Here is a 531,170-nt window from a genome sequence, read left to right on the forward strand (position 1 = left end):
GCGAACCCCACCACCTTCTGAATCCATTGATCAATTGTCGGTAAAAAATCTTTTTTCCAATGTTGCGCAATCAACACCCTAGCTGCTGTGACCATATGCAAGACCAATTTTGTTTCCCCTTTAGTAAAGTCCTTAGCTATATCCAATAAAAACATTTGCGGAGTAAATTGTATTCTGACTAGTTACTTGTTTATTGACGCAACTACAGAAGTTCATCTAAGGCCACCCTCTCTCACTTTATCTTGTTCTGTGAATCGGACTGATATTAAGAATGGAGCAAAGAGGGGAGGGAGACTTTCACCTTTGTCCCTTCTGAATCCTTCCCAAGAGGTTCTTAACCTCGGGACTAGTAGCATTCCTTGGCTCTTTTTTGCAAGTTACAGATTTCTGTGTTTACATTTAAATGTACACTAAGGCTGACCCAATCTGCTTTTTAAACACTTTTTGCATTAAAAAAAACCCTTTATATTCTATGTGGGTTACCAAAAATTATTTGGTTATGGCAGATGTTTGATAAGCAAATAGATAATAAGGAAAAGAAAAATGAAAACCTCTGGAGGAAAAGGGTAGAACATCTATGGAGATTCTCCATCATCCAGGTCAGGGTTGACCCAGAGGTGCTTTTGTCCAAAAGGCAACTGGACTTACATGTTTATTTTTTTCTTCAAAAAACTTTCACTTCTAAGAAGCTTCATCAGTTCAACTTCTTGGAACAGAAGTGAAACATTTTCAAAGAAAAAAAAACCAAGAAAGTCCAATTTTCTTTTGGAGAGGGCATCTTTGGAACAAGAGGGGAGGACAGAAAATGGCACTGGTTCTCTATCTGCTTGCAAGGGGATGGTTTCAGTCTCACCCAACTGCCATGACCTCATCCACAAACATACCTTGCTCTCCAAAGTTGTGTAGCCCACTGCACTCCCAAGATGCCACCCCAGCTGGCAGTTCTTGAGACCCCACTCCATGGTGCTGTTCTGATAAGCAGGCTCCTGGGGGACTTGGCTGGAGTACCAATCCAGCAGAGAGCAGGAGGGGCACATTTGTCCCATCCTTCCAAAGAAGCTCAGCTCTCAATTGGAGGAGGGTGCGCCACGAGGGCGTCTTCCCCAGCCTTGTGGCTGAGATGAGGTGGAAGCCTGTGCAGAGCCCAGAAAGTCTTTCTGTCAGCCACCCTTCGCCTCTGGCGATGGCCTCTCATTGTGCCCAGGCTGTTGAGATAAATCTGATGCCTCACTTAGATGCCAAGCCCAGATTCACCCACTGGGAAACTGGAGGTCTTCTTTCTTCAGTGGGTGGCTGGCTGGCTCTCCCCCCTCCACCCTTACAACACCTCTGAATCTGGCTTAGCATTTGGACTCCGGTCTCCTCTGCCCTGCTGGAGGAAGAATTAGAGGCATGCAGAGTTGTTTTTGTTACTCCCAAAGGAAACTGAATTCTTCTAAGTGAATCTGGCATTACTGTTGCCATCATTTGACACGGCACCTACTTACCTGTTTTCACAGACAAGGACAAACAATATTTAAAAGCAGAAGCAGAATTAAAAGACCAATTAAAACTCCTGCTCCGGGGTAAAGAGAGGCATTCCCGCCTGGTCGCTCCTTCCGCCTGGCAGCTGGTGCCTGGCGGCCGCTCGGTCACAACATCTCTCTGGGCGGGGATGCCTCGGAGCCGGCTCGACGCCGCCCAGACCCTGCCCTGGTCCCGCCGCGCCCGCCTCGGACGCCCACGGGATGGAGGGTCAGCCAGAACCGCCCGCTTCCTGCTGGACCGCGCCCGGAGCCTCAGCCAGACCGGAGGTTGAGCTTTGCGGAGCGGAGCGGAGGAACCGGCTCGGGTAAGTATGAAGGGGCTGGCGCTTGGAGAGACCGGAGCGCCTAGCTGTGCAGAGCCGCGCCGGTCTTCTGCGAGAGGAGGGGAGCTCCGGCGTCCTTCGGCCCTTTCCCAGCCTGGCCCACTGGGCGCGGCAAGCGCGGAAGGAAAGGGCGCGCGGACTCCCGCAGGGCCGGTGGGCGCCGCAGATCTGCTGGCCGGGGAAGCCGGCGAGGCGAGGCTCAGCTCGACGCCTTTTTCCCAGCCTCCGCGCTCTTTCTGAACCGGCCACAGGAGAAGGCACGCCCTCCGCTTTCGCCCGGTCGGCCCGACAGCCCCCTGCCCTCGGATAGCCACGAGGGGAATCTCGGATGCCCCGCGGCCAGGGAAAGCCAGTGGCGAGTGGGGAGGAGGGGATCGAGGGACCTTGCTGAGGTTGGCCCAACTCCAGTTTGTAGGGCGGCCGCTTTTTCTCCTTCCACATTAGCCAAATGTCCCCAGAGCCGCTGGTTCCCGGGTCAGGTGTCAGGCGGCATTTTCAACCTTTGATTGATAGTTTCCTTTTTCCATCTTTTGGGGCAGCAGTTCTGGTCTGCAGAATCCAAACGGGCACCAAATGGCCGCCTGCGTTGGTGGCTCTGTGCGGTGGGCCATTTGGTCCCCTGGAGCTGCCCTCCTGTTTTTGAAAAGAAAGCAAACTGGGGGGGAGGGGGCTCTCCTGGACGGAGTGACAGCCTCGGGGCACCTGGATGGTCCAGCTGCTCCTGGCTGGGCTGCCCAGGCTTTGGCCCCTGGCCATGCTCACCTATAGGCACCTGGGCTCTGCTTCCTGAATCTCCCAGGAGCTGCTCCTTGAGTTGGAAAGGGTGAGGGTGGCTTGGGACAACCCACACAGGAAGAGCCTCTCTTTGCAGAGATGGCAGCGTCTTCAGCAGCTTCTAGCTGACTGCAAATGGCTTTTCCTCTTTGATTGGATCATGAACTCTGGAAGGCCAGGGAAGCAAGTGAGAATGGGTGTTCCAACTCAGGAAGGGAGTTGGTTCCTTTCCTGAGAGCTGCTGAGATCTGGGGAAGCCCACTTTGCCAGTGCTTTCCCCACCTGGATTTGGGCGGCCCAGTGCCAGGACTGGGCTGGGGGTCATCCAGGAGATAATGGGAGGAAAGGTCTTGGCACTACTGGCCCTGCCCTTGGGGCCAGGAAATGAAGCTGCCAGGATGTTTGCTGTCTGCTTTGGGGGCAGGAAAAAGAGAGGACAAGACGGGGGTCTCCATAGGGAAGTCTTTTGGAAGGAGAGATGGGACCAGAGCCCAGAGGCTACAGGGGGCAGAGGGAAAGGGGGAGGTGAGGACAGAGCTCATGGGGGATTACCAGAACCCAGATAAGAGGGAGGGACCAGATGGCTGCAGCTGGTCCTTGGAATGGGCTTTGAGGGGCTCAGCTGCTCTTAGCGGCCGTCCTTGGGGTTCAGTGGGAGAGGGGGAAAGCCTGGCTCCTCCCAGCCCTGGGCCTGACTTGCAGGAGAAGGGCTCAGACCAGCCTCCCCCTTCCCAGCGTTCCTGTCCCGCTGCTGGGCCTGTCGTTGGAAGCCCTCCCTGGAACCTGAGGGCTCTATCTCTCACAGCTCAGCCTGAAAGGGATCCTTCCAAACCAGGGATGGAGGGCTGATTTCCCCTTCTCTTTATCCAACTCCCACCTTTGGGCTTGCTCAAGCTCTGTCTCTCCGGGACGTGGGGTGCCTGCTCCCCCACCAGCTTTCTTGGGAAGGAGGCTCCTCAAAACGCACCATCCTTTGCCTGCCAAGCAGAGAGGAGGAGGTACCGATTCGAGGGAATCTGACCGGAAGGGTCTATCAAGACCAGGACCCAGAATTAGCCATGGGATGCTGGGCTGGGCGGGCAAACTGGGAAGCCTCCTTTCCCTTGAGCCGAATGCCCTAGCACAGCCAGTAGGTCCCCTGGAGAAAGAGAGAGAAATCCCCCTCCCCCGAGTCTCTGAGGACAACTCTCCCAAAGCCAAGCATCTTCCACACACCTGGCAGGTCTGGCCACCCGGCCAGGGCAAGGCTGCTCTCACGGGACAGGTGGGCAAGGCCGGGGTGGGCAGGTTGACGTCCAGCACAAGGACACAACAGGCACAGCCATCTAGCAAGAGCTGATTGTGGCGCCTGCGGCTGAAATGCCTCTGGGCTGCCCACCTTCAGGAAGGACTGAGTCACTTTTCTGGGCTGTCTCTGCTGGGTGGAACTGCAGCCTTGGCCCCCGTTCTGCCTCCCTCCCTGGAGTTTTGCTGAGACTACGGAATGCCTGACGTTCTTCCCAACCTTCCAGCTGCTCGGCCATGAGCAGAGGGGGGAGGGAACAAATAAGCCACCCCCACCCCCGATTATCTTTGCTCTTCCACTCAAACTATGGGAGCTGCTGAAGTCCCATCAGCGTCTCCCTCCAGCTGGCCCAGGGATGGAGGAGTTCTCCAGGCCTAGCCTGGCACCTCCTGGGTCCACTTTTATTTTGCTGCCCATGCCTGGGGAATCTTGGCTTCCAGCCCTGAACGGGTGGAAGAGACTTAGCGTGCCGTTGCCTAAGAGGCAACTTGGAGTCCTGCTGAAAGAGGCCTCTGAGGGCTGCGTACTGGCTTCCAAAGAAGCACAGGGCACTGCCCTCACCTCCAGGGGCTTCCTGCCAGGCCTGGCTGTACCTTATTGGAAGCTATTTCCTGGGCTCCATGGAAGGCTGAGGCATTCAACCCCTCCAGCTTCTGCTTGGCCTTTTGGTGACCACAAACACTCCTATGAGCTGTTCCCAACCCTGCCAGAGAAGCCTGTCCAGCGCTAGTGGACTGAAGACCCTCCTGGCTGGGTGTTTCATCCTTTTGTCTCTTGCCAGGGGTCTCCTTCGTCCTCCCAGGCTTGTCCTCTGTTGCCCCGGTGGGCAGGCTGCACAGGCAAGCAGGGAGAGGCAGTAGCCCAGCTCTCTTGACTCCTCTGCTTGGTCAGAAGAATGGGGCTGCTCCGGCTGCTCCTGGGCCCTGCTCCTGCCCAATGGCTGCTGTAGGAAGGAGCCTTTGGGGCTGCCATCCCCAGTGGACTGAAGAGGCGTGGAGGAATTCTGCTGGGAATGCTGGCAATGCCAGAGGCCTAGCTGGGACTCAGCGCCCCTTTGTCTTCCTGGGCAGGGAATGTCTGGCATGGAGCCCTGACCTTTTGGGGAATGGAGTGGCGTGGGCTCCAGTGTCCAGTGTGGGAATGAAATGCCCTGCCCGAACAGCAACATGGGCCCCACCAGGACTGGGCTTGAAGGCAAGAAAGGAACTGCTGATGATGCCTGGGGGGGGCGGTGTCCCAAAGGCATCCGTGGGGCAGAGACTGGCTTTCTTTTCTAGAGGCCCCGTGGTCGTGGTGGTGGTGGTGGTGGTGGTGGTGGAAGGGGTGGCCTTCCCAAGAGCTTCCCCTGCCAAGATGAAAGGCATAACAAGCAGTCTTAACACACGTGCCCCCTGCCCCAAGCAGCTGCCAAATTAAAACATAACTGAGAATTGTTATTAGTATTTGTATACTTCTCAATGCCTCTTGATGCCATACAAACTTAAATAATAACAAAAATAACATCTAGAATAAGTGGTACAAATAAGGCAGAGTCCTTGCAAAATTCTATCCAATAAATTGGATCGTTTGCACAAGGAATAGCAATAGCACTATAATGATAGCACTTAGACTTATATACCACTTCAGTGCTTTACAGCCCTCTCCGGGCTATTTACAAATGTTGACATTTTGCCCCCCAACAATTTGCAGCCTCATTTTACTGACCTCGGAAGGATGGAAGCCTGAGCCATCTTTGAGCCAGTCAGGATTGAACTCCAGGCTCTGGGCAGAGTTTGCCTCCAAGGAGGGTGCCATTTGACCCAGAGAAAAGACCCCAAGAACCGGTTGTGTTGTGGGAGGCTGCTTTCAAGCAGAGCAGCCCCCAACCCAGCGCTGGCCAGCCGGAAAGGAAGCAAAAGTCCCAGAGAGGGTTTTCCTTCAGCCACTCGGCAGCCACTGACTCCACAGGTGGGGGTCAGCTCCTCCTGCCGCTGCCTTGGCTGCTGCCCGTTCTAAGGCTATAGCCACTGGCCAGCCAGCTTGGGGCATCCTGCAGAGTTGCCTGCACTGTCAGATTGGTGGCAAATAATGTTGAAAAATAAATAAATTTGATGAAGAGAGGGAGGTAATTTCCTCCTTAAGGATAGGGGAAATTACTGTATTTTTCACAATATAAGTGGGTGGAAATGCCTGTGCATCTTATAGATCGAATATTGTGGTGGGGGATCGGTGCCCTCCTCCTCCTGGAAAAAGGGGCAGCTTTTTTGGGGGGGGGGGTGCCATGCCAAAGCTGGACTGCTCTGGGGCAAGGAGGGCTTGTGGGCGCCTGCAGGAGGGTGATGAACCTACTCCATGACAACCCACTTGCAACTAATGGGGAGGAGAATGTTTTAGCCCCCCCTCCAGAAATCATGCTTTTGCTCCCTGTCCTAGTGGGGGGGGGGAGTCCTGGGCCCCCTCTGAAGGGCCTCAGGTGGGAGGAAGAGGGAAAGGCGGATATGGTTCCTTCCAAGGGTCTCTCGTGGAGGCGGAGGAGGCAAGGGGGTAGGGAGAACCAGGACTGCTTTGGGGCGATTCTTGAAGCTCGGACATCATTGTCCCAGTGGGGGGGGTGGAGGAGATGGTAGTTTGGTTCTGGGCACTCTGGCAGGGGTGGCAGCTGATGCTCCCACCTCTGCAACCTCCGTCCCCTTCCAGGCCTACCAAGAGAAACTTCATGTGGTGCTGAAGGGGGCCCTCCTGAGAACAGCCCAAACCAGGGAGGAGATCCTGAAGTGGAGGGGCACATCCTTCTGCTACCCCCACCCCCAAGATGACAGCACAATTCATTGCAATGGAGGTGAGCACATTGGGAGGCTGCAGAGCTTCGATGGCTACAGGAAGGGACCTCTGAATGGTGGGGGGGAGGGTTCTGGCATCGCCTTTCCTTGGAAGGAAGCTAGGAAAAGGCCCGGCTCAGCTGAGCAAACGGAGCCAAGCTCAGAGAGGCCTCTGGACGGGCCGGGGTCCTCTCTCCACCTGAAGTCCTCTGCAGGCGGCAGTTGCCGGGTGGCTTTGGCAAGGTGTACCTGATGCAAATATAGCTTTGCAGCCGCTATCAGACAGGCACACCATCTGCACATCCTTCCCCAATGTACCCTCCTGTTCTCCACCTTCTCCACTCCTGCAGCTCCCTGAGGTTGCCTGGTTGGACAAGCAGCCTTGTAAAGAGAGTTCCCCAGAACAGCCAGTTTCTACCACATGGCAAATTTAGTAGAACCCCCCCCCCCCCCTTCCCATCCCAGGAAGCCAGAGGCAGCGAATGGATGGATGGATTCTTCTTTCCTCTGCAGAAGACCATTGAGACCTCTGAGCTGCTGGAGATGGTAGTGGAGACAGAGGCCGGAGCCGGGTCCCGGGGGCTGAGTGTGGCCGGAGGAGGGAAGGAAGGCCTTTTTGTGAAGGATGTGCTCAAGGACTCTCCAGCTGCGCGAGTGCTGAGTCTCCAGGAAGGTGAGCGATCCAGGAGGGCCCAACTCAGATCAATTCTTTTCATTAGTTCATCATACAAAATACAAAAGCAAATAATAGGAAAAGTGTAAAGAAGGGAAAAAGAACGAAAAGGCGTTGACTTCTGACTCCCTTTGGTGTAGTAGTGTAAGACGTAACACCAAACTTCAACTTTTTTACTTTTGCATAATAGTATAAACTAGCCTTTTCTATAACAACAGATCTATCTAATCAGTATAGCTCAAAATCAAAGTTTCGTGTTTTTCCACCTTAAGCACAATGTCCAGAAGTGGTTTCCGAGTAGAAACAAAAGTACTTGCGATTTTGTATTTGATCAAAGCCGTCAGTTTAACCGCCTCTGCTAACTCCATCAGCTTTTGCAGCCGTTCCTCCACCGAGGGCATTGAAGCATCCTTCCATTTTGTGCATGAAGTGATTTTGCTGCCATAACATCAGAGTTCCTACACTTTCCTCTTCCCTTTTCCCTCCCCTATTTTTCCTGTTATTTGCTTTTGTATTTCATATTATAAGCTAATAAAAAGGGTTGATCCACAAGGGCCCAACTCAGGTGGGCAGAGACTCGCAGCGGCAGTCAGGCCTGGCAGGACGAAATGGGGCACTGCCTTGTTCAGCTGCTCTGGGGCGCTCAGGCCTTTCTGCTGTCATGACTTCAAAGGCTGCATCTGTGGGACAACGTGTGCCGGGCCCTTCAGGGTGGTGGCCAGAGATCTTGGGAACCAGCCTGCCGTGATGCCCTTAACATCCTCTCTCACCCATCTTGCAACTTGCAGGGGATCAACTCCTGAGTGCCAGAGTTTACTTTGACAACATCAAGTATGAAGACGCCCTGCAGATCCTCAAGTGTGCTGAACCGTACAAGATCTCTTTCTGCCTGAAGCGGGTGGTTCCCAGCGCTGACGTCTCTCGCGAGCCCGGAGCCACTGTCTTTGAAGTGAGAGGCCCCAAAGCCAAGATGGCCAAGCTGGTAGGTGACTTTGGCAGCCCTGGGTGTTCCACCTCCTGAACCCAGACTCTGCCTTCCTCCGCACAGCAGCTACCCAGGGAAGGCAGGCGGCAGCCCCTAGCTGAGGCTGAGGTGTAGCATAGGGGAGATCCATCCGCTGCCCTCAGAGGCTCTCTCTTTCTGAACACATGTTTGGAGGAGAAATGGGGAGGAAATTTTTGTCGGGCTTCTCTTGGCTGAGACAAGAACTGGGAATCTCCCAGGCTGTCATCCCAGAAGGGAGATTTCCGATAAGCAAGTTTACTGCAGGACTAAGAAACCCATTAAAGAGCAATTCCAGCAGTTGCTGCATCTAAAATGCAAGCTGCATTTATAATGGAATCCAGATTCAATCCTGTGGCTTTGTTTTCCCACTTGTACCATACACCACTGAGGCCAGGAGTGACTGCCCCCTTACGGAGTGGGTCTAAATCAGAGTCGGCTCTCGCAGGTTCCTCTTCAGGCGCCCCGGTGGGTTTCCGGAGGGCGATGAGACCGATCTGCTCAGCTCGTTCATTTCCCTTCCCAACAGCCTGCCTGTTTGTTTGCTTCCTAACCTTCCTGCTTCCTACAATCTGTTTGGAAAGATCGGTTGGGTGCTCGTCCCTCTCCTGTTTTGTCCCCGGAGTCCCCTTGCAGTGTAGGGAAGGCTGAGGGGGCCTAAAGAGGGGTTGAGGCTAACTGCCCGTGGACAGACCTGATGGCTTGAAAAGAAAGCCCGGAAGCCCCCTCCCCTCCCTGTCAATCATAAAGGCAAAGGAGCTGTTTCTCTCCTGGACCCTTAGATGCAGGAGTTCTGCCAGAGACCCTAGAGGTCTGCGCAGGAGAAGCGCCCCTCAGGTCTCGGGGAAGGAGACTGGCCTCTTGGCCAGGGAGGCTCACCAACTCCGGCTTCTTCTCTCCCCAGAACATCCAGGCTCTCTCTTCCCTGAAAAGGAAGAAGAAGAGGAGGAGGAGGAGGATGGTGGCACAGAGCCTGCAGGAGATGGAGGCCCGCCTGGCAACCAGGAAGCTGGAGGGGCCTCCGGTGGATGTGGAATTCTCCTTCCCCAAGTTCTCCAAGCTGCGCAAGGCACGGAGTGCTGGAGAGGTGGCTGTGGCTGAAATGAGCCCAGGCCTTTCGCGGAAGTTGTCCTCCCTGGAGACAAAGCGCCACCCACTGATGTTCCCCCGGCTGAAGGTCAAGGAAGCCGTTGCGGATGAGGCCCGCCTTGCCAAGAGCCTGCCCCGTGCTCTTCTGGAACTGAAGGAGGCAGGCAGGGGAGGAGGTGAGGGGAAGATGTTCCGATTCACCCTGCCTTTTTCCAAAGCAAAGAAGCCCAAGGAAGAAGCTGGGGGCAAAATGGAAAGGGGATTCCAAGCCCCACAAGTGGAGTTTGCTCTGCCTAAGGTGGGGGCTGAGGAGGAGCCTCGGGAGGCCAGCCCCAAAGGCCAGCGCCTGGCCCACACAGAGTCTCCCCTCGGCTGGCCCAAAGTGGAGGCTGGCCTGCCCAAAGGAAGCACCAGTGTGCTGGAGAACCAGCCAGCTCTTCTCCAGGCCGGGCTGAAGCTCCCTGCAGCCGAAGTGGCAGCTCCCAAGGTGGACGTAGATTTGGCCCTGCCCAGGTTGGAGTGTGCTGCCCCAGAGGCTGCTCCTAAAAGAGAGGGGTTCAGAATCAAAGTCCCCAAGTTTGGGATCTCTACCGAGGAAGCAGAACTGAAGTTGCCCTTGATGAAGGCTCCTGCCCTGGAACTGGCCCTGGGGGAAAGCCCCCAAAGAGGGTGGGAGGAGCAGCTGAGAGCAGGAGGGGCAGTGCCTTCTCTGGGCATGGCAGCTCCTGGTGTGGATCTAGAGCTCCCCTTTCCCAAGGGGAAGACGGGCACAGAAAGCCCTGAAATCTCGGGCAGTCTCTCCTTGGTCAGGGTACCCCAGCTGGGCTCCAAGGCCCAAGAAGGAGGAGCAGGCAAACTGCCCCAGGTGGAAGTCAGCCTGGGGACCCCGGGAGGTTCCAAGGCAGACAAGACGATGGGCTCCCTAATTCAGCTGCCTGGCCTGGAGATTTCCCTGAGGGAGCAGCCTTTGGAGAGTCAAGAGGCAGCTGGAGTGGCAGAGGCTATGCAGGTGAAGCTCCCTGAGGTGAGGGTGCCCTCTCTTGACATCTCTGCCCCCAAGGTCCAGGAGATGCATCTTTGCAAGGCTGTGGGGGAACTGGCTGCCCCTTCTGGAAGGGCAAAACCCAAAGAGGCTGCCGAAGAGGCTGGATGTAAGTTTCAAATGCCTCAAATATCCCTCCCCAAATTTGATTTCCCTGCCAAGGCAGCCCCCTCCCCGCCTCCAGTCCAGGTCAAAATGCTGAAACCAGAAGGAGACGTGGGAGTGAAGGTCAGCCTCCCAAAGGTGGACGTTTCCTTGCTGGCAATAAAGGTGCCAGGTGTGCAACTTCCTAAGGTACCAAAGCCAGAGCTGGGCATCTCTGTTGAGAGGCCAGAGGTGGAGATGACTGCTCCTCCAGCCCCACTGAGCTTCCCATCTGCAACTGTGCCTGCGCTGGATATTCAGATGCCGAAAGTTGGGGTAGGGCTGGATTTGACGCAGCGTGAAAGAGACATTTCTGAGCAGGGACCTGAAGCCCAGAAGATCACTCTGGAGACCCTGAGCAAAGACCTGGAGGTGGAAATCAGTCTCCCAAAGGGTGTGGCCAGCCAGCCTGAGCTGGAGCCAGGGATGAGGAGCATCCGAGGACCAGCTCTTGCTGGGATGGCAGCCAAACTTCCAAAGTTGGACCTTGCCTTTGAGAAACATCCAGCAGAAGCCGGAGGGCCAAAGACTGACCTAGAAGGAATCAAGATGAAGCTTCCAAGTGTAGAGATCCCACCAATAAGCCTCCCAGAGAAGGCTGCTGGGAGTCAGATCAAGGCGAAAACATCTCGATTTGCCCTGTCCAAATTCAGCATTTCAGGCCCCAAAGTCTGGAGCAAAATGAGCCCAGAGGTTTCGGCGTCTGGAGTGGAGGGTAGAGAAGCTGCCGACCTGGGTTCAAAGCTGAAATTGCCAAAGTTTGGGATCTCTTTGCCTAAATCAAAATGGGAGGCAGAGGCAGAAGATGCCAAATTAGCCCTTGAGGTTGAAGGGGAAGCTCCCAAGGAAAGGCTTGGCCAAAGTACGGAGAGCAGAATGAGGCTACCCATGGTGGAGGTGGATATTGGCTGCCCACAAGACATGGAAGGCTGGGCTGACAGGGGCAGGGAGGGAACCTCTCCTGAACTCCTCGGGGTCCACTTTAAAGGGCCAAAGCTATCCCTATTGAGCTTTGGGGGCAAAGGCAAGGAAGAAGAGTGGGGTGTCCTAGAGAGTGAGGAGGTGAAGCTGCAAGGGAGCAAGGGGAGCTTGAGAGGGCAGCTGGAGCCCAGGATGTTGGAGAAGGAGGCCAAAGCCTCCAAGTTCAGGATAGCTTCTTTGGGCCTCATGAGGAGAGAAGGGGAGGCCAAAGCCAAGAAGGTCCCTGGGAGTCCGAAGGAGAAGCCAAAAGGCCCATTTGGGAAGATGCCCCAGCTGAAGCTTTCCTCTCTGAAGGCCCAAGGAGAGAGAAGGAAGGTCCACCTCCTAGCTCCAGAACTAGATGAGAAAGCCCTCCCCCAGGTAGAGTTGTCAAAGCTTGCCCCCAGAGCCAAGACGGGGCTGATCCCAGGGCCGGAGAGCCCTGGGTTCAGAGTTCAGATGCCATCGGTGGAGATCGCTGGGCCTAGTTCCAAAGCTGAAGTGGAGGCAACCGTGGAGAAACGGGCGGGAGATGCAGCCAAGGTAGAGCGCCAGCAGCAGAAGGGGGAGCTTAAGAGGCCCAGAGCGCCTCCCATCCAGGTGTCTGCTCCCACATTAGAGCTGGACATTGGTTTGCCCATGGCTTGTAAAGAAGAGGGTGTTCTTCAGGCAGCGGCCGGCACAGGTGCCAAGGTCAAGCTGCCAAAGGTGCAGCTGGCAAAACTTGGGAAGAGTGAGGAGGAAGAGGAAGAGGTGGCCATGCAGTTGCTGGGGAAGGAAGGAGAGAAAGACCTAGAAGGGGTGGCTGAAGCCTCTGCCCTGGGCACTAAGGTACGGCTGCCCAAAGTGGACATTTCCTTGCCCAAGGCCTGGCTGCCAGAGGCGGAACTGCCTCCAGCCAAGGAGGATCTTGACCTGGAAGGGCCAGAAGCAAAGTTCAAGATGCCTTCAGTGGGGCTGTCGAAATTCAGTGCCCCCAAAGTGAAGGCTCCCGAGCTGGAGCTTGATATGGGTTTGGATGGGGGAGGGGTGATACCCAAAGTCACAGTAGGCACTCCTTCAGTGAAGTGGCCTAAATTTGGAGCCTTGGGCTCAGCAGGAGATGGGCAGGGCGAGGAGGATTTGCCCCGGGTCCCCCAACTGGAGTTGAAGCCTCCCAAATTCAGAGGAAGCACAGATGCCTTGGACTCTGAAACGGGGGTGGAAGAGAGCCTGCTAAAGGTGCCCGCTCTGCCTCTTGGCCTTGGCAAGCTGGAAACAGAAGCTGGGATGGGAACCGAGGGGAGCAGATTCAGGCTGAAGCTCCTGTCGCTCAGCGTCTCCAAGCCAGAGGCCAAGTTGAGCCTGGATGCACAGCCCCTCTGCCCCCCTGCCGAGGAGGCAGCAGCGCCTGCCTTCAGGATGCCCCAGATTGCTTTGCCGGATGTCAGCTTCTCTGGGGATCAGGAGAGGAGAGAGAAGGCCAAGTCGGCAGGGGCAACAGACTTGGAGGTGGGGCTGGAGGGCATGCTGAAGATGCCCAAAATCGGTATTGCGGCGTGTGAGGCAGAAGGCGCCAAGGGGGGCACAGAGAGCGCCACTTCTCCAAGCCAGAGGGGTGTGGGTGGGGGAGAGCCAGAAGGGAGGAAATCAGTTTTTAAGGTCCCTGGCTTGGAAGTTTCTGCTCCAAGTCTCAAATCTCAGGCTAAATATGAGGTGGGGGGCCCCCACATGCGGCAGAGGGGGCCCTTGGATCTGGAAGGTGCAGGCAGGGAGGGCTGGAAGCAGACAGACGGCTGCCCGGATGCAGGGAAGTGGCACCGGGTGAAGAAACCCACGTTTGGCCTCTTCCTGCCCAGGGCAGGGCTGGGGGCTCCTGAAGGCCCTGTGGAGCAGGAGGCAGAAGCCAAGGGGGGCCTCTTGGCCCTGGGGAGGCCCAAGGAGAAGGAAGCGTCTGCTGGGCTCCTGGCAAGGGAAGAGGAGAGCCAGGCCAAGGCTGTCAAATTCAAGCTGAGGCCCCCCTTCGGGGTTTCCCTCTCCAGGGCTCAGGGCAATGCCGAACTCAATGGGGAAGCAGAGGAGGCATCCTCCAGGCTGAAGGGGCCCAAACAGGGCTTCTCGAAGGCGGAGGGAACCGCCCAGCTCCAGGGAGAGAGGGTGGAGGTGCTGCTCCAGGATGGGGCGAGCAAGTTGGGGAAGATTCCGCTGCCCCAGGTGGATCTCCTGTCTCCCTCTAAGGGGGCCGGGAATGACCCAGAGCTGAGCTTCCGGCTGGTGAAGGCAGAGGAGGCCAAGGCGGAACCCCCCCATGGCACCACTGTTGCCACTGCCCTCAAGGCTGCCAAATTCAAGCCCCCGAGCATCACACTCTCTGGCTTCAAGATGCGCAATGGGGAGTTGGCCCCCGAGGCTGTAACTGCAGCCGGGCCCCAAGCGGGGGGAGCATCTTTGAAAACAACCATCAAAGGTCAGCAGTCCAGCAAGTTCAGGTTTCCAAAAGTGGCGTTAAGCTCCAGATCCCAAGAGGTGCTGGAGATCTCTGAGCACCAGCAGGACCAGGGTTGGGGGGGCAACTTCAGGCTGCCTGCTGTGGCTTTCTCTGCAGAGCGTGGCCCCCAGGAGGGAGAGCCCCCTCCCAGGAAGCCCCTGGAAAAGGAGGTGCTCTGAATGAAGGTGCTGCCCAGCCTGGCTCATACCATGTAAGGTCCAGTACAAACAGCGGGGGGGGGGGGGGGAGCATGCCTTGGCAGGGGGAGGGGGCTGGCTGGCAGAGGTGTAGAGCCGTCTCTCTGGTGGCCTTCCCATTTTAACTGCCCCCACGGCCTTCCTCCTTTGCTCTGGGGCTATGCCTTAAACGAGGAAGCCAGCCCAGGAAGGGATGCAGACCTGGCAAGCCCATCGGATGCTGCCCCCTGCCTCCTGGGCACGGATTGCATTTGGGACAAAGGACTTGCCTGCCTTTTTCCATGAGAAGACAGCCGCACTCCCCAGCTCCTTTGATAAGACTAATTGTGGGTGGGTGGGTGGGTGGGTGGGTGGGTGAAGCTTTGAGTGGGGAAGCAGCTGGGGCTGTTCCATGGGATTAGCAAAAGGGACCATCAGGGCAGGTGATCATCGTGCTCAGAGGCAGGGCACACCTCACACGGAGGCTGCAAACAAGGGGACGCCCCTCACCTGGAGGGCTGGTGGGAGATGTGCCTGCAGGAAGAAGACACTGAGCCTGCGGGGACCAAGGGGCTGCCCAGGGGGCACTGCTTCCACTGTCTTCACTTTGGAACACACCCCCACCCACCCCCATGGTCTTCTTGTCCAAAGGTAGAACCTGGGAATAGCCCACCTGTCTGTGGCACCAAGTGGGGCACGGGCCCCAGGAAATTGGGAGAGTAGTCTCTCCCTCTTCTTAGACGGGGCAAAATTATGCCAAGTGCTCTGAATGTACAGAAATCTTTGATTCTAATGTTTAACCAATGTGGCCTTCTGAAGTGGCCTTTAAAAAAAAACACTAAAAGATCTGATAACTGCTTCTTTCCCAAAATTATAAACTGACCTTTTCTAAAACGTGTAAAAGAAGTTACACAATTTCAGATAGCCCGTTCTACAGCTGCTGCTTGTTTTCTACCCTGGGTTTGAATAAAAATTAATATGTGAATTAATTCCATTACGTTTGCATCACGTTTCATCTTTGGAGTCTCCATGGATACATCACTTTTGTCCAGCTCTGCACAGAATCAGACCAGCAGTCAAAGTAGCCAAGGACTCTGTCATCCCTTCCCTTGTCCTTCCTCTTCCCTTTGGCATCAGTCAGTCAGTTCTGGCACCCAGAGGTCCTGGCTTCTTTTGACCTTGCACCAGTCACCTGCTGTTGGGGACCTGAAGTGAGCCAACTCCAAAGCAAATTTCTGTGCCCAAAATGCCATCACCCCCTAATTGGCAGAAATCAGGACCTCCTCCATCTTGGACGCCAGGAGGGCATCTCTGCCAGGGTCTTCTCAGAGAAGGAAGCTAAGCTTTTGATACTGTGTCGGGAGGCGAGAGAGAGGAGCCAACAGCCGAAGCTCTTTCTTGGGCCTTTGGGCATCTGGGGCCACGTGCGTTGATGCATTCATCAATCAATCTTTCAGCAAGCTGCCTTTGCTAGCCTCAAGCCACATGAAGCCTCTTTACTGGGGGGGCTTCTTCTCATGGTAAGAGGCTGGCAAACATCTGGTCCTTTAGAGTTGAACCTAACTACAAGGGGGCTTTCTGCCCCCTCCAGGGTGTTTGGTGCTGCTTTTGGAGGGCTGATGGGCTTTTAGAGCGGACAGGTCCTTTCCCTCGGCAACCATTTCCCCCCTCTTGGCCTTCATGGAGCCCTTGCAGGCAGTTGTAGTCTTCCTTTACAGCCAGCTTGTTACAGAGGGAATCCTCTTCTTGGGGACACTGTGGTCCTCATATAAAGTTCTGCATAATTAAATTAAATTATCAAACTGATTAAATCAAATCCTCTGAACACGAGGCCATGTTAAGAATGTAGGATTGAATGTTCCATCTCCTCCAGGGAAGTGAGAGACCCTTTGCTGGTCCTTTGCTCAAGGCACACTCGGAACGTAAGAACGGGGCGTGGGGTGAAAGAGGGCTTCCTCTGAGAGAGTCACGTCCCTCCACTCACCATAGAACGTCCGTTCCACATTGCAAATGTCTCTTCAACCCATCCGTTTGCAGTACTCACCCTTGGCTAAAAGAAACCCTTTGGCTGGCGCTGCAGAGGTGTTCCTCGGGGCCTGCACAGGGCTACTTTCCCACCTTGGAGCAGCTCTTTCTCCCAGGGAAAGGGCTGTTAGGAGACCCCAGGAGGAGTGGGCTCCCTGCCTCCATAACAGAACTTTCTTCACCTGGCAACTCTGGAACCCAGCTGACTGTTGCATCACCTCCTATTCCGGAGGAGGCTGGGATTCTCTTTGCTCCGCGGCGGGCGGACCTCTCTTTGCAAGAAGCCACTTTGCACCCATCTTTCTGAGCTTGGGCAAGCCCAGGACAATGGTCACAATCGAGTCAGAGTCCGATTTCTATGACGTCTTTGAGATTCTGGGGAAGGGCACGTTTGGGGAGGTCGTGAAGAGCTGGAAACGGAGCACGGGGGAGATGGTTGCCATAAAAATCCTGAAGAATGACTCCTACCGCAGCAGAATCATCAAGAACGAGCTGAAGCTGCTGCAGACCATGTCCGAGGTGGACTCCGAGGAGTCTCACATCGTCCAGTTCCACGAGTTCTTCCACGACGAGCTCAAGTTCTACCTGGTCTTTGAGCTCCTGGAGCAAAACCTCTTCGACTTCCAGAAAGAACACAACTTCTCCTCGTTGCCGGTCCGGCACATCCGCACAGTGACCACGCAGGTGCTGAGAGCCCTGGCCAAGTTGAAAGAGCTGTCAATCATCCACGCTGATCTAAAGCCGGAGAATATCATGCTGGTGGACCAGGTGAGGTACCCTTTCCGGGTCAAGGTGATTGATTTTGGATCGGCCAGCATCTTCAACGAAGTGCGCTATGTCAAAGAGCCTTACATCCAGTCCCGATTCTACCGGGCCCCAGAAATCTTGCTGGGGCTGCCGTTCTGCGAGAAGCTGGACATGTGGTCCCTGGGCTGTGTGATGGCCGAACTGCACCTCGGCTGGCCCCTCTACCCCGGGAACAATGAGTACGACCAGATCCGGTACATCTGTGAGACCCAAGGCATGCCCAGGCCCGCCCTCCTGAACGCAGCCCGAAAGGCCCACCTCTTCTTCAAGAGGAGCCAGCACCCCGAGGTGGTGAACTCCTGGCAGCTGAAAACCCCAGCGGAGTATCTGGCTGACACCAAAGTGAAGTCTGTGGAGAGGAGAAAGTACATGCTCAAGTCCCTGGACCAAATGGAGACGGTGAACATCCACAAGATGATCTACCCAGACACAGAAGCCCTGGCTGAATACTTTGACCTTCGGAGCATGGTGGAGCTCATCAAACGCATGCTGACCTGGGACTCTCATGAGCGCATCACCCCCAGCGCAGCCCTGAAGCACCCCTACATTTCCACCCAACCCCTGAAGCAGAACTACGACCTCACCCAGTACTACCAGTTCTGCCTGAGGAGCCTCCGGGAATCGCTGCCCAGCCATGGCAAGGCTTCTGAGGAGGAAACGCAACATTACAGCGCCATGGACGAGGACCGCTTCTACAGTCGGGAGGAAAGCGCCCATGGCATCCAGGGCACCACCAGCCAGATGGACGAGCTCAGCATTGCCGAAGCCAGCCGGGAGGTGCCCCTAAAAGTGTGGGGCGAAGGGCCCAGCGGGGGAGGCTACGATCCCCTCCCGGACCCGGCTGAGGCGGTGGCAAATCGGCACAGAGTGGCCCAGCAGAGCCTCCGGCTGCGCCATGAGCAGGCCCAGCAGGAGCCCATCCCGGCCTACTATCGGAGCCGGCCCGGCAGCCCCAGGCATCACAAGGCTTCTCACCACGTGAAGCCAGACCCCACCTTTGAGAACCTGATTCTTCTAGGGCAGTATACCCCAGAAGACCCCCCCAGCTGGGAGAAGGAGAGCAATGCCAGCGCCGCTTCCTTGCCGGAGTCCAGTGCCCGGGAGGAGGCGAGCTACCCCAAAGGCCTGGTCCTCTCACCCACCACACAGGTAACAAGGAGGGTCAAAGGAGGCCACACATTAGGCAGGGAGCTGGACTTCATAAAACTGCAAAAGGTAAAAGGAGCCCCCTGAGCTGATGGGTGGCATAACAAGGGAGTGTAGGCAATGTCTGAAGTGGTATGAATGGGGCCTCAAAGGAGGACTGTGTCGGACATGAGACGGTCTGCAGTACCCCCTCCACACCAATACTGTCGCTCCGGGGGTTGGCTCTCTCCTTTCTCCTAGGCCACCCATGAAGCTGCCTCATTATCCCAAGTCCACAGCAGTCTTTGCATGTGCTCACACCCCTCCTGAGCAGCGTCTCTGGGGAAGAATGCTCAGCCCCCCCCCCCATCCTTGCAGGTCCAGCTCAGGAGCCCATCACCAAAGCCAAGAGGGGGCACTGGTTGTCCTAGCCTGTCGGGCTCCCCCCAGCCCCACCCCTGGTGGGCTTGCAGGGAGTTATGGGAGCAGCGGCACTCGTGGCAGGCTGCAAAGGCAACCACAGAATCTGCAATTCCAGGCTCAGAATGGACACCCACCTCGGAGAAAAGGAACATACCACAGCCACCCTGAGGGGGTCTTGTGTTGGACTGTTAATGCACCCCCCATTTATGGCCTTTGTAGCTCCCATGAAGCTGGGCAAAGTGCTCTCTTCCCAGCAGCCCAGCCCTTCGTGGTTTGCAGAGGGGGTGGGTGGGTAGAAGCCAATCAATCTTGGCAAGATGGTGAAGAAGAGGAAGATGATGCAAAACCCCTTCCAGGAACCCAGGAACCCCCAGCTGCCCCTCCGATTCTGCCTGGGGCCTTGCCCAAAGTCCTTCAGCCCCTCCCCAGTCTCTCTCAACCCCTCCCTGGACCCCCTCCCCCAGTAATGCTGTGTTTCTCTTTGGCAGCTAGGCCAGTCGGAAGCCTTTGAACCGGCAGTGCCGCTGCCTGGGCCAAACCCCTGGCTGCCCAGTGAGGACTGGCTGGCCGAACACAGCATGGAAAGAGTCCCGCTCAAGGCCGTGCTGCACGCCCCCCGGAACCGCCACCCGCTGCAGCCCTACCTGCAACACGTGGCCAGCCACCACTAGCCCTGGACCCTTGGCCAGGAAGAGGGCCGGCGCAGCGGAGAGATGGCCCCCGGAGGCCCGGACAGATACCTTTCTAGACATTAAATATATAGACTGTTCCTCGCTGCCAAGCCCCACTTCCTTAATAAACGCCATCTTGCTGTTACTGAGCTGTACGGAGCCCTGAGGGCAGGCCAAGGCAGACCCCGCTGGGGGGGGGAGTTTGTGACAGAGTTGGGGGGCTCTTACCAACCACAGTCAGCCCACTGGTCTTTCCGGGAGCCGAGGGCACCACACCCAGGCCACACTGACTCCCCTGAGTGTCCAGGTGGCACCGGACCTGTTGCATCGTTAATAAACTCATTATCATTTACAGACTGCTTTGAGGGCATGTTTGTCTAGGGACCCTCCACGCTTCCACCCTGACTTGCCTGCTGACCCCCACCTCCGCTTGTGACCTCCAAGCATGGCTCCCCAGGGAATGCCAGGCTGCACCCAGGAGCTTGCAGGGAGGGAGGGCACCCAAGGCGGCAGGCAAAGCCCACCTGGACGGGGAGGGCGGCACCACCTGAGCCTCCTCTCACAGAGTCCTGCGGGGGAAGGGGGGGGGGGTTGCAGGAAGGTTTTCGGAAGGTTGCGGCCAGCCCCCCACCCCGCCCCTACGTGCCCTGCTGCCTCCCACCCGGAGCGCTCGGCAAGCAGCCTTCTTACGAGCGGCCTTCGAGGGGTGCGGGGGGGGGGCGGCAGGGCGTTTCGGGGCTGGCCCAGGGACACAGGGCGGGCCGGTCGTCACCGGGGCCAACAGCCGAAGAAGCCAGGAACGGTCCCCCCACCCCCCGGCTGCCCACAGCGCAAGGAGCCAAAGAGCCGAAGCGCGGCGCTGCCCCTTGCCTTTGTGGCCTCGCGGGCAGCGGGTTGTGGCGGGCGGGCGCCGGGGCAAGCCAGAAGGGCCGGGCGTCAACCTGGGCGCGGGAGCGGCCGGCAAGCAGGCAGCGTCGGCCGCGGCGCCGTACTCCAACTCCCAGGATTCCCGGTGAGCGGGAGGGATCAAGGCGGGGGGGCGATGGAGATGAAATGCCCGGTCTCCCGCCGCCTTCGCTCCGCGCCCCACCCTGGAAAGGCGCCGCCGGGCCGATTCCTGGGAGCCACTTCCAGCGCGGTTGGGTTGGGTGGGGGGGTCCCCTCTTGGCTCCCGGAGGGAGGGAACCAGCCTGGACGCGGGCGGGGCTTGGCTGCTCCGGGCGGGGCGAGCGAGCGATCCGGCGCATCAAGCTGCCTGGGAAGCCCAGCTGTCGCCGGTAAGTGCGGGGCGGGCGGGGACGAGCAGAAGCGGGGGTCGCGTTGCATGGGCAGTCGCCCCCGAGTCCGCTGCTCCGTGGACAGCGCCGGATCCCGCGGGAGGAGCGCGGCGTCCAGCTGCCGGCGGGCTCTTTGCCTCCGGCTCTGCTTCCCTTCCCTGTGTGCCTCCCCGCCGGAGCTGGAGCGCGGAGAGCCCCGGGAGGGCAGCCGGGCCGAGACAAGGAGCTCTTGCCGCCCCTCCGTCCCTCCATCGAGGCGGTGGGAGGGACGCTCTTGCCGCGGCTTGCCCTGGCGGCTGCCTTGGCTCCGACTCTCTTGGCGAGGGCGGGCACACTCGGAAACCGGCCGGGGAAGTCGGGCTGGCGCGGCGTCTGCAAGGGAGGGAGCTCTGGCCGGCGTCGGATGCGGCCGCTTGGTGCTCTTGGCGGCGGGAGGGGAGTCCCTGGCGGAGCCGTTCGGCCGGAGTGGCCCTTTTAGAAGGCGCCCCCCCCCGCCGCCGCCGCTTTCCCCCACGACTGCTTTGGGGAGCATTGGGAAGACCTGCCTTTCATGGCCGCCAAGTCTTCCCCTGAGCGTATACTGAAAAATATAGGAGCTTTGGGGCCTGCTTGGCCTTTGCCCGGTGGGATCACAAGGAGCCCTTGGCAGATCCCGGTTCCTTAGCTTTCCATTTGGCTTAGAACAGGGCCTTTCTTCTGTGGGCAGTTGTCACCTGCAAAAAACGTCTCCAAGGTGGAATAGGGCCTAGCTTGGGTTCTCCAGGGGTCCCTTGCTTCCCTCCCTTCCTTTCTGCTGCCACAGTGCTTGGCACAAGCCGCCTCTTCCGGCCGCTCCTTGGCATTCAGTCTTTCTTTGAACCAAAGGTACATCCTTGGGATTAACTGCATTTTGGAGTGCTGATGAGTAGAAGGGAGGCTGCAGTTGCCTTCCTGGTGCGCTCCATTGCAGCCCTGGCATCTGCTTGTCCTGGCGATGGTGGGCATCACTTAGCCTTTGAGTGCCCCCTCCTCCTCTGGGGCCAGAAGGGTCCAATCTTTGCAAGAATGAAGGGAAACACTTGAGCCCAAGTCCAGCCCTGGATGTTACGCTAACCTAAGGATCCAGTGGCCGCCCTGCCTTCCTCTGCTCTGCCCCACAGAGGCCCACTTCCTCCCCGCACACTCACCTCGGAAGGAGCCCCCCAGAATTCCTGCCCAGGTTTCTGCGACTTGCACAGCAGCCTGCCAGCCTTGCGAGGCCTGTGGGTGTCTTCTCGGGCCTGGCTGCCCCCTCCTTCAAAGCTGCCCCCGCATTCAAAGCTCAACCTCCTCCCTTCCCAAACGGCTTCCGTGACCAAAGTGCTCAGGGGCGGGCTTTGAAAAGCCTCCAGCAGGAGTCCTCCACCTGACACCCTTTCCTCTCGGCGCCACTCATCAGGGCACAGAGCCCTGAGCGGCGCCTTTCTTCATGTGCCCTTCGCAGGTTCCTGGAAGCTCTTTCCCGCTTGGGAGGATCTGAGCAAATGAAGCCCCTGGTCGCGTACCAGAAGGTAAAATCTCTCGGCCACACCAGGGATGGGGTTGTGCTGGGTGGGGTTCTCTTGCCTGCAGGGTGATGATGCCCAAGGTGCCCCACTGCTAATCTGCAAGGGGAGGGGGTTGCAAAGCCAATAAGAGGCCCATACAGCCCCTGCCCCAAGCAAATGGGGCTGCTGAGTCTGCAGAGCTGCTTTCTGTTTGCTTGATGAAAGCCAATGGATCTTCCTCTCAGAGCTTTCCTGGGGCATTCTGGCTGGGCCGTGTCCATGCCGGTAGCTTGGAGTGGCCCTGTTCTTGCCCTGTGGCTTCTTCCTGAGGGTGGAAAATTTTTGTGTGCTCCTTCCTCACAGCTGAAGGCACCGGAGAGCCCTCGGGAGCTGCTGCCCCTGGCCGAGCAGCTGGGCCAGACTCTGCACCAGGTGGGTCTTACACCTGTGGTGGCATCTCTCTTCTTGTTTTCAAATGGGAGGCCCAAACCCGGAGGGGGGAAGAAAGAGAGGCATTAAGCCCACCCAGTCCGGCAGTCAGGCCACACCGGGAAGGAAGGCTAAAACCAATTTGCTTGAGGCCAGCTAGGATCTTGTCAGTCTGCTTGTGCTGAGCCCCCTTCCTTTGAAGGGTTTGAGCTCCTTCCACAAGTCCTCCACCCCCCCCTCTCGTTCTGGGCTTTCAAATGCTTCAGCCCCTTTTGCCTGGGAAAGATCAGCACGCCTCTCCACCTTCCTTGTTCGCTTCACCTGCTCCCTTCTCCACTGGATATTGGTCCTGAGCAAGGGCAGCAGCAACCTGTTTGGGCGGCCTGCAAGCTGGGTTTTCCCCTCCAGAGTTGAGGGGGCCTGAGCAGCAGTTGGGCTGCTTCCAGACACTGCTTGGTCAGCAGGCACTGAATGGCTCTGCTTGTCCTCAAGAGTCCCCAGTAATAAAAGCAAAGCAGCGAGAGCCCGCCAGGCTGCTACCCTCCCCCACCTGGATTGTGCACATGGGTATTTGTGGTTAATGTGGTGCTGAGCTTCCTTCTTTCTTTGCAGTTCCATGGCTCTGCACTGGGGAGGCCTTGCCACAGCGTCTCCGGGCTGTGTCCTGCAGAGCCACCCAGCCGATCTACGTCCATCCTGCCCTGGGACTTCCAGTGCTTGCTAGTGACGGCCATTTTGTCCACTATGCTGGTGGTGGCCCTGGTGGTCCACTCCTTCTTCTTTCCCTTGCACGGTTTGGCCACATTAGGACACGTGGCATCGGTCCCACATGTGGATCACAGGTGCAGCGACTCGTGCAGGTATGAACGCTGCTTGTGATTTTCTTGAACTCTGGCTTCAGGTAGAGAGACGTCATGCCGTGGCCTACTGTAAATGCCTTTTCTCCAGCAGAAAAGGTGGTGGCTTTGTTTAACTGTGAAGAAGAGTCTTCAGTTCTGTTGGGCCTTTGTCCACTTGCATAAAGTATTGCACAGAACGAAGAAGACGCAGGTGGCCCTTCCAGGAAAAAGGGGTCCGGGCGCATGAAAGGCTGGGCAAGGGGCCTGGGAGAGGAGTGGGGATTCTGCCAGAACTGTCTTGCCTCACTAACATCCTCCTGGAGAAACACATGTGTATAGCATCACCTACACCCCCTGCTTGCATGCCAGAAGCCCACTAGCCCCATAGCACCCCCTCATGCAATGCCCAGAGATAAGGCTGGGAGACTCCACTGTTGCTGGCTAATGAGTAAAATCCCTCAGACTGAATGCCTTCCTGGAACACCGTAGATGTTATGGGGCTTCCCGGCTCAATGAGTGCAATGTGATGTGAGTCCCTTTTGGAAGACAGAAGCACCCAATTGTTCCCCCAGGAGTGTGCTGGTGGAGAGCATCCCTGAGGGAGTGACATACGATGACAACAGCACAGCCGGCCCTTCCACTTTTGAGACTTGGCACAGCCTTCTGAGAAACGCAAGGAGCTCGGTGGACATTGCCTCTTTCTACTGGACTCTCAGCAACCAGGACACCCATACCCAGGATCCTTCAGCCAGCCAGGTGAGGGGAGGAGTGCGGAAGTCCCAGGCTCTTCTCCAGGGAGGGCGAGGGTCATGCTTGGAGGAGGGATCAAGCCCAAGGGCAGGTCCTGAATCCTGTGGCTCAGCAGGTGGTCCACAGACTGGGGCAGAAATGGGCCCTTAGCTTCATCCAGAGTTCATGAGGGCAGGATGGGGACCAATGTGTGGAAGCTTTACAGAGGGAGATCCAGGCTTGGATTAAGGAGAATTTCCTGGCTGAGAGAACTATTACAGAGGGGGTTACCCAGGTTCCTGGAGTCATGAGGGTTTTTAAGTAATGGCCTAGGTTCCTGTCTAAGGTTCCTGCCCTGGACAGCTGGCTGACTAGAAGACCTCAAAGGTCTCCTCCCAGCCTCCCTGGCGTTGGGCTTAGAACGGCCCCTTCTTCAGAGATCTGTACAGTCCCAGTTTTCACAACTGGTGACTTCATTTTTTTTCATCTGTCAGCCATCTTCCAACCTCCAGACTTTTCTTAGGTGTGTGGCATGCATTGGCTGCTAATGCATTGGGGGGGGGGGTGGCGGCTCTGGGGATGACAGGGCCAAGAGGCAGATGCTGATTAGCACATGGATCTATGGCCAAACCCACATGAAACAGGCAGCTAATTACACAGGCGTGGAGCCACGTGTGGCTTTGCCGTCCGTCAAAGCTCCCTTTGAGGGCAGTGGAACATCCATTGGTTCAGGCTTTGGTTACGGAGGGAGAGCAAAGAGCCTCTCTCACTTTGACTGCTATCCAAGGAATGGAGAGAATGGCTGTGTGCAGCTCTCAGGGGAGAAAGCAAGTTCAGCAGCAAACAATGAACGGGCTAGGCCTGCTCTGCTCCACTGACCCAGGCTTCGTCCGAGGGGCCATCAGGGATCGAGCCAGGGCTGGTTGGGTAGCATGTGGGGCATCGCATGTCCCCTCGGTGAGAGGGCCTCCTTGGAAGGAAGAGGGTTTCCTTCCTGCTCACCCCATCCCCGTCACTTCTCTGCTGCCTCCTGGACCTTTTGCTCTCCCACCAGGGGGAGGAAATACTGGATGAACTGCTGCATGCTACCAGTCGAGGGATTGCACTGCGGATAGCAGTCAACCCGCCTTCTGCCCGGATGCCCAGTACCGACCTTCAGCTCCTGGAGAAGAGTGGTGAGTTTTCGCCACAGCAGGCTCAAGTCAGTTATCGGGGAGCTGCAGCTCCTGGCGGCTCTGGGTCTGCCTGGCCCCTAATTAGGGCAGCGAAGAGGCCCAGTCAAAGGAGCCCAGACCAACCATGGCCTTTGCTTCTCAACACACAGGGGCCCAGATCCGTCAAGTGGACTTACCCAGGCTGACCCGTGGAGTCCTGCACACCAAATTCTGGATTGTGGACCAGCTACACATTTATCTTGGCAGTGCAAATATGGACTGGCGTGCCCTTACACAGGTAATGCCTTCTTGCTCAGCCTATCTGGCCTTCCCTCGCTCAAACTTTGAGGCTCCCAATGAGGGTTTTAGGTGTCTCCTGTAGGGACGCTCTGAGGGCATTCTCCGTCCCTCAGTGGAGGCTTTCTAAAGGTTCCAGAAGGCAGGCTCCTTGGCACCATCAGGCAAAACTAATTTGCCCAGCTGTCCCAACAAAATTGTTGCTTTATGGCTTGGTATGCTGGAAGCCAAGATGGTGTCTTGGGGTTTTGAGTCATTCGGAAGACTCCCCCTTTTTCTGGAGCATCACCGGGGTAGTGGGTGCACCTTTTAAATTATGTGCTGCAGCTCCTTGTTTCCCATGTGGGGACAGGAGAGCAGCCAATTCTCCTCTCTGATGCCAGGTGAAGGAGCTCGGGGCAGCTGTCTACAACTGCAGCTGTCTGGCCCAGGACCTGGGGAAGATGTTTGAGGTGTACTGGACCCTCGGGCTGCCGAATACCACCATCCCATCCCCCTGGCCAGCCAATTACTCCACCACCTACAACAAGGAGACGCCCCTGGAGTTGGAGCTGAATGGCACAGAGGCTGCCGTCTACTTTTCGGTAAGGACCCGTGTGTGGACATGGTGAAGTGCTTTGCTCCAAGCAGCTGACAGGTTGCGTGTGGGACCCTCTGGTCACCCTCAATGGGAGAAACATCTTGGTTTCTGCTAAGAGGCTTCAGCAGGACGAACAGCGGGCCCTTCTGATGCATTGGGGTTCGTTCCCACCAGCCCTGCCCATGCCGAAGCAGAGGCAGGAGACACAGCTGGATTGCTGCTCCCCTGGAAAAAACCCAGCACCCCCCCCCTTTTGACAAGATGAGGGGGCTTCTTTCCCTGGGCAGACCAGGCTCCCAGCCAGATTTGGCCCTTGGAAGGGGGCTGGGAGGTGCCAGCTCACCACCACTGAATGGGGCGGAATGCCTGCTGCCTTCTAGGACAGACTTTGCCTGCTTTGCTAAGATGATCGTGATGTTGAGGTGGGTGTTCTTTTGTGCTGCCCAGAGTGCTCCCCCAGCCTTGTGTGCCACCGGGAGGACGGACGATCTCCAGTCCCTGCTGAGCATCATCGACGGGGCCCAGGAGTTTGTCTACGTGGCTGTGATGAGTTACTTGCCCACCATGGAGTTCTCCCACCCCAGGAGGTAAATCGGAGGAAAGCAGCAGTGGTGAACATCATCCCAAGCATTTGAGGAGGCACCCTCCCTCACAGCAGCCCCACAGAGGCTGGTCCCTTCCAACTCTGTTCTCCTGTTCTGACTCCAACCCTGCTCTTCTCCTCAGGTTCTGGCCAGCCATCGATGATCACTTCCGGAAAGTGGCCTATGAGAAGAGAATCCGCCTCCGCCTCCTGGTCGGCTGCTGGGGACACTCCAAGCCAAACATGTTCCCCTTCCTGCGCTCCTTGGCGGCCCTGCAGGACAACCGCACCCACTACAGCCTGGAAGTGGTAAGGGGCCCGATGGCGTCCTGCCCTTCCCGAAATGAGGGGCTGGCCTGCTCTTTCCAGTCCTGCACAAACCTCTCTGGGAGTTGCTCTGGGGCTGAGCAAGGAGCCGTGGGGGGGCGGGGGGGTTGTCCCTCCACCAGTCCAACAAGGCCCCTCCCTAACCCATCTATCTGCAAGTGCCCCTCCTCCGACTTGCCTCCTCAGAGACTCTTTGTGGTGCCCGCAAATGAGACGCAGGCCAAGATCCCCTATGCCAGAGTGAACCACAGCAAGTTCATGGTTACAGACAAGGTGGCTTACATCGGTAAGTAGGGAGGGCTCAGATCAGCGCAGGCTGGGAAGGCCTGGGGGAAGTGGGGCAGGGGGGGGGGGGAAGCGGCAGCAGGCTGGCAAGAAAAGGAGCTTCTCTTTGGTGGTGGTGGGGGAGTAGGTTGCAAAGAGGAAGGGCTTGCTGGTCCCACCTTGGAGGGCTGGTGTCTTTAATGGGGGGGGAGGGGGTTCCTGGGAATCCCTCCTCATCTCCCTCTCCCCGCAGGAACTTCCAACTGGTCCGGGGACTACTTCCTGCACACGGCAGGCTCTGCCTTGGTGGTGGCTCAGAGGTCGGGCGGGGACCAGACCACCCTCCGGGAGCAGCTGCAGCGCATCTTTGAGCGGGATTGGCACTCCAGATACAGCCGGGAGCTGGACCCCCGGGGCCAGGGGGCGGAGTCTCTCTGCAGCGCTCGCTAGAGCCCTGCCTGGCGGCCCGGGAGAAGCAGCCTTCGCCCCCAGCACCCCCGCCCCCGGCACTGGGCAGAGGGCGGGCGGGGTTTAGAGATGGGAGGGGTCGGTTTCCGCTGGTCCAGCTGCTTTGGAGGAAGGGAGGGGCGTGGCCAGACATGGGGCGGGGGCGCAGCGACACTTCCTCCCGCCTGCTGGATCCCCTCCCCCCCCCGTCTAGGCCCTGCTTTGGGCGATTAAAGGCTCCTTTCCAGCCTCTCGGTCTTGTCTGTCTCTCTTGCTCTCTTCGTGGCAAAGGCGACCTACCGCGCGCGGGGGGGGGGGGGAAAGTTCGGAGCGCAGGGCGGCCGCCGGAAATGACGCCGCGCCGCCTTCCGGTGCGGCCTGTGGGAGGCGGGGTGAGCGGGGGCGGGCGGGCGATGAGCCCCGGGAGCCGCGCGGCGAGGTTAGGGCCGGGCCTGGACGGCCGTGGGGCGGCCGCGGCGGCTTCAGGCGGTGTCGCTCTCCGCAGGCATTCCGGCCGCCCCGCCGGGAGCAGCGCCATGGCGTCGGTGACGATGGGTGAGTGGGCGCGGGGGACCCCCTCCCCTACCTGTGCGGGGTCGCTGTGGCCCTCCCGGCCTCCCGCCCGATTAACGCCGCTGTTGGTCCCGCAGCCACCTCGGAGTGGATCCAGTTCTTCAAGGAAGCCGGGATCCCCCCGGGCCCCGCGGTCAACTACGCCGTGACGTTCGTGGATAACAGGCGAGTGGCTACTCCGCGCCCTCCGGGTCCTCTCCCTGGCCCTCCCGGGATCGAAACTTTCAAGCAGTAAAGGATTAACGTAGACTAAAATAAAGTAAGAAAGAAATCAAAGGGAAAGTAAAAAGCTGAAGGGAAGAAAGAGAGGGAGAGAAAAGGGTAGCTTCCAGTGTTCTTCAGGGCAATTTATAAGCACAAAGCTATTTTATCTTTTCTCCTTACGTTACTTTTTTTTTTAATAACTCCTTTTATAGTTTACCCTGTCGAATCAAAGCTGTAAATCAAAAGTTCATTTTTATCCACCCCCACCCCCCAAAAAAGCCAGTTTATAAAAAGCTTCTGGTCACTAATAAATTTAGGCAATATCTTTTCTCTGATAAAAGAAACCAATTTATCAATTTTGCCAAAATTTTGACAATTTATCACATGAGAACTGTTAATATTTAAATAATCGTGACTTTTCTAACATCCATTTAGTCTTAAAGGAAAAGTTCTGGCTTCAATTGAATATTGACCTTTGGTTTTATTTTTCATATTTCTTAACCAATCATCTTTTTTAAAATTGTCTATATCAAAGTGTGTATTTTAATTCATTTTAAAACATTTTTACATGTTTATCATGCATGACAAAATGTCCATGATGTTCATGCTTCCAAGATAGGCTTCAAGTGGCTTTATATCTTCTACATGGAGCCATCTGGCACTTCATTTAAAGAATTTCTCAGGACCTGGTAGAGTCAAAACAAGGATTTGTGGGAATTGTGGTTTATAGAGTTGACCGCTGCTGTCTGCATCCTTGCAGGATCCAGAAGAATATGCTGATGGACCTCAATAAGGAGATCATGAATGAGCTGGGTATCACGATAGTTGGTGATATTATTGCCATTCTGAAGCATGCTAAAGTGGTATATCGGCAGGTAAGTTCTATGGAACTGTTGCTCATCCTTGCTTCATACATTGAGGCCTCGGACATTTATTGAATCATTGTCTTCAGGATGATCTTTCTGGTGCTGAGACCAATCAATGTAGGGCTTTTGGGATGTCTTAATAATTCTGGATTTTGTACTTTGGCGCAAGGCATGGTGGCTAGGTGGTGAAGATGTTCCCCTCCCATTCAGAAGGTTGAGAGTCCTAGGTAGCAGCAGGTATTTCTCAAGGGGCCAGGAGAAAATATCTGCTGCGAACTCCATGTAGGCATCAGTAAGGGCACCTGGCCAGTAAAGGCTCAGCTTTATTCAGCCACCCCATTTCTACTCAAAATTAAGGGGTCACAGGATCATAAAAAGAAAAAAAGATTGTTACCTGGTGATGCCAAATAATCTTTGGCCCGGTGCAAGGAGACTGCTCTGAACAGTGCACACGGAGAGTTTCTGAAGTTAGTCTTCAAGCTCTGGAGCAAAGAAATTCTGAAAGGCTGAAACTCAGATGCTTCAGCAACTATTGGCCATTTTTGCATCTGAGGCTCTGCTGTTCCTCAAGCTGCCTTTTCTCCAGAATGCAACATTTTAACCTGGGGGCTTGATGCATTTCTTCTGGTTTTGTGGCCCTTTTGCTGCATTTGGGGAAGATGAGTCCAGTTTCCTGACCTGCTTATGGTCACTTTATTATTGTGGGCATTTTCTCCTCCAGGAAATGTGCAAAGCTGCAACAGAATCAGTGGCCTCCAGCCAAACTGCTTTGCAATCTGAACTCCGCAGGAATGCTAATACTGGTGAGTACAGGTTGCCTGTGTTGCTGATCACAGAGTCTCAGCAGAGTCCATGGTGGCTGTTCTTTACAGTTGTGATCTCACCAATTTCTGCAGCTGCCACCAGGATGATTGCCAACAGTTTGAGCCGAGACTCTCCACCTTCCACTCCTGTTCGGAGGCCTGACAGCAATGCCTCCAAAATCTCCATCACCGTATCCAACAAAATGGCAGGAAAAAGCACCAAAGCAGGTAATTTTAAAAATCCATGGCTGAATGTATTTCTCTGCTGGCAACTTCTGTTGTAAGCGGCACCGCTGTCCCTAGGAAACTCTGTTGTATGCAGCTGTTGCTTGTGTTGTGCTCAATCCTGTTTCCGAGGAGCGGGATAGGAAATGCATTGGGAATGCTGCATTTGAGGAGAAGCTTAGCTTTTCTTCGTCTGAGCTATTATTCCCCCATGCCGTGATCGGGTGTTCTCCTTTTACAGTTAGAGTATTCAGGCCTAGGCTTCTGTTGCTTCCACAAAGGTAGAATTGAGCTCCTCAACTGGAGGGCCTGGAGCCAAAAATGAACAGGCCACTCAAGAATCAGCAATTCCTCTTTTCACATCCCAATGGCTGTGCTTGTTTGGGCTCCTGAGCAGAAGCGGTGGAAAGTGTTTCTTGAGGCATTTGCAGGCAGCACAAGACATCCATTGAACTGCATCTGCTTGCTTATATCTTCTTGCTATGGCAGCTGTTTGCACTCCTCGGGCTGAGAATCCCAGCATCCCAGTGAAACGGCGCCGCGTCACAGCGGAGATGGAAGGGAAGTACATTGTCCACATGCCCAAAGGAACCACTCCCAGGACTAAGAAGATCCTGGAGCAGCAGCAGGCAGCAAAAGGTACTGCAGCTATCTTGGGGGGGGCGGGGGAAGGAGGTTGTGGGAAACTTGAAATGAAAGTGGGGGTAAGGATGAGCTCTTAAAAAAACAAAATTTTGATCAGGATAAAGATGCCATTAAGCAAAAGTGGCCAATTAAGAGCATTTGTTCAAACCAAATCTCTTTTTATCTAATAATAGGTGTTTTTTTCACAAAAGTCACTGAGCTTTTTCTGGTCTTTTTTGCAATACTAGGCAGAGTTCCCTTGAGAGGAGCTTCTGCTCCTTGTCTCCCCTTTGTAGAGAGACATGACATCTCCTTCCTCCATTTTCCTGAAGGGAAACTCAAGGGCCTCCTTCAGAGCAGCACGGAGGCAGGGGAATAAAAAATAAATCTGTAGCTCGATTGTTTTCTTGAGAAAAGCCTTTCCTTTTCTAGTCATTTCGTAGTGCAAATGTTGTATGCATCCATGTTTGTGTTCTCGTGTCAGGTTTGCAAAGAACGTCTGTGTTTGACCGGCTTGGTGCAGAGACTGGTGGAGACACAGCCATAGGAAACAAGGTAAGAGTGGGGGGTGTCTTCTTTGCGGTTGATGGCAGTTTCCCTACTTTCCTTTTTGGTGTGTTTTCCACTGACTCAGTGGTCCCCAGCGTATCGGGTGCTGGCCCAGTTGCCCTGGGTGGGAGGTGGCAGTTCTCATCTGCTGGGCTCCCTGACCATACGTGGATGGGACCTGTCCTAGCATGCCCCTCCCTGAAGAATGCAGCTATAGCAGGTTCCTTCAGGGGAGAGGATCCTTTGCCTGAGGATCTTGTTTCTGACCCAGCAGCACTGGACTTCTCTGGTTGGTTGGTTCTTCTTTTGAAGGGCCTTTCTTTCTGTGAGAAGGAACAAGCTATAAATGGCGGAGGGCTCTTGTCATGAACTATTTTTGGTTGGAGGTTGCAGCAGTCGCTCGTGTCAGGAAGACAACCATGCCTTGTCAGCTGCCCCCTTACACTCACACTGGTATAAATTCATTTTAGGAGTAGAAGTCTAGAGAGATTCTCTATGTTGAGGAGTAGAGCATATGAGTTTGGTGGCAAAATCGAAAGTCTGATAATGTCTATTCCATCTAACAGATGTTATTAAAAGGATCACGTTTTTTGTGATCCTGCAGCTCACTTCAAATGTGTGAGGGACTAAACTGGGATAAGATTTAAACAGGTGAGGTGGGAAAGGAAGACTGGTTGGTTATGTAGATACAGGTGAGACAAGATTGCCTAGTGCAATAACACTCTACTGTGTATGTTGAGATCTTGAGATTGCCTGAAATTTTTTGATGTGACTTCATTAATCTCTGGCTTATCTGTGATAATGGTGATTGCCATCAAATCATTGTCACCCACTTAGATAGATTTTCTCCATAATTGTCCGTCCCTGTCCTGGAACTTCAGCTCTTCCCCATTACTGTTGTCCCCCCACCTGGCTGCTGGTCGTTGCCTTTTGCTCTTTCCTTCCACCTTTCCCAGCATCAGATCATTTCCCAGAGAGCCGGGTCTCCCCAAAGTAGCATGCTTAAGAGTTTGGACATTTGTTCTTCAGTGAATTCTGGATCTGATCAGCCATCAATTTGTTTTCTTGGTGGTCCGTGACATCCTCAGGAATCTTCTCCAGCATCAAAAGTTCAAAAGTGTCTGTGCCCTTTCTCTCTCGCTTCTTCAAAGTCCGGTTTTCGCTTTCACAGTGTGTCAGAGAACGCTGTACTGTGGCTTGCAGAGTTCTAGCCTTTAAAGCCATAGGCTGCATTCATGGTGTCTTCTCCAAGCCTCTGTGTCTGCTGTGCTGAATGCTGTTCGGTAGCATAATTCCTGACCGCTTGTGTCTTTAATGTTGGCTGATCCTAAAAGGCCAAAGCTTTCCACCACTTCAGTATCTTGATTGCCAATTCTAATTGCTTGATTGTGGTACTTGTGAACCCTCCTCTGCACCACCAAATGGTTTTCCTCCCCCCTTTTGGGAATGTGAACTAATGGCTTTAAACAGCTAGGCAAGGTGCCACCAGACGCCTCCCGATTCTTTGCCTGAGCACAAGTATCCTTGGCCTGCCAGAGTGCTTCCTCTCCAGAGCAGAGGGACCCAGAATCACCCAGTCACTGAGCTCTGCTCTGTCTCTCCACAGCCCACAGGAGTGTTCAGCCGGCTGGGCGACATGCAGGACGACAAAGCGGCTGACAGTGATGATGACAGCTCAGTGCTGCAGTATGCAGGAGTGCTAAAAAGACCCTCCCAGCCCAAGGAGATCTGCAAAGTTGGCGTCGCCATCAAGGCTAAAGCTACCAGCTCTGAGCCCAGGCAGGGGGCGGCTGATGCCGTAACCATTGCAATTCAGCGACGAGGGAGCAAGAGTGTGGCTGGAGCTGCCACTCCTGCCAAGGAAGAGATGCAAGGCTTGTCTCCTGCCCCAGGCAGTGTGAGCAAGAGACTGGGCAAGCACTCGCTGAAGCTCCTTGAGGCCCAGGACAGCAGTGTTACCAGTTCCAGGAGCAGGCCGGACTCTTCATTCCGAGTCACCATAAACAGAACTTTAGGGAGCTCCAAGGTAAGCAGCTCCAGTCCTGCGGAGCCCCCCAGTGCTCAGATGGACCACACGGGCACCATCAGTGTCTTTAAGAGACTGGGCAGGAAGACTTTGTGAGCCTGGCCTGGGACCCTGCTTGGAGGGAACTTCCAGACGAGGAGAGGGCAAGCGAGTGTGTGTGTGTGTGTTCATCTCTCCCGTCACCTCCCTTTGTGATGTGAGCGGGTGGCTGCATTCCGGAGCCAATGCGGGTCTGCTTCTGTGAAGCTCTTGTTTGGTTCTCCCAGCACTGCGTCCAGAGTTGCTTAGGGCCATGCACTGGTTGAGGCAGCCGAAAGCCCAGTCCTAGCAGGGTGCGAGCACTCAGAAGGCCTTGAGGAGAAAGCCAGGAGTTCTGGGCAGCCCTCTGAACACACCTTTTGTTTTCTCTCTGCAGGTGCTTGCTCTTTCCTAGGAAGTAGTGTCCATAAGAAAGACAGGCGGCCCCTTCCTTCTTTTCCCTTCTCTGTCCTGAGCTTTCATCTGCCGATCCTGGAACACCCACATTCCAGGAAGGGCAACTGGCCTCTTTTAGTGGATGCTGGAGCTGTGCAATTGGCAAGGCGGGTCTGGCAGCGTTCTGGGTCTCTCTCCTTTCCTTTTCTGTTGTTTCAGAGTTTCTGGTTGAGAAACGCCCTTCCTTGTCTTCTGTGTCAGGATTCCTAACTGACCTAGCTGCACTTCTTTTGCTGCACTCCTGAATGAAGCTGTTCTTGGATTGGGGGTGCGCGTGTGCAAACAGCTGCACCCACATTACCTCTTAGACTTTTTTTGATCAAACAAAAGCAAACCCATTTTTTTAAAGCACACATATCCAATACCTGGAGGCTCTTCCCTCACCTGCCATGCTGAAGGTGGCTGGCATCTCTGGCTCAGTGATAGTATTTCTCCCCCACTCCTCCCACTTCTGGTTCCTGCTGTTCTTCAGTCGTGGGGGGGGGGGGGGGAATCCTGGATTACAGCAGGCACACACCCTCCTCTGGCTTAGACCCTTCCCCTCCACCCCCCAGCTGGCATGATTCGAGGTAGGGCAAGCACAGCTTTGGTCTTGGCCTTAGGAAAGGGCTGGGAGAGGTAGATCTGCCAGGAAAGGGCAGCTGGCACTGATGGGCCCCTACGGTTTACCACCGGAAGAAGCCCCAGTTCTGGCTTTTACAATCTCCTTTACAGACGACCTGTGAAGTCATCTGCCCCCACCCCCGCAAGGTCTTGGGGACGGGGGGGGGGGGGGAGAGATCTGGGCACGCAGTGTCTTCTGCCTCCTGCTGGGGGGGGGGAGTCTTCTGGCTTCCTCCCCCCGCACATCCCCCAGAGCCAGCGGGCCGAGGGGGGGTGTTAAGGAGGAGCAGCGCTGCCCTCCCCCATGAGCCGCCCCTCTGCCCCCAGGCCTGCCGGTTCAGAGCGCCCACAGGCACCAGGTTGCAGGCGGGGTTAGTCGGAGGCGCCTATCGGGGCTTCGCTGTTCGAAAGCGGGCTTGTCAATTGGAGTCGGTGTACATCGGGATGATGAGAGCCTCAAGTTGTAGTACCGCGGCCGCGCAGCCCTCGGGCCGGGCCGGCAAAGGTCCGTTCACAATAAACGCTCTTTCCGCTCGGCTGGCCTGGCTCGACTCTTCTTTGCCCGAGCGGCAGAAGCATCGGGGGGAGGGGGCTCGGGTCGCCTCTGCGCACGCGCAAGGGGACGCGTCGTTTGCGCAGCCGCCTGGACTGAGGAAGGCGCCTGCGCAGAGCGGCAAAAGCTGGCTGGCTGCGGGGTTGTTGTCGTTCCTGCTCGCGTCCCGGCCGCCCTTCCTGCGTGCGGGCCGGGAGGAGGCGGGGTTTCCGGGCGCGGGCGCCGTCGGACTTGACGCGACGGCAGCCCCGAGGATGGCCCCGCGGGGACGCCGGTAGCGGCGGCAGGTAAGGGGGGGCGGGGGCGACGCCCGCGGGCCCCACCGCCTGGCCGACAGCGCCGGCGCCGCGCGCGGCGCATTCTGGGAGGGCGGCCGAACCATTCGCAGCGCGGGGGCGGCGGACGCGGCCATCGGCGGGGGACTAAGGCTCGGGGGGGGGACGCCCCCGCGGCTCGTGTTCGGTCACGGCCCGAAGGCGCTGATGGAGCCGCCCGGCCTTCCCGCGGCGGCGGCCCTGAGCCTTCCTGCTCGCCCCCAACGCTGCCCGGGAGGGAGGACGGCAAAGCTGGGCCCCAGGCGGCCGCCCGGGCTGAGTGGGGGCTGGCGGGGACGGAGCTGGCGCTGGGCTTTCCCGCCCTAGAGGCTCCCGGAAGACTTGGGACTCTCGGACTGACCAAGCGCGGTGGGGGGCGGGGGAGGCCAATGGGCTGCCCCCTCCCCTCCCGCGCCTCACCAGCGCAGCCCCCTGGGGCAGGTGGGGCTGAAGGGGGGAAGTCTGGAGCTCCCCCACTGGGAGGGCTCCGGCCACAGAGGCTGCCCGGTGGGTTCTTGTTTCCCCGGTGAGCAGAAGCTCCGGCCTCCTTGCCGTCCAGAGTCCAATCAGGTTGGGATCCAGGCCTGGCCTGGTCGCTCTGCGAGTCGGGGGAGACACAAGAGCAGAGGGGGGCCATGCAGGGGGGCGGAAACCAATGCAAAGGAAGAGCCCTCCGGCTGAGAGGCGGGGGATGTCCTGCCCGCCCAGGGCCTGCGCTGGTTCCAAGCAGAGCGTGCAGAAACCTTCCCACCCGAGGAGTCCTTTTCCCCAGCCTCCCTTTTGTGCACCCCACAGAGGTCTCTGCATCCGCCCTTCTACCTCGCCAGAGGGTAAGGCGATGCTGCTCCCTCCTAGGGATTCCTGGCAGCCTAAGTGTCAGTCAGAGGGTCCGACAGCAGTAGTCTAGCCCTGCCCTCCGCACGCTCAGCCTCCCGAGGTCTCTGATCTCCTGCTGGGAGAGGTGGTGGGGGCCGCTTCCAGGAGAGCCACCGGTGCAAGACTGCCTTGACTCCAAGCCCTTCCATCTCTGGGCAGCAGAACGTGGCCTTGGAGCCTGGATGCTTAAGGTGCTGCCCTGGCTACCTTCTAATGCATTTGGGCTTCTTGGGGCCTTGAGTTACACGGAGGGTGCATTTTATTCCTTTCTAGGGAGGGAGAAGGCTTCCCCCCCTCATGTCCTGTATCCCTCCTACCCTCTGCGATTAGAGTCCCTTCAGCTTTCCCAGATTACTTACAACTCGAGGTGCCGTGTGAAAGCCTGGTGCTTGTTGTAATGCCGAGCTGCCATGCCAGTCCGGTCCCTGCCCTCTGCCCTTTGAAAGGCCTTTTGCCTCCTGGGCAGATTCCAGCCAACTGCTCCACCTTCCCTGTGTGCTTTTGAGGAAAGAGGGGAACGCAGCGGCTTCTTTGGCCAGGGAGGTCAGCTTTGCTCCCTGCTCTTTTTCTGGCTGTCAGCAGAAGCAGAGCCAATGGGAGGGGAGACTCCTGTCCTTTGGCCCAAGCCTGGGCTGCTCCATTCCTTTCCAGTCTTCCATAATGGACTCCAAACCTTGGTTGCAACACACACACACTTGCCATAGGTCCCTGCTCCTCTCGGCCTCTGTAGCAACAACAGCCAACACAACATCCTTCTGGGGAGTCTTCCAACTGGGCCAAGGAGGGAATAGGCTTTCTCTTCCCACCTCCAGCAGCCAGCCATCAGGAAAGGGCACCGGAGGCAGATGACAGAAAGTGGCTTCTCAGAGGATAAGAGCAGGAGCACTTGAACTTCTATGCAGCACTCTGAGCGCTTTGCGGCATCTGGTCCCCAGCACTCTGGGTGCTCCTAATGCACAGTCTCTAGTTTGGGGCACCCCCATTTAAAAAGCAGAATAGCAAACCCGAGGCTGGGAAGAGGGTCTCTAGACGGAGTTTGTTTAGCGTGCAAAAAAAGAGGCTGCAATACTTCCCCAGCCTCTGGAGGTGGCAACCCAGGAGGAATGGCATTGTTCTTGGTTGCCCCAGAAGGACCAGCACCAAGGAAGGAGGGTCAGGCTAGACACCGAGAAGGACTTCTGGACTGCACAGGGCAAGCTGTTGGCCAGTTGAGCAGGCTGCCAGTGAAGGGGCAGTGGGTTCCCCTTCGCTGGGGGTCTTTGCTTCATCCCATTGAAGCGCAGTGCCTGCAGGCTGCTCCATAGGACGGCTCCGGTGGCTTGTGACTCGGGGCTCCCTTTGGCTACTGGAGAGGCTGCAGCTCTGCCACCTCTTCCTCATCGCCTGGCATCTTTATTGCTGGGGCTGCCTCTCCGAACCTCCTTGCCCTCGGGAGGCATTTCCTCTATGCTCTTTCTCTGCCCACAGAAGCGTTCTGCCTCTCCATGTCAGACTCGCTCTGGGAGCCTAGCAGAAGAACTGCCTTACGGAGACGCATCCAAGCTTAGCCATGTGCTCCAGCAAAGCGTGCAAGTAACAAGCCGCTTCTGGAAGGTCCCCGTGGCAAGTCTGTGGCCTCCTGCCTCATTACCGTGGCCCCTCCAGCTGGCCACGGTCCTGTGGGGTGCGGCTGCAATGCCTTGGCTCTGACTGGGAGGCCAAGGGGAGCCAGTGGAGACCATGTGGCCTTCCATCAGTCATGGGTCTTAGCCATCGGCCAGTGCAGATGAGGGGAGGGGGGAGCCAGGCTGGTGTCGATGGTGGCTTCGTAGATAATTTCACAAGAGTCCAGAAGTCGAGTTTGCTCTGCGGTGCTGAGTGGGCAGCGGGGCTTCAGGTTGGCCACCCATGTTTTCAGGGTAGCAACTGTTCCCTTCTCCCCGGCAGGTCGCCAGGCCGCCTGTGGCCCCCCTGGCAGGCAGCAGCCCCTCTCCGTGCCCTGAGGCGGCAGCAACATGAGTGAGGTGTCAGTGATCAAGGAGGGATGGCTGCACAAGCGAGGTGAGCGGTGCCCCACCTGTCCCGTCAGAGGCCCTGAGCTGCCAGCGGGGCTTCTCCCCCCGATGGAGGCCTCCCCCCTGGAGAGTCGGGAGGCTCCTTGCTTTGGCTGCAGCTAGTGGAGGCCCTGGGTAGCCTTCCCAGAGGGGCCCTTGGCTGCTGGGCTGCATTTCCTCCTGCCCAGGGAAGACCAGCGGTTGCATCTTTTGCCACAGTTGTGGCTCTATGGTCTGTGCTCTTACGGGGCTGGACTCAACCGTCCAGGACTCAAAAAAAACCAGTGGAGGCGTCTTGGCACGAGCCGTTTGCCACCGGGCAGGCCCCCTGCTCCTCCCCTGAGCTGCTGCTGCTCCTCGTCCAGTCCTGGCTTCTGGCAGACAAATATAGACCGCAGCTGGGGGCTATTTTGGTCCTGCCATGGCCTGGAGGGGTGGCAGCTGTGGCAACCCTGCTTTTCCCACGGGGGGCTTGGGGAGGAGAGCAGCCCCCCTCCCCCCGAAAGCTCTGGCCTGGACTGAGCTGCCCTGAGCAGAATCCAGGAGGCCTCCCCTCCCCTCCCCCAGAAGCTCTCTCTCCAGCCAATGGAAGAGAGGGTGACCTAGGAGGATCTCTTCCTCTTCCAACCTTTAGGCAGGTGGAGCCTTTGGGGGGGGGCGAACGTGGAGGTGGATGGGGTCACCCCTCTATGCCTGCCTACCCTGTTTGATCATTGGGGGGCAGAGCAAAAGCTGCCTGATCCCTGGGGGCGGCTGGGTTCCCTCCCCTGGGTAACCCTTGAAGGCCTTTCCAGGGGAATACATCAAAACCTGGAGGCCCCGATACTTCCTTCTCAAAAGCGACGGTTCCTTCATCGGCTACAAGGAGAAGCCAGAAGCTGCTGACCACAGCGCCCCCCCTTTGAATAACTTCTCCGTGGCAGGTGCGTCGGCCAGGGTCTCTTGGAAAAGGCGGGCCTCCAGGCACGCTGGCAGAGGAGCTTCCCCCACCTTGCCAAGTGAATCGGGCGTGTGAGCAATGGGTACCCTGGCACTGCCCTCTTCCTCTCCGCCTCTCTGCATTGGGGAAGCCGCCCTGGCTGAGCCTGTGTAGCTCTTGGTGGGTGGAACTGGGCCAGACCGGAGTCCCCTTGAAAGGGCCTCTGGGAAGGCTCCCTGGGGAGACTCCAACCTGGCGGCCTTTTCCTCCTCCCCCTCCTCCCCCCCCCATCTCCCCAGAATGCCAGCTGATGAAAGCCGAGCGGCCCCGCCCCAACACCTTCATCATCCGCTGCCTGCAGTGGACGACGGTGATTGAGCGGACCTTCCACGTGGACTCGCCAGAGGAAAGGTGAGTGGGCAGCCCCCAGGCCTCCCTTTGACCGCCATGAGCAGCTGCATTTCAGAGGCCGGATGGGAGTGGTGGGTGGTCTTTTGGGGGTCTTTTCCCATCCTGCTACATCGTTCTACATCGAACGCTTTGGCAGCAGAAATGCCCAGCTTCCCTGACCGTGGCATCTCCCTTGCCCAGCAGCGGAGCCTTCTGCCTGGGGCTGCCCCATCTCAGAGCCTCCTGGCTGCCTTGGCTTCTCAAGGCTTCTTAGCACCCTGAGCGCTGCTTTGCGTCTTCCCAGGGAAGAATGGATCCAGGCCATTCAGATGGTGGCCAACAGCTTAAAGAACCAGGAGGAAGCGGAAGAGGAGGACAGGATGGAATACAAGTGTGGCTCCCCCAGCGACAGTCCGGGGGCCGAGGAAATGGAGGTGGCAGTGACCAAGGCCAGAACTAAGGCGGTAAGCAAGTCTGCGGGTCTGCGGGAAGGAGATGGCCGCTGGTCTTGGCTAGTTGAGAGGGGCTGTCAAATTACGGCCGTGGGATTCCAGAGGTTTTCCCTCAGGCAGGCAAGGAGCGTTCTCTCTCTCCCCCTCTCTTGCTCTCCCTCCCTCCATCTCTCTCTCTCTCTTTGTGCCTTCTGTTGCCAGACCATGAGTGACTTCGACTACCTGAAACTCCTGGGAAAGGGCACTTTTGGGAAGGTCATCCTCGTACGGGAAAAGGCCACGGGGCGCTACTACGCCATGAAGATTCTGCGCAAAAAGGTCATCATTGCCAAGGTGGGCGGAAGCTCCGGCACCTCGGGGTGGGGTGGGGGAGTGGAGAGGCTTGGCCAGGCCAGCAGCAGATTGCCTTGGGGGACCTGCCAGAAGGCTGCTGCCCAAGAGCAGGGCAGAGAGGGGGGGCCCCATCCAAGGCTTAGCGGACAGAGGAAGGTGTTTAGGGAGGCCCTGCTCTGACTGATCCAAGCCATCTCAAGACCTGCAGGATTCTCCTAGGGTAGAATTCCCCCGCCTTCCCTTCAGAGGACAACTCCCCCCCCCCCGCCCTGGGGTCCTTCCTCAGAAAATCTGGGGGTGGGGCGGCCCTTTGGAACCGGGGGCTTTCTGAGCCTGGAGAGAGAGGAAAGAGCTCCCAGAGAATTGGATTCTGGGAAGCCCCTTTCCTCTCAAGCTACCCAAGGGAAGAATGGATCAGAGGGACCCCCCCCCCCCCAAAAAAAAACACACAGAGAGAAGTTAGCCTTGTGGCCGAGGAGCGCTACCTGTTCCAGCCATGTTGCTGGCCCCGGGAAGGGTTGCCACTCCGGCTGTTTCCCAGGAGCCAGGGGAGGCCGACGGGGGGCGCTTGGGGGTGAAGGGCAGGTGTTTGCCAGGCGCACTGGGTGAGGAGGCTCTTCTCTGTTCCAAGGATGAAGTGGCCCACACCGTCACAGAGAGCCGAGTGCTGCAGAACACCAGGCACCCCTTTCTCACGGTACATGCTGAGGGGAGGCTGCCCAGGATCCAGGGGGGCTTTGGAATCCTTCCCTGCTAGTCGGAAGTAGGCCTTGCTTCTGGGTTGAGTCGAGGGGGCGCATGGGGGTCCTGCTCCAAGGGCCCAGTGGAGGCTGGCTCAGTTCCACACCGAGGTGCCAGGTGAAGGAGCCTCTGAAGCACCCTCCTCCTCCTCGTCTTCCCCCCCCTCTTCCCATCAGGTGGCATCCGAATACACAAGGCAGAAGAAGGAAGAGGGTTGTGTGCCAAGCCTGGGGTTGGTTTTAGTCAGAGCGCAGGGTCACGGTGGGCAGGGAGGGAGCAGCTTCTCTGGAGATGCCATCCGTCTCTGAGGGAAATCTCTGCCCCTCTTTCTAGGCCCTGAAATATGCGTTCCAGACCAACGACCGCCTCTGCTTCGTCATGGAATACGCCAACGGAGGGGAGGTGGGTGTGCGCCCTGAGTCCCTTCCTGGGAGTTGTTGCAACTCGCTCTCTGGAAGCAGGAGTGGCCTTTACGCCAGGCATCCCTGTCTGGCTGCTTCCCCCTGACCCAGCTCTTCCCTTCCAGCTTTTCTTCCATCTCTCCCGAGAACGCGTCTTCACGGAAGAGCGCGCCCGCTTCTACGGGGCTGAGATAGTTTCTGCCCTGGAGTATCTCCACTCGCGGGACGTCGTCTACCGAGACATCAAGGTGGAGATGAGGGTCCAAGGGGGTGGCCCCGGGTCAGCTGTGCAGGGCGTGGGGGGGGGGGCTCCCCTCGGCTAGGGCCCAACTGCCTTTGTGCCTTTTAGCTGGAGAACCTCATGTTGGATAAAGACGGGCACATCAAAATCACGGACTTTGGACTGTGCAAGGAAGGCATCTCTGATGGTGCCACCATGAAGACCTTCTGTGGGACACCGGAGTACCTGGCCCCAGAGGTAGGGTGGGAAGGGCGGTTCAGCCTGGCCCAGTCACAGGGGGTCCGGGACCTCCTCCTCCTCTGGGGCCAAGACCGGCAAGTGGGATGGCCTTCAGCCCCCCTGCCAAGCGCTGCGTGTCTCACCCGGCTCCTGCCCTTTGCCCCACAGGTGCTGGAGGACAACGATTACGGGCGGGCCGTGGACTGGTGGGGCTTGGGCGTGGTCATGTACGAGATGATGTGTGGCCGGCTGCCCTTCTACAGCCAGGATCACGAGCGCCTCTTTGAGCTGATCCTCCTGGAGGAGATCCGCTTCCCACGCACCCTCAGCCCTGAAGCCAAGGCCCTGCTGGCCGGCCTGCTCAAGAAGGACCCCAAGCAGAGGTGGGGGAGTCCCCGGCTGCCCCCGCTCCCCCGAGGCCTCCGCTTGGGAAGCAGAGGGTGCCGGAGCCAGGCTCCTTGGGCTGGGTGGCTGGATGTGCCGGAGAGCAGGGGTGGCCATGAGTTGGATCTTGGGGAGGGGGGGCAGGGGGTCCCTTGAACAGAGTTGGCATGAATACAGCATTGGAGTAAATGACAATTGACTTCTTCGAGAGATTGAAATGAAGGCTCTTAATGCATAGTTGGCACGTATGACGTGAGCGCCTTCCTCTGGGCAGAATAGGCAGTGAGGAAGTGTTGGGGTGCAGCTGTGGGCGGGGAGGGGGAGAGCTGCCACCTTCACCCTGAGGAATTCCTCCTCTTCCCCAAAGGGCTTGGTTGTCCCTCAATCGGGATTTGCCCTCCGCCTGAATCTGTGGACGCACTCACGCACATAGAAAGCAGTTAACCAGGCCTTTTCTTGCCAGGCTGGGGGGCGGCCCCAACGATGCCAAGGAGGTAATGGAGCATCGGTTCTTTGCTGCCGTTAACTGGCAAGACGTGGTTCAGAAGAAGGTAGGCCCTGCGGTGCTTCTCCCCTCTGGGGCGCTCCTGGATGGGGAGGGGGAGTTTCAGCACGACCCCACCCCCCCCGCGGGGCGAACTAAGCAGGCTCTCTCTTGCCAGCTCATGCCTCCTTTCAAGCCCCAGGTGACGTCCGAAATAGATACACGGTACTTCGATGACGAGTTCACAGCCCAGTCCATCACCATTACGCCACCAGACCGATGTGAGTAGGGGGCTTTGCATTGGGAGGCAGGCCGTGGGAGAAGGGGGGCTCATCTAGTTCTTTGCTTCTGGCTTCACTGGAGACCCCTGGCCGGGCTGCTCTTGTCCACAGATGACTGCGTGGACCCCCTGGAGGCCGACCAGCGGACCCACTTCCCTCAGTTCTCCTACTCCGCCAGCATTCGGGAGTAGGGCTGCAGCACCTGCTGGAGAGAGCCAGGACCAGGGGTGATGCCACCTTCCCACATCTGGGAGCCAAGCGGAAGAGCCTGCCCCTGCCCCATCGGCCCTTGCAGTCAGGACCAGCTGGCTCACTTTAGCCCAGGTCTCCCTGCCCCCTGCCCCCCCCCCCCCAATGCCGCATCCTCTCTCCTTGCCTCTGGGCCACCGCTGAGTTTCACACGGAAGCTCCTTTGGCGTGTTTGGTTGGCTCTGCCACCAAATTGTGTCGGTGGAAGGGCAGGGAGCACCGTTCGCTGCCTCATTCATGGGATGCCACCCTGGACCCCAGAGGGTGGAGGACCCAAGCACTGTGGCTTGCAAGGCTGTGCTAAGAGGGGCAGAGCCCCAAAATCCCGCCCCCCTGTTTCTGTGGGATAGTGGCCGGCTGGCCGGCCAGCGCTCAGGTGCCTCTTGGGGTCAGTGGCCTGGCAACTGTTGCCTTGTTGCCCTTGGATGGGCTTCCCCATCACCTCCAGGGGGGCTGCTGCTGCTGCTGCTGCTGCTGCGTTAACAGGAACTTTGAGCTGCCCTCCAAATAACGGGGACCTGGCCCCCACTTAGAACAGAGGCCTTTTCAAATGGAAACCAGGGGGCCGGGCATAGCAGCTGCCCCTTGTAGTCCCCGACAGTCCCCCAGCTGCTGTTTGCATGGCCCAGCAATGGCCCTCGCTGGAGCGATTGGGCCCAGCGGCCCCTGCCCATTGGTTCCCATGAAGCGGGGGGGGGGGCTCCCCTTGGGGATCCAGGGGGAGGGAGGGGGCTCTTTTCTTCCCTCTTTTCAGCTGTGGAAGATGCCTGCCTGCCTGCCTGCCTGCCTGCCTCTCCCGTCTCTGACCCTGTGGGCATGGCAGCTGCGGGTAGGCCGCCTCCCTCCTTCCCACAGCTGCAGGGCCCTGCCCTGGGAGGAAGGGAGGTTTGCTACCCGGGCGCCTTTCGCCTGGCTCCCCAGCCCTGTGTAGCTTGACCAAGGAAGGCACAGGCCAGGCTGGGCAAACTGGGGCTGATGGGAATCTGCCAGGGCACAGACACCATTCAACTGAATTGCTGCAGAGGGCCCAGAAGCCCCCCAAGCAAAGCCCCCCCTCCCCCGCCCGTGTTGCTAAAGAGGAGATTGTGGTCCCCTGGCAAGCATGGCCAGAAGGCGGACTGACCTTCCTGCAGCCCCAGCCCACCCACCCCTGTGCAAAGAGTGGGAGGCTGCTCCAGCTGTGTAGCTGGCAGGCCAGAGCGGTCCCTCCTGCCCACCTATGTTGCCTCTCGGGCAGGTACCCAAGGACGCCACCTGGTGGGCTGGAGGGTCGCAAGCGCCCGAGCTCACCTTTGCTCTATCGGACTCCTGTCGACCACAGCAGACCTTGGGTTCCCGTGTCTTGGGTTTTGGGCCAAGGGACTCCTGCCAATGGAACTGTGCCAGGGACTCCTGCCAATTCCACGATTGCTCTGGGGTCTTTTTTGTACAAAACTGGGATCAGCGAGGGGCGCAGTATGAGCCTGGCTACAAACATCCATGGCAGTCCTGCCTGGCCTCCCGTGCCTCAACTCCAGTGGCAGTGGCCCGATTCCACTGGGCAGAGCCCCCAAGCAGCCCCTTCCCTGATCCGATGCCCTGAGGGGCTCTGTGTCAAGTCAGAGGGAGGGGAGGGGGGCTCCCTCAGTGAATGCGACTCCCGGCCGGCTGCCCCCGGTGCTGCCTGCTTGCCTTGAGGGCGGCTCCCATCGGGCACTCCTGGGGGGGGGGGGAGGGAGCCCAGCTGCTCCAGACCCACCAAGTGGCCTTCCTTTCAGCAGACCCGAAGTGCCGGCAGCCTCCGAGCCTCCTTGAGCCTTTTGGGTCTGCCCAGAACCAATCAACCCAGGAGGTGCCTCAAACTGGGGTTTGGCTTCCTGGGGAGGACGTCTTGTGCCCTGCTGAAGTTGCAGGGCTGGGGAGGATCTCTTGGGGTCTTTGGGGAAAGAATAGTTTTTCACGTTTGCTGTAGTTCTAATTCAGATTTACTAATTTAATGTTGCCCCTGTTAGGTTAGCGTTGCGGGATGTTTTCTGCCCCACTGCTGGAGATCAGCAGACAGAGATCCTGAATTCCGTTTGTAAAATAAAGTTTACTGGAGCGTTTTTGTAAATGGGGCTGATAAGCACAAAAACTGGAAAGGCTTTTTTCCCCCTTTTTGGTAAACCACGGAATTGCCTTCCTCTACGCTCAGATTTGTACGGTACAAGCAATAAAAGATTTTATTTCTTGGTTATGTGGTGGTCTTTTTTAATGTTTATTAAAATACTTTACAATTTTAAAGCAACACCCAACTCCTGTTCATTGTAGTTGATTATCTACAAATTCAATCCCAGGTAGCCGTGGTCATTTGAGGAAGGCCACTTACCTTCACAAGGATGAGCTTTTTATCCAGGGAATTTCAGCAAAGCCCCCCTCCCTCTCTTCCTCACCTTCAAATCTTCCCAATTTAAGCCCCCTCCTTTAAATGGGGGCTATTTCCCCCAGTGCCACTCAATAGCCGCCCAGCTGCCAAGGGAGAGGCGCTAAAGCAAGCCACCCTTAGAGTTGCCCCAGGCCCACCATCCTCCCCCACCCTTTAGGCCGCAGGCAACGGCCCCCACTTGCCCCACCTCTAGGAATTGGCCTCCAGGAAATGTGTTCTGGTGTCACTTTCCCACCCGTTCTGTCATCGGCTTTGAAAAGTGACCTGAAATCACATCCTGCAATAACATGTTCTATGTTACCGTGGAACATCCAAGCGTTCCTCTGCTCTGCTCATTGGTGGCTCCTGCTAATGAGCCCTAATTTAGCCAAGCTGGGAATCCTCTGGCGCTCTCAGCTCCCTCCCACCTTGTGGGCGTTGGGGCAAAGGCCATGGCGGGCCCTGAGAGGAGGCCCTGGACGTTGCTGCTGCTGCAAAGAGCCATTCTCTCGGTAGGGGCCTTGTTTGTGGGGCAGACTGTAAGCCGAGTAAGTGAGCAGGTTCCCTGGGCTGTTGGGGGTCGGGCAGCAGAGCGGGGGGGAGGGTCATTGGTGTCCTCTCACTAAGGGAGGGCCTGTGGCCATTATCACCAAAGTGCCCACTGCCAGTTCTGGCAATCAAGGAGCCGTTCTTTGGCACAGACCCTCCCTTACAAGCAGGCCTCCTCTGTAGCTCCTCTGTGAGCTGCAAAGTTACCTCCTGCTCACCTGGCTCCCTCAAACTGGAGGGGGGGAGGAGGAGCAGAGGCAGCCCCTCAGTCACTTGGGAGCAAGGACTCCCCAGCTCCAGCCCACTCCCACCACCTCTGGAGATGCCAATGGAAAGCCTGCCACCTCTGGGGCAGCTAATAAAAGGAGGCTGCATCCAGGAGGAAGGTTGTGTGATCCTTTAAACAACCCCCACCCCCCTCTTTCAGCAATGCTGCTCTGTTTCAGGTGGAGGAGAAAAGGGAGCCTTTGAAAAGCAAGAGCAATGAAGGGCGGAGCACCGAAAAAGCCTCTGGGAAGGTGAGTCACTCCTGGCCCTCCAGAGCAGAGCTGTGGGGAGAGGGAGGGAGGGAGGGAGGGAGGGAGGACAGATGGACGGATGGACAGACGGACAGACAGCCTGAAGCTTCAGATCTGGACATTATTAGGCTGCTCTCATGAATCAATCCTGGGGGAACTCAACCCAAGACTGGGGCTGCAGGGGGCCCACTGGCAAGAATTCAGCTGGTCAAGGAAGAGAAGATGGCCAGCATAACTTTAATGCCGCCTCCCCATTCTCTGTGGTACTGCCTAGGAGGCATGTTTCAGCCACTTTGCACCTGAGCTGTGACAGTGTGGTAGGAGGAAATCCCCAAATCCTGCCCCTCCCCCAAGACTTGAAGCTGCCAGATTGCCGGGGGGGTGGGTGGGTGGGTGGTGGTGAAATAGGAGCACCAGAAACACTGGCTGGGGGGCGGGGGGGGAGGTGGAGCTAGGGTGCCTCTGTCAACCATTAGGTTGCATCCATTAGATTGGCAAGGAGGGAGCTCAGTGGGTGGGCTCCCCTGGTGGGCTGAAGGCCCGGAATCCTGCCCTTGAAGAGCATTGGACCCAGCAGGAGGCACCCCCCCCCCGAGCCTGAAGGGCTCAGGGGGGTGGGGGGTGGGGGGTGGAGAGCAGCAGCTCAGGTGCAAAGGGTAGGGGTGAGGGGAAGCTGCTGTTTGGGCTTTGCTTTGGCAGGTAGCTCTGCCCACCCGGTCCCCGGCCTTGCCTTCCTCCTGGCTGCCCCATTCCTCTCCTCTTCCAGAAAAAAGGCCTGGAAAGCTATGAAAAAGAGGCTGAGAAGCGGGGCTGCCCCCAAGCCCTGCCTGAAGCTCCTTTGCCACGAGAGCGAGGTGAGGCGCTGATAACCCTGGAAGTGCAGTGAAGGGAGTCCATCCTCGGGGAGGGGGAGGAGTAATCCCACATGTGCACCACGCTTTGTCACAAGCTGACATCCCCTCATTGCGAGGAAGCCCTACTGACGACCCAGTTTCCCCCCTGTCTCCCAGTGGTCCCAGCCTCGCTGGCCCTTGCGCAGGAGCTGTCCCAAGCAATGCTGCGGATGGACATGGCTCTGGAAAGGGAGTACGCCTTTGACATCTTTAGCAACCTGATGGTGAGCACTGGCGTTGGAGCCCCACCCCCGCCCCACGACCTTTGGGAACACCCGGCCTGGATGCCCATGGCGTTGTGCTTCCAGAATAATCTTCGCTGGGGAAGCAGCCAAAGGCAGGAGAGCCGGCTTGCGGCATTCCCTGTGGGAACCCAATTAAAGCCTCCCGTATGATGCTTTATCCTCTGGAATGGAGGGAGATGCTGCCAGGAGTCTTGGTAGCAGTAAGACAGAGACTGACCCCTTGGCTTCAGGGTTCCTCTGATGGCGTCTCTGCTTAGCCAAGGGGGCCTAAATCTCCACCCCTTCGGGGATGCTGGCCACCTATGGCCTCTTGCTGTGTGTGCTATGTATATCCCCTGGCCGGGGAGCATAGGGCTGCCAAGGGGTCTACCCTGCACTAGAGAATAGCAGAACAGAACACTGCCTGCCCCTCAGCTCCATTCCAGGGAACGTCCCTCCAGTCCATCCGCGCCCTGCCCAACCCTTGGCTCTGACTCGTTCACAGAGGAAGCAGCCGTCGTATGCGTTCCAGGGCTTTGACCTGCCACGGTCTGTGACAGTGGAGATGCGAGCCCTTCTGGTGGACTGGCTGGTACAAGTGCATGTAAGTTCTGGGGGTGGGGTGGCCTGATTTGTTGGGTCTAGAAGTGGGGGGAGGAATTCCCCCTTACTTCTGCTCCCTTCCCCCCAGGAGTATCTGAATCTGGCTGATGAAACCCTTCACCTCGCCGTCCACCTCATGAACTGCTACATGAGAGCAGGCCGGGTCAGGATCCCTCGCCTGCAGCTCCTCAGCGCCACCTGCCTCTTTCTGGCATGCAAACTGGAGGAGCATACCTTTCCAGAGGTGAGAGTGCAAAAGCTGGATTCGGGCATGTCCATTGCCCTTCCAGAGACCAGGGCAACCGAAGCGACTCGCTCGTTCTGGCTTAGTCCAGCAGCCCTTCTTGGTTCTTGGCCTTTGAGGCTGGCAGAGGAGGCCATCTGGGCCACTCTGGAAGGCCCTGCCACCTTCTGGCTTAAGGCCCGAGCTGCTCTCTTCTTTCCTGCAGCCAGCCCAGCTGTGCTTCATGATGGAGAACTCCTGCAGCCAAAAGGATCTCCTGCAAATGGAACGCAAAATCCTGGCCCGACTCAGGTTTGAGCTGCACTACGCCAATCCCATCCACTTGTTCCGCCTCCTGGCAGAAGTCGACCATTGCACCTTGGAGGTAAAGGTCTCCAAGTGAGCCGCCGGGGCACAGAACCAGCTGCAGGGTCACCAGTTGCTGTTCCCAAGCGGTCCCTGGGTCAAGGTTCCTGGGATGTACGTGTGCGGACCTGGAGACACCCCCCCCCCAGTGATTTAGTCCTGGAATGGGGGGTGGGGGAGGCAGCAAGCATCCTTTTCTCCCTCTTTCCCCATGCCTGCTCAGGTCCAGTTCTTGGCCCTCTATTTTCTGGAAGCATCTCTGATGGAGGTGGATTGCCTGCGCTTTGAGCCCGCTCAGCTGTCCTTTGCGGCTTTGTCTCTGGCACGCCGGCTGTCGTGGGAAGCCAGAATCCAAGACATGGATACGCTTCAGGAATATTTTCCAAAGTTCCACCTGTACAGGTATGATGAGCAATGAACGGAGGTGATGTCAATGAGAAATAGTGGAGGTGGAAATAATTTGGGGTCTCTTCCTCATTTCCCAGCTTTTTTAAGCACAACCTCTTGGATGTGAGACCACATGTTCCTTCATGTGCCAGAGGGCATGGGAACTGCAGGTGCCCCAATTCTTGCATGGCACCAGATGTCTCATGCCCCATGGGGTGCCCGGTTACATCTGTGCCCCATTCAGGGCACTCTGGTGGTCAGCTGCAGCCCAGCGAGAGAGGGCCCCGGCTGTCCCCCCCAACCGCAGGGACGGGGGCATTTGAACAGTAACCGACCAAGGATGGGTTCTCGATCGGTAAGGGTCCTCCAACTGGTCCTCTCTCCTCACAGCGAGACCGAGCTGTCGTCTGTCTTCCCATACATGGCCAAGGCGGTTTTGCAAGGGGCCAATGCCTCCCTTCGAGCCATCTTTCTGAAATACTCCAGGCCACAGAAGCTTTGTGTCAGCACCAGCCCTACCGTCGCTGCTTCTAAGTTCCTGAGCCGCTTCCTGGGGGATCCCAACCAATGAAGGAGGAGGATGCCAGGGTGACGTTTGAGCTGTCCCTTCCCACTGCCTGTGGAAATGGGGAGTGTAGAAAGCCAAGCATTGTCCCAGGCGTGACTAGGCTCAGGTGGGCGTGGGACCCCTTCTCTCCTTTTCTTCCTTCATGGCTCATACATAAAGTTTTCTCACTTCATCTTGGTCCGTTTGTCTGTCTATCCCACCCGCTCTCTGCAGTCTTGAGTCTTGCACAATTCCCCTCCCCCCAATGACTAAAAAAAAAAAAAAGAGATTGTATGCAAAGGGACTTCTAATAAAGTGTTTTATTCTCTTGAAAACACTCTTGCTTCTGAGGTCAGAGCGCAGCCCCTGCGGGCCCGAATGCCAGGCAGCTGGCGCTTCTTTGCTTTCCAGAGGCCGTGGGCAGGCTGCTCTTGATGGCCTCTGATCTCCGCTTTTCCCCTTCCCAATCCGAAGGAGGTTGCAGCGCAGCATTGGTGGTTCAAGAGGCCAATTAGCCATCTGGCAAGAGCCCAAGAGGACTTTGTTTTCTCCTGAAGGAAGAAGCCCTCTCCTTCTCATCCAAGAAGCTTCTGCAGTTCAGAACCGATGAAGCTTCTTGAGATGAGAAGTGAAACTACTTCCTCAAGGAAAAAGCAAAATCCCCCCCCCCCCCATTGGAGACAACCTGGATGACTGAGACTCCCCATAGATGCAGTCTGCAAATATGCAGCAGCTTTCAGCTGCAGGAGCCCCGTCTGGCCCTCGATCATTGCCCTGGAAGGTTAGAGGGCCTTCCGAGTTGTTGAGCAGAAGGACTTCCCACAGTGCAAGCTGAGCAGTGGCTGAGATGCAAAACCCCTGGAGAACCCATGGAAAAGCAGGGAAGCAGCTGGGGGTGCAAAGCACCCCTTATCTTGGAAGGCAGGTCCCAGAGACAAGGAAGCTCCTGCCCCACTCCTCTCCTACGGTGCTCATTCATGTTCCAATGGGCTTTCTGGGTGGACTTTTGGCAGCGCCTTCAGGCCTTTGTGGCCAGACTGGTGTGTGTTCTGGAGATGCGAGATTTGCTCTTCCTGCAGCCCAAAATGTTCTTCAGTGCAATTCAAGGCCAGTGGCCATTTTTCACTTAGCCTTTCTGGTGGTCTGGCTTCAGCAGTCACATCTCACAAACGCCACAATGAAAAGAGCTCCCTTTGCGCTCTGTGTGATGTCTCTGCACTTCTTTTGCTTAGGCCATTGCTGGTCTTTATTTCATATTCCTCATCCCTGTGAACTCCAGCCCAGGAAGTCACCTTCTGTCTGACCTGATCTATATGTTATAATATATATTAAACACACACACACACTTTTGTCTCAGATTGATGCAGGGGACTGAGAATTACCTAAATAACCAAGTGAACTTAAAACAACGATCCAGACAGATGGCCCAAATAACTAATTTATTTTACAGTTTGCATAAATTGCTCTCCCCCACCCGCCACCCCCAAAAAAACCCCTCTCTCAACTCTCTGAGGCTGTTCTTTAAACAAGAAAAAGAAGCCAAACAGAGCCTTCCGCCTGTGGGAAGGAAGGGATCCACATGGATAGAGCATGAAGCTAGGAGGGATGTGAATACACGTAGAGGCTCAGCTTGGGCAGCTTTCCCTTGGGGAAGAAGGTCTTCCACTTGAGGTAGAGGGGGCCAAAATGGGTGATGCCTTGCATCTTGAAGGGCTGCACATTGTTCTGGTAGCTGAGTGGGATGACGTGGTGGAAGGTGGGCTGTGGGGACCGAAGCTGGGCGGAGTGGACGATCATCTCGTAGAGGATCCTCTGGCCCAGGTCAGCCTGCCCCCTCTTCAGTCTCCAGCAGCTGCTGGGCACGTACTTGCGTTGGCGATGGTCACCCACAAGGAGCTGCTGGATCATGGCCCTCACCAGTGGGTTGCTCATGCCGTAGAGGTCGAGCAGCGTGGCCGCTTGCTCCTGCCAGGTGGCAGCCGCCACTCCCTCCTCCTTCATGGACGCAATGGAGAGGTAGAGCCCCATGAAGGCCTCCCAGTCCACCACCTTGGTCTCGTCCAGACGGAAGATGTGCTGCCGGCCGCCCCGCCGGAGCATCTTCCGATGGAGGCGCCTGGTGGGCTTGGTTGTCTTGTACAGAGAGTCTTTGGGCAGGCGGTACCCCCTTGGCTGTGGGGTGACCAGGGCCGGGCTCAGCTCCTCCATCTGCAGGAAGGCATGCCAGGCCTTCTCCCACTGCTGGCCCAGGGACCACGTCAGCTTCCCATGGTCCCTTGCTGCCACCTCCTTCCTCAGGGATGACTCCCGCCCGCCCGCCACCCTGGCTGCTTCCGGGCCCTCTCCCCTCCGCTCCTCTGCCCTGCCCTTCGCCCCCTCTTCCCCTTCCGCGAAGCCCAGCACAATGGGCCGTGATCTGAACTTGAGGCACCTCTCCCTGTGCTGTTGCTCCTGTCTTTCCTGCTGAGCCCTTTCCTGCTCGGCCTGCAACTTCCCAAAGGCCTGCCTGAGGTTCTTCTTCAGCCAGGCCCTCCGGTCTTTCTTCCGGCGCTCCTCCCAATGCTGTTCCTGGCGCTTTTCACGGCGCTCCTCCCGGCGTTCTTCCCGGCCCTCCTCCCGGCGCTCCTCCTGGCATTCTTCCCGGCCCTCCTCCCGGCGCTCCTCCCGGCGCTCTTCCTGGCCCTCCTCCCGGCGCTCCTCCCAGCGCTCTTCCCGGCCCTCCTCCTGAGCCCAGGCCTTCTCCGCCTTCTGATGCCAAGCCTGCAGCCAGGCATTGTTGGTCAGCCGCTTCTTTAGGTTCCTGGCCCGCAGCACAGCCTGGACGGACTTGAAAAGCCTCTTCATTCGGGTGCCATATTGCCTGGGGCTGGCACTCCAGGGCTTGTGGGCCTCCACCACGTCCTTGAGCCGCCCGAGCACAGACAGCTGTTCTTCTGACAAGGACTCCTGCCTCTGCTCAGCTTCCTTGAGCAGGTCCTCAGCTTTTTGGAGGAGAGCATCAACCACCTCCTGCAGGTGTGCCGTTGAGGGGACCTTGACCAGGGACATCAGGCGGAAGAGGTTCTGGAAGGTGGCAGAATCCCTCCTCTGCAGCTTCTCTGGCTGAGTCAGGATTTCCAGGAGCAGCTGGGCTTGGTTGGTCAGCTCAGCCTCTGCCTCCGGAGCCTGGCCCATCTCCCACAGGGTCACCAAGGCTTCTCTTTCGTCTTCAGAGAGGAGCCAAACGCTCTCATCGTCCAGGGCCTCCGGGAAGCCCACCTTCTCTTTATCAAAGAAGAGGGCCCTTTTCTCGGCCCACTCCTCTTCTTCCTGCTCCAGCTGCTTCTCCATTAGCTTCGCCTGGGCCAGCAGCTGGGCTCTTACCTCAAGCAGCTCCAGGAGTCTTTCTTCTGGCATCTCCAACATGGTGGCTTCAGCCACTTCCTGGGCCCTGATCTCAGCCAGTTCTTGGGCTCTTTCTTCAGCCAATTCCAGAAGTCTCGCCTCATCTATTTCTATCGCCTCTTCCTCTGCCAGCTCCAGAACTCTGGCCATGACTACTTCTGCTTTGGCCAACATGGCCAACTCCATGGCTCTTTCCTTGGCCAGTTCCTCAGCTATTACCGGCACCAGTTGCTGCAGCCTTTCCTCTGCCATGTTCCCCTCCAGTCCCTCGGCCTGGACAATCTTTTCCGCCTCCTCTAATGCTCTCTCCATCACCTCCTCCATCGCCGTCTGGCGGGCTTCCACCAGTGCCTTCTCCCAAGCTTCCGCCAGGGCCTTATTTTGGGCTTTGAGCAATGCCCGGTCTTTGGCCTCGGCCAGAGCTGTCTGGCGGGCTTCAGCCAGGGCTCTCTCCTTTACCCCTTCCAGGGCTTCCGGCAAAGCTCTAGCCTTCAGTTCCTCCATCATTCTGGCCTTGCCTTCTGCCCTCAGTTTGGTCAGCGTCTCCTCAGACAGCTGGGTCAGGATCCTCTCGGAGTCCGCTAGGAGGGGCTCCTTCTGCAGCTCTTCCATGCTGGGCAGCTCCTCCTGGCTCCTCTCTGCTTTCTCCACTTCCTTTGCCTCCTCCTCCTCGCCTGCAGGCCAGCCGGCCTTCTGCACGGTCACTTCTTTTTCTCTCCTTTCAGTAGCTTCCCGTTCCTTCCGCCTCCAGGATTCTGCTCCTCGTGCTCTGCCTCTGGAGGGCTCCCGCTCCTTCTCCAGGAGGCGTTCCTGCTCTTTTGCCCTGGCAGGCAACTGCTCCTTGCTCTGAGCAAGCTCCTGATCCCTGGCCTTGGCCACCGATTCCTGCTTCCGTTTGGAAAACTCTTCCATTCTGGCACCCCATTTCTCAGATAACTTAGCTATCCGCTTCGCTTCTTTTTCGGAGGCCACTTGGAGTAACTTGCCCTCTTTAGCTCCATGCTGCCGGAGGCTCTTCTTCTCTGCCACTGTGGCTCTCTCCCCCGCTTCCTCCCGCAGCCCCTTCTCCGCCTCGTCCTGGCTGAGCTCATCCGTCTCTGAACTGCTGGTCCTGTCTTCAGCTGTCCTCACGGCCAAGACGGCTTCCAAGCTCTCTTCTGAAGACTGGAGCCATGACTCCTTCAGGGAGAGCTTGATGAAATCATCCATGTATTTCTTCCAGGCGGGGGTCTCTGGGCTTGGCTTCTCCTGGGAGCTGAACAGGGCCTGGCTGAGGTTGGTCAGGAGCTCCCAGGAGAGGCTCTGGCCGGCGAGGGCAATTCGGGCAGAGGCCAGGAAGTCCTCCCCTACAGTGCGACCTTCGACCGAGGGGGCGATGCGCAGCATCATCAGCTTGTAGAGGTCGTTGCGCCAGTTGGATTTGTCAGCCGCATACTGCTGCTTAGGATCGATGAGGATGCCTTTGGGGGGCGGCCCTGGGGGCCCTGGGAGCCCTGGGCCCCCCAGTGGCCCCGGGGGCAGTGTGGGTGGCTCCACAGGACTGGGTTTGGCCTGTATAAGGCTGCTGCCGGCCTTCGGTTTCGCCGGAGGCCCCACTACCACCGGCGCCAACGGTTCCTTCCGGATCCTCATGCTCTTCAGCATCTCCGTGTAGAGCTGTGTGCGGGTGTCTCGGCGCTGCAGGAGAACAGGCTGGGCCCGCTTGCGCAGCTTCCTGAGTCTGTGAACCTCTTGGGAAGAGCTGGGCGGGACCCTGGGCTGCCGTAGCTTCTCCTTTTCACGCTGCGCCTTCTTGGCGGCCCGCAGCTCTCTTGTGCCGGAGCTGCCGCTACTCGTGGTGGGGGAGCCGCTGGCGCTGGTGGTGCGCTGGCTGGGGCTGCTGCTGCTGCTGCTCTCTGGGGCTTCAGGGAATGGCGCTGTGGCAACCCCTTTCCCTCGGGCCTGCTGGATGCGGGGCAGCTTCCTGGGGGAGGTCTGCTTGGCCTCCTCAGTGGTAGCTGTGGGGCAAGTGGAGAAAGAAGATGAACGGAGGGAGGGAGGGAGGGAGGGAGGGAGGGAGGGTGCAAATAAGAAGCCACCATCTGCGTCAGAAGCAGACACCCCTCCCCCCAAGCCCCTGGTTTCCAACCATCCATCTCATCTACGGCATCCGTGTGAAGATGAATGTCCTTTTCCCCCATCAGAGCCGAGCCAAGATGAGATTCCCCTGGGGAGCCAGGCTCTGACCCCAACAGCCTTCTGACATTCCCAGAGCAGGGTTGCAGAGGCTGGCCTCAGAGGCCCCACAGGATGGGGGGGGGGCACAGGGTAGCCCCACTGTTCCCAAGGCGCAAGGGGCGTCTTACCTCGAGCCTCAACCTCTTTTCTTCCCGAGCGGCCAAAGACCCCCAGCCACCGGACCTGGCCTGCCTCTAGCCCTTCTGTCTCTCCATACTCCTCAGCCAGTTTTCCAGAGATGCGCCTGCGCCGGGGAGGGGGAGGGTGCCCCAAGAATTGGGCCTCTGGCGGGGGGTACTCAGACATGAGGAAGAGATTGGCTGTCAGCTGATTGTCCACGCAGGTCATCAGCCTCTCGGTGCCCTCCGTCAAGGCATAGATGGCTTCATCCTTCGAGCCAGCCAGGATGCCGGCCGCTCGGACTCTGCGAGGAAAGGCGGCTCTTTCTTTCGGGCTCAGCCCCCTCCTGGAAAGGCAGAGAGACCCCTGTGTGAAGGCAGGGGGTCCAGAGGTAGGGTCCTTCCCCACCCTGGAGACCTCCCTGCTCCACAGGAAAAGACACATTGCTCGGTTCCTTGAGGACAGCCTGGTCCCCGAATCCCTGCATGCAGATCCTGAAGCTCCCACCCCTGGCGGCTCTTCTGGAGCCGCCCTGCGTGGAGAGGAAAGCAGCCCCGAGGGCCTCAGGCCTCTTAACCAGACCCACGGCCCACCTTTGTAGAGGTAGAACCCCACCAAAGGAGGAGGAGGCCTCCCTGTTGGATGAGGCTGAGGAGCAACTGAGCCCAACTCCTGTCTGTTTCCCACAGGGGCCACCCAGAAGACTCCGGAAGGGCCTGGCTCTCACATGAACAGAAAGAGGGGGGATGCATCTTTTGCCTCCAGCCAGGCAGGGAAGGGACTCACAGGTTTTCCAGGCTGGTTGTCGCCTGCCGCTGCATTTCCTGTTTCAGGACAAATTTGTCGGTGATTCCGGCCACTGAGTCGAGCAAGGAACGGGCCAGGTCCCGCACTTTCCTGTTCTCATCCATAAGGGCCCGAGCCAGGGGCACCACCTCTTGTCCACCCAAGAGGTCCATCTTCCCCAAGGCCTCCCAGGCCGCCAGCCGCATCCTCACCTGGGAAATAAGATGCCTGAGCTGAAGCAGGATGCTCAGAACCTGGACCTGGTTCAGGCCACCTTCTACAAGGGTTCGTGCTCCATCAGCAGCTCAATTGGCTGCAGCAATTCTGGCTAAATAACAAAGCTGGGTAAAGAATGAGCAGATGGAGCCTCGGCCTCTCTCTCTCCAAGGCTCCCAGGCCACCTGAGCCAGCTGCTCTTCCCTCTGCCTCAAACCCCTGAAGGAGAGGTAGGCTGGATACACACATGGTCCCCTCTGGATGTTCCTGTCCAACCTGCTTGATGGTTGCCAGCCCTGCAGCTCCAGAGAAGCAGCTGCCTCTCCCTGCCTTCTCCTCCTTGCGCTTCCCCCTCCCCCGTTGTCAATTGGCTCTGCCTGTGCATCCATTCTGGGCTAGAGGGGGGAGGAAGAACTGCCTCCTCCTCCTTCACTCTCACCTACTCAACATCCAACTGCCCTTCCCCCACCGCTCCTCTCTCGTCATTGCAAGGAGGACGTGGACAATGACAACTGAGGACTCCCGCCTGCCCTGACCTCCTTGTGTGTTGTGTCTTGGATGAGACGCTCAAAGGCCACTTCCTGTATGGAGGAGGGCAGTGTGTAAGTCTCAGAAAGCTGCACCAGCGCAGAGGTGCAGAGCAGGTAGGTGGAGTAGGGGACATCATCCATCAGGTTGAGGATGGCTTTCATGACGGAGGGCAGGTTGATGTCGCTGGGCTTGTGCCTCAGCCAGGGCTTGCTCATGATCTCCGCCATCAGGTCCCGGTGGCCCCTGGTGCCCGAGGGCGTCTGCTTCATCTTCTGGGCCTTTTTCTTCCGTGCCTTCTCCACCACCTCGGATGTGTCCCACTCCGGCATCTGGATCTTGACCAGCTTCCTCTTGGGCAGGGGGTCCCGGCTTGACAGCAAGGGGCACCAGAGGTCCGGGGGAGTCCCTTTGGGAAAGAGCTGAGCCCGGATGACTGAGTTGGGGATGTAGCCATCAGGAGCAATCGGCCAGGAGTGCCCTTCCTGGAAGCGAAGGGTCTGGAGCAAGGGGACCTGCTCCACCATCCGCGGGAGGCCACGGTAAGGCGGTGGGGGAGCGAGCTTCTTCTCCAAGGAAGCCCTGAGAGGGGGCTGCGAAATGAGCTGGTATTCCACTGCAAACTCTGGCAGTGTCTCCTTGGGGGGCGGTGGGGGCAGCCCATAGAAATCGGGGCCAGGAAAGACGCTCGCATCCCTGCCAACGAACTCCACCACCTTGGCCACATTCTTCTCGATCATGACCTCCTTATGGTTGGTGAGGGCCTCCATCCGCTCAAACTTCTTGGCCTGCTTGCCCACCTGCAGGTACCTGAACAACGAAGGATGGTGGAGCATGAGAATTAGAAGCCGCCTCTTTCTGCTAACCATACAGCACGTCACCCCTGACCTCCCAAGCAGTTCACCAGGAGGCGCCCACTTGCTTCCCCATAGGTAAGTTAGACTGCAACCCCCAGAATTCATAGCCCAAATGTGGGCATCAGATCGCAAAAGGTGGCCATGCCATCTCCCGATTTGATTTCCCAACAGTGCTCAAGGTCCAATCTTTAACGGACAAAGCATCACTTGTTCATCCACCCTAAATGGATCAGGTGCCCACAAACCTCCTGGTGTCCCTCTCCATTAGCCTCCCTTCTTCAAAATAGTCCCCAAGCAGAAACTGTCTGGGCAACCTGCAAGCCCCACAATGCTCCATTTGCTCCTGCCGCTCATGGTCTCCTGGCACTGAAGAGGAAACAGGGTATCTGCGTGTGGATACTTGGTTAAAAGCAGATAGCAGGGAAGGATGGCAGTCAAAACAGCTCTCCCTTGCCAGGGGGACTGGCTCAGTCTTTCTGCCGCTGACTCTTCCAAAGCACCGGAGCTTCATTGAACAATGACACCCACAAGGAAAAGGGGTGCACCATCCCACTGTCCTCTCTGGAGCAATTCAGCTGAATCTGACCCCAGGCGGATAAACCAAGTCGACTGTCGCATGAACGAGGTAAGGGAACTCACAGGAAAATGGAAATGCCGAGGCAGATGCTGGCTGGAGAAAGAGGCGATGGTGAGTGGTAAGGAACTAAAGAATGATTAGGATGGATAAGAGGTGCAGACAGTGGTTGAGGTGGTGGTCACCCCTCTCTGAGACAGGATCCCAGGATGTCTGGTCCATGCAGAGCTTCTGCAATCTCACTCTAAACAGGCTTGACTGGCTGAGAACTGGGAATTTAAGGAGATGAGGTGGTCATGGCCAGCATCAGGCCCAAAGAAAGAGGCCAGCAGAGGGAGAGGAGAGCCAGTGGAAGCCTCCTCCATGGTGGGAGGTCAAGGACTCAACATTCTCCTCCCTTACTTTTGATCAATATGAAGCTGCTGGGTGAGGTTATTCCCCAGAGTTGGGCCAGGTATCACACAGAGGAGACTCAACAGTATATTTCAATCCCAGATCAGCAAATTATGTTGGGTTTCTTCAATGAAATTCAGTAAGTCTTTCAAGAGTTCAAGCGTTGAAGACCCAGCCTGAACGGGATGTCCTCTGTTAAGCATAAACTCAGAGAGAGGACAATGTTCTCAAGATAGGTAGATCTAAATGAAGCTACATAAATCCACAATGCAAAGGAAATCCACATTAAACTCAAGAGTATGGATACAATAATTGGACCAGCCAAGTTAATTACTTCCCATATTAATACAAATTACTTAGGTTGCGATGCAAACATAAAATTAAATCCATGAAAATGTAGCTGGGCTACAGGTTCAAAAAGCAAGAGTGATGTAAAGAAATGGCTGACCCAGAAGGGGGAATCTCGGCTGGCAATTCCACAAACATCGACACCTTCATCAACTCTTCATCCTCTGGTCTGAGGCTCTTCCTGCTTGAGAAGAACCCAATCCGAAGCAGAGGCAAAGCGACTTTGCTCCAGAGCCACAGGGCCCACGGAGATCTAGGACTAAGCCCTCCAAAGATCTGCAAGGATGAGAGTCTTCTAGCCCAATGATCCCAGGAAAAGCTCCAAAGCTCAAGCTGAGCTAGTAAAAAACTTGAAGGGATAAGTAAGAAGAACATTATTCAGTGTCTGACTTACGAGAAGAGCTTCTGTGAAAAAGCCAAGCCCTGGAAGAGTCACGCTGAGGCAATGCGCTTTGCATGTAGCGCATATGGGGAAAACCTTTGGCCAAGGAGCAGGCTTGTGTCCACTCTCCAACTGGTACAGTAGTGATAAAAAAAAACCACACTACACAAAGCAGAAACCTGCAGATATCTGGAATATGCAAAGGTAGATGTTCTCCGGGGAAAAAATCATAAAGCACCATAAAATTCAAATCTCAATGCCTGTCAAGCCAACAAGCTGCAAATACATGACAGATTGATGATAGAGATAATAGATAGATATAGATAGATGGATGGATGGATGGATGGATGGATATAGACAGATGTAGGTAGGTAGGTAGGTAGGCATTGATAGAAGATAGATAGTTATAGAGACAGAGATATAGACCGACAGATGATAGATAATTTCAGCCACCCCACCAAAACACAATGGAACCACTTACTTGGGCACAAAAACAATATCGAAGGTAAGAAGAAAGCGGGGGAGGAAGGGAAGTGGATATTCAACCGCATCATCCCTTACACGCTGGGTCAAGAGCCTGGCGAGATGCTTCCTTGGTAGGTACGTAACACAGGAGATGAAGTAGATGTCCGTGCTGCAGCCAACCACCAGGTCCCCCCGTTGATTGGCAAAACAGATGCGGCTGAACTTGAGGGTGGTGTCAAAGTCTACCAACATTTTTCCCAGGAGGTCCCAAATGCGCACAGAGCCGTCTGAGCCACCAGTCACCAGTATGCCCAGGGTGTGGCAGTAGTCGAAAGAGGTGATGGTGCTCGAGTGCATGGCTGCCGTCTCCTTCCAGAAGGGGTTCTTCTCGCCAGGAACCAGGGCTGCCTGGCGCCACAGCCGGACTCGGTTCTGTTCCGTCAAGGCACAGATGTACCCGGGGATGAGCAGGAGGATGTTGATCCTGCAGTTGGTGCTGGGAATGACCACCAGGGGGAGCACCTCCAGCAGGCTGTTCTTCTTTAAGATCACTTCCGAGAGGATGATGTATTCATCGAGCCCGTAGGAGCAGAGGAAGGAGGCTTCCCGTGAGTGGTACGGCAGGTGCCCTGAGCCCGAGAGGCTGCTGAGGGCCACCACATTGCCATCGTGCAGTTTGCGACTGCCCATTCGGTACAGCTGCTGAGTGACTGAGCGCACTTTGCCACTCTTGAACCCGCTGAAGATGAAGCTGGTGGTCCGGCCATTCAGGTCCAGGCGGCTGTAGGCCAAGCACAGGACCTTGTCGTCCATGCTGTCCGTTGTGTGCAAAATGTACTTGGCTGGGCAAGGGTTCTTAGTGGTATCCAGCACATAGATGTCACTCGTGCCCATTGTCACCAGGAGCTCCTCTCGATCTGGGTCATAAACATAATCCAGAGCTTTTTCCAGCAGCTGGAAGGGCCAGGTAACAAACAGCATTTCTCCCGTCACAGGGGATAAGAATCGGATGACTCCGTCTTCAGTGGTGGCCAGGAGGCGGGCTCTGTCTGGCCCACACTGTACACGCACCAACCTCTTGAGAGTGGACTTGCTTCTGCTGAAGAGCTGGTAGAAATTGTTGACGGTACGGATGGAGAAGGTGTACTGGGTGCGGAGGAAGAAAGTCTCCTCGTTGAGGAATTGCATCTGGAAGACCTCCTCCCCAATGTCCACCCGCCGGAGAAGCTCGCAGGTCGTCAGGTTCCACTCCTTCAGCATTCCATCCAAGGAGGCAGTCATGAAGCTATGCACGGCGATCCGGATGATTACATTGCTGATGGCACTCTGGTGGGCCTTGAACTCGCTGACATGGGTACCCGTATCAAAGTTCCAGACCTTGACGTCCCCAGCCAGGTCTCCTGTGTAGAGGAAGCTCTGGGGCCAATAGGCAGCACAGCAAGTGAGAGAGACGCCTTGGCTCATCTGGAAGGTGCAGATCTGGGCTTTGGTCTGGTAGTCATACACCCGAATAACGTTCTCGCAAAGGGCCACCAGCATCCTCCGCTCCTGCTCCACCTTCAGAAAGTGCACAAACTCGCCAGTCGCAACACACACCTCCTGCGTGACACTCATAGAGGGAACCTCCAACATCAACAAGGCCCAAAAAGCCACCACTCCAATGGCACCAGAAATCAGTTCACACGTTTCTGGACTGTAACACAGGCTGGTGACTGAATAGGGGGAAGACATCTTGGAGAGCAGCTTGAAGTCCCGAGTGTGGTCCCCAAAAAAGCGGAAGTGGATGTCATCGCAGTAAGCCACAAAGAGGTGTACGTGGGGGACGTAGGCGATGGTGAGGACCCCCGGATGCTCATCTAAGGTGTACATTTTCTCCGTCACTGAACTCTCGTCCTCCATGCTATAACTCCAGACACGCACCTGCCGGGAAAGAGGAGGAGTCAGCAAAAGTGGCCGTTCAGGGAGCAAGGAAGTTGGGCGCTGCCTTTCTTCCCTTCAAGGCTGGTGCCCACCTGCTCCATCAAGCCCTCCAACCCAGTGCCGCTTGGACCTCTATGGCAAAGAGATAAGAGGCTGGATGGACCGAGTGGAAAGACCCTCCCTCCTCAGGCCTGCCTGCAGTAGGACCATAGAAGGAGGCTGGGAAAAGAGAGTTGGGCTGCCAGGTAGCCTTTGCTCATGTTCTGCCCCAGGCTTCCCAAGGGCATGAAGCAAACTCCTTGTCCAGACAAAAACCCCTTTTATTACTAATTGACTGTGAATTCTTCTCATTCACACCCAGCAAAGTCTTTTGAGGGAGGATTTACAGTCACAGACCTTATCTGGCTTGAAGAGCTGCCAGGCCGATATCTGCCAAACTTAGCAAGGAGTCTCGGAGAGACACAAACTAATTAAGCGAACTAATTGTCTCCTGCAAACTCCACTCCCCTTTTGCTCCTCATTTCCTCTGGGAGGGGCATTCATCATCCAGCTGTGGCCATCAACCCGTTCTTTAGCTGTTCTCTTAGTTTGGCCACTCTGCACATGCGCGCACTGGGAACAGGCTCCATCTGTTTGTCTACCTCACTGATGTCTGACTCTGAAGGTAGCTGATAACTGACGGATGGCCCTGTTCCACTCTCTGCCTCCGACACAGAGCCCTCCTCAGGGCCTTCCCCAGACTCCAGGACTGGCCCACCTTCCTCCCCAACCTCCTCACTGTCCAAATCAGCTGCCAGCTCTGCTGGCCATTGGCAGGCCACAACAGCTCAGAGGAAGAAAAGGAATCTGGGAGATCAGACTGCAAGGAGCTTGGGATCTTGTCTAGCTGTGACAGAGGATCCCACCACAGTCGGGCACAAAGAGGAGGGACTTGCTGATTTGTTTGGCCAACAGGACTTGTTGTGGTCTGCCAGCAGCCTGCGGATCTGGCAGCAGAGTCAGACAATGAGGAGGTTGGGGAGGAACATGGGCCAGTCCTGGAGTCTGGGGAAGTCTCGGACAAGAGCTCTGCGTCAGTGGCAGAGAGAGAGCCCGGGCCATCTAGTAGTGATGTGCTGCCTCTGGAGCCTCTGGAGTCTGACATCAGCGAGGCAGAAGAACAGTGTGATCCTGTGCCCAATGTGTGAATGCGCAGAGCTGCAAGAAGGCAAGAACAGTTAAGACAAAAAGGACGACTTGGGAGTAAGGCTTGGAGATGATTGGCCCCTCCCATAAGACATAAAAGAGGAACAAACGGAGGTGAGCCTTTGCAGGAAGCAATTAGTTCATATAGTCGATTCATGCTCTGAGAAGCTCCGTTTGATTCTGTGCTCCGTTTGGCCTTGCAATTAGGTCTCTGGCAGCGTTTCAAGGGAGATAAAGGTGGGTAATTATCAACATTACCCTGAAAGACTTTGGCAACTCAAGCAGACATCTGTCGGACTCTTCACAGACTGTTTGTGAATCATTATGGGTTGTGAATGACTATAATTCACAGCCGTTTAAATAAAAGAGGGTTTGGGGGACTTATGCTTTCTCAGGAAGCCTAGGTCAGAAGAGGACTGGGCACAGAGGGCTGGTTACCTCTTGGGCAGGGGAAGGCAGAATGGCTCAGGGTTGCTCAAGCCAGATTGGAGAACACAGGACCAGAGCGGCCTCAGACACGGGGGGTAGGGGGTGGGTGGGGGTGGATGGGGACAGGAGGGGGGACAAGCCGGGTCCTCCTTTAAATCAGGATAGATGCAACCAAGGAGGCCAAAAAGTCAGCAGCCCCCTTAAGCACCAGGGCTAGGACAGTTCCGGGTGCAAGAGGACGGCTGGCAAGAGCCCCATGGAAGCAGCCTGATCTGATCAAGCAGAGATCCAAAGGCTGGTAGCTGTGGCCTGATCCAGCAGTAGAACCGCTGGACTCTCTTGGGGGAGACTCTTTCTAGGTAGGGGGCAGGGCCTCCCTCACACTCACCCTGCTTCGCTTGGCCCTCTTCCAGGTGAACGAGGCAAAGAAGTTTCCCCATTCGGTTGCGTAGTAGCAGAAAAGCGGCATGTAGCTGGGGAAGCAGCTCTCCCGGAAGACAATGCTGGGCCTGTCGCTCAGAAGAAGGGGGGTCCCCTCCGCCCCTTCCGGCAAGGCCTGGGCCAAGAGAAAGGGAGATGGAGAGGTTGCGGGGAGCGGGGGCAGCACCAAGCCAGGGGCAGAAGCCAGAGCAGTAGGGCTGGGGAAGGGGATGGTACACAGCTGTACCCTCTCCCGGATCAGCAAGACCAAGGCCCCCCTCCCCCCCATCGCTTCAGTGACAGTCAAAGAATCCCCTTCCCAGGATTCTCATCCCCCTTCCTCTTCTCTTTTTCAAGGTTCTTTGAGACTCTGCCCTTGATCCCCCACCCTGTTCCATGGCCCCCTCCCACTCTGGGCCAGACTGGCTTTGGGACCCTCACCTTTTGCAGCTCCAGCCTCTCCCTGAGTTGGTTCTGGAGCTCCTTCCACTCAGGGGCGACCCGGACGGGGCCGTTCAGCATCTTGTCTCTGCTGGCACTTCCCCTGTAGCAGCCTGGGAAACGTGGATGGCAGGCATTGGCTCAGTTCTCATAGAGTTCCACCAGGGTTTGTGGAAGAAGCCATAATGGCTGGGCTAAGAACCGCAGCAGCTGCTGGGTCCTGAAGCAAAAAAGCCGCATGAAAGTGGCTTGATCCCAGCCCCCCCACCCCCACCCTGGGAAAAAACAGAACAAGCTCAGAAGGGCCTCTGGAGTGGGGGAGGGGGCGCTCCATTGCTGAGGGTGCCACCAACTGCTTGACAAAACAGTGGCAGCCATCCTTCTCCGTGTTAGTGTCCCCCATCTCCCTTTCAACCCCGCGATTCACAAAGGGTCTCCCTGCAGGGACCACCATCCTGCCTAGAGCTCTTTTTTTTTTTTTTTTAAGCTAAGCTTCCCTATGGTTGCAGGGCGCTGCCACCTGGGCTTGGAGGGAAACAGGCCTTTGGCAGGAGGGGCCCTGGTGGCGGCTGGTGGGTACTGCCCAGGGGAGTCCTGATGGGAGGTATCTGGATGAAGTGGGGATGGGGTGGGGTGTGAGGGGAGGCCCAAAGGACCAGGAATTACTTGCCTGGAGCCTTGGAATCCCAGGAGAATCCCAGGAGGGCTTTATGACATCAAAGCATTCCGCCCAATGGGCAAGGAGCCCCTATGGAAACGGGGCTGGGGCACCTCCTGATTGGGGGGGGGGCAGAAAGAGGCGACTAAGCTGCTCAGAGCCCCTGTGCAGTTGGGCAACCTTATAGATGGGCAGTAGAAGTGATAATGGGGATCTTCCTTTTCAGCCCAGGTGGATCTTTTTCTGCCCGTGTTGCAAAACCAGAGACTGCACTGAATGGGAAGCTCTGTTCGCTGGTCCAAATATTTGGATCCCAAAGGAAGGAAAACGATCCGGGATCTTTGGGGAGGTTTTCGTCTGACAGAGCAAGAGCGCAACGTCCCTCCTGGCTGAGCGCTGCCGGTTCCTCCCGGGCCAGGGGACAGAAGCGGGGCCCCGCACTGGGCGGCCCTTTCAGCCTGACCCGCGCCTTCCTCGCTCGGCTGCGAATGGCTCCGGCTCTTCGGCGACGGACAGGTGGGATCCGAGCCAGGAGCCTCCGGGGGGGGCATCCTGCAAGCGGCCCGTCCGAGGTCGACCGAAGAGCGAGGGAAGCAGCGGTGCCCTTTGTCCTTCGGGCAGAAGGAGCAGCCGCCGCCGAGGGCAGAGAGCGAAGGAAGCGCCGCCGGGGAGGAGCTGCACGGGACGCCGCCGTCGCCGCAGCAGCCCCGCCCGCCCCTCCCCCCACCGGCGCTCGCGCATTCGGCCCTGGGGGCGGAGCTCTCGCGGCTCCGCCCCCCGCCCCCCCGCCCCCCCGCCCTCCTTCCGGGTGCTCCGCGCTCGCCGCCGCCGCCGCCAAGCGCCAGGTGAGGCCGCGGGATGGGGGGGGGGGTTGGCGGGGGGGGCTGCAGACGCCCTGGGGTCCCTGCGCGGGGCTGCGGGGCTGCGGGGCGTCTGGCAGGGGCGACCGGGGGTCCCTGAGGGCCAAGCGGCGGCGGCCCTTCCCCGCCGGCCCGGGGGAAGCGGCTCCTGCCTGGAGCTGCCCGGGCGCCATTGTGCTCCGGAAGCCGCGGCTGCAGCGGGGCGAGCGGAGGGGCCTCGTCCGCGGTGGGGCGGGCGGGGGGGGGGCGCTGACGAGCGCAGGGCAGGGGAGCGCCGGGCTCGGGCACACCTGGCGGCAGGTGCCGGGCGGCCTCGGGGGCGCTGCTGCCGGGCCGGCAAGGCCGAAAGCGCTCCGGCCGCCCCTGGCGTGAGAAGCCGCTGCGAGCTGCCCGCCGCCCTCCTGTTGCTCCCTGGCGCGTCGCTGGAGAGCTTGGCGGCCGGCGGTGCCTGCAGGTGGGGTGGCTGGGCCGCCCGGCGCCGGGGAAATAGGAAGGATGTCTCCGCGGGGCAGAGGAGGATGGGTGTTGTAGTCTGCCGCTGTTCCCAGGCCCGGCTTCGGAGTCCCGCTGAGCGCCGCCCTTGGAGGGGGGCTCTCGGCCCGGACTTGAGGCGAGACCCTCGCTGAACAGGGGGGTGATGGTGGCCCCGATTCCCGGAGGCGGCTGGAGGCTGCAGCGCCCGATCCTAAACCTGGAGGCGCCGTTCTGGAACGCTTTAGAGAGCGGTCCCCCCTCCCTCCCTGCCCCAGGCCCAAGTTACCCTTTGTGTCACTGCCTGGCTAGAGATCCTCGGTTCGGTCCCTTCTATCTGCCAAGGGGACTTTTCAGGAAGGTTGCAGTTGGAAGGGGCCTCCTCAGAGAGACTCCGGGGCGGAGGGTGCCTTCCCTCTCTCATGCCCAGAGGCCTTGGGGGCTTGGGGGGAGCCTCTGAGGCCAGCCCATCTCTTCCCTGCTACCCCTGCAAAGTCTCCTTGCTTGGGGGCAGGGGGGAGCAGCCTCAGTTGGGAACTGCCACCTGGAGCTCAAAAGGACCCTGAGTCAAAAGGCAGCCACTTCCCACCCTCTTTGCTGGTTCTCAGTCTGGACGGGCGGCTTCCTCCCTCCGCCTTTTGGGATCAGCGCTGCCTTAGTAGCAGGTTGTGGGTGGCAGCCTTTCACAGGGAGGTCCGGAAGGGGATGTCTTCCATGTTGGGCAGCTTCTGTTCCCGAACTTGCCCAGCAGGTAACTCTGAAGATTCCTGGATCCGACTGTGGGCATTTAGAGATCACTGCAGGAGCAGAGCCTGCCCTTCCAGGGCCTTTGGACCACGGCAGCAAGCAAAGTGGCTGCTTCCTGAGACGTGGCTCAGAGTCTTCTCAGGCCACGTGCTTTCCGAAAGGGGCAGCCAGAGGATTGAGTGGTTTTCTGCTGGGCCTTATGGCAGTGGCCCTGAGAAGACTGCAGTGCCAAGACTTCCTCCCAGTCCACTCTTGGACACAGAGCAGGTGCCTCCCACACTATTCTGAGGTGGCACCTGAAAAGTGGGCCTGTCCGCTGGAGAAACCACATGGCGGGACGTCCCTGATCAGCACAAGCCTGCCCTGATAAAAACAAAGGCAGAGGGAGATTCCTGTTTGGCTTTGAGGCAACAATCGCTCCCTTAAACAAATAGCCACTCCTGGCCATGTTTGCCCTGCCCGCATTCTTGCTCAGGCACCTGGAAGTGGGGTGGGCAGACCGTCCGGAGCCTCTGGGGGGAGGGATGGCCGGAAGAGCTTGGGGTCCAAGGCCTGTGCCCTGTGCTCCAAAGGACAAACCCAGTCTGCAGAGGAAGGACCACAGTGGGGCCCATGGTCTGTGGGCGGCTTCTGAGATTAGGGCCTCTCTGCCCCTCTTCAGAGCTCTGTGAGCTGGAGTGGGGCTTGGCTCTTGTGGGGCCCCCTAGAATTTGGAATGTGTGTGTGTGTGTGTGTGAGAGAGAGAGAGAGAGAGAGAGAGAATTTCAGGTCCTGTGGTTGGGGCTGATGGGAGCCATGCTGGCTGTCCCTGGACAGTGGGCCTGCCTGCTGCACCAGAGACCCTCTTGGTGGTTTTTAGGAAGCAGCTCGGCCTTGTGCCCAGGAGCTATTCTGGGCCTTCAGCTCCCATTCCTCAGGTTGGGCCAAGACTGGGATAGCAGGTTCTGGAGAGGGAGCAGGGCTCCCATTAGCTTTGGCAGCCCCCCTTTAGCTGCATGCAGGGAGGTCTAACTTGATCTTCCTCTGGACAAGAAATGCTTTCTCCTAGTGTGGCACTGAAGATTTGCAAGGAGGTTTTCTAAATCATTTGTGATTTTGTGTTTGTGTGTGTATATAAGGAGGGGAGAGGAACCCCCCCCCCCATTTCTTCAGCTAGGGAGGAGTTTGAAACTGGTATATGAAGAATGATTTAGTGATTTAAGGTGACAGGATATTCCCTATCTTCAAACTCCTTTTCCCTTTGAAGATAGCAATAGCCCTTTGACTTATATACTGCTTCACAGTGCTTTACAGCCCTCTCTAAGCAGTTACAGAGCATCTGGCCTCCAACAATCTGAGTCCTCATTTTACACACCTCAGAAGGATGGAAGGCACTCAAACATGGTGAGATTTGAACTATCAAATTGCAGGCAGCAGCAGGCAGAAGTAGCCTGTAGTACTGCCCTCTAACCACTGCGCCACTGCGGCTCATTGTAGATGGAGAGATGCTGAGAGTCTGGTAAAATCGCCTCTTCCTTTCCTCCTCTTCCTCCTCCTCCTCCTCCTCAGGATTACCTAGGCCAGGCCTTTACTGTAGACAAAGGTGGGTCCAGTTGGACTAGACCTTTTGTGGGGAAGGTGGCCTGAAGCCCCATTCGGCAGGAGCTGAAGTCTACAGGAAGCGTGTGGGTGTTGTAAGCTGCCGCCGCCTTGCGATTGCTCTAGTCAACTGGTGCTGGAGCGCCATTGCCTTTGCGTCCAAGAGCTTAGCAAGCTGTTTCCAGCTCAGACTTTGGGTTCTTGTGAATCCCACCTTCTGTTTGGGCGAAAATCTTTACAGCAGAATGTAGCAAAATTCACAGGGTAATGAATTACGGATGCTAGTCTGGAGTGCAAAACAGTAGCTTCTGACAAGCAAAGTGGGGAAGTTGGCTGGTGTCACCAGTGGCATCATGTGACTTCATGCTTAATGACTACATGGGATTCACCTTACAATGGCATCTGGAACAGCTGTCGAAAGTCAATGTGTCTCATGTTGTGCCCCCTGGCCCCAATGACCATCTTAGCCAAGAACAACATGCACCTCCCACCACCACCTGCAAAGCCAGGTCTTTGACTTCCTGTTGGTACCCCCCCCCACCAATGCCCCCCCCCCCAGTAATCCTCCAATGTGCCTGGAACCTCTTTTGCTCATTGCTGCAGCCACCTAGACTAGGAAGCCAGTTAGATAGAGAAGAGTCTGTAGTTGGAGGACCCCCTCTCTCCTCCAGTCAGCTGTCTTCCATGTGCTGGAGTCATGTCTGAAGGCTGGTGGTGCAGGGATACAGAGAAACCAACGTTAGCAGGACAGAATTGTCTTACGTTTGCTCTCGGTCCACACTGGCTCGGGTGGTGGCTCTTTATGGGGCTGGGGTCCCATTAACATGGTCGCTACTCTTATGCCAAGCCCTGGGCAGCTCCGAATCAAGAATGAAAGCATTGTTCCTCTCGTGGGATTCTCTCGGGGAGGTGGCCGGGGGTTCTTGGTTTCTGCTTGACCACTCATAAGTTCTGCTTGGCCTTTGAAACTGGGAGAGCAGCTGCTGTTTTGGAGTGCTCTGCTCTTCCGTGGGCCAAAGATGTTCCCTCGTCCAGCAGTGAGGGGCCTGCAAGGGAACCCGGGAGCACCAGGAGCAATTCTCTGCCCCGGAGGTGGGGCATCTGCCACTTTGGGAGCTGAGTCCATCTTCCCCCAACTGCAAACCCTTCCGACTCCTCCTGTACGGCAGTTCTACCCTACGTGGTCCATGATTACTGGGGTAGCTAAGAACGGCTTCCCCAGCTGTAGGCATGGACAGCTTTTGGATGGGGGGGAGGGGGCACCCTCTGCAGTGGAGGGTTTAACTATATAGTTTAAACAACTTTAATAAGCAGACAAGAGCAGCATGAATACGCTGGCAGTGCCAGAAGAGGCCTGGTGGCCTAATTGTCTCCTTATCTCCTTCTATGCTTTTCTTCTTTCACTGCTTGCGTCAGGGCATGAAGAGAGGGGGCAGAGCTCCGCTCAGGACCCCCGTCTTCTTCCAGGAGTGCATAAAATGCAGGTCCCAGTGAGGTGCTCCTCGGCTGCCCCCCCCGGTCCTCTTGTTGAAGGGGGCCAGGGGACCCCAAGCAAGCTGCAAGGGGCCTCTTCCGGAGCAGCAGACTCCACACCCAGTTCCTGAGGAGGCCCTCAGTGGGTTGCTTGGAGGCTTTGTCAGTGCAGCTTTAGGCGCCAGGTTGGATAGTGGGACTGGCAGATGGCCCTCAGATCTGCTCCCCACATTTTCTGCCTCATCCTATGGGTCTGGCTTCCTGAAATGCTACAGGTGTTTCCCTTTTCAGCTGCTCCACCCTCTCATCACAACAATGGCTCTTTCCAAATAGTGAACCATTAAGGCCGCATCCGGATCCTGATCTGACACCTGCCCACCGGCACCCCCCCTCCCCCCGGCTCTTTGCTAGGGGTTCCCTGCTCCTTCTGGTCACCCCAGAAGTGTTGAACTGCTTCCCCAGGGGCTGGACGGCAAAGGCTCCGACATCCCCGAAGGTGGAGGGAGAAGCAGTTTCTGGTCCACCCCAGGTAGTGGCCTCGCTGCTCAGCACAGGTGAGGCGGCAGAAGGAGGAGCCCCTGCAATGTCCAGAGGTGGCCAGCGGGAGGAGCCGAGCCTCAGCGGGTTCTTTAGCCTGCAGTCCGGAGCTGCCTTGAAAGCATCGGTGGGAGGAGTCTGTGAGGCAACTTCCAAAGCCCCCCCCCCCCTTCCCCCAAGACCCGTTCTGATCAGTGAGCCCGGTCTGCTCCACAGGCCTACCGAGAGGCCGTCCCTCTGCTGGTCAAGTGGGTGCAAGGCTGCTGGAGACCGCCTGAGGGGGTAGCTGGCATTTGGGGGCCCTGGGAAAAGGGCAGAGCTCCCCTCCCCTCTCCGTGCCCTTCTGCTCTTCTGCTTTCCCTGTGCAGAGGAGGAGCAGGAGGAGGACTTGCCCTCCCCCCAGCCAGCTGCAGCCAGCCGCTTTGCTGCTGCACATTTGCCCCTCGGATCTGGTCGCCTGGTAACTGTGGCTGCGCCCCAGAAAAGCGGGGAAGCAGGCAAGGCAGTCCCCCCCCCCCCCGCCTCCAGTGCTAGCATAAGGAACAGGGTGGCTGGGCTCTGCCCAGAGCAGCCCGGCCGAGGAATTCTGCTGCTTCCCAGCAAGAAGGATGTGGGGTCGTGTGGGGCGGAAGGAGGGTAAGCAGAAGCCAGAGGGAGCAACCACAGGCAGGGGAGGGAAGAGCTGCTCCCACGGCCGTGAGGACAGCCTTGGGACCTTTGACCTGGCCGGTTGAGACGAGGAACCGAGAGCTGGAGACACAGCCAGGCCAGCGGGCTTCCTTCCTTGGACCCGGGCCCTCCGAGGCATCTGCTTGTCTGCTCCCTCAGAGTCCTTGGGAGTCAAGTGGGCACGATGGGGGACCCCCCAGCCAAGAGGGGCTCCCTTTGCCCCCTGGGCAGCTGTGCCCTTGGATTCCTGGGTGGCAGAATCTGTTCAGCTGCGGAAGAGGCTTAATATTGGCACATTGGCATTCTGCCTGCTGTGGAAGGCTTAGGAGCCTGTTCTTCCCTTGGTTTGGTCAGAAGACGCCCGGGTGCCCCATAGGTCCCCTTTCAAGAAGGCAACGGCCTCCGGGGGCGCCAGTTGCTAGAGAGTTTGGGGAGATGCAGCTACTCCTCTTTGTTTGCCAACTTTAGTGTCCGTTAAAAATGCCCGTCAGACCCCCGAGGCTGGGCTGCCTGCTGGGCAAACTAGAGGGCCAGAGTCAAGCGCTGTGGACCAAGGAGAGGCAGGCGGGCAGGCAGGGCTGGGCAGAGGTAGCTGAGCCCACCACTCAAGGTGCCCGGCTGAGTGGGCCAGCAGCAAGTTCCAGCCTGGGGAGGAATCGGTGGGAAGGGACAGAAGGCACCAGGTCAGCCTGTCTGGGACTCGTGATGAGTGGGGTGCACTGCCAGGGGGCCGGCAAGCAGTTGGAGCTGCCCACATGCCTGCCTGCCTGCCTGCCTGCCTGCCTGCCTGCCAGGTTGTGGCTCTGCTCCTTCCTACCATTGAATGTCGCTGCTCTGGTGCCTCACGGCCCCAATTCAGGTAGGGGAGGGAGGAGGAAAACCCAACTTGGCACTGGGTTCAGCATACCACCCTCTGCCCCATCCAGGCCAGCTTTGGCTTCCTTCCATGCATGGACTCAGGCCAGCCTTGGTGCCGTATCCTGCCCTCTGCTGCTTCCGAGAACCCCCTCATACACTCTCTTGACCGGCTGGCGAAAGGAGCGGATGCTGTCCGGGTTCTAGTGAGTCATTCAGGCTCTCCCCACTGCCAGGCAAGCTGGTGGCTTGCCTGGTCGGGCAGGAGTGCTTGGGACCCTGCAGTTGTGGCAGGAGGCTCCCAAGGGCTCCCTTACCTCAGCTCCAGGCGAGGACTGGACTGCTCTTATCTGTCCCCCTGGTGCACAGGCTGCGATGGGGGGGGGGGAAGCACCCAGCTCTGCCAGGCATGAGCAGTGGCAGTTGTGTCTGGACATCTCTGGAGGGTTGTGTGTGCGCGTGCATTTCCCCTCCCTGGCCTGCACCGCTGCCAAAAGCCAGAGCTGGCTAAAGAGCTTCTGCTCAATCTGAAATGTTTGTCTAGCACTGGACAAGGGTCAAAAGTGAAGGGGGCCCAATGTTTCTGCCTGGGGGCTCCTGAGCGTGGGTCAGGTGGGAGGGATGTGCAAGCGAGATCCGGCTGGGGCCCAATGGGAGGCCGCCATTCCACTGCAGTGTTTCAAGCACGGCCTCCGGAGCACAAGTGGCCCACAGTGGCTTATTTCAGGGGATGCAGAACGTCGAGGTGGCCGCCAACCTTTCCTGAGGCCGGGGCTGCTGGACGTTTCCCCATAGGTTTCAGGGATGTTGGGAGAGTGACCTCTGGGCCCAGGGCTCCCCTGCTCTGGGAGCTTTTGCAGCATGCGGTCCTCCTGGGGGTGGGGGAAAGAGGGCAGGTGCAGCAGGAACACCGTTTCTTTGCCTTGGCAGCGCCTGGCACTGGCAGGGCAGCTTCTGCCCTCCTCCAGGGACCCCTTCAAGCCTGCAGCAGGTGCTATGATGCTTTGTGCAGTGCAGGGCTAAAGAGAAGGGTGCCGGTACTTCCATTTTGTTCTTCAGAGGGAGGGGTCCATTTTCTCCTCTCTGGTCCGGGCCTCCCCTCCCCTCCTCCCTTTGCTTCTTCCATCGCTTGAGAGGTGGAGGCAGCAGAGCTGAAGTGCTCCATGCTGGGTCCCCAGTGCAGGCGGCCTGAGGAATGGCTGCAAAGCCCTGGGAGGGCCCTTGTCCCCTTCTGCCCTAAGGGGGATGTCCGGGGCCCCACTGTGTCCTGTGGGGCACCCGGGTTGGGCTCACTCTGCATCTGGGCAGCCTGCATAGAAATGGAGTTCTGGAGCGAATTGGAGGGGGGGGTGTCCCTGTGCCGGCTTTGAGGCTCGTGGAGGGCAGGATCCAGGCTGGGGTGAGGGGTGCATTGGCTACGTGGGGTCTTGCTTAGCTGTGGCTGCCTGTTTCCCAAGGTTGCCAGCATCCCCCCATGGGCACCTGTGGTTCTGTGGTTACAGGCCTCCATCTTGGCTCAGGTGCCAGGGCTGTTGCGAGTATGGCAGTTGTGTTTTGGGTTGTTCCAGATTAAAATAGGCGACTATACAAACCTTTTAAATGAAATGTGTAGGAAAGGAGGACTGAGACACACAAACATAATGCTTTGCTCCACGCAGGCAAAGGCGAGCAGCCACCCTGCTGGTCCCCAGTGTACCTCGGGACTTTCACAGGCTATCCCCTGGCCTCCAGATTTAGGGGAAATTTGGCCACCCCAATCTCCAGGCAAAGTCGGCCCCCCTCCCTCATTTTCTTAGCAGGGCGAGGGCTGCCCCGGGTGAAACAACTCTGGGGGAGTCTGGACTTCCTCATTGCCCAGTGTAGAGCAGGTTGCATAGTATTTCAGCTTCTGCAGGAGAGCAGATTCCCAGCTCTGTTCCCAGCAGCCAAGTGGGCCTACCCCATGTCCTGCCCCAGAGCACCAAGGCTAATGCCGTTTCTCCCTCTCTTTCAGAATGATTCCTGTGGCTGGAATAACAGAAGCCCAGCTGCTGTCCTCCTCCTCCAACGCTGGGCCTTGAGGAGGGCAAGGCTGCCCTGAGCCGCCTCAGCTTGCTCCAGCCCCCCCCCCCCCAACACCGGCTGTGGTGTGCCCATGTCCCGATGGAGATGAAGGGAGCCCAACCCAGACTATGACAGCATATCGGTCTGTGCATGAGAGCTGTGATGTGGGGGGCCTGGACCCTACAGGGGGCGATTACTCCTCTCCAGGATCCTGGTCCCAGAATGGCTGCGCCCCACATGTGGATGATGCTTCTCCTTTGCGACCCGCCATCACAACCCCGGCTGTGCCAAAAATGGGGGTGCGGGCCCGGATTGCCGACTGGCCCCCCAAAAGAGAAGGGTTAAAGGATCCAGCGGCCCCCGGTGCTGCCAAGGCCCCAGAGGCTCCAGGCCCCAGGCTGTGGGAGCTTCAGAACGGGCAGCTGCCCAGGGAGGCCGCCTTCCCCTCGGGGCCGAGACCTTCCCGGCGCCTGGCTCGGAGAAGTTCCAAGGACACGGAGTTCCAGGATGGGTACCTGCACTCTCCCGGCAGGGCATTCCTGGCGCTGAGGAACAGGAGCAACAGCGAGGTCACCCTGAGCGAGTGTGACCCAGAAGCCACGGTGGAGCCCCGGGGAGGCCGGCTGGCTGGTGGCCTGCCCCTCTTCCGCGAGTACGGCAGCACGTCCTCCATCGACGCCCAGGGCCTCTCCGAACAGAGCTTCTACGAGATGCTGAAGGAGTTCCAGAGTGGGAAGGCGGCGACTGGGCAGCGGCAGCAGCTGGTGGATCCCTTCCATACCACCAGGAGCGCTAAGGCAGAAGCCCAGGCAGAATCTGGGTTGCCTCTTCACCCGAAGGAGAAGCCCCGAAAGAAGGGCCTCCGGGCAGAGGGGGGTGGGGGGGACTCCATCTTCCGGAAGCTGCGGAGTAGCCGGGCGGAGGGAGACGGCAGCAGGGCCTCGGGGGAGGCGGAGGAGGCAGGCCGGGGCTGGCTGTGCCCAAAGGGCCTGGCTCACTACGACATCCAGAGCCTGCTCTTTGACCCGAACGAGGTGGTCTCCAGGCGGGTCCGTGTGGCTCAGAGGAGGAACACCACCACGGGGGCTTCGGCTGCCTCTGCAGGCTCAGCTGCCGCCGTCTGCGGCCTGGCCAGCCTGGATCCGCCCAGCACCTTCTTTGGTCCTGAGGACCTGAACTCCAAGGAGAATCTGGAGCACGATCCGGGGGACAACAGCAGTAACAGCCTGCTGCTCAGCTGCCCACACTTCCGCAACGAGATTGGGGGTGAGGGGGAGCGCAACATCAGTTTTTCGCCTGCCTCCATGGGTGGTTGTGGGGAGGGGGCTTTTGCGGAGATGGCCCCTGCCCCTTACTGCACAAACGCCAGCATCTCTGTGCTGGAGACGCCCCAGGAGCTGCAGCGCAGTCTCGGCCGGTTGAAGCACTACAGCATCGAGCACGTGGATCTGGGCGCCCGGTACTACCGGGACTACTTCTCTGGCAAAGGTGGGCACTTTGGGGCCTTTCGGTTTGGGGTGCTGGAGGGTGAGTGGCCCCAGAGGAGGTGGGCAGTTGAGGATGAGGCTGGATCCCAGGGGATATGCCTATGTGAATGGAGACAGCAACCCCAAATTCCTCCTTTCCATTTCCCTGTGGGGCCTCTCTCTCCCCCCCCCACTCCTGGTTCCCTCAGCCCCTCATTGCCTCTCACGTCCTTTTTGTCCTGGGGCTGTTCTTTGGCTTAGTTGGGCTGCCAAGGCTCTGTCTTGCTGGAGGGGCTTTGGAGTGGGTGGGGACCTCTGCCGATGGGTGAGTAATGGCTAGAACTATGCGGCAGTTGAGGGCTTGATGTGCAGGATGAACCGCTAAGGCTTCCCCCCCTCTTCCTCTCTGCCCCATCAGAACATTGGAACTACTTTGGGGTAGATGAGAAACTGGGACCTGTGGCGGTCAGCATCAGGCGCGAGAAGCTGGAGGACCATCGGGATTACGGGCCTCAGTACCAGTACAGGATTATCTTTCGCACCAGCGAGGTAAGTGGCGGCTGCTGCTCGGAGCCACTGGAGGTCCTGCAGCTCAGCGGCGGTTGGTGAGGCAGAAGCTGCAGGATTTGGAACCTGGTGGGTTTTTAAAAGATCTCTGAGTCGGCTTTAATCCCTGTTAATTCCAAACTGGCTGGGAGATCCACCACCTAGGGAGAAGCTGAAGGGGGGGAGAATCGTCCAGCTGGCCCAAGATGCGTCTTTGGTCTTCTTGGCTGCTGTCCTACCAGGACACCAGGAGAACGGTTGGTCACTGGGGATGCAGTTTAAAGGCTGCCTTAATGCTTCCCGTGGGAGGTTCTCCTGCCTGAGAGTTCGAATCCCGCAATGGAAAGGGGTCCCCACGGCCAGAGCGTCAAGTCCCCCTTCCATGCTGAAGCCTCCCCAGCTTGACCATTTCTAGGAAATGGGGGACCAGCAACTGTGTGGGCCCTGGCAGGCAGCTGGTAATCTTCAACCTGCAACGTTCAACCAGGATCTCTGGCGTAGCTCTGTCCTCCCTCCTGCTCCCTTCTGGGATGATGGTGGCTCTGGATTTCCTTCTTTGCAACAGGCAGTTTCACTCCTCCTGACCCTCCTCAAAGAGTGGGGTCTGACCGGTTTATAATATATTTATTATAAACTTGTTATAATAAATAATAAACTTATGCACTTGTTCAGCGACAGTTTGAAGATGCAATGGCCTGATTGAGGGGACTTATGGGTCTTTGTTGTTGTGGCCATTGCAGTGTCACACAGTCACAAGGTAGCCACTTGGGCGCTTGGCCAAATAGAACGTCGCTGCAGCCTGGGGTCCCACAGTTGCCATTGACAGCCTTCCCTGCTGCCTTCTGGCAAGCGAAGCTGCTGGGGAAGCCGGCAGGAGGTCACAAAAGACTAATCATGTCAGCGCAGGAAGCCGCAATCCGACGGGACTCATAATGATCGCGGCCAGGACTGATAGAGTGATGTGATGTTGTGTGTTGCTTAATGGTGGAGTTCCCGGTCCGAGGGGTCACGAGTGAGCAAGCAGGGCCTGTGGAGATGAGACTCTGCCTATTTGTGAAGCAAGTCCACCCGAGCTAGCAGAGCGTGTGGCAGCACCGGGAGGGCCTGGCAGGGAAGCTGGCAGGGCCAGACTGGGGTGGGGGGTACTTCTGCTGTGTCCAGCACTTCTCCGCTGAATGGGAAGGAAGGCCAGCTTGAGCCCCACATGGACCCTGCCAGGTGCCAAAGGCCCTTAGCCCTGCAGCTTCAACTTCCCAAAGGGGCTGTTTTGGCCTTGCAAGGACAGTCCGAGCCATTCGTGTCCCCTGAAAACCCCAACCGCCCCTTTCACCAAGGGCCGAGCGCTTTGGACCCTGGCGAACGGTCGAAGTAGTGAGAGGGTCTGCAGTCTCCATGTGGCATCTTGGATTTTGGCTGGCGAGAGGGTCCCTTCCAGGGCCTTGTCCCTGAAGGGGGAGGGCTGGCACTCCTCCAGCTCTTGCACATTTCCTGTTGCAAGAAAGAAAGGTTTCCTGGGCTTTTGCAGGCTGGGAGGGATGGTTTCCTCTAGCGCTCTTTTTCTCCCGCATAGAGCGCCCTTCTGGAAGGCCGTCCAGGAACTTTCTGAGGCCGGCATGATGGCTCTCTCCCCCCATCAGGTCTCCCCAGCCCATGCTCAACCCCCATGAATAAGATGTGGACCCGCCCCGGGCACAAGGTGCTCCTGGGGAAGAGGGCAGCCCTCCACCACGCCCTGCCAGAAGAGGGGAGCCCAGGTGGCCCTTGGGCCAGGCCGAGCGTCATTCCTGCCTCTCTTTCTGGGCCCTGCAGTTGACCACCCTCCGTGGTGCCATCCTAGAAGACGCAACACCCACCACCACCAAGCACGGCACCGTCCGTGGCCTCCCCCTGAAGGACGTGCTGGAGCACGTGGTCCCCGAGCTGAACATGCACTGCCTGCGCCTGGCTCCGAGCTCACCCCAAGTCTCTGAGCAGCTGCGGAAGCTGGATGAGCAAGGAGTAAGCACCCCGGGTGCCACCTGGGGTGGGGGTGGGGTGGGGGAGGCTTTCCTGTTCGCCTGGCCTGTGGCCCGGGAAGGGCTGTCCTTTCCCAGAGGCCCCTTCCTGAGAGCCACTCCTGGGCTTGGGCCCAAGCTGGCTCTGAGGGGGCTCTCCCTGCCTCCTCCCCAGCTATGCCGGAAACACAAGGTGGGTGTCCTGTACTGCAAGGCTGGACAGAGTTCGGAGGAAGAGATGTACAACAACGAGGAGGCCGGGCCAGCCTTTGAGGAGTTCCTGGCCCTGCTGGGGGAGAAGGTCTGCCTGAGGGGTTTCCGCAAATATGCCGCACAACTGGACACCAAAAGTAGGTCCTTGCCAAGGGTGCTTTGGGGACTGGCAGGGCGGGACACGCTGCTGGCACTGTACCTGCCCTCGGAGGGACCCAGCCACCCTGCTGAGCCTCCCTGTGGCTTCCCTCACAGCCGACTCCACGGGCACCCACTCCCTCTACACCACCTACCAGGGCTACGAGATCATGTTCCACGTCTCCACGATGCTCCCCTACACCCCCAACAACAGGCAGCAGGTATCGGGCGGGGCAGGTGGGGGCTAGGCCAGATGAGAGAGGAGGCTGGCCTTGGGGGTGGCATGGTGCATACTGAACTGTGGGGTTGCCACTGATTGTGGGGCTCAACAGTGGTCTTGGCCCTTCATTTCTCTTTTGCACAATCACCCCCACCCCACTGGGGAGGGAGTCCAGGTTTCCTCCTGGTTTCCCAAGCATCTGGCTGGGCTCTGGGCTTCCTTCCCAGGCTCTCAAGTGCCGCCCCCCTCTCCCTCCCAGCTGCTGCGGAAGAGACACATTGGGAACGACATCGTCACCGTCATCTTCCAGGAGCCGGGGGCCTTGCCCTTCACCCCCCAGAACATCCGCTCTCATTTCCAGCACGTCTTCGTCATCGTCTGCGCTCAGAGTCCCTGCACGGAGAGCGTCCGCTACAGGTAAGGCTGCGGGAGGGGGGTCCGGGCAGAATATGGGCTTGGCCACCTGAGGAACAGACCCTCCAGGCTTTGATTGCATCCTGGCTCCAGTGGCACTCCCTCAGCTCTCTAGAGGTCGGGCCGAGTAGGCAGCCCCTCTCGGATGACGGATCAGGGCTGCAGGTGATCCTCGCGACTGGCTTCTCGGGCGGCTGATCCTCCGATCTTGGGCCCTGGGGTTGACGTGGGCCTCCGTCCTGCTCCCTGGGATTGGCCCAGAGGGAACGGCCGAGGAGTAACCTGGCAGCGGCCTGTGTAGTCTCAGCCACAGGCCTGTGTTTTCATTTCCATGTCCCAAGCGTGGCGGTGACTCGCTCCAAGGATGTGCCCCCCTTTGGGCCGACCATCCCCAGTCAGGCCACCTTTCACAAGTCAGACGTCTTCCGGGATTTCCTGCTCGCCAAGGTGATCAATGCCGAGAATGCCGCCCACAAGTCGGACAAGTTCCACGCCATGGCCACGCGCACGCGCCATGAATACCTGAAGGATCTGGCTGAGAACAGCGTCACCAGCACCGCCATTGACTCTGCCGGGAAGTTCAACCTGATCTCACTGGCCTCGAAGAAGAGGGAGAAGATGAGGGCCCGGACCGGGGCCGAGCAGCAGAGCACGGGGGCCCTTGGGTGGCGCCTGCTGGCCCAGGACTACTCTCAGGGAGCAGAGATCGAGTGCCTGCTGGGCATCTCCAATGAGTTCGTGGCCCTCCTGGACCTGGCCACCAAGGAAGTGGTCTTCAACTGCTTCTGCGCAGATGTCATCGGCTGGACGCTGGACAGCTGCAGCCTCAAAATTTTCTATGGCCGGGGGGACCATATTTTTGTCCAGGCCCCAGAGAATAATCCTGAAGATGTTAAAGAGATTGTGCAGAGACTGAAGGTCAGTAGCGCCCCTGCCCACTGATTCGTTAAGATGCCCCCCACTGCCCTGGGTAGGAAGTGGCATTTCTGACCCCTGCTGTTGTGGTGTGCTTGCACCCAGGTCATGACCTCTGGTGCCGAGACCGTGGAGATGACCCTGCGGAGAAACGGGCTGGGGCAGCTGGGCTTCCATGTGAAGTTTGACGGGACGGTGGCCGAGGTGGAGGATTATGGCTTTGCCTGGCAGGCAGGCCTGCGGCAGGGCAGCCGGCTGGTGGAGATCTGCAAGGTGGCCGTGGTTACGCTTAGCCACGACCAGATGATTGACTGGCTGCGCACCTCCGTCACTGTGAAAGTGGTGGTGATTCCGCCACACGAGGACGGTGTTCCACGCAGGTGAGCCTCTGCGCCTCCAGGCAGGATTAAGGAGGAGCCAGGGGCCACACAGGAGGAGGGAGCAGCCGGGGCCAACCGGGGCCCTCTTGGCTGAGCCAGAGATGAGTGAAATCCTCTACAGTCTGGCACAGCCTCTGAATAACCTGGGCCTACCTGGCCCCACAGCCTGTGCAGTGGGTAGCCCTGTGGAGAGCAGGAGGTCTCTCCTGGGGGGAGCACCCTGCCAAGCCCCAAGGCTACCAGGCTCTCTGCCCTGCTCAACTGGCTCCTGGGCTTGGTGGGAGTTTGGAGCTCATCAGAGAGGGGGCTTTTACCCTGTTGGGTTGATTCTGTTGGGTTATGGTGCCCCTCTTGGGTGGCTGTCCCTGCTTGGGACCCCCCGGGAGAAGACAGCTGGCTTTTGAGAGGAGAACCCCTTGGGCAGATCCTGTTGGGATGACTGTGGCTTTGGCAGCCGGTGGGGAGTGGCAGCAGCAGCTCTTCCGGCAGGTGCCAGGGCTGGCTGGGCATGAGCCGTGGTGGCGCAGTGGTTAGAGTAGAGTACTGCGGGCTACTTTTGCTGATCACCAGCTGCCTGCAGATCGAATCTCACCAGGCTCAAGGTTGACTCAGCCTTCTGTCCTTCCGAGGTGGGTCAAATGAAGACACCCAGATTGAGGCTGACTCTGGAAACTGCTTAGAGACGGCTGGAAAGCAGTATATAAATCTAAGGGCTATTTCTATTTCTATCTGGGCTGCTGTTCGGGAAAGCCCCTGCTCAGAGCGGGAAGCTGCTGGGAATCCCAGCTGCCGCTTAGAGTGAAACCGAGGGAGGCCGGCCAATGGCTCCTCGGGTCAAAAAGAGGGGCCGAGGGAGTCCTGGGGCTCAGGGTGAAGCTGCTCTGACCCTCTGGGGGGCTGCCTTCGTTTTAGGACAAGGTGCCACCGCCTTGGATCTGGGCCAGGAAGCCGCTAGATGTGGGTGGAGGGAGGAGAGCCCAGAGGCTGAGGAGTGGGCCTCTCGGGACCGGGGTGACATCCAGACTTAGAATCCAGTTGGCCGTGCAGAAGGGGAACTGCTGGGGCTTGGCCCTCCCCTGCTTCCTCCTGACTCTCCCGTTATCACGCCTCGCCCCTCCTCCCTTGCTGTCTCCTTCAGAGGAAAGATGCACAGTTAAGAGAAGGGAGGGGGAGGAGCCCCCCCCCACCTCCCAGCTCCCCATCTGATTCTCCAGGTGTGGTTTGCAAAGCAAGTCGAAAAAAACAAAAATAGCAAAGCAAGTCGAGGCACCCAGTGGCTTCCAGCAACGGCTCCCGCCCTTCCATCGGCTTTAGGGCAGGCAGCGTAGGATCCGGCACTGGGCTGGCTCCCGCCTGGCAGCTGGGCTGGAGGGTGGCCCTCCAGGGGCTCTTTCGCTGCATGGAGTCAGGAAGGAGGGTGGCAGGCAGCGAGGCCTGGCCTGTGGGAGGGGCTGGGCAGGGGGCTGGAAGCTTGAGTTGCCCAGGGTCCCTTCCTGCCAAACTGCCTCAGGCTTTGAGGCCTCTCCCAGGTTGGCAGCTGCAGGGCCGGCTTAGGTGGCTCCGCCTGCTGGGGCATTGGAGGAAGCCCGAGGGAGGCTGCCTTCCCAGCCACAGCACAGGGGACCCGGGAAAGGGGGGATTCCCCCCCCCTTCCTGCAGACTAGGCCGCTTTTGGAAGCTGCTTGGCCAAAGGTTCGGCTAGGGGCGGGGGGGGGCACCGATGCCTGCCCCTCAGGCACCACAGCGGCTGGGCTCCCCCACAGGCAACAGAAGCAGCCAGGAGTGGGCCGGGATAGGGCCTGGCGGCAGGGGGCTGTGTCAGCCACTGATTGTGGGTCTTCATGGGGGCAGCAGTGCCCCTGGTGTGGGTCCTGAAGTGGGTGGCTGGCAGCCAGGACCAGGACCAGGAAGGACGACCTCCATGCCTGCAGCTTCTTTTTACGGAGCTGCCCGGCAGCCTTCTCTGCACGATGCCTGATGCTCCTGGGCTGGGCAGGCAGAGGCACCTGATGCTTTCCCCCCTCTCTCTCTCTCTCTCTCTCTCTCTCTCTCTCTCTCTCTCTCTCTCTCTCTCTCTCTCTCTCTCTCTCTCTCTCTCTCCTCTCTCTCCTCTCTCTCCTCTCTCTCTCTCTCCTCTCTCTCCTCTCTCTCTCTCTCTCTCTCTCTCTTTCTCTCTCCAGGGGGTGGGCCGAGTCCCTGAAAATGAGTGTGATGGAGCCCAGGGGGGAAGGCGAAAGCCTGCCTGGGGGCTACCGGCCACTGTACTGCAGCAAGTCAGCCTGGCAGTGGAGTGGCTCTGCCACCCACGGCTCCTCCCAGCCCCCCAAATGGGCTGAGCAGCCAGGGCCCGGCCAGTCCCAGTCCCTCACCAGGACCCCAAAGCAGAGCGCCCTGACCCCCTACCGCCAGGCCCAGCCTCTACACAGCAAAAGGTGAGGAGGAGGAGGGGAGGCCGTGGGGCTCAGTGGGCGCCTGGGCTATACGCCCATGTTCCTGGGCTGGCCAGCAGACTCCGTGCCAGGGTGAGCCGATGCTTGGACCTGGAGCCTGGGATGTGTGCTCTGTGGTGGCCTCTGGTGGAGGTGGCCTGGCCAATGGCCCTCTTCGGCCTCGGTCCATGGCCCCGCAGGAGGCCTGCATGACTCCTGGGCAGGACTGGGCCATGCAGCCTTCAGGGCTCTCCCTCCTTCTCTAGGCCCGCCAGCTTCCCAGAGACCCCTCGTGTCGTCTCCTCCTCCCAGAGTGGCCCAGAGAAGAGCCAGTCATACCGGCAGCCCTCCGGCAGTTTCTCTGTTCCAGGCTCTTCGGGAGGCTCCTTTGCCTGGTACAAGCCCTCAGTGGACAAGTACGTAGCTGGAGGGGGATGCCCAGGCCCTGGGTCCCGTCCCCCCCACCCCCCGCTTGACCTGCTGGGCTCTTCCATCCCGCGGATTCTCCTTGAGCCAGGGGCTGCCCACTGGCAGCAAAGGGGCAGGGTTTCTTCCAGAGGGCCAGGAGAGCGCCTGGCTCGGGTGGGTGGGGGGGGCATTCTTTGCATCCCAGCAGTTCCAGGGCTGGGGAGGGGGGAGGATTTCCTTCGGAGAAGCAGCCAGAGGAGAAGCTGCGCTGGGTCAGACCTTGCAGGCCCACCAGGGAGAGGGGCAACCTAGGAAGTGCAGAGAGCTGAACCCCCAGCCGTCTCCTTGGTCATCCTGGGCTGTTTGGGTGGGAGTCGCTTCCTGCCTGAGCTCTCTGCTCTGGGGGGGTAGCCGAGGGAGGGCTGCGTGGGGACCAGGCAGAGGGGCTCAGAGGGGGAAGGGCAGAGGGAGGGCTGCGTGGGGACCAGGCAGAGGGGCTCAGAGGGGGAAGGGCCTCTCTCAGGGCTGCAAGTGGGGCCTGTCGGCCCAAAACGTTGACCTCAGGAGAGGCTGCTCATGAAAGGGGGAGGGAGACCCCTCTCTCTGCACCCTCAGACGCCGTGGACGGTTGCCAAGGGCTTTTCGGATCCACACTGGAAGGTTCCAGGCTGCCGCCCATGGTTCTGGTGCTGCTTTGCTCTGGCCGAGAGCCCGGCCCTTTGCCTGGCCTTCCACCCCTTCTGCATTCCCCTCCGTTCCCCACCCTTGGAGCTGAGCGCGAGAGGAGCTGGCTCCCTCCTTCCGCTCCTGTGTCCTCTTCCCCCCCTCCTTTAAGCCTGGTATTTTTAAAACCTGCTAACAAACGGGCTGGGTGATGTTTCTCAGCTGCCCTCCTTTCCTTCAGCTCTGTGCACAGATACGGGGTCCCTTTGCGGCCTCCGGGGCCTTTCGAGCCGCTCTGTCCCTCTGAGGTGAGCCCGAACGGGGACTCCTCTTCCTCCAGCGGAGGGCTGGCCAGCCAGGAAGGCACCATGGAGAGGCCCAAGCCCGGTGAGTGGCGGGCACGGGGGGTTCGGAGGTGTGCCTGGGCTGAGATTTTGGAAGCGGCCTCTATGCCGAAGCTGCCAGGCATCGGGGAGAGGAAGGCCAGCCGTGCCCCCTGGGCGCAGAGAGGGCTGCCCTTCCCAGCACGGGGCCAGATGGGCAGCATGTGCCTGGGGCCACCCTGGGAGTTTCTGAGAAGGGCTGGCTGCTATTGCTGTCTCCTGCAGCCTGGCATTGGGTGATAGGAAAAGAGGGCTGGCAGAGGCACCAGTCCTGCTTGGGCATGGCACAGGCCAGCTCTCCAGCCAAGGGACGGGGCGCTGGGGAAGTACAAAGCCAGCCGCCTTCCCCCTGGAGGCCCCAAAGGAGCGGCTCCCCCTGACCCTTCTCCTTGCCCTGCCAGAGCTGCAGTGGCACATGCCGGGGCCCTCCAGATTCTCAGCAGCGTCCGGGAACAAGAGGCCAGGCCAGTGGGAGCTGCCTGGCAAGGACTCCCCAGACCAACCCCCCAAGGTGAGAGTGGGCTCCTGGGGCTTGCCCCTTGGGTATCTCCCTCCATGTCTTGAGTGGCTGACTCCCCCTACAGGGCGAGGACCAGGCGTCCAGCAGCAACACCCTCTCCAGCAATGCCTCCAGTGGCCACAGCGACGACCCGGCCGATCCCGATGACAGCGTGCCAGAGCTCTGGGCCAAGGGCGGTGTCTCCAACAACAGCAGCATCGATGCCAGCGGTGCCATGTCCATCCGGCGTGACCGAGTGCCTGTGTCCTCGCCCCTTTTTCTCCCTGCCTTCCCCGAAGGCCACAGCAAGAGGGTGGAGGTGGCGTGGCCCACTGGCCATTTGGGCAAACAGAGCTGGAATTACTGCCCCAGGGCCTTTGGGAAAGGTGCTGGCGGCCCCACCAGGGGAGGAAACGGTGCCCGAGAGCCCTTCTGGCAGGCCAGGTAAGGGACCCTGCAGCTGCCCCCCCCCCAACATAACCAGAACTCTGAACAGGTGGGGGATTTGTAGGCCTGCTTGTCCCCCAGGGGCTCTGCGGGTCTTGCAAGCCGAGACTTGATTTTCAGAAGTGGGGGGCTCCAGTCCAGAACTGCCCCAGCCCCACTCCTGATATTCCCCAGGTAGGATGTGGTCTCTCCTCCCCAGAGAGAGGAAGGTGCCTTGTGTCCAGGGCCAAGTGAGGGGGGGAGAGGCAGGATGGCTCAGGCGCTGCTGAGGGAGTGGCCCCTACATGGTCAGCTGGGGGCCCAGTCACCCACCGACTGTCCGCCTCTCTTTCAGCCCCAGTGGCTCCAGGGGGACCTACCCCATCCAGGCCTACAAGACCCCCCCCGCAGACAGCTCCCGGGCGGCTCCTGGACCCCAGGCGAGCTCCTCCCAGCTCTCGGCTTCTGTGCCCAAGTCCTTCTTGTCCAAGCAGAACGGCCGGAGTGCCAGACCCCAACCCACTGGCTGGAAGAAGAGCCCCGAGGCTTCGGCCAGGCCAGCCTCCTTCCTGGAGCCCCAGAAGTAAGCGCCGGCGGCGGGGGCAGCAGTGAGCCCTGCTTTGGCTGGTGCCGTGGCCAGCTGCTTTGTCGGGGGTGGGGGGTGGGGGGTGGGGGTGAAGGCTCCTGATCGAGACTGAGGAGGGGACTGACCCCTCCCCCTCTACCCACAGAGGAATTGACTTGAGCACCCGGAACGTCTTTGGGCAGCCTCGCCTGCGAGCTTCTTTGCGGGACCTTCGCTCCCCACGGAAGGCCCACAAGTCAACCATTGAAGCTGACCTGAAGAAGCTGATCATCATGGACTCCAGCAGCCTTGAGCAGGAGGACGAGCTGGTGCGCCCCCCCCCCCAACTGCTTTCCTCCCCATGGAAGGGGGACCTGCCCGAGGGCGGCATGAATGTGTCCCAGGGCTTTGTGCCGGCTTTTACCCAGCAGAGCCCTGGGTCTGAGTGAGCTGGGAGGAGTGGGGGGGGGGGGGCTGGATCCCAAATGCTGCCCTGGGCCTCTCCGTGGGATCGAGCCTTGGCAGCCTTTGGGCACTGGAGGAGATGCCCACTTAGAGGCTTCCTAGGGCTCCTTGGGGACGAGAATGGAGAGCCACAGACTTGCTGGGTCTTTGAAGAGGGTCCCTACTCTCCCCCACAGGCCCCCCAGAAGACTCTCCAGCGCACCCTCTCGGATGAAAGCTTGTGCAGTGGCCGGCGAGACCCCTCCTTTGCCAGCAGTGCCTGCTTTCAGCAGCCCCTCTCCAGCGACATGCTCTTCACCAGCACCCTCCCTGGGCGGAGGCCGGCCGGCAGCGGCCATGGGGGTCCCTTGGAGAAGGGTGAGTGGGGGAGCCCCAGTGTCGGTTGCAGGCAGGCAATGGGAATCCCTGTCTTCCCACAGACTCCGAGGGTACTGGGCCGGGAGGGGGGGGGAGGTGGTCTTTGCCCCAACATCCAGGGCAGGAGGAGCTCGCCTGGGCACCCTTTCCCACTGGCAGGGCCGCCTGTGCAGATTGGCTGATGGGTCTGGGGGTCTCCCAACTCCCACCCTCCCTCTTTGCAGCCACTATCTCGGCCTCCGAGCTCTCTCTGACCGAGGTGCGTGACCAGCCCCTGCGCTGCCTTGACCCCGCCCTGATGCCCCTGCCGGACACAGCCGTGGGCCTGGAGTGGTCAAGCTTGGTCAGTGCTGCAAAGGCTTATGAAGGTAAGGGGGTGGGGTGCCCTCTTCCTCCCTCCTGCCCGGGCAAGCGATGCAGCAGGGTCTCTAGCTCTGCTTCCAAGGAGGCAGAAAAGGATTTCGGCATCGGCCCCAGAGCCAGCTTGCTCTGGGGGCCTCTGCCCTCCCTGAGCAGCCCTGATCCCGCCTGGCTTCCTTTGCTGACCGTGTATCCCCCTCCCCCCTCCACCATGGCATGGAGAGGGCAAACCCTTCTTGCAGAGGGATGGGAACCAGCATCTACAAAGTACTTTGCCCTCCAGCCCAGATGCTCAGCTACCCCCAATTTCAGGATGACAGAGCTGGTGTCCGCAGGAGCTGTGGGGGTTGCTTGCCAGCTTTTGTGCCCAGTCTCCCTCCCTTCCCCCTGCCTGCCTGCCTGCCTGCCTGGGAAGCGTGCAGGCAGCCTGCGTGTCAGGGCACAGCTCCTTCCCTGGCCCAGGTGGGTATCTCCCTCACTGGCAGCCTGCTGGCTGCCTTCAGCTGGCACCGCCTTTCCGGGCATGGGCTTGCTGGGTAAGGGGAGGGGCTGCCTCTCCAAGTCATGGCGGAGAGACGGGAGCTCAGGCTGCTACCTCCTCCTCCTCCTCCTCCTCCTCCTGCCCAGCCAGCCAGCAGAAAGGTAGGCCAAGACAGAAGACGGGGCAAGACTGGCCACTGTGCCCGGGTGGGTGGTGGAGTTTCCAGCAGGGCTTTCTCACCATGGGCTTCATGCCAGCGGCATCTCTTCTCTGAGAAAATTGGGGACATTGGCCCTGGGCTGCTGGGAATTCTCTGGGCTCAGGGCTGCAGCCTACGGTGGCCCATGGAAGCCGTCAGCGAGGCGGCCTGCTGGGATAGCGGGGGTGGGGGCGGGGCTGCTGCTTAGGGGCCTAGGTTGGGCTTCAGTGTGGAACCTTCAAACAGGGCTCCCCTTCCCACCGCCCAGGGGTGCCCTTTGGTCTTCCAAGTGGTGCTCCATCCCTTGTCCCTGACAGGGGCTTCCAGGAGCTCCTCCAACTGCCACCAGACTGGCATGGCTCTCTGCCCTGGCAGCGGTGCCAGTTTTGGGCGATTGGGGGCCTGGAGGTTTCCACCTGACAACCTACCGATTCTCCCTCCCCCCCCCTCCCCCCCCAGTGCAGAGAGCAGTCTCTCTCTTCTCCCTCCATGAGGCCACGTTGAGCCCAGAGGCGGCACCGGCTGGCAGCCCTGGCCTTGGGCACTTGAGCCTGGAGAGGCAGCCACACGCTGCTCCTGTCTTAAGGTGAGCAGGGGGCTGGGCAGAAGTATGTTTAAAGAAGAGGGTGAGAAAACTTCCTCAAGGAAGGTCAGGCTTTGGGGGGATGCTGGGACCCCCGAGGTCTGCCCATCAGTCTGGGTGAGGTTGGAGCCTCCTCCCACCTCCGTGTGGCTTCATCCCCCCCCCCCCCGCCAGGGCTTGGGGTATGGGTGTGCGGCCTTCGTTCTGGACCACTGGTGAGGGGGACCCCCTGGCAGATCCTCTGCAGGAGCCGCAGGCGGCCTTGGTTCACAGCCTCTCCGCCTGCCCTTGCAGCAAGCCGCCGCCGCCGTCGGATCTGACGGGGAAGGTCTCTCACTTGGAAGCCATGCTGAAGCAGCTGCACAGTGACCTGCAGAAAGTAAGGAGCTTGGGGGGGGGGCTGGGCAGTACCCCCAGGGGGAGAGAGGAGGCTGTGAGGGCCGGACCGGGTTCTGCCTGGCCTGGGACTCCCCGCTCCTTCTTGGCCCCCACAGGAGAAGCAGGACAAGGTGGTGCTGCAGGCGGAAGTGGCCACACTCAGGCAGAGCAACCAGCGGCTGCAGGAGGAGTCCCAGACTGCCAACGAGCAGCTGCGCAAGTTCGCCCAGATCTTCTCCAGCGCCGTCGACAAAGAGGAGCTGTGAGCGGCTGGGCGGGCGGGCGGGGAGGGCAAGAGTGGCACCTGCATAGGGGCTCCCTTGGAGAGCAGCCGCCAGCGCCCCATCTCCCAGCTGGGCTCCGACCTCATGGCCCCCCTCGGGCCTTGGCTGGAGAGAGACAGGGGGACCCTTAAGCCCTGGTGGGAGCAGGCCAGCCACGCTGCCTCCCCACAGCCAAGGACCGCCAGCGGGCCAGTCTGTCTCCCACAGGTGGCTGACGCCAGCCCAGCTTCTCAAGAGCACTTTCTCACAACTAAATTATTTTCTAGGGAATGCAGAGCGCCTCAGGAAGTTAAGAAAAAAAGTTTAAATGTCTACATTCTTTATAAAACACTATATTTGTATCAATGGTACTGTTTGTAATCTTTTTTCAATGGCATTTCTGTGCATGCAACTGAATCCAGCACAAATGGTTTCTTTCCAGTGGTAGCAGGGACGGGACCCTGCGCTGGCACAAAGCCATAGGCGCCCAGAGGATGTGCCCCCCCACCCCCACCCCCGGGCCCTCCTGGGTGCCTGCTGTGGAGCTCAGGGCCCCCTGCCTGGCCTCCAGCCTTGGGCCAGTCCTCTGCTGGGCCGGGCTGGCTGGCAGCAGGGCATACTGAGGGGGCTCTGCTGTCTCCACTAGGCTCAGGCCGAGGGGCCCCTTCCACCCAAAGGGGGTGTCAGGGTTGGGAAAAGGGGGGGGGGTGTCTCTCCTGCTCGGTGACCTGCAGGGCCTTCACCCTCCTGGGCTGAGGCTTCTGCCAAGGGAAGCCTGGACCATTTCTCTCCCCCCTCTGCACACCCCCACACCCCCTTCACGTTGCAAAGCCAGCGTGTGAGATCTATGCGAAGCACATCCTGTCCAGGGGGCTGGCCCAGAACTGCCGGGGGTCATCCTCCCCCCCTCCCCCTTTCCATCTGCCAGGGTTTCAGGGAAATAAGCAGGGGAGACGAAAAGGCTCCTGACTCCCCCCCCCCCCCCCGGCCAAAGAACCACCAGCTGGCTCTCTCGGGCGCCCTCCCTCCCCTTCCACTCGAGCCTTAATTCTGCACGTGGGCAGAGGGCCTCCCGTCTCCTCTGGGCCCCCAGTGCTGGGAAGCCGTTTGTGGACGAGCCCATCAAGGGGCTCTCCAGGAACCCCCACTTCCCCCTCTGGGCGGGCAGAGCAGGGGAGAGAGGAGTGCCAGCCCCCCCTTTCTTCTGGGCTCCCCTCTCCAGCAACCTTTCTAGGGTTTTTTTAATTTTGTAGTGGGACATCACTGGAATTTGTATCCTAAGGATTCCCCCCCACACACACACACACTTTCTAGAAAGAATTCGCCGGTTGTGGGCACGATGTCTCCTGCAGCTCCTCATGTCTCTCGGTTGTATTACGTGTTCGTTTTTAATTTTATAAGAATCTTTGCAGATCAAATCTGTATTATTTAATTTTGCTCTTGTCTTAAAGCTGCTGATGGAGAGAACCATCAGTTTTTGTAAAATAAATTCTCTAATACTCTGGAAATCTCAGCCTTCTTTTTTTTTGGGGGGGGGGGGTTGGCAAAGCTCCGGATGGGAGGGGGATCCCCTCCAACCTCAGCTCTCACAGGGGCCCAATGCTCGGGGGCTCCATTGTGAGGGTGACTGGGGGGCCCTGACTGAGGCCGGGACGGGGCTGCCGCTCTTCCGCTAGCCACCCCCCCCCCCCCCGGCCACTATTTGCCCTCCCATTGTCGCAAGTGGGACAGAGAGAGGCGAAGGCAGTGATTCCGACCACATTTAATGTACATAACAATCCAAGCACACAAAAGTTGCAGGCAACGGAACAACACACCTACACAAGAGGTTGGCAGGGCAAGGCCCCCACAGGCCTCTGGCTGCTCCCAGGCGCTTCTCTCCCTGGAGTAGCCCACCCACCCTATTTCAAGGCTGCCCTTTTAAAACTTTCTTCTCCCCCCACCTTTAAAATCATAAAGAGACACCCCCCCCCCCAGCCTTGCAACAGCTTGGTGGTTACCACCCCCCATTGCTCTTGGCCCTCCCTCCCTCAGCCCAACCCCCGTCCCGCCGGCTGGTCCCACCTCTCCTCAAAGGCTTGCAAGTTGCTCCCACGGGCAGGAAGGGGGGTCCACAGCCAGGACGGTCCCCTCCCCTCCAGGTAGGAAGCCTCTGGACTTGCAAGCAAAGGCAAACAATTTCAACACATGCATCAGTCTGGAGGGATGGAGCTTCCCCCCCTCCCACTAGGGCAGAGGGGCTGGTCTCTGCCCCGCCCCCACCCACCCACCCAGCATATGGCTTTGTGTGGACTGGCCCCACTGGGGTGGCCTAAGTGGGGCCAGGAGGTGACAGGTGTCGGTCCCCACTGCAGGAGCCCATCAACATTTTGGGTGCCAGACCTCGGTGCTCCTCTTAGTCCTGGGTGGAGGTCCTGCACAGCTCCTGCAGTACAATTCGAGCCCCCGGGGGGGGGGGCTTGAGGCTGGGAGGGGGGGCTTGAGGCTGCAGCCTAGGTCAGGGTGATGTAGGCTGAGGCTTTTTCCTTCAGCTGCCGCAGGCACAGATGGCAGCTCCAGCTTCCTGCAAGGCAAAGCAGCCGGGGGTCACAGCCAGGCCTTCTCCGCAGAGGCAGCCCCTCCCTCCCTGCCCTGTCCAGCTGGGGCTCCCTTACCTTCAGGGGGTTCGGCCATCGGTGGGCTCAGGCAGTACATGTGATAGCCGCGGTCGCAGTCATCGCAGAAGAGCAACTGGTCCTGGGGGGGGAGGAAGGGGCCGCAACTGAGAGGCGCATCCGGGACCCTATTCCAAGGGGCAGGGGAAGTAGCCCTCCCCCCATGGCCGCCATGACTGCGCCTGCCATGGCCTAGAAAAGTGCCACGCTTTCTGCAGGCCACGGTGGGCAGCTGCAGGCAACCCTGCAGGGGACTGGAGAAGCCACGTTTGCTGTCCAGCAGCCGCTCACATACGTCGTTTTCTGAAGTGCCACAGAGGCTGCAGCTTTTGCACTCGATGCATTGCCAGCGGTAGGTCCGCACAGCGGCCGTCATGTTCACCGTGAACTGCAGGCATGATGGGTGCCCTGGTGGGGGGGAGAACCAGCAGCCCCTGAGGTGGGCAGCTGCCTCCGCAGCTAGACCTGCGAGGCTGGGCTCCCAGCCGGAATGGCCTCCAAGGGCCAGCCGTCCAGCAGGGGAAGCCACAAGAGCTTTGGAGGAGGACCGGGGTGGAGTGGACGGGGAGCCCTGGCCTAGCATACGTAAAACCCAAATCTCCAGCTCTCCTCCAACTCACAAGCCTGGCCCTGCGGCTTTTCCTGCACCCGTCACCCGAGGACCTTAAGGCACCAATAAAAGTGCTGGGCATAGGCACCGTGCCAAGCCACAAAGATGCCGGGCTGAGCAGGGTTTTAGCAATCCCCATTCGTTGTGTTGTGTGTAGCCACCAAATTCCCAACTGCCATCCTATTCCCTCCCTCAAAAAAGGGGGAGCAAAGTTTTGGGCCCATGGGTCCCCAGGAGACCCCAAACTCCGTAGCTGCATCATGCCCGGAGGTGCCATTTGGCCAGAGGCTGAGCCGGCTCACCTGAGCGTCCACAATCAGCACAGGAGATTAAGTCCTCCGGGCAGCCAGTCTTCTTGGAGCCGCCTAGACAGAAATCACAATAACCATTTGGTATGACTGTCCCATCCGGAGCTTTCTTAGCTGCAAAACAGCAAGGAGAGGTCGAAGTCAGGGGTGGACCCACATGCCCCTCTGTCTTCACCCCCCACCTGCCAAGGAGTTTGACACATCCAGCCGGCCACAAGCTCGCTCGCTCGCTCACTCACTCACTCCCAAACGGCTCTCCCGAGGCTGGAAGCCCCTCGCTCCGGCCCCCTCCGCCGCCCCCCCCTGCCTCGCCTGGGTGCCTAGCAAGCACCTGGCTGTGCACTGCAGAGACCCAAAGGGAGCAGACAGCCCCCGCCCCTCAGCGCCCACCCAGGCACTCCTCGGGCAGCCTGCACTGGTAGGTGGGCACATAGCAAAATATGGCAATGGCTAATCTGCCTCATGGAAGCCGCCTGCAGGGGTGAGAAGATGCTGTCCTTCCACTCTCTCCCCTCCCGCCGCTTTTCGGAGGTGGGTTGGGAGGCTGATCCCAGAGAGAGACTTTGACCGCGCTTCCTCTCACCCCCCCCCCAACTTTGGAGAGGCCCCTGGGGGACAGGGGGGAGGGGAGGGGAGGCCGCACGGGGGTCCCAGGCAGACCCCACGTTCCCAGCCTCCAATCTCTCAGCGCTGCCCTGGGATTTACCTGTGTGCCTGCGCTGGTTCTCTGGGACCCAGTTCAGCTCTTTGCAAAACTCTAGAGAAAGCCGGGAATGGCAAGAAGAGAGGGAGAAGAGGGACGTGAGCACAGGGAAGAGAAGAAAGAAAGGAACAGGCTGGAGCTGAATCGGGGAACCAGGCCTGGGAGGGGCGCAGGCCACCTCCGGCCTGTCGGGACGAGCAGGTGAGCCAGCAAGAAAGCGGGTCTCCCGAAGGAGCGGCGGCCCAGCTGCTTTGGGGAGGAACGGGGGCCCGGGGGGACGGGAGGGAGCTTTCGGACGAGAAGCCGCCCAGGCGGTACGAGCGAGCGACTCCGCGACCGGCGTTGGCAGAGAGGAAGGCAGGTCTCGGGCGAGCCGGGGGGGGGGCACCCAGCAGGCCCCCGGCCCCTTTTCTCCAGGGACCGTGGCTCCCCTCCCCCCAACCTCCCGGCTGCTTTGTGCAGACTGCTCCAGCGACGGCGCTGGGATCTCCATGGCAACCACCAAGACAGGGAGGGGATGTCTTTGTTAGGGAGGGGGCGGCCTCTTCCCACCCCCTCACCCTCCCCTCAGGTCTCGGGAAGGGATCCGGAGAAGGCTTCATCCGGCGCCCCCGCTTGCAGAGGCTTTCTACGCCCCCCCCCCCAAAGGAAGGTGGGGTCCCATTTCTGCAGCCTTCTCAGAGGAAGAGCCCTTCCTCTTCCGCCCCCTCCGGCCCCTCCCTTCCCTGAAACACACACACACACACACACACAAACACACTCACTGAGAAGGCCCAGCTCAGAGGTTTCCACCTGCATATGTGTGCAAGCATGAATGCTCCCCCCACCCCCTTGTCTTTCCAGCTCCCATTCCCCAGCCAGCCTGTCTCCCCCAGACCCGTCCCTCCATTCTTGGATGAGCCCAAGCTGGAAATCTTCCACCTGCCAAGTTCCCCCACCATGTTTCCATGGCAACTGCATCAGGGTGGGAGATTCTTGGAGCGCAGCCCTCCCTCCCTCAGTGGCAGATGAGCAGGGAGGGGGCACTTTCTTGGAGGATGAGGATGAGGTGGCTGCCTGTCAGTCTGGAATGTGCCAACTTTGGGGACCCGGAGCCCCCCCAGCCCAGCCCAAAACCTCCAGCCATTGCAGCTCCATGGGGATGGGGGACGCTTTCCTTGGTGGGTGGGGTGGCCTATAGGGCGTTTCCCCACAGTCCCAGCAAAGGAGCCTGGGCCTCGGCCCCCTTCAAGGCAAGGAGGGAAGAGCAGCAGGGAGGGGGCTTGGGCCAGGGGCCTTCCCGGGCGGCTGGGAACTCTGGCGGGACCTGGAGCTGAGAGCTTCCCCGTGGAAGGCAGCCCCCTCCCCAAGAGCTGCGCTGTTGTCCTTCTGGGGGCCCCTGGGAGGCTGTGCCACCCTTTAAAGCGGACGTGGGAAGCTGCGTCCTGGCCCCAGCTGGAGGGGCTGCAGGCAGGGCGCAACCCTGGCACAAAGGGCGATGGGAGGGCAGGGATGCACTCACGTTTGTGGTTATTCTTGCGGTGGAAGGGCAGGGTGTGCCGCTCGGGGCCCTCCTCCCCTTCCTCTTCCGCCAAGTGGGTGTGCGTGTAGTGGTAGCTGAGTCCAGGGCGATTCTTGTAGCGTTTCCCGCAGACTGAAAAACCCAGAAAATTGCTGAGGCCCAGACGGCACCCAAGGTGCTCCCCCCCCCCCCCGCCCCGCTCCTCTGCAGGCTTCTCCTCTCCCCTGGGTGGCTTTGGGCAGCTGCCAAGGGCCCCCCGCCCTGACCCCTCCCCCTTCCTTCCCCTCCAGCCTCTGATCAGGGACCCTGGGTGGACATGGGGGCTCATGGCAGGAGTCAGCCTGGTGGGACAGGCCCCACATACACACACACACCCCAGCCTTGGCCCAGGAACCACCCCGAGCCCTCCCAGAAGGAAGCCCACTCACTGTCACAGACGTAGGGCTTGTCCCGGTCCTCCACCAGGGCTGCCTCTGGCCTCTTCCGCAGCCCTCCGATCCCATAGGCCTGCATGGGGAAGAAGGGCAGTGAGGGGCTCCCAGGACTCTTAAAGGAAGGCAACTTTCTAGACCTCATGAGCACTGGTGGGGAGGTCTGTGGGGAAAGAGGAGGCCCACGGTAGACCCTCCCTGCACAAGGGTCTCTGAGGTTTTTGGGGGGGTCCCTCCCCCAACCTTCACCTTCCCTGTTTTTTGGCCAGAGGCTCCGTGCCACCTTTTGGGCATTCTGCTTTCAGCTCCCGACACCGTGAGAGGGTGTGATCTGAATCAATTTCCTAAACAAAATGACCTCCTTTTCTTTCTGGCATTTTGCTTTGAGTTTCCTGGGTGACTGGGAGCAACTCTGGTGGGGGCGCAGATAGGAGAGGGGCCCCACGCTCTCTTTCCCACTGAGCCCTCCTCACAACCTAGGAACAGCCCTGGAACTGCAGGCCCCGTGCCAGAATCCCCCTGGCTGCTCTCCGGGGATCTGTGCCTGTCAAAGGGGCTCTGGATCCCCCCCCCCAAGCAGTCCCCCATTCTTCCTTGCCCCTCCTCCCCACTCTGGGTCTTTGCCTGGGGGGTGGGCTGCCATCTGATGTGCCACCCACTGTGAGGAGGCGATTGCTGGCCAGGAGACCCTCTGACAGGGGCCCACCCCCTTGCCCAGGCTGACAACCAAGGACGCCCCCAGGCTCCAGGAGCCCCAAAGGTAGCTCTGGTGGGAGGCCTTGGTCTGAAGCAGCCCCTTTCGGTCAGGTGGGCCCTCCCCAAGCAGCCGGTGAGGTGCCCTGAGGAAGCCCACCGCCTCCTGATTGGAAGGCCTGGAGCTAGACTGCCTCTGTTGCTGGAGGTTCTGCCAATGAGCCGAGCAAACAACTGCCACTGTTGGACTAGGGTCTCTCTTTTGACCCTGCCTGAAAGCGATCTTTTCTCTCCAGCTTTCTCATCGGTGAAGATCGTATTTTCTAAGGTGCAGAAAGCATGTTGGGGTTGGTGAGCTAGAGAAGGCAAATGTAGTGGCTCTGAAGAGGGGGGGGGAGGGGGGGAGGCTCAAGCTCCTTCTTATGCCCAGCGTATTTTTCTTGTCAGCCAAACATGCCCTCCCTCACCACCCCCTGCTGCACTTCGGAGCCCGGCCTCACCTTGCTCTTGGCCTTGTTCTTCCTCCGGGGGACGTCCTCCTCAAGGTCATCCGGGTCCAACTCGTGCAGGAATTCGCCAAGAGGAGCCTTCTGTGAGAAAAGGGAGGGGGCGCATCAGAGGCCCCAGGGGGGGCTCAGCTGAAGGGCCTGCAGACCCTCAAAGCAGGAAGATGGCCCAGATTCTTCCCTCATCCGGAGGGCCTGGGGGGGACTCTGCCCCCTCCCTCCCTCCCTCCCTCACCGGGCAGTCTAAGATCAGCTCTTCCTCCTTCAGCTCCGGCTTCTTGTCTCCTGTCTCGGCACAGAGCAGGGCCTCCAGGACGGGCCCTTCGGGGAGCGAGGCCTCCTTCTTCAGGGGGGGCTCACAATCTGGGGGAAAGTGGAGGACGGGTCAGGCAGAAGGAGCCCCTCCTCTGGTCTTCCTTGTGGCACTATGACCCCCTCCCCTCCACCGACCCCAGCTGCTGCTTCCTGCCAGGGAGATGCTTCATCCCAGAGTAATACCTGGCGTAGTTCGCACCCAGAACCTGCAGAGCAGGGAAAGCTCCTGCTCACTCCCCCCTCCCCCCAGGCCTACTGCCTCTGGCCCCTTCCTCTTCCAAGGTAAGGGCATCCCCCTCCTCCTCACACCCAGCGGTTCCCCAAGGGCTTGGCCTGAGGGAAAGGCAGCTTTGCCCCAGCCCCAGCCGACTCCCACCCCTGGCCCATGGCTTGTCCAGGATCACTTCGACCTGTGCGAGATGGGAGGTCAGAGACTGCAGGCAGAAGAGAGTGAATGTGGTGAGGAAGGGATCTGTTTTCAACCCTCTCCTCACCGCAGCTGCTTTCCTTTTGTTTCCTGGTGACCAGAGCTCCTCCTCCTGAGAGACCAACAGCTCTGTAGTTTGTTTAATAACAAACTGCCACCACTGCTAAGCAAGGCTCCCCACCTACCCAGCGCGCACTCGATGTGCCTTTCCATAAACCATGATTCAAAGCCAAGTTCTGATCTGGTCTTTCCAGAGTTCCCATTTAGCCACAGCCCAAAATGGGTCTCTTTTACTTGTTTGGCAACTGGCATCCTTTGCCGCTCTGAAGCCTCCAGAATGCCAGCAGCCATTATTTGCCAGGGAGCTGTAGAGAAGGCCTGCCTGAGATATGGCACCCGCCCAGGGCAACGCTGCCTACCCCCCCCATCTCCCCAGCTCCTTACCAATCTTGAACTCACAGGGCCGCAGCCGTGGGTCCTCCAGGATGTTCAACCGCCGCCTCTTCCGCCAGCAGCGAGCTGGGTAGGTGTAGATCTGACCGGGTGCCAGGCCTGCAGGAGAGACGCCCACAATCTTTCCTGAACTTGGCAGGAAAAGTAGGAGGGCAAACTTCCCTCCTCTGGAATCTGAAGGTTGGCAGAGGAGCGTCAGCTCTGCCAGACCCATGAAGCAGAGCAGCCTCATGGCATCTGGGGGGAAGCTGAAGGGTAGGTGGGTTGCCGTGCCCTCCTGCCACGGTGTCTGGCATTGTTACAATCATGGTTTATATACATTGCCAAGCCACGACTAGGGTTACATCCAGGGCCGGGTTTAGATGAAAAGAGGCCCTAGGCTATTCCACTTATGGGGCCCTTTCACCTCCCATTTTTAAGTTTGCAAATTACATGAGAGATAATAAAATACATAATTACCGTGATATATAACAATATATTAAACGAAACATGTTGTAATTGGTACTAACCTTTATAAAAAATGTGGCACGGATAATAAATAAAAATAAAAGGCCCCTCTTGATCTTGAGGCCCTAGGCTGAAGCCTAGTTAGCCTATAGGAAAATCCGGCCCTGGTTACATCCCTAACAGGGGGAGTGCCTTAAAGGCAGGCTGCCTTTCTCTCTGCTTATTCCACTAAGGAGCTCTGGTCACCATGGCGCCCAGGGAAGTCAGGAAGGAGGACTGAGCCCCACCCACCCCCGGGTGTGGGGTGGGGAATGCCCACCTACAGGCCTCTCTGCACATAGGTTTCAGGCTCCTAGTCCTCATGAAGTCAGAGTTTGTACTTCTTTCTCCTCCCCCCCCCCAGCTAGTCACTCGGCTCTTGTGGCCCCCCTAGAAATGTCATCATTAAGTACAGTGCCCAGCGGGCATCTCCGCACCTGGGCCCCTGTGGGTCTTCTCCATCCATATGTAGCAGTTGTTCTGAGCGACCCCTGTCTGCGAGTCCAAGAACGGCAGACGCATGCTGCGCTCGGCGCACAGGCGGGCGTTGTAACTACGGCAGTGCTCGATGGCTTCTCGGTAGAAATCCTCCCCCAGGCTGCAAGTGAAGGCCCGGCCGTTAGTCGCCCGGCGCGGCTCTCCCAGCAGCGCTCGGATCGGAAGCTGCTGGGAGCCGAGGAAATGGGTCTAGGGATTCCCCGCAGGGGCTGGAGAAGGCCACCGCCGGCCGCAGCGTGGAGAGAGCCCGCGCCCCCAGAGGCGGCAGGGCATGGGACCCCTCCCCCCTCCCACCCCTCAGGAAAACAGAGCTGGTCCCCAAGAGGAAGAGGCGATGGCCACGGCTGGCCTGGGACCAAAGGGTGCGGAGGAGACCATTTGGCCTTGGAAGAGTCCTGGGGAAGCAGCCCGAGAGACCCCTCCCCAGAGGGGATCCTGGGGACTTTGTTCCTGGCCCGGCAGCGTCTCGGCTCAAAGGCACCGACTGGGGCATGGCGTCAAGGGGCCTCTGTCCATCTGCTGGCCAGGCCCAAGAACGGCCGGGGGTGCGGGATGCCTTCAGTTCCTCCCACGGGGAGGCTGAACAACTCCGGCGCCGAACAATGGGGGGAAGAGCAGTAGCGGACCCCACCCCGGCGGCCGGGCCGCTTGATGCTTCGGTTCGCCATCGCGTCCTGTTGAGGAGAGCCCCGGTCGGCACCTGTTTGCCCGGGCACACCTGTTCCGCTGGCCCTCCTGCAACACGCGTGCCGACAGAGGTCCACGCGGGACAACGGGAAAGACGCCGAGACCAGCCCACGCTGGTGCCGATCCGCCGAACGCGCAGTCACATCCCCGCGGGGACGTCTCTCAGATGCCTCCCCAACCCTCCCAGCCCCAAGTGCCCTCCCCGTGCCCATCTGTACTGCCAGCAACCAGGCAGACCGAGCCTCTCGCTCCCCCCACCTGCCCCCTCCCTCCTCCTCTCGCCAAGAACAGCTGCCGGAACGGCTGAGCCCCCGCCGCGCGAGGGGAGGGGAGGGAGACTCCAGTCATCTCCTTCCCCCCATTTTGCATCCTTGCCCCTCGTGCCTGCCGGGGAATCGTGCCAACACCCCCCCCCCCAGATGTGGGGCACTCACCATTTGATAGACTTGTGCACAGCTGTGGCCATTTTGATACGGGAGAAAATGCCTCACCCAGCCTGGCTGGGCTGGTGGGAGAAGTCACGGATCCCCCTTTCTTTTCTCTCTTTCTTTTTCTTTTTCCCAGCCCCCCCTTTTTTACCTCTCACATCGGAATATACTGTACAATTTTATTCATTCTCGAGCAGCTTGCAGCAAGGGGGGCCAATCACAGTGCAGCTCCTTTGAGCCCGGTGCACCATGGGGAATGTAGTCTCGGTCTTACAAAAGACTTCTCTCCTCCACATACACACGCACAGACACTTTTTGGCATTAATATTTCCCCCTCCTTCCTTTGCAAGCGCTTTACCCGCTGGGGGTGGGAAGCAGGCATCTGTCATAGGAGGACTACAACTCCCACAAGGCCATGCGTTTGACAGCTGGGAGACCCACCTCCAGAGGGAGGGAGCGAGGGTTGGGGATATTAAAAAAAAATGGGAGAGGGATTAATCGCACTGTAAATGGCATTGCTGCAAGAAGCCGCCCTTCCTTGCCGGGTGCAGCGCGGCTTCCGTGGGGCGGGCGGGGGTCTCGGCGCGGAGCAGAGACCGCCAAGGCCGCAATCCGGGCATGCTGGGTCGACCGCGGCAACACCAAGTCCGCGCAGGCTGCAGGAGTTACACTGAGTCACCGACCCAGGCTCCGGAACCGATAGGGTGCTCCCGAGCATGTGCAGAGGGCTTCCAGGCGTGAAATAGCTGGGGTCAAGGGCAGCAGGTTGAGCAGCCCCGCAGTTTCTCCACCGCTTGGCGACCTCCACCCAATTTCCTCCGTCCCCTTTCGCCCTGCCGAAGAGCCGGGGTGAGGGCGGGGGGGGGGGGCTTGCACTGAACTGACCCGGAAACGCCCTCGAAGGACGGGGGGGGGTGTTCAACCGCCCCTCTTTCGGCCCTTCCCGTCTGGGTCTTTTGCCCCGAGAAGCCGCCGGTGAGAGACGCCCCCGCCCCCTCCGCTGGGCAAAAGCGTCCCGGCGGCGGCCTTTGCCCCTTCTTCCCCGGGGCTGCCAGAGGTTCGCGCAAGAGCTCTGCAAGGTTTGGGGGCCAGACGCCCTGACGGAGAGAAGCGGAGGTCTGGGTGGGAAGCGAGGCGTCGGCCTTCCGCGAGCCCCACCAGCCGTTCGGCCGGCCGGCTGCCCCGCGCGCTGCCCAAGGCGCCTGAAGGGGCTTCTGCTGCCTGCCCGCCCGCCCGCCCGGCCGCCCCTCCGCTTGGCGCTTTCTCTCTTCCTTCGTAGGCGCCGCTCAGCGGAGAAACGGGAGTTGTGCGCTCGGAGCGCCCTCAAGGCGGCATCTCGAGGTCCCGGGCCGTTGCCTCCAGGCCTTGCCGCCCGCCCCGCAGCCCTCCTGCCTCGGATTCCAATTGCGCTAAAACTCCGGATCCACCCCCGCCCCCGCCGGCTGTGTTGCACCTGGCCCTGCGGGAGGGCCGTAACCGCGGCCTGGCCAGGTTGCCTGAGTCTCCTGCGGGGCGCACTGGCTCCTTGAGTCCAGAGTGAAGGGTTCCTCCACACGGTGCTAAAATGGGGAAGGGGCCAAGCCTGAGAAGCCAAGGCCTGGCTGGGCATGTGATAAGGACTCCCAGCCACCGTCAGTTGGCAGCAGAAGATGTCCTGGCATAGCAATCCAGAAAATTGGTCACTTAACCTTCTTGGTTCAGCCCCCTAAAGTATCTGACAGGACTGCAGAGGCTGCAAATGGGCCCAAGGCAAGAAGCCCCCTGCCCACATTTCTGTTTCTTGTGCTGAGAGGCCCAGGGCTTCCCTCTTCTACCCCCTTCAGCACACACCCCCCTTCAATAATAGATACAAGCATTGCAACGGGGTATTATATTACTGGCTCTGTTGTTTATTATATAATACAAATAGGTGGGATTCTTTAATACAAAAAGTTTCAAAATAAGATAAAAAATAATACCCCCTGCCATATTTGGAAACCTCCAGGCAGTCTGGTCAGGAGAGGTTCCTGTTCCTCAATTTCCATCTTCTCTGCTCGCCCAAGGTGGGGGAGGGGGGAAGCAAGGGCAGTTCTGCTTTTGGAGGAGGGGGGGGACTAAGGAGGTCAAGGACCCATGTGGGAGGGGCTGCTGCCTTTGAGCCAGGCAGCTGCAGTGGGGGGAGGCAGCTGCTTTCAAGAGCCTGCCTGAAGCTGGCTGTCCCACTGGAGAAGGAACAACCCCCACACCCTAGTCCTCCCTCGGCTGACCCTTCCAGATGACCTGGGGGCTGCCTTTTGGGAAAACGCTCAGCCTTATTGTTCCTGAGAGCCTGAGGTCCCTCAAGGGAGAAATTCTTCCTAAGCCTTTGCACCTCCCACTCCCCATGCTTGGATTACTGAGGTGAAGCAAGGTTAGCCTCTCAAGGCCAGGCATCATCCTGAAATGTCCCGTTCCCCCCCCCCCCCTGTGATTTGAGCACTAGCACCCTGCCAGACCCAAAATTGGGAATATGTAACAAGATTAACCTGAAGAATTTTTCTCCAACCCAGCCAAAACTGAGAGGAGGGGGCACCTCTTTTGCAATAACCATTCCAACAAGCTCACCCACCCACCATTAAATTTTGGAGAGGAAAGCCAGTTCCTCCCCTCCCCCCCCCACCTCCGACAAAAAGGGATCATGGATCTCCCATTAATCCACTCTCTTGTTCCTGGGTGGGGGGGAGGATGTAGTACCCTAACTCTAACCCTGTTTGTGGTCCCCTACATGCACCGCATCTCAGGCCCTCAGCCTGAGGAAGGGTCCCTCTGCCTCTGGAAAGAAAGGAGCGGCCTTCGCAGCTTCTTCAGGCCAAACCACAGGCAGCCTTGGAGGGGGGGGGAGTGGAGGTACCCAGAGCCTCCCCAGCAACTCCACAAAGATTTTGGCAAGGGGAGGGGAGAGCTGCCCAGGGAGGAGGGGGCCTGCCAGGCACAGAGTGGGGGACCCCCAAAGAGAGATGGAAGCTGTTACTGACGCTCTGGTGGGGGGGAGAACAGAGACCCCCCCTCCCATCCGCCCTCTGCTCTCTGGAGGCTGGGGCCCGCCTGGAAGGCCTCTTGCTCACCCTGGTTTCCTACTGGCCGCCCGTTCTCGGCCTGGGCGGGAGAGGAACTGGCTCCCTGCATTGCTTGGGGGGCAGCTCTCCTGGTCCCCACTGGCCGCTCCCCACCCCAGGGTTTAGAGAAGCCGGCCTCGCAAGATGGGGTGCTAAAGGGGAACCTTAACAATCGTGATCACAATTCTATTTCAAAGGTTTTCTGCCGGTCGCCAGAAAAGGGGGAGGAGGCAGCAGTGGAGGCCTTGGACTCGAGGGCGGCCCACTGGGCTTCAAAGGGGTCTGGGGGCTCGAGGTGGGGGGCAGAAATGCCTGGGTGGCTTTGCTCGGAGGGCCAGACAGTCCCGTTGGCTTTGAGCTGATGGGGGTCCAGGAGGGCCTGAGGGAAGGGGCTGGCCTTGACCCCCAAATTTGTAACAGGAGCCGGTGTGGCGGAGCAGAAGGCATTGGTCACCATTTGGGAGGGTGTGATGCCCACCACGGGCATGCTGGGGAGGGCAGGGAAGGGCAATGCAGGCACGTAGGCAGTGCCCACAGGCACAAAGGTGGGGGTTATGTGGGGAGATGCAAAGATGCCTGTGGGGAGGGGGGCTGCCTCGTAGCTCAGAGGAAAGGCGGGCAGAGGTGGGGGGGCGGCCAGAGGAACCTGCTGGTGCTGTTGAGCCTTGGCAGCCTTGGCAACCTCTTCCAGCCAGCGCTCTGCCTCCGAGGGGGTCCTCTTGTGTCCCGGCTGGAACAGGGGGTTGGCCTGGGGGTCGTCCCATGAGGAACCAGGTCCTGAGAAGGGGGCGATACAAAGGTCAAACAGCGGCCCTCCCAAGCAGGCCTCCAAGACTCCCCCACCCACCCCCAGCATTGGGAGAGTGGGCCTTCTGGCTTACCTGTGCTACCCCCTTCTGCGGGCACGAGGGCTGCGGGGGGCTCTCCAGCTGGCTGGGTGAGCGAAGTGTCAATCTGAGTGCAGAGAGCTGAGATACTGTCCGGATCCCTGCTAGGGGCTGCCTCTGCCTCTAAAACTGGCAGAAGAGAGGGAGGGAGGGAGGGAGAAGTCCCACTTTCAATGCAGCTGGTTGCTTGGGGCTTGTTTCCCTCCCCCCCCTGCCCCCTGTTTTCCTTCTGCCCCCTTCTCCCTCCGGCCAGTAGCCCTCCCTCCTTATCTGGCACCAAGTGCCAGCCCCTGGCAACGACCTCTGCCCCTGACAGGCACCTGGGAGACCCCGCCTGTCTCACCTGCGCTGCTCTCGGCGTGGCCCTTGCGCTGCAGAGTGGAGGGCAGCTCGTTGAGGCGAAGGGAGAGCTGCCTCTTGAAGGGGGAGTTCTGGCTCAGTGTGGGGAACCCTCTGAAGGAGCCTTGCCGCACCAGCTGCTCCAGGGGGGCATGGCGGCGTGGGATGGCATGAGCCCCCCCAGCCTCCACCTTCTCCTCTGGGGAAGTGGCGCCCTGGGGAGGAGAGGCGCTGCCGGGGTGGGCAGGGGCTGCGATGGGGGCCGAAGGGGCGGCAGCTGCTTCTGCTGCAAAAGAGGAAAGAAACCGGGGGTCTCACTGGTGCCGCTCCCACAAAGCCCCAGCTGTAGATTGGTGTGCCCCCTCCAGCCAGCTAATGGCTTTTACCTTTCTTCTTATCCTGGGGGGACCGTGCTCCAGAGGGGCGGGAGGTGGGTGCTGGGGGCCCAGGCAGTCGGAAGGAGCCCTCCCGGGCAAAGCTGGTGCGGCTGGCATCGAAGGAGGCCGTCACCCCACATTCCTTCTCGCGCTTCTGCTTGCGCTCCAGGCAGGCGGCAAAGGCACAGCCCACGGCGTGGCTCAGGCGCTCCCCCTGGCTCAGAGGGGCAAAGCGAGTGAACGGGGGCCCCTGCTGGGGGGTGGGGAAGGGTCCGGCAAACGGGGTACACCATTCCCTCCCTGGGTCTGGAAAGATGACCGAAGAGGCAGAGAGGGACAGAAAGGGGGACCCAGCACGGGACAGTCTGCCTCAGTTTCCCTTGTTGACTGACAGGTCAGCCTTTGGAAAGAGCCCTGCCATCCGCCAGACCTTCCCAGACCCAGGAGGGGCTCGCGGGGCACCATGGCCACCCAGCAGGCGAGGGGCAGCTTCTCCCCAGGACTACCCTCCCTCTGGGGAAGAGGGCCAGGAGAAGGAGCACAGCGTCCCTCCCTTGTTGCCGGCAGGAAACCCGGCACTCACCGAGTCCTTCAGGGCCAGGAAGCCGTGGCAGATCCAGCGCCGGGTAGTGCCATCCCGGCAAATGTAGGAAAAGGCCTTGTCGAAATTGCGATCCGGAGCACAGAAGGAAACCTTCTCAATGGTCTGGTCCACGATCAGGTCCTGGGGGGGGGGGCAGCCACAGCCCCACCACACTGTGAATGGAACATTTGCCCCCTCCCTGCCTTGTGGGGTCTGCATGCGCTCTGGACTCTTTCACCATTGGAGCTTGCACCCAGGTAAGGAAGGACAAACCCCAACCGGCAGCCTGCCACCAGCAACCGCTTGGCTTTGGCTCATGGGGGGAGGGAGGCATGGGGGGCCTCCTGCCATGCCCCCCCCCCTTAATCAGAGCCAGGACTTTTCTGGGCAGTGAAGGTGAGATACCCTTGGACTGGCGCACTGCCCTTCCCCACTGCCAGATGCCTACCTTGGTCTTGTCGTCCACTACGCGCAGCCCATCGGCTGAAACCCACAGCACGGACTTCACAGATTTGCGGCCACTCTGTGGAGGCCACGGAGAAGGACCACATCAGCAGGGGCCACCAAGGGCTGGCCTGGGCCCACCTCCCAAGCCCTCTTGCCCTCGGGCCCTCTCCTTCTCCAAACCCCTCTGGGCAGAAACAGACCCACTGAAGGGGGGGGGGAGCAGGAGAGGAGCCTGCAGGTCATTTGGCTCTCCTTGGCAGCAGGGTGGGGGCCACTGGGTTTTGTGCCAAATGCCCAAATGTCAGTTTCTGGATGGGTGGGGCCCCATCAGGGAATCTCACCAAGCCTTGTGCCTGCAAACTTGCCTCCTCCCTCCCAAAGTCCAGGCGGGGTTTGTGTGTATCTTGTGAGGGTAGGAGAGAGGAAAGAGCTAGCAATCCAAATGCCCCTTGCAACCTGTGCCTCGGATTAATTAGCTAAATTATTCAAAAGCCTAAAAGGCTCCTTAGTCAGCCCTCTCTATTTTTGTTGGCACATTATTTATAAATGCTGCAGTTTGCAGTGGAAACCTCTCCATCCCTCCCCCTGACCCCCCTCAGGGGAAAAACACTCTTTGCCTTCTGGGAGATTCAGCAGCCAAGACGTGCAGCCCCTCCCCACTCACAGACAGCCTGCCCCCCCCCCCTGCAAAAGAATGGCTTTCTATCAAAGCCTGCACACATCAAATCACCTTCCCCTGATCAATCCCTGGGCCCCTCTGCTGCAGTTCATACAAATGGCAGCTTCACAGCAGAGGAAGCATAAACTCTGCCTGCTCCTTTTGGGTCTTGGGATTCGAAGATCATCCTTAAAACTCATCAATAATTATTTTTAATTAAGTTTTAGAAGGAGCAACTTTGTTTTGTAGCATACTGCGATGGCACAAGACACTTATCCATTCCACTTACCCAACATGCTGAAATGGCCCAAAGTCAGCCTTAACAAGCATGTGGGCGACTATCTGGCTTCATGGGCAAAGACGAGTCCCGGCCATATTTTGTGCAAAGTTGCTGATGCGTCACCCAAAGAGCAAAGAGGCCAGGAAGTCCAGCATCAACTATGATTCTGTGTGGCCAATAAGACCCTGCGGCAATCTGGCCTACCCACCAGCAAAGGCCGAATTACAAAAAAGTCAAAGAAGAAAGCTGCAAACTGGACTTAAGTCCCCTGGACTCCCACTGCTCAGAGCCCGGGATGTGTGTGCAGCCTCTGGTCTGGCTAGAGCTCTCCGTGGGCATCAGCCCCCTCGCCAGCTGGACCCTCACCGCTTTCAGCTTCTTCACCGCCTCTTCGCACACCTGCATCCCTCGGGATTCCTCCACTTCCACGTAGCCCAGGTACTGCGGGGGGTGGGGAGGGAAGGGGGAGCAGTCAGCAGACATGACCTGATCTTTGTACCCCGGAAGTGAGCAGCAGGAGCCACGTGTGGTTGCCCAGGACGCCCAGAATCTGACCACCTGCACTGGTGGGTGAAGCACAAATTGAGGGGCCCCAGTGCAGCCCCAATCACCAGAACCCTTTGGCTGCAAGACAAACACAAGGGGCTTCCCCCTCTCCCCCCCGCAAGGGTAGGAGGTGCTGCCCCTTTGGCCAGGGCCTTAATGGGGCTGCGGAAAGGCACTGGGGCCAGCCCTCAGAGGAAAGGGGTGGCCACTCACCCGCACTGGGAAGCTGCAGCGCCCCTTACGCACCGCCTCTTCATCGGCTTGCCACTGGTGGGGGCGGCTGGCCTCGGGTACGTAGGATGGTTTCTTGCGCCGGAGACTCTGCCGCAGTTTGTTCATTGCTCACCCCTGCTGCGCCTGAGGTGGGAGAGGGCAGGTGAGCCCAGCTGCCCTCCAGGGAAGGAGCCGCGCACAGCCCTGGCGGGCAGGTCCAGGCTTCCGCGAGACTCTCCTTCTGACGCCCAGAAGCGTCGGCCTCTGGCCAGTATCACCCTGGACTGCCCAGGAAACCCCGAGCTGGCCATTCCTCATCAGGAGGTCAGAAATGGGGGTGGCATATTCATTGGCTGAGGGGAGGGGGTGGAGATGCTCCAAAGTTCACCCTGAACTGGTGGCTGAAGTTCTTGGGGCAGCCTCCCCCTCCCCCCCCCCCGCGCCTCCCACCGGATGTCTTTCAGCCCTAATAGGAGGTGCTCTTCCCAGAAAAAGGAGCCCCAGGGCATCGGCTCCCCATGGATGCACCCCTGCCAGGGACGGACAGCCTAGCCTGGGGCTCTGACTTCCTGAGGCACAGCAAGGTGGGAGCAGAGTTCACCTGCTGAGCGGAGGGGGGGGCAGAGAGTCTTCTCCCATTCCATTTCAGAGCTGTTGCATGTGGTTGGGGGGGGGGGGTGTTTCTCAGTCACGCTCTGATAATGCAAAAGATGCCAAGAGCTGAACCCTCCCCTCCCTTCCTCTCCCGTCTCCTGGAAACAGTGGCCAGCCTCGGAGGCGGCATGCTTCTTCACAGGCACCCTAATGTTGGGGGCAGGCAGAGCCCCATCTCCATCCCTCCTGTGTTCCTGCTCCCTGCCAGTGTCGCTGTCCTGAAGACCTGCAGTGAGGGGTGCAAAGCCCCCCCCCCCCCCCCGTGCAGCTTCCTTCAGCGCCGGACTCTGCCTAAAGCCTGTTTGGCTGGGCAGATGCAATGGAGGGTGGAGGGGACGGCCTCCTTTTGCCCTGCAAACACTTCCAGTCGACAGGAAAGTTTCTGCAGAAACCCAGCAAGTGCCCCTCAGCTCACAGATGGTCCAGGCCATTAAATGGACTCTGCCCCACAGAGCAGACACAGCCCGGTCTCTTTGTGCAGAGCGTGCGCCCCACACAATGGCCACAAAGCGAAGCCCCTGGAACGCTGGGGAGACACACAAAGGGGCCCAGACGTAGCCATGGTTAGGGGATGTGTGTCTGTAGGGAGGGAGATGAGGTCTTGTTTAAAGATGGCCTTTCAGCAAAGTCAAACTCTTCCACGCAACAGCTGCCTGGAGCTAGTGGGAACAAAAGGCCACCCCCAACGTCAGGCCAGCAGCTGCCCCGGAATGGCTTGGGGGAGCCCTCAACAGCTGTGTGTGTCCCGGCCCTCCTCCCGCTTCCCCATTGAGCGCACCAGCTGCACCAGGGCTGGGCAAACATTTGGCCAAGAGGGACTTGTTTCCTCAGCTGCTACCAGGATGCCCCCCCTCCCGGCGGCCTGGCACACCATAGCGGCTGGAGGGTTTGCGGGCCCTGATGGGGGGCAGATGGGACTCCTTCCCAGGCGAAGAGGGAGGGAGGGCGGGAGAGGGAGCAGCTCTGCCTGCCCAGAGTGAGAGAGGGAGGGAGGGAGGGAGAAATGGGGGTGGGGGGAGGGGGAGAGAGAGATTTCCCCTGGTGCTCAGGGCCAGGGCAGAGAGTTCCAGGGAGTCTGGGAGATCTCTTGGGGGAGCTGGAGTCCAGGAACTTCACTGATCCTGCCCTTGGCTGCCCATCTCAGCACTGCAGAAAAGCCCGCAACGCAGGCCAAGCCTTGAGGGGGGGAAAACAGGAGGGGCCCTTTCCCTGGCCTGCCTGCGTCTTCTCGCGACCCAGGGGAACTTATGGCCTCCTGCACCAGAGAACAGCCTGTGTGTGTGTGTGTGAGGGGTGGGGCTGCATGAGCTCTATGCACCTTCTGGCCAAAAGAGGCTTCCCTTGTGCTTCCTGAAGAAGGTGGCCAGGCGCGGGGGACGGGGGGGGGGGGACGGACACACACACACACACACCTCAGAACAGTCAGACTCAGCAGACCCTCTGTGTGTGTGTGTGTGTGTGTCTGTGTGTGTCTGTGTGTGTGCTCTTTTTTGCACCCGAAACAGGCAGGAGCAGCAGGTGCTTCCTGAGTCAATCTGTTTTGGGAGTTTGGTCAACTATTGAACCCAGCTAATTAAATGGGGGGGGGGCTTGTTGCATAAGACAGTACCCCCCCCCAAAAAAAGTAACAAGGTGAGCTTGGCCTTGTGTGCAAGTGCAGCTGTCAGGCCGTGAGCCGACCTGCTTGTGGTGGGCTCCATCCGCAGAGGCTGCCTCACTAGGAGACAGGGCCCCCCCTCTCCCCCACTCCCCTCCAGCCCAGAGGCCCATCCCAGGGCAGTGCCCAGTCAGGGCAAGATGGCTGGACTTTAGTTTCTCCCAGCTGTACACACAGAAACTGCATGTCATTTTGGGGTGTTATGAGAACACCCCCCCCCCTGTCTCTTAGCCAGTCCACAGAGTTGCTGGCTGCTTTCCCCAAGAGGAGCCGAGGGAGGATGCAATCTTCTCCAGGTCATCCTGGGTGGGAGCCTCCTTTTATCTGGGGCTCGCCCTGGAACCCCACCCCATCCCGTGATAACTGTGGCAGAGCGGAGAGGGCAAGTGCGACCCAGATCAACAGTCTCCCCCATAGGGCTAGGGGGTTTCCAAGGAAACAGTGGGGCTCCCCCCCAACTCCAGCCAGCACTGCTCTGCCCTACTCAGGCCTCCTGGTCAGAGTTTGTCCCACCCTCCCAGGACTTTGGGGACTTGCAGCCGGGAAAGAAGGGTTTTTGGCCACTTAGTCTCCCTCTGGGAAATCTCTGGAAGGACCTGGCAGACGACCTGCCAGGGCCCCTCCCTTTCGCCCGAGGGTGCCAGAGGACCGGGAAGGGCCGATGTGGACCCATTCTCATGGGATGCCAATGCACGGCTTTTCCATGGTGGAACTGCAGGCCAAAGTGATCTCGGCAAGAGATCACTGCAGCATCAGGAATGAAAAAGGACCCCAAAGATGCCGCCAGCCCCTCTGGCTGCCCCCTCCTTGAACCAAGACCCAGAGATGGTATCCCACTGGGAAGAAGCTCCCTGCCTGGGTTAGCCCATGGGGGTCCTGAGCCTGAGGATATGCAATGAGCAGGTATCCTCTGAGCAATATGCAGAGGGCAGACAGCGTTCCTTCCCCAAGGATGCCCCTATTCCCCCCACCCCCCGCCCGGCTGCTACTTGGATTGGATCCCAAGTCAACTGGAGCCTAGAAGCTTTTCCCAGCCTCCACCCCCTGCAGACGATGGGAGCAGCACCTTTGGGATGGGGAGACCCCTCCTCTGCCCGTGCACCCCCCAAGAGATGCCCCTGTGGGAGGGAGGGGCCCTTCATTGGAGCCACCAGAGCTTTTCTGGGGTAAGGAATCTCCCTGCTGGGGCTAACACAAGAATGCTCCGGAGTCTTTCCTTGCACAAGGAGGGGCTCCTTGGAGTGGTGGCCCCTCCAATGCCTGGGAGCCTCTTTCTAAACTCTGGATGTACTCACCCTCCTGTGGAAAACCTTCCCAGGAAATTATGGGGGTCGGAGGGGGGGCAATGCTACCTGGCATCCTCCATGGCTTTTTTCCCAAAGTGGGGCTCCCCAAAATTTACCTGAAAAGACCCTCATTCATCCTGCCCCCCCTTGATGTCCCTGAGACAGCCTCATTTCTTCCAAGGCTGACCACAAGTGAGCCCGCCAGGGAGACCCTCCCTCTGAGCCTGCTCTGAACATGTCACGGAGCTTTCTGTCGGCCCCACCCAGGAAAAGAGTCTCCTGGAGGGAAGGAAGCAGAGCGGGCAGACTTCGTCAGCAGCTTAAAATAGCCAAGGCAGCCAGGCCATTGGGGGGGGGGGGGCAAATGGGGCGTTCAGGGGCTGAGTCCTGTGGGAGGCAGCAGCTTCCCAGGAGATGAGATGGGGGTGGAAGGAACTGAGCCATCCTCTTCCTGGAGCTGAGTAGGCCCCTTTGCCTACAACTGGGGCTTGGCAGGTGGAAGGGCTGGATGGTAGCATCCCCCATGCAAACTCTGGGAGATAGGGGGCAGTGGAGGTGGGGGCTAAACCTGCAGCTCACCCAGCCTCTCAGCCTCAGGGTTGCTCTCCAAAAGGGTCGTTGTGGGGAAGCACATCACAGAAAGTATTAGGGGGGCATATCAGCATAATTCATGGAACTCATTCTCTGGGTAGCTCCCACCCGTTGGATCAGGCAGAAAATCACCCCCCCCCAAAGAATTCGCCAGAGAAACCATCCCGAAGAGAGAAAGCTAAGACCCTCCCCTGAGTCTCCCCACTTCAAGAGGCCTTGCTTGGCAGCATCACCTTCAGGATCGGCCCTCTATGACCGGCACCCCAATTTCTGACAAACTCCCACATACACAGACAGCGCCGTTCCTGGAAATTCCCAGCAATGCAACCAAAGCAGCATCCCGAGCTGCGTCCCCAAAGCCTTGCCAGCCTGGCGGGGAACTCGCCGGCCCCTCTCAGAAACTGGGGCAGGGAGGGCAGGGCGGAAAGTTTCCCGCGAGCCCCTTGAGCAAGTTTCGGGCCGGCGCGGGGGCTGCTCTATCCCACCCTTCGGGCGCTGGGGGAGAAGGGCGGCGGGCGCCAGAGCCGGAGCTGGGTGGGGCAGCCGGGCCAAGGCAGGACGATGCCGGAGCTTCCCGGGCATCCTGAGGTGTGGCGGATCGGACAACCCGCCCCCGCCTCGCAAGGATGGAAAGGCCGCCCGCCCTGCAGCGCCTGCCCGAGCGCGGCTGGGCGGAGGCGCGGGATGCGATTCCTGCCCCCCCCCCCGCGCGACCCTTTGGGCAACCCGGAAAGGCTCGCTCTCCGTGGAAGGCAGCGGGGGCTCCTGGGCTTCCTCTCCGGGCGCCGCCAAGAGTCCCCGAGAAGCCCCCCGGAGCCCTGGCGCCCCACAGGATGCGGCCGGGGGAGCGGGGCTCGGGGCTCTGTCCAGGGGCAGGGAGAGCCTCCCGCGGCGGTCCCCGCAAGCGGGCAGCTCCTGCCGCCGCCTGCCGCCGCGTCGTCGTCCTCACCTGGATGCGGTAGCACCGATCCTCCTCCCGGTTCGACATCCAAGAGGAGCGAGGGAGGAAGGGCCCGATGCCGCCCCGGCTGCTCCGTCCGCTCGCGGACCCCGCTCCGTCTCTGCCGCCGCCGCACGCACGCGCCTCCCCGTCCCTTCCTCCGAGGAGAGACTCCCGCCCGCCTGGCCACGCCCCGGGCCCGGAGGATGCAAGGCAGGCCCGCCCCGCCGCCAGTCCGCGCCCCCTCCCCGCCGCCTCGGCTCGGCCCGGCTCCTGTTGCCGGTGGGTGCCCGACCGCTGGAGGGCGCCTTCCGCGCTGCCCCACCTGGACCGCCTCCCTGCCTGAACGAAAACGGCGCCTCTCAGAAGCCGGCGGCACTTTGTACATGCTTGCAGCTCCTCTTCCTTCCCGCGAGGACCAACGATGCTGCCTCAGTAACGGCAAGAGCCAAGAACTAGGCCGGCCGGCCCGCCGATAGACCGACACCCACCCCTCCCGGGAGGAAAAGCCAGCCGCCCAGAGAAGAGGCAGCGGGGAGGCGCCTTGTCCTGGGGCGAAAGTCCCCTATTAGGGGAAGGGGATGAGTCTGGGTGCAGGAGGCTCCCTCTGCGCCTTCCCAGGTGTTCCAGGGGCTGGCACAGAGCACAGGCTGAGGGGGGGGGGGCTGGGTAGCACAAGCAGAGTCTCCACTCTTGGGAAGATGCTGGTGACAGCTGGGAGAGCAGGAGGTGGGACTTGGGGGATTTCGGGGCGCTTAGGACCCATCCTGTGTTCATGGGGTGAGGAGACTGCTCCCCTCCCCCTGGCAGGGATCTAGGACTCCCTCCATTCGCAGAGCACCGAGAAGCAATGGTTAACCACTCTCCCCTTCCAACCACCCTTGCAGTGGAAAAATGCCCCCCCCCCCTTTAGGAAAGGCGGCTTCAATGAAATCCAGCTGGCAGCGCCTGATGGGCTGGGCAGGGAAAAGCAGGGCGGCCTCTGCAAGGAAAACCAGAAGGCAGATGGAGGCAGGCTTCCTGGGGCTTCCAGGGGGAACCAGGAAGCGCCTCCTTCTCTAACCTTGGGGCCGGAGAGGGGATGGAGGCTCTGCTTAGCCAGCAAGCACGGGCTCCCCTCCCAGCAGGCATGGGGTCCGGAAGAAACAGCTGGGAAAACACACAAGGGCAAAGAAACCAGGAATGAATCCTGGAAGCCATTCTGGCTGTGCTGACAGGTAGAGCCCCCATGAACAGATCACCACCAGAGAGAAATTGTGGAGGACATCCTTGCTCCATTGGACTTAGGAGGAAGCTCAGCCCTGGAAGGAAGGAGCTGCTTCCGAGCAGGCCACTCTACCTGCAGCCCTGACCAAAACTACGTTCACCCCATCCCCATCCCTCCTTTCCTGGAGAAGGAGGTTGAGAAGGTTGTCGGGCTACAGCTTCAGGGCACCCTGGAAGGCATGAATGATACAAAGCCAGTTCTGCAAGGGGTCAGAGTACCTGGTACTGGGACATACTGGTCATATATCCCACCATTGGTTTAGACGGTTGTGATGTCTTCTGTCCTGAAGGGCACTTCGGCTGGTTCAGAACGCTGTTTGCCCTGGCATTCCCAGGCCTGCCTGTGTCGCACACCTGCTCCACAAGTGGTGATGGTTACATGGAGGTGTCTTGGCATTATGCCCCTCCCCGCACTCTGGCCTTGTTCAAAGGGGGCCAGAAAATCTTCCTTGGGCTAAACTGGGCAACAGGCCCCTTGCAGGGATGATCGGTTTGCAAGAATGGTATGTATGTCATAGTTCAAAATTCTGGATTTGTATTGTATTTTTTATCTTTATATCCTCTCAGAGCCATGAAGTGTTGGGCAGGAAGAAGGCATTTACCCTTGGAGGCCCTATTGTGGGCAAGATTTAGGAGTTGCTGCTTTGGGCAGACCTCTTTGGAGAATACCTCTAGCAGAAATGGTGCTACGGGAGCAAGAACAGATGAAACGTTTGACGGTGGGCACCCCACAGAACAGCCTCTTTCTTAAATCCTAAACCCAGGAGTCAGGTTTACCCAGTGGGGAATGGGGAGGATGAAGGAGCTGGAGAGGAAGAGCTTCCAGGAATTGCCGAGGGGAGGGGGATGTGGCGGTGCAACGCAAGGGCTCAGACACCTCCCATAAAAACCACCTATTTCAGCTTTCTTAGAGAAGAGAGGCTTGGAGCTGAAAGCAGATACCCGGAAGGAAAAGTTAACCATAAAAATAGCCAGGCTTGGGCACTTAGATTATGCGTTGTGCAATCTCCCCACACATACATCCCTTGCAACCTCCCAAGTTGTGCAGAGGACCAGCGCACAGAACGAGCCAAACCAGACCCCCTGGGAGACCCCGTCCAGACTGCAAAAAGTCCAGGGAGAGAAAGCCTACCAAGGTTTCATGGAGTCTTTGCCCAGAATGTCTTTGGAAGCCCTTTACGGCCATTAAGGAGCTTCAGAAGGCTGGGCACTCAAGGACAGCCTTTCCATGATGAGGGTTAATGAATGCTGCCTTCAAACCCTCAGCAAGCGGCCTTTGGCTTCCTTGAAGGAGCAACCTGGGGCATTTCTATCTGGGGGCTCCTATAAAGGAGCAAGCCAGGATGAAAACTGGATTTGACTGTCGTTTATTTGACCACCAAGTATTGACTGTCATTTATTGAATAAGCTAAGATTTGTTAAACTCAGGCCAAGCAACCCCTTTGCCAGCACCGCCTGTCCTTGCCCATCGCCTGCCTTAAATGCCTGGGATGTCAGGAAGGGCACAGGGCCAGTACAGAGAATGCCAAAGTGCTCATAATTTGGGGAGGGGATCACTCAGGCTGGTGATGGGGCCACATAGCACCCCCCAGGAAAGGCCCACAGCCACCTGACCCAGAAGACGCTTGGATGCCTCCGAGGCTGAGCAAGTGGAGAGGCTCCATTGCTCCCCCCTCCTCGAACTTGCCACTGGGCGGGGGGCCAGAATACTCTTGGCTGTATCGACCCCTGCCTTGTCCCAAATGCGCTCCCCATCGATTCGCCTTGTGCGCGGCCGGGCTTTGCTGCCAGCCCCTTTAGTGATCGGCGGTGGAGGTGGGGCGAGCCAGGCCGTTTCAGGCTCCATGCAGCAGAAGTCACGGGGACTCCTGGGAAGAGGAAGGCCACTTCCCCCACCCCTCAAGCACAGTGGGGAGCTCCCCCTTGGCCAGCCTGCTCCCACTTATAAGCAGGAAGCTTCCGGGATCGGAAGAGCTTGGGGACATACCAGGTCAGCTGGGCAGCAGCAGACTGGGAGGGAGGCAGCGACTGGGAACAGACCCCCCCCCAGGAAATCCCCCGTTGATTTTCCAGCCCACCTCCCTTTCCCAAAAAGGCCTGTGCAGAGACCCCACCCACACTCCTGGCTTGTCAGGGCCCCACAGCCCAGGTAGAAGCAGCCGGTATATGTATCAGTAAACTAGCACCCCTACCCCCGCCCCGCGAACTCTTGCTCTGCGCTGCTGATCCTGGGAGTCCAAGCCGGGACGGCTGAGCTAAGCAGAGTCTGCGCAGGTTGCTTAAAACTTCCCACGAGGGCCTCGGCGGTTCAGAGGCTTCGCTCGTCCGCACAAGGAGCCTCCCAAGAGGCAAAGACAGGTCGGATGATTTCCCCCCAGGAACGAAGAATTGATTTGCCGTATTTCCCGGCGTATAAAACGACTTTTTTAACCCCAGAAAATTATTTCAAAAATCGGGGTCGTCTTATACGGCAGGTATAAGAAAATACCCAGAGAAGAGAAAGCAACGCCGCCCTCTCGATCGATAACCTCGGCGCTCCTCGCCTGGCCACGTGGATGGATGAGCGCTGAAATGGCCTAGCAAGGTCTGGCCGGAGGAGGAAGGCGCGGAGCTCAAACTACGAAAGCGCGGCAGAGCGGAGCCCTTCAGCCGGCTCGTGGGCGCCTGGAAGTCGGGGGTCGCCTTACACGGAGGAATATACGGCAGGGTGAACTGACACTGAAGAGGAACCGGGTTGAATTCTTCTGTATTTAGAGAGTTCCGAAACGGACTTTTCAAAGGTTACAAAACTTTGGAAATGAACGTGGACACCGACAGCAGGATCCATTTCTCAGGCAAGAGCCAAAGTGGGCATCCATTTCCTCTGTGCGGGAGCAGCGACTCACTCTCTCAAGCGACTCCTGGCCCAAACTGAGGCTTCCCCCGGGCGGACTGCACCAGGCTGGGGCCCCCAGGGGGCAAATGGCACCTGGCTGCCTGAACTGATAAGGACAGAGCCCCAGCAGCACCTGCCAGGAGCTCCTGGAGAAGCCCCTTCCTCTCTCCAGGCCCCAGGTGTGCTTTTGAGAGCCCCCCCTCCCCCGCCTCCAAGCACTGGGCACACAGTGGATCTGGCCAGGCTGACGGCTGAAGCACCCCCGATGCTGCCCGAGGGCCTGCTTTCCCCGCTGGGAGTCTGGGGCTGACTGGGTGGGGAAGACATGGAGGAAGTGAATGGTTGCTGTGGGCCCGAAAGTTCAGAGCAGGGAGGCCAAGAGGCACTGTGCCCCCCCCCCCCACCAAATCAACCACCAGCCCCTGCTTCCTCACTCGGGGTAGGAAGCAGCTGAGGGCCTGCATGCCCAGAGAGCAGCCGCCTTCCCAGGCACCCGTGTGGATATCTTCCCCTGACCAGCAGCTAGGCCACTCTGGACCTTCCTCTCCAAGGGGGGAGGAGTGTCAGAGATTTCTCCCCCCACTTCTCACTGCTCCCCATGATACTCAGAACCAAGGGCTCAAAAAACAGATAAAGGCGCAGAAAGGCTGCCCCCACCCCCCCCATGGAGGAGCCTTGGGGTGTCTCAGCCCCATTTGATCTACAGCCTCCGAGACGGTCAGTTGTCTTTATTCTGGCTCTGGGCCAGCCTTCCACAAACCCAGAGGTTAAGTAGCCCCCCACAAAAGCTGTTGAGAGATAAACCGGCTGTCACCAAAGGCAAGGTGCCCCCCCCCCATTGCGAGTTGGGGGGCCTGGTCAGTCTGTTGCTGGTGCTCATCTCCTCCGGCAGGGCAGCCTGGACATCCTGCTCTGCTCTCCTGCAGAGCTCTTCCAGAATGTGGTCCATGCTGGCTGGGGATGATGGGAGTGATAGCCCAACCTATCAGCAGCAGTTTATCCAGAGCTGCGCGATGGACACCCAGACAAGCCACTGACAGCCGTGCAGCCCGAGTCACAAAAGGCCCTTTCCTCTTCCCTCTGCAGCCCAGGAGCAGTTGTCCTTTCCCCTGTGGGGCAACACCCCCCCCCCCCGTGCTTCCCACAGAAACGCAGCAAAGAAGGCAGGCTTTGCTTGCAGCCGAATCAGCAGATTTTCTGGGGGAGGAAGGCTGGTTCCTGGCCTAGGGAGGGGAGGGAGGCCGACCCTCTTCTCTTCACTCCTTACAGGGAGCTGATCTCTCAGAAGGCCCTGAAGACACGGCCCCGGGGGGGGGGGGGGCACCTGAGGGCCAAGGCAGCCCGGACCATGTGGAAGTAGGCGGAGACCCTCAGCCCAGCCTGGAAGGGGCCTCCCTCTGCTCCTCTGCCAAATGGGCAGCCCCTTCCTGGCCTGTGTACCGGCTGTAGGCCTCTTCGAACATCTCCCGGCAGGGTACGGCGGCAGCAAGACGGGCACAGAGGAGGAAGGCCCCGGCCATCTTACGGTGCAGGGAGTAGCTCTCCTCTGGGGGCGGGCACAGGCGGTGCTCCAGCATGACAGGGATCAGGTCCTGGACACAGCGGGTGGTGTCCTGGGCGCTGAAGTCAAAAGGCCCTGGGGCCGAGAAGGCCTTGCCCAGGACCATCACCGCATCCACGTGGGCTGCCTCAAAGACCTGGGATGAGCGGGGAGGGCAGCTGCGGTCAGCCGGGCAGTGTCCCGGCCTTCCCAAAGGGGTAAGGCAGCCAAGCGAGCTCCTCGGACTCATGGAGGGGGTGCAACTGCTACCCTCTCGCCCCCCCCAAAGCCCTTTTAAAGCCAGGCCTCCCATTCCTTCCTGCTACTGAACTTGCCTGGCTTTCAAATCCCGTCAGGAATCCCAGATCCTTTGATTTCTGAAGCACATTCTCTCTGTCACCATCAGCAGCGGCTCTCACCACCTGGGCATGGAGAACAGCCTTCAGGCCCTCCCTGCTCTCCTCCTTCCGCCCACGGCCCCCCTCCAGCCCCTGCACCAAGCGTGCCAATGGGGCAAGCCAGCCCACCGCGGGGCTCCTTACCCACCTGCTGCATGAAGGGAGAGGAGGGAACCAGGGTGGGTGAGGGGTGGCCTCTAGGAAGGGGCCTGCCACAATCGCCTGCACGGCCTGGGCAGAAACTCGGGACTTGCCTCGATATAGTGGTCAGTGAACTCCTTACGAAAATCACGGCTAGCTCCGAAGTCCAGGAGGGTGACCTGCAAGGAAGGCGATGCTGAGGGCCACGGCAACAACAGTCCTCCCCCCACAGAAGGGCTGCCTCCACGGCCTGGCTGGAATTGAGGGAAGGCCCACCTTGTGCCTCTCCGCGTCGTAGAAGAAGTTCGACCAGTTTGGGTCCGTCTGCATGAACCGGAATTCGAAGAGCTCCCGGAGGCAAAGGCGGAGGATCTGGGAGCAAATCTGGGGGTGGAGGAGAGGCAGCCGGGGTGTGTGTGTCATGGGCAAGAGGGTCCCCGAGGGGAGACTTTGCTGCTCTGATAAGAATCCTGCCCAGCAACCCTCACCTCGTTGCGAGCCTCCTGGCCCAATTCCTGACACTGGTCCAGCGGGATTCCCCCCACCAGCTCCATAGACAGCACTCGCTTGGTGGAGAGCTCCTCCACCACCTCCGGCACCTCAAAGAAAGGGTCGCCTTCCAGAAGCTGCCTGGCAAAAGAGAGCCCTGCTGGGACCACTGCCAGAGCCCTCCCCCAGGCAATGAGCCTCTGAGGCCCAAGAGGCCAGCAGGGAGAGCTTAGGGGGGAAACCTCATGCAAGAGCCGTCGGTCCAAGGGCGCCCACCCCGCCACAGCCTACCTGAACCTCTTGGTGCTGCTGGCTTCCCGCTCATAGTCACACTCCCTCTCAAGCTCCTCCTGCAAGACCTGCAGGGTATTGTCTGCAAAAAGGCCTGGCGAAGGAAGAGCGGAGGTGTGCCCAGCTTCACCTTCTGCCCTTCCCCAGGGTTCCTCACAGATGGCGAGCGCCTTCCTCGTAGGGGTACGAGGCTCACAGCCCAGCAGCCACATTTTTAGGGACACCGATGTGGGCAGGGCAACTGCTGAGCTTCTGGGAGTTGCTCTGGGAGACCCAACTCTCATGCCAGTCAGAAGCCCGAGGAATGCATCCCAACCTACAGCTTTCCCCTTTACCTGCCGGGAACATCGTGCTCATCCTGAGTACCGACAGGAGGTTGTCCACGTCACTCCGGATGCTCTGGGCAATTCCAGGGTACTGCAAGAAGGGTTGGAGGAGGAGGTGTTAGAAGTGGGGCAGGACAGGGCACCCCGCAATGGTTGCCACTTCTTCCCCTCCTGGGCTCTTTCCACGGTCCTTACCTGGATCTTCATTGCCACCTCCATCCCATCCTTCAGCACTCCCAGGTGCACCTGCCCCACAGAGGCAGCAGCAAAAGGCATTTCGTCAAAGGAGGCCACCCGCTCACGCCAGTCGGTGCCCAGTTCTTCAGAAAGCACCCCCTGGAAGGGGAGGATCACACAGAGCAGGGGTTGTTCTAGGGGGTGGGAGTTGAAGGTCAGCCAGCCAGCAAACAGCTGCATTGATGGATGCCCAGGCAGGCCCCTCCTCTGCAGAGTCTGAAGGCCACCACATTCTAGCTGCCACTGCCCTCTGTCCTGCTCCATCACTTGGAACTTTCCAAGGGCTAAAAGCTGACACCCACCCCCCTCCACATCAGCAACACACCATCATCTGCGAGGGTGGCATGAAATCTGCACTCTGCCGGACACGCTCAAAGACCTGCTGCAACTGGGGGCTGAGGGAGGAGCTGTCTGTGGGGAGAACGGAGGGTTTCTGGGCGGCTGGTCCCCATAAAGCCCACCTGCCACAAAGTTTGTAACAGATGGCAAAAGGCTAAATATGGAGCCACCCCCTCCCCAACCCATATGAGATCTGTCAGAGAAATGCGGAGGGGAGGCGGCTCCAGCTCTGCCCCATCCCCACCTTGGATGCTTAACATCTGGCCGATCTTGAGAGCTGCCCCTCGCATCCTGCACAGAGTGTGGACAATCCGCTCTGCATTGGCTTCTGAGATGCTGCTCTCTGCGGGGAGGGAAGCACTGCGGAGCCATACTCAACAGGGTGGGCTCTTCCCCCCCAAGGGTCGGGGGGGGGGACTCGGTTGCTGCAGGCTATCCCCCTCCCCCTCAAAGCCCCAGGCTCAGTCAGGCGGCATCTCTTACCGGAGGTGCTTCGGTCCCCCCGGAGGGAATTCCTCACGACTTCAACCAAGGCCCCGAAGCCCAGCCCCACGGCCAGCCCTGCGGGGGGGAGGAAGGTGCGGGCCTTCAGCCAGCGAGGAGAGCGGCCGGCACAGAGGTCGCCCCAAAGGGAGCTGCAGCTGCCGGAGAAGCCCCCCTCCCACGGCGCCCACCCTCCGCTCCCCTCCCACCGCTCCCCCTCCCCTCCGCTCCCCTCCCTCGGCGCCCCTCCCCTCCATTCCCCCCCACGGCGCCCCCTCCCTCCGCTCACCTCCCACGGCGGCCAGCCGCCCGACGCGCGTGACAGGCACCTTCCTCTCCCGGGCGCGCTCGCTCAGCTGCGGAGAAAGCAAGTCAGGCGCCGCCTGCACCGGGCCCCGCCGGCAGCCGCCCAGCCTGGGGAGGGGCTCACCTGGGACCTGGCCTGGGCCGCCCCCGCGTTCTTCCGCGTCCGGGCCTCGCGGGCTCTGCGCACCTCCTCCGCGCTCAGCCCGCGCAGCCCCGCCGACCGGTGCAGCGCCGCCCGAGCGGAAGAGAGTCCGCGCGGCCGGAGGAAGAGAGGAGCGCCGCCGCGGAGCAACGCCCGCCCCCCCCCGCTCACCGGACGCCCCGCCGCGCTCCCCCGCCACCACATTGCCCAGTGTCTGGCTTCCGGCCGGAAGTGCCCGCCTCCCGTGCATCACTTCCGGCCACGGCCAGGCCCGCCCTTGCCGCCGGGCGCCCGACGGCAGGCTGCCGCGCGGTCCTAGCACTAGTCGTTCAACGGCGGAGTCGGAGCTGACCCCAGCAGGGAGCGCGGAACCCTCGCGGGGGGGGGGGGGAGAGCGGGCAAGTGGAAGGGCGAGCGCCCCGGGAGAGTCGCGCTGGCCGAGGCCGGGAGGGGGATTGGCGGCGTCCCGGGCGTGCGCAAGCCCTGCGTGTGGCTTCGGCCCTGGAGGAACGCACCGGTGCTGGAACCCCCATCCACGCGTGGTTTCCTTCGGGTGGGCGCCGCAGGGGCCGCTTGGAGGGGCCCCTCGCTTATTCCACCGGATGGTGGCGGTGGCGGTGGCGGTGGGGGAGAGGAGCCCCTTGGCGTTTGGGGAAAGCGCCGAGGAGACTCCGCTGCTGCTGCTGCTGCTGCTGCCCAAGTCCCGTTGTCGCTGAGACGGAGCCTGCAGGGCAAACCTCCTCTACGGAAAAGGGGCTCTAATATCGGCCGCCTCAGCTGAGAAACCGCCGGGCTCCCCGGCGGCTTTTGTGTAAACGGTACCGGCTGGGACTGGGAGAGCCTCCCGGGCGCTGTGCCGGCGCCAGGGCAGCGGGGCCCGCAGAGGAAGGAAGCCACGCGCCTCCTTGGCCACCAACCGCCTCGCAGCCTCCGGCGGACTTTGGTTGCGCTGCTTTGGGGAATATAAATAAACAATTATAAAAAAAAAAAACTAAACCCGGTTGGAAATGTGTACATTAATTCTTTTTCGTCCGTTTCTATAGGATGCCGACATAACGGCTGGCTGGGTTTCTACACACAAAATCACACCGAACACATTTAACCTCCTTTGGTGGGACCACAGCCTGTACTTCTCAGGCCCATCAGAAATTCTGAAACATTTGTTTCAAGAAAAGTTACAAATGAGAGAATAATAGAATGACATCCAATTGAAAGAAATATGTTAACAAGGTAAAAATATGTTTTAATTAGAATAATAATAATAATAATACTTTAAATGTATGGGAATTACATTAAAATGTATGGGAAAATTACATTAAAATGTATGGGAATTACATTAAAAACTTTAAAGCTTTTAAATATTTATGTTGATTATATAAAACTTGAAATTTGAAACTTGAAGATTCACATTGTTAATAGAAAAAGGATGGAAAAGAAATGATAAATTGTTTATTTTTAGAGAAAGAAAAATTATATTGTTAGTGCATGTTAAAAACTAGAAATTGGAAAATGGAAGAAAAGTAATATAGCTAAAATTGGAAATAATGGAAATATAATGTAAAATGAATTATATCTTTTGGTGGGAATGTTAAAGGGGGAATTCGGACAACACTCTGTTCACAAAAAATTGTTTATTATATTGTTGAAAGAAATGTCCTTCTGGGTTCAGCTCCAAGTGGGGAAAAAGACACTGGAGACATGGAGGCTGCTTGGAAAGATGGTTTTAGTGGTGGACAGGACCACGTGGCTTGAGCCCTGAACAGAAAAGGTGATCACATGCTTCAGTGTTGGTGGAGGAGAAGAGAAGGAAGGACTGAGATGCTGAGTCCCTGGTTTTATGCCCTCTCTGGCCTTTGATCTTGAGCTTGTCTTCTGATTGGTTGTCAGACCCCCATGGGGCCATGCAGGAGCAACATTTTGAATCCAGGTTTGGTTGAGTTCTCAGATCCCACTTGGTGAGTTGGGTAAAGGGCCAATACTATCATGCCTTAATCCCATCACTCTGGAGCTGGAGGGGAGAACTCTTTATTATGTAAAGTGAACTAGCTCAGGTTTTAATGGCTCATTGACAAAGGGGGATGGGCAGGAAGCTATTCTGTCTTTTAAAATATGTTTCTTTTTCACATCCAGAGAAATATTCTGCTTTTTCAATATTTCCTAGGATATTTTATTTTTCTGGGAGAGGGCTGGGTGATGACTTTCCACAATATAACAAAAAAAAATAAAAAACTTAAAAAAAAGAAATTATGAAACATTTGCTAAAAGCTCGTATCAATGGATTCCTACTGCAGCTATTTTGAGATTGCATTTTTTTCAATATGTGTTTTTAGAACGTTTCTGTACAATAATTCTTGGGGCTATTTTGTTGTGTGTTTACTAAAAAACACTGGCTCACTCTTCCTTTCTCCTGGAGGAACATTTGGCCAAAGGAACAGGCCCACCATCCTGAACGTGCCAGACTTCCAGTGCCATAATTTACCCTGCAGTAAGATGCTTGGCCAATTAATTTGACCAATGAAATGAACAACTGGGACTTGTTTGCTCTTTGGGACAAGTGAGCCATGGACAGGGGTACGAGTCCCAGAGCGTCACTGACTAATTGTACTACATGTTTTCTGGAGGAACCACAAGACATTCAGAGAACATTTGCATGTTTTCTGCCAGGGAAGAAGTCACAGCAGCAGGACTGAGCAGACTCGCTCAGTCCGTCTGAGTCATGCAAGGAAGAGCTGCTGGGGACAGTGATGCAACATTTGCTGACATATGTCAGAGTTTGGTGGGGGGGGGGGCATAGCACAAAACATCCCTGACCCCAGAATAGCCATCCAGGCAGCATGAATGATGCAAGGTGGGCAAGATGTGCTGTGAGTCACCCTGGATGACTCTGCACCAGTTGTGAAAGGGGGCACGGCCAAAGGTTCCGGTGAAGACAGCCTGGGGCACGATCAGGGGGGCTGGGGCAGGCCCAAACTCAGAGCTCTGAGGTGCAAGTCACACCCACGGGAAGAGGCCGATTTGCTCCAGGTCTCCCGAAGCCCCCCTCCCCACTTCTATCTTGAACCAAAAAGAAGGGGCCCTTTGGCCAGGACCTGGGCTGGCTGAGTTGCAGGGTATAACCCCCCAGGCCCCTTTCCAAGACTCCGCCAATGCATTGGTCGGGGAGTCCAGAGTGTGAACCCATCAGCCAGGATGAAACGGGCCTTTTTTCCCGGTGGCACCGGCGGTTCATGCTGGGCCAAGGCGGGGACCGTTCGGGAAGGCTCCCTCCGGATGGCCAAGGCAGGAGGGAGGGGAGCGGGGGGGGGGAAATCTCCGGACGGGCTCTGCCGTCTCCGCAGCTGACTCCGGGCATCCGCAGGCGCCCCCCCCCCTCCGGCCCTTCCGAAGCGCCGCCCCGCCTGAGCCGGCAGCCTCTGCGTCCCGGGGGCAGCCTCTCCTCGCCCGGCTGTGTTTCGCCTCACCTCCGCCAGTCCCCACGCGGCCGCCGGACGCCCCTCCTCCGGCCGGACGACGCCCAGCGCCCCGCAGCGACCACTCGCCGGCAGCCGAAGCGGGAGGGCGATGCGCCTGGAGGCCGCCACGGGAGAAGCGCCTTCCGGAGGGGACGAGCGCGGGGACGCGCAGGTGGGGCAGCGTCTGGGGGAGGGATGCTCCGCCGGGGGAGAGGCTTGGCCGGCCTGGCCGCTTGCGCTGCCAGGAGCCCGGGAGGGGCGAGAGGAGGGCGGCCGCCCCGGGGAGATACCGGGGCGGTGGGCGAGACGCTGCGAGGTTTCCCCGAAGGATCGGCGCCCCGCAGCAGAACTGCCTTGGTCAGAGAGGCTCCGGCCGGGGGCCCCGAGCTGCCCCAGCAGCCGCTCAGCAGCAGCCCCTGGCCGGTGCCCGGTGGGAAGTGGGCCAGCCTCCGGGTCCCCTTCCGGGCATTGGTGGCTCAGCTGCTTTGGCTCGGGGTTAGGACTGCTGGGCCGCCGGGTGCAAGCAGCCCCGGAAGCCGCTGGTTGGGTGGAGAAGGGCCCGGAGTGCCCTGGAGGGGAGCGGTTCTCCTCTGGGTCTCCTGAGGGGTGGGCAGGGATTCAGCTGTGATTTGGGCTTTATTATTCATGCATTCCGCTTGTAGGGCTGCCCAGATCACATAGGAGACTCTGGGCAGGGTACAGATTCAAAATAAAGTACAATCAATAAATATTTAAAAAACGGCAGTAGCAGCTGAAGACCCATAAAGGCCTTGGAGGAGCCAAGGCTTCTGCATGCACTTGGGCCCAGCAGCAGGGGAGCTCCAACCAAATCCCCGGAGGGAGATGCTCCTGGCAGAAAAGGCCCTTCCTCCCTCTTGGCTGATGGAAATCGCAACAGGCCTCTCCTGCCCGCTCAGATGGGAGAAACCACCTGGGAGTAAAGAAAGTGACCGCAAACCCCGCAGGAACATCAGAAGAGACCTTGAACTGCCTCACAGACTCTCACTGATGGCCATTGCAGCTTGCAGGGTGTGGTGTCACGTGTGCCAAATGTTGCGGGCACCAAAACAACAACAAAGTTGGGAACGATGCTGCTACTGAGGATAACCGGCTAGGCTCCATTTCACAGCCACAGCTGGATTCTGCATCCCTCGGGCCTTGGCACAGAGTTTCTTTGGTAGCCATGGCAACATGGAAGAAGCTTGCCTCTGGGATGCTTCCTGCCCAGCCCCACCTGTGGGGTCCTGGCAGCGTGATCCTGCTGTCAAGGTCCTTGGTGATCAACTCCTAGCAAGCGGAGCCTTCAACCGGGGAATCCTGCTGCCCCAGGAGAAGGAGATTTCCCCAACGTGAGGTGCTATCTTGATGGACCTTGCTCTCCCATCTGGAGGGATCACAGGTCAAACCAGATCTAAGGGCTGCACAGGTGCAAAATAGAATGAAGTCTCCCATCTGCCAGCCACAAGTCAAGGGTGGTCTTTCACTTGTTTCACAGCCTCCCCGTGCCCCCTTTCCCTTCCTGTACTCCTACCCCACAGAGCAACAGCTGGCCCCACGGACTCAGGGCAGGGGACATGCAAAGCATTTCCAGCTTTACAAAAGCTGAGCAACTCAATCAAAAAGTTCTATTTCAAATAAATATCCATCGAGTGCTAGTTCTCTTTTGACTCGGAGAAAAGCTGCTCTAATCACCCCTCCCTGCCTTCATTTGTTTCCTGGAAGACACAGAGCACTTTTTTCTATCTGTGAGGCACCTGTTGGCCTCTTTTGACTAGCGCTTCTCTTGCTCCAGGTGCAATGGCTTCATTTCCAGCTGATTCAGGTGCTTCTGGCCGTGGAGCCGTGCACGCCTGATTCATGCCACTTGGAGGGCTGAACTGGCCCCGGCTGTCTTTTGGGGCATTGCAAGAGCATCCAGGCACTTGCAAAGGGGGGGGGGAAGCAGAAGGGGGGGAGCATCCTGGCAGACCCAGAATGGCCGGAGGCCCCTTTCTATGGTCATTTGACCTACAAAAGGGGCTCAATGCTTTCTATGAAGCTTAAAGTGTGGCTTAGGCTCTTATTTGGCCCCTTTCGCCTCATGAATGGAAACCCTTACAAAGATCCCAAAGGCTGAAGGAGAGCAAAAGGGGCTTATTTCTGTAAACCAAGATGCCTCAGTTGTCGGGGGTCCTTGGGCAAAAGAGTATTTGGGGGAACCTCTCCAGAAGATCTGGATGCATTCCGGCCAAGGCAGCGGTGCTGAATTTGCATGGTCCTGTGAAGGACCCTTAGAGGGGTGGAGGCAAGACAAGGAGACTCCCTCATCCAGGTCCCGATTGTCCCAAAGGTGCTTTTTCAAAATGTAACTGGACTTTATTTTGCTTGAAGATCTTTCACTTCCCATCCAAGGAGCTTCTTCAGTTCAAGCTGCTTTGAAGGCCAGTGTAGATCAACGTGATCTTCCCCACCTGTGGCTCTTTTGCAAGCATTTGGATGCAGACTGAGTACTGACGGGGCGGGGGGGGGGGGAACCAAGCTCCTTGGCACCTTCCCCCTCAGACTGGAGAGGGGGACATTGGTGCTGCTGACATTCAAGAAGAATGCACCAGGAGCATTTGTTGAGTTCAAAAGAGAGAAGAGTTTATTACTGCTAGAGGGGCAAGGAAGGGACGGTGCTTGCCCTGCGGAAGGACCGAGGCTGGCTGCTCCTCCTGGCCAGCTGCACAAAAGGCCTCCCATTGCCCAAGAGGATTCTTCTGGAAGAATGGAACTTCTCCTCCTGAATCGCTGGTGGGTGTTTCCTGGGGGGGGGGCGCGAAAGGCTGAGCTGGTTTGTGTGGGGGGTCGCTGTGTTGCTTGCTCAGTGGAGGAGTTGAAGGGCCAAGCGTGATGGTGGCTCTGCTGCCCGTGCTTTCCTCCAGGGCAATGGCTTTTGAGGGCCACAGTCCTTTTAAGCTCCTCTGCCAGGCATTGTGTGGGCAACCTCCACTGAGATCCCCAGGCTGTGCCTTTCCTGCCCTGCCTGGAGAGTGAACCTTGCAGATACGCCCAGGAACGGAGCTCATCGCACCTTGCCGTTCCCGTCTGGCCCTCCTGCTTGAGGGACAACACGGGGTCCCTCGGGCGGCATCAACAGGTGTGCCTGAATTATCTGAGACCTGTTTCACTGCGAGTCCGGCCAGATGGTGGTCCTTGGCCTTAAGCAGAGCCTGGGCGCTCTCAGGGGCCTCCAGGGCAGAGAGGTCTTGCTTTCTAAGGACTGTCCTCTTGTCTCATGACGGTCCCTTTGCTCTCCACTTTGCCTGTCATGGAAAATTCCTTGCAACATCCCCGGGTGCTGAGCAACCTGCCTTCTCCTCTCTGCCCTTCCTTTCCCCACTTCCAGGAAAAGGGAGGGGCCACGGGTGTCATCAGCATCATGTCAAGGGGCGTGGCCAGGAAAGCAGCACATAAGCACCCTGCTGGGTAGGTGTCCACCTCCTCTGGCTGGAGAACCAGTGTTCCTGGCCTGGGGGAAGTCATGAGGAAACTGGACAGGGGCTCCTTTCCGGTGAGTGTCTCCCTCCTTCCGAGGGTCTTCCTCAGAGCTGCAGGGGGTGGGGGCGGTGGCAAATGCTTTCTGTCCTGGGAAGAAGAGAGGAAGGGGCTGCCTTACAAGGGCCCCCTAGACACATCCCCACTCTTCCCAGCCACAGGCACTCTGCCGGAGGTTTTGTCCAGGCTTCTGCTGGGGACGGGGGACACTCCCTCACCTTGGGGGGCAGCAGGTGCCCCCTCTCGGTTGACTGGCTGCTCTCTCCTATCGGGGATCGTTAATAGCTGGCTGTCAGCACAGGACCGGCCTGGGCTTCTTAAGGGGTGGGGCTGGTGGGCTCTGGCTTCAGCCGTGCTGCAGGTGGGCTCTGTCAAGCTGGCCTCCCCTGGATGTTTACAAGAGAGAGATGGGAAACCTGGCACTGCCATCCTTGCCGATGCTGCTGTGCAAAGCCTGTCCTGTGCTAACCAGCCAAATCTGTTGGGGAGGTTGCAGCGTTGGGCTTTCTTCCAGAGCTGATTCTCATGAGGCTCCCTGCCCCCTTTTCCTGCCCAGCCCCCACCCAGAAGCCCCGAGGAGGCTGTGGGGCTATTGCAGTAGCCGCTTCCTGCTCTTCATTGTGGTTTGGGAGCTGGTGGCTTTTTCAGCTGAGGGAATGGATTTTGTCAGCCAGGTGACAATAGGGATGTGGCCAGGCAAAGGTCCTCCTGCCTGGCCCCCTCCCTGTCCTGATATTGTAGACATGGAGGGCAATTGCACCCTGTGATACAACAAGAGCACCATCTTTGTGGTTTATTTTGACAATCCACCCTCCCTCCCATTCCTCTGGCATCCCTCCCCACTTTCTCTAAGATCTTCCCCTCTGCTGGGCCCAGTTTTACTTGGGGTATGCTGTGGGGATGTAGAGGGGGGCAGGACTGGAATGGGGTGCTCTTGCTGGCTCCAGCTCCTCTGAGAGGGTCTGCTCTTGGGCCCCTTCCGTCTTTGGGTGTTCATTCTACGTTTTTGAAATGATCTCAGGGGGAAACAGAGGGAGGCAATTCAAGACAGTAACAATTGTGTATTATGGATACTGGAACTCATTACCGTGGAGAAAATAATATGTTATTTACATATCCTACATTGCTGCTTTTGCTTGAAGAGTCATAGGAAGCAAATATGGCAGTCCCGTTTTGTCCTATGACAACCCTGTGAGGTGGGCTCCTCAGCCAATGGGCTCCAAGCCTTTCCAGTCCATTTTTCCTTCTGGTCCCCGTCAGGCTCGGCCTCTCCTGGCACTTTGTTATTTCGAGAGACCGACTCAGGTGTGACTGCAGATGTTCTGTATCAGAGCGGCTGTTCTCATGCTTCCAAGGGGCCGCCTGGCCTTTGGGGTCTCCTCGGGCAGCCTGCCTCCATCAAGCTCTAAGACGTGAGCGAGACACTTCCTCTCTCTCCCTTAAAAAGTTCCACTCCTCGGATTATTGCCACCCTGGCCCAGATTTCTCTAAATGTGGGGCAGACCTCCCCCTCACCCTGCTCCCTTCGCTTTGTCTGCAGAACAAGCCCTGGAAGAGGCTGAAGAGCCTGGTGCAGTGGTCACCCTGTGTGGTCTCCTTCCGGAAGCACTACCCCTGGGTTCAGCTTGCTGGCCATGCAGGTAAGGAGCGCCTCTCGCACTGGGAGGAAGCAGGGTGGGCGCCTTCCGTAGGGGGCGAGGCCCTCGCGGGACTCCTGCCAAGACTTTCCTCCAACCTCCCCCTCCGCTTTAGGTAACTTCAAGGCTGGGGATTTGGGCCACGTCTTGAAGAGACACTGCTCCAACGAGCAGCAGTGCCTGGAGCGCCTGGGAGGTGATGCATTGCAGTCCTATGTCCCAGCATATTATGGAATGGTGGAGCATGATGGGGAGCACTATATCCAGATGGAGGACCTGCTTTCTGGCTTCGAGAACCCTTCCATCATGGACTGCAAAATGGGCAACAGGTGAGCCTTCCTTTGCTCCCTGTTGGGGGACTGGACTCGGTTGCAGATACCCTCCGGGGGGGGGGGAGCCTCCTTGCATCTTCCGTAGAGTTTTGCCCCACAGAAGCCTCCAAGGCGTCTGTCTTCTCCCCGCCCTATGCAGGACGTACCTGGAGGAGGAGCTGGAGAAGGCGAGGCAGCAGCCCTGCCTGCGCCACGACATGTATGACAAGATGATGGCAGTGGACCCTTCCGCTCCCACCCCGGAGGAGCACGCCCAGCGTGGCGTGCTAAAGCCCCGCTACATGCAATGGAGGGAATCGCTCAGCTCCACCAGCTCACTCGGGTTCCGCATTGAGGGCATCAAGGTGAGCAGGGGCTCCTCATTGGGAAGGTAAAACGCTCCAAAGCCTGGCTGCCTCCTGCTTGGTTGCCAGGGAAGCCCAGCGTTGGTTGGGGAGGGGCTTTCCCCTTGCCCAAGCTCAGTTGCCTTCTGCCCAAGGGATCCTGGCGGCTCTCTTGGCCCGTTTCCCTGCCATCGGACACTCTGTTTGAGGGTTAGGGTTAGAGACTCGAGGGGATCCCTGCCAGAACCAAGCATGCCTTATGCAGTGGTGGGATTCATTTTTTTTTACTACCGGTTCTTTGTGCATGGCTTGGTGGGGGTGGGGTGGGGTGGTGGGCGTGGCAGGGGAAGGATACTGCAAAATCTCCATTTCCTCCCGATCAGCTGGAACTCCAGAGGCAGAGAATAGATTGGGGGTGGGGCCAGCCAGAGGTTATTGGGGTATTTATCAGTTCTCCGAATTACTCAAACCTGCTGAATTACACCTCTGGTCTCGTGCCCAGGATGGCTCAGGCTGGCTCCCCCCGGAGCATAAGCAGTGCAGAGGAACCCCCCCTCCCAGCAAGATTCTGCTCCTAGAGCTGTCTCCACGGAGCTTCCTCCTGCTCTTCCTGTGGAGTCTGCTTTCTGATCTAGGTAAAGGCTGACTACTCTCTTCCTCACCCCCCACCCCACATCCCCAGAGGGCCAGTGGCACCTGCAGCACCAGCTTTAAGAAGACCCGGAAACCTGAGCAGGTCGTGGAGGCCTTTTGGGACTTCCTGGACAAGGACAAACACCTACTGGTGAGGACTCAGCTTCTGCCCAGGGGAAGGTGGGGCTTGGGGTGCTTCCAACACTGAGACCCCCGGTGGGAGGGCCCTTGACAACATTTCCTCAGTCCTCAATCAATCAAATCAATCAAATTTTATTTGATTAGCCGCAACCCTCTCCCGAAGGACTCGGGGCGGCGTACAGTCAAAAAGATAAAATACACATAGGACACACATACATACGAAAAAACAAGGACAATTACATTTGTGCATGGAGGAGAGTAGACCTGCAAGTGAAAGACAATAAACACAGCTAAAAACACAGTTAAAACACAGTTTAAAATCCCCTAAATAAAATTGCTGAATTAAAGACCCCTCAGGAGCGTAACGAAGTTATGGTTGGGCCAGGCCAGATATTTGAAAAAGGTGGGTCTTGAGCTTAACACGGAAGGAGCGGAGGTCTGTAGTGGTCCTAATATCCGGGGGGAGGTCATTCCACAGGGCTGGGCCCGCCACAGAGAAGGCTCTGCTCCTAGGCGCCGCCCCATGACATTGTCTAGTGGACGGCACCTGGAGAAGTCCCTCTCTGTGCGAGCGAATAGGTCGTAGGGATGTATGGGGCAGAATACGGTCCCGGAGGTAACTAGGTCCTGAGCCATGGAGCGCTTTAAAGATCGTAATCAAAACCTTGAAACGCACTCGATAGACCACAGGAAGCCAGTGCAGCTCGCGCAGGTGTGGTGTCACATGGGAGTACCTGGTGCTCCCCATAATCACCCGCGCGGCCGCATTCTGGACCAACTGTAGTCTCCGAGTGCATTTCAAGGGAAGCCCCATGTAGAGAGCGTTACAGTAGTCCAGGCGAGACGTCACCAGCGCATGGGTGACTGTGCGTAGAGCGTCCCGGTCCAATAGGGGGCGCAATTGGCGCACCAGGCGAACCTGATGGAACGCCCCCCTGGCCACAGCTGTCACATGTTCATCCATGGACAGCTTGGCATCCAGGAGGACGCCCAAATTGCGCGCCCGCTCCACGGGGGCAAGTTGAATGCCCCCAATGGCCAGAGATGGAATTATCTGGTTGAACCGGGGAGCCGGAACCCACAGCCACTCCGTCTTGGAAGGGTTGAGCCTGAGTCGGTTGTCATCCATCCAGACCCGTACGGCTTCCACACACCGGGACATCACTTCGACGGCCTCGTTGGGGTGGTTCGGGGTGGAAATGTACAGCTGAGTATCATCAGCGTACAGGTGGTATCCCACCCCAAAACCACGGATGATCTCACCCAGCGGCTTCATGTATGTGTTGAACAGGAGTGGCGAGAGGACCGACCCCTGTGGCACCCCACAGATGAGGGGGCTTAGGGTCGACCTCTGCTCTCCTGCCAACACACGTTGCGTCCTGCCGGAGAGGTAGGAGCCGAACCACCGCAAGACGGTGCCCCGGATCCCCAACCCCTCCAGTCGGTGCAACAGGATACCATGGTCGATGGTATCAAAAGCCGCCGAGAGGTCTAATAGGACCAGGATAGAGGAACAGCCCCTATCTCTGGCCCTCCAGAGATCGTCTACCAACGCGACCAAGGCCGTCTCAGTGCTGTGCCCAGGGCGAAAGCCGGACTGGCGCGGGTCTAGATAATCATTCTCCTCCAGATGTCGTGGAAACTGAGAAACCACCACACTCTCCACAACCTTCGCCAAAAAGGGAAGTCCTTCCACTCTGTCTGGGAATCTGCTGCAGGATTGCTCCACCATTACTCTGGTGATGGCTTTGATGGCCCAGCAGTCCCAGCAGCAGAGCCTCTCACTGGAGTTGGATTAGATACAGCCACTTCGTTGCTCTGGTATGTGAAGCTCCGAGCTGAGCTATGGGCCTCTTCCCTGTACAGGGGGTCAGTGGGAAGGATCCTCAGCTCAGCTTGCGGTGGCTTCATTCCCAAAGGTCATTTCTTTCTCCACAGAGCAGTTACCTGGACCAGCTGCAGGAGGTGAGAGCCGCACTGGATCAGTCAGAGTTCTTCAAGGCACATGAGGTGCGTTTTTGCCTTTGTTTGGGGAGAACCTCCTAGAAGGGCAGCCTTGCCCCATTATCTGGATGCCTTTTCTGGCTAGGTTGGCACGTTAGGATTAACAAGTGGCATCCCTCTAGCTTGATACTTTGGCTGGTTCAGTAAGCCCTGTTTAGATGACTGGGAGCAACTCTGCTAAGCAAGATACATTTTCAGGCATCTTCCCGCCAACCAGACGGGCATCTTTCTGGCACCTTCGTGGCCCTTGCTGAGTCCTCTCTCTCCATTTCCAGGTGGTAGGCAGCTCCCTCCTTTTTGCGCATGACAAAACGGGGCTTGCCAGAATCTGGATGATTGACTTTGGCAAGACAGTGCCCCTGCCTGACAAACAGACCCTGACCCACCGGCTGCCCTGGGTGGAAGGCAACCGGGAAGATGGATACCTGTGGGGCTTGGAAAATCTCATGGCAATCATGCAGAGCATGCTGGGAAAACCAGGCAGTGCCCTGGACACAAGCCCAACATAACCAGAGGAGCAACATATTGCCAACTTCGTCCCAGTGACTCTGACTTAGTTTCAGCCAGATATCCTAAGAAACCCCAGGAGTGTCTAGGCTTGGACTGCAGCTACCCAGAGAACCTGGCAGCAGCATTCCGAATGCCCAGCAGTCAATCTTTATGGAAGTGCAGGTGACCAGAGGACCCCAGGACAGAGTTGGGGTCCTGACCTCTCTCTTGGAAGCTGCAACCCCATGTACAGAGCATACCGTCACTTTGAGAAGGCAGCAAAGCTACAATTTTTGAACGAGCGGAAGGAACAGAGTTAAGAGTATCAATGCCGACATTTCTTCTTAAAAGAGGAGGGGGCACTTCTCAAACACCCATCAATCAAATCATCTGGATGCATGGACCCCAGAAGGAGTCACTCTTCCCCACATGAGCAGCGCATAGAAGCATCAGGCTTTATGGTGCAAAGCCCTCCTGGGCATCTTTCCATGCTTGAAAAAAACAGCTCAGCTGAAGAACTTCCATGTCACGCGCTGGATGTAAATGTGTATAGAAACATCATGATGGGATGGTTCCTTTTGACCTTCCTTCCAACCATAAGACATGTCTCTGCACTAGGACTCTTCAAGTGACTTGGAATACAAAGGGGGATCGCTGGGAAGGCTTTATCAGTTCCCCTTCATTAACCAATCAAAAGAACACCTAGAATGGCAAGCCTGATTGGGGAAGCTTGCAAGGCTGATGAAATAAATATGTTCACACGATCCACGGCTGGCACTCTAGGTCAGAGTTCCCCAACATTTCTGGGTTGGCAGCCTGGAATGGGGGGAGGTGAGAAAGGGGGAATGATTTGGTGGGAGGGGCCCATGCACAAGTGAGCCCCTGTGATGTTTGTGACAATTCTCACGCAAGTGGGGTTGTAAATGCCCGTGATGTGATGCTCATGCAAGTGGGGCTGTAAGCGAGCACAAATGCACGCAGCCCGGTAGTGATTAGGCCACTTCCCGGTAGTGGCCCGTGGCCCACAGGTTAGGGACCCCTAATCCAAGAAAAATCTGGAAAGACCATCCCAAATTCAAAATGACCTTTGCCTTGCTGGCTCCTTGGAGGTGGGAACTTCAAAGCATCCAAAACAAGCCATTTCTTACAGTCACTTGGCACAGAACAAGGAAGGAGAGGCTGTTTTAAAAGCCAGGCATTTTAAGGGAAAGTTTGTGGGCCGGCTGTAAAGAGTGAGGGAGCTGTGACAGCTAAGAGGGAGGGAAAAGCAACCAGCAAGGCTCTGAATATCACACAGTCCAAGGCCCAAAGTGTCACAGAGTATCGCACTCTTTATTAACACCAGCAGCACAGGGTGAAAAGGCAGGTCACTTGACTGTCACACCGGCATTTCTATTCCTTCCTGCTTAGTTTCAAAGTTGGTTTCATTTATAATCGGAACAGTAAACTGTTCTAATTTCTAAAGGCAAAAAGCACTCTGCAGAGAGGAAAGCTAAACTACCTGAAAGCCTTTCCTCCATTCTTCCTTCTATTGAAACACAAAGTTATAATGCCAGGTTGGTTGGCATAAATGAGCTTCAAATATAAGCTTGTCTCTCCCCAATCTTGTTCAGGCATCCTGGAGCTTTGCATGAAGGGAGGACACTTCTTTTTCTTGCATCCTAATGTCCCTAACTCAAGGCGTTGCTAAATGTGAGCAGTTCCCATGCATTTGTCTAAGACCCTTTAACAGCCAAATGGTGCTTATGCAAAGCTAGTGCCAACCTGATGCCACCAGAGCACCATCATGCTTTTGGCCGCAGCAGCACCGCTTGTCCACACAGTCCCTCTCGCACGCCCCCTGCGGGCACAATGTACACCTTCCCGTCAGTTGCCCGCTGGGGACTGAAGCCCATCAGCTGGGCGTTGCTCTCCTGTATCTGAACATAGCTCCACAGCTGGTAGCGGTAGCTCTTGCCATGCTTTGACAGCAAGTAGGTCTCGGCAACGGCCTCCAAAGGGATGGCTGAAGTAGTGTGGCTGGCGTGGAAGAGCCCCGGCATGTCTTCGTCTTCCTGGCAGGCAGGCAGGTGGAAGTCACTCTTCAGACCAAGCAGAGCTCCTGGGAAAGAAATGAGATATGGGGGGTGGGGGGTGGGGAGATTTCTGGGCCCTCAGTAGAACTGGGGGGGGGGGGGCTGTCCATGCGGCCAGTGCTGATGCTGAAATCTAACCCTGTCCCTGGCCACATCTGTCCTTCCCAACCCACCTCCCTTCCACAACAGAGATGCCTTAGGATCTGAACTCCCACCCCCCAAAAAACCTGGTCATCCTTCAGTTGTGCTGGGACCATGATTCCCAGAATCCCCATCCAGGGACATGGGAGGGACATGCCACTCTTCCCGGTTTCTCCCCCAAAGCAAAGCACAAAGCTGTTCTCTAAGACACCCAGAGATAAACCCCAACCCACAATTCCAGTGTGGCAACAGCACCCCCTTGTGGACAGTTAACAGCCAGCCAGCAGAGCATACCAGAGGCAACAGCCCAGTGAGCCTTGTAGCCATTCCGGAGGCAGGGCTCGTGGTTGTAGTCCTCATCATAGCTGCGGTAGGCATTAAGGAGACTTTGGCTCAAGAGGAAGCTCCCCTGTGGTACCAGCTGACTTGGGTGAAAAGGCTCTTTCTCCCTCTGGCAAGAGGCCCACTGAAAGTCTCAGCTTTCTCAATAAACAGTTTCAAAGTTCAGAGAAGCCTTGAAGAAAATGGAAAGGAAAAGCTTCCCTAGAGAAGGATACGGTATCAGCACAGGGAAGCCAGCCCTGAGATGTTGAAGAATCCTGTCGTGGTTCTGTCCTTGCAGGCCTCCAGAGAGCAGCTCTGTTTTACAGGGGAAGACCTCCTCGCCCAGCTTGGCCATGTCAGCGGCTGAGGGGGTGACAAGGGGAATGCTGGGGCCGTTAAAAAGGAGCCCCCGACCCAACTGGCTCCCTGCGTAACGGGATCCAAAGGAGCAGCCGAACGAGTGGTTCGCCCACTGCCACCTTTTCTCTAGAGCCCTAAAAGGTTTGTGTTTCTCAGCTACTGACCTGAGAACATTTCTCCTTGTGCTGTGTAGCCTCTCTCCAAAGCCACCTGCCGAATTCTCTCCAGGGGAACTTCCGAAGGTAGGCCGAGGTGAGCGCCGGCCATCCAAAGGGCCACCAAGCCACATCTGCAGGAGGAAGAAAACCGGAGGCTCTTGGCTGCACAAAGCCCGGCGTCCTTTCATCTTCAGCCGGAGGGACTAATAATACAGGAAAGGGCCGGGGCAGGCCCCACCAGCTTCTCCGGGCGATACTCACTGCGGCCCCTCCTGGATGAGGGACGGGACGGGACGGAGGAACAGCAGCCACGTCAGATGCCGGCTGAACCTGCAACAGCAGCGGGGAGGCAGCCTTAGAGCCCCTGCCGAGCACCAGCCCTCGCCGCCCCCCAAGCAGCGGGCTGAAGGGCGCCGCCTAGGCTCTGTTAACGCGCACGAGCGACGGGCGCCCTACCGGGCCTTCTGCCGCCGCAGGAGCTCCTTCACGCCGCCGCCGTCGTCCCCGACGCCGCCCGCCTGCTGCGCCGTCGCCAGGAGCAATTCGGGGCCCCGCGGGGGGGGCGGCGGCGGCGGCGGCGGCGGCGGCGGCGGCGGCGGCGGCGGCGGCCTTTCCGCTGCCAAACTCCGCATGACCTCCGCCATGACGCCGCAAATCCAGCGGGTCAAGGGTCACGGAGACTTCGGCCGAATCGCCATTGGTTGGTTAGGCGGTACTCGGATTGCGTCATCCATTCGCGTCAGTGAGGATTTCCCAGCATGTGACGCGCAGATCTTGGCTCGACTTGATTAATCAACCAATCGAACATTGCGGCTGGGATGATGGGCGGGCTACATCCCGGAAGAGGGCTTCCTAACCCGACCCCAACTGGGGCGGGAGTAAAGGTAAGGCACGCTGGTCATTGGACGTTAGCGAGGCAGGAGGAAGTCGTCATCTCCCAGCGGTGATTGGCTAACGGTCGTCCAATAGTGGAGGAAGCGAGAAAGGATCGGCGGGAGCGCTTGTGAGCGAGTTGACGCGGCCTGCGCCGGATCGGTGAGGGATCGGGCGAGTGGGGCGCCATCCGCGGTTGGGATGTCGTTGGGGGCGAGGCGCTGGCCGTATCCTACCGTCGAGGGCAGCGGCGCGGACTGGGCTCTTCATTTTTCCGAGCCCGCCTCTTTGGCTTCTCGGGGGGGGGGGGGGAGGGAAGGCGCGCGTGAGCCCCAGCATCCGGGGTAGCAGCCGAACGGAATTAGAAGGGAAAGGCGGAGGGAAGGGGAAGCGGCGGTCGCGGTTTCTTGGATGGAAAGTGGATCCCGGGCAGATTATACACAATATGTGACAACGTTTGGTGCGCTCCGAGGAGGAGGAGGAGGAAGGCGCTTTCTTTTGCATTCCGTCCTGCCCCTCCCGTCAAGGCACTCTGTAGCCTCCCATCCATTTCATGCTTTACCGAATGGTTTCCTTTCCGCTCTCAGCTACGCGGTCTTGGTAACCGGGACCCACAGCTCCTCCCGTTCCGTTCTGTGGAGTGTTGGGGAGCGGGTGGCCGTTTCCTTGGGGCTGGCTGAGTGTTCCAATTCAACTTCCCCGTAATTAAGCTTTTTCTCTTGTTTTTTTCAGTTTTGTCTCTTAATGTAAAAATTAATTACTTCGTTTGGTTGAATCTTTCCATTCCCTGCCAGCCTCAGCTTTGCAGTTGTCATGGCTGTCCCAGAATCCCGGTCCAACCACACCATCTACATCAACAATCTCAACGAAAAAATCAAGAAAGACGGTGAGTTGGGGGTGTCTTTACGGGTGGGCCTTTTGCCTTAAGAAGGGCTGCAGTTTCCTTATTGATGATCTATTTTGGGTTCAAAGATTCTGGAAATGAAGAAGCATATTTGGGGAGGGTTAGTGTATATCACAGCATCTGTACTTTGTGTGCAAATTTTGCTTATTTTTTTCCTAGTATTTATGGAAGGACAAGAACTTTCCCAAAGTTGAGATATCTTAAGAACACAGTAACCAACTTATGTGGGTTTTTTTTTGTAAATTATTTATTTATTTTTCTTTAAAAAGTACAAGACAACACATACAGAACAAGAGCAAGGAAAAAAAGAAAAGAAAAACAATTTCATCAAGCATGTCGTTTGGTTACAAGTTTTTGTACAGCGGTTTTTACAGTTAAGAATAAAGTCACTAGTTATCCATTAAACATAACTAAATATTTCATTGAGCATTGTGTGTTCAGATTTCCATTAGTATTCTTTCATTTGTGGCAGCCCTTATTTCCTTAAATCCATAATTATCTATTAGGTAACAGTAAGTCTTTGTAGAATTATAATATCACCAATCTCTAAGAAATAAGAATAAGGATTAAATCAAAAGATTCCCATTAATTCATATTACACATTTCTACTTTCAGTTAACCATAACATTTTCAATCATCCACAACTCCAAATATAATTTTCCATTGTTAATTATCGATCCATATAGTCATTAAGTGTTTCAATTTATATATGTATCCATTGTTCATTACATCATCATTAATCCATTTGGTATAGCAGAAATCTTTATATTATAAAATAGTCACTACGTATAATTATACCTAACGATTTAAATCATCCCACTCTTATACATTAAGTGCATTGTTATTCTTCATATATCGTATAAGTAAGTACTCTACTTCATAGTAAAGAATTAACATGTGAAAAAAGAGGAAAAAAAACTTTCACAGCATTAAATATAGCTTTCTATTATTACATAGATTTAAAAAAACCAGTTTCATTTCCAGGTTTTTTTATCCAGCCATTGGTAAAAGAGATCCCATACTCTATAAAATTGCTCATCCTCTAGTTCTCTAATTTCAAATGTAAGTTTGCTCATTTCAGCACAGTCCATTATTTTCCGAATGATTTCTTCCTCTGTTGGTAATTTCTCATTTTTTCAAGTAACCAACTTATGTTTTGACTGCAGGAGATACGACTGTGCAGCACAGAGCAAAAGTTTAAAATGTTCCTTTTTCTCCAGAGCTCAAGAAATCCCTGTACGCCATTTTTTCCCAGTTTGGGCAGATCCTCGACATTCTGGTGTCCCGCAACCTGAAAATGAGAGGCCAGGCCTTTGTCATTTTCAAAGAGATTTGCAGCTCCACCAATGCCTTACGCTCCATGCAAGGGTTCCCTTTTTACGACAAGCCCATGGTGAGTAACCGCCATTTTTGGTTTTGGAGAGGGGGAAGGCAGGTGGCTCTCCTGAGAAAGGAGATCTAATTGCAGCCTTGCAGTCAGCCGAGTGGCTGTGCACTCCCTTGTGGCTGGGCCAAGATGGCGTTTTTTTGCCATTGTGATCCATTGGGGAGTTTGCTGGACAGGCAGCTTGTAACTCAGGGCTTCTTCTCCATACCCAGAGGATCCAGTATGCCAAGGCAGATTCTGACATCATAGCCAAGATGAAGGGCACTTTTGTAGAGCGGGACCGCAAGAGAGAGAAGCGAAAGCCCAAAGGCCAGGAGGTGCAAGCAGTTAAGAAGCAGATGCCAGGAGCAGCTGCCCCAGTTGCCCCCTCTGTCCAGGGCACCGTGCCGGTGAGTGCCTGCCGCCTCTGGGCACTTTGGGGCCAGCTGGTTCTGGGGAAACCACTCCTCTGCTTTCCTTCAGGGCGCCCTTCTCCAAGATGAAGCCCAGAGCCTGGCAGAGTGTAGGGGGGTTGTAGGTTTTTTCACCAAGCAGACTCTGAAGCGTGACATTTTCCCTTCCCTGGCCTGGTCTTGTGATTCAGGGCTTTTGGGGAGCTTCATGCTGGCTTTCGAATGGCAGCCGCAAGAGATGGAAGGGTAGGCCCCAGGGCTGGCTTTGCTGAGGCCTAGCATGAACCTCCCTGCATCCCTGGCTTTCTCCTCAGGGCATGCCCCCCATGAACCAGGGCCCATGTGTGATGCACCACATGCCAGGGCAGCCCCCTTATATGCCACCTCCAGGCATGATGCCGCCACCTGGCATGGCACCAGGCTCCATCCCCCCAGGGGCGATGCCACCACAACAGATGCTGCCAGGACAGATGGCCACAGCGCAGCAGGTGAGTGATCCAGGGCCAGCTTGGTTGGGGCTGGTTAATTGGGTAGAAACCCCTTGTGGGGCGGGGTGTCTGTGCCTTCCTCCCGTTTTGATAAGGGGGTCGGAGGGCCCTTCCTTTCTGGGCCTTAAGCAATCAGAACAGAGGGATGTTTCTTTCCCCTGCAGCTGTCAGAGAATCCACCTAACCACATCCTGTTCCTCACCAACCTTCCCGAGGAGACGAATGAGTTGATGCTGTCCATGCTCTTCAACCAGTAAGTCCTGCTCTTTGGGGGAGGGGCAGGGCTGGACTTCCCTCCATGCCTTTCCTATGCTGATGCCCGCGAGAGCCTCTTTTCTTAGTGCAAGAATCCTTTTTGGACTGACGGCCTCTTGAATCCCCCTGAGAAAGGAGGGACTCTGCGGCCCCCTCCTCTCCCAAGATTCAGCTCTGAGCTGCTCGCTTTGCTTTGCTGCAGGTTCCCTGGCTTCAAGGAGGTCCGATTGGTGCCCGGGCGCCATGACATTGCCTTCGTTGAGTTCGATAATGAGGTGCAGGCTGGTGCCGCCCGTGATGCCCTCCAAGGGTTCAAGATCACCCAGAACAACGCTATGAAGATCTCCTTTGCCAAGAAGTGAGGCCCCGTCCTGAGGCGGAGGCACTTCCTGAACTGTTGGTCTTTTTTCCTAGTTTTTGCCTGTAAAATTGTCTCTTTTGTTTCTCTAATGTTGCCTCCTGTGCAGGTAAGTATGTGCGTGCGTGCGTGCGTGCGTGCGTCTGTATGGATGAGTACAAGAGAGAGAAGCTGCAGTTGCATGGAAGGCAGGCAGGGGGAGCTGTCTGCCCGTTGGGTGTGTGGCGTCTGAAAGGGAGGAGCCGATTCCTGGCAAAAGCTTTGTACCCAGAGTCTGACGGCCAGACATCGCACCTGGAGCTTTTCCTTTGGGCAATAAACGTGTTCCTTTGTTCTCTCCCTTGGCTTTGGATCTTATTGACCAGAGGTTTGTGGGTCTCGGTTTTGGGGGCGGTTGCTGTGGAAGCCCCTGAAACTCTTTCTGCCCCCCTCTCTCACACAGGCCAAGTGAGGAATTGCCCCATGGGGAGGGGGAGCAGCACCCAGCTTGGCCTGGCACTGCTGTCCATTTGCTTTTGAACTCAGAAGGGGGGGGGCGGGGCTTCGTGACCAAGAGTTACCAAAGTCTTGCAGAACCGAAACCTTGGTGGGAAGGGCTTAATCCCGCAGCCTTGCAGTTCTGCTTGAGAGCAAGTCTTTATCCTCAATTGCACGGAGGGATGAAGAGCAACTCCAGCAGCAGAGGCTCCGGCCCCTGGGGAACTGCCAAAGCTCCAGAGCTTATCCCGCTCAAGATTTCAGGAAGATGCGGCTTCCCCAAATGGATGCCACTTCTGGCTCCCCTCCTGTCAAAGGCAAACCTGCTCTGTCCCTCATGGCCAGGTCCTCCGGTGCAGAAAAGGCCCATAAGGCTTGGGCCCCTCCCTGTCCCCCCAAGTAGGAATAGGGAGGGGTCATGGGCCCCCACCCACAGCTCGGCTTCCTGGGCGGCCTTGTGTGATGGGTTGCCTGGTGGCCCTGGAGCTCCTGCTGCCCAGAGTCAATCAGATGCTCTGCCTTGGGATTCTCCGCCTGCCTCCAGTACCAGCCTGGAGATCTATTGGGCAGGAGGGCTGGCTGGGCTCTTTGCTCCCAAGACCAAGGATTGGCCGGGCCGGAGGTTAGCCTGCTTCTGACCCAGCTCTGCTTTTTCCTTTCGGGATCCCTGCCCAGGACTGGAGGTGTTTCTTGCCAAACGGGTTTTGCAGGATCCTGCAGGGTGGGGCGGGGCAGGACATGCTGGGAGGGCGATAGAGGAATCTGCCAAGGAGCAGACAGGAGGCTGCCAGAGCACAGCAAGCAGCTGACTATCCCCCCCCCCCCCATTCCGAAGGCTGGGTGTTTCCTGCAGGGACACCCAGCCCCAAGAAGAGGGGTCTTCCTGCTGGGTCTGAAAAGCAGGAAATAAGGCCCCCCAACCTCAGAATAAAAAAAGACTAGCCAGAAAGAGATGGAGAAACCAATGGGATCTCATCCAGCGACCACTAAGAAGGTCTTACTTCTGAGCATGAGCAGAGTGATCCCAGCCAGGGAGAACCCGCCCTCCCTTGCCCCCTCCCCTGTCCTTTCTGGGGGGCCTCGCCAGAGTCGCCCCTGCTGGGAAGAAAGACCCCTTCGGGATGGAGCTGGCGGAAGCTCGAAATCTTCCCGGGCAGGAGGGGAGTGAGGCCGAGCCCCTTTGCCCGGGGCTGTGCTGCCGGGCGGTCTTCGGGGAGGTTGCGGAGCTCACTTGCAGTGCGGAGGGGAAAAAGCCGCCGCTCGGGACTCGCCCGAAAGCCGGGACCTCCTGGAGTCCCCCCCCCCCCCCGGTGCGTAGCGCTCCCTGCGGGAAGGCGCGGACGGGCCGGGCTCCCCTCCCTCGGGCTGCCGGGGCGCGCTCAAGGCCGGCGGGTCCAGGGTGCAGGTGCCGGAGATCCGCGCCCCGCAGCCAGTGGGCGTGGCCAGGCAAAGGAGGCTTCTCGCCTTCCAGCTGCCGCCCAGCGCCGCAGACGCCGCCGCGCTCCGACGGGTCGCCCATGCCGCTGCCGCCGGTGCCTCCTCACCGTCCCCGAGCCCGCCGGCGGCGGCCGCTGCGGGCCTTGGAGTGCGTGTTGCTGGGCGACGGCGCGGTGGGCAAGACCAGCCTGGCGCTCAGCTACAGCACCAACGGCTTCCCCGCGCGCTACGTGCCCACGGCCCTCGACCGCTTCTCCGGTACCGACCGCCACGGGGAGGGCGCGGCCCTAGGCCGGCACCGCGTGCGCAGGCTGGCGGGTGGGGGTGCAAAGTCCCCCGCGGGAAGCCCGACTAGGGGGTCGGCGGGTCGCCCCCCTTCCCCGCTTCTAACCCGCGGAGCCCTCGGTCTGCCGGCTAACCGGAGCGCCTGTTGTGTTTCCCCAGCGGTGGTCCAGGTGGACGGCGCCCCCATCCGTCTCCAGCTGTGCGACACGGCCGGGCAGGTAAGGGCTTGTCTGGAGCCCCGGAAGGCGGCGCCTGGCAAGCGGGGCGGCCGGCCCTCGGGCCGGGAATTCAACCTGACGCGCGCGGCGTTGCTTTTGCGGTCTGAATCGGCGGCCTTGGGCTCGAGGCGCCTCGCAAAAGTGAATCCCGCGGACTCGGCCGCGGCTCCTCGGAGTCCTTTGGAAGCGAGCGGCGCTCAGCCGCAAGAGAGCCTCCCCCGGGCGGGATCCCCAACGGAGTGGAGGCAGCGCTGCTCTCTTTGGGCCCCGCTCGGCTTTCCTCCCACCTGGGATACACCCGGGTCCCCAGAGCCCCACTCCGGAGAAATGGGGGGCCCTTCACTGGCCTCCACCTTCTTTTCATCCCCCCAGCAATTTGTGGGAGCCAGAGACTCACAATCCCTATGAGGACTTATGACATTATTTATGCAATGAGCAAGTGGAATCCTGCTGCGGAAGAGGCTGATCAGGGGGTGGGGTGGCTTTGAGGGCCTCCTGTCCAAGCTGTGATACTGGTGTTGCATCCCAACCGAACTTTGGCCAGGGTCCCTGTCCGCTTTGCCCTTAGCCTGTTTGCAAAGGCCAAGGCTGGGCCCTGGGTGGGGTGGGGGAGCTCTAGGAGGGAGTGGAGTCTCTCTTCACGCTGTGCCCTTCCCGCTCTGCTGGCAGGAGGAATTCGACGCCTTGTGGCAGGCCTGCTGCCCGAAGGCCGACGTCTGCTTGCTCTGCTTCAGTGTGGTGGCACCCACCTCCTTCCGGAACATTGTGGACAAGTGGTACCCAGAGGTGCGTCGCCACTGCCCTTCCACCCCGGTGCTGCTGGTGGGGACCCAGTCAGACCTGCGCCAGGACGTCAAGGTGCTGATTGCCCTCTCCCAGCGCCAGGAGAAGCCGGTGCCTCCTACAGCTGCGCGCTCTCTGGCCAGGAAGCTGGGCATGGCTGGCTATGTGGAGTGCTCAGCCCTCACCCAACAGAATCTGAAGGAAGTCTTTGACACCGCTATTGTGTTGGGTCTGCCGGCCGGTGAGGGCCCCAAGGGGCAAAGGCCCCCCCCCAGCTGCATCTGGGCCCTCTCCAAAGACTGGTGGAACAAATACGTTTGTGTACGGTAGCCTTGGGGACAGCATCCTGCCCTCCGTTGACCCAGGGATGGGGCTGGCGCAGGCATTCTTCATGAACTGGTCCATTCTGGTGCACTGCTCCTGGGTCGGGGGCCCAGAAGCCCAGGGCTGTGCCCCTCCTGAAGCATAATGCCTCTCCCCAGCCTGCCGTCTGTGGCAAAAGCCTCAAGCGGGGGAGGGCTGTCTTTGCAGGACAGGACCCACCAGGGTTCTTTCCAAGTGCAGAGGGAAGGACAGATCAAAGTTGTCCTCTCTCGCTGAGCACAACAAAGGGAAAAAAACAGCCCTGGATCCTTCAAGGGCAGAACCAACTGGAGCGTCTGCCATCGTGGACATCCCAAATTATGGTGCAAAGCTTTGACCGAGGAGTTGATTTTATTGTAAAGAAATACATAATCCAATAGTATGATTTTGAGAAGTGAAATGACATGCTTTAAAAAATATGGTTAACAAAATGCTTCAGAGAACAGTACTAACTGGGTTTTTTTTTAAAAAAAATCACATGTGATAGGCAAATCCCAGGCCTTAATCTCAGAGCCCTTGTATTGGCCAGCCGGGTGACTTTTTAGTCCTCTTCTCTACCTTGGGATCCCTGGGGGTTGTTAATCCCAGCCTCTCTTTATCTTCTTGGTCTTCCAACTTCAGTCGCTGCAGCCCCACAAATTGACAGGAGTGCCCAAATATTTGTATGGAAGTAGGTTTGAACTGGTGCATTCCGTTCCCCTAGTAGTCTTTCTGCACTCAATATTTTTTCTTTCTGCATTTTCTTTGCAACCATTATCTGTTTAAATGTATTTCCCCCTAAACAGAGTATTTGGGACACTCCTCCTTGAACCCCCACCCAGGTGCAGGTATCTCTGTGAGAAGGACAAGGTCCTTGGTGCCCCCTCTGAGCTTGCTTGTTTTCTTGCAGACGTTCCATTACTCAAACAAGGTAACATCATCAGTGCTAGTAAAGAAGAGCTTTCTGCACATAGCAGAAGCACTGAAAAATTACCTCTATGGCCTGGGGAGCATTGTGCGCTTTGCAAGATGTAATGGGGTTTGTGAGGTTAATATTAACCAGAGCAGTGGTTGGAATAAAGCTTTGTTGATATGAGGGAGGAAGTATATATTTCAGCAGCAGTTCCCCCCTCCTGCCCCCTGCTGTCAATCCAGGCTCTTTCAGGGCAACCTGCTTCCTCCTCCCCCAGTCCTGAAAACTGCCCAACTCAGAAAGGGTGACTCACACAACAGCATTGACTTGCTCAAGATAAGAAATGCCAGTTAAGGAGGAGAGGGAGGGAAGACATCCAGGCTCAGCTGGCCCTTCTTGACAGCTTAGTAGCTTGAGATGCCAAGAAGAGGAACGTGTATTGTGTTAAATGGGGCTGGAGGTCTTAGGGTTCACTTACTGGAATTGTATCCCTTGAGGTCTCAAGCTTTGCTGATGGTCTGAGTGGGTCATATGTACCCCTAAATGGCCTCTGGGCTCTCTGAACCCTCACCTCTCCCTGCCTGCTGCAGGACTCTGGAGGAGGAAGTGCCCTACTGTGCCTTTCCCCTGAGTGCTTGCTGGGCACAGCTGTTTTCCTGGCAGAGACAGGGTGTTCCTGCCAAGAGCAGCTTGCCTCTTCTGCCAGCCTCCCAGAGTGGGCTTGCAGGAGCCTGTGGGGCTGGAGCGGGGGGGGGGGGGGCTCAGTGAGGTGCTCGCAGCAGGCTGGGATGCTGGGGAATAATATTCTACCAGGCCAAGATGGGCTGTCCATTGTGTGTGTGTGTGCGCACAGGCCTTCCTGCTGCCAGATCAGTCAGTGCCCTTTGACCTCGGCTCCTTCATTGTCCCAGATCTCCTGGCCCAACCTCCCACCTGGGTGTTGAGGGTACACTGGACCACAGCGACTGCTGGAGCAAAGGGAGGGTTGCCAGACTGGGATATGGATCAAACGTGAAGGCAGAGGAGGGCCCTGGCAGAAGGGAGGAGACGGCCAGCTGCCTCCTAGGGGGACCGCTTGCATCTGAAGGCTTAGGGCCAAGCTATGCTCCGACGACCAGGTGGGAAAAAGGAGACAACTCCGCAACAGTTGGGCGTGGCGGTTTCACCCAGAGGACCCTAGAAGAAAGGCAGGCGAGCGCCCTTCTGGCTGAGAACCAGCCGTGATGTCTCGCGGGGGCCCCCGCATAACGCATTCGATCTATTTGCCTGAATAAAGGCACAGCCCACAGGCAGCACCAGCCCTGCCGGGCGCTCTGAGCTCGCTTCCGCCGCGCTGCCCTTTTTATTCCATCCGTCCGAACAGCGTTCCTCTGATTGGCGGCACGGCCTGCGCCCCCGCTCTCATTGGCTCGGCCGCTGAAGTCATCTCCCAGCGACGGCCGTCTCCGCCGGCTCCCTGGGCGCCGCCATATTGCGCGTCGAGGCCGGCGGGCGGGCGGAGGAGAGGGCGAGGGCCGCCCCGTCGCCCGCCATGTCGGAGACCTACGGTGCGTGGGCAACGGGGGCACGGCGGGATCGGGGGGGGGGGGGGCGCGGCGGGGCGGCCTCTGCAAGGGCTGCCTCCCGTCTCTCTGTCTCCCCCGCAGACTTCCTCTTCAAGTTCCTGGTCATCGGCAGCGCCGGCACCGGCAAGTCCTGCCTGCTGCACCACTTCATCGAGAGCAAGTGTGAGTCCCCGGGAAGGGGGGCGGCGCACGGGGAGGGGGCTGGGCCCGTGGCGGCGCACGAAGAGGGGTTCCAGCCGGGGCTGCCCGATCGGAGCCCCCGGGCGGCTGTGGCTCGGTCCATCCGGCGGCCTCCGGCACCCCGGGGACGGCTCAGCCACTCTCTGCGCCGTCCCCGGGCTGCCCCGCCTGACCCGCCGCCCTCTCGCTCCTCTCGGCGCCCGGCAGTTAAACAGGACTCTAACCACACCATCGGGGTGGAATTCGGGTCGAAGGTGCTGGCCGTCGGCGGCAAAACGGTGAAGCTGCAGATCTGGGACACGGCCGGGCAGGAGCGTTTCAGGTCAGCGGCAGGGGCGAGGCTGGGGACGGGGGTCCGGCCGTCGGGGGCTTTGGCGAGGGCAGCCCTCTCCTCCCAGTCTTTGGGAAGGTGTCTGCTTTGGGGAGAGCGGGAAGATCCCCGTGGGACTCATCCCTGTGAGCAGCCTGGATACTGCCGAACTCGGGACGGATTTTTAAAGGGTTTGGAGTAACTGGCTTTGATTTGCAGTCCTAGGATATTGATAGATTTTCGGGAGAGCCTGGGCTGCAAGGATTGCATTGGTTCACCCAGCTTGCAAGATCAGCCATCTGCTGAATTTCCTGGTTGATATTATTCTTGTCATACCTCAGTTGCTAACCTTCTGTTTTTAAAAAGATGTCAATGACATATTGAGGATGGGGACTGGGTGGGAGGTTCCTTCCTGATTAAGACTTATTTGTACAAGGCTTCAGATGCCATTCCAGTTTTTCAAAGTCTTCTCTGAAACAAATAATGCTTTGTCTGCAAGTTTGAATCCAAACCTACCTCACATGTTGGCCTAGAGAGAATGCTCCGTGGCTCACAGCAGATTTCAGAGTAATAATCGTGGCTCTAAGTGCACAATCTAGCGTCTAGGAACCACTTAGAAATAAGGTTCAAGCTAGCATGTACAAGTGCCATTTCAATAGCTTGCATTACACCCAGTCTGCCATAGCTGTGACAAGCCTTGCTTACTTTCTCTCTAGGTCTGTTACTAGAAGCTACTACAGAGGTGCAGCTGGGGCGCTTTTGGTGTATGACATCACGAGGTGAGCATGTTGTGCCCCCATCTCTTGCTTTTCAGCAATAGGAATTCCTGGGAAGGGGCCGTTTCTGCTACGGCTCTTCACAGACCTTTCATTGTAGAAGCAAAGCTGCGATACTGTTTCTTAGCAGAATTTAGGTTGCAGGGAAGAGGAGTGTCTTGACATACAGACTGGCTGTGGGGAGGGGTCAGTTACCAGTATGCCAGCAGGGGGATTTGGGGGAGGAATCCAGCGAAGAAATCTTTTTCCTTTCCCTCTTTGGGACAAAGCTGCCTCTGAGTCTCCCAGGTATTTTCTTGTCTGGCATCCAATCTGTCAATTCCGTCTTGCAGCAGAGAGACCTACAATGCCTTGACCAATTGGCTAGCCGATGCCCGGACTCTGGCCAGCCTCAATATTGTCATTATTCTATGCGGCAACAAGAAGGATTTGGATGCTGACCGGGAAGTCACTTTTTTGGAAGCTTCTCGTTTTGCTCAAGAGAATGGTAATGCGGGGGGGGGGGGGGCTGGAGGGAGCTCAGCCCCCGGAGCTTTGCTCTCCCTGGGAGCACCTCAGTGCTTCTGGGTTGGGTGGGGAGCTCTCGGCTTCCTTCCTGGGCCACCTATGCGGTTGACCTGTTGGACTAGAGCAGGGAGAGCCAGCCATGATGAGCAGCTGCTGAGATACTTTGGGCTGGAGGAGCCGCCACCTTGGCTCAACTGCTGGGTTGTTTGTCCCAGCATCCCTCTCTCCTTGAGGGCTGGAGCTTGGGGAAACCATGGGAGGCCTGGCCTTGATCTCCAATAACCCCCCCCCCCCCTCTGTATCGCTTGGCTTGGGCTTCTGTCCTGGGGTGCAGGAAGGCTCCTCCCACCCTTCCATTGCTTTAGCCCAGCTCACTGCTGGCTCCAGAACCTACGTTGAAGTGTTACGGCAGCAGTCTTAATCGGGGCTTCTCCTCCTCACCTGGCAGAGCTGATGTTCCTTGAGACCAGTGCCTTGACTGGAGAGAATGTAGAAGAAGCTTTCCTGAAATGTGCACGGACCATCCTGAATAAAATCGAATCAGGTGTGTCATTTTTTTTTTAAGCATATTTGTGAACTTCTGATTCGTGAAGGACGCTGGGTGATGTGTAACTATGGAAACTGTTGTGCAGCCAGCCGTACAAATCTTGGTTAATCCCTCAGTCGCCTGGGCCAGAGGCAGAAAGATGCAGCTTAGTGGTTAGGGTCAAAATGGCTTTGAACTGTTTGAAATTGGGGGTGCCCTGGGACCTCCCAAACTCTCTCTGGATAAGTTGACCCACGTGACAAAGAGGACCGACTGTTCTGGGGGACTGTGGCCAAACTTAGTGGTACCTGACTGTCTCTTCCCCTGCCAGGTGAGCTCGACCCAGAGAGGATGGGCTCAGGTATCCAGTATGGGGATACGTCCCTGCGGCAGCTGCGGCAGCCCCAGAGCAGCCAGGCACAGGCGCGGCAGCAGTGCACCTGCTAGGGCCCCGGTCCCCACGGCTTGCAAGGTGAGCTAGGAGCTGCTCCCCAGTGACTGCCATTCAGGGCCCTCCGCCTGCTGCACCTGCTGCCCCCAAGGCTGGGCCGGGGCTGTGTGGGCAGGGAACTCTTCCAATTCCATCTCATAAAAAGGGGTGACTGAGAGTGCCTCCAGCCCCCACCCCACCCCACGGACTGGCTTTAGCCCCCCTGCATTGGAGCCACAGGCAAGAAGCCACCTTTGAGTGGAATGGGGAGCATTGGTAAACAAATCTCCAGGCCGCTATGTGGTCAGGAGGTTTTGGCCACAAGTCCAAGCCCCCAGGGGGAGGTGCGAAGACCTCGTGCCAATGCAAGGCCCCACCAAACTCCTCTTTCCCCAGTGCTGGAACTCCGCTGCTCTGGACCCAGGGCTCCATGAAGCCTCCTCTTCTGTTGGGTTCTCCAAAGCAACAGGCCTCGTGGGCTGAAGACCCCACTGCACCCCCTGCTGTGGCTGCCACAGCCACTGCTGCTTCCTCCCCCTTGCCTTGCCTCCTGTCCTAAAGGCAAGAAGGGGTGCGCGTTCGGCCATCAGATTTCCTAGCAGAAGGTTTGCACGAGTAGCTGTGGCCAAGCCCCTGCACCCCTCCCCTCGCACACTGCTGCTTCCCAAAGGTATTTGTTTGTGGGTGCCCCTGGAGGGCATGGAGCCTTCTTGGTCCCTCTGATTGGGCAGGAGTGTCTGTGTCCCTCCCGAGATGCACTACTTTCTCTCTTTCTTCCTTCACTCTGTAAGACCTTGAGCTCTTTCACAGTGCACTGAATCTCAACCTGCTTTGAGAAGTGGGGGGGGGAGGTTTGGGGGCAGGTGGGAGCACAGTTGTGGGGGTGGAAACTCTGGTGTGGTTTGCAGGGCAGGGGCCTGGCCGAGTACCTCTCCCCTCAGGTTCTCTTGTGCAGGTGGCATTTCCCGGCCTTGTTTGGCTTCCCAGGCCCCTCTTATGCTCAGCCAGTGCCTCTGCCTGCAGCCCTCCCTTTTCCTGGGGCTGCAGAGGCCGGGCCAGGCCAGTGGGGTTTTTTTGCGCAGTGTCGATGGAGCGAGAAATGGTCCCTTCGGGTGATTTTCCTGGGTGATTTAATCTGGGCTGAGTCCACAGCAAGGAAGCCACAGTGCTGGCAGAAAAATCCCTCTTCCCTGCTGGTGTAGGAAGCTGTGGGGATATTGCCCCCCCCCCCCCCCCCCAGTTTGGGTGAGCTTGGATTCCGGCCTGCTCTCAAGGGTTGCAAGACGTCCGTAGCTCCGGAGCCTTTGAGAGGCAAATGTCCCACGGTTGACAAAGCAACCCTGACTTCCAAAGAGCCCAGCCTGAATTTTGTCGGAAGGAGTGGGGCATTATGGAATTGCCCCCAGTCCCTCCCTCCCTCCCTCCCTCCCTCCCTCCCGTGGCCAGTGTTCCCAGGCTTGCTGTGCGTGGTCCCTCTGCCGCCTGGGTCCTGCAGAGGAGAGGGGGATTTGGGAGGGATCTCTTGAGAAGCACTAGCCCTGAGGAGGATTCCCCCTCCCCCCATTGCAATAGTCTCTCTTAACCCTCTGGCACAGCCTGCCCCCCTCCCTGCCGCCCCCTTTCTCCAGTGGGCTAGGAGCTGTCACCTCCCTGTGTGTTGATCCACATGTGCATGGATCCTCAGGGATCTGGTGGTGGGCTTGGAAGAGTTTGCTGGGCCAATCGTCCTCCTGGTCGGCTGAGGAAGGAAGGAAGGAAGGTAGAATCGCAGGGTTGAGCTGGCAGTCCCTATGAGCAGTTACTTCTGGCCATGGATGGTTGCCCCCCCCTTGCAGGAAGAGGCGGTGCTCTGAGTTGGGGACTTCCTCCCCTCCCAGTTTTATAATCACCTAATGGGAAGGTGGGAAGCTGGAGGTGGGGTCGGCTTCTGTTTTCCACCAGGATGTAGGAACCTCTGCTGCCACCGCCTGTGTGCTGGGAAGGTTTCGCTTCCTCTCCTGCTGCGCCCTCAACAAGAAAGGAAGATGGAACGGGGCGGTGGTGGTGGTTTGGATTTTATTTTTAAGTGTCATGTTTCTCTCTGTTATTTATTCTTCTGTGTGAAGGGCAGGAACAGGTTCGCTTTGCAGGTGGGGTCCCTGCTCTCCTTTGCCCAGCTCGGCTGCATCCCTGGTTTGATTCCCTTCAGCTTTGTAGGAGGAGGGGGACTCCCTTCCATCCAGAGTGGAACAGCTGACAGTTATATGGAGTTTAAAACTTAAATCTTCCGGTGTATTTTATTTTTTCTATAAATGCAAACATTCCCTCCAACTTTGAGGCTGTGAAACTGCTAGTCATACATAAAATGTTTTCCCCCCCTTTACAAATGTCAGAATTGTGATGCCTTTTTTCCTTTTGAAGCAATATGTATATGATAACTTAGCAGAAGGGCCGAAGGCTGTTCCAAGAAAGGGCAGGCGGCCGGTGGGATCGAGATCAGCGTTGCTTGTGGGGGAAGAAGGGACGAGGCTTCCATGGTTTATAACCACGGTTGATCTGCTTTGGGAATCTCATCCACAGGGCCCCCAGTAACCCCTTCCCCTTCGCCGTCAAGAGTGAAGCCGGGCCAGGCCTTGGGCAAGAGCTGCTCTCCTGAGCAGGGGTCTCCAACCATGGCAGTTTGGAGCCTTGTGGACTTCAGCTCCCAGAATTCTTCTGCATCTCCATCGGGCCTTCTGGTGGCAGGAGCCGTTTCCCCCATAATTTCCGCAACCTCCTTTTAGAACTGTCTTCAGCTGGGAAGTGCGGAAAATCCACCCAAAAAGCTAAGTTTGCTCCCTCCTTCACTTAATGTGGGTGATGGATCTTTCCCTCTCATGGACAGCTTAGGCTTGGTGGCCATAAAGCTGTTTGCCAAATGTCCCTGCCCATGTTTGTGTGCAAGTCATTTTTTAATTTTTCTAAACAGAGCTGAATCCCCAATCTGTCACCCTCAGATGGGGAGAGGAGTGAGCCCTGCCGTTTGCCTGAAGGGAGGGGAAGAATTGCTTTACAGCTGGGGGGGGGGGGGGGGGGAGGCAAAAGAACTCCAAGGGAGAAACAGGCATTTTTCATGGCCCTTTTCATTTTTCCAAAGGACAGGAGAATTGTCAAGACTCTGTTATTCTCAGAAGCTGATTCTGTCCTTTACAATAGGGAGGGAAGGATAAGGAAGCAGCTGATCCCTGATTCTCATTGAAGACAAATTTGGTAGCCCTTTAATAACAAATCAGGGTAACAAGAAGCCGTCAATGATCCTGTAGTACTTTAACTTAACTCAGACTGAATCCTTACTGGAGTTCTCCAGGATTGACATGCTTTATCACATTTGCCTGTAACTGAACAGAAATTAGAAAAGACAAATAGGAAAACGTTATCAGAAAATAAAGAGCAACAATTAAAAGACAAGTTTCCCAGTTAATCCACAGGGCACCTCTTCTGAAATGAAAATTCTTATCTCCTCCTCCAAATCCGCAGGTCAAGTGGGTGGCAGGGACCCACCAAGAGCTTCCAGGAAGGAGCCTCTCTTGGCCACACATGTCTCTCACTCAGCTTCGATCTGAAAGTGAAGGTGCATCTTAGCTCAGCTCCCCAAAACGGGAACCCCCCACTGGTGTGTTTTCAATTCAGAGGAAGAACTACAAAGGCCTCTGCCGGCTAAAACTGGGTGGGCTTAGAAGCCCCCTCTAAACACTAGGTATGGTGGTGTTGGGAGGGGCCCTTGGTAGCAGCCTCTGGTTTTGACGTTCCCAAAATGTTGGAGCCAGGGGTTGGGTGGGGGGCTGCCTCAGGGCATCAGTGGTTGCTCCAGAAAGAAAGCTGGGAAGAAAATGCCCTTTGGGGTTTGCTTGCAGCATGTGGGGAAAGGGAGGCTGAGACGGTCTGCCCCCCCCCCCCCTTTCAATGATTTGATTTTCCAGCCTTTGGGAAATCAAGGCAAAGAATTTCTGGGGAGGAGGAAACCGATGGTTTCTATGGGGGTGGCCTGCGCGGCTTCCTTGCTGGTGCCCCCTTAGGAAGGGTTGAGTTATTTTCCGTGCTTGTTGGCAGGACCACCCAGGAGCCCCTCCCTCCGGCGAAACTTTGCTCACCGGCTGTGCCGGATATATATGAGAGAGAGAAAGAGAGGAACATTTTGTCCAACCTGGGGGAACAACTCCTCCGAAAACCCGCGGGCCGGTGGGGGACGCTGGCGAGGTGCGGCTTGGCAGGATCGAGTCGGGAGAATTACTGGGGCTGCCCCTCTGCCTCGCCCCCACCGCCCCGGGCCCCGACTTGCGGTGGCTGGAGAGGCGCCGGGTCTGGCCGGAGTGGCCGCAGGAGACAAAGCGGCGAACAGCGGGGTCGCTCTGGGGCCGGGCAGGCCGCTTCGGCTTTCTGCGCTGCAAGAGGCTCCCTCCGGCCCCGCGGAGCTCCCGGAGCAGCCCGGGTCAGGCCGCGGCTTGAAAAGCGGCTTCGGCACGAAAGGCAAGCTCCGCGCGGACAGGAAAGAGCAGCCGCCACCGGCGCCCGGAGCCACCGCCGTGCGCTCCCTTTGCGCTTCCTCCGCTCGGAGGGGCGAGCGCGGGTCCCGTGTGGCGACATTAGGAGCGGCTCGCTCCCGGGGCTCGCGCGAGGCTGTCCGGGTGGCGCTTGGCCAGAGCGCGGCAGGACAAGCGGCGGCTCCAGCGCAGGTGAGAAGAGCCTGGTGCGCGCTAGGACTAACCCCTTTCTGAGCAGAGCGCGGCCCCGCCGCGGGCCAGAGATGATGGGAGCTGTGACCGGGGGCCTGACCTGGAGATGTCTGGCGCGGGAGAGGCGGTCTCCGCGCGCCAGACCCGTGCTGACCTCCCCTCCCCCCCAATCTCCCCACGCTTCGTTCCTTCCCGGGGATGGGGGGGGGGCGTTGGGAGCGCTGTGTCCGCCCAGGGCCGTTGCGCGCTCACCCCCTGCTCTCCCTCTCCCTCCCGCAGGCAACCGGGACCTCTGGGGGCCGCGCGGGGCAGCCCTGGCGCTTGCAAGATGATGCCGGCCCGCGCCGAGCGCCGCCCGACGCTGAGATGGACGCCTCCCTCCCAACGGGCCCTGCCGTAGGGCTGCTGGCGGGCCAAGGCAGGCAGGCGCCAGCGGGCCGCGCGGAGGGCAAAGGGATTTCCGTCCGCGGCCTCCTCTGGCTGGCCCTAACCCGGGAGCCGAAGCTGCCCAGGCCGGAGGCGCGGCGCTGGGAGGCGGAGCGCTCGGCTGAGCGGCGGCAGCTGGGAGAGCCCCCCGGCCGGCTGGCTTGCGACTACGTGGTGCCCTGCCTGGCCCGCTACGGCCTCTGCGTGAAGGACGCCTTCCTCGGGGAGGCGCTGGGTGGGCAGATCCTGGCGCAGGTGGAGGGGCTGCACCGCGGCGGCAAGTTCCAGGACGGGCAGCTGGTCCTTCGCAGAGCGGGGCCCGCCCGCCGCATCCGCGGAGACCAGGTCGCCTGGGTGGAGGGCCGGGAGCCCGGCTGCCGAGCCATCGGCGCTCTTATGGCCCGCCTGGACCAGCTCATCCTGCAGTGCGCCGGGAGGCTGGGCGGCTACGAGATCAACGGCCGGACGAAGGTGAGCGAGCGCAAGGCTGGAAGCCCTCCCCCCAGCCGGTCCCGGGAAGGGCAGACGCGGCTGTTGGGGGGTCGGCCGGGGGATTTCCTCTCCGCTGATCCTGCGACCCCCCCCCCCCGAGGGCGCTAAAAGCCATCGACTTTAAGCTGGGGGAGGGGGCTTGGCGCTGGGAAACCGCCCCCCCCCCCAAGGTCTGGGTGCTTTTTGGCTCTGCCTTGGGCCTCTGCTTCCCGGGTTCGATAACCTGGAAGGGAGAAGACCCTCTCATTACCGGGGGAGGGACGGGCACCTGTGGGCGATGGGGTGGCCCTGCATGCTTCCTGCTGTGGATTTCAGATAAATAAGCGTCTCCGCCCCCCTGCCCCCCCCCGCCCCTTTGGAGACCCGTGGTTGGGCTGAGTCCTGGAGGAAGGGGGAGGAAGCGAGAGGGGCTGTGGGGTACATGGGTCAGCATTAGGACAGAGCCTGGGCATGTGGTGTGGATTCCTGTCCTCAACTGGCTCTGTCCACTCAGAAGAAGATCCCTCCCTTTGCCAGCCCCAGAGGGACCCTGGCCTAAGTGCCCCCATCCCTGAAGTGATCAGAGGAGCCTGAGAGCCCGGCACCCCCTCAGCAACCAGCCCTGCCTTTGCCTCCTTTTGCGGCCTGGTCAGAAGGCTCCCTGAGTTGGCATCTCCTCCCCTCTGTCCTCTGGTGACCCTGCCAGGAACATCCATCACGTGGCTGGCAACAGCCCAGCTGGGAGGGAGCAGGTCCCGCCTCACCAGGACTGGATGTCCTCAGTGTTCCTGGACAGGCTGCTCCTGTCCTGCATAGGGAGAGGTCCCTGCTGCAGTGCCTCTGGCTGGGAGGGCCAGCTGCCCAAGGAAGAGGTGGCCTTGGGGGGCAGGTAGGGCAGATGCCTCTCACAGTGGCCTTTCCCTCCTTCCCCCAGTGTTCAGATGAACCACAATTCACAATGGGGGCGCTTGCAAATAGCTCCTGCAAATAACTTTGTCTCTGAGCATATCTTGAGTCCAGCTTTTGTCCGCCTTGGGTTTGAAGGAGAAACCTCTTTGGTTAGGCACGGGAGTCTCTGTGTGGGTGTGTGGCTGGGGGTCTCCTCTTGTAGGGAATGCTTAAATTCAAAAATAAAAGCCCCTGACCGTTGGAGATTAGCTGGGGATTAAAACTGCAACTGCACGTGGGCAGGAAAGGGGGGGGAAGGGTTAATGTATTCTTAATAGGTGCCTCGGATTAGTTGCAACCCCTGAGGACATATCCAATGGGACCAAAGGGGAGGGAAAGGGGCGTTAGGGACCGGTTATAAAAACCCTTACTTCTGAATCCAGGAGTGTGTGTTTGGGGCTAGAACTTACAGTTAAAGTCTTGCTCAAGCTCACGCACTTTGCAAACTGCTTTTTTTGTTTTCTTTTATTTTTGTTAATAAAATTCTTTTCTTACCGATCCAAGTTTTTGTAAGGGTTTATTTCCAACACTCTGAAAGGAGAGCATCCTGCCTGCCCGTGCCTCCTGTGTCTGGGGTGCCTGCAGTGAGGGTATGTGGGTCAAACAGCTCTGAGACCAGCGAGGCTTCAGGATTCGGCCTCGGCACCTGTTTGATGGTGGCAGAAGAGTCCATCCCCTGGCATTTGCTCCCCCCTCCCTCATGCCTGCTTTGGAATGCTGGGAAGTGCCTTGCCAGGGTGGTACTTGGCTGTGAGGCCTGGGTCATTTGTGCCTTGGCCTCCTGGAGGGGCGGGGGGCTTCTGCGGGCAGCCCTAGTGGACAGCTGCTCACCTTCCCCTTCCCCTCCTCTCCTCCTGCCTCACAGGCCATGGTGGCCTGTTACCCGGGCAATGGCCTGGGCTACCTGCGGCATGTGGACAACCCCCACGGAGACGGGCGCTGTGTCACCTGCATCTATTATCTCAACCGGAAGTGGGACAGCAAGGTAGGCAGTGGCAGGTGGGGTGTGTGAGGAGGGGGCAAGGCTGCAACGCCTGGCTTTTGGTGGGCTTCACGGGTTGCTCCCTTGGCTTCCGAAGCAGCTCAGAGCAGTTGGGATCACGACTGAGGCTCAGCTGGTGCTTCAGGTGAATGTGGGGAAAGGAAGCAGCCCCAAGTCAAATCCCCACTCTTGAAAAGTGGGAGATTTGAAGCCCCCTCAAAGGGGAGGTTTCCATGGCTTCTAGAAGGCTGCAAAGAGGAGGGGGGATTGCGGGGGAGGCCTGGGGTCTTGGACAGAGGCCTTTTCGTGGCGACAGGATCAGGTGTCAGCCAAGCCCAGGACGAGGGGCTGCCCTTCCAATGCCCCCGGCCTCTATGGCCAGCCTGAAGGGCCCTCCTTGGCCCCCTCTCCCCCAGGTGCACGGGGGCCTCCTGCAGATCTTCCCAGAGGGACGCCCGGTTGTGGCCAACATCGATCCCATCTTTGACCGGCTGCTGATCTTCTGGTCCGACCAGCGCAACCCGCACCAAGTGAAGCCAGCCTATGCTACCAGGTGACGGGGGCTGCTGGAGGAAAGGGCTGGGCAAGACCAGCCTGCCAATGAGTCTTTTCCCCCCAGACATGCAGAATGACGTGTTGGCAATGGGGGGAGGGGGAGGAGCCAGATGGAGCACCTGCTGCATAGAGAGGAAGGCTTCAGAGACGGATGCCCCCCAGGAAAGAGGCAGGGATGTCCAGTGGCAGCACCCTCCAAGAGGCCGGAGGCCTGGGATGCCAAGCCAGACCCGGGTCCGTGGGCTGGAACAGAAGACACCTCTCCTTCCCCTGGGGAGGCTTCTGGGCTGCTGCCGAGAAAGGCTGGGGCGGGGGGCTCTTTTGCAGGAGGGGCTGCCCTGCTCATGTGGGGAAGATGGGGGAAGTATTCTTGTGCCCTACCCATAGATGGCTACCCATAGAGACCTCCCCCCACTAGATCAGTCAGTCAGCTCCCTCAGCCCCTCTCCCAGTCCCAGCTGCCTCCTGACCTGCTTTCGGCCCCCTGCCCAGGTATGCCATCACAGTCTGGTATTTCGATGCCAAGGAACGGGCCAGAGCCAAGGAGGCGCACCAGCGGGGTAAGAGGGGAAGGGGGCTCCTTTGAGCAGAGGTGCCATGGGGATTGGAGTTGTCTGCTCGCAACCCCCGCAGGGCTCTTTCTCTGGGAATAGCTAGCCCAGTTAGCCGTGGGGCAGACCCTCAGACCCAGCTTTGGAAGCTCCATGGACTGCTGTCCAGAGGGGCTTGGCCGATGGGGGCCGGCCAGGAGAGTCCACCGGTGAGCAGCGAACAGAGGCTGCTGCCCCCTTGAGGGTCCGCTTCACAATCGGGGCTCCAAGGGCTACGACAGAGCAGGGAACGGAGGGGGAAAGGAGGGGGAAAGGGCGGGGGGCACCTGGAGATGTGGGGCTCTGCTGGGAAGGAGGCTTTCCTGTGAGTAACTCCATTCCACCCTCCCCCGCAGCTTCTGCTCAGAAGGAAGGAGCCTCTTCTGCGACAGGGGCTGACGGCCCCACATGATGGATGGAAGTCGTTGCTGTGGGAACCTGACTGGCAAGGCCCGCCCCTCCTTGGCATCCCAGCTGCCTGCGGATGCTGCCACTGCTGGGCTGGGAGGCCCCAATGCAGGGAGGGGGTCACGGGGGAGAGAGGGGCCTCGAGTGCAAGGAGGAACCTTGGCTGTGTGTCTCTGTGGTGTGCAGCTGTGCTCTGGCCAGTCTGTAAACACAGCTCCACTTTGCACATAGGGTGCTATGGGGCATCCCCTGGCTGCCCCCTGTGGCTGCTGCCCGCATCACCCCTTTGCGGATGAGGGGGGAGAGAGAGGACTGTGCAATAAAGATACCTCATTTGTAAATGCTCTTGGCTGATCTCTTGGGGGAGGGGCTTGACCCACGACCCACGTTAGAGTGCCCCAGCTGCGTCCCCATGACTGCTGTGCACCCATGATGCCCCATTGCTGGCCCTGTTCCCACAACAAGCTACGCAGTTAGGATCAGGTCAGCCTGGTCTATTTCTGGTGGGCATTTGCTTGCCTTGCAAGACCCCCCCCCCCCCCCCGAGGTTGTGGGTTGTTCCTCTGAGCTCTCCTATCCTTCTGGATTGTTGGAAAGAGTTCTCTGCCCTCTAGTCCTGTGAAGCCTCCAGAGGGTCCATGGGGAGGCCAGCGGGGGGCGGGCGGAGTGGGATTTGGGGAGTAGCCGGAAGGGTGCAGACAAGGAGGCAGCCAGCAGGTGGAGCCCTTGAGCTGACTTGGACCCCTTGTAACCCGCCCCTCCCTTCCATGGCAGGAAGGTGTTTTTTTTTTTTAAAGTTTAAAATTCATTCATAGATTGGCAGCTTTTGGGCCCAACTGCCTGAGGAGAGTGGTGGGCCCTTGTCTCCTCTCCTGGCTCTGCGCCATGAGAGAAAAGCCTCTTGGGGGTGGGAACGGTCAGAAAGGGCTGAAGCGGAGATGGCTGGCCAGGCCCCACAGTGTCCTCAGGGCCTCCTGCGTGGGGGGCTGAGTTGGGCCAGGGAACGCTGGGAGTTGAGTCCACACATTAACGTTGCCAAGGCAAGAGTGAGGGTTAGGCAGGCTGCCAATTAGACCCTCCCTACGAGGCAGCAAGTGCCCAAAGAAGCCGGGTGGGGATTTGGGGTCTTTCTGTAGGGAAGCATCTCCTCGTGAACACAGCAACACAAGGCACAGGCAGCCACGCCCGCCCTCCCCCTGGCTCTTCAGGGCAGCTGAAGCGTGCAGGATAAACACTGCAAGGCTGCCTTTTTAATCTCTGGCTCTGCCCAAGTCGAAACCCGGCCTCTGCCAGGGGAGGGGGGAGCTGCTCAGCGGGTGGATGACACGGCAGAGGGGAGGTCTGCAGGCCAGGAAATGCAGAGCGATCCCTGGGTGGACGGGGAACCAGGCAGCTTCCAGGGTTTCGTCCATCCACCTCCCCACCCCAAAATATCCTTTGCTAAGAAGTCGAGTCCCCAATTATCGCAGGAAGATTGGCCACAAGATGAAGGATGCAGCCTGATCTCTTGCTCTTAAGTGGGGAGGGGGAACAAAGGGAGAAGGCAGGCCTGGCAGGTGGGGCCCCTCTCAGCCAGAAGAGGCCCCTGTTGCCCTGAGCTGTGAACGTCAGGAATCTTTTTTTTTGTAAGTTTTTATTTTATTGTAATATAAACAATCCATCATGCATTAAACAGTGTGTCATCTGGGTACAAATATTTAGTGCAATACCAATTCAAAATTACAATCATATTCATTATTTATCTATTCCAGTTTAATACCAATACTTTAAATATCTAATACTATAACAATTCTCTTCTTAATTTATTTGACTATTAATTATGTTAACTCTATTGATGCATTTTTACACAGCTGATTTTACTTCTAATTATTATATTTATTCTCTAACCATCAATAAAATGATTCCCATATAATAATCAGTTTGTTCTTTCTCTTTGATTGCCAGTGTTAATCTATTCATTTCTGCACATTCTAATATTGTCCTAATCACATTCTCCTCTGTGGGAATCTCTTCTCTCTTCCAATTTTATGCAAATACAATCCTAGCTGCTGTTATAACATGAATGATCAAATATACAAGTTTCTGGTAAAATCCCCAACAGGAATATTTCAGATTTTAAGACTATACGTATGTTGTTGTATCATCTTTTTTATCCACATATGTATTTTAGTTCAGTATTGTTTTGCTTCTACTACCACATAAGATACTACAAGCCAGGTATCTGATGACATTTACAACATTTAACTGATTTGTCCTTAAATATCTTTGCCAAACTTTGCCAAACTTGCTGGTGCCAAATGCCATCTATAAAACATCTTATACAAATTATCCCCATAATTGTTAGTTCTATCGTATAACCTTTTTGTTGCCCAGGCTATCATTGTTTCCTTCACTTGTTCTTCTAATTTCATACTCAAAAAGTAGCTATACAATTTCTTTATCATCCTCTCTTCTGTTCCCGTTAATATCTAATTCTGCCAAATCCATATAGAAACCATATAATTTAGCATCTTTTTCGTACCTAGATTGTATTTTCAGTTGTGTATACCAATCCATAACGATCCCTTGTTTTCCTAATTCTTGTTTAGTTTTGAGCTTCCCCTTTTCTGTCAAAATATCCTTGTATCTAACAATGTTTCCCTTAGTCATAATATTTGTGTGTATTAGTGTTTCCATCGTCAAAAGCCAAACTGATATCTTTAAATATTGTTGCTCTCTAACTTTCTCCCATACTAACAATAAGGCATTTCTTATATGGTGTCTTTGAAAGTAACCATGTATCTTACTTTCCCCATACCATAAGAAGGCATGCCATCCCAATTGCAAATCATGTCCCTCCAGGGTCAATAGCCTTGTATTTCTCAGTACAATCCATTCTTTCAGCCATGTTAAGGCCGCTGCCTGCTAATATAATCCCCAGTTTAGTAATCCAAAACCTCCTCTAACTCTTGCCTCCTGTAACATTTTAGAATTAATTCTTGCTCTTTTTACTTGCCAAATATATTTTATTATTGATTTATTAAGATCTTCAAAGTATTTTTTCTCCAATCTTATTGGAATTTTTGAATAAATATAGTAACCTCGGTAACACATTCATCTTAATTGTAGCTATTCTTCCTATTAACGATAGTTACAAGCTTTTCCAGTTTTACAGGTCTGTCTTAATTTGTTGTATCAGTTTATAATAATTATCTTCCTTAATCGTTACACATCTCACTGTTAATTTAATTCCTAATTTTTTTTCTTTGTGATCTGAATGTCCAATCTGTTCATTAGCTCTCTTTTTTGCTTTTCTGTAATATTCTTACTATAGTCTTTCAGACCTGCCACTTCACCATACTATTCTATTCTTTTTAGCAGTAATAGGTAATCACTATGAAATAAAGTTAATGTCAATTAACATAAATGGACTGAATTTGACTATGAAAAGGAAATTTAATTTAATAAATTACAAACATTAAAATTGGACATAATTTGCATATAGGAAGTACATATCAAAAAACAACACAAAAATGCTGGAATATCAGAAAATTGGAAAGTTATACACTTCCCTTCTACAACTAAGTAAGAGAGGCATAGCATTTTATATTAAAGAGACAATAAAGGCTAAACAAATATTTGCGGATGAGGAAGGGAGTATTCTAATGGAGATAATAATGAATTATAGAAAAATACTTGTAGTGGCAATATATGCACCAAATAATAATCAAAAAGATTTCTATGGTGAATTGCACAAGAAAATAATAGAATTGTAGCATGAAAACATATATATGGTAAGAGATTTTAATGCAATTTTAGATGCGGATTTGGATTACAAATCCAGCAAAATAGACAAAAAAAAAAGTGAGGAAAAAGCTTTTTCAAAATGGTGGAAGAATTAAGTATGCAAGATGCCTGGCGAGGAACCTACCCCAAGAAAAATCAATTCACGTTCTACTCAAATAGACATATGTCTTGGTCCAAAATAGATACAATGTGGATGTCAACTGAGTTAATATCCAATATACAAGAAACAAATATTGAAACAAGTACCCGAGGGGATCATAATCCAATAAAAGTTCTATAGAAGGGACAAAAAAAGTAGTTGAGATGGACAATGTACCAGACAATATTGAAAGAAAAGGAATTTATACAATTTATGGCGAGTGAACTGGGTTGTTTTTTTTGGAAAGGACAGAAAAGAAGAAACTTCATTACAGAATGTACAGGATACAGCAAAGGCATATATTGGAGGATTAACTATAACATATATGGGAAAGAGAAACAAAAAAGGAGACAAGCACACAAGCATTTAGAAGAGGAGTATAGAAGGTTAGAGATGGAACTACAAAAAGATAAAAAAGAATATAACAAACTAAATTGATTAAAAAAAACATAAGTTGAACTTGATAGATAAAGAAGAGTTAGCACAAAAAATTAAAGCTCTAAACAAAACTTTTTTGAAAATGCTAATAAACCTGGAAGATGGCTGGCTTATAGACTGAAAAAAGAGAAAGAAAAGAAACTGATTTACCAACTAACAAATGAGGAAAGAATATCCATCGAAATGAGGATAAAAAGAAAATAATTCATGATTACTATGAAAAAATATATAATCAAGAGACAATTCCAGAAGAAAAAATAAAACAATATTTAGAAAAATCAGAGTTACCCATAGTACCAGAAACAGTAACAATACCAGTAGACAAAAGAATAACAAAGATGGAATTAACAGAAGATTAAAAGAATGGTAAAGCACCAGGCTTGTACCCTGGTGAAATACCAGCAGAAATATACAAAACACTACAAGATACTATAGGTAATTCAATGTTGGAAGTATTCAATGAACTACTGTCGAAGTTGAAAGTAATGGAAGTATACATTACTCTCATACCGAAAGAAGATGCAGACCTGCAGCGCATAAAAAACTATAGGCCAATATCATTACTGAATGCGGAATAAAAGCAGAAAGACTAAAGGGATCCTTGAATCAATTCATACATACAGATCAGAATGGCTTCTTACCAAAGAGACAAATAAAAGACACTATGAGGATAATGCTAAATACATAGGAATACTATGAAGCACATTGAGAGAAGCAAATGGCGTTGATCTTCCTCAATGCACGGAACTGACAGTTTATGCTGACGCAACTAAAAGTTATGGGTTTTGGGAAGAGATTTATTAAGATGATTAAGGCAATCTACTGTAAACAAACTGCTAAAGTGATAGTAAATGGAGACATGTCCTCTGTCCCTGTTAAACTAAAAGTATTTAACAGAGATATTAGAAAGGATAAGGAGATAAGAGGCATGGAAATAAAAAAGGAAGAATATAAATTGCAAGCATTTGCAGATGATCTGGTTTTTATCTTAGAAGATCCACAAGAAACAGGGCCCAAAATGCTAAATGTCAGGAATCTGAAATGGCTGCTGGGGACTTTTCTCAAATTTTGCAATAGCTTTTGAACAGCACCCCCCCCCCCCCCCCCCATCGCAGTCCTGAAGGAGGGAATGGCTTTTCCTTCTCCCAGGTCCCTGGAGCAGGAGCCACTCAGGGAACTGAGCCAGGAATGGGAGCTGAGCCTTGGAGGGGGGCAGCCTGGGGTGGGTGAGGCCCAGGGCAGCTGCTGGGTCTTCCTTCTCTTGCATGATTTCTCCATCCTGCTCTCTTCGTGGGTGAGAAAGGCCCTTCGCTTCCCTGGTGCTGGCTAAAGGAGGGTGTGAGTCTTTCACAATGGCTGTCAGGTGAGGGGTGGGGTCGGCAGTGGCAGAGATGCCAAGGTTGGTGGAAACCTAATCCTGTAACATTATCCTGCTGTTTTTGTATCAGCCCGATAATCCCCTGACACCAGAGCCTCTCCCATTCCAGACATGCAGGCAATGGCCCTGAATCTCTCCACCTTAGAAAACAGGGCTGTGGCGCAACCATGTGGGGAGAGCTCTCCATTCCCAGCCTAGAAGGGCAAGGGGGCTCTGCTCTCGGCTGGCGTCTCCCACTGATTTAACTTAATTTTATGGGATATTTGTTGGGGTTTTAAATTATTTACTCAGCTGTACAGTTCTTTAAACCTTTTTTATCCTCCTTCGTATCTATTTATCTATTTAATAATTTTAATTGTTTAATTTTATAGTTATTTATATGATGTATTTCCGATATGGACTGTACACCGCCCCGAGTCCCTTTCGGGAGAGGGGGCGGTCTATAAGCGTTCAGTAAATAAATAAATAAATAAATAAACTTTGCAGGATTAAGAGTACTTTTACTGGTTATGAAAAGATAGCAGCTAAGCAAAGCAAGATCTGAGGAAAAGCGTGTGAAATCATACATATCAATATTTGACCAAACCCCCACCCCCTGGTAACCCTCATCCCAGTGTCCAATCTGCAAATCCCTTAGGTGTCATGTGAGTTCCATCTTCAAGGAGCATCAACAGGTTGGTATGCAGGACGGTTGGCCTTGACCGACACCAAGCGCTAATCTCCAGCATGCGCAGTAGACGGTGAGACCAAAACTCCCTTTTTACAATCTCTCCTGTACTTAAACTCCCCCCCCCTAAATACCAGCCCCCCCTCCCCGTTTCAATGGCAGCCGAAAGCAAATAGCGAAAGAGAGGCTGACAGAGAAAGTGTTATGCAAATGCGGCTATCAGGGACGGAAAGCCACCTCAGCTCCAACGCCCAGCCTACCTTCGGAGCCACCCTGAGAGATCAGGTTCTGCCAGGAATTGACACGCCTTCCTCTTGGTCCCTGTATCCAGGGCATAAAAGCAGGCACAGGAGGCGGGCACCTGTGCCCACTGGCTCGGTCAAAGTCTTCTCCCAGCCACGCCAACCAGAATTCTGACCATGGAAGCCAGCGCAGCCACAGTTCTCCTTCTGGCTCTCTGCCTTTCCTGCCTGCTGCTGCTCCTCCGAGGAGGACGATGGGGCACCAAGGCACGCCTGCCCCCCGGACCTCGGCCCTTGCCATTCATCGGCAACCTGCCTCACCTGGATGCCAAGAACATGATCAAGTCCCTGCTGGAGGTAAGCTCAGCCTCTGCCGGAACCAAAGACCCGCATGGCAAAAACAGTGAGAGCGGCTATGCTCTGTAGATAACTCCTGTGGTCCTTGGAGGCAACAATGGTCGAGCAAGGCAGGCCAAGGGCCAAGGCGTCTCTTGGGCAAGAGGCATCCCATGGGAGGCACTGCTCAGTCCAAGACTTCCTCCCCTTGCGTGTCTCCAGCTCAGCAAGCAGTACGGCTCACTCTTCACCATCCACATGGGGTCCCGGCCGGTGGTGGTGCTGTGCGGGTACCAGACAGTGAAGGAGGCCCTGGTAGACCGAGGCGAGGAGTTCAGTGGCCGCGGAGACATGCCGGTCTTGTTCCGATTCACTCAGGGCAACGGTGAGTCTGGCTGGCTGCAGAGCCTTCCTTGGGGCTGCCCTCAGCAGGAGAATGGTGGGCAGGGGAGCCAGCGGGGCCATCTCCTTCCCTAAAATTTGGCTGCCCCAAGATGGGTAAGGAGGGCAGCCGTCAGGCTCCAAGCAGACCATTGCAAGGCACACTCTTCTGCGGGAGCAACCCTTTTTCCAGGACTCTGTGTGTGTGTGTGTGTGTGTGTGTGTGTGTCTCCATCCCAGTCCAGGGAGGGGCAGTCTGCCCTTTCTCTTCGGTTGCCCACCTGATGACCCTCCGGCTGTCCAGGAGAAGCGGCTTCCACTGCTGGGGCTTCTCCCCCACTTGACTCCTCTTCCCCCCTCCCCCCCAGGCGTCGCCTTCTCCAACGGGGAGAAGTGGAAGATCCTAAGGCGCTTTGCCATTCAGACCTTGCGGGACTTCGGGATGGGCAAGCGCAGCATTGAGGAGCGAATCCAGGAGGAAGCCCAGTGCCTGGTGAAGGAGATGGCCAAGAGGACAGGTGCGCAGGGCTGCCCGGGGGGATGATGACAGCCCCCCCCCCGCTTGGACTGGCTGAGCTGTGTCTTCGCTCCCTCCAAGGTGGATTTCGCTCCAGCAACTCCTTAGAACAGTTAATTGCAGGCTTTAAAAAGGCTGAGGAGAGGCAAGGAGGGATTTAGCGAGCAGGAATGCTCCGCCTGGCCCCAGGAAGGTGGAGCAGGATGGGGCTAAATGAGCTCTGATGAGGATAATAATAATAGTAACAACAACAACAACAACAACAACAACAGGAAACATGTAACAGTGATACCCATTTCATCGGAGCACTTGGTACCATGTCCAAGAATTTTATAAGATACATCAACAAATTGCAGCTTCCTGCAATAACACAGCAGAACTGCAAAAAACTGTGCTACTCGGAACATCTTATATTTTAAGGAGGCATTTGGTTGATACCTAGGACGCTAGCAGCGAACCCTATCAACCATTAGCAACAGTCAATGGTATTTGCGACACCTCTTTAAATGTTCACTTGACTGAGTTTCGTGTTTAATGAATAAAGTATATAATAGTAGCAAAGTTGAAACAGACTTTTCACTAACAGAATAACTTAGTTGGAAGGGGCCTTGGAGGTCTTCTAATCCAACCCCTGCTCAAGCAGGAGACCCAATACCATTTCAGACAAGTGGCAGTCCAGTCTCTTCTTGAAACCTCCCAGTGGTGGAGCACCTGCAACTTCTGGAGGGAAGCTGTTCCACTGGTTAATTGTTCTCATTGTTAGGAAGTTTCTCCTCAGTTCCAGGTTGCTTCTCTCCTGGATTAGTTTCCACCCGTTGCTTCTTTTTCTTGCCTTCTGAAGAATAAATTGACTCCCTCCTCTTTGTGGCAGCCCCTCAGATATTGGAAGACTGCTATCATGTCACCCCTGGTCCTTCTTTTTTCTAGACTACCCAATTCCTGCAACTGTTCTCCCTATGTTTTAACCTCCAGTCCCCTAGTCCTCTTGGTTGCTCTTTTCTGCATTCTTTCCACAGTCTCAACATCTTTTTTGTATCGTGACAACCTGCATGCAAAATTCAGAGTGTGCTCTCACCAAGGCATTACAGAGCGGCATTAACCCTTCACGTGATCGCAGTTCTGTTCCTCTGCAGCTGCTGCCCACTGCTGGCTCAGGTTTCATTGATCGCCCACTAGGACTCCAAGGTCCCCTCTGGCAATTGCAGCTGTCCAGCCAGGTTCCACCTAATCTGCACTTGTCCCTTTGGTTTTTCCTCCCTGGGTGTAAAACCTACCTTTTTTCCACACTAAATTTCATTGTTCGAGTCTGTCAAGAGCCTCCTGTATCTCATCGTGAGCCTGTCTGTCTTCTGAGGTGTTGACTGCTCCTGCCAGTTTAGGCTCATCAACAAATTTGATGTCCCCCCTTCCACCCCCTTGTCTAGATCATTGATGAAGGTGTTGAAGAGTCCTGGGCCTAAGAAAGAGCCTTGGGGCACCCCACTGCTTACTCCCCCCCCCAAGGAGATGCAGTTCCATTAAGCCGAGGGTGCTTGGTCAGCCAGTGATGGCTCCCATCTGGTGGTGAGGCTGCCTGACCTGCATTTTTCTGTCTTCACGGAGGGTTCTGCTCTCGGAGATTCAGGCTGCCACTTTGGGCAATTTTCACTATCTCACTTTTCTGAAGAGTACCAGCATTGGGGGAGGGGGGGTGTCTGGCTGGCCAGTCCCCTCTCAGCCTCTTGGGCCTTTCTCTTTGGCTGCTGCAGAGCCCTTTGACCCCATGTTCTTGCTTGGCTGCTCGGTCTCCAACGTCATCTGCTCCATAGTCTTCGGAGATCGGTTTGACTACGAGGACCAGCATTTCCTGACCTTCATAGGGCTGATCAACGACAACTTCCGCCTCTTCAGCTCTCCTTGTGCCCAGGTGAGCACCTGCTCGGGGGGGGGGGGCAGGCAGAGGAGGCAGACAGGCCTTGCAGGAAGAGGCAGCCCTTCCGCTGCCCCTCTTTCTGGGGGGGGGGGGGATTGGTGGTCATGGCAACTCCCTCTCCCTTCTTTCTGATAAACTCTTAAAGTTTCATCTTCAAAGCATTCAAAGATTTATTCTCAGCCTCTGGCGTCACTTTCATGGCATCAGCCCAAAGGTGCTTTGGTTTGGAAGAGGAGTCAAAGAGGCCATCCACATTGACATTGAGCAGCCCTCCCTCAACAGAAGGGGAGGGATACGACACCACCCATCTCCTGTTTACAACACAGTCTTTTTAGCAGTTCCAAGAAGGTTCCACACCCATTTGCACTCTGATTCAGGGACCCCGAGGGCACAGATGAACTCCAAAGTGGCCTCAACAGAATTGAAGAAGCTTCTTGGATGAGAAGTCCAGTTGCCTTTTGAAAAAGCACCTTTGCGATGATGTCATGAAAGTGATGCAAAGGCAACCTTTGGCTCAGATCCTTGCTGGCCCATCTCAAACCTTCACCTTCCAGAGGAAGGGAGACCCCTGCGCCCCCTCGCTTTCTCCTCTCCGAGGTCAAGGGCTGAAGGCAGAAGAGGCCCCCCTGAAGCAGCTGCCACAAAAGCCTGGAAGCTCCCAGAGAAGGGTGGGATTGTGTGGCTGGGCGGGGGTCTTCTTATCCTTTGCTTCCCAATAGGGGTTGGTCTGATTGCCTTCCACCACCACCACCCTCACTTCTTTGACTGCCTCCACATCCCATCCCTGCTCCTTCCTTCTAGATGTACAACATTTTCCCCCACATTATGTATTACCTGCCTGGGCCACACAACCAGATATTTGCCAACTTTGAGAAGCTGCGGGCCTTGGTGAAGGAGATGGCCGAGGTCCACCAGGCCAGCCTGAACCCCAGCTGCCCACGCGATTTTATAGACTGCTTCCTCCTGAAGATGCAGCAGGTGAGAATGGGCTTTGTAGTCCCCTCTGGGGGCCGTGGGGGCTTCCATGGCAGAGGAGGGGCAAGGTTGCCACCGCCTGTCAAACGCAGAGTGGTGGTCCCTGTCACAGTGTAATTTGAGGAAGGGGGAGACAGCGCCAGGCCCTTCTCTGCAAAATCTCCCCGGCTGAACCTCCTGCTGGCAGGGGAGACCCTGGGCTGCCTCTGGAGGGGAGGGGGGAAGAGCAGCCCCTCCTTTCTTTCACCTGGGCTTCCTGAGCCTCCCCTGCCCTGCCCTCCCCCTACCAGCAGGGCAGGGAAGAGCAATGGCTGAGTAGAACTTAGCGGCCAGTTGCCGCTCCTGGGCAGCCCAGATGGAAGCCTCCCACCCAGGGGATCGGCTCTTAGAGCCGCAGGATCTGAAAATTTGGATTGTGCAGGAAAAATCTCCCTGCCTTCCGGCAAGGTAATCCCGTGGTTGCACCTTCTGCATGAAGCTCCTCCCTGCAGGAGGATTGCCTGGCCCGGCAAGGGGAGGCGGCAAACAGGCTCACCCCTGGGCATCCTTGTGCCTGCAGGAGAAGGGAGACCCCCACAGCTTCTTCCACACCGACACTTTGATCATGACCACCCATAACCTCTTCTTCGCGGGCACTGAGACCATCAGCACCACCCTTCGCTACGCCATCCTCATCCTCATGAAGCTCCCCGAAGTTGCTGGTGAGGCTGAGAGGAACCCCTCCACCCCTGGCGGCCAGAGAGGCGATCACCGTTCGTGGTCTCTGAGTGCCCGAGGCTGGCAAAGGGGGCCCCTCTGCAGCTCTGCCCAGCAGGCACTCTGAGGGGCAGAGGGAGGCTGCTGGGAACCCCGCTAGACAGAGCTCCTCCCTGGGTACGGTGGAACTGGAGGGAGGGATCAGGGCCCCTTCGACCTCCAAACAGCCAGGTGGGGGTCTCAAGCCCCTCCCCACCCCTCTGTCTCCAGCCAAGGTGCAGGAGGAGATCGCAAAGGTCATTGGCTCCGAGCGCCTCCCTTCCGTGGCTGACCGGGCAAGGATGCCCTACACGGATGCCGTGATCCACGAGGTCCAGAGGTTTGCCGACATCATCCCCATGGGCATCCCCCACGCCCTGACCAAGGACACCCATTTCCGGGGCTTCTTCTTTCCCGAGGTACTTGAGGGCAATGGAGAGGGTGCCGTGGGACCTGGGCTGGAGGGGGCCTTATCTGGAGCTGGTCCACTCTTGAAAGCTCCTGCTCCCCCTTGGCAGGCATGGCAGCTGCTTTCTCTTAGAGGTGGGCCTGAGTGAGTGGGGCCCAGGAGGGCAGTGAGCTGGGTGGCATCAGCGCAACCTTCTGCTTTTCTCTGTTACACCGAGGGTGCCCACGAAGGTGGTTGTTTGATGGATGCCTTCATGCTGTCATTGGGCTTCTTTCTAGGATTGTTTTAAATGGTTTTTATTTGCTAATTCTCTTGTGTGTTTTTTTTTAAAGTTCATCCCCCAGAGCTCCTTTTGGTAAATGGGTGGCCATATTAATTTGTTAAGTCAACAAAAAATATTGCAGAGCTAGATGGTATAGCGGTTAAGGCAGTGGCTTGAAACTGGGAGAACAGAGTTCTGATCCTGCCCTGGGCATGAAGCCATTTGGGTGATCTTCAGCTACTTTCTCCCGGCCCTAAGAAGGAGTCAGTGGCAAACCACTTGTGAAAACCTTGCCAAGAAAATTGAAGGGACTTGGATAAGCAGTCTCTGAGAATCAGACGTGACCAAATGAAGGACAAATAATATTTGGTTAATTTTTGTTTAATCCTCATTTAAAGAAATATCTGTAGCTTTGGTTGTAAGTCCTCCATTTCTGCCCATCGCCCCAGTTGTGTCTCAGGATAGAAAGAGGCAAAGATCTCCAGTGCAGTTTCTCAGTTTAAACATTTTCAAAACAGGTGTACACAATTTAGTATTCATTTTCAGACATATTTCCCCTAAGTTAATGTTCCCATTTACACATTTTAGTGATTCCCCCCCCCCCCCCGCCTAATACATTTTGGGCAGCCTTGGCCTGACTGACTGTGCGTTTTGGAGGATGTGCATTCCGGAGGCAGCTGCAAACTTTGCGGTAACATCCGCTGCCCTTTCAACGGCTCCTTTTCTTCTGCAACCTGCTGCCAAGCCCGACTGCGGAAACAGGAAGCCCCAAGCCAAGTGGGCAGCTTCGCTCTCTCTCTGGGCTGCAGAGGAGGAATCAAGGGAGGGCAGGGAGGACTTTCATTCCGAGGGGCGGATAAACAGAAAGATGCCGTGTCGGAAGCCCACCTAAAAGCAGAGCAACCTTCAGCTGGGACGTTCCCAGCTCCGCTCATCGGCTTCCCTTCCTCCCTTCCCACCAGGGCACCAACGTCCTGCCTTTCTTCCACTCCGTGCACCAAGACCGCAGCCAGTTCAAGAACCCAGAGAGCTTTGACCCGGGACACTTCCTGGACGAGGAGGGCGCTTTCCGACGCTCCAGCGCCTTCATGCCCTTCTCTGCTGGTGAGGGGTGGTGGTGGAGTGGGGGGCTGCCAGAGCCCAGTGAGGAGGCCCCCTCGACTCCTGCCGGGCACGGGGGCAGGGCAGGCGGGCTCTCCCGGGGCGGGGGGCGTGTGGGGCAGGGTGGTTGGGCCCCGGGCACCCTCGAGGGAGCTCAGCAGCGCCCCCTCACTGCCCCCTTCGCCCCGCAGGGAAGCGGCTGTGCCTGGGCGAGGCCTTGGCGCGCATGGAGCTCTTCCTCTACCTGACCACCCTCCTGCAGCGTTTCTCCTTCCAGCCCAGCTGCCCCCGCGACCAGCTCGACCTCTCGCCCATGATGAGCGGCATCGGGAACGTGCCTCGGCCCTACACCTGCCGCCCGATCGCCCGCTGATGGGCAGGAGGGGCTCAGGGTCCAGCCTGCCCTTCGGAGGCTGCAGGGGGCCCGCTCCGCTCGCCGGCTCCTCTGTCCTTCGGTGGGGACGGGGCTTCCGCTTCAGCTTCTGACTCCGACCCGCCAGGCGCGGAGCCCCCAAGCGCCCCCGGCCCCTTCCCTTCGCCAGGGCCGCCTCCTCTTCTCTGGGCAGCCCCGGACTTCCTGCCGCCCGCCCGCCGCTGCCGCCGGCGGAGCGAAAGTACCGGTTCTCCGGCCCTGACTCGGATCCCAGGCATTGGCTTGCAGGACTGCGGAATCGGGGAGCTGCCAGCCCCGTTTGGCGTCTTGACCTTTTCCCCGCGGAAGCTTCGACCGGGGCTCCTTTTGCACCTGAGACGCTTCCAAGAGGCCCCGACGGCAAAGAGGAAGAAGAGAACCGCCCGAGTAAACGCCTCCCCTGAGTCCCGTAACCCAAGGCCGGGACGCCTTTGCCGGTGTGTTAATCCGCCCCCCCTCCCTCCCTCAGGCGGCCCTTGGGAGCCCTCGGGGGCTCTTCGGAGGGGGCGTTTCTCAGGCCCCGCGGGGGAGGCCCAAAGGGACAACCAGAAATAAGTAACATTATGATGCAAAATTTGAATTGCACATTGCCAAATGTTATCCAAGGGGACTTCCAAGTCAGTGAAGTTCCAAGTCAGTGAAACTGGCAGGTTTTTAGCTTAAAACATGGCCGTTTTCAGTACCTTGGAGAGAAAGGGGGACGCCCCCACCCCCCTCGGCTTGTGTCCTTGACCTGATTTGGGGGGAGAGGCTTCCCTTGGAGAAATGGGCTGAGGGCAGTCAAGGGCCCTGGAATAATCTTGCTTTTTAAAAGAGATTCTTCTGCTCTGTTAATCAATTTCAGCCAGCTTTTCTCCTTCAGAATGGTTTGTGAACTGTTTTGAGGGTCTTGGGGGATTGGGAAGTGGGATACAAGCATTCTGAATAAAAGGCTGAGCAAGCACGCACAAGAGGCTCCCCTTCTGCATTCGGGATCAGAGCTGGGAATCTGGGTGGGATTCGCACTCGGGCTGCCCAAATCACCCTTGGCGTGACCAAAACTTCCCTTTCTCCAAACTCTCCTGACTTCCAGCCAGCAAGAGTTGGGGCTAGGGAAGCCGGCACACCCTGGAGTAGCAGGCTAATAACTCTCCATCTGGTGGGGCGGGGGCTGAGGGGGTCCCTTTCAAAGCCACCAGCTGTGCTTCGGGGGCTGTGAGAAGCAGGGACACACACACCCCCGGCTGGCTGGCACAGACACTGGGCAGATCGACCTGTCTTCCTGTGTGGCACCTGGGTGTGCTTCTCCACCTCTCCAGCCCCCTCTCTAAAAGCCCCCCCCCCATTCCCTGAAAGCGGCTTCTCCCTCTGCCAGTTGGGCAACTGGGGCATCCAGGAGGTGAGCAGCCCACAACAGCTGGGCCCCCCAGGGGAGCCAGCCCTTTATTGGGGGAGAAGGCAGAGCTGGTAGGGCCGGGGGATGCTGCCCAGGCCGGTGGACTCAGGGGTGATGTCGATGGCTGCGGGGTCCGTCAGAGCTTTCAGCCGGAAGTTCTGCAAGATTGTGGTGAGGAAGAGGAAGAGCTCCATGTTGGCCAGGCCTTCGCCCAGGCATACCCGCTTGCCTGTGGGGAGAGAAGGCTTCCTTGGCACCTCTGCCAGCGAGGCCCAGCCTGACACCTGCCCCCCAAAAGCTCTTGCTCTTCCCAAAGCCCCTGGACAGTTACCCACCCTCTCTGCCCACCCTGCCCTGCTGGCTTGAGCATGATGATAAGCTTTGCAGTCCTTCCCTCTGGGAAGATGCCAGGAGGCGAGTGACCCCCAAGGCCCTGGCCAGCCTGCCCCCCACCCCTGCTTCCCTTTAGTGCCAGAGGAACCGATGAGCCTCGTAGCCTTTCCTGCCCCACACTGGGTGAGGCCTCTTCCCCCCAGGGGATGCGAGGGGGTCTCTTACCTGCTGAGAAAGCCATGAAGGCCTCCCTCTTCCTGAACCCCCCGCTCTCGTCCAGGAAGTGGGTCGGGTCGAAGGCTTGGGGGTTCTTGAACTGCGTGGGGTCAAACTGGGAGGTGCAGAGCAAGGGGATGATGTTGAGGTCCTGGGATTGAGGGAGGAAGGGAGGGTGCTCAGAGGGCAGCTCTCCCCCAATGAGTGGAGAAGACCGTCATCGTAGGCATGTGCAGAGTGCTTTCTGCTCAAGGCATCCTCCTTTCCCTTTGGACTTGGAGACAAGGCAGCTGTGCTTCTCATTTTGGGAACTAGCCCAAGCAGATCACGCCAGAGGCTGCTGCTCACCCCTGTCCCACCCCTTCCCCCGCCCCGTGTCCTCTACTTGGCCGAACCTTGGGGAGACTGTATCCCCGGAATTCAATGTCCCTTGTGACTGTGTGGGGCACCCCCATAGGGACGATGTCGGCGTAGCGCTGGATCTCGTGGATGACCGCGTCCATGTAGGGCATCTGACTCCGGTCGTCCATGCAGGGGGCACGGTTGCCCCCAATGACTTGGTCGATCTCTTCATGCAGCTTCTCTGCCAGAAGAACTTCAGTCACCCAGAAGCCATGGCAAGGGGAGGGGGCCACCTGAGGTCCCCACTGGGAGAGGGCGGGTGGGGGAGAATTCCAAGGGGGCTGCCTGTCCTTCTGCTTTAGACGGTGCGCTCTGTCCTGCCCCTCCGAGACTCGGATCATGCGCTCGGATGCTGCAAGCCCCCCTTCCTCCGCCCCCGCCCCCGGTTTACCTTCCACCTCAGGGTGCCTCAGGAGGATGCGCAGCCCATAGCGCAGGGTGGAGCTGACCGTCTCGGTGCCGGCGAAGAAGAGGTTGACGGTGGTCTTGGACATTGTCTCCTCATTGAAGTGAGAACTGGCATTGCCCTTTTCCTACAAGGTGGCAGAAACCAGCCCTGGTAGCTTCTTCTAACAGGGCCGCAACAGATGCCAGTTGAGAAACGGAGGCTGAGGGATCTTGCTTCGAGGGTTTGGAAATCACCCCATTTGCCCACAACGAGGGGCTTTTCTAGCAGGGCCCGGGAAGCCGAGGCTCAGCCCCAACAGAGCTGCCCCTCCCCCCGAGGTCCGAGCAGAGCCAATGCGGCTGGCCTTGGGGGTCCGGGAGAAAGCCCCTTGCCCTCTTGGCCGAGCCGGGCAGGGGCCACGGTGATACCTGCTGGATTTTGATGAGGAAGCAGTCGATGAAATCCCTCGGGCAGTTGGGGTCCAGGGTCTGCCTGTTCATCTCCAGCCGCTTGCCCACAAACTCTGCCAGCTTCAGGTAGTTGGCATAGATTCTCTGGTGGGGCCCTGGGATGCACCGCATGACGTTTGGGAAGACGAAGAGCAGCTGAAGGAGAAGGGCGAGGCTCTGCTCTGAGGGGGCCTCAGCTGCTGCCAGCCGGCCCATCCATCCAGGTGCCCCCGAGCCATGGGTGAAGCCCTCAGGGACTCACCGTGGGGCCACAACCTCGGCTCCCCCCCCCCTGAGTTATGAGATGGAGAGAATGACGCGGGCAGATCCTCCCTGGCCCCCTCCAATTCTGGGATGGGCCATCAACCATCCACTGCAATGAGGCACTTCAGGAATCCACCTTCTCATTTGACAGGGGAGTTGTTGGGGGTGGGGGTCCCCCAGAGCCAGACCCTCTCACAGGGCAGCTGCTCTGGGGGTGGCAGCGAGTGGTCAGCTGAAGAGCCTGTGCTAAGGCTTCAGCCTGGCCCTTTTTGGCACTTGGCCTCCTTTGGACTTTCCCCAATGGACTCCGCCTCATTGTCTTCTCTCTCTCCCCCCTCCCTCCATCTCTCTCTCATTCTCTCATTGGCCTTCAGCGCCACTCTGCCCCTTTGCCCTGCCTAGGCTGCTCCCTGGCACCAGGCAAGGCACAGCTCAGGTGGCAACTTCAATATTGCAGATTGGGTGACCCCTCCCACAACTTCCTCCGTTCTCCCTTCCTCCATGAAGGATTTCCAGCTGGGGAGGGCTTCCTGCAGAGGCCACTCATGTACGTAGATCTGGACTTGTTCTTGTTCTTTGCCCTCCTTGGATTGGCCCAGCTATACTTGGCAACCCCTGGCACTCCATTGCTGGCACATGTGGGAGGACATTGATGGGAGGACGGTCTGGAAACTTCCACTGGACTGGCACAGAGTGGTTAAATTATTAGCCACTACCTTGTCTGTACAAAAGGAAATCTGCTTTCCTTCCCAATACGGGTCTGGCCAACTGGCCTCTACCCTTTACCCTTGGCCCCACGGCAGCTGCAGGTGAGAACCAGCCCACCCCACATCATGGCAGCCAACTCTAAGCAGGTCTGAAGGACCTGCGTTCACAAGACATAAATCAGGGCAAAAAAGAGCACAGCCGGAGGCATAATAAATGCAGACTTTAGGTACTTCGTGGAACCTGATGTTCGGGCCCCGTGAGGAGGCCTACTTGGACTAGGTTGCACCCAGTTGCCAAGTCTTAGGACCAGCTGCACACTGGGCCTTCCTCCTGGGGCGCCTGGGCAAGCCAGCCCCTTCCTCCAGGTCAGCCTCACCTGTCCCCAGGTGGAGCTCATGAGCTTCCAGTTGCTGTTGATCAAGTCAAGCAAGGTGAGGAAGGCCTGATCGGTGTATTCGAACCGTTCTCCAAAGACAAGGGAGCAGATGATGTTGGAGCCGGCGCAGCTTAGGAAGAAGGTAGGGTCAAAGGGCCGGCCTGCGAGCAAAGGGGGGCAGCGGTGAGCCTGTTTTATAACATTCCTCTACTCCCCCACCCACCCGCCCGGGGATTGCTTCATGCCGCCTAGCCTTTCTTTGGCACAATTCAGAAAAGTTGACTTAAATATGGCAATTGAATAATTAAGCGAAATAACTTGGCATAACTGAAATCTCTGCCTAGCAGCTTTTCCAACCTGCTCCGTGCCAGATGTGGTGCCTGAGGCCTCCAGAATTCCCAGAGGGTGTCAGGTGAAGGAAGGGCCCGGCACACCTGGAGGAGCACAGCCTGAGAATGTGGCTTCACCTCCGTTGCCAAGCCCCCCCCTTCCCCTGGCCTCTTCAGCAGAGGGAACTCTTGGAAAATGAGGCACTTTATATTCAGAAAAGGCCTGGAGACCTTCCAGAAAGGGGGGGGGGACCTGGAAGGGACCCACCTGCTCTAATTGAAGAATCCTGAACAAGCTCAGCACATTTTCAGCCAGAGACGTTCTCAGCCTCTTTTAAAGTCGGGATCCAGCAGGTGGGATTTCTCCCCCCCCCCGAGGAAGGCAAGACCCCTTTGCCCCCTGAATGAATGTGTCGCGTTTGGCTGCTGCTATAAAACATCTGGGAACCAACTGCAGGGGGCTGCCCCCCCCCCGAGGCAGTCTGTCCCGCCTTACAAGCAAGGGGAGGAAAGGGAGGGGCCAGGGCCCTCCAGCCACCTTGCGTTTTGCGGAACTCGGACACCAGGAACTCGGCCTCCTCCTTGATCCGCTGCTCCATGGACTGCTTCCCCATCCCGAAATTCTTCAGGGTCCCGATGGCAAACCTGCGCAGCTGCCTCCAGCGCTCCCCTGTCCCGTACACGATGCCTGGGGGTGAATAGGGGGAGAGAGGCAGCAACATACCTGAGACCAGGTCCAGCCTGGCCCGCCCAAAGTCCACCAGCTCCCCCCCCCAAAAGCTCTTCCCAGCCCAGAGCTCGGCAGACCAGGAGAATCAGAGAGACAAATCTCCTTTATTTTGAGACCACCTTGGGCTTCTTTTGGGCTATGATTCACTGCCCCACCCCTCGCCCCTCACTGGCTCTTCTAAAAGCCGAAACTCAGCCCTGGAAGCCCTGAAAAATATATTGAATTGAACGTGGAGTCATCGCGTTGCTCTCCGAGTCATTCCAAAATCCAGGGTTGAAGAGTGACCTCAGCAGCAGCAGCTTCTTCCTCCTCCTCCTCCTCTCTTTCCAGCATCTCACCGTTTCCTTTGCTCCACATCTGGACAGCAGGAAAGTCCCCCCGGCCACTGAACTCCTCAGCTCTGTCGATCAGAGCCTCCTTCAGCACCTGGTAGCCCGAAAGGACCACGCAGGGCCGAGATCCCAGATGGAAAGTGTACATGGGCCCGTAGGTCTTGCTGAGCTGGGAGAAGAGGGGGACTGGTCAAGGCAGGGCTCCTTCTTGGGGGCTGAGTGGGGGCCTCCCTTAGCAGGGAACAAGAACCACCAACTCAGTAGGGATTTGGGCTTCCAACGCCTCCTTCCCTCTGTTGAATGGGGGAGGGGTTACCAAGCAGAGCAGGGCAGCTAGGGGTGCTTCATCATACAGTTGTGGCAGTTTATTGTGCAGGGACGTTGATGGATCCACAAGGATCAGACAAAGCAACCAGACCCACAAAGGAGGAAGGATGGAAGCCACCTTCCCCTTTCTTGCCTTCTGCCTGTAATGCCAGAGTCACACAGGCTTCCCAGCGTCTCCCAGGAACAAACGGATGAGTTTGGGGGGGGGAGACCCTCAGTCTCAAGGCTCCCTCCCCGCTTGGTCCCTCCTCGCCTGGCTGCTACTTTCCCAACAGGAAGGGCCCCTCATTTAGAGCTCCGCTTTAATCTCCTCTGATTCAATATGTGCCCACAAACCCACTTTCCTGGGGGGAGCCGTGTCTTCCTTTGATCTAGAGTTAAAAAGCCATTGTCTGGAATGAAGGCTGGGGGGGAAAAGAGGCCAAGCCTAGAATGGGGCAGGGGGAGGACCCTCCCAGTTCCTGGGCCGAGCCGTCTGCTCTCAGGCCCTTGGGGAGCCTGCCCAGGACCACGTCCTTCCGGCTCTGTGGGGCCCGGCAGATATTTCCCAAGGAGAAAAGCTTGAGCTGCCCCACATCTCGGCCCCCTGCAACTGAGGGGGCTTTGCCGCTTCTGACCAAGGCAAGGAAGGGTTGGCCTGATGCCAGGCAGCGCTCTGGCCTGGGAACGGAAGGCGGACCCTTCCCTGGGTTTGGGGAGACCCTGTTGTCTCAGTGGGGGCCCATATTGAGGGGAAGGGAGGCCGGTCCGGTGTCCCAGACACCTGGGCTTGTCTTGCTTTCCTCTTCTATTTTCTTTGCACCCGGGGCCTCTAAATATGACTGACTGATGGGCTGATAGACAGATTGATCAATAGACATCGATAGATGACAGGCACATAGACAAACGAACAAACCCTTTTGCCCCACACGCTCCACATCCCCCCAGGAGCCCCCACCTGCCCTGACTCACTTCCCTGAGGGAGGGGATCAGCTCCTTCACGTCCACCTGGAGCATGTTGCCGATGAAGGGGAGAGGGGGGGGGCCTGGTGGGAGGCCGGCGAACCTCTTCTTGGCTGCGAAGTGGCGGAAGAGGAGGCACGAGGCGGCCATGGCCAGCAGAATGCTGAAGGGGCCCCCCAAGTCCATCTGAGTGACGGCCGAGATCTCCATGGCTGCTGCGAGTCCAGCTGGGGCTGCCAAGGCAGAGGCCATCTGGGCAGGATATATATGGTCAGGACTCCAAAGTGCCCGCTTGCGCCAGATCCACCAGAGGTTGGACCACAGCCTGAGGCTCGGCCGATGTCAGCTGGGTGGTGCTGGGCTGAAGGAGGCCAGTTCTGCTGGGGATCCTCTTGATTCTTTCGGAAGTCCCCCTTTAAAGAAGTTGTTGGTTTTCCAGGAAAGCCTTGGCACTTTTCCTTTCCTTGCTTGTGGGATCTGGCAGCATCTGAGATGATTCTATGCACGCGATCCGCCCTTCTGCTGCCTTAGAGCTTGACGAGGCACATCCGAGGCTGAAATTAAGCCACCATTGTGACCCAGATTTCTCAAGCCATGTTTGCACATGGCTTTGCAGTTCCAGAGAGCTCTGGCTGGGGTGGCTCCAAGCATCGGCAAACATTAACCCAGCCAGCCTCTGCATGGATGTCCACCCTCCTGTTGCAACAGGCGCCCCCCCCTGCCCCCCCATTCTGCCCTTTCTGCTCCCTTGGAGCCTTTTCTCTCCAGCAAAGACCCTCCCAGGCTGGGAAAAGTCTCTTTCTCCTGGACCATGGTCAGTCTGCCCCTCCATGACTCTGTTTGAAAGTGGGCCATAAAGACAAGATGGTGGGGCTTGAGCCCCCAACTAGCCACTGCATTCAACTGGTGGCCCTGGCAGCCCATCCCCCCCAACCCTACGAGACTCTGAACGCCGGCCAGAGGCTCAGAGAAACAGACTGGCCAAGTGGAGCTTGGCTCTCTTCATCAGGAATAAAGCAGGTGGCAATACATGAAACAACAAATTAAAAATATGGAAATTCATTTCCTATGAATTTAGGAAATAAATTTGAAAGATTAATAGAAACAATATACTCCACCCAAAAGGCAAACATACTATTGAATGGGGAAAATACAGAGTCCTTTGAAATAACGAAAGGAGTAAGACAGGGCTGCCCACTATCACCTCTGCTTTTTATTCCGACGCTAGAAAGCCTTCTGATACGAATTAGAAAAAACCAGGAAATAAGAGGAACCAAAATTAAAAATGAAGAATACAAAATACAGGCCTTTGCAGATGACTTAGTATTTATTATAGAAGATCCATTAGAAACAGGGAACAGGTTAATGCAAGAACTAGAACTATATGGAGATGTGGCAGGACTAAAAATTAATAGAGAAAAGACCAAAATAATAACCAAAAATCTGAAGGAAGAACAGAACAAAGAATGAGAAAAAAACAATAGGACTCCAGGTAGTAAAGAAAGTCAAATATTTAGGAATATGGCTAACTGCAAAGTGCTCAACCATAAAAGAAAATAATTACACAAAATTAGTGCAACAAATAAAAAAAGACTTAGAACTATGGGGGAAATTACAACTATCGTTATTAGGGAAAATAGCAACTATAAAAATGAACATACTACCAAGAGTCCTATATCTATTTCAAACGATCCCCATAAAATTAGAGAAAAAATTCTTTACCGAACTGAACAAAATAATACTAAAATTCATCTGGCAAGGGAAAAAAGCTAGGATAAAACTGAAAGCATTACAGGACGATAGAAGCAGAGGTTGTATGGGGCTACCTGACTGGGAAATCTACTATAATGAAGTCCACAAGTCTTAAAGTTGCCACGGTTGGAGTCCCTGTTCTGATCATTCGGGTCACAGCAGGAACCATTCTTGGGTTTTCTCAGACGTTTGTTCGGAGGTCATTGTCCTGCTGGAAGGAGCGCGTGGCACACGTGGTTAGGGGCTGGGTTGGAGGTTGGCAAGCCTACGTTCGAGACCCCAGTGCTGCTGCTTGGTGGGTTGAGCTGCTGTCCCTAGCTCTAGCTGTTTGATGGGGACGTGAAAGGAGCCCCCGCAGGAGTCCCCCAGGAAAGGGTGATGTCCCTGGCTAATCCTGTCAACCTGGAAGCCTGCTGGAGAACCCACGTCCTGCGCCAGAGCTTCCTCACACAGAATTACTTTTCGCTCCAGAATGTTTTGAATGGAGTCCTTTCCTTTAAGAAACGTTTGTTGCCAACATGCCTATTAGCCAACTCCAGTCTGGCTTTTTGGAGTCTATCAGGAGAAGTGGGGTCTTCTGGCCCCATCTCAAGAGACCTGGAGGGTGGCTGGAGAGAAAAGGGCAAGAAAAAAAAAGAGGTTGAATGATGGGTGAAGAGTCTTGCTAGGTTTCCCTGCTTAATCCCTTCAGAGAAGAGATGGAAACGGCTCCCAGGGAGGAGGAGGAGGAGGCTCCACCTTCCCACCCCCCAAAGAAAACCCAGCATCCACCTGTGGGGCCTGGGCTTTGCTGGGCTGCCTTTTCTGTTGGGGGTGATGAAGAGGCAGCAGCCCAGCAAAACTCCCTGACCCAAAGGAGCCTTAGGGGGATGTGGGGCCATAGTATGGCAGGAGAGTGGGAGGGGGCGTCAAAGACAAGGAAGACCCCTCGGGTCGACCTTCCCTCCTGCTCCTCCGAGGTGAGGCCAGCCACCAGCAGCTCTTTCCTTGGGCCAGCATTTTCCACTGGCAACCTCACTCATCTGGCTGGCTATGGCCACCCTCCCGTCGCCTTCACCCCAGAAGCAAGTTGGTTTTTCTGCCTCTTGGAAAAGGTGTTGGGAGAATCCCAGAGGAAAGAGACGGGCCAGGAGGAGCCAAGCAGGCCAGTCTGGGGAGCGGCTGCAGCACCTCCGCCTTTTTCCCAGGCCCCACTTTTTTCTGCCCCCTCCCCTCCAAGCTGGCTCGGTGCCCCTCCTCTGTCAACATCTGAAGCTGGCATCAGAGCTCAGCCCTGGGGGGTGGAGGTGAGTATCCTGCCTGGAGGGGAGGGAGAGGAAGGGAGAATAATTCAGAGCTGGGTGTCTTTGTCGGCCAGAAATGTTTCTTCCACCCAGCTGGAAATTTCCATCCACCAAGGTTCCTCTGCAGGATTTTAAGCTAGATCTCACCTTACACTAATCTTCCTCCACCACAGGTTTCACCGGTGGCTGTTAGCCCAAAGCAACTCCAGCACCTTCTAGCCCAGAAGAGCGTTAAACCCCAACTATCCATGCAAAAGCCCAGGATTTCTGTAGAATTGATGTTTCCACACAACAAAACCCAAACCTGTCTGTGTGCATAATCTGAAATTCAAGTTGTTGGACTATTTGCATTTCCAAATGTCCAACATTTGATTCTGATTCTGGGGAAAAGCTGAGTTGTTGCTCACCAATGGTTGTGCATCCCTTCTGCTGTGTGTGTGTGTGTGTGTGAAAGCTGGCACCTTTCTGGCAGGTCAGGCAGCCTGGGCTGGTGGGACTTCAGAGGCCTTCTAGCTCCTTCACGAAGAGCTTTTCTCGGGCTGCTAAGGGCTCCGAATATGGACAGACGGATGAAAGTCGGGGGTGGGCCCTCCAAAGCACTCTCCGTCTTTCTTGGCAGATGGGCGAGGAGTACGGGCCAGTGTTCACCGTCTTCCTGGGACTGCAGCAGGTTGTGGTCTTGTGTGGCTACCAAGCCATGAAGGAGGCCTTGATGGACCAGGCAGAGGAGTTCAGTGGGCGAGGGCAGCTGCCCGCCTTCTCCAAGGACTTCAACCACCATGGTGAGGGATGGTCTTGCTACAAGATGAGCCTGAACCAGCCTTTCTGGGCTTGCCTTGCATTGAGGGGGGAGTCCTGAGAGAAACTCCTTGTCCTCCTTGTCTGTTGGGCTGGGATTGTGTTTGCCAATGGGCCACACTGGCAGCAACTCCGTCGCTTCTCCCTCACCATTTTGAGGACCTTTGGGATGGGCAAGAAGTCCATTGAAGAGCGGATCCAGGAGGAGGCCCAGTGCCTGGTGGAGGAGCTCCGGAAGACAGAAGGTAGCTCCTCCCTCCCTCTGTCCAAATGCCACAGACAGGAGGGGCCCCACAAGCCCTCCCTTCCGTGGGCCAGACTTTCCTGCTCCTGGGCTCTACAGCTGACCCTCCTCCCCACATCAGGTTCCCTGCAATTTTGTCCTTTTTGGAAGCCAGGATTTTGGACTTTGAGTCCACATTCAATTGCTGTTATTGTCAGGATGGTTTGCTGCATGGTCAGCTAGCTTTCCAGACTGGGTGTTATTAATGTTGGGCAGGTGGGTGGGAAGCTTAGCCCAGAGAGAGTGAGGGGACGTTCAAGGTTCCCACCTCTCTTCTCCAGGGACGCCCTTCGACCCCACCTTCCTTCTTAGTCGAGCTGTCTCCAACATCATCTGCTCCGTTGTGTTTGGGAATCGGTTCAAGTACAACGATGAAAAATTCCTCCAGTTCAACAAGCTGATAACGGAGCGCTTTCGCATTGCAAGCTCAACCGAAGCCACGGTGAGGACAGGCATTGGGTCAGATTTGCTGCCTTTTCCCTAATCAAACCAGGAACTGACTGGGCCACTTCCTGCTGAGTGCCTGGCATTTTCTCTCCAAGGTACTTGAAAGTCCATAACCAAATTTGCTGCTCCCTATGGCTCTCCCCCCCCTCGGTGAGAAAGGGAAGGAAGTTCTGCTAATGTTGGTGGAGGTTCCTTCAGGTCCCTCCCTCCTGGGATGGGAGAAGGGGGAATGAAAGCTGAGCAAACTCTCAATTTGCTTCCAGGCTGGCTGGAATCGGCTGCATCTGATCTCTTGTGGGAAGAAAATTCATTTCTGGGAGGGTGGTGGATTTAGTCCACCTGGAACCCTCTGTTCCTCCCCCCCCCACACTCTGTGAATTTTCAACAATATTCCCAAGTGGAGCAACGTCTTCAGAGACGCACACGGCAGAAGGATGTGCTCACAATTGCCCTTCACCAGTGTGATTGAGAAGTAGCAGGTGCTTGCACACAACTATCTAAGCTTGCTTCGTTTTTTTAATCTGTTTTGCCAGTTAACACCTGCACATATTGCGCAATTCACCCAGATTGGTTAGTTTGTTTACCAAGTGAAGCCCGGTGCACCCAAAATGTATGATCAAGAAAAACTAATAGTATTATTGTTCCACCCCTTGCCCTCTATCCAACATGGGGTAGCTCTACAACATCTTTCTGGAGATCACGGAGAAGATCCCTGGAGCGCATCACGCAGGCCACAGGTGCTCTCAGCAGATCATCGGCTTCATAAAGGAGAGGATCCACATGCAGCAAGCCTCAGTTGATCCTTGTGCCCCTCAAAATTATATTGATTGTTTCTTGGCAAAGATGGAGCCGGTAGCACTACTTATCAAGGAGTTTCACTTCTCCCTTGGGTGGCGCAAAAGTTCAGCTGCCAGGCAAAGGGGTTGGTTGTGGGTCTGTGGGGTGCAGCTGTTGTCTTCCTGTTGGTGCCAGACCCCCCCCCAACTTTCTTCACTTGAACGGCAGGAGGAGAAGTTATTCCCCCCCCCTTTCTTTATGGCCATCAAAGACAACTGAGGCTCTCAGGTCTTCAGGATTCAGGCAGAGCTCCAGCGCCAGAGTTGAGGTAGAGGCAACCCGGCACTTCTAAGTCACCTTCCAACACAGAAGAAGTTAGCTAAATAATGAATCGGTTAGAGTAAGGGTCCACAACCTCTAGGCCCACTAGGTTAACTCACCTCTGCGTGCAGCTGCACTTCTGTAAGCAGAGGGTGAGCATTCCCGGGAAGCTCCATTTGTGGGAGTGGTGGGTGCACATGCCGGCCATAGGCACAAATAGAGCTGTGTGCGCATGCATGCACTCCCCTCTTACACACACACACGCACTCAGCTTCCAGGCAACTGTACCTGGATGCCTGAGAACCTTCTTTGACATCTAGGAAGTGAAGTACACGCACACACACCCCTACTGAATTTGTCAGGGCTGAGAGCAGGGATTTCCACAACTGCTGCAGAGACCCCTTAGGAAGCCTCGTTGGAAGAGATACTGAGCGTATTATCTGTAGAATAGCATTGACCTGCATGCGCCACATAAAGCGGAGCTTGTAAAATGAGATTATGACATAACACAGCAACATCCGCCTCTCTCCAGCCCGAGAGCTTCGGAGGGAAGGCAGGCAGACTGTACCTTGTCCTAAAGATAGGTTTCCACCCTAGAGTGCCCCACTTCTCATCCCAGGAAGTCGACCCAGGAAGCAACCGGCCACGAAGCTCCCTCTAGGAAAGGTCCCTGGGCCATATCTTGCCCGAAGGATGAAGGGCGCAAAGCAGTACCTGAGAAATGGACTCTGGGCAGTCTCAGCTCTGCAGCTGCTGGACCTTCTGGCTGCAGGACCTTTGCAGGTTTATTCCGTCCACGCCAGCAAAGTTTTAAAGATTTGCAGCCAGCAGGGCCTAGAAACAAATAGGCTTTTTTCTTTGACAGGAAAAGCACAAGCCGGATTCTGAATTCTGCATGGCACAGAAACCAGGAAGGAGCCCCCTCCCCCAGCACTGCCAGGGGCCTCCTCAGGGATGGACTGGCAACCAGGGGAGGGATGTAGTTTGGCCTGGTGGGGGGCTTCTTTTCTCAGTTGTCCATTTGGCATCATGGGAACTTCCGGTCTGGGAAAGTGGACAGTCCACAACAACATCTGGCCCTCGGCTGCTGGCGCTGAGTGGTCCAGGGCTGCACGTTCTGAGTCCGGCTTGTGGCCCTCGGGGAGCTCTAGAAGTGAACCCCGCAGTGTGTCTCTTTAATAGAGAAATTTATTATTATTATTATTATTATTATTATTATAATATGCAGGATGGAAATGAATGAACTATATGGGAACGATTCTTCTAAGAGATTCATTCATTTCAGTTTCTTGGCCTTTCTAGATGGAGGAAACCTTATTCCCATTTTGACTTGACCCGTCTGGCCTCCGTGGCCCCTTGGCCATAAATGCTGCTCTCTGCCACCGTGCAGGGCATCCCCCTGGTTTCATGGCAAGCAGGCGAGTCTGTCGCTGCTTTGCTTTCAGTGGGCTTCATAAGAGTCCACTGCAGGCCTGACCCCCCACCCCCAAAGTCTGAGTTTCCTCGGTCATCTTTCCCCAGAAAAGCTCCAGGAGGAGATCGACCGAGTGATCGGGGTCGGCTGCTCACCCCCGGCTGAGGACAGGAGACAGATGCCCTACACGGAGGCAGTGCTGCACCAGATCCAGAGGTCCAGCAACATCCTGCCCATGGGCCTCCCCAATGCCGCCACTCGAGACACCTGCTTCAGGAGCTATGCCATCCCACAGGTGAGGCTCTGGGGCAGGACAGGACTCAGAGCACCGGCCGGAGCGTTTGTCCGGCATGCTCCTCTCCATTACGGCCTTCGGGGGCCGCACCTTGCTGTGGGGCGGGGGTGTCCTTTGCGCCAGAGCTGCACTGCCCCATTGGCCTGGCCATGCCCGTTCTGCATGCTCAAGCGCAAGCTGTCCTTTGCTATTACCTGTCATCTGAGAAGAGGGGGAAGGGCAGAGTAATTCCCTCGTTTCAATTGAACCTCATCCAATGGGGTGGGCGGCAGACCCAAATCGCTGGGCTCCCTGGCAGAGAAAGGTCCTGTGGGGGGAGGCTGTGCCCAAGCAGAGGTTCTGCAGTGGGCGGATGGTCGGCACCTCATTCGGGGCTTTCTTGCCTCGGCCTCCCATTTCCCTTCTGCTCCTCCTGCCTGGATGTCCCTGCCGGAGGACCTACTCAGCACGGTGCATCACAGCAGCCCTGAGAACTTTGAGCCCGGGAGGTTTCCGGGCAGCCACGGCCGTTTCAAGAGGGCAGAAGCCTTCGTGCCTTTCTCAGCAGGTGTGCCCTGAGGGTGGGGCTGGGTGGGGGGCTCCCCTCCCCTCTTTCCTCCTCTCCCTTCCCCTTCCCTTTCACCCCCTTCCCTGTTTGTGGCACTCGCTCAGCCGGCTCCCCCTCAGCCTCAGGCCACTTGAAGAGCGCCAGGGCCCCCAGCCGCCTCTGGCATCCATCCGGCCGAACCACTTTTGCCCCTCCCCCTTTGCAGGGAAGCGGCTGTGCCTGGGCGAGGGCCTGGCCCACATGGAGCTGTTCCTCTTCCTCACCACCATCCTGCAAGCCTTCACTCTCACGTCACCGGTGTCCCTGGGAGAGACCAGCATTGTGCCCGATGCCAGTGGTGCCAGCCGTGTGCCCAGGAGATACCAGCTCTTCATGGTACCACGCTGAGCTTGATAGTCTGCTTTACCCACACGGTTTCTCTTCTGTGGCACTCTTCAAATGCCCAGAGGGCGGGAGGCTGCGAGATCCTTCAGCAGGGCAATTTATTGGGAGTGAGTTCCTGTGACAGGCACCCAGTGCTGTGAATGGAAAAGTCTCCCTGTGGCTCAGGTCAGAGTGTGGTCTCCTCCTCCTCGGGGCTCCCTGAGCAGCTGGGCGCTTTCCTTGCAGACCCCAACTGGGCAACACCTTCAGTGCCACTCCGGCGAAGCCTCTGCAAGGAAGCCACCCAGCTGAGGGGGCACCGAGAGGGAGCCCACACCTTCCGGCTCCCTTGAGGGCACACATGGTGCGGCAGCTGCAATCACACCCCCCCCCCCCAAATCAGGAAGCTGCTGCTTGGGGAACGAGCCCCTGGAGTTCAGGGGCTGGGATGGCAGCGTTGGCTCTCTTTTTTTTTTTATAGTAATCTTTATTGGTTTTACATTTTCTTTTTAATAAGACATACAAATACAGCTTTAAACATACAAACCCTCCCCCCTCCCCCCCCCAGGTGACAATCGTTCACAGCCCAACATTTTCTTCCTCATTTTTTAGTTTCTAACAGGCATCTTCTTGTTACAAAGTTCAGGGATCTATTACAATGCCCACGTTCACTTTTAGTACCCATTGTTAACAGCTGCTATTTAATTTTTTTCAGTTTTAAGTCCCTGGGACTTAACAGGGACAACAACAACAACAGCAGCAGCGTTGGCTCTTTGAAGCCGAGAAGGGCACTTTTCCCAAAGCTTCCTGCTCAGGTGAGCACTTTTCCCACAGCTCCTAAACAAAGGAAGAAACAAAATGCTTGGAATAAAAAGTGCTTGCTTCAGTAACGCCAGTCTCTGTTTTCACTCTGTCCCCATTGGGAGGGAGCCCAGCAGGCAACAGCTGGCCCTGAGGGCTGCTCCCACAAAGGAGCAGCCCTCTTCTCTCAGGAGGGGTCAGGCGAGATAAGGGCTGCTCCTTCGGTTTTCCCAGCCCCACCTGAGACCTTGGGAAGGATCCTGGCAGCTTCGCTTCCACCAAGGACATTCCTGGCCTTCAGCCACTCTGCCCTCCTTGGGTGCCCAGGGAATGAAAGCCATCCAGGCAGCACCGGGGCAGCGTCTGAGCCCTGTGCCCTTCGACCACCACCACCCCTTCAAGGAAAGGGCCTGGGCTTTTGCTCCTTGGGGCAGAGCCGGAAGTAATAGCTGCAGAGGGGGAAACAGAGCTTAGGGGGGAAAGGCTGGATGGGGATGGAACAGGGCCAGTTGTGGGGGAGGGGCTCACCTTGGCCCTGGCAGAGAGAGGCCAGGAGGTGCCTTGGGTACCAGCAGACATTTTTGGGGAGGGAGGCAGACGGATATCCCCATCTGGGTCTAGGGAGGGTGGGCCGATGGGCAGAACAGGGGCATGCCTGCCAATGCCCCCTGGCTCCCCCCAAGTGGGTGTTGGAAGGAAAATCAGGTCCAAAACGAGCCAGGTTTGAAAGAACAAGCAACGGTTGTTTCTAACAGAAGCGGAGTTTATTTCGGAAGGCACAGCATAAGCAAAGTGCGACGTATAAAACCAGCTGTTTGAGGTGCCACTTTACAGTTTCTGTGAGAAAAAACCTGCCCATTGAAGAGGCGTGAAGAGAGCCGGCCTCTGGGAATTCTTAGCCAGTTGACCACGTGGGGAGGCTCCCTGCTGGCCTTGGAGCTTTTGCTTCTGAATGCTTCTGAAACGGGCTGGTCTCTGATAAGCTAAGGAGATTTCCTTTATCTGAGTAGGGCGGCACCCTTTGCCATCTTCAATGCCACCTTGGCATCAAATCCATTTCAGCGCAATTCCTACCCTTTTGCCTGAAATTGGTTGAAAACTTGGAGGATGAGGAGTGGCAGAAGGCTGAGGGAGGGGGAGGGGGTTTGATTTCCTTCCCAGATGATCACGGGGGCCCCTTCTGTCCAGGGGAAAGGCATTCACCCTCCTCCCCAGCTCCCTGAGGGGCTGCCTGGGGGTACATGGGGGTCTCTGGGGTGGGGCCCTTTCTGCTGCCAGGGGCCTGAGCTCCATTCCACGCAGCAGCATCCAATTCAGAGAAAAGTGGGACGGTCAACCCAAGAAGACACATCACTTGCCCAGGAAGGCTTGTTCCCTTGCCTCAGTTTCCCTCTTGGCGAATGTGCCATCCAAACCCAAATTGCACCCACCTTTCAGGCTCAGCAGGAAGCTCAGTGGAGGGGACCACAGGGAAAGTGTGGGGGGGTATTTAGGGGTGGGTGGGAGGGCTGTGCAGTTTGCACCGAATGCCCTCCTGCAGAGAAAGAGGTCACAGGACCTTCTGGAGGCTCCGATCATTCTTGGGAGGTCCTTGTGCCCATTAGAGCAACCCGGAAGCCAAGAGGAACTCTGATTATTGGGGATGAGCTTCAAGGATTGCAAAGGAATTCCGGAATTCCAGCTGCTCTTTTGCCAGGAAGCCTGGAAGGGATTCTTAGGCTGAACCTTTCCCACATCACGGCAGAAGGATCTCAAATTCTGCTCAGGGAGGACGAGGGAAGGACGGGCCGGCTCTTGGCATCGGCTGGCGCCCACCTCAAGCTCCAGCCTTGCCTGCTGGCACAGGACCCCTGAACCTGGCCTCCGCTGCCATTTTAGGTTGGCAAAGAAGGTTTATTTGTATACAAAACAGGTCAACATACAGAGGATATTTTGCAAGCCAGAAACCCATCTGAGTTGCCAACTTCAAAGGAGAGAGGCTGGGCTGAACGAGGCTCTCTGCTGCTGCTGCCTCTTTGCCCGTCCCAGAGACCAGCCTGCCCCAAGTGAGGTGGCATCCCAGGATATGTTTCCCAGCTCAGCCAAGCTGCTCCTGTAGTACCAACGACATTTAGTTTTTAATTCAGCAATTTTATTTAGGGGATTTTAAACTGTGTTTTAACTGTGTTTTTAGCTGTGTTTATTGTCTTTCACTTGCAGGTCTACTCTCCTCCATGCACAAATGTAATTGTCCTTGTTTTTTCGTATGTATGTGTGTCCTATGTGTATTTTATCTTTTTGACTGTACGCCGCCCCGAGTCCTTCGGGAGAGGGTTGCGGCTAATCAAATAAAATTTGATTTGATTTGATTTGATTAATGGTGAATGTTTCTAACTTCAACAGCACATTCAGCATCCAGAGCACTTCAGAATGTAGGGAGAAAGGGGGAGACCTGAACACCAGCGGAATTCCATGTCCCCCACCCAGAGACGTTCTGCAGGTGCTGCTGGAGGGCACCGAGGTTGGGGTACAGGAGCAGGAGCCAGAGCCAGAACAGAATGAAGGTGACAGGTGCCCGTAGGTGCCAGGCTCGCGGGAGATGGAGAGTCAGCTGTGGTGCCCTCAGCAAGAGAGCCATCTTCTTAGAGGGCATCTCCTGCAACCAGAGGAAGTTGGCAAGGGGGGGGGAGATGTAGGAAGAGACGTTGCAAAGGGTCCAGAGGGCCCCTCCCTCAGCGGGGGATGACGGAGATCTCATAGATCCGTGGGATCGTGGCAAACCCCGCCAACATTGGGGAGAGGTCAATGTCTTCAGGGGGCACAGCTGACTTGAAGCGGAAATGCTGAAGGATGCTGGTGAGGAAGAGGAAGAGTTCTGCACGGGCCAGATGTTCCCCGAAGCAGTAGCGCTTTCCTGCAAAAGACCAGAGCAGAGAGGCCGGTGGGCAGGAGGACCCCCAAGTCTGCCTCCCCAATGGGCCCTGAGGGGGTCCAGAGGACTTGGGGGTCCTTTTGTCAGCCTCTGAAACTTTTCCCAATATCTGCTTTGTGACTCTAACTTATAACTGTGTCCAAGTGGAATGAACCAGGTGCAGTTTCTGGATCCGTCCTGTGGCCTCAGCATCTCTTTTGAATTTGTGCTTTGCGGAGGAAACTCACAACTGTGGCCAGGATGTGTTTCTGCACCAGCCCTCTACTTGCCAGGTAGTGGCAGGGAGGAAAGAAGGGGGGAGGGGGCTTTGGGGGAGGGTCCTTGGGAGGGTTGTCTGAGGTGACCTTCTGGCTGGAGAAATGGTGGGGGGGGGCTCACCAATGGAGAAAGGTATGAAAGCCTCATTCTTCTGGAACTGGCCCTTCTCATCCAGGAAGTGTTGGGGGTCAAACTCCTCAGGTCTTGCAAAATGCTTGGGGTCTCTCATCGCTGTTCCCAACATGGGGAAAACCTCGGTCCCCTGAGGGCAGGAAATAAAGGAAGCATCAATTACTCTGGATGGGGATGATGGGAACTATGTGGAACCCAACTTATATGGATGACCGAGGACTACCTTAGAATGGGTGCTGCTAACGTGTGGGAGCAGAGATATCCCCCCCTTAATACCTTGGGAATTGTGTAGCCCCTTAAATGGACATCTCGGATGACACGCCGTGGCAGTGCCAGGGGGAGAATGTCCCCAAATCTCTGTATCTCGTGAATCACGGCTTCCGTGTAGGGCATCTGCAGCCTGTCCTCCATGCTGGGAGTCCGATTGACACCAATGATGCGGTCAATCTCCTCGTGGATCTTCTCTGGGGAGAGATCAGAAAGAGCAATAGGAAAATCCAGCTTACACCCACAGCTGGAGAAGTTCCCTGGGTGACCTGGTCCAATCCTTCTCAGTTCCACCTACTCATGGAATTGTGGGGGAGAAACGGGAGAGGAAGAGCTTCAACTCCTGGAGAAAAGGTGATGGACTTCAAGAAATCCCTCAACTGCTGCTCGGGAGAAGGAGTTGGGCCTTGGAGTTTCCACTGCCCTGCTCTCTGGATGATGGGTTTTATTTCTCTGTTGCCATGGAAATTACCTTCCACCTCTGGGTGCTTCAGCAGGATCAGGAATCCATAACGCAAAGTGGTGCTGACCGTTTCTGTACCACCAATGAAGATGCTAAGTGTGGTTGCGACCAGTTCCTCCATGGAGAAGAAAGAGTCGGGGTTTTTTTCTTCCTTGGTGGAAGAAAAGGGAATTTTTAAATCAAGAGACGTGGAGATCCATGTATTTCACAGCTCTCCTAATTTGCTGATGTCAGAGCTTTTCTAGAAGTCTGGACACCCCAAACTTTGATGAGGCTGACTTTGTTGTCCCACACTGGTTTTTTGTTGATTTGAACCTGTCTGCTTGCTTGGGGTCTTGTAGGGCAGGAATCTGGGGCAGCCCCTTTCAAAAGACCCTTGGATGGAGAATCTCTCCAAGGTTTCCATCTGGTCTCATTCAAGTTGCCAAATAAAGGAGGAAGAGGGCCAAGCTCAGGGAGCACCAAAGACCCCTCATCTGAGTTGGGCTGAGTGTTTTTCTCTGTGGCTTTATCATCCCATCAAGCCCCCCCCCTTTACCTGCAGCATCTTCACCAGGAAGCAGTCAATGAAATCCCGTGGGAAGTTGGGGTCCAGGGTCTCCTGGTGGGCTTTTGCCTTCTTGGCCACAAATTCCTTCAGCTTGGAAAACCTCCTTAAAGCCATTTGATGTGAGCCAGGGAGGCGCTGCACGATTCCAAAGAAGATGTCCAAGAGCTGCAGGTCGGGTGGCAGGTTGGGGAAGGGAGGAAAGGGGGTTCTTACTGGGAGAAGAAGACCCTGGCAGAGGTAGCTGAGGTGGGAGGGGGTTGGGCAAGGCCTGGGAGGGGGAGGATCCCAGGAGACCTGTGGGCCCCTGATCCTTCCCTTCCCCCCCCCCCCAGCGAGTCGCTCCTTCAGGTCTGCAGAAGAAGGACCTCCTCCACCCGTGTGGGAGGAGAGACCAACTGCTTCCCCACACCTTCTTCATTGGGAGGGGAGTAAATGCCCCTTAAGGTACATTTCAGGCAACCAAAGTCTGGGGCAATCCTGGCATTCTATCACATCCCACGTTAGAAAAAAGGTTCTGAAAGTGGGCATTTCCTGAATCTGTTGAGGGCACCCGAGATAGGCAGGAGTCAGGAGACCTTCATTGCTTCGTCTCAAGGACCTCAGCCCCAGTGAGGTTCAGAGCCCTGAATGAACATGGATGCTTTCTGCAAGGAGAAGCAGCAGGAGGTGGGGGGGGGGAGGATTACCTGTCCCCGGGCTGAGGAGCTGAAACGAAAAGTTTCCAGTATTGCAGTCAGCAAAGAGAGGAACTCCTGGTCTTTGTAGTCAAAGCGGCTGCCAAAGGCGATGGAGCTGATGACGTTGGACACAGAGCGGCTCAGGAAGTAGGTGGGGTCAAGGGGGGCTCCTGGGGGCGAGAGAAACCCTTCCTGATGCTCCTGTAGGGCCTGCAGCGGGTCTGAGGATAGGCCTTGCAGACAGAGAACTCTGGGGTCTCCATCGTGCCAGGCTCAACCCTCCTCAAAGGCTTCTGGCGTCACTTCTGCCTCCTGGGGAGCAGGGAGGCAGGGGGGGGCACTCTTTGGCAGCTAGAGTCCTTGCCGGGAGCTCAAACAGAGTAGCCGATGCTGTGGGCACCCCTGGGCCAAAGAGGGGGAGCCCAGACCCCCCCAAAAAGGATGGCTTTGGGTGTGCCCACTGCTGAGACCAGCAGGGAAATCTGAGCCCAACCTTCCTTTGCCCACCAAGAGAATGAAAGCAACATGGACCCTGAACCACGACAGGCTGCCACCGGCAGTGCCAAGCGCTGTTGAAGCCAGAGCCAAAGCCAATAGAGACTCTGCCCCTTGTAAAGAAACAAATAAATGCTCCAGGCTAAAGTGTGTGTGTGGGGTGGGGGTGGGGGTTGCAAGATAGTGGACCCTTCCCCTGGTGGTCTTGGTGCCTTTGATAAAGCTTGTTTGGATGGTTTAAGTCAACTTCCCGTTTTGGATCTTTGGGCTTCGTTAGCCAAGCATGGGCCATTTTCTCTAGCCCCTCCCCCTATGGATTGTCCCCTGGCCCCACTTCTGGGGGCTCCAGAAATCCACCTGCCTTTTGTGCCCCTCAGGGCTTCCAGCAGGAAGTGGGCTTCCTCCAGGATCCGCTCTTCAATGGATCTCTTTCCCACCCCGAAATTCCGTAAGGTCATGATGGAGAACCGTCGCAGATGGATGGGTTTTTCCCCATTGCTGAAGGCAACTCCTGCAGACCGAAAGACAAGAGGGGGGAAGGGGTGTTGGGACCCAGAAAGGCCTCACAACAAGCGCAGGACTGTCCAGAGCAGGAAGACGCCCTTCCTCGGAGCAGAAGCAGCGCAGAGCTCCCTCCCTGGAGGACAGAGAAGGGGGTCTCTCTAGGTGTCTTGAAAGGTGGGTCATGCTGAGTTAACCCTGAAATGGGAGAGGTGGAGGGACCTGCTCCAGCATTCCCGGTTAGTGCAAGGGACATCAAATATAGCATCCCCCACAGACATCTGCCTCAGCAAAACTCGCCATCAAGTCGCTGGGGGACGCAGAACCTGGAACACACCATGGCCGTGGAAGATCCAGTCAAAGGTGGCCTGTTGGCCACGGTCCCGGAACTCGTTCCCCTGGTCCACCAGGGCCTCCTTAATGGCCTCGTAGCCACACAGCACCAAGATGCGCCGGGGCCCCAGCTGGAGCGTGTAGACCGGCCCGTACTTTTTGCTCAGCTGCCGGAGAAACCGGGAAAGAGAAGGGGCAGAATTGGCCGGCAGAATTGAATTGGTCCTCACGAACATCTTCCCCCGGCTGACTAGCTGTGACCCTGGGCAGAAGCTGCTGGACAGAGAGGGTCTCAGTGGGGAAATGCATGGGGTGGGTCCCCTGCTGTGGAATATTTGACCATGGGGTTCAACCCCTGGGACCCCCAGATGCTGGGGAGGGGTGCTATTTGACCCACTCTAGTAGGAGGTTATTGTTCCTGACCCCTTCTGCTATTTTACACCCACCTGTTCTTCCAAATTCTGCCCCCCAGTTGCTCCCAATTTCCTCCTTGCCTGGTTCCTGAAAAGGAATCCATTAGGAAAGGAAGCACAGGCAAGGGGGGCAATTATGAAATATTTATTTTTATTAAAACGAAGATTTAAAATATACAGGGCCTTCTCTTCCTGGACTGCCTGTTGGTGACACAAGGCTTCATGGCACCTGATCCGCCACCCAAGCAGCCCTCTTCCTCTCCCTCCATCGGAGCCCTTCTGAAGAGGGGGAGAGGGACTGTCCCTCTTGAGCTTTGGGCTCCTGGGCTCCTCCAGCCGGGGAGTCCAAAGCCAGCAAGGGAGAGCTGATCTGGGGGAAGGAGCAGGTGGAAGGGTGGGGGTGGGGCATGGGGGCGGGGGGGGAGGCCTTACCTTGATGAGTGAATTGGGCAGGTTCTTTCGGTCTATCCAGAGCAGGTTCCCAATCAGGGGGAGGGGCATGGGTCCAGGGGGCATCTTGCCCCTTCGGCGCATTTGCTGCCAAGAGGAGAGGAGCAGGAGGCCGGCCAGGCAGATGGCCAGCAGGAGGGTCCCTGCTCCCAGGAGATCCATGGGGAGGGGCAGCTCCAGCACTTCCCAGGGACTGCAGCCGTGGGGAGAGTCTCAGCCTGGCTCTCCAGGGAGCTTATATAGGACCCGGGAAGGAGTGCAACGCCCACCTCATCATCAAGGTTGTGCAACCACCCAGGTCTCTTCCAAGCCAGGCAAAAGTGCATCTGTGCCAATTCATATCTATTCAAATTGTAGGTGGAGGCTGCTCAGGAGCCAAAGGTAAACCATAATTTTGTTTTTTAATTACGGGTAAAATTAAAGGTTGTGGGAATGTCAATAACCGTGTTCATCAGAGATCTCTGTGGGGACCTCCTGAGCATCACAAGGTTATCACGCAGTTGATGCAACCTAGAGATGTTTCGTGGGGGTGGGGTGCAGAAAGGGAAGCTTTGCTCTGAGCACGGAGTTTGCATTGTCCAGGACAGGAACCGAGAGGCCGATGCAAGGTTGAATGGAGTGAGGGGCTGCAGGGGGATCATGAATAGGGCGTGATGGAATGGAGCCAGAAGATTCCTGGGATCAGCTCTCAGTTGGAGTCCGACCATTGTAACATTTTCGGCTGGCTACATGGCTGATTGGGTGGCACAATCTTCTGGTGGCTTAGCTCCTTTCTCCAAGGCTGGTCCCAATCGTGTTGATAGTGAGCAAGAGGTCCAACCTCCGCTACTCCTTTGAGTGGTGCCCCTGGCTTGGAAGTTTCCCTGCTCCTTTCAGCTCCTTCATGGCTGCCAATTATTAGAAGATCAAAGCTGGCAATGAATGCAGTTTATTCGTTTAGCAAACAGGTCCACATACAGAGGCCATTTTGCAAGGCAGAAATTCGCCTGAGTTGGGGACCTCAAAAGAGAGAGGCGGGATTGAATTAAAGTGCCTGCTGCCCCTTTGCTCACCCACAGATCCGCTGGCCCAAAGGGATGTGGGCATCCCAGGAACCTTTCCCAGCTCGGCCAAGCGTCTTCTCTACCCCCGGCTACTTTGAAGGGTGAACGTTTCTAGGCTGAGCAGCACCTTCACCTGCAGAGCTCCTTCAGAGCGTGGTGGGATCGGGGAGGCCAAGAACTCCCCCCTGTGGGAAGCAGAGTCGCACTGTTTTTCCAGAATTGTCGGAAGACATGCTGGCCTGTAAAGAAAACCCCTTGCACCTGCTTCTTTTTTTTTTTTAAAGAAATTTTTATTTTTAGACAAACAAACACAAACAAAACATAAAACATAAAACCATCTTCCAGTTACATACAGCATGTCGGTTGGTTACAAAACTTTTGTGCATCCTCTCCATATTCCTCACTTACAATTTATATAAAATCTCATATTATCAATCTAATGTATATGTATAGATTATTATCATTGTTAATCATTTATTTGACTATAACTATTATTACTTCATTTTATGTGAGATATTCTAAATTTTGAATTAATTTATATTATGGCATTTCATTACATCATCCTAAATCCATCCAATAGTAATATATCTTTATTTTATATTCTGTATCATTCCATTATCCTTGTATTGCAGGGCAAAAAACATCCCCAAATCAAGGCCAAAAATCAGCTGACCCGGCGCACGCACTGGGGCTGACTGGACAATGCCTTGCGTGCCCTGAGAAATGGCTCTACGTGCCACCTGCAGCACGCATGTCTTGGGTTCGCTATCACGGCCCTAGGAACTAGGCCCAGAAAAGGAAATTCGTAAATAAGGGCAGGGGGAGATAGAATTAGAGTAGTGGGAGATGTAATCAGGGGCGGAGATAATGGGTGCACTTGAGACACTTTGGATAGGTTCTGACATCATGATTGCTAAGCCAATGAAGAAGAGGTGGGAGGTGAGTTTGTAGAATATAAGGCAAATGGATTGATGATTTAGGGGGTCCACCCGCTTGCCAAAGAGAAGAATGAAATTACCATTGTTTTCTCTTGGACGTTTTGGCTGGGGATTGTTTATTTCCAAACTACACAAGGATCACCCCCGCCACCACCACCTGAAGCCAAGGGGCCAGAGCTTCTGCAGGGAAGGGCACAGAGACTGGGGTACGGGAGCCAGGATGCAATGCAGGGGATGGGGTGCCCATAGCTGACAGGCTCTCTGGAGATGCAGAGGAAGCTGTGGTGCCCTCAGGAGAGGGCCATGTCCTCAGAGAGCATCTGCTGAACACAACTTTGGAGAGACTCCAGAGACCCTCCCTCAGCGGGGGATGACGGAGATCTCATAGATCCGTGGGATCGTGCCAAACCCCACCAACATTGGGGAGAGGTCGATGTCTTCAGGGGGCACAGCTGACTTGAAGCGGAAATGCTGAAGGATGCTGGTGAGGAAGAGGAAGAGCTCTGCACGGGCCAGATGTTCCCCAAAGCAGTAGCGCTTTCCTGCAAAAGACCAGAGCAGAGAGGCCGGTGGGCAGGAGGACCCCAAGTCTGCCTCCCCAATGGGCCCTGAGGGGGTCCAGAGGACTTGGGGGTCCTTTTGTCAGCCTCTGAAACTTTTCCCAATATCTGCTTTGTGACTCTAACTTATAACTGTGTCCAAGTGGAATGAACCAGGTGCAGTTTCTGGATCCGTCCTGTGGCCTCAGCATCTCTTTTGAATTTGTGCTTTGCGGAGGAAACTCACAACTGTGGCCAGGATGTGTTTCTGCACCAGCCCTCTACTTGCCGGGCAGTGGCAGGGAGAAAAGAAGGGGGGAGGGGGCTTTGGGGGAGGGTCCTTGGGAGGGTTGTCTGAGGTGACCTTCTGGCTGGAGAAATGGTGGGGTGGGGGCTTACACCCACAGCTGGAGAACTTCCCTGGGTGACCTGGTCCAATCCTTCTCAGTTCCACCTACTCATGGAATTGTGGGGGAGAAACGGGAGAGGAAGAGTTTCAACTCCCGGAGAAAAGGTGATGGACTTCAAGAAATCCCTCAACTGCTGCTTGGGAGAAGGAGTTGGGCCTTGGAGTCTCCACTGCTCCTGTTCCAACCACCGCCCTGCTCTCTGGATGATGGGATGATGGGTTGCAGCTATGGTATACCCTTTTAAGACTGATGGGACATCCACACAAGTCTCTCTATATATAGGTGGTCATTAGAGGGTACTTCTCTCTCTCGTCGTGTATTTCATTTCTCTCCTTGTGTCCATAGCTGAATGGTGAGGAATTTATCTACCATGTGTTTGCCTGTATATATTTGTATATAAACCACTATTAATTGTTTAAAGGCTCTGTGTGCTGTGTTTTGCTCCTGAGGTTTATCTCATATGTAATAATAGTCACTCTGCCATAACTCTGACAGGTTTTATTTCTCTGTTGCCATGGAAATTACCTTCCACCTCTGGGTACTTCAGAAGGATGAGGAATCCATAACGCAAAGTGGTGCTGATTGTTTCTGTACCACCAAGAAAGAGGTTAAGTGTGATTGCAAATAGTTCCTCCATGGAGAAGAAAGAGTCAGGATTGTTTTCTTCCTTGGTGGAAGAAAAGGGAAAGTTTTTTTAAAATCAAAGTTATCTCTCTACTTCATCCTATTCCTGCCCACTAGGGCTAAACCTCCCCTCACCCCTGCGCCAGAACAGCCACCATCTTGACTGAAGGTCTGCTTGGGAGTAAGATTCAAAATTGAATGACTGAGTTGTTCCATCTTCCTCTGAATTATCTCAGCTACCTAGGAAGCTCCAGACTTTTCTAGAAGTTTGGATACCTTGAACCTTGATTAGGCTTATCTTGCTTTCAACCCTAAACTTTTGTTGACTTGAACTGTGGACCAGACTATCTACACTCTTGTCCAGTGGTGTGGCCTCTTGTACGGCACTAATCTGTGGCAGGTCCGTTCAAGAGCCTTGGACTCTCAAAAGTTTTTATGTGGTCCTATTTGAGTTGATCTGAGTGTATTTCTGTGTGCGTTAATCATCCCATCAGCCAGTCAAGGTGTTTCCCTTTTTACCTGCCGCATTTTCACCAGGAAGCAGTCAATGAAATCCCGTGGGGAGTTGAGGTCCCGGGTCTCCTGGTGGGCTTCTTGGCCACAAATTCCTTCAGCTCTGAAGACCTCCTGAAAGCCATTGGCTGTGAGCCAGGGAGGCGCTGCACGATGTCAAAGAAGATGTTCAAGAACTGTTGGTTGGGTGGAGGGTTGAAGAAGGGGAAAAAAGGAGGGTTTTACTGGTAGAAGAAGACCCTACCAAGTGCAGCTGATATGGAATGGAGGTAGATAAGGCTTAGGTGGGAGGGGCAGAATCCATGGAGACCTGTGGGCCCCGACTCTCCCTTCTTCCACACATGAATTGTGCCACCAAATCCACAGAAGAAGTTCCTCCTTCAGCAGTATGGTAAGAGAGCCAACTGGCCCAGGCACCTTCTTGGCACTGAGGGGTGAAGGTGCCCTTTTAGGTTTGTTTCAAGAAGCCAACATCCAGGGTGACCCTGGCACAAGACCTCACCCTATATTGGAGAAAAGGTCCTCAAAGGGGACACTGCCTCCCTTCCATGAATCTGTTAAGGGCCCTCAAGACAGGAAGATAAACAGGAGAGTTTAATTTGATGTTGGATAGCCATTTGTCTGGAACAGTATAGGGTTTCCTGCCTAGGCAGGGGGTTGGACTAGAAGACCTCCAAGGTCCCTTCCAACTCTACTATTGTATTATTGTAATTTCTGGTGTCTTCCCCAAACAGGAGCAGCAGAGGGGCGGGGGTACCTGTCCCTGGTCTGAGGAGGTGAAGCAAAATATTTTGTTTACTATGGTCAGCAAAGAGAGGAACTCCTGGTCTTTGTAGTCAAAGTGGCTGCCAAAGATGATGGAGCTGATGATGTTGGACACAGAGCGGCTCAGGAAGTAGGTGGGGTCAAAGGGGGCTCCTGGGGGGAGAGAAGAATTCTAGGCCCAAAGCAACCGGAAATACTCGGGGTCCACACCTATGGGGTACAGTATCATCAATATGCTGATGATACCCAACTTTTCATCTCTACCCCAAACCACCCAAACGATGCCCTCGACGTGATGTCCCGATGCCTGGAGGCTGTGCGGATCTGGATGGGGAGGAACAGGCTCAGGCTCAATCCCTCCAAGACTGAGTGGCTGTGGTTTCCGTCATCCCGATTTGTGCATCTTGTTCCATCTTTGATGATAGGGGGAGAAATTTTAGCCCCCTCAGAGAGGGCCCGCAATCTGGGAGTCCTCCTGGACACACGGCTTAGTTTAGAAGAACACCTGACGACCGTGACCAGGGGGGCCTTTTACCAGGTTCGCCCCCTCCTGGATCGGGATGCTCTATGCACAGTCACTCATGCCCTCGTCCTTTCTCGCCTGGACTACTGCAATGTCCTCTACATGGGGCTGCCCTTGAAGAGCATCCGGAGGTTTCAACTGGTCCAGAATGTGGCCGCGCAGGTTATCATGGGGGTACCTAGGTGCTCCCATGTTACACCCCTTTTAGGCGGCCTGCACTGGTTGCCGGTTATTTTCCAGGTGCGATTCAAGGTACTAATTATGACCTTTAAAGAGCTCCATGGCTTAGGCCCAGGGTACCTGCGAGACCACCTACTGCCACCAGTAGCCTCCCACCGTCCAGTGTGATCCCACAGAGTTGGCCTCCTCAGGGTGCCGTCGGCCAGACAGTGTCGGCTGGTGACCCCCAGGGGGAGAGCCTTCTCTGTGGGAGCGCCTTCCCTCTGGAATGAGCTGCCCCTGGAGCTTCGCATAATCCCCGACCTCCAGTCCTTCCGACGGGCCCTAAAAAGTTGGCTTTTCCAGCAAGCCGGCCTGGCCTGTTAATTTTATCCAATTTTTAAAATGTTAGTGTTATATTAATTTGGTTTGTTTCTTGGATTGTTTCTAATTTTCTTTCAAGTTTTGTAATATGTGGTTCTTAATGCTGAGTCCTTTGGGAGAAGGGCGGCATATAAATCCAATGAAACAAAACAAACAAACAAGTGTGCTTGAGGGGGCCTGGTTGAAGCTGGCTCTGGTTGCAGAACTCCTAGGACTGGCCAGGATCTCTCCTTCAACTGGGGCCTTGCAGAGTGGGGGCTGGGGGGTTGGGGTGGCAGGGAGTTGGGGCTCTGCATATGCTGCATGGCTTAAGCCAGGTTCTCCTTTTGGGCTTTGCTGACCAGGCATGAGCCCCCACGAATTGCCCCCCTTGCCCCACTTCATGGTGCTCCAGAAATCCACCTGCCTTTTGTGTCCATCAGGGCTTCCAGCAGGAAGTGGGCTTCCTCCAGGATCTGCTCTTCGATGGATCTCCTTCCCACCCCAAAACTCCAAAGGGCCGTGATGGAGAACCGTTGCAGCTCTCTGGCTTTTTCCCCGTTGCTGAAGGCAACTCCTGTGGACCAAAAGAGAAGGGGGGAAGGGTGTTGGGACCCAAAGAAGGCCTCCCAGCAGAGGCAGAGACCTCGTTCTTCTGAGCCCTTCCTTGGAGCAGAGGCAGTGCAGAGCTCTCTTCCTAGAGGACAGGGAAGGGGAACTCTCCAGGAGTCTTGAAAAGTGGGCCATGGTTGGTCAATCCCATAATCAAAGGGATGGAGGCACCTTCTGGGTTGCCTGGTCAAACCCTCCTACTCAGCACATGGTATTACAAATCCAGCTTTTGGACCTTTGAGGACCCAGAGCCTGGACCATACCATGACCCTTGAAGATCCAGTCAAAGGTGCCGTGATACCCCCGGTCACGGAACTCGTTCCCCTGATCCACCAGGGCCTCCTTAATGGCCTCGTAGCCGCACAACACCAAGAAATCCAACGGGTGGGTCCCCTGCTGTGGATTATCTTTATTCAAAAGCAGGGGTTCAGCCCCTGAGACCCTCAGCTGCTGGGGGAGGAGGGCTGTTTTGTCCCCCTCCTGGGTGAGCTGCTAAGAGCCAGCTTTTAACCTTGTTTCTGGCTCGGGGTCTTTTTGGTGTCTCCCCTGCCCCCTGCTTCTGCCCAACAGCTGATCCCAATTTCCTACCTGCCTGGTGGTTGAAAAGGACTCCAGTAGGACAGGACTCACAACAGGGGTGTGGCAATGGAGAAACACTTATTACAGTTGGGTTTTAAATACATACAGGGGTTCTTCATTTGGGCTGCAAAAGCTGTCATTATTTTTTTAAAAGCAGGGTCCCCTTTTCTGAACAAGACACTTAGGAAAATGTGGAACCTTTCATGAGTCCTGCGGGAAAGAATCTGCTGGTACAGAATCCGTAGGAGACGGAGAGCCCCGTTTTCCCAGTAGCCCATTTGGTGAAAAAGCACATCTGATGGGAGGCAGCTGGAGAAAGCTTACTATGCCTTTTCTCCAGATTGGGGAGCGGGAGAGTCACTGGGGCTCCCCTGGTCTTTGGCTCCCATAGAGTGACACCGCTCTCTTTCTAGAGTTTTCTAGATGGGGCACAGGGGCAGGGGGAGGCCTTACCTTGATGAGTGAATTGGGCAGGTTGTTTCGGTCTATCCAGAGCAGGTTCCCAATCAGGGGGAGGGGCGTGGGTCCAGGGGGCATCTTGCCCCTTCGGCGCATTTGCTGCCAAGAGGAGAGGAGCAGGAGGCCGGCCAGGCAGACGGCCAGCAGGAGGGTCCCTGCTCCCAGGAGATCCATGGGGAGGGGCAGCTCCAGCACTTCCCAGGGACTGCAGCCGTGGGGAGAGTCTCAGCCTGGCTCTCCAGGGACCTAATATAGGACCTGGGAAGGAGTGCAACGCCCACTTCATCATGCAGGTTGTGCAACCGCCCAGGTCTCTTCCAAGCCAGGCGCCCGAGGTCCCAGGCCTGCCCGATCCAGCTGGGCCTCAGTGCCCCTTTCTGCACAGCCCAGCCAGGGAGATGTGAGGTGATCGATCCCCCAAACAAGCAGAGGAGCTGCAGGTGGTATCCTCCTCCTCTGGCCACGAAGGCTGAGGCGGGTTGGGGGAGGACATGCACCAGAGGTCCCAGAAGCTCCCAGGTTGCAGACTGGAGGGGGAGATCTCAGAGCTGCCCTTTGGATGCCCTGAATGCAAGGAAGGGTGCATGCCTCCTCTGGAGGGCAGCTGCAGGAGTCCCTCCCTCCCCCTTCCTACATTCATGGGCAAGGAAGCGACCCTAGTGAGGATTTTGAGGGCCAGAGGCAGCAAAGGTTATGATTCAGGGACTGTCAGCAAGCAGGGCAAGGAGCGTTCATGGACAAAGCTTTGAATCAACTGTAAGCCCAGCCGTCTTGGGGGGCCCATCACTAGACGTCTGAAGGGAAAGGCAGTTACTAAGGGCTGTGGCCAATGGGAGGGGGGGGGTCTCAGTCCCACATACTTGGAAGGGAAGATGGAAAGGAACCGAGAGATGCCCCAATGTTGGGCGGGCAATGTCCATGGTGCCTCCACAAGCGATGGGTGCCATGATGGGGCAAGGGGAAATGCCATCTTCTCTGGAAACCCCCCTGGACCCCCTCACAGTTCTCCCGGGGGGGAACTGCCTGGAGCTGATCCCAAGGCTGTACAGTTGCTCCCCACCCCGACTGCTGGACTGGCCAAAGCGCTGAGCGGGCAGTTCTTGGCACCCACTGGAGCAAGGGTTGTCCCTCACACCCCTCAGTACTGCTGCTGGGGCCATGGAAGTGTCAGGACACACAGTCCCCACTGCCCTGCCTGGGAGGAGGGAGGAGGGGTTTGGGTAAAGGAAGAAGGGCCAGTTGTAAGCTGGGTTCATTCCCCCGTGGCTTCTGCATTTCCCTCTGGGAGGCTCTCCTGGGCTGACGCTAAGTCAAGCAGAGGCCTTGGGATCCACCTATCAAACCCTCTCTCTGTTTACATGATATGGACATCTTCCTCCCCGTAAAATTTAATCCATCATCTCTTGATAGTAAAACATCTTTTATTCTGTGTTTAAACTTTGTCTAGACTGTGTACAGGATCATTCATAATAAGCATTTTCTTACTAAATCCAGCATTTTGTCCTCTTTCTTCTTAAAACTTCTATGATTTCACAATGTTCATAATAAAAGGAATATTGATAGGAAACAAAAACAATGATTTCAGAAGTAGATTCTGCTTAGGAAGATTGACTGCAGCAACCTCTGCCTCCGCAATTTCACTCACTTCTCCAAGCCTAAATACCTTGTTATTAAAATACAGTGTGTGTGTGTGTGTGTGTGTGTGTGTGTGTGTGCTTATTTCTCTAAACAAGCTTTAAATTGCAGTTTTAAAGGTCAGGCAGATTCCTAAGCTGAGTTAAGGCACGTGAGAAGAAGGCTGGCAGATGACTCTCTGGAAACACCGCTGCGTATCGAGGCAGCTCCTGGGCAAAGTTTCTGGGGCCGGGGGCTTTCAGGCCCTCTCTTGGGGCGGAGGGGGCAACTCACCACAGCCAACTGGGACAATTCAACAAATAAAAAAGCTATATTGATTTCGATGGAACCATGTTCAATAATAATAAAATAAAGTCAGTCCAGAAATGTAAGAGTTACAATAATGTTGACAAAAATGTGGCCATCATCGTAAAAGTAGCTGAACGCAACGATTAATACAGCGCTGAATTGTCCCACAGCAAGTGGCTGCCGTCGGTTGTCCTTGACCCTCCTTTGGGCCACGAAGGGGCTGCGGTGGGAGGATGAAAGACGAGGGGAAGGCTCCAATGAAAGGGCCAGACAGAGCCAGAAGGAATACCTAACCGGCTTTAGGGCATTTTTTTAATACCTCCAGATTGTTCTGACTGGACTCTCCAGCAACTGAATTGAGCAGACTGAGCTCCAAATCTCTCTCCCCTCCATTCGCTGCTGGAGGCTTGGAGAAGGTCTTAGGCCGGGTGTGGGTGGGTGCAGCAACCCTCTACGGGCACCAGTGGGGCAGAGAGAAGAGCAGGGGCCAGACCTCCCAGTTGGGGGTTGGGGGAAGCAGTTTCCCCAGGGCTAAATACAACTGGGATGCTATGGGCTCCTCCACAGATGCCCTCCATGTTCCCCTTGATTGGGATCTGGACCAGAACAGGGGCTGCTCTGAGGAAGGGATCCATTTGACCCAGCAGATCCCAGAGCCTGCGATCTGCTTCACTGGCCCAGCAGGAGGCAGGGAGGTGCCCAGGACAAGAGCCATCCGGATGGAAACTTTTCCCGAGTGGGAGGGATGTGGGGCTCAGAGAGGAAGGGGGCTGGAGAGAAGCAGGCAGAGGCCCACAGTCAGCGAGGCAGCATGCTCAGCTGGTAGACGGGGGGGATGTTCCCAAAGCCGCTCATTTTGGGGGAGACGTCGATGTCCTTGGGGTGCAGAGATGACTTCAGTGAGAAGTTCTGCAGCATGGTGGTGAAGTAGAGGAAGAGCTCCATCCGAGCCATGGCTTCCCCCAGGCAGACGCGTTTCCCTGGAGGAGAGCCGAGGCATCAGCCGCAAGGAAGCCCTGTCCACCAAGGGAGACTTTCCCCCTTCTCTTGGCCAAGAGGGTCACCGTCTTTTCAAGGCCTCGGGGAGGGGGGAGGGGGGAGGGGGAGGGGGGAGGGGAGGGCCGTAACTCCACCCCTTGGCCTCGGCTGTGCTGCCCCTTGTGCTGCCCTGGTCAGGTGCCCCAGAGCAAGGACAGGAAAAGGGCAAGCCCCAGCCTTACCAGAGGAAAACGGCACAAAAGCCTCATTCTTCTTAAAACGGCCGTTTTCATCCAGGAAGTGTCCGGGGTTGAAGTTCTCGGGGTCGCTGAAATACTTGGGGTCCCGTAAGGCTGAGCCAAGCAAGGGGAAGACGTCCGTGCCCTGCAAAACACAAATTCAGGTTGAGGCTCCATTCACCAGGGATCACTGCTGCACACGGCCCCTTCCTCTCAGGGAGCCTCACCTTCGGCAGAAGGTACCCCCGGAACTGAGTGTCCCGGATCACCGTGTGGGGCACTCCCATGGGGACAATGTCCGTCACCCTCTGGATCTCATGGACCACGGCATCCGTGTAGGGCATCTTCAGCCGGTCTTCCGTGGTAGGAAGGCGACTGGGGCCGATGACCTGGTCAATCTCCTTGTAGATCTTCTCTGTTGAAACATCAAGGAAATCCTTCTGGGGAAACACGAGTGGCCCAGGCCTCTCAACCCAGTGGGGGCCACTGTCTCGGGCCCCTTAGCCAGGAGGCTGCGCAGACCTGGGTGGGCCTCTGAAGCTGAAGAGGCCTGGAGCCTCCCCCTCCCCTCTTTTCAAAGCACCACGGCCCCCATCCTCAAGGCAGAAGCGTCAGGTGGGAATAGATTCACCCAAGGGACACATTCCCAGCCTTTATTGCATTGGGGCCAGCCCAATAAAAATTATTCTGCTCACCCACCCACATTCCTGCTACACCCTCAGAAATATTCCTGCTGCGGGTGACCAGCAGAGCTTCTCTTTGACCTGGTCTGAGAGGAAGGCTTGGACCTGATGCAGAGAAGCTGCTTTCCCCACAAGGACTATTTAACTTCCTTTTTTAAAAGCCATCACACCTGTTTCATTAAGAGCCCACCAGGCTCTCAAGCCACGAAAGGGCTGCCTTCTCCATTTTGATGGGTCTTCTGTAAGCTGCCCATTGAGGTGAATGCCCTTGCTCCATTCAGGCAGCTGAGATTCTCTCCCGGTGGGGGGGGGATTCCTGGAGTCTGTGGGAGGAAGCTGCTTTCCCTCGGACAAGTCCGTGCAAAAGGCTCCAGAGCTTGTCCAGCCTACCTTCCACTTCTGGGTATTTCATCAAGAAAAGGAGTCCGTATCTCAGGGTGGAGCTGACGGTTTCTGTCCCAGCAAAGAACAGGTTGAGGGTGGTCAGGACCAAATTCTTCAGGTTGAATTCAGTGGAAGGGTTTCCCTTTTCCTTCGAGAGAAGAGAGGCCTTATCTCAGCAGGGTGTCTATGGTGAGTAGAGGAACCGTGGATTCAGGAAGTCCAGGTTTACAAGCCACTCACTTATTTACTAGCTGGGGATTCTGGACCTGAAATGCAATGATGGCTGCCCAAAACTCCAGGGGTAGCAGAGGAAGCAGGCTGGGGGAGACTAATCTAAGGTGGGGGACCGCCTAGCGTCACCAGGCAGGTCCACGGTCTATGTTGCAGGGAGAAGAAATGGTTCCCGAGATGGCTTCCTACTCCTTCAAAGCCTCGTGGGATGGACTCCAGTGGGAATTTCCACCCATTTCCCACTCAGCCCCATCTTCTAGTCTCTCAGATTTCCGGGCTTCTCCCTGTAGATGAGAAACTCCCGGCGGTACCTTCTCCATCTGGATGAGGAAGCAGTCAATGAAGTCGCGAGGGTTGCTGGGATCCAGCGTTGCCTGGTTGGTTTTGATCTTCCCGGCAATGAAGTCCTTCAGGTCCTCAACCAGGTAGTAAATGCGGTTGTGTCTTCCTGGCAGGTACTGCATGATGCAGGAATACATGTCGTAGAGCTGGGAGGCAAAGCAAAGAAACCCGGTGTGTTTATGGGGCAAAATGAGCAGCCTGGCACTAACTAGAGTCAACCCAGGAAGAAGTCTGCTCTGGGTTCTGCCAGGGAGAGCCCGTCGGGAGGATTCTTCTGGCCCACCCCTGGGGGGAAAGCCTGTTCCACGATTGCCCACTACCTGTGCCAAAGGGGTGCTCATCTCTATAAAACTTTCGTTGATCATTTGCAGCAGGGAGAGGAAGGTCTTATCTTCGTAGTCAAAGCGGCTGCCAAAGACCACGGAGCTGATGACATTGGAGACCGTGCGGCTCAGGAAGAAGGTGGGGTCGAAGGGCTGGCCTGAGAGACCGGAAGCAAAGGTCTACCTGAGGACGCGGCTTTCCCTGAACCGGAGGCATGCGAAGCCCAAGCTCCATTCAGGCATTGCTGAGCCTGTTCATCACCCACCTTTGGTTTTCCTGATTTCCTCCATCAAATACTGGGCCTCTTCCTGGATACGCTCTTCAATGGACCTCTTGCCCATCCCAAAGTTCCTCAAGGTGGTGAGGGAGAAGCGACGGAGCTGCTTCCAGCGTTCCCCGTTGGCTAAAGCGACTCCTGGAAAGCAAGGGGCCATCCTTCCTTTGAAGGCTCCCTCTTCAGCCCCATAAAAACGCTTCCCTCTCTGAAGCCATGAACCAGGCAGGAGATGCGAGAGCTCACCCACGATGTCCCCTCAACCTCCCACCAGCTTCTGCTTCTGCTAGGAAACCTGGGTTCTCTTGAGCAGATGCCCTGGATCTGCTCTACTCACCAAAACCATTGAAGTTCCGGTCAATGGTGGCTATTTCCCCTCTGCCGCTGAACTCCTCAGCCTGTTCCACCAGAGCTTCCTTCACCGTGTCGTGTCCACACAGAACCACCACCCGCCGTGGGCCCAGATAGACTGTGAACACCGGCCCATATTTCTCTTTCAACTGCAGGAAAGGCCAAGGAGAGAAGGTCATGAAAGGCTCCCACTTGGGGTCGTGGCAGGAAATGTAGGCCAGAGGCAGGACAGTTTTCCTTTTGGGGGTTGTCTGGAGAAATTCAGATCTTCGATGACTCTAAAATGGATTTAGACTGATCTACTCTCCAAGAAGGATTCCAGCAGCCTTGATGAGCCTTCAGTGGCACATCCTCAGTTGGGAGCTGCCTATCCCTGGAGCCTGCTTACTTTAGGGCCAATAATGGGGTGGCATTGCCCTCAGGCACTGGAGCTCTGCTTGGATCTGGTTGGCTTTTTCTCCATTTTTATGGACCCCCTAGAGATACTTGGGGAACTGGGGGGGGGTGTTCATTCCCAGAACTTAGATTGGCTCCTTCTGGGCAACCTGGAGCTTCTGCTCAGCCAGCCCATGAGCTCTACGACCTCTAATCCGCTTTTCTGCCCTGCACCTCCTTGCACCAAAGAGGGGACCACTCACCGCCAGGAAGGACTTGAAGGGCTCGCTGGTTTTCACCTGCAGGATATTGCCAAGGAAGGGCAGCGGGGTGGGTCCTGGGGGCAGTTTCCCTTCTTTGTGCATCCGCTTCCATGCAGAGAAGAGCAGCAAGCAAGAGAAGCAAATGCCTAGGAAGATGCCTACTGTGCCCCCGAGCTCCATGATGACCAGGTGGGAAATGCACCTGGGGCCCCCAGGACCTGCTGCTATTTATCTGCCTCTCCTGGCACTGGAACCTGGGAGCTGAGCAGGAAAAGGAGATTGGGTTTCAAAGCCACGTTTGTTGGGCGCCTGGCAGGGAGGGAGGGAGGCAGGGAGGGAGGGGGCATCTCCCTGGGCAGGAAGGGCTTGTGGAGGTCTTCTGGCCTAAGGCGAGGGCGGCTATGCCATCTTCCCACCTCAACTGGGACAGAATCTCCACAACCAGAGTTAGATGTGTTGGAGACTTTTCGGACCCCAATTGAAGAGGTTCATCTGCCTTTCAGAGGCTGGTGAGTTTTGGCCGCTCAGTCCAGAAACCACCCAGGAGACTCTCCCCCTTCACCAAACGACCAGAGAGTAGAACAAGAGGGGATGCAGGGATATTTTGTCAGCATCGTCCGGAGGGCCAAAGGACACTTCAAGGGTGCTTTGGAAGAGTCTTTGGGGGGCCTGGACTCCCGGGGGTGAGGCCTCTGGGCAACAGGCGGGTCGCAGACAATCTCCACGGTGACTACCAGAATCTTGACCAAGCGCATTACAAAATATGCAGTTTGAGTTAAAAAACAAAGAAGGAATTCTGAAGTGCTGCAAGGAAATGTACATCCAGCTTGAGTTTTGCTTCCCAGAAGGGCCAGGAGGGGAGGCTGCGCTTGGGCCAAAGTTTTCTCTATTGACCGGCCCAGAAAAAGGTCAAAGTCGGGAGGAGACAACACATCCTGGCCAACCAGCTTTCTTCTTGGCTAGAGTAGTATTGGGGAGGGGGAGGCAACTCACAAATTCCAGTGGCTTGCCAGATCTCAGGGAGCAGGGAGGGGCTGCTTTGGCACCGGCTCTCCCTTAAGTGCTCCTTGGGACCAGCTTGCCTCCCCCATTCTCCCCCAGAGGAGCCCAACGGGCAGGATGCCAAAGGAGCCACAATATCTATGCTTTCATTGGGCCTGAGCCCGCTGCACGCCGAACTTGGCGTCAAGGGCACAATTGGCAAAGGCTGCCCTGTGGTGGTCCCAGAGCTCAGCCGGCGGATTGCCTCGCTTTCCATCAACCTCGGGCTCCTTCCTTCTCAAGTGAAGGAGGATGAGGAAGGAGGGTGCCAAGAGTCAGCATCCTTCCCTTGAACCCAACCGCAGGCTCCCTCCCCCTCCCTCCTCAGTTACATAACTGCCGTCCTGCGAGGCCCCCTCTGGAGGAGCTGCCCCGATACTGAAGGAGGGTGGCAGTTATGTTAGGGTGATTGGATTACCTCTTGACTGATATCATATAACCCCCCGCCCTCTGTGGCTTCTGCCCACGTGTGGCACAATCCCTTGGGAAGCAAAGGGGGGAAAGGGGGCAGCTGGGTGATGGTCAAGCTAGCCAAGATGTCTCTGGGCTTGAAGGGAAGTTTCCATTGGGGAGATGGCTGGACTCAACAAACAATCCTGTGAACTCTGCACAGGCACCTTTGAGCAGGAAAGGGGTGGGGTGTTTTCCAAATAAAAAAACTCCATTTTTGGATTTTCCATGAAGATGGACAGCAGTTTCTGTGGGTTTTTTCCCTTTCTTGCAACACGTCCCTTAAGTGTTTTTCCACTGAAAGACCAGAGGATCAAACATTGATGTTATCTTTTGCTGAGGGCCAGGAAGGCAGCAGACTCACCTGGCCCAGGGGGAACCGACAGGGCGTGGCATGAAGAGGGCTGGAGTTCAGGGCCGGTTGCCTGAGTTTCACCGAAAGGTTGTCATTACGGCGCCCCCGGGGCTCAAGTAGGAGGCTCCGGCAAGCGGTTTGATAGGGCAAAGGGTCCATTTCCCACCACACTGTGAGTGTGAGAGTGTTTGCGTTGCTGGACACGGCCTCAGAGGGAGAGACGCCTCCCCATTTTGAGCTCTTGGGGAGGGTCTGTTCTGGGGTAGCAAGCAAGAGGGCTGTCCTTTCCCCCAAGAGGTGGCACCTTCTCTGGACTGCGGGGGCTGGGGAAAAACCCCTGCCCCCTTCTGCTCCAGTGGCCTGCTTGCTTTGCTCCAGTAGAGGGTGGCGCGTCCACTGTGGAACGTGGCTTTGCCCAGCTGGAATGCCCCTGCGCATCTCCCCACTGGCAGGGGCCCACGACTGCCACGGCCCCAGAGACTGTGGCTCCTGGGCTGCCTTCGTGTTCCAGCTCTGGTGGCCGTGGAGGGCATGTGGCCCCAGACTTCTCCTCCACGCTTGCTGGGCCCCCAGGAAGCAGCAACTCTCCCCCTTTCCCTGCTGGCAATTCACTGCTGCCAGGAAGCAGGGAAACCTTCTTGAAATGCCCTCCCCTCCCTTCGATCCTCCCCAACGCAATGCCAAACATCGGGCTCTGCCACCTGCTTTGCCCATGACCTGGCCTCTGGGTGTGCTTTGCCCTGTGAAATTCCACTTGTGAAAGGGCTTACACAACACTCCCTTGCACAAGGTCTCCTGTAAACACCAGGCCCATTCCTGTCCTGCTTCCTCGGAAACCAAGCCAAGCCACCTCCCTCCTGGGCCCAGAGAAGTCCTGGCAGACAAAGGGCCGGGCCAGGAGGGCATGAGCCTCGTGAGAACCCCCCCGGGGGGGGGGGAGGAAACCAGAGCCCTTCCCCGGAGCTCCCATTGTGAGCGGAGAAAGAGGCTTAAGCAGTGGACAGAGGCTTACGTAAAGCTCTCTCCCTTCGCAGGGCAGCCTTTGCCAAGCTCTCCAGGGGCAGGGGAGGTTGAGGGGGGCTCAGAGGGTCACGGCCACGGGGGCTCCCTTTAAAACAGCTGCTCTCCTACTGCCAAAGGGTCCCACGCGAGGGAAGGGGAGGAAAAGAGCATCCAGGAGGGCTCCATGCGGATCAGGGGTCAAGGAGGCCCAGGGCACTTGACCCCCCCCCCAATGCCATTCCTCAAGCTTTGCTCCCAACCAGAGTCCTGAACAACCTGTTGATGTAACTGGATCTGGCAAGCAGGTGCAGGTCGAGAGCTTTGAAGTGTTTATGCTCTGCAACCCACATTCCTCCGGCTGATGGTTTCTTCAGGTAGATATTCCACAGGTGGAGCAATAGATGGCAGCATGCCCCCAGGCACTTGACGGGGCCTTTCTCCCTTGTTGCCTTAGTTGTGGTTGTGTTTCTGTTTGTCGAGCCCTGTGGCTGCAGTTCTAGCTTCAGAGCCTGGCAGCACCCGGGGGCTGGAGCGCCTCCTGGCCTCAGCGTGGTGCCTAGGCTTGCCCAGAGGTTGGCACCTGGGCTTCAGCTGGCCTGGCTGACCACGGCTGCTGCCACCCAATGCTCTTGATGAGGGCTCTGTTTTGAAGAGGTCCCAGGCAGCCGGCAAAGGGGGCTCGTCTTTTGCCTTGAGATCAAAATTATCTCAAGAGGTGTTGAAGGCCTGTCTTTGCCCAAACTTCCAGCTTCCAGCCCCCTCCCTAGGCCCCCTCCCCAAAAGCCCAGGCTGGCTAGAGGAATTCAGGGGGTTGCAAAGCAACGGCTGACCCAGGAAACGTTTTAAGTCAGAAGATGCTCAAAGGGAAAATTGAGCTCACAACCAATCTCAGGAATGTCTGTGGTTTTCTGACAGTGAGTGGCAGCTGTTGGGGGCATTCAGGGTCTGGGTGTCTGTGGGGGGAGGGGAGAGAGAAAGAGCTTTAATCCTAATTATGACCCTGAGCCCAGAAAGGCTGCATTGCAAGGGGAGCCCTTTGTGCCCAGGGCCTCAGGCAGGTCTGGCCCAGGGACTCCTTTGGCCCTTCACTCTCTTGCCTCCGCCTCCTCCCCCAATTTATATTATGGCCATAGGCCAGCATATTATTGTTGTTGTTGTTGTTGTTGTTGTTGTTGTTGTTCTTGTTATTATTATTATTTCTTCTCCTTCTTCTTCCTGACTGCGCTCGCACAAATAATTCAGATCGGATTCCGTGGCTGCACTTGCCCAATGTCCCACTTAGCATCATCCTGGATTGATCTTTTGGGGGCTCTGAGCAAATGGGGTGAATGTGGGGGCGTTGATGGTTGAATGCCCTGGGGAAGGACTCTGCAGCTGAGCTGTGCACCTGCTGTGAAGGCAGCCTGGCAGCTGTGAGTTGGCACAGGTGCTGTTGCTTTGGGGGTCCCCTCATTTCTGATGAGTTGCTTTCCCTTCGGCTGACTCTGGGCTGCAGCCCATCAGCAGCTCTTTCAGATCCCGCTGAAGCTTGGCCAGTGTGGCTGGTTGCTCTGGTCCTGCAAGAGAGCTGCTCCTGCTCAGCTGGCACGGATGCCTCTCCTGGAATTCGCCCAGAGTCTGGCCCAAGAAGCTCACTGTAGCTCGGCACCCACCGGTGCTGCCTGGTAGCCATTCTCTCCAGCCCTGCAAGGCGGCTGGAGGAGGCCGGGCAATGCAGGCCAGTTGCTCTACTGACCCAACAAGCAACGGGGCCGAAGGATCCCTGTCCTTCTGTCCAGCCCCCTCCCCACCTCACAAAGCTCACGGCCTGAGAAAGAGGGAGTCCACCTACAGGGGACATCCATGAGTGTCACATTTGGGGACATCCCGTGGCTTTTTATGGCAATGTGCTGGGCAGATCACCGTTTCTCTGGCTTTTGCTGTCTCTTATTTTTCGGCTTTGCTCTCTTGAAGCAATACCACACAGCCCCCCTAGATTTACCCCCGTGATTATGCTGGGGTACAATAACAACCAGGAAACACACACACACACACACACACAAACACACACACACAGACACACACGGCTTAGAAGAAACCAATGCTGCAGCAGTTCCAGCCACCTGCATCCCCGCAAAGCTTTATATTTCCAAGGCAAACACCTGGAAGAGGCATCTTGTCCCAGCCCCACAGAAATCCTGGCCCCGGGTGGGTCGCAGAGAAGGGGACCGTGCAGCCCCCCACCCCACCCCCGAAGTGGGGCAAAAGCACAGGAGCGCAGAGGCAGGGCGCACTAGGACGCCCGCTTGGCTCCTCCCTCCTCTCAGCGGGAGACGACCGAGAGCTCGTAGAGGGGCGGGATGGAGGCAAAGCCGAACTCCTGGGGTGTCAGGTCAATGTCCTTGGGATCCACCACGGGCTTCAGCCGGAACCGCTGCAGGACGGTGGTGAAGAAGAGGAAGAGCTCCATCCGGGCCAGGGCTTCCCCCAGACAGATGCGCTTCCCTGCGAGGAGAGGGTGGGAGAAGCAGGCTTACCCTCTGGGCAGCTCCAAGCCATGTCCTGGCTGAAAGCTGGATGGGCAGGAGCGGCTCACCCCTCCCTGGGAAAGGTAGGGCCACTGCCTAGAGGGCCACCTTCCCCCTGCCTCCTGGGCTCCTGAGTTGCCGGGGGGGGGGGGCAAAGGGTCCAGCATGCAGAGGAAATGCTGAGGCAGCCCCAGTGCCAGCTTGGCATGGAAACCGGAGAAGCAGGCCGTAAAAGGAAACATCCCAAGGGCAGCCGAGGAGCCTGGCCCAGGAGGGTGGGGGGAGGAAAGGGGGGGAGAAGGGGGGCTCTACCTGCAGAGAAGGGGACGAAGGCGTCATTCCTCTTCAGCTGCCCGTTCTCATCCAGGAAGTTCTCCGGGTGGAATCCTTCGGGGCTTTTAAACTTGGTGCCATCATGCAGGACGGTGCTGAGCAAGGGAAGGACCTCTGTGCCCTGAGGAGGAGAAGGCCCAGCTCAGAGGTTCTTTCGCCCGGGTGGCACAAGATGCCCGAGCGATCTGGGCAAGGCGGCCAAGAGACGATCTCCTTTTTGCACTGAGAGAGCAGGGTGGGTGGGTGGGGGGCTTGGACAGGACAGGTGCTGGCTGCCTGGGCTTTCCTACCCTTCTCTCCTCCCATCCTTTGGGACCCCATCAACACCTCCCCCCATCGCACCTGGCCGGCTGGGTGGGCAGAGAGGAGGCCCTGCCCTTGGACCATTCGCAGCCTGCCCCCTCGGGGTGGGCACTCTCCGCCTGGGGCTCCTGCATGTTGGCCAGCCCTTCCCGGCTCCTTGATCCCTCTGCCCGATCCTACTGGGCAGCCCAGCCAGAAGCCAGAGTGGCGACATGCCAGCCCCATGCCCCTTGGCCCGTCTCCCCCTCCCCAAGGCTCTGACCTTCGGGATGAGGTAGCCTCTGAATTCTGTGTCGCAGGTGACCGCGTGGGCCACGTTCATGGGGATGAGGTCGCTGAACCGCTGCACTTCGTGGATGACCGCGTCCACGTAGGGCATGTGGCTCCGGTCTTCAATGTTGGGGAGCCGGTTCTGGCCAATCACATGGTCGATTTCTTCCTGCATCTTTGCTGGCAAAAGGTGGCCTTGGACTTAGTGGCTTCAACTGCACTCTCTCTGTCGCGCCTGGATCAGTGGCTGGGGGGCTCAAGGGCTGGGGGGGCTCAAGGGCTGGGGGGCTGGCATCCCCCCCCTTCTGCCCCACGGCAGGGGAAGCTCCTGGCCTGACCTCCCATGCGGGTGGCTCACAGGCTCCGGCCTTTGTGCAGCTCACAGCAACTTCCTCTGGCCTAGCGACCCCAGTGGCACTTGGGGGGGGGGTGCTTCCTGGCCTAGAGACACAGTGGGGTTGAATCACACCCCCCCCAAATACCTTGCACTTCAGGGTACTTCATCAGCAACAGAAATCCATATCGCAGGGTGGAACTGACCGTCTCCGTCCCAGCAAAAAACAGGTTCAGGGTGGTCAACTCCAGGTTCTTCTGGTTGAATTCGCTCTCCGGATTGTTCTTCTCCTGAAGGCCAAGTGGAGGCCAAGGGCATGAGAAGCTCGGGGGGGGGGCGGGGGGGGGGGCTGGAAGGAGGCTTTCCAGCCAGGTTGCGGGGTGCACACCAGGCGAGACAAGCCCGGCTTGTGGGCTGACCAAGCGCCGGTCCCCCCAAAACAGAAATGGCCCTAGCCAGTGGCCGGACTGGCCAAGGGATTCCCAGGGCACAGGCTGCCTCCACTGCCAGCCCCTTTCCTGCTTCACCTGCCTCCGTCCCCGTCTCTGCCAGTGCCCCAGTGCCCTCTGCAGGAGAGGAGCTGCCAATGCTGGGTGTCTCGAGGTTGCCCTTGGAATGAGGGAGGGACGGCAGCTTGGACCCTGGTGCAACTGCAGAGACTGTGGCCTGGTGAACTCCTGGACACCCAACGTGCCCCTCGCTTTCCCCTTGGCTGGGTTGGAAGTTCTTTTTACGAGACCCAGCTGAGAAGCGCCAGTCTCCCAGCCTTCCTGCCCTTTGGCGGTCGTGTTTGCTTAGGAAGGGGCAGCGTGCTCCTCCCCCTGGGGCATCTTTTGCCCCGTGGCAAAGCCCCCTGTGCCTTGGAACTGGGGAAGCCATCCTCGGCTCCCTCCCCGCCTCCCACCTTCTCCATCTGGATGAGAAAGCAGTCGATGTAATCCCGGGGAGAGTTGGGGTCCAGGGTCTCCTTGTTCTTCTGCACCCTCCTGGCGATGAAGAGCCTCATGTCCTCCAGGATGTCATAGATCTTGGTGTGGGGCCCCGGGAAGTATCTCAGGAGGTTGACGTAGATATCGTAGAACTGCGGAAACGAGAGGCAAAGGATGTGCCAGAGAAGGTCATCACCAAAGGGATTCAACGAGATCGATTAATCAATTAGTTAATGCAGCATTTCAAGAATAAATCGGCAGATGCATCTGCAGAATAAGTCTGATAGGAGAGGAACTTAAGTAATCTTGGAGGATTTTTCTTCCAGGGGCCCTTTCCTCCCTCCTGGATGCCCCTTGTGTCTGGGACCAGAGTTCTCAGCTGCCCAGCGTCTTCGGACAGGGCCAGCTTGTCTGAGGGAGCAGCAGCCTCGCAGCCTCCCATTTTGCTGAAGGGGGGCCAGGAACTGTGGTGGGGCTACCTGAGACCAGCTGTTGCTCAACTGCCGAAAGCTGTCGTTCATCATCTTCATGAGAGCCAGAAATTCCTTGTCTTTGTAATCGAAACGATTCCCAAAAACGATCGAACAGATGACGTTGGAGACGGAGCAGCTGAGGAAGAAGATGGGGCTGAAGGGCCTCCCTGGTGCCGAGGGAGGGAGGGAGAAAGGAAGGAAGAAAGGAAGAAAGGAAGAAAGGAGGGAGGGAGGGAGGGTCAACCGCTTAGGCCAGAAAGGTAAATGATTTTCTCCTGGTTTGTTTTGGGAGGGGTGGGGGCTGCTTCCCCTCTTCCCCTGCAGATAGTTACTTGGAGAGGAAGAGGTCGTGCCTGAGGCCGCTCTGACTCCTCAAAGAAAGGAGGCCCTTTCCGTGATGCTCTTTTTCAGCCCAAGCATCTCCTGGACCAGAAGCCTTCTAGTCCCACCCCTGCTCAAGGCCTCCTGCCCCTCAGGCCCCCTCTGGCCCTGGGATTCTAGGTTTATGTTCTGGACATCGGACCTCACATTGCTACAATGGACTGGACGATCAGTCGGTCCAACCGTTCCCTCCCCCGCCTCACCTTGGGTCTTCTGAAATTCCTCCAGCAGGAACTGGGCCTCCTCTTGGATCCGCTCATGGATAGATTTCTTCCCCATCCCAAAGTTCCTCAGGACGGTCAGGGAGAACCGGCGCAGCTGCTTCCAGCGCTCCCCCTCGGCAAAGACCACCCCTGGGGACAGAGGAGAGCAATGGGCCCCATGGCCAGGAAAGGGGGCAGCCTGGCCTGCTCCTGCCCCGCCCTCCTGGGCTCCTCACCGTGGCCCTGGAAGGTCCTCTGCAGGGTAGGGTTGGTTTTCCTGCCGGAGAACTCCTCCGCCTTGTCAACCAGGGCCTCCTTCACCGCTTCGTAGCCACACAAGACCACAATTGGTCGGTTTCCAAAGTAGACGGTGAAGACGGGGCCGTATTTCTCCCACAGCTGCACAGGAGAGATGGGAACACAGGCAGGCCTTGACTTGCAACCACAATTGAGCCCAACATTTCTGTTGTTAAGTGAGACATTGGTTAAGTGACCTTTGGCCCATTTTAAAAATTTTCTTGCCACGGTTGTTAAGTGAATCATTGCAGCTGTTAGTAACCCGGTTGTTAAGTGAATCTGGCTTCCCCATTGACTTTGCTTGTCAGAAGGTCACAAAAGGGGACCCCGGCCGTCAGAAGCGTGAGACTGCTGCCAACATTCTCAGTGATGATCACGTGGCCATGAGGAGGCCACAAAGACCCTAACTGTGAAAAACAGCCGTAAGTCACATTTTCCAGGGCTGTTGCAACTTTGAATTGTTCTACTTCAGGTGGGGGGAGATGGGCAACCACGTTCACCTTCTCTAAGGGGGGGGGGGAACAGCCGTGGCTGAAATCCTTCCCGGAGAGAAAGTGGGCCACAGGGAGCTTCTTTCATCTGCCCCTCCCTGAAGGGCTCCTCTTCCCACCTGCCTCACCCACTGACTCTTTGGATTCAAATCCACCCGTTGGGCAACCATGGAAAGCCAAGCCAGCTCAGCCGGAGGAAAGACTCGGATGGAGAACCGAGAGGGCTCCCAGGGCTGCAGGGCAGGTGAAGGAGAAGGCGGCCCCTTCGTGAGGAGCCCCAGAGGTGCCCTTGCCAGAGGCTGACCCTCAGAGCCATCCGTGTGGAAACCCGGAAGGGTTGGGATCCATCCAAGCTTCCCTGAACTTTGCTTCCAAGCTCTTCCTTCCTCCACAAATGGCACAGAGCCAACCGGACTGTCAGTGGAGGGCTAGGAATATACTTGGAAGGCAACCAGGGCTTCTCTGCTGTGGAAACCGGCCTCTGCCACTGTTGGAAGGAGAGCAATCAGGAGGGGTCCCGTCACTTTTGCCTTGGGCTGAGCCGAGCGCCATCCAGCCCGCGTGACTCTCTTATGTACAGACAGACAGAGACAGAGCTGTTAGTGGATCAAGCGCCTGGCGACGGACACCCGACGGACGTTTGCAGGGCAGCCACCGAAGGTGCCATGAGGTGCAATCTGAATGCCTGCCTCATCAATCACCCATTGCCTTGACACTCCAGTTCTTGGAACAGGAACATAAATATTGTTTATTATTCCTTTATTTGTCACGTAGCATAACAAACTGTGTACCCTTTAGTCCAGAGAAAAATTGCACAATGCCCCACAGTCGCACCAAAGCAGAAGACACACACACACACACACACACACACACACAGAGCCCTAAAGTATTTGAAACAAAGCTTCCAAAATTCTAGAAAACGGCTCTGGAGAATCTTTTGACAACGGTGGCAGCATTTCTATCCTTCAGGTGTGTAGCTCAGGAAAGCAGACATTTGCATTTCCTGATGTTTCATCATTAATATTCCACACACGAGACTAATGAAAGTGGTAGAGGTGGTGGATACCCTTCTTAGGTTATAGAATTGCTCCCCAAAACAACTTTGTGTGCCCTGCGTTTGGGGAGAGGCTTCCCTCTGCCAGCCGAGGAGCCTTGACAAGGTTCCCCAAGGGAAGCCAACCGTCTTCCCAGCCCCACCAGGATTCTCCAGAACTGCTGGAACCTAGACAAGCATTCCCTCCTCTTGGTCCGTGTGGCTCCTCACAGACTGCTTGATCAGAAGATGATTCTGCCAAATCCGAGGCACGATGGAAACTCCTTTGCCAGGTGTCAAGTAGGTGTGAATGCATAAATGGAAGCCGAAGAAGGAAGGAAAGACGACCAACCCAGATTGGATCCCGAAAGAAGATTCAGCCCAAAGAATCTCACGGGAGCTACAGGAAGGGGGTGCCGGAAGGAGATGGCTGGGGACGCTGGGGATTGTGAGAAAGAAGAGCCAGGGCGCTGGCTGAGGAGACCCAAGAGGGAGACCCTGGAAGTGAACGAGGGGAGAGCCTCTCCGGGGCTTCTCCAAGAGCGGGGGACTCACCTTGAGGAGTGATGACAAGGTCTCGAATGCCTTAATCTGCAGGAAGTTCCCAACCAGAGGCAGAGGAGTGGGTCCAGGAGGCAGCCGGCCCCTGGCAGAGGACTTCCTGCGGACGAAGAGCAGGACGAGGTAGGAGAGGTAGGCAACCAAGAAGAGGGAGAGTGCGCTTGCCAGCTCCATGGTGTCAGCCTCTGTCCAGGCTCAGTGGGGTTGTGGGCATTTAACTGGGGCTGGGTTTGACACCACTTCTGGGCAGTGACGTGTGGTCAGGGGAGGCAGGGGAGGCAGAGCCTCACCACTGTCAATCATGAAAAGGAAAAAAATGTAAATGGGAAAAGGTGAGTGCTGAAGTGAGGTTAGCTAGCTGCTGCCTCACTGTGAATGACTGCCTGTTTAAAAAAGCCTCTAAAGCTCTGAGCTCTGCCGCAAGGGAAAGAAAGCGCTTTAGACAGTGGGGTGTCGGGGGAGAGGATAGAATGCTCAGGCATTCTCTCCTCCTCTCCCCCACACCCCGCTGACTAAAGCGCTTCCTTTCGCCTGCCTGAGCTCTGCCGCGGGCGAAAGAAAGCGCTTTAGTCAGTGAGGTGTCAAATCTCTCCTCCTCTCCCCCACACCCCGCTGACTAAAGCGCTTCCTTTTGCCCACCTGAGCTCTTCCGCGGGTGAAAGAAAGCGCTTTAGTCAGTGAGGTGTTGGGGGAGAGGAGGAGAGATTCGACACCTCACTGACTAAAGCGCTTTCTTTCGCCCGCGGAAGAGCTCAGGCGGGCGAAAGGAAGCACTTTAGTCAGTGGGGTGTCGGGGGAGAGGAGGAGAGATTCTATCCTCTCTCCTGACACCCCACTGACTAAAGCGCTTTCTTTCGCCCGTGGCAGAGCTCAGGCAGGTGGACGCTCAGAGCCCCTGGAGCCCGTGCTCCCTCACAGCTCCTGTCGTCCCGTCCCGCCCAGGAAGCAGCTGAGCTGGGAAGTCCCGGCCGGCAGTTTGGCTTCCAGAGCGGGCGGTGTGGGCGCCGGTGGGCTCCTCTGGGCTCCCGCCTTCCCAAAGCGCATCCCTGTTTTTGCGGAAAGCAAAAGAATGGAGAAGAAACAGGGAAGCTTCGGGTGGGAAATGAGGCCATGGAAGAGAGTTCTGCCCTTTGCTGGTGAACATGGATCAGTCTTGCGCCCATCCTGGAGAGATCCCACCCTGGGCTGGCTTTCAGAGACGTGAAAGGCTCTTTCCTCAGGCGGGCATCTTTTCCAATGAAATAGATCGAGACAGGAAGATCATTTTATTACATTTGAACGTTTTGACTAAAACGGATTCTCTCATTCAAGGAGGGAACCCAAAGACCATCTTTCCGTCCCTTTTATCAAAGAAAATGCCATTGGACAGGGCCAAAATAACTCCTCCTTTGCCCTGGAAATCAGCTACATGGAATTAAACACTATAATCCAACTTCTCTTTGTGTGTGTGTGTGTGTGTGTGTTTGTGTGTGTGTGTGTGTTTGAGAGGGGGAGGGGGGAGAGAGGGAGGAAGGAGGGGAAGGTAAAAGTAAAAGAAGGAAGAAAACTTATTTAAATAAGTTTAAAGTTGTTGTTTTAAATCGGAACTGAGCATGCCTGGCTGTGGAATTCTGGGAGTTGAAGTCCACAAGTCTAAAAAAATTGCTGCCTCACTAGCCATAAACTTCACCGCACGTCACTGCTTCTGGGTTATGTAAGAGCACCAGGTAAATATATCAAATGTTTAATCGTGGATACTGGTGCCAAATCAAAAAGCAAGTTTTGGGATTTTTTGCAACATATCACCCAGGGTTCATCAGTCATATCTCTGCAGAGTGCTTATGCCATGCCTTATCTCCTCGCTTCTCTTTGCTTTTCCCCTGGTGCCCGTGGCATGGCTGCATTCCTGCCCCCAGGGATGGTCCTGGCACTGGGGGCCTCCCTCTGCCGCTCCACTCCAGGTGCTCCAGAAGACTCAGCAGCCATCACCTCCCAGGCCAGCTCAAGGCAGGGCAGCCTGGGAGCTCCAGCAGCTGCACCCGGAGACCCAGAGGTGAGGGAGGCAGTGGCAGTCCTGGAGACGGGGACCAGGCTGTTCCTTTGGGCACTGCAAGATCTGCTGGAGATTGATTGATATTGATCGGTTTAAAAGATTTATAAGGCCACCCATCTTAAAGATGACTTTGGGCAGCTCACGTTTAAGAGGACAGTTGTGCCCAGCCCCAGCCTGGTGGGAAAATCTGCATCTGACCAAAGTTAGCTGGCACAGCTGCTGGGAGAGGCAGCTGGTTCCAAATGTTTTGAGGCCTTGACTTGGGGATCAGGAGCCCAGAGGCTCCCCTTTAGGACCAGATGGGTCTGGGCTGCTGCCCTCCAGGCTGGCATCTAATGTGGCCTCCGACTGACATTTGGGCTTTGCCGTTGGGCGCGCTGCAGGCCAGGAAGCTCCTCTGCTGGAAATCTCCCCTGCACAAGAGCACCATAAAGTCAGGGCATCCATTTGTGGGGCCAGACCTGGGGCGAGGCTGAAGCAGGACTATGACAGCAAAGCCCCCCCCCCCTGCCCCTGGGGGGCCTGGGGATTGAAGCAGCAACAGCAGCCCTTCAGGATCCTTCAGTGGGGACCTTCACTCAGGACACCCCCTCCGACCACTGGAGGGCACCTGGAGAAGACAAGGCTTGGCAGGAGGCAGCTGTAGGAAATGCTGTGGGGGGTCTTCCCTCCCCATGACTCTATTTGTATCTTTTAAGGTTTGTTGGGAAAGGCTTTTGCTAGGAGGAAAGCCAGGCTTTACACCACACCTGGCAGAGATAGGGGAGGGGTGTTTGTTTGTTTGTTTGTTGGGGTAGGGGTGGGGCAATTACCTGGGGATCAGCGGGGACCCCCCCTTACTTCTTCCTTTGTATTGGCAGTGCACAAAGTTGTGCCATCTTCCTTTTGGGTGGCCCAAAGTCTTCCCTATTTGTTTGCGGCGGGAGTGAGGCAATATTCCCCTTGCCATTTGTGTATATTGCCCCTAAGTGCAAATGCACAATCAATTATTAACCATTCCCAGGCATTGGGAGCCTCTTCTGCCCCCCAACAGCAGCTGCTCAGAGGCCCAAGGGCAAAGCTCATCCAGCGTTGGAGGGAAGTCTGGAAAGTGGGGGGGGGGATGTTGTGTTTTTTGGTCAGAAATGTTTTCTGTTTAAAATCACATCCTTGTGCTAACAGAAGCACCATCAAAAACAAGGAAGCTCACGTGGACTTTGACCTCAGGAAGGCAGCCAAAGCAGCCAAAGGTGTTGACACCTCCGCCCCTTAGAGGAGGTGGAGCCTGGAGCAGAAGCCGCAGCCAAGCTGCCCCCCAACCACGGCTCGCCTTTGGGGACCCCTTCTTGTGGGCCTTGGCTATCTGTCCTAAAGCAATGAATACGGCGGCTAATGGACTCTCCCTCTGCCGCTCTTCGCAGTTCTGCGCTGGGGCAGAAGGAGGGAGCACCAAACATTGGTCCCCTCACTCACTGCCCCTGCCTCTTTTCCAAGGGTCGCTGCTGTGGGGGGGAGATTGGCTGGGCCCGTCTGGGGAAAAGGACAAGCCAGGCTGCCTCGGACAGTGGCAGTTGCGTTCCCTGGCCTGAAAGGAAGGCGAAAGGGCAGTCCTTGTCCCCGAGTAACCCTGGGCGGAGAGCTGAGCTGGAGCGGCTGGGAAGGTCTTCCCTCCCCCATACAAGAATGGGGGGGGGCTGCAAAGAGCACCCTAGTCCAGAGCAATGCGCCCCTTGGGAGGGGGGCAGCCCCTGGGTCTGCTGCCCCCCTACCCCCCACCCCACCTGGAGAGCTTTGGAGCCCAACCACCAGTGGTCCCACCAGGAGCCTTCTTCACTCTCCAGATGAGCTGAGGGGACAGGGAGGTGGGGGGCAAGCCCCCCCAAAGACACGGGGTTGTTAGTTAATGCTGCCTGCCTGCCTGCCTTCCTTGGTAGAAAATCCCCAAAGTGCCTCCATTAGAAGAAGTCCTTTGGGGTCCCTGAGCTTCACCAATGGCGCCAAGGAGCGGATCTCAAAAGCCGTCTCAGGTTGTCTGCGTTGTGGCCACAGGCTACAAGGTTTTCCTCCCACCAGGCCTGCCTTCCTTCCCTCCCCCACCCTCTCCCAGATGTGGGTCAGGGGCATAGACAGCCCCTTCCTCCCCTCCCCACTGTGGCCAGAGCAGGTGAGGCAGCCAACTTCCCAAGGCCAGAAGAGACACCTGGGAGCACTTCCGTGAATGGCGCCACGTTTAACCACCCTACAGCTCCTGGCAGAAGACTAAACAGGTAAAAAACTTTCTTTGGCACTTTCCAAAGCTCTGCTCTGTTATGATGGCAGGCGAGGTCCCTGTCACATTTGTATGCAATTCGACTTTTCCTTGTGTTGGTTCTCTGGAAACTTTTTAAAATGCAGGTTTACTGTTGTTGAGCTGCATTTCCTTCTCCTGACAGCCCAGGAACCTAAAATCCACATCTGGACAAGCACAGAAGGTCCCAGCCAACCGTCTTCCTGAAACAAGGCTCCCCGCCTCCAGAATAAGAGTTGGAGGGGACCCCAGAGGTCTTCTAGTCCAGCCCTCTGCTCAGGCAGTAAATCCTATAGCATTTCAGACAAATGGTTGACTATCTCTTCTTGAAAACCTGCAGATGTCTTTGGTGCAACCCCAGAAGTTGGTCAGACAAGGCAGTAAACAGTAATCCAGAGTTCTTGGGGGTGATACAGATAGACACGGAAGGCATCTCAATGGGGGGGGGGGGGGGAGTGCGTGCAACACTTCTACCCTTCTCTCTCTGCTCTTGCTCCTGGCTGAGCCTCCCCATGGCAGCCCCTGAACCTGCCCAACTGGCTGCATCACTCACCCTTCCCTCAATGGGGTTCCCCCCAGCCTTGTGCCCACTCCGGCCTGACCAAGGGGGTTTCAATGGCATCTCTGGCAAGGCTGAAGGGCAGATTCTGGGCTGCCCAAGACTTTCCTCACTCCAAGGTTGAGGTTTTGCTGCAATGCAGGGGCTGCCCGAACACTCCTTCCCTCCAGGGCACCCTCTTACACCCAGGGCAGGGGCAAAAGACAAAGCCTGAGTCACATCCAGAGTTTTGCTTTTTTTAAAAAAATAAATTATTTATTTATTTTTCTTTTAAAAAAAAACAAGACAGCACATACAGAACAAAAGCAAGGGGAAAAAAACAACTTTCCTCAATTTCATCAGGCATGTCATTTGGTTACAAGTTTTTGTGCAACAGTTTTTACAATTAAAAATAAAGTCACTGGTTATCCATTAAACCTAACTAAATATTTCATTGAGCATTATGTGTTCAGATTACCATTAATATTCTTTCATTTGTGACGGCCCTTATTTCCTTGAATCCATAATTATCTATTAGATAACAATAGGTCTTTATAGAATTATAATATCGCCTATCTCTAGAGAGTAAAAACAAAGATTAAAACAAAAGAACTCATATTGCACATTTATACTTTCAGTTAACCATAATGTCATCAATCATCCACAACTCCAAATATAATTTTCCATTGTTAATTATCAATCCATATAGTCATTAAGTATTTCAATTCATATATGTATCCATTGTTCATTACATCATCATTAGTCCATTTAGTATAGGAGAAATCTTTATAGTATAGAATGATCACTACCTACAATTATACCTAGAAGTTCAAATCATCCCACTCTTATACATTAGGTTCATTATTGTTCTTCATATATCGTGTAAATAAGTACTCTATTTCATAATTTTAAAAAAACTTTCAAAGCAGTAAATATAACTATTATTGCATAAGAAAATTTCATTTCCAGGTTTTTTATCTAACCATTGGTAAAACAAATCCCATACTCTATAAAGTTGTTCATCCTCTAGTTCTCTAATTTCAAATGTAAACTTACTCATTTCAGCACAATCCATTATTTTCCGAATAATTTCCTCCTGTGTTGGTAATTTCTCATTTTTCCAATTTTTGGCAAATACAATTCTAGCAGCTGTTAAAAACATTTATAATCAGATATTTCAAGTCCTTGTTGTCTGTTTCTGGTATTATTCCCAATAAAAAGAGTTCTGGTTTTAGGTCTATGTGTTTATGTATCATTTTCTCCAGCCACATGTGGATTTTAGTCCAGTATCTTTTAGCTTCAGTACAAGTCCACCACATGTGGTAAAATGTGCCCAGCGTCTGATGACATTTCCAGCATTTTTCGGATTTATTCTTAGACATTCTTGCTATTCTCGTTGGGGATAAGTGCCACCTGTAAAACATCTTATACAAATTCTCTTTATATGCAGTTGATTTTGTCATTTTATAGTTTTGAGTCCAGAGTTTTTGCCATTTTTCTAAATCAATCCCATGCCCAAAGTTTTTCCCCCAAGCTATCATCGTTTCTTTGACTTGTTCTTCCTGTAATTTCACTTCTAATAAGTAGGCATAGAGTTTTTAAATTATTTTTTCATCGTTACTTGTTAAGATTTTATCTAGTTCAGTCATTTTATCATAAAACCCCCTCCTTTTTCGATCTTCATTGTATCATATGAATACGATACTATATGAATACCAATTAACTTCAATACCTTCCTGTTCCAAGTCTTGTATAGATTTGAGTTCACCCTCTGTATTTAATAATTCAGCATATCTAACTGTTTGTTCCTTTTTATATATTATTGAATATGAAAAAGCTTCAATGGTTGATATCCAGACTGGAATTTTTAAGTAATGCAACCTCTTGACCTTCTCCCAATTTAATAACAAAGCCTCTCTTATATAATGCCTTCTAAAATAACCATGTGCTTTAGTTCCCTTATACCATAAAAATGCATGCCATCCCAACAACAAGTCGTGACCCTCTGGTTCAAAAGCCTAACATTTCTTAACATTATCCATTCCTTGATCCACATTAGACTAGTTGCCTGATAATATAGCTCCCAGTCAGGAAAGCCCAACCCTCCTCTTGATTTGGCATCTTGCAGCACTTTGAGTTTTATTCTTGCTATTTTCCCCTGCCATATAATAATAATAATAATAATAATTTAAATTTATTAGCCGCTCCCTTTCCGAATAGGACTCGGGGCGGCGTACAATGGAGTAAAAAACATATAACATTTACATAAATCCATGACATACATAAGTACATAGACACACATGTTCGGAGGAGGTTAACAGATACAATACATAGACAATTAAAAACCATTAAAATGCCCTAATTATAAAACCCCATGTACAATCCAAATTCGAAATGTTAAAAACAGACAGTCAGGAGGGGTACGAGAAAATTACGGTTGAGCCAGGCCAGATAGTTGGAAGAGGTGGGTCTTCAGTTGTACACGGAAGGAGCGGAGATCGGAAGTAATCCTGATGTCCCGGGGGAGGTCATTCCACAGGGCTGGGCCCATCACAGAGAAGGCTCTGCTCCTGGGTGTCGCCCCCCGACACTGTTTGGCGGTCGGCACCCGGAGAAGTCCCTCTCTGTGAGAGCGGATTGGTCGTAGGGATGTGTAGGGCAGGATGCGATCCTGCATGTAACTAGGCCCTGTGCCATGAAGCGCTTTAAAGATCATAATCAAGACCTTGAAACGCACTCGGTAGACCACAGGAAGCCAGTGCAGCTCGCGCAGGAGAGGTGTTACAGGGGAGAATCTAGTCCTCCCCATGATCACCCGCGCGGCCGCGTTCTGGACCAACTGTAGTCTCCGAGTGCATCTCAAAGGAAGCCCCATGTAGAGAGCATTGCAGTAGTCCAGGCGAGACGTCACCAGCGCATGGGTGACTGTGCGTAGGGCATCCCGGTCCAATAAGGGGCGCAATTGGCGCATCAGGCGAACCTGATGGAACGCCCCCCTTGCCACGGCTGTTACATGGTCATCCATGGACAGCCGGGCATCCAGGAGGACGCCCAAATTGCGCACCTGTTCCATAGGGGCTAATTGCACGCCCCCAATGGCCAGAGATGGAAACACCTGGTTGAACCGGGGCGCCGGAAGCCACAGCCACTCCGTCTTGGAAGGGTTGAGTTTCAGTCGGTTGCCATCCATCCAGATCCGTACGGCCTCCAAACACCGGGACATCACTTCGATGGCCTCATTGGGGTGGTTTGGGGTGGAGATGTATAGCTGAGTGTCATCAGCATACAGATGATATCCCACCCCAAAACCACGGATGATCTCGCCCAGCGGTTTCATGTATGTGTTGAACAGGAGAGGCGAGAGTACCGAACCCTGTGGCACTCCACATGTGAGAGGCCTCCGGGTCGATCTCTGCTCCCCTGCCAACACACGTTGCGTCCGGTCAGTGAGGTAGGAGCCAAACCACCGTAAAACGGTGCCCCTGACTCCCAGCCCCTCCAGCCGGTGCAACAGGATACCATGGTCGATGGTATCGAAAGCCGCCGAGAGGTCTAATAGGACCAGGATAGAGGAACAACCCCTATCTCTGGCCCGCCAGAGATCATCCACCAATGCGACCAAGGCCGTCTCCGTGCTGTGCCCGGGTCGGAAGCCGGACTGGCGCGGGTCTAGATAATCATTTTCCTCCAGGTGGCGTGGGAACTGCTGTACCACCACACTCTCTACAACCTTCGCTAAAAAAGGAAGGTTGGAGACTGGACGGTAATTGACTAGGTCCGTCGGGTCCAGGGAAGACTTCTTGAGCAGGGGTCTCACCACCGCCTCTTTCAAGGCGGCTGGTAGAGACCCCTCACCCAACGAAGTGTTCACTAGGACCAGGAGCCAGTCACGTGTAACCTCCCAGGATGCCAGTACAAGCCAGGAGGGACACGGGTCCAATAAACATGTGGTGGTCTATTTTACCATTTTATGGTAAAATACCATTTTATTTAGATCTTCAAAATAGCCTTTCCCCAACCTAATTGGGATGGTCTGGAATAAATATAGGATTCTAGGTAAAATGTTCGTTTTAATTGTTGAGATTCTCCCAATCATTGATAGTTGAAGATTTTCCCATTTCACCAAATCTGTTGCAATTTGTGGTTTCAATCTAAGATAATTATCTTCTTTAAGGGTACTGCATCTAGCTGTTATAAAAATCCCCAAATATTTAATCTTGTTTGTAATTTGCATTTCCAAAGTTTCCACCAATTCTTCTTTTGTTTTGATGGTATATTTTTTGTCAAAATCTTTGTTTTATCTTTATTTATTTTCAAGCCTGCCACTTTTCCATACTCCTTGATTTTTCCTATCAATTTAGGTGCAGATTCAAGTGGCTCCTCAAGAATGAAGACTAAGTCATCTGCAAATGCTTGCAACTTGTATTCTTCTTTTTTAATAGTCATTCCCTTTATTTCTTCCTCTTCTCTGATCCTTCTATTTAAAACTTCTAACGTAAAGACAAAAAATAGCAGTGATAGTGGACAGCCTTGTCTCGTACCTCTTTTTATTTCAATAGGATATGTCAGTTCTCCATTTATCATTATCTTAGCTGTTTTCTTGTGGTATATAGTTTGTATAGCTTGAATAAAATTCTTGCCAAAGTTCATTTGTTCCATCTGTTGTATCATAAATAACCAGTTCACATTATCAAAGGCCTTCTGCGCGTCGAGGAACATCAAAGCCATTTGCTTTTCAGGGTGGGCCTCATAATATTCCAAGGTGTCCCTAGGGTGAATTCCATTGTTCTATATTGTATCATTGTAAGCTCCGCCTCCGACTTATCAATTTTACTTTGTGCCTCCATAAGTTTATTGTCCAACTTTATAATAGACTCATTAATTTCTTCCACCTTCTCATCGAGAGATGTTACGTAACCAAATAATCCTTTAAATGCATCAACTATATCCTCATCTCTTGGTTTCTCGTTGCATATCTTGTATTTACTCGAAATGTCTCATCTATGCCGTCCAACATCTTCTCTTGAGGTATCTCCAATACCTTTATCAGGATTTCAGATATTGTTTGTGGCAAATTTTCTCCCTTTTCTTCTATTATATTTTGAAATCTTAAGAAGTATTCTGAACGCTCCATCTCCCATCCTATTATTGCACTGCTTTCTGTTTCCATTTCACTCAGTCTGCAGTTAACTCTTTCATCCCTCTTCTCTTTGTTCATCTCTTTCAGCAATTTTTTGCATTCTATCTTCTTGTTTTATTATCCATTGTTGTATGTCCTCTATCTTCCCCTCTGTTTTTATCTGTTTTCTTTTCTATGTTCCCAATTCGCTGATCCATTGTCTCCATCTTCTTTTCCATATTTTCCGACTTCTTTACAAATGTATCTAATTTTTCATCAGTGCTTGTTTGAAGTTTTTGTATTGCCTGCATAATTGACTCTAGTGATATAAGCTTCTCTTTTTCCTGCTGAATCATAGTTTGTATTAATCTTTGTCCTCCTGCCGATGAAGAGGCAGGGGTCGTTGTTGTGGGGTCCACTTTCTACTCATCTTCCTAATTTATTCTCTCTTTTTCTTTTTGTAGCTCAATCCAGTTGCAATGACCTGTAAGAGAAAGAAGGGAGAAAGAAAAAAAAAAGGAAAGGGGGAAGAGAGAAAAAAGCGTGTAGTGATTAGGTAGAAAAAGTAGGCAGAAAGGTCAAAATTAAGGTAAAAAGGATATAGAAAGTGTGGTAGAAAATAAAGGAAGAAAGGGCAAAAAGACAATCTATAAAAATAAGAGTGGATATAAGAGGGAGAAAAAAGAAAAATCTGTATTTCAAAAAAGTAAAAAGGGAAACACAAAAAAAATTATTCAACACTTCAACAAAAAAAAGAGGATGAAATGGAAGGAACAAAAAAAAAAAAAAGAATCATCACATCCCAGGCAAAGCAATATAAACACTAGTTGCCAAAAACATAAAGAAGAGAGTTCAAAGTTTTTTTCTCCTTCTTGATGTAAAGAACTTTCCAAGGTCACTCCAATTTTCCCTTAAACATTTTCATTCATCTTCCAAAATAGGTTTCCAGACACTAAAGATCCACAAGAAACACCTCCGTAAACAACTGTGATTCTTGCTTCTTATCAGGTCTTAACCTTGAATGAGAGAGTTTCTCTCTAAAAATTCCAGCAGTTAAGATTTGGCAACACTGTTTCAAGATCCCCTAGATGGCAGTGTTAAATTGTATCCAGTCCCTAGCCCCTTAAAGCTCTGCCTTTAAAAAGAAATATCCCCCCCCCTCAAAAAGGAAAACCAGGGACTACGAAAATAGTAAGAAAAGGGAAAAAAGGAAAGGAATCTTTAAGGCATAATAAAAAAAAGAGAATAGTCCCAGTCAAATCACTTCCAAAAAATAAAAAGTTAAAAGTAAAGAGAAAGCTTCAACAACGATTCCACATTTTGTAACAAGAGTCCAGTCTGGCTTCCGGTAATAAAAAGGAAAAAAAAACAAAAACGGACGGTTTCAATTAGCCCTAAATCTCCAAGTTTAGTATGTTCTCTTTACAATAAAAAAAACTTCACCAAAAATGGCATGCTTCTTTCTCTCCTGCTCTTGCTTTGCGGAGCTGTCAGCAGCTTCAGCAGCCTAGGGGCTGGCTCTTGATCACCGGCAAAAGGGTTTTTTCCCCTAGTCTCCAGAGACTTTGCAGGTGTCTCTGGATCCCCCGGGTTTCCCCCTACCTCCCACCGTCTCTTCAGGACGGCTTGGGTCCAGGCGATCCGGATTCAGTGGCTAATCCGGAGTGACCGGAAATCGGCAGTAGTGCTGCGACGCGTAGCTCCTCCTCGGGAGTTTTGCTTTCTTTTATTACTGCCTCTCCTGGTAACAGCAGTACAGGCATCTGGGAGCAGCTGCCTTCTCAGCGGCCCCAAAGAGCCCCCCATGTTCATCAGCAGAGAACCAGCTCCTCCAGGAGAGGCACAGATGCCCCCAGGAAGAGGCCAGCGCAGCTGCTGGGGGAGGGGCGGGGGCTGATGTGCGGACTGCCACTTCTTTGAGTGGTCCCCTACTTCTGACTGACCGAATGCTGGAGACAAGAGGCTCCCGGCTGATACAAGCCATGCAGAACATGGGGGCTGCTTCCCAAATGCCTTCCTTCCTCTCCCTCTCGCTGGGCTCTGATCCTGGGCCTGCTAAGCCCCATCCAAGGAGCTCAGGAGAAACCAGCTCCTCCCATGACCAAGTACCAAACCGGGAAAAGAAACGCCTTTGGCGGCAGGGCAAGGCCAGGCAGGGCCGGATGGCAGCTGGCAGCTCCTGGTGAAAGAGCTGGTGAGAGAGACCCTTTGCCCAGAACACAGTGAGCTTGGGGGGGCAGCTAAGGCAGAGCCACCGGCAAGGGGGTGTCTGGGCCAAGGGCCGCTCCAGAGCCGGACAGAAACTCCACAGGGCTGGGAAGGAGAGGGCCTGTGGGCTGAACGGCTAAATTCGGCTGCTGCCCCAAGTGGGTTTGAGCACCGCCCCCCTTGCTGGACGGGCAGGGGGCTGCCGAGCGGCCGATGGCGTCCTGGAGGCGAGCCAACACCCGGGAGTCGCTGCTCCGGGCGGCCTCACACAGCAGCTGGGCCTCTTCCCGCAGCTGGGCCAGTTCCCGCTGGGTTCTGCTGTTCTGCCGGAGCAGCTCCTTGGTCCGTAGCGTGATACCCAGCAGCCCCGACCTGCGCAGGATCTCCATCGTGTTGTGCAGGCGGCGCTGTCTCTCCAGGCTGTGTCCCCTGAGCATCCTGGCGCCCTTAGCAGCTGTCCTGCCCCCACCAGGGGGTGACCCAGCACAGGACAGGGTGGGCTGAGCGGCTGCCTCCGGGCACACGAGGGCAGAGGTCTGTGGGCTGGCGGGCGACTCTGCTGGCAATTTCTCATGGCTGTCCTTTGCAGTGGGGGCTTCTGGAGATGCCCAGGCCTCCCCCACGTAGAACCACTTATGCCTGCTGGGCTCTGCCGCTGGTCTGGGGGCTTCCTCAGCCTGCCAGCCAGGGTGAGCAGCAATTCTGGGGTAAGCGCCGAGGGTGGGGAAGCAGGTCTTCTTGTCAGAGGGCTTCTGGCTGGGGAGAATGGTCTTCAGAGAGGCCATGGGCTCCTGGAGGAGGAGGAGGTGGGCGGCAGAGCCATGGGCATTCTCCAGGGGATGCTGGTTGCTCCAGGCCAGGAAGGGAGCCATGGGGGACACTCCCAGGGTCTGCAAGAGAGCGAGACGGGCAGGGGGTCAGAAGGGGGCTTCCCTGGGCCACCCAATGGCATCTGATTCCGGCAGGCAACGGGAGCCCATACCCCCCAACCAACCGGGCACTCCTTCGCACAGGGAGCCGGGTGCCATAAACACCCGCAGGCAGGAGGCCGATGGTGGGGCCTGGCTGGGGAGCGCCTGGGCCAGGTGGCCAGCCACACAGGGTACCTGTTCGAGGATCCCGTCCTTGATGAGGTAAAGAGGCGTGAGCCCACCAGAAAAGGCATCACCCACGAGCCGCCCCTTTGCTCTCCGTGGCTTGGCCGGCCCCGGGGGACCGAGGGGGCTGGCCGGGTCCTCAGTGTCCGTCTGCGCAATGGCACTCAGGCACTCCGAGCTCCCGTCTGCAAAGAGAGGAGGGGGAAGCGGATGAAGCCAGCCAGGGGGCCGGCTGGGCAGCTCCTGGCCACAGAAGCCCTTTGCGGCTGCCTCCCCTGCAGCACAGCCCATGGGCGTGTGGGGTGGCTGTGAGGAGCGGCTGCATCAGGTTCACCCCACATCATGTGGGTCAGCCTTCTGCTCCTCCTCTTGCCCCCTTCACCCAGGGCCCCTCCTCATTTGATTCCCCACCACTGGGACAGGCAGAGACCCTCCCCCAGCAAAGGTCTGTACCTGAAAATCCAGAGTCCTTTTCTCCTTCACTCACTGGGCAGCTGGGCTTGGGCGGGCCATTATGGGTAGCCCTTTCCATCTTCCCCGGCTGCCCTATGTGGGCCCCCCACTTTAAACCTGGCCTGGCCAATGGGCTCCTCTTGTGATCTGCAGGCCAGGAAGGGCTGGAGGGCCCATGGGAAGGCATGCCTGCACCTCTCTCACAGTCCTGCAAGGGGGCAGAAGCAGTGGGGGGGGGGGGGAGACGAGACAGGGTGAGAAAGACACGGAATAGTCAGGAAACCCCACGAAGCAGAATCCTCCTTCCCCTCCCCAAATGGCAACCAGCAGCATCTGGAGGGCTCCAGTTCTCCCTGTGCCCCTGCTGAACCTGAAGTGCCCCAATGGCTGGCACACTATGCACCCTGCTAAGGGCTGGGCAGAGACAGGCAAGCTAACAGGATACCCCCCTAACCCCCCCCAAGCAAGGACAGGTGGGAAGTCCCTGGAGGAAGCAAGGAGCTGCAATCTGAAAGGGCAGAGCACTTTCAAGGCCACACCTCGTCTCCAGGGAGGGGGGCGTTTATCTTGGGGAAGTCCCTGTTCCATCAGAGGAGGGGCTGATCCCACCCACCAAGCCACCCCCTTTCTCTCCGAAACTGCCAGTCCCATCCACCTTCCCTTGTGCACTGGGGGAGGGAGGGGAGAAGGGGGGTTCCTGACAAGGAAGGGACCTTGCCTGCATCTGGTCGAGGGGTCACCCGTTGAAAAGAGAAGCAGCAGACAACCCTGAGCCCCAGCAAGCTAAGGGCGCCTGGCCTCTTCCGGTGGCACCTTACTTTGCTCTGCAAATCCCAGGACAGGGAGGAAACAGCTGCAGACAGATCCAGGACCCTTAGCTGGCTTTGGGCTCAGCTCCTCCCCCTCCCCTGGGTTGAGCTGTCCATCTGCCAGCAGCCCCACCTACCTGCTGAATGGGGCAGAGACCCTCCCTCTCCTCCCCCCATGTCCTCAGCCATCTTTCTTCCACCAAAGCTGAGGAAAGGGGGTTGGCCAATGAAGGGAAGCCCCCACCACACACCCACGGATCCCTCCAGAGACTCCTTCTGAGCACAGCAGCAGGGGGCACAGACTTGCTTATGCCCAGCTCATTCTGCCCTGTGCAAGGCAGAGGCAAGGAACATGTGTGCTTTCTCTGTCCTTTTTTCCTCTTTCCAAGGATCAAAATAACGTGCATAAAATGTTAGTGCCACTTTATAAAGCCTTGGGGAGGCCCCACCGGGAATCCTGCATAGTCACCACGTTACAAAAAAGATTTTGAGACTTTGGAAAAAGAGGATTAAAGGCCTGGAGACCAAAACACAGGAAGAACAGTTGCAGGACTTGGGTTTGGCCAGTCGAGAGAAAAGAAGGACTAAGGGGGACAGGATAGCAGCCTTCCAGTGTTTGAGGGGCTGCCCTAAAGAAGACGGGGAGGGGGGAGGGAGGGAGTCAACTTATTTTCCAAAGCCCCCGAAGGCAGGACAAGGAGCAACGGATGGAAACTGATCAAGGAGAGAAGCAATCCGGAACTGAGCAGAAACGTCCCAACCACAGGTCTCCTCTTCCCTCACCTCCTCCAGGACGGAGCAACCAGCGGCCGCAACGGGGGCCCTTCCGCCATCCCCGCCCAGCCAGGTTACCATTCCAGCCCCCACAAGCCGACCTGCCTCCTGCCTCCCTCTCAAAGCCTGCCCAGCGCAACCAACTACGCAAGCGCCGCCCCGCGCCAGGCCGTCGGGCAGGAGGCCTCGGGGACAGGAACCGTGGCAGGTGGGGCTCCCTCGGCAAAGGGGAAAGGGGGGCGGGGGACGCCCGCCAAGCCCCGGTCCCGCCAGCAGCCCCCTTGCAGGAGATGCGGCCCCCTCCGTATCCCCCAGGGCGGAAAGCCCTCCGGGGCCCCTCCAGCTGGGCTGGCGTCGCCTCCCCCCTTTCCCGAGGGCTTCTGGGCTGCTCCCGGGGAGGCTTCGGGGGGGGGCGCCTCCTCTCCGGCCATTTGCCCACCCCCCCTTGCCCAAAAAGGCGCCCCGCCACGCTCCGTCCGAGACCCCCGCCCAGCTGGGGCACAGAGGCCCCCCCGGACTCCCCCTCTCCCCCGCTAGCCCAGCCCCTCCTCTGACACACACCCCAAGCCCCTACGGGGCAGAGCACGCTCCCGCCCGCGGGGACCCCGGGAAGACGGGCGAGGGGGCTGAGCGGCCCCGGGGAGGGCAGTGGGGGGAAGGGGATTCCCGAGGCCCGAGATCGCGGCTCTAGTCCTCATGGAGGTCGGCGGGGTTCGGGGTCACGCAGCTCCTACCAGCTCGTTTCGCGAAGCCAGCGGCGCGCGGGCACGCCCTCCACTTGATCGGCGGTAGCACCGACCAATAGGCTGCTCTCCCGTCCAGCAGGGGGCGGCCGCGGGGCTACGTGCGGAGCGAGGCGCCCGGTGCGCGGCCACGTGAGGGGCGGGTCCAGAGCGGGACACGTGCGGGGGCGGAGCCAAAGGCGCCTCTCGTCGGGCTGCCTCACTTCCCATTGCCCTTTCGCGAGCTTCTGGATCCGCCTCTCCCAGGCCAGGCGAGGGAGGGAGGGAGGGCGACTTCAGGACGGCCGAAGCCGCACTTGAGGGTCAGTTCGGAATTCTTGTGAGCCGCCACAATTGCCGCTCCACCCACAGCGGAAGATCTAGCGAGGTTCCGCGGCGAAGCGGAAGCCTTAACCTCCCACGGCGCAGGTCCTTTCTGTCCTGCCGGCGGGGGACCATAGAGTTCGGGGTCACAGAGCGCCGCGGCGGAAACCAGGGTCTCCGAACCCCCCTGTCGGCGACCGGACCTAGCTGACCCCCCACGGGGGGGGTCTGAGGAGACGCGCATGCGCCAGAGAGGCAAGTCCCTGATTGGTCCCGCAGCTGGACGCGGGGCAACGTCGCCTGCGCAAAAGGCCCGGCAGGCGGAAATCCCTCCGGTGAAGCTCGCCCGTCCTGCCTGAACCCAGGCCCCGGCCCCACCGCTGCAGGCCCGGCGGCGCGGCTGCCATCCGGCCGTGCAGAGGCTGCGAGATGGGCGAAATGTGAGGTGAAATACGTGGAATCTGCCCGCCTCGCCGTTCCCGATCCTGAGCCGGTCCCTGGCAGCGCCCGCCGGGAGGAGGAGGAGGCCGCGCTGAGCCCCGGGCAGCCCCTGGCCCGCCATGGAAGCCCCGAAGGCCAGGAGGTTCGCCCTGCAGGCGCCGCAGGAGGAGGAGGAGGTGAGCGCCTGTCCCCTCCCTCCCCCGCTCTTTAGCGGGCAGCCCTGGAAGGAGTCGCCCACTTTATTGTTCAAGGCCTTTAACCCGGGACGCCCAGCTTCCCCTCCGGCACAGGCCGTTGAGGGAGGGGCTCCGGGCTCAGATCCCCCGCCAGGAGGAGACTTTCCCCAATTGGCTGGGCAATGCAGCTGCCTGCATAGCGACATCCGTCCCCAAGGCAGCTTTGCCAGTGGAAGCCCAGGAGCCTTTTGCCAGGAACGGAGGAACCGCCGCTGTCCCCGCTTCAAAAGGAATTGGGGGGGGGGAGCATCGGGTCAGTGAAGCCTTCTGCAAACTCTCCCTTGTGCCCGCTTGGCTCCTGCCCCTCCTCCGCTTCCCCCCTCGGCCCCCCTGGGACTTCGCTGAATCTCTCTGCAGGCCCCTTTCCCTCGTCTCTGCCCTTAAGGGGAGGGGCCCTTCTACCTGAGAGTCTCCCTCCAGCATCTGAAACGGAGTCTCCTCCCCCCCCCTTTTCCCTTTCTGTGCCAGGTGAAACCTCTCTTCAAAGCCGCTTCAGCAGCCAGAGCTGCAACAGTCCCTGCGGCCTCGGCTTGGCCCAAGGGGGCCTCCTACGCAGACTACATGGTTGGGCACGCCGTGGCTGCCTCTTCCTCCCCCCCTGCTGCTCAGCTGAAAGCCACCTCGGCTGCTCCAGCTGCATCGGCCACGAGCATCTCGGAAGAAGCCCCTCCACAGAACCAGGGTGAGAGGCCTGTGCCCCCCCCAAGCACAGCAGAAGACAAAGGCTCCCCCTTGAAATCCACAGCCCCCAAAGCAGGGGCCAAGCACAACGCTATCATCGTCAGTCCACGGCAGGTGAGACGAAGCAAGCAGGCCAGCAGGGAACATTCCTGTCGCCCCCCTCCCCCCCCCCCATTTTGACAGCCTGGCTATTGCGAGGCCAGAATGCGCATGGCCCGGTGCTCGGGGACAGCTGTCCAGGAAGGTGGCAGGACTTCACATCCAGCGCAGACCACTTACTTCAGGGGTCTCCAATCTTGGCAACTCTTAAGACTTGTGGACTTCAACTCCCAGAGTTCTGGGAGTTGCCAAGGTTGGATCACCCTGGGAACTGTTCAGATGTGTAGACTTAATGTCCCGGAGTCCCCAAACGCCCTAGGCACTGCTGAGGCCTTTCTATCTACCCCTCCCTCTTCCCTCAGCAGAAGGCCTGGCCTTTCTCCGCCCTGATGACATACCTCCACGGTCTTCAGGAGTTTTCAGGCACTGATGCTGCTTTGGGAGTTTCTCCTCTTGCTCTGTAGCAGCGGGCTGCTTGCTGCCTCTTTCTGTGACCACAGGCAGGTGGGAATTCCTCCCCAGTGACCGAGGACTCTCTTCTGCCCTCAGAGGGGGAACCCCATTCTGAAGTTTGTCCGCAACGTGCCTTGGGAATTCGGCGAAGTTGTCCCGGATTATGTGTTGGGCCAGAGCACATGTGCCCTTTTCCTGAGGTAAGCAGAGGAAGTCCAGGTTCCCTTCCGCCACAAGCAGCTTTGGGCTCAAATCCCCTGCCAGGGAGGGTGTTTTTAGAAATAACTGTAAATTAGTAATACCAGTTTTGAATGGAAGCTTTGCCAGTTGAAAGACAGGAGCGCTTTTGCCAGAAACAGGGGGGGGGGGGGGGGAGTCATGTCTGTTCAGAGTTTAAAAGGAATTGGGCTTATTCATAGAGCACCAAACGGGAAACCAACCTCCTGCAAATTCTTTTTCTAGTCCAAACTGCTGCTTTATTCTTTCCTTTGGAGCATTTGGTTCTAAACCTCCCCCCATAAGAGTTGGTGAAATGTACAGCCGGAAAGGCAACAGACGATTTTAGCCATGCAGAGATAAAGATTTGGGATGCCTATTGCAGAATCCAAGTCAGAATCAGGCCCCCTTTTTTCAATCATTATTGCAACATTATTGACGTTTGGTAAAACTGAATCTTGATGATGGCGGTTTTGCCCCTTGGAAAAAGACAAACTCCATTCTGACCCTTATCTTTGTAGCCTCCGGTACCACAACCTGAATCCAAATTACATCCACCAGCGACTGCGTAACTTGGGGAAGACGTACCAGCTGCACGTGCTCCTGCTTCAGGTTGACGTGGTGAGATGCACCCACCCCACCCCGACAACCCACCCCCTCCCTGCCTGAGGCAGCTGATTCTAGGGATTTCCTTGGCCCCACATTCCTTTCCCTGCCCAGGTGCACTAACGAAATCAGGCCCACAATGTTTCTGTTCATTCTCTGTGGCTGCTGAGACCTTGGCAGCTGCCGGGAGGCCTGCAGAGCTGGGCGCTTTCCTGCCTTATCTGCATTTCCTCTCTCGGCTGTTTCAGAAAGACCCCCACCAGGCAGTTAAGGAGCTGGCCAAGATCTGCATCCTTGCTGACTGCACCCTCATCTTGGCTTGGAGGTAAGACCCCAGTGTTGGGCGGTGGCAGAGGCCTGGCTAGGGAAGACCCCCTTGTAGGGGGAGGCGCCAGAAAGCAGGTTTCTGCTTAAAATTCTCCTTCAGGCGAGATGCTCACGTAGAACGGCCATGCCTAGATTTTCTCTGAGACAGACAGGGATAACCTCAGCAGAGCAGAGGGAGCATCTCGGCTCTCCTGAGCTTCCTGCCATGGCTTTCTGATCCTGTCCCACTCTTAGTCCAGAAGAAGCCGGACGGTACTTGGAGACATACAAGGCCTACGAGCAGAAGCCGGCCGACCTGCTGAAGGAGAAAGTGGAGCAGGACTATCTCTCACGGGTGCGGCCGCTTTCCTTTGCCTGGGGAGGGAGGGGGGCAGAGGCATCCCCTGCCCCGTCCCTCTGCCCAGCCAGAAGCTGCCAGTTGCCTTGTGCAGCAGCTAAATGTGGCCTGGTGCTGCAGCTGCTCTGTTCTCCCCCAGGTGAGCGACTGTCTGACCAGCGTGAAGTCCGTGAACAAAACAGACACCCTGAGCCTGCTGTCCACGTTTGGTGTGAGAAAGCCACTTCTCTGTGCTGGGGGTGGGCAGGGAGGATTCGGTGCTTTAAGTGCAGCTCTCCAGCATTTTACAAGCCAGAAAGGGCCGTCTGTAACACTAACACTCTCTCACACACACACACCCTAGGTTGTTGAACTCCACCTCCCATCAGCCCTAACCAATGCAGCAAAAGTGGGAGGAATGGGACTTGCAGTTCAGCGATATTTGCGGAACTCCCTCTCGTCCTTTGCTGTTGAGCCTCCTTCCCCCTGACTCCCCTCTGGCATCTGGGCATTCACTTCCTTCTGAGCACATGGCAAGTCTGACGCCCGCGAAGGCCTGGGATCGTCCCACTGAGTCCCTCTGCTGTTACCTTGCAGTCCCTAGCCAACATCGTCCAGGCGTCCAAGGAAGACCTCTCCCTGTGCCCTGGCATTGGGCCTCAAAAGGTGAGTGGAGGCTGTTGCCCCAAGCCCTGGAACCCATCGGCTGGCCTCCCCCCTCCCATAGCCAGAGGCTTCCCCCTCCCTAAGCGAAGGAGAACCAGCGCCTGTGCAAGGGGCCTCCCCCGCTTGTTGTCCTTATCCTCACTGCAGCTGCTCTGTGGAGCCAGGGCTTCTGCCCAAGGAGGAAGACCGGCTGGCACAGGGAGGAGAAGCAGCCATTTCAGTTTGGGAAACCAAACACTGGCAGCCCAGCCGCAGAATTGCTGGAGTCCCAACACATCTGGGGGAGGAAGAGTGGGCTGCGTCTGAAAAGGCTTTCAGTGGGGAGCACCTGGGATTTCGAAAAGGGGAAAAGAGGCTTTCAAAGTTTGGACTTCCCAAAGGCCCTGGACCCCTCCCAAACAAACTCGTCTCCACTTGCTCCTTTTCTTTCTTCCCAGGCCAAGAGGCTCTTTGACGTCCTTCATGAACCGTTCCTGAAGGTGCCCAAGTGAGGAAGGGGATGAAGAGCAGGAGGCGGTGGGCCCAGGACGATGCACAACCTTCTCTGAAACGTATCCAAGAGAGCAACACAACTCCCTCTTGGGGGAGAAACAAAGCCTTATTTTGCTATGTGAACATTGTTTAACAAAACAGGCAATAAAACACCGTCCAGCAGGAAAAAAACAAACAAGGCAGCCACTCATTTTTAAGGGGAGAAATGGCAGAGCCTTCAGAGAAACGCCGGCATGCAAAGCTCCTGAATTTATTTGGAGGGGCAGACAGATTGTGAATAAAAACATGGCAACTGATCAGCAACCCTTGGGGCGGTGGGGGGGTGGGGGAGAGCGCCATCCCTTAAGTTCCTGCTGCAGAGAGTCCAGCCTGCTCCTCGCCCTCCCTCCTCTTCTCCTTCTTTTTGGGGCTGGGACTTGCCCAGATCGTCTGCAAGGGCTCTTCCAGCCCGGGCTCTTGGCAGAGAGGGGCAGCCCAGTCCAGCTGGGTTTTAGTCTCCTGTTCCCGCAGCGGCTCCTTGTCCAGTTTGCCCCGCTTCTTTTTCTTCTTTTTGCAGGCCAGGAGATCCGCAGCTGGGCCCCCTCTGGCTGACCCCAGACCCTCTTCCAGGAGGCTCCCCAAACAGCTGATGTCCCCCGGCTCCTCCTTGACAGCAGCGATGCTCCACAGCCCCTCCGCCCCCCCCTCTCTGCTCTTCTTTTTCTTCTTTTTGCAGCTGGGGAGTTCCCCTGTGGGGTCCTCTGGGGTGACCCCCAGACTCCCTTCTGCAAGGCTCCCCACAGAGGGGACGTCCCCCAGCTCCTCTTTAAGAGCCACAACGCCCCACAGCCCCCCTGCCTCCTTCCCTGGGCTCTGCTTTATGTAGCCAGCAAACTCCCTACCAGCTTCCTCTCTGGGTGACTCCAGACCCTCTTGCGGGAGGCTCCCCAGGCAGGGGGCGTCCAGCGGCTCCTCCTTGATGGCAGCAGCGCCCCAGAGCCCCTCCGCCAGTCTCTCTCGGCTCCTCTCCTTCTTCTTCTTCCTCCTCCTCTTCTTGCAGCTGGGGACTTCCCCAACAGGGTCCTCTCCGATGGCCCTCGGATCCTCTTCCAGAAGGCTCCCCAGACAAGGGGCGTCCAGCGGCTCCTCCTTGATGGCAGCAGCGCCCCAGAGCCCCCCTGCCACAGCCTCTGCCCTCTTCTTCCTCTTCTTGGCTTTGCATGCGGCTGGCTCTCCTGCGCAGTCACCTCCGCCTCCCTCCAGCTCCCTCCCTCCCTGCAGCCAGGGCTCCTGTTCAGGCTGCCAGTACCTGAAAGTGGGATCTGGCAGCTCCTCCGTCTCCAGCTTCTCTCGCTTCCCGCCTCTCCTCCTGTCCAGCTCCTCCCCCTCGGGAGCCTCCTCTAAGTGGCCAATTGACCGGGCATCCTGCCACAGCAGCCCCCCTCCAAGCACCGGGAGAATGGATGGCTCAGCTGCCGCCTCCGTTTGCTCTTCCTTCAGGGGCCGCTGCTTGCTCCCAGCCTCCACCCGCCCTCCCAGCAGACCCCCGGCAGGCTCCGGGGAACCCCCCAGAAGCTGCTCGGGGCCCTCCGGCTGCCAGGGCGCCTGCTTCAAAGGCAGCAGCGGCCGTTTCTTGCCCCTCTTCCGGGCAGCCTTCCCTGCCGCTTCCGAGGCCGGGAGAGGGCCCTTCAGCCGAGCCCCAAAGGGGAAGAAGCGCTGCTTGAGTCCTTCGGGGACCCGGGGCGGCGGCCTCTCTGCTACGGGGAAGAGGGCCCGGGGGGCGTCGGGGTCCCCGTGGGTCTCCTGGATCCTCAGCGAGGCCCCGAAAGGTCGGCCGCAGGTCAGCCGCTCCGGCCGGGCAGCGGCAATCAGCAGGCGGGCAGCGCTTTCTTCTCGGCTGGCTCGGAGACGGTAGACCTTCTGGCTGCCATCCGGCTGCGACGCCTTCAGAAGGGGTGAGCCCGGCAGTGTCAGGCGGTGGCCGGAGAGGCTGCGAGGGACAAGACAAGGCGGTCAGCCTGGACTCCCTCCCCGCCCACGTCGCTCCGGGACAAGGGCAGCGCCGGGGGGCCTGCGCTCCTCCGGCCTCCTCGGCCTCGCCGCCCGCCCGCCCCCTCTGCATTCCCTGAGTCCCCGCCAGGCCGGGCAGGAGGAGGCTCCCCGGGCAGGAGGGTCGGGGCCGACTGAGCGCACCTCTCCGGGCGGAAGTCGGCGGGGGCGCTGATGAGCAGCAGGCGCTTGCCGGGCGCCCCCAGGCTCTCCGGGCAGAAGGCGGCCCCGGGGGCGAAGCGCCGCGCGACGAAGTCCTCCGGGCACTGGAAGCGAGCAGGCCCTGCGGGAGCAACGACGCCGTCACGGGGCGCTCAGCCCGGCAGACCCCCCCCCCGGCAGGCTCCGCTCCCCCGGACGAACCCCACCTGCCTCCGCGGCCTCCTCCCCGCCGGGCGCCCGCATCTTCACCGGGGCACGTGGAGTGCCGGCGCCGCGCCTTCCGGGAGGCTCCACGCGGCGGATTGCAGGGGGCGCACCTCCCTGCGGCCTGCGCGGTGCGCCTGCGCGAGCGTGACATCGGCTCCATGGCCCCGCCCCCGAGGAGGCTGGTCCCATTCGTTCCTTAAAGGGGCCGGAGACCGTCGGAGAGCTACCCGCGGAACAGCTCCAGGCCGGGAGTTATGGGCTCGCCAGTCGGGCTGCAGCTCCAGGGCCGCGGCTGATGGGACCTGCCGTCCGGCCTGGCCTCCCCCCTTGAATGTTGGCTGCATTCGCACCGTGAACCGAAGCAAACTCCGCCCAAACCGTTTTGGGGATTGGGGGTGTTAGAGGGACTCCAGGCGGTGCGTGGAGCCATCAGTCCGTCCCCACCCTCGCTGAGCCAGCCGCGCCTTTTCCCCTGCAGGAGAGCCGGGGTTTCTGTGGCGGCTCATTGGGCTGCGCAGGATCCCCGATCGTAGCCCCCAGAATCAACGCCTCAGGGTCGGCAGTGCCTGGTGGGCCGGACGATCCCATCCGAAGCGAAGCCTGCTTGGCCTTGGCTGGCCCTATGCAGCGCGCCGGTCGTGCCGCTGGGTGTCGCTGTAGCAGCGGGTTTTGGTGCCCCGGGGATCGGGCGGACGACGCGCGGCGCCCCGTGGGGGAAGCTTCTTGCGCGATCTCCGTGCGTTAATGCGGGGCTGCCTCGCTCTGCGGCCGGGCGTGGAGTCAAGCGGAGCGTTCAGCAGCGCCGCACAGCCACGGCCAGGGGAAGCTTTTGCGGGAGGAGGAAGCCCTGCATGGCGAGGGCAGCCCTGGCCCAGGAGGGGCCGCGGTGCGCAGGCGACCCCGAGCCAGAGTGGGAAGGTTGGAGGGAGGCAGAGGGGGCTGCTTTGCCCTACAGCCACTGAGGCACCCACAGCAGAAGAGACGGTGCCAGCCCGGCTGCAATGGAGCCTAGAGAGAGGAGCCGCTGTGTGGCAGCGCTTGGCAAAGAGGAGGCTTCAGGGGGCTCTGGGGAAACCGAGGCCGAAAACAAGCAGGAACCCCCGCCTGGGCCACGTGCGGATTCCACTGGTGGAGAGATCTCGCCCCCAGGCCAAACCCTTCCCCTTCTCTGCCCTGTGGAAGGAGCCTCAGGAAAGGTGGCCAGCCCCTTGGCCAAAGCGGGTCTGGAAGAGCTGAGCCGGGAGGCGTGGGGTGCAGTTAGCAAAGGCCCCCGCCTCTCCTCCCTGTCCTCCGGGGCCCACACCCGGATGCCCCCCCATCTGACGTCAGCCATGGGTTCCTCCACGGCGTTTCCCTCTTGGCCAGGAAGGCTTCATTCCTGCCCTCAAGGCCCTCTGCTTGTGCACGGGAAATCTCTCGCGGCTCCTTCCCAAGGACTCCCGGGTGGACGGGTGCAAATAGCCTCCCTCCCTCGGTCAGCCCTTTGGGGCTGCAGGCAGGGAGAGGCCCACTGGTGCCCCCTCCTCCCCGTGAGTGCTGCAGCTTCACTTCCAGCCTCCCAGGGGCTGGCAGGTTTGGGGGTGAGGGCTGGTCCAGCTTCCTGTTTTCTTCCCTGGCCAAAGTTGCTCCTAGGAGGATCCGACTGGAGTCCCAGGCTGCACTGCTTGCTTGACCCCAGCAGTGTCCAAGGCAGCCGGCCTCTCCAAGTCCACACTTAATTTGGCCCCGTGCCTAAAAACCATTTTTCATACTCTTTTTCTTCCAAACGTTTGCCTTTCTGCTAAGTGGACAGCAGAAGGGAAGCAAAAAGGTGTTGGCCAGGCCTTCTCAGCATGCATGGGGTCCTCCTGAGTGGGGGTATCCACGTGCCCACAGCCTCTGGCGGCTGAAGGGACAAAGAGAAAAGAGGCTCTGGGGCTGGTCAGCTTCAGGCACAGCTTGTAGTTGCGGGCTGCCTTCAGACCCCCTATGTTGGCTGCATTTTCCACTCTCAAAGTTCCCTTTGTCCTCTTAGGGCCTGGTGTGTCTTTGCAAGCCGCCCTCGTTTAACATTCCCAGGCAGGGGGACATTCTTGCCCTGGAGCCAGAGGCTATAAGGAAAATGCTGAATTATAAGTTGCTAAAGGCTATTAGCTTCCTCCAGCCCCTCCCGCTTCCCACTGGAGACCTGAGGGGCTTCCTAGAAATGCATCCTGCAAGGACTGTGATTGAGGGGGGCTGTAATTTGAGCCAGGGCTCCGTGCCAGAAGGAGATGAGGAAGCCAAAGGGCAGAGCAGGAACCTGCCCATCAGCCCAGCCTCACCTCACCTTCAGGCTCCAGAGGTGCTGGGAGGGAGCCCAGCTGCTTCCCCCCCACCCCTCCTACGGCAGGGCTGCTCATATTTCACCACTCAGGCAGGCTGGGCTGTTTTGAAGGAAATGCGCTCCAAAGAAGAGGGGGCTTTTTCCTGAGCCTCCCAGATTGTAAACATCCCCCTGACCCCTCACCCGCTCCTCGCCTTCTGGCCCTGTCCTGGGGAAGCCTTCGGGAGGACAGGGAAAGGGGGGCGGCTTCTGTTCCCCAGGCGCTTACCCTCTGGCCTGGAGGGGGTGGGGGCGGGGGCATGCCTGGGCCGTGCTCTTGCCCATTTCCCCATTTCTCTTGCCCAGCAGGAGTTGCCTCAGTCCCCAAAGGAGGCGATTGGGGGCTTCTGGGTGGGGAGGCAACAGGGGCGCAGTGACAGGCTGGGATGCAAGAGCCACATTGGCTGGATGGAACAGGGCCCAGCAGGCTTTTTCCCCAAGGCCAGCAGCCCTGTCCTTCCCCCCCCCCCCCCTCCAGCTTGTATCCGTTCTGGGATGTTTCCAGCGTAGGATCCAGGGCTCCAGACGGCCAAGCCCAGAGACGGGCAGGATGACCTCTTGCAGAGCCCGTCCTGGGCCAAGTGGGAAGCGTCAGGAAGATAAACTGTTTTTCTTCCGGGGGAGGGAGGGAGGGAGGGAGGGAGGGGGGCATTCCTGGAAGCCTCTCGCTGATGCTGCTCTGCCTGCAAAGTCCCCTTGTGTTCCCTGGGGGCCGCTGAGCTGGCTGAGAGGCCGCCTATTCTTCAGCCATCAGGAACGTTTACATCTCGCAGGATAAATGAGTGGCGTTTCCTGCTCTGTTTACAGCCAGGGATCGGACGGCCGGACGGGTCAGGTCAGGAGCAGGATTGATGGGGACGCGCCGTGACTGTAGCCGGCCCTGGGGGGACACTTTGTCTCTCGGCACGGATCAGGATTCCTGCGGGGAGGGGGGCAGGCTGCCCGCCAGAGGCCCAGGGGCTCGGACAGGGTGTGTTGTCCGTCCATCCTGCAACCCGGACTCTTGGGACTGGAAGACGCACATGCACTCCCCAGGATTTCTTGTGTTCCTGAAACAACACCTGGCTGATAGAGGGCTATTTTAGCGCTTTATTTTTAAATTTTGTAGGCCATCCATCTAAGCATCTTACAATATATCAGACTTAAAAATTCAAATAAAAATCCAAATACATAACAAATAAGGACGTTAATCAATACACACGAGAAAGTAGAGAACTGAGCCAGGAGGCGAAGTGTCTTTATGCAGCCTATACATTTGGAATTAAGATATATCAAAAAGCTTAAGAAAACAGACCAGACAAGGCCAAAAAGAAACTCTTTCTTTGTCATTATAGTGCTGGCAGACATAAAACTGGGAAGACTGCAGCTACCAAGCAGAGGAAGAAGCGACTTGTGCACAGAAGGGCCGTCCGTTCACTCCTGGCTTTAGTCTGCAGGCCTGGGATCTCCAGGTGGTCTCGCATCCCAGTGGAGGCCCAGCTTTGGGATTTTTTTCAAGGTCAGCCCAGGCCCAAACGTTAAAAGGGGGATTGCAATGGCTGTGAAGTGGGGTAACCCAGTGCCCGGCATGGGGCCTGGGATCCACTGAGCCGGTCTGAGGAAGGTGGGTCTGGGGTCTCCTGCCTCTGAGCTGGAGGGGAGGGAAGGGGGTGAAGCTCAGGTGCTACTTTGTGACTCCTCTCACCTGCCCCACTTCACCCTTCAGATGGAGAGGAATGGGGGAGGGGCGGATGTTACAGAATGCCAACTATGACGAGAGACATATGAACGGTTCTTCACCCTCCCACTCGGCCATGGTGGACCAGCTGACTGAGAGTCCCCCTACGGTAGAAGGTCTCACGCTATAGGCAGGAGGTCAGAATAGAAGACTCGAGCCCATAAAACACATCAAGAACAGTTGCAGGGACTGGGCCTGGCTAGTCTAGGGAAGGGAAGGACCGGGGCAGACAGGAGAGCATCTTCCAATACTTGAGGGGCTGCCACAGAGAGGAGAAAGGGGCCAAGCTGTTCTCCAAGGCACCTTTGAAGGCCAGACAAGGAGGGACGGATGGAAACTGATCAAGGAGAGATTCAGCCTGGAAATGAGGAGGAATTTCCTGACTGGGAGAACAATCAACCCACGGAACAGAAGTTGCCTTCGGAAGTTGTGGGAGCCTCATCACTTGAGACTTTCAAGGAGAGACTGGACTGCCCTCGGTCAGAAATGGCGTAGGGTCTCCTGCTTGAGCAGGGGGTTGGACCAGATGACCTACAGGGTCCCTTCCAACCCTGTTCCTTGATGTTCTATGTTGGGCATCTCCAGACTTGGCCACTTCAACACTTGTGGAGCCTCCTCTATGTGCTCAGGGGAGGAGAGGAGGCCGTGCGCCCCTTTCTTCTGGCCAAGGAATCCCAACTCCCTCCCGCCAGCTGTTTCTCCACCTGGTTTGATGTGGTTCCAAGGTTGAATCAGGGTTGTATTTCCTGAATCTCTCCCTGCACTTTCCTCCTGAGCCAGGGCCCCCTTTGCCCCCATCCCAGAAGCCCACCCCTCCCCTGGCACAAGGCTTCCTCCACCCTGAAAAAGTCCTGGCCTCAAAGTGGCCCTGAGAGGAGCATCAGATCCACCAGTTGGTTCTAGGGGGGGGGGGGCTAGGAGGGGTTGGATTTGTCCCCCAGGCCCCTTTCTATACCCCTCCCCAGCAATCGCCCCCCAAATCCAGCCCAGGTGAGGCAGTGGTCTTTCGGTGGAAGGGAGGCTGCTGTCCGTCCAGCTCTCGGCAACTTGCAGGAGGCCTGCAGCCCAAGAGCCGAGCCGTCGTGCCCAGCAGGCAGCCTGGATCCTCCTCCTGGCACCCTCAGGCAGGGCTTCTTGGGAAAGGGCAGGGTGGCCCAGAACGTCCTTTGGGGGTCCTCACAGCTGAGCTTCCGCCTCCTCCTCTCTCAGCCCCCTCCTCTGGTGCTGCAGGCGAGGGGGCCTCCGGCGCATCCGGGAGAGGCAGGCGAGGCCAAAGTGCGAGAGGCGGTGCAGCTGGACGCGGACGCAGAAGACTTCGCCGGTGGCGATCTCGGAGAAGAAGGCCCGGTCTTGGCAGATGCCCGTCTCGGCCCCCGTCAGCTCCAGACTCTCCAGGGCCGCCAGGATGAGCTGCCGCTGGGCTTGGCTCTGCAGGCCCCGGACATCCAGGAGGGCCGACAGGTGCTTCTTTCTGGGGGGAGGAAGAAGGAAGGAGATGGAGCAGGAAGGACGCCCACCCCATCATCCACCCGGGGACTTTGGCGCCAGGGCTGGCAATCGTGGCTGCCTTGCATAGCTTCCCAAGGGGCGGGGCCTGCATGGGGGCAGGGCTTGGAGGGGAGGGAATTCCCATAGGAAGAGACAACCGAGCCCAAAATTTCTGTTGATCAGTGAGACAGTGGTCAAGTGAGCTTTGTCCCATTTTATGACTTTTCTCGCCACAGGCTGCATGGCTCCCCTGCCCCATTTTTAGGAAATGCTTCTCAAACCACCCAGCCAGGGCAGCTTAAAGGGGGTGCCGGCATCCTTGCAGGCACGCTCTGCCCCCTCCGCAGGCTGGGCACCGTCATGGGGCAAATCCCCACTTTGCCAAGGGATTGCAATTGGCACATCTTGGGCACCGAGGAGGCCAGTGGGCGGCCCTGAGCCAGCGCCAAAAGATTCTCTCCCAAAGACGTGCCAACAAGCCCTTCGCACCCCAAGGGAGCTTCCGGGCATCCTGGCAGAGCCAGTGTGGTTCTTGTCCCGCTGCCAGCCCCAAATGGCCGTCTGGCAGGAAATGGCCCCCAAACTCTGCTTCCTGTCTGAAGCGCAGCCACTTGTTTTGCTCTGCTGGACGGCTTCATTCTCTCTCTCTTTTTCTTTCAAGAAACAAGAAGTCCAGATAAAACAGGAAACGTCCGTCAGCCACCCTTAACACGGCGATCTGCCGCCTTGAAACAATTCCTAAGGATGCAATCAGCAGGAAGATGGAAAGAAAAACAAGGGGGGGAGGCATGATAAGGCCCTGCTTTGCCCCCCCCTCCCCCCATGACGCAGCCGGCTGGTAGCCAGCCGAGCTGTGTGGGCAGAGCGGGGAAGGGAAGGGTATTTATAACTCCCCAGCCGCCTGGTCCTGGGAACTGGAAGTGACCGTCCTGCTTCCAAGAAGTGGTTCCTTGGGGGAAGGCAGAGAAGGATCCGGAGGGCTCCCGGCAGGAAACCTGGGAGCATCATCTACCTGCCTCAGTTTCCCCCGCAGAGATCAAAGGGTCCTCAAGGCCAGAGGGGAGCAGGCAGAGGCTGCCAAGGGGCAAGGGGGCTGTGGCCGCCCAGCATCCTTGGAGCTGAGAGCAGATGGCAGAGAGCTCCTAATTGCTTGGCGTGGCTTCTGCTCCCGGTAGGAGGAAGAAGATGGGCACAACAGTAGAAAACTACAAGGGGCTTGGGGGGGGGAAGCGGGATGCCCGAGGGGTCTCTGGAAACCCACGGTGGAGGGGCTGGACAGGGACACGTCCTGTGTCCCCAAAGTCTTGACCCTTCCTCATAGAAACGTGGCCACTACTCTGTTGTGATTGGGGGGGGGCAGGTCTCTGGGGAGGAAGGAAGGGGGTCTTAGCGGCAGCCCCACCCTGAACTGCTCCTTTGGACAGCCTCCCCGCCGCTAGATGGATGTATCGGGCACGTTCTGCCCAGCCACATCCTGGCTCTCAATGGGACAGAGTGTGGAAGGGGCCAAGCTCTAGCCTGGGCCAGGCCCAGTTCACTGTGTGGCCCAAGGCTTGAGTAGAGTGGAGCCCCTAACCCTCGGCCAAGTCCTCGGGAGACCAGCTCTTTGGAAGGAGCCCCTGGATTGATGCAGGTTGGCCAAAGGCTGAAAAGTGGCAGGTTTTCTGTGGCTGTGGCTAGAGGCAGGGGAGGGAGGGAGAGGCCGGAGGTACCCAGCTTGGCAAAAGAGCCATGCCAAGAATGAGCAGCCCTACAGCCCCGAACCGAGAGTGGGGAGAAGGTGGGAGCCGGCCCTGCAGAAGCTGCCTCCGACGGCTCTTCTCTTGGTCTCCTTCTGGAAATCCTCCGTGGATCTTCTGGCCACAAAGCCGAAGAGGAGATTGGCCCAAGCAGTTGCAAAGAACTCGCGGCTCCTGGGAGGAGGCTGGATTACAAGTTCCATCATCCCCGGGCATTAGTTCAATGTCTGGGGATAGTTGGTGTCTTGTTCCATCTCAGGAGATGCAGCCCAGCCTAAAGAGCTGAAATGTGGCCTGCCAAGGGACCACTGGCCAGAGGGACAAGAGGCTCAGAGGGACCAGGGGGACGGGTGGCCAACTGGGGAAGGACCAGTTTAGGGAGGGAAGAGGCAGCTGCCTGGAGGAGAAAGAGCCTCCCGTGGCCGAGAGATGTTTCACGTCCAGAGGCTCCAGCAGTGGCTCTCGCCCTGCTCAAGAGGGCCCTTGGTCTGCCCCAGCCAGGCCCCTGGAGGCCTTGTGATGGGAAGGCAAGAGAGCCGTCTGCACATGCTCTGGGGACCCCCGGCCACTTTCCCACCCGCCCCTGACTCACTGCACGTCAGGAAAGGCCCTGGCCAGGAAGGCCACTTCCATCTGGATGGCCGGCGTCTCTTCCAGCTCCAGGATCCCAGCCAGGTGGGGCACCACGGAGTCCAGCCAGGAGGAGGAGGATTCCTGCAGGATGGGAGGGGGGCAGTTAATTATAGAGAGACCCCCGCATGTCCTGGGGGGAGGGAGGGCGGGCGGGCGCCATCTGCAAACAAACCCCCTCAGGAAGTGACCTTCTGGAGGGCCTGTCTCCCCACCCACGGGACCCAGCGCCAGAGGAGGGGAAGCAGAGCTCCCGGCTCTCTCTGTGGGAACCGCAAGAGCAGGAGACGGAGCCAGAGGTCAGGCGAGGAGAGGGAGGCTCCTTCCTCGGGCTCTTCTCCCCCTCCTCCTTTATTTCCACATCTCTGGGGAGGCGGCCAGCCCCTCCTGGCCCTCAAGGAAGGCCCTGAGCCCGCTTCTCCTGGGGCCCCCTCTCACCAGCTGGATGAAGAACTCCTGCAGCTGCTTGGCCTCGCTCCGCAGCCGCTGGGCCACCTTGGTCCTCATCTTGGACGAGGTGCAGATGATTCGCACTCGCATCAGCGGCCGGACGTACTCGATCAGCACCCGCCGGTGGACCTCCCTCACCAGCATCTGGGGTGGGGGCAGAGATTAGAGCTGGGGCAGGAGGGGGCCCTTTGGGGGCAGCCCCAGTTTCTGGCAGGAGGCAGTCGGGGCCTCTTGGTGCACCCTGCCTGGCAGCCTGAGGCACAGGTGCCCAGAGGGGACTGGCACCTGCAGGGCACCAACTGCTGGAAAAGGTTGGGCGGCTGGGAGGAAGGGCAGGAGAAGCCAAGCCAGCCTGGCCCCCCGGGAAGCCTCTGAGTGGACCGAGGGGATGGTTGGGGGGTGAAGGGGGTCTCCCTGTTCCCACCTGGTAGGGCCCCAGCTTCATCCTCCGCAGCTTCTGGGCGTGCTCCCCCAGGAGAGCCATGATGGTGGAGAAGGCCTCTGGGTTGCTCAGCCATTTCCTCTTCATCAGCTTGTAGAAGTAGGGCTGTTTGGGGGAGGGGGAGAGCAGGGAAGGGACCCTGCCTCAGATGCAGCCTCAGAGCAGGCCTGGCTTCCCTGCCTCCAAGCAAAACCCACTCGGGACAGCTCACCCCGAAGGAACCCACCCACCCACCCATCCTGGCAGGCCAGTCCGATAGGTCTCTTCTCAAAACATGGAGGGAACAAACCGTGGTTTATGAGGACCACGATCCAGCCATCCGATTGGGGCCAACAGCACAGCCCTCCTGGCCTCCCCCTGCAGACCCCGGGAGACCCCCGAGTTACCTTGAGGCTTTGGAAGAGCTGGTCAGCCAGCACTCGGTTGCACAGCCGGGTCACTCGGTCGAGGGACAAGCCTGCCAGCTGCTTTGCAGCCTCATTATCCGGGTGGCCAAACCTGGCCAGGTGCTCCAGGTAATCCCTAGAAGAACAGCCCCGTCAAGCGAGCGGTGTGCGAATTGCGCAAAGCCAGCCAGGCTCATAACTGGGGACGGGTGGGGGGGAATCTCCTTTCCTCCCCATTGAATTAGGCTGGGGGCTAAGATGGAGGCGGGGGGCAGAGTGAGGAGGAGGGTCAGGGCTGGCCACTCACCTGAAGGGTGGGCAGCAGTTGACCAGCATGATGGTCCGGCCCATGTAGCTCTCGGGGCTGAGGCTGCTGACCACCTGGCCTTCGTGAAACTTTTCAACTTTCTTCTGGAAACTGAAGGGGGGCAAAGAGGACGCCAGTATGGAAGGCACTCTGGGGGCCAAGGAGTGAGGGCCCCTGTTTTGCCTGGCTCTCAGTGCCACCTCCATGCCCTGACATTGGGCCCTCCAGCACAGGAAACCCCTCCCTCCATTTTTCCAGCAATCTTTGATCGGAACCTGCTAAGTCAAAGAAACGGGCCCTCTCTCTCAACCCAGAGGGGGCTGATTCCCCAAAGACCCCCTGGGCCCTTTGGCCATTTCTGGAATGCAGGGGGGAAAACCCTCACCTTGGCAGTGGCCCTGGGGGGGTCCCATTGCCCCAAGAGTCACAGCCCCCTCTACAGCCCTCTTACCCCACCCGTGCCCAGGGACCCTGCGAGACCCCCAACCTGCCACCCTGCAATGTCCCCCACAGGGGCCCTGGGAACGCAGCCTCAATTCAGACAAGCTGCAAGCCCCCTCGGAAGCCAGAGCTCTCGGACAAGAGGCAGGTCAGGAAGCCGACAGCTAAAAATAGCCTTTGGCCATCCACCCCAGAATCCCTGGCCACCGGGCCCTTTGGCTCCACCCTGCTGGCATTTCCTTACAAATGGGCCACGGCGGCTATTTATACCCAAGGTGAATCTATTTGTGGCGGCTGGTTTGAAATGGAAATTTTGTGCCGTGTTCCCCTCCAGCCCATTGCGTGGCCACCCTGCGTGTTTCTGTTCCCACGGGAAGCCCAGGCCAGCACGGGGCGGTTGCTCAGGTGCCGGACGACCCTCAAGGGGCAAGAAGGACGACTGGCAGGCCCCTTGGGGATCTTGGGGCAAAAGCCAGACGTGCCCTCCGTGGTGCCTCCTCTTGCTTCCCCCCCCCCTGCCTTGTGGGGAAGGAGGCCACCCACAATGTCGCTTCTCCCCCTGACCTGCCCATCTCTGCCCCTGTGGAAGAACCCAGACGGGCAGAGTTCAGCCCCAGGAGAAACTCAAGCCTGCCCCATCGTGACCCACTTTGGTGCGCTCTTCCCACGGAGGGCCTGGCGCCTGTCTTCTGCCCCATGAACAGCTCCTTGCGGGGCAAGAGTACCTCTGCAAGAACTCCGCCAGGCTGGCCAGGCAGCAGTGGGCCACTCTCCTTCCAAAGTCCTCCGTGATTTGTGGGGCTTTGTCGGCATGCCCCTTCAGCACCTGCAGGGCACGAGAAGGACTCAGCAAAAAGGACCCTGGGGATATTGGGGGTGGGTGGAGGGTAGCCTTCCGGCTGATATTGGGGGGAGCTTCCTGTGGTGAGAAAGGGGGAAGAGGGGCAGCTGCCCCCCCTGCTGTCAGGGTCAGCATGCCATCTTCAGAGGTGCCCTTTTATGCCTGGCCTCTGATGCCATCTTTGCACTGAGCTGGCATTCTCCAATAGTTTGCAGTTCCCATCATCCCCAGCCAGCAGGGTCAGGCATGTTCCAGTGGCCCAGCATTGCAGAGAAGGAGCTGGCCCCAGGAGTGGGCACCGATGGCAGCCCCCTTCACCCTGTGGGCGTCATTGGGGGAAGGACAGAAGGAAGCCCAGCTGCGTTGCTTCCTTCTCCCAAATTAGGGCTACATGCTCACAGAATGCCAATCTGGGGTTTTTTAATCCTGGTTTGGGGCACAAGGGCTCAGCCGGGGGAAGGGGCAGTTTCCCACAACAACTTGTGTCTGAAGCCAGCCTGAACCTTGCTGCCCAGGCTGAGCTAAGCCCTTGCCCAGTTCCTCAGCCAGGCCAAAGGACGGAGCGCCTCCTGGCTCCTGCTCCCAAGGGTCAGTCCTGGGATGGAAAGCGGAGGGAAGCCTCCCTTGGTGGGTCTGGGGGAGGGGCTGTTTCCTGTGGGGCTGAGTGTCATGGAAGGAAGCCTGCTGCCTGAAGCAGAAAAGGGGGAGGGGATTCCGGGGCGGGGACCCCAACCTACCAAGATGACTTTGCTGGACAAGCCGAACTGAAAGCTGTTCTCCTTGTCTTCCTGGGCCCACCTCTCCTCCTCCTTTTGAAGCTCTTGGCTCACGTCCCTGGCGATCGCCACCTGCAGGTGCCCCAGAAAGAGTCCACAAAGGGGGGCTCAAGGTGAAGCTTTGGGAATTCGAGGGAGGTGGGGAGACCTCTTGAGGTCATCCGGCTACCTGTCTCTGCCCTGAAGGAGACTTTCAATGGCTTTATCCTGTTTTTATGACCCAGCAGGATTAAGGTGCCCGGCCAGGATTATCTCAGGGCACCCTTGCAAGGAAGGCCACAGTCACCTGTGCCCTGGGACCCAGCCTTCCACCCTGCAGGGAGTGGGACCCACGTGCCTCGTGGGGTAATTGAAGTCACCCACAAAGACAGCCCCTGCATAAGAAGCTCCTTGGCTGAAAATGCTCCCTTTTAGGGGCCAAACAGGAGAGAAACTCCCTATAATTGCAAGTGGGGGATTTTGGACCCACCTTGAATGCCATTTGCCTGCCTAGAGTCTCAATGGGTGTGTCGTGTCCCCCGGTCCCCCGTCCCCCCGCCGCCTCACCCCTGGCCGGCCGTTACCTTCATGGCGGCAATGCACTCCTCCTCCAGACTCTGCTGTGTTTCTGGGGACAGGAGGGGTCCGAGCTCCTGGGGCTTGACCAGGGCGGAGATCTCTGGCCGGCTGAGGACCTCCCTGTGGCAGAGGGGGAGAGGGGGGGCAGTTCTCTGCACAATCCAGGCTCCTCCATGGGGTCTGAATGGCATCACCTTGCAGCTCTGGGCCCAGAAGCAGCCAGGGCACGGCCAGAGGGCTCTGCTCGGGGGGGGGGAGTTGGGGGGGCTGAACTGCCATTGAGAAGAGATTTGGGGGAGGATCCAGGTCTCCATTTCTCTTTAAAGTGCTGCATCCCAAGTGTGGGAAGATGCCCGCGAAGAAGTTTCCAGCTGGGCTGAATTACTATTGAGCTTCTAAGACAGCTCTGCCCCTTGCCTTGCCCCCCGTCTCCAGGATTGCTCCCCCATGCACACACAAGCTACATGCCAGCCACCAGCCAGCATTCCCATTTGGGTCCCAATAGGGTCCATGCCGAGTGGGCAATCCTGCAAAGAGCCCCAGCCTCCCCCTCCCCCCAGGGGGTCTCCCACCGCCTACCTTTGGTAGATGTTGCTGTTCCAGTCCAAGACGAAGTAGAGCTCGGAGAGGCTCAGCTGCTTCTGGACCCCCTCGGCCAGGCAGCGGGCCAGGCCCCGGTGGTAGCTGCCCAGGTAGACGGCAAAGGCCTGGTACTCCTTGGGGTAGGCCTGCAGCAGGTGGGCCCTCACGCTGCTCAGGTCCTCCACCGTGCACTTGGCCAGCCGGTCCATCTGCGTGGCGATGGTGCCCCCCCGGCCCTCCACGCACTGGCACAGCTTCTGGCCCACCAGCCGGTCCACCGCCTCGGCCCACCGCTGCCTCATCTTCCGGGGCCGGGGACCGGTGGCCCCCGCAGAGTCTCCCTGAGCCTGGTGCCATCTGCGGTCAGCGTCCTCCTCCTGCTCGATGACCTGCACCAGCTGCTCCAGGGGTGGGTAGGGGCTCTTGGCGGCCAGCGCCTCGGCCAGCACTGCCCAGAGCTCCTTCTGCAGCGCCTCGTAGAGCAGGCCCACGTCCTTGGCCTTCCGGCTGCCGTCCTTCCGGCTGTCCTCCTGGGCGCACTCGGCCTCCAGCTCCACAATGTGCCGGTCTGCCAGGCGGAGGTCCCGCTGGTGGATCAGGTGAAAGATCTCCAGGACTGAGTGAGGGACACAAGGGGGAAAGGAGCCTGAGGCTGGGAAGGGCAGAAGAGGGCCCAGGGGAGGCTTTGGGCAAAGGAAGAGGGGCTCTGCTGCCTGAGCCCCCACATGGAAAAAGGCTGCGGCTCAAGCAGGCCAAGAATCAGCCCAGAAGCTCCCTAAAACCCTAAACATGCAGTGCAAGGCAGGAGGACGTGAGAGACCATGGAATCCACAGAGCCGGACACGACTGAACAGAGACCATCATCATCATCATCATCATCACCACGATAAAGGCCGAGAGACGCAGCCGTTGTAAACCTGTGGGTACCTCCATCGTTCTTAAGAAACCAAAGAGGTCCCGAGGGCTGAATCTCTCAGAACCTCTACTCTGGCCTCCTAAATCACGGGGACGCAGGTGGAATCACAGCTGACCATTGGCGTGCTGGACTGCCTGCCCAGGGACAACGTGCCCGCCCCCCAGCTTGCACGCTTGAGGTGCCCTTCCTTAGAAGATGGGAGCATTGCTGGGGATCACAGGAGCCCCCGACCTTTCCTAAGTACCAGGGGTCAGTATCCAGAGGGGACCAGGTGGAGGGGAGGAGTAACCGGGGCCAGTGGGCGTCCTTGGGAGGGGCCCTGGGTAGCCATGGGAGCGGGGAAGAGGGTCCCGGGCTTCGCACACATCCTCTGCTTGCCGGAAGTCCAGATCTGCCCTCCGGCCTTGCGAGGGTCTCAAGGCAGCCATCCTGGCCCTCATCGTCATGGCAGGAAGGAGCCTTCCTTGGCCACAGCCGTGGAGGGCCGAGGGTCCGACTGGGCTAAAAGCAGCTCTTCCGTTTCCCTGCCCTCCGCCGAGGGGAAATGCCCCAGACGAGGTGACGCAGCCTCCGGCCACCCCCCTGACCTGACCTCATCAGCTGAACGGGGAGGGGGGCTCGCAGGGGGCTGGGCTCTTTCCTCCCACAGTTTGATTCAGGGCTGAACCTGAGAAATGGGGCTGCCCCCCTGAAAAGGAGTGAGGCTCCCAGGAACCACCTTCCAGGTCTTAAGCCCCTCTGAGAAGGGAGGGGGTGGCCCAAGGGGGCTCCTGGCTCCCACTCCGTTTGCCTTCATGCCCAAGGAACCCCCAGACCAGCAGCCTGGCTTCAGTGGCTGGAGGGCGGCCGGAGGGGGGGAGGGGCTTCTGGTCAGCAGCTTCTAGGTCAGACACAGCAGGACAGAGCTGCAATTTTTAAGGGCCGTGGGAGAAGCGGGGGAGGCAAGTCACAGCCTGCCTGAGGTTGGAGGGAAGGAGAGCACCACCGGCCCTGAGCCTTTGGGGGGGGGGGCTTTTCCAGGCTCTGGGGGAGGCTGGATGGCTTCTGCACATGTGGGCCCCCCAGCGCCTCCTCCTCCTCCTTCTCTTGGCGCCTTCTCCGGGAAGGTCGCGGCTGCTCAGGAGAGGCTCCTGCAATCAAGCGCTGAATCACGGCAGGGGAACAATGAGCCCAAAATATGTGCACAAAGGGAAGAGAAGCTCATTAGACCTGATAAACAGCCTGGCCAAGGTCAGTGACGCCCAGCGCTCCTCCCTCCCTCCCTCCGTCCGGAGGTTGGGGGGGGGGACTGGGAAGGGCCACTTGGACAGGCAGCCCTTCTTCTCCCAGGGAAGGCAGAGAGCGGGCAAGCAGGGCCCCGGGGGTTCTCTGGCTTCGGCAGCACAGTGGCTCAGGCGGGACCCCCAGGGTAGGGAGAGGTCCCTGGCCAGCTCCCGGGTGTGCCTGGGGGGAGGGGGGCCATCAGGTGATCTTGTAGCCAGTCCTCCTCACGGCTCACCCTCCCTTGGATGGAGGGGGGGGGACTTTCTGTTTTTTTTTTATTATATAGGCAGTCCTCGACCTACGATCACAATCGAGCCCAAATTTTATGTTGCTAAGTGAGACATTTGTTGAATGAGTTTTGCCTCCTTTCACAACCTTTTACAAGTTGATAAGTTACTAACCCAGTTGTTAAGCGAACCCGGCTTCCCCATAGACTTTGCTTAACTAGAAGGTCGCAAAAGGGATCCCGGGACCCCAGGACGCTGCGACCGTCATAAGTGCAGGCCAGTTGCCGAGCCTCTGAATTTGGATCCTGTGTCCACGGGGAGGCTGCAAAGGTCACAGCTGTGAGAAACAATCTTCAGTCACTTTTTTCAGCGCTGTTGTAACTTTGAACGGTCACTAAATGAACTGCTGTAAGTCGAGGACTACCTGTAGATAGGAGGTCCTATTAACATGGAGTTGTTGTGAAGTGGGGGATGAAGAAAGGAAGGGGTCGAAAGGAAAAAACCAACCAAAGGCTGAAACAAATCGGGGTCTCCTCTCCAACCCTCCAACCGCCACAAGAAAGCCTGCAGCGCACATGGGGGGGGGGGACACGGTGGGGGCCGGCGATTCCTCACACTGAGTGTGGGATTGTTAAGAGGAGGCAGCCGACTGAGGCTGAGGGGGTCCCCTCCGTGCCCCCCAGGCCTTCCCTGCCCTCCAAGGCCACCAGGTGGTCTTCTATGGACGCAGCCGACACTTCTGCTCCGTGTGACTGATAGCAGGAAGACGTTAAGTGCAAATAATAGATGGTCAGGCAGTGGTTGAGCCTGAGGGCTAGACTCAGCCACGGAACCTCCGAGGGTCTCAGAAGAACGACTGGAGAGCCTGTTTGGCCACACTGGCCAGATGTCCTGGTTGGGTCCTGGCTGGTCCAGCTCCAGCTGCCTCAGACTGAGCTGCTCGCTCGGGGAAGGAATTCTACACAACCGGCTTTCCCAGACATTTCCCTACACAAGCAGGGACAGAAGTGCACTGGAGGGAGGGGGGAGGTCTTCAAGGCCCCCAGACAGGCTACCAATCGGGACCCCCTAGCAGGTCCCCAGATTAGGCATTCTCTCCACCCACCTCATGAGGGCTTCCCTTGCCAGGGTGCCAAGAGGGGTGCTGGGCTCCCAGTTTGGTTCAGTCAGACCAGACTCACCCGAGAGCGGCTCCTTGGGCTTAGGCTCACTCTTCTCGGCTGCTGGGGCCACCTCTGAGCCCTCTGTCTGGTTCAGCTTCTCCACCAGGGATGCCCGGCGCACCTTACCCCCCAGCCCGATCTTCAGGAAGGAGCCGCGCTTGCCAGCGTCCCCACCACCGTTCTCCTCCGTCGGGTTGCAGTCTGAGCTGTAGAGGCCTTCCCTGCGGCGCCCGTTGAACCGCTGCAGCAGGCTGAAGTCCTCCGAGCAGCGACGTCGCTTCTTCTTCTCAGGCACCCGCTGGCCCAGATTGCCCTCCATCAGGGGCAGCATCATGCGCTCCAAGAAGGGGCGCCTGTCGGAGCCCTGCTCACTCCCGGGTGACCGCTTCTCCCCGCTCTTGCGGCTCCTGCCCAAACGGAAGGGGCTCAGCCCCACTAGCTTCTCCAGGGTGGCTCGGCGCCTGAAGGGATCCTCGGGGCTGCCGCTGAAGAGGCCCTGCTCAAAGTCTGCCCTGTCCCCCGGGAAGGTCCTCTCTCGACTAGGGGAGATGCCCCCGAGGAAGGAGTCCTTCTCGTTCTCCTCCAGGTCCTCCTCAAAAGGGTTGGCCCCCGGGCTCTCCTCGGCCAAGATCAGTGGCCCGCTACGGCTGCTGCCCCCGCCACCATCCCCAGGGCCTCTGCCGGCCAGCTTCAGCTGATGGGGGTTCTTGAGGACCGGCATGACGGCTGCCTTCCCTGGGCCCTGCGGAGGAGAAGAAACGATGCTCAACCATGGCTGCCAAGAATCGCCTGGATGCCTCAGGGGGGACCACTTGACACAAGAGACCTTGGAAGGGACATCCCAGCACCCCCACCTCCAAATTCTGGGGCCAGACTCCGATATGGGACCAGGGCGCTGGTTGCTTTGAATCCTCCAACCCAGGGGCCGTAAAACGAGGTTTATAATTGACAGCCGTGGGCTCCACCCAAAGCAAGGAGGCACTCAGGACAATTGCTTTGCTGTTGGGTTAAAAGAAGAGGGAGGGTCCCGATTGATTGGAAACACCCCCAGGCAGAGGGCCACAGAGGGCGAGTGGAAGGCTTGAGGATGGAGGGGGAAATGCAGGCATGGAGCAGAGTGGCCCCCGCAGAGAGGAGAGACGGACAAGATAGGTAGGAAGAGACGCCGTCCCGTTACTCCGGAGCAGGAGCCTCAGCTGAAATGCAGCAGCCAAAGTGCTGCTCTAGCAGGGAGCCCAGAGCCGGATGGGGCTCAGGGGGTGCACCAGCCCCACCTTGGAACTACTTTTGAGGCAGGGTGGCTGGCAAAGGTGAGCTGTGGAAGCTCCACCTCCCATGGACTCCTGACCTACAGAACCAGCGGTCGAGGGGGCACGCAGGGATGGGTACCAGCCACGTCGCTTGTTGCTTTGCTCCTCCTTTCTGTGCAACTTCAGCTGCACCCCCCCCCCCCCCGCTCTCCTGCTCTCCCTCCCTACTTCTGGAGAAGGTGGGAAGGGAGGCCGACTTCTTCTGGCAGAGGCCAGTCTGAGGGCCGAAACCATTCTTTGCCATCCAAATCGCCCGTGCCCCCCTCTCCTGGGCAGGAGCAGCCGGCCCCACGAATGGGGGCCTGGCCACCAAGACTGCAAGGAGGGCGCTTTGAGGAAGAGAGCGAAAGAGGGCAAGACGGAGAGAGGGAAGCAAAGTTCAGATCCTCCCCCCCCCCCAAGGAAAAGGAGAAAACTGAAGGAAGAGTAGCAGCTCCCACTGTAGGTCAGCCCGGCTGAGGAGACCCGGCCCACTTACTGCCCCCTGGGGTGCTCCTTGAAGGCAGGTTCAGGCGCCCAGGAGGGTCGAACGTTCCCTTCCGTGGTTTCAGAGCTTCAGGCAGCCTCACTTCCACTTTCCCTTCCTTCCCTTCTTGCCCAGCCCACCTCGGCTCACCTGACCACACAGCCCGGAGGCTGCAGGGCTGGGCATGACCAGGAGGGACCCAGTGCTTCCCTTGGCTGCTCAGCCAGCCTCTCCCTCCGGCGGCAGCTGCTTGGCCTGTAGACCTCTGGGCAGCCCCAGTTGGGAAGGTGGGACAGGTGAGGCCATGCCTCCATCACGGCAGCCCTTGGCAGAGACCTTGGGCTGGGCTAACAGGATCCCCGAGGTGGCGGCATTCGGGGCTCTGGTCAGTCCAGGTCACCTCCTGGACAACTGCTGGCTTAGCCACTGGGGGCACCTGAAGACTGAAAGCCCCCTCGGAAGACTGGAGGTTTTCAAGAAAAGCTTGGACCCCGTTTGCCTGAAATCGCCTGGGAGGAGGGTGCCCACCTGGGGAACTTTAAGGCTTGTAGATTTCAACTCCCAGAATTTGAGGGGGGGGGCTTCCCCAAAAGGAGCTGTCAAACCTCTTGATTCCAGCTTGTCCATGAAGGGGGAAGAGGCGAGAATGAAAGTGGGGTCTCCCTCTAGGAAAAAGCTTCCAGCAAAGGGTCTTTCTTCTCTTCTGTAGCCCTTGCCAAGTTAGGAATGGGCAAAAATGCCCAGGTGGAAAAACAAAGTGACATTGATCCTCCCGTGAAGGGGCTCCGAGCCAGAGTGGGAGGGTCTGGACTCATCCTGCCACAAAGACCACCCTTGAACCAGGCTCTCCAGACCTGCTGGACTACAACTCCCATCCTTCTCCTCCAGCACACCTTTTGCACTGGGCCAGAGGGGAGGACAGGAGGATGAGGTGCTTGACTCTTGTCCTGCAAGTGAGGAGGAAATTCCTCCCCCAGGGAAGTCCCGGTCTTTGCTGGGGGGGGGGGAGGCAGCCTCCAAGCCTCTCTCCATCTCCAGGCTGCCAAGGAGGAGGTTGTCTTCTTGCCTTCAAGTGGCTCGGGGGGGGGGGGGGTGTTCCTGACATAACTTCGGTCACTAGGTGGCTGGTCATTAAGTGAGGACTACCTCCTGCATACATTTGGGTATGCAAGTATGCACATTTTGAGGGGGAGGGGGATTATCTGGACGATGATCGTCTCAATTAACGCCCCGTCATACCAAATGCAACTTTAGATCACGTAGAAGATAAACCCAGCCATCAGGCTCCCTTGCCAGTAAATTTCCAGCAGGTTCCCCCCGGGGGGGGATCTGTGGGCAGATGCGATGGCCTTGGCAGACGGGGCAAGGGGGTGGTCAGATAGAAGGCAACAGCAGGATGTGGGCAGGGCAGGCAGCTTGGAAGAGACCCTACCTCCCTCGTTTCTTGGGCTGTGAAAGAGGCAGGGGTGGGTGGGATGGGGAGACATGCCCTTCCAGACTGCCCAGGTTCTGCCAATGCCGCTTTACAATAAAGTAGGATTATCGTCCGGCCATGATCCTCATCTGGTCTACCTCGCAAGGCTGGCAGCAGCCAAAGCTAAGAACGGGAAGCTTTTACAACCCTTGGCCCCCTCTTTGGGTCTGTTCCTGGGTCTGCATTAGAGACCCCCGGTGCCAAAGACGAACGGGTTGGGAAGGCTGGCATGGGGCCAGAGAGGAAGGGGCTCCCCTGCCAGGCCTTCGGTTCCTCTCCAGAGAGACTGGCCAGCTGCACTGGAGGGATGAGGGTGCCCCATTTTGGACCAAGGGTGAGAGGCAGCTGCGGCCCGAAGGCTTCCCGCCAGCCACCCCCAGGAGCTCCCCATCACGGGCCGCACTAAGCAGTTAAGCAACCCAGAATGGGATGCAAGCAGGGTCCAAAGCCCTCTGGGCCCACAGATAAGCTAAACTGGTCTGTAGTGGGAGCTAGCCGGCACCGGCAGCAGTGCCCCAGTTGCCCCAGAGAGGGTCTGCCCCCCCCCCGCCAAGCCCAAATCAAACCGGCCACTTTGAGGAGGGCCAGAAGGTGAGAGCCCAGATGTGGCTATGCCCATCGATTGTCTGGTTGCCTGACCTTTGGATCCAGGAGCTGCCAAAAGGACGAGGGAAGAGTTGCCTCCCTCGAGAGCAATTCCCAAAGCTGGAATTCCCCGAAGACCTGGATGAAAGGGGAGACCGAAGGGAAGCCATCGGCCTGGGTGCGAAGGGGTAGAGCTCACTGGGGTCCCTGGAAGAGGGGTCAGAAATAATCCTTCCTTGTGGTCAGTCCTGGATCTTAAAGGGAGAACAGGATACACTCAGAAAGGACCACAAGTGACTCAGCATCCAGAGAAAGCCCCCCGCAGAGGAAAGCAGAGAATCAGTCCACCCCCCAGCAAAAGAAAAAGCAAAGAGGGGCAGGGGCCGAGAGAGGGAAGCTGGGTGGGGGGGACGGGCATCTCCCTTTTATATATTCTCAGAAAGTCCTGGGGAGTCTTCCAAGAAGTTACATCCATTTTCAGAGTGCCCCAAGGATGGGATGGGGGCCCTCAGCCAAGAGAAGTTAGGGGTCTCTTGATACCAGCCGTTCGGGAAGGGCCAGGACGAGGCTCGCCCCTTTGCAAGCTTCCATTCAGCTGAGCTCGGGCCCCCGCCTGGTGGGTTTCCCGTGGTCCTCTGCCCTCCAGGAAGGCAAAGGGCTCCGTCAGCCCCTCCTGAGATTGAGGACCCCCAAAATCTTCCTGCCCAGAGGAAAGAGGGAGCCCCCCCCCACCCGACAACCCTGGGGGGCCTTTCCTTAACAACAGCCTGCCTTCCACTGCTGGTAAACGTCAGCAACAGAGCAGCTGCCCTCCCCACAGGACCCCAGACTGAGTGCAGTCCAGCCAGCCATAAGCCAGGCAGAGACTGGGGCTGGGGGCAAAGACCGACGAGGATGATGAGGGTGACTTCTTTGGTTGGCACAGCTATCCATCTGATCCAAACCACTCTGGGCAGCTCACAAGAGCACAGTCACAAGTTTCCCCGGCTCCCAAGGACCCCCTCCCCGAGAAAAAGGGGCACCAGAGCGCAGCTCCCTCGGGGGAAGTTTGCCCAAATGACCCTCAAAGTCTGCAGCGGGTAGAAAGGGAGGCAGGGGCTTCCCAGGGTCAGAACCTATGATGGCAGAGCCCCTCAGGGTATGCTTGGATGGAAGCCGCAGCACCTCCCCACCCGCCCAAAGGAAAGCAGGGGGAGTGGGCTGGAAGGCTCCTCTGAGCCCCCCTCCCCTTCCAGCAGAGCGGAGTGCCTACCTTGATGCCTTCCCTGCAGGCTCCCCCTCCTCTCGGGCTGTCTGGCTGCTCTGGGCAGCCGGGCTGGGGAGGCCGAGGAGGCTTGGAAGGAAGCCCCTCCCAATCCCGCCAGGCCGGAGGTGATTCGGAGCAGGGCGGCTTTATGTAAGCTGGACACAATCTTGTGACTCTTCCCCTGTGGGTCTGGGCAGGGAGGGCAAGGGTCATCCAAGGGAGGAAACCAACCAGCAAGTCTTCGCTTCAGCCTGGAGGAGCCGGGAAAATTCCAGCTCTGCCAGCCGGGAGGGGGAGACCCTGGCAATGCCCTCCGCCAGCCTCCAAAATGGGCGACTGCAGCCAGGGCTTGCGGCGGGTGCTATTAAGTACATGCGGCTTCCCCATTGACTTGTACGAAGGTTGCAAAAGGGGATCATGTGACCCCAGGACACTACGACCGTCATAAACATGAGTCAGCTGCCAAGCATCTGAATTTCGATCACGTGACCAGCGGGAGGCTGCAACAGTCATGCGAAAAATGATCACTAGTCACTTTTTTCAGTGCCGTTGTAACTTTGAACGGTCACTAAATGAACTGTTGTAAGTCGAGGACCACCTGTACCATCAATTCCATTTTTTTAAATGGACCATGGTTGCCCAAAGCCATGGCTGCGTAACATAAGCAGGACTTTGCCAACCTCTGACCTTCAATGCCTGCGGTGCCCAAACCTCTCAAGTGTCTATAGGGGGAAAGGAGGAAGGTTCTCTTAGCCCCCTGCCCCCCCCCCAAGAATTCTGGGCAGGGAGCTCTGCCTTCAGCCGCTCTCATTCCTTCTGCTGCAGGATCTTCCACCGACTGACCCCCATCTGGACCAGGGAGCGAAAGGGCCAAACCAGGCTTCCCACCCGCTCCCAAACTGTCTCCTCCCAGGCCTGATTTATCCAGGCAGAGTCATGCAGGAAGGCCCAAAGGTGGGGGCTGCTTCCTCCGCCTTTGTTTCGGCTGCCTGTCCTCGGCTCGATCCTGCCCCCTGGCGGCCATCGCCTTTTCTCAGAAGGCAGAATCGCCCCCCTTGAAAGGGTTGGACCCCAAAGCAGCCACTTCCCCTCCAAGGAGCCTCTTAGCTGATGGCAAGGCTCTGCTCCTGCCTTCAGGCCACTCTGAGCCCCACCCAGAGGGAGCAGCTGGAGCCGGGCCTGCGGTGCCAGTTTACGCAGTCACAAGGGCAATGTTCCCTCTAATTTTTTTTCGATGTGAGCAGAAAAGTATAGTGTTTGAGCGGCACATTTTCATGCCTGAGCACCCGAATTTTTTTCACAGATGTCACCTAAGACAACAACGAAATCAGTATTATTTGAAACTCAAAGTTATGTTTCTTCAAGGTACCCGCTTAATTCAAAGTGTTATATAATATCAGTATCACTTAACAACGCTCCTGCTTAGCAACCAAAATGTTGGCTCAGAAACTCTGGCATTTGAAGCACGCAACTCTTAAAGCTGTCAAGTTACAAGACCCTTGCACCCCTAACCCTTTAGGGAAAAAAAACCCCAGGGGTCTTCAAACCTGACAGCTTTAAGATTTGTGGACTTCAACTCCCAGAATTTCTCCTCCAGTCCTGTTGGCTCAGGAACTCTGGCATTTGAAGCATGGAAGTCTTAAAGCTGTCAAGTTACAAGACCCTTCCACCCCTAGAAAAAAATGCAGAGCTCTTCAAACCTGACAGCTTTAACACTTGTGGACTTCAACTCCCAGAATTCCTCCTCCAGTCATGTTGCAGCGACGTCATCTGCGTGGATCTGCTCCATCTCTGCTTTCTTCATTGTGGGCAGGGCTGCTGCTGAAGTTGCCGACGAGTTGCCACCAGAATAACTGCTGCTACCTCCTCCTCCTCCAACAGCACCACCAGATTTGCTCCTGAGCTCAGCGCTGGGTAACCCGTGCCCGCTCCTCCTCCTCCGTGCTTTTGAAGAACCATGAGGCTTTTTTCCCCCCTGCTCCCTCCCCGCCTTCCTACTGTCTCCCGCAGCCTCATGGCTCTTCAAAAGCACGGCGGAGGAGGAGGAGGGGGCAGGCAGGGGTAACCCAGCGCTGAGCTCAGGTGCTCCGAGCAGAGGGGAGGCGCCGCTGCCACGCGCGGAGATGCCGGCTGGAGCTTTGCCGGCTTCATCTCAGCCGCAGCGCCGGGCGGCAAATCCGGCAGTGCTGCCTGTTAGAGGAGGAGGAGGAGGAGGTGGCAGCAGTTCTTCCGGTGGCGGTGGGGGCTTTGGGGCTTCACAACTAGCCTCAGTCGCCCCGTGCTCCTCAAAGCAAGTCTGGGGAAGTCCTTTGCAGGCGGCCCGTTCTAGCTGCCTGCAAAGGACCTCCCCAGCTTCCAAAGCCTGTGGCAATAGAAATCACTGCGCGGCAGTTGAAAACTGCTGCGCGGTGTTTTCTTGCCACCTGCGCGCTAGCGCAGCCGCGCACCTTAGAGGGAACGTAGCCGGACAAGGGGCAGCCGGGACCCAGGGCTCTGTGGCACAAGGGAGCCTTTTTCTGGGTTTCCTGTGCTTGGACTCCCCTTGAAAAACATTTGGAAGCGGCAACCGTGAGCCAAAAAGGGCCGTTTGGAACAGCCAGAGCTCAGCTGTCTGATCAACTCAGTTTCTTCTGGGGCCTAACGGTCTTTGATAGGAGCCCAAGGGGGAGCTGGGGGGAGCCCTCTTAAGGGCACCCATCATCTGGGGGGAAGGATCCTCTGTCGGTGGCGCCTCCTTCCAGGGGAGCTCTTTCCTTCGGCTTCCTGGAAGACACGGCAGCGTCCGCTATCCGGATTCCCCAACAGCCCCTTTCACGATTTCTTTCCATTTGATTTTACTTGGGGCTGCTGGCTGGGCAGGAGGGCACGAGGTGGCCTGGCATCGCACAGCCACACCTCAGCAGGTTACTGAAGCCAGCGCAGGCGCCCACGGCCGTCACCCACCCAGCCAATGGCTTCAGGTAGCAATAAGGGGTTGGGGGGGTGCAGCTTTCTGAGCCACGACATTGAGACACCCCCCCTGAGTTTCAAGGCAGAGGAAGCGCTGAAGGGGGCGGTGGGACAGCCACAGGCCCCTCCCTGCAGATACGCTCCGGGCACCACGCTTCCCATCATCCCCGGCCAAGCCAGCTCGGGGAGCCCTTCTTTCCAGGAGCGGCTCGTGATGCGGACCCCATCCCAAAGGGCGGAGGGCTGCAGAGCCCTTCAGGGAAGCCCCCTGGATTGCATGGCTCAATCGGCTCAAGCCCCCGCGGGGAGCGGAGGAATACCGGGGACCCCCCGCGGCGGGGCGGGGCGCCTCTGTAGAAACGCTCGACTCAGATGCCGGGTTGCGCCTGCGCAGAAGCGCCTCCCTCGTACCTCCGGCAGAGCAGCCAAGAGTTAAGGGCGGTGCTCGGCGGACGGCGATTGGCTGCGTTTCCTGCCAATAGAAAGCGCGGGTGAAAGCCACTCGGCCTCCTCGGGCAAAGGGGCGGGCCGGCCGGCCTGTCTCCATGCTGCATCGCAGCCAATCAGCGCCGGCAGGGGCGGAGCCTGGGCGCTGCATGGGCACGGCTTGGCAGCGGACAGGCGGGGCCGCGTTTGGGGGAGGCCTGGCGCCCCTGGAAGTCCCTCCCGGGCACCGGGCAGGGGGCGCCTAAGGGGCGGGAAGGGGGGTCGTGAACCGGACATCGGGTCCAGTCAATCGCGCGCTCCGTGGGGATCCCTGCCGGGTTGCGCTTCCCATCGCCAGGGAAGCTGCGGAATCAGCGTCCCTGCAACGAAGCCCCCCTGGCAACCGGTTCTCCTTGCCAGCTGCTCAGTGGCAGCCGAAGGGCCCCTTTGCTCTCTCTGCTGACCGGCGGAACTCGCGGCCGCCGGTTGGGCCATGGAAGGTGCTCCCTCGCCAGAGCCCCGGCTGGCGGCCTGGTGAAGAGCCGCCCAGGAGCCTGCCTGGGTCTCCTTCGCTGCCCTCCAAGGGAGGGCCGCGGCTTGGCGGAGTTTCCCGGCCTCTTGAAGGCAGCGCGTCCAAGCGGGCAGCAGAAAGACCTGCGGGCTTCAACTCCCAGCTATGCTGGCTGGGGGATTCTGGGATTCGAAGTCCGCAGGTCTTCCCGCTGCCAGGTTGGACGTGCGCCTTAAAGGGCAGGGCAGGGCGCATCATTGCAGCGCTTCCTTCTCCTTTTCGGGCGGTTGGACCTTTTCGTCCATCACGTACTGATGCCAACCAACCCTCGGACAAACATGACGGGGAGGGGGGGGCAAAGTCTGGAATGGCCACGTTGCCCACGGAGGGGGTGTAAGTCCCAGCTCGTGGCTGCGGCTGCTCATTAGGAGGAGAGAGCAGAGGAGCCCCCTGCTCACGTGGGCAGGGCTGCCTTCCTCACCTGCCCGCCCCGTCTGCTGGCCGGCTGTGCCCAGGGGAAGAAGCCGATGTCCGGCTGGGCAGGAAGAGGCACGGCAGGCTGTCTCGGGGCTCCAGGGACACCGCGCGTTTCGGAGCCTTCGCGTGACTCAAAGGGCCCGAGAAGAGAACCCACCCACCCCAAATAAAGCGTGGGTCCTCCGTGAGAATTCCTGTTGCATCCGAAGCGGCCTCTTTGCCTGGGACCCAGAATCAAAGGCTTTTGTTGCAAACCCTCTGCGCGCTCCGAGGACCAGCCTTCCAGGTCGCCGCGGCATTTCGGAGCCAGAAACCGGCCTGACTTCGGGAATAGCAGCCGTACCAGGCGGGCGGGCTTTGGGAGCTGTTCTCTCGGGCCCGAAAGCTCCTTCGGGCGGCTGCCCACCTCCCCGGCCCCTCCCGTGCCTGCCAGGGCGTGGAGGAAGCCAAGCCGCTGCCCCCCGCCAGATCCGCGGCGGCGGCGCCTTTAAGCAGCTCGGGGGCGCTTCCTGCGCCTGGCGGGTGTCGTCCACGCCGGCCCGGCCTCCTCGCGCCCTGCTTCCTTCCCCCGCTCTCCCCTCCTGCGCGATCGCCGCCTCTCCGGCCGCCGAGCAGCCGCTGCCTCGACCCCCACGCTCGTCCCCAAGCGGCCGATGCTGGCGCCTCCCCCTATGGATCCGGCGCCCCCGGGCAGCAGCCCCAGCTGAACCGCGCCCCGCTTGGCCGAGGGGAGGGGGCTCAGCGGCAGCGACGGGCGGGGGCTTCCCGGGGCTCGGATTGCGGCCGCATCCCTCCTCCTCCTCTCCCCCCTTCCAGCGCGGGGACGCAGCCATATGGGGGGTGGCAGGAAGCGCCGCTGCCCCTTCCTGCCTGCGGGGAGAGTGCGGCGGCCGGGCCGGGCACCGAGGCGGCAGTGAACGGAGCTGACCCCGGGCCTGCCTTGGCGGCCCCCGCCCTCCCCCTCCCCATGGCCCCGCGGGCCGAATAGCGCCGCTCGAGCCGCGTCTCCGCTGAGAGGAGCCCCTCTCCAGCCGCCTCCCCCCCCCCCGCCTCTAGCCCTCCGGGGCGCATGAGTGGCCACTCGGGGGAGGCAAGCGGCCGTCGTCGCCCCCGCCGCGTCCGGCCTTGGGCCGCGGGAGAAGATGTCTTTGCGCATCGCGCTGGCGGCGGGCAACGAGCGCAATTCCGAGCCGGTGAGTCTTCCGCGCCGGCGGCCCCTCTTGTTTACCGGGGCTGGACGAAGGCCGGGTTGGGGCGGGCAGCCTGGAGTTGGCGGCGGCCGGTCGCTGCGCTTCCGCTGCGGGCTGATGGCGACGGGGGGGGGAGGGCGCGGCCCTCGCCAAGGAAACGCTCCGGTCTCCGGCGAGGCTCGGGCCGAAGGTCACCCCACCCCAGCCTGCCCGGGGCTCTGGCGGCGGCAGCGATAGCGGGCAGGGCGGTGGGCCTGGCCGGGGGTGGGCGGAGGGGCTCCGGGGAGCGGCAGAAGGCGGGGGGGGGGGGTCCGGAGCCTCCGGCAGTGACTGCTGCTTTTGCCGCGCTGCGTCCGGCCTCGCCCGCCCCAGGGGAAAGCAGGAGGCGGAAAGCGCGGCCAGAGGGGGTCCTTTCAGTGGGGCCGGGAAGCCGGTGTCCGGCTGGGAGATCCCGCCGGCCGGCCCACCGCCCTCGGCTGCCCCAAGGAGTGCCCCAAAGGCAAGCAGTGGCCTGCAAGCTGAGCACCCCAATTCTGTGCAAGCCCCCCTCGGCCTCTGGTCGCCCCCTTAGGTACCCCAGGAGCTCCTTGCTGTCCCAGGGGGAGGGGAGGGGATGTCCTCGCTGCAGGCTGGCTTCCTTGCTGGTTATTTGGTGTCAGCCGGTGTCTCTGCCAAGCTATTGGAATAAGGAGTATTCCCACCCCCAAATATCATACAGTCTGAAGCGGGTGTGGTTTGGGGCTAGCCTACACAAAATGCTGTTTGCAGGACACAGCATTTTAGTGTACACCTTCTTGGTGTGTTTTTAAGCAAACTGCCTGACTAGGTTTTGCCGAAATATGTTAGAAGCCGCTGTGTCCTTGGCCAGAATTGTGGGGGGACGGACGACACTCGGTGTGAAGACTTGTGCGTTGTTCTTTAGGTGCTGCCTGGCCGCTTTCCCTCTGGGGAGGTTGAGCAAATTCTGCCTCTTTGGCTGCTCCTGGATTTGTGCCCCTGTCAAGGGTGGAGAAAGTGTCAGCAAATGGAGAATCTCTGGGGCTTTAAGGGGAAGGTGGGTGCAGGCCCTGGCATTGCCCCTGAAAATTCCCGTATGAAAAAAGGCCCTGGGCCCCAGAGATTCTCCACTCTTGATTGACACCCTAGCAACACCAGCAGGATATTCTGAAGCCGTGTGGGACTCCAGTTGCAGTGGGCGGTTGTATTTATGTCTGTGCGACAAAGGATGTCACCTCCTTTCACGTTGAAATCCCAGCTTCCTGTCGCATCTCTTTCCTCGTGCTCGTAGACTGTGTTCGCCCAATTGGGAGGGGACCGCTTTAAAGCCTCAGTGCCCCCTCACCCCTTGTGCTGGGGCTCGCTTGCCCCCGGGCCCACTGCTGCTCTCTGCCAGGCCTTCTCTGGCTCAGCCCCACCCTCTCTGCCGCCGCTGCTGCCGACAACCACATCGCAGATCGCCAAGGCTTCCTGAAGAGTGCCGCACCGCTCTGTTGCCATGGCAGCGAGGTCCTCACCATGGCAGCTAGCTAGGCATCGCCCCTAGCACCTGCGTTCGTGGCCAGTAGCTGTCAAATGACCAGGGTGCCTCTGAGCATGTGCCGAGAGCTCCCTTGGCCTGCGAGTGAGTAATGCAGCCTGCCCCTACCTGCCTGGGCCTGGGAGTGCCCGGGTGTGGCTCCCCAGCAGCTCCGATCAGGGAGTACAGCTTGTACGAATGTCGGAGGGAGGCAGACGGTGCCATCTTGCTCGAGAGCTCTTTGCCAAACTAGTTCAGGAACAGCCTGGCATGGGGCTTTCTCCAAACGGGTCCGGACATCTGCAGCTGCCGGTAGTCCAAGCCAGTGAAGCCCAGCCAGAAGGCTGCAGGCCCCTGCCTGCTCTAAGCCACGGAGACCTCCTTGAGAGGAGAAGCTGCCCCTTCTGTTGCCCTTCCTCCAGCCAGTGCTCCAGGGGAGCCAAGGGAGAGCCGAGGGCCTCCTGCCATGAACCCCCCCAGCCCTGAGCTTCCAAGGGGCATCCGGAGCTTTGTATGAAGCTGGTCTGGAGGAGAAGCTGCTGCCCATGGCCCCACTTTACACCCTTGAGGAGAGCTGTGGCACCAGGGCTCTGAGACTTTGGCCATGCCAGGCTGGCAGAGACCGAAGGGCACCAACTCCTCTTTTGCGCCCTTGAGATCCGGAGCTCTTTGCCTGGCGATGGCCTTGGCTGTCTTCTTCTGTGGCCAGCAGCTTCTCTGCCTGCCGCAGCCCTCCTTGTGCAGCTGGGCCTTGAGCAGGCAGGGCTCGGGAGCATCCCCCCTCCGAGAGTTGGAAGCAGGTGGCCCGGGGCTGCTCCTGGCCTTCTGGATGACCCTCCTGGCCTCCTTCATGCAGTTGTTGCATGTAAACATTCCTGGCCCAAGGGGGATGCTGACCTCTGGGCGTGTGGGCTGGCGAGAGAGGGCGTGGGTGCACACCTGTGCAGGCCTCCCCTGCCGAGCGGCTGGCTGGCTGGGTGGAGCCTGGCCTCCCACCCCGAGTGGGACGCTTACCCAGTTGGGGACTCATCCGCCATTCCGGTTTCCCCTGAAAGAGGAGCAGCCACTGGCCCTGTGGCTCTCGGAGGATGAGGTGTCAGGGCAGGGCCGCTTCCTGACTCACCTGGCCTCTCTCCTCCTCCTCCTCCTCCTCCTCCTCCTCCTGTCAGGATCTTCTTGGATTAAAAGTTAATAACATTTGGGGCTTCCGGGGAGTGAGCGACCTGTCGATTTGACGGAAGCAGCTGCTGAGCGAAGGTGTTGCCCGGAGTCCCACCTGGGGCCGGGAGCTTCAGAGAATCTTACCCGGCCCAGGGAATGGTGCTGCCTGCCTGCCTGCCTGCCTGCTCGTGAGTAAGCCCGAGGGCCTGGCGTGGAGCCCATGAAAGCCCAGGTCTGGCTGGAAATGAGAAGGAGGTCTAGCCTTCCACACAGATCCCCGCTTGGATCTGGAGGGAGAGGCCAGGTGCGCTCTGGGGCTCAGTCCAGGGTCAGGGTGGGTGCTGTGGGGTGCCCTCCTTCGCCAAGCCAGGGAGGCTGCTGGCCCAGCCCGCAGGGTCCTGGCAGGGTTGACACCTGGAGGAAAGAGGTGGGCTGGGAAGGAAGGCTGGTTTGCTAACAATTTACCCCTGGATCCCATCATAGAGTAAGCAATGGGGCAAAGGATCCAGAGAGGAGAGCGGTAGGCAAAAGCAAAGCACATTTTCAGCCCAAGGTAGTAATCTAAATAGGAATGTTAGCAAGCAAAAGCTGTATAAAAATATATGCAACAAATAGTCCCAGTTTATTTGTTTTGAATTTGTTAGATTCCCATCCTGTCTTTCATCCAAGAGTCCCAGGTGCTTTACAACAACCCTGTGAGGTAGGCTGCGAGAGCAGGAGAGAGAATCACCCAGTGGATTTCCATGACGGAGGGTAGTCGTGGGCCCGAGTGGCACTCCCTGGCTCAGGGCCCCACGAGTAGTGGCCTCACCTTCAGGGTCTGCCCCTGCTACATCTTTGGCTTCCTTTCCCCCACCTGTATTCGGGGGCAAAGGACCCCTTCTCTTCTCATTGACAGAGGTCCAAACCTTTTGGGGCTGGGGGTGCCAGGGCAGCTGCGACCCATGGGCTCTGGCCTCCACTGGCCTTGTTCCAAGAGACTCTCTGCTGGCCTGCTTAGTGGCTGCGCTGGCATTGAAATTCCTCGAGTCATTGTTGGTTTTACTGCAGCCTAGAAGGGGCCGTGCACCAAGCACCTTTTTCTCACGATGTGCCCAGGTTTTGCCCTTGCTCGAGCGCGGGAAAGTGGGGGATCCAAAGGACGGCAGCGTTTTGCACGCCACAGGCATTTGGAAAGGTCTCCCCCTGGAGTGAGAGAATCTACGCACCAGGCGCACACCAGGCACCCCGCCACCCTGCCATCTCTTTGAAGCGTGCAGTGCTGTTTCCCAGTGCATTATTGATGAGTGCTGAAGAGGGGGGAGCTGTAGCCCCCTCCCTCCCCGCCTTGCCCTGCATACTCATGAGAGGACAGGCGGCCTTTCTGGGCATCCCACAATGCACCGAGGCATTCCTGCACCCTGGAAACGCAGGGAGCTTTCCAGAACAGCCAGCCCAGGCAGCAGGCCTGGCTCCAACTCCCCCCTCCCTCCCTGCTGCCAGCTGCCCAGGAAGGAGAGTCCTCTGGTGGCTTTCTCTGGGGCAGGTGGGAACAGCCCAGTTTGCCTCCTGGTTCCTCCATCCGCTGCCCAGGAGGCCACCCAAAGTCTTCGGCTTTTGTGCCCCTCGGCCAGACCACCTCGGCTCCATCCCTTGCCCAGCCAGTGGGAGGGAGGGAGGGATCAGAATAGAGCTGGAAGGGACCTTGGAGGGTCTCTACTCCAACCCCCCGCTCAAGCAGGAGACTTTCCCAAGCCAGGTGGATCCCCTCCTTTCCCTCCCCTCCAAGAGTTTTTGCCTCACCTGGCCAGTTGTACCTGCTTCCTCAGGAAATAAATAAACGGGGAACAAGGTATTTGCAACCTGCTCCTCGACGCCTTTCGCCTGCATCCATTGCGCAAACGGCCATCTTGTGCACTAGAGGTCATCCTCCAGTTACAACAGCTCATTTAGTGACGGTTCAAAGGTACAAAATTGACTTTTTTCACACTGGCAACTGTTGCACCGTCCCCAGAGTCACAGGATCAAAACTGACTCATGGGGAAGCCAGATTCACTTAACAACCAGGTTGCTAACTTAAGGACTGCAGTAATTTAATTAATTGTGGCAAGAAAGGCCGCAAATTGGGGCAAATTCACTTAACAAAGGTTTTGCTTAACAACAGAAATGTTGGACTGGATTATGGTTGTAAGTTGAGGAGCGGGTGGTCAGCTGTCCAGCGGGCTCTGGGAAAAGCCGATAGGAAGTCTGGGAAAACTGACAGACGGATCTGTGTTCTTGCTGTGTTCATATGGCTGAGCCTTGTGGGTGATGGGCCAAAGAGAATGTTTCCTGGCTGGGGATGGTGGGACTTGTAATCCTAAATCACCTGGAGGGCAGCTGGTTGGAGAGGTCTGGTTGGGAAGATGAGCAGGGGAGGGGGAGGCAGGGGGGCCTTTGTGTCTGCCTGCTAAGAGAAGGGAGACCCTCCAGAAGAAATGATTCTGATAAGCCCCCCCCCCCCCCGGGACTCTTCAGCAGAGAAGATTGGCCTTCTAGTGGGACTCTTGGACCTTCAGGGGCAACGCCTAAGCCCCACCCCCCACCCCCCAACAAGTAGCTGTTCTGGGCGCTCCCCCCCCCCCCCCAAGAGGCCCCAGGCTAGAAGCCACAAAAGGACATTTGTTCCCACTGGAAACAAGTAACAAGGTCATCCTCACACCCAGCTCCCCCTGGCTGCCTCTGCCCAGCCGCTTCCCCGCTGCAGGGTTCTCCAAGCACTCCCTTCCTTTCCGCCTGGGAAAACAAGGCCGCTTATCCAGGTGGTTCCTGGGTCCCTAAGAGGTCATCTGGTGGGGCAGGTTGAGTCTTGGGGCAGGCTGTCCCAAATCCTGCAGAAGCGAAGAGACCAAGAGCTCAGATTCCCCCCTCAAATGTGCCCCCAGAATCCTGGCAGCAGCACCCCTGTCTGTAAAACCCAACTGGGGGAGTGCATAGACAACCCCCCCCCCATGGAGAAGACCCTCTTCCGCCTTTGGCCTTTCTGTTCTCGGCCCTGGAAAATGCCACCCTGAGGAAATCTGCCAACCAGAATCCTGGCCCTGGGCATGATATATGGGCAGTTGTGGCACTGCTGGGAAACTGCAACTGTGTTCTTCCAGCTGGAGAGGCTGCGGCATCGTCTGGGTTCAGTCCCTGCTAAACGCTGTGCCTGCCAGGGCGAGCGGGGGGGCAGATGGCACCTTCAGCCTTGGCAGCGGTCTGAAGTGGAAGGCAAGCCGCTGCCTGGCCCTCTCCATCCCAGCCCTGTGCGGCTGAGCTCCCCGTGCCCAGCCCTTGGCCGACACATGCAGAAAGCGGTGCCCAGTCGCGCCCGCTGATCGCCTGGCACAGGGCGCTGCCAGCAAAGGCTTTGGGGGTTTGTCAGACTTGGGGGTAGATTCAGACCATCCCAAAACTGTTGAAGAATAAGATTGTATATTTGAATGTTGGCACAAAATATGTATACCCAGATGACACACTGGTCAATGGAAAATGGATTGTTTATATAAAAATAAAATTAAAAATAAAAAAAAAGGATCAATTGCAGTTCGTTTTCCCCTTGGATAGCCTCCCGAGGGGGTTGTGGGAGGGGTGCCCTCCCTTAATCCCCACTTGGCCCATCCTGCTTTGGGGGGAGGACCTGGGGGGGGGCTCCCCATCAAGGAGTGGTTTCTTTTCACCCACTTATCTAAAGTGCAGTTTGCGAGGAGCAGAATTTGTGCCTCCAAAGCTCTCGGTTCAAAACTGACCCAGGTGAAATTTGCTAATGGGGTGGGGTGGGGTGGGGAGTTTGCTTGCCGTCCCCAAAACAGCCCCTGTAGAGCCAAATGGAAGCAGCGTCTGGGATGGAGGATGGTGGCAGCTCGGGAGGCCTCGGGGAGCCTGGGCAGGCCGGGCGCTTTTCTCCCCTGGAAGGCTGGGCAGAATGCAAGCAAGCAGCAAAGGAGCGCTGGGACAGGTTGGCAAAGTCAACTTACCTGGAGAAATAGGGCTGCCAGCAGGCACGGCTTGTGCCCCCACCCCTTAATTTGAGCATGGGGGTCCAGAGTCTGCCCCTCCCCTCTCCAGTAACCCTTCTTTTGCCCCGTAGCACCAGCGTTGCCCGGTAGTGACCCTGGAGCCTGCCCCCCTGATGGTGACGCCGCCGCTGTCCCCCCAGCCCTCCACCCTGGCCAGCAGCCGCTCCGAAAAGGGCTCGTCATGGTCCAGCCGCTCACTGGGCGCCCGGTGCCGCAACTCCATCGCCTCCTGCCCCGACGAGCAGCCCCACATCGGCAACTACCGGCTGCTCAAGACCATCGGCAAGGGCAACTTCGCTAAGGTCAAACTGGCCCGGCACATCCTGACGGGCAGGGAGGTGAGTTGGGTGGAGGCCAGGGGCCCTTTGGGGTTGCTTGACAGGTGGGAGGGGAAGGATCCTTGAGCCAAGCTGCTCTGGGGGCTCCTTCCGAGGGAGTCAGGGCCCCTGCTGGGGGGCTCCCTCCCAGTCACCCTGGGGGGGGGCTCTGAATGGCCGCTGGTTTCCCCTCGCAAAAGCTGAGCCTGCCCAAGACCCTCCAGAAGGCTCTGGGCACTCAAAGACAGCCTGACCCCCCCCCCTCAAAAATACCCATAAAATAAAGACAGTATCTGCAATTCTACAAGGGAGGGAAAGGGAGAAAGATCCATCCGCAGAAGCAAACTTTCCGCCACAGTCTGCCCCCCCCTTCCTCCTACACTCAGTGGAACAGCCAAGGTGAATCCCGAGGGGGGGCATTCCGGAGCACAGGAGAGGAAGTGAGGAAAGGCTCCCCACAGACCCAGAGAAGGGCCCAGCCCCAGGGGCAGCCAGGCCAGCTGCCAGCTCTGCTGGCCACGGGACGTCCTGCCTTGTGTGTGGGGTGTGTGTGTGTGTGCACCTGTGGATTTCTCTGTTGAATTGAATGGGGGGTCCATGCCCCCCCCCCACTCCATGGAGCCACTGAGGCTTCAGCCCAGCTGATTCAGGGCACCGCCTGGCCATTGCAAGGCCCCACCCTGGGAGCCCCACTGATTCTCTGCATTGTATTTTCTGAAGGTGGCTATCAAAATAATTGACAAGACGCAGCTCAATCCAACAAGTCTCCAGAAGGTGAGCAGATGTTGGAGAGGGGGGCAGGGGGGGGCTTCATAGCCCGGCTGCCAACTGTCTCCCTTTCCAAGGGACTTGGGGGGGGCAAGGAGGGAGGAGTGCCATGGCCTCCTCTGCTCAGAAAGGTCCCTGCAGCCCCCTCCCCTCTGCAGGGCTAAGCAGCCCCTTCCCCTCAACCTGGGCAATGTGGGTTGAGATCCCCCTTCCTCGGCTCCCTGCCTTTCCTGCCAGCAGTTGGGGGGAGATTGCTCCCCATTGCTCCCCTCCCTAATTACGGCTCAGAGTCTAAGCTGGTCGCTGTGGAAACCCGGCTCCTGCCAGATTCCCACTGGGGACGGGGAGGGGTGGACCTCCTAATTAATGGCTGGATCCTCCAGGACAAATGAGTCCTTCAGGGAAAGATGGGGTGCAAATTGTAAAGGCTGCCTGCCCCCCTTCACAGTCGCCATTGGTTCAGCTGCTGCTCCTTTGGGTAATCCAGGTTTCTTGGTGGAGGGAAGCCCCCATATCAGTGGCCAATGGTGGTCAGTGATAGCCCTGAAGGGAATGTGGGGTCTGTGAGTGGCTGACTGGGGGTGGGGGTGGGAAAGTGTCCTTCAGCTGCAGAGAAACTCCCCCTCTCTTGGAAGAGGGTGTTCACTAGGAGAGAAGGAAGAGCCCGAAGGGAGTGAAGGGAAGGGCAAGTAGACAGCCAGACAGGCATATTGTTATTCATTATAATTTAATTATGCAAAAACTGCTTTGGGAGATCCTCTTGAAAGGGGTAATTATTAATCATGGTTAATCAATTAAAGGCCATTCAACCCCCAGTGCAGCATGGCAAGACGGCCCATTCAGGCCCAGTCCCTTAATCCACGATCGGCAGATCAAAGCTAAAGGCCGTTCCCAGACCCTCGAGCAAAGAGCTCCAGCAAGTGAGCCAAGCTGCAGGCACACAATATACGCCCAGAGGAAAGGCTGCCTGGGACCGGAGTGAAGGGAGGCTTAATGGGACCCAGAATCCTTAATGGGGTGCCTGACCCTGCACAGCTCATGGCAACTCCCCAGACATTTTTTTAATGTAGTGTTATCATTTTATTGCCAAGGCCCAGGGAAAAAGAAAGGAAGAGAAGATCTAAAGAGAAAGCTCTAAAAGGCATCCCAATGCCTCTCTCCAACACAAGGACTCTAGAAAATCTCTCTCTTCTTAAAGAACGAGGGATCTCTTGGCTCCCTTCTTCCTCTGCACCCATAAAGGGAACCTTTGGCCAGTCCAAGATTTTCCTTACAGCCCAACATTCTTAGCCTCTTTCTGCATTCAGAGTTTGCCAAATTCCAAACTTCGGGTCCATACTAACTAGGCCTCCCCTTCCTGCCTTGCAACCTCACATCTCCTGCCAGGGCCATGTCACGTACACAGCTAGTCCTCGGCCTACAACCACCAATCATTTAGTGGTGTTCGAAATTACAGGAACACTGGGAAAAAAGGGAAAACAATACAATAAAGATTTATGGGGGACAGTGTGGGAGGCTGGTAAAGGAAGGGAAGCTCCTTTTTACAGAAACATCCTTGTTTGGGGGACTTTAAAACCGGTCTGCCTTTGGGAGGGAGGGAGGGAGGGAGGGAGGGAGGGAGGGGGGTTGGTGGTTGGAGACAAAAACGTGATGCTGTGACCTTTGGGGAGGGGTCAGCTAACTCCTGTTTGGGGCGTTTTTGCAGCTCTTCAGAGAAGTCAGGATCATGAAGGGTCTGAATCACCCCAATATCGGTAAGAAACAGAAGCCCCCTCCCACCAGGAAGCCGTGCTCTCAGCAGCTGAAGGGGTCAGGGGAGGCTGGGGTCAAAAGGGGGTCCCTCTTTCAACTCAGCAGGCACCTTGCCGGAGATAGGAAGGGGGGCTCAGAGGGCACCATGTTGCAAAGGTTTGCTAGGTAGGGTGGCGGGGGTCAGAAAAAGGACCCTCCCCCCAAGAAATGAGCAGAATCAGGGATGGAGGCAAAGTTTTGAGGAGCAGGGACTGCTGTGGGATGCCCCCTGCAAGGCTTTGTGCTCCCCAGGAAGGATCGCTGCAGAATCGCCAGTGGCAGTGCCCACTTGTTGTCTTGCAACCCAGAATTTTAACTCTCCCAGTTTCGCCCAGTGCGGCCCCACATAAAACAAAATAGTCTGCCCTTAAAAGGGGCCCGCGAGGTTTGTGGTGGTGATGGGGGGCGGGGGGGGCGGGGGAGGCGGGGGGGGCAGCCTCCCCTGGAGGGCAGCTCCTTGGCGGGGAGCCTGACGGGGCTTCTGGCTCTTTGCGCAGTGAAACTCTTCGAGGTGATTGAGACGGAGAAGACCCTCTACCTGGTGATGGAGTATGCCAGTGCCGGTAAGCCTCGCCTGCCCTTCCTGGCCGGAGAGTGCCAGGGCGCTCTGGCCGCTTTTGCCCAGTGGTTCCCTCTTCGGAGCCTTCAAGCTGAGTCTCTCTGCAAAGCAGCTACAGGGTGGCCAGGTTTTTTGGGGGGGGGCACTCAGGCAGCAGCCTCCCACTAAGTCAAAGGGCAGCATCTTCATGAAGGGGTCACAAGCCGCCATTGCCAGCTACCTGAAGCGGGGAGGGAGGGGCTCTCCCTCGACTGCAGTTTGACTCTTCTGTAGCTGTTAAACTGAACCCCACTCAGTTCAAGATCTCTGCAGCCCCCAGACCCTCCCAGGAGCTGCCCACCTGGCCCCCAGGCCACTTCTGGACGAAGCATCCGTGGAAGAGAAGATTTGTAGCTGAACCGGGGGGTCTTTGGTGGCCTCTGAGCTGTTTTCCTGCAGGCGTTTCATGACCATATTGGGTGACATCATCAGGGCCACTAAGGAGTGGGTTTTGCAGAGGAGAGGCGAAGGAAGAGGAGGGGAAGAGGAGAAAGATGGTAGGGTCTTTGGTGCTCTCTTAACGTGGTGGTTTCCTTACAGACATTTCATGACCAAACTAGAGAGCATCATCAGTTCACTCTGAGTTTGGTTGTCAGTGCACTGATGACGTTCCCTAGTTTGGTCATGAAATGTCTGCAAGGAAAGCACCAAGTTCAGAGAGCCCCAAGGACCCCACAGGCATGGCCGCCTGGGGGAGGGGCTCTTCCCCCTTTAGACTGCAGGGAGGTTGGGGGTCAGCATGTGCCCCTCCAGGAAAGGAGGTCACCTGGGCTGCTTTCTAAGGGCGGCAGAACTCTGCACTTGGAGGAAGCGTAAGGAGCCTCGTCCTGGAGCTCCAGCCGTCCCCGCCTGACCCCGATTTGTGCTGACAAGCTGAGGAATTTCCCCGCTCTCTCCAACTGGCACCTGGGCAAGCTCTTCCCGGCAGATGTCCAGGAACAGCTGCAAGCGCATCCTGCCCTCCCCCGGCCCTGATGGCCCCGGCTTCAGATGTCCGTGGCACCCACCCTCGGCTTCACCCTTCCTTCAGCCTTCCCGGCATCCCGGCTGGCCTCACCCCCCTCTCCTTCCCCTCTTTGTGCAGGAGAGGTTTTCGATTACCTGGTTTCCCACGGCCGCATGAAGGAGAAAGAAGCCCGAGCCAAGTTCAGACAGGTTGGGCCTCACAAAGCCACCGAGAATCCCTGCTCTTTGGGCTCCGCGCAGGGGCACCCATAGGACCTAGCTGGGTGGTCAAGCATTTCTGGCCGCCTGGCAGAGTCCGCTTGGGCCTCTTCACCCTGCTGGGCAAATGGCCGCATCTGGCATGGGGGGGGCAGGGGGGCTAAGAGAGACTCCCTCCTCCACTGGGCTCTCACCTGGGCAAGGAGTCCGGACTCGGGGGCATAAGGACCCGTTCCCTTGCTTTGCCTGGAAGGGGGCTGTGGAGGGGCTGGAGGGGTCAAGCGGGGGGCTTGCACACTAGCCAGGACCCCTCCTCTTCACCCCTAGATCGTCTCGGCTGTGCACTACTGTCACCAGAAGAATATTGTACACAGAGACCTGAAGGTGAAGAATTTCAATGCTGCTCCCCCCCCCCCCCCCGTTCCTCTCCTTGTATGGGAGCAAAGGTTCAGCCACCCCACAGCTTTCCCCGCGTGGCTGGGTTTTGTGGGCCTCGGTGCTCCCACCCATACAATGGGAAGAGTTGCTGCCGGCTCTGAGAATTCGTGCGAGTTCACCGGAAGAGCTGGGAGAAGCCTGGCAAGGGGACATTGGGCAGCTTCTCCGGCCAGCATTTTGCTGGTCATTAGACTTCGGGTGCTGGTTCCTAAAAGCTTCTTGGGCCTGGGGGGGGGGGCAGCAAGATTCTACCCCCACCCCCACTTTCTCTCCCCCAGGCGGAAAACCTGCTGTTGGATGCGGATGCCAACATTAAAATAGCTGACTTTGGCTTCAGCAACGAATTCACGCTTGGCTCCAAGCTGGACACCTTCTGTGGAAGCCCCCCCTATGCCGCCCCAGAGCTCTTCCAGGGCAAGAAGTACGATGGACCGGAGGTGGACATCTGGAGCCTTGGGGTCATTCTGTACACCCTGGTCAGCGGCTCCCTGCCTTTTGATGGGCAGAACCTCAAGGTGAGGCTGTGGGGCAGGAGTTGGGGTGCAGAGGGAGGGGCAGGAGTTGGGGGGGTGTTCCAGTTGCAAGGAGGGGAGCACGAGGTCAACAAAGGACTGGCTGGGATGCTTGGGGGGGGCTGTGCAAGATGGGCCCTTTGCTCTGGATCCAATCAGGAAAAGGGCACCTGGGCATTCAGCGTCTCCCCTTCTGAGCCCGTGGCTGCTTATTTATTTCTTTATTTTATGAATTGACGTGTACCCCGCCTCTCTGTGCAAAGATTTCTCTCCCCACCATGCTCTGTTGCCCAAGGCCAGAGGTTGCAAAGGTCGGTTCCCGCCAGAGGAACGAGTGGCTGGCATCTTCCAGGCACATGGCCACTGGCCTTGGCATGAGCCCTTTGGAGCCCTTGGCCAGGCAGCGCTGCCCCCCAGCAGACGGGCTGCCCAGAGGGACTGGCGGGGGGAGCCGGGCTGTGCTCTGACCGACAGGCCTCTCCCCCCCCCACCCAGGAGCTGCGGGAGCGGGTGCTGCGTGGCAAGTACCGTGTCCCCTTCTACATGTCCACGGACTGCGAAAACATCCTAAGGCGCTTCCTGGTGCTGAATCCCACCAAACGCTGCACCCTGGAGGTGAGGGCAGCTGGGCTGCGTGGCAATTTGCCATCCCTGGGCGGCTCCAGATGCTCCTTCCCCCCTTGTGGTCCCTCTGGGGCTGAAGGAGCACAGCTGGCGTGCCCATCCCCCATGCCAGTTTCCCGGGCACCCACCAGAAGCCGGGCCTTTAATTAGCAACTGTCTCCACGGGATCCAGCCTCCCCACCGCTGAGCCTCCCTCCCCTGGCTCCCCCCTCCCACCAATGATGGTAATTAGCCTAATTGACTCAAGGATAATTGCACGGTGTGTCAAGGAGGCACTGGCGCCCACGCCCCCCCCCCCCTCCGGCACAGCTCAGCGCATGTTCCGGTTGGGCCTCCTCAGGCCCCCTGTGGATTATTGGGGGGCTGTTTGTGCCTCCCGTGAAATGGACAACCATGCTGGAAGAAAGTGGTGGGAGTCCCTCGGGTGAAGAATTGAAGGGGCCTCTGAGCATGGGCTGAGGGCTGCAGAGCCCTGGGGTGTCCAGATAACTCAGGCGGGAATTACGAGGGCTTGAAGCTTAGGGCGCCAGGGGGCTGCACTGGGGGGACTAGGAGGAGCCCCAGAAGTTCGGCCCCCCATTTTAAAGTTTCTCCCTCCCCCCCCCAGCAAATAATGAAGGACAAGTGGATCAATATCGGCTACGAAGGGGACGAGCTGAAGCCTTACCGAGAACCCGAGGAGGATTTTGCGGATGCCAAGCGCATAGGTAGCCCGCCTCCCCCCCCGGACCCTCCCCCTGACGAATGTGCCTCCGCCTGAGCTCCTCCACCTGCACAGGCGCCCCAGACTGAAGGCTCTGCCGCCAAGGCCCAACTGCTCCCCTGGGCACCGAGGGCAGTGGCAGTGGGGCAGCTGGGCAGCATCCCCCGTCCCTGACAGCAGTGGGGTCTCTGAGCCCTTGGGGGCCTCTGGGGTGATTGCTGCCTCTGCTCCTCCCTCCCCAGAGGTCATGGTGGGCATGGGCTACACCCGGGAGGAGATCAAGGAAGCCTTGACTAGCCAGAAGTACAACGAGGTCACAGCTACCTACCTGCTGCTGGGCAGGAAGAACGAGGTACAAAGCCCCCCCCCCCGGGGTGTTGAGCAGGAGGGGGGCACCCTAGTGCAAAGCCGCAGTGGGGGGGGTCCGTTTCCCAGGAGGCTACAGATTTTGGATTCACCCGAGGACCCTGGGTGTGGGGGAGGGTCCCTGGCTTCTGAGGAGCCTAAGGAAGGAGCCACCCCCTCCCTCCCCCCAAGAGGGTGTCCTGCAGCAGCTTTGACGGGCCTGGCGATCTGCTCTGTCCAGCAGGTGGAAGGGGGGGAGTCCCGCACGGGCAGCAGCCTCTCATTGGCCCGAGCACGGCCGCCCAGCGAGGCCTCCAATGGCACCAGCAAGGCCTCCTCGCACGCCAAGGGCCAACGGAGCTCCTCCACGTACCACCGGCAACGGCGGCACAGCGATTTCTGTAAGTGGTCGGGGGGGGGCGAGGGGGGCTGCCGTCTCTGGAGCCCTGGGGGCCACTCTTGGGGTCTGGCATGACCCCCCTCTGAGGCCCCAGCTTTGTCCCCCGAATCATGAAACGGTCCAAGAGTTCTTAGGGAGCGGGCAGTGGTGTGAGAAGCTGAGGCTGCTTTGAGTCCTCTTGCAGGCAGGGGGTTGGCTTGATGGCCTCAAGGAGTCCCCTGAGCCCTCTAAACCCCCGCAGCTGTGCAGCTCACCTTCCAGAGGTTTGAGGGGTATCCAAGAGGGTCAGAAGGTAGTATAGGTAGTCCTTGACTTATCACCACAACTGAGCCCAAAATTTCTGTTGCCAAACGAGACAGTTATTGAGTTTTGTCCCACTTTATGACCTTTCTTGCCACAGTTGTTAACTGAATCACTGGAGTTTTTATGTTAGCAACATGGTTGTTAAGTGAATTCGGCTTCCCCATTAACGTTGCTTGTCAGATGGTCGCAAAAGGGGATCATGTGATCCCGGGACACTGCGACCGTCATAAATGTGAGCCAGTTGCCAAACGTCCGCATTTTGATCACCTGACCATGAATGGATTCTTTCGTGGTCATAAGTGTGAAACACCAGTCCTAAGTCCCTTTTTTCTGTGTGCTGTAACTTCAAACGGTCACTAAATGAACTCTTGTAGATTGGGAGCTCCCTGTGAAGGGAGGTTCTGTGTTTCCCCCTCAGAGGAAGCGGGAAAGAAAGTTTTCTCCCGAGCCCCTTTGCCCCCTCGGATGCCGCCCTCTCTGAAAGTGCCCCCTTGCCCCCCCAGGTGGCCCTTCCCCCGCCCCCCTCCACCCCAAGCGGAGCCCCACCAGCACCGGGGACGGGGAGCTGAAGGAGGAGCGGATGCCCTCGCGCAAGGCCAGCTGCAGCGTGGTGAGCAGCGGCCGGGGGGGCCTTCCGCCCTCCAGCCCCATGGTGAGCAGCGCAAACAACCCCAACAAATCGGAGATCCCCGACCGGCGCAAGGACAGTGCGGTCAACACGGTGAGGGGGAGGGAGGGGGGCTGGCGGGCTCCTCCCTCGGCACAAACCCTCATTCCGTAGCTCTTCTTCCCCCAGGGCAGCTGGGCACCTGCGCCAGGGCCTCGCGAGGGGGGCATGCCTTCCCTGCCAGCACCAAGGAGCTCTCCCTACGCGTCGGGGAACGCGGGATGGCGTTTGAAAGGGCACTGGGCTGTTTCGGGGCACTGCCCGGGTCCTTCTGTGCCCAGGAGTCACGGAGCCAGGCAACAAAGTGGCTCTCAGCCGGGTCTCCCAAATTCAGGAGCCCTTCTCCTGGTCACGCTTCTTGTGTCCAAGCAGAAGCAGAGCCTGCCAAAGGGGGGCTTGGATCAGGAGGTGCCCCCGGATGTCACAATCCCTGATACAACTATGAACAGAGCGACAGAGCTGAAAGGGACCTGGGAGGTCTTCTAGTCCAACCCTCCGCTCAAGCAGGAGACCCTCTTCTTAAAAGCCTCCAGTGATGGAAAACCCACAACGGAGGCAGAGGGTCTCCCGCTTGAGCAGGGGGTTAAGTGATGAGCAAGGACAAATTCAGTATGGAAATGCTGTTCTGTTAATCCTCTTAATGCCGAACTTGCCAAAGACCTGGGTGCTGAGAAGGTGATGCCGCTGACCCCATTAATCCTGACCTCCTGGCCTCTGAGCTGGCCGTCTTCCGTCCTCTTTCAGAATAACGTCCCGTCCAGTATTATGACCCGGCGGAATACTTACGTCTGCACAGAGAGGCCTGGGGGCGACCGCCACTCCCTGCTCCAGAACGGGAAGGAGAACAGGTGGGCGTGGAGTGGGGTGGGGCCTGTGGGGGGGGGCTCTGGAGCACGGTCACTTCAGGAAGCGGGGTGTCTCCATCTTAGCCCTTTGAAGTGGGGAGGACTTCCAACTCCCAGGCTTGCTCAGCCGGCCCTGCGGGGAGTTGAGGTCCCCCATCTTCAAGAGACAGAGAAGCAGCCGGTCAGGAGAGAAACAGAAGCTGTTGCAGCTCAGCAGGACCAAGAGAGGAGGTGGCCCCCTCCCACAAGCCCCCTTGTCTTCTCCCCAGAGAGGGATGCCGCAGGGGCACAGGGTGCGTGGGGGTGCCTGCCCCAGGGCTCCTGGGGAGTCTGGGCATCCCACCCAGGGAGCAGGGCCTTTGGTCACCTGGTGTCCAGAGAACAGGCACATGGTTAGCATCCCGAGGAGGACGGGGGTCACCTCAAGGGGCTGCAGGCTACAGTGGGGGCTAAGGGGTCAAAGACCAAACCTTTGGCATTTCTCACATCTTTTGCCCCAAAGTTCTTCCAGACCCCACATTCTCCTTGTTGGGGGCGAAGGATCTTGGCTTGCCCTGAGTGGTGCCCTCTCCGTCCTCCCCCCCGCAGCTCAGGTGCCAGCCGGGTGCCCCCGGCCTCCCCCTCCAGCCACAGCATTGCCTCCTCCGACCGCACCCGGCTCTCCCGCGGCACCAACATCCGCAGCACCTTCCACGGGGGCCAAGTGCGGGACCGGCGTGGCACTGGCGCGCAGAACGGGCCACCCCCCTCGCCTACCCTCTCCCACGAAGCCCCCACTCTGCCTCAGAGCCGCAGCCGGGCCACCTCCAACCTCTTCAGCAAACTGACCTCGAAGCTCACGAGGAGGTAAGCGGAGGCAGGGGGGGAGCCGGGGGGGGGCTGCAGCATCCAATCCTCCCCCCCCCCAGTTAGTTTGCGGAATTCAGGCCTTTCCTGGACTCCAGGCAGCACCTGAACCCCCTTCCTGCCCCCTCTGCAGATGAGGTACAGGTAGCCCTCGACCTACAACCACAATTGACCCCATGGTTTCTGTTGCTAAGCAAAGCAGTTATTAAGTGAGCTTTGCCCCATTTTACAACTTTTCTCGCCATGGTTGTTAAATGAATCTGCCTTCCCCTTGACTTGGCTGGTCAGGAGGTTGCAAAGGGGAGCGCGTGACCCTGCGACCGTCACAAACGACGGGATTTTGATCACATGACCACGGGGACGCTGCAATGGTCATAAGTGTGGAAAACGGTCCCTTCTTTCTGTGCCGTTGTAACTTTGAATGGTCACTAAGTGAATGGTGGTAACGGAGGAAGCAAATGGGGGGGGGCTTTCCCTGGCACTGCCGCACAGGTGCCAGGCCTCCCCTGCAGATCTTGGAGGCGGCAACGCACCTGCAAGACAGCTGTGCCCAGCCGAGCCAGGGCAGGTGCCCACCTGCAGTCAGTGGCTCTGCCCCTATGCAGCCCCTCTGAAGCCTCCCCCAGTTCCTTCCCAGCCTACTTGCCTTCCCTGGCTCTGCCATCCAGGGAAAACCAGGGGGTCTCTCCCCACCCCACAAGTCCTCGCACAGCTGCAGCCACCCTGCAGGAGGAATGGGGAGGAAACGGCCCCTCTTTAAAGTGTGGGCAGTGACACACCTGGCAGAGTCCCTGGGAGTTTGGGGGGGGGGGAAAGGGGTGTAGGTATAGATTTTATAAATGGCATCCAGATGATCCAGTGGCTTTCCTCTTCCCTGGGCCCAGCCAGGGCAGGGGGCCTTTCTGCAACCCCTGCGCTGGGGGCTTCACCCCAGAGAGCCTGTCCAAGCCTTTGGAGCATGAGGCTTCCGTGTGGGGCACGCATGGCTTCCCCCCTGGCCAGCCCTGGGAGGAGGAGCGGCTTCGTCCAGCGCTGCTTAGCTGAAGGCGGCTGTGTCCCCGGGGGTGGGGGGAGAGGGGCGGCTCTGGCCTACCCCTCCCCAGTCCTGGGAAAGGCGAAAGAGGAGGTGGGGGCAGGGGAAAACAGCTGGCTGAGAGAGGGGCTCCAGGCAGGGTCAGAACAGAAGCCCCTTCCCCCAACCAGGGGCCTGGAAGCGAAGGGCCAAAGTCCCAGGCGGACCCCTTGGAAGGGCCGTGGGGCAGAAAGGGAGACGGGCGGGGCCCTTGCAGGTGCCTGGGTCTCTGGGGGTTGAGGGAGGAGCCAGAGCCCCGAGGGGAGGTCTCTAATCGGGCAAAAAGAAGGGCAGGCAGTTGCCCAGGGCAGGAAGGACCTTTAGGTGCGGATGGGCAAGATTCGCACTCCTGGCTGCGGGCTGGCTGAGTGAAGAAAAGGAGGGAGATTCGCTTTTGGGGGGCTCAGCTGGAGGAGCCTCGGGGGGGGGGCTCTGATGCAGTCCCATCCCCCAAAACCAGCTGGAAGGAGCTTCCCCTGCACAACCTGGACTCTACCTCCCCCTCCCCACACCCGGAGCGTTTGCAGCCACTGAGGCAGGACTGAGGCCCCCTCCCCACTAACCTCTCTTGCTCTCCCCCCCCTCCACCCGCGGCACCCCTTTCACTCTGGCTTCTCTCTGTTTTCAGGGTCACTCTTGACCCCTCTAAGCGGCAGAATTCTAACAGGTGCGTCTCGGGCGCTTCAGTGCCTCAAGGATCTAAAATCAGTAAGTGGCTGCTCCCCTCCTCCCCCCTCTGCTGCTGCTACCTTTCTCGCTGCCTTTCCCCCCCCCCCCCGCTCTCTCTCGCCTGGCTGGAGCCCTTAGGGACCCCCCAAGTGCCTGGCTGCTCCAGCCCCTCCCCTGGCCAGCCTTCCAGCCCTCGGGACCCTCTTCCTTCCGGCGCAGGTGGGAGCGAAGTACTAGGGGCTCCCAGGCTGCCTTTGCGGCCGAGGGGGCTGGCCTTCTGCCTGTGGGCGGTGTGCAAACCCCACAGCAGCCCAGCCTGCTCCCCGTCCTCTGCCAGGCAGTCAGCTGGTGCCCCGGCTGCAAGCCACCTGGGCAGAGCAACCAGAACCCCCCCCCCTGCTTAGAAAGGCTGCAGGTAAGGAAGGGAGGGGGCAGAGCCGTGGCCGAGCCCTGCCCCCCTTTCTCTGGCCCCAGGGAAGCCCATTAGGCAGTTCTAAATAACCCTCCCCCAGGTGGCCCCCGCCCAGGTCCCCCCTCTCCCTCGTCTCCCTGAGGAGCTGGGGAGTGGAGGAGGAGGCCGCCCCCCCACCCCCCCTTTGCCTTCACTGCTCTTCCCGTCTTGCCTTCCAGGGTCGCAGACGAACCTGAGAGAATCAGGGGACCTGCGCTCACAAGGTGAGTCCCTGGGTGGGGCATCTGTGGGGCAAAGGGGCTGATGGAGAGGCTGGGGGTGGGGGGCACTGGACTTCCTCAGCCACGACAGGAAACCTGGGCTTTGTGAGAATTGTATTGATTTTGAACAGTCCAGTTGCAGAATTCAGCTGGGGGGGGCATGTGGGGGATTGGGCTACGTAGAGTGTGTGGGTCTGGGGCCAGCTCAGTTGGGGGGGGGGTGCAGTTACTTCTGGGAGCTGGTCCGTTGTCTCCAGAGCTTGTTCCCCTAACTATTATCTGGGCTCCTCCAGTCTCTACAGAGTTCATTTCTACTTATTTATATTGCACCTTTATTATTTGTATGAGTAACTCATGGCAGCAAACATACTTAATCCTCCTCTTTTCCTGACAACAACCCTGTGAGGTGGGAGAGGCTGGGGGAGAGGTGGGGGGGGAACTAAGGCAAGGCAAGAGTAATCATAACCGATGTAGGTTCCCCGTGCCTTAAGCCATGGCCAGAAACCCCAACCAAGCTCAACGTGCCCCCTTGGCATCTTGGCTGGACCGGGGCCCCTCTTCTGGGGCCTTTGGGGCATCTGACGCTGGTGCCCGCTGAGCAGGCTCCTGGTCCTCCTCGCCCGCAGTTGCAATCTACCTTGGCATCAAAAGGAAGCAGAACCCCGGCTGCTCCGATTTACCTGGAATGTGAAGCTGACCAGCACCCGCTCTGCCGAGGCCATCCTGGCCGCCCTCTGCCAGGCCACGGACTCTGCCAACTGCTGCCGCCGCCAGACGGAGCCCTTCGTCCTCTCCTGCACCCACGGGAAGAGCGCCAGCGAGCACTTCTGCTGCTTCGAGGTGGAGGTCTGCCGGCTGCAGCGGCTGGGGGGGCTGCACGGAGTCCTCTTCCGGCGCCAGGCTGGCACCTCCCTGGCCTTCCGCAGCCTGGTGGCCAAAATCACAGACCAGCTGCAACTCTAGGGTGGCCCGGCCTGCTCTGGCACTGACTGACCCCCTGGCTGGGGGGGACATGGCCCCGGGGCCCTCCCAGCTCCCCTCCGGGGCCCAGGCGGTCCTCAGGCCCACTTCTGCTGCGCTGCCCTGGAAGGTGCCTGCCGGCCTGTCAGTGGTGCTAGGAGGGGCACAGGGGGAGGGCAGGTGGGAGGGGAGAGTAGGGGGGCTGGCAGGGAAGGGCACTGGCCCCTCCTCCGGCCCCTAATTGGGTGGGGGAAAGGCAGCCAGCCCTCCCTTTCCCGAGCCACGTGGGGGGCACTGCAGGCGAGGCTCCCCCTCCTTCATCCCTTGTGCCAGGAGCCCATTGTGCGGTGGCCACAGCCATGCCCCTTTCCCTCGCCACTCCAGGAGCCAAGGCGCTTTCATTTCCCCAAGTGGAGGGGTGGTGGTTTGGGGGCTTGCCCATGGTGTCCCACCTCCCTTTCCTGGCACCCACAAAGGCTGGCACTGTCCCTCCCCCCATTCCTGGCTCGACTGGCTAGAGAGCGGGCGAGAAGAGCTGCTGCCTCCAGGGATTCAAACGTCCTCCAGGACAAAGGGGGGCCAAGGCAGTCTGGGTCAGCGGGGGGGGCGGGGGGGCGGGAGAATAGAGCAGAGTAGTTCAATTGAGCTGGGGGGGCAGTTGAGCTGGGGGGGGCACCCGACAGGCAAAGGCACCCTGGGCCTTTGCAGCGCCATGTCCAGCCTTGCCTTCAGTGGCAGTGCCAGTCTTACGCAACTGGGCGGGCAGCTGTGCAGTCAGGCAGCTTGGGCACCAGAGGTCCTCCTGCCCAAAGGCCTGCAGGCCAGAAGGTCCTGAGCAGCAGGCAGCAGGCGGCACCCTGGCGTCTCCGTGCAGAACTCGTGACCGAACTAAGTCTGCAGCTTAGGAGGAAATGGGGCTGGGGCCACAACTCCGCTTGGAAGGGGCTGGTCCTCCCGAGTGGGTGGAAGGGCCAGGATTCGGACACCCCGATGGCTGCTGGCCATCTCACTGGGGTGGGCATGAGTTGGCGATGTCGGCTGCCCAAGCAGCTCTTCTCCAGTGCAGCCGGAGGGCCGTGCTGGGTGGTGAGTTGGCACCTCTCAGCCCTGAGAGTTTGGGACCCAGCAGTGGGAAGGAGCCACGAAGGGGGGCTGGCACAATGGGTGGCAGAGCCGCCAGACACCCTGGGCAAGGGACTCAGGGTGGGGTATTTGGCCAGGAGAAGCGGGGGGCCTTGGTGGACAGGCCCAGAGACACAGCTGCTGCTGATGGGGGAGTTGGCCACTTCGGTGGGGAAAGCTGCAGTGCCCCCCTCAACCCCCCCCGGCTTTCCTTTGTTTACTGGGTGCCCCTGCTGTGACTTCCCCCCTCCCCTCCAATCTGACCTCTTGGGTGCCCCCCACTCTGTACAGACCCTCTGTAAATACTAGCCCCTTAGCCCCGTATCACTGGGTAGAGATATTAAGAGCCACCTTTTCACCTCTGGACGATGTAAGTTATTCCGGCCCAATTGATGGTAGTGTCCAACCCTCAATAAATGTAGAAACTCTCCTGGCTCCGTTTGCTGCTTGCATTCCCCCGTGGAGCTGAAGGGGGGGGGCTGGCAAGGCCCTGGGTGAGAGTCCTGCCAGACTTGGCGGCTCCTGGGGCGAGCAGCATGGCTGCCAAAACCTCTGGGTGGGCCTTGGGAAGAGGACCCCCTCCAAGGGCAGCCCTGCATTAAGAGCCAGCCAGCCAGAGCAGCCTCCTGCTCTTGGGAGACTCCCAAAGGGAGGCAAAAGTAGCCCTCTGATGATAAAGGTAGACTGTCACTGTAGGTGGATGCTCAGTTTTCACGGCAGAGCTGGCGCGTGGGCTCAGATCCCTTCTGAGAAAAGCCCCCTCCCCACTTAGGAGCCAGCGTTCCCCTCTGCCCTCCCAGAGTCTGTGCCTGGCCTTCATTTGGAGATGAAGGGGGGCAGGGCAGCCGCCTGGGTCTGGGCAGGGAGTGGAGGGTGCAAAGGGGCCACTCCTGGAAAACCCAGGGGACTTGGGGGACCCTACAGTAACTCGCCAGCTGCTTTCCCTGGGCAGCCTTGGGTTCAAGGGCTGAAAGGCAAGATGGGAGACACCCCACCCCCCGCTCCCCAAGCACGCGCAAAGAGAAGAAAGGCACGGGCGTCTGTGGGGCAGACAAGGCTCTGGGGCCGATCGTTTGCTTTATTCACTCCGTCCACAGGGGCTCCCAGGAGGAGAGCTTCCCAGCTGGTAAAGGGTAGCTGCCCCTGGCCTTCGGAGCCCCTCGCGGGGGATATCCGAGCGCCAGGAGCTGCCACTCCGAGTGGCAGGGTTGGGGTCACCCCGGAGTCCAGGCCCCAGGCTGCCCGGGGTCAGTGGGGCCCCTCACTTCTGGGCAGGGATCATGTCGTCGATGGCCTGGCCCTTCTCCAGCTTCTTCTCCATCTCCACCATCAGCTTCACACCGTCCACCACCAGCTGCACCTGCTCCACCTCGGAGGAGCCCAGCCGGTCCGCGTTGGAGATGTCGAACACAGCACCCACGGCCTCGGTGTCCACGCCACCTGGGGGGAGGGGAGCACAGGGCCCGCTCAGTCCGCTGACCCCCAACAGAGGGGCAGACCCTCGGGACCCTTAAGCATGCTGCCCGACAACTCCAGCGGCTGGAGGCCGAGTGGGCACACCCAGCCGGACTCCTGCCCAGGACAAGGAGAGCACATGAATGCCAGCGTCTCTCATTCTTGACTGGGGAAAGGGGCTGCTTTGAAGACAGAAACGAGACCCCCCCTGGAAAGAAGGGAGGGGCAGAAGAGCTGCTACCTCCCACCCACCCACCCCAGGATGAAACGCAGGAGGTGCTGCAAAATGGCCCCATCCCCTCTGGTGGCATCTTTCCTGCCCGTTTGAAGACAGTTGAGGGGCCAGGACTGGGGAGACGACCCTTTGCCCAAGCCGAACTCCGGGTCCCCTCCCTGCCCTCCCACCTGTGCCGCGTTTCTGCAGGCGGAGACGCTTCAGGATCTCCTCGAACTTGGGGTGCTTGCTGAGATGGGCCAGCTTAACGTGGACGCCGCCACGCAGGCCGGTGCCCAGGTTGGAGGGGCAGGTCAGGATGTAGCCCAGGTGCTCGTTCCAGCTGAAGGGGTGGCCGTCCTGCTTGAAGATCTCCTCGATCTTTGGGGGGGGGGGTAGAGGTTGGCAAGGGTTCGTGATAAAGCAGGTGATACCCACATCTCTTTTTCTGCCCCCCCCCAAATAGGGCTGTTTCTCCCAGGGGGGTCTTTATGCCACTGACATGGGCTGAAAGCTCCGTCCCCCTCCCCAGCCGTTTGGGGTCATCGCCGAGAGAGCAGGAGCAGTCCCCCCTGGCCCCCCCTCACCTTCTGCAGCCCCACGCAGAAGCGCCGGAAGACTTCCTTCATGTTGCCCCCCTTCTGCATGGAGATGACCCTCAGGTGGTCCTCCTCGTTCACCCACACCAGGAAGGTCTTGTTGTCGTTGTGCCTGGGGGGGGGGGCGGAGAGCAGAGGCCTCAGGCTCCGTCGGCGCTGGGCGGGGGACCCCAAAGGGCATAGAGCCGGCCCCTCGGCTGCCCCCTCCCCACTTGCCAAGGCGGCTTTCGGGAGCTCTTCTGCGGAGGGGGGGGGGGGTATGCAGGAAACGGGTGAGGAAAGCGGGGCAGCCGGAGCAGCCTTTGGGCCGGGGAGGCTCCGAGGGGGCTGGGCAGGAGCCGCTCACCAGATGCCGCGGGCGTCGGGCCAGTCGCGGCCCATGCCGGAGGCCAGCAGCAGCGGGGAGACGGGCTTGTCGAAGAGGAAGTGGTCGTCGATCAGCTGCTGCTGCTCCGCATCGGTCATGTTCTTCAGCGGGTAGTATTTGCCCTTGAACTCCCCGCTCAGGCTGTTCAGGGCTGGGGGGGGGAGAGCGAGAGCCCCTCAGCAAAGGCTGCGCCCCCCTCCCTCCCCCCTCCCCCAACAAGGCTCAAGGGGGAGGGGCTTCTCTGCAGCCCCCTCCTCCAAGCGGGAAGGTGAGAGGTTTACCCTCCGCCCCTCCTCAGCTTCCATCCCCAAACCTTGGGGCCCTTTCGGCCTCCAGAGCGAGTCCCGGGCCCTCCTACTGGGGCGCCTTCCCGATGGGCGCCGGGAATGTTGGGGGCAGTAGCCCCAATCCCCCCTGGAGGAGCGGCGGGGCTGGGCGAGGGCTCGGCTGGTCTAGCGCCACCTGGTGGATCAGCGGGGGACCCTCCTGGCGGGACCCCGGCCGGCGCTGCCTTCAGCCGGCCAATGGGGGCGGGGCTTGCGGGCTGGGAACCAAGGCAAACGGGGCAGCTGAGCCCAATTTTGGACAAAGCGGCTCCTCCCCCCCTTCTTCCCCTCTTACCTTTGATGGACAGCTTCTCTATGGCCCGGCGCTCGGCCCGGCTGCAGTGGGGGGGCAGGGTGTAGCCCTTGATGCTACGGCCGGTCCTCACGCGGCTGCTGAGCACGTAGTTGGGGTCCAGATCATCACCGCCCTGCGGGGAAGGAGAGCCGGGGGTCCTCTCTCTGCTCTGGCTGACCAGCCCCCCCCCCCGGCCCTTGAGGGAACTCTGCAATCTGTCAGACACCCCCCCCACGTACTCCTGGGGGGCACCTGCCTGGGGTACACAGGGAATCCCACCCTTTGATCTTTGCAGACTTCAATGGCAAGGGCTTCCCTTAAGTTCCTCCCCCTCCCCAGCAACGCCAGCCCCACCCCTGCCTCCACCTTCAGGTTTTCGTGGTTCAGGTCGGTCTTGTGTTTGTCGGTGGGTTTGTAGCCTCCGTGGCGGTCATGGATGACAACGTCGAAAAGATCTTTGAAGGTGTGATAACACTCTTCGTCACCAGCCACGCAGCCCACCGTCATGATGTAGGGGTGACCTGCAAGGTCAGAGAGCTTCAGCGGGGAGCAGACCAAAGCCCCCCTCTGAAAGGCAAGGGGCTGGCACACCTGGAGGTCTCCATTCACCCCTGCCTGGCACAGGTTCTCTCAGCTGCCCCAAACACATTTGGGACCAGGCTGGGGCAGGGGGAGTGATAGCGGGGGGGGGGGGTCTTGCCCACTAATCCCCAGCAGAGTGTCTGGCAGGGGTCAGTGGGAAGGCCAGCTAGATTTCACCCCCCGAGGCCACCCAGGCCGATGCATTTGGCCCCCTTGGACCTTGGTGACATCTATCCTGTTGCTCCTAAAACTTTTGAACCTAGTTTAGCCCTGCTTCTTTCCGGGCAGGTGAGCAGCCGGTGCCCCCCAAGGCCTTTGCCTTCACCTCCCCATTTGTTCTACTCCCAAATGTTGACAAATTTCAAGGAGTAAATTAAAACAAAAACAAAATCTCCCAGAATTCCCCTGCCAGCAGAGTGATTCCTAGTGAACATCTACAGTCTAGAGACGGAACCAACTTTTTTTAGTCCACGTGGATAATAAGACTGAAAGAAGGGATTTGATTTCTTCATGTACTTTAGCCCTCCTCTCCTCTCCCCCATGCCCAGAGGTCTGCTGTGCGCATGGTGGGCAGCAAACGAGTCAAATAGATTATAGATGGATTGGGTGGATTAGATAAATAGCTCGATAGCTAGACGGAGAGATGATATAGATGAGAGAGAGAGGGGGGGAGAGAGAAGATAGGTAGGTAGGTAGATGGTCAGGGTGCCCACAGGGGGCTGAAGAAAGGAGGAGTGATGTTGCACAAGCAATAGACTACGTGGCTGACTGTTTGGGAAAGGGGGGAAAAACTTTTACTTTTCATTCGGTGAAAACCACTTCCTTTGCAGTCGCTTTCCGTGATATATACAATAAAACTATTCTTTAAGTAACCTACCTGGAGTTTTGTTTGCTATGGGCGTATTACTTGGAACCCTGACATTAAACCGACTCTCCATTGTGGCAACCCTGGAGCCTAAAAACGGCCTCAGTCAGGCCAGCTCCAGAGTTGACATAGAGAGAGAGAGAAGAGAAGAAGAGGAGAAAAAAAGAAAAAGTGGAAAAAGAAAAGAAAGCCAAGCTGGGCTCTGCTCTGCCTTCACCCAAAAGCAACCAGCTGCCAACTTGCTCAATGTGATGCCAGCCCCCGCCAGAGGGGAGAGTGAGCCACAGGGGAGGAGGGGGCACCGGCAGGCACAGCTTGTGCTTTGCATGGAGGGCAAGGTCAGTGGCAACCCCCTCCAGGGCTGCTGCCAATCAAAGGGTGACCTCCGACTGCTGTAGCTGGGATGAGAGAAAACGGGCAAGGGGCACCGCCGCAAGGGAGGGGCAGGGCCCACCTGGGTTGTCCACGCCGGTCTGGATGACGTCGTCCAGGGTGAAGCCGCTGGCCGTCTCCTTGTCCCGCAGCCTCTTGTACATCTCGGGGGTGAGGGCCTTGGCCATGTGGTTGTTGTGCACGGAGAGATCGGGGTACTCTTCCTCGGAGGGGAAGTTCATCTTGCACTTGTTGTGGGTGTTTCCGAAAGGCATGGTGGCGGCTGACGGCGGGTCCTGCCAGGGGCAGACGGGCAGAGGCTGAAGGGCCTGGCGCTGCAGCAGATCCAGAGCCAGGAAGGGAATTTCTGGGCAGCGAGACTTCAAAGGGGCTTGTGAAAATGTACCCAGAGACGGAGGCTTATGAGACCCGCTCCCCCTCCAGAAGAGGCTGCTGGGCTTAGAAGGACAGGGAGGGGTCTTAGGGTCACTGAAAGCCTGGAAAGCTTTCCTCCACCAGAGGGTGAAGGTGGGTCTAACATGGGGGGAGTCACGGGTGAAGAGTTCAGTCAGAAAGGGGAGATTTCGAAAAGAAAACGAACCAGGACTTCACACTGTGCCAACCCCCCCCCCCCATTTCACTGCAGGACAGGCTGGTTTGGGGCTACTTCCTTGCATTTGGGATGTCAGATATTGAGTAACAGAAACATTGGGGGGCACTCAGACCCCTATCTTAAGATTCTAAAGCCAGAATTGGCCATCTCCCCAATGTGGGGCAGCAGACGGGACCCCCTCAATCACTGGAGATCCAAAGAGTCCTCCTTGCCATTCTTCAAAACAAACCTGTACCCCCGCCCTCCTTTTAGGAGGGGGTCTGGCTCGGCCATCATTCGAGAAGTCACCCCACTTGCTCCACTTGTTTGGGGGCCCTCAATACCAGTCTGCAGGCGGAAACCCTTGACAAGGCAGGGTTTGGAGACCCTCCTCAAGACAAGCCGTCCACCTTCTCCCTTGCTCGGACCCCAAAAGGCTTCCCAGGTGGGAGAGTCTTAATCCCCAATGGCCCTCAAACCGAAATGGGGTCCCCTTCTTGAGGGGCACCTTCAAGGTCAAGCACTAGAGATGTCAGCTGACCCAGGAGGCCGCAGCTGTGCAGAGCATCTTGGGTGTGGGTGCCAAGTGCGTGGGACAGTGGGGAGGGGGCAGGCTCTGCCCCTCCCCTTCAGTCCCGCCCACAAGAGGCCAGGATAATTTTAGTCTCTCAGAAGCAAGTTTATTTATAGAGGGTTCTTTTTGTCCACAAAAGGGCCCCGATCAGCGCCTCTCACGGCTTCTGCACAGGGCGGCACCTTGGCAGGGGCATTCCAGGGGCGACTTTTGACCACTGTCAGCACTCTCTGCAGCCACGAGAGAAGCCAGACACCCGGTCTCTGGGGTGGGGGGAGCCCGGGAAGGGGAAGCGGTTGCAGGGGGGTAGAGAGGTTGAGCAGGGCCTCTGCAGAAGATGGGGCTCTGTCAGGCACCCCCGTCTCCAACTTCCCTTTGCCCGCCCTTGACCCCCACACCGCAGGGAGAGTACAAGATCACGGCCAGATCTGTGGTCACCCTCCCCATTCACCCCACCCCCCAAATACCCACTTAGAAGAGCTGCCCCTGTAAGCAAATCCCAGCCCTGATTTTATGGATAGGGCTTTGCACGAAGGGCAGCGTTTTCAAAAAAGGGCCATTTAAATTTTCCCCTAAATTGCTAGCAAAAGTACCCCACCTGTTTCTGTCAATTCTCCCCCCACCCCAGCTGCAAATCCAGATCAGAAGGGGTCGGGGTTACCTGACCAGGAGAAGCGAAGCCTGCAGAGTCCCAGGGGCTGCCTTGTCTCACTCCGGCACAATAGGTGACCCAAGAGTCCGGGCTGGGGGCTTCAGCATATAAACCCTGGCCCTCGTCCCCATTGGCTGAGCCTGGGCCAGCTGCCCAGCTGTGATTGGATGTAGCACCCTCAGCTCAACTTGAAATTGCCTGGGCCAGCTGCCTGGGCCAGCTGCCCAGCTGTGATTGGATGTAGCACCCTCAGCTCAACTTGAAAACTGTTCTCCAAGGCACCTGAGGACAGAACAAGAAGCAATGGGTGGAAACTATGGGAAGCAATGGGTCAAAACTAATGGGAAGCAATGGGAAGCAATGGGTGGAAACTAATCAAGGAGAGAAGCAACTTAGAACTGAGGAGAAACTTCCTGACAGAACAATTAATCAGTGGAACAGAAGTTGCCTCCAGAAGTTGTGAATGCCCCATCATTGGAAGTCTTTAAGATGATGTTGGATAGCCAATTTGTCTGGAACGGTATAGGGTTTCCTGCCTAGGCAGGGGGTTGGACTAGAAGACCTCCAAGGCCCCTTCCAACTCTTCTATTGCATTGTATTGTATTGGCTGGGAGTCTTCACTCTGGAGAAGTCATCACCCATCCCTTCTGGATGGGGCAGCTGCAGGCTCCTGCCTCAGCGCCTCCCTTCCCCCCTGCTAGGACCTGGCCAGGAAAGCCTGAGGTTTGTGGGAGCGGATCTGAGTGGGTGAAGAGGGCTCTGCCCTCACCTGAGCTGGTGCCACACAGTTCATGGATGAGCATCCAAGCAGAAAGAGACAAAACTTTGCAAAACCTGTTTGCTTGGCTTTTTGAGGCCGTCAAGGCTGCCTTGAAAGGAGACCAATGGGTGCCAAGAGCAAGGCAGGGGGGGCTGCTCTCAGGGGCCTGAACCATGCTAGAAGCACCCTGGAGAAAGAGGAGGCATCATCTGTGGGAGAGGAAGGAGTCCTTCGGTCAGGAGCCCCACTTCAGCTGCTCCAGATACTTCTTGCTCCATGCACCACCACCCCAATGACGCCCAGCGCCCAGCCCAGTAGGTGCAGGGTCTCCAGCAGCTGCCCAAAGTGCCCCCCCCTCATCTCAGTGCGGTAACTGGAACCCTGGCGCTGCTGGGAGGGAATGTGCCCCCCTCTGCCAGGCATTCAGGTTAGGTAAGAAGTACAAGGGCCGGAGCAGAGCCTATATTGCAGTTCCCTGGCTCTGGTAATGGGGTTTGTAGTCCAACATATGGGACACCCTGTCACTGCCAGCCACAGGCAGAGACCCGGACTGGTTTCGCAGCCTTCTGCACAAGCTCAGAGGACTCTTTTCTTCTGCACCTCCTGGAAAAGTGGGGGGACCCGGGTTAATCTCCATGGGGAAATTCTCTGTTAGAGAATTAGAAACACGCTCCATCCAAGAGGGTCTCCTGCAAACTGGGCCTGTCTCAGCCCCCCCTCCTCCCAGCCAGAGTGGAATCAGGTTCCTCATTCCCAGCCCCCTTTCTCTAGGGAGAAGCCTCTGTCCTGCAGCAGCTGCCTCTTTGGAAGGATTTATGGGAATTTGATCTCACACTCCCCACCCCCGTCCATGCCTGCCTCGGGTCCCACAGCCTGACCAGGTGCAAAGAGCTGCCCCTTTGTCCAGGCTGGGGGGAGGCAGGACCAGCAGCGCATTTGGGGCAGGTTTTACCAGCCCTGAAATGGGGGAGGGAGAGAGGCTGCAGGGACCTTCCCTCGGGGATTCCCAGGCACAGGAGACCCTCCTGCTTTGACACAGGCGCCTTCTTCTCAGCATGGGTCCCATCCCCCCATAGGTCTGGCTGTGACCCCTCAGCCCTCCCCAGCCATCAAGGCCCCACAAAGACAGAGCTGGCCTGGAGCCAGGGGGGGGCTTTCTGGTGGAAGAGGAAGCCGTGTCCACTTAGGGGGAGTCTGGAAGGGCCGCTTGACTTTCCGTCTGGGTCCACCAAAATGTCTTGGCAGGCATGCCCCCCTCCCCCAAGAGGGCACTGAGAGAGCCGACCTGGGTTCTGGGGGTGAGGAGGCTCCCAAGCACATCTTTTTCCAGTCAGAAGCTGGGAAATTCCTCCTGGGGGGGGGGGGGGGCACAGCATCCAGCCCCCCTCCCTTTCCCAAAGGAGACACAATTTTAGGAAATCCTGCAGAGCCTCTTAGAAATAGTTCTGCTCCTGTCCCAGGAAGGACCCCAGAAATTGGGCGGGGGAGAGGTTTCAAAATGTCCCTCCCTCCCTCCCTCCCTCTCTCCCTTCTTTCTCTTTCTTTCTTTCTTTTTTGCCAGCTTTTCCCATAAATTTAATCCTATTTAGCTCCATTTATGGAGTGTTGTGGTTCAGCCAAAGAGCCTGGGCACCTTCTGCCTCAGTGTCTCCTTTCCTGCACGCTTCTAACCGTTTTTGCCCTTAACCGATCCCAAGGATTTCTTGTTCCCACAAGATCTGGAGGCCGGGGTGGGGGTGGGGGTGGCAGATGAGTGACTCAACATGGAGGGATAATTTGATCTTTCCCAGGTAGAGTGTCGCAGGTTGCACCTAAACAAAGGTCTGCTGGTCTTCAGTTTTTCAGGAATAAAGGATGCATCTACCCAGTTTAGAGGGCAGAGAGCTGCACAATTCCATCCCTGGAGCCCAACAAAGCCCATCATCCCCAGCTCATGCGGATGCCACCAATGACGGCCACCCCTTCTCCCATAGCCTGCTTTGCTGTGCTCGGCCTGGCAGAGAAATGCCTGTGTTTAAACTCCAAACCAGGTAGACACTCAGCTCATGCTCAGAGACAGCCTTGTGTTCACCCCTTCCTCCGTTCAGGCTTTGGACTGACTCAATCTGGATTTCGGCCTCAGGAACGCCTTCCTGGCAGAGGAGGCGCCTTGTCTGCACAACCAAATTGGACTGCTGAGAAGGCGGAAATCTAGCCCTTGGAGGGGGGTGGGGGCAGACACATTAGAAGAAAACATGTCAGCCGGTTGAGCAATTGACCTGCAGGTGAAGAGGGAGCCCCCCCCCAACAAGACCATGTGATGCAATTCCTCTCTGGCACAAGCCTCCCCCCCCCCCAGTGTGTCTCAAGCTTGGCCACTTTAAACGATGTGGACTTCAACTCCCAGAATTCGCCAGCCAGCTTGCTGGGAGTTGAAGTCCCCATCACTTAAAGTGGCCATGCCTGAGAAAAACGGCCCCAGGCTTTCCAAGAGAGATGGGAACCAGCTCCAGATGCCAAATGCCGACTCCCATCCTGATCAGATCCCAACGGGGCTCCTCATCCTGTAGCTTGGAGGGCCACATTCCACCCACTCCCCATCCAGGGGCTTAGCTGGCACTTCCTTGCTGGGAACCGGGCACCCTGTCTGACGTCAGCAACCGCTGGATCAGCTCACCCGGAGGAATTCTATCGCAGGCAACTGGGGGGGGGGGGGAAGGCGAGGAGAGCGTATTTTTAGAGACCTCCTCTCCAACCACAGCAGCCACTGTCTCTGGTTTCACACCAAAGAGAGGAAGGAAAAAGAAGGGCTGCCCACCAACCTCTCTGCCCGAAGGCTCTTGGAGAGCCCCAATTTTTGTAGCCAGCTCCCCACAGCTGTCTGTTGCTTGGGTGTGAAGGGAGGGCAGAGGGTAGAAGGGAGGCAGCTGGGGCTGATTTGGGGCTCAAGGCTGTGCATTGCAAGTCCCCTGCAAGTGAGAGGCCTTGGTACCCCAGAAAGGGAAAAGGTCATGCCAGGCCAGGCCCTCCCCTCGTGGTTACCCCTTGGCTGGGCACGGCAGACCCAGGACAGGCTTTAGAGCAGGGCAGTGCCAGAGATGGGCCTGATCCCATGAATTGGAGGAAGGTCAACTCTTCCAGATCATTGTGGCCCCATCTTCTCTTGTGCGGGGGGAGCAAGAAGTTCCTGGGAGAACAGCAAGCTGGACACGGAAGCCATGGTCAAGAGTCACCAACCGCCCTGCCCAGATGCCAGCAGCCACGTGGCCTCTGGCAATGACACAATTCTTTCCACTGAGTTAAGATTCTTTGCTTCTTTCAATTGATGGGCTGCCCGTCTCTAGTTGGGTTGCTTGCCCATTGCTTGGGGGGGGGGCAGTTTAGGAGCCCAAAGGCAGAAGGGGTCTGGCCACAAGGGGAAAGTTTGGGTCCCAGGCAGAGGCTTTTGGGAGTGGGCAGGTGCCCAATGGGGGTGTGGGAAGGAGTGAAGCCCTCCCATTATGGGAGAGGATGCTTGTAAAAGCTACGCACTCCCCTTCCTTCCTTCCTTCCTTTTCCTTCAAGGGGGCAGGAGAGCCTTAGGCCAAGGATTGTGCCCATGTCAAAATCCTGTGTAGACCAGAGGGAGGACTCTGCAATCCTCTCGGCCACCGCTTTGCCAAAGGCCTAAGATGCCTGGGATGGCACACCTGAGGGGGGGAGGGCTGTGGGGGAGAATGGCCTGGCAGGCAGATGTTCCCCATGCTAGCAAAGGGCACCAAAAAGGACAGCAATGCCTCCCTGGGCTCCTGTGGGTCAGTTGGAGAGAGGCCCCCTTCCTCGAGTCTTTCACGGGGTTGCAGCAGCTGCCTTGCCCCCCCCTCCATTTCTCAGGCCACTACTCTGCTCCTGCCAGGGTACGCACAGGCTGCCCTAGCCCCCACCCCCACCCCCTGGGCAACACTTGGCAGGTCCAGCTGTTGAAGGGTCCTGAGGGACAGATTACAGTGTGCAGAGCTGGCCCAGGGGGCCGTGTGGGAAGTTTGACCCTCTGCCAGCAGCAGCTGGAGCTGAGCAACAGCTGGGCAGTGAAGTGTTTTTCCAAGGGTGATTTTTCCCAAAGCTCAGACTTGGTTGGGGAAGAGACAGGCAGAGATTACGCAAGGGACATTGTAAAGGCACTTTGCCCATGCTCAGAAGTCCGGCCTCAAAGCTTTATGTGCTGAGTGCAGATGTGGAAAGTGGATTCTAGAGCAGAGCTGTGTGGCATCTGTAGAGGAGCCTGTGCTGTTGGTGTCATCCCTGCAATGAAATTCCCAGCTTCCAAGGACCAAAAAGCACTCATCACATGCTCTGAGCACTCTTGACAGACTCTTCCCCTCTGCAACACCAAAACTCGCTTTTGTAGAAATGACAAGCAGACACACTGAAAGCACCAGGTTGCATCTGCGGTTCCTCCCTTGGAGTCTGGAGGAGCAGGAGAAGAAGGGAAGAGGACCGGGGGGGGGGGTGACCAGGCCCCCAAGGGACAGTTCAGTAATTAATGCCACCCTCTGGTTTAACCACAGCCCAGGAGAGTCTCCTGTGCCAGCAGGGCTTTGCCTCACTTTCAGGAGGCTTTATGAAAAGAGGGGCAGGGGGCTGCCAGACCCCCCACTTCGCTCCTTCTCTCACCTCCTCCAAATGCAGCGAAGCCTCCTTCAAAAGAAACAAAATCTGCCACCGGATCCCATTCAAAAAGGCAACTTCTGGGCCTTTTGGCTGTTGAATCAGCCCTCTGCCCCACACACTCCCTTCCCAGGGAAGGACAGGCAGAGGGCGGCTGTCTCTACTCCCTATTTACAACTCCTGGGCAGGTTGCAGATAAAGGTGCTATTGGGGGCAAAGCCCTCCTTGGCACAAGAGGCAGAAATGACGGCCATGGATGGAAACTAATCAAGGAGAAAAAAGCCTCCTAGAACTAAGGAGAAACTTCATGACAGTGAGAGGAATTAGTCAGTGGAACAACTTCAAAAACTCCGGAATAGACAAAGGGGTCCAACCTTGGCAATAAGACTTGTGGACTAAAACTCTCAGGATTATGGGAGTTGAAGTGCACAAGTCTTAAACTTCAAAAATGGGAGACCCCTGATATAGGCTCTCCTGTCGAGAAGGAGGTTAGACTAGAAGACCTGTAAGTTCCCTTCCAACTCTTATAGTTCAAAAGGAGGGCAGACCCTGGGCAATTCCCCCATTTGGGGAGCCCCCCAGATGCTTTTCCCAGTGACCTCTGCCTCCAGGGCGGGGGTCCCGTATCAAGAAGGCAGAGCAGCAGAGAGAAGCTGCATTGTGTGTGTCGTCCCCCCCATCTCTCTTCACCCCACAGCTCTTCTCTGTATCCCAGAAAGGGTCTCTCTACCTGCTCTAACTGCTTACGGGGCAGAAGCTTCAAGGTCTAAAAATATAGAAGGTTATCAAGAGGTCAAAATATATCTGAGCAGCTGCAGGCTCTGAAACAGGCTCTGGGCAAGACTGGCTCCCTGGGAGCAGGTGAAGGAAGATGCCCCCCCACCACCACCTATGCCCATAGCCTGTGCCATCTCCCACGCCCCAAAGATATGAAGTCCTCATGTCTTCTCCAGATCCTGGGGAGGATCCTGCTTACTCAGTCTTCCCACAATCAGATGGATTCAGGAATCCTGGCCCTGGTGGGATCCACAGATCACCTCCAGAACTGGGTTTGATGCAGGCAGCCTACTTTGGCCATTGGTGGGTTAAGGCAGGAACCGATCTGGTTGACATATTGCGATCTGAGTCATTAAGGAAACCTCATTGTTCTGGATGTCAGAAAGGGGGGGCGGCTGGCCCTGGGCACAGCAGGCTCTATCGGATGCTGCTGAGGACACACAAGGGGCACCTGCTTGTCCTGGCAGAAACGGACACTGAGGCCACTTTCCAACTCCCATCACCCACCAGATCAGTGGTTCTCAACCTTCCCTTTAATACAGTTCCTCATGTGGTGGTGACCCCCAACCATAAAATTGGTGTCTCGGTTCCTAAGACCATCGAAAATATGTGTTTTCCGATGGTCTTAGGCGACCCCTGTGAAAGGATCGTTCGACCCGCAAAGGGGTCCCGACCCACAGGTTGAGAACCACTGCACTAGATCAACGTGTCTCAACCTTGATAAGAGGAAGAGATGTGGACTTCAACTCCCAAAACTCCAGAGCAGAGCAGGATGTAGATCGGCCTGGCTCAACCATGATCTAACTATCTTGTAAGCAAATTATATCTAGTTTTAATTTTCCTAATTTGTGGAATATTTTCGTTCGTTTACATGGCGAATTAAGTCCATTTATATTAATTGAGAGTAATTTTATTCCTTCCATCCTTATGTTTTATATATAGGATTTATAGCTCTAGTTGATCTTGGTTCCCGTTGTGCTCTACTCTCTACACCCCCAACAGCACCTTCTTCAATATCAATTCCACCTACAGCACCCTTTGTCCTCTCAATTTCGATTATGGGTAGATCCAGCAGTTGCACCGGTGGCTCTTCATTTCCAGGCTTCTCTGGCTTTCCTCTCAAATGTTCTGTGTAGAAAGCTTCTGCCTTCTCAATTGTATCAATTCTATATCTCTGTCCTTTCCATACAAACATGAGGCCTTCCGGAGAATTAGAGGATGAGCAATTTTATAAAGTATGGGACTTGTTTTATCAATGTTTGGATAAAAAAACTTGGAAGTGAATCTTTTCTTTTTCTCTACCCTATCTCATATGTAATAATAATAGAAAGTTATACTTAATGTTTTGAAAAAATCTCTCTCTTTTTTCTTTCTCTTTTTTTTCTCTTTCTATACATATTAAGCCTTTATTATGAAATAGACCATTTACTTATACGAGATAAGAATAATAATGTATTTAATGTATAAGAGTGAGATGATTTAAATTGTTAGGTATGATTGTGGCTGGTGACTATTTTATAATATAAAATGGAATAATGATGATGTAATGAACAATGGATGTGAATATAGATTAAAATATTTAATGACGACATGGATTGACAAATAATAACGGGAAATTAAATTTGGAGTCGAGGATGATTGGAAAATTTAAGATTAATGGAAAATAGAAATGTCTTATATGAAGTAATGAGTTTCTTTTTTTCTTTGACTTAATCTCCACCTTTATTTTTGAGAGAACGGTGATACAATTTTATAAAGACCTATTGCTACCTAGTACATAATTATAGAGATAAAGAAATAAGGGTTGTCATAAAAGAAAGAATACTATGGTAACTTGAACATGCAATGCTCAATGAAATATTTAACTATATTTAATGGATAATTAGTGACCGCATCCTTAATTGTAAAAACCATCGCACAAAAACTTGTAACCAAACGACATGCTTGATGAAAATGTGTTTTTTTTTTTACTTCCCTGCTCTTGTACTTTATGTGTTGTCTTGTCTTTTTAAAGAAAAATAAATAAACATTTATAAAAAAAAAAAAACCATGATCTAACTATATCGCTCCTGACAGGTTTTTATTAGTGTAATTTAATTGAATTTATTTACTGGGGTTTTTAAATATTGTGATTTTTTAATTGTTTTTTATCTATCAGCCTACCTCCTCCTTGTATACGTCTTATATACGTCTTTGTTATATGTATGTCCTGTCCAGATATGTATTTTATATGTTTTATTGTACGCCGCCCCGAGTCCTTCGGGAGAGGGTGCGGCTAAGAAATAAATATTCTATTCTATTCTATTGGTTGGCAGGGGAATGATGGGAACGGGACCTCCACGAAGTTGGGAAAGCAGTAGAGAAATCAGAGCATCCCTGGAGGCAAATGGGTTGCAGCCCCCGCCTCCCCCCCCCCCGCATCTCGCAGCCTGCAGAACCGGCTGGCCTTTTTACCGAAGCGGCCGTGGGCTGGCAAACCAAGCGATCCCCCCACCCCCCCAGCCGCACGTGATGCACTTCCTTGGGTGTCCTCATCTGGGGTCCTCCCATCGACGGGGGCCGCACCTTCGACCGGTCCCCACCCTTCCGCTTCACTGTCTCCGAGCCGGCACCCTTCCAACCTCCCCCTGAAGCAGCGCCTGGACCCCCTGTGCAGGGAGGTTTTCCGGGCTCCAGTTAGGGAGGAGCTGGGGGGGCACGCCGCTTGGAAGAACTGCCCGGCCCATTTCGCCCGCTGGGGGGTCCGGCGTGGAAGCGCAGCGCCCTCTGGTGGCTGCTTGCAGAGCCGTAGTGCTTGGGCACAGCGGATCCGGGTGCCAGCCTTCGCCCCGGGATGAAAGCCCACCAGGCAATGTCGGCCCGGCGATTTATTTATTTATTTATTTATTTTTAAGACAAACAAAAACAAAACAACACTTACAAAAAACTTTCCTCAATTTCGTTAAGCATGTCGTTTGGTTACAAGCTTTTGTGCATCAATTTTTACAATTCGAAATAACAGCACTGGTTGTCCATCAAACATAACTAAATACATCGCTATCACTGAGCATTATGTGTTCAGGTTACCATTAATATTCCTTCATTTCAAACAAACCTTATTTCCTTAAATCCTTAATTATCAATTAAGCAACAATAAATCTTTATAAAATTATAAAATCACTTGCCTCTATCTATTGGCCTTACCAAAAAGAAAAAGAAAATTCCCGTCGATTCATATTGTACATCATTACTTTCGATTAACCTCAATTAACCGCTTTCTGAAGCCGGCCGAGGCCAGATGTGATGCGGGGCAACCGAGAGGATTTGCTCAGAATTTGCCGCCGGGAGCGCGGCGGAGGCGGGGGGGGGGGGCTTGGCAGCGCCTCTGTAGCTTTCAGCGCTTGACAGAGGAGCCTCCTCGCCTTGCCATCTCTTAATCTGTGCCCCCCTCCCCCCCGGTATAAATGCATTTATTAAAAGCGCTGACTGGGCGGCTCTGGCGCTGTGCTTTCTTCGCGCCCCAGAATCGTCCAGGGAACCGTCCTTGTTCGGCCCGCGAGCGGCAGGAGCGAAGGGAAGGCAGCGTGGGAGGCCAGGGGTCTTTACGTGAAGGGATCCCCGTGGCGAGCTGTCCGGCAGGCCCAGTTCTCCTGCCTCCAAGGACGGAGGCCTCGCTCGGCAGGAAGACGCACCAGGCCCGCCTTTCCCGGGCTGAGGTTGAATCGGGATGGGGGACCACCAGGAGACCCCGGCTTTAACCAGAGGCCAGGAGACGCTCCCAAGAGATCCCCGCCTCCGCCTCCTCGTGGCTCTGCGGGCCTTTGTTGGGTCCTGGCACCTTGGTTTCTGCCTCCCCAGAGACACGTCTGGCGACCCGCGGCCTCCTTAGAAAGACCCCGTGCTGGAAGGGCTCTCCGACGGGACCCGGCTGGGAGGGCCCGACTCGCTGCTCTCCCGTGGCCGAGGGGATGCGCTGGCTTGCACAGGGCCCAGCTCCCCCTTTGCCTTTCCCCCTCCACCATCTCTACTGGTGGTCACTCTCGAGACTGGCGTTGCCGCCCCCCCCCCCCGGGAAGAGAGCAACTGGCCTGGCTTTGGGCCAGCGTAGCTTTTTATGAGCTAAGCAGGGAAGCGAAGCGCATTCCAAGCGCTCTTCTTATACAATATTAAAGGAACTGGAAGAGGCTCCCCGCCGCCTTCCTTTCCTGCCTCTAGAGACCACGAGCAGCCTGGCAGCACTTGCCTGCCTCCCCTCCCCTCCCCTCCCCCTTCTTGCCCCCCCCCCCCAACCAGCAGCGTCGCTTTAGCTTAACCTTGAAAGCAAAGGGCAGAGACCGGGCGGGGACCCTTTATGTTTGGGTGGGGGTGGGTGGAGGGAATCTCCCCCTTCAGTCCCCGAGGCACAACGGGTAGGGAAAGAAACCTGACCGATGCTCAGAGGAGCTCCTGTTTCACTCTGCGGTCAAAGAGAGTTCCCGGGATTTAATTTCTGCAATTCGAAGTGATAGAAGCAGCCGAAGACACGGGACTGCGTTCACACAATCACCGGACTGAACCGAGCCATTTCATGGATCAACAGAATACAGTGACCCGTAAAGCGACCCAGGGGTGTTTCAGAGGTCAGCCCGAGCCATCCACAATCAACAGAAGTTGATTAAATGCGTGCAGACCCGCAACCTTTGCCGTTAGACACGTGATTCCTTCCCGCGTTCACGGGAGCGTTGCGGAGGCCCGGCCTTCTCAGGTCCTTCGATTCTTGGCTTGCTTGCTCCCGTCTCTTGGGGACGCCCTGCAAGCTGCTTTCCTGAGCGCAGAGATCCAATCTTGGCCGGAGGCTGCGAAGGTTACAGAGCGCAACTCCGGGAGCGGGATGGGGGGGGACCATAGGTGCGCCCGGCTTCTCCATCCCTTCCAATTTCACCCCCTTACTCCAGCCAAGGACCGGCTGGGGAGGGGCAGGTCTGCATGGCACCGCTTTCCTGACGGCGCCGGGGCTCTGCAGTAGCCTGAAGGCCAGGCGGGGAGGGGCCCCTTTCCAGCCAAAGAGCCCGGGGCTGAGCGGCCGAAGGAGTCTTCGCAGGAGGGTCTTTAAAGGAGGCGCGGCTCTTTACGGAGCCCCCTCCCCAGAGGTCGGGCGCAGGTGAGAGGGAGGCGGCGCAGGGACGGGGCTGAGCGGAGCGCTCGGCTCCTGCGTGGAAAGGAGGCTGCAGGGGCTTTAGGGGAAAGGCGGGGGACCCTGACAGAAATGGGGGCGAACTGCTTTTTGGTTTCGGGGCGGCGCAGGGGGATGGGCCTCTGGGCACGTGCAGAGCGCCTTCCAGTCGCGGCCCAGGTAAGCCGCGGCTTCGCTGGGCGGGGCAGGAGCGCCCCTCCCTCCCAGCCAGGCGCTGAGCGGAGGCTGCCGGGGCGCGGCTGGCGGATTGGGGCGCGCGGCGTGGATTCCCTCCCCCGGGACAGGCCGGCGAGGAGGCAGATAAGGCATCGGCGGGCCAGGCCTTGCCCGGGAGAATCGGGCCGCGTCTTCCTGGCTGCCGGAGCTGCCTCGGCGAAGGTGATGTCCGGGGGGGGGGCTGCTTTGGAGAGGGGAGAGGACGGGTCCGCAGGAGGGCTTCGGGGGGCCCTCGGGAGCCACCCAGACCTCCGTCCCGTCTCTTGGCCGAGCTGATGCTGCGGCGCAGCGGGATCGGGCCGGTCTGCTTCTCCCGGAGTTGCCTCTTTCAGCTGCGGAGGGGCGCGAGGAGAGCCGGCCCGACCTCCAGTCGGCACTGAACCGGCTCGCTGATCGGGGTCTCCCACGCGGAATCGTGGTGGGTCCCGCCGAGGAGAAGGCAACCGCAGTGAAGAGCCGGGAGGCGCTTGTGTGTGATGGACTTACAAGGGGGCGGGGTGGGGGGGCTTTACCCAGAATATCTAGTTTTGTGCAGAATATTTCCTCCCCATAGAAGGGGATTGCAATGAAGTTGATTTGTTCACTGGCTAAACAGGGCCCCTATTAGGAAATGCTTCCAGGTTTGTGAAGGGAAAACCAGGGATTGTGGCAGCAACTAAAGGAGAGAATATATGCAGTTCCCTCTTGAACTAGTGTGTGTGTGTGTGTGTGTGTGTCCTGGGGGCTCTCTGAGCTTGGCTGCTTCCTTGAACAAGTTTCATTATCACCCTAGCACTGAAGATGTTCCCTAGTTGGGTCATGAAATGTCTACAAGGAAACAGCCAAGCTCAGAGAGCCCCCAAAAGTTGAAAGGGTTTTTATACCAGGCCTTCTTCTCAGAGACAGGTTTGAGGGGGAGGGGGGCTGCAGCTGTTTCCAGAGGGGGGGGGGGCCTTCTGGAAAGCATCCACAAACCAACATCCTTGCCCTGATGGCTGCAGACGTGGGAATAGCACCTCAGTTTGATGTAACAGATGTGCAGCTTGACAGATGTGGCACGAGAGAAATGCCCTTCTGCCAGACCACGAGGAGCTCTGACTACCAGACCTCCAAAATATGTAGTATATATTTTTATTTCTAAAAATGTTGCAAGAAAGCAAAAGGAAGGAAGCTGGAAAGAACATGGAGGCAGGGTCTGAACTAATGCAAGGGTAAATCTTGCTTGCTTGTTGCTATTGGCTCTGTGAAGCGCTTGGAGAGGCTGGGAAACAAGATATAAGCCTAAGGGCTACTGGGACCAGGCTTTCTAGGGCAGCAGCTATGTGGGAGGGGGACATGGGAGCAAAGCAGGGGCTTCTTGCTCAGGAAATCCTGGTACAGGTTGGATTAAGAATATGGGCACCCAAGGGAGAAGAGTGCTGAAGGGGGGTCAGCCCCGTACAGAAGCCCCAGGGCCAAAGGGTGCACCAGCCACACCCACTTTCGGCAGAGGGAAGGGAGCATCAAGAAGGGCTCTTCCTTGCGGGTCACTGAAGTGGCTGGGCAGCCAGCCTGGGCCCAGGACAGCCAGCCTCAGAAAGCCCTGCTGCCTGGTGGCCTGGTGGCACCCTTCCCGTGGGGAGGGCGGGGGAGCCTGGATCCCGGCCGAAGGAGACCCGGCCCAGCTTCAAAGGAGGCGAAGTCAGGCGGGTGAGGAGGCTTCCTTGGGAGGCATGGGTGGCTGCAGACAGCCTCGGACGAGGAGCATGTTGCTGCCTGCTTTCTGGTGGTGGCATCCAGCTGGAGAGACTGGTTTGGGATTCAGCCGTGGATCCAGCAGGCAGCCTTCCCAAAGGGCCTGGCCAGGTGGGGCAGACTCTCGGCCCCACCTGGCTGCAGTCGAAGGGCTCCTGCAACATGGAGGGAGCCATTTTATCCGGGGCCAGAAATGTCAGGGTTTTCCCCATCAACTTCTCTGGCTGATGTTCCTTCTGATTAAGAGATCCTGGGTGGAAAAAGGGTTTGGAGACCTGAAATGCCTCTGAGAGTGTGCAGAGGGCTTGGATAACCTTTGTGCCTAGGATTAAAGCGGAGAACTCCAACTTTGACAAGTTTTAAGACTTTTGAATTCCATCTCCCAGAATTCCCTAGCCAGCACTGGCTGAGGAATTCTGGGAGTTGAAGTCCACAAGTCTTAAAGTGGCCAAGGTTGGAGAGCCTGGACGAGAGGACACGCTCCCATCCTTGAGATGCAGCTGCCAGAGTGCCTCCTCCTCCTTTGCTTCCTAGGAGAGGCCAGGAGCTTGGAGCCCTCCTTCCTTGGGGCTAGCGTGTCCTGCCATGGATGACAGCCGAGCGGAGAGGATGACGGGCGATGACATCCTCCTCCAGGCGCGCCAGGTGATGCAGGGCCTGGAAGCCCTGCGGAACGAGAACTGGAGAATCCACTGCCAGCTGCAGGAGGCTCTGCTGATGGACGAGCGGGACGACCCCCTGGCAGCCACTGATGCCCAGGCCCTGGAGCTCCTGGAGGAGAAGCAGGACCTCATCTGCCGGAGCCTGGAAGGCATAGATCTGGGCATTGCCGAAGGCCAGGTACCCGGAGGGCTCGGAGGGAGGTAGCCGGAGCTGCTCGGCTGGCTGTGATGTCATGGAGCACAAGGAAGCTCAAGGAGCTTTTGGGAATTCCGTGGGTGGGGAGGGTGCTTTGTACGAGCCTGGGAGGTGGTGCCAGCAGGGGCCACCCTGGCAGCCAGCTCCAACCGGAAAGGTTAAGGGTATCCATTTGTGTTGCATTGACTGCCTTCAAGTTATTGGTTTGGTTTTAAATATTTTGTTAAGGATGGGGATGGGACTTCTACCCGCAATGCCTGCTGAAGCAGGAACCTCTACCATTTCAGACACGGGTCGCTGCCTCCAATGATGGAAAACCCACAATCTCTGGAGGCAAATTGTTCTCTCACTGTCAGGAAATTCCTCCTTGGTTCTAGTTGCTTCTTCTCCTGCCTTCGGGTGCCTTGGAGAATAGGTGGCTCCAATTCCAATATATTGGAATTGAATATAATGCAAACACAAGCAATAGAACATATGAAATTTACCAAAAATGATATATATATATAAATTAGTTTCTCAAAACATAAAAATGTTATCTTATTCTACTGGAGGTGAGTGCCCTTTTTTCCCCCTCTTCCCCTTTCCTCTCTATTTTCCCATTCCCTTCCTTTTTTCTTCCTATTTCTGTAAGTCACATGTTGGCGCTCTGCACAGCTTCCTCGGGGTCTCCTCAGGGCAAAGGCTGCGATTGCTGGAGCTGCCCCTTCCTCTCTACAGATGCTGATCGCCCTCTCCTCACACATCGGGGCTCTGGAGGCCGAGAAGCAGAAGCTGCGTGCCCAGGTGAGGCGCCTGGGTCAGGAGAACCTCTGGCTGCGGGACGAGCTGGCTGGCACCCAACTACGGCTGCAGCACAGTGCGGAGGCCGTGGCTCAGCTGGAGGAGGAGAACAAGCACCTGCGCTTCCTGAACCAGCTCAAGCAGTACGAGCCCCGGGAGGAGCAGGTGCGGCCGGAGCAGGGGGAAGGGGCTTTTCTCAGGTTGGGGGCTGGGGGTACTATTTGGGGTGCCCCCCGTTTGTGGAGGAGGCTGCTTTCAGCTGAGAGAATCCAAGTCCACAATTTTGAAGGTTCCTATGAACCTTTGACCCCGAGTTCAAGCTTAGAGGGCACTCTGGCTCAGGATGGCTGGAAGTGCAGGAGGAGGCAGGGAGGGCAACATGGACCTTGCATCCCTCCCGCCAAAGCCTGTGATTAGCGGAGAGCTTTCTAAAGGGAAATGGAGAGGGGGGGGCCTCCCTGCCCCTCCCTGACTTTCCCAGGTTCTCCTTGCAGGTGGAGAAGGAGGAAGCCTTTCTCAGCACGGAAGACGCCCAAAGGACAGGTGTGTTTCCTAGGTACTCCTTGGCTTTCTCAGCCAGCTCCCAAGCGGAGCTCGGCCTGGTGAACTGCTGCCTGTCTGCCTCAGTGAGGCCGAAGCCGAGGCCCAGCCGTGGGTTGCAAGGAGCCCCCGTCGTCGTCCACGAAGGCAGCACTTTAACCTGCCCGGAAGCAGGAGAAGCCCCCGGCCGGGGACAAGGGCGGGGGGGGGGGCTCAGGAGGAGCCACTGCTTCTACCCAGCCTGGCCCCTCGGGCTCCCTTGTTGTGTCCTGCAGAGAGGCAGAGTGTGGGTGCAGCCGCCCTGGCAGCCCAGCAGGGCGGGTATGAGATCCCTGCCCGCCTGCGGACGCTGCACAACCTGGTGATCCAGTACGCCTCCCAAGGGCGCTACGAGGTGGCTGTGCCACTTTGCAAACAGGCCCTGGAGGACCTGGAGAAGAGCTCCGGGCACAACCACCCAGATGTGGCCACCATGCTCAATATCCTGGCCCTGGTCTACCGGTAAGGTGCCTGAGGGGCTGCTTCTGGGGAACAGACGGAAAGACCAGGGAGGGGGTGGGATTCCGGGGGACCCTTTTCTTCTGGCTGTTGCGTTTCTCTGCTCCCAACCCTCCCCTGGAGGCCTCGGAGCTGCAGCTGCGTCCTGGGGTTGCCCTGGCATGGCCTGCAGGCTGCCCCCTGTGCCCCCCCCCCCCCAATCTCCCTGCTTCTCCTCCTGCAGGGACCAGAACAAGTACAAGGAGGCCACGGAGCTGCTCAATGATGCCCTGGACATTCGTGAGCAGGCGCTGGGCATGGAACACCCTTCTGTGAGTGCCTGGGCTGTGTGTGTGTGGGGGGGAGAGGATGGCGCTGGTAGGGGCTGTGTGGAGGCTCCGAGCAGGAGGGAGGGGCACCCGGTTTGGTCCCGTTTTATCCTGCTTCTGAGGGTCTCCGATCTGGTTAAGCCCCCCCTTTGTTCCTGCCAGGTGGCTGCTACCCTGAACAACCTGTCTGTGCTGTACGGCAAGCGGGGGAAGTACCAAGATGCTGAGCCTCTGTGCCAGAGAGCCCTGGAGATCCGAGAGAAGGTAGACACAAACACCCAGGCAGAACCATTCCGAAAGGCTGGGCCCTTCTTCACCTCTTGGAGTGGGCTGTTTATTTATTTGCTCATTCATCCATTCATCCATTTATAAAGAAAGAAGATTTATTGGCTGCCCATCTTAGAGTAACTCCAGGCATCTTTCAATAAAAGATAAAAAGATATCTATACTAAAGCCATAAATAAGTTAATACAAACCAAAGGCCACTGGCCAGTTAAAGATGGGGAGGGACAATGCTGAAACTCACCGCCAGCCGAGCAGGGGGGGCACCGAAGCCCATACTCCCCCCACCCGCAGGAAATTCTGGCTAATCCCCTTTCAGAGCTGGTGGGTCCCCTTCCAGCTTTTCCTGCCTTGGTGCCCGTGGGTGGTGCTGAAAGCTTTAGACCTGGAGTGGGAGGAAGAACCACCAACCAAACTCTTCTCTCCCCCCCCCTCCCAAAGCAACCTTGGCCCAGGCAGGAGCAGTTGGGGGAGGGGAGAGTCCCCAAGGCCAGAAAGGGGCGGGGGAGGCTCTGAGCTGGTCCAGACAGCCAAAGGCCTGCCTGAAGATGGAGACGGTTGCTGTGAACCAGGGGTCTCCACCCTGGGCCACTTGGCGACTTGCTATGCTGAGGAATTCTGGGAGTTGAAGTCCACAAGCCGTCCGGGGCCAAGGGGGGAGGCCCCTGCTTTAAACCAGTTGGTGCCGCCTGGGGAAACGCCCTGTTTTCAGGCCTGCAATCGGAGAGAGGCAAGGAGCACGTGTGCCCCCCCCGAGCGCTGCCCAGCTGCCCCTCAGCTCAGCACTGCTGCCCTTTTCCCCACAGGTGCTGGGCGCCAACCACCCAGATGTGGCCAAGCAGCTCAACAACCTGGCCCTCTTGTGCCAAAACCAGGGCAAGTTCGAAGAGGTGGAGCAGTATTACCAGCGGGCTCTTCGCATCTACCAGGCCCAGCTGGGCCCCAACGACTGCAACGTGGCCAAGACCAAGAACAACCTGGTAGCCTTGCGGGGGGGGGGGGGGGGGAGGCTCAGAGCTTCTCCCGGGACTTTGAGGGCAGCTGCTGGCTCTGAGGTTCAGCCGGGGTGAATCTCTTGGGCTAAAGCGTCTTTCAGGGAGGGCAACCGATGCCAATGACGAGGCTTTCACGGACCCATAAGCTTTCAAACGAAGCCAGGATCTGTTTCAACCCTGGTGTCCCAGTGGCCGGATCTCTCCTCCCCCCCTTCCCAACATAATTACAAACATCCTCCCCAAAGCAGTGGCTCTTTTCCTGGGGTGGATTCCTAGTTTCCCTTGGGGGGGGGGGGGGGGCTTGGTCCTTGGTGGGACTGGTTGCTGCCCCACTGGGGGTTGTGTACTGGAGGAGGGGAGGGGCTCACCACCCTGTGCCTCGCTCCCTCTCTCCGGCCCAGGCCTCGTGCTTTGTGAAACAGGGTAAGTTCCAGCAGGCTGAGCAGCTCTACAAGGAGATCCTGTCCCTGCAGGACCAGGAGCTGAGCTCCCCCAGGGGCGGTAAGAGCAGCCCTTTCCCGGGGGGGGGGGGGAGGCACCAGGGTCCTCAGCATCTGGATTCACCCTTGGAACCCCCTCCCCTCCCCTTCTTCAGATTATAGCTGGACAGGAGCTGGCAACGCCTGGGAAGGGCAGGTGAGCTTTGGAGATCTGGGGAGGGATGATGAGCGGGAGGGGGGGCACAGAGGAGAAAATCTTTGAAGCCGTTTCACCCTGGCACCGCTGCCTCCCCCAAGCCTTGTCAGCTGAGCCTACAGGGAGGCAGGTGAAGAGGGCAGCAGGCTACCCCCGTTCCCATCTTGGACCGCAGGTGGTTGTGAGGGGAAGGGGAAGCCCCCCAGGTTTTGAGGGTGTGCACACACACACCCCTTTTTCTCTCCAGGACGGGATGAGGCGCAGTAGCTCCTTTTCTCGCTTCCGGGAGTCCCTCAAACGCAGCAGTGAGAAGCTGGTCTCCAAGCTCCGGGGCCAAGCAGTGGGGCCGCCCAAGGACATTGCAGCCCCCAGGTGAGTCAGGAGCCCCAGAAGCTTCTGGGGCAATTCTGGGCTTGGGGAGGCTCAGCCAGGCCAAGCTCCACCGGGCTTCTCTTCTCCAGGATGACCAGGGCCACTTCGCTCAACATGCTGCATTTGGACGAGGCTGCAGCCGTCACAGCACCAAAGGTGAGTTGGGGGCCCAGGACAAGCCCCAGGGTAACGGACGAAGGCCCCTGCCGGTCCCAGCCAGCTACTGCAGGGCTTGGCCTGGCCAGACCAGAGGGGGCCTGCGGAGGCTCCGGCCCAAACAATGCGGGAGAGGGGAAGGGGAGGCCGAGTTCAGACAACCGGAGCCACCAGGCACCTTCAAGTAGGGCCGGGTCCTGCTTCCACTCAGCTGAGAGGAAGTCCGCTCCAGGGCCTCGAAGCAGATGGACTAGCTCCATTCTAGGCATGAAGCCAGCTGGGTGACCTTGGGCCAGTCACTTCCTTAGCCCTGGGGAGGAGGCTATGGCCAAGCGCTTGTGGAAAGCCTTGCAACAAAAACTGGCTTGAAGGCACCCAAAAACCCCAAACCCTTCGCGGAAGCCAGGACACCTGGCAGCTCTCGCTCCATCACCCGCTTCGGCCCGTGGCTCAGGCCCAGCAGACCCCAAGGGAAAGAAGAGAACACGGGGGGCATAAATCAGCTCCAGCACAGCCTGAAGAGGGAGACAGCCGAGGCCCAGGCCTGAGGGACCCCTCCTCTTTCCCTCCTGCAGCCCACCCGGAACCTGAGCACCAGCTTCCAGGACCTCACGCATCGCCCCGCCCACTAAGCCCCCCCCCCCTTTGACTCTCCCTGGTTCGCCTGTTGCTTCCAGCACTTTCCCTGGGACTCCCTGGACTGGCCAGGAAAGTCCTCGGGGGGGGGGGGGGCGGAGCGGCGAGCTCCCCTGCCAGTTTTCACAAAGGACTCTTTCTCAGGAATGGAGCAGCTGCTGCCGTCCCAAAGCATCACAGGGGGGGCAGGACGCTCCCCCCCCAGCTATTGCCTTAAACTCCTTGGGGCAGGAGCCCCCATCCCCCCCCCCCGGCTCTTCTGAAGCCAATCCTCAGTTTATTTATGCACCTTATTTTTCCTTAAATAAAGCCTGCTGGAAATGGAGGATGACTCTTTATTTTGGGGCAGGGGAGGGGTCTCTGCAAGCTTCATACTCCCCCACCCCCAAAGTGGCTTTGGATGAAAAGGATTACAAGCTTCCCCTGGTTCTCTCTCTGTTTCTCCCCGACACACACACAGAAAATCACTTGAGTAGCAGCCCAGTAATCCCCCTTGTTAAAAATCCAGCCCAGAAATCTAGGATTAGTGGGGGAGGGGAGAATCCGAGGGGGGGGGGCTGGGCAGTTTCTCTTCTCCGCAGTGAGGATGGATGGATGGATGGATGGCCGGCCAAGGTCCCTGCCCTGCAGAGTGCGCTGGCTGGCTGGTTGGCATCCTCGGCCGCCAGTCACACCTGGTGGGCGATGTCCCGCACTCTGCGCAGGGTCTCCTCCGACTGCAGCTGCTGCAAGGTGAGCAGGGAGAGGCCCAGCTGGTCTTCCTGGAGAGAGAGCAGGAGGGGGTCAAGAGGGCAGGACAACCAAACCCACGTCGGCCCAGAGCCCTTTGACACCGGCGGCAAATAAATTGAACCATAAAATAAAAAACTAGCATGGCTGCCTGGGGAACTCTGGGAGCCCGTAAGTCTTAAAGCTGCCGCAGCTGCAGCCACCTCCTCCCACCTTGCGGAAGGGCTGGGCCATCTGGCGCAGAAAGTGCTTGGCCACCTGCACGGCCTCGTCCAGCGTCAGGTTCAGGTTGGCGTCGGTGATGTGTTCCTGGATCCAGCGAGGAAGCTTCCCCCGCTTGTCCGCCCGGGCGAAGCGCTGCAGGGGAGAGGCGGGTTCAGGTGCTGCCTGGCCGGTCAGTTGCTGCCTGGCCGTCCAGGCCCCTCCCCCCACTGGACACACCTTGTCGGCAAAGATCAGGAGGCCGTAGTCGGTCTTGCCGCGAATGGCCCGTCCGACGCACTGGGCCGCATGCCGCATTGCGTCAAAGGTCAGGAAGTCGTTTTCACGGATCTGGAACTGGTTCCTCAGGTACTCCAGCCGGGCCTGGGATGGGGGAAGGGACGCTGAGGGTCTGCCCCCCCCCAGCCCCTCCCCAAGGAATCAGCACAGGTGTGGCAATGCCAGGTGCACCAGATTGGGTGAGAAACAGCCAGGCCGACAGTGGGTGGGGAAATGGGCTATTTCTGTCTCACGGCGGGAGCCCCCCCCCCCCCCCAGGAAATGAAGTCTCTGCTGCCTGAGTGAATTGGAGAGGAATAGGCTGAGGAGCAGCAGTGGCGGGGGTCACCTTCAGGATTCGGCTTTGGGTGTAGACATAGGGGACGCCAAACATGATCACGGCCCTCCCGTAGTGGTGAACTGGGGAAGGGAGAAGCAGATGGGGGGGGGGGCGGTCAACACTGGTCTTTTCCCAGAGATTTCAAGAATTAAGGCCAGGCACAAACTTTGCCCCCGGCCAGTTTCTACCCAGAAGAGATTCCACGGGCCCAGAGCCCCTCAAAGCTTCTGAAGGGAGGGCGGGGGGGGCACTCACCAAAGTCGATCCCTTCGGAGACCTTCCCCCTGGCCACCGACAGCAGGATGGCTCCCCGGCCGTTCTCGCAGGCCTGGGGAGCAAACCAACCCGCCCTCTTATCACCTGCAACACCTTTTTACCCCAAATTCAAGGAAAAAAGTCCACGCCCTGATCTCCCACCTCAGGACTCGGCTTGGAGGGAGAAAGGTGCTCAACTGAACCCCTCCCCCCTGCAGCCAGACCCCCCCCCCCCTCACCTCCTGGTACTTCTCCAGGGCCACACTCGTCTCGGCTCCGTCCTGCGTCTCGATGAAGATGAGCTTGTTCCGCTGGATATTCTCCAGGATCCCCTGGAGGAGCCCGAGAGGAGACAGGTGGAGCCCCAGGTGTGCAAAGCCCCCCTTGCCCAGCTCTGCTCCTCCCTCCCATCCCCCCCACCCCCCGCCTTCTCAGAGCATGGAGGGCAGCGGGAGGGTTTCTGCGAGACCTGCAGAAGGCCTGCTTGGTGCAAGGGGGGGAGGGCTCCGTTTCCACTCCCCCGGAGTCTTTGACATGTCTCACGCTTAATGACCACAGAGGTGACCTTTGGGATCAGCTATTGAAAGAATGTCAGAGATGACGGTGGGGTCAAATGCATTACCGGTTTGGAATACTTATGCAGCACAAGCAACCTAAGTCCAATCCCCCCCCCACCTCCACCACCCCCCGAACTGACTTTTATCTAGGGTCAATTTGCCTTGTGAGCAGAGCAGATTCCTGGCTGCTTTCAGCTCAAATCCTGCATCTGGAGAAGGAAAGGAGGAGGAGGAGGAGGAGGAGGAGGAGGAGGAGGAGGAGGAGGAGGAGGAGGAGGAGGAGGAGGAGGAGTGCAAGAGGAGCTGGGAGGCTGCAGCTCATGAGGACAGAGGGGGGGAGGGAACCCCCCCCTCCCCAAATTACACAGGCTGCCCTTCCGCAAGTAGGACTGAGAGCAAGTGGGCCAATCTGGCCTTGGATGCCGCAGCCTTTGAGAGTTTTTCCCCCTTGAAATCCTGAGAGGTTTCAGGCACACCAGGAACCGCCTCCGTTTGCCGCTTTGGCAAGAGCCCCCAAAGGCCCCGTCAAAAGCAGCCCCCAGCAAAGCCGGCCTGGCGTACCTGCTCATACCAGGAGGCCACGATGTTCTCCATGTACTGGTAGCTGGTGAAGAAGGCCACGATGCCATCAGGGACCACGGCCGACATCTCCAGCAGGAGGTTGCCATAGTTGCGGATCACGGCTGCCGGAGAAGCACACTCCCTTCAGGCTGCCAGGCTTCCCTGCCCCTCTCCACTGGGGCCGGGAGGGGAGGGCAAGGCAGGGGTCACCCCCACAAAATCCCCCTTCAACTGCAAGCGGCCCCAGCACTGCCCTCCCCTCCTCTCCGCTAGGCAGCCCAAATGGACCAGGGGACGGATGCCCCCGTCTCCTGGGGAGGGAGGAGGCGCCAGGCTCTGCTGTCCCCTCCCCATCACAGACCCTCACCAATGTCCTCGCGGGTTTCAAACTTGGAGCTGATGGTCACTTGGTCATTCCCTCGGCCCACAATCTGGAAGGGAAGCCGAGGAGAGGAAGAGCCAGGGAGCCGGTTGAGGAGAGGGTCCCCCAGGCCAGACCGAAATGAGCCTGCCTGGTTCCCTAGGAAGGGGAGGGGAGGCCTCTGGCACTCACCATCGGGCAGAGGCAGGTCCGCGCAAGGGTCATGGTGAAAGTGGCCATGGTTACCGGCCGGAAGTCCAGGATTTGGGGGTACATGTCAAGGGGGGAAAGGGTCTGAATGCAAGGGAGGAAAACAGCCGGTCAGGGTGGCGGCTTCCTGCACCTCCGGCCCCACAGACGGGGGTCCCACCAACGGCCAAGAACGCCCCACTCCCAGTCACTCACTCCTGAGGTGATGATGACTGTCTGGAAGCGCTCGAAGACGGGCTTGATGGCGATGGAGGCGTCCATGCAGCTGGAAGAGAGAGCACTGGGTTATCCACTTTAGAAGGAGGGCCGAGGCAGCCAGAGACCCTTCATCCTCGGCCCTTTTCCGCTCAAACCCCAGGGTAGCTTTTCCCCAGAATTCCCGGCCAGCCAGACCCCGGAGCCCCTCACCTGAAGTGCAGGATGGGGTTGAGGATGGTGGGCGTCCTGTCATCAAAGGGCTCAATGAGGATGGTGAACCCTGAGGCACAAAAACGAGAAGAGGGGCTGGCAGTGGGCACGGGGCTCCCCGCTGCAGGACACCTCCAAGAAGGGCCAAAGCAGCTGCCCTCAGCCAGCAGTGGAGCCCCCGGGGAGCTCACGGGCGAGGGGCCTCGGCGAGGGCTTTTTGGAGATCCAAGCATGGGGTACCAACCCTCCCCCCACATTTGAGCTGTCTCTGGAGGGTCACGGCTGCCCCCAAAGCGTTCTTGCAAAAGGCAACAGGGCTTTCTTGTTTTCTTCCTTTGAAAACGTTTCGCTTCTTGTCCAGGAAGCTTCCTCAATTCACATTTCTTCATTCTGAAGCTTCTTGAGTGAGAAGCAAAACCTTTGGAACAAAATCAAGGAAGTCCAGTTGCCTTTTGCAAAAGCTCCTTTGGGACGTATTTGTGTTGACAGCAAAGGACTCATCTAAGCCAGGCTGCCCAGCGTAGAAGCCACCATGCTTTTCCTTCGGCGAAGGTGGCTGCTGCTGCCTGCTTATTTACACCGACCTCAGCTGGCCTCCCTACCAATTCCCGAAAGCAGACCTGAAATTCCCCAGAGCGCCTTCCAGGCGCCTCCCAGGTTCCGCCCTGCCAACTCCCAGGTGAGGTGAGGTGGGTGGGAAGAAATTACGACAGGCCCCAAGAGGCCGGCTGGCTGAAGAGCGGAGGCCTCCTTACCCTTGGAGTAAGTGCTGACCAAGGTGGCGAAGTTGGAGATGAGGGTGATGGGCGAGAAGTCCGAGATGTCCGCGATCTCCAGCGTGCGAAGGAGGCAGCGCAGCCGCTCGGCACAGAACCTGCCGGAACCCAGGAACTGAGGCTGGGATGAGGACACAGCTGCCCCGAGGTCCCTGGACAGCCCACTGGAGCCGGCCAGGCTCTTCCTCCCGTGCCCGCCCCCTTGCTCCTGTCCTTCCCAAGCAACGGATCCATGCTCGGCCACAGGGGCCTGGCGGTGGGGGAGAAGGAAGGGATGAGGAGGGAGAGGGTCTCCCTTCTAGAAGAGCCTGCGAGGGTCCGCCCGCCTGCACTCACCGGAGGGGCTTCCGCTCGATGCAGACCTTCTCAAAGATGTCCTTCAGGAAGGACGGGGGGCTCTCCTGGACCACGTGATGGACGCGCAGACGGGACTTCAGGTACTCCAGGAGGCGTTTTAGGAAGGCCACGAAGTGCTCTGCCGTCCGGATGTTTCCTGGCACGGCCTCTGCGCAAGGGGAGAGCCAGTCAGGGCTGCCCCTGCCTCCCCCTCCCCCCCCGGTTCCATGAGGCCACACAAGACCCTCCTCCCTAAGCAGGAGCAACCGATGCCCAGCGGCAGAAGAGCGGTTAGAGCACAGCAGGCATCGGCGCTCCCTCCCGCCCCCACCAGCAACCAAGCATCAGCTGCCCCTTTCCTGCGCACAAAGGACCGACGGACCCTGCAGGATCTCGTCCGGCAGCACCGGGTTGGCCAAATAGACGTCTGTTTCCCGGGCGACGTTGGCATCCCGCAACCCCTGCACCAGCTGCTGATATTCCCCTTTCAGCTTCTCCGCGTCCGTTTCTTTGATCCTGGAAAGGGAGCAGGTGGGGAGGGAAGGTGAGAGGGCTGCAGGCTTCAGGACTGGAACTCGGAGCCTGTCAGCCGCCCCCACTCAGCTGCCCAGCAAAGGGAGATTCCTGGCCACTTGTTCTTGCCAAGAGTGTACTTATACTGAAGTTTGTGGCTACCGAAGCAGCAAAGCTGCATCTGAGGTTTTCCCACACAAACTACACAAAGGAAATTCTCCCAGATTTTGTCTGTAAATGCCCAATCATGTTGCTTGTATATTGTTTAGGAAACAGTGGCTCGGTTCCCAGCTCTGCTGACCTTGGCTAACTGAAGCCTCTCACAATTTGGCCGGGTTAGCTTGGTTCCCATCCCCCGCCCTTCTTCCTCCCTACATTCTAACCCCCCCCCCTTCTGCCCGTTGCTAATGTCAGGCTGTCAGCTCATGAAACGTGGGTGGCAGAGAGGCAGCCATGACAGAGCTGAGCCCACGGACTGCCCCTTGAATGCACCTGTCCCATAATATAATGCAGCCTGGTATAATTCGGGGGTCCAGGCAGTTCCTTAGAGGCAGAATAACAGAGTGGGAAGGGACCTTGGAAGTCTTCTAGCCCAACTCCCTGCTCAGGGCCCCAGATTCAGTTCCCTGAACCTCTCCGCTTTCAGAACTCAAAGCAAGTTTCTAGCCCCCATGAAGTTATGCGTGCAATGATAGGCAATGCCTGCTAAGACTCCAGAGAGGAGGCTGTGCCAGGAAAGAGACTTCTGAGGATGGATGGAAACTAATCAAGGAGAGAAGCAACGTAGAACTAAGGAGGAATTCCTGACAGTGAGAACAACTGAGCAGTGCCATAGCTTCCCTCCAGAAGTTGCGGGAGCTCCATCACTGGAGGCTTTTAAGAAGAGACTGGTGAGTCACTTGTTCGAAATGGTAGAATAAGGATTTTCTGCTCCTGGAGCAGGGGGTTGGAGTAGAAGACCTCCAAGGCCCCTTCCAATTCTGTGTCTTTACGCACACAGACGCCGCTTGTGTAAGCAGCACAGAATGTCGTCCTTTGGGGAGAGCAAAAGGCCAGGAAGGAAGGAGAAGGAAGGAGCGAAGCCTTGCTCACTTCTGAATGGCAGCTTGGAGTGTGGCCACATTCCCTTGGCAGCGATCCAGGATCTTCCTCGTGATGTTGACCCCCATGGAGTCGATGCAGACGTTGTCTGTGGGTCAAGGAAAAGGAAAGGGCTTTCAAAGCAGCCCAGGACAGCGGAGGTCGACCACCTGCCTGGACGAGACAAAGTTCAGGGCGACACGCTTGGAATTTTATTTTTTTAATCAGAGAAACTCTTAGCACTGACAGTTTCGATAGTCCTCGACTTACAACAGTTCATTTAGTGGCTGTTTAAAGTTACATCATCACTAAAAATGTGACTTATGACCATTTTCACACTTACGACCGTTGTAGCATCCTCAGTTACATGATCAAAATTCAGACTTTGGCAACTGACTCATATTTATGACGGTTACCATGATCCGGGGTCACGTGATCCCCCTTTGCGACCTTCTGACAAGTCAATGGGGAAGCCGGATTCACTTAACGGCCGGTTACTCACTTAACGATTGTGGCAAAAAACATCAAAGTGGGGCAAGATTCACTTAACTGTCTCATTTAGCAACAGAAATTTAGGGTAATAAGTCGAGGACTATCTGTAATTAAGAGGAGAAAAAAAGAAAATTATTATAAACTAAGGATAAAATTTCAACTAAAAAAAATCTGAACCTAGTTTCCTTACAGGCAGTTTGGCCGAGTTCTCATCCATCCAAATTAAACCGAGGGAGAGCCGAGTTAATCTCTAAAGCCGTGTTTCTGGCTGGGGGATTCCGGGATTTGAAGTCCACACATTTTAAAGTTGGAAAAGTTGAGGAACTCTCCTCTAAGGGAAGAAACTGGAACCCAACGTATTTTTCAGACAGCCCAATTCACCTCCTGGACCAGGCCGCTCACTGGCCCTTCTCACACCTACCGATATTATGAGCTTCATCGAAAACCACCACCGATTTCTTGGCCAGCTCCTTGGAGACCACGTCCGCAATTTTGGGATCGAGGAGATAGTGGTAACTGTAGACCACGATATTGGCATGGAGGATCTGTTCCACGTGGGGAGAGAAAGCAGAGCAGAGCTTCTCCACTCACCTTGGCAAGGATGAACTTTGAAATCCCCAAAGGGGAACTGGGGACTGGGCTTCTCAGTCATGCAGGAAACCCCCAAGACTTCTAGGCTGGGATCTATTTCTGTATGGAGACATTTCTACTCTCCAGGAAAGGACGAAAGGACTAACCCCAGTTCTATCCAGGTGCTAATATGCAGGGAGTCCTTGACTGACAAGCAGAATTCAGCCCAAAGTTTCTCTTGCTAAGTGACACAATCGTGAGTTTTGCGCCGTTTTTACCACCCTTTCTTGAATCAGTGCAGTTGTTAAGTCAGAAACACAGTTGTGAAGTGAATCTGGCTTCCCCGTTCACCTTTCTTGTGAGAAGGTCACAAAAGTGGATGACATGATTCTGGAACACTGCAAGTGTCATAAATGAGTCAGTTCCAATTCTGATCAGATGGCCATGGGGATGCTGCTGCTACGTTGTTAAGTGTGAAAACGGGTCATAAGTCACTTTTCAGTAACGTCATTGCAACTTGAGTGGCCACTAAACAAACTGTTGTAAGTCAGGGACTTTCTGAATGCTTATGTACAAAATGGATTGAAATGCACGTATTCCTCAACTGCAAAGACTCTCTGATGACACAAGGAAACAGCCGCATTGGGAGATTCATAGGCAATTTGGATTCGGTGCTCAAAAGCACAGAGAAAAACGTTATGAGAAACACGCATGGATGGTGCTGAATCTCCTACTGATAGAACTGCTGGATTTAGCTCACTGTGGGAGGCACAAAGCCCCCGAAAGACCCACCTTACTCAGCCACTGTGCAGCTTCTGAGACTCAGCATGCAACAACTACTTCAATCCCTACAGCTATTTTTGCAACAACAGGCAGCAGCAACTTTCTCCTATTGCTCAGAGTCTTCCCCCGACAACAGCTAATCTAACCAAAGAGATCCTGTAAAGGAGAATAAACGGAGAGCCAACCCCTCTCCTTACTAGCATGGATGGCGCTACCTAGTTTGGGTAATGAAAGGTCTGCCAGAAAACAACCAAGCTCAGAGAGCACCAAGGATCCTTCAAGGAGACCCCTTTTGCCCTAGAAAGAGGGGAGGGGGCTTGTGTCTGCAAACAGGCCAGCTGTCTTACCGAGTAGCGGGCAAGGAAGTAGGGGCACCAGCCCTTCTGCTGACCGTAGGCCTTCAGATCATCCAGGTTATAGACGCCGTAAGGAAGAGGCACCTGGCGACCGTGGGCATCGAATTCCTGCAGGGAATCACAGCCGGGCTGAACGGATCTCCTTGCCCCGGCCTTATGAACAAGCCAGAACGGTTTTCGGCTGCCCACCCCCTTGCGCACCTCACCCTTACCTCAAAGAAGCGGCAAGAAGGAAGGCTGCCATCCTGCTGGTGCTGAGCCCGGATGTACGAGGCGGTCAGGCTGAAGCACTTGCTGTCCACCTCCTTCCCGAAACGGAGGCTGCTCACCTACGACAAGGAAGGGGGGGGGTGCAAGGTCTGAGCAGAAGCGGCAGGGCGCCCACATCACCCTGCTTTCCCCGCTGCCAGGGGCAAGCGCTTCACAGAGAGAGCGGACTTGGAGGAAGAGACCTCCCGGCCATTCTGGCTCCTGCCACCCAGAGTTATTGGGGGAGGCAAAGGGAGCCCCACTCCCCTCGGCAGTGCGTCTGGCTGAAGGACGAGCAGCGGCCGAGAGGGGCTCCCTGAGTGTCCTCCCTCTGCCTGCCCCAGAGGCCGAGCGGCCCACCCTGCCCTCCGGCCGGCAGAGGCACCTCGGGGTGGATGCAGAGGTTCTTCCTGGAGCTGAGGGCCAAGCCCAGGAAGGGCAGCTTCTGCCCCGTCTGCTTCTCGTGGAAGTCCACCAGCCTCCGCAGCTCCTCGATCACCTGGTAGGGGAGGGGAGAAGCCCAGTGGCTGGCTGGGAGAGGCCCCCAGGGAAGCCCCCCCTCCCCAGCCCTGTTTCCTGGCCCTCCCCCCATGGTGCCAGGTACCTTCTCGATCTCCGGGACGGTCCTGGAGCAGTAGATGAGCTTGGTGACCTCCAGCGGGTGAGCCTGGGGGAGAGGGCGAGCTTAGAGGGCTGGGCGTGGGAGGGGAGGGGGCTCCTGGAAGAAAAGCAGGCAGAGTCGGAGGGGGTCGCCCAGCCCCCCCTCGCCCGCCTGCGGGGTCCCTGCAGCCCCGCCGATGCCCCCCCCCCGATACTCACGCGCTGGTAGGCCAGGATGAGCGCCAGGAGGGAGACGGTCTTCCCGGTGCCCGAGGGCATCTCCAGCACCCCGTGGCCCTGCGGCGGGAGGAGCGTCAGGGGTAGGAGCGGCGTCAGGCTCTGAGTTCCAGTCCTGCTCCTCCCCTTCCCCCCCCCCCAGGAGACCCCCGCCCGGCCCACCTTGGCGTCCAGCGTCCGCTTGAGCTCCAGCATGTAGGAGTACTGCTCGGGGTAGATGAAGTCGTGGGGAAAGAGCACCAGCAGCCCGTCGATGTTTAGCCTGCGCGGAGGGAGGGATGGAGGGAGTGGCGGAGGGTTCCCCGGGCACGCCGCCCCTGCGCCCCCCGCCCCTCAAGTGGTATCTCCCAGAGCCCCCCCTACCGCCGCTCACTTCATGGTCTCGTCCGCGACCGGAGCCGCGCTTCTGTGAAGTTCTCACTCAGGTCCTCTCCAAGGAAACCTGCTCCTTCGGTCGCCTCTCCGCTTCTTCTATGGCTCTCGATCCCATTGGCTCCCCACACTCCCCGACTAAGGCCTGAGTGGCTGATGGGAAAAGAGCCCGCCTCCGCCCGCCATCAGGCTTTCTGCCCAGCGTTCGGCTGCGCGGCGCGCAGGCATCACAAGCCGCTCAAAATACGATCGTACGGCGTGCCTGCGACAGGCTGAAATCGAATCCAGAGAGCACGGATTTCGCTTTCCCTACCTGGCTGGAACCTTGCAGTTTTGCGCGCCTGGATGCACGTGCGCAGGCTCCGGACTGCGGGAAAGTGGCTGCAATTCTTCCTGCCTTCTTCTTCACCTGTCTTCCTTCATTATATGCCATTTAGATGCGCTGCATTGCAATCACTGCCCCCAAAGCTCCCCCCTCCCCAGTTCCTTAGCAACCCAACCGGAGGTTCCCTATAGAAATGCTCCAAGGAGGAAAGTTGCTTTGGCCAACCGAAGCCACGCGTAATTGAGCCACGTTTCTGGCATTGAACTTGAATCCCAAACTGCCCAGCCAGCTCAAAAAGTGACCCCCTTGAGACCCCTCTTTGTGGTCCAGCAGCCCCAGTTCACACCCCGATGGGGGCATTTTGCTCTCTGCAAGGGAAGGCAGGGAGATGCAGGGGGCGGAGCTGCTGTAATGGGGGGGCGGGGCGGGGCGGCTGCTACAGGGGGAACTTTTGGCATCCTGTTCCCTCAAACAGAAGCCCAGCATGATTGGTGCAGGGCCATTTTGAATCAAAAGCCACAAATCCTAATTGAATTTGCCTCATGTCAGTCTGGCTTTTTCATATAGGAAGGAACCAGATGTGGAGTTGCATGTTTTGGGTAACTTCTTGTGTTGGCTGCGCATGCACTAAACCAAAGTGAGATTCTGTTTTGTGACTGAGAGCCACGTGTCAACTTCTCCAAGGTGCTTTTTACTCAAACTGCAGTTTTGTGGGAACAGAAACTGTTGCCACCTGATTGGTGCCAGCTTTGAGAGTCTCCAGCCACTTTGCTCTTTGGCAGCCTAGCTCTTTCCAACATGTTTTCTCCATTCGATTCCCCTTTGGCAAGAGGTGGCCAAAGAAACGGGTCGCGATTTTGCCTCCTAGTGACGTGTCTGGTGTTATGCGCTCCAGTGCTTGCTTGTTGGGCACCTTTGCTGTCCAAGGAAGGCCACCTCTGAAGTCTTCACTCGGATCATCCAGTGGGTGGATGGCATTCCACCCCACAGCCAGATGTTTCCTCCTTGTGCAGAGGCGTTAATACCCTCCCCTCTGCATTGAACACAGCCACCACATTTGTCCAGTTAGACCATTTTATTACAGAATGCTACATTTTCCAACCAGGGCTACCAACAATACCAGGAGGGGCCCACCTGGATCCCTCCCTGGATCTGAAGCCCCAACTGAAGAAAGCCTTCAGATGAGGGACCTGCAGCCCACGGACCCCCAACCTGCATGGAGCTATTCCTGAAAGCCCCCCCCCCACTTAAAAGGCACAAAATCACACCCCAGAAGCACTGGGACACGCCCTGGCATCCCGGCCCAAATTAAGGCACAGCATGAAAGAAAGGGGCCCCTCGGCCAGGCGAAGCTCCCAGAGTCCCCACGCTGGCTTGGCAGAGGCAGGCACAGAAACCAAGCTTTGGCACGCAAGTTGCAGCTTCTGCCCAGGCGGGCAAAAAGAAGGCACTGAGCAGGGGGCAGCATCCTCCCTCCCTCTCCCCAGGTTAAACAGCCGAGGGCCTTCCCTTCCGCCCTGGCAGAACATCAGCTGCCACCTGAGGGAATCTAGTCCACAACAGGGTTCAACTTTAGACATGATTTGCAAAAATGGGGGTCTTGAGAGGGAAGAGTTGGCTGCTGTGGATTCAGGGGGCTCTGCACTGCATTCTTAACGTTGAATCAAGATGCCATGGGGAGCAGATCCCAGCCTTGGCGTCACTTGAGAGTTATGCAGAGAGGTGACAACTTGAGATCCCTCAACTCGTTTCAAAATGATGGGGTGCTTGTCAGCCCTACATGCCTTGAATGCGGTGAGACTTTTTGAGAAAGAGCTGGAGTTGAGAATAGCCCATTTAAAACTAAGTGCAGACTATGGAGCCCATGACCTTGAGTTCAGCTCCTGGGGGCTGTGGCCTGCCACCACCAGAGACCCCCGCCTTCTGCACTCTGTCCTTGCACAGAGGCAGCTCACTCTTTCTCCAGATGCCCAAAAAGAAGGCGCAGGAAGAGCCGGGGGGGTGTCCTGTCTTTCTTCTTCCTGCACTGTCTTGGTGAGGGTAAAAAGAGAAGATGTTTAAAGTCGCACTGACTGAGTTGGGGCAGCGGCTGTGACCCCAAGGATGAAGTCCGGGAGGCAGCGGCTTCCACCCAAGGCAAACTCTGCTGGGGGCTCCAGAGGGAAGTCAGCAAAACCAGGGCAGAGGAGAACTGCAGCCCCCTACTGCAGCCCAGCCCCCGATGCACGGTGCCAATTTCCAAGCCTTTGGGGAAGGGGCGCGTTGCTGCATTGGCTGTAGTGAAGGCACCAAAAGGCCTCCTCCAGGTTGGGAGGGGGATTCACATAGAGAAGCAAGAAAGGCGATGGGAGGAGGGGGATAGTATGGAAGGGTGAGTGCCACCCCTCCCCCTCCGTTTATGCTCTTCTGAAAGCAGAGGGTGGCCAGCAGAAGCAGGGAAAGGGACCCTCCCCTGGGTCTCTCCACGTGCACGGCCTCCTGCTCTCCCCCTCCGGCTGCAGCCTCGCTGGGCCTTTACGTCTTCTGTTGCTGGGGCCTCACTCTGGGGAACAGCTGAGAAAGGAAGGGGGCCATGAGGAGCAGGAAAGGCCGTGGCTCTGAGCAGCTAACAGGACAAAGCCGGCAGCCCCACATGGCTGGAAAGCAGAACACTCCCCCCCCACCCGGCTGCTCTGCCCTCGGGTCCTCGAGACTCACCCCAAAGTAATTCTTGGGCACGTAGCCCTCCTGGCCGTAGAGAGAGGCCCACCACCAGTCCAGCTCCTCCTGGCCATCCCGGCGCAGCACAGTGACCAGCTCGCCCTCGCGGAAGGAGAGCTCGTCGCTGAATTCAGCACTGTAGTCCCACAGGGCGTAGACCACCCCGTTATTCATCAGCCCCATGTTCTGCTCCACCTCTGTGGCAAGAGAGACCCCCCCCCAGGGCAAGCAGTGAGAAAGCAGCTGGCCCCCGGGCTTCTGTGGCCCAGAAACGTCCATGCCACCAGTGGGTGCCACCTGAGGAATGAGGGAGCTGGCCAAGCGGGACCTGCTGGGTGCCACTGAGCAGACTCGAAGGGCTGCCAGGACTTTCCTGCCTTCCTGGGTGCCCGGCCGGCTGGCCGGCCTCCCTCACCTGCCAGGTAGCTGAAGCACTCGTTGTAGCCTTCTCGATATGGATCGCACTTCTCGATGGCCAGGCTCCCGTCGCTGAACGTGGTGGCAAAGATGGCGGCCCCGTGCTTCACCAGAGCCACACAGATGGCCGTGTCGTTGCAAGAAGCTGCGCAGTGCAGGGGGGTCCTGGAAGGAAGGAGGCAGCTGGCTCAGGGGAGGCCCGCATCTGGTCCAGGCAACGGGCACCCAGGGCGCTCCCCTCCCCACAGGCAGGAAGCACCGCAGAGGATGCCGTCCTTCCTGTCCCCAGGACTCACCAGCCGTGGCTGTCTGGAGAATTGACGTTGGCCCCAATGTTGATCAGGAAGTCCACAATGCTGTAGTTGGCCCCACAGATGGCATTGTGCAGGGCGGTGATGCCCTCGTCGTTCGGCTGGCTCGGGTCGTTCAGCTGTGGCAGGACAAGGCAGAAGCTGAACATACGGGCTGCACAAACTCACGGGACAGATTTACCCAGAAACCCAGTCTGGCTGCAACTCCCCCCCCCCCCAAGTCATTTAGCACACACACACACACACACACCGCTTTCTATTGCAGAGCTCTTGGTGCTCTGAGCTTGGCAGATTGCTTGCAGTGCGGATGTGACCCACTCTGGTAAAGAAATGTCTGCAACGCCACCGCCAAGCTCAGAGAGCACCAAGGACCCCCCCAGATGAGTCCAGCTGTGGAGCTTCACTGCTACGAATCCCCTTTTATTCCAGCTCATTGCTCCGATTCTCACACTGCAGGAGAGTTGCCATTTCTGAGTCCGGCCCGCCTCGCACAGCTGCTCTTTGCTTAAAGAGAGAACCATGAACCACGCACCACAGCCACCACCGCAGCCGTGCACGTTCAGTCCGGGGAAGGTGCCCCGTCCGAGGGCTGCCAGGCGCCAGCTCACCTCCTTCACCGCCTCCTTGACCACCTCCAGCTCTCCCGTCAGGGCCGTGTCCAGCAGCAGCACCAAGGGGTTGAGCCGGGCTTTCTTGGTCGTCCGTTTCCGGGGGGAAGAGACCTTGCGCAGCACTGAGCGCCTCTCCTGCCGATCAGCCCAAGGAGCAGTTAGGCTAACCCTCCTGCACACACAAACTCCCCTTTCCCGCTATCGGCCCCTGGGAGTCCCTTCCAAAGCCAGGAGGAGGAAGGAGCGATCAGGGGCCTCAAGTGGGCACCATAGGCCCCCCCCTCCTCCTCAACCACATGAGTTGCCCTCCTTGCAGGGGCTCCTGGGTCCTTTGAGGTGGGGAGTCCGCAGAGCTGCACAGAATTGCCAAAGGGCAACCCAAGAGGGATAATTTTGCTAAGCCCCTGAGGAGCCTCAGAAGAGCCCGGCCAGGGCAGGTCGAGGCCCCCCAGTCCAGCCAGATGGTTTGGGGGCGGGGGTTCACAAGCAGAAGGCGGGGCCATTCCCCTCTCGGCCTCCACTCTATGGAGCCCCAGAGTCCCAAGCAAGCAGGAAGAGCCTTCAGGGTGGCAAAAGGCCCGTCTGCTGTGGTCATTCCTCCAGAGGGGGGTGGGGGGCTCCCATCCTCAGGAAAGTGGGGAAAACGGCCGCCAAACACTCCACTTACCGGGCTGGGCATTGGAGAGAGTGTGGCCGGGCTCTCTGGTGCCGGCGGAGGGGTCATGGCAGGGCTGGCGGTTGGGGTGGCCGGGCCCCCCTTCTGCTCCGTGGCCTCAGTGATGGGCGAGAGGTCCGGCTGAGAGGGGGGGTTGCCCGTGGGCACAGCCGCCTCTTTGCGGGGCTGCTGGTGGAAGAGGCGGCTGATGATCTGCTGGTACTGCTTCTTGTGGGGAGGCAGCAGGGCCGGGCTGGGGTTCTGCTCCATGGACCCCCGGCGCTTCAGGGGCCGAGGCATCTCCGCCAGCACCCGGGCCACTTCCTCGAACTCGGGCACCTTCTGGGCCTCGGGTGGCAGGACCGGCTGCAGACGGGTGGGGCTGAGGGGCCGGGCCAGGTCGTCCATCTCAGCCGGCTCACTACCCGGCAGGAGGCTCTCCAGCTCGGGCTCCGCTTCGCTCGGCATCAGGTGGATGGGCACGATGCGCTCAGCTGGCATGGCTGTGGCTCTTGGGCTGGCACTGCCTGGAGGGAGGGAAGCCGGAAGGGGGAAGGTGGCGCTTTCAGCAAAAACATTCGCGTATGGCTAGTCCTCGACTTATGACCAGAAAATTTGTGTTGCTAACCAAGACAGTTGTTAAATGAGTCACACCTCATTTTACAACCTTTCTTGCCACAGTTGTTAAGCGAATCTGGCTTCCCCGTTGACTTTGCTTGACAGAAGGCTGCAAAAGGTGACCACGTAACCCCGGGACACTTCAACTGGCGCAAGTACATGCCAGTTGCCAAGCATTTGAATTTTGTTCATGTCACCACGGATGATTCAATGGTCATAAGTGTGAAAAAACTGTAGGTGACACTGTAACTTTGAATGGTTACTAAATGAACTGTTGTAAGTCGAGAACAACTTGTAACAGGGTTAACAGCTGCCGTGCATTCGCCCACGGGGGGAGCCCTTCCCATTGCCCTCTCCCTCCAGGGCCACTCACCTTCGCTGCTGGGCTGCACCGTCCGGAAGGGGGGCTGTGCTGGAGCGACTGGCTGTTGCAGCAGCAGCTTCTGCAAGGAGCGCAGGGCCAACGGAGACCCCACTGGCCCCAGGGGCAGCCCGAGTTTGCCGCCTGCCGCGCCGGACTCCCAGAAGGCATTCTGCAGCCGGAAGATCATGGAGAGGGGCAGCGGCTTGTGGCGCCTGGGGAGGCTGCTGCCCTGTGGGGCAGGTGGGGGCATGGCAATGCGGGAGATCGGCTGCCAGTTGCGGGGCAAGGTGCCGGCCTGGTTGGCAGCCAGGGAGCGGCGGAAGGAGCTGTCTGGGCGCCTCTCGCCAGCCAGGGCCGAGACCTTGTAGTTCCTGGGCAAGGTGGCACTGTTCATCCCGTAATGCTCCTCCTGAAGGGGGATGGAAGCCAAGAGAGAGGGTCATTTGGCACCCTCCGTCCCTCCTCCTCTCAGCCCAGGGGCCTCCGGGCAGGGACACTGACCTTGCCTGCCCAGCCCCCGTCCAGGCTGGACTCCTTCCAGGGAGCCAGGGGCAGCCCAGCCGCGTTCTGGCGAAGGCTTGCGTACGCATCTACACCTGGGGGGGAAGACCATCGTCAGGGGGACCGAGTCCCTGTCTGGCCCCTCCCTCTGCTTGGGGTCTCTCCCATGCCCAGCGATTCTCCCACAGGCACCGACATGGGGAAGGGCTTCAGAGGGACCCTCCGTCAGCAGAAGCTCACACCCATCGCCTGCCAGCGGGATCCCTCCGGCACACAAGGCACCAACCCCTGCAGGATCTAGCAGGGGGGATCCAAGTCTTGCTCCAGGATCCTCTGGGAAAATCTGCCAGTGGCCAGAGGGGCATTGGAGAGCCTTCTGTTGGGGCAGCCGCCCTCTGGCATGTGCCCCCCATGAGTGCCAGGTCTGCTCAGGGAGTTCCAACACCTCCCACCCCCCGGGCAGACTCACGCTCGTAGCCGACAGGGTGCGGCGCCTTCTTGTCATACGCCACATCCAGATCCGTTTCGTTCCAGCTTTTCGGGGCTCTCCTGTGCATCGCCATGTCGTCTGCAGAAAAGAAAGAGCCAGGGTGGCGTCAGAAGGGCTTCTCCAGGGGCCTCCATCCTGGACGAGGGGAGCCACTCCAGGGGACCACTGCAGCAGAGCCCGGATTTTGGGGGGTGTCTGAGCAGCTTCTTGGAGAAAAAGGTGGCCTCGTTTACTCTGCCAGCTCTGCTCGCCTCCTTTTCTTCTAGGGCAGCTTCAGCACCTTCCAGCCCTCCAGGTGTTGCAGGACTACAGCCCCCGGCACCTGCCAGGGGGTCCTTGCTGCTTAGAAGGGGGGCATGTACCCAGTCCAACTAGAGATCCCCAGGTGGGAAGGGCAGTTTTGCACACACTCTCGATTTAAATTCTGCTACTGCCATTTAAGAGCCAAACGTTTATCTTGTGAAACGCCCAAATTAAGAACAGAAAAGTGGGTGTGGGGGAGGGGAGCAGTTTAAACGAGGATAAGGGAGACAGGTGTGGTTTGCTATGAAAGCCCAGGAAGGTTCTGCACTCGACGGTGGAAATTCTGCAGGTTTTCACGACCTTCGGATTTCTTCTCCTCTCGTTTCCCTTCCTCCGCTCCTCCGCTCCTCTTTCAGCCGCACAAAGAGGTGAACGGAACATAAAAGCAACCCTGGCTCCCCCCGTCCCTCCCCCCCCAGGAACCTGGCTGAGCCAAGGTGGCCCCCAGCATCCCTCTAATCCTGCCCAAACACGCCTCGGCAGCCTCCCAAGAGCTGGAAACGGGATACTCCGAGCTCGGGTTCCTTGGGCGAGGACATTCCAGCCCCCCTCAGCTGACACACCCCACTCTCTGCACCCTGAATGCAGCCCGTAATTAGCCTCTTGAGCAACACCTGGGAGAGATCCCTCCTTGGTTGCAAGCCAGGTGCTGGGCAGCTGCAGGGCCGCAAAACAACCCGGAAGGGCCGAAGGGTCAGGCAGGCACTTACCTTGGGCCCAGGAGGAGCCTGGTGCCGAAGGATACAGGCTGTGGTTCTCATAGGGGGGCGGGAGAGGGGGGCGTGGAGAGGGTCCTCGCTCTGGGAAGAAGGCCTGGGACACGGCGCTTTCTCTGGGCAACCGCGGAGAGCTGGCCCGGCCCCCCCATCCACCGGTGGCAGCAAACGGCCGGTAGTCAAACTGGCGCTCAGGAAGGCCGGCAGGCCGGAGGGAGCGAGGGGAGCTGCCGTGGGCCCCGGAGCCAGCCAGGCCCTCGTAAGGGACGGCCATGACTTTGGGCCTGGAGGGGGCTGTGGGGCTCCAGTCCACCTCCGACTGCAAGAAGAAGGAAGGCCGTGGGGAGGAGGGGCGCCCCAGGGTGGGCTTGGGGGCCAGAAGCTGGCTGGGCGAGGAGCTGTAGGGGGACAAGCTGGGAGGGCCACTGGGCTCCGCAAGGTCCCAGGTGGGGCTCTTCCGCAGGTGCAGGGGAGAGGCAGCCCGGGCGTCCATCTTCAGCATGTCCGGGGAAGAGAGGGAGCGGTACCTGTCGGCCACCTGCCAAGCAAAGTGGGGGGAGAATCAGCCCTCCACCCTCCCTTCCAGGCAGAGGAAAGGCAGCCTCCGCCTTCAGGGGGGGCTTTGCCAAAAACTGCTGCCATCTCCCTGGCCGCAGGGAGGGCCCCATCCCCCAATCCCCATCTTCTGACATGGAAGGACACATCTGTTTATTCCAAGGAGGAAAGAGGGGGTTGGGGGACCCCCAGAGGGCTTGGCTTCTGACTTCTCTGCCTCAGAAGCTGTGGAGAAGATCCAGAGAGCAGCCCCTTCCCCAAAATTGCCTGGCACCAGAGGATGCTGAGTGGAAGGGCCACAGTTTCCCATGAATAACATCCCCCATTCGCCTCACAGGACCTCCGAGCAGCGCCCAGATAACCTGGAAGTGCTTAATGGAGCCCCCTTGAACAGCCCGCAGGACCCGCCCTACCCCACACAAGCCCAGGGTGGCCCTGGCCCCTCCTCCTCTGCCTCACCAGGGATGGCAGGACAGGCGGCCCAGGATGGTCCGTCCAGAGCGACTCCAGCTGCTTGGAGAGCTCGTCCACTTTGGCCGCGGCCGTGTCCAGCTCCAGCTGCTTGAGGTCCATGTGCTTGCAAGCCAGGGCTGTGGGGAAGAAGAGCAGGTGAGGTGGGGCAGGGCTCCCCCCTCCCACCCGGAGACCTTTAGGAGCAACCTCTAAGCGTGGTGGACCTCAACACCCATTATCCTTGGCCAGGATAGGATGATGGGAATCAAAGTCCAAGGCAAGGAATGGGAGCCCCGTCCTTAGCAAGGTGCTCCCAGGAGGAGCTCCATTTCTGCCTCTGGGAATTAAGACGAAGAGCCCCAGCTCTCTCTGGCTCCTTCCTGCATTGCAGCCAAAACTCGGCCCGGAAAGGATTCCTCCAAGCTAAAGATCCTTCAGGCCTCGTGGAGTTCAACTCCCAGAATTCCCCAGCTAGCAGAATGGCAGGAGCCAAGGAACTGAGAGGGCAGGTGATGGAGAGGGGGTCTTTCTCAATAAGGGGAGCCTCCTCCGGGAAAGAAGAAAGTAGAGAAGGGAAGGAGGGAGAGAAAAGAAGAGAGGAGAGATGAGAGGAAGAGAAGGGAAGGAAGATAGAGAGGAGGAGAGGAAGACGGAAGGGAGAAGGAGAGAAAGAGGAGGAGAGAGGGTAGGAAGGGGAAGAGGGAGGAGGAGGGGAGAGGTAAGGGAAGAAGGAAGGGAAAGGAGAAAGGAAGGAAGTAGAGAAGAGGGAGGGAGGGAGAAAAGAAAGGGAGAAGAAGGTGGTGTCAAAAGAGGCGGAAGGGATGGGAAACAAAGCAATCCAAATGGAATATTATTATTCTATAAATGGAATGACAAATGTATAAGAACCATGAATGTAAAAAAAGAATATGTGCATGTATACCTATAATTGTATATAGAGAACAAAAAAAAAAGGAGTATCTCCTTGGCCACTGAGAGCGAATGGAGAGGGGCAGGCGGTGGCCGGGTGCCACAACTGGGCCCTTCAGAGCTTCTGAGGAAGCTCCCCGGCTTCCTAATTGTGTCTGCACTTCAAAGAAGCAAGCTAACCTGGTGTAAACATCTGGCATCTCTGCTTCTCTTTGAACTATACTGTACTATATTTGCATTTCAATTCCTGGGCATAAGCCGGTTGGCTACTTCCTAGCCCCATCACGTCCCCCCTGAGTGCAGGGACACCTGCTCTCTGCCAACTCCAGCTTCCGCCCCTCTTTTGCCAAGACGCCATCCGTGGGAATCTACCCAGCTTGGGGTGAGGGTTTCCAGCCAAGAAGCCGGACTCCAGTTCCCCTCATCCCCAGAAGGCACAGCCAAACAACGGGGATCTCTGCAAAGGCATGGATCAGGGCCCCTCTGGAATGGGGGCAGGGGAACCCTTTGGGGATGCGACCATCCGCCCCAGAGACGCTCAGAGCAACAAGGGCCGTTTAACCAACAATTGTAACCACCCCCCATATGTGGCATGTATACAATCCAGGCTCCGTGTAGACACACAAGTTGTTTTCCTTCCCCATTTCAGACTGCAGCTGCAAACGGTTGTTCGAGGCTGCTGGAAAAACTTTTCTTTTTAGCTATTGCGACACACCTTGGCAGATCCTTCCGCCTGCTGTGACGAAGGCAGGAGCCTTGCCAGGGCCCAATAGCTGTTCCTGCCTACCTTCCCCTCCAAGGCATTTGCTTCCCCTCAACTGGAATCCCAGGAGGAGGGTCCTAAGGCCGAGACGCTGCTCCCGGCACCCTGCAAAGCCCATCCCACATCAGCAGGACTTCGGCTGAGGACTTCAATGCTCCAGGCCAGGGAATCCCAAATGTGCTTTTTCAAAAGGCAAGCGGACTTTCTTGGGTTTTTTAACAGAGTAACGGAAGGGACCGTGGAGGTCTTCTAGTCCAACCTTCCACTCAAGCAGGAAACCCTGTACCATTTCAGACAAATGGCTTTCCGGTCTCTTCTTAAAATCCTCCAGTGTTGGAGCTCCCACAACTTCTGGAGGCAAGCAGTTCCACAGGTTAATTGTTCTCAGTTCCAGGTTGCTTCTCTCCTTGATCGGTTTCTACCTGTTGCTTCTTCTCCTGCCTTCTGATGCTTTGGAGAACAGACGGACTCCCTCTTCTTTGGGGCAGCCATCATGTCACCTGTGATCCTTTTCTTCGTTAGACTAGCCATTGCCCACTTCCTGTTCTAACCTCCAGTCCCTGGGTTCCAAGTGTGGTTCTATCAAGGCAAGATCTGAAGAAGCTTTTTGGATGAGAAGCAAAACATTTTCAGGGAAAATAAAAGTCCAGTTGCCTTTTGGAAAAGCACATTTGGGAGGAGCATCTGCAGAGACAGGCCCTTTGCAGCATCTGCTTTGCAGAAGAAAGCCGGCCTGAGATGCAACCTCCCTCTGGCCCATGGGCAGACCACTCAGGTGAGGGGTGAGGGGCTCCCCTATTTTACCTGCCAGTCAATATCATCAAAACTCCTTCGGCCGAGCCAGTTGGACAGCAAATGAAGCTCAGCCGTTTCTTCTCTTCTTCTTACAGATTCTGCGTGCCCATCGTTCCACAGCCCCCTCCCCGGTCAGAGGGGATTGCAAAGAAATTTGGGTTCAACTATTGCATTCTGACCACTGAACCCTGGTGGTGCCGTGGTTAAAGTGCGGTATTGCAGGCTGACTCTGCCCACTGCCAGGAGTTTGATCCTGACCAGCTCAAGGTAGACTCAGCCTTCCATCCTTCTGAGGTTGGGAAAATGAGGACCCCAGATTGTTGGGGGCAAGAGGCTGACGCAGTAAACCGCTTAGAGAGGGCTGCAAATAACTGTGAAGCGGTATATAAGGGCTGCTGCTATTCAGGGCCCCACGCCCTAGTGGCCATCTCAAGCACAAAGAGGTCACCCAGACAGCCTTCCAGGTGGGCCTGGCAGGAAGCAAAAGGGCAGCCTTCTGCAGCTGCAGCCCCACCGCCTTAGTGTGGGGACTGAGGGACTTCTGCTCTAGAATAGAGGGATCAGTGGGTCTCAACCTAGCCGGCTGGGGAATTCTGGGAGTTGAAGTCCACCCATCTTAAAGTCGCCAAGGTTGACAAAGGCTGATCATGGATGGTTTAGGGAACCTGCTGCTGTCAAAATGGGGCTTGGGGAGGCCTCCAACATGGAGCTCAAACTCGGCTTTCTTGGAATAACAAAGGGGGAGGGAGGGAGGGAGGGTGGGGTCCAAGCAGAGCTGCCCAGCGTGGCCCCTTCCAAGACTCTCTCTCGCGCGCTGAGCCCATGCCTGCCCTCCTCCTGCCTCCCCTCAACTCACATTGGAAGGTGAGATCCAGGAGCTCCTGGGCGCTGGCGAGGTCTTGGCTGGCCATGGTGAACAACCTGGGCTTCCCCCACCGGCAGCTAGCAGCGCTCTGAGGGTCTCAGCGACCTGCGAAGAGGAAGCATCTTTGTAAATGGCATCCAGCAACTCCCTCTGCTGCCCTGCCCAGGGTGGCACTTCCATGCCTACTCCTGGCACCTGTGCCCTGCCCAGGACACCTCTGCAGCTGCCAAGGAATCAGCCCTCCCCGTCTCCTGCTAGCCAGTTGGCACCGGAGCAGCTTTTCCAGGGAGGGGCCGAGAACCAAGCAGAGCTCTTGATCCAGGCTCTCGGGCAAGTCTGGCAGGTCCTGGAAGGGCTGCGCCATCACAGAGCCCAGTGTCAGAGGGCGGGTGGGGCTGAAAGCGGAGAAGCCCCAGGATTCCCCCACAGTGTGGCCCCTTCCTGGGCCAGGGGCCAGACCAGCTGGGAAGTAAACAGCTCCCCAAAACAAGCCTCTTGCTGGCTTGCAGGATCGTTCTGGGGCCTTAGCTTCAGGATTGCACAAGGTTCTAGTCCTCATGAAGGGGCCAAAGTCATGTCAAGCAAAGAGGCAGGAGATCGGATGAACTCCCTTGCTCCTTCGGTCAGTGGTCAAAGCAGCCTTTTTAGAGCCAACTTTGAAAAAAACAACACCAGGAATCCAATTAAGCAAGAGAAAAATGCATTTGACTTCCCTTCCTCCATCCAGGAAGCCCAGCAGAGGCCCTTTCACCACCCACTGCCCTCTACGCCTGCTTGACCCACGGCTGGAGACTTCCGGGGGGGGGGGTATTTATCCTCAGCCCTGCCTCCTCCCAGCCCTGAGCCTCCCAGGACGTCCTGTTCCTAGAAAAGGTGGTTTCCGTCCCTCCTCAATGCCTCTGCATTCCCAAGAAGACTGAGTCCCTCTTGCAAGGGAGTTCACCTCCTGCCAGCCTTAAGCCAGCTTCCCACATCTTTCTTTCTCAACTCCAGTTTCTTTCCAGCTCAGGGAAAGAGCGCAGCAGGACGGCATCCTCCCCTCTCCCCCTCTCCGGGCTCACGAGGGGCTTGGGTCTCCTTAACTCTGCCCCAAAGACCCCTGTAAACCTCTGCAGACAGAGCCGCTTTTCAGGAAGGAAGGAAGGAAGTCGCTTCCTTCTAACCAGAAATATCCTGGGCTGGGCTGGGCTGCCAACAAACCGTGTTAAAGTGCTCCTGGAAGCTCCCTTGAGGTGCTTTGAGTTGCCTGAGCTGAGATAAATTGTTTAGGCATCGGATGGGAGGCCACCCAGAATCCCAAGTCTCCCGGCAAGGCCGAGAAGCGAAACCAGACACAGGGAAGCAAACAAACCCCACATTGTCAAGGAAATAACACAGGTGGGTTGTAAGTCACCAGGCATCCAGCTCGGCTTCCCAGTGACTTCACCCCATGGAATTCTTGCCCATTTCACAACGGGCCAATTTCATAAGTGAAATGAGCAGGTAAGTGCATTCAAGGCCAGGTCCCTCACTGGTCAAGCTGCCAATTACCCCCTTGGAAACGAGAGCAAAGACTAAAAATATTTACCCTGATTTACATGCAGGATGCAATCCGCCCTTGCAAGGCACAGACCTGCTGTCACCCTGCCAACCCAGACATGGCAGCCTCAACCCAGCCCTGCGGGGCAGGCGCCAGCCCTTTGCCCTTGCCAAAAATGCACTCTCTCCAAAGGGTCCCCAGCAAGGATGCAGCGCACGAGGCTGTGGGGCCAAGTGGACCCCCCGTGTGCCCTCTGCCTCGCCCGCTTGCAGCTCCCCAAAGTGTTCACCTTAGCAGACCCAGAACAGTCACCTCGGTGAATGATGGCAGTTTTCTCAAGCTTTGAAGCCTGGCATCATCAAGCAAGAAGGCAAAAGCTCTCTGCTCATGCTCAGAGACACTCCTCTCTCATTTTGAAGGAGGGGCTGGGGCTGGGACCCCCAAAGCTTTGCGTTCAGATCACTTTAAGGTGCCATATTCAGCTTTAAGCCAGAAGACTCTTTTCCACTTTTTACTCTCAACAACCGAAGACAAAGCGAGGAATTTCTAAGCCAGAAGTGTCTGGGTCAACTTTTAAGATTTGTGGACTTCCTCCCAAATTCCTTAGCCAGCTTTCCTGCCTGGGAATTCTGGGAGCTGGAGGTCTGCAGGTCTTAAAGTTGCCGAAGTTGGCCAGCCCTGCTCGAAGTTTTAAATAAAGGGCTGCAATGTAAATCAGACACACACACCCCACAAGGCATTTTAAACAGCCAGTGGCTTAGCAGGCATTTTTCCAGCCTGTCATGGGCTGCGACAATAACCTTGGGGAGAAGACAGCCAAGGAAAGATAAAGAGAAATCAGAATCCAAAGGAGGGAGAGGATTCAGAAGGGACACCCCCCCCCCATATTCTCTGGGAAGCAGAGGCGGGGAGGAGGGAAAGCTCCCAGGCTTGCAAAGGCTGATGTCAGATGTTTGAGCTAGTCCAGGCAGGAAACCAAAACCGTGACGATTAACTCTACCTTTATTGTAAGAATCTTGCAAGTCTGGAGTCCTTGCCCTGCGGAAGAGAACCCGCAGAAAGAGTAAAGAAGAAGGAATTTCTGAGCATGAGCAGAGTTCACCCAGTTTGTGGAACCACCTCTCTCAGCATCTGCAGCACTTCAGTCTAGCGGTTAGGGCACCAGGCCAGAAAACAGAAGGCCATGAGTTCAAGTCCTGCCTTAGACATGAAAGCCAGACAGGTGACTTTGGGCCAGTTACTCTCTCTCAGTCTAACCCACCTTTCAGGGTTGTTGTTGTGGGGAAGGGAGGAGGAGGAGGAGGAGGAGGAAGGTGTCCTGGCTATGTTTGCTGCCTTGAGTTATTTTTAAAACTCATAAAGGAAGGATGCAGATTAAAACGAAAACCTCTACCTTCGATTCAAACGCTGGGGAGCCCTGCCAGAGCCCTCCTCCAAGTCCACATCCATTGGGCTGATGATGGGAGTTGGAGTCCAGCACAGCTGGATGGCACTAGGCTGGGGAAGGCCAGTCTACGCACTTCTGCCTCGTCTTCCTCAGAAGGGTGCAGAAAGGGCTGTGAGCAGGAAGCTTCACGCAGGAAATCCTCAACTTACGGCCCAGAATTTCTCCTGCTAAGCAAGAGTTGTTAAATGGGTTTTGTCCCACTTTATAACCTTTCCTACAGTTGGTAAGTGAATAACTGCCATTAAGTTAGTAACATGATTAAGTGACTCTGGCTCTTCCATTGACTTTGCCTGTCAGAAGGTCGCAAAAGAGGATCACTGATCCCCAGACACGGCAACCGTCGTAAATACATGCCGGTTGCCAAGCGATCTTAAATGATCTTAAGTTGCTCCAGCCTGGAAGCTAAAATGAGTTCGTTTCAATCTCACTTCTCAACGTTTTCTCCCATGCCACATGTTGTCTCTGCAGCTGTACGGGATGCTTGCAGGGCCCATCCCAGTTTTTCCCAACCAGGCCCAGCACAACTGGTTAGACTAGGTGTTTCTCAACATCAGTCACTTTAAGACAGATGGACTTCAACTCCCAGAATTCCCTGGCCTGCTGACTGAGGAATTCCTCCTTAGGCTTGACTTCCATACTGCCACCCCTCGCCGCAGGGAGGCGTAAAACCAATTAGATGGTTCCGCCCCAGGCGCCTGATGGACCCTGCGACTTTTCCTCAATCCCTTGCTCACAGTTCGACCGAAGCCCTAGTGGAAGCCTGGGATAGGGCGGCCACTGGGGCCTTGGATCGCGTTGTGCCTTTGCGGCCTCTGACCCAGTGTTGATCCCAGGTAGCTCCCTGGTTTACCGAGGAGCTCCCGGAGATGAAACGCCGGAAAAGACGTCTAGAGAGTGATTGGAGGGCCAGCCAGTCCGAATCTGACCGAACACTAGTAAGGATTCATATTAAATCCTACTTAGTGGCGATAAAAGCGGCAAAACGGCAACATTTTTCTGCTCTTATCGCATCCGCGGATAACTGCCCAGCCGCCCTGTTTAGGGTGACCCGCTCCTTACTTAATCAAGGAACAGGGGAAGACCCCTTGCAGGGCAGGGCTGAGGAATTTGTTCAGTATCTGCAGGATAAAATCGCTCAGATCCGGACAGGCTTGGACTCTGACTGGGTAGATTCGGGCGAGTCGACGGGGATGAATCTTGAGGAGACTATCTGGGATGAGTTTGACCATGTGACCCCTGAAGGCATGGACAGGATTATGGGGAGACTCAGTGCTGCCACTTGTGTGCTGGACCCGTGTCCCTCTTGGTTAGTTTCGGCTTCCCGGGAGGTGACATGAGGCTGGCTCCAGGCGATTACCAATGCTTCATTGAGAGAGGGGTTCTTTCCCACCGCCTTGAAGGAGGCGGTGGTGAGGCCCCTCCTCAAGAAGCCTTCCCTGGACCCAGCTTCTTTAGCCAACTATCGTCCGGTCTCCAACCTTCGCTTTGTAGCGAAGGTTGTTGAGAGCGCGGTAGCACGTCAGCTTCCCCAGTACCTGGATAAAGCTGTCTACCTGGATCTGTTTCAGTCGGGTTTCAGGCCCGGATACAGCACGGAGATGGCATTGGTCGCGTTGGTTGATTATCTCTGGGGCCCCCGGGACAGGGGTTGTTCCTCTGTCCTGGTCCTATTAGACCTCTCGGCGGCTTTCAATACCATCGACCATGTTATCCTACTGTGACGACTCGGGGGGTTGGGAGTGGGGGGCACCGTTTTGCGGTGGTTCTCCTCCTACCTGACGGATTGATCACAGTTCGTGTTGACTGGAGGGCAGAGATCGACCCTGAGGCCCGTCACTTGTGGGGTGCCCCAGGGGTCGGTTCACTCACTCCTCCTGTTCAACATATACATGAAACCGCTGGGTGAGATCATCTGTGGTTTTGGGGTACGGTATGATCAATATGCTGATGATACCCAACTTTTCATCTCTACCCCAAACCACCCAAACGATGCCCTCGACGTGATGTCCCGATGCCTGGAGGCTGTGCGGATCTGGATGGGGAGGAACAGACTCAAGCTCAATCCCTCCAAGACTGAGTGGCTGTGGTTTCCGTCATCCCGATTTGTGCATCTTGTACCATCTTTGACGATAGGGGGAGATTAGAATAACACCTGATGGCGGTGACCAGGGGGGCCTTTTACCAGGTTCGCCTGGTACGCCAGTTGCGCCCCTTCCTGGATCGGGATGCTCTGTGCACAGTCACTCATGCCCTCGTCCTTTTTCGCCTGGACTACTGTAACGCTCTCTACATGGGGCTGCCCTTGAAGAGCACCCGGAGGCTTTAGCTGGTCCAGAATGCGGCCACACAGGTTGTCATGGGGGTACCTAGGTGCTCCCATGTTACACCCCTTTTAGGCCGCCTGTACTGGTTGCTGGTTGTTTTCCAGGTGCGATTCAAGGTGTTAATTATGATCCCACAGAGTTGGTCTCCTCAGGGTGCCGTCGGCCAGGCAGTGTCGGCTGGAGACCCCCAGGGGGAGAGCCTTCTCTGTGGGAGCGCCTTCCCTCTGGAATGAGCTGCCCCCGGAGCTTTGCATATTTCCACACCTCCGGTCCTTCCGACGCGCCCTAAAAAGTTGGCTTTTCCAGCAAGCTGGCCTCGCCTGAATAAAATAAATTATTAATTTTAATTTAATTTTTAAATCTCATTGTAAATGTCTATTGGGTTTTTTGGATATTCTATTTAATCTTTCTTTTAACTTTTGTAAGATGTCTTTTTATGTTGTAGGCCGCCCTGAGTCCTTTGGGAGAAGGGGGCATATAAGTCCAATAAACCTCAAACCTCAATTCTGGGAGTTGAAGTCCCCCCATCTTAAAGTGGCTGAGGTGGAGTTAGATTAAAATCCCCCACCAGCCCAAACAGGCTCCAGATGTGAGGAAAGGAAACAGCAGTGCAGCTCATCTGGAAGGCAACAATTTCACAAAACAGCCGAGCAGCTGAGATTTCCAACCCAGTTTACTCCGGGTGGGAAGCATTGTGTAACATTGTGACAGCAATTTCTCATTTATCCTATTTTGCAGGGAAGACGAAAGCCACCGATTAAGCTACCCAACCACATTTTTCCCTAATCCATTATTGACTTTACATATTAATACAATAACTTCTTTTCTTTTTGCTCCCGGACCAAGAAACAGCACAAGAACGTCAGTTCAAACTCCCCTGCATTTATGAGCAATCATAGAGAGTTGTTAGACTTAAATCCATTTTTCAAATGTTAAATGGATCTTTGGCTATTTCCAAAGTTCGTCTTAAAGTCTCAGATGGAGACTTTATTTATTCTAAAGGGGCAAACAGTTCTGCTCCCTCAGGGCTTCTGCTGCCCCTTATGGTTTGAAGCAGAATCTGGATTCCTCTCTTAGCTGATCAGCATTAATCAACCTGTAAGCCACTGATGACACGTTTTTTAGAAAGCAGGAGGTAAACAGCAATAAATAAATAGCCACATCTCTGCACTTGGTGCTGGTTTTCTCCACATGATAATTGCACGGGAAGAGAGCAAAACCCAACAGGGGATCAGTTTTATCCAAAAGATTAACAGGTTTCATTTCATTCTATCTGGGCAGCTCTTTGGCTCAATGGCTGGCACAGAAGATTGCTGCAGGAGCCCAACAGTGCCAGGATGTGCAGCCTTGCAGCCCCAACACCCGGGAACAATGGCCTGGGATCCTGGGATCTGCAGTTCAGGAATATCCAGAGAGCTACGGGTCATGTACACCTGCTCTCAGGAGGATCTGGCTGAAAGAGCAAAAGACGACCACTGGAGCTTGAGAGGTTTTGGGAGACCAAGAACTGATTGGCCCAGGGCATCAGCAGGGGCACTCGGGGCCTGGGTCAGGGACCTTTCCCCAATAGCAGTCTGACTGCTCAAGGCCAACTAGCAGCTTGCCCAGAACGTGCCCGGAATGCCAACTGTCTCAGCCAATGCAGGAAGCAGCCAGGCACCTTGTGTGGCCATGAGCCTGAAGGGAGGAACCTGCTCCACCCCAAAGACTTCCCACCCAGGGACAGGCAGGCAGACAGACAAACAGCCATGTCTGGGAGCAGGCCACGCAAAGAGCCTGGAATAGCTGCAGGCTGACGTGTTGATGGTTGGGCTGAAAAGGTCGCCCGATAAAGCAGGGCAGGTTTAGCAGAAGTGCATTCTCTCTCGCTGGCTCACTCATCCCCTTTCAAGCTGTCGTCTCCCCCCCCCCCGTTTTGACAAAAGATCAGGGCACCCACACCCCAAAGGCTCCCAGGGAGCTGGAAAGGCTGAGTCAGCTGTGGAAGGGCCACCCAGCAGCAGCCCCTCGCCAGGAGAGCAGCCTATCTCTGGATACTGGGAATCAGGAAGAAGGGGAAGAAGGCCTTTTAGTTGGTGCCCTGCTAGAATCAGCAGCAGAGGTGGAGGCAGCTGCTCCAGGCAAGGGCCTGGGGGGGGGGGGTTTCCAGCTCCCTAGAGATGGGGGGGGAGGCCGTCGCTGCCCTCCCGCCTAGCTCCTTCCAGGAGGAGATGCCCGTGGGCTCTGGAGACCCCCTGCAATTCCCCCCTGGGCGCTGCCGGCTGAGGCTGACATTCTGGCCCTCAGCACAAGGCCCGCCTGCAGAAGGAGGAGGAGGAGGAGGAAGACCCTGGGCGATCCCTTCCCTGCTCTGACTCCCACACCGGCCTCTGCTGGGAAGGATGGCAGCTCCCATAATGCTCCGCCAGGGAGGGGCTGGCACTGCCCTCGGGCTCATCTGGAGGGGGGGCGGAATCCTGGCTTCCCCGGAAAGGCCACGACACCCCCCCTGACGCCCCCCCCCGGGGAAGACCCAGCTGCGCGAGGGGACCTGCTCAGGGGCTTCGCTCGCCGCTTCTACTGCCGGGAAGGGAGCGGAGCCGAAGCCCAACTCTTCGCTCGCAGCGGAAGGCGGGCGGACGGGCGCCGACCCCGAACGCCGCCCTCAAACCGGGCTCCCCCCGCCGGAGTCCGGCCGCGTCCGGAGTGGCTGCTCCCCGGGCAACCGCTCGGCCTCCGTGGACTCCTCGGCCGGACGGCAGCCGCGTCTGCACCGGCGAAGCCTCTCGCGCCCCCAGCCGGGACCCAGGACCTCCCCGCCCCTCCTCCGATCGGCCCGCCTGCCCGGCACCCACCTGCGGGGGAGCTGAGCTGCGGCCGCGCCTGCCGGGACCCTCCGCTCCGCCGCTCCTCTGCCTCCGCTAGACTTGCCGCCGCCGCCGAGCTCCGCCCCGCCCGCAGGTAGCCGCGCTGCCCCCTGGGAGCTGCAGTCCGCGCCGCCTCCGCGCCAGAGCCCGTCCCTCAGCCAGGTGAGCCGGCGCCTGGTGTGGACGGCGCTGGGAAGCCACTAAGCCGGCGCGGCTTCCGCCTGGGCGATCGGTCGGGGACCGCCGTGGCCTCAGAAGGGTCGCGAAGCGGAGGCGGCTCGGAGGGGCGCGCGGGAGAAAGCGGGGCGCGCACCTGGAGCGGGGACGGCGCCGCACTACAACTCCCGGCGGCCCCCGCGCTCCCCGCGTGACGCACGTCTCTGGAATGCCCCCCCCCCGCCTCGCCCCTCCTTTGCCCGCCGCCCCCGCCTCGCCCTGCCCCAGAGCGGAGCGGCGGCCTCTGAGCCGGTGCAGAGTGCAGTGACTGAGCGACTCCGCCCCGCCTCCTTCCCCCCTCCCCGGGTGCCCCCCGCCCCTTTTCCGAGCCGGCCCCGACGGCTGGGCTGCGTCTGTAGGGGGGGACGGGACTGAAGGCGCCACTAGGGGGCAGCACTCGAGGATCCGCCGGGGAAGGGGGGAACGCTGGATGGGGTGGGGTGTCAAATTGGTCTGTTAGCTGAATGGGTTTCGCCCCATCCGCGCCTTTGTCGCTGGGATGCCAAGTAAACCGAGATACGTCCGATCCGCTAATCCGAGGATTTCGGGCGTCTCTGCTTGCAAGCACCCAGAAGGACATCCAGCCGTTCCTCTAAAGGGCGGCGGCCCCCCTGAAAGAGTACAGGGAGTCCTCGACTTACAACGGTTCATTGGAGACCGTTCATAGTTACAGCGGCATTGAAGAAAGTGGCTTACGACCGTTTTTCAGAGTTACGGCCTTTGCAGCAGCCTCTTGATCACACGATCAAATTCAGAGCCTTGGCTCATACTTATGACGGTTGCTGGGTCCCAAGGTCACTTGACCCCCCCCCTTTTGCAACCACCTGATGAGCAAAGTCAATGGGGAAGCCAGATTCATTTAACAACAGTGTTACTATCTTACCAACTGCAGTGATTCACTGAACAACCCTTGCAAGAAAGGTCATGGGACAAACTCATTCAACAACTGTCTCACTTAACAGAAATTTGGCCTCAATTGCAGTTGGAAGTCGAGGACTACCTGTACAATGTTCAAATGTGCACACGCATTCTCACGTGAAAGCTTTAAATCACATAATGCTCCTTGGTGGAGGCATTTGAAACCCTCTAAATTTTAGCAGCCAGCACACCTTGGGACCCCCGACTCAACCAATGGTCTGTGTCACCCTCTGGAACAGGGCTCCCCAAACTGTGGACTTCAACTCCCAGAATTCCCCAGCCAGAGCAGGGCTCCCCAAACTTGGCAACTTTAAGACTTGTGCACTTCATGCTGGCTGTGGAATTCTGGGAAGTTGAAGCCACATGTTTGGGTGCCGTAGAACGTCCAGAGCAGCCTTCGGGGTTCCCTTGGGAGGGAAGTCAAAGGAGGCCATTCACAAGATCGCTTCTCTCCACGGAACAAGCCGCCCCTCCTTCTCCAGGCGGGTGAGCACGCCATCCAACTGCTGCCACGTTGACTTGACAGGCATGAAGGGGGGAGGGGGCTTCCCTCCACATCTGCCAATTCTTGTCCTGTGATCGCGAACCTTTTGGGTACCAAGGGACCAAACTGGAACGTGCCTGCATGCGTGTGTATGTGAGCATGCCGGACCACTGGGTACCTGAAGACCAACTGGCTGTCGCGCACATGCGTGTTTTTGGGCTATTTTCAGGCTGTTTTCTGGGCCGTTTTCAGGCCATTTTCCGGTATCCGGAAAGAGCCAGCTGGCAACGGTGCACATGTGTGTGCTGGAAACCAGAAGAGCAGCTGGCAACGGTGCACATGCGACAGCGGGGGCTCTGCGTGCCGCCGGTCCTAAGCTCTTCACCCAGGCAGGTCTTCCCTGGTGGGAGTCAGGATGGCTCCGGCCTCCCCAGGGAAACAGAGTGGTGGTTTTGCAGCCAGAGCCACAAGGTGGGATCGCAAACTACCTCCTAAGTACATAAACTGGGCTCTGGGTTCAAGCCTTGTAGAGGTGAAGGAGACCGATGTTGCTTAAAAACTGGCAATCCTTACAGAACAGCGCCACCTGTTGTACATTGAGAGTAAAGCAAGGAAGCCGCACGCGTTCTACTCCGTTTATTCCAAGGCTCTGTAAAAACCATGCAGATCCAGACGGGGCTAAAAGACATAATTCTGCATTCTTTAAAAGAAACTAATGTTTTTCCCCCAGGAGAGATCAGATCTTAATTTTAAAAATTGTGCATTACAAGAACAATTTTACTAAAAGCCATTAAAGCTGAGAGGGAGATGGGCTGCTCAAACCTGGCTTTCAGATGGAAGAAAAAGGTGCCAGAAATTCAAACTCCATTGTTGGGTTGTTCAAAAAGGAAGCTGCACTGCGTCTTCAGTTCTGGTCTGGCTGGCTGGCTGGGAGTGATGTGTTTTGTAGTTCCACAAACATGGGGGAGGCACATGGACACACAGCAACTTCTCCAGAAGTTGGAGATGCCTCCCCTCCCCAGCACCCCCAGCACCGGAAAGAACAGGGACCCAGGGCCACCCCAGCGGCCTCTGCAGACCGGAGCCTCCCCTCCTCGAAGGGCTGATGGAGTCAAAGGCTGGTCAGAAAGAGGGGAGTCTGTCTCTTGGCTCTCCTTGCGCTGGGTTCCTGTGCAGGGCGAGGCGGAGAAGAGTTCAGCCCAAGCAGCCATCTTGGAGAAGCAGCTCTGAGACAGCCCCTGCCCTTCTGCCCCCAACCCCCTGAGCCGGGGGGGGACGACTAGAAGATCTCCAAGGTCCCTTACTACTGTGTTAACCCCCAGCCGCACCCCAGGTACCTCTTGCGCTTCTTCCCATTGTTTCTCAGACGCCTGGAAAGAGGAAGGAACTTGTTTGCACTCTGGATGGCCACCAGCAGGCGCAGAACACGACCCAGGGCTGGGGGCTCCAGGTAGAGGAGGGGAAAGGAGAAGAGGGCCCCCACAACCTCCACCTCTCCCCTCCTGCTCAGAGGCCCTCTTATTTCTAAAAACAGTGAAGATGGGAGGAAGCAAGGAAGCAAACAAGAGGGGAGTCCTCTTCCACCTCCAGCAATTCTCCCCATCCCTCCTTCCGCCAACTCGCCACCAAGGAGGGCTCTTTGGTCCCCTCCCTCACCTGCATTCACACGTCACGTGCTCCGTGAAGTCCATCTGTTCCATCTGCGAGGTCTGTGTTTTGGGGTTCACCCGCATGATCTACCCCAGGAGAGAGGCAGCTGTTCGGTTGCACCCCAGCAGCAGTCCCAGGCTGGGCTCTGTTCTTCCCGGCCCCCAACAGCTATCCTCTCACACACACACACACACACACACACACACACACACACACAGCCCGGGGCAGGAATGGCCCCTGACCGGCAGGCAGATGCTGCGCTTTGTCACAGAGAAGCACTTCATGCTTTCATCATTGCAGCAACCGGCGCACCGTTGCAGGACCACACAGCGGGGCTTGAAGATGTGGGCAGTCTCCCCAGGAAGTTCATGGAGGACGTTGACCAGCGTCTCCCTGGGCAGGCAGGAGCTGCGTCTGAACAGTTCCATATAAGGTATCTCTGAGGAAGGGAGAAAGAGGGTCAGACGCTGCCCTGGCCTCTTGCCTTAACCCCAAGTGCAGACTTCATTCCCCCAGTTGGGAAAAAGGCAAGAGGAGGAAGGCCAGGCAGACCCTCCTCTTCTCCAGCTGGGCCACATCTCCCCTCCAGCCCCCCAGCCCCCCCAGAAGGGAAACACTGCCCGATGCAACCCAGGTCGCCGCTCTGCCCAGGGAGCCCTTTCCCACGTGCTCTGAACACGCAGGTGGCAGGGCGGCATTTGTGCCAGAGGTTTCTCCCAGAGATTCTGGCCGAGGGGTGGGGGAAGACCCGTGGCTCCCTTGTCTACCCCCTGCTCTTTTCAAGGGCAGAAGCGATGTTCTGGGCACCACCCCCATTTACAAGATGAGATCATAGAAGGGGAATGGGGTACTTGCCGTTTTCCCGCCCTGACGACCAGCCCTGCAAGGGAAGAAGAGAAGAGAAGCTGGCACCCGGGCGCATCACAGAGGAAGGGGAGGGAAACCAGGAAGTGCCAAAGGGGAGGATCCGGGTGCACCCCAGACACCATTATAGTCCTCCACCTGGGGGGCGGGGTTGGTGGTCTTCAAACTTAGCCACTTTAATGCGGACTTCATTTCCCAGAATTCCCAGTCAGCATGGAGTAGAAGTCCACACATCCCAAAGTGGCCAAGTTTGAAAACTGCTGGTGTAGAATAGTTTAAACTAGTGATGGGATTCAAAAATTTTACTACTGGTTCTGGTTCTGTGTTTACTACGGGGCTTGGTGGGCATGGCATGGGAAGGATACTGCAAAATCTCCATTTCCTCCAGATCAGGTGGGACTCCAGAGGCAGAGAGTAGATGGGGGCGGGACCAGTCAGAGGTTATTGGGGTATTTATCAGTTCTCCAAACTACTCAAAATTTCCGGTACCGGTTCTCCAGAACTGTCAGAACCTGCTGAATCCCATCTCTGGTTTAAACCTCACCCAAGTGCCTTCTCCTCGGGGGTTCCTGCTCAGTGGTCACAATGCAATGGCTAACTTTGGAAATCAAGAAGCTTCCATACCACTGACGACCACTAGAGGGAGATGCAGCCGGGCACCTGTCTTGGTCTCCTGCAGGGGGCAGAGAGCCAGTAGCTCTTCCCCCCCCCCAGCTGTTCTGTGCACCATCATGCCAGTCAAGCCAGGTGGCGACATATGTTTTTGGAGAGGCTACCACCACTGACAACCTGGTCCTTCCCCAGCAGGCTTGGCCATTCTCGGGGCGCCATGCCATCGGAAGAGGAGCTTGGGGTCTGGACCTATAAGGACTGGGCATCATTTCTTGGGAAAGGTACAGGGGCTGCGGGTGGGTCAGCCCTCGGAAGAGCCCAGTCCAGTCCTCTGTTCCAAAGGTCAGGAGGGCCATTCCTTTGCAGCCTGCAGGTCGACACATCCAGGTACCCAAAGCCTTTTCCATGCCCTTGGCAGATTGACCTCCATCTGTGCCAGGAGTGCCTGGTTTTGCCCTGCCAGTGGTGCCCTTGTTCTCCTTGACCATCTCCCATTTCCAGCACCAGGGGCTCCAACGGTCTCAAGGGAAGGGCCCGGTTCTCGGCTTCTCCCTTCACAGGGACAGCAGCAAACCGAGCTCCCCCATTTCAGGCCTTCCCCACCTGCAAGTGCAGCAGAGCAGAACCCACGAGAACTTTTGAAGAAGGCTCCTGGCTGAATTTGGCCCAGCCGCCTCTCCTTCCACAAAGCAAAGCCGCTGAGGAGGGACCCTGGCCCAGCTGTGAAGGGCAGAAGTAACTTCTGTCTCCTGCCACCCCCACCCCCACCCCTTTGTTCCCCAGGGGTGCACAAAACTCTGCAGGATCCTCCAGGGGGGATTTAACTCTCATCCACAGAAGAGGGTTGTGAATTCTCCAGCCGTAGAAGTGACTTGGTTCCCCTGACTAGGCAGCAGATTTAATCTATGGGCTTTTTCCTTCTTTGGCTGAAGCTGATCCCAGGCAAGACCCCCCCTCACCAGAGAACCCCACAGTTTCTCACCTGGAGGCAGAAGAGGATGGCAGCTGCCAGCAGGTACCCAACCATGGCCCGCCTCCTCCTGGCTTCACAGCTGCTCAGAAGAAGCGGGTGGGGGTGAGATCAGAACTGGGAAAAATTCAGATGGGGGTGTGTGTCAGAATTAATAGGACAAGTGAGAGGCAGAAGCTGGCGGACAGCAGCAGGCACAGACTGGGCACAGCCTAGAAGCCTGGCAGGGCTGCCTTTCGAATCTGCTTTCTTGGAACGCAAAGAGCAGCTATAAGAGGCACAGAGGCAAAAAGCTGCAGGCCTACCGTTTTGCTCCTTCCCAACTAATCCATGTTATTCTAGGAAACTTTGCTACCTTGCCTAGTATTAAGGATTTAATATAGATTTTTATCCATTGCAGTACTGCTGTTTTTAACCAATTGTGGGAAGCAGTTTTGGTTTAAGAGGTACCATACAAACGTTCCCAACAAATATAGTCACACTGCATATTTCAGTAGAAACTGTTAAAACAACTTTAACAGCGGCCCAGACTTAGCCAGGACTTTAGGATCTATGCAGTCGCAGCGCAGGCTCAGTGCGCAGTCACGCCTCCCCCTCCCAGCCAACGGGGCCAAATTTCCAAGGGCCTCGGATGGGGAGCTCCAAGGCCCCCGCCCTGCCAGCCCTCAAGGGCAACGGGAAGGGTCCCGACAGGCCAGGCAGGGCTTCGGGGCTGGAAACGCCGTCGCCTCGGGCGGGACTCGGAGCAGGCGGAGGGTGGAGCTGCAGCTTGCTTTGATCTACGAAGGTGGGTGGAGGCCGTCCCATCTTTGCGACGGGCAAGAAAGCACTCCCCTTCCCCGCAGGCTCCCCCGCGGAAAAGCTGCCTTCCTCGCCGGGGTCTCTTTGCAGGTGCCGGGAAGTTGCTACTTGCCTTCAGTCTGGGCAGAGTTCAGCTACCGCTCTGCCCCCTCGGTTCAGCCGGCCGCATTTAGGCTCCTGGGCCGGGAGGGGCGTCCCGGGGTATTTGACGCCACCTGAGCTCGCTTAATGCCACGCGGGGCTTTAAAGCAAAGCCCGCCCGGCCACTCCAGGAAGCGACGCTCGTGAGTAGCTCCCACGTAAACCTGTGGATTCAACCGAGTGGAGCCTCCCTGGTGGCAGGGTAGGGTGAGGTTGGGGTGGCCACGAAGCTCCACTTGTTGCCCCAGAGGGGGAAAAAGAACCAAAATATCCTGGACTAAAGAAAACCGTTTCTCCACCAGCAGGAATCTTGGCGGTTTCCGTGATCGAATTCTTATTGCCCTGAGTTTTGCGAAGGTCAGAGCCCTTTTTGAGAGGCACAGCTGGAGGCAACCGGGGGACAGGCTGCAAACGGAAAAGGGGAGGGGGCTTTCTTTGAGGAAGGGGCTCAGTCTTTTGGCCCCTTACCAGTTTTTCAAACTTGACAACTTGTGTGGACTTCAACTCCCAGAATTCCCCAGCCAGCATCCATCCTGTCACTACTCTAACGAGAAGAGATGACTGGGGGATTTTTTTTTGCGGGGGCGGGGGGCAGTGTGCTTGGAGGAAATCTGTGTGGTCACTAAGCATCAGCCCTGACTTGATAACCCATCATCCAGAGTGTTTGAGGATGAGTGATATTGATGTGGACAGGAAGGCTGAAGCTCCAGGTATCCCACCCTCCTCCGTCTGTCCTTTAAGCCTGTGCAAAGATTGCTTACAAGGATGGGCCCAGCCTTTCCCAAGAAACAGCAGTCAAGCTCATCTTGCTGGAGCTGGGAAAAATGATGGGAGAGAAGAGGCTTCACAGGCTGTTCTGCACAGGGGCTCCCCGGGGCTGAGGAAGGAGAAATTTGATGTCGCGTGATGAAGTGCAGGAAGAGAAACGTGGCCAAAAAGAAGAACAGCAACAGAATAACAGAGTTGGAAGGTCTTGTAGTCCAACCCTCTACTCAAGCAGGAGACCCTAGACCAGGGGTGTCCAATCTTCTAGACTCCCAGAAGCTACCATCTGACCATGCCTGGAAAGATGGAAGACCAGAGCTCAGCCAGGGGCTGCTCAATCTGACTGGGCAGTAGGGTGGCCTTTGCACCCATCAGCTGTTGGGGTTTCCCAGGGCTGGGGGAGGACATGTCTCCCCCTTTGAGATGGGGTCCCCATATGCTACTCTTGATTTCGCAGCCCTGGTCCTTCTACCTTCTTTCTAAAAAACCCAAAAAGTGACGAATGGCCATGTTTCACACTTATGACCAGTGCAGCATCTCCATGGTCATGTGATTTGCATTTGGATGCTTAGCAACTGACTCCCATTTATGACAGGCTCAGGTTGCGACTTTCTGCCAAGCAAAGTCAATGGAGAAGCCCGATTCACTTAACAACCGTTAAGTTTTGGCCTAACTGTGGTTGCAAGTTGAGGACTATACTATAAAGATGTTTTCGGGGTCCATGGTCTCTCTCTCTCTCTCTCTCTCTCTCTCTCTCTCTCTCTCTCTCTCTCTCTCTCTCTCTCACACACACACACACACACACACACACACACACACACGGGAGGAAGAGTCCTTGTCCTGGGCATTCTGCTTGGTGGGCATCCAGATTTCCCCAACGCTGCCCCCTTCTCTACAGCCCCCTGCCCACCTTGGAAGCGGCCCATACCCTCCGGCAAAGTCGCTCCCCTCCATTGCTTCCTGCATGCTGGAGCACCTTGGAGGGCGGGGGAGGCCCTGGGCTACCCGAGGGCAAAGCTGTCCATTCCGGCCTCCAAAGGGCCGCTTTGCAAAGCGTCTTCCCTCCCCCGGTTTCTCCAAAAGGCTCGGGCTGCATCACGCACAGCCAGCCGTGCATTCCCATGCTCAGAATGCCTCCGGGGAGCCGGCCGGACAGTAATTCACACGACACGGACTGGAGGGAAGAGACCCGAGTTTGCCTCGCTCTCCGGCCGCCGGACAAGGAAAGAGCGCCGTAGCCGCAAAACGCGGGCGCCTGACGGGAAAGGGTGCAAAGCGAGACCGGGCCCTGCCCGTCGGCCGGCCTCCGGGTAGACTGCCCCTACCCAAGGAGGCTCTGTGCGGCATGACGCGGCTGACGTTCCTGTCGCTGCTTTTTTTAGCTTCCCGGACCAGCTGGGCGACGGGCACCGACGCCACAAGCCCCTCCTCGGCCGAGGTCGGCTTTTACCTCACCGGTGACTCATCCGAGACCGGGAGGCGTGTTCTCCGCGTCACTTGTGAATGTACCCGACGGGGCGGGGGGGGGCGGACAGACGTGCGCGCCTCCACGCTGAGATGCGCGGGAAGCCGGAGCGCGGCCGGGCGGCGCAAGGCAGGAGGGGCGGCGCAATGCCGTCAGCCGCCGTGGCGGCGGGCTCGGTCCGGCGGGCTTCTCGGGCGAGCGCGCGCTCCAGGCGCAGGGCTATGAATAGCGTGGCTGACGCGCGGCGCGCAAGAGGGAGCAGCGCCCTATTTTTAGAGCCGCCGCGCCAGAAATAGCATCCTCGGGAGCCGCGGCCCGGCCGGGATGACGCGGGCGCCGGCGCAGCGGCTGAATCAGAGGCCGGCGGGGCTCAGGCGGCCCGGAACGGCCCGGCAGCCTCTGACCCCCGCGGGTCGGGGCTAGCGAGGGCGCCACAGCCGGAGCGGAGCCCCGGGACCCTCGACCCGAAGATCCGCGTCCTTCGCCCGCCGCCTTCCGCGAGGAGGACTCTCTCCTTCCCCGCCGAGCCCTCGGCAACCGCTGGAGGGAAGAGAGGCTTGCGCGCTTTGTCCGAGGGCTCCGTCGCCCTTCTGCAGGGGCTCCGACCGGAGCCGACGTCTCCGCCAGAGGACGCCCCAGGCCCGCGCTCCTCCGACCCAGCTGCACGCCCGAAGGAATGCACGGCGCCTTCCGGAGAGTGGCCGAGGGTCAAGTACCCATGTCGCTGCTCGGTGGGACTATTGTGCAGCTCTTCCGAGAAGGCTCCTGCGGGGGCTCCGAGCCCCTCAGCCCCCTCCCCGTTCCCTTCCCTTAGCTCGGCCCCGTCGGGCATCCCAGAGCCTGTTGAGCTTTGCCTACTGACCATCCCGAAGGAGCGGCTGGACGAGAGACTGACTCTTCCTACAGTCCACAGGACTCAGCCTCAGGACACGCACTCCCCAGGAAGTGTTGCCGAAGTGGGCTGATGGAGGAGGCCTGCACAGGGAAGAGCACAACACTTAGGAATGGCAGCTTTTGAAGCACACACACAACACACAGTGTGGTCCAAACCTCACTGCCTGCTCCGAAGCAGCTTCAACAGGAAGCCACAAGGAACATCCATCCTTCCCTTCCCCACCGTCCAGTCAGAGCTGAAGAAGCTTCTTGGAGAGAAGCGAAACATCTTCAAAGAAAAACAAAGTCCAGTTGCTTCCTGAAAAAGCACCTTTGGGGCCTGAATAGAAAGGGGTCTGGGGGGGAGGGGTGTTGAGGGAGTGACAGAGCCTCTTCCGTCTTCCAATCACTATCCTATTTATTTATTTTATTTTATTCAATTTATAAGTCGCTCCCTCTCCACGAAGGGACTCGGGGCGGCGTACAATTAAATATATAAACATATGGTATGGAGGAGGTATATACATAAAACATTTTTACAATTTCATAAATAAATAGCTATAAAGTTAAAACAGTACAATAAAATTGACAATTAAAATACCCAAAATTTACCATTTAAAATTGCCAGGGGGGATTCGAGAATATAGTTCTTATTTAAGCCAGGCCGGCTAGTTGGAACAGGTGGGTCTTGAGTTTCTTACGGAAGGAGTGGAGATCGGTAGTTGTCCTAATGTCGGGGGGGGGGAGGTTATTCCAGAGGGCTGGGCCCATCACAGAGAAGGCCCTACTCCTGGGCGCCGCCCTCTGGCACTGCTTAGTGGACGGCACCCGGAGGAGTCCCTCTCTGTGAGTCTCCAACTCTGTGAGTCCCTCTCTGGGTCTCCATCCGGCCCGGCCCCACCGGTGCCTTTGCAGGTCTGGCTGAGGACAAAGCTGCGCGCACGCACGCACGCACACGCACACACGCACAGACACACGATGTGTTGGCTGCTTCCCTGAGTCTCCCTGCACCTCTGAGCAGCACATGCAATCCTTGGGGCCCAGCCCCCCCCCCCCCCCCGGAGTAGAAGAGCCATTCTGCCTGAAGATAAATTCACTCTTTTGCTCCCTCTTTCGTAGCAGATGTGCTTCCTTTGGGAACTCAGGAAGAAATCCAGCCACAGCTGTAGAAAATGGAACCAATTCCTGAAAGGGCCGTTCTCGCACATGTTGCACATTGCAGGCCCTGGAAGGGAAAGGGGGAGAGAGCAGGTGGGTGGGTGCACTGGGTGGTCTTCTGAATGTCCGGAAGGCACAGCTCTCGCTAACTGGGCTGTCCGGAGGGGCCTCCTTGGAAGGACCAGGCTACAATTCAGGGGCAGTGCCAGCCTGCTATCGGCTCTGAAATCTTTTCAAAACAATACCTGGGTATGTGGCGTGGCTGGAATTTTGCTTCCTCACACTGAATTCATGACCATGTGACCTTGGATTGGAGAAGGTGGTTCTATTGCTCCCTTTTCCCTGCTTTTTGCCTTTTTTCTGAAAAGGGGCTTCAGCTGCCTATTTGCTCCTTTTCTGCAACTTTTGGGCTGCACAGTATCTTCCTCCTTCCTTACAGAGACACTGCAGGACAGCTGGAAACTTTGAGACAAAGGGGGGCTGATTTGCAATTGCTTGTAAAATTCCCCCATTCCTGCAGCCAATCCAGAGATGTACTTCCATAAACGCAGCACTCCGAGGCAGTGCCAGGCTGAGGCTAGGAATCTATTTCTGGGAGCCCGGGTGGCTCTCCACAGAGTGTCCTTCCCTGGGCTGGAGCTTTGCAATCATAACATGCAGGTAAAGGTTTCCCCTCTCTAGCCATGCCCAACCCTGGGGGGAGGTTGCTTGTCTCTGCTTCCTGACCGAGGGAGCCAGCATTGTCCAAAGACACTTTCCATAGTCCTGTGGCCAGCATGACTGTACGCTGCGGCATGTGGCACCAACTTATCCACTTGAACTGCTAGGTGGGCAGGAGCTGGAGCAAGGCATAGGAGCTCATCTCATCGCATGGCACTCAGATCTCGAACCTGGGCTGTCAGCTCTCCAGCTGACAAGTCTTTAACCACTGAGGCATGACACCCCCCAAAAGATGCAGGCCTGGTGTTATATAAATGGCCCTGGCACCATGCAGGAATCCCAGAGGGTACAGGAGACAGAAAGGCAGAGAGAAGAAGCTGTAGGACGGGCATGGAAATGGGCGGGGCAGTGGCAGGGTTGCCCCAAGGGGGAGGATGTGTACTAAGCAGCATTTTGACCCTGGGCAGGAAAAGAACCAGGGTCAGGGAGGAAAATCAGCTGTAAGGCCCACTGAGGCAGGAAAGGCAGAACAGGGTGCTCTATGTTGTGGAGAGAGTGTCTGCTGTGCAACAATTTATTATTCTAATTTAATTTTTTTTTATTTAACACAATTTTTAAATTTCCCAATAATAATAATAATAATAATAATAATAATAATAATAATAATAATAATAATAATAATAATAATAACAACTTTAATTTATAAACCGCACCCTTTCCTAAACAGGACTCGGGGCGGTGTACAGTCATGTTAAAACAGAATAAATATACAATATGGGTATACTTAATATACAAATAGTTAACAAATAGTTAAACGGAGGAGGTAGGATGTGGACTGTACAATATTTAAATTAAAATACAAATAAACATTAAAAATACCCTTAAAATACCCTTAAGATGTTTGCCAGGAGGATTGAATGGGACTATAAGTCAGTTAAGCCAGCTAATTGGAACAGGTGGGTCTTAAGCTTCTGTCGGAAGGAGCGGAGGTCGGTGGTAGTTCTAATATCAGAATAGCAGAAGCTGTCTGGGTGGCTTACTCTAAACACACCGAAGAAGAAACGAGACAACTTCAGCTGAAATATACTAACGACATCAAATAAAAGGCAAAATAAAGTACAACTTTGACCACAGCAAGACAGATGTCAAACTCTAAAGTAGACCTGTCCAGCCCGCAGTCCAGCAACCGGCAAATGGCCATGGACAATTAGTAATGTGGCCCCACAAGATAATAAAAAATATTAAAAAAATAAAAGGAGTTTGTTCGTTGTATACACTCTCTATATCTTTTATCTGCAGCCCAAGACAATTCCTCTTCACTCGATGCGGCCTAGGCAAGCCAAAAGGTCAGACGACCACAATCAAAAGCAAAACCACTAGAATAAATGGAAAAAGACTTGGGGGGAAATTTGAACTTTGAGATTATATATGTTGATGGCAGCAAATCACTTTATGCGCAAAAATGGAAGATCACTTTGATTCCCACAATGGAGGAACGGCTGCAAAAGTTGATGAAGTTAGCAGAGATGGCAAAACCGACGGCTTTAATTTTTTAAAAAAAACACAACTACTTTTTTTTCCTACTTGGAAAGCCCTTCTGGACTTTGTGCTTGAGGTGGGAAAAAATGAAACTTTGCTTTTGGGTTTGACCAAATAGCTACGTTTGTTGTTATTATGTAAAAGTAAAAACTTGAGGTTTGATGTTTATTATCTTATTATACTGCACTAAAGGAGTTGGAAGCCAACACCTTTTCTTTATTTTTTCCCTTCTGCCTCCCATTTTTCCTATTATTTTCTTTTGTATTTTATATTAGGAAGTAATAAAAATAAGGCAATACCACTAGAATGCAACTTAAAAGTTTTCCCCGTTGTCAAAATGATGCAATTTGGGCACTAAAGGAGCCTCTTTGGGGAAGGGATTCCAGCACCACCGCCCCATTTTACTCTGCACTCCTCCTGAGACCTACTTGCCCCTTTGCTTCTCCCTCTGTCCCCCACCCCATTCTCAGCCCGGAGGCCCCATTTTCTCAGGAGCAAAACATCTCTTAGCAACACATTTTGGCTTCCAATTCTGGCTGTTGTTGTTTACTGAGGCCAGAGGCCAAATTCTTCTGGGTGGGGGCCAGAGCCCACAGCCCAGTGGGGAAAAGCTGGGATGCTGCTGCCAGCAGTTCCTGGCACGCAAGGCAGGCGGGGAATGTTGGAATGCGCAGTGCCTGCAGTCACCTTTCACACACAAAAAGCTCGGCTGCATCGCTTTCTTGACACACTTACCCAGATAAGGAGTCCTGTTCCTGCCCCTAGGCTGCAAATCTCTTCCCTCCCCCTTTTCTCTCTCTCACACACAGTAGATGCAGCTTGCTTCCCCCCCCCCATCCCAGCCCCATTCCTGGATGCTGAGTGTTTTCAGAAACCCTGCACGCATTGTTTACGCACCAGCTGTTGCAATGAGATTTGTTTACACCAGTGCAGTCATATATGTTCCAAGGATGACACATCTGAAAGGCTTTGTGTGGTGGACCAAGCATCATGTGCTGGGATCGGAAGGTTGTGTGAAAAGCCAATTCAATTCAATTCATGGGGCAATTTTGGTCTTGCTGAAAAAAGGGCAACTTTTCAGTTTAGAGATCCCCAAACTCCAAACCCTAAAGCAGGGGAGGCACAATCTGGGCTCCTTGGCCTTAGTCCAGCACAGGTGCTCTGAATCTACTGGCCAGAAGGTCTGCTTGACCTCTAGGGCAGTCTTTCTCTCAACCTTGGCAGCTTCAAGAGTGGACTTGAACTCCCAGAATTCCCTGGCCAGCAAAGCAAAGCTGGCTGGGGAAATTCTGGGAGTTGAAGTCCATACCTCCTCAAGCGGCCAAGGTTGAGGAAGAGTGTTCTGGGTTCAGAACATGGAACAGTCATCTGCAGCCATGGAAGCTCAGAGGTAGCCTTGGACCAGAGCAACCTACCCACACAGATGTGAACAAAAATCAGAGAACGGAGTGCAAAATACACAGGTTTGAGCTCCAGGAGGAAAAGCAAGCTGGACAGCTAACAACGGATTGTATATTTGGGGCAAATTTTCATTTTTAAGGTAACAAAACTGGAAAGCCATTAAAATCATGGGGTGCAAACACATTATTAAATGTAATCAAATTACGTTTTTGTCCTCACCCCCATGCTGTCACACACCCAAGAACGGTGTGCTCTTAAGAAACACAGCCCCTTTGCCTTGTGTCCTGCTGCCCCCTCCTCTTGGCCAGGGGGTTCTGGAAAAGATGGGTGGGGGCACAGTTCACTGCTGAAGGTCTTCCATCAAACTAGTATCACTCCCCCCCCCCATTTTTCTTGTGAATTTTTCAGGCTAGGAAAATAAAGCTGCCCCTTTTCCCTCTTTGCATTGGGTTGGCATTGCTTGTTGACAGATCCTTCTGTTTTCAAAATAACTTTAAAATTCTCCATTTTTTCACCCTCAAGAAAACTGCAGGTAGACCTCGACTTACGGCCACAATTGAGCCCAAAATGTATGTGGCTAAGAGAGACATTTGCCCGTGTTTTGCCCATTTTATGACCTTTCTTGCCACAGTTAAATGAATCACCCCAGTTCTTATGTTAGTAACACCGTTGTTAAGTGAACCCGGCTTCCCCATTGACTTTGCTTGTTAAAAGGTCGCAAAGGGGGATCATGGGTCCCCAGGAGAATGCAACCGTCATAAATATGAAGCAGTTGCCAAGCATCTGAATTTGACCATGTGACCATGGAGAGGCTGCAAAGGTAGTATGAAAAACGGTTTAAGTCACTTTTTGCAATGCTCCGTATTCTTATTACCTAATGTCTGCTTAAATAAGGTGATGACAGTGATGAAAAGGCAAGCCTTGGGCATATAACATTTCCTAAGCAAACCAGTTATTTCCTCCCGTATTGCTCTGTTCTGTGTCCCCTGGTGCTGCGGTCCTCCAGCTGTGGAGACTACAACTCCCAGGATGCTCATCCGCAGCCCCGATTCCACAGGAGGGGCCCAGAGCAGCTGGCAGAGGCCACGGAGCCCCCAGAGCAGCGGTGGATGGGTGGGTGGGCGTCTGGGGCTGCGTGGCGTGGAGCCTTCTGCTCACAGTCTCCTCGGCAATCACAGTCCACGGGCCGGATCAGCGCAAGGAACAATCGCGGAAGGAAACGCGCAGCGATGCGACTTCCCGCAGGCAGCCACTTCTCGCCCTCCGAAGCCCCGGCCGCTACTTGCCACCGGAGGGGGCTCCCGCATAAGGCTGCCCATCGGTGCGGTCCCAGGGTCGAAAAGTGGGGAGTAGAAACGCCGTTTCCCCACGGAGGGCACCATGGGCCTTGTAGTCGCCACGGCAGTCGGAGCCCGGACAGGACCGCGGGGGCCGCGAGTCCGGCCAGCCGATGCCGGACCTTCCCCTCCCCCCCAGTTGCCCCAAAGCAAGCGCAGCGGGGAGCTTCGCGTGGCGACCCAGAGGCCTTTGGCCGGGCAGAGCCGGAGCGGCAGCGGTGCCTGGAAAGCTCCCCGCGTCTCCCGCGGAAGGCAGGCTGAGGGGGCCGGCAGGTCCTTTCCCACGCGGGTGGGCGCCGTCCTCCCTTCGTGGCACCGGCGAGCCCCCCCTCCCCCCTCCCCTCCGCATCAGTTCTCACGGCCGGGAACGGGGCAAAACGGAGCAACCGCCCCAAGCCCCGCCTGCCCGCTGGCTCCGCCCTTCAGGAGGCTGGCCCCTTCAGGCGGTTGTCGGGGCAGCGGCGCCGTTGCCTGGAAACGTCAACAAACGAAGAGTGACGTCAGCGGGAATGGAACGTTGTTGCCGGGGAACGGCGGGTTGTTTGTTCTCTTCGGCCGGCCGCGTGGTCGGCGGAGACGCGCTGGAGACCCTTCCGCGGACCACGAGGCCCCTCGCGCGCTCCCCGCCTTGGAGTACAAAGCCCATGGCACGCTCTCTGCCCTTCCCGGGATCCCCCCCCCCGGCGGAGGCTCGATCCGGCTGGCGGGCCTCCCCCGACTCCGTGGCCGTCTTCCCCTGCCCCTTCCCGGGGGCGGTGGGCTGCCTTTGCTGGGCTGCCGAACGACGGAGTCGCAGGAAAGACAAGCCTCGTTTAAGGAGGGAAGGAGGATCTCGGGAGAGCATCTACGGGCGGCGGAGACTGGAGCCCAGGCACGACTCCCCACCACCACTGCGCGGCACCCGGTCACCCACAGACGTCCCGTAACCTGCCCCGGCCTTCTGGCTGGCGGCCCCCAAAGGACGCCCCCCTCGGGTCTCTCTTTGGTTTCTCTTCCGTGGCTGCCAAGCCCACCGGCCAGGACCCCCCCCCCCAGCACCACTGGAGTCTCTGGGTGGGCTGAGGGCCTCCAGGATCTCCCCCCCCCCTCTCTTTCTCTCTCTCCATCTCTCTAATTTTTAAAACAGCCCATGGAGGAGGTGAGGCTGGTGTACAAATAAAACTTATTATTTGGAAAACTTACCTCTACCCTTATCCCCACCCATGTATGGTGGGCATTTTCCAATGGTGTTAGCAGGGATGGGGGTCCCAGTGGGTTTCTCTGAAGCCCCCCCTCCTATTCTAAAGGCCATCCTATTGTATCCAGCCATCCCAGAGCCCCCTCCCCTCCCACCACAGCCAGGTTAAACTGGAATGGGGGGGGGGGCAGGCAGTTATTGCTGATGTGAGGGTTGTTTCCAAGGTCTGAGCAAATTCCCCCCTGTCCCACTACCACAGGCCCCACACTTACACACACGTACACACATGTTACTGCCTGCTGCCAAAGTTTTCTTTCCAGCTCATGTGACAGGCAGAAGCCAGAGAAACATGTGTGTTTTTATTTCAGCTGGAAAGGAAGGAAGGGGATTCTGAGACACAATGTGCAGCCAAAAACAGAGTGCACAGAGTGCTTGCACATCTCTCATAGCACGGGAAGGTCCTGTGTAGCCCAAGCACAGGCCATGAGAGAGGAGGGAGGGAGAGAAGGCATCAGTCTGAGCAGTGAACAGATTGGGGGGGGATGGGAGCTCCTGTTTAGATTCCTAAAAGGACGTTAACACTCCAAAGGTTGGCAGACTAATGTAAGTCAAAAGTGCCCACAAGGCATCACTAATATTTAGAAGAGAGCAATAGGGCTGGAAGGGGCCTTGGAGGTCTTCTAATCTAACCCCTGCTCAAGCAGGAGACCCAATACCATTTCAGACAAGTGGCAGTCCAGTCTCTTCTTGAAACCTCCCAGTGGTGGAGCACCTGCAACTTCTGGAGGGAAGCTGTTCCACTGGTTAATTGTTCTCATTGTTAGGAAGTTTCTCCTCAGTTCCAGGTTGCTTCTCACCTTGATTAGTTTCCATCTGTTGCTTCTTGTCCTCCCTTCAGGGGCTTTGGAGAATAGACTTCTTTGTGGCAGCCCCTCAGATGTTGGAAGACTGCTATCATGTCTCCTTTGATCCTTCCTGTCACTAAGCTAGACGTGCCCAGTTCCTGCAGCTGTTCTTCATAGCCTCCAGCCCCCTATTTACCACTGGCCCTCCAGTTTGAGAGACAGGACAACTCACACTGAACTCAATGGAATGTTTTCCTTGGGAATCCTGCAAAGCAAAAAAAACACTTCTCATTTTTGCTTTGCAAAACTGTGCAGCTTTTAAATTGGAAGCCCGCAGGCAGGAACGTGCCTTTCTGAAAAACAACGGGACCTTTAAAACACTTTATGAAAAATTAAGGATGAAAGCAAGGTTCATCTGGCATTGCCTCAGGTGGAGCTTGCCAGAGCCACAGGTAGGCAGGCTCACGGCAGTGAAAGAAGCTCGGCCCCCATGTGTGAGTTGAATGGGTCATTTCCCCCCCAGCATCCTGCGTGGGTAAAGAAGTTGCTTTAACGTCTGCTCCTTCAGGAACCTGAAAGCCTCTCTCAGAGGGAGATGTTGACTTCAGCCACTGGTCCGCAAAGCTGGCTGGGTGACCTTGGGTCAGTCCCTCCCTCTCGGCCCAACCCACCTCACAGGGTTGTTGTGGTGGGAAAAATAGGAGCAGGAAGGTTTGTTGGATACGTTTGCTGCCTTATTTGTAAAAATAATAAAAGTGGGATAGAAATAAATAAAACAATTGAACGGCAAACTCCATGCTTCTAGGCCAGGGGAGAGGAGAGCCTAACCTCTCACCTTGCCTAACCCAGGTTTCTCAGCCTTGGCAACCTTCAGAGGCGTGGACTTCAACTCCCAGAATCCTCCAAACACTTCAATGTCATTCTCAGAGTTGAAGTTCCCACGGCTGATTGAGAAATGCTGCTGTAACCCTCGGATTACTTCTGCCTCCAGACAATGGAAAAGAGTGCCCAGCTATTGCTTCAGGCCTTTGGCCCACCCTCTTTCCTCCAACATCCAGAAAAGGGGTTGAAAAAACACAGGATTCCTGCCTTTAATCCTTTAAAAGCCAGCGTAACCACACACCCCCGGGAAAGAGGCTCCCTCAGTTTCTCATTTGTTGGTTGTATCCCATTCCCTTCTCAAAAGACCTGCCCTGCCTTCCTTGCTTTAACCACTAGCCCTGTTGGTCTTTCGTGAGCAGTTAACCAGTGGAACTGCTTGCCTTCAGAACTTGTGGGTGCTCCATCTCACTGGAGGATTTTAAGAAGATACTGGACAGCCACTTGTCTGGAATGGTAGAGGGTTTCCTACTGAGAGGGGGGGTGGACTATAAGACCTCCAAGGTCCCTTCCAACTCTGGTACTCTGTTCTGTTCTGTGAGTCGTAGCTCCCCTGTTTGGAAACCCCAATTAAACCTGCTTGCCGAAATAAGAGTGCACCAAAAGCCCCCTTCCTCCCCTCTACATCCCCTCAGTGTGGAGGAGGGCAGGCGAGGGGGGGCACTCTTGTCGACCCTGCCTACTCCTCCGCAGAGCTAGGCTCAGCCCAAAGCATGACTCAGCCCCCCGACATGCCTGCCACGTTCCTGGCCAGTGACATCAAAGTGCTGTGTCAGACCCTGGGTTGGGGTTCCACCCCCTCCCTCCTCCCCAGCCAGCCAGGCCAGCCAAAAGCCTCTCGCTCGCTCGTGGCTGACTTTCTCAGAAAACAGAGGCTCTTGGAGCAGAAACCTCAAAGACCCCCCCCCCCCGCACAGTCAGCCCTGAGAAAGCCCCACCCCCTCTGCCTTCTGCCTGTGGTCAGCTGGTGTGGAGCAGGGAGCCGGTGACGAAGCAGAGGTGCCCGAAAGAAAGGGGCAGAGGGGTTAGAGACAGCCGGAGGAGGACAGTTTGCTTTGAATTGCACTTGGGGATGGGGGAGTTGTAGAACAAGTGCAAAGTTAGAGGTTTGTGCACCTGTGTCAGTTTGAATTTGCAAAGCATGCTGGAAGGTTCAGAGCCCCGTGTCTTTGCAAGAACCCTGCAGGTTAAGGAACCAAACTCCACTTCCTGCTAGTGGTGAACACCCCAGACGAGGAGTTTTGGAAACAGGCTGTTTCTGTCCTCTGAGTCCGCAGTGGGGTCTCCTCAGCCGCCTCCTCAATGGCCATTACTCATCAGGGGACATGCTGAGGTGGCTCAGCATCCTTGCCAGGGGATGAATCAAGATGTCCAGAACAGCATCGGACCCAGTTCTGCTTCTGACCTTCTGCCCTGGAACCTCTGGCTGTACAGGTGGAATTGGGGTTGTAGCACCCACCTGGGGTGTGTGTGGGGGGGATACATACGCTTCACAGCACAAGGAAGTGACAAGGAGAGGCCATAAAGTAGCTGGCTGACCAGTGGGGGCTGCATCAGCAGCTGGTGAAGCTGCAGGGCAGCCAGGACTGTAAAGTCCAGTCTTTTTCACTGGCAGCGTGTCATTAACGGGGGGGGGGGTTTGATCACATGGCCGTGGCTGCTATTTTGAACTAGTTTACCTATACACATGCCCCAGCCCACTCCTGTGGCTGGCCTTGGTTGATCAAAATCTAAAGGGTCGGATATAGTTTTGAACAGAAGTTGCCTCCAGAAGTTGTGAATGCCCCAACACTGGAAGTCTTTAAGAAGATGTTGGATAGCCATCTGTCTGAAATGGTATAGAGTTTCCTGCCTAGGCAGGGGGTTGGACTAGAAGACCTCCAAGGTCCCTTCCACCTCTGCTATTGTATTATTGTATCGTGTATCTGGTTAGTAGTGGGATGGTTGCAAAGAATACTGCAGGGGTGTCCAAACAGGGCAACTCTAAGACCCTTGGACTTCAATTTCATCATAGCTGGCTGGGGAATTCTGGGAGTTGAAGTCCACATGTCTTAAAATTGCCCTGGCTGGACCCCCCTGCTGTGGGTAGTAGGCTTGAAAACATATTAGGAAGACATCCCTTTTATAATGGGACATCCAACAATGCCGTTTCTATGACTAAAAAATTGGATATTTTAAAGTGGCCCGACAGCAGTCTTCTAAGAAGTGCATCTCGTAAACAGAGTTCACACAGCACACTACACAATGGATATACTCACTTGTGGCTTAGCCACAGTTCAAAAGAGGATGCTGAGAACCCGGAAAACATGCAAGGAAGTGCAGCAAGGATGGGGCAGGGCCCGGAGGCGAAATGTGCAGAGTGGAGAGCATTTCTTTAAGGAAGGAAAGGCTGAAAGAGACACGGGAATCTCTCTCAGAGGAAGACGGAGATATATCCTCATCCTGATATGGCATCTGGAGGCAGGCCAGGTGGAGGCTTTACAGAAAGAGGCCCAGACTTGAATGGAAGAGCAATTCCCTGACTGGGAGCTTCTGAAGTTGCGGCAGCTCCATCACTGGAGTTTTTAAAAGGAAAGTTGGCAGCCGTTTGTCCTGGGTGGTCTAAGGATTCCTACATGAGGCTGGATTAGATTCCACCCAAATATCCTCCAAACCATGAGGAAATTCAGATTTTTTACTACCAGTTCTGTGTACGTGGCTTGGTGGGCGTGAGGAGAAGGATACTGCAAAATCTCCATTCCCACCCCACTCTGGCCTATTTGCTGGTGCTCCGAACTATTCAAAATTTCTGCTACCAGTTCTCCAGAATCTGTCAGAACGTGCTGAATTTCACCCCTGTTCCAAACCCAGGATTCTATGATCCACTGCATATAGACCAGTTCTCCCCAGCGTGGAATCCACATGGATTACAACTCCCAGAGGCCCAGCTGAAGTGGCTAAATTTGTATCCAGATTGGAAAAACGGACCCACCTGATGCGAGGTCCCGAATCTCTTTCAAGGCACCAGGTGCCGTGTCCTGCCAGGCTTAGGTGTGAGTACCTAAGAGCACTTTCTGCAAATCTGATGCTCCACTCAAAGACTTTGCAAAGCAGGGGCACCTAGGTTTTCCCTCCAGTGGGGTCCTTTGGTCAGACAGCAGACAGGGGGTGGCAGGACAGGGCAAGAACCAGAATAGCCCAGCCTGGCCTGTCTGGTTGCTGGTGGGGCAGAGGCTATATTTGGTCACCGGGCAAAATGTCCAGGTCTCACTTTGTCATTATTTGTGTCTGGCCCGCGGCTGGCCAGGCCTTGTGCTTTATTCCTTCTGTGGTTATGAGCCAGGCTGGGTGGAATGCAAACAAGCAGCGAGTTAGAAAGTTTCTTGCCGCTGGGAACAAACGCCGCTCACACCCAGCCCCAGCCAAAACCGGAACAAGCTGTATACCAGAGTCTAAGGATGCCCCCTTTTTAAAATGCCAGCTGCCCTGAAAAATAAACTCTGTATATGTTTGATAATAGCTGCGTCCTAAATGAGCTGTTCCCTCTGACCTACTTTTCTACCCACCTCAGATATCAGAGGGAAGCACAAATTTTGGGCACATTCTTCCCCAGATCCCCAAAGCCCACGCTCGAAGGTGCCAGGATGGGGAAAGTGGCAAAGGAAGGCACTCTGTGTATGCCTAGGAGAACCTGTTATTCTTTAATATTTCCTCCAGGACCCCAGCAGATGACTTGTGGAAGGAAGACTATCAGAAGTCTGAAATCAGCCAGTCTGAATCCCCAAAAGAGCAGCTTTCCAGATTCACCCAGGAGTGATTCCCCACCCCCACCCCGCTTCTCCCTCTGAACCTCTGGAATTATACATTAACCAGCTGCTCAGAGGAAACAGTTCTTGATCTAAACAGCCCACAGATTACAAGGGCAAAGGTGAAGAGTTTACATTTAAACCCATTTGATTTCTGCTATTCCCCTCCTTCCTGCCCATGGGAACTCAGCCCGGAGCCCCCCCCCCCCTCTCCTCCTGCCACACGCTCTGTGGGCTGAGTGGGACTCAGGAAATCCACCCAGCTCTTTCTTAGCACGACGGTGTCCTCGGGGCGCATTTGCAAGACTTGTTCTAAGAAGGACAGATTATTGGCTTGCTGCTAAATTTATACACGGCTGCTCTACTTACAGAAATGCCTCCATTCACGGCTGGCATTTGGCTTCCATTGCCTCACCCCCCCCCCAAAAAAAAGCACTCCCCAGCCAATGCAGCAGGAGTTTTATCTCAGATCATGAGCTGCATTTCTGGAGGCCTGCAGTGTTTTCACTCGCTCTGCCCAGTGCATTGAACATGTTCTCTGCAAGAGGATCCTGGATTTCCTGTTTCCAACCGAATTGGGGACAAACTCCTTGCTGGAACAGAGCGGGACGGATCATAGCTCCCTGCTCACATACCTGGACCCAGCAACCAAGGACCTCACTTGCATTCATTTAGACCTGCAGAAAACAGAACCCAAGAGGTTCTGCCCTGAGTAGGGCACTGGAGTGCTATTATTACAGTCAGTGCAAGGCAGTGAATTCACACATCCAGCTGTCGGAGGTCCAGAAATAGGTCAATCCCACACTCGTGCACACCTAGCAGCCTCAAAGGATCTGCAGTCAGCAGCCCCACTGACATTCTGCAGAGATGAGGGCATCCATCAGACCGGGTGGGGGTGGGGGTGGGGGTGGGGGTGGGGGTGGGGGGATTGCAGAGAAGCAGAAGGCAGATTCCTCTCTTCACCCAACTCAGCCCTGGTTTCTCCAAAGACCCCAAAGCAGAAACTGCCCCTTCCAGGAAAGTTTTTGGGGTGCCAAGCAGACGTCCTATCACCAGGTCAGACCTTGCCATTCTGTCTCCCTGATTTAAGCTTCAGAACAGGGGTAGGGGGTAGGGGTGGGTCTCCAGCCTTGGCAACCTTAAGACTTGTGTACTCAGCAAAGCTGGCTGAGGAACTCTGGGAGTTGAAGTCCACAAGTCTTAAAGTTACCGAAGGTGGAGAGCCCTGCTTCAGACTTCTAAGAAGCTCAAAACATTTTTTGGAGTTTCTACCGCATAGCTTGCTGATTGGCGGTAGAATTCAAATACTAATTCAAAGCCAAAGGAAACCAGATGATCCCGGCTCAGCAAATCTTCTGCAGGCAGGCCAGTAACCAGATGTTCTCCGAAGCACATCTGGAATAGATCAGAAGCCTGCAGCTGAAGGGGAAAGCTGGCTTAGCTGGCCCACTCCACAGATTACAGAGGGAAAGAGGCAGCCAGGCTAACAGGGAGACCTACATCATAAATCATCTTGCCTATCAGCCTGCGATATCTTGCTGTGGGGGTGGGGTGGGGGTGGGAACCTCTAGTCTAGGCCTTTCAGCCAGGAGGAAGGATGGCTGAGCCTTTCCCAAGAGGAGAGTGGGGCCTTCCTCAGGCGATGATCCCTTCCTTCGTGTGGGGACTCCCTGCCTGGGCAAGGTGGTTTCCCTTTTATTGAGCTCTGCAGTCAGAGTCTGCCTTTCTGTAGCTGAGTTTGTATGACCCTCTGAAGCTCACTCTGGGCAAAAGAAGTGCCAGACGTTGGGGGTCAGTGAGTTCTGCAAATCCAAGAGGTTGAGTGAGCTGTGATTTCGCTAAACATGGATAAGTAGGTTGCATGTGCCTCTTTCAACACAACTTCTCCCTTCGTATTTCACTGTAATGACACGTTTTCTGAGCAGATCAGAGTTGCCTTGTAGTGAGAAGGGCAGCAAATAAATTTAATAAAGAAGCTAACAAACAAGTCCTGTTTAGCAGGGAGAAAATGAATCCTAGCCCCTGAGAGTCAAAGGTGTCTCCGTTGCTCCATTCTGCCTGACTCCAGAGCGGGTAATGTACATACACACAGACCTCACAGGCAGGATTTAAACACAGACCCAGCTAAAGGGTCATTGGTTAGGCTGCTTGACCCAACCAAGGAGCAGTTTCAGATGGCAGCTCCTTTAGAATCATCTCTGTAAAGGGGCAAAGGGATAGTCTGCTTAGAAATAGCAATGAATCTGATGACGGATGAAATCACACCTGGCGGTTAGGAGGACTGAGGGACTTTGGGACCCACAGCAAAGCAGAAGGCAGACCACCCCTCGGGTTAAATAATACAGAATCAAATACCGCACATTTTCGTACGATTGGCCAATCACTTTCAGCGTCAAGGTGCCAGTCCTCCTTGCTGTGGCTGTGAGAATGTGGGTCATAAACCGAGCCGCACCTGAAAACGTTACTGATTCACGACGATGAGGACGAAAGCTTTGACTCCCCCAACTGTGGGCTGGGCAGGGAAGCCGTTCCCCAGGCGTACAAAGGACCCGTCAAAATTCTTTCAGGCTGTCTTTGGCGGAAAGGCCGCCCTCCTTCCATCCCGGGGCAGTGAGTTCCCCACATTAACGACCCTGCCGGGGTACAGTAAATACTCCTGCCCCTGGCTGGGGGGGGGGGCGTCGAGGCGAAGAAGGGCGCCCGCTCGGTACCCAGGCGAGAGATTCGCCTCTCGCGTCGTGCAGCGCTTGGCCGCCGGGGCCAGAGAAAGCTTTCCCTTTGCGCCCCATTCCTGCCCGCCGCGGAGCTTTCATGCCGTTTCTGGAATATAGTAAAACTTTCTATTAATACCCAACAAAAGCCCCGCGCGCTCAGGGGGCGGATCAGCGCGGCTGCTGCGGCCGCCGCAGCGCGGCTTAACAGAAAGGGATTCCCTCTGACGTATTGCTAAGGATACCAAACAAACACAGCACAAGACCAAATATGGTTAATTGCGTCACACAGGAACACCCGGGGGCGGAGCGAGGGATCCCCTGCTTTCGCGCTTGAAAAAGACCCCCTTGCCGGGGCCGCCGAGAGACCCTCTTAGGCTGGAGAAGCCGCAGGGACCAGAGACCACAACCGCTCGAGTTTGGGGCCCGGTTTCGCCGACCCCAAAGGGTCTTTTCCTGGTGACGTGAGCAGGGACTCGCCCCCTTCCTTGTATAAATAAGCCACACCGTCGACCGCGCTTCATTCATAAGATTTTGACCCGCGACGGAGACGGAGCTGCGAGGGACTCCGGCGGTGGATTCTCCTTTTCGCCCGCATCCCCGTGGCCGCCGCGATCTGAGCCGAGGCGCCGGGCTTTGTAGGCGTTACAGAATCGGAGGCAGGAGCACTCCTCCCGGGAAGCAGAGGACTTGAGCGGACGCTTCTACAGCGGTGCCCAGCCGCTGTAACACGTGGATCTAGGACCGGGCGACCCCCCGCAGCTCAGGGCGCCGTCTCCCCGCCAGGCACTGACAGCCGGAGGGGGAGGAAGAAGGAGCGGCCAGCCGGCCACGCTCGGAGGCAACTTCGCCAGCCCGACCTCGCGGCGGCGGCGGCGGCGGCGGCGGCACTTTCGGCCGGCCGCTCGCCCGCTGGCTGGCCCTGCTCGCCCCTCATCTTGGCTTCCAGGCGACCGCCGCGCGGCCGCGGCCTCCTGCCTGCGCCCCCGAGGGAGATGTATCAGGGCTTCTCCGGAGACTACGACTCCACCTCCCGGTGCAGCTCGTCCCCCTCGGCCGAGTCCCAGTACCTCTCCTCGGTGGACTCCTTCGGGAGCCCCACCGCCGCCGCTGCCGCCTCCTCGCAGGTAAGGGACCGGGGCGCCCGGCTGCGGGACTTAGGGAGGGGGCTGCCTGGAGGGCGGGAGCAGCGCGGATGGTCCGATCCCGGGGGGCCTTTGCGACCCTTTCCTTCGCTCCCCCTCCCCCAGCACCCCCCCGGCCAGATTTGGGGGGTCCGCTCGTTTCGCCACCCTCCTCCCCACCCAAGTCCCCCGCATCGTCCGCTTTTAACTCTTTTCCCCTTTCCTTCACGCACGCGCGCTGGAGGAGAGGCGAGAACGCGAGCGAGAAAGGGGGGCGGGGTTGTGCGTAACGCATGACGTACTAGAACGCTCCGTGCTGACGTGAGGCACGTACGGCGCGTTTTCCTCCCCCTCCTCCTCCCCGAAGCGCGCGGGTTATTTTGGAAAGCTGCCCCGCCCCCGTTGCTAAGGGGAGGGGCAAGGCCGAGGGCTGCGCGGATTGGTCGAGCGGCTTTCAAGCCGCGCCCCCTCCGAACCGCCCCTCTGCCAGCTGAGTTCTTAGCGCTGCCCTGGATGGTCCCTACGCGGGCGGGAGGCTCTTGCGGGGCTACCCGGACGGGTGTCTGCCATGCCGGCCCTGCCCGGAGGGGTGCCCGAGGGGTGGCTTTTTGGCTCGCCTCCCCCCCGTCGCCGGACCACCTGCCCGCTGGGGATGATGGTTCTCGAGGTGCAGACCTGCCTCCGGACTGCGCTCCCGTCTCTGCCCGGCTCGGGGGACCTTGGGGATCCCCCGGGTCTGGAGAACGGAGCCAGCCGGGGTGGCCGCCTCCCGGCCCGTGCACGGAAGCTCTTGCCTCCCCGCGGGCTGATCTTGGCTGGCCAAAGCGAAGCCCCCACCCAGGAGCGCTCGGAGTCCGAGTGAGCCCCCGTTCTCGACCACGGCTTGATAGAACCGCCTTTTGGCTTCGAGAGCCAGCGCTGAGCTCTGGTCTGCGGGGCTCCCTGGCTGAGGGTGCGGCTGTAGAGGGGGTGTCTTGAGTACCATCCTCCCCAGCCGGTGCCTAGAACGGCATACCAGTCCCTTCTGCCTGGTGCCCCCCCTCTCCGGGTTTGGGATCCTGCATGCTGGACACAGGAGCAGTGCAGAGGGGGAGCTGCTTTGGCCGCGGGAAGCCTGTGGAATCGCCTTGGAGGGGGGGCAGTGCAGCCAGGGAAGTGCTCCCTGTTCTCCAAAGCAGACCCCCATAATGAGCACCTGACCCCTTCGCTTCCCTCCAGGAGTGCAGCGGCCTTGGGGAAATGCCCGGATCTTTTGTGCCAACAGTGACTGCTATATCCACAAGCCAAGACCTCCAGTGGCTGGTGCAGCCTACCTTGATTTCCTCAATGGCTCAGTCACAGCAGCAGCAGCAGCAGCAGCAGCAGCCACCGCCTTCCGGGCTGCCCCCACCCACAGTGGACCCCTATGACCTGCCCGGTCCCAGTTATGCTGCCCCAGGAATGGGTGCCTATGGGGCTGGCCCTTCGACTGCCCCTGTGCCTGAGGCCACCCCGCCTCGGTCCAGCAGGGCCCGGCCCCGAAGGACACGTGAAGAAACGGTGAGCTGCTTTTCCTTCCTCAGCCAGGAGACCAGGAACTCAATCCCCTTTGCTTATTAAAATTTGAGATCTGGCGTGTTGGAATCTCCCAGAAGAGATTCCCCCTTTCCAAATTGCCTCCTTGGAAGTTGGGATGTCTTTGGGGGGGGGAGGGGGGGCTTGATATAGGTAGAAGTGGGGCTTCCTGAGGACTTTCCTCCCCCACATCAACAGTCCATTCACCATTGGAAACCCATTGTGCGTGTTCTTACAAAATGGGAATTGTGCAGAGTTCCCCTGGTTCACCTCAAGAAAAATAGAGCACTGGCAGGCAGCCCCCCTCCAAATTCTGTTCTCTAAGAAGGTCTCGGGATGAAAGCGGGGCTTAGGACAGTGCTAATATTGCTAATATTATTTTGATTTGACATGCCTTGAGGAGGAGATCTGGGTCAGAAGGCAGGCGCCTACAACCTTGGCAACTTTAAGACTTGTCGACTTTAATTTCCAGCATGTACTGGCTGGTAATTTCATTAAAAAAAATTTTTTTTATGTTACCGCCCCTCCCGCCCCAATTTAGAGCCTTATCAGTTTAGAAATATACTGTGTTTAGAGGTTTTATAGCCCACCTTACCTAAAAGACTGGGTGGGTTACAAGGCATTAAGGTTATGAGAAGCAAGCCTAGGAATAAATCAACATAATAAAAACAAGCCTTAATCATAAAACAACCCATGAAGACTGAATGGGGTTGAAATAAATTTGCTTTAAAGATCTTTAAAAGCCAAAGTGTTCCAGTAGGCAGACTGGCTGGCTGTTTGGTTTGTTCCTTGCTTGGACATTTCTGTCCTCCCTCCCTGCCTCCCCCTCCCCATCTATCCGTTATAAAGGGTGATGACACAGTTCCATCTTCTCGTACACATTTCAGGGGTGCCTTTAAATTGCCCCCCCCCCCCCCAGTTGCAAGAAAGTGCCAGGAGCCCCAGAAAGCCTCTGGCCTTGCAATGGCAGCCGATGCCTGATCTGCCTCTCCTCTCTGCTCACACAGCTGACCCCCGAGGAGGAAGAGAAGCGCCGGGTCCGCAGGGAGAGAAATAAGCTGGCGGCCGCCAAGTGCCGGAATCGACGTCGAGAACTGACTGACCGGCTTCAAGCGGTGAGTTTTGATGCAAACGGGGTGAGTTAGTGTTATCCTTGTTCTGGCCTTATAAAGCCCCCAGGAGGGGATCTGGTTTTGTCCCTGCGGTGACTGCATAGAGCTTGCCCCATGGGGGGCATGTTGTGAACTCTCCCATTTCATTGAGGCTCTGTGGGATCCCTGTCCAGGCTGATCGTGTCCCTCAAATGTGATCCCAACTCTTAAGTCAAAGGCTTTGGCTGTTTGGACTTTCAGGATAGAACCCTGCCTTTGATCTATTGCGAGTATTGTCCTTAGTGGAGGGGAGGTTTTACTTTGAATTAGAATCATTTATTCTTTTATTCCAAGGGGGTTTCTGTCTGCAGAGTGCAGTCAAAAAGTCAAGCTGTCATTGCAGCTCCTAGAAAGCTGGCAGAGCTTCCGCTGTGCTGATGCCGATGCCACCTTGACTTTCCTGACCACACTTTGCAGAGTTTCCTAAAAGTTTGGGGGTGGAGCTGCTCCACCAGTCCTCTGAAGCGGAATGCTCCGGGGGGGGGGGAGATGCTGCTGGGGCATTGCTGGGGCCAAGGAAGGGGTCCCCTTGGACCTTTTCCTTCTCCTGCGCTCATAGGCCAAGATTCGGTGGGGTCTGCTGCAGCAAGCCACACCCCACTCCAAATCCACAAATAAGGACCCCCAGGAGAGCAAAGGCCTTCCCCTTGGAGAGACCCCAGCCCCTGGACCTTAAAGCAGAGGGGGACCTGGAAGGGCGGGTGGGAGGGGGGAGGTGAGGAAGGATCCCAACCATGAACGCTTCCCTTGAGCTGCGTCTCCGATGGGCCTGGAAGGAGGAGACCAGACGGCCAAGAAGGAGGCGCTGCTCTGGGACAACTCACTTGCCCCCCTGGTTCCCGGCTGCTCCAGCCCTGGCCTGACCCGGTGCTGCCTCTTCCCCAGGAGACGGACCAGCTGGAGGAAGAGAAAGCTGAGCTGGAGTCTGAGATTGCGGAGCTGCAGAAGGAACGGGAGCGGCTGGAATTTGTCCTCGTGGCTCACAAGGGCAGCTGCAAAATCCCCTACCAGGACATCACAGAACTGAGTGTGCAGCCCGGCCCCTCGGCAGAGGTCAGCGCCCTGGCCATGCCCGTCAAGGAGGACCCGTTTGGGCCCTCGGCCCCCTACTCCTCGGTGCCCCTGCATTACCAGCAGGCCCTGGGCGGACTCCCGGCCGCAGTCCCGGCCCCGGCGGAGGTAGCGTTTTCTAGTTCTTACTTTAGCCATGGTGAAGAGCTGACCGACCCGTACCCGGTTAACCCTTCCTATACGTCTTCGTTTGTGTTCACCTACCCAGAGGGAGCCAGCTGCGGAGCCAGCCATCAGCGGAACGGCAGCAGTGACCATTCCCCGGACTCTCTGAACTCTCCCTCGCTCCTTGCTTTGTGACACTCAAACCCACAACTTGCGCCTTTGGGTCTAGCCTGCCAGCCCACCCGCCCCTGCCAATGCTGGGCTGGGTGAAGGGGGCCGGAGCCCCAATGCGCCTGGGCACACCGCTACCGCCTGGGAGCCTCTAACCTGCTCTGCTGCAGCTGCGGCCACCGCCTCTAGCCCTTGCGATGATGCATTCTCAGTCCCTCCTTGGGGGTGCAGCACACAGCGAAGCCTATGGTTGTCCTTTGGGCCTCTCCTCGGCCGACTCCCACATCGAGAGGAGAAAGGAGGACGTTTCTGGGGTGTGAGTTGGATCCCCCTCCTGAGAGGGTGCCCAGCCCACCTCTTTTCCTGGAAAAAGGATTTGCCTTCTACTGAATTGGGACGCTTGATGGATCTGGATGATGCCATTTCCCTCCACACTTCATCACTGTTTCTGTCAATGGGAGATGCCCTGCGGAGAGGAAAACTTAAGGGGGAAGACCCTCCCTGTGCTGCCCCCACCCAGCTTGTGTCTTGTGGTGGCTTTGTGAATGTGTTAGCTGCATGGTTTTAAAACAGGCACTTTATCCTTTTCGCTAGTCAGCTTTGCATCCTGAGTGTTTGATCTCTGATGAGTGTTTGATCTCTCGGGCTACATTTCTACAGGATCTGCTTCCTCTAGGATAAAAAAGCCACATTAATTGGCCAATCAGGGCACACTTAGTGTGGATTATTTGGGCACATTCCTGCTGAAAGCTTTTGCCATATTAAAGTGGGCCAAACTGTTGCAGCCTTGCTTTTTAATTGCCCATGAACTTCTGCAAATTGCAAGGCTGCTCTTGGGCATTGGATTCTTTGAGGTCGGGGTGATATTTCTTCAGTGGGCATTCAACTCTCTCTGAAACCTTCAGCCAAGCAAATTAATTGTGCCATCAAGTCAGTATCGACTTCTGTTCCGGCTTCCAGTTTTGGAAATGGGAATGATGGTGATATAAAAAAAATTACCTGGGTGGAAAAGGCTTTGGCGTTGAGAAGCCAAAGGAAAGGGGGACCTGCAAAAAAAACCCCAAAGCAGCTGAGGTTTTTCTTGCAGTGCTCTTGTAGGCGGACTGGCCACTCTCTGCCAGTCCCAGGTGGTGCTTCCGGTGAGTCCAGCCACCCGGTGGGCTTGACCAGTGGACTTTCTGCATTCTCTGAAAGGGATCCACTTCCCTTTGGCCACCTCCCTCACTTGGTTTCTTTGATGGGCAAAAGCAAGAAGGGTCCTAGCTTCCAGGAGGGATGGGGGGTGGGGGGTGGGTCTGGGTAACAGATACTGTGAAAGGACCTCTGCAAGTAACCGCCTTCCCTGAAGTTGTTAACTAGGTTTCCGCTTCCTGACCTTGGCCAGCTGGACCTCAAACTCATTGCATTCTCCCACTTAGGATGGTCAGCTGCTGCCCCTCTGCTCTCAGGCCAGGCTTCTGGGCTGACCAACAGTCCAAGAGGGGTCAATCTCTGCTGCTTTAGACTGGTAGCGTGGAATGTGACCCCTTCAATTTTGCTCACTGCCTCCCCCTCCCCTGCCTTGGTCTAATCACACTGCTGCTTTTCCAGGCCTGTGGCATGTAGGCTGGTTTCCCTGGCCAGGAGACTTTCTTGCCCCACCCCAAGGCCTCTTGGGCCACCCAGACCCAAGCCGTGCCAAATGCACCTTCTTTGAGAGCATCAGCCCTTCTGAGCCTCCCACCCAGGGCCGCTTTCCATTTTGTGCTGGCAGGCCTCAGCTGCTTTGCATTCGTGGGGTGTTTTGTGCAGCCTGCTCTGTTCTGTGCCTCTGGTTAACTTTCCCTCAAGTATGTTTCTGGACTGAGAAAGCTGCTGTGCTGCTTCTTGGTTCCCCAGAGCTCGCCATGATGCTATACAGAATGTTTCCAAAACTTTTTCTTGTGACCAAGCTTTGGATGTTGTGGTTTTTTTTAATTATTTTATTTTTTTAACCTATGGACTTTTATTTAACCAGCTTTTTAAACAAAAAACAAAAAAAAAACAGATCCTTGCTGAGATTGGGGGAATATTTTTATTTTTAATTATTGTTATTTACCCCTTCGTGCTGTAAGATTTTTTTGTGATGTATTTGATGAAGCAATCTGAGGGCCAGTAGAGGGAAGGTGAAGTTTGGCCCCTGCTTTGGCCCTCCTGTCCTGCACTTAACTGGTCAGCAAAACAGCAAATAAAGACAGCTTTGAAAAAAAATGCACTTTTTATGATGAATATATGATCTATTTTTTCAAATTCATGTAAAGAAAAAAATGAGGTGCAATAAAGGATCTCAAGCCGTAGATCTGCCTGGCTTTCTCCACATTGAGACCCGACCGCCTGTTGCCGTTACCCTCGGTGTCCTGGGTAGTGGGCTTGGGTGAGTTTGATAAGAGGCCCTTGCAGGGGACTCTCTGGTGTCACCCCAGGATCCATAGAGTCTTTGTCACTCCTGTTAGAAACAAGCATGTTTATTATCTGTGGTGTCTTCTGCTAAAATTTGATGTCCTGGGATTGTTGAAGTAGAGTATTGTTGCACATGGAGACTCCACTTAGCAGTGAAAACCTATGGTGAATAAGCCATCCTTGCATAGAGAAGGAAAGAGAGCATCAGCTTCTCATGGCTTAGCAGCACTTGGGAAGTGGCTGGCTGTTGCCCCCACCGCCTCCTGCTGGGACTCCTGCATCCTGCCCAGCTCTTGGGGTCCCTGCAGATCTCCCACCCTAGAGCCACACAGTGTTGCCCCCTGCTCACTTTAACTCCTGAGTATGGATGACGGTGGCCACCAGCCCTGCCTTGTCCAGCAGGAGCAGCAGACAGTCCAGTCAGTCTGGATTAAGTATTCCCTTGCAGCCTTTTGCAAGTCCTGATACAATTCATTTAGTAATTGCTTGAAATTACAGCATTGAAATAAGTAACTTAACTATTGGTTTTTACACGATCATTGCAGCGTTCCCGATAGTCACTTGATCAAAATCCAGACACTTGGCAACCGGCATGTACTTAGGACAGTTGCAGTGTCCTGAGATCATGTGATCCCCTTTTGCGACCTTCTGACAAGCAAAGTCAATGGAGGAGCCAGAGGCACTTAACCATATTACTAAATTAATTGCAGTGATTCACCTAACAACTGTGGCAAGAAAGTTCGTAAAATGGAGCAAAAACACATAACAACTTTCTCTCTTAGCAACAGAAATTGTGGGCTCAACCGTGGCCATAAGTGGAAGTCTGCCTGCAGTTTGCAGTTGTGGTTGCGGTGTTGTGGTCCTTGGGCTCCCTCTGCTGGCAACACTTCCAGCCAAGCTGCATGGAGATTGATCCATAGGCCAAGTTACTTTGGACTACTAGCGACCATGCACAAAGAACCTCTCCCCAACCTCCCCTCTTCAGGTCTTCCAACCGTGTCCCTCCACTTGGCAGCCAGTCATTGTCTTCTCTTTTTTCCACCCTCCCCAGCATCAGTTTGGCCCTCATGAGCAGGGGTCTCCAACCTTGGCCACTTTAAGCCTGGCGGACTTCAACTCCCAGAATTCCCCAGCCAGCTTTGCTGAATTCTGAATTTTCTGAATTCTGGGATTCATTGCATCATGATGCAATTTGGCAAAGATGAATTGTTGTGGGCTTCTTCCTTTAATCTTGCTTTCCCTCCAGGAGATCCAAGTGGCACCTATTACTGTACATTTCCCACTCCTGCATTTTCCCAACCACCACACTGAGAAGTAGGCACACTGAGTGAGGAGCTGTCCCAGGATTGAGTGGTTTTTGCATCAGGCTTTTCCCGCTCTTCATTGGATCCACGCCTCAAAGTCCTGGGGAGAATCAAGGAAGTCTGGTGGGCACGGGTGACACACGGTTTCCATCACCATCGGCAATTGTTGTAGGCCAGAGGTCTCCAAATCAGGCAGCTTTTAAGACTTGTGGACAATTCCCAGAATTCCTCAGCCGGAGGAATAGCTGGAGTTGGAAGGGACCCTGGAGGTCTTCTAGTCCAGCCCCTGCTCAGGCAGGAAACCTTATACCATTCCAGACAAATGGCTGCCCAGCCTCTTCTTGAAAACCTCCAGTGATGGAGCACCCACAACTTCTGGTGGCAAGCTGTTCCACTGGTTAATGGTCCTTCATTTATATTAATTGTCCTAATATATATATATATATTTTCTGGGAGTTGAAGTCCACAAATCATAACGGGGCCACCCATGCCCACCCTGAGGTAAACAAGGAGTGTCGTCCTTTCCCGCCTTTTTCCTCTGTGTGCCCTGCAGGAGCATCATGAGATAAATTCTACAGGGCACAGAGGAAAAAGGCGGGAAAGCAGGACACTCCCCCTTTACAGTTGCAGCAACCAATCACAGATTCCCTCACACGTTGGGCAACCAATCAATCAGCTACAAAGGGTGTGTTCTTACTCATTGTCCAACCTTTCATTGCTCCAGCTATTAAACTGGATATCTTATGAGGTGCCTTCTTCTTCATGGCCCCCTCAGATACTGGAACACAAGTCTTCAAAGTAGCCAAGTTTGGAGACCCCCGTTTTAGGCAAATCCCCACCCACCCACCCACCCATCGCCCGTGTGGAAACTCAACCACTTGCCAAAATAAAACCAGGACAAGGTTTACTTGCACAGGCAAAGGGCGTTCTGGCGTTTGTGCTTGGACACGAAGCCCCTGCAGCTTCCATCCAGACTGTATGACTTGCTGTGGAGGAGGAGCAAAAAAAAGGAATTTTGGCAGGGAGACACATTCACACACCCACACAGTGCACCACAACCACGAGTGAAGACTCGGGAGACCAAGCGGTCATGCGTACCCATTTTTTTCTCACAACTGTTTTTATTAAAGTGTAAATATCCAGGCAAAAAGAATGGGCTGCAGCCAACCCGCCAGCTGATCAGCCAAGCCACAGCCCGGCCCGTGAGGAGAGGCAGGGGGGGGGGGGGGACAGCTACAACATCCCACAGGAAGGGGGCAGAGGAGGTCCTGCCCAACCTCGAGCGGCTTCCCTTCCTCAAGAGGGAAGGATGCTCCAGATTGGCCGGCCTCAACTCAGGACCCGGGACAAATACTGCAGGCAGGAGGAGGAGGAGGAGGAAGTCGCCAGGACAGGGAGGGAGAAAGAAGCATGGGATACTAGCCCCTTGTCTCTTGGTTGACAAATCCTTGGCTGTGGGCCTGGGGGGGGGGCTTCTCTTAGCCCACCTCCCCCCCCCCCCCCCGGAGAGAAAGAGGCAGCCCTTAGCAGCTTCCCTGAGCCTCTGCAACTGCAGGGCTGAAATGCAAAGGGATGCTGGTCTCCCCCCACCCCCCTTGCAAGGGTTCCCCAATTTCTTGGGGGGAGCTGAAGGAAAACCAGCAACTGCCCAGCCCCTCCAGGCCAAGGAGACTGGGAGAGGAAGGGTCACTATGCAACGGCTGGGGAGGGAAGTGAGGAAGAAGAAGAAGAGGAAGAAGAAGCAGGGTGTGCGTTGTCGTTTGCATCTGTGTGTGCAGGAAAGAGAACCACCACCGAGACCCCTCATTCTGCCTTTGCTTTTGCTGTCGGCAGTTTGGCCAGCATCCTGGGGAGAAAAAGAGAAACTGAGCCAGCCGGAGGAGGAATCTGCTTTCCAAAGCTTTTTACCGTCAGTTAACAGAGTTGGAAGGGATCTTGGAGGTCTTCTAGTCCAACCCCCTGTTCAAGCAGGAGACCCTGTGCCTGCAGTGTCCAACTCTGGCAACTTTAAGACCTGTGGACTTCAACTCCCAGAATTCCCCAGCCAGCATAGCTATGCCATTCCAGGCAAATTGCTGTCCAATCCCTTCTTAGAAGCCTCAAAAGTTTCAGTTCAAACCTTAGGTTGAAGCACAGACCACATTGAGCACCCCGTCAATAGGTCTTAGACCCTTTGGGGTCCATTGATGCTATTTTCATAATGTTTTCTTTTTAAATTACATTCCACTTTCTTTCTCCCAAGAAATAAGGCAGAAATAACTATCTTTTGAGAAGTATTTTGTGGGCTCACATATTGGATCCAAGGAAAAAAATAAATTAAGATAACTAAGCCCAGAGATGGGCAGCACATACATGAAATAACTAAATAGTATGGCACCAATATATGAAGACCGGAGCCCAAGAAGGCCTTCCAACGGCTTATTCTCCTCCCACCCCCTGCCCCATTCTGTTCTGCGGGAATTTCTTGAACTTACTTTGCTCTGAGGTTACTCAACTGGTTCCTCACCAGCTCTACATACTGGTCGATCTGTGCCTGAATGGAGGGGAGAAGAGAAACTGGGATCAGCACCTCCAAAAATAACAAGATGGAACTAGTTGTTGCTTTTCTCCCTCCTTGTGCCACTCAGAGTCAGGCCACTGCAGCATCTTACGGTCACGTGATCAAAATTCAGACATTTAGCAACTGACTCATATTTATGACCGTTGCAATATCCCTGGGTCATGTGATCCCCTTTTGCAACCTTCTGATATGCAAAATTAATGGGGAGACCAGAGTCACTTAGCAACCATGTGATTCACTTAACAACTGTGGCAAGAAAAGTTGCAAAATGGGACAAAGCTCACTTAACATATGTCTCACATAGCAACAGACATTTTCGGCTCACTTGTGGTTGTAACTCAAGGACTATCTACTCCACTTTTATACAGGATTCTATTGTCATGTTTTCTTCTGTAGATTGCCTGTGGCTTAATCAACAATAATTCTTTAGCCAAGCAAACATGGCAGCAGGAATGAATTCTGCTCTGCTCCTTTTTTAATGCCAGTTGTGAGTTTCAGAGCTAGACACCCCAGAGCTAGACACTCACCTGATGCTGCCTGTAAAGCAGAGGGAAGGTAAATGCACTTATCACACCTGTGGAAGAAAAGGAGGGGGTGAGCCTCTTATACCTGCAGGACCCCGACTCAACCCTGAAAGGCACTGTCCTCCCAGATCCCCTCCTTACCGAGAATAAGCAACGTCAGACCATTAAAAACGGCTCCCACGTAGGTGAGGACGTAGAACAAGAAAGCAAACTGAAAATAAAATAAAAGGCAGAGCTGGCTAAGACCCCAGGAAGGAGAGAAAGAGGGTCCCATCCTGCCAGGGCTTTGGAAAGTGAGGTGCCCAACCTGTATCCACCCCGTCAGGAGGAAGCAAGCTGGGGCAAGAGGGAGACACATGACACAGTTGGCTTTTGGACACATCCTTGCTGACTCCGGGCCTCTATGTTGCCTTCATCTCTGACTATTTATTGCATCTTTAAGATGTGTGGACTTCAACTCCCAGAATTCCCCAGCCAGGCTCACCTTGAGGGACTCCACCATGTCATCCACCAAGAAAAGGCGCTGCAGAGTCTTTGTGCTCCAGGTGACATGATGCACCACCCGTTCTGTCAGCCGTTCCAGCTGTTCTTTGGATAGCCCAAAGTCTGCATCCAGCTGGGCCCTGGCAGGCAGGCAGGAGGGGAAGGGAAGGGAAGGGAGAGGAGAAGGAAGGAAGGAAGGAAGGAAGGAAGGAAGGAAGGAAGGAAGGAAGGAAGGAAGGAAGGAAGGAAGGAAGGACACTCAGCCAAACCCATACCTGGCTGTCTTGCCTTCCCCTTCCAGACTGGGATTCCTGGCAGCCCCAGAGCCAGGGAAACCAGGCTGTCCCCCTTGGCTGGATCTTCTGAGGCTACAACAGCAGCCCCCTTGCAAGGCAAGGCAAAGGGCCCACATTCATCCACTTCAAACCGGGGGAGGGCAACATCCCTGGTGTCAGGGGGGCTGTCCTGCTCGGGCCCCTCCAGCGGGAACCCCAGAGGTCGCCAAGCCACAAGAGCTCAGCACGAAGGCATCCCACTGGCAGGCTCTTCACTCAGGGCCCCTGGCCATTCCCCACATCCTGCAAGCATCCAGGGCAGCCCGGCTTACTCACTGGAAGGGGTGGTGCCCGTCTCCCCGGCGGACCAGCTGCAGCACCTTGCTGTATCCCCTGAGCGAGATGGTGATGCCGAGGGCGGCCAGGGAAAGGTAGGAGGCCACGCTGATGATGCTGAAGTGCATCAGGCAGAGCAGGGCCACCATCAGCGCCGTGAACGCCAAGGCCGATTTGCGGGTGTCCCGCCAGTACACCAAGTCGGCCACTGCGGGCAAAGCAGAATAACAATACCAGGGTTGGAAGGGGCCCTGGAGGTTTTCTAGTCCAACCCCTGCTCAAGCAGAAGACCCGAGTCCAGCCTGGGAACTCTAAGACTTGTGGACTTCAACTCCCAGAAGTTTGGTTTCAGACAAGAAAGGAAGAAAAGTTCAGCCTGGACCCCAAACTGTGTTTATCCTGGAAATGGGGGGGCTGAATAAGAAGCCTATCAAGGTTTCCCCCCTCCCACTCCTCCACCCATGTTTAATGTTAAGTATGCTCCACCTCAGACCAAGAGCAGAGGGCCCCTGATTAAATAGGATGCAGCTGCTGCTTCTGGCTAGATTGCCTGTCCTTTAAACATTTGCTCACTTGTGGTCCGAAGCTTCCCCCAACAGATGCCAGTTTAACCACCGGCCCGGTCTGCTTACCCGCTTCCCATTCCAGGATGCATGAGGGGGCAATCTCAACCCCCAGCAGCGTCTCCCCGACCCACATTGGCACAGCTACCACGTCCCCCACCAAGCTCTAAGCCCCTCTGCCACCTTCCTAAAAAGGAGATGCCAACCACCTCTCGCCCCACAGCTTCCTGCCATGTGTGGCTGCCCTTGGCAAGCACCCTGCACGAGTTCCTTGCTGGGGCTTCCACACTGGATGCAACTCCTGGCAGATGCAGCCCGGGGGAAGGGAGGGGGGGTTAAGTAGTGGAAGAAGGGCTTTGGCTGGCATTTCCACTTTCTCTTCCCCAAGAGAGAAGCCGCCATCGCTCCACAGGATTTCCTGCTCTGCAAAGATGGCGCAAAGGGACCCCACCCCTCGGGAGAGAGGAGGCGGGGAGGGCGAGACACCCGGGGCCCTGGCAGCTGTTGCGGACTCTCTCCTCGCCTTAACTGACAGGCCCAGATGCAGTCCAGTCGCTTAAGGAATCTGAGGAGGCTCGGGCAGTCCTGGGGGAGGGCTGGAGGGCTGGAGGGCTGAAGAGGCCCAGTGTGGCAGTTTGGGGGCTCTGGGCATCTGCACCCTACGAGACTTATGTCCTGGCTCCACAATTTACGGGATGCCCCTCTCACTCCTCTTCCCCCAAAGGCTCCCTCCCTTCAGACCGGATCCCCACTCAGTTAAAATCCCCCCCTCAAAAAACAGGCTCAACCAGGATCTTCCCCACATTCCCCTGCCTGGCAAAGCTCGTAGGGCATAATCCTAACCGGGGGGGGGGGGGGACAAACGACCCACCTGTGCTCGCCATGGCGATCCCCTTTTCTCACAGCTCCGAGGCTCTTTGCCGCTCTGTGGAAACCTCCCCGGCACCAGTTCTGGGCTGGAAGGGGGGGCTGCTCAGGGGAGGGGGCTGAGGAAGCGCAGGTGGGGGGGGGCTGCTATTTTTAGCTGACGAATCCCAGCTGCCTCATCCCCTCCGGAGCCCCCGCCTGCCTCGCTTGGTCCTGCTTGAGGGAGTTAGCTTTGCAGGCTCCAGCCTTAAAGGGAGGGGCTGCCCACCCTCAGCGGGCTGGGGAGGCAGCAGCTGCGAAATGGGGCGCTAGATCCCCAGCAAAAAAGCCGAAAGGTGAGCAACAGGGCCAGGCAGGCTGGGGGGGGGGGTTGAGGGGCTGAAAGTGACCAATTCTGGCTGGCCCTGCACGGTAAGAGTCAGCGAGGAGAGGAAGTGGCGTCTCCCTCTTTAAGCTATTTGTACTGGCCACTAACTCAGTGTCTACATTCCGGCTGGCAAGGCTGCCTCGGGGACTGTTTTCCAGAGCGGCTGTTTCCATATGAACCGGATGAGCATGTCTTTCGTTGTCTCTGGGGTTCTGAGTTCGGGTGCTGTTATGCATGAAGCACGGCCTTGAGGATTTGAAGCTTGGGAAGCAAAAGCCGGCTCTCTTCCAGATGCTAGTGAGGTGGTCTCTGTGGAGCCACGAGCCAGCAGGCCTCTTACCCTATTTGGGAGGCAGGGGCCTTCATTCCCATCCCTCCCTTTATTTGGGGAAAGGATAATAGTGATGATGGGGCTGCATCCTTTAACTCTGGGGCCCCCAAGCTTGTGAGATGTGGAGCTTAACTCACATTCTGGCTCAGGAATTCTGGGAGTTGAAGTCCACAAGCCAAGTTTGGAGACCCCTGAGTTAAATGAAACCGAACTGCCTGCATGCCGTCTGTCCCTAGACCCCGTGTAAGGCCACCTGTTCTCCGGCTGGGGAAATGTTAGTTCCTTTAATGTGTTTGAAACAAAGCCAATAGGAAACCTGGGACTACAACTACAATCATGCTCAGTGTGGCCCCTGATGCAATGCAGAGTAGGAGCTAAGACCTTATTAAAACAGCAGCGCTAGCAACAAAGGCTTTCTCAGAGAGGGTCCTTGTGTCGCGGGGATGGGATGGGGGCTCTTTAGCCTGGGCCAGGCCCAGACTCCTCGATGGAGAAGCCCAGGCCCTTTGTCCTGGCTCAGGGAGGCTCCAGGGCTCCAATTCTGCTTGGTTCAGCACTGGGGTTATTTATACCCGTTGACTCGATGTGGCTGCATTCCCGATCTGGGCTCCCTGCCAGGGGCCGTGAATAAGGACCTGTCCTGGGAGAAACAGCCCTACCAGGGCCAGCAAAGGCAGGAGGGCGGCCCACCCCTGCCATGGCTTCAGGAGGATAGCTACGGCCAGGAATCCTCAGCAACGGGGAAATACAGGCAGTCCTCGACTTATGACCACAATTGAGCCCAAAATCTCTGTTGCTAAGTGAAACAGTTGTTTTGCCCCATTTTACAACTTTTTTTGCCAAGTTGTTACGTGAATCACTGCAGTTGTTAAGTTTGTAACGTAGACGTTAAGTGAATCTGGCTTCCCCATTGACTTTGCTTGTCAGAAGATCACAAAAGGGGGTCACGTGACCCCGGGACGCTGCGACCGTCGCAAACCAGATGCCAAACATCTAAATCTTGATCACATGACCACAGGGACGTTGCAATGCTCATGTGAAAAAAATGGTCACTTTTCCCAGTGCCATTGCAACTTCGAACGGTCACTAAACGAAAGGTTGTAAGTCGAGGACAACCTGCAAATGGCAGACTTCTACGCAGCTCTGCCTCTGGGCCGCATCCTTGGAGAAGGTGCCCCGGCTGGGCTCACCCACCCTGTGCAAAAGACCCCAGACTCAAGTGTTGGGGGGGGGCAGAAGAGCACAGTCCCTCCTCCTCAGTGTTGGGGGGGGGGCTAGTCAAGGGAGCCGCCTCCCTCATCCTGGCCCTGCCAGAGCAGCTCGGCCACTTCTCCCATCACCCGGGCATTGCAATCTGACATGCTTGCTGGGGAAGGGGCAGCTGGGCAGGCACCAGAGCAAGGCCTGGCCGCCTGTTGGGGTGCTCCCTTTGCCCCTGCTGGTGCCAACAGGGCTTCTGAACGTCTGAATGAGCAGAGCGATTGGTGTGCAACAAACATCCAGGTTGGGGGGGGGAGCAGCAATGCAGGCCTCCCCTTGATACCCTGTAACTACCATAGAGAGTCTTTGGGGGGCAACCTGCTAGCCTGGCAAATTCTAAATGCCTCTTTCCTCTTTCTGCCAGCTGGCTCACCTAGGATGTTCAGGATGCTCTGGGACTGCTCTGGTTCAATGTGGTGCTGCTCAGGATGGGGCTCCTGGCCGGGCCCCTCTTCCTCTTCCTCAGGTGTGGTTGGTTGGCAGAACTCTGCTGAGGTCATTGCTCGGTCTTGAGGGGTGTCAGCACCACAGGAGGCACCTGCTTCGGAGTGGAAGACTAAGGCAGCAGGCAGAGAGAGGGTCTCCCTGGGGTCACCTGGAGCAGAGTTTAAAACCAGAGTTTAAAACCAGGAAACCAATATTTGAATGTGAATTTTTGCGGGGGGTTGGGTTGGGAGGGGCATAACTTTTGTATGAGATTTATATTGTATGGCGGGGGGTGAAAAGGGGGAAAATCTGTTTGTACAAAACTCTTTTAATAAAGACTTGTGGATTTAAAAAAAAAAAAAAACAGGAAAACGCGAAGTTTTTTGCTCTGGGCACCGAGATCTGCAATTGTGCCCAGCTTCCCATTTGCCCTTCCCAGTCCGGCTGCCTTTGCTGGTTCCCTCCCGGCTGGCGCTTTGATCTCACTCCTAGGACAGCTGCCCTGAGCACCTGAACACAACTTCGCAAGGAGCTGTTTATTTTTCAAATTGAGACATTTCTTAGCCTTTCTGTGGCTCACAGGTTAGGCTCTGCTGCTCTGGACTTGCAGCATCTGCAGTTTGAAGGTTGATCTCTCACTTCACCCAGCCTACAGATGTGGATTGGATCCCTAAAGCAGCTGGTGCTCCCGTGGACAGCATGGAAAGAGCAGTGGAGCCATCCGATGTGGCAGGCAGAGGGAACTGTCTCAGCCCTTCTCCTTAATTTCATCGGGATAAAGAGCGGGGAAAATTTTGTTTGTTTTGTGTGGCTCTTACAGGGGCTCCCTTCACAGCAGGAAACTCAAAAGGCACATTTTGCTTTTCATGTTGAAGAATAAACGCAAACAGATGCTGAACAATTTTTGACTGTTTTTCGCTTAAAAAACAATGCAAGGCATCACAAACGACCAACTATTGCCATGGATGGATATGACTCTGAACCTCACATCATATTTTGACTGGTGAAATCCCACCCAGATTCCCCCCTTGAGAAAATCCTTCCCCCCGTGGGCAAAGTGGAACATGCCAGCCCCCCTTTCTGTAGCTCAGGGTTGAATTGTGGGGTCCTTGGTGCTCTCTGAACTTGGTGGTTTTCTTGCAGACGTTTCATGACCCAACTAGGGATTATCTTCAGTGCTAGAGGCAACCCCTCCTCCCTTCTAGCATTGATGAAGTTACCTAGTTACCTAGTTGGGTCATGAAACATCTGCAAGAAAATCACCAAGTTTAGAGAGCACCAAGGACCCCCACAGACCTCCTTCTCCTTTTCCATTCCACAACCCCCCCCACTTCCTTCTAGCACTGATGTTGTTACTTAGTTGGGTCCTGAAACGCCTGTCAGGAGACAACCACCCTCAGAAAGCACCAAAGACCCACAATTCAGCCCTGAGCTACAAGTCTTCTCTTCTTCTGACCCTCCAAACATGGCCCTCTTCCTGCCAAACCAGGGATGGCTGTGAGGGCAGAATTCAGCCTCCACTGCCCTGCAGAGGCACCCCTTCCCTACCTGTTCCTGAGCAAGCCGTGCTGCTATCTCCTTCCGTCTCCACCGCTGGCGATGGGGGCGTGGGACATGGAGACGCCTGTTCCTCTCCTTCGGCCGCATCCAGGTCGCTGCCGCAGCCCACCCGGGAAGCCCAGTCCAATGGAAAGTTATCCACTCCTCGACCACTGCCCGAGACGAGGGCTCCCTCTGCCTCCGGAGATGGGCAGAGGCTGGGAATGTTCTCCAAACTGTCCCCCAGGGTGGGCACAAAAGTTTCACAAGTCTCCGTGCGGGGCAGCAGAGGCCTCGTCCGGCGGGTCTGGGAGTCACGTCTGCCCCGATGCTCTGCTGCACTGGGGCTGCTGCTGGAGGGTGTGGCAATGGTGATGTAGGAAAAAGTCAGCTCCCGGGGAGTCCCCCATTCCACAGAGCCCTCCTCCTCTTCCTCCTCCTCCGAAAACTCCCGCGCTGTCTGCAGTTCAGGGAAGTCAGACTCCTCGTTGGCTCCTGAAGAAGGAAAGGACACCTTTGGCATCCGGGGGTCATCTGGGAAGATGGCCCGGTCCCTTCCCTGGATCAGAGGCAGCAGGCATGCTGGGCCTGCAAATCCGGCCCCAGGCCCCAGAGCAGCCCTCTCAGCTGGCTCTTCCGGATCTGTGACCTGGTGCCACCTGACATGGCTGCAAGTGCCAGGACCAGATTTGGGCAGCCACAGGCTGTCACCTTTGTCGGGTTCTTCACACCCACTTTGCACACTCACCATCTGTAGAATCAGGTGTGGTAGAAGCAGTCGAAGGAGACTCTTCTGCAGGAAAAGAAGAGAAGAAACAGAGACGTTTCTGGACATGCAGCCAAGTATTTGTTTATTTTACATCCCGCCTTCATTATTCTTTATGAACAAGGTGGCAAACATATCTAATGCTCCTTCCTCCTCCTGCTTCCCCCCCCCCCCCCAACAACAACAACCCTAGGAGGTGAGTTGGGCTGAGAGTGTCTGGCCCAAGGTCACCCAGCTGCTTCCATGCCTTAAGCGGGACTAGAACTCCCAACCTTCTAGCTTGGGACCTTCCCTCAGTAGTCTTCTGCCAGATCAGGGCATAGCCTGGCATTCAGCCAGCCTTGGCCTTCTGAGAGACCGGAGAAGCAATTCTGATACACCCACAGACCGCCTGGCTGATACAGAAAACAGGGTCATTAAGTCTTGCAAATACCGTTTCACAATTCAGTGCTTGATTGCTGCATGCCAGGTTGGGTCAGTTGCATCTCCTGGCTGTGCTAGCACACAACAACAACAACAACAACACTCCATGCCTCACCATGCCAACAGCTACATCCTGGATGGTCAGACGTCCCCACCCCCCTTGTTCCTTCTGCTTCCCTCAATGCTGGCAGAAGGAATGTCAGGGAATGGCCGGCCAACCATCAAATGCTTGGAAGCTGGCAGAGTCAAGGGTGGGGGGGGGAGGGGAGAACAGGTTTACTTAGCTCTCACCAGCGGGATTCTCTCTGAGATCCAATCTTTCAAAGGATCTGGGATGAAACCCACATTTCAACCTTCACTGGGTTACCTGTCTCACCTGAGGCCCAACACCGTCCTTGGCACCTAATCTGGCCGGCAGGTTTGAGTGTTGCAGTGCAACGTTTCTGGGATGCAGGTGGGGCAAGAGCCCCTGCAGATTGGGCCGGCCACTGGTGTTTCTCTCCTGCTCCACACTGGCTCTGTGCCTTGTGAAAAGGGCCGTCAGTATGCAAAAGAGGGGCTGACCTCAGGGGTCCACATGGGTCTCTCTTCAAGGGGGAAGAGGTTCAAGTACATCAAGGGCTCAAAAGAGGAGCAACCTTTCCAGGGGCCCAGGGGCTCCGAGGGCCCCATACTGCCCACAGGGCAGAATGCCAGGCAGAAGAGATCCAAAGGTGGCAGTGGGGCAGGGGGATCCACACCACAATAGCCTCCCACAAAACAGGCAACGTTGTCCTAAGTGCAAGTCCACTGCAGCCTTCCTAAAGGTTTGCACCTCCACCGTACCATCTTCCCTGGCAGAAACCTCCCTCTGGTGCCAGCCTTCCTGCCACCCCTTGGCCCTGCTGCTCATCCAGCCCTCAGGCCCCACTCAACGGGGCCGGGACATGTGAGGGAGCCCAGGGATGCTCCCTTCCCCATTAGGCCTATCGGAAAACACAAGCCGGGCTCTGCCGCCCCCCACAAAGGGGCCCGTAAGCAACACCCTCCCCCTCCCCGCGCGCGCAGGTTGCAGCCTGCCCAGAACTCCGCAGCGCTCCAGCCGCCTCGCTCTGCAGGCCGGGCGGAAAACAGGCGCCGGTCCCCACCCAGAGCCTGGCAGATGCGCCTGACGGCATCCCAGCATCCACAGCCCACGGGAGGGAATGGAGGGGCTGCAGGGCGATGCACGGGGACGCCGGGAAGGGAAGAGCGGGCCCAGCGCGGCCGCCCCGGAAGCCTCCGGCTGCTCGGCCCGAGGGTCGCAGGACGGGGGGCGCTCGGCGGGGCTACCCGGTGGGCTCCGGGTTTCGTCCCACCGGAGGGGGGGCGCTTCCGCGAAGGGCGGCGGGGAGAGGGGACCCAGCCCTTTGCCCCCGCTCGGGCCGACAACACCTACTGCAGTGGGCGAATCCCAGGACCTGCCCCATCGCCCCGGCAGCCGGCCTCCCCGAGGTCCATGCGGAACGCCGCGGCGGTGAGCTCCGACCGCGCCGCCGCCCCCCGCCGCCGCCCCGCGCTCATCTCCCCGGCAGCCCCATCCCGCCCGGGGCGCCAGCGGGACGATCCCCGCGTGCCGGCCGGCGAGGGTACAGCGAGGCCGGCCGCACGGAGGGAGAGGCGGCGGCGGGGACAAAGGAGAAGCGGCGCGGCGGGGATGCAGATGAGGCTGCGGGGATGGAGCGCGAAGGCGGCGCGGGAGAACGCCTGAGATCCCGCGTTCCGCCCGTGCCGCGAAGGGTCGGCGCGCCTCGGAACCGCCGGGCAGCACCTCGGACGGGTCTACCTCTGCCTCCCTCCCACCTCCCTCCCACCTCCCTCCCCGGGAACAGCCCCGCCCCGCCCCGCCCGCCCGGAGAGGCACTGCTCGCCCGCCTGCCACTCAACGCGCGGCCCGCCCCCTTCGCTGCGTCTCCCGCCCGCGCGCCTCCCCTGACCGACCCCCCCCCACTCCCCGCCCCCTGCCTCCGCGGGCTCTTCGCAGCCAACGACGGGCGGCCCGGGAGCGCCTCCCTCCTCTGCACCTGCTCGGGGCGGTCGCAGCCGGAGTCGCCCTGTCCGGCCATCCCTGGTCGCCTGGGGCTCCCCTGCGCCCTCCACGGGATCCTAGGATTGCGGGGGAGGGGGGCTCGCAGCTTCCGCCTTGCCTTTGCCGACCGCCAGAGAGAAGAAAGCGGGGCAGGACCTTGGGGCGCTCCTGCCTTTCCCCGCCGTACGGGAGCGCTCGGGGACGGGCAGCAGAGGCCGGAATGAAGCTCGGCCTATGGCTGAGTCGCTCAGTTTTCTTGGGCGAAGTCGGGCGAGAAAGTCCATCCCGGGAGGCGCAGATGGCCGGAAAAAAGTGCAGGACGCCGAAGGCCTTGTGCCCACCGCTGGACCCCCAGGATTCAGCAAAGCGGGTCCGAGGGGAGGTTGGGTTGGTTGGGGAGCAGGAATGGGGCTCCCTCTCCCTGCTGCCTCCTTATCTCCAGAGAAATGCCCCAAATTCAGGACTAAGCAACCAGAGAGTTTAACAGGAGCCCATTCAGACAATGTGGGCTGAGCTGTCCTGACCGGCTATTTAACTAGCTGGGCCTCTGTCTGGGCCACAGCAAGCGGCAGAGGGCTTTGTTTGTGTGTGTGTGTGTGTGACTAAACCCTTGTGGAATGTCTGCAGCTGGTTTTGCCTAAAAGCGGGGGGGGGGGACCCCCTGCACACCATGTTTGTTTATCCAGTGTGAGTTGTGTGTTGTCTGCCCCTCATCTGTCCTGTTTGTGGGAAGGGAGAAGCCATGATGTCACTTTTACGGAGTCATCCTAGATTACCTGCAACTTCCCTTTGTTTGATTTTGGTTTAGTATTTGTATTATTTCAGAGCCCAGAAACAGCAAGCTGTCCCATTCCTGCATTGATTTAGTGGTAGGAAAAATCTAGAAAAAAATCTGTATAGAATGAAGTTCAACTAACAAAAAAAAAAAAGAGAAAAGAAGAAAGTGTTTTAAAAGCTAGTATCTCTTACTTAAACCATCATTGCAGCATTCAATCCAATCATGATTTATTTCTTACACCAAGAGAAACTGAAGGATACGCCTTCAAGATACAACAGTAAATAAAAAGGCCTCAGCAGATCCAGAATGAAGCACCTTTGGAGGACACAAGGTGTGCACTTCTTCACATGAACTGCAAAGTGCAGCTTCCACAAATGAGGCTTGGGAGGCTTTGAAGCGGGAAGTCCCTGCTCAGAGGGAGGAACTCAACTGTCGAACATGTGACCCAGAAATAACAGGGCAGAAGGTCAGGAAGGACGCAAAGAGGCAACTTGCGTTGACTTCACTGCCAGGAAGGGTCAAAGGCTGAACCGCAGCAGATTGAAGGGTGAGGGCTGAATTGTTGTCATGAAGACAAAGGTGTTTGGATGGGAGGAATTGGAAAGCGCAAAAATTAGGCTGCTGGTTTGAGCTCCAGGCTTGGCAATTTGTCACCTTCGCTTTGGAGTATGTTTGTCTGTCTGCCTGAATTGTGCTCCGCTGTCTGTCAACAGACAAGCACAATTCAAAATGCACTGACAATATCTCCTCGGATGGTGACAAGATGTTTGTAACCAAATTGCCAAGCTCGGAGCTTAAACCAACAGCCTAACTACCAACCTGAGCTACTGATATTCAAACACATTTCAACCACGCAAAAATGGCTCTGGGCACGAACTGCATACAGGGAGTCCTCTACTTACAGCCATTTGTTTCACGACCAAAGTTACAGTGGCAGTGAAAAAAAGCAACTCACCTTTAAGATCATTGCAGTGTCCCCATGGTCACGTGATCATGTGTTGGGCACTTGACAGCCAGCAGGTATGTATGATGATGGTTGCAGGGCCCCAAAGTTACCTGGTTCCCATTTGCAACTTTCCCAGCTGCTGACAAGCAAAGTTACTGGGAAAACCGATTCACTTAACAACGGCATGATATCTAAAGGGCTGCCAGAAAAGGGAGGGGGCTTCAGCTTACTCTACTGAGCCTTTGAAGGCAAGACAAGAGACAACGCATAGAAACTAATCCAAGCTAATTAACCAGACAACTAACAGCTTCCCTCCAGAAGTTGGGGGGTGCTTCATTACTGGAGGCTTTCAAGAAGAGTCTGGACAGCCACCTGTCTGCAATGGTCTTGGGTCTCCTGCCTGAGCAGGGGGTTGGACTAGAGGACCTCCAAGGTCCCTTCCAACTCTTCTGTTATTCTGTTATTACCTGAACTGATTCACTTAACAACCGTAGCATAAAAGGCCGTATAATGTTCCCACCCTCCTGGCCTTTGGCAACAGTCTAGACCTGACTGTCAGTTGGTTTGGGCCCCAATAGGATTATCATGCTGGAGAATAGATCTGGAAGGGACCTTGGAGGTCTTCCAGTCCATCCCCCCACCCGAACAGGAGACCCTATGCCATTGCAGACAAATGGCTGCCCAATCTCTTCTTGGAAACCTCCTGTGATGGAGCACCCACAGCCTCTGAAGGAGAGCCGCCCCACTGATTGAGGGTTCTCACCGTCAGGCCGTTTTCCCTTCGTTCTAAATTGGTTCTCCCCTTGATGAGCTTCCTTCCGTTGTTTCCTGTCATACCTTCAGGTGCTTTGGAGGATAGGTTGACCAATAGAAGACACCCCCCTTCCCTGCACATCCTGTCCTCTCCTCTTTAATTAGTATTATATTGTTATGGTTAATATTTCCCATGGTTTTACTGTTTTGAATGTTGCAAGGCACCCAGACGTGACTGTAGTGAGGTGGGAGGGCCAAATAAATGAAATAAGTAACTGGGTGCATCTTGCTTAACAGCTGCCTTGCTTGGCACTGGAAATTCTGGTCCTAATTACGGCCATAAGTCAAGGACTGCCTGCAGTCTGCCTGTTTTCAGGGGCCTCCTAGAGCCTGGGGGGCTGGCTGGTTTTCGTCTGCCCTTGGGGTCTTGCTCCAGAGAGTGGAAGGCCAGGAAGTGGACAGAAGCGGCTGCTGGATCTGAGGATTCTTTGCTCTCCAAATATTGTCATAGGGCTGCTAATGGCTCCTCAAGGCCACCCCCCCCCCCCAACGCAAGAGGTTGTGGTGGGAAGAGGCTTCAGCTGCACCTTCCTATCATGCTCCGGGAGGGGGGAGGCTCCAGAAACAGCCCCTACCGTGCAGCCCCTCTTCCCGCCCTCTTCAGACCTTTGCAGGTGGAGGAGATCCAGGCAGAAAGCGAGGTAAGGAAGGGCTGCAGGGGGAAAACAGTGCAATTTATGCAGAAATGCTGGCCATTTTCTTTTGCATTATTTCTACCAGGGGATGGGAGAGGGGGAAGGAGGCTGAGAGGGAGGGAAAGAGCTTGGAAATGTTTCAGTGACCACTCGTGGCCTGGCCGTTCTCAGAATCGATGTGGCTGTTGCGACTGGCATTGCTTGTTGTGGCACAACAGTTCTTCCCTGGAAAGATGATGATCACCTTTTCCAGTGCTCAAAACTTTATCCGACTTTCGCCACTCTCCTGATGTATGAGCTGCTTAGAGGGGGCACTGGGATTCATTTGAATATTCTAGAACTAATTAACAGAATAACAGAGTTGGAAGGGACCTTGGAGGTCCTCTAGTCCAACCCGCTGTTCAAGCAAGAGACTTTGTAACATTGCAGACAAATGGCTGTCCAGTCTCTCTTTAAAAACTTCCAGAGTTGGAGCACCCACAGGTTCTGGAGTGCAGCCATTCCACTGATTGATTCTTCCCTCCATCAGGACATTCCTCCTTAGTTCCAGGCTGGTTCGCTCCTTCCCAAGTTTCCATCCGTTGCTTCTTGTCCTGCCTTCCGATGCTCTGGGAAATAGATGGACCACTTTTCTTTGTGACAGCCCCCTAGATACTGGAAGACTGCACCCATGCTCCTCTAAATCACCCCTTCGTGGGGGAAACAGCTTCTCAGTGGTTGATTTCAGCAACAAGCGACTAGTCCACAAGTATTTTTCCCATTGGCCCACAGACTGGCCTAGGATTTCTTTTCTCAAAAGAGGGAGAAGACCACTGAGTGGGGAAAGGCCCCTCGCCCAACAAGGGGGCAGAAAGCATTTTACAGTCAGCGCCTTCTCTGGTTCAGCAGCTGGAGAAGAAAGGTGGAGGTTTTATTTTCTTCTAAAAAGTGTGTCTTAAAATCAGAAGGCTGCCCAGCCTCATATATACATGTATGTATGCATCAAGTGGCTGTGGCTGCTGGGGGCTGCATTTCCTTTGAGGAGGGGGAACTGAGCAGAGACCGGGGCCAAGCCTTCGCTGACCACAGAAGGGGACGCCCTGCAGCCTTTGCAAACGGCCCTTTGCACGGTCTCGGTCTCAGAAGGCTGGTCACAGTCGCACACAAACAAGTCTGCGCCAGAATGTGAGGCTTCCTGCAGGGATGGAACTATGAACCCTCCTTATCACCAAGCCGCCACTCTTGTGCAAGGTTGCCCGGCTCTCCTGTTGCCTTCAGAAATACCTGAGCAATGAGTCACTTTCCTGCAGTCTTTTGGCCTGGCAGATGAAGGAGAGGGGTGGTCTCCCCAAAACAGCTGATGATGCGGGGTGGGTGGGCTGACTCCCTGCTTGCACCACCAGGCAGCACACAAGCATTGCTGCTGGCTGAAAATGGGTCCAGAGCCAGCTTGGGGAAGCCCATTCTGTCTCTGGTCTCTGCCTAAAAGCCCCTCCCCACACAGACAGCAGTGGGCCGGCCGCGTGTGGCAGCAACCAAAGTAGCTAATTCAATCCTGGGTCGTATAAACAGAGGCACAGAATCAAAACCGTGAGATGTATCAGTGCCGCTTTGTAAAGCCTCAGTAAGGCCACCCCTGGAATCCTGCATCCAGTCACCACATTTCAGAAAAGACCTTTGGAAAAAGTGCAACGAAGATGATTAAAAGCCTGGAGGGAAAAACATATGAAAAACGGTTGCAGGATTTGGGTTCGGCCACTCTGGAGAAAAGAAGGACCGGGGTGACAGGATAGGAGGGTCCCAGTGTTTGAGGGGCTGCCAGAAAGAAGACGGGGTCCACCTCTTCTCCAAAGCACCCGGAGGCAGGACAGGAAGCAGTGGATGGAAACTAACCGGGGAGAAAAGCAACCTGGAAATGAGGAGAGTGAGAACAATTAAGCAGTGCCTGATTTGTCTCTGAGCTTCACCCTCCTGCTGCTGCTTCCTTCTCTCTCCCACCCTCAACAGCTTCGTGCCCCAAGGAGTGAAGGAGGATGGGCAAACTGGAAGACAGTGCCACCCTCCTGCACAGTGAGCACCTCCCCTTGCTGGCCAAAGCGGCCCCCAGCTCCACCTACCTGAGCCAGCAGGAAGTGGCTGAGCAGGGCAGCGCTGCCCCCTGGCCCGGACTCCGCAAAACCCTGATCAGCCTGCTGGGCGGCCTCTTCGCCTGCATGCTCCTTCTGGCCGTGGCCCTGCTCCTCTCCCTGCCCCGGCCTCGCCCACCCCTGGGCTGGTGGCAAAAGGCTGCCTTCTACCACCTGCCCCCGTCCTCCTTCCTGGACTCTGATGGCGATGGGTGGGGAGACCTGGCAGGTAAGGACAGGAAGATGTGAGTGCTGGGCAACTTGGTTCCAGGCCGTTGGTTCCCCCTCAATGCCCCTTTCCCTCCATGCAGGCGTCAGGCAGCAGCTGGACCAGCTGGCAACCCTGCCCATTCAGGCCTTGGTGTTGGGCCCTGTCCTTGAAGGCGGAGGGGCCAACCTGACCCAGATCGTCCCTGCTCATGGATCGCTGGCACAGCTCCAAGCTCTGGTGACTGACGGGCACAAGAGAGGTACTGGACAGAACTGCCAGGGGGTGGGGCCTGACCCCCTGCTCCTTTGCTTCCAGTCTCCCCCCATCCAAGGTGCTTTGAGGGGCCAGTTAATTGGTGTGGTGGGCCCAGTGCCCTGAAAGAGGGGCTAGGCTGGTCAATAGCCAGCAGGGGTCTGTGGTGACCCCTGCTTGGTGTCTGGCCTGGCCAGCTCGAGTGGTTAAAAATGGACAGTCCCAGAGAAACAGCATCTCTGGACAAATCAGGCCCATGCCAGACTCCGGATAATATCTGGGGGTGAAGAACCCACTGGGAGTTTTTCTTCTCTAGATATTCCCACAGCCAGATCAAGCCAAAGTCCATTGAACTGATGCTGCCTGGGGGATTCTGGGAGTTGAAGTCCACAGTAAGTTATCCAGGTTGTAACAAGCTGAGTCAGGGGTTGCTCTGCTTCCCCAAAGGGTTGACAAGGTTCCTCAGAGAACCCCCCCCCCATCCCTCCAGCAGTGACAAGAAAAGGTCCTTTCCACTCTCCTGTCCTTCTTATCTCTTGAGGTAGGCTGCCTCTGACCTTGGAGGCTCCATTCAGTTGTCTTCTATATCCATGGATTTCCATTTATATGGCTACCCAACTCAACATGCTGACTTTGGGCAGTGAACAGAGGTTAAAACAAAAGAATGACACTCTGACAAGTTTTGGCTAAAAAGCTGTGAATAAACCTATCCTTTACTTTGCCCGATAGAGTTTTACAATAGGTGATACAGCTATTAACAGAGTTGGAAGGGATCTTGGAGGTCCTCTAGTCCAACCCCCTGCTCAGGCAGGAGATCCAAGATCATTTCAGACAGGTGGCTGTCCAGACTCTTCTTGAAAGCCTCCAGTAATGAAGCACCCGCAACCTCTGGAAGGAAGCCGCTCCACTGGCTAATGTTTCTCATTGTGAGGAATTTTGTCTTTAATTCCAGGTTGCTTCTCTCCTTGATCAGTTTCCACCCATTGCTTTTGGTCTTCTGGTGCTTTGGAGAATAGCTTGATTCCCTCTTCTTTGTGGCAGCCCCTCAAATATTGGATGATTCTATCATATATCCCCAGTCCTTATTTCCACTGGACTGGCCACACCCAGTTCCTGCAACCGTTCTTCATACGCTTTGGCTTCCAGTCCCTTCATCGTGTTTGTTGCAACCTAGGATTGCATTTGCTGTTTTGGCTGCCCCCCCCCCCCCCACTGCTGGCTCAAATGAGCACACCTTGAAGCAGCGGTGGCCTCCAAAAATTAACCTTGGGTCAATGGCTGGTTTGTTTTTTGCCACCTGTATTTCTCCCTTCCTGACCTCCCAGGAATCCGAATTCTGCTCGAACTTCCACCTTGGGGAGAAGAGGGTGACGCATCAGCTGAGAGCAATCAAACAGTGCAGCTCCTCAAGGTATCACCAGCGTTTACAGCTTATGATTTGGAACACTCCCCCAGCTTCAGGTGTGGGCCAGGGGTTGTGGGGGGGACAGTGGTACCTTCCGTTCTCCATGCCAGGTAATCTTGGCTTGGAATCAGACTGACCGGCAGGACATCCTGACTGCAGAGGGGCAAATCCATCACGCTGGCTGGCTCAATTCTGCATTTCCCCAAGCTTCAAGTTGTTCCATTCTCTGCAGAGGAACACAGCTCCTGCCCAGAAGTCAGTCCCGCTCTATTCAGCGGCTCCCAGGCTGGGCTTCTGCCTCCATTCCCTTATTTTTTCGGCTGTCTCCTGCAGGAGGCCCTACAGTTTTGGCAGTCCAAAGGCGTGCACGGTTTTTTAGTGGCCAAAGACCCTGCCTGGTGCCTCCTCACGGTGAGTTTCACTACTGGAAATCAACTAGTTTTTTGCAATGACAACCTGAGTAGGATGGGAATGGAACAGCACCCTGTGATCACCCTAAATCATGCTTCCTTTGCTTGGCATAACATCCTCTAGGAAGTGGCTTGTAACCCCTGATTTAGGGTTAATGTGATGCCAACCTACTGTGGCTTATTCAATGAAGGCCGAACAAAAACAGGTGTAGCCCGGTGTATAAACTTAACTTGCTGTATATATGCATTTGTATTGTATATGTATGTGTTTGTCTGTATTTATATCGCATATGTGTTTGCTGCCATGCCTAATCCTTGCTGGAATACAGGTCATCTATGCGGCAATCCAGTTTCTGCACACCACAGGCACAATGGCTTCGTTTTGATGCCTCCTTTTCTCTCTCTGCTGCATCTGGGTGCTTCTGAACACTCTTTTATAGTACATCACATTTTATGGGATCCAAGAGACATCAACTCGCTTGTTTTTACGCTACTCCCGACTGTTTCTTCTTTCTTCCTGCAGTTTATCAGTGAAGGAGAAAAAACATGGAATTAGCTGCACGGGTGTCTCTTGGGAATTCCTGGCTAGAAGTATTCCTTCTTGCAGTTTTGCAGCAAACAAAACATAAACTTTTGTTTTTCAAAGTGTTTACATTTCATTTTATTGCTGAAAAAAAAAGTTGCTTCCAGGCAGGCAGTGTGTGGTGTGAGGACCTCATGCCTCTTGCTGACTTTCTGTGCTGCAGGGAGATCGCATTGCCCTCACTGCATGTATGGACAGACAGACCCGCACACAGAGGCACCCATGGCATCCCTCCAGATCTGACCCCTTTGATGTGGGGCTAGGGAGAGCAGGGACAAACCTTGCCCAGAAAACTCTGTTGAATTAATGCAAGCCTGAATTCTCTCCGGCTCTCTTCTTTGCCCACTTTGATCCTGACCTGTAAGGGAAACTGGGCTTCAGTTTGGTCTCTGTCAAAACCAGAGATCGGAAAGAGATAAGAAGCCGTACTACCAAAACGGCAGCCTGGAAGCCTTCCTTATTCTTTAATTACTGTACTGTATCATTAAAGGACTCTGGAGCACTTTCATGTCAGCAGATTTTTTAAAAAATATTTTAATACTTAGCTGAGAGCGCACTTTAAATAGAATGATGTATCATTGTTTAATGGAGTTATAAAATGCGAATTGCTGCATATGTTAAGGGTGGAAACGGGACCAGTTCGCTGTCTGGTATTTTGCTGCTGCAATTAAAATCTGGAAGATTCGAACTGTGGCCCCAAAGACAATGGACCTTCAAACCAAAGCCATGCTGATACGCAGGAGGCCTGTTGAGGCGGGGGGGGGGGGGGAGCCGGAATCCCCAGCCCAGGAGTCCTTAGTTATTCTACCTTAAGCAGCCAGGGATTCGGGAATGATGGATGTTTGTGAACTGTACTTGCAGGTATTGAAGGCCTGGGGCGCCCTTGATGACCGGAGGCAGAGCAATCCACGGGACGAACGGTCAGCTGGTGGCATTTCCACTATTTTGCAATTCCCCCTTCATTCCAGCAGGGCAGGCACCCCTAGCTGCGGCACTGGGAAGTGCAGGCGTGGGGGTGCCAGGACAGATTGGAGATTCTGCTTCCCCCTTGCAGGGCCCTCATCGTATGGGACCGGAGCGAGACCTGTGGAGCTTCTGAGGGGATGCCCAGCAGGGTCATCCTCACCTGCCACCTGCCAGGAACCCAGAGAAATCTCTCTGCTCAGGCACTGCTGCAGCTGGCACAGGGACCCCTGCAGCCCCCTGGCAGGCCGTGGCCCAGCTGGACAGTAAGGAAGGGGCTTCTTCTGGCTGGTTCTATCCCCAAGCGCACACACAAAAACACCGGAAGCCAAAGCTGCTTATAGGACTGTGGGTGGAATCCAGTTTTCGACACCCATGTGGTGCCCTGACTGGGAAGCCAAACCGATCCCGGTGGGATCTGTTATAGCAGCAAGACCAGCAAGAGTTTGAGACTGGCCTGGGCAGCTGGGAAAGAGGCGAGGTGGGCAAAGGGCATCGGGCAGCTGGTGGATCAGAGGAGGGGGATCCAAAGCTCAAAGAAACACCTCTCTTGTGCTTTCTTCCAGGTGCCCAGGGGACTCTCGCCCATTGGTGACTGGGGGGAAATCCTTGGAGTGCTGCTCTTCACCCTCCCAGGAGTGCCACTGGTGCAAGGGGGGCCAAGGTCACCGCTCCCGCTGGAGTTCGAGCTGATGGTGAGAAACCCCCCCCCCCAGGCCTGGCCCACCCTCAGCCTTTGCAAATCTGCCAAATAAGAATCTCTCCTTAGTGGGGGCGAGGGGGAGGTCGACCTTTACCCCTCCAAAAACAGAGTTGGAAGTCTTCTAGTCCAGGGCTCTCCAATTTTGGCTACTTTGCTCTTCTAGTTTCACCTTAATCCAACTTCCTAAAAAGGCCCAGAGTCACTGGGTAAAATCTTCCATCATGGTCAATTATCTTGAATTAGGAGCAGCTTCAGCAGTTAAAAGTGGACCAAACCCCACTTCACACCAGATGAAAACTAACCTGTCCTTCACTCGTGCGTTTGCATGAATCTAGCCAAGTTTTAAACACTAGATCAGCGAATGGGATATGGGATATCTTTTTCCTGAAAGAGTCATTATATTACTGAACTCAGCCTCAGGAGAACTTGCCACTTTATTACTGGTTTTAAAAGTTTCTTTTTAATGTGAATTATTTTACGTCAGGAATATTTTTCTAATTGGCTCTGAGTTTTGATTAACCAGAGTGGAATTCAAAGTATCACAGGCAGCCATGCAGTGGACACCCAAGCCACCCACACAGGTACGGTAGATGAGACAGGCCAGGAGAGCATTTTGCAAACCATGACATCACTGGGCGTCTGACGTCACCCGATCACCCCATGGCCATTGCACCCAGGGAAGCCCACGGGCACGGATCCAGGTTCCAGAGGGCACAGATCAGCCGTTCAGGCTGGGGGCCAAGGACAGGCCTACTCAGTGGCACCCCGGAGGAAGAATGGGGCTTTATTCCCATCAAAGGGCACGCGGCTGGCAGGCGCTGGGGACGTTCTCGGCACAAGTGGCGTCAACCATTTCTAGGGAGGGGAAACCTCGGCTGGAGAGTGCCTATGGGAGCTAAGTTTTGCTTGGTGTGAAGGGGCCGCCCAGCCGCCCTGCGCATAGCAGGAGCACGTAGACAAACTGTAGATACTGTAGTTTCAGAGTGCTTTCCAGCAGGGGCTCCCAACCTCTGGGCCACGGACCGGTACCGATCCATGGCCTGTTGGGAACCATGCTGCGCAAACAGCAGACAAGCAAGCAAAGCTTTAGCTGGCATGCGGGGGATCTAGATTGCCTGTGAAACCCCCTCCCCGCTGGCGTCTTCCACAAATCCGGTCCGTGGTGCCAGACTGATTGGGGACCGCTGCTTTCCAGCCCTCTGTTAGTGGTTTACAGAGTCGGCATATTTTTCCCAACAATCGGGCTCCTCATTTGAGCGACTGATCAGGATCGAACTCCTGGCTGCGGGCAGAGTTAACCTGCAGTATTGCATACGAAGCACAGTGTTACCAGAAGAGCCATCTCAGCTGCTATGGTCTCTCTCCCCCCCCCTCCTCCTAACAGGAAGGAAAGCCCAGCAGACCCCCGTTGGCATCCCTGTACCAGTCCCTCCTGGAACTGCACGCAAAGTCCTTCTCCTTACAGGACACCAACTTCACCCCTCTGCCCCTCCCCAGCCATGCTGAGGACCTCGTGGCTTTCCTCCGGCCAGGCGCCTGCTCCAGCCTCCTGGTCATCCTCAACCTGGGGCTGCAGCCCACCCAGCTCAGCCTGAAGGAGCTCAGCTTCTCCGGACAGGCCAAGGTGGTGCTCAACACCCATGGCGAGCCCCAGAAAGAAGCCAGTGTGGAGATGGTGAGGCTGGTGCCCCAGCAGGCCCTCCTGCTCCAGGTGCCCCGAGGATACCAGCCGTGACGGGCAGCCACAGAATTCAGCCAACGGGCAGCCCAAGGATAAGAAAGGAACCATTGCTGACTCCAAACACAGCCTCTGGTGGGGTTTGGGCCGATGCGTGGGATGCTCCTGCCTGAATTACCTGGCTGCTGTAATTACCGTCTGCAAATCAGTAAAGTTGCTCGACCTCATTGATTTTGAGGCTCTTTTGGTTCCAGGGAGGATGCAACAATGTGTGTTCTGGACCCACAAATGGGAAATGGGCTGCCCTTGTACAGGAGAAAACCTGAGTGGAGAGAGAAGGGCAGGATTCCGGCAACTGCGGAGATGCCACCCCTGGTGAGGGGGACCAGCTGCGGAGCCGGCAGAAGCAGAGGGGATGGGAAGGTGAGGGCCACCTGCTCCCCCCCCAGGACCAAGCAGCTGCTGCCTGACCAACCCCCAAAGCTGTGGGGGGGGGTGTCTACAAGAGGGCTCCGACAGCTGGTCCTCTCTTCCAAGCCCCCTTCAGGCTACGGAGTTCCTCGTTCATCCCGGCTCGCCCCGCTCAGCTCCGCCGGGAAGGCCGGCAGGAGGGCGAAAGTCGCGGCGCAGTTTCGGGCGGGGAGGCCAGGCTGCCTTTGCTCTCGGCCGCGACGGCTCCAGCCGCGCCTCCCCCAAGAAGAGCCAGCCTGCCCGGGGGTTCGGGGACCCCAAGGAGCTCGGCCTGCCTCGCAAGGGCGCTTGGCGGATTCAGAGGCGGCTGTGCGCGAAGGCGCGGCCCGGAAGGGCGACCCCCGCGACTCGGAGCCGGCGCCCGCCTGACGCCCCACCGGGGAGACCCCTCTCCCCACACCCCCGCAGCAGCCCTCGCGGTGCCCTTTTAAGTGCGCAGGCCTCGCCCCCTTTAAGAGGCGCCGCAGCGGAGCCTGCTGGAAAGCGGCGGGCTGGCAGGCGAGCGCGGGCAGGCGGGGGCAACGCACGGGCACCGCCGCCGGATCAAAGCGGGCAGAGGCCGAGCGGGCGCGCGCCTGCCTGCCTGACGTCCCCGCCAAGCCTGGCTGTGCGCGGCGCGGGATCGGGGCCATGAGCCCCCGGGGGCGCCGGGCGCGGGGTGCAGCCGCCGCGGGCAAAGGGGCGGAAGGAAGCGGCCGGCGGGCGCGGTCGGAGAGCTTCCCGGCGGGGGCTGCTGCGGCCGCCGCCTGAGCGCAGCCCGCGGCGACGGAACGCGGAGGCCGCCCGGCAGAGGTGGGGGAGCAGCCCGGGCCGGCCCCACCCACGTCCCCACCCAGCCAGGTCTGGGAAGCGGAAGCGGCGGCGGCGGCGGCGGGAGAGGAGCAGCAGCAGCAGCAGCGCCAGCCGCCCAGCAGCTGCCGAGGCTGCAGCGCCGCGCACAAAGCAGCAGACATGAGGTCAGTACCTGCCGGCCGGCCGCCTTTGTTGTCTGGGTCCGCGCCCGACCCGGCCCGGCCCGCCACACGCCCTGCCTGCCTGCCTGCCTGCCTGCCTGCCTGGCTGGGGGGCGGCGCGGCGGGTCTCCCGGCTCGTCTCCTCCCCGAAGGAGCCGCAAGTTTGGGAGCGCGGCGGGGCCGTCCGGCTGTGCCTAGCTGGGGGGTGGGAGTGGGGGTCGACGGGGCAAGGGAGGGTCGCCTCTCCCTCCTGGCGGGCAGCTCCGACGCGGCGTCGGCGGCTGAAGTTGCCGAAGGGCTGCTGGGGAGACCTTCCTCGTCCCGGAAACGGGGCGACTTCCCCGCGTGGAGAAGGGGCTTCGGCGGGCGGAGAGGGGCGCCCACCCCCGGAGTAGATCCCGCCCGCTTTCCGGAGCGGAGTGTGGGCTCTGCACGCCCCTTCCTCCGGAAGCGCGAAGTTGGGTAGCCCCTTCCCGCAGAGGCGAGGGGGAAGCAGGGCTGCCCGCGTGCAATCCCGCCCCCTCCCCCCGCCAGAGGGACCTGGGAGCCCCGGATGACCGGCAGAATGGAGCCCCCCCCCGGCTGATGGGGCCTTTGCAGTCCTTCCCTTTAGCTTCGCTTGGCTTCACTTCTGCCCTCCCGCCGACGTGGGGGGGGGCTCACCTGAGACTTTATTGGGCTTGAGGAGCATCGCCGCTGCGACCCGGCCGGGCCACTCGGGAGGAAGCGGGGGGGGGGGAGCTGCCGGAGCCTGGAGTGGGGACAGTCCCCGAGGGGCGGGGCGGAGGGGGATCTTGCGAAGGGGGCGCGCGGGAGATGCCAGGCTCGGGGGGGGGCATCCCCATCCCAATTGGAGACCCCCTCGGCCTCTAGCCCCCCGCCCAACCCCCCGCCCGAAGCTGCCGGTGCTGGGCTCTTCGTGGGCGCGAGCCCCCCGCCCCCCTTGGCGGCTCCCTCGGCCGCTCCTCTGCCAATGGGGCAGGCGCCGCACAGCTGTGCCTGAGCTGAGGGGACGAGCGCGTGCAGAGTGCTTCTGTGGCAAGCGCCCTCGGGCAGCCCCTGGCCTTAGTGGGAAGGCCCTGCCAGCCCTTGGCGAGCGGAGAGCCAGGCAGCAGGCCCTCCGCCCCCGGCGCTCCTTCCTTCCTGCCTGCCGCCTTAGTCATCGAGGGCCGGGCCGGAGCCCCTCAGCCCTTCTGCGGGGCGCTCCGAGGCTGCGGCCCCCGGAAAGAGGGGCCTCTGGCCGGCTCTCCGGAAGGCGGATCAGCTCGCAGCCGTCGGAAGTTCCGCCGGAATAGCCGGCCAGGTCGGCCTCGGAGGCAGGGCAGGCGCCGGGACTCACCTAGCCGAAAGAGCCGTGACCAAGAGCCCGGCGGGGCGGCCGGGGGTTTCTGCGGTTAGGCGTAGCCTCCCCGACTCGGGTCGCCAAGTTTGGCTTGTCCGCTGCACGGAGCCCCCTTCATGGTAGAGCGGGGTTTGGTGAGCGTCAGCCGGGAGGTTTGTGGGGGATGGTTGGTTGGGTTGGGAGGATGTTTATTAGGGGAAGGGGCTTTGGTAGAGAGACCCTGGGGCTTGGCTGCTCCCTGGTTGCAAGTGTGTCCCAGACACCTCTTTTCTTTTAAATAGAACCACATAACCCCATTTATTGGCTCTCCAGCAGCTTTGGATTCCAGTTCCCATTATCCCCAGTAAGAAAGCCCACAGACCTTCTTGTAGCCCGGGAGTAATGAAATTCAAGGGGCACTTGGAGAGTCCAGATTTGGGGAGGCTTTTAGGCAGCCCCTAAACCAAGCACGAGTGATAAATCAGTCCTTGCTTTACTTTTGCTGTTGGTTTGATAGGTATACAATACCAGTACATGGAAGCTCTTAACAACAATTGCTAGAACTGCACAGTAAACGTTCGTGCATTTGTCTGCTCCCCTTCTTATTTGAGCTTGTAACAAAATCTTGATATTGTTCTGTTTGTCTGCGGGAGAGAAAAATGCAGGCCTTAGTACTCTTTGTAGTTAGTCCACAATGGTTAAGTTTGCTGGGTAGTTTAGTAGGCTTGGTTCAAAGTTATTGGGGAAGCCAGCTGATCTTTTCTCCTTCCATGCCGCGTGTGGAATCAAACTTGCTACAATTTTTTCTTCTGGCTGCTATATTATTTTTAATCATTCTTTCATCCAAATGGACATGCAGGGTTTCCTTCATATTAAGGGTTAGGGTCAGTGAAAAAAATGTTTTTATTTAAAGGTGTGCAGCATCACATTTTTTGTTCATTTTCTAAACCACGGATGTCCATCCTAGGCAACTTTAAGACCTGTGAACTTAAACTTCCAGAATTCCCCAGTTAGCAGAGAATTCTGGGAGTTGAAGTCAACAAGTCCTAAAGTTGCCTAGGATGGACATCCCTGCTCTAAATTTTGTTTCCTAAATTGTTCCTGACTATGGATAGACCTGCCCCCTTCTGCATTCCCGGGAGGGGGGCATTAGGTGGGAGGGAGAGTGCTAGTGCAGGGGAAGGAATGAGGGGATTGGAAAGAGCCAAGATGCAGGGATTTAGAATTAAGGCTGGGCTAGAATTTCAGGAAAAGCAGAAATTGGTTATGCACTGGACCAGCCAGCCCAGGGTATAAATAAAATAATTAAAATATTTTTCTGCAAACTTCTGTCAGGTTAGGAGCGCAGGCCAGCTGGGCGGCCTCTAGAAACACAATAGAGGCTTTGGAAGCAGGGTCAGCATTATGACAGATACTATCCCATGCCTTGCAGCCAGATTAGAGAGGAAAAGTTTTATGTCTTTCTCCAGCTGCGTTCCTGAGGCCAAGGCAAGCAGCCGCAAGCCTTTGGAACAAGCCTTTTTTATCTTGGCAACTATGGAGGATGGGTGGACTCCAACTCCCAGAATTCCCCAGGTAGCATGGAGGCTGGAAAACAGAAGGGAGGGGGGGTTATGGTCGCCTGCTTTGTTTCCACTTACCTCCTATCTTTCCAGAAAAGAAAAGTTTACTCAAAATTTGCTTATCAAAGAGTCAAGTAGAAAATGTGACCATTATCCAATCCACTTCCCCTGTTCTCCCCCCACCATCTGCCCCGCAACCCAGCTGGCTGCCCAATCAAACAAACCTTGGAACTGGATGGGCAGCTATGGGGATTCTGGGAGTTGTAGTCCAGGGGCCGTGGGGGGGAGCATAGTTGTAACAGGGAATCCTGGGGAGGGGGCAGGGACAGCACAGCTTTTGTGAGTAACCTGCCCACCTCTCTGCTTTGTGGTCAGCATCAGAAAGAGAAGTTGTGGCTGTGAGCGATTCTCCCCAGTGGCCTCCGTGGATCTTGCAGCAGCCGCTTCTAGTCAAGACTTTTGGGGAAGGAGAACAATCCCCCCCACCGCCCCCCAGTGAACCTTTAGTGTTTCTCAACAGCTGCCCCAGCTGCCCCATGTGCACTGGAGGACAGGAGGACGGGCTCTCGGGCAGCCTGTCTTTAATTTGTTTTAATTTGTTGTATTTATTTGCCTTTATTATTTTTACAAATAACTGAAGGGAACAAACATACATAGGATTCTTTCCTCCGGTTGTTTCCCGCACAACAACCCTGTGAGGAAGGTTGGGCTGAGAAAGAATGAGCTTTCATGCTTGGCAGGACTACAACTCCCAGCCGCCTGGTGATTGGCCCCAAATCACCCAGCCGGCTTTTGTGCCTAAGGTGGGACTAGAACTCACCATCTCTCAGTTTCTGACCTGATGCCATAACCACTTAAAGCACTTTCCCCCCTGCCCTGCTCTCTAGGGGGCTGGAAACTGGAGAGATTTCCCTGGCGCATTTGCTAAGGGAAGAGAGGGTGGCACTAGTGGGGGAGAAAAGCAAGCCCACTTTGAGGGGTCTTTGGGGGTTCAGAAACTGATCCAAACTGAATTTTATTTGAAGGTCCCTTAATGCTGAGTTTGGCTGTTTTCTTGCAAGACGTTTCATGACCCAACTAGGTAACTGCTTGTGAGTTTTACTTACCTTAAACCCTTCCTCTGCCAGGCCACACCCAGCCTGGTCGCCAGTTTGGATTTTCCCTTCTGCCCTCCCTACTTTTCTGTCTGTATGACCTCTGGAAGTGGAGGACCGGCCTGAGGGCCACTTCTGGCTTCTAGAGCCACCACGTCTGCTGTTTCCCAAAGAGCAGGAAGCTGGCAGCTGCCCCCAGTTCCCCTTCTTCCTCAAGGCCTGTGTCTGTCCATGGGGGGTGGGGGGGGCACGCTTCATCTTAGCCTTTGGGGCTCCGGGTAACCTGGCTTGGAGGGTGAAGGGTCGGCCCAGAACTAAGCAGCCCATGTTGCTCTCCTTAAAGCAAAGTGCAGGCCCTTAAATTAAAAGACCGAATATTTCCATGCTTCTGAGTTGCTGAATTTGCTAAAACGGCAGGGCCTCAAACCCAAATGAAGGTCTGATTTTAGAGCAGGGGCCTCCAATCTGGGCCCGTTTGAGACCCCCGGACTTTAACTCCCAGAATCCCCCAGCCAGCCATCGCCCCCTCCCCCAATACAGTCTTGTCCTTGTCTTGCCCCTGTGGGAGACCCAGGAAGCAAAGGGGCCTATCGGCAATAGCAGACTTGGGGTCCTCAGTGGAGCCCTCCTGTTTCCCCTTCCCAAGGCCCAGAGAGCTCTCCCCCCCCCCCCCGATCCCCCTCTCCGAGCAGAAGCTGGGTGGGAGGGAAGCAGGGTTGCTGGGAGGGGTCCAGTTGCATTAACAGGGGAAATGGGGGTCACTTTTATCTGCTCTGGATGTGGGGAGGGGAAGGGAATGAAGGCCCAGGAGGGTTTCCTAAGAAAGGGAGGCGCTTCTGCCAGGCCTCCTTGACCGACCTTCCTCTGGACGCTCCTGGCTCACGCCTTGCCCTGACCCTCCGATTAGACCTCACCTGCGCATGCTTCACCTGCCCCTTCACAGCAGGTAGCCCTCCCCTCCCCTCCCCTCTTTGATGTTACGGCAGCATTGAAAAAAGTGGCTTGGCCATTTTCACCCTTGTGACCGTCGCAGCCTCCCAGCCTCTCACAAGATCAGACTTTGAAGGCTTGGCCACTAGTTCGCAGTTATGACGGTCACAGCATCCTGGAGTCAGGAGATCCCCCTTTGCGACCTTCTGACAGGCAAAGTCAATGAGAAAAACCAGATTCACTTAACAACCATGTGACCAACTTAACAACTGCAGGGATTCACTTAATTTTGGTAAGAAAGGTCATAAAACAGGGCAAAACTCATCTCACAAGAGTCTTGCTTAGCAGCAGAAACGTTGAGCTCAATTATGGTTGTAAGTCGAGGACTACTTGTGAATGACCAGGCCCTGCAGTGGAGGGGGCCCGTCTGTCAGCAGAACGGAGCCCCCGCCCCCTCCCTCTTCCGGGATACTCATTGTGACTTCGCTCCGACTTCTGTTTCTAAGGCCTCCGAGTGGGTGGACAGCAGCAAGGAGGCGGCTGCAGGGCCTGCCCAACCATGGTTGCCCCCAAAATGGGTCGCTCGCAAAGGTTGTAGGGGGGGGCACCCTCCAGAACTAAGAGGGGGAGGGTCTTCTCCAACACCTTCCTGCTGCCCCTGCCAGGCTTGGTGACCCTGCCCCCCCCCCAGGTTCCTCTCCTCTCTTCCTCCTGGGTGCCTGAACCAAGGGCCCTTCCTCTGGACAGCCCTCTCCCCTTCCTTGCCCCCCTGCTCCCCCCTCGAAGCCCAGGATTTCTCTCCCTCCACTGAGGGGGGGTTCCTGGTGCCAGGAAGTGAGGAGTGCCAGCCCTCCCAGCCCTTTTGCCAACTTGATTCAGAGGCAGAAGTTTTTCTCAGCTGCCTTGTAATAAAAGGCCCAAAGGTCCCCTCAAGACCCCTCCTCATTTCTTTGCTGGGTCTTTCTGGCCCCTCCCCGCAAAGTGGCAACCGCTCCGAAGAAGCCGGAAAATGCCTCCGTCCCTCAGCAGGAAGTGACTCAGCCGCGGCGTCTCGGCTGGCTCAGATGCCTGGAGGAGCCCTCTTCTTGTGGGACGCTCCTGGCTGGCCCCCACCACCTCCCACTGGCCCCTTGCATTCCCCCTCTCAGAAGCCCTTGCCCCCATTTGTCCCAGTGGGCCCCCCCAGGTGTTGCATGCACAGGGGAGAACCCTTTGGGCAAGTGCTGGCCCTGCCCCACTCGGTCTCTTGCTGTGCTCCGGGCCCCTCAGCTGCATTCCCTCTCTGCCCCACACTGGGGCCTTTGGGGCCTGCTCTGAGGAAGGGGCGGGGGTCCTGGCAGTGTGGGACCCCCTGGGAAGTCTTGGGCCCCTGGGGGCCTCCACACCAGAATTGTCTCTTTCCACAGATCAGCCCCAGCGCCTCCCAAAGAGAAGGAGACCCACTCCACCCAGTTCAGGTCTGCTTGGGGGTGGGAGAGGAAGAGGGCCCCCCGCTCTGCACCCCCAGCCCACTTGTGCCCCTCTGGTGACTCTCTTAGACATCAGGGGGGCAGTCAGAGAATGACTTGCTTCCACTGGCAAGGAAGGGAGTGGGCAACACTGCCTCTATCCCCCAATCCTTGGGGTCGCAGGGCCCTCCTGCCCACTGAGCCCCGGGCAGCACGTAGTGGGCACGTTTGCTTCCCTTGGCAGGATCACGCTGGGTAAGCCAAAGGCCCCTTTGCCTGACCCCTCGAAGAAGACCCAGGCCCAGCAGCCGGAGAAGCCCCCCCCGGGCAGGTGAATGTGGCATGGTGGGAGGAGAGGGGAGGAGTTGGAGGACTCGCAGTGGTTAGAGTGCACTACTGCAGGCTACTTCTGCTGCCAGCAATTTGGCAGTTCGAATCTCACCAGGCTCAAGGTTGACTCAGCCTTCCATCCTTCCGAGGTGGATGAAGCCGGATGGTTGGGGGCAAGAGGCTGACTCTGCAAACCGCTTAGAGAGGGCTGGGAAGCACCACGAAGCGGTACATGAGTCTAAGGGCCATGGCTGTTGCCAGACATCAGGCATGCCGGGACCCACCTATGGGAAGGGCCTCACGGGGGGTGGTTGGTGCCCGTCTGCTGGGCTCCTGCAGGGACCCTTTTCTGCAACCTTCCTTGTGCCCCCTGCAACTCAGGCCCCCACTTAAGGCTGATTTGGGGGGCAGAGAGCAGAGGCTGCCTGGCGCCAGGCCACCCCGCTGCATGGCTGCCATTGGGGGCAGGCAGGTCTCCAGGCCCTTCCCAGCCCCCCCCCCCTTTCACATTCTTCACGGATGCAGCCAGGCCCTGCAACATACCCTTATAAGGCAGGGCTGCTGTGAGGCTGCTGTTTTCCTTGCCTCCGCCTGCTTCCCTTCCCTCTTCCTGCGCCTGGGGCTGCCTCTGCTCCCTTCCACCCTCCCCAGGTGCCCTGGCCTTGTGCCTCCTTGCCTCCCCCCACTAATATGGGACCCCCCCAAATCTCTGGGGAGAGAGACCCATCACGGTCACTGCTTGCTTCCCTTCCTGGCTGTGTTGGGAGGGGCTCCTCCAGCAGCAAAGTCCCAGGCAGGCCACCCGTCTGGGGTGGGGTGGGGGGCTGGGAACATGTGGTCCTCTGTCCTGAGATAGGCTGCAGCCTCCCTGGGGGCTGTGCCTGCGGGGGGGGGGAGGGGAAGGGTTCTGCAAAGGCCTGGCATTCTGCTCCACTCCCAAGACAAAGTGCCCGTCGGTGGGTCGCTTCCCCTGCTTTTAGAAGGGAAGCTGAGAGTGCCCCCCCCAAGCGGCCTTGGTTAAACATTTTCAGGTGGACCATCCTCCCCCCTCCCCCCGCCTTGGGGGTGATTGTGCCAGCATGAGGGCGAGCCCCACCCCCTCTCTGACCTTTGATCCCCTCTACCTCCTGTTCCTCCCTGGCCCAAACAAAGCTTTTGCACAGGGGTGGGAAGCCCAAAGAGAGTCCCAGGGATTAAAACAAAAGCAGCAACTCTGGTGCTCCCCCCCCCCAGTGGGGGTTGGGGAGGGGTCTATACCCCTGCTGGAAGTCCAGCGGGGAGGGGGAGTAGTTCTCCAGGCCGGAGGCTCTCTGTAAATTCCTGCTGGGTGCAAAGAAGTCAGCGCTGGGTGCAATTGGGAGGTGGTCTCGATATTGAGAGGGGGCAGCCTGTCTTGGACCTGATCAAGAGATCCACCCAGCCAGGCTGCAGAAGGGGGTGGGGGCCACTTTGATCCTGCTGTGTGGGTAGATCATCTTCATGCCGCCGCTTAGGAGGTTGTGACTTTTCCCCTTGTGCAACAACATCCTGGAAGGAAGGAGGCTTGTCTGACACAACCTTTGGGTTTCCTTCTTTGCATCACTGCCCTTGTGGTTAGATTGCGTTTGGACCAGGCAGCGCAAGAACCGAGCATGGCAAGCCAGCTCAGAGACGGTGCGGCTGAACTCCCACCGAATGTCGAATCCTTTGCCTTTTTCTGCCTGTGATGCATTCACACATTTTCTGAGCTGGGTTGAGCCAAATGTGTGGCGGCAGCCGAAAAGCCTAATGCGATCCTCGGTTGTGTAAACAGAGGCATTGACTTTAGTATTAGTGCCGCTTTGTAAAGCCTTAGTAAGGCCACCCCTGGAATCCTGCATCCAGTCACCACATTTCAGAAAAGACGTTTGGAAAAAGTGCAACGAAGATGATTAAAGGCCTGGAGACAAAAACATATGAAAAATGGTTGCAGGATTTGGGTTCAGCCACTCTGGAGAAAAGATGGCCCAGGGGTGACATGATGGCATCTTCCGATATTTGAGAGGCTGCCCCAAAGAAGAGGGAGTCCGTCTGTTCTCCAAAGCATCAGAAGGCAGGAGAAGAAGCAACAGATAGAAACCGATCAAGGAGAGAAGCAACCTGGAACTAAGTGAGAACAATTAACCTGTGGAACTGCTTGCCTCCAGAAGTTGTGGGAGCTCCAACACTGGAGGATTTTAAGAAAAGACTGGAAAGTCATTTGTCTGAAATGGTCTAGGGCAGGGGTCCTCAAACCTTTAATGACTTTTAATGCTCACATGGCTGTGAAAAATATCTGAAAGGCTATTTTTAAAGACTTTTAAAGCACTTTACAAGGTGGCAGCTGCTTTTCATCCCACCACTCCACAGGACGGATGCTTTGCGTTTGCGGGCAGTAGTTTAAGTAGAACTACCTGTCGGGATTAAGCAGGCAAGGGGCTTCTGGACCGCACGGCTCATGCAAAGCAGACAAGCCATGTGCCGTGTGGAACGGTGCATAATGCACTGGCTTTGGGAGTGGAGAAGTGAGGAGCTGTGTGGGAGCCGCAGCCTGGCCCCTGGCTGCCAGAAACCACCTCCTCTCTCACCTGCCCTGCTTCCCCTTCAGGTGTGCCAGGCCGGGGTTCTTTCCCGGAGCGCAGAAACCTGCTCAACTCTCCCTTGTAATGAAAAGCTGCTGCCGTTTTCAGGAAGCTGATTTTTCTCAATACCTCATTTTGCACGGTGGCTTCTTACATTTCCTTTCAACCTTTGTGACGCCCTGCGGTAGTTTTGGACAAATGGTTCTCTGCCTCTGGTTCTCCTTTAGAGCCGGGGCCTCCAACCATGGTCACTTGAAGACGGGGGGATTCTGGGATTTGAAGGTGGGAGGGGTCTGCTTGGGAGGAATCCTCAGCTGGGCTACTACTGCCCGCTTGCCAGACCAGGGAGCAGATTCAGAGGCCCCCCCTGGGCCTGTGTGGCTGCTGGACGGGAGCAGCCCAGGAGCCAGAGACGTCAATGTCTGCCATCTGCCCCCTCCCTCCCTCCCTCCCCCTTTTCCAGCGAGCAGCTGTTGGCAGCTGGGCTGGGCTCTGCCCCAACCTGCCTGGAGGTCTGGTTCTCCCAGTTGAAGGGAGGGAGGGAGGGAGGGGCTGGGCCTGGAGAGCAACTGCCTGGCAGGGGAGGAACTCACTGGGAAGAGTGGGTGGGTGGGGGGGCTAGGAATGTGTCTGGGGGAGGGAGGGGGGGAGGGAGGGGGTCCCGCTTTTGTTTTGCCTAGGGCTGCTTTCCCTGGAGTAGTGGCCCCAGGCAGCTGGAATCCTCTTCCTCCTCGGGCAGCTGTGGCTGTGATTGACAGTTTAGGGTTCATCTTTGGGCATTTCTTTCTGTGCTACCCCCAGCAAGGCTTCTTCCGTGCTTCTGGGCCTTCCAAGATACTACAATTCCTCCAGCTCCTTTGAGGAGAAATTAAGAACTCACTGGGCTTCCTTCCTTCCTCTCTTTTTCTCCCCTTCCCCACAACATCCAAAGAAGAAAGAAGCTGGCAAAATTAGCTGCCTTCTTTATCCAAATTTCAGATTGGGGGGACAGAGGGACAGAGGGCTGTGAACAATACAAATTGTTTGACAACATGCAAATACTTTTGCATACTTCACCCTTAATCCTTTTTTGCATAGGCCACAAAGCTGCCCCCACCCCCACCCCCTTGACAATGGAAATGCGGCCCAGATAATTTTCTGGCCACTTTTCCTACCCATGAATTGTTCTTCCTGAGAGATGCTGCATCTTCCTGACCTGAAGGGTTTAGGAAGGTTGGAAATATGAAATGCAAATAAATAAATTTAACTATCTGGAACCGAGGAGAACGGGGTGGGAGGGGGGTGCACAGCCCCCAAGACCAGCTCTTCAGCTTCTGATGGGTGTATTAGGCAGCATTGCACCATGGCAGAGAGAGGCCGGGGTGTGGGTGGGCGTCTCTCGGTGGCTCCCCAGACGAAGTTAACTGGGAGGCGGGGGGTGTTGGAGAGTGAGCCCCCAGGTCTTGCAGCTGGAGAGTGCCAGTGCTGTGACCCCTCGAGGAGGCCTGTGCCTTCACCCGGGGGGGCAGAATGCCTTTTCCCTCCTGGGCTGGAGAGGGTTCCTCTGGGATATTTATCCTGGATCCTAAATGGGGAGGAAGCCCCTTCCTCTCCCTTCAAAGTTCCTTTTTGCAGTTTTGCATTGTAGCTGTAACTCAAGGACTTGCAAAGCCAGCTGGCCGACCTGAATGGCATCTGGGCCCCGTGTGTGTGTGTGTGTGTGTGTGTGTGTGTGTGTGTGTGTGTGCTGCTCTGGCAACAGTTGCATTCATTTTTTGCCTTGTCCACATACTGTTTAAGGGCGTGTGTGTGTGTGTGTTTAATCTTGGCCACTTTAAGACTTGTGAACTTCAATTCCCAGAAGTCCCAGGACCCCAGAATTCAATCCCAACTTGAATTCTGGGAGTTGAGGTCCACAAGTCTTAAAGCTGCAAGGTTGGAGATCCCTGGCCCAAAGGTAAAGTGTAATTTGTATGTGAATACATCTAACACAAATGAAGCCTCCTACCTGGGACAGGTGTTTTGAGAGACCCTGCTGAAGGCAGCGGAGGGGCTGAAGTCAGTGTGGGTGAAAGACTGCTGGGTTGGGTGGTGGGACTTATTTTAGGAAGCCCCGCCCCATCCATGCTGCATCTCACCCTCCTCTCGGTGGGGCTTGTGTTTCTCCCTCCAGCGAGTCGGTGGTCTGCAGCACCCGGGCGACGGTGATGCTTTACGACGATGCCAATAAAAAATGGGTCCCGGCAGGAACTGGCGCCCAGGCCTTCAGCCGCATCCAGATCTACCATAGTCCCGCCAGCAACAGCTTCCGGGTAGTGGGCCGCAAGATGCAGCCGGACCAGCAGGTAACTCCCCCCCCCCCGAGTAATCAGGAGAGCCAAACATCTGAGGGCCGGTCTAGAAAGCTTCCTGCTTGGCCTTCCTATTTGAACGGGGTGGGTGGTTAGGCCCCTCCACTTTTGCCTCTATCAACCCACACGGGTCGAGGGAAGAATTCCAAACTTCCTTTCTCATTCTCTGATTTAAAATCCCGTTCTATTGAGGAGTCTTCAATGGTCAGTCCTCTACTGCCCAAAATTTGTGTTGCAAAGCAAGATAGTTGCGACCTTTCTTGACACAGCTTGTTGTTAAGTGAATCATGCAGTTAAGTTAGTATCGCAGTTCCTAAGTGAATCTGGCTTCCCCATTGGGTGGGTTCTGGCTGGCACTACCGCTGCTTCGCTCGGTGCAATCAAAATTCTTCTGCGCAGAACTGAAAAACAAGAAGGCAGTGGGGAACCGGTCAGGGGCCGGGCAGGCCTGGGTTGCTGCCAGTTCCAGTCACCCAGGCCGCCAAACCGCAACCAGTGCAAAGCGGTAGGAACCCCCCACTATTTCCCGTGGCCTTTGCTTGTAAAGAGAGTCACGTGACCCCGAGACACTGCGACCGTCGTAAATACAAATCAGTTGCCAAGAGGCTGAATTTTGATCAGGTGATCCTGGGGATGTTGCCACTGTCATAACTGTGAAAAATGGTTATAAGTCACTTTTGACAATGCTGCTGTAAGCTTGAACAGTCACTAAACTAACTTTTGTAAGTGGAGCTCTACCTGTATTACGGTCCTTCGTTAACAAAATGACGAATTCCCCAAATGGAGCAAAATGTGGTCGGGATGCAGTCCTGTGTCCAGGGAAACAGAGTCACTTGCACCCAGAGCTTTTCCTCCAGCTCTGGAGCCCCCCCAATCCCTGCTGGGCCCCCTGAGCTCTACCCGTTTCTCTGCAGGTGGTCATCAACAGTCCGATCGTGAAGGGGCTGAAGTACAACCAGGCCACGCCCAACTTCCACCAGTGGCGGGATGCCCGGCAGGTCTGGGGGCTCAACTTCAGCAGCAAAGAGGATGCCAGCCAGTTTGCCAATGGCATGATGAATGCCCTGGAGGCCCTGGACACGGGTGAGTCCGGGTGGGCGGAGTGGGGTAGGCACTGTGGTTGGGGATGGGGGGGGGCAGCTGAGCCAGGGGAAGAGGCTGGGGGCTGCAGGGCCCCCAAGGGACACCATCCAGGCTCCGCAAGGGAAAGCAGCCTCCCACACCTCTCCCCAAAAGGGGTGGATGGGTTGCTAGTGGGCTCCATCTGGGGGAGGGGCTGCAGGGTCTGGAGAAGAGCTGAACTGCCAGTGGGACAGTTGGGGTGCCAATCTGTTTTTTGGGTGGGTTGCGTCTCCCCAGGAAGCTCTGCACCCCCCCTGCGCCCCACCCAGAACGGACCCACCGCAGAGGATCCGGCAGAGCAGCAGAAAAGGTACAGGAAGCCCTGGGAGGTTTAAAAGTTGCAGGGAGGGTGGGGGGAGGGAGAGGTTCCTTACAACAAGGAGGAAGTTTCTCTTACTTCATCCAATGGTCTCAAATAGGAGCAGAGGGGAAGAAAAGGAGTATTGTTCTCACTTACTCGGCCTTTTGTTTGAACAAGCCACACACTTAAAAAAAAACTTTCCTTTCCCAGAGTGGAAGGGGCGGGGCTTCCCCTTTGCGGGGGGGGGGGGAGGGGAGAGAGCAGGGCCTGCAGGAGACCCTCCTCCCCAGGTCTGGCTGCAAGCCAAACCTGGCACGCAGAGGGTATCCCTTTGTTGCCCGCTGTGCCTTCTTAGAGGCCAGAGGAATTGCCCAGGGCAGAAAGTGAGTGAGTGAGTGAGTGAGTGAGTGAGTGAGAGAGAGAGAGAGAGAGAGAGAGAGAGAGAGAGAGAGAGAGAGAGAGAGAGAGAGTGTAGGCCCTTCTTGATCAGATTAGCAGCTAATCGGCTTGCTGGGCTGCCTGCTGGGGCAAATGCCCGCTGGGTCGGAGGTGCTCCACCTCGTCCCCCCTGGCGATGTGTGGCGTTCCCCTTTCCAGCCTCTTGCCCGAGCCGCCCGCCCCTCTGCCCAAGTGAGTGTGTTGCTGCAGTGGGACAAGGGCCCCCCCGGGGGCTTGGGAGCAGGGGGGCTGCCAGCAGGCACTGAGGCCTCTTCTGCCCTCTTCATCCCAGGCACCAACAGCAGCTGGAGAAGGAGCCGCCGGAGCAGCCAGAGAGGGAGCGACGGGGGCCCATCGGAGGTGGGTGCCAGAGCGGGTGGGGGCCTCAGCCCCTTGCCTGCCCCTCCTCCCACAAGGCTCCCAGGATGGGAACTGGGGAAGCCTCTGTGGGGGGCCTTAGGACAGGGGTCCCCAACCTTGGCCACTTTAAGGCTTCTGGACTTCAACTCCCAGAATTCCTCAGCCGGCTCTGCAAAGGAAAGAGGGATTCTGGGAATTGAAGTCCACAAGTCTTAAAGAGGCCACGGTTGTGGATCTCTACCATAGGGGACCTCCGCCTGGGTGGGGCAGAGAATCCGGCATCCAGACATGGGGGCAGCTGCTCGGAGGGCCCAAAGAATGGACCGGTTGTGCCCCTCCCCCACTGGGCGCTTGGCAGAAGCAGGCGCTGGTTGGGGAAGAGGGTCCTTGGTGCGGGGGGGGGGGGGCGGAGAGTGGTGTGGGATTTCCTATTCGTTTCCAGTTTTTGGAAAGGGGGCAAGGCTGGTACAGCTGGGGGCTCCCATCTTTCTCTCTCTGCTTCTCTTGCTGCAGCCCCTCAGGTCGCCCCTCCATCAGGGGGCCCTCCGCCGCCTCCGGGACCACCTCCAGCTCCCCCTGGGCCGCCCCCTGGACCTCCGGGGCCACCACCGGGAGCCCACAGTGGCCCTCCCCCTCCTCCTGGGCCGCCCCCTCCGCCGGGCCCACCCCCTGGCCCTCTGCCCTCAGGAGGGGGGCCACCCCCAGCCCCTCCCCTCCCTGCTTCCCTGGGCCCCGGTGGAGGGGGTGGACCACCCACCGGCTTGGCCGCAGCACTGGCTGGAGCAAAGCTGAAGAAGACGGGCAAGGTGAGTCAGGGTGCAGGAAGGCCGCCTGGGGGCCTCACACAAGGACTCCCGCTGGCCATGTGACATGGGCAGCCCCTTGGGGTACCTTCCCTGCTGGGGGCCCCTGGCACTGGACATTGCGGGAGGGGGCTGCGTGTTGGGGGGATACTGGTTTGGGAGAGGCCACTCACTCCCGCCATCTTTCTTCTTTTGCAGGAGGAAGGAGCCAAGCCCACATCTGGTGGAGGAGCCCCCCCCAGTGCTCCCGGGGGAGGGGGGCTGATGGAAGAAATGAGTGCCAAGTTAGCCAGGCGGTGAGTGGGCACAGTTCTGGGAGGGTAACCCATTGGGAGGACAGCCTGGCTGTGTGGGACTTTGCCCCCCCTCCCCTGGCATCAAAAGGGTCTTTAGGAGTTTTGGAGGGGGGGAGTGGTAATGTAAAAAAAAATGTTGTGTCCCTGAAAGTCAGAATTTCTGCTGCAGAGTCTGGGCGGCCTAGAGAGGGGCTCGGGGTCTCCCATACAGCCCAGCTGGGTCTGCATTGGTTTTGCCAGATGTTTTGGGTCCCCCCTCCCCCGCATGCTTTTAAACCCAGGCCAGTGAGGGATCCTCCTGGGAAATGGGCTTTAGCCTCTTTCTGCTTCTCCCCCCACCCCTTCCCCCCCCAGAAGGAGAGTGGCAGAGCAAAGCGAGAAGGTCCTTCCAAAGAAGGAGGAAGCCCCTTTGCAGGTGAGTCTGGGTGGGGGCCCCAAGTGGACTTTCCCACCCCCATCCATTGGAGGGCAAGGCCTGTCAGCTGCACGTTAGTGGGGGGTGGAAGTGGGGGTGGCAGAATGCAGCCCCCCTCCCCCCCTCCAAAACACCACCCAACTCCGTGGCTCCTGTGGCTGGGCTGGCCATGCCTGCCTCCCTGGCTGGGTGGCCATGGGATGCCAGGTGCCAATCAATCTCAAGTCAGACCAGCAAAACGATGCCCCATCCCCCTCTCCCTCCTGGTCGAGCTGCTCCTGCCAAAGGGGTCTCTGTGGGAAGGAGGCAGGAGAGGGGGCACCGAGGGTGAGTCGAGAGCCCCCTGACCTTTGTCCTTCTCTTTTGCCCCCAGCAAGAAGACGCTGATGCCACTGGTGCCAAGCCCACAGGTGGGTGAAAGGGGGCTGCGGCAAGAAGGTCCCAGGACTCCCTCTGCTGCCCCCCTCACCCGCCCCCCCCGGATCAGCACAGGCAGGGAGGGGACAAGCCAGCTGTATTCACACAGCTGGCTGAACCTGGTTACTGAATCGGCCCATTTCCCGAGTTTGCCCAACCTGTTAAAAGTGGAAAGAGAGGGAGGGTTAAAAGTAGCTGCCTTTGGCAGGGGGTGTGAATGTGGTCTGCAACGAGTTAAGGACACTCGTCCCTTCCCTCCTGCCTGGGAGCAAATGGCTGGGTGTCCCCAGAGCATCCTCAGTGTAGGTCCAGCTGTCTGGGAGGGTCTCTTTTTAAGGCTTAACCCCACCCCCCAAAAAACCCCAGTGAAATGTTTTCCATCCATTCCTTCCTCAAACAGCAGAGTTATGGAGACTCTCTGCCGTCTTTCCTTCAAAAAAACCCCATTCTGGTCCTCATGAGTGAGGTAGAATCTTGGAAGTAACAGATTGTGAAAGAATCCCTCCCCCTCCAATGTTACCCCATCACACGTTGATCTGTGTCATGTATGAGAAGACGAGAGCAGGTCCATAGGAAGAAACAGCTGGAGGCAGCTCAGCAAGCGAGCCCAGCTGCATGGAAGACGAAAGGGCTGGAATTCCACAAAGGTGGAATGAGCTAAAAAGGCCGAGGGGCCGAGGGGCCGAGCTGCTTCCCTCCCTGTTAGCAAAATGGAAGAATCGCTCCCAAGTGAAGGGTCTGGATGGAAGCACGAATGGGGAAGACCTCACACCCGCAACACCCTCCCCACAACCGTCCCTCTCTTGATCGTTACAGATGCCTTCCGGAGACCGTGGGAGAAGTCCAGTACGACGTTACCTAGGTGAGGGACAGCCCCCACAGTTGCTCCTGACACCCCTGCAGTTGGGGGGGGGGCTCTTCTGCCCCCCTCCCAAGCCAGGTTCCTTGCAAGCAGCCCGAGACAAGCAGAGCCTCCTTGTGCGCATTCAAGGACCCTGCCCCGATCCCCCCTCCCAACCTGCAACTGAGTCTCTCTCTTCCCCCCATCAGGACAGCCGTGAGCCAGAAGACCACTGCGCCCCCCGCCACAGGTCGGCCACAGGTCGGCCACTTTAGGTATCAGGCAGGAGGGCTGGGAAGCCAGATACATGCAGCGGGGAGGGCAGCTTGACCAGGGCACTTCGACTCCCAGAATTCCTCAGATAGCATGGCTGGCTCAGGAATTCTGGGAGTTGACGTCCTCCAGTGGTCCACAGGGGCCGACCCTTGCTACACAGTGGACATTCTGCAGAAGTTGGGGCAGCAGCTTCTCCACTGACCCATGGCCCATAAGAGCTGCAGTGGTCAGAGTGCAGGACTGCAGGCTACTTCTGCTGACTGCCGGCTGCCTGCAATTTGGCAGTTCGAATCTCCCCAGCCTCAAGGTTGACTCAGCCTTCCATCCTTCCGAGGTGGGTAAAAGGAGGACCCAGATTGTTGGGGGCAAGAGGCTGGCTCTGTAAACCACTCAGAGAGGGCTGGAAAGCACTGTGAAGCTGTATATATGTCTGAGTGCAATTGCTATCCAGGCTGGTTGGATGCCAGGGGATTGTTGACTGGAGGGGCTCCAGCTGAGAAGTTTGGGGTGTGGGCTCCCCCTTTGACATGCCCAGTCTCAGGACCCCTTCCTGCCCCTACTGGCATCAGATTGAGCTAGCCCGGGCCAAGGGACAAGGAAGGGGGCTGGAATGTCCGGGAAGCCAGAAAAAAGGAATCAGACCTGCCACTGGAGTGAAAATGGTGTCAGGATCCCGGCCCCTTCAGCCCCCCCCAAAAAAATCTCCTTTTCCCCAGCCTGCTAGTTTGAGAGCTGCTGGTGCTCACATCTGGCTGCTTTTGCTTCCGATTCCCCAAAGCTTTGTTCCTCTCCAGCTGTTCCCAAAGCCACTCCCCCCTCCTACGTCTGGGTGGAAGAGAGCCCTCCCTCTCTGCTTTGAGGCCTTCATCTTGGAGACGCTTGCTGGAAGGGTGGGCATCTGTGCCCCTCTGCTTTGGAATCTGTCTTCCTCCCCAAAGGGCCCCGGGGTCCGTCTTCTGTGAGGGCAGCTCCCCCTCCTCTGCCAATGAAGGAGACTCTTTGCAGCTCAGGGTTGAAATGGGGGGGGGGGGAGGTTGTCCCTGGGGCTCTTGGTGGCTTTCTTGCAGACGTTTTATGACCCACTTAGGTAAAATCATCAGTGCTAGTGACGTTACTGGGTTGGGGTCATGAAACGCCTGCAAGAAAACACCCAAACTCAGAGGGCCCCAAGGACCCTTTGCCCCTCTCTGTGCGAACAAGCCTTTCATTGCCCCCCGTCAACCCTGAACCCCCTGCCTGGCCTGGGTGGCGTTGGAACGGCCCTGCTGGGGGAGTCCCAGGAACGGGGGTGGGGGCCGGAACGAAGGCCGTGTTCCTGACCCTCCCTTTCCCTCCCTGTCCCAGAATGAAATCTGCTGGAGCCATGACGGCCGGGGAGCCTGCGGGGGGCGCAGGGGATGAATCCGAGCTGGAGCGGGTGAAACAGGTGGGCCCACTCAGCCCTGGCGCTTCGGGAAGACCTGCTGGGAAGCCTGGTTCACACCTGCACAATCAGACCCTCGTGCCCTGCACGCTTCAGGGCTAGCAGGCCTGGTGGGGGTCAGGAGGGGGGGCTCTCGGGCAAGCAGCCCTCATGCCAGCCTGCTGCTTTCAGAAGCCCCCACACGCGCACACCCCTCCGCAGAGACCTAGGCTCCCTGTCCTCAATGCGTCTCCCCCCCCCCCCCCAGGAACTTCTGCAGGAGGTTCGGCGTGAACTGCAGAAGGTCAAAGAGGAGATAATCCAAGGTGGGTCTCCCTGGAGGGTCGTTGAGGGGAGGGCAAGCCTCACTGTGGCCCATGGCCGAGCTAGAGCAGCAGGGAAGGACGGCCGTGCGCTCTTCCCGTGGGAAGGCCCCACTGGAGGGGGCAGGTGTCCCTCCAGGCTGCCAGGGGAGGAGCACCGAGGGATAACACCCACCCCGCTCTGCCTGGGGACGGTTTGGGTGGGTCCCAGGGTAGAGGAGGCTGTGCTTAATGGTCCAAAACTGACCCCCGAGTTTTTCTCCCCCCTCCACAGCATTCATCGCGGAGCTTCGGAAGAGGGGGTCCCCTTAGCCCCCAGACCCAGCCGGTGCCACCCGGAGTCAGCAGCCTAATTCTCCCTCGCACACAGAAGAGAATAAAATGGAAAATCACAAAGGCCCCCTCCTCACCTCTCTGGCCCCCTCACACACTAGACAAGCCCCCCCTTCCCTGTTGGCTCCCACCGTGCAATTTTGGGGTGGGGGGACAATCCATGCTGGCCCTCACCCCAGGAAGGGCAGGACCCCCACCTGTGCCTTACCCAGAGCAATAGCAGGACTCTCCTCCTGATCCCCCCCCCCAAGGAAGGAAGCGGGCTCTTTCCCTGGTGGAAGGGGCTCCCCTCTCCCCAGCCCAGGAAGGGCCAGTCTCTCTGCTCCCCCTCCCCATTTTTGGCTCTCAGACGAGAACTGTGTTTGGTTTCCTCCCCACCACAGAGGGGCGTGAGCTGTCCAGCCGAAGGGCCCAGGGAGATGCCCTCACTGTTGGAGGCCCTTCCTTGCAGCTTGCAAGGGCCAGACCGGGCAGTTCTCCCAGGTGAGGTCCCATCTCCTACCCCCCTCCTGGAGCATTTCAGAGCCCCTCCATCTTCCTCCTGCAGAAGAGGCAGCATGAGCGACGGGCAGAGCATTGGAGAGCAGGTTCCCAGGGCTGCACCCTGTTACAGCTGGCAGGGGAGCCTCGGCTGGGATGCCCCTGGAAACCCCTCAGGTTGTTAGGAGCGCTGCTGCTCCTGGGGGGCATGCCCCACCTCCAAAGATGGCGGTCTTCTGGGCAAGGGAAGGGCCCTGCCAGTCCCACGTACCCCCTACGCTTACCAAGACCCTTCCCGCCTTCCACGTCTTCTGCTGGTTTCACTTGGTTTTGTAACATTGATTTTATGCAAGGGGAGAAGGCCCTTTTTAAGATATTTTTTCTCAAAGGCCCCCACCCCTCTGGGTCTTTTTTAAAAAAATAAACATTTTTTCTTCTCCCTTCTACCTCCTTCAGGCCATGGAGGGGAACAGGGCAGGTTCTCGGCTTTTCTACTGAGCTGTAATTTTTTGACTTTGTTTTTGTCAAGCTGGATAGAATTATTATATTTTGATTTTATTATTATTATTATTATTACTGATCTGCTGGGTATCTCTGCCCGACCTCTTTCCACCCTTCCGCCTCACCGCACGCATTGCCTGCAGACGGGCACTAGTATCTCGGGCACGTCCACCAGACTTCTCTTACGAATAAAACTTTTTCCTTTTTTGTAAAGTTACAAAGCGCTTCGGCCTCCATACGTTTCCTTCTGTTGAGCTTTGGGAAACGGGGCGAGAGGCAGGGGAAGAATTCCTCCAGGTTTAAACGCTGGGCAAGGACTTGAGAAAGCCTCCATCCACCAAGGGCAAGATTGAAGGCCATTGGGAGGGGGGGGGAGGTCGTGAGGAGATGGGCAGCATTGGAGGCCTGTGGCTTTGTTCGCAATATACAGGCAGGTCTTGATTTGGAACTGCCCAAAGTTGGTTGTACGATGGAAGGCTACTTGAATGTTTCCAATAAATGCATCCAGCCACAAACTCTATAAACCAGGGATGCCCAACCTTGGCAACTTCAAAACTTGTGGACCGATTGGGGGAATTCTGGAAGCTGAAGTCCACAAGTTTTAAAGTTGCCAAGCTTGGAGACCCCTGCTAGAAACTGAAGAAGATGCTGAATGTACCACAACTCCCAGCAGCCCCAGCCAGCACGGTTAATGGTGAGGGATGCTGAAGCTGTGGACCTCCAAATGCTGTGGACTGACAGGATATGTCGCCACCACCTGAATTTAAGAACAAGGAACACTCATCAACTCCCTGATGGACTCTGTTATAGTGGCAATGAGTAATCCTCAATTTACAACCATTCATTTAGTGAAGTTAAAATGGCCCAGAAAAGTGACTTCTGCCTAATCCTCATACTTATGACAGGTAGCATCACCATGGCCACATGATCAAAATCCAAGCATTTGGCCACTGGCATGTATTGCATTATCCGGGATGACATGGTTAAAATCTGTAACCTCCCCAAAGTCATTGGAGGAAGCAAGATTTGCTTTAACAGCTGTGGCAAAAAAAGGTGGTAAAATCAAATGCAACTCAACCCCTTGCTTAGGGATGGAAATTCCGGTCCTAATTCCGGCCCTAAGCCAAGCACTACCTACACCCCAGAGGGACCAGAGGTGGCATTCAGCAGGCTCTGGATAACTGGTAGTGGAAATTTTGAGAGCAGTTCAGAGAACCGGTAAAGACCCCCATCTATTCTCTGCCTCCCGAGTCCCAGCTGATGGGGAGGAAACGGGGATTTTGCAATAACCTTCCCCTGCCACACCCACAAAGCCCCACCCAGAGAGCCATAGTAAAAGTCCTCGGATCCCAGCAGTGGGAGTGACCCTGGAAGCCGATCTATGGCGGCATTTCTCACGCTGACTAGGGAATTCTGGGAGTTGAAGAAGTCCACGCTTCTATTGTACCCGGTGGAGAAAAACCTGACCTAGGGGGTTGTTAATGTTGATGCTTCGTCATCCAGCCCCTCATTTGCTTTCCAAATCTCCGGCCTGCTTCCTGACAAATCCACTTCCCTGCCCAGCCGCAGCACCAGGAGAGCTGGAGTGCTGCCTTCCCTCCGAAAAGAGCAGCAGCAGCTGCCGCTCCCCGGGCACAGCCACTCTGCCCTTGGGGCTACAACCGGAGTTGCCTCTTCCAGGGAAAGTGAGGCTGGGGCCGGAGCCGTTGCAGATCCTCCCCGGCGCTGATGGAAGGAAGGGAACCTGGTCTTTCTCTGGCTTTTTTAATCGATCCAATATTTACATTCTAGGAAAACGCCAAGCCCCTCGGTTGGGAGGTCCTAACCTTCCTGTGTGTGAAGAAGGACCGCCGACCGCACCCCCGGCGGCCTGGATCCAGATCCCGCAAGGGAGGGCCCCACCCTGGCCGTCCCCAGGGGCAGCAGCGGGATGCTACTTCTTGGGGGCGGCGGAGACCTCCACCAGCACCCGGTTCATCTCCCGCAGCCGGGCGTCCAAGGTTTCCAGAGTCAAGCTGAGCTCGGTCACCTGCTCCTGCAGGCCGAGCAAGGTGCAGTTCAGCTCCTCCTCCTTCTTCTTCGTGTTGCTGCTCTGGCGGGAGTACTCCAGGAAGATGCACAGGCCCCCCACGCCGAAGACGATGGCTTCGCCCAGCAGTTCGGCCCCCAGCTCCGCAGCCGCCTCCTCGTTCAGCGGCTTGATGGCAGCGCCCCGGAAGCCCATGATGCGCATCTTGGCCCGCATCTCCACCCAGTGATAGACTGCAAGGGAGGGAGAGAGAGGGAGGGAGGGAGAAGGGCCGCTGCGGGTCACAGGACACCAGCCAGCACTCAAGGGAGGAAGGCCGAGTCCGCAGGGCCGCCCCGCCGCCCCCATCCGGCAGCCCCAAGGCGCGCGTGCGTGCGGTGGAGGGGGTTCTGTCCTAACAAGGGGGAAGCACCGGGGGAACCGGGGCCGCTTCCTTCTGCCACGGGCAGGACAGGCAGCCCCCAACCCGGGCCACCCTCTTCGGACGGGCTCAACGTCCCTGAGCCAAAAGGACGGGGCCCATTTGGAGCGTGCTCCGCCCCCTGCCCGCCGCCCTTCCAGCTAGGCTGCTCCTGGGGCTGGAGGCTCGACGGCTGCCCCACGTGCCGCCGCAAAGTCACCTTCCTCGCTCGGCGCCTGCGCGTCACCTCCCCCGCGCCCTACCCCATTGGCCGGCCCCGCCCCCTCCCGCTCCCCATTGGCTACCCGCGCGCGGCGGGCTGCTGCCGAGGCGCTTACTCACTCTGCGCGGGGGGCCCGCAGATGTACTGGCGGAAGAAGGGGCTGGCGCGCGCCCCGTCCTTGATGCGCGCCGCCAGGGGCTTCGAGAGCTGCCGGACACCCAGGTAGAGCAACTTGGCGATGGGGAAGGCGCCGGCCACCATCCTCGCGCTCCCAGCGGCCCCCGCGCGGAGCGGCCCGCCAACGTCGAGCGCGCTGACTCCGGCACGCCCGGCGCGCCCCGCCCTTTGCGTAGGCCTCTGGCGTCACGCCGCGTATGCAAATGCACCTTGTGAATATGCAAATCTGCCCCGCCCACACCCTCCGGACGCGACGGCAGCGTGAGGGGCGAGGCCTGTACTCCAGTGGCTTCGTTTACTCCTGAATACATAAATCCCGGCCTCCTTTAACGCGTCGTGGCGGGTCGCGTTTCCCTTCATTGCCTCTCCCTCCACACCCATAGGTGAGGGGAAAGTGTGCCGGCCTTCTTCCGGGGTAAACCGGAAAAGCCTCGTCGTAGAGACGGCGGGGAGGTCGGGGCGGGTGGCCCTTGGCTGGTGGACCATAGAGATGCGAAGCAGAGCGACCCTCCCGCGGCTGCCCTCTTGGCGTCGCCCCCCTGTTTTTTCTCCCTCCGGGAGGACCCCGAGAAGCCGCCTCCGCCCCTCCAGGCGAAGCTTCGGCTTTGCGGTGGAGCGCCGGAGAAGAGCGGTTCCTTGCGCTCTGCACGACCCTCTCTGGCGGCCTGCAGATGCTGGGGGCTCCTTGGTGCCCTCGGAGCTTGGCGGGTTCTTCTTGCAGGCGTTTCGTGACCCCGCCGGGCAACAGCATCAGTGCCCAGACGGCCATCCTCGCAGTGCGCTGATGACGTTGGGGAGCCGGGGACTGTGAGGGGTCGGCGCCACCTGCAAGGAGTCCGCCTGGTGCAAGAGGGCCGCTGGCCGTTTGTCAGGAGGATTCCGTGGGCGTGGGACTTTTTTTGTGTGTGTGTGGGAGTGCAGGAAGGGGGGCTCAGCCCATCTCAATGTGCACACGTTGCACTCTGACAATGAAGGTTTGAATTTGAAGCGCCTGCAAATAAACCCACCAAGCTCAGCCCTGAGCTGCAAAGGTCCGCTGAAGTGGGCTTGTCTGGGGAGCCACAAAAGGAGGATATCCCACGTTACCTGGCAGGAAGTTTTAACTTCCGGCTGAGTAGCTCCACATGTTCAGGAAAGCAGTGAAGTGAGAATAAAGGCCAGGCAGAGTAAATGAGGCGAGGAGATGGATGGTGCCTCGACTTTGCAGCTTTGGTTCCAGGAGAAGCCCTGCGCCCTCCCTGGGAAGCCTCTGCCAGGCATTTTCTGGCCAGGAGACTGACCACATGGGGTCACCCCAGACCCTGTGAAGGCAGATTGCAGGTGGTTAGAGGAGAAAAGAGAGTCAAGGCTAAATCCCTTTTCTCTCTGCCCTCTTTAGGTGCCGCCACCTTCTTTGCCAGAAGAACTAATTGACACCCTCAGAGGGAGCAGCTGCCAAGCGAAACCAACAAGCAGAGAAAGAAACCCTCCGGCAGGTTAGTTCCAGGATTGCCAAACACCCAGGACTTCAAACACGACTCCTTTTGTTGAAATGGTCTGGGGAATTTATTGCATCCCATGTGCACCACAATCCATCTGGAATAAAATGTCTCTGGGGATTCTCGGTCATCGAGGTCATAGTTGCCCTAAAGGTGCTTTTCCAAAAGGCACCTGGACTTTCTTGGTTTTTTTCCTTGAAAACATTTCGCTTCTAAAGAACTGAAGAAACTTCTTGCATGAGAAGCAAAATGTTTTCAAAATAAAAACCCCAAGGAAATCCAATTGCCTTTTGGAAAAGCACCTTTGGGACATGCCAAAGTTAAAGTTGGACTGAGGCGTTTCAGGTCCCAACCCTGGGAAAGTCAAAAAGACCTTCCTTCCTTTGCTCTGCCCCTCATGCAGCCGACTGCCTCCTCTTACCGACCTTCCAGCAGCCGGAGGATCCAGCCAAGAGAGAAAAAGCTAAATAAACAGCACCAGAAAAAATCTCCCATTCTGACATTCGCCCTCAGAACATCTGGGTAGCTGCAAGGTTGGAGGCTTCGGGGAGGAGGCTAAACCCTCCTTTGCCAGTAGTGATGGTACTCCCTTCTTGTCCCTGTGGGAGTGGGCATGTTTTAGACCCCAAGGCAAGGCGTGGCTGAGGTTGAGGGATGCCTCCTCCTCCTCTGGAGAGCTGTGTCCACTGGCCTCACCTTTGGCCTCTCGTGTTTATTCCCAGGAAGCCTCTCCGTCCAGTGGCCCTCAGTGAGGCTAAGATTAGGCTGTTCTCATCTCGGAATGTTACTGATGCTAATCTTTCTTTGTCATGCATTCCCGGAACAGAGAGTCATCCATGGGGTAACTTGCCAGAAGTCCACATTGATTTTGGATCAAGAGGCTTTTTGGAAGCAGCTGTCATGCCTTATATCTTGTCCCATACAAAGGGCCGATTCGCAGATTGTAGCACTACATATATGTGGTCAATTTAGCTATTCTGGGGAAAGAAATACTATTCTTACATCATCTCTGCTGACATAGATTACTCCGTCCCACGCTCATTCATAAACATGCATTGAAGGGGTAATTAAAGTCCACCCTTTCAAGAGTTCTTAAATAATCCAGCTGTGAATTTAACAGGGAGCCACGAAAGCAGTTCAGCTGACTTCTCAGGCCAACTGGAATGAGGGTCCCACCCAGACCGAGAAGCCTACAGATGCGAACCTGCCTTGGTGTCTCTCTGCACCATCAGAAGCAACCCCAAATTCAGAAAGCAGCACCAGCTGAGAGCTGCCCTCTTCTGGGAGGAAGACGGGTTCCTCCCCCTTTTTCCTTTGGGTGACGGATCAGGCCAGGCTGAGACTTAATTATGTGACAGCCAATCTTGGCCTCTGAAAACGTTCCGTTAATTACCCTTCCAGAAACTCCCTGTGTTTGGCTTCCTGTCCTAACTAGGAGATGGGAAACTGGAACAGGCTAAGGAGAAATAGACGTGGGGGATGGTTTTCGTCTTCTGGCGTTTTTGAAGGGGCCCCTGGGGAAGCATCTGTGCCCTGAGAACGGCTAGCCCTGGTTTGATCCAGGGGCTCCTTTCAGCTCATCGGCTTGTTTAAAGAAGCAAGCATAAATCGGACGAGAGAGAAATCAAGAAGTCCCCAGCCTTGTTGCCCAGGAACCAGTGTGAATTGCAACTCATGGCTCAAACCTTATTGCTGCTAGAATTTTTCTGTCATCTTTAGAAACCTTGGCCTGATGCTATCCAGATGCCACAGGAGGGCAGTTTCCAAAGTCATAAACAGCCCTTTGACCTGAGAGCCTGGAAATGAAAGGAAAAGGAAGGAAGGAAGGAAGGAAGGAAGGAAGGAAGGAAGGAAGGAAGGAAAAGGAAGGAAGGAAGGAAGGAAGGAAGGAAGGAAGGAAGGAAGGAAGGAAGGAAGGAAGGCTGCCCTAATGGAAGTGGCTGATTTGGAGCCCTGCAAAAACGATGGAGGGGAAGATCCCAAAGTGAGCCCAGTGCCAGAACCCTGTTGCTGCTTTCTCATAGAAGGGGGACTTGGAGAACAGATTGAGAATAGGGTCAGGGTGCTTTTTACACCCTTAAATAGTAACGTGTGGGATGTCGTATCACATGGTGTCACACAGCCCACGTGGTAGGCAGATGGGAATCAGCGTAGTTTTATTGTTTGTGTCCATTATGGGACACAGTCTGGCTGACCTCAGCACATGGGATCTGATGGAGCTTTGGCCGTATCCCTGGGTCCTATCTTTATGTGATACAGCAAGGCCTCAGTGAGGATGGGCTGCTGTGCCACATGACAATATGAGGGACAATTGCTTGCTCTCCTTGCTGTAGCGTGGACGATAAAGAAATGCATGTGGAGTGGTTTGCATGCTTGGAAGTGTTAGATGAATGCCAGGTATTGTTATCTGTGGAATATGTGACGGAAACATGCTCAGACACAGGGCTGTTTTAAAGCGTCGTAATATTATTACTGGCTCTTAAAGAATCCTGGGGAAGACCGGCTGCTTCCCCAGGAACAGTCACCGGTTAAAAATCAGGATCTTCATGTGGAGATCCTCGTCTCCCATCCCCAACCCGCCGGCTTGCGAGGAGGGGGGCAGCGGGAAGGCTGGGGGCTGCCGGCAGATGATGCTCCTCTTGGTGGACAGAGGGGTGTCGAGGGTGAGCGAGGCGCTGGCCATCTCCTGGGGCTTGGAGCTGGTGAGGAAGCGCACCACGGTGGAGAGGGCTTTGGCCACATCGCTCCGGGCACCTTCATTGGCGAAGCAGTAGAGGATGGGGTCGGCCACGCAGTTCAAGCTGGTGAAGGCCAGGGAGGTGTGATAAGCCACAAAGATCTTCTCCTCAAAGCTGCAGTCGCCCGGCTTGCTCAGGTAGACGGTGCTGCGGGAGAGCAGGATGAGATGGTAGGGGGCGAAGCAGAAGAGCAGGATGGCGATCAGGCTGAGCGAGAGGCGCTTGATCTTCGCCTTCTCCTGCTTCTCGGTGGAGACGTTGCCGCGCACAGCCCGCAGGATGCCCTGGTAGGAGAAGAGCATCAGCACCCAGGGGAAGAGGAAGCCCAGGAAGACCCGGTAGAGGTTCATCCAGGCCACCCACTCCTCCATGGGGTACTTCTCGAAGCAGAAGGTGTGGTTGTAGCGGTCGTGGAAGAGCTCGTCGTGGAACAGCGGGGCGGAGTTGGCCCCGATCTCAATGGTCCACACTACCGCGCTGACAGCCACCGCCGTCTTGACCCTCCGGAACTTGGCGAAGCGCAGCGGGTGGGCCACGGCCAGGTAGCGGTCCACGGAGATGCAGCAGAGGAAGGCGATGCTGATGTAAATGTTGGTGTAGAAGATGAAGCCGAAGAGCTTGCAGGATTCCTGCCCGTGGATCCAGTTGTCGTAGTGGAGGAAGTAGTCGATCCAGAGGGGCAGCGTGGCGATGTAGAGCAGGTCCGCGATGGACAGGTTCATCAGGTAGACGCCCAGCTCGTTCTTCTGCCGGACCTGCAGGTAGGCCGCCCAGAGCGCCATGCAGTTGGTGGGTAGCCCCACGGTGATGACGATGATGTACAAGGTGGGCGGGAAGAGGTGGTCCACCCTGGAGTCCACAGGGCAGCTCCAGCTGGCTTGGCTGGTGTTGCACATCCTGGGGGCGGGAGGGAAGGGGGCCGTCTGCCTGGATCCTAGCTCACAGCGGGAGTTTGCGTGGCTGGGTGTGGCGTCTCCACAGAACCACGCAGGCTGCCGAAAGGAGGTTCCCGCAGGTGCCATGGGGAAAACTCTCCATCATGGCCCTCTGGCTGCCATCCCTCTGGTCTCCAAGGTTGCCCTTTGCCGGCTTTTCAGACCTGGGGAAGAGAGAGAGAGAGAGAGAGACGGGTCGGCCCTTTCTGCCTTTCGTGGCAAGGCCACGCGGCGTGGCTCAGTTCAGAGCATCAGCCCCAGAGAAGCTCCCTGGGCCAGAGAGCAGGGATGGTGGGGACGGTGCCAGGGGATGGGCTCGTACAAGGAAAACATAGGCCGCGTTCCTGGGTGTTGAGCCTTAAAATGATAATAATTTTATTGCGAGGAGCCATCAAGCCTGTTCAGTGCAGGAACGAAAACTGAAACTTTTCTGGCAAATGGCTGCTCAGCATCTTCCTGAACACAGGCTGCCCCCCCCCCCTCGGCCCCCCTCAGGAGACCTGACACCCCGCTTGGTCTCTTGGATCCACCATCAAATTGGTCCCCTCTGAGGGAACCTCATCTTTATTTGGGATGTGTGTTCCTCTCTTTTCTCAAGGCTGAGCCTCTGGGGTCCTCTGGGTGGTTTTCTTGCACAACATCACCCATGCTAGTAACTATGGAGTTTGTTCCCTGTTGGCATACCATAGCTTGCCCTGTCATGAAACATCTGCAAGCAAACCACCAAGCTCAGCGAGCCCCAAGGGCCCCACACTCCTCCCCACCCCTTTTAGCACTGATGATGTTCCCCCGTTAGGTAATGAAAGGTCTACGTGAAAAGCACTAAGCTGAGAGAACACCAGGGGCCTCGCACAGTTCAACCTGGAGCTGCCGATGTTCTCTTCTGAAGGGAGACATATCCTCAGGGTCTCCGGGCAGAACATGAATTCCTGATGCTCCATACATGCACACGGGCCTTTGAAAAGGGTCGTGCAGCTTCTGACGAGAGCTGGGAAGCCAAGAAGTCCTCCTCCTCCTCCTCCTCCTCCTCCTCCTCCTCCTCCTCCTCCTCCTCCTCAGGGCAGGGAAAGGGCCAGTGGGTCCTCCGCAGCGCCTGGGAATAGGGGGGTCATTGTCCGAGACTGAAGTCTCTCAAGGCTCTTCCCTATTTTTACTGCAACACACAAACACGCCCTCGTCCTGTCACTGCCCCGGAAAGCACATCCCTTCTTCCCTCCAGATCGCTGGCCTGAAACGAATGGAACCAGCGCTGGTGGCCCCAACACTCACCATCCAGGGTGGGACCTGGCCCGTTGGGAAGGGGGTGGCTTGCATGGAAGAGGCCCCTGAGCTGGTGCAGCAAATTGGGAAGAAGCGGCACCTAGGAAATGGAGCTGCGGTTGAAACGCAGGGCCACCAGAGGATTTTCCAAAGTCTCGGCATCTGTTTTGTAAACACCATATTCCTAAAAGGATGCTGGGACTTTGGAACAAGTGCAGGAAAGGACAGCCAGGGTCATGAAAAGCCTGGAGAGGGAAGCGTACGAAGAACAGTTGCAGGAACTGGCTATGGCCAGGCGAGGGAGGAGGAGGGCGAGGGGGCACAGGATACGCATTCCCATATCTAAGGGGCTGCCACAAAGAGCGGGGGCGGGGGGGGGCGGGGAGGTCAACTTATTTTCCAAAGAAGCAAAGGGTGGAAACTAATTGAGGAGAGGAGCAACCCGGAACTAAGGAGAAACTTCCTGACAGCGAAGGACAATTGGCCAGTTGAAGGCCTTGTCTTCAGGAGCTGTGGGAGGTTTTTGAGAAGAGATTGGGCAGCCCTTTGTCTGAAATGGTAGAGGGTTGGACTAGAAGACCTCCAGGGTCCCTTCCAGCTGTATTCTCTATTCTGAAGATCAGCCCCCAGGGAGCTCCTGGATGAAAGTCTGCACGAGGTCCAGACTTTGAAGGAGACAAAAGGGGAGCTGGGACGGGCAGAAAAGCAGTCGGTCCACTCCTCCTTTGGGCAGCCTTCCCACCCCCTTGCCCTGCAGGGGGACAAAAGGGAGGCCAGAAGGCAGGCAAACCTGGTAAATCCCCCGGGGGTTTTTCCTCTCCCTTCCCTGGCACCCCAACTGCTCACACCACATGGGGATTCTTTGCTATTCTCACACAGACCAGATGTTTTTCTCTCCTGCCTTTTCAATAGGCATGCCCACATTATCTAAACACCAGATTATAACCAAGACTGAAGCTTGAAAGCAGAATTAGAGGACTTTATTTACAGAAAGTGTGCCAAGGGGCTTTTCTGCTTTCCAGAGTGGGTCGCTGAGTCGGATGGGGCTCAAAGGGGGTCTCGGAAGACCCCCGAGCTTTCCACGAGGGGTTCAGTCTGTGGGCGGGAGGACACTGGAAGTCCTCTGCTTAGAGCTTTAAAAGGGGGAAAGGGCAGACGGGGAATGTGTCAGGGTGTTGGTCTTGTGTAACTGCGCATTGATCCAGGCAGAAGCCAGCGGCAGGCTCAGTACTGCTGGGTTCCCCCAAAATTGGCCGTCTCCCTGTTCCCTGCAGATGGTGCTCAAGGGCACAGCTGAAATCTGCATCCGTGTGGGCAGGCCCCCCCCCCCCATCCTAGGAGGCCTTGTGCCCACGGAGCTCTAAACGTTGAGCCTGCTGCCATTCAGCTGCTTCTCAAGGAAGAAAAGACTCCTGAAAAATTAACGTTGACCTTTTGGGGAAGCTTAATCCTTCTGGCTGGAACTGAAGGTCACGAGGACCCCCTTCCCTGCTAAGAGGGCTCCCAGAAGCCCCCCTGCCGGGCTCCAAAGGGCAGAGAAGAAAGCAGAAACAGCCTAGTGCAGCAACAGCAAGGCTCCTGCCAGCCCAGCCAGGATGTGGGAAGGAGAACCGTGCTCTGCCTCTTCCCAAAAGAAAAGATGCGCAATTCCAAGCCACACCTGCCACGGTCCCTGGGCTCCAGCTCTCTCTCGCCCTTCAACCGTGTTTCTCTCACCAGTGATGTTGTGGGACGTAGGCAAACATAGCTTCATCCTGTTGACAGCAAACAAGGGACAAGATGGAGGTTGCTTGAATGTACTGCAGGTACTTTAATGCACTTTGACGAGACTCTGGCAGAGAAGTTAATGGGCGGTCTGAAATCTACCAAAAGGGGGGGGGGGGGGTTCCTTGGGAAAAAGACAGATCCCACAAGAAATGGAAACTCATCAAGGACAGAAACAACCTAGAACTAAGGAGAAATTTTCTGAAAGTTAAAACAATTCACCAGTGGTACAATTTGCCTCCAGAAGTGGGAGCTCCAACACTGGAGGTTTTTAAGAAGAGACTGCACAGCCATTTGTCTGGCATGATATAGGGTCTCCTGCTTGAGGCAGGGGGTTGGACTAGAAGACCTCCAAGGTCCCTTCCAGCTCTGTTATTTTGTTAATGTGCTCTCCATCCACTTCCTCCAACTTCCATGACCCACAGCCAGCCAAGGGTGATGTCATACGAATTCTCTTCTGTTCCGTAAAGCCCCATGGGCATTGAGAAGAGAGCAGCATGGGGCTCGGGATCCCAGTGAGCATACTGGGAAGGGGCGGGCCCTCGTGCAAGGAAGAATGGCAATTGGAAGCGAAAGCGATGGATTCTGGGTGGAGGTACGACACCGAAGGAAGGAGGAGACGAAGGGTTTTCTTCCCCTTTTCCAAATCCGGGAAAAATCCAATCCGTCCTCAAAGCCATTTCTCTTTTGAAGAAGAAGGGGGGGCTCACTTCCCCCAGCAGATTGGCTGCTGGCCCTCGGTGGTCTTCCTGGAAAGAGAGAGACCCTTTCACGCCTCCCTGCCTGGAGGAGCAGCCATCTCCACAGGTCAGACCGGGGTGGGGGTGGGGGGCGAGTGGGCAAAGGTGGTGGGCACATCCAGGCGAGAACCCAGCATTACACAGGAGGATTTGGGTGCCACTAGTAGGGGGTGCTGAGTAGTTGTGTGCAGTGCGCGTGTGTGTGTTGCTGTATACTTGGTGGCTGGAATCCTGCTGTCCGAGGGACCTTCTGTTTGTCCAAGCAGTAAGACGAGGTCAGGCCAGATAAGAAAGGAGCCTGGCAGAGACTTCAGGTTTCCTTGGCATCTGTAGTCGCCCAGCCCCCACCCGAAAGACTTCGGCTCTGCATTTCCCCCCGTTTGGTTGCTGTCGGGAGGAAGGGAGATCAAAGACCTTCGGTGGACATGACACTTTTTGTAGGAACTCTTTGGCTTTTTCGAACAATTAACCATTAACAATTGGCTTGTGGAGGGGGGGGCAGATACCAGCCCTAAGGAAGATGCTCTTATTGTGCAACCAGGTGGCTTGGCTGAAGGCCTCCACCACAGTCCAGACTGACCACAGTTGGTTGCCACAGGACGCCTACATGGTGAGGGTAGAGATCTCCCAAAACCGGGACGAGACAAGTGTGCAAAGAGAGAGAGTCCTGCTTCCCCCTTAAAACTGTTCACACACACACTGGCATCAGTCAGACCCTCTGAATGTACAGATGCTCCTTGCAACTCTTCCTTTTGTGACTATTTGAAGTTGCAACAGCACAGGAAAAAGTGAAAAGTCCCACTTGGGACCATTGCCGCATCCTCCTGACTCATACTGTGACGAATGCAACATCCCGGGGTCACGTGATCCCCTTTTGCGACCTTTTGACAAGCAAAGTCAATGGGAAAGCCAGATTTGCTTAACAACCATGTGACTCACTTAACAGCTGCAGTGATTCACTTAACACCTATGGCAGGAAAGGTCGTAAGATGGGACAAAACAAGTGTTTTGTTTAGCAACAAAAACTTTGGACTCCGTTGTGGTCTTAAGTTGAGGCTGAGCTGTATACGGAGCATCTTCCGGCAGGACAGTCCTTATTCAGAAGGTCGAGCCAACATCGTGGGCTTAAATCCACCCAATTTAAAGAAAGAAGCTGCAGCAGCAGCTTCTTAACCATGAGTAAAGTTCCAGCTCAGCACGTATGCCAGGAGCCCCACCCGGCTGTAGCAGGCAGGGCAAGGGGAGGGGGCAGAGAGGAGCCCTGTCCCCCCTCAAGGACATGGTCTCCTTCCACTACTGGCCCAAATGAGATTAGGACTCCAATTCCAGACCACGCTTCCCACCTGCTACTGAACAGGCGAAGCAGCTGGCAGCTGGCCTCTGATGCCCGAAAGGAACGGTGGGCAGCCTTGGCCCAGACCTGCCATCCTTACAAATGTTCAACCTCTTGAATACATTCTCCGCTCCTCGGAGGCAGGCAGAGCAGACATTCAAGCTAGGAAATGAGAGCACAAAAGGTGATCTCTCGCTCGCTGGAGAAAAGGTAGCCAGCTCAGGACGATGGAAGACTCCCCGTGCAGACGCCAGCTGGAAGGCAGACGTGCCTACGGGAGGCCTCGTAATGGCCGTACAAGAGGAGGAAGAGGACGGGTGGAGAATGTCCTCAATTTCGCAAAATAGTGAAATCAGGGTTTTCCAGTCTCGGCAACTTTAAGGCTTGTGGACTTCAACTCCCAGAATCTGTGCTGGCTGGGGGATTCTGGGAGTTGAAGTCCACAAGTGGCCAAGGTTGGAGCCCCGTGGATGCACAGAAAGCAGGAGCCTGGTGCTTTTCTTGAACGCCCGGTGGCTTCCCTGGAGGGACACAAAGGCTGCTGTGGTTGCGTAACACCCTTCAGCTGATAACCAGCCGCTTCCTTAATTGCTCAGCTTCTCCGAGGAGGCTCAACACCCACAAACCCTCCATTTACCCTGTGGCTCAATGTGTTTTGCAAATTCAACAAAAAATAATAATAATAATTTTTTTAAAAAACCTCTGAGCTTAGTCTCTTGTAAAAATGCAATATGGATTTTATGAATTCGTTCCCATTGGAGATTGTCCTCTCTTCCCGTGTCCATGTCTGAGACAGGCAGGAAGAGGAACTGGACTGAGAAAGACCCCTCAGTTCCTGGAGAGTCAGAAATAAAAGGCACCCAACCTAGGGGCTTCCTCTGTTCCCAGGCACCCACCCAGCCGCCCTGAGCGCTTTCTGCCCTGTTAAACGTGCTGGGTTCCTCCCGGACAGCTTCTTCCAACCAGTGGATATTTTAGGGAGGGGAAGTGAGTGGAAAGCACTGGCGGAGGAGGAGAAGGGAGAATCAGGGTAGAGAAGAGGACAGAGAAGAGCAAGAAAGATGTTTGGGGGACTGAGGCTAAAACGGATGAAGAACGGTTACAGGACCAGCCTAGTGAAAAGAAGGACCAGGGATGACATGATAGCACCTTCCAATGTCTGAGGAGCTGCCCCAAAGAAGAGGGGGTCCACCTCTCCTCCAAAGCCCCTGAAGGCAGGACGAGAAGCAACAGGTGGAGACTTTTCAAGGAGAGAAGCAACCTCTCTCTCTAAGGAGGAATATCCTAATAGCAAGGACAGTTCACCAGCGGAACGGCTTTCTTCCACAAGTTGTGGGTGCTCCCTCACGGGGGGCTTTCAAGAAGAGACCGGATAGCCATTTGTCAGGGATGGCCTAGTTGAACAGGGGTCCCTTCCACCACTTACTCTGTTATAGGGGAGAGCCCATCTGGATGGGGGGGGGCTCTGTGCATTGAATAACTGAAGGGCTTTATCTCTGGACATGGAGAGGGAGGGCTCTCCTTTGGGGGAGAGAGACCCCCTAAGCCCATGGAGGCTACTTTGCAACGCTGGAAGGCCCTGGGGAGTGCCCTCACCCCCCCCCAGGTGCCTCCCTCTCTCTGCCCTCCACCAGCCATGCGGGGCTCCCCCCCCCCCCCATTTGATTACTCTGCCATCTTCCTATTTGTAGTCCAGAAATGCAGGTGTTTCTGAGGCAGAGAGAAGAACCCAAATGTTCCCCTGGGGTCTCAGCAGTGTGCCCAGGATCTGGAGGTGGGGGGAGGGTGTGCTGTGGGGCTTTGTTGCTGCTTCATCAGAGAGGTGGCCCATCTTGGGTCAGAGGGCACCAACTGCAGCTGGGGAGTCTTTCCTGGGAGGCTGGACTGCTTTCAAGGCTCTCTTCCTCCTCGGCCCAGGTGGGAGAAAATGTTTGGCAGAGAACTTCGGTGTCCGCAATAACTGGATGGAAATGCAGAAATGCATTAAAAACCCTTACAGAAGGTAGAGATCCATTTCTTAAGCAGCTCTTAAGAGGCTCTTGGGGAAGGGAAGAAAACGTATTTTCAGCTTCAAAACTAGGCACAGTGTGGGCTCACATTGGAACTCATCGGGACAGCCAGTTCTGAATCGGTTTTATTGGGGCCTTTTGAGCGGAGAAACTGCAGGGCCCACGGGGAGAGGAGGGAGCAAGGAAGCAGGCAGGGTGGGGTGCTGCTCTCCCTTCCCCAGACCCCACAATCCCCGCCAGTTCCCTGCGTCAGGGCTTTTCATCCCCAGAGGTGTTTGGGTGGGTCTGACGAGCAGCTCCCGGCTAATCTACGGTCTGGCTAAATAACCACGTCTGGGCCTTCCTGCAGGCCCCAGCTTGACCGTGCGCCCAGGCCGGCTGGGGCTCCTCTTGTGGAGCCCAGGGGAGGGGTGGGAGGGCTGGATGACCTGCCTTCCTTACTCGGTGGGCTAATGGTTCCTGTCTGGGAGTTTTAGCCGTTTAAGCCACGGCAGCCTTCCTCTTCCATCAGGGAGGGAGGGAGGATTTCAGTTGAACCCGTTTGAACCTCTGTGCAAAATAGTTTTGTTGAACTTGGTCAACTCAAATAAGGTTATCTTGAGCGGTCCAGACCCTCCCGAGTGCATGAAGGTGGCCAAGCGTTGCTACAGGTCTCATTACTCCATGCAGGGGGAGGAGTGGGGGCCACTGAGCAGTGTTCCTCTTCCGGCTGAACCCAAGGCCCTGAAGGGAGCACTCACCCATTGCCCCCAGGCCTGGGCTTGAGGTTGTGGGCCACATTTTGCCTTCTCCAGACCTGGGTCCTTCAGCAAACATTCACACCACAGGTTTACCCCCGTCTGTTCAAGCTGAGTGACTGCGCAAAACGCTGGGCTTCCTTAGCCTTAACCACGGTTACATGTTTGTGCGTGGCCGCTGAAGTCTCTGGGCCAGTCAGTCCATGATTCGCTTGCAAGGCACGTCCAGCAAGTGGGCTAATACAGTAACCAGGTTAACCATAAAGCAGAATAGTTGGTAGCTCAGGGTGGACATGAGGGGTCCTTGGTGGTTTTCTTGCAGGCGTTTCATCACCCAACTAGGCAACCGCATCAGTGCTCGTCCTGCACTGGATCCCTCAAGTTAACTGTATTGTGAACAGTGAGAGTCCGGGCAAGGTCTCCAGCCATTGCCAGCTTCATGGAGCTTTAATTGATTTCAGCTAAAACATGAGCAGTCTGGAAGCCACAGGCCAACTCCTTCTCGGGGATACTGCTGGGGAGGCAGTCAGGGGAGAGATGTGCAGCCTGGAGCCCTGGAGGCACGCCAGAAGATCAATCAGAGAAACACACAAACAGCCATCGTTGGGGCGAGGAGAGTTTTAATCCTGCACCCGGGTCACTCGGTCAGCTAATCTGCCCTTTGCAGCTAAAACGATTATGCAGCCCTTCCGGTTGTGTCTCTACCGTGTTTTGGAAGCCTCGGCCTCTCCTGTTAGATCCCCTAACTGCTCTCTTATTATTACTTTCAAAAAGGATTATTAGCATTAAATCCTTGCCTAGCCTGTTTCTCCAGATAAAAGCCTCATCCATCAGGTTATATCATATTTGGGAAAGGTCAAGTATAAACACAATACGAAATACGTAAGTTCAAATGGTAAATAAAACATCAGTCAGGTAGCGCTAACAGGTAAAGCCTTTCCTAGAAAGATAACGAAGCCCAAACACCACTTGGAATGAAGACCACAGAAGGCCCCCCAAGAGAGGCAAAAGGAAGGGTCACCAAACCTGGCCACTTTTAAGACTTGGAGACTTCTACTCCCAGAACCCCCTAGCGGCCAGTATGCGCTGGCCGGAGAATTCTGGGAGTTGAAGTCCACAAGTCTTCAAGTGGCCATGCTTGAAGCCCCCTGTGGATTAAAGAAACTTCCCAGACATGGATCCACTCCAGAAAAGGCTCTTGACACCAGGCTCCAGCCCAGTTGGTGGCATGAAAAGCCAAGAAACAGCCAGCAAGGCTCCTCTGCCCGGCCCATTCACCCCCACCCCCTCCCCCTTCGCCCCAAGGCCAGGTTGGCAGAGAAGGAGAAAGCGGTCCGGGTGACCGTCCCCGGCAGGCATATGGCAGGGGAGGCGGCACGGCCCGAACCAGGCAGGAAGAAACGGCTGCTCTGCTCCCACCCACCAGGTGCCCTGTGATTCCAAAATTGCATTTGGGCTGATTCCATTATCGCCAGAAACTCCATTATTTGTTGAGGTTATCGGCACAATTTTGTTATCTGCGCAGCAAGTCAGTCAAGATGAAAATAGAAATGCATTCAGGAGGGCCAGAGGGAAAGAGGAAGAGGGGGGCTGCCTTCCTGCTGCTTCTGCTGGAAACATCCCGTTTCCCCTCCCTGCGTTTTCCCCGGGATGACATGGGGAGTCCAGGAGGAAGTCTCTGTTGACCCACGGCCAGCATGGAGGGCAAGAGCCACAAGGAAAAGTTGCCCACTTGGGGGGTTGCCTGGCATGTGCCTCTTCTCCTTGGCTGGGAACCCCCCCCCCCATTTCCTGACCTGGGAGGGAGCTTCCTGATGGAGGTTGGGTGCCCAAGCTGGAGCAGACATTTTGGCCTGCGGGAGCCCCATGGGTGCTGGAGGGGGACCGAGAACCTGAATGGGGGCTGGATCCAGCTTCCGCCTTGGTGGTCAGCGATTAAGGGAATCCAAAGTCAAGGGGGGACTGAACCCCCTCACCCCCAGTGGGGCATCTCCCTCGTGCCCTTCTCTTGGGGGGCTCTCAAAGGGGGCCGGGAACCCCAGGTAGTCAGTCTCTCCAAAGAGCCCAGCAGAGAGCCTCAGCTGTCAAGGGCTCCTCTTGGGCCACACAAAAACCACCCTTGGCCAGTTGCCGCTTCTTTCCTGCCTGATACGGATCGGGGGGGGGGGGGGGGGAGCTCCAACTTTGGCAACTTTAAGACTTGTGGGCTTCAACTCCCAGAACTCCCCAGCGGGCTGTGCTGGGGGGGGGGGCAGGGAATTCTGGGAGTTGAAGCCCACAAGTCTTAAAGTTGCCAAAGTTGAAACGCTTCAGCAATATAGACTAGGGGGGGGGTCTTCCCTCTGCCCAGAGAGGTCTTGTGCCAATGTCCACCCCCCCTCCCCAAACTGCCTGAAAAAGTCTGCTGGTGAATCTGGAACCTTTTGCAGGCAGCCTCTGGGAATACACAGAGTGTCTTTCCTCTGCCAAGGCACTTTCCCCGTGCCAAGCAAGCAAAGGGCCAAGCTGGAGTTCTTACCTTGGCAGAGGGCAAAAGGTTGCCTGGCAGGCTGGGGCTCAGGATCCCCCTGCGCATTTATTCAGGCAGGATCCGGGAAGCCCTTTGGAGGAGGGGAAGGCTCCCCCCCAACCCCCCACTGGGCACGGGGTTACTGGATCCCAGGGCAACAGCCTCCCCTACATCTCAGGACTGTTGCAAGAGAAAGATCAAGAGTGGGCGGGAAGCCCCCTCCCCAAATACCCTGATCTCCAAACTCCTGGCAACTTTCAAGTGGTGAAGGAAAAGCAGTTGGGCCATGCTCAGAGACTTTTTAGCCTCTCTCGGCACGTCTGGAAGGGGGAAGCGCCCCTTGGCCCCCTCCTCCGCCAAGCGACGGCCCCATTCCCCCCCCCTCGTCCCTGCCGTGTCCCGAGCAGCGGATGCTCACGCTTGAGACTTTCCCGGGAAGGTCGCCGCTGCTGCTGCCGCCGCCTCCGCCTCATCCGCCGGCGGGGTCGGGAAGCTTCTCCCGAGCGGCGGCGCTCCGAAGGGGACGCGGGACAGGCTCTCACGCCGCCGGCGGGGCATCTTGCCCGGCTTCCATCGGGACCTCCGCTCGCCACCCAGCTAAGCCCGGAGTGAGCGGCGGCGGGTGCTCGGAGACTTTCCCGGCGCGGCGCCTTCTCCGGAGCCAGCCTCTCGGGGCGGGGAGCCGTTTAACCCGCTCGCTGCCGGCTCCCCCAGGCGCCCCGCCGCTGCGGCTCTTCTCCCGCCCGCTGGTTCACCCCGGAGGGGCTGCTGGAGAGGAGGAGGAATCGGGGCGCGGAGGGGCGACCCACTGCGGACGGGGCAGAGGAGGGCAAAAGTGGGCTCTCTCCATTCGGGTGAGAAGAGCCCCTCCCCTGGGCGCTCCACCCCAGGGAACCAAGAGAGCCTCTGCTTCCCAATGGGCTCCGCGGCCCCATCCTGTGGCGGGGATGATGCGCACAGGGGAGGGTGCCAGGCTTTAGGGGCCCGGCCCTCGCCCCGCTTTCCAATGCCCCGACAGCAGCTGCTTCTCTGGGAAGCCATTGGACCCTCCCTCGCTTGTCCTTGGGGCTCCTGGCTAATGACCGAGCCCACTGAGAGAGCAGCACTTCCCCAGCCCCCCTTCCGTAGGAGCCACCACACCAGAGGCTGGGCTGCCAAGAGATGCAGGAGGGAAAAGGCCGGGGGGGGGGGCAGCCGGTGTTTTGCAGGAAGGGCTCTTGGACAGCTCAGCGCCCCCCCCTCCCTCATCAGCAGAGAGCAGGAAGGGCTCTTTCCTTGAGGAGCCAGTTCCTGCCATGTCTTCCTCCTCCTGGCTTGGCCCCCTCTCCCCTTCTCCTGCTGTGTGTGCCTTTGATGGAGACCCCCAGCCCCTGAACCCCCAAGAGACTCACAAGGGCCCCCATCCTGCAGACCAGAAAAAGCCCCCGACTCCCAGCCAACGGAGGAGCAGGGCCCAGAGGGGGCCAAGTGATAAAGCAGGAGGTAAGAATCTGTAATGTTTCAATAGCCGAAGGGCCTGGAAGACTTACCTGCACCTATTTAAAGATGCTCCCGTGATTCAGCCCACTAAGCCCTCGAAGGGCAGCCGAATGAAAATCCCAGGAGATCAACAAGACAAGCACACCTTTCTCCTGCCACACACACAGAGCACGTCTGCATTTCTAGCCCAGGCTTTATTGGCGTTCCAGAGTTTGGCTCCCCGTCCATATAAAGGGGGGCCTCCTGCCCCTCCTCCCATTTTAAGAACCTCTTTAAGGACTTGTGAAGCGGGTGCAACTGAGGAAAGTTTCAGCCCAGGTTTCCTTAGCCCGTATCGGGGGTGGCTGTCTTGCCGCCATGTGCTTGGAGTTCCTTCGCCACAGATTGCAAGGGGATCCCAAATTTTTCACTTGCACAATGCACCAAATCGGGAGCAGCCACAAAGTTGGAGGCCTACAGCAGACAAGGTCCACCAGAGATGGCCGGGCGAGCTCTGTGCTTCAGGCTGTGGCAGCGGCCTTTGAGCTTCACTTGTTCAGGGCGGTGGGGTTCCTAAGTCTTCCTGGCCCCTGACCCACCGGAGAGTGCAGGTCCGTCCGTATCCTCCTGCCACTTGCAAAAGGAGCGGAATGAGGGGAGGTTCCCAGAAGCCAGGCCAGATTCCAGTTTTCTTCTTCAGTTGACCACTAAAGCCCATCTTTATCAACCAGGTTAGGAAGCCTTGCCAGCGGGTGGGGACACACCTGAGGCCCAATTCTGCTTTGGGGTGCAGTTGCAAAATTCTGCAAGAGGGCCTTCCGGGGGAGGCAGGCCGATTGCGCAAGGAGCCTCTGAAGCGTACCAGCCATGACTTTGCTGAAGCTCAGCCGATCTTCTCCAGATCTTGCAACTCAGCGGCCACGGTTCAAGAATGCCACGTACAGTTGAGGCTCTTCTTTGGAGGAGGAGGAGGAGTGAGGAACTGTGAGCATACTCAGAGAACAGCTCCAAGGCCCTCCCACCCAGCTGGGGCCCAAGGCAAGGGGTCCCACCCCAAGCCCTTCCCAGCACGACTCTGCTCCAGCCAAGGGACATCCTGGCAGCCACGCCTAAGCCAGGATTTGGGGCCAGCCTTTGTTTCCCTTCCGAGGATCCTCAGGCAAGCCTGACATGAGATCAGCCCAGCCGCAGGACCGGAGTCAGCTCAGCTCAGAGGCTGCCTTCACCAGCTGCTCATGAATAAGTCAGAGGAGAGCAAAAACCAGGGAGCAGGACGGCAGCCTGCAAAGCTCCCAGAGGAACCGCAGAGCGGCTTTGGCACCCAGCTGAAATCAGCAACCAGCAAAGAAAACGGGGGACTCTTGGGGGGGGGGGGAGAAGGAGACGGTGGGGCCCTCGGCCCAGAAGGTGCCCAGCAGAGGCCGCAGAAGGGAAGGCTAAGCTGCCCTCTCCCCCAGGGGGGCTCCTTCCAGGTCCTGGATTAATGGACAGGTAGGTCCATTTCTGGCTGGAAAGAGCTCTGCAAGATCTCAGTCAGAGGGAAAATCATTTTTTCCCCTCTGTCCCTTGACATCTTCACCCAGGAGTTGGTGGGAACATCAGGGCTGCAATGCAGGCCTTCCCCTGCTGAGCTTTGGCCCCAGCAAAGTTGCCTACAACTCCACCAAGGGTCCCCATAAACCCCCAAGGCCCAGCGGCTCAGGGGTCAATGACCCTCCAAGCAAGACGGGCAAGACAAGCCCTGCAGCCCCACCTCGGCCTCAAGGAGCAAACCCACCTGGCTGCTTTTCTCTGAAAAAGCCCAGGGAGGTGACTGTAAAAGGATGAGCAGGAGAGGAAGCCACGTTACCTTTGGCCTCCAGGTAAAGAGCACGAAAGGGGTGGACATGTTTTCCTTGTGCAGTGCTTCTAGGAACATTGACATGTCAGAGGGAGAAATGTCAAGCAGACAAATGTGGTTTTGTCTTACTGCAGTGTTTTTCCATCTAGGCAACTTTAAGACCCGTGGACTTCAATTCCCAGAATTCCCCAGCCAGCAAGTCAGGAGACCCTGACTCAGGAATTCTGGGAGTTGAAGTCCACACGTCTTACGGTGGCCAAGGTTGGAGACCCCTGCTTCACAGCATTGCAACCAAAGCTGAGCCTGGAATTATGCTTAAAAGCAGCTTTCCAAGGAACCCAACCATCCGCCTCTTCTGCAGATTTTGAAGCCAAACGCTGGTCGACTCGCTTCAAAACAAGCTGCCCTTTTCCATCCGGTCCTTCCTCTGCAATTGCGTTGGCAGGAGGGGAGTGGAAAACGAATTTGCTCCACTTTACTTATTTTGAATGGCGATTAAATCGGTCAGCCGGTCCTGCGTCACCGTTGCTTGAGAAAACACAATGCCAGCAGCCACCTGGGAGGGAAGGGGCAGCCTTCCCTTCCAAGACAAACTTTTCAAAACTTTCTCTACCTCCCCCCTCCCCCAGCTGCCTAGCACCCTGCAAACCCAGAGGCCACTTCTGTGGTGCCAGTTATGGGCATGAATAATCCTAGGCCGCAGCTGGACATCTCCCCCTCCCCGCCAAAGAGCTGGGTCCTTCCCTGCCTGCTACGGCTCGCAGTTGGTCGGAAAGAACTGGATCCAGTGTTTGGGTGAGATCCAGTTGCCTGCAGCTGATTTAGGCAGCAACCTTTGTGTCTCCTCCGAGAGTTTCCCCTTTTAATAAGAAACTAGCAGAAAGGACACCCCTGAATGAGCAGGACAGTTGTGGCATGAATTGCCAACCGGAGAGCCTGCCCCTGCCAGGCAGCTTTAATGCGACACGTTGGTCTATCAAAGGGAGCCTGGACTTAGGACGGCAGACTTCAATTCCCAGAATTCCCCAGCCAGCCTGATAATGAACATGAAGATGTGCAGACTTCAATTCCCAGAATTCCCCCGCCGGCATAACAACTGGAATGCTCCACCTATCGGGCCCTGGCATTTGGCACATGGATTTCTAAAACCTTCCCATTTGCTCTCTGTCCATCTGGGGCCTGTGAAATGCCCTCTTACCCATTTCAAATAATAAAATAATGGAAGGGACCTTGGAGATCATCTAGTCCACCCCACCCTCTTGAGCTCAAGCCAAGCAGAAGCATTAATGCCGCCAAGGCAGCCACACGGACCAGGGCACGTCGTTGGCAAAGGCTGCCCATCTGTTCCCGTTCCTCTTCAGGCCTGGCCGTGGGTGGAGAGACCAGCCCGCCCAGATGTCGGATCGCAACCTTCGGTCAGGCGGAGCCCAGATGAGTCTTGGTGCGCCTCTCGGTTCCCGGTGAAGTTTGCTCAAGGTTCAAAAGTTGCCCCTGACGATGACATTAAGGCACCCAAGGCAACGTGTGTTCTTCTGCCTCTTTTTATTGGATTGTATTTTTATTATACAATTCCTACACAACCCCCCCCCCCCTTCAGTACTTTTTCTTTGGAAAATACAGAAGACAGTCATGCTGTGGTCACTCTAAGCCCCCCCCCCCATGTCCCCCAACACATGTGGCCATTGGCCTGCAAGCCCCCTCAGCCCCATGGCCCAAACCGGGAGGATGCCCAGGGCCAAAGACCCTCACCCTGGGCTGAAACTGGGACTCTGCTGGCCTCTCAACTCAGCTTTTCCCACAGTCTTGCATGCTCTTGGCCTGTCCCCTTACAAACGGAGCCCCCTCACCTCACATCTCTCCTGCCCAAGGGGAAGGGTCTTTGGTCCCCCTTCGGCCTCAAGAAGAGCTCCTTTGGACAGAGGAGCAAGTCCTGGCCCCTGCCCCCCTTCCCTGCCCCCCTCCTCCTCAGGCCTGCTGGATCCCGCCCGAGGGACCATCCCCAGGCAGCTCCAGTGAGATAAAGGCAGGACCCCCCCCCCCCCCCCGGAATCAGGACTGGGCCAGTGGGAAGGGGGGCTCTTTGCTCCGGGGCCTTTCATTCCTGGAGGCCAGGGAAGAGCGATTTAAGCAAGAGCCCGCAAGGCTTCGGAGCCCCTCCTCCTCCTCTCTCCATCCGCCAGCATGGAAATGACAGGGGGGGCTCGACGTACAACCACATTGGAGCCCAACATTTCTGTTGCTGAGTGAGACAGTTATTAAGTGAGTCTGAGTGAGACAGTTATTAAGTGAATTTTGCCCAATTTTACGACCATTCTCGGTTGCTAAGTGAACCACTGCAATTGTTAAGTCAGTCAATCTGGGTCCCCCATTGATTTTGCTGATCAGAAGGTCGGAAAAGGGGATCACGTGACCCCGGGGCATCTCAACCGTCATAAATATGAATCAGTTGCCAAGTGCCTGAATTTTGATCACATGACCATGGGGATGCTGCAATGGTCATAAGTATGAAAACTGGTCATAAGTCACTTTTTTCAGTGCCGTTGTAACTTTGAACGGTCACTGAACAAATCGTTGTAAGTTGAAGACTCCCCCTATGTTCCCTTGGATAGGGGGCGCTCTGGCCAAGGGGGCGGATTAGTGGGTGGGAGGCAGGAAAGGGGAGGGGGATGCCAGGAGGGGCTCCTTGTCTGACCAAGCCTTTTTTCTTATGCAGAAATTGGAGCGGCCCCCTCCCTCCTCCAACTCCCCCCCCAGGGAAGGGGTGGAAGGGCAGCCTCGGGGGGGCAGGACAGAGGCTGCCCAAAAACTCCCCTCCCCTCTGAGACCTGCACAACTGCCCCCCCCAACCCCCCCCTGCCTTTTCACAGATTGCAGGGAAAACAAACCAATTGACAACAGGAACCCAGGAACCGAACTGGCCCGCATTCATAGTGCAAACGTGCCCCAAAGCATCTGCGGAGTCGGAAGGAAACCGGAGGGCTTCAGCTGTTCCTGCCAGGGTCTCTTGAACCTCAGGGGGCCAAGAGACCACCAAGCTGTGCCCCTCCCCCTCCCCTCTTCCTCAACTCCCTCACATTCTCAGCCTGTGCAACCTTCTGCCTTTAAATATAGATATATAGACATCGATCTAGATATATATTATCATTATTCATATAGGGATTTCTGTAAATATAGCTGCCCGCCATCTCTTTAAGTGCCTCTTTCTGTCTCAGCCACCAGCCCCCCTCCCCTTCCCCTGGGTATTAAACCCTCCCCAAAGCGTTTGACAGGATGCAACCCCCACCCCACCCCTCCCCACCCCTCTCCCGCCTTTGCACCTCCTGCCCTCCCAAGCCCCACCACCGAGGCAACCCCGCTGGACGCCTCCCCCCTCCCTACACAAGGCGCCACTGGAGGACACTGGTGTCCACCCCACCGGTGGAAAGCAGCAGGCTGTCGTCGTGGAGGAAGGCGATGTTGGTGACGTGGCTGCTGTGGCCGCTGTAAGTGTGGCTGGGGGCCTGGAGAAAAGAGGGAGGGGTCAGAGGGGAAGGGGCTGCTCCATGGCTGGTCAGGCATCTTTGCCAGCCTCTGTGGGAAAGAGGCAGCCGGCTGGCCTTGTGCCCCCCACCCCCTGGGCTGAGGTCCCGACAGTGCAGCCTGGTCCCCAAAGCTTCTGTCTGACACATCGGATGACAACAATTGATTTATAAGTAACTCAGCCTCTTTTCCCAACAACAACCCTGCGAGGTGGGTTGGGCTGAGAGAGAGGGACACTTGGTGTTTGTGCCTCAAGTGGGGCCTGAACTCCCAGCCTCCTGGTGTTTGGCTCAAAGCCACCCAGATGGCTTTCATGGCCAAGACAGAACTAGAACTCACCAGCACCTGAACCACCACACCGAACTGCCCCCCCCCCCCAGGGAAATCCCTGGGCGTCAGGGTGCTTCTGCTGTGCCAGTGGACCCCCCCCCCCCAAACCATATCCTGGTTTTATACTCTGGGGAGATGCCATGTTTAGGCTTCTGGGGCCCCCTCTGCCCCACACCTGGAACACCCGGCAGCCAGGGGACTGTCGCAAGAGGCACCAGCGAAGGTCCGGGAGGGCCCCGCCACAGCTGCTTACCCGCGGCTGGCAACAGGGGTAGGAGAACAAGTGCACTTTGCCAAAGTCATCGGCCGATGCCAGGAGCTTCCCCTCGTGGGAGCGGCAGACGGCGTTGATGTCGGTGCCATCCGCCCCCTCTGGCCAGATCCCTAGAGGGGCAAGAGGCTGAATTTCTGACGTTCAAAGTCCTTAAAAGACCCCTCCCCACAGAGATGCTGGAGCTGAGAGGATCCCAGTGTGGTCAGTATAGTTAGGCCTGTGCTGCCCCCTGCTGGCCCAGGCGCAGACACACTCCTGGCACCCACACCTGCCCCGCTGCACTCACCAAACACCCCGAAGCCCAGCACGCAGGTGGCGCTCGCCCACTCCTGGTTGCGCACAGCCTCGGCGCTGGTGATTTGCCGGCAGGTGGAGGGGTCCCCTGGGATGGGAAGGAAGGCAGCAGCAATAAGGCAGGCGGGCTCAGAGAGTTGCATGTGCCCTACGGTCTATGGTCTGTGTTGGCTGAGGAATTCTGGGAGTTGAAGTCCACAAATCGTAAAGTTGCCCAGGGTGGAGACCCCTGCCCTAAGGGGCCACGGCACCTCCAAGAGGAAGAAGAGCCTGGGGTTTTCAGGCAGGGATTTCTCTCGGGCTGACGGACTCTTGGCTGCCGCCGGTTGTGAGACAGCCACGGAGATCCCCAAGCGGCTGGTACAGAAGCTGGTGCCAGTTGGCTGAGGTGGGCAGGAAGGGGCCACTAAGGGAGGGGCTCCGTTCAAGGTCCAAGATGTCTGAGGCTGCCCCGCGCGACCCAAGAGCCCTTCCGTTCTCTAAAGCCAACCAAAGCAGAAGGGTCTGTTCTTGTGGCAGGTCAGCATCTAGACTAGCAGACCTCCAGGGTCCCCTCCGAGTCTGTTCTTCCGACGTTGGGCCAGGAAAGGGACAAAGGTCCCCCTCCTCTTCCAACTGACTCAGACTGAAGGGGGAGGGGGGAAGGGACACCCCATCCCCAGCCAAGGACACGGCAGTGAAGACAAGGGGACAGTTTCCAAACCCGAGAGAGAAATCGAGGGGAAAGGACGGTCAGCCCTCCAAAGACTCACAATACAGAATCTCATAATCCCCCGAATTGGTGACCAAGCAGCTGCTGTCGAAGGCCCAGTCCAGGTGGGTGATGAAGCTGGAGTGTCCCTGAGGCAAGGAAGACACCCAAAGTCAGGATATCCTCCCTCAGCGCTTCTTTTCTTTTGGACTTTCAGGAGAATCTGGAACTCACAGCCGCTTCCTGAGCATCAGAGAGTCCGCAGGAGAGGCTGCCAGTCCTGTGCCATCCAGCTGAGCCCCGGGCACCCCGTTCAAATGAGCGCTAGCCCATCCTGGTGGCTCCCTGAAGACCCCACTCGGAAAGGCCTCCCTCCCTGGCAGCCTCCACTCACCGAGCATTTGCCAACCCGGCCGTATTTCCTGCCACCCTCAGAAACCAGGTAGATGTAGACAAAGTTATCGTGGGACCCCAAAGCCAGGTACTTCCCGTCTGAAAAAAAATGGGGGGGGGGAGGTGTCAGCACAGAGGGGGCAACAGGGCAGAGAAAGTGTGGGGTATTTCATTCATTCATGTTCTATTTCCTATTTCTAAACCACCCATCTCTCTCAAACTCCCCCCTGCAGCATCTCGGGCTCAGAGCCCAAGAAATCGCCTTCAAATTTGTGTCTTTTGTGTCCTTTTTACCGAAGGACATGGGGGGCCCCAGACTGCCTCCCCTTTTGCAAAGCCCCACCCGATGCCCCACCTGGAGTGTGCAAGTTCTTGTTCCCCTGCCTGTGCAACCCCCCCCCCCCCCATCACTTTTCCAACCTGGGGAAAAGCTGACCACAGAGATGGGCTCTCCTCCGTCCGTGTGAATGGCCACCAGATCCCGGGTCTCTGTGTCTAGCACTAGCCACCTGGTTGAAAGCAGAATGGAGGGGGGGGGAGATGTTACGGCAGGCCAGAACCCCCCAAGGACTGCCAATGCACACAGGTCCTTTTGTCTTCCCCTCTGCATCCTCCCCCATTATTAAAGGCAGAGAAAGCACACAAGAGCCAGGAGGCTAAAAAGTGAGCAGGTTTTCTGAAAGGAGGACAGAGAACGAAGTCTGCCCCATGCCAGGAGCTCAAAGTTTGGGGCCAACAGCTGCACGAGATTCCTGAGACCCCTCCCCATTCCTCTTTTGGGCAGCCATTCAACTCATCCCCTCTCCCAGGGGGGCAGTAGATTGCCACATCATTGCAGAACCACCCCCTCCCCCGAGATCGTCTTCCACCCTCCTGCCCCCAGGGCCCCCTGTGCCTATTACCTGCCCGTGACGGTGCCCACCACCAGTACCGAGCCCCCGGGGTGGAAGCCAGCCGAGCGAGCCGCATCCTGGAAGAGAGAAAAGCGTTCAGGCTACCTGAAGCCTCATTGCCCCAGAAGCCCCCTCAGAAGCCCCTGGGCTCACCTCAATCCCCTTGCTCCATAGAGGCTGGTGGGAGGCCACGCTCCACAGGTGGACCTGCTTGTCCTGGCCGCAGGTCAGGAACTGCTCCAGGGTGGGGTGGGTGGCCAGGCCCCAAAGCTCTTCAGTGTGTCCCTGGTAGGAGAGGGGGGGGTCAGCTGGACCCTGAGGGCCTGGCCTTTCCACCGAGGCAGCCCGGTGCCCAGGCCCTCCCAGCAGAGACCGTTACCTGCACCAGCAGAGAGAAGCCGGTCGACAAGGACCCATGTAGCACGGAGTTGCGTGTGGTGCCCACAAAGAGCGAGTCCCCCTTCCCTTCGGCAATAGTGCGCACCGGCCCAAAGCCATCCGGGACCTGCAGAGGATATAGCAGAGTTGGAAGGGACCCTGGAGGTCTTCTAGTCCAACCCCCTGATCAATCAGGAAACCCTATTTCTAGGAACAACAGCCAGAGGGATGGACAGACAGAAAAAGGCCCTCGGGACACCCGGAGAGACCCAAAGCATGTTAGCAACCACAGACCCTCACAAACCGTTTTGGCTCGGAAGGGCTGAGGAGAGGAAGCCCTTCCCTCCCTCCTTTCAAGACCAAAGCCGAGCATCTCTTGCTCTTTTGAGCCTGCTGGTCCTTCCTCTCGGTTGTTGGGCCCCACTTCTCACCTCCTTCTCCTGCAGCTTCTGGTAATCCCGTCCCCAAAGCACCACCCGGCGATCTCGGCCGCCCCCCGTGAGGATGGTCCCATTCCGCAGCACACAGAGGCCGAAGATGCCCCCCTCGTGGGCGCCTGGCACCGCGTGGCAGATCCGGTTGCCCCCTGCCAATGAAGGGCAACAGTGACACACAGCAGGCACTTAGCAGAGCCCACTTGCCCACCGGGGGCACCAGGTGTGGGGATCTGCCTCCTGCCCCACAAGCAGGGCATCGTGGTTTTATAGCAGGGGTCTCCAGTCTTGGGAACTTTAAGACCTGTGAACTTCGACTCCAAGAATTCTCCAGCTAGCACTGAATTCTGGGAATTGAAGTCCACATGTCTTAAAAGTCCCCAAGATTGGAGACCCCTGCCATAAACCAACATGGCTTCTGGCAGGGGTTTAGTCTCCATCATCTTGGCTTGGGGAGACCATGGACCCAGCAGCCGAGACTGGTTTGCATGATTTAAGGGTTAATCTGCACATCGTGGCTTGCATAAACCAAGCCAACAGGGATTTCATCAACAAACCCTGGTTTATGCAAAGTCAAGACTTGAGGAGGAAGCCTTGCCCTCCAACCAACAGACCTTTGCCCCAGATGTAGAGGTTGCCCCCCGAGTCGCCAGTCACCGTGTCCCCGTTCTCTGTGAAGGCCACGCACAGAACATACTTGGGCTTCTCGTGTTTCTGCAGAGAAAGGGGAGGGGGGAAGAAAAAGGGATGAGCCCCCAGAGGAAAACCCCACAGCCCCCCACCCAAATATCCCCCCCCCCCAGGCCTTTGTGCGGGGACAACACGTGGCTGCAGAAAATCTCAGTACGCCACCACGACCACGCACTGCTGAATTGCAACTAGTCCTCGCCTTATGACTACCACTGGGCCCAAACTTCCTGTTGCTAAGCCAGACAGTTGTTCAATGAGTTTTGTCTCATTTTATGACCTTTTTTGCCATCATTGTTAAGTGAATCACTGTGATTGTTACTTTAGTAGCACAGTTCTGGCTTCCCCGTGGATTTTGCTTGTCCGAAGGTCGTAAAAGGGGATCACGTGAGTCTGGGACACTACGACCGTCATAAAGGTGAGTCAGTTGCCAAACATCTAGATTTTGATCACGTGATTGCACATTGATGCTGCAATGGCCGTCAAGTATGAAAACAATCATAAGACACTTTTTTTTCAGTGCTGTTGAAACTTTGGAAGGTCACTAAAAGAACTGTTGTAAGTTGAGGACCTACACGTCATAGGTCTGAAACAAAATGTGTAAAGCCTAAATCTCAGCTGCTGATCCTACCTCTGATAGGCAAGAGGGAAGCCCCCAAGGGGCCTACATTTCCCAGAGTTCTGAGCCCCAGCAGAACTTCCAACCTGCAGGGACTACGGCTAAGAGGCTGCTTATTTCTGGGAAGCTGTGTGGCCGGAGGCCCTTGGACACCAGTGGACAAGGGACTGAGGGCAGGGAAGCCACCGCCGGCTGTCCCCCCCACCCGCCCCCCTTCTCCCCTTGCTCTCACCTCAAAGATGCCCTGCCTTTTGCTGAGGCTGCCGCCTTCCAGGCTCCAGAAGTGGATGTGGGATTTGCCACAGGTGATGAGGAGGGTGGGCTCCGTGGGGTGGAAGGTGGCGGCCAGAACGGACTCGTTGGAACACTTGGGAGGGAGGGAGGGAAGGAAGGAAGGAAGGCGAGGGTGTCAGGCGTGAAACACGCATGTCGGATTGCGGTGCAAGGAACGGAGAGGAGCAAAGCGACTACCTTCACGTCTGCCAGCTTCTGCTCCTTCTGCCAGTCCCAGACGGAGAGCAGGTGGTCGTTGGAGTCGTCCACGGCACACAGGAGCCCCCCCCCGTTCTGGGCAGAGGAAAGAGAGGGCCAGGTGGGCAGGGAGGCAGGCCGTCCCTTCCACAGCAGACCTCTGCCCTTCCGCTCAGTTGGGGGGGGAGGGGTCCCCAAACGTGGCAACTAAGATTACTTGTAACTTCCACTCCCAGAATCCCCCAGCCAGACATGCTGGCAGCCAGCTCTACCCCAGCTTGGCTGGCTGGGGGATTCTGGGAGTCCTCTCATCCTAAGGCGGGTGAGGTTGCTCCCAACCAAGGACGGGCCGTGTTTTAATCTGGCCACATCTGGGGGGGAGGGGGTGTCCCTGGAGGTCCCTTTGGGGCCCCAGAAGGCCGTCCGGAGGGGCTCTAACGCACAGACTTGGAGAATCCCACGCAGGTCACCGCTCGGTCAAAAGGTCCTGGCCCCAGGACGTGGAGGGTGTTGAGGCTGACGGAGTCCCAGATGCGCACTTGGGGAGGCAGCGCCTGTGGGAGATGGGGGAGCACCTTGAGCCCAAAGGCGTTTCCTCCCAGAAGGGAAAGGCAAGACTTGTGCAGCTCGTTGCCAATGGATGCAGCGTCCGTCCCGGGGGGAAAGAGGAAGGCGAGTGGGAGACGCTCCCATGGAGCGCCACTGACTTTCCACAACAAGCAAGCACAGACCCCCCCCCCCCCCGGGCTCTGCAAGCGGCAAATGCTGGGGCGGGGGGGCGGGGGGGATTGCCGACCAATGCCCACTTTTCAATGCTCCCATTTGGGGCCCTTCACACCCAAAGCAGCCGGTGCGACTCAGGCGGCACTCATTCAGCTCTAGGGGGGGGGGGCAGTTTTCTCGGGCCAATCTCCCTCGCTCTCTACCCACAGCCCCTCCCCAAGCGTCTCTAGGGCTCAGACTTTGTTTAGGCCGCCTCCCTCACCTTGCCATCCTTTGAGGTCCCGGCCATCTGTCCGGTTGCTACAGTCACCATATCTGGATGCACAGTCAAACTAAGGGAGAGAGCAAAGGGCCCAGGTTACACCCCAAAGGGCAGCTCCTCCCCCAGTTTGGGGGGGAAAGGGGGGAACCGCTCCCATTGCAGAGAAATTGTGCCTCCCCCCCACCTCCTCCGCCTGTCCTTAGCCAACCACCTCTTCCCCAGGGCAATCCCCAATTCTGGCACTGCTTCTTTCCCTCCCCCTGTGTGTGTCCCTCTGCCCAGCAAACGGGGTGAGGGGGGGCGGGGCAGCCGTGGTCCCCAGGGCCTTTCCTACCACTTGATATCGTCGGTGTGGCCCAGGTAGTGGCGCTGCCGCTGCTCCTCCACGTTGTAAAGGACGGCCACGGCAGCCACGAAATAGACAATCTCTCCCGTGGGCAGCAGGAAAAGGTTGGCCCGGCAGTCGCGGCCCCGATACCCGTATCTGCAGCCGGTGGTCAAGGGGAAGTGCCAGGGGACTTTGCCAGGAGGCCGGGAGCCAGCCTTTGGGGCCCAGCCCCCCTCCGCCCCGGGGGACCCAGCCGTGAGCAGGATACACCCAGTCCAGCTTCAGCTTCTTGTGTGGCAGATCCAGCTTGGCATCCAGGCTGTAGGAGGCCACCAGGGCATCGGGGACCAACATGGGGATGGGGCGTCCCCGGAGGAACATTTTCACGTAACCATCCTCTGCGGGGCAGACGGGGGGGGGGGGCAGGCAAGGCCGGGTAAGCCTCCTCTGCCCCCCCTCCCAGCTCTCGGGGTGCCCCACCCACCCCGCCCCAAGGGTGGCCTGCTGGGCAGGGCAAGCAGCTACCCGTCCGCATGTGGGGCCCCAAGGGACGCCCTGCACCAGAGGAGGGGCAATGCCAGCTTTAGGGTTGGTCTGCACCCCCCTCTTTGGAAAACGTCTGACCACAGGGACAAGGCAGACATGCCCTCCTGTGGGTTTTCTTCCTCCGGGCGGCACCCACTTTGCACCCAGTTAAATAAGCTAGAGCCCCCCACCCCCACCCCAAATCTATCATGGCCACATCCACTCACCAGCATTGAAGATGGCTTCCTTGGGTTTGCTAGGGGGAGGGAGAGAAAGTTGTTGGGAAAAAATAGGAAAGGGGGGGGCAGGGGAGGTGAAATAACCCGCACACATCTGATTACAGAGTCAGCTGACCCTGGATGACCCTTCAGCCATCCACAAGCCCCCCCCAAAGGGAGACAGGCCCCTTCCACCCCACCCCACCCCAAAGACACATAGATACTTGCCTGAAAGAAGATCATAAGGCTTCGGGGGTTTTCCTTTCCCCGCCAATCCTTCACTCCCTCCTTCCTGCCCCTCTTACCCCAAGTCCTGGACCCCTCCCGATATGAAGGCCTCCCGGCGCCTTCTCTGCGGTGCCCCCAGCGACCCATCCGAAGACCCTGACCCCATGGCAGGGGGAGCCAGCTTGAGTCCGACTAGGCATTGCCCAAGCACAGGGGGGAAGAAGCAGCTCCGGCCCGCGGGGGCTGCAACAGATTCCCCCCCCCCACACACACACAGACACGCTGGGGCAGGGCGGAAAGGGAGCAGCGCTTCCCGGCAGCTCCAGCTCTGAGCCTTCGGGCTGCAACCGACCGCCGCGAAGGGCAGGAAGAAAAAGGACGCCCGACCTGCCGTGGCGGGTCAGATGGGGGGAGGGGGCTGAGCGCCCCGATAAAAGGCCGGAAGCATCACCCGGAACCCCCAAGGAAGAAGCCTCGCAGCTCCCTTCTCCCCCGTCCCGTCCCTGCTAAACCAACGGAGAGAACATCTCGCAGGTCAAAGCGGTCCGGCCGCCAAGCCCGAAAGTCCCGGGGAGGCAGGGCAGAGTTTCCCCCCCCCCCGCCCTTTGCAGAAAGTGTAGCGGGCGCTTCACTGAGAAACTCCTGGGGGCCTCTTGCCCCCCCCCCCCAAGGCACACGGGGGGCACCTCTGTTCCTCGGGAGGGGGGGGCGCCCGGCTCTTGCATCGATCTCCCCCCCCCCCCGGCTCCGCACCTGCACGGCCGCCCCCAGGAAGCCGCGCCCCCCGCCCGGTGGTCCTTTGCAGCGGCGGCGGCGCGGGGAATCGGCCGCCGCTGTCTCGGGATCCGGCCCGGCCTCGGCGGGGGTCAGCTCTCTCTCTCCCCGCCCTCCGGCCGCCAACCCGGAAGGCGAGCGTCCCGCCGCGTCCGGCTCTCCTGGGCCGGGAGGGCAGCGCCGAGCCGGGCTGCGGGGAGGCTCTTGGGCAGCGCGGGGGAAGCGTGGCCGGCGGCTGCCCTCTGCCCTACCTGGGGCTCTCGGTCCGGGCCGCCTTCCGCATGCTGGACGCTCCGCTCTGATTGTGGCGGGCCGGCGGCGCTCCTTCAAGGCCAGGCGCGCGTGGGGCGGCTCCGCCCGGGGGAGTAGGGCGGGGACTCGCGGAGCGCCGCTGCCGGGAAAGGAGCGTCCCGACGGGGCCCAGGAGCCGCCCTCCCGGGAGCCCCCTGGCTCTTCCACCCGGCTGGCTCGTCGGGGCGCCCGAGCTGCTCAGGCCGCGGCTCCAAGGCCGACGGTGAGCTCCGCATTGCCCGAAGGGACCCCAGGGAGCCTGGCCGGTGCCCAAGCCGAGCCCCTGAGGTCTGCCTTTGCCACACCCGGACGGGCGTTGCGTCCGTTCCGGCCCTAGAAAGAGCCGCCTCCAGATGCAGGTAGGAGAGGGGAAAGGGCGGCTGGCCTTTGCCTCCAAGAATGGCCGGAGGGCTTCGGAGTCACCTGCAGGATCTCCCCAGGCTGCCCTGCTCCATTCCTGGATGGATTTCCCCTGGAGAAACGGGGGTCCCTAACATAGGCGAGATTCACAGCATGGGGTGTGTGTGTGTGTTGTGTGTGTGTGTGGATTGAGCTGCTGCTTGGGGAGGGGGCGTGCCTCTTGCATGGAGACTGTGGACAGGAGGGAGGAATGATTCTTCTGCTTACACCAGAGCAGCTTCTCCCTTTCTGCTTATCTAATTTTCTGCATACTTTCCTGGCCTGCATTGTGGCCAGAAGTTATGGCTGCAGATAACTCTCCTTCACCTCAGCTGGCTCAGGGAGGGGCTGCCCTGCAGAGTGCAGATTAGTCTCAGCTGCCCAGCATCCGGGCAGATTAAATGGGCCCATAAAAGAGAATATTTGTAATCCAGGGTTGAAATGGGGTGCCCTGGGTGCCCTCTGAGCTCGGTTGTTTTCGTGCAGACGTTTCATGACCCAACTAAATACCCTCATCAGTACTAGAAGGGAGTGGGGTTTAATTTAGCACTGATGATATTCCCTAGTTTGGGTCATGAAACGTCTGAGAGCCCCCAGGACCCCCTCAGATCAAAGGGACTTGGCAGAGCCCAAACCGTCCGATCCTGACTGGCTTCAGGGCTCAGGAGACTCTTCCCTGCATTGCACTTTGGTTCCTCCTTGGAGTGGCAGCGGGGAGGGGGCGATGGCGATGGTGGCAGGCACGCAGTGGGGGTGGGCTTGGCGTGGGCATCTGCACGCGTGGCCAGTTCAGACATACCCTTCGCGTTTGCCGCTGCAGGAGCTGCTGGAGGAAGTGGTGCGGCTCCTCTGGTCCTTGAAACTCTCGCGCTTGAGCGAGGCGGGGCGCTCCGGCGAGGGGCAGCTACTATGCCCGCTGTAGGAGAGAGAGCCTGAGCGAGAGAGCCAGACAAGGCGCGGGCGGGGGCGGCAGCGGGGTGAGTGAGCCAGCTGGGGATGGGCGATGGAGAAGAAGAAAGCCAGGCAGAAGCAGATGCAGGCGAGATAATACCGGAAGGCGGAAGCGCCACGGGAGAAAGGAGCACTCCTTCGGAAGAGGGGCCGGAGCCGCAGGGGAGGCCGTGAGGGGTTCCCAGCAGCAGCCGAAGCAGCCAAAGGCAGAAGCAGCAAGGCAGGAGAGAGGCGTGGGGCCCTTCGCTTGGGGGCCTGACCCTCTTGCCCTTGGAGGCCTGGGAGAGGAAGGATTCGCAGAGCTAGTTTTGGCTGCAAGGGCTCAAGCCACCAAGGGCTGCCCCCGTTCCTCCCCCAGGCCAGGGGCCCCCTTTGCTCTAAGCCTATTGCAGAAGAGGACTGTAGGGCCCCCCGTTTCTCCTGGGGGGGGGGCTGGAAGCGGGGGCAAGAACAATGGGGGGGCTGATCAGTCTGGTTGACTCAGGCCAGTCATGCAAAGACAAAGGCCTCCCTGCCCCCCAACTTAAAGAGCGCCTTCGGGGTTCACCCGCTGCCCTTTGGGGACTCAGCCTCACGTAGGCCCTGGGCGCTAACGGAGACGAGGGAAGGTTCCCCGGCAACCGGGCCCCTCTGTGGCCCCCTGGAGAAGTTAGCATCACAGCAGAAGCAGGTGGGAGAGCGGCACAGAAAGCAGAGAGCGGCGGCGGGGGGGTGAAATGGGGGTCAGGAGCCATGTCATGATCCCATGGAGAGTCAAGAGGCAGCCCCTGAGCCAGTAACCACCCTGGAGGGATAATTTGCTGTTCCCCCTCCCCCACCACCACGTGTGGTATGAAGAGGTAAATGTATGGTTTGCTACCCCTCCCCCATCATGAAAAAAATGGTTCATCCCAAGATCTAACCAGAGCTACCAGAGATGGCCAATATAAAATGTTATTCTTTAAATCACTTGCTTTATTGCTTCTCTTGGTGCAGTTTCCAACCCTTTAAGATGGGTGGACTTCAACTCCCAGAATTCAAAGCTGGCTGGGGAATTCTGGGAGTTGAAGTCCACCCATCTTAAAGGATTGGAAACTCTGCTTTGTCCTTCCTCCCCTTCATAGCCCTCAGGAGCCACTTCAATGAAGAAAAAAACATTTGAAACAAGGCCCCTTCCAAAGAATTCTCTCTCGGGTCAAGACTTTGGGGGCCCTTGGGGACTGTCTGGCTGAGCCCCCCTTCCCACCATTAGGGCAAAGGGCAAGGCTCTTCCACTGACTAAACGCAAGCGGTTTCATTCAGAGGGACCTTGAGAACTAGCAACTTGAGGGTTTCCTCTGTAGCTTCTATGCTTCCTTCAGAGTGAGCTGAAGTGCAGGGAGAGGGAAGCACATCCCTTCCTCCATGGAGTCCAGGTTTTCAAAGAAAGCAACGCCTACATTTTCTCACCCACTGAGGGTGAAAATGCCAGAGTTTAGGGACGGCTCCTGAGCAGGAAGGGTTATTTGTGCTCTGCGCATCCCCAGAGGCAGAGTGGGAGCGCATCAGGCTGTCTCTAAGATACAGCCAGGTTGGGCGAGACGCCTGCGCGACTCGTGCAAACGTTTCTGGCTTTTTCTGACTTCCCGGGGGCCTTGGGCCGGCCTGCTGCCTGTCCTCCTAGGAGGCTTCCCATAAATCTCTTCAAATCGGAAGGAGGGTTTTCCTTAGCCTTCCTTGCTCACCCGGCTGGCAAACCTAAACTCCATTTGTGAACCACAATCCCTCTTTCTTGAACTCTCTTCTTAAAGAAGGAATAGGGGTAAACCGCAATGGTTCATTTAGTGACCTTTGAAGTTACAGTGGCGCTGAAAAAACCATTCATGGCCATTTCCCACACTTATGACCATTGCAACATTCCTGTGGTCATGAGAATGAAATTCAGACGTTGGCAACTGACTCATATTTATGACGGTCACAGTGTCCTGGGTCATGTGATTGATCCCCTTTTGTGACCTTCTAACAAGCAAAGTCACTGGAGGAAGGCCGATTCACTTAACAACCGGGTGACTAGCTTAAAAACTACAGCGGTTCACTTAACAGCTGTGGTAAGAAAGGTTGTAAAATGGGGCAAATCTCACTTAACCACTGTCTTGCTTAGCAACAGAAATATTGGGCTCAATTGTGGTCATAAATCGAGGTCTACCTGCACTGTCTGTGATGGGGACTCTTGAGCAACTACAACAGTTGGTGCATGTTGAGGGCAGCAATATTTCATTTGGCATCCTGCAACTCAACAACGTTGCCTTATTTTTCATCAGCGAGGAATGCAGGAAGTCCTGATTTTGCATGGATTGTATTTCTGTGCATGTCAATTCTTGGGGGGAATGTAGACCCTTCCGAATGCTTCCCCCCCCCCCAAAAAAAAACATTGAAAGACTTTTATCAGTTCAACCTTAGGCAGACAGCCCTAAGAGGAGCCAGACTGCTGACATAGACCTTACATTTCTGCCTGATACTAGAACTCCCTTTCTGATTCAGGGGCAAAAGACCAGGATGCATCTAGAATGCAGCAGCAACCATCATCCTGAAGCCTGTGGGTGCGAATCCAGCTCCCTCCCCCCTTCCTAAAAGGGGCAGCGCCCCCTGGTGGACCAGCGCATCACCTTTTTCCAGGAAGGAGTTCCCTCTTGGGGGACGAGGGGGAGGTGGCGTAGCCTCTCCTGTGTGGGACAGCCCCATTGCTCAGGGTGGGCCTGGAGGGCAGCCCCCGCAGCAGCTGGTAAACTGCAGGAGAGACAGGACAGGGCTGAGGGTCAGGGGGGGACTGGGCTCCGCGACCCCTGCCTCCCTGGGCTCCTGCCCCCATTAAGTCCATCCCCACCAACCCAGGTCGCCCTGCGCCCTTTGGGGCCGGACCTCTGGACACTCCGGGACTTGCAGGGGCCCATCCCGCAGCCCCTCCCCACCCGGATACCTTTGTCGGGTCTGCGCTTGGAGAGGTTGAGCCCGTTCTCCTCACAGGTGCTCAGGCGCCGCAGGACATCGGCCAGAGCCGCCTTCAGCACCTGGATCTCATCCTCCTGCAGCTGCAGGCGCTGCTCCAGGTAGGAGATGCGGTCGTCCACCTCCATGCCGCTGAGGCCAGACAGGTTGTCATCTGGGGAGGCAAAGGCCGGAAGGAGCAGGAGCCTCCAGGAGAGCCCCTCCCCCCCTTCCATTTCCCCCTCCCCTTGAGAGCTACAGGGTCCCCTCGGGGTGGGGGTTGGAGGCAATGGGTCCTCCTCCCCAGCTGTCCTCCCAAGGGCTGGCAGGAGCCTTTCTCCTGAAAGAAGATTGAAGCCCTCCAGGCTGAAGGATTTGGGGGGGGGGGCACATTTTTTGTGCCCAGCCATGTGCAAGGCCTGCCCCGGTCCTTCACTCACAGATTGATGGCCAGGTCACGCACCCATACACAGAGGTGACTATGACCTCTGTGCTGGCAAAGTGAGGGGAAGGGAAGCATGGGACCCCTCGTGACAAAAGGGGCCGTGGGGTGGGAAGGGGGCTTCCCTGTCCACCTGCTTTTCATGTCGGAAGTAGCCCCAGAGTGGTGCTTGGCCCACCTGCCCTTCCACAGCAGGGAGGAGGCCCACCTGGAGCTGCCCATGACTGGCTTGTCCCCACCTGCCCACCTACAGGTGTGGTGCCAACTCTACCCCTGAAGGGGAGCACAAATCAGTAGCAGCAGCAGCAGCAGCCTTCAGCCCCAGCCCCCCTCTTCCTCCCACTCTTCTGCAGTGGTGGGCCCAGTGCCCGTCCCGCCTGCCTGTTGCTGCCGCTCGCCTGGCACTGCCGGCCCCTCCCTCCCCCTGCTCGTAGCATCTCTTCCCTGCTGCCGCCTCCACATCCAATCAGAGGCTGGTCCTGCATCCAGGCAGAGTACCAGCCATGGGATGGACGGCGGAAGAGGCAGCTGTTGGCCAGAGATGCTGGGGGAGGGGGGGGCTCCAAGTGACGGCAGAAGGGCAGCTCTCCTGGGCTAGGATTATTCCCTGGTCTGGACCTGCCCCCTTTGCCGGCTGGTCTACCTCCCAGGGCTGTGAGGAGAGGGCTGGACTTGTCCCCAAGTGCCCCTCCATAATCCCTGGAGACTGACGCCATCCTAAGCCTGCTTGGCCCAGGGGGAGGGAGGGACAGCTGGCACTTCCTGCCCCTCCCGGCCCGCGGATCTTCCCTGGGGCAAGCTGTTGGCGTCCCTATGATGGGTCGACCTCCGCCCCGCCTCGCCCCTCTGGGCCTTTCCGAAAACCTGCGAGGGGATCGGAAGGAGGGGCGGCAGGGCGAGGCTCGGGCTGCTCCTTCGGGCGCCGAGCTCGGCTAGCGGGCAGGAGGGCCGACCGCGCTTATCCGGGCGCTGAGCAGCCTTTGCCCCGGCTCCCCCCGGTCCCCTCCCCCGGCCAGGCTAGGGGCGCCTGGTGGTGGGGGCTCTTCTGCCCGGGCGGGGCCCCTCCCTCCCCAAGGAATCCGGGCGGCTGACTGCGGAATTGGGGCTGCAGCGGCGCTTCCACTCACCATTGCAGAACTGCAGCAGCAAGGAGGTGTCGTAGAGGATCCCCTCGGCCATGCCGGCCCCCCGCGCCCCCGCCCCGTCCACCCCGGGCTGCTCTCCCGGCGCCCGCCCGCCCGTCCTCCGCGGTCCCCTGCCCGCCCGCCTCCCGTTGCTATGGCAACCCACCTCTCTCCTGCATCCTGCTGGCCGGGGATGCCGAAGCTCCGGCCAAGACCCCCCGGCTGGGCTCCCCTCTTGGCGCGTCCCCGTCCAACCAGCCGAGCGCCCACCCGCCGACCCACAGGCACAGGGCAGCCCTACCTTCGGCTCCTTCCGAGCCCCACCCACCAGCCGCGGAGCTCCTCCTGCTTCCCTTCCCCATCTTCAGTCCTCGAGCCTCTCGCCGCTTCCCTGCGCTCCAGTGCCCCTCCCTCCCCCGCCGAAATCTGCAGAGTCCTCGCCCCGCCAAGCCCCACCTCGACCGCGCGAGGCTGACTTGCAACTTCGGCCCTTCCAGGCTCGGGCTGGGCTCCCTCGCTCTGGGTCCCAGACTTCCTCCTCTCTTCCCCTCCTCCTTTCCTCAAAGTTTCATTCCAGCGTTTGCCGGCTCCTCTTGTCAACCCAAACCATTTGTCTCCTTCCCTTCTTCCTTCCTTCCCTCCCTCCCTTCTCAGTCTCTTCCAATTCTCTCCCTGCTCCCCAATCTGATTCCCCCCCCCCACTGCTGCCTAAACTTATGAGGCAAAATTCTGAAGCCAATCCAGGGGATGCTCAAGCCTTTTGGAGCATGTGCAGAGTGCCCACCATTGAGAACTGTTTTGCCTTACTCCAGGCAGGTGTCTGCTTGTTCCTCTGGTTCGGCCCCTGGATGTACTTCTAACATCGATCTGCTGCACGAAATGCATTGAACCCTAAACCCAAAAGGGTCCCTCCAGGTTCCTGGCTGGCATCTTGGGAGCAGCGGCCGAGGGGAAGGGCAGTGGAGGCAGCCCTCATAATGACTGCAGATGCTCCTAACTATGCCAGGGGATTTATAGGAACGACATAAGAGGAATTGCAGGCAGGACAGCTAATCAAAAGGGCAGCTGAGCCCTTTTCCAAGGGAGTGATGCCCTTCTATTTTTATTTCTCTGTCCTCTGGCAACAGTTAGGCATGGTGGGTAGGAGAGCGCGGAAGTACTTCCCCCGCGTTTCTCTCCGGCTGCCCCCGAAACAGATGTGGAGTGGATCCATATTTCATGGCCAGCAAAGATTGAGGACTCGGTCTCCCATTCCAGGCCGCTGCTCTGCACTTCAGCAATGGCGGTTCAGCGGACCCCTCCCCCTCCCCCGCTGCAGCAACCCAGATTCTCCCTGCTTCCAAAGCAGCCGAGCCGGGATTGGCTTCTCTGTTCTCTCGCCTGCTGGCTCTCCAGGGTCCCGGTGGTGCTTTGATCCTCAAGGTTGATGGCCCGAGGCTGCCTTTGTGATCCTGCCTGCCCTTGGAATGGAGAGCGGTTCTAGGTTCCTAGCGGGTCCCTCCCCCCACCCCCTGACCCCGGGCAAAGCCAGCTTCTGCCAAGGCTGCGCTCACCTTCCCTGGGAAGGATGCCCGGGAGCCCCTCCTGTCAGCCCTGCAGGCTCCCTTGTAGGCAGGAAATGGAACGGGAGGGAGGGGCCACATGGACTTTTAATGGGTTCACTTGAAAATAGCTCTTCTGGGGCGGGGGGTGGTCTTCGGCTTCTACAACTCCCCGCCGGTTGAGGGTCCCCCTGGTGCCAGGTCAGGAGGAGGGTGGTGCTCCTTGTCCCTCTTCTCCAGGGGAAGCTGGGGCTCAGAGACCCCCACAGCCACCCGGCCTGCCGAGGCCTCTTGCGTGAGGGCCCTCAGCTCGGCTATTGGCACCTTGAGGGTCACACACTTGAGCACCCTGCGCACAACCGTTCCTTGCCTGGTGAGATCCTCTGGGTCCTGGGTCCAGGCGGCTTCCCCGGGTTGCCAGTGGTAGATGGCGTCGTGGGTTCTGGAGGTGCAGACGCCGCCAATCACGTAAATCCTCCCTTGGAAGGAAGTGGCACCAGCAAAGGCAAGGGGCACGGGCAGGGAAGGGATGGCCACCTCTCTGCTTATGATGCCCTCCTCCTGCATGAAGAAACATTTCGAGGTGCAAGGAAGAAGTTGGCTGAACCTCCGGTTGGGGTGCGGTTGGTTGGCCTTCCTGGAAAAGAAGCCCCCGATGACACAGATCCCGGCCTCCACGGTGACGGCGGCTGCTCCATGCAGGCTAAACTCGAGGGGCACCTGCGCCCAGGTGTCCAGGTGGGTGTCGTAGATAAGGAGACCCTTGTAGACCACATCATCGGAGTCGGCGTCGCCGCCTATTAAGTAGAGCTTGTTTTTGTACGGCGCGGAGGCGGAGAAGCGCAGGACGATGGGCAGGCTGGCGATGGAGGCCCACAGCTGCTGGGCCACGTCAAAGCTCTCGGCCGAGGCCAGGGGGCCGCCATCGTTCCAGCCGCTCAGGGCGAAAAGCTTCTGCTTGCAGGTCAGGAACATATGGACAGAGCGGGGCGTTGACATGGCGGGGAGCTGGGCCCAGCGGTCGGCCAGGGAGTTGTACTCGTGCAGCGCAGAGGAATAGGAGCCGTCGGCGTGTTTCCCTCCGGAGATGTAGAGCCTCTGGTCCATCACGGAGCAGCCGGGGAGGGCCACCAGTCCCAAGGCTGGCAGCTTCGTCCTGGATCCGCTGGTCGGGTTCAGGCACTCCATGTAGCAGTCCATGTCTTCGCTGACCGAGAGGATGTCCCTCAAACGGGGCACTTTGATGCAGATGATCTTCTCCTGGTACATGCCCCGGCGGAGCCCCCCGCTCACCTGCAGCCTCCCTGCTCCGTCCAGGTCCTGCCACCGGACCTCCAGCTGCTGACCCAGCAGCTCTGCCTCCGCCTGCACCTGGGCAACCTCCTCCTGGGACAGGAGCGGGAAGCGAACGCACCCCAGCAGTGTCTTCAGCACCGGGAGGCGTTTGCTGGGCTCAGCCCTCACCCACCGCTGCGCGGCCCGGAAGACCTCCAACTCTGAGGCCACCACCAGGTGGTCTGAGGAGAGGATGCAGGTCAGGGCCCTCAGGTCCAGCTGCAGGAAGTCCTGGTGTTCGAAGAGGAGGCCAAAGTGGAGGCCCAGGTAGCGCAGTGCCCCGTGCAGCAGGGCGGGGTGGTTGTGGTCGTGGCCCAGCATGTAAAGGCGAAGGCAGTTCTCCGGGGAAATCTTCTCCATCAGGAATCTGTTGGGGGCAGGAATGGAAAGAAGGATCCCTGGAGAACTCGGCAGGAGAAGCCCCTCCCCCCGAAAACAGAAGCTGGGAGAAAAGCCCTGGAGGGTCTGGCTACCTGCTGATGAGCGGCAGTGCTGGGCTGAGCTGGAGCCGGCTGGCCGCGATGAAGAGGTCCTCAGCGCTTCCGGGACTGAAAGCCAGCTCCCCCGAGTAGAGGTAGCCCAAGAGGTTCTGGAGGACGGAGGGGTCCATGTCTTCCAGGAGGACCTCCCCATCCCGGGACTCCTTGAAGCCGCTTGTGAAGACGGCCTGGAAGTAGGGGCTGATGGAGGCCAAGAGGGCCCTGCATGGGGAACAGAGACGTTGGGGTTAGCCGTTGGTATCCTGCCCCAAGCCCTGCCCAGCTGGGGGGTGCCAAGACATACCTGTTGCAAGGGAACCTCTTCCCTCCGGCGATCAAAGTGGCATCGCAGAGTTCCGGCCGCTGATGCAGATACTTCAGACCTGGGGAGTGGGGGGGAAAGAGGGGAGAAGATGGCAAGAATGTCTTTCTTCCCTGGGGGAGGAAACAGGAGCTCTGAACCTTCGCTCCCCCTTTTCCTTTGTTGGTAGAAATTCCTCGGGATCTCCCGTTGGGGCAGGGGGCTGCTAGGCCTGGGGGAGTGGAGGGGGGAAGGCAGGATGAAAAGAGGAGCTCCCAGGCGGGGAGAGGGGTTCCCTTCTGTCCAGCCTGACCCCCTTCTGTCCCTGCTGTTTGGGAAGTTCAAGGATGACCTCAGGGAGAAGGGCATCGAAATGGCAACAAGGTTCACGGCTCCTCCTGGCTGCTCCGCTGGTCACTTCCTACCCCTAGAGCGGAGATCGGCAACCAAAGACCAACCTTGGCTGAAGCAGGCTTTGAGAGACACAGCTGGCTCTGGCTGTTCATCATTGGCCCCATCGTTGGCTTCTTCTGATGGATCCATGATGGTTCAAGTTTGGAGCACGGGGGCTGCCCTCTCGCTGGGGCCCTGTTGGTTTTTGGTTGCCCCAGAGGGTCCTCCCAACCCATCTCCTCCTGCCCCCTCAAGATCTCCTGAGGGGTCCCTGCAGAAAAGGTCTCCAAGGCAGCCCCCACCTCACAATGGGGGCCAAAGCATCTTGAACCCCACCCTCAACCCTTGGGCCCAATGCATTGGCCTCCCGGTATCCAGAGCAGGGCAGAATCCTGATGGGAGTCACGAGGGGGTGGGCTCTCTCGGGCTTCTTCTTACACCCGTTTGCGAAGTTGGACACTTCTCTCCACCAATGGAGGTACTGGAATCCCGCAATTGGCCTTCAGCTTTGACCTCTGGAAAAGGGCTGTTTTGTGACCGTCCCTGTGATAGGCCCCAGTGTTTTTTCTCTCCCTCTATGGACAATTAGTGCAGAGCTGGTTACAGCTTACAATTCTTCGTGCAATTCCTTGCACAATTACATTGAGGAATGCTGTGTATATGTGTGTGTGTGTGTGAGCCCTCCTAACTTGGTCAGTTAGAAAAGAAAGACTCTCAAATCTGTTGTTAACAAAAGTACACTTTACTAAAGCCAAGTGGTTAACAAAGAAGCAAAGCCGGATCTGAAGTTTTGCACCCAAAGCATATGGTTAATTTTCCTTTCTTCCCACCGTCGTCCTGGTTGTCTTAAACTGTCTGATTACATCCAAACAAATTGTTTTGATAACAGTCCCTGGGCTTGGCGGTCTGGGTGGTCTCACGTCCCCTTCCATGACCTTGGAACGCCCAGCAGGTTTCATGGGACGGCACAAAGAGTAGTTCCAATTCTTCTTACGCCAGCCTCCCATCTACCTCCCTGCAGCTCCCTCCCCCCTGTTGCTTATGGCACACTGGCATCTGGCGAAGCATGGCGGGCGTAGCAGGATGGCGGTCCTGACAGGGTGTGAGTGCGCATATGCGTGCCTGTGGGAAATCACTGGAGCTTTCAAAGCCTTTTAAGCAGGTCATAGTTGCAGTTAAGACCAGCGTCATCAGCTGACCCCCCAAAATCAAAGTAAAGTAAAAAATGCACCCCCTGCAGATAAGATGACCCTTAAAACATTCGTATTTAATTTTCACAATAGGTGTATCCATAGATAATCCAGGGATTATCCATTTTTCATGCTATTTTGATTAAAAATTCGAGGGTCAGTTTATCCACAAGTATATGTAGGATGCACAAGTATTTTTAAAAAAATATTACTGTATAGACTCATGAACAAGCCAAAGCAATTTGGGAAGTGTACTCCAGCAATTAAAATTCTCCACTTATTTGCAAGTATATATGGTACCATTTTTCAGAATAAAAGTTTTCTCAAGGATACATTTAATCCTGGATGGGGTGGAGGGAGGGGCACATTTCCCCCCTGCTTGAAATAAAAACTCACTGATGATGTATTATTCTCTTTGGCTTTGATAAGTGTGGGCAACGCCACTGGGAGGAAGTGGAACCCGGCTGTCCAACCCTGGCAACGTTAAGACTTGTGGACTTCAACTCCCAGGATTCCACAGCCAGCACAACATAGAAAGTACATTGCCTTCCTGACGGAACGACGATTGAAAACTTTCCAAGAATGGCTTAAAGCCGGGCTGTCAAACTGCGTCACACTCAGGCCACGCCCACCCTGGCTCCGCAAAGGCAAAAAAAAAAGTGTGATAGGTCACATGACGCAATGAAGATTGACACCCGTGGCTTAAAACTACAATTCAGCCAAAACTTTATGTTGTTAAGTGAGAAATGTGTTAAGTGAGTTTTACCCCATTTTATGACTTTTCTTGCCACATTAAGTGAATCACTCGAGTTTTTAAATTAGTAACACCGTTGTTAAATGAATCTGGCTTTCCTATTCTTTGTTGGTCAGAAGGTCACAAAAGAAGGTCACGTGATCCTGGGACAAATATGAACCATTTGCTGAGCGTCGGAATTTTGATCTGCTGCCCATGGGGAGCCTGCAATGGTCGTAAGTGTGGAAATTGGTCATCTTTTTCAGTGCCGTTCAGTCACTAAACAGTTGTAACTCAAGGACTACCTGTGTTTTTAGGCTACAGACAGGATCCTCCCACTCATTTTTCGCCAGTTCAGAAATACGATTTCGGAGGCGAAACGGGGCTGGGGTGCTAGGAAGTTGGGGCGGAAGAGAGTCCAGGCTCCAGGGATTCTGCAGACTCCGAGGAAAACTGGATTACGACGGAAGAGTTTGTCACCCGGGCACCGTAATGTCCTTTCCAGTATTGCGTGTCCTTCCCTTTGTGCCTAAAAAGGATGTAGCGGACTCCAGGGCCGTATTGTCTGAACGTGTGGGTTACCTGGAGAGACAGAAATGAAGCAAGAGAGGCTCAGCCATTTTTTGAACTCTGGAAAAGGGTTTTGGGGAACTGAAGCTTCTTCGTGCATTTATTTATGATTGATTTCTTGCCGTTATTTAGAAAATTTTACTATTTACAACGTTATTATCATTTGTACCAGGAGCTGTGGTGGCGCACTAGTCGGAATGCAGTACTGCAGGCAAACTCTAGCTACTTCCACTTTTGGGTGCTACCGTTCTGAAAATTGGGGTAGCCTGAGAACTTGAGATCCCCTTAAAGCACTCCTGGCCCCCCATCCAAAAACACGGAGTTTGAGATTCTGAGCACCTTTAGGGGGTAGCTAGTCCTCAAGATATGACCACAACTGAGCCCCAAATTTTTCTTCCCAAGTGAGTCATGCAGTCATTAAGCAAATCCCCCCATTGACTTTGCTCGTTATTGCATAACCCTGTGAGACCAAGGCAAAAACTGTCAAATTACATCCCAAAGGCCTCAGTCTGGATTACATGACTGTCAGGATGCTACAACTATCATAAGTGTGGAAAATGGTCGTAAGTCACTTCCAGCACTGTTGTAACTTCAATTATTGGACTACCTGTAGTTTAATACATTTTAATTCATTCTTTGCTAATATTGCTACAGATTTTTAAAATAAAAATTTCCACCTATTTGTGCAACCCCACGATACAAAATCTATGTTCTTTCCTGGATATTTTACTCTTAAGGGCACTTTAATTCTCAGAATGTAGTCAAATGTGTGTAGGAGGGAGAGAAAGAGAAAGAGAAAGAAGGAAGTAGGGAGAGGATAGGCCGTCTCCCCAAGGACAGTGAAATCCAGCAACCAAGCAAGACGGGCCGGTGCTGGTGTGGCAAAAAGCACCTTTTGGTACGAGGCGTCATTCCACTGAGGGATGGGATCTGGTTTAGTTTCAAAAACACCAATCTTCCTTTTTTTATTAGCTGCCAAGAGGGCAACATAGAGCTCATATTCACAGCCACAGTCCTGACGGCCACCCCACCTGCAAGAATCAAAGGGCAGAAGAGCTGAAAAGGCCTCCTCCTCGGAGAATCTCAAGCACCGAAACCCTCCTGTGGGTGTTCAATGTCCAGACAAGTGGCCAGCCTGTCCAGGCTTTGGACGATCCCCCAAATCGTCCACACCTGCCGATGGTCTTGGTCACCCAAGGAACGAGGAGAGCCTCACTCACCAGTCCGAGACCACAACATCAGGCTGGTAAGTGTCCAGCAGATCCGGCCAGAAGCCCTCCTTCAGCAAATCGATGACCTGCTCCTTCTGACACCACCTTTGAAGAAACGGGTGGAGAAGACAGGCAGAGGTGAGAGGGCCCTTGTGACCTGAGCCAGAGTTCACCCAGCAACGCAAAGTCCCGAAATACAGGCAGTCCTCGACTCACAGCAGGTCCTTTGGTGGCTGTATGATGTTACCAAAGTACTGGAAAAAAAGATGACCATTTTTCACAGTCATGGCCCTTGCAACACCCCTGTGCTCACGCGGTCAAAATTAAGACGTTTTGTACTTATGACGGTTGCAGGGTCCCGGGGTCGTGGGATTCTCCTCTGCACTCACTTAATAGCTGCAGTGGTTCACCTAACAACTGTGTCCAGGAAGGTCATAAAATGGGGCAAAACTTCCTCAACAACTGTGTGGCTTAGCAACAGAAACTTTGGGCTCAATTGTGGCCGTAAGTCGAGGACTACCTGTAGCAGAGGATGGTGTTCCTACCAATGGGAAAACCTCCAAAGGACCCTGGGAAGGAGAAGCAGGGAACTCACTCAAAGGAGGAGGCAAAGCAGGTCTGGTCCCCAGCGCCTTCCAACGGGGCCCGGTTCTCTTCCACGTTCCAGCCGTCATTCCATCCAGGAAACTCGCATTGGACACCCCAGTGTCGGAACTTCTCTAGGGGCAGAGAGCCAGGCTTTTAGCACCGCTTGAGACGCTTCCTACCAGGTTACCAGAACTTTAGGAGCGAGGCTGACTCCGCCTTCCAGCTACGCGCCCTGCCCGAGCACGGGGTGGGGGAGGCGCTGCCGTCGAGGAGAGCCCCAAGGGACCCGAAGCGGCGACAGGCATCCCGGGAAGGCTCGACCGCCCAGCGGGGGGAAGAAGCGTTCCTTCGAGCGACGGGGCGGCCGGGCTGCCTACCTCTCCCGCAGGGGTTTCGCACGAGGTTCCTGCCCAGCGGACGCAGGACGCCCAGGCGGCTCCACTGCAGGCGGGGACAGCGGCCTGCGGCCTGGAGGGCGGCGCGCATGGCGGGGTCCCTGCGCCACTGGAGCTTCCAGACGGCGGGGCCGTCCAGCAGGTCCCTCCAGCGCCGGCAGACCAGCCGGCAGCGCGTGGCCAGCGTCTCGGGCGGCAGCCAGCTCAGGATCAGCGCCAGCACTTCGTTGGGCAGGCGCGGCCAGTCCGGCGGGGGCGCCCCGGAGAGGCTCCCACCGGCCCCGGACGCCTCCTCGCCCGCCTTCCCGGCCTTGGCCGTCGCGGCGCCCATCGCCGTCCCGCCTGCGGCTCCGGGCGGGGCGCGAGGGCGGCTGCGGAGCTCCCTTCCCGAGACGCGCCGTCCAGGCATTGCGGCCGCCGCAGGTTCCCTCCCGATTCCAGCTCGGTCCACGGCGCCCTCATTGGCGGACGGACTCGCACGAGATGTGATTGGGCAGCGCCTGGCCAATGGCGTCTCCTTTCATGACAGCCACGGCGGGTGGGCGGGCTATTTTTTGGATCCCGCCGGGTCCCTGTGCCCGAAGGCCTCCGGGGTGGCTGCTGCGGGGTCTCTCCGCACTCTGCGACGGCTGCGCTGCTCGGGAGCCGCCTCGGAGACACGTCAGTCGCGCCTCGGTTTGCACTATTTTGCAGGCCCAGCACGGAGGTCCCCGAATGGAGTCAGCCGCCCCGCCCCCGACTAAGCGGCTGCTGGACGGGGAGGGCGAGCCCGGGACGGTCCGCTTCTGTCCGGAGGCGCTGCGGCCTTTTGCCCCCCGCTCCCGGGACGCTTTTTCAAAGTCAGCAACTTCCAGCTGGAGGGGCTCCAAGCCCCGGAATCCCCCCGCCCGGCAGCTGCTCCTCCCCGCCCGCTCGGGCTTGGCAGGAAAATCGGGCGCGCCTCCCGGAGAGCGGCTGCGGGGGGAAAAGAGCTGCTCTGGGCCGCCGCCGGCTTCTCGCCTCTTCCAGTCCGGTCAGGCTGGGCGGCGTGAGGGGCGCGGGGGCCTGGGCCGGCAGCGGGGGTCCTGGGGGCCCTGCAAAGGAGGGGCGGGGCGGGGCCCGCTGGGCGACTGGGCGGCCGCCCTTCCCGGGAACTGGAGGCGGCGGCCGGATTGCAACACCGCATCTTGTGACTTGCAGGGCGGCCTTGGACCGCTAGTCCCTGGAGCTGCGGGGCTTCGGCGGCTGGCGAGGAGCCCGGCGGGAGCATGAGCCGAGGGGCGAGGCTGCTGGGCTTCTTCCTCTGCCTGTGGCTGCCCCACCTGCGGGGCCAGGGCCCCCGGGCCCCCCAGCCCGAGCAGGTGCATCTGTCTTTCCCAGGTGAGCTTTGGGGCGCCTGCCTCTCCCTTCTCCCGCTCTGCACCTCCAGTGAGGCGGAAGGAGCAACATTTCTTTTACTTTCACTTAACTGAAACCGGGTCTTGGTTGGAGCCGATCGGTTTGCATATTTATCCACCGCATTTGCTGGCCTTTGTTGCTTTGCAACCTTCTGTAAAGATGAGGCCATTCCCCCCTCCGTGAATGATGCCTTCTCTGGGGGCTTTTGCTGCAGGAGACCCCACCTCCATGGTGGTCACCTGGACGACCTTTGAGCCAGCCGAGTCCCTTGTAGTCTTTGGCCAGGCTCCGGGAAAGGCCCTTCCTCACAAGGCCAGCGGAAATGCTACGCGGTTTGTGGACGGGGGCAGCCTGGGCCGTGCCCTCTTCATCCACCGAGTGACCCTCCGCGGCCTTCTTCCGGGACGGAGCTACGGTAAGGGATGGGGGCACCTTGTTCCTTGCAGGGCAGGGCAAAAACCACACCCTCCTCTGTCTGTGGCCCCATCTGGTGGCTGCATGGTACACGGAGACCCACTGGGGTCACGGGATCATTTTTTGCAACTCCCTCTGCTTCTCTCCCCTTGCAGTCTATCGCTGTGGGGGCCCGTGGGGCTGGAGCCAGCCCTATGGCTTCCGGGCGTTGCTGAAGGGCAGCAGCTGGAGCCCTCGGTTCGCCCTCTTTGGAGACCTGGGCCTGGTGAACCCCCAGTCCTTGTCCCGGTTGCAGAGGGAGACTCAGCAAGGCTGGTACGACGCAGTGCTGCACATAGGTAGGCCCAATGGCTGCCCGGCTCTTCCCCGGGGCCCTTTTCCTTGGGCCCACCCTTTGATGGTGACCCTCCTCTCCTCCCCTCCCCCCCCCAGGAGATTTTGCCTACGACCTGGACTCGGTAAGACCTCTGGAGCATCTGTGGGCTAGACAGGAAGACGCTTGAGAACAGTCATAAGGCCAGACCCGTGAGGCTGTTCCAAGGGGGCCACGTGGGTGTGCCCCTCCTGGGCAGGGGTGGGGGATCTCTGCCCTGGGACATTGCCCGATCCCAACCTCTCTCTGTTCTACCCCTGCAGGATAACGCCCTCGTCGGGGACGCCTTCATGCGGAAAATCGAGGCAGTGGCTGCCTTTGTGCCATATATGACTTGCCCGGGAAACCATGAGGAGAAGTAGTGAGTGGAGCTGGGCCAGATTGAAGAGATGCTCGCCTCTGCCACTCTGTCTGCGGGCTGGTTCTGGTGGCCAGTTGTAACTCCCAGGGTGGCACTCCCTCTCTGGGTGGGTGGGTGGGGATATAGCCTAGGCGTCCCGGTTTTGCTACGAAGGGAAGGGCCACTGTTTGCGTCCCCCCCCCTTCAGCCTTCTCCCTCCCTTCCTCCCTCCTGCAGCAATTTCTCCAACTACCGTTCCCGCTTCAGCATGCCCGGAGACACCGAGAGCCTCTGGTACAGGTGCGTCCCTGAGCTGCAAGGGGCACAAGTCCAAGACGCCAAGACCCTCTTCCTTCCCAGGCTCTCCAGTTCCTTTCATGGGGGCAAAGAGAGGTCCGGAGCTGCTCCTGCCTTGTATGGCTGTAGTATTAATGTCAGGCCCAAAAGGCAGTTTCCTCCATGAAGGTCCAGTTAAACTGATTTATTGCTAAAAGCCTTTGCACAGGAATCTTCTCAACTAATGGTCAGCCCCTGCCCCGACTTAGATACGGCTTCATGGGATTCAAGGGAGGTTGGACTTAGTTTGCTTGTGGCTATGTAGGGATGCTAGGCTGGTGCCTCTTTTAACTCTGCCCTTGCTATTCCTTCTCCTACACGCACCTACCCTGTGAGGGAGGCTGAGACACAATACCTGGCCCAAAGCCCCCAGCCAAAACTCTCCCTGTCCTCCATCCATCCCCTCCCCTGCCCCACCAGACTCACTCTCTGCTTCCAATTGCTTTGGGGGCAGGTCTGGGTGGGGGGTCTGGGCTCTGGGGCCTCCATGGAGATGTCTCCCCATCCTCTGGGGGAGGGGGCTCCTTTCCCCCCACTTGTCCCCCTGCTCTTAGTGGCTGCCTATCTTGCCCCCTTCCCAGCTGGGATGTAGGCCCTGCTCACCTCATTTCCTTCTCCACGGAGGTGTACTTCTTCCTGGACTATGGGGAGCAGCTGGTAGCCAAGCAGTTCCAGTGGCTGGAGAGGGACCTCCAGGTAGGCGGGGTCTGGATTTGGGTGGGCGGAGCCAGTTTGCCCCAAGCAAAGACCAACCTCCGGTTCGTTCCTCTTGGGGGCAGGAGGCCAACCGGCCTGAACGGCGTGGGGAGCGCCCCTGGATCATCACCATGGGACATCGGCCCATGTACTGCTCCAACAACAACAGGGATGACTGCACCCAGCACGAGAGCCTGGTACGTAGGCCTTGGAGAAGCCGGTTTGAGCCCCTGAGGAAATAGGAGGGAGGGGCCAAAAGATTTTATTTTATTCAACAAAGGAATATGGTTGCCCAAGTCTCGCCTGCCTGTCTCTGGTGGCCAAGCCTCACCTGGGCTTTGACCCTGATCCTTTCAGGCCGATGTTTGCAGCCAGGAGGATAAGGTGGAAGTGAAATGACACTTAATTATAAAAGAAAAATAAGTAAATATAATGAGATAAGCTGGGTGAGAAGGTAGGATGGAAACTCACTGAAGAGGGATCCAGCCTGGACCTAAGGAGAAACTTCCTGACAGTGAGAACAATTAAGCAGTGGAGCAGCTGGCCTCCGGGGGGGGGGCTGTGTGGGCCCCGTCACTGGAGGCTTTGAAGAAGAGACTGGACAGCCATTTCTCTGGAAAGAGGGTAGGTTAAGGGTTCCAATTTGGGACCTTTAAGATTTGTGCATTTCAACACTCTAGCTGGCCGGGGGATTCTGGGAGTTGAAGTCTCAAGGTTGGATCTCCTGCTTGAGCAGGGGGCTGGACTAGAAGACCTCACAGGTCCCTCCCAAATCTGTTATTCTGTCATTCTGAAGCAGCTTGTTTCAGGAGGCTGAGCCCCGTGCCCAGCACTGCCACAAAGGGGCTCCAGATTTCACCAGGTGGCACTCAGTGTGGTTTGTGGGCCTTTCCAGGTACGCAGAGGACTGAAGCCGAACCGTTACGGCCTGGAGGATCTTTTCTACAAATACGGTCAGTTCCCCCAGGCAGCCCCTGCGCTCTCCTTCTGAAGGCCCAGGGAACACCTCCAAGGGAAGGCCCATAAAGGGAGTCCTCCACTGACCCCCACCATTCACTTAGTGGCCACTCAGAGTTACAACGGCCTTTTTTCACACTTACAACCTTGGCAGCATCCCCACGATCATGTGATCCAACTTCAGGCACTGAACAGGCAACTGCTTCATACTTATGACCACTGCAGTGTCCGAGGGTCACATGATCCCCTTTTGCGAGCTTCTGATAAGCAATGTCAATGGGCTCCCCCTCCTTCCCCCGCTTTCTCTTTCTCCAGGGGTTGATCTGGCACTGTGGGCTCACGAGCATTCCTACGAACGGCTCTGGCCCGTCTACGACTACAAGGTGGGTCCAGCTGTGGGGACTGGGGGGCTGCCTTCCTCCCTGAATGGCTCCCTGATTTTAGAGCCCACGGTGCCCATCTCTCTGCCTGCCCCTTCTGCGTGGCTGGAGAGCTGCAAAGCGGCAAGAGTGACCAAGCGGCCTCAGTCCGCAGGTTCCCCCAACGCAGAGAAGTGGCCCCACCGTCTCTGGGCAGAGCAGAGGGGCAGCTGGCCCCCAGCATCCCAACCTATTCTTCTCCTTTCTGCTCCTCCCTCTTCCAGGTTTACAATGGAAGCACTGCAGCCCCTTACACCAATCCCAGCGCCCCCGTCCACATTATCACTGGGTCAGCCGTAAGTTTGCAGATCGGCAGCGTGAACTAAACATGACGTCTCTGAGCATATGCAGAATTCTTTTCCTAGGAAGCTGCCAATTGTGGTCATAAGTCAAGGACTGCGTGTACCTGGAAGTACTGGGTGGAGAAAGCCCAGGGTGGGGAGGGGGAGGGCAGACTTTAGGCTCTTCACACTTGGCCCTTCAGTGGCTGAGCTACATTCCCTTTCACCCCCCCCCTCCCTCCCCAGGGTTGCAAGGAGCGGCTGGACCCTTTCATCCCAGACCCACGAGAATGGAGTGCTCTGCGGATTGAGGATTATGGGTACGCCCGCATGCAGATCATCAACATGACCCACCTCTGGTTGGAGCAGGTCTCGGATGACCAGGTAGGAGCTTGCTCTGCCACAGCAGCCCTGAGTCCATTGCTCCGCTTGGCTTGTGACTTTCCCGAGCCTGGCATCTGGTGGCCAAGCCTCCTGGCTCCACCTGAGCTGGTCCTGAGCTCCAGCCACTAGCCTCCTGGGGGAGATGCTTCCTGCATTGCTCAGGGTGGCCGCCCACCCCCTCCCTCCATGGTAGCCAGACTTCGCCTGATCCCCCCTTTGCTTTTGGTTTTCAGAATGGGAAGGTGGTGGATAAGATTTGGCTGATCAAAGACCGGCATGGCCCCGGGGCCTGGCAATGACCCTCCAGGCTGGAAGACCCTAGGAGGCATGGCAGCCAGTATCCCACCTCCTGAGCTCCAGCAGCTTCAATTGCACTGAGTTCTCTGGCCTGAATATGAAGCGGTTTGCATGACCTCGAATGTGACCCGGCCACAAAGGGGCTGAAAGAGTGAAGAAGACCTTGACCGATGGAGAAAAAGGAGGATCAGTGATGTTGCTGCAGCTGCCCTCCTGGTAGCATTAAGGACAAGTGTGATTTTTAAGCAAATAATTACTTGAAATAAAAATCAGGAATAAAGGGAGACAAGACAAAAAAGTGTTTATTTTTAAACTAGACTTCTCAGGTGGTTATTTTAATATATTTCTGCCGTTCCGTGTAGGGTGGAATTTGCAATTTGGAAAACGATTGGTTGTGCTTCTGGCAGAAGGAGTAGGGCACAACCTCAGTGAAATACGCCAATGGGCACTTCTTACAAAACCTTGCAAACCTTGGCTCGCAGTGGGGGAGGAGGGCAGAATTACGCAGGGAGGCAACTGGGAGAGCTTTTTCCCCAGTGAAGGGTGGCTGCTCTCCACATGGTCTGTTCTGATGGTTCTCCCAAAGGGCGCCAGCAGGGCGGAATCCTGGCCCTGCCCTGCCTGCATGATGAAGCTGGGTGGGGTGGTGGGGTGTGGATTTTCCTACTTGGTGATCGGATGGGAGACCACATGGAGATCCAGAGGCCGAAAAGAGCGGGAAGGAGCCAGGCCACACCTTCTCCGTTGTTGGCCAGCAGACCGGGTGAGCCAGGCAGGAGATCCTTGTTTTACCTCCAGGAAATGCCCGGTGGGGCTCTTGTGTCCTTTGAACCCGGGACTTTCTGTGGGTTCTTGCTGCACAGAGGGCGAGGAGCAGCTCCAGGACAGCTTGGCTCAGCAGCAGCTGCTGGCCAAGTGGTGGAGCCTCCCCTCCTGCGGCAGTCTACCAGGGGTCTCCAACGTTGGCAACTTTAAGACTTGTGGACTTCAACTCCCAGAATTCCTCAGCCTTCTAGCTGTCTACCTGCAACCTGGGCCAGGAAAGGTTCCAGATGTGCCAGGATTCTTCAGGTAGTTGGGAGGGTCAAAGGTTTGGGGGCACACAAGACCCCTCTGGGCAGAGGGAAGTCCCTCCCAGCCTACAGCTCAGGCGCCTCCAAATCTGACAACTTTAAGACTTGCGGACTTCAACTCCCAGAATCCCCCGGCAACCGCGACCGCAGCAGAGGCGGAAATGCCCCGAAGCGTCGCTTCTCCACGCCCAGCCCAGCCCCCCGTCCCTCAACGCACGCCGCCCAGCCATTCGCCCTCTCCTGCCCCGCCCCTCTCCCTTTCGGCCAATGGCAGGCGAGTGCTAGAGCGCTCTGGCCTGGCGTGGCCTAATCGGGAGCGAACCCGCCTCTCCCCGGGCGGGGCGGGACCCTCTGTCGCCAGGCGACGGGGAGGCGCTTGTCCCCGGATGTTGCCGGCCGCGGCTTGGCTGGCTCCCAAAATGGCGTCCTCCTCCTCTTCCTCCTTCTCCTCCTCCTGCTGGTGAACCGCACCGGGACCGGCCTGCGCGGCGGCGGCTGTTAACGGGCGAGCGGTGGCGCCAGCACCGAGGGGTCGGCGGCCTAGCAAGCGGGTGAGCGAGCGAGCGGAGTGGTGGGCGGCCGGGGTCCTTCGGTGGGGCAGCCCGTCGCCTGAGGGGCCTCCTGAGTCTGGGCCGAAGCAGGCGCCCCTGTGGGAGGACCGACGGCCTGGCCTTTGGCCCGCGTTGAAGGGCGGGGTGGTGGTGGTGGACGGGGGACCACGCGGAGATGCCCGGGCGGCGCCTGGGGGGGCTTTGGGGGCGGAGCCTGAAGGAGGCCTGGAGAGTTTGGAGCTGGGGGAGGAGCTGCTTTATGGTGCGGGGTCCTCGACTTACAACCGCTCGTTTAGTGACCGTTCTGTGTTACAGCAGCCCAGACATAAGTGACTTGGGACCGTCTTCCACAGCCTCACACTTACGACGGTCCCAGTGTCCCACAGTCACGCGGTCCCCTTTTGCGACCTTCTGCCAAGCAAAGTTAATGGGGTAGCCGGACTCATTTAACAACCAACTGCAAGGGTTCACTTAACCACCGTGGTGAGAAAGGTCGTAAAATGGGGCAAAATTCGCTTAGCAGCCGAAATGTTGGGCTCAGTTGTGGTCGTGAGTCATATTGCCTTTGACCAGGGGCGGCATGTGGGGAGGAGATCAGGGCAGGTGGTTGTGCCTTTTTTCCCAGGTGGATTCCTGCAGAGCCGGCTTTTCTCACCCTGAGCCTCAGGCAGGGTTCAAGGCTTTGCTCTCGTCGCTCTCTGGGCCCTGAGCACAGGCGGTTGAAGTCCCCAAAGTTTCAACTTTGCTTCTTTACTTATACTTTTAAAACAAATTACCTGTTTATAAAGTGCCCAGAGTTCACTTGGAGTCAGATGGCATGCCGTATAAATTTATATTACGTAAATTTAAACAGTTAAACAGTTGCAGGACTGTCTAGCCGAAGGGGGAGAAGGACGAGGGGTGACCTGATGGCTGTCATCCAATATTTGAGGGGCTGCCACAAAGAAGTTGGGGGGGGGGTTTGAACTTATTTTCCAAAGCCCCTGAAGGCAGAACAAGAAACAACCAAGGAGAGAAACAGCCCAGAATTAAGGAGAAATTTCCTGACAGGGAGGACAATTAATCAGTGGAACTGCTTGCCTCCAGAAATCGCTTTTAAGAAGAGACTGGACAGCCATTTGTCTGAAATGGTATCCGGCCTCCTTGTGCAGTGGGTTAGAAGACCTCCAAGGTTCCTTCCAGTTCTGTTATTCTGTATTCAGATTTTCACAGGTGGATAAGGGGTTTAATCCAGTCCCTTTTATTTGGGGAAGGGGGCTGTTCCTAGGTGAGCTAAGCCTGCTCTTACAAAATGCCCTCCATGGCCCCTTTGACCTGTTTAGCTTCTCTCTGTCCTAAGCAAGCTGCCATGATCATTAGTCTGTAAGCCTCTTTCAAGAATTTACTTTTGGCTTACAGGTTTGAAATGAATCTCTCCATCATATTCATAAACTGCAAACTTGGTTTCTGATTGTAAAGAAAACAGCACTATTAATGCCTACAGATAATCCTGCCTGGCTGTAGATCAGAGAATTTTAAGGGCTGGAGAAGCTCAGCTTCTACACTTTACAAGCCTCAGTGTCCAAAAGAATTCTACTGAAGTGGTTTATGGAATGTAGCTAGATAATATGTTGTCTTGTATAAAAGATTTTATTCCAGAAAAAGACTCTTCTGAATATTTGGAAGTCTATTTTACATCATTTTGTGGAAAGCTGTACTTTATATTTAAATGCTTCTAGATTTTGTGATGTAATACAAATGTAATTTGAGAATACTCTGGCAGGTAAAAGTCTTGGGAGAAAAAGATTAGATTTAGAGCATGAATGGCGAAGGTGATCTGTTTCAGGATGAGTCCAGAGAAAGATTTTGGCACCTGTAAGTAGGACACGCCCTGCTGTTTATGGTACATTGGTGTAGGCTCCATATATTGGTGTGGTATATTAGTGTAGGCTCACTTTCATAGTTAAGGGTCATTTGTCTGCTTGAGGTTGTGAGTTGCAACTTCCGTATTTGCTAATAAGGAATTTTGGGATATCTTGGTTGTATTCCGATGCTTGTTTGAGAAATTGTTCTGAATTTTATGCTCCAAAGAGGCCAGTGTCTTTTTTTTTCTTATATACAAGTTGAGTCAAACATTTGTTTATAAAGATCGGTATATAGACAAGTTTTGTCTTGCCAGAAGGTTATTGTTTCTCAGCTCTTTCAGCCTCTGGTTTATCCCTTGAACATGTCGACAAAAACAACTTGAATGCAGAGCTTTGCACCCCAAGATAATCGATCATACTGATAGCTTCAGAAGCCCTTCAAAATGTTTCAGAAAATGAGCAGTCTAGCTACAAACTGGTCTCTGGTTGTTGGCCTTATTTTGATGAGATGATTCTTGTTGAGTCCCATTGCAAACTTGGAACCACTTCAAAAGAAACCAGGATCTCTCTTCAAGAAAACAAGGAAAAGAAAGCCCAGAGAAGCAGAAGATTAAACAGTTACTATATTTGGAAAGTTTTGAGAGGAGATAGGAGGTCCTGTTGCCAGCTTCTGCTTACTGCATTTATATACGGAAGGACACTCGTTTGGCACTTGGTTTCTTTCTCTCAGGACTGAAAGTTCTTTCCTGTTAAAAGTTAGAAACATGTTGCTTTGTTTTTTACAAAAGAGTTAGAACTCTTGGCCCAGTGGTCAAGCTTGTTTCAAAGGAGACTTTTTCTGAAATCTTCAGGTTCAAATTTAGGGAGCGTGGTGTCAGCCTGGAGAAACGCTTCCAGGATGAAAATGTCAATGTGGGACATTCTGAAGGTCAGCAAGGAGATACTTTGCTTTTGCTAATGAAAACATTAGTTCATCCATGCTGTGTCCTAAAAAAAAATGCTCCAGTTTTGATAAAAGAGCAAACCTGCTCGTTGCCTAAATGTGCTGTTCTTGGAGTCTTGGATCCGTGGGTGAGGATTTGAAAAACACTCTAGCATAATTCAGTAGCGAGACAGAGTTTCCTTCGTGGGGTATGTCAAATATTACCTGATGGATTAGAAAACATCCCCCCGTAAAGTATTTTCTAAATGCCTTTGTTCTGCATTTCTCCGCAAAGACTGGAAATTGTTTTTACAAATCTTTCAAGAGCAGATGGATCCTGGCTCTTTGATCATCATAAACAAGTCCCTTCTCCATTTAGGGCCAGCCAGAAGACGGCAAGCAGGAGCTTCCTTGCTGCCTTATTCCTAATCCCGGGAAGAGTCTGATTATGTAAGGCAGTCAAAACCATTCTTCTCTCTGAATGGCAGAGGGTGACATGGAGGCTTTTTCAATGAAGGAAAAGAGCAAGCAAGGGGGTAGGACAGCTTGGGTGCATGCAATTACCCTGGCCCTAAATAAAGTGGAATATTAATACCAAAAACATTCTATTCCGGTAACTGTCAGTTTTCCACTCTTCCAGTGTTCCACAACCAATGGCAGTGTGAAGACTTCAACTCCCAGAATTTCCCAGCCAGCATAATTGAAGTCCAGACATCTTCAAACTGCCAAGGTTGAGAAACACTGCTCTATTCTGTTTAAATAAATCCACCACTCCTGTTTATTTTATAACAGTAAAATTGCCTAAATCAAAAATTTAAGATTTTCTGATTATAGGCTTCAAAAATAGTAGGCAGGGGCAAATAGCAAAAATTGTAGCATTGCCATCAGCTTTATTTTTATTAAATTGGAGGGGACAGGACAATTTTTGCACTTGGGTGTGTTTTGAGATACACTGTGTGTTACTTCCACGTGCATGATAGTAATAAGTTGGCTATAGTGATTGGCATTCTGGATTGAACAAATTGGACTGCAGGGATCTTTTAAAAAGGGATCATATAAGGCTGATCCAAGAAGGAGCATTTAATGAAGCAGAACCGGAGGTAGATTGAACTTCAGCTTTGCTGATCCCCAGACTTCTGGCTAAAAGATTACAGGAATGGCGATCGAATCCATCTGGAGGCGTTCCAGGTAGGGGAATTTTTTCTGCCTGCTGCCCTTAATTCTTCAATTGTGAAACTGCATCCGGCACCCCTCTTGGTCTCGCAGGTTCTGGTGTGACCCATAGAAGTGGAATAAGAGAAGGGGGCTTAGTTTATTGAGGAAAAATCCCCACGACAGATTTCAGAAGACAAGCAGAGGGAGAAATGTGACGCTGCAATGTATGTGCCAATTTTTTCTCCCTCCTATGAAAAAAAAAGTTAAAGCCTAAGTGGGAGAAAGAGAAACAGAAGGTATTTTAAGCCTGAACGGAGAGTCCCCCCCCCCCCCCCACTGTTCTAAATTTGTAGAGCATGGAAGAAGGAATAAAATTGCTTGCTGTATAGAACTGTAATGATATATATTGGAACTAAGCCTCTGGCATAAGAAAAAAGTATTTTGTTCTAAATGCTGCAGGCTTGGGAGAATGCTGCTAGAATTTTTCTGGCATTTAAAATACTGGGTTTCCTCCTTGAAACCCCAGTTCAGAAAAAGAACTTTTATGTAAAAACGAAAAAGAAAAAAAAGAGGCTCTGGTTAGGAATCCTAGCTGCCAATCACATTCAAACGTAAGCTGAAGTGTGGCTGAAGTCTCAAGTGCCTCCTGGTTACACCATTCGGAGGGGGGGGGGAGGTGGCATGTTAGATTCTTTTTGCCCACATGTCACACATGTTGGCAGGTCCACGCCAGAGCGGCCTTTGGGGTCTCTGCTTTGCCTGGAAGGAGGAGAGGACAAAACGTTTGGGAACCTCGCTGGCTCAGGAATTCTGGGAGTTGAAGTCCACAGGTCATGAAAGGGCCGTCCTTCCCCAGCTCTGTTGGGAGCAAGGGGAGCTGCGTCGTCCTTAGGAGAAGTGCGGTGGAGCAGACGGCAGGGTGGGCCCTCAGCCTCTTTGCACCTGCTTTACCAGGGAGGGACTAGTGAACCGGCACTTCCCAGGTGCCGGTGCCCGGTGGAGCTGGCCTGGTGCCACGGCTGCTGAGCGAAAAGTTTCTGAATAACAGCGGGAGCTTCTCCTGGGACGAAGGAAAGCCTGCTTAAAGAATTGGAAGTAATGGCTCTGCTCCCGGCTAATGAAAATTAGCAGCAAGGCGGGGAGTTCTGCCCCATTTTGCTTCTCTTCCACCCACCCCATCATCCCACGTGTGTGTTTAGGGGAGAGACTGCCCTGTAATTCCAGTAATGATGCAAAGAAGTAATTAAGGGTCTTGCTCAGTTAGCTTGCAGTTTAATTACCACCAGAGTAATCATTTGGCAGAGCAGTGTTGCTGCTGCCGCCATCAGCCCTCTGACAGGGTTGCTCTCTGCTGGGGAAGGAGGCGGCTGGGCTGAAAGGCCCCACCTGGGTGCAGCTCTGCTGAGCCCCCTCGGGGTCTTCAGGACCTTCCAGGGGAGACGGCAGCCGAGGGGCTTTCGTGCTGTTGAGCTGCATTGGAGGGTCCCTGTGTTCATTTGAGCTTAAGGGGCACCGGGCTATTTCTGAGGACCTCCCGGGTCGGATCCCAGCCGAAACAGCTTTGGGGGAGAATGCGGCGTCCTCCTCGGGGGCAGAGAATGAAGGTGGCCGTTTTGGGGAGGCTGCTGCCTAAAGCCTCAGCTGCTGTCGGTCAGTTGAAGCTGAGCTGGACTCAATGGGCCACTGGCCTCCTGTCTCTTTCTCCACCACGGAATCTGGCTGGTTCTTTGGCTGTGGTTCGGACTAAGTGCCACTCACAGCTCGGGAGGCGATAAGAGAGGCGAGCGCTTTCCTCCTCCTTTTCTATTGGATGGTTTGGTTTCTGGAATTGAGGCCCTGAGGCTGAGGAAGAGGAACCGGAGCTACCAGGCACAAGCTCTGCGAAATGGAGGCGGGGGGGGGTTGTACTGGGAGCGTTGAAGGAGCGTTACGCCCTCCAGCCGTTGGGCCTCTGCCTTTCATGCCCCCAGTTGGGGGCCACGGGAGCTGCAGGTCTTGGACCCCTCTGCATTCCTGGCGTGCTTTCCTTATGCCCGGCCCCTCCAGGGCCCTCTTCTCCAGGCACTGCCTGCAGCCACATGAACCAGGCCTGCTTGCATCTCCCAGAGCGGCTGGCTTCATGCAGCTTTGCTGGCGTGTGTGTGTGTGTGTGTGTGTGTGCCTGTGTGCCTGCGCTGATGGCCCGTTTTGGCCTCCAGGGAGAACTGAAGCCAGGAGGCTGCCTGGCCTGCATGTGGGAAGTGCCCGGGTCTCCACTTTGTGCCGTTTGCACCTTCTCTGAAGTGCCTTCTCCGTTATTCTTTCTGTGGCTGCTTATTGTTTCCGAGGGGTCCGAGCTTCTTCATCCTTCGAGACCCCCAGAAGCTGTAGTGGAGCTGGCTTTCAGGGCCGGATGAGGAGGAAGGTGGGGACGGACTGGGCTGGGGGCTTGGAGGAAAGCCGCCCAGTTCAATAAGAAGCCTGTAGCTCTAGCAGTGGAAGCTCTCCCCAGGCCTGAGCCCTCCTCTTCCCCCTGCCCCAGAATATGGAAGGATGGCAGGACAGCAGAGGTGTGAGTGAGGGCAGCTCAGATTAGCCCTTCGTGAAGGAGGGGGACCCCCATCCGGAAGGGGCTGCGATGGTTGTGATCCTTCATCCAAGGAGCAGCAGGTGTGACTGTCAAGTGTACCTTTGTGATAAGGAGGGAAGGTGGTTAGGAAGAAGCTTTGCTCTCTGCTCACAGGGCAGTTTTTCTCTCTTATTTCCTCCCTGCCTGGGGGCTGCTTTCCCCCCACCCGTATTTCAGGGAGGTTCCTTAAAAACAGGGATGCTAGAAGGAGGCTGCATACAATTAAGCACACATGGAGGAAAGTGGAAATGGTGTGGAAACAATTCTCCTAGGATAAATATAAAACGGATTTCAGCCAAGGTCTTAAGAAGGACAGAATCTTTTAAAAGCTGGGAAGTTAGTAGGCTTTGCAGTTCTTGGCACCTCCCCCCCCCCCCCCCGAGAATTATATGTATGAGATACATATAAGATCATGTCTTGTTCGGACTGAAACGAAAGCAAAGGGTTACCTGGTCCTATCACTTTCACTTGCATTTTAAATTAATTGTTGGTAGGCTGGTTTTTCAGGAGGGATTCTGAAATTTTCCAGAGGAGACTCCGCCCAATGTTTCAAAATGGTTAGAATCACAGTCTTGTTTGACACACACACTGTTTCCCCTTGCTTCATCTAATAGAGGAAGGGTCTCCAAACTCAGCAACTTTTAATGCTTGTGGACTGCAACTCCCAGAATTCCTCAGCCAGCAGGGAGAAAGTGACTCAAGGGATGGATATACAAATAGCAATGTCTGCACATTTGCAGTACAACTTGTGAAAACCCACATCTTGTGTTCAGCTATTTCCTTGTCTGTGTATTATTTTTTATGATAGAATCAAACTTGTATGCAGGTGTCCGTCTTGACAGCCATTGAGTTTGACTGACTATGAAGTCGGTCCACTAGAACTGGCCCACTAGAAGCAATGATTGCACAGCAAAGTAGGCAGGAAAATTGCTAGAAAGTACATTTATCATTCGGGGGAGGAGGGGGTGTCTGTGAATAATGGCGGGGGCAAAGGACCTTTTCTGAACTTTATTCCCTGCCCTGTCTCTTGCAATTCCTGCATTGTCATGTAAGATTAAATGCCATAATATCTTTTTTTTCGGGGGGGGGGGGGGCAGAATCTTCGCTGGGAGGCGGGCAGAAGAAGTAGACCTTCATCCTGCACATGGTCCAATGTACGGATAGACTTTTCAAAAGACAATTAATGCGTAAACTCTGCTGCCAGGTTGCATTACCGTCATTACTACAAATTCCTTCTGGAGGCCACTGGATTATCGGCAAGCGAAGAGGAATTTTCAGCTGCTTTAAAACTTGGACCTCACTGCCATTGGGGATGGCACTGCCACTTGCAGGGGGCATATGGAGGTAAACTCTTTTGTCTGCCTGACCTTGGATCCTCCTTGGATATAAAAGTTATTCCCAAAATGCAGAGTTTCCCAAACTTGGTCCCTTTAAGAAGTCTGGACTTCAACTCCCAGGATTCCCCAGCCAGCATCAAAATAGGGAGGCTTGGCAACTGGCTCGTATTTATGACCATTGCAGTGTCCCAGGTCAAGTGATCCCCTTTTGCCCCCTCCTGACAAAGTCAGTGGGGAAGTCAGATTCACTTAACAACCGTGGCAAGAAAGGCCATAAAATGGAGCAAAAGTCAATTAGTAGCTGTCTCACTTAGCAACAGAAATTTGGGGTTCAATTATGATTGTAAGTCAAGGGCTGCCTGTACTTTTCCTTTAGGGGACCTGATGGCTCCAATTCCTAATGCTGTTTATTTACTCTGACACATCTGCATTGTTGATTTAGGATTTACGTGTGCCCAGTTCCTCAGAAATTACATGACCGATCTTGAGGTGCTTTTTCCATCACTCAGCCCAGGAGGGAAGTAAAGTCTACATTTTGTTGGAATGTTCCCAGAAGTTAAACAGCTGTGCATTGCCACTTGCGGCCATCCTGTGTGGGTGGAAAAGGCTGAATGGGGTGAGCCCAGCCTTCTGCACCCCGGAATCCCCCAGAAAGCTGAGTTAGCCTTTTAAAGAGGGTAATGGGCAGGAGTTTTTCTGACATCGTTCCTTTCTTTTGGGGCAGTTATGAGTTAGCGGATGGATCTCCTTGGCTGGGGAAGTCAACAGCTTATAATTAACCATTTCCCAGGATTTTATTCATCTATTTTATTACATTGATTCGTCACCCATCTCGCCACCAGGTGACTCTCTTTGCAAGTATTTTGTAAGTGTTTGGCCACTTCTGCTGTTTTGCAGGGCAGCCAGGAAATGGGATCTTTTTTCTGCCTTTGCAGCTGGGGAACTAATTTAGCCATTTTCACACTGCAATGAATAAGATTCCTAGAAAACCACAGCCCAATATATTTAATCTCACCTCATGATTTGTACAAGAATCCTCATTTCCAGCTATCTCTGAGCTCCGGTGTTCTGGGGTCAGGTTAGAGGGAAGGGATTGGAAACTCTCCCCTCCAGGCTGGCCTCTTTTAAAGGTGGGGCAGGCCCTTTGAGGCTGCCGGTGCAGATGCCAGAGGCAGAAGGTGAGGATGAATTGGCCTGGCCTTCAAGTGACCTGGCCCCTGCCCTTTGGACAGGCTGTCTCTGGAGATCCTCCGAAGGTGCTTCTTCCAAAGGCAACTGGACTCTCTTGGGCTTTTCCTTGAAGGCTTCTCAGCCACCAAACCTCTTTAATTCTGGAATTGCTAAATTGGAATTCCTTCCTTCTGGGATGCCCACGCATCCCCTGGGCATTTGGGAGGGTCCAGCTTCTGCCCATTTGCTGCCAGCTCTCCACCTTCAGGATCTCCTTCCCCTAATCCCCCTCCCCCTCTGGTCTTTGATGTGTAACCATCAGAGGCTGCCCATTGGCCCTTTTGGTTTCAAATGCTGCTGCCTCATTGGCTGATGGCTGAAATCTCCCGGGCCTTTTTAACCCTTTCCTCTTCTGTGGGATCACAGACTCTTCCTACCAAAACGATGGCAAAGAAATCAGACAGACTGCACACTTAGGAGGGAAGGGCCATCCTGGGGAAGGGGCAGAGTTTCAAAACTGCTTTGGGGGTTGACCGTCTTCTGGCCCAAGAGAATGTACAACAAACCTCGGATGGGAGAAATAGGGAGACCCCCTGCCTGCCTGCCCTTCCCCAATCAGGCTTTGGCACAGTTTTCCTTATTCCTTTTAAGTCTGGGATCCATTGAATTGTGTCTGTTTTGAAAAGGCTGCCAAAATAATATTAAATATTGAAATGCGTTTTGCTAAAGACAATTCCACCTATAATAATGCATTGTCTTCTATCTTTAGCGTGATCTAAATACAATTAGAGTAAGACAGTTTAATTTTTAAAAATACAGATTTTTTTACTATTACATTTTCTTATTCTCTTTAATCATATTTCAAGAATCTCCAGTCATTTTCCTCCAAAAGAAAAACTGGGGTCATTCTGAAACCTTGGCTGTGTATTAGATTAGATTAGATCCTGGATAAAAGAAAGATCCATGTTTCTGGAAGTCTCTGTCAGGATGAAGGGAGGATGAGGCTCCCCCTTTCAGAACTCTGCCTGGGGAATCCCCCCCCCCCCCCGTTATCCTTGAATCTGGGAGCCGCGCTCCACTCCCTTCCGTGCCTCCTCCAACGTAGCTGAATGCTCTTTGTGCCGCTGGAGTGGAAGCGGGGCCAAGTGAAACCGAGACTCCGGGGGAAGCAGAGTCCAGAGTCTGGGTTTCATCCGAGACTACGTCACAGGCGAGGAGTGTGGGGTGTGTGTGTGTGAGAGAGAGACTGAAACTATCTCCCTCTATCTGCTTGTGGGTTTTCTTGGGATGGTGGGAAGCAAACTAGTTGGGGGCCATCAGTTTGCAGGGAGCGGTGGTAGCTTTTCCCTTGCAAATAAGAGTGGGTGGGAAACGAAAGGGCTCCTCAGGGGAATGAGAAGGAACCTCTGAGCGTGTGTGGGGAAACCCCTCCCCCAATACCCCCAAAGGGGTCTGGGTTCCAGAGATTTTCTGCCTGAAGAAATTCGGTCCGAAGGTCTCTCTCCCTTCATGGAGGTCTTAAAAGAGACCCCGCAACCTGTGGCTCCCCTCCTCTTTGTGTGTTCCTGCGCCCCACCGCCACAGGGGGCGCTCTTCCCCTCTCCCCTTGCCGAGCAGGCAGGCCGTTGTGGGCCGGGCTTTGAGGTTGCAAAGCAGCGAAGGAAGGAAGGAAGGAAGGAGTGTCCCTGCCTCCTGGGTTGAGGATCTGTTGCTCGGCCAAGCCAGCTGACGCGGAGCTGAGAAGAAGTTTCTCTTCAGGAGGGGGGAGACTTCCCCCCACCTCACCCTACTGTGCCCCCCTCCCCAGCCCCCCCCCCCGGAGTTGGCTTTGCAGGAAGTGCAGCGATGCAAGAGGTGAGTGAATGGGTTCCCCCCCCCTTCAGTTGCTCCCTTTTCCCTTCCCCTTCACGCAGCCTGGGAGGGGGAGGTGCTTCCCGAAGTGGGGGCCCTTTCCCTTTGCCCCGGGTCCTTTCTCCCCCCCTTCCGCCTCCAGCCATCTGCTTAAGACCAGGAGGGCCCTGCGCTCCTTGGAAGAAGGCACGGCGTGGCTTTCCTTGGGCACTGGGGGCACAGGCAGCGGGCACGCCCTTCTCTCAGCTGAACTCTGCCACCTGTGGAATTCATCCCCCTAAATATTCTGGGGGCAAAAGACTCTCTTAAAGCAGCTCCTGCTTCTTACCTGGGGTTTCTCTGTTTCGGCCTCTTAAAGCAGCTCCTGAAAGTGAGTTCTGAAAACGGGAGGGAACAGAAGAGCAGTAACCAACAGTTCAAATGGAATCAGGGCCAGCCCAGTCCCTTCTCCCTCTTCCTTGGGGGGAGAACTTCTGTCTTGGCTGAACTGACAGGAGGATGAAAGTGGGTGGGTGGGTGGGTGGGCAGCCCTGACTGGATCTGTGGCCACCCAGACTCTCCTCAGTATGTCACAGGGGCAAGATGGGGAGGAGAAAAACTGAGGAAGGGGCTGTGAGGCTAAGGAAGAAAGAAGCTGACCAAGGGTGGGGAGACCTGGCTGAGGAGGAAGGGCCAGAGCCTGCTTCTTCCCTCCTGATCCATACCCATTTCCTAGGCCAGGGCGCTCCAACCTTGGCAACTTTAAGCCTGGCGGACTTCGACTCCCAGAATTCCCTAGCCAGAAAAGCTGGGAGTTGAAGTCCGCCAGGCTTAAAGTTGCCAAGGCTGGAGCGCCCTGGCCTAGGCCTCCGTGGGGCTCTTAGTTCTATGAGGAGTGGTCCGGCTTCCACCTTTCACTCAGCCCCCCCACCCCCCACCCCGTTTGTTTTGTTTCTGACTGAGTTTGAGATCTCAGTCCATTTGTGATGCTTATGTTTTGTGGCATCTGGGCCGATGGAGCTTTCATGCCACTGCCTTAAAGCCCCCGCTTATCATTATGAACGGCTGACCTGTTCCTGGAGTTCTGAATTTCCTTTTTTTTTAAAAAAAAAAAATCACACCTGATCTTCCACAGCAAAGCAGCTTATAAAGCAATTACAGATAACTCCTCGGCAGCTTAAAGATCCTGTCATAATAATCCAATTTGTTTCTGAAATTCAGCCTTTATTATTATTATTATTATTATTATTTGAAGCGGAGGAAATCTCTCTGGAAGCTAATAAGCTTTTGAAGCAGCTTCATGCCTTCCTAGTGGAACCTCCAGGATGGAGAATCGCAGGGTCTCTGCTCCAGAAGCCCTTCGTGTACAGATCACAAGAGAGCCCCCCCCCCCCAAAAAAAAGCTTGCAGGCTAGAAGAGCTGAAGCCCCAGGAGGCGATGGTGGAAGAATGCGTCTCTGTGCCTGTGTGTCTCTGTGTAGAAGGCTTGGTTGGAGTTGGGAAATAGGGTAGGGTGAGTTTTGAGGAGAGGATTAGGAGGAAGTAAGAAACCTGGGCAGGTATTACGTTAGGTGCCGTAGACCCAAGAGAGGGGAAGAGGCAGTGCCTGGGTGAGAGAGGGCAGAGGGCAGGGCGAGGCCCAGCTCTGCTTACCCGGGAAGAACGGCAGAGCCCCCGGGATCCAGCCAAAGAAAACAAGGCCATCCACAGATCCTTCAATTTCACGCTAGGACTGAAAGCAGGTAAAAATGGCTTTGCAAGATAATGATTGTTCTGGGCCCCCGGCTATTTATAGTTAATTTGCAGGTTTCTTTCCTGCCTAGCAAGGGCTGATTTTTCCCTGGCTGCCTCCTCCTCTCCCCCTCCCTTGCCGGACAGCAGAGCGCATGGGGCATGGAATTGCCCTTCTAAGAGGCCCCTGGCTATGCCTCGCTTCCAGAGACCCTTTCATGCCGCCTGGAGGAGCCGGCACTCTCGGGCTCTGGGCAGAATGGAGGCCCCAAAGTGCAGTTCAGACCCGGTCAGCCCCACGTGCCGCTTTGTGCCCTGGAGCGGAGGGGAGAAGGCAGTTTGGAGGAAGAGCAGTCGGCTGAATAGAGGCCAGGCCAGCAGGACGGGCCTTTTGGCTGGAGCCAGCTCTTCTGAGAGATGGAAGGGGGTGGGGTGGGGGTCTCTTGAACGCTGCAGGCCTTGTGGAGGGTCAGTCAAGTGAGCTTTGCTCAGCCTCCAAGCTCTTCCATTTCTGTTCCCAAGAGTGTTGTAGTCCTACCCAGAGCAGGGATCTCCGAACTTGGCATCTTTTAAGGCTTGTGGACTTCAACTCCCAGAATTCCCCAGCCAGCATCCACATCCGCTAGCTGGGGAATTCTGGGAGTTAAAGTGCACAAGTCCTAAAAGTTGCCCTGCTCCAGAGGAAAGGAGACCCTTCGCTGAACACTGCAGGGGTGGCGTTGGGATTGGTGGGGCTCCTTTTCACGCACTGTGTCTCTTGCCTTGGCCTTCATGATTGGCCCATTCTGGTAGGCAGGAGTTCCAACTTCCTCTCCACACACACACTCACACCCTCGGCTCTTGAAACAAACATGTTTTGTCAGTCTTCTGGCTCATTCCATTTTGGATTGTTTCTTTTCCTTTCCTGGTAAGGTTATACTTATCTAGTTCTACTTCCAGCCAGTGGCAAGATCTTAACTGCTGGGTGTACGCTTGGTGGCTGTGGGCGTGCTTGGCTCTCGTGTTTATCCAAGCTTGTGAAAAAGTGTTGGTTATGGCTGACTAATCAAACAAGGCAGGCAGATAAGGGGAGTTTGACCTGGGGAAAGGCTGCTGGCTGCAACCGGCCGGGGCGGGAAGGGCACTTAGCAGACAACTGGGCTTTGCAAGCGGTCGGCTCTGCTTTAGAAAGGAGACGCTTAAAAAATCTATTTCAGAACAGAATGGAGCCGGAAGGGACCTTGGCGGTCTTCTAGTCCAACCCCCTGATCAAGCAGGAGACCCCCTGGATCATTTCAGACAGGTGGCTGTCCAGACAGCTCAGCTAGGGAATTCTGGGAGTTGAAGTCCACAGGTCCTAAAATTGCCAAGGTTGGACACCCCTGATTTATGCCATAAAGTAACACTTTTTGGCAAACAATTCAGCCAAACAGATTCATATTTTAAATGAATGGATCCCTCTCGCCCAGGCAGGCAATGGGGAGAATGTTGTCTTTTGAATTAGGAACTCCGTAGTGGCATACTGAAGTACGAAGGGCGCAGCCTGCTCTGCATGGTTCCAAAGTTAAGAAAACTCTTTTCGAATATTGACGTTTGCTCAGGGGGCTTTGCTCTGGGTCCCCTTACTCAAAGCAGCCCTGCCTTTGCTGTGCCTTCCACGGCTGACCCTAATTGGCCTCCTGGGGCTTGATCACAGCAGCTCCCTTTGGAGGTTGGATTTGGATCGCCTGACCCTTTGGCTTCCTTGATTGCATCCTGCTCAGAGATCCGCAGATACAGAGTGGCCTCTAGATCCTTCAGTCCGTAAGAGAACAAGTAAGGGCACAGATGAGGACTATTTATTGTTGGGTCACATGGCACGTGCACATCACCTTTCAATAGAGAAGGTCAAGATACAAACATGAAGTAGAAAGTCTAAATATTATAAAGGTATGTCTGGATCACAGAGATTATTTTTTGCTTCATTTGTCACTGCCAGGAAATCAGGAAGGTCTCCAGTCCAGTCTCTGACACTGTAATGTTGGATAGTTTGCTTTTCGGCCCCACAGTCACAATTTGGTGAGGGTATTTGGTCCCACTTATAGAGGGCATCAGTACGTCTTCCAGGACTGAGCTGTACCTGGTGGATGTGAGTTCCCCAGGTGGCTCACCTCAGTCCGGGTAGTGAGACGGAGGGCATATACATTTGATAAAGAAATAAACAGCTTTCCCTTCAGTCAGAGGGGGGATTGGTCCCAAATTCTTACACTTCTCTGCTTCTTTCTGCCTCACAGTCTTGCACCCAGCCTTTTTCACAAAGTGTTTCAAGAAAGAAAATGGTGCAATTCTAATTTGATGTGACGTGGGCTTAGGGTGTGTGTGTGTGTGTGTGTGTGTGTGTGAGTTTTCTCCCCCTTGCTATTAACTCTTAATAATTTTGCTGAAGAAGAAACCCACCATTCTTGCAACCTTTGGCACAGAGGGTGAAGAAAGGAAACGCAGACAATTGGGGCTGCCAACTGTGTCACTGCAGGGATGAATCTGATCAGAATTGTAAGGGAGGCTTCATTGGAGTGTGGAAATCATTGCAGCATCGCCTGGAGGACGAAAGAAGGAGGGTTGTTTGAGTCAGGGGAAATCCCCCCCCCTCCCTCCCCAATGATTGACTAGAGCTGGACTGCTCAGCACTCACTTCAACCACCAGTATTTTCCCTCCATGCTTAGACAGCATGGCAGCATTTCCCAGCCTGGGCAGTTTGAAGACGTGTGGACTTCAGCTCCCAGAATTCCCCAGTCAGCATGCCTTAAAAATGGAATCGCTGTCTGGGGAATTCTGGAGATGAATTCTTCAAACTGCCGAGGTTGGGAAACACTGCAGTATGCCTGCTTTACATTTTAGCAATCTTTTCCTGATTTGGAGTTGAATAACTGAATTTGAATGATTCTGACCACAGTTCCATGGATTTTCGAATTCCATTGGTCTAGACTTGAAGTTTCGAGCCTCCTGTAGATCTCCCCTGTGGCTTCCTTTGCTTTGGATCTGAGTGCTCAGATTCAGGTCATGTTTTTTTTATTTCCTTACGCCCAAATTGCACATATTGGAAATATTCTTGCTTTGGGGACCCGAATTCTCGTGTCTGCCTGCTATTCAGTTCTTTCATAGAGTCATGGGAAACAAGTGGACAGGAATTCAGACATAGTCCCTTTTTTCAAAGAACAGCCCCGTAGAACGAATGGCCATAAAGTTCTCTGATGTATCCCAAAGGCTGCAGTGATGGGCACGGTGGGAAAACGTAGATTTCTCTTGGTTTTTTCTTTCACATTTCACACATTTCTCCTGGAAGAAGCACAACTGGAGGCTTCCTTTCTCTTTTTGGTACAAGTCTGTTTAGCGCAACCTTGGCAACTTTAAGATGGATGGACTTCAAATCCCAGAATTCCCCAGCCAGCCATGCTAATGTGCATGAGCAGTGCTGTGCAGGCGATGTGAAGCAACTCATGGACTCGAGGGCAGCAGTTCTTTTGATATCACTAAAGCCCACCCTTAACCACAGGCCAGGCAGGCAAACGGTGGCAAACTCTCCCAAACTCTCCCAAACTGGGGGTAAAGCTGTATAGACCCCGGCCAAGTAGGTGTGTGCGACCAGGTGTGTGAGCTATGAGAAGCTGGGTAGAAGCCCTGTGGCCCATGCACGGTCGCTTTCATGAAAAGGGCTAGAGGGGGACAGGAGAGCAGGGGGGGACAGTGCCTGAGGGGCTACCCCACCCCAAGGGAGATGCAGGACGAGAAGCAACGGACAGGTTTGTCAGTGGGACAAATGGCCTTCAGAAGTGGTGGGCGCTCCATCCCTGGAGGTCTTTAAGAAGAGATTGGATAGCCACTTGTCTGAGGTCTCCTGCCTGAGCAGGGAGTTGGACTAGAAGACCTTCAGGGTCCCTTCCAACCCCAGGAATTGATCTGAACCCAGAGGACTTTTTGCCTTCAGACGTGACAGGTTGAGGCTTTTGTGATCAGGTGCTGCTTGCTATTTCGCTGTGAGCGCACATATCAGCTCAGAAGCCAGGATTAATAACATTGTCCGGCAAGATCCCCATTTCTTTTGCCCTTCTTAATCCTTCCTGAGTCAAAGGGCATTCATGGGTCCGCTAATTTGCAGCTCATAAAACTGATTTTTAATTGTAGAGTGAAGCAGATTCACCCGCTTGTTATAAAGAGGATGGGAGTATTTGTAATAAAACCTCCCAGAGTCACTTGATTGCCGGCATCATTTGACAGCCACGTAAATATGATGGATGAATGAATACATATAAATTAGTAATGAAGATTCAGCCACTGCCTTCCCAAGAAGGAGGGGGGGTTTCTCTCCCTGTGGCGCAATGATGCTCAAACGCTTTGTGGATTATTGTAAGCTTTGCCAACAAGGCTTGTACACATTTTTTACTGTTGTGCTTTTCTCAGTGAAGAGTGTTATGTTTTATGGGGTAAAGTTTAGATGCGGCATTAACTCTGAATATTAATTCAGTGGGCCACGACAGCCACATCAGGAAGGCAGAATCCCTTTGCACTAGTAGGTTGCAGGGATGTCTGAGAGAGAGGAGATGGATGTCTGGATACACAAACGCGCGCGCGCGCACACACGCACACACACACACACACACACACGGCACAATGGGAAGGAGGACTGCAGTTGCATTTTGGTGGTTGAAACTCAATCTGGGAAAGTTGGGAGCGTTTGGTCCTCTGGGAGTGACCAGGAAGGAGCTTGTGCTTCAGAGCCAGAAGTGGGGAGAACCTGCCCAGCCAATGGACTGGGGCGGAGGGAGGGATGGGCCGAAAAGCCATAAAGAGGAGGGGAGGGCCGAAGGAGCTGCCACAGCCTGTGGACAAAGGCAGACACGAGGCCAGGCCCAATGAAGTCCCCCGAGGACGAGTGCGTGTGAGTCTCCTGCCTTCACACCTTTCGGGAGCCTTGCGTGGGTGGGAGACGCCCGTTTGCCTGGCTTTGCCAGCGTCCTGTGAAGGAGGAGGGCACCTTCTTCCTCGCCCACTTGGCACTTATCATTCCCACTGTTATTACGGCCAGAATAAAGGGGGGCTGTTGGGGCAGGGGTTGCTTTCGGAGCTGTTACCTGCCTGGGGGGATGGGTTCATTGGATCTCTCTGCAGATTGACGAGACGGTGCGGCTGCGGGCCTGAGCCGAAGGGGGCAGGTGGGTCTCCTCTGTCCCAGCACAACTTTTGTGCTTGTGTGCCTTATGGTCTGAATCCCCTCCCGGATCCCCTTTCTCTCTCACTTTGGAGTCTGGAGATGGTTTTGCTGCAGGGTTCTCTGTGCAACGGCCCTCCCTCCGCCTGAGTTCGTAGGAGTCCCGGAGACGTGGCTTTTGTTCCCGTGTCTGGCGAGGGCGAGGGGAAGGGCGTGGAAAAGGCAGAAGAGCAGGGAAGCAAGCAGGGCTCCCGAGAAGTGCAAGCCCAGCCCTTGAGGATCCAGTGGGGGCTGTCTGGAGAACAGCCCCCACTTGCAAACTTTCCTTGGCTCCCCACCCGCTGTGAGGGAGCCGAGCCGGAGGAGGTTCCTTGGAAGGCCTTCTGTCGCCTTGGTGGAGGGAGCCAGCGTGATCGTGGACAGCTTGTCGTTTTTCCTTTGACGAGATAAATGCCCAATTACTAGCAGCAAAGAAAGGGCTCTTGATCCAGCTTCTCTGCTTCCGGATGCTCTTCTTCCTAGAAGCTGCCCAGAGCTGCTTTGGGGAGGGAGGGAGGGAGACAGGCGGTGTCTAAATTTAATAAGCAAACAAAAGCGCTTGCAAGAGAGCTGAGGCATCTGAAGGTGGCAGGATCGGAGGCCCATTGATGAGGTTTTGTTTCCGGCCTGGCCTGTTAATTTTATCTAATTTTTCGAATGTTAGTGTTATATTAATTTGGTTTGTTTCTTGGATTGTTTCTAATTTTCTTTTAAGTTTTGTAATATGTGTTTCTTAATGCTGTCCTTTGGGAGAAGGGCGGCATATAAATCCAATGAAACAAGCAAAACAGACCTTGGAGTGGCTCCTTCCCTCCCCGTCTGACGAGAGCAGGTGACACGGAGCGAAGGAAACCTAGTTGCTTCTTGGGCTCTTCACGTGCACCCTGCTCTCCAGATGTGGAGGAGTCCAGATGTGGCTTTGCTTTGGACGTTGGTGAATGGTCATTCCCAGGAGTTCTGCACGCACCTCGCTCAGCCTCTCATTTACGCCTTTCAGGGCTCTCCGTGGCCGCTTCCACCATACGGCTCAGCAACTGAAGAAGGTGGGCTTCCGATGCGCCTGTGGGGCTGGATTTGCTCCTGGGGTCCTCAGTTGTGAGTCTGCCACAAATCAGGAGCATCGGTCAGCTCATTCCTGTATAAAACGTTTTGGCCAAAACAAGCCAGGAACTTGGGAAGCTTCTGTTTCCTTGCTCCTCTTCCAAAATCCCCTCCCCCCTCTTGCAGTGGAAAAGTCGGTGCTTCTCAGGTTGCCTGGAGAGTTTATGGGCAGAGTCCGAGCACAGAAGCCCCCTCCACACAGCCCATCTCTTCATCATCGCGCTCTGATTCCTTCCCAAAGGCAGCCAGTGGTGGAGGTCAGGCCGGCGGGAGGTCTGGGCCTGCCCCGGAGGTCCCTGGAGCCACAGAGCAAGAGCGCCGGGGCAGCGGAAGTGATGGGCCTGCCGATCCAGGGCTTCCAGCTGTGAATCAAGAGGCCCTTCGGCTGAGAAGGAAGCAGGCTTGAACATTTGCAGATCATCTTCCGTTCCCTTCTTAAGCTTTGGGCAGCTGCAGAACCCGAATCACAGCAGCCCCGAGGAATCCGCTCGCCCAGGCCCAAAGTCCGGTTAATGCTGCGCTGGCCCTCCGCTCTCAGCTGCTCCCTCTGAGAGAAGCAAGCGGCACAAGGGCCTCCAACACAGTCGAGGTGGGGCCACCGGTTGAGGAAGGCAGCGCTGTGCAGGGACCTCCCTAGGCGGCTCTTGCTTAGAAGGTCCCTTTGAAATGGGAGCTTGAGTTCCAGCACTTTCCAGCCGAAGTGGTTTGATTCAAAAAGACCCCTGCAGTTCCCACTCGATGGATGCTCCTTCCTTGGGAAATGGCGGACTGGATTTTGGCCCAGGAGCGCCAGGCTCTGCGTCGCCTTGGGGGGCTCCTCATCTTCTTTTGCAGTTACGCTGAGCAGAAAACTTCCTCTTTTCCACACACAGCTGTGATCAAATAAATGGATTTGTATCTCTGCATGGAAGTCGGGTGTTTTAGGTTGCGGTTGGAAGGGAAAATGTCAACCGATGCAGCTGGGTCCCGGTTGCGTGTTGCTCAGTCGTTTCTTTTGGGATCCATTGTGCTGCAAAACTGACCTCCCGGGAAGCTCCTTGTGCTGGCTGCCCTTCCAGCTTTGGGCTGAGCAATTGGAGAAGACTCGCCTCGGCCCCCAAAGCCCCACTGGGGTACTCTAAGGAGTGGGGGAGAACCATTTGCACACCCCTCCCTTCCATCTGCTTTAAGGGTGGGCAGTGTAGGGACAGGATTCCCCTTCCAGAACTGGGAACGTTGTTAGTAGGCTGGTTTAGACAAAGTCCGTTTGATTTGCACACTCACAATTCAGGCTAAGACGAGACTGGGCAACCATTTGTCTGAAAGGGTAGAGGGTCTCCTGCTTGAGCAGGGGATTGGGCTAGAAGACCTCCAAGGTCCCTTCCAACTCTGTTGTTCTGTTCTGACTCCACTGTATAGACTATTTAGGCATACAGCCCCTTTACTACCTGTGGACTTCAGCTCCCAGGATGCCCAGCCAGCAGAGGGTAGGCTGTGCAGGGGGTGGGCAGGTTTGTTTTTTGCAGCCAAAGGAAGGGCCTTTAGAAGAGGAGGGTCTTAGCTTGTGGCCCTCGGACCGGGCCGAGATTTTCCTCTGGCATTGCAGGTGTGCTTGTGCCGTGTGGCACCCTTTAGCCTCTTGCTAAGCCCAGGAGGCTCCGGGAGCTGCATTTGACCTGTCAGAGGAAGAGGCAGGAAAGGAAGAGAGGCCCACTGAGGCAATAACGCCTGGCAGCCTTTTGGATTAGCAGTCTAGATTCCTTTGGGTTCCCCTTCCACTCACAGGTAGGCCGTCTTAAGGAGATCAACGGGAGAGAAGTGCCGTGGCCAGAATCCTCCATTTCTCACTCACTTCTTCCTTCTGTACCTTCCCTGGTCCAAATGGGCCTGGGGCTACTTAACATGAACTCTTTGGACCCAGCTTTTGTTTTTTTGCTATCCAGGTTTTTTCTCTAATGCTAATTTTACGCTTCCTGAGAAACCTAATTTTCTAAATCTCCGCCTAATCTTCCTCCGCCCTGACAGAAATGGCGACAGGATTCACTGCTGCTCTTTTCTGAATGGCTGCCTCCTTTGCCTTCCCCATCTTGGTCAAGGGAGGCCTGCTGGCCCAGTTCGGCAAGCGGAAGGGGGTGGGGATGCTTTGCTGACGAAAGGACCGGTCCAACCGGATTGGTGAGGCACACTGCAGAGTGCTGAGTCTCTGCAGCTGATCCTGGGAACGCCTTTGGGATCCCCAGGGCTGGGACCTGGATGAGATCAACTCATGACTCCCCGAGAGGAGGAAGCCACCAGACCCCCTCCCCCCCCCCCAACTCTTTGTCCCGTTTGGAGCATGGACCATTCAGGTGGAAGCAGTTTCTCAGGGGAGCAAGGGGGACGAGGCAGGCTGTGGGGGCCAGAGGAGGAGGAGGAAAATGCATGTGCTCTGGGGATGGAGGGATGGAGGTGGGCGTCCGTGCGTTGCTGGCTTTCTCTGGCGTTACTGACCTGGGAAAACAGAGTCATAAAAGTGGAGCAGCCGTAGCTCCTCCAGCAGCATAAAACATGCCTGTAGCCCTTATTCGCCGCCCCTCTTTCAAGCAGCCTCCCCTGATCTGAGCTTCTCCGCTTCTCCATTCCCAACTCAGTCCAGCCCCCCAGAGGAAGCTGCTAAGGCTGAGGGTCAATCTGCACTCTGTGGAGAGCCCCGCAGGGCGGATGAGGGAAGGCTGCTCAGCTCTGCCTTTTGCGGGGGTTCCTCCGGAGGTCTGAATTTGCCTCCCATTGATGCTGTACCTCAACCCTATGCCACCCCTGGCAGCAGGGAGAGAGCATTGGCCTCTCCTCCTGAAAGGGGGTCTCCCATGCTGCTGGCATGCTCACTATGAAGCCCCAAACCTTAGGGGGCGACCCTTGTGGGAACACGGGGTGGGGAGCTGCTGATTTATAAGAAAATTCACTCCATTAAGATTTTTTTTTTAAAAAAGACCCTCCTCCCCTCTTTCTTCTAGGTCTGCTAGACAGCCTCACCATGTTCACCAAAAGGAAGAAGCGCATCGAGATCTCGTCCCCCTCCAACTTCGAACACCGGGTCCACACAGGCTACGACCAGCAGGAGCAGAAGTTCACGGGGCTGCCCAGGCAATGGCAGGGCATCATCGAGGAGTCGGCCAAGCGGCCAAAGCCACTGGTGGACCCCGTGTACATCACGGCCGTCCAGCCCGGCTCCCAGAAGGTTGGTGGCCCCTGCGTTGGGCTCTCGGATGGCCCCTGACGGTGGAGATGGAAGGCCGGTGCTTAGAGGAGAGACGTTGGGGCTCAGAGAAGGTTTTGTGATGTCCCCAAGGTGGCTGGGCCTCCTGTGTTTTTTTCCTCTCGAAGTCGTTTCGCTTCTCATCCAAGAAGCTTCTTCAGTTCGGGCTGGATGGTGGGGGAACTGAAGAAGCTTCTTGGATGAGAAGCGAAACGACTTCGAGAGGACAAACAGAGACAGTCCAGGTGAGTCCCTTTGGGACAACCATCACCTGGGTGGCTGAGAATCTCCAGAGACCTTCAGCGGATGCGGTCGGTTCAAGGCTGAGACTTCCTTAGCTTTACTGGGTCTTGTGGGGGGAACTAGAGTCCCAGACCTTGAGTTCCTGGCATGTATTGTGAGAACAGAGAGAGGCTGGAGGAAGCTTCCTTTGTTCAGGCGGGGTTCCCGAGAGTCCGAATTCAGCTTTCACAAGCAGTGAGAGAGGGTCTGTCATGCAGCAAAGGCCCCCTTCTCCAGGGCCTGCATCTTTTCAAAACGCACTCTGCAGCTCTGACGTGAGGCATGCCCAGCTGACAAGATTTGGATCTTGGCACAGCAGCCGTGCCAGGGTGCCCACTCTTGAGCTGGCCCCGGAGACCCAGGCTGTGGCTATTCAGAGTTGGCCATGAGGCTCAGCTCATGAATGGTTGTAAGTCAAGGACCCCCTGTAGCCACCCCTCTGTCCTCCCCTGGATATCTCCTCTTTGCCACGTGGAGAGGCTTCCTTGAGCATAAAGAGCCTGGCAAGGCGTGGCAGAGAATGGGTGTCATTTGCCTGAGGGTCTGGCCAAATAATTTGGGGGGCCAGGTGCATCTGTGAGCAGCAGGTATATCAGTTTCCGGCTTCCAGCCAGCTGTGGGGCCCAAAGAGGAGCTAATGTGTAATTTCGGGGAGGCAAACAGACCTCAGTTTCAGCCTTGATTGAAAAACATGCATTTTGCCAAATCGTTCCCACGTTCAAATCGGAAGGAGGTCAGGCGGCCATGCCCCCCTGCCAGCTGGTGCTGGGCTCTGCCAAGGAAGCGTGGCTGCAGAGGGGAAAGCCAGGGGCCAGGATCGGTCTTCCCAAGCCCCTGGCCTCCATCTTGCAGGCGCCTGTGTTGCCCCAGGCCAGGCGTGGAAGGCAAGGCCAGCCCTGAGGGGAGGGGAGACGGCTTCTGGGTTTCAGCCTCGCTGCGGTCGCTCCTTCCACGGCACCAGAGAGAGACTCAACGGGGGACCGGAAAGTTGGCCGAGAGCGGCTGTCCCGGTCCTGGCCATGTAGCGATTCCTCCGTCCCAAAAGGAAGGCTGCGGTGGCAGGAAACCTCCGGGCCAGAGAGGCCTTTGTGGGGGAGGAGGGATCTCTCCCCAACTACAGAAGACCCCCCCCCACCCCCCACCCCAAGCACGGGGCCTGCCACTTCCCTGGGCAGGGAGCCTTGCATAGAGCCGGAGACCGGGGTTTGGGGGAAGTGGCCCAAAAGAGGGTCTCTTGGGGAAATCAGGCCGGCTCGCCCCTGCTCTCGGGGGGGGGGGGGGGGGGGCTGGAGCATTTTGCAGGGCTGGGTTGTTTCTGTTGGAGGCAGAATGGGTTCTCCGTGAGGGCGAGGGCGGGGAGGGGTCCCTTGGGAGGGAATGTCTTAGCAACATACTTTCTAAGGAGACGCTTCGGAAATTCATTTGGAGCCGCAAGTGGGGTTTGCTGGCCGTTTCCTTGCAAAGCGGGGAGTTTGTGCTAGCGGCTGTTGCTGGGCGAAGGCCCCCCCCCTTTCCCTGTTTGCTCTTTCAGGTCCTTCCAGGCAGGGAAGGGGCTTCCTTGAGGGTCGCTGGCCTTTTTGCACAAGGTGGCCAAGAGAAGCGCAGAGTCTCCGTCCAAGGGTGGCTCTGCAGGGCAGATGCCTCATGGCAGGGCTGGGCGGGGGAGGAGGGCCTGTGACTCTCAGCTCCCCCGAGGCCTGGACCCGGCCCCCTTCCTCCCGTGACTGGCGGGGGGGGGGCAGGAGTGCTCATTTGCCCCCCTGCTCTGTCCAGGCTCCACTTAGGGTTCCTCAGCTTAGAGCAGTTCTCACTTAGGGACTGTTGGAAGTTATGGCAGCCCTGAACAAAGGGACTAATGGCCACTTTTCACTCAGCATCCCCTCGGTCAGGGAATCAAGATTCAGATGCTTAGCGACTGGCTCATACTTATGACGGTTGCCGTCTCCTGGGATCACGTTATCCCCCTTTGCGACCTTCTCAACAGCAAGGTCAGAGGGGGAGCCTGGTTCACTTAACGACTGTCCTAGCAGCTGCAGTGATTCACTTAATAACTGTGGCAAGAAAGATCGTAAAATGGGACACTTAACCGTCTTACTTAAGAGAAGAAATTTGGGGCTCAGTTGTGGTCATAAGTCAAGGACTCCCTGTATCCCTGTCCAGAATTTGGCCGACTCGTTCTCAGCTGCCCTGGTTTCCTTTTCCTGCTGGGCTTCACCTACACGTGCGTCCACAGCTGGCCTCTCGGAAGCTCTTTCCAGCTGCCTTGGGGGCGTCGGAACTGGGCAGGAGACTTCTCGCCCTGGAAGTCTCCATTGTGGAGCTCTGCATGGTGTGGGCTGCGGCTCAAGAGCAGCTCTCGACCGTTGGGGACTCATCCAGCCCACCCAGGCTGAGGGGGGAGGGAGGGAGAGGGCAGCACTCCTACTTTCACCACTCCTTCTGTGTGTTTACTTCTGCAAGAAAGGCGATTAAGCCTTCGGTTATTTTCCCTGGCCTCCATTTCTGGGAGGAGCAGCCACTTCTGCCCTTCTAGAGTAGGGGGTCTCCAAACTGGGCTACTTTCAGACTCCAGGGCTTCAGCTCCCAGCTGTGCCGGCTGAGGAATTCTGGGAGCTGGTCCACAAGTCTTAAAGTGGCCCAGGTTGGAGAGCAAACTAGCATCCTGGGGATGAGACGAGATAGAGCCTTCCTCGCCAGCTGGGGTCAGGGGGTCTGTAACGATTTGCTTAGGGAAGCATTTGAGGGGGCCCTGCCCCACCTGGGACGGAGAGACCGGTGGAAAGGCCTGATTTGGCAGATTCTCTCTTCTGAAACATTTCAGAGACTGCAAAGATCTGATCCGTTTTAGATCAGGAGCATCTGGCTTGCTTGGGGGGGGGGGGGGGCTCAGAAGACGACCTCCCCACTTACAGCTGTCTGGAATTCCCAGGCTGAGTAGCTGGGTTTTTGTTGGCTGAAAATCGGGGAGTCCCTGGGCGACCTGGGGGCCGCGGGGGGGGGGGCGGGGAGGTTGGTGTAAAGCTGTCTTTCAGTCCCTGCCTTCCACATCCAGCATTCCTGTCATTCATCATTATCAGCATTCATATATATATTTGTAAAAGGTGACTCAGTGCGGATGGCGAAAGCGAGCAAATAGCTCTGGGATGCTCCTCCTCCTCCTCCTCCTCCTCCTCCTCCTCCCAGTGTTCCCCTCCTCCGCGCCTGCTGCCATGTGCTTCTTCTGCCAAAGCTGAAATTGTCTCTGGCCGTCGTCAAACATCCATCAAGCACCTTATTATATTTTATGTTGCTTACTTTATTTTCTTTTCTGTTTGTGTGTCCTCTTCCCCCCCCCCGCCCCGCCTGCTCCATGTTCCCTTCCATGCGCGTAAGACCATCGTGCGCGGAAATAAAGCTGCCAAGGACGGTTCCCTGGCCTGGCTGCTCGATGAGTTTGAGAACATGTCGGTGTCGCGCTCCAACTCGCTGCGCAGGGACAGCCCTCCTTTCCCAGCCCGGCACGACCAGTTTTACCAGGAGAACGGCCTGGGAGAGGCGCTGGGCAGGCCCCGCCACCACCACCAGCCCCCCCCACACACGGAAGAGGACGGCAGGGGCAGCAGGAGCAGAGACCCCAAGGAGCGGAACCGCCACAGGCCCAAGAACGATGTGGAATGGGGCTGGGACGACAGAACTGCCACGCCACACTCCCGTGGACACGAGCCTCACCACAAGCTGCTCCAGCAGTCAGGCCACCCCCGGCCCTCTGAGCACCCAAAGCCCTTGCCGGAACACGGAACACACCGGGGGCCTGAGCGGGAGAGGAAGAGGGAGCCCCCCGCTGAGCGCGTGGTCAAGAGGGAGCGGACGGAGGGGCCTGACAAGAGACCCAAGTCCACCTACACTGGCCAGCCCAGCCCACAGTCCCCCCGGGAAAAGCGGCCCCTCTCTGGGCCCAATATCCGGACCCCGAACATCCCCGTCTCGGAAGGGGTGATGAAGACCGCACAGCAAACGGGACGGCCTTTTAACACCTACCCACGAGCAGACACCGATCTTGTCCGGGGCACTCAGGTAAAACTTCCCAGGGCATCTCGGCGCTTGGGGCCCTGGTGGGTCTGGCCAGCCTGGATGGATCCGCTGGAGATGCTGTTCTTGGGATGCCTGAGCTCCTCCGCCCTAAGAAAGCCCACGTTTCACCTCTCTTAAGGCACCGTCTCAGTGCAGCCTAGCTGGTTGGCCAGGGGGTGAGCTCCGAGCGCCTCCTCTGCGTCAGGAGGACCACCTGGTGGCCAGAGCAGAGCCCGCTCCTCCTCTTTGCTCCGTTCTGCTCCTCTCCTGGCTCCTCTTCTCTCCTTCCTCTGCTTCCTCAGGGCTTCTCCCTCGCCTGCCGGCCTCCCATCAGCCGCAGCCAGGGGCTTCCTTCCTGCAGCCTCCTGCCTTTCCTTCCTTGCTTCCGCTAACCGGAGTCCCTCCTGTGTCGTCCATCTGGCCCTCTGCTTGGTCTCCGCTTGGTCTCCTCTCCTGTATGTTCACGCGAATAACCGTCTGCTGCCACTTTCAGCTTCTCTGTCTTTCTTGGTAGAAACTCTGCAGCTGCGCAACGGCCCCTCGTGTTCTTGTGGAAGTCCATCAACCTGCTTTGCCTTCTGCCTCCGACTCTTTCCTCTGCCTTCTCTTACTAGAGGACCAGAAATTAGACGTCAAACTCAGTTTACACGCAAGCAGGGCTCCGTCCCCGGTTGCAGTCCTTCCCGCTGATCCCCGAGGAAGCCCTGCTCCCTGGCCCTCCCTCTCGCTCTCCCGGCTGTCTCAGGGAGGATGCAGGAAGCAGAGCGAGAGGAGCACTGGTTTGGCCCTTGCTGTGGCTCGTCCTTTGGAAGGGCCCGGCCCTCGGTGTAGCTAAATGGACTCCCCAAGGCCACTGAAAAGGGGTTTTTACAATTTGACAAGCAGGCTTTTTAGGAGACTCTGCCTGACCCCGAGGGAGGGATAAGGCTGGGGGCGGGGGACTAAGCAGCACAGAGCTGGGCTGTCCCCAACCTCTTTATGGCCGCAAGAAGAGAACACGCAGGTGACGCTCTGTAGCAGAGCTCTCCAACAGTGGCAACCTCATGACAGCAGAGAGCACATCAGAGCTGCTGGGGAATTCTGGGAGTTGATGTCCACAAGACATGAAGTTGCCACTGCTGGAGAGCCCTGCTAGCCACCTGCCCAAAGACGGCCCCTTCGCTTTGCCACTCCAAGCCCTTCATGCCAAGGGGTTTGTCCTGGGGCTGGGAGACTCTTTTGCTCCTTCCTCTGCCCGGTGGGGGCTCTGCAGTCAGGATGGCTTTTCCTTCTCTTTCCAGGCAGAGCATCGGCCCGGGAAAGGCCCAGAGGCAGCCTCCAATGGCCCCACGAGTGGGAACAGCGGCCCCTCCGGGGTCCCCCCTTTGGGCCCAGCCAGGTCCAGAAACCTAGAGCCCTCGACCCCGGGACTCTCCCAACACGCTTCGGACCCCCACCTGACCCACCTGCCGTCTCCGCTGGCCCCCCAGCCTCCGCAACCCCCTGCCCAGCAGCCTCCGGCCCCCACTGCCCCGGCCCCTCGGCAGCCCTGCTCCCCCCAGCGGGAGCCCCAGCGGGTCTCCCACGAACAGTTCCGGGCTGCCTTGCAGATGGTGGTAGACCCCGGAGACCCCCGGAGCTATCTGGACAACTTCATCAAGATCGGGGAGGGCTCCACGGGCATCGTCTGCATCGCCACCGTCAAGAGCTCCGGGAAGCTGGTGGCCGTCAAGAAGATGGACCTGCGCAAGCAGCAGAGGAGGGAGCTGCTCTTCAACGAGGTGAGTTGGACCTCCCGCGTTTCTTCCCTTGAATGCCTTTTGCTCCTCACCCAAGAAGCTTCTTCGGTTCTGACTGGATGGTGGGGGGAACCCTTAAGCCCAAAATGGTGGAAACTCTACCATTCAGTCAGAGTGGAAGAAGCTTCTTGGATGAGGAGCGAAAGGTCTTCGGAGAAAAAGCACCTTTGAGGCAGCCATGGCCTGGAGGGCTCAGAACCTCCGGAGGGATGAATTCAAGTGGATGAAATTCTTTATTTGGCCGTGTGTGGTCAGGCACACAAGGAATCTGGCCCCAGAAGCTCTGGGTGGGCATGCAAAGCAGCAGAGGAGCAGTAATAAGGATAGCAATTGGGGGGGGGAGTAGAGAAGATGGGAAGGATAATAATAATAATAGTAATAATAGTAATAATAGTAATAATAGTAATAATAGTAATAATAATAGTAATAATAAAAATGTCCTTGGAGATAAGACGGTGAGGATGACCTGTTCAGCAGAGGGATGAAAGACGGCCATGTGCCTCCCCCTGCAGCAGCGTCCTGAGGGAGGGGAGCAGTTGGGAGTTGAGTCCAGGATGTGAGGGGTCTGCAGAGGGTCTGTGGGCTCTGCCCACTCTAGGGAGCCGCAGGGGAGTTTAGGTTACACCTCCCACCTGGAGCAGCTTCCCATTGGAGGCACCGCAGCCCCCCGCCCCCCCACCCCGGAGCGTGATGCCTTTGTCCTCCTCCCCTTCCAACCTGCCTTTCCCCTCCCCCCAAAGGTGGTGATTATGAGGGACTACCAGCAGGAGAACGTGGTGGAGATGTACAACAGCTACCTGGTGGGCGATGAGCTCTGGGTGGTGATGGAGTTCCTGGAGGGGGGCGCTTTGACCGACATCGTCACCCACACCAGGTAAGAGGGGGGGGCTGCTCCCCTCCCTTGGGGGAGATGAGCCGCACAGGGACCCTCAGGGGCTCTCCGTCTCTGCGCGTACGACAGACCCCGCTGGGCGGCCGCTCTGAGCATCGGCCACTTCCTTCCAGGCCAAGAACCAAGGCAGAAGGATAAGTGCCCACTAATATTCTCCTAATTCAGGTAGTTCTCGACTTACAACAGTTCATTTAGTGACTGTCCAAAGGTACAAAGGCACTGAAAAAAAGTGTATTTTTCAAAGTGACAACATTTATGACGGTCGCAGAGTCACATGGTCCCCTTTGAGACCTTCTGACAAGCAAAGTCCGTGGGGAAGGCAGGTTCACTTAACAGCTGCAGTGATTCATGGAACAGCTGTGGCAAGAAAGAGCGTAAAATGGGGCAAGTCTCACTTATCAACAGAAACCCTGGGCTCAGTTGTGGTCGTAAAGGAAGGCCTGTATATTCATCAGTATTCAAAAGGGGGACAAAATGAGTTGCTGTTTTAATGCACCTTCTTTTAATGTCTCCTTTTGTGTTTTTTCTCGGTGTCTTTAAAACACTTTTTAGCACTTTGCATTTTAACCTTTTTGAACAAAATAAAAACAGAGAAAAAAACCCGGGAGGATCATTCTTTTCTTCTTGCTTGAAGGATGAACGAAGAACAGATTGCCGCTGTCTGCCTCTCCGTGCTGAAGGCTCTTTCCGTGCTCCATGCTCAGGGCGTCATCCACCGGGACATCAAGAGCGACTCCATCCTGCTCACCCATGACGGACGGGTGAGTGGCCAGCAAGCCCCCCCCCCTCTTCCCCCTCCCTCGCCTCTGGCTCCCCAAACCCCTCGGCCTTTCAGCAGCCCCGATGCCCTGAAATGGTGCCTGCAAATCCTAGGGAGAAAATCCCGGGGCCTTAGAGAAGGCCTCACCCCACCCGTGGACTTCATATCGCAGAATTCCCCGGCCAGAAAATCTGGGAGTTGAAGTCCAGAGGTCTTAAAAGTGCCACGGTTGGAAACCTCTGCTGTAGAATCTCTGAAACATTCATAGCGCGGAGATTGGCCTGATGGCTGAGCCGTCTAAGGTTGGGAAGCGAAAGTCCAAGCTCCGTCCGTCCGTGTGTGTGTGTGTGTGTGTGTGTGTGTGTGCCTATAGTGTGCAGGTATTTGAGGCTCAGGAATCAAAATGAAGCTAAAGAAGCAGCTGCCAAGGTCAAAAGGCTGAAGCTGCATCTTAAGGAGGAGGAATCGCTGGTCTCCCTCCTGAAGAAAATCCCCTGCTTTTATCCAGGCCTGGAAAATAACCCTTCCTGGGGGGGGAGGAAGTGGAGATTATCCACACTCGGCCTGTTGGGATGAAATTCACTCCATTTGGGTAGAATTTGCATACACCAATTTTTTATTTATTTGCACACACACAGACACAGAGCAATTTGTTGTCCTTGACTTACAACAGTTCATTTAGAGACCATCCAAAGTTACAGGGGCATTGAAAAAATGTGTGACCAGTTTTCACATTTACAAGAAGTGGAAGGCTTCCTGTGTTACGGCTTTTTTGTTTTTCTCCTCTTGATCTTTAAATGAAGTATGTAAGAAATAGAGCCTAGGGGGAGGGGGGAAGTTTCTGAAGCTCTGGGAGTCAGGCATTCAGTGGGTCTGCAGAGACCCCACCCTCACTGCCCCCTCGCCCTGCCTTCCCTACAGGTCAAACTCTCCGACTTCGGATTCTGTGCGCAAGTCAACAAGGAGGTGCCCAGGCGCAAGTCGCTGGTAGGGACCCCGTACTGGATGGCCCCGGAGCTCATCTCTCGGTTGCCCTACGGGCCAGAGGTGAGTAGGGTGGGAGGCCCCACAGAGACCCCCTCCTCTCTGGGAGGCTTCTGCGCCTACTGCTCTATCTGTCGCTCTGCCTCTGTCTCCCTCCCTCCCGCCCGCCCGCCTAAGTCCCTAAGCTAGGCGTGGCTTAGGGGTCCATTTCTGGAGGGGAGCCCCAGATTCTGCCGGTTTCCCCAGAAAATCTTAAGAGCCAGAGACTAAAATGTTTCTCTCTCAGATCCTAAAGCTTGAGATCCATTGAGTGTTTCTGCATGGCTGCCCTCCTTCCTACTCCCACCTCCCTGCAGCTTTGGCACAGCTGGGTCCTTTGGTCAGTGGGGTGTGGAGGAGGTGGACTTTCAGATAAGAGGGTCCTTGAATGTCTCTCTCTCACCAATGGGCTTCTTTTTAATTTCTGCCTCAGTTGCTCAACCTGCACGCTGTAAAATCCATTTGAAAAAGAGAATTCTTGCTGCTTGAGAGAGAAGAGAGCCCCCTCCCTCCCTCCCTCCCTCCCTCCCTCCCTCCCTCCCTCCGCTATGCCTGGACAATGAAGTTGACCAGACGGTCCATAAGCCAGACTGGAGGGATTCAGCTGCCAGTCCTCCCTTGACCCCCCCCCCCCCGCTCTGTGGTTGCAGGTGGACATCTGGTCCCTGGGGGTGATGGTGATCGAGATGGTGGATGGGGAGCCTCCCTATTTCAATGAGCCCCCCCTGAAGGCCATGAAGATGATCCGAGACAACCTGCCCCCCAAACTGAAAAACCTGCACAAGGTAAGGCCCCCTCTGGCCCCCTGAGTGAGAGGGTGGCTTCTGGAGGGTTCCCTGCCCGCTCCCCATCCCCATTACCATGTCCTTGGTGGCTGGGGCGCATCACGCATTAGCCAAGGGTAGCTTCTGCTGCCAGCTGTTGTTCGGGTCATTTAATTGGCCTCCTGACCGGCCGGCCTCTCCCCCTCTTGGCTGTGTCCCTCCTGCTCACTGAGGTCAGATCCACCTTCCGGTTCGGGGGGGGGACGGGACACCTATGGGGACTTTATGACCTGGGGGCTTTAACTCCCAGAATTCCTGAACCAGCCATAGTTGCCCAGCCCTGTGCCAGGCGGTTTCTAGATCAGGAGCTGGTATGAGGCCACCCAATTCGTGGGCAGAGAAAGTGGGTCAGTCCGGTGTTGGGGAAGGGGCTTCCTGGAGGCTCCCCAAGGCCCCCCCCCCCCTTGGCTCAGGCCTCTCTGCTCTTTCTCCCTGCAGGTCTCGCCTTCCTTGAAGGGCTTCCTGGACCGCTTGCTGGTCAGAGACCCGGCCCAAAGAGCCACGGCCAACGAGCTCCTGAAGCACCCCTTTGTGGGCAAAGCCGGGGCCCCCTCCTGCATCGTGCCCCTCATGCGGCAGAACCGGATGAGATGAAGAGCCGGGTGGGGAAAGACCCATCATCTCCAGCCTGTCCCACCAAGCAGGGAGACCTGCGCGCAAGGAGGGGGCTTTGGGACCCCCTCCAAGCCCTGCTTCCTGGGGAGGGAGTCCCCCCAGTGAGTGTGGGCGGGAGGAGTTCAGCCAGCCGTCGGGACCCTTCCTCAAGGACTCCTCTTGGCCCCAGAATGGACGCTTGGACCCACCTCTAGCAGGGCTGCTCTGCAGCACCACATTGTACTACTGAATTGAGGAGGGGCTTGGGGGGGGGCACTGGGGCTGAAGAAAGGCAGCAACGTTTCTCTTGTCAGTCTCCTAAATCCTGGCGGGGGAAGGGCAGGCAGTGGCTCTTTGGCATTGCAGGAAGGTTTTCTTCCCTCTCGGGGAGGCCCAGAGCAAGTGGGGCCCTGGCCAAAGGCACCCGGGGGTGGGAGAGCTGCCCCCCCCCCACAGAAGCCCCTCTCCCCTCCTTCAGAGCGGAGGGGGAGCAGAGCCACCCGGCAGCCCCTGTGGGGGGTCACCAAAACAGGAAGCCCCCTTGTGCCCGGATGCTCTTCCTCATCGTGAAGGAAGGGGCTGCAGTATTTTAGGGGGTCCCAAATCTCCGGTAGTGAGAGGGGGCTCCAGAGGACCTGAAAGTTGGGGAGGCAACAGTGGCAGCCTAGGGTCCAGAGGGGGCCGTGCTTCAGAGCCAGGCTTGTCATGGGCACCGAGAGGCTGAGAGTGGCACTCCTGGCACTGCAGAGTCTCTCGGGCTCAGATGGGGGGCATTCCAACGTGGATCTGAACCGTGGCCTTCCTGCCACCTGTCCTGCCCTGTGGGACTCTTGGGAGAGGAGAAGGCTCTGGGCGGAAACAGGCCCTGCTGACCGAAAAGGGGGGTGGGTATGGCTGTCCCTTCACCCCAGAGCTGAGTGCAAAATGCAGCCCCCCTCCTCAGCAGGTGGCCTTGCACCTTGGGAGCCTGGCAAGGAGGCCTGGCAGCAGGGAAGGCCAAAGTGCCCACTCTGGGCCTGGCTGAGGAGGGGGAGGGGCTCTTAGGGGTCTGAGCTGTGTTGCCTGGCCCTGTTTCGAGGGGGGAAAGGGGGTGCCGTTGCCCCTCCCACCACCGCTCTTCCTTGCATGCTTCTCTGCATGCAGACAATGTTGGGGAGGGGTTTGCTTCTCCTTCTCCGTAGCTGCTTGGGGGTTTCTTGCCTGCCTGGACGTAGAGTCCCCCCGGGTGCCCCTCCTGCATCCCCTTTGAGGTGGGTGTCCCCAAAGGTCCTCCCACCCTCCGCTCAGGTGCCCAGGATTTGCCCTGCTGCCCTTCAGAAACCGCCCCTCGTCCCCCCTTGCCCTCTTTTTGCAAAGTGGGTTCGGCTCACTGCATGCATCCCCCCAGTTGCATGTGGGAATGTGTGTGTGTGTGTGTGTGTGCCCCACTTCTCCAGCCAGAGCACCTCTGGAGCCAGCTGGCGTGGTTAGAAAGGCCCCTCCCTGCCTGACTCCGGCCTCGCCTGCTTCCTCTCTGCCCCCCATCCTCTGGCCGGCTCCCAGCCTGGCTTTTCTGGCAGGGGGGCTCCAGTCAGCCCCCCCAGGGAGTTGAAGGGTGTTAAATGGGTCTTTGGTGCTAGCATTCCTGACTTAAGGACAGTCCAGATATATTATCTCGGATTCCCCCTCCATCTCCAGGGCCTGTCCCAGTATTCTGGCCCTGCCAGGGGTCTGCAGGGGGCTCGGCTGCCCCCTTTTCATGCCAACCGTTCCCTTTCCTCCGCTGGGGAGGTCCGGTTGCTGCCTTTTCTTCAGGCACCCTTTTTAAATCTACTTTCCTTTTGAAGCCCCCCAAGGATGGCATCGGTTTCCCTGCAGGGAGGAAGACTGAAGATCCCAGTTGAAGCGGCCAATCCAGGGAGGGGGAGATTCCTGGGGTGACCACCCTCTGCCCCCTTCTGCTTCCATACCCCTCCTTGCCACAACACTACATTTTCCCTTCCTTTTCTGAAATAAAGGACTGGAATTTTAAACCGGAGGCTGGGAGGGGGGGCTTAGAAGGCCCCCTCCCCACCTTCCCCATCTCCTAGTTGCTTGAAGAATTTTATAACTGGAGGCCTCGAGCAGAAACGTTTCCCCCTCTCTACAAGGATGACTACTGATTCATTTTGTGGGGTTTTGTTACTTTTTTAAAAAGAAATTATTTATATTGGGTTTTATTTTCTTTTTTTCTCCCCCTTTGGTAATTCAACGGTATTTGTGTTGAAATGATTTTTTTAAATTGCTTTGGGGAAAAAACCTGCTGTGTTCCATTCTAGTAAGTTTAGGTCTTGTATAAAAAGTCTGGATTTTGTGTCAAAGTGTGGTGGCTGTGAGCCTTCCCCCCCCCCTCCCCCAAATACAGCACTAAAACTAAACTAGGTTTGAGCGAGATGCTCAACAGGGACCTTCAACCCTTAAAGAAGAAGAGGAGGGGGCTTCATCTTTCATGCCCTCATTTAACAAAAAATCTTGCCGGCCCATTGAAGAAAAAGCTACAGAAGCAGCAAAATCCCAGGCTTTCTCTTCCTGGAGGGATTTTAAATTTCATCACCTGTGGAATAAGCATCATAAGTGGAGAATACATGGGTGGAGGCATCGTCCAGTGGGCCTCTTGACCAGTCTGAGCCAGCCCTCTTCTGCTTCAACGCCCCACAAGCCAAGAAGACCCGGGCTTCCTCCTTTAGCAGGAGCCCCGAAAGGAGCCTGGCAACGGGCGAGGTGGTCGCTGGCAGCAGCTCCTCCTGGCTGACGGCGTCACTCCAGCCCCGGCCGGGAGGGTGAGGCTGGGCAAGAAACACCGGAGCTGACTGGGCAGCATCCTCCACACCACCGGACAAAGCAGGGTTGCGGGGGTTGCATGGCCTCCCAGCTGCCAGCCTACCTCGCTGGGCTGTTGTAGCGGGGAGGAGGGGTTGCTCCTTGAGCTCTTGAATAGACAGGAACTGAGAAAACCTGAATAAGGAACATCTGAGCTTCTAACTAAATGCAGCTTAGTTCGTTCGGTTCAGGCAAAGTATTTGTGGAGGGAAGAATCCAATGGCTTCTTAAAGCAGGGGCCCTCAAACTTTTGGAACGGAGGGGGGGTCAATTCACAGTCCCTCACACTGGGGGGGAGGTGGTCATGTGACTGGGTGGGTGCCCCACCCCCCGATGATCAGGTTCTTCAGCCAAAATGCAATTGTGATCAGTTGCATTGATTTGGGGAACCTATTTCTGCCTTGGTGCCGTTGCCTTCCCTGAGCATTCAGCCATCTGCATCCTTCCTGGTTCTGGTTCTGCCCTTTTGGGTTGAACGACCCCTCGTGTGAGCTTCTGCACGGAGCCCCTTGGATGAAGCATCTCTGGGCCAGCCAGGAACAGAGGCACCTTCCAGGCCAGGGAGGTTATCTCGGCCTGCCAGGGCTGAATTCGGGAATTCCTCCGGGGAAAGGGAGCTGCTCTGGGCCCTTTGTCATTGCCTCTCTTGTTGGCCCTGCCAGCTCTGAGGTGGAGGAGGAAGACTGTAATTTTCCTAATTAATTGGCAATCATAATCCTTACGTGTTTGCATTCTGCGTCTCTTAGGCCTCCCCGTCACTAGTAATTAGCGTAGCGCTTTCTTGTTGATTTCCTCTGGGACGAGGAGAAAATGGCACTGGCGCTAATCCCCCTTTTCTTTGAGAACGAAGTCCTTGGCGGTTTTCTACGCAGAAGGAACGCCAGTTGACTGCAGAGGGGCTTCCTCCGCTCACTAACCCACCCTTCCTCCTATTGTGTGCAGCCGGCCAGTCTAGCCAGTGGGTCATTGGGAGCTCTCCCCACATTCAAAGGGCGGGGGGAGAGACCCTCTGACACTCCGGGGTCTGCCTTCCTCTCTGGCCCAGGCATGAAGGCTCGGCAGACCCCGGCATGGCATCTGAGCCGGGCCACCTGGAAAGCTGCTGGAGCTTCAGTTGTGGGCATATAATATCACCAGTGTTTTGGATAATGTTACCTTGTAGGGTAATGAAACATCTGCAAGTAAAGAAGGGAACTGGGAGGGTTAGTTCAGGGGGGGGGGGGCTTTTGTCTGGACTACCTGGCAAAGCTGACAGCATGGTTCCAGGTGGGTGGTTGCAAGACTGGGGGAGGAGTTCTTTGACTGGAGGGGAGCCTAAGGGGTGGATCACCTGAACACCCCCCTCCCAAGGATGAATCTTCTTTATGCTGTTTAAAAGTGGAGGCAAAAGATTCTTTGATTTGCCTTGAGATCCCATTTGAAGTTCCAGGCAGAAAGAGGGCTGGGCTCCATTGGGCCGACTCAGGCAGGCCCAGCTAGCAGCAAGATCCCCGGGAGACCCTCCCTCTCCACCCATGCACAGCTCTCTGCGCTACCCGCATCCCCATTAACTGCTTGGTGAGATTGGACAGAGCTGGGAGGCTCAGCCCTTAAGCATCACTCGGTTTGTGACCTTGCCATTCAAGCAGCCGCTGTGTCCGATTCCCCTGGTTTCTAGTAAATGGGTTGAGAGCTTCCATCTGGAATCCCTCCCCCCAATTTATGGCTTTTTCCTGTGCGAGGTTTGTGTGTCCCCGCCCTGTCTGTGCTCAAGGGGGCAGCTTCATCCAAGGCAATGGATACATTTGGTGGTCCCCCATTTTGGCTGAGATTGCAGAGCAAAGAGCATCCTACCTACCCTCGGGTCTCTACTAAAAATGCCCCCCCCCCACATCTGCTGACCTTGAATTGCAAGAACACCCCACACGTTTTTAAGAGTCACGTTGCTTTGCTTTTAATGAGGTTTCGGAGGCGCCACCATAAAGGCCGAGCCGGACGGGAGGGCCGCCTGCCCCTAGAGGGTCTTGGGGAGAGAGCAGCCTTTGAAGGCGGGAGGGAGGAGAACAAAGGGCTGCGTGGAAGATCTTCAGGCGGCCGCTGGAACAAAAACGACTCTTTCGCGCAAGGAGACCAACCTGCGGCGCTCAAAGGGGAGGCGGAGAAGCCGATCAAAGGCTCTTGCCGGCGCTCTTGCGGAGGCCGCGGGAGACAACTTCTCTCTCTGCCTTATCTGGGTGCTCCGTTCACAGGAGGGCCGGGCCGGTTCCGGGCTGCGCGTACTTCTGCCTCTCGGGGGGCTGCCAAGTTGAGCCGCTGCCGCTGTTGCTATGAGAGGCGGGCAGGAGAGAGGATCTGGGGCCTTGAGATGCGGGAGGGGCCTCTGGGGGTCACTTGAGCGAGGATGGGCAGGACGGTGGCGGCTCCCTCCTTGGCTCCGACTCAGTTGCACTTGCAGTAGTAAGCGGAGATGGAGTTGTCCCAGTCGCCGAAGAGGCCTCTCTTGAACTCCTGCAGGCGTGGGTAGGCTCCGGCTTTGAATTTCCGCGTGTTGCCACCCTTGCCCTTCCTGTACCAGACGGTCAGCTCGCAGCGTTGGCCCACCACCAGCGAGGAGACCTTGTTGTTGAAAGCCGTGGGCATGTACGGCTGGTCTTCGCCCGCCAAGGCCATCAGGAGGCTCCCGCTGCAGCAGAGGTCGTAGTAGGGGCTGTCATCCGTGTACATCTGGGCACAGACCTTGGTGCCGTTGGGGTTCGGGTTCTTGAGCTCGGTGGGGGCCGGGCACTGGGCCTGGCCGGTGGCGAAGAGCAGCGGGAGGAGGAGGAGGGTGCTGAGCAAAGCCTTCATCTTGCCAGAGTGTCTGGTCCTTGGGCCAGAGGATGGCTTTATAGAGCTGCACCCCTCTGGGCATTGCCGGCTCAAGGTCAGCCCAGGGAATGCAGGCCCAGCTCCAAGGTCGCAGCAGGGAAGAGGCCAGCTGGATGCCCAGCTTCAAAGGCAGCCGCGGTGGCTCAGGGAAATATGCCAGATGCCAAGGCGTATCTCATGCCAACTTCCCATGCTTGCTTTGCAGTCTCTCCTGGGCCCTTCGGAGAGGCCAAACAGATCTACCGATGCTGGCTTCCCTGGTGGAGGTGGTGGGTCCGAGCGTCCCCGTGCAGCTGGACCCTTTCTCCTTTGGCGATCTGGATTGCATGAATGGCCATTGGCTGCCCTCTCCCTGCCAAGCTGGCAGGAGGGAAGCATCTGGTTCTCTTCCAGTACCAACCTTATCTTCCCAGCTGGGAACTTTCCTCCCCTTCTCTCAGCTGCTGACTCTCCCAGGGCCCAGCTGCGGCTTTCCCCTGGCAGGCAGAGGGTCCCACCACCCTCAGCATCCCCCACATCCCATCTTGAAACTCATGAGGGGGGGGGGGTGTCATTTGCAACCCAGATTCTCTGGGCTCCTCCTGCAACTAGTCAAGCTCCCCTGCGCAGGCTGTGGGTTGCAGAGAAGAGGGTGGGCGGGCTTGCATGGCTACGTCTGCAGGCTCAGCACCCCAGTGCCCGGTCCCCTTTGCTCCGCTTCTCCCCACGGGCACCCGAGCAGAGGCTCCCTTGGGGAAAGCAGCGCCAGCGGGGAAGCCGCGCTTTGCTTGCGTTGCCCTCCAGCCCCCTCCCCTCCCGTCCCCACACGTCTCTTGGCTCGCCATCTGACTTGGGCTACGTCCCGCGAGAGGCCAGGGTGGGTTTCCACGGGTGGGCAGAGGGGAAGGGAGCCGGGTGCGCTCGGGGGCTTTGGGCAGCACCCAATGGGGCTGTGGGCAGGGAGGATGGACGGAGTAGTCGAGAAGGGAAGGTCAGCCAGGCGGGAGCCACCTTCTTGGAGCAAAGTCCGGAAGGTTGGAAGCCTCGCGAGGCTGGGGAAGAAAAGCGGCGCTTCTTCGCCACGAGGAGCAGGAAAAGCCGAAGCCCCTCACCCCAAAACAACCCAACGAGCCAAATATTCGGAACGGTGAGTGACAGGGAGGCGTGGCCGGGCTCCCGCTTCGCCCCGCCTCTCTTCATCGTGATAGGCTTACGGCCCCTCACTGGCCGAACTTTCAACGGCGCTTGCCCCGCCTTCTTTTTTGCGTCCTTTTTCATCCCGGCCTCCCTCCCGCACCTTTCCTAATATGCATGCGGGCCCCAGAATCCTTTGCGGCCACCGATTCGGTAAAATACCATGAGAGAAGCGGGTAATTTCTCCCCAAATCATCTCAAGAGGTGACGCGCATCTAAAACGTCGTCGAGAGGCTTCTCTTGCTTCCTCAATCCGTTATCTGGGCAGGCTCCCTCTCACGTGAGAAAGCGTCCAGCAGGAGGGCGGCGGTGCCGGCAAAATGGTTCTCTAGCTTTGCGCAGTGGCAGTATCGTAGCCGATGAGGTTTATCCGAGGCGCGATTATTGCTAATTGAAAACTTTTCCCAATACCCCGCCATGACGACTTGAAATATAGTCGGCAATGGCAATTTTTGACGGTCTCTACGGAGACTGAATATTCTTGGTTGCAAAAAATAGGAAAGATCGGTGGTTGAGGCCTAGTCGCTTCCGCAGAGGATGGCAACGAATTGTTGTCTTCGTTGCTGTTTACGTGTCCGCGTGTCGCCATCCGCTCCATTCCGACCTGCTTTTGGAACCCGAGCAGAAGCGTGAAAGCTGCTCTGGAATCCCTGCTGTCCGTCCCCAGCCTCGCACGTGGGAAGTGGCCTTGTGGGTTTCAGCTCCCAGAATTCCTCTGCTGCTTTTAGCCACTCAACTGGACACTGGAGTTCGTTGTTTCCTTGCAGACGTTTCATTATCCAACTAGGTAATACCATCAGTGCGAGAAGGGGGGGGTTAGGAGGAGGACTGTGGGGACCTTAATGTTCTCTGGAGTAGACATTTCATTACCAAACTAGCTAACATCATCAGTGTTAGGTTAAATCCCCCTCGCTTGTGCTCCCTTCTAGCACTGATGATGTTACCTACTTTGGTAATGAAATGTTTGCAAAAAAGCAGTCGAGCTCAGAGAGCACCAAGGACCCCAAAGTTCACTACGGAGCTGCAAATCATCTGTTGACAGAAAGGAACAGCAGACCTGGGTTTTTATTTTTTTTATTTAATTTAGTATATTTGCGGCCCATTTGTGGGCACAATGGAGAAGAGCATTGGGTGGATAAAACGCCCCCCCCCACCCCGTGGCAGTCGTGGTTGGCATTACAGGGGGGGCTTTGGGTTGCAAACAGATGCAGAAGCTTGTAAATATTGGGCCTGCTTTGCAAGGGGGGAAGCTAATAGATTTTTTGTTTGTGCCTGACAAGCTTCAGTTCCTCCATTGGAAGCTGCTGCTCAGTAAGGCAGAGTCACAAATTACCTTTATTGCCAGGAACAGAAAAACACGAGAGCTTTGCGGGACTGCAAAGAATGGAAGCAACCTGCAGGACTGCTGGAGAGAGCTTTCATTATCTCCCCCCAATGTTTTGTGATTTGCAGGATGTTTTCCCCTCCCTCGAGGGCTGCCCCAGCAGCCTTGTGCCCAGCCTTTTCTGCTGCTTTTCTTCAGCTTCGGTCCTGGCTGGATGTTTTCCACTCTTCAGGGCTTGAGCCATCACGAAGAGCATCGGAGCGAGCAAAGCAGCCAGAAGGGAAGGGACTGTTGGATCTGCAGCCTGTGAACCACTGTTGGGTGGAAATGTTTCCCGCCCGGCTTTAAAGTCCGAAGGGTTTGGGAGCAGCTTGCAAGAGGGAAATGCCAGCTTTCGTGTGTTAAACCCAAAATGCAGAACAAGAGGGAAACAGCAGGCAATGCCCTCTGGAGCCGCTCAGTCTTGGCAACTTTTAAGACGGGGGGGGCTTCAGCCCTCAGAGTTCCCCAGCCCACCTCCAAGTTCATTAGCCTGCTGGCTGGGGAAATCTGGGAGCTGGACTCCACCCATCTTCATGCTCCCATGGCTGAGAAAATGTTGGGATAGTCGATTTTTCTACCTTTCCTTTAATAAGTCTCTTTGGTGCTTTCACTTCTCAGCTGGCGGTGAGACTGAAAAGGAGAAGGAAGGGTTGGACCAAAAGCTCCTGCAGCAGCAGCAGGACTCTTGGACCCATGTTGCCCGGCTCTCCCACCACATCCTTGTGGCCTCCAAAGGGCAGGTGGGCCCAGGAATACTGGGTGGTTCCTTTCCACGGGATGTGTCCCGCTCTCCCCAGCCAAAAGTAAACCTCGGTGCAAATCCCACAACGGGTTTTTGACTGACGTGGGAAAAGGGCTATTTTTAAAAGACCGTCTACCACATGGGAAGCCAGGTTTTTTTAAAGTATGTGCTAAAACAGATCACAGGACGGCAGGAAAAAGCCACCCGCTCTCTTTCTCAGGAGTAAGTCCTGTTGAATGCAGGCAGTCGTACTGACCACTGATTCATAGTTATGACGGTTGCAATGTTCCAGGGTCACATGATCTGCTTCTGCTACCTTCTGACAAACTCAACGGAGAAGCCAAATTCACTTAACAACTGTGGCTAGAAAAGTCATAAAACAGGACAAGTAAGTGAGGCACTTAACACAATCCTCACTTAGCATAGATTTGGGGCTCAATTGGGGTTGTAAGTGGAGAGCTGCCTGTATTTTGCATTTCTCTTTGGCTGGATCTGCAGCTGTTTCCTTTGTTGCTTCCCCTTAGGCAAAGAGACGTGTTCCCAGCTCCCAAGTGGGGCTCAGAAGCCCCCCCCCCCACCTTCCACTTTCCCCCCTATTCGCCTAATCCTGAGTATTTTGACAGCAGATGGGGAAGACTTATTTTATTTAAGAAAAAAAGTGAAGGTGTTTAATTGAATTACATATATGTGTGTGTGGGGGGGGGGGGGAGAAATTATTACTAATGCCATCAATGCATCATTAGCTCCTGAGTGATTAATGCTGGTATTAAGTGAAAATAATTCTCGACAGCCTTTCCTTGCGGGTAGAATTTGCAGCTGTTGGGCAGAAATGAAACCAGAGATGTTGCCAGATCGGGAATCTTGTGGCTTGTTGGCGGAAAGATGGCCCTTTGCCAGGAGATCCCTAGAGGGATGGAGAGTGGAGAACCACCGATGGATGCCACGGGTGGATTGAAAGCGAGCAGTTGCAGTGCAACAGAAGGAAGGGGAAGGGAAGGAAGGAAGGAAGGAAGGAAGGAAGGAAGGAAGGAAGGAAGGAAGGAAGGAAGGAAGGAAGGAAGGAGAAGGCTCCAGAGGGCAGTCAAAAAAGTCAAGATGGCAGCTTTGCTAGTTGAACCTGAAACACTCCCAGAGAGCTCCTTTGCCAGTGGTGGGCAGCTGCTCCAGGCCTGGTAGGTAAGATGCCATGGTGGGTTTCAGCCAAGCCATCTGGAGCCCTCCAACCAGTTCAAAACTTGTGGACTTCAACTCCCAGAATTCCCTAGCCAGTGTCCCCCCCACTGCTTAGTGGGGCTGATGGGAGCTGTAGTGCTAACCCAGTCAAGGAGGAGAAGGAGGGAGGCTGTTTGGAGGCGGCTTTTCGTAGCGAAGAGAAAGGGGTTCTCAGATCTTGGGGGAGGGGGGGGCTGTGCTGGGCCTGGCCTTGCTGGCCAGAGTTAGTACTGGGGAGGGGGGCTTGCAGGGGCCAGCCTGACCTTATAAGCTCCACATCTGGAGGGTTTGGTTTGGGCTTAGCAGGTTGTGCTTTGGTATAGTTTACAAATCCAGCTGTTGGAGGCCTGTTTAGGAAACCAGATTTTGTTCTCCTGTCTGGAGGGGCCAAGAGATTGTGACTGGTAGTTCTAGTTGGACTTGCTACTTCGTTAGGCTTCTGAAATATTTCCTAGCTCCCAATCATGTCCCCAAGGCAGGAGCTGAGGGTCCCTCCCCCCTCTCCCTATTTTCCTTCCTCCTTCCCTGCCCCCTTCCCTCCCTGGTTTTAGTACACCACAAAAAATGAGTTGCTAATTCGGTTGGCATGGTATAAAATTTAATAAATAGCATTGGATTGTCTATAAAAATAGAAAATAACATAAATTATCATTTCAATGGCAACATACAGTCATTTTCTTTGGTCTAGCAGCCAAATTCTTGGCACCTCATAGAAGACAGCTCTTCCCTTTTAAGTGGGCCTGATCCTCAGAGCAGCCCCTCCAGATTCCCTGGGTGCGGAGTCTGGATCCAACCCAGCTGCTGACTTCTCCAGAATAATTCCCTCCGCACGGCTGGGGCCTCCAACAGAGGTCAGCCTTGCTTGGGAGGTGAGCTCCCTTTTGAAATTATTTTGAAATTCTAACCGTTCTGGGCAGAAGGGGAGGCATGAATAAATAACATTCTTATTTTAGGAATACGAGGCACTTTAAATAATGGGTGTCCCCCCCCCCCCAAATGGGTTCATTTCAGATCCAGGAAGATTAAAATAAATTACATAAATATAGCAGCCCTTTTACAACACTGGGTGATCACAGTTCAGCAAAGGTGCCGTTTCCACCAGGCTCCTGTGCGACAGACTCTCCTGCCAGGGGAGAAGAGCCAACATGGCGCCCCAGGATGCAGGGAAGGGTCGCCAGGAACCTTCCGCAGGAGCCGGTGAGCCTGGCATGCTTGGGAAAAGGCATCCCTTAGCCAACGTGGCTCTTTGGGGCAAGGAGAAGGACATAAATAAGACAAGTGACCCGTGAAAATCCTGCCTGGGAATCCAGAGCTCTGCTCCAGATCATGCTGGGGTGAAGGCTTCCTCCACCCTGGTGCCCTTCAGGCGCGTGGGACGACAGCTCCCATCATCCCCAGGGCATCTGCAGGTCACCCTGTGGAGGGAAGCCAGGGGAAGGCAGGACACTTTGCAGCTGCTGATCCTGATCCCGCTTCTTCTGAAGGCCGCTTGGTAGTAGAGGGACGTCATGTAGGGAGGAGTCGCGGGGCTTTGCGGCTGCTCTTCTGATCTGGGCAGCCTTGGCCTCTGCAGCATTCAGCCTAGGCGGGTGGTGGTACGCAGGTGGTGGCGGTGGTGGAAGTGGTGCCGGAGTTGGTGGATGTCCTTTTCCAGGAGACGCACAATGTTGAGGCCGACCGCTGCCTCCAGGCACTTGGGCGATTGCTGGAAGGAAGGAAAGGAGCAGAGACAATAAACCGTCTGTCCTTTCAGCCCAGGGACTGACTCGGGCTTCACATATGGATCTTGGCACAGAGGTTCGTTCCTACCGGTTCGGCTGAACTGCCTGGAACCGGCAGCAACTGAGGCCTTCCAGGCCCCCCAAACCGCTTCTGCGGGTGGGGCCATGGGCACCTCCATCTTGTTTTTTGCTTCTGCGGCTACGAATGAAGCGGCAGTCATGACTGCCGAGGCCACCCCTGGGCCCTTCCCACCTCAGGATGTAAGGTGATTGAACACACCTGTTAGAGGGACCCATTCCATGAGGCCAGGGCTTCCCAAACCTGGTAACACTTAAAACGTTTGGACTTCAACACCCAGAATTCCCCAACCAGGATGGGTGGACTTTGATTCCCACAATTCAAGCTGGCTGGGGAATTTTGGCAGTGGAAGTCCAGGAGTCTTAAAGTTGCCCTCCATGAGGCCACCAGTTTTTAAACTTGGCCACTTTAAGATGTGTGGAATTCAAATCCCAGAATTCCCCAGCCAGCATGAATTGTGGGACTTGAAGTCCACATACCCTGGCTGGGAGTTCTGGGTGCTGAAGTCCACAAGTCTTAAAAGTTAT

At 56.8% G+C, this 531,170-nt stretch overlaps 42 protein-coding genes and 1 long non-coding RNA gene across 98 annotated transcripts; 22 read left to right on the top strand and 21 right to left on the bottom strand.

Annotated features, from left to right (window-relative positions):
- The first annotated feature begins 1,733 nt into the window (after positions 1–1,733).
- On the top strand, positions 1,734–14,596 carry PRX (periaxin). Its single transcript, XM_081962358.1, has 5 exons — positions 1,734–1,831; positions 6,585–6,726; positions 7,220–7,379; positions 8,168–8,361; positions 9,287–14,596. The coding sequence occupies exons 2-5, from the start codon at positions 6,700–6,702 to the stop codon at positions 14,261–14,263; spliced, it is 5,358 nt and encodes a 1,785-aa protein (XP_081818484.1). The 5' UTR covers positions 1,734–1,831; positions 6,585–6,699; the 3' UTR covers positions 14,264–14,596.
- Positions 14,597–16,612: 2,016 nt separating this feature from the next.
- HIPK4 (homeodomain interacting protein kinase 4) lies at positions 16,613–19,624 on the top strand (the record flags this gene model as incomplete). Its single annotated transcript, XM_081961683.1, has 2 exons — positions 16,613–18,241; positions 19,129–19,624. 2 exons carry the CDS (start codon positions 16,613–16,615, stop codon positions 19,309–19,311), a joined length of 1,812 nt encoding a protein of 603 aa, XP_081817809.1. The 3' UTR covers positions 19,312–19,624.
- A 132-nt stretch (positions 19,625–19,756) lies between these two features.
- PLD3 (phospholipase D family member 3) lies at positions 19,757–27,991 on the top strand (the record flags this gene model as incomplete). The annotated part of the gene is made up of 13 exons (XM_081961641.1): positions 19,757–19,824; positions 19,979–20,323; positions 22,051–22,117; positions 22,457–22,525; positions 23,135–23,382; positions 23,934–24,117; positions 25,145–25,265; positions 25,415–25,542; positions 25,925–26,125; positions 26,569–26,708; positions 26,848–27,013; positions 27,218–27,317; positions 27,549–27,991. 13 exons carry the CDS (start codon positions 19,757–19,759, stop codon positions 27,743–27,745), a joined length of 2,034 nt encoding a protein of 677 aa, XP_081817767.1. The 3' UTR covers positions 27,746–27,991.
- Positions 27,895–35,225, top strand: LOC309396547 (uncharacterized protein C19orf47 homolog; the record flags this gene model as incomplete). Of its 2 annotated transcripts, XR_014176131.1 has the most annotated exons (9): positions 27,895–28,297; positions 28,393–28,480; positions 29,280–29,394; positions 30,107–30,188; positions 30,282–30,416; positions 30,903–31,052; positions 31,522–31,592; positions 33,193–34,214; positions 34,248–35,225. XR_014176131.1 is itself a non-coding variant. In XM_081961719.1 (8 exons), the coding sequence occupies 8 exons, from the start codon at positions 27,895–27,897 to the stop codon at positions 33,706–33,708; spliced, it is 1,560 nt and encodes a 519-aa protein (XP_081817845.1). In that variant the 3' UTR covers positions 33,709–35,225. The 2 variants fall into 2 exon arrangements, 1 of the variants encoding a protein (XP_081817845.1); XM_081961719.1 differs by having other exon boundaries at positions 33,193–35,225.
- Positions 33,514–45,774, top strand: AKT2 (AKT serine/threonine kinase 2). Of its 3 annotated transcripts, none has more exons than XM_081961721.1 (14): positions 33,514–33,612; positions 38,359–38,472; positions 39,260–39,388; positions 39,684–39,795; positions 40,079–40,238; positions 40,428–40,559; positions 41,191–41,256; positions 41,634–41,702; positions 41,827–41,949; positions 42,051–42,179; positions 42,330–42,544; positions 43,009–43,096; positions 43,208–43,310; positions 43,422–45,774. In XM_081961721.1, the coding sequence occupies exons 2-14, from the start codon at positions 38,427–38,429 to the stop codon at positions 43,499–43,501; spliced, it is 1,452 nt and encodes a 483-aa protein (XP_081817847.1). In that variant the 5' UTR covers positions 33,514–33,612; positions 38,359–38,426; the 3' UTR covers positions 43,502–45,774. The 3 variants fall into 3 exon arrangements, with proteins under 3 accessions (XP_081817847.1, XP_081817848.1, XP_081817846.1); XM_081961722.1 differs by lacking the exon at positions 33,514–33,612 and adding an exon at positions 35,340–35,529 and having other exon boundaries at positions 43,226–43,310; XM_081961720.1 differs by lacking the exon at positions 33,514–33,612 and adding an exon at positions 35,341–35,529.
- Positions 45,775–45,900: 126 nt separating this feature from the next.
- Positions 45,901–50,445, top strand: CCNP (cyclin P). Of its 2 annotated transcripts, none has more exons than XM_081961723.1 (9): positions 45,901–46,490; positions 46,938–47,009; positions 47,776–47,863; positions 48,020–48,126; positions 48,632–48,730; positions 48,818–48,973; positions 49,179–49,337; positions 49,542–49,720; positions 50,096–50,445. In XM_081961723.1, exons 1-9 carry the CDS (start codon positions 46,395–46,397, stop codon positions 50,274–50,276), a joined length of 1,137 nt encoding a protein of 378 aa, XP_081817849.1. In that variant the 5' UTR covers positions 45,901–46,394; the 3' UTR covers positions 50,277–50,445. The 2 variants fall into 2 exon arrangements, with proteins under 2 accessions (XP_081817849.1, XP_081817850.1); XM_081961724.1 differs by having other exon boundaries at positions 45,901–46,454.
- A 134-nt stretch (positions 50,446–50,579) lies between these two features.
- On the bottom strand, positions 50,580–66,186 carry WDR87 (WD repeat domain 87). Its single transcript, XM_081961716.1, is given in 8 exon segments — positions 50,580–55,633; positions 55,982–56,319; positions 56,760–56,971; positions 57,512–58,313; positions 60,539–62,442; positions 64,445–64,612; positions 64,918–65,015; positions 65,018–66,186. Coding segments are annotated over 8 exon segments (7,359 nt in total). The 5' UTR covers positions 65,070–66,186; the 3' UTR covers positions 50,580–51,848.
- Positions 63,774–91,061, top strand: SIPA1L3 (signal induced proliferation associated 1 like 3). 2 transcript variants are annotated; one of them, XM_081961718.1, is made up of 21 exons: positions 63,774–63,864; positions 74,759–76,296; positions 76,693–76,823; positions 78,630–78,818; positions 78,990–79,164; positions 79,283–79,386; positions 79,645–79,802; positions 80,141–80,717; positions 80,820–81,094; positions 83,275–83,526; positions 83,790–83,939; positions 84,836–84,981; positions 85,379–85,488; positions 85,562–85,920; positions 86,258–86,485; positions 86,634–86,796; positions 87,109–87,289; positions 87,514–87,657; positions 88,789–88,915; positions 89,207–89,291; positions 89,407–91,061. In XM_081961718.1, exons 2-21 carry the CDS (start codon positions 74,937–74,939, stop codon positions 89,554–89,556), a joined length of 5,064 nt encoding a protein of 1,687 aa, XP_081817844.1. In that variant the 5' UTR covers positions 63,774–63,864; positions 74,759–74,936; the 3' UTR covers positions 89,557–91,061. The 2 variants fall into 2 exon arrangements, with proteins under 2 accessions (XP_081817844.1, XP_081817843.1); XM_081961717.1 differs by lacking the exon at positions 63,774–63,864 and adding an exon at positions 66,367–66,420.
- A 476-nt stretch (positions 91,062–91,537) lies between these two features.
- Positions 91,538–100,601, bottom strand: DPF1 (double PHD fingers 1). 9 transcript variants are annotated; one of them, XM_081961791.1, is made up of 12 exons: positions 100,260–100,601; positions 99,078–99,238; positions 98,161–98,253; positions 97,195–97,322; positions 96,954–97,040; positions 95,758–95,836; positions 95,330–95,461; positions 93,832–93,882; positions 93,120–93,239; positions 92,503–92,615; positions 92,208–92,289; positions 91,538–92,116 (listed from the first exon to the last, which is right to left on the bottom strand). In XM_081961791.1, the coding sequence occupies exons 1-12, from the start codon at positions 100,289–100,291 to the stop codon at positions 92,046–92,048; spliced, it is 1,149 nt and encodes a 382-aa protein (XP_081817917.1). In that variant the 5' UTR covers positions 100,292–100,601; the 3' UTR covers positions 91,538–92,045. The 9 variants fall into 9 exon arrangements, with proteins under 9 accessions (XP_081817917.1, XP_081817915.1, XP_081817916.1 ...); XM_081961789.1 differs by having other exon boundaries at positions 98,146–98,253; positions 100,260–100,597; XM_081961790.1 differs by having other exon boundaries at positions 96,954–97,043; positions 100,260–100,596.
- Positions 100,602–102,106: 1,505 nt separating this feature from the next.
- NUMBL (NUMB like endocytic adaptor protein) lies at positions 102,107–112,944 on the bottom strand. 2 transcript variants are annotated; one of them, XM_081962442.1, is made up of 9 exons: positions 112,795–112,944; positions 107,658–107,801; positions 107,265–107,339; positions 105,962–106,036; positions 105,514–105,654; positions 104,940–105,144; positions 104,558–104,839; positions 104,209–104,337; positions 102,107–104,104 (listed from the first exon to the last, which is right to left on the bottom strand). In XM_081962442.1, exons 2-9 carry the CDS (start codon positions 107,781–107,783, stop codon positions 103,506–103,508), a joined length of 1,632 nt encoding a protein of 543 aa, XP_081818568.1. In that variant the 5' UTR covers positions 107,784–107,801; positions 112,795–112,944; the 3' UTR covers positions 102,107–103,505. The 2 variants fall into 2 exon arrangements, with proteins under 2 accessions (XP_081818568.1, XP_081818567.1); XM_081962441.1 differs by having other exon boundaries at positions 104,209–104,343.
- Positions 112,945–117,639: 4,695 nt separating this feature from the next.
- COQ8B (coenzyme Q8B) lies at positions 117,640–121,997 on the bottom strand. Of its 2 annotated transcripts, XM_081961496.1 has the most exons (13): positions 121,601–121,865; positions 121,460–121,526; positions 121,171–121,248; positions 120,932–121,030; positions 120,674–120,759; positions 120,307–120,447; positions 120,121–120,202; positions 119,786–119,879; positions 119,494–119,635; positions 119,282–119,389; positions 119,119–119,184; positions 118,802–118,888; positions 117,640–118,623 (listed from the first exon to the last, which is right to left on the bottom strand). In XM_081961496.1, the coding sequence occupies exons 1-13, from the start codon at positions 121,820–121,822 to the stop codon at positions 118,297–118,299; spliced, it is 1,599 nt and encodes a 532-aa protein (XP_081817622.1). In that variant the 5' UTR covers positions 121,823–121,865; the 3' UTR covers positions 117,640–118,296. The 2 variants fall into 2 exon arrangements, with proteins under 2 accessions (XP_081817622.1, XP_081817623.1); XM_081961497.1 differs by lacking the exon at positions 121,460–121,526 and having other exon boundaries at positions 121,601–121,997.
- A 35-nt stretch (positions 121,998–122,032) lies between these two features.
- LOC309396399 lies at positions 122,033–123,862 on the top strand. The gene is made up of 2 exons (XR_014176101.1): positions 122,033–122,848; positions 123,268–123,862. It is a non-coding gene; the product is annotated as an uncharacterized lncRNA (long non-coding RNA).
- Positions 123,863–124,764: 902 nt separating this feature from the next.
- LOC309396482 (inositol-trisphosphate 3-kinase C-like) lies at positions 124,765–134,701 on the top strand (the record flags this gene model as incomplete). The annotated part of the gene is made up of 8 exons (XM_081961642.1): positions 124,765–124,867; positions 125,049–125,242; positions 130,127–130,226; positions 130,339–130,552; positions 130,695–130,899; positions 131,561–131,662; positions 133,591–133,662; positions 133,932–134,701. The coding sequence occupies 8 exons, from the start codon at positions 124,765–124,767 to the stop codon at positions 134,163–134,165; spliced, it is 1,224 nt and encodes a 407-aa protein (XP_081817768.1). The 3' UTR covers positions 134,166–134,701.
- Positions 134,702–135,458: 757 nt separating this feature from the next.
- ACTMAP (actin maturation protease) lies at positions 135,459–137,914 on the bottom strand. Its single transcript, XM_081961498.1, has 6 exons — positions 137,660–137,914; positions 137,465–137,533; positions 137,210–137,334; positions 136,919–137,048; positions 136,656–136,726; positions 135,459–136,246 (listed from the first exon to the last, which is right to left on the bottom strand). Exons 1-6 carry the CDS (start codon positions 137,845–137,847, stop codon positions 135,930–135,932), a joined length of 900 nt encoding a protein of 299 aa, XP_081817624.1. The 5' UTR covers positions 137,848–137,914; the 3' UTR covers positions 135,459–135,929.
- Positions 137,915–138,084: 170 nt separating this feature from the next.
- SNRPA (small nuclear ribonucleoprotein polypeptide A) lies at positions 138,085–142,199 on the top strand. Its single transcript, XM_081961499.1, has 7 exons — positions 138,085–138,238; positions 138,871–138,962; positions 140,201–140,373; positions 140,580–140,756; positions 141,074–141,247; positions 141,412–141,500; positions 141,705–142,199. Exons 2-7 carry the CDS (start codon positions 138,890–138,892, stop codon positions 141,862–141,864), a joined length of 846 nt encoding a protein of 281 aa, XP_081817625.1. The 5' UTR covers positions 138,085–138,238; positions 138,871–138,889; the 3' UTR covers positions 141,865–142,199.
- Positions 142,200–143,375: 1,176 nt separating this feature from the next.
- On the top strand, positions 143,376–146,357 carry LOC309397043 (cell division control protein 42 homolog). The gene is made up of 3 exons (XM_081962730.1): positions 143,376–144,032; positions 144,219–144,277; positions 144,947–146,357. The coding sequence occupies exons 1-3, from the start codon at positions 143,459–143,461 to the stop codon at positions 145,388–145,390; spliced, it is 1,077 nt and encodes a 358-aa protein (XP_081818856.1). The 5' UTR covers positions 143,376–143,458; the 3' UTR covers positions 145,391–146,357.
- A 1,345-nt stretch (positions 146,358–147,702) lies between these two features.
- On the top strand, positions 147,703–152,975 carry RAB4B (RAB4B, member RAS oncogene family). 2 transcript variants are annotated; one of them, XR_014176149.1, is made up of 9 exons: positions 147,703–147,862; positions 147,962–148,042; positions 148,268–148,382; positions 149,087–149,149; positions 149,479–149,633; positions 150,102–150,197; positions 150,511–150,651; positions 151,006–151,279; positions 152,715–152,975. XR_014176149.1 is itself a non-coding variant. In XM_081962059.1 (8 exons), exons 1-7 carry the CDS (start codon positions 147,847–147,849, stop codon positions 150,624–150,626), a joined length of 642 nt encoding a protein of 213 aa, XP_081818185.1. In that variant the 5' UTR covers positions 147,703–147,846; the 3' UTR covers positions 150,627–150,651; positions 151,006–152,975. The 2 variants fall into 2 exon arrangements, 1 of the variants encoding a protein (XP_081818185.1); XM_081962059.1 differs by having other exon boundaries at positions 151,006–152,975.
- A 1,090-nt stretch (positions 152,976–154,065) lies between these two features.
- EGLN2 (egl-9 family hypoxia inducible factor 2) lies at positions 154,066–164,308 on the top strand. 3 transcript variants are annotated; one of them, XM_081962056.1, is made up of 7 exons: positions 154,066–154,198; positions 154,678–155,300; positions 155,580–156,197; positions 158,011–158,130; positions 158,544–158,680; positions 159,175–159,242; positions 159,629–164,308. In XM_081962056.1, exons 1-7 carry the CDS (start codon positions 154,165–154,167, stop codon positions 159,682–159,684), a joined length of 1,656 nt encoding a protein of 551 aa, XP_081818182.1. In that variant the 5' UTR covers positions 154,066–154,164; the 3' UTR covers positions 159,685–164,308. The 3 variants fall into 3 exon arrangements, with proteins under 3 accessions (XP_081818182.1, XP_081818184.1, XP_081818183.1); XM_081962058.1 differs by having other exon boundaries at positions 154,118–154,240; XM_081962057.1 differs by having other exon boundaries at positions 154,152–154,324.
- Positions 164,309–166,344: 2,036 nt separating this feature from the next.
- Positions 166,345–174,320, top strand: LOC309397025 (cytochrome P450 2F1-like). Of its 3 annotated transcripts, XM_081962696.1 has the most exons (9): positions 166,346–166,687; positions 166,889–167,051; positions 167,416–167,565; positions 169,313–169,470; positions 170,278–170,454; positions 171,011–171,152; positions 171,418–171,605; positions 172,820–172,961; positions 173,150–174,320. In XM_081962696.1, exons 1-9 carry the CDS (start codon positions 166,508–166,510, stop codon positions 173,329–173,331), a joined length of 1,482 nt encoding a protein of 493 aa, XP_081818822.1. In that variant the 5' UTR covers positions 166,346–166,507; the 3' UTR covers positions 173,332–174,320. The 3 variants fall into 3 exon arrangements, with proteins under 3 accessions (XP_081818821.1, XP_081818823.1, XP_081818822.1); XM_081962695.1 differs by having other exon boundaries at positions 166,345–166,687; positions 172,820–173,343; XM_081962697.1 differs by lacking the exon at positions 167,416–167,565 and having other exon boundaries at positions 166,345–166,687; positions 172,820–173,343.
- Positions 174,321–174,465: 145 nt separating this feature from the next.
- LOC309396483 (uncharacterized protein) lies at positions 174,466–207,095 on the bottom strand. Its single transcript, XM_081961643.1, has 23 exons — positions 204,594–207,095; positions 196,214–196,376; positions 195,737–195,886; positions 194,890–195,050; positions 194,192–194,368; positions 193,663–193,804; positions 193,200–193,387; positions 192,912–193,053; positions 192,339–192,515; positions 189,975–190,071; positions 188,722–188,890; positions 187,772–188,112; positions 186,322–186,341; positions 184,038–184,536; positions 180,551–180,866; positions 179,279–179,441; positions 178,749–178,898; positions 177,882–178,042; positions 176,513–176,689; positions 176,088–176,229; positions 175,690–175,877; positions 175,304–175,445; positions 174,466–174,974 (listed from the first exon to the last, which is right to left on the bottom strand). The coding sequence occupies exons 1-23, from the start codon at positions 204,771–204,773 to the stop codon at positions 174,793–174,795; spliced, it is 4,227 nt and encodes a 1,408-aa protein (XP_081817769.1). The 5' UTR covers positions 204,774–207,095; the 3' UTR covers positions 174,466–174,792.
- Positions 197,418–204,418, bottom strand: LOC309397022 (cytochrome P450 2A6-like; the record flags this gene model as incomplete). Its single annotated transcript, XM_081962691.1, is given in 8 exon segments — positions 197,418–199,679; positions 200,528–200,669; positions 201,146–201,213; positions 201,216–201,315; positions 201,897–202,057; positions 203,377–203,526; positions 203,825–203,968; positions 204,247–204,418. Coding segments are annotated over 8 exon segments (1,203 nt in total). The 3' UTR covers positions 197,418–199,413.
- Positions 207,096–207,288: 193 nt separating the features above from the next.
- Positions 207,289–222,132, bottom strand: LOC309396484 (uncharacterized protein). The gene is made up of 20 exons (XM_081961644.1): positions 221,924–222,132; positions 219,784–219,946; positions 219,548–219,697; positions 218,970–219,130; positions 218,466–218,642; positions 217,710–217,851; positions 217,220–217,407; positions 216,634–216,775; positions 216,129–216,298; positions 215,298–215,497; positions 212,822–213,686; positions 210,967–211,194; positions 210,315–210,477; positions 209,969–210,118; positions 209,700–209,860; positions 209,349–209,525; positions 208,813–208,954; positions 207,967–208,154; positions 207,743–207,884; positions 207,289–207,502 (listed from the first exon to the last, which is right to left on the bottom strand). The coding sequence occupies exons 1-20, from the start codon at positions 222,101–222,103 to the stop codon at positions 207,321–207,323; spliced, it is 4,071 nt and encodes a 1,356-aa protein (XP_081817770.1). The 5' UTR covers positions 222,104–222,132; the 3' UTR covers positions 207,289–207,320.
- A 10,955-nt stretch (positions 222,133–233,087) lies between these two features.
- Positions 233,088–238,833, bottom strand: CIPC (CLOCK interacting pacemaker; the record flags this gene model as incomplete). Of its 2 annotated transcripts, none has more annotated exons than XM_081962694.1 (4): positions 233,088–234,982; positions 235,199–235,374; positions 235,643–235,850; positions 237,960–238,354. In XM_081962694.1, 4 exons carry the CDS (start codon positions 238,176–238,178, stop codon positions 234,125–234,127), a joined length of 1,461 nt encoding a protein of 486 aa, XP_081818820.1. In that variant the 3' UTR covers positions 233,088–234,124. The 2 variants fall into 2 exon arrangements, with proteins under 2 accessions (XP_081818820.1, XP_081818819.1); XM_081962693.1 differs by lacking the exon at positions 237,960–238,354 and adding an exon at positions 238,363–238,833 and having other exon boundaries at positions 233,090–234,982.
- Positions 238,750–242,971, top strand: ERCC1 (ERCC excision repair 1, endonuclease non-catalytic subunit). 4 transcript variants are annotated; one of them, XR_014176195.1, is made up of 9 exons: positions 238,750–238,888; positions 239,417–239,743; positions 240,278–240,381; positions 240,919–241,018; positions 241,252–241,328; positions 241,565–241,664; positions 241,807–241,878; positions 242,011–242,312; positions 242,750–242,971. XR_014176195.1 is itself a non-coding variant. In XM_081962699.1 (9 exons), exons 1-9 carry the CDS (start codon positions 238,832–238,834, stop codon positions 242,764–242,766), a joined length of 918 nt encoding a protein of 305 aa, XP_081818825.1. In that variant the 5' UTR covers positions 238,750–238,831; the 3' UTR covers positions 242,767–242,971. The 4 variants fall into 4 exon arrangements, 3 of the variants coding, with proteins under 3 accessions (XP_081818825.1, XP_081818824.1, XP_081818826.1); XM_081962699.1 differs by having other exon boundaries at positions 241,570–241,664; positions 242,244–242,312; XM_081962698.1 differs by having other exon boundaries at positions 242,244–242,312; positions 242,750–242,968.
- Positions 242,972–243,040: 69 nt separating this feature from the next.
- Positions 243,041–245,312, bottom strand: POLR1G (RNA polymerase I subunit G). Its single transcript, XM_081962692.1, has 3 exons — positions 245,201–245,312; positions 244,977–245,115; positions 243,041–244,773 (listed from the first exon to the last, which is right to left on the bottom strand). Exons 1-3 carry the CDS (start codon positions 245,235–245,237, stop codon positions 243,147–243,149), a joined length of 1,803 nt encoding a protein of 600 aa, XP_081818818.1. The 5' UTR covers positions 245,238–245,312; the 3' UTR covers positions 243,041–243,146.
- A 3,310-nt stretch (positions 245,313–248,622) lies between these two features.
- On the bottom strand, positions 248,623–266,586 carry EXOC3L2 (exocyst complex component 3 like 2). 4 transcript variants are annotated; one of them, XM_081962060.1, is made up of 12 exons: positions 266,559–266,586; positions 261,490–262,213; positions 257,900–258,518; positions 257,326–257,440; positions 256,724–256,834; positions 255,871–255,971; positions 254,705–254,815; positions 254,398–254,533; positions 253,994–254,116; positions 253,558–253,713; positions 253,082–253,203; positions 248,623–250,733 (listed from the first exon to the last, which is right to left on the bottom strand). In XM_081962060.1, the coding sequence occupies exons 2-12, from the start codon at positions 262,190–262,192 to the stop codon at positions 250,439–250,441; spliced, it is 2,592 nt and encodes an 863-aa protein (XP_081818186.1). In that variant the 5' UTR covers positions 262,193–262,213; positions 266,559–266,586; the 3' UTR covers positions 248,623–250,438. The 4 variants fall into 4 exon arrangements, with proteins under 4 accessions (XP_081818186.1, XP_081818188.1, XP_081818187.1 ...); XM_081962062.1 differs by lacking the exon at positions 266,559–266,586 and adding an exon at positions 265,361–265,430; XM_081962061.1 differs by lacking the exon at positions 266,559–266,586 and adding an exon at positions 263,260–263,281.
- Positions 266,587–271,573: 4,987 nt separating this feature from the next.
- Positions 271,574–294,050, top strand: MARK4 (microtubule affinity regulating kinase 4). Of its 7 annotated transcripts, none has more exons than XM_081962786.1 (18): positions 271,854–272,108; positions 278,942–279,139; positions 279,839–279,892; positions 281,592–281,640; positions 282,175–282,240; positions 283,360–283,430; positions 283,767–283,823; positions 284,156–284,392; positions 284,885–285,004; positions 285,621–285,720; positions 285,959–286,068; positions 286,303–286,462; positions 287,268–287,485; positions 288,176–288,279; positions 288,865–289,122; positions 290,823–290,902; positions 291,494–291,538; positions 292,162–292,374. In XM_081962786.1, exons 1-18 carry the CDS (start codon positions 272,058–272,060, stop codon positions 292,224–292,226), a joined length of 2,043 nt encoding a protein of 680 aa, XP_081818912.1. In that variant the 5' UTR covers positions 271,854–272,057; the 3' UTR covers positions 292,227–292,374. The 7 variants fall into 7 exon arrangements, with proteins under 7 accessions (XP_081818911.1, XP_081818912.1, XP_081818909.1 ...); XM_081962784.1 differs by lacking the exon at positions 271,854–272,108 and adding an exon at positions 278,636–278,740 and having other exon boundaries at positions 278,873–279,139; XM_081962785.1 differs by lacking the exon at positions 290,823–290,902 and having other exon boundaries at positions 271,574–272,108; positions 286,306–286,462; positions 292,162–294,050.
- Positions 294,051–294,658: 608 nt separating this feature from the next.
- Positions 294,659–300,639, bottom strand: CKM (creatine kinase, M-type). The gene is made up of 8 exons (XM_081962827.1): positions 300,520–300,639; positions 298,775–298,988; positions 297,240–297,394; positions 296,874–297,006; positions 296,232–296,403; positions 295,874–295,997; positions 295,478–295,667; positions 294,659–295,057 (listed from the first exon to the last, which is right to left on the bottom strand). The coding sequence occupies exons 2-8, from the start codon at positions 298,965–298,967 to the stop codon at positions 294,879–294,881; spliced, it is 1,146 nt and encodes a 381-aa protein (XP_081818953.1). The 5' UTR covers positions 298,968–298,988; positions 300,520–300,639; the 3' UTR covers positions 294,659–294,878.
- Positions 300,640–311,335: 10,696 nt separating this feature from the next.
- KLC3 (kinesin light chain 3) lies at positions 311,336–320,140 on the top strand. 4 transcript variants are annotated; one of them, XM_081962186.1, is made up of 13 exons: positions 311,336–311,495; positions 314,289–314,594; positions 315,330–315,557; positions 315,887–315,935; positions 316,208–316,433; positions 316,654–316,741; positions 316,901–317,002; positions 317,827–318,000; positions 318,417–318,516; positions 318,611–318,651; positions 318,899–319,023; positions 319,113–319,179; positions 319,755–320,140. In XM_081962186.1, exons 2-13 carry the CDS (start codon positions 314,340–314,342, stop codon positions 319,809–319,811), a joined length of 1,512 nt encoding a protein of 503 aa, XP_081818312.1. In that variant the 5' UTR covers positions 311,336–311,495; positions 314,289–314,339; the 3' UTR covers positions 319,812–320,140. The 4 variants fall into 4 exon arrangements, with proteins under 4 accessions (XP_081818312.1, XP_081818311.1, XP_081818310.1 ...); XM_081962185.1 differs by lacking the exon at positions 311,336–311,495 and adding an exon at positions 311,677–311,792; XM_081962184.1 differs by lacking the exon at positions 311,336–311,495 and adding an exon at positions 312,028–312,203.
- Positions 320,137–330,234, bottom strand: ERCC2 (ERCC excision repair 2, TFIIH core complex helicase subunit). Of its 2 annotated transcripts, XM_081962183.1 has the most exons (23): positions 330,082–330,234; positions 329,871–329,970; positions 329,691–329,768; positions 329,476–329,538; positions 329,257–329,370; positions 328,835–328,951; positions 328,614–328,730; positions 327,335–327,458; positions 326,434–326,530; positions 325,211–325,344; positions 324,829–324,997; positions 324,472–324,590; positions 323,717–323,786; positions 323,504–323,573; positions 323,291–323,392; positions 323,105–323,168; positions 322,738–322,859; positions 321,859–321,951; positions 321,620–321,692; positions 321,374–321,444; positions 320,986–321,129; positions 320,758–320,901; positions 320,137–320,576 (listed from the first exon to the last, which is right to left on the bottom strand). In XM_081962183.1, exons 1-23 carry the CDS (start codon positions 330,084–330,086, stop codon positions 320,484–320,486), a joined length of 2,283 nt encoding a protein of 760 aa, XP_081818309.1. In that variant the 5' UTR covers positions 330,087–330,234; the 3' UTR covers positions 320,137–320,483. The 2 variants fall into 2 exon arrangements, with proteins under 2 accessions (XP_081818309.1, XP_081818308.1); XM_081962182.1 differs by having other exon boundaries at positions 320,758–321,129.
- A 2,343-nt stretch (positions 330,235–332,577) lies between these two features.
- On the bottom strand, positions 332,578–350,875 carry PPP1R13L (protein phosphatase 1 regulatory subunit 13 like). The gene is made up of 13 exons (XM_081962790.1): positions 350,556–350,875; positions 342,423–342,536; positions 339,106–339,236; positions 338,086–338,629; positions 337,052–337,150; positions 336,583–336,677; positions 336,091–336,490; positions 335,112–335,626; positions 334,442–334,579; positions 333,819–333,952; positions 333,521–333,687; positions 333,103–333,302; positions 332,578–332,958 (listed from the first exon to the last, which is right to left on the bottom strand). Exons 2-13 carry the CDS (start codon positions 342,475–342,477, stop codon positions 332,920–332,922), a joined length of 2,517 nt encoding a protein of 838 aa, XP_081818916.1. The 5' UTR covers positions 342,478–342,536; positions 350,556–350,875; the 3' UTR covers positions 332,578–332,919.
- Positions 350,876–352,807: 1,932 nt separating this feature from the next.
- On the bottom strand, positions 352,808–357,290 carry LOC309396847 (snake venom vascular endothelial growth factor toxin apiscin-like). Of its 2 annotated transcripts, XM_081962335.1 has the most exons (7): positions 357,195–357,290; positions 356,294–356,398; positions 354,691–354,715; positions 354,078–354,274; positions 353,842–353,921; positions 353,523–353,555; positions 352,808–353,353 (listed from the first exon to the last, which is right to left on the bottom strand). In XM_081962335.1, exons 2-7 carry the CDS (start codon positions 356,336–356,338, stop codon positions 353,308–353,310), a joined length of 426 nt encoding a protein of 141 aa, XP_081818461.1. In that variant the 5' UTR covers positions 356,339–356,398; positions 357,195–357,290; the 3' UTR covers positions 352,808–353,307. The 2 variants fall into 2 exon arrangements, with proteins under 2 accessions (XP_081818461.1, XP_081818460.1); XM_081962334.1 differs by lacking the exon at positions 357,195–357,290 and having other exon boundaries at positions 356,294–356,408.
- Positions 357,291–376,204: 18,914 nt separating this feature from the next.
- On the top strand, positions 376,205–383,309 carry FOSB (FosB proto-oncogene, AP-1 transcription factor subunit). 2 transcript variants are annotated; one of them, XM_081962193.1, is made up of 5 exons: positions 376,205–376,945; positions 378,161–378,481; positions 379,504–379,611; positions 380,533–380,826; positions 380,927–383,309. In XM_081962193.1, the coding sequence occupies exons 1-5, from the start codon at positions 376,814–376,816 to the stop codon at positions 380,990–380,992; spliced, it is 921 nt and encodes a 306-aa protein (XP_081818319.1). In that variant the 5' UTR covers positions 376,205–376,813; the 3' UTR covers positions 380,993–383,309. The 2 variants fall into 2 exon arrangements, with proteins under 2 accessions (XP_081818319.1, XP_081818318.1); XM_081962192.1 differs by having other exon boundaries at positions 376,206–376,945; positions 380,533–383,309.
- On the bottom strand, positions 383,001–397,243 carry RTN2 (reticulon 2). Its single transcript, XM_081962188.1, has 11 exons — positions 396,854–397,243; positions 394,996–395,040; positions 394,257–394,742; positions 392,656–392,877; positions 388,895–389,102; positions 388,285–388,423; positions 387,942–388,011; positions 387,804–387,850; positions 387,191–387,249; positions 385,625–386,562; positions 383,001–384,816 (listed from the first exon to the last, which is right to left on the bottom strand). Exons 1-10 carry the CDS (start codon positions 396,882–396,884, stop codon positions 386,520–386,522), a joined length of 1,350 nt encoding a protein of 449 aa, XP_081818314.1. The 5' UTR covers positions 396,885–397,243; the 3' UTR covers positions 383,001–384,816; positions 385,625–386,519.
- A 1,780-nt stretch (positions 397,244–399,023) lies between these two features.
- LOC309396931 (amino acid transporter heavy chain SLC3A2-like) lies at positions 399,024–409,185 on the top strand. Of its 3 annotated transcripts, XM_081962519.1 has the most exons (9): positions 399,024–399,281; positions 402,642–402,989; positions 403,072–403,230; positions 404,549–404,634; positions 404,962–405,039; positions 406,483–406,541; positions 406,676–406,850; positions 407,151–407,279; positions 408,672–409,185. In XM_081962519.1, the coding sequence occupies exons 2-9, from the start codon at positions 402,668–402,670 to the stop codon at positions 409,020–409,022; spliced, it is 1,359 nt and encodes a 452-aa protein (XP_081818645.1). In that variant the 5' UTR covers positions 399,024–399,281; positions 402,642–402,667; the 3' UTR covers positions 409,023–409,185. The 3 variants fall into 3 exon arrangements, with proteins under 3 accessions (XP_081818645.1, XP_081818644.1, XP_081818646.1); XM_081962518.1 differs by lacking the exon at positions 399,024–399,281 and having other exon boundaries at positions 400,798–402,989; XM_081962520.1 differs by lacking the exons at positions 399,024–399,281; positions 404,962–405,039 and having other exon boundaries at positions 400,798–402,989.
- Positions 409,186–410,053: 868 nt separating this feature from the next.
- VASP (vasodilator stimulated phosphoprotein) lies at positions 410,054–430,512 on the top strand. Of its 3 annotated transcripts, none has more exons than XM_081962190.1 (14): positions 410,054–410,392; positions 421,806–421,977; positions 422,898–423,066; positions 423,343–423,415; positions 424,137–424,204; positions 424,718–425,010; positions 425,206–425,303; positions 425,661–425,718; positions 426,092–426,128; positions 426,952–426,997; positions 427,186–427,251; positions 428,597–428,678; positions 428,923–428,980; positions 429,252–430,512. In XM_081962190.1, exons 1-14 carry the CDS (start codon positions 410,388–410,390, stop codon positions 429,287–429,289), a joined length of 1,263 nt encoding a protein of 420 aa, XP_081818316.1. In that variant the 5' UTR covers positions 410,054–410,387; the 3' UTR covers positions 429,290–430,512. The 3 variants fall into 3 exon arrangements, with proteins under 3 accessions (XP_081818316.1, XP_081818315.1, XP_081818317.1); XM_081962189.1 differs by having other exon boundaries at positions 410,058–410,392; positions 425,658–425,718; XM_081962191.1 differs by lacking the exon at positions 427,186–427,251 and having other exon boundaries at positions 410,231–410,392; positions 425,658–425,718.
- Positions 430,513–432,021: 1,509 nt separating this feature from the next.
- On the bottom strand, positions 432,022–433,217 carry OPA3 (outer mitochondrial membrane lipid metabolism regulator OPA3). The gene is made up of 2 exons (XM_081962226.1): positions 433,063–433,217; positions 432,022–432,553 (listed from the first exon to the last, which is right to left on the bottom strand). The coding sequence occupies exons 1-2, from the start codon at positions 433,202–433,204 to the stop codon at positions 432,225–432,227; spliced, it is 471 nt and encodes a 156-aa protein (XP_081818352.1). The 5' UTR covers positions 433,205–433,217; the 3' UTR covers positions 432,022–432,224.
- A 3,829-nt stretch (positions 433,218–437,046) lies between these two features.
- On the bottom strand, positions 437,047–450,268 carry GPR4 (G protein-coupled receptor 4). 4 transcript variants are annotated; one of them, XM_081962732.1, is made up of 2 exons: positions 450,153–450,268; positions 437,047–438,435 (listed from the first exon to the last, which is right to left on the bottom strand). In XM_081962732.1, exon 2 carries the CDS (start codon positions 438,356–438,358, stop codon positions 437,120–437,122), a length of 1,239 nt encoding a protein of 412 aa, XP_081818858.1. In that variant the 5' UTR covers positions 438,359–438,435; positions 450,153–450,268; the 3' UTR covers positions 437,047–437,119. The 4 variants fall into 4 exon arrangements, with proteins under 4 accessions (XP_081818858.1, XP_081818859.1, XP_081818857.1 ...); XM_081962733.1 differs by lacking the exon at positions 450,153–450,268 and adding an exon at positions 450,015–450,124; XM_081962731.1 differs by lacking the exon at positions 450,153–450,268 and adding an exon at positions 449,042–449,238.
- A 4,961-nt stretch (positions 450,269–455,229) lies between these two features.
- On the bottom strand, positions 455,230–470,489 carry EML2 (EMAP like 2; the record flags this gene model as incomplete). 4 transcript variants are annotated; one of them, XM_081962222.1, is made up of 23 exons in its annotated part: positions 455,230–455,421; positions 456,024–456,154; positions 456,331–456,426; positions 457,091–457,178; positions 457,424–457,521; positions 457,843–457,931; positions 458,325–458,392; positions 458,469–458,600; positions 458,695–458,820; positions 459,125–459,279; positions 459,742–459,841; positions 460,666–460,800; positions 460,905–461,000; positions 461,348–461,458; positions 461,890–461,959; positions 462,224–462,373; positions 462,486–462,615; positions 462,970–462,998; positions 465,452–465,568; positions 466,151–466,243; positions 468,228–468,348; positions 468,539–468,721; positions 470,279–470,489. In XM_081962222.1, 23 exons carry the CDS (start codon positions 470,472–470,474, stop codon positions 455,296–455,298), a joined length of 2,640 nt encoding a protein of 879 aa, XP_081818348.1. In that variant the 3' UTR covers positions 455,230–455,295. The 4 variants fall into 4 exon arrangements, with proteins under 4 accessions (XP_081818348.1, XP_081818349.1, XP_081818350.1 ...); XM_081962223.1 differs by lacking the exon at positions 470,279–470,489 and adding an exon at positions 470,116–470,167; XM_081962224.1 differs by lacking the exons at positions 465,452–465,568; positions 466,151–466,243; positions 468,228–468,348; positions 468,539–468,721; positions 470,279–470,489 and adding an exon at positions 464,214–465,156 and having other exon boundaries at positions 455,232–455,421.
- Positions 470,490–470,691: 202 nt separating this feature from the next.
- Positions 470,692–474,311, bottom strand: LOC309396485 (kelch-like protein 41; the record flags this gene model as incomplete). The annotated part of the gene is made up of 4 exons (XM_081961645.1): positions 470,692–473,355; positions 473,462–473,689; positions 473,772–473,850; positions 474,227–474,311. The coding sequence occupies 4 exons, from the start codon at positions 474,309–474,311 to the stop codon at positions 471,816–471,818; spliced, it is 1,932 nt and encodes a 643-aa protein (XP_081817771.1). The 3' UTR covers positions 470,692–471,815.
- Positions 474,312–478,815: 4,504 nt separating this feature from the next.
- ACP7 (acid phosphatase 7, tartrate resistant (putative)) lies at positions 478,816–485,020 on the top strand. 4 transcript variants are annotated; one of them, XM_081962330.1, is made up of 14 exons: positions 478,828–479,523; positions 480,028–480,207; positions 480,440–480,640; positions 480,795–480,977; positions 481,072–481,097; positions 481,276–481,373; positions 481,590–481,652; positions 482,270–482,384; positions 482,468–482,581; positions 483,280–483,337; positions 483,657–483,724; positions 483,985–484,056; positions 484,288–484,425; positions 484,659–485,020. In XM_081962330.1, exons 1-14 carry the CDS (start codon positions 478,938–478,940, stop codon positions 484,722–484,724), a joined length of 1,968 nt encoding a protein of 655 aa, XP_081818456.1. In that variant the 5' UTR covers positions 478,828–478,937; the 3' UTR covers positions 484,725–485,020. The 4 variants fall into 4 exon arrangements, with proteins under 4 accessions (XP_081818459.1, XP_081818456.1, XP_081818457.1 ...); XM_081962331.1 differs by having other exon boundaries at positions 478,828–479,508; XM_081962332.1 differs by having other exon boundaries at positions 479,341–479,860.
- Positions 485,021–486,132: 1,112 nt separating this feature from the next.
- Positions 486,133–520,997, top strand: PAK4 (p21 (RAC1) activated kinase 4). Of its 4 annotated transcripts, none has more exons than XM_081962227.1 (9): positions 486,133–486,346; positions 508,221–508,444; positions 512,117–512,797; positions 514,075–514,554; positions 515,313–515,446; positions 516,099–516,225; positions 517,146–517,271; positions 517,898–518,032; positions 518,510–520,997. In XM_081962227.1, the coding sequence occupies exons 2-9, from the start codon at positions 508,241–508,243 to the stop codon at positions 518,663–518,665; spliced, it is 2,043 nt and encodes a 680-aa protein (XP_081818353.1). In that variant the 5' UTR covers positions 486,133–486,346; positions 508,221–508,240; the 3' UTR covers positions 518,666–520,997. The 4 variants fall into 4 exon arrangements, with proteins under 4 accessions (XP_081818353.1, XP_081818356.1, XP_081818354.1 ...); XM_081962228.1 differs by lacking the exon at positions 486,133–486,346 and adding an exon at positions 497,045–497,236; XM_081962229.1 differs by lacking the exon at positions 486,133–486,346 and adding an exon at positions 498,834–498,954.
- A 2,413-nt stretch (positions 520,998–523,410) lies between these two features.
- SYCN (syncollin) lies at positions 523,411–524,352 on the bottom strand. Its single transcript, XM_081961484.1, has one exon. The coding sequence runs from the start codon at positions 524,327–524,329 to the stop codon at positions 523,922–523,924; it is 408 nt and encodes a 135-aa protein (XP_081817610.1). The 5' UTR covers positions 524,330–524,352; the 3' UTR covers positions 523,411–523,921.
- Between the last annotated feature and the right edge of the window lie 6,818 nt (positions 524,353–531,170).

The sequence above is a fragment of the Natrix helvetica genome, assembly GCF_964273705.1.
Source record: "Natrix helvetica genome assembly, chromosome: 9".
Taxonomy (NCBI): Eukaryota; Metazoa; Chordata; class Lepidosauria; order Squamata; family Natricidae; genus Natrix; species Natrix helvetica.

Excerpts from the sequence above, each read along its gene's own strand:
- LOC309397025 (XM_081962695.1), top strand. The coding sequence starts at position 166,508 with ATGGAAGCCAGCGCAGCCACAGTTCTCCTTCTGGCTCTCTGCCTTTCC. Across the intron at positions 166,688-166,888 it reads TGATCAAGTCCCTGCTGGAG|CTCAGCAAGCAGTACGGCTC; the intron begins GTAAGCTCAGCC and ends GCGTGTCTCCAG. Across the intron at positions 167,566-169,312 it reads GGAGATGGCCAAGAGGACAG|AGCCCTTTGACCCCATGTTC; the intron begins GTGCGCAGGGCT and ends TGGCTGCTGCAG.
- CCNP (XM_081961723.1), top strand. The coding sequence starts at position 46,395 with ATGGCGGGCCCTGAGAGGAGGCCCTGGACGTTGCTGCTGCTGCAAAGA. Across the intron at positions 47,864-48,019 it reads TCCTTTGCCACGAGAGCGAG|TGGTCCCAGCCTCGCTGGCC; the intron begins GTGAGGCGCTGA and ends CCTGTCTCCCAG. Across the intron at positions 49,721-50,095 it reads CCAAAGTTCCACCTGTACAG|CGAGACCGAGCTGTCGTCTG; the intron begins GTATGATGAGCA and ends CTCTCCTCACAG.
- ACTMAP (XM_081961498.1), bottom strand. The coding sequence starts at position 137,847 with ATGGCGGAGGTCATGCGGAGTTTGGCAGCGGAAAGGCCGCCGCCGCCG. Across the intron at positions 137,335-137,464 it reads CTCATCCAGGAGGGGCCGCA|ATGTGGCTTGGTGGCCCTTT; the intron begins GTGAGTATCGCC and ends TTCCTCCTGCAG. Across the intron at positions 136,247-136,655 it reads TCACTGGGCTGTTGCCTCTG|GAGCTCTGCTTGGTCTGAAG; the intron begins GTATGCTCTGCT and ends TTTCTTTCCCAG.
- ERCC2 (XM_081962182.1), bottom strand. Across the intron at positions 324,998-325,210 it reads GCCGGACGAGATCCTGCAGG|AGGCCGTGCCAGGAAACATC; the intron begins GTCCGTCGGTCC and ends CCCCTTGCGCAG. Across the intron at positions 321,693-321,858 it reads CCCTGGAGAAGTACCAGGAG|GCCTGCGAGAACGGCCGGGG; the intron begins GTGAGGGGGGGG and ends TTTGCTCCCCAG.
- MARK4 (XM_081962783.1), top strand. The coding sequence starts at position 272,058 with ATGTCTTTGCGCATCGCGCTGGCGGCGGGCAACGAGCGCAATTCCGAG. Across the intron at positions 283,824-284,155 it reads TTGTACACAGAGACCTGAAG|GCGGAAAACCTGCTGTTGGA; the intron begins GTGAAGAATTTC and ends TCTCTCCCCCAG. Across the intron at positions 287,486-288,175 it reads AGGACAGTGCGGTCAACACG|AATAACGTCCCGTCCAGTAT; the intron begins GTGAGGGGGAGG and ends GTCCTCTTTCAG.
- EXOC3L2 (XM_081962060.1), bottom strand. The coding sequence starts at position 262,192 with ATGCCGGTCCTCAAGAACCCCCATCAGCTGAAGCTGGCCGGCAGAGGC. Across the intron at positions 254,117-254,397 it reads AGCTCTTCCAAAGCCTCAAG|CCCTACTTCTACAAGCTGAT; the intron begins GTAACTCGGGGG and ends TCCCCCAAACAG. Across the intron at positions 250,734-253,081 it reads AGGGCCTTTCCTGACGTGCA|AAAGAAGCACCTGTCGGCCC; the intron begins GTGAGTCAGGGG and ends TCCTCCCCCCAG.
- SYCN (XM_081961484.1), bottom strand. The coding sequence starts at position 524,329 with ATGAAGGCTTTGCTCAGCACCCTCCTCCTCCTCCCGCTGCTCTTCGCC.
- LOC309396484 (XM_081961644.1), bottom strand. The coding sequence starts at position 222,103 with ATGGAGCTGGCAAGCGCACTCTCCCTCTTCTTGGTTGCCTACCTCTCC. Across the intron at positions 213,687-215,297 it reads CTGATGGGCTGCAGCCCAGA|GACTTCTCTGGGCCCAGGAG; the intron begins GTCAGCCGAAGG and ends TTTGTCTGCCAG. Across the intron at positions 210,119-210,314 it reads CCGGAACTTCAATGGTTTTG|GAGTCGCTTTAGCCAACGGG; the intron begins GTGAGTAGAGCA and ends CTTGCTTTCCAG.
- KLC3 (XM_081962186.1), top strand. The coding sequence starts at position 314,340 with ATGGATGACAGCCGAGCGGAGAGGATGACGGGCGATGACATCCTCCTC. Across the intron at positions 318,001-318,416 it reads CCAAGACCAAGAACAACCTG|GCCTCGTGCTTTGTGAAACA; the intron begins GTAGCCTTGCGG and ends TCTCCGGCCCAG. Across the intron at positions 318,517-318,610 it reads GCTGAGCTCCCCCAGGGGCG|ATTATAGCTGGACAGGAGCT; the intron begins GTAAGAGCAGCC and ends CCCCTTCTTCAG.
- VASP (XM_081962189.1), top strand. Across the intron at positions 421,978-422,897 it reads AGATGCAGCCGGACCAGCAG|GTGGTCATCAACAGTCCGAT; the intron begins GTAACTCCCCCC and ends GTTTCTCTGCAG. Across the intron at positions 423,067-423,342 it reads CCTGGAGGCCCTGGACACGG|GAAGCTCTGCACCCCCCCTG; the intron begins GTGAGTCCGGGT and ends GCGTCTCCCCAG.
- PRX (XM_081962358.1), top strand. The coding sequence starts at position 6,700 with ATGACAGCACAATTCATTGCAATGGAG. Across the intron at positions 6,727-7,219 it reads CACAATTCATTGCAATGGAG|AAGACCATTGAGACCTCTGA; the intron begins GTGAGCACATTG and ends TTTCCTCTGCAG. Across the intron at positions 7,380-8,167 it reads AGTGCTGAGTCTCCAGGAAG|GGGATCAACTCCTGAGTGCC; the intron begins GTGAGCGATCCA and ends TGCAACTTGCAG.
- GPR4 (XM_081962732.1), bottom strand. The coding sequence starts at position 438,358 with ATGGCACCTGCGGGAACCTCCTTTCGGCAGCCTGCGTGGTTCTGTGGA.
- RAB4B (XM_081962059.1), top strand. Across the intron at positions 148,043-148,267 it reads CCACTTCATCGAGAGCAAGT|TTAAACAGGACTCTAACCAC; the intron begins GTGAGTCCCCGG and ends GGCGCCCGGCAG. Across the intron at positions 150,198-150,510 it reads CCTGAATAAAATCGAATCAG|GTGAGCTCGACCCAGAGAGG; the intron begins GTGTGTCATTTT and ends TTCCCCTGCCAG.
- EGLN2 (XM_081962056.1), top strand. The coding sequence starts at position 154,165 with ATGTCTCTCACTCAGCTTCGATCTGAAAGTGAAG. Across the intron at positions 156,198-158,010 it reads AGATCAACGGCCGGACGAAG|GCCATGGTGGCCTGTTACCC; the intron begins GTGAGCGAGCGC and ends CCTGCCTCACAG. Across the intron at positions 159,243-159,628 it reads CAAGGAGGCGCACCAGCGGG|CTTCTGCTCAGAAGGAAGGA; the intron begins GTAAGAGGGGAA and ends CCTCCCCCGCAG.
- AKT2 (XM_081961721.1), top strand. The coding sequence starts at position 38,427 with ATGAGTGAGGTGTCAGTGATCAAGGAGGGATGGCTGCACAAGCGAG. Across the intron at positions 40,560-41,190 it reads AAAAGGTCATCATTGCCAAG|GATGAAGTGGCCCACACCGT; the intron begins GTGGGCGGAAGC and ends CTCTGTTCCAAG. Across the intron at positions 41,703-41,826 it reads AATACGCCAACGGAGGGGAG|CTTTTCTTCCATCTCTCCCG; the intron begins GTGGGTGTGCGC and ends CTTCCCTTCCAG.
- PAK4 (XM_081962227.1), top strand. The coding sequence starts at position 508,241 with ATGTTCACCAAAAGGAAGAAGCGCATCGAGATCTCGTCCCCCTCCAAC. Across the intron at positions 508,445-512,116 it reads TCCAGCCCGGCTCCCAGAAG|ACCATCGTGCGCGGAAATAA; the intron begins GTTGGTGGCCCC and ends CATGCGCGTAAG. Across the intron at positions 514,555-515,312 it reads GGGAGCTGCTCTTCAACGAG|GTGGTGATTATGAGGGACTA; the intron begins GTGAGTTGGACC and ends CTCCCCCCAAAG.
- SNRPA (XM_081961499.1), top strand. The coding sequence starts at position 138,890 with ATGGCTGTCCCAGAATCCCGGTCCAACCACACCATCTACATCAACAAT. Across the intron at positions 138,963-140,200 it reads CGAAAAAATCAAGAAAGACG|AGCTCAAGAAATCCCTGTAC; the intron begins GTGAGTTGGGGG and ends CTTTTTCTCCAG. Across the intron at positions 140,374-140,579 it reads CTTTTTACGACAAGCCCATG|AGGATCCAGTATGCCAAGGC; the intron begins GTGAGTAACCGC and ends CTCCATACCCAG.
- DPF1 (XM_081961788.1), bottom strand. The coding sequence starts at position 100,291 with ATGGCCACAGCTGTGCACAAGTCTATCAAATG. Across the intron at positions 97,323-98,145 it reads GCCCTGTGAGTTCAAGATTG|ATTGTGAGCCCCCCCTGAAG; the intron begins GTAAGGAGCTGG and ends ACTTTCCCCCAG. Across the intron at positions 92,290-92,502 it reads GTGGCACTTCAGAAAACGAC|GACCAGTTGCTCTTCTGCGA; the intron begins GTATGTGAGCGG and ends CTCCCCCCCCAG.
- FOSB (XM_081962192.1), top strand. The coding sequence starts at position 376,814 with ATGTATCAGGGCTTCTCCGGAGACTACGACTCCACCTCCCGGTGCAGC. Across the intron at positions 376,946-378,160 it reads CCGCTGCCGCCTCCTCGCAG|GAGTGCAGCGGCCTTGGGGA; the intron begins GTAAGGGACCGG and ends GCTTCCCTCCAG. Across the intron at positions 379,612-380,532 it reads TGACTGACCGGCTTCAAGCG|GAGACGGACCAGCTGGAGGA; the intron begins GTGAGTTTTGAT and ends CCTCTTCCCCAG.
- COQ8B (XM_081961496.1), bottom strand. The coding sequence starts at position 121,822 with ATGTGGTGGCGGGGGAGCGCGGCGGGGCGTCCGGTGAGCGGGGGGGGG. Across the intron at positions 121,031-121,170 it reads GGGGGACCGAAGCACCTCCG|AGAGCAGCATCTCAGAAGCC; the intron begins GTAAGAGATGCC and ends CCCTCCCCGCAG. Across the intron at positions 119,390-119,493 it reads GCCAGGAGGCTCGCAACGAG|ATTTGCTCCCAGATCCTCCG; the intron begins GTGAGGGTTGCT and ends CTCCACCCCCAG.
- ERCC1 (XM_081962698.1), top strand. The coding sequence starts at position 238,832 with ATGGAAGCCCCGAAGGCCAGGAGGTTCGCCCTGCAGGCGCCGCAGGAG. Across the intron at positions 241,329-241,564 it reads ACCCTCATCTTGGCTTGGAG|TCCAGAAGAAGCCGGACGGT; the intron begins GTAAGACCCCAG and ends TCCCACTCTTAG. Across the intron at positions 241,879-242,243 it reads GCCTGCTGTCCACGTTTGGT|TCCCTAGCCAACATCGTCCA; the intron begins GTGAGAAAGCCA and ends GTTACCTTGCAG.
- POLR1G (XM_081962692.1), bottom strand. The coding sequence starts at position 245,237 with ATGCGGGCGCCCGGCGGGGAGGAGGCCGCGGAGGCAG. Across the intron at positions 245,116-245,200 it reads GGAGGAGGCCGCGGAGGCAG|GGCCTGCTCGCTTCCAGTGC; the intron begins GTGGGGTTCGTC and ends TTGCTCCCGCAG. Across the intron at positions 244,774-244,976 it reads GCCGACTTCCGCCCGGAGAG|CCTCTCCGGCCACCGCCTGA; the intron begins GTGCGCTCAGTC and ends TGTCCCTCGCAG.
- LOC309396483 (XM_081961643.1), bottom strand. The coding sequence starts at position 204,773 with ATGGATCTCCTGGGAGCAGGGACCCTCCTGCTGGCCGTCTGCCTGGCC. Across the intron at positions 192,516-192,911 it reads TTTCATACCTTTCTCCATTG|GAAAGCGCTACTGCTTCGGG; the intron begins GTGAGCCCCCCC and ends GGTCTTTTGCAG. Across the intron at positions 186,342-187,771 it reads TCTCCTGTCCTCAGCCGGGG|AAGTGCAGCTGCACGCAGAG; the intron begins GTGAGCAGCCGA and ends CTCTGCTTACAG.
- PPP1R13L (XM_081962790.1), bottom strand. The coding sequence starts at position 342,477 with ATGGCCAGCCAAGACCTCGCCAGCGCCCAGGAGCTCCTGGATCTCACC. Across the intron at positions 337,151-338,085 it reads AGGCTCCTCCTGGGCCCAAG|ACGACATGGCGATGCACAGG; the intron begins GTAAGTGCCTGC and ends TCTTTTCTGCAG. Across the intron at positions 336,678-337,051 it reads GCACCCTGTCGGCTACGAGC|GTGTAGATGCGTACGCAAGC; the intron begins GTGAGTCTGCCC and ends CTTCCCCCCCAG.
- OPA3 (XM_081962226.1), bottom strand. The coding sequence starts at position 433,204 with ATGGTGGCCGGCGCCTTCCCCATCGCCAAGTTGCTCTACCTGGGTGTC. Across the intron at positions 432,554-433,062 it reads CTGCGGGCCCCCCGCGCAGA|TCTATCACTGGGTGGAGATG; the intron begins GTGAGTAAGCGC and ends CCTCCCTTGCAG.
- LOC309397043 (XM_081962730.1), top strand. The coding sequence starts at position 143,459 with ATGGAGCTGGCGGAAGCTCGAAATCTTCCCGGGCAGGAGGGGAGTGAG. Across the intron at positions 144,033-144,218 it reads GGCCCTCGACCGCTTCTCCG|CGGTGGTCCAGGTGGACGGC; the intron begins GTACCGACCGCC and ends GTGTTTCCCCAG. Across the intron at positions 144,278-144,946 it reads TGTGCGACACGGCCGGGCAG|GAGGAATTCGACGCCTTGTG; the intron begins GTAAGGGCTTGT and ends CTCTGCTGGCAG.
- LOC309396931 (XM_081962519.1), top strand. The coding sequence starts at position 402,668 with ATGGGCAAACTGGAAGACAGTGCCACCCTCCTGCACAGTGAGCACCTC. Across the intron at positions 405,040-406,482 it reads CTGCCTGGTGCCTCCTCACG|GTATTGAAGGCCTGGGGCGC; the intron begins GTGAGTTTCACT and ends CTGTACTTGCAG. Across the intron at positions 406,851-407,150 it reads GGCCGTGGCCCAGCTGGACA|GTGCCCAGGGGACTCTCGCC; the intron begins GTAAGGAAGGGG and ends GCTTTCTTCCAG.
- CKM (XM_081962827.1), bottom strand. The coding sequence starts at position 298,967 with ATGCCTTTCGGAAACACCCACAACAAGTGCAAGATGAACTTCCCCTCC. Across the intron at positions 297,007-297,239 it reads TGAACCACGAAAACCTGAAG|GGCGGTGATGATCTGGACCC; the intron begins GTGGAGGCAGGG and ends CCTTCCCCGCAG. Across the intron at positions 295,058-295,477 it reads CCTGCAGAAACGCGGCACAG|GTGGCGTGGACACCGAGGCC; the intron begins GTGGGAGGGCAG and ends CCCTCCCCCCAG.
- RTN2 (XM_081962188.1), bottom strand. The coding sequence starts at position 396,884 with ATGGGGCAGGTCCTGGGATTCGCCCACTGCA. Across the intron at positions 395,041-396,853 it reads CCTGGGATTCGCCCACTGCA|AAGAGTCTCCTTCGACTGCT; the intron begins GTAGGTGTTGTC and ends CTTTTCCTGCAG. Across the intron at positions 388,424-388,894 it reads GACGGGCACCACCCCTTCCA|GGCCCAGCTGGATGCAGACT; the intron begins GTGAGTAAGCCG and ends CCTGCCTGCCAG.
- LOC309396847 (XM_081962335.1), bottom strand. The coding sequence starts at position 356,338 with ATGGTTGGGTACCTGCTGGCAGCTGCCATCCTCTTCTGCCTCCAG. Across the intron at positions 354,716-356,293 it reads CCATCCTCTTCTGCCTCCAG|GGCTGGTCGTCAGGGCGGGA; the intron begins GTGAGAAACTGT and ends CTTCCCTTGCAG. Across the intron at positions 353,354-353,522 it reads AATGGGAAGAAGCGCAAGAG|GAACCCAGCGCAAGGAGAGC; the intron begins GTACCTGGGGTG and ends CGCCCTGCACAG.
- NUMBL (XM_081962441.1), bottom strand. The coding sequence starts at position 107,783 with ATGAACAAACTGCGGCAGAGTCTCCGGCGCAAGAAACCATCCTACGTA. Across the intron at positions 105,655-105,961 it reads TAGTGGACGACAAGACCAAG|GACCTGATCGTGGACCAGAC; the intron begins GTAGGCATCTGG and ends CCCCCCCCCCAG. Across the intron at positions 104,840-104,939 it reads CCCCCAGGATAAGAAGAAAG|CAGAAGCAGCTGCCGCCCCT; the intron begins GTAAAAGCCATT and ends CCTCTTTTGCAG.
- ACP7 (XM_081962330.1), top strand. The coding sequence starts at position 478,938 with ATGGCGGGGTCCCTGCGCCACTGGAGCTTCCAGACGGCGGGGCCGTCC. Across the intron at positions 480,978-481,071 it reads CGACGCAGTGCTGCACATAG|GAGATTTTGCCTACGACCTG; the intron begins GTAGGCCCAATG and ends TCCCCCCCCCAG. Across the intron at positions 482,385-482,467 it reads GGCTGGAGAGGGACCTCCAG|GAGGCCAACCGGCCTGAACG; the intron begins GTAGGCGGGGTC and ends TCTTGGGGGCAG.
- SIPA1L3 (XM_081961718.1), top strand. The coding sequence starts at position 74,937 with ATGACAGCATATCGGTCTGTGCATGAGAGCTGTGATGTGGGGGGCCTG. Across the intron at positions 76,824-78,629 it reads TTATCTTTCGCACCAGCGAG|TTGACCACCCTCCGTGGTGC; the intron begins GTAAGTGGCGGC and ends TGGGCCCTGCAG. Across the intron at positions 89,292-89,406 it reads TGCACAGTGACCTGCAGAAA|GAGAAGCAGGACAAGGTGGT; the intron begins GTAAGGAGCTTG and ends TGGCCCCCACAG.